The 560,884-nt window shown below is 50.7% G+C and overlaps 14 protein-coding genes across 18 annotated transcripts in view; 12 read left to right on the top strand and 2 right to left on the bottom strand.

Moving 5' to 3' along the window:
- Nucleotides 1-1,170, top strand: part of LOC104305828 (arylacetamide deacetylase-like 4) — a 5,184-nt gene extending 4,014 nt beyond the window's left edge. The window contains exons 3-4 of the mRNA XM_009906736.2: nucleotides 25-88; nucleotides 396-1,170. Coding sequence (XP_009905038.2) covers nucleotides 25-88; nucleotides 396-1,170 — 839 coding nt within the window. The remainder of the gene's footprint in view (nucleotides 1-24; nucleotides 89-395) is intronic.
- A 2,177-nt stretch (nucleotides 1,171-3,347) lies between these two features.
- LOC104305827 (arylacetamide deacetylase-like 4) lies at nucleotides 3,348-6,358 on the top strand. Its single transcript, XM_009906735.2, has 4 exons — nucleotides 3,348-3,524; nucleotides 4,073-4,286; nucleotides 4,607-4,670; nucleotides 5,584-6,358. Exons 1-4 carry the CDS (start codon nucleotides 3,348-3,350, stop codon nucleotides 6,356-6,358), a joined length of 1,230 nt encoding a protein of 409 aa, XP_009905037.2.
- A 1,952-nt stretch (nucleotides 6,359-8,310) lies between these two features.
- Nucleotides 8,311-11,446, top strand: LOC104305909 (arylacetamide deacetylase-like 4). The gene is made up of 3 exons (XM_054175822.1): nucleotides 8,311-8,735; nucleotides 9,406-9,469; nucleotides 10,338-11,446. Exons 1-3 carry the CDS (start codon nucleotides 8,537-8,539, stop codon nucleotides 11,110-11,112), a joined length of 1,038 nt encoding a protein of 345 aa, XP_054031797.1. The 5' UTR covers nucleotides 8,311-8,536; the 3' UTR covers nucleotides 11,113-11,446.
- A 1,029-nt stretch (nucleotides 11,447-12,475) lies between these two features.
- Nucleotides 12,476-17,114, top strand: LOC104305826 (arylacetamide deacetylase-like 4). Its single transcript, XM_009906733.2, has 4 exons — nucleotides 12,476-12,848; nucleotides 14,896-15,112; nucleotides 15,346-15,409; nucleotides 16,096-17,114. The coding sequence occupies exons 1-4, from the start codon at nucleotides 12,681-12,683 to the stop codon at nucleotides 16,868-16,870; spliced, it is 1,224 nt and encodes a 407-aa protein (XP_009905035.2). The 5' UTR covers nucleotides 12,476-12,680; the 3' UTR covers nucleotides 16,871-17,114.
- Nucleotides 17,115-17,368: 254 nt separating this feature from the next.
- CFAP107 (cilia and flagella associated protein 107) lies at nucleotides 17,369-19,817 on the top strand. Its single transcript, XM_054175685.1, has 4 exons — nucleotides 17,369-17,643; nucleotides 17,833-17,846; nucleotides 18,435-18,664; nucleotides 19,518-19,817. The coding sequence occupies exons 1-4, from the start codon at nucleotides 17,557-17,559 to the stop codon at nucleotides 19,799-19,801; spliced, it is 615 nt and encodes a 204-aa protein (XP_054031660.1). The 5' UTR covers nucleotides 17,369-17,556; the 3' UTR covers nucleotides 19,802-19,817.
- A 25,374-nt stretch (nucleotides 19,818-45,191) lies between these two features.
- On the bottom strand, nucleotides 45,192-56,449 carry LRRC38 (leucine rich repeat containing 38). Its single transcript, XM_009906732.2, has 2 exons — nucleotides 55,646-56,449; nucleotides 45,192-46,537 (listed from the first exon to the last, which is right to left on the bottom strand). Exons 1-2 carry the CDS (start codon nucleotides 56,388-56,390, stop codon nucleotides 46,284-46,286), a joined length of 999 nt encoding a protein of 332 aa, XP_009905034.2. The 5' UTR covers nucleotides 56,391-56,449; the 3' UTR covers nucleotides 45,192-46,283.
- Nucleotides 56,450-72,493: 16,044 nt separating this feature from the next.
- Nucleotides 72,494-89,398, top strand: PDPN (podoplanin). The gene is made up of 5 exons (XM_009906731.2): nucleotides 72,494-72,678; nucleotides 86,292-86,374; nucleotides 87,014-87,146; nucleotides 88,580-88,615; nucleotides 89,283-89,398. The coding sequence occupies exons 1-5, from the start codon at nucleotides 72,609-72,611 to the stop codon at nucleotides 89,396-89,398; spliced, it is 438 nt and encodes a 145-aa protein (XP_009905033.1). The 5' UTR covers nucleotides 72,494-72,608.
- Nucleotides 89,399-103,909: 14,511 nt separating this feature from the next.
- Nucleotides 103,910-176,000, top strand: PRDM2 (PR/SET domain 2). 2 transcript variants are annotated; one of them, XM_054175868.1, is made up of 10 exons: nucleotides 103,910-103,947; nucleotides 110,757-110,830; nucleotides 118,565-118,682; nucleotides 119,693-119,796; nucleotides 121,842-121,994; nucleotides 129,021-129,147; nucleotides 151,332-151,442; nucleotides 151,933-156,301; nucleotides 171,594-171,729; nucleotides 173,038-176,000. In XM_054175868.1, exons 2-9 carry the CDS (start codon nucleotides 110,822-110,824, stop codon nucleotides 171,700-171,702), a joined length of 5,100 nt encoding a protein of 1,699 aa, XP_054031843.1. In that variant the 5' UTR covers nucleotides 103,910-103,947; nucleotides 110,757-110,821; the 3' UTR covers nucleotides 171,703-171,729; nucleotides 173,038-176,000. The 2 variants fall into 2 exon arrangements, with proteins under 2 accessions (XP_054031843.1, XP_054031844.1); XM_054175869.1 differs by lacking the exons at nucleotides 171,594-171,729; nucleotides 173,038-176,000 and adding an exon at nucleotides 158,341-160,228.
- A 9,056-nt stretch (nucleotides 176,001-185,056) lies between these two features.
- On the top strand, nucleotides 185,057-463,217 carry KAZN (kazrin, periplakin interacting protein). 4 transcript variants are annotated; one of them, XM_054175896.1, is made up of 10 exons: nucleotides 185,058-186,018; nucleotides 257,430-257,587; nucleotides 355,073-355,250; nucleotides 448,479-448,670; nucleotides 455,843-455,979; nucleotides 457,824-457,994; nucleotides 459,311-459,500; nucleotides 460,390-460,520; nucleotides 461,368-461,418; nucleotides 462,930-463,217. In XM_054175896.1, the coding sequence occupies exons 1-10, from the start codon at nucleotides 185,898-185,900 to the stop codon at nucleotides 463,095-463,097; spliced, it is 1,497 nt and encodes a 498-aa protein (XP_054031871.1). In that variant the 5' UTR covers nucleotides 185,058-185,897; the 3' UTR covers nucleotides 463,098-463,217. The 4 variants fall into 4 exon arrangements, with proteins under 4 accessions (XP_054031872.1, XP_054031871.1, XP_054031874.1 ...); XM_054175897.1 differs by lacking the exon at nucleotides 461,368-461,418 and having other exon boundaries at nucleotides 185,057-186,018; XM_054175899.1 differs by lacking the exons at nucleotides 185,058-186,018; nucleotides 257,430-257,587; nucleotides 355,073-355,250 and adding an exon at nucleotides 396,857-396,948.
- Nucleotides 463,218-487,988: 24,771 nt separating this feature from the next.
- TMEM51 (transmembrane protein 51) lies at nucleotides 487,989-491,020 on the top strand. The gene is made up of 2 exons (XM_054175905.1): nucleotides 487,989-488,350; nucleotides 490,579-491,020. Exons 1-2 carry the CDS (start codon nucleotides 488,007-488,009, stop codon nucleotides 490,988-490,990), a joined length of 756 nt encoding a protein of 251 aa, XP_054031880.1. The 5' UTR covers nucleotides 487,989-488,006; the 3' UTR covers nucleotides 490,991-491,020.
- A 16,449-nt stretch (nucleotides 491,021-507,469) lies between these two features.
- EFHD2 (EF-hand domain family member D2) lies at nucleotides 507,470-516,581 on the top strand. Its single transcript, XM_054175907.1, has 4 exons — nucleotides 507,470-507,691; nucleotides 514,498-514,645; nucleotides 515,371-515,505; nucleotides 516,255-516,581. The coding sequence occupies exons 1-4, from the start codon at nucleotides 507,495-507,497 to the stop codon at nucleotides 516,387-516,389; spliced, it is 615 nt and encodes a 204-aa protein (XP_054031882.1). The 5' UTR covers nucleotides 507,470-507,494; the 3' UTR covers nucleotides 516,390-516,581.
- Nucleotides 516,582-518,677: 2,096 nt separating this feature from the next.
- CTRC (chymotrypsin C) lies at nucleotides 518,678-524,068 on the top strand. The gene is made up of 8 exons (XM_054175906.1): nucleotides 518,678-518,717; nucleotides 518,823-518,914; nucleotides 519,003-519,100; nucleotides 519,630-519,755; nucleotides 520,852-520,988; nucleotides 521,789-521,934; nucleotides 523,053-523,202; nucleotides 524,018-524,068. The coding sequence occupies exons 1-8, from the start codon at nucleotides 518,678-518,680 to the stop codon at nucleotides 524,033-524,035; spliced, it is 807 nt and encodes a 268-aa protein (XP_054031881.1). The 3' UTR covers nucleotides 524,036-524,068.
- A 2,369-nt stretch (nucleotides 524,069-526,437) lies between these two features.
- Nucleotides 526,438-537,597, bottom strand: CASP9 (caspase 9). Its single transcript, XM_054175917.1, has 10 exons — nucleotides 537,437-537,597; nucleotides 536,583-536,802; nucleotides 536,047-536,127; nucleotides 535,285-535,316; nucleotides 533,697-533,873; nucleotides 532,859-532,948; nucleotides 531,323-531,470; nucleotides 528,429-528,608; nucleotides 527,629-527,738; nucleotides 526,438-526,784 (listed from the first exon to the last, which is right to left on the bottom strand). The coding sequence occupies exons 1-10, from the start codon at nucleotides 537,566-537,568 to the stop codon at nucleotides 526,692-526,694; spliced, it is 1,263 nt and encodes a 420-aa protein (XP_054031892.1). The 5' UTR covers nucleotides 537,569-537,597; the 3' UTR covers nucleotides 526,438-526,691.
- A 269-nt stretch (nucleotides 537,598-537,866) lies between these two features.
- Nucleotides 537,867-560,116, top strand: DNAJC16 (DnaJ heat shock protein family (Hsp40) member C16). The gene is made up of 14 exons (XM_054175913.1): nucleotides 537,867-538,073; nucleotides 539,552-539,618; nucleotides 543,403-543,733; nucleotides 545,965-546,149; nucleotides 548,721-548,825; nucleotides 549,893-550,051; nucleotides 551,240-551,370; nucleotides 552,485-552,668; nucleotides 553,723-553,905; nucleotides 554,107-554,183; nucleotides 555,590-555,670; nucleotides 556,110-556,208; nucleotides 558,333-558,503; nucleotides 559,702-560,116. Exons 1-14 carry the CDS (start codon nucleotides 537,898-537,900, stop codon nucleotides 560,099-560,101), a joined length of 2,349 nt encoding a protein of 782 aa, XP_054031888.1. The 5' UTR covers nucleotides 537,867-537,897; the 3' UTR covers nucleotides 560,102-560,116.
- The last annotated feature ends 768 nt before the right edge of the window (nucleotides 560,117-560,884 follow it).

Here is a 560,884-nt window from a genome sequence, read left to right as displayed (position 1 = left end):
CCCTTTCTGGTGAACTCTCTTTAGGAGCCTTTGAAAGAATATGCCGCTACATTGCCAAGAAATGCAACTCGGTGGTTGTGTCTGTTGGGTAAGTGCCACATTTCCACACAGTATTTGTGCTGCTAGAGTTCAGCTGAAGCACCTCTGGAAAACAAGCTGAAAATGTCTCTGCTTTGGATTCTGCTCCCTATTATTTGCTTTAGCTTTCATTTGACTTATAAATGTGCTTGTAGGCAGTGTTCTAAAACAGCCTTCCCATCTACACCAGTTAAAAACAAACATGATATTTAAAACTGAGAAGGGCAGACATAGGTCCCCTCCTACTGACTCATGAGCAATAGCAAATAAAGTGTAATAATTATTAGACAGTAACCACAGTATCTTTGACATTTCAGTTATCGTTTAGCTCCTGAACATCCGTACCCAGGGCAATATTTTGACTGTCTCAATGCCACCTTGTACTTCATGAGGAACTTAGAAGAGTATCATGTGGATCCTGGCCTCATTATCATTAGTGGGGACAGCTGTGGAGCCAACTTTGCTACGGTTATCTGCCAGATACTGCTGAACAGAAGAGATCTCCCGAAAGTTCGTGCTCAGGTCTTACTTTACCCAGGACTGCAGGGGCTAGATTTTCATCTGCCTTCCTATCAGCAGAATGCTTCAGTCCCCATTTTGTTTCGGAAGCTTGTTATCTACTTCTGCTTTCGTTACCTTAAGAAAGAAGGAGTAGCTTTGGAAGATGTCCTACAAAGCTGCCATGTTCCCGAGAGCATGAAGAGGAGGTATAAAAAATGGGTAAGTGCTGACATTATCCCTGACAGGTTTAAGGTTAGAGGCTACACACCACAGAAACCCACTTCATTTAAACCTGAAGTCCATGAAGCAATCAAAGAAATTTTAGGAGCAACCTTTTCCCCACTTTTAGCTGAAGACTCCATCATTTGCCAGCTCCCTGAGGCCTGCATTGTGACCTGTGAATTCGATGTGCTTAGGGATGATGGACTGTTATACAAGAAGCGACTGGAGGACAATGGGGTGCAAGTGACCTGGTATCATTCTGAGAGTGGCTTCCATGGGATTTTAGCCTTTTTTGGCTATGGGATTTTTTCCTTTCCAGCTGCACAAGAGATAATGGATAATATTGTGAATTACATAAACAGTTTATAAAAGGGTTTGTTTTCAGAGCAAAGATGCAAACCTTGCATTATCCTTGGTGAATTTATACCTGGCAAAGAATGTAAACACTTTGATTTATGTTTTAGATTTAGACTTTATAACTTCTTCTGCAAGCAACTCTCAGATAAATGTCAAGATTATTCAAAACACCACCATTCTAGAAAACATTACAACACAGCATTACAACTCAGTAGCAAAAGTGAGGCACCTGGCACAAGACTTTCACTTCAGCTCTAGCAGCTCTACCATCTTTATGTGACTAGCACACATTCAAAGCAAGCAGGAAGAACACCTCTTCCTGAGGATTCTTCCACTGCCCAGAAATACTGAAGACAACAAGCAGAGTCCGCTTGGGCCCTAGCGAGAGACAGGAGATGTTTAGGATATGACACACAGAGAACTATGAGTCAGGTTAAGTCTCACGTCACACAGTGGAATTTCAGATCTGCACTTTGATATCAAGGATGTTTGCACTTCTCTTGAAAAAGTGTAGTCAGAAGAAAGGCTTCTGTGTGGAGCAGAAGTTCTCACCTGGAATTAGTAACTAGAATGGGTTTGATTTTTTTGACTTGGGAAACGATGTTCCCTTTTGGAAGTGGATTATTAAACTGGAATCCCTAAGCTCTAGCGAGTGTGTACATGTTAGAGAGGTGCAGAGGTGAGATTTCTTTTCCTTTTAGCACTCTTTGTTTTCCTTCAAGATTATCTTACACTCAAGACCACCTGTCATGTCATGGTATGTTTGTTGAAAAAGTTCTGAAGATCACAGATGTTAGAAAGTAGAGAAGCACAACACTGTATTATCTTATCTTAGGGCTGTAATGCTGTGGCAATTTTGTGATGCTTTCAAGAAAGTAAAAATAAACACTAGCATTTCAGCTACTTCTCTTACCAAAGCCAATTCCATTTGCTAAACACACACTCACTGCTAAACCTCACTGAACACCACACTGCGAAAGGAACAATACACAGAGACCACAACTTTGCTAACCCCACCTAGGCAAATTTGTGCTCTGCACAGTAATTAATTCACCAGACAACTGGACTGTCCAAGGCTATCTTATATGATCACATAACTGTGGAAACATAAGGCAGCTGGGAGGCCAGAAAAACTATTAGGTAGGCTACTGATTTATTTATAGTCTAGATTTTTGCAGCTTTTAGACAGAATTTCTCCTACTACTTCGGAATAGTCCACGATGACCATGTGCCCTATTAAAAACATTCAACTTCTCACTGGAAAAAAACAATGAAATTTCATTTTTAATAAAGTTCCCTAACCAAAATGAGATGGTACTTTCCCCCCATCACTTGCAATGTCACTTAAAAATAAATGACAACATGCTTGCTTAATGAAGTTAGATTTTCACCTCTTTCATTTCCCCAGGAATATGCAATTTCAATATCATTCTGACACCCTAGTTCATTGGAGAGCTGCAGACTCAGAGAAACCATTAATACCTCAAACACCATTCCAATGAGGGCATTTCTCCATCAGCCCAAGCCCATTCTGCAAAAGAACAAGATAAAGCAGTCTGATCCGAAACCCTTTAATCGCTGATTAAGTCATTTTGTCCTGTACCTGTTGCACACTGAGAGTTACTAAAGCTTTCCTGATATGAGGCAAGCTGATCACAACCTCCTGGGTTGGTTTTCAACCACGTTCTTCTTTTAGAAGAAAACACAAATTGTACAAAACTTGAAATGGAGGAAATGACAGATTTTTATAGGTGCCCCTTTCCAAAAGAGTTTGGCCCTTTCCAGTGACCATCACCATGTGCAGGCTCCTATCTCTGCACAACCCTAGAGAAACTCTTCAGAACAGTGCTTTACAGTGTCACAGACTCAAAGCACACCATGACCTGTGTTCATTTTCCATCTCACATTAATTTACTGTTAATGCACTTTATCCACAACCCTCTTCTCCCAGCTAAGGGCTGGTTTCTTGCAAAAATCCCAACAGGATGCTAGCACAGATCTTTTCATGAATTCAGACTTTGACCAACTTATCTTTTGTGAGACAAAAGGAATGTGGGGAAAGAAAGTAGGAGGAAGAAGGAAGGTTTTTACTGGAGCATTTTTATGACGAAGAATCAGGAAGTAGCAAGCCAAAGATATCTGTGAAAGTCAAATCAAAGACAATTCAGACCACTTTGCTGCTCAGCACAATGGCAGTTCTGTACATGCTGCTGGTGTTGTTCTCAGCAGTTATTGTTGGTGGATTTCTACTGCTGGTCATGGCCGCAATTAACTTTGATTTATCCAACTCAGACATTCCTCCTGGAGTGACTCAGCCTGTAAAGCTCCGAATCCTTCACATCATTTTGATAATCACAGCTGCGGTGGTAAGTCAGCATGAGTGGGATTTCTAGGGGAAGATTTCTGGGTGAACCTGTAGATTTGAAACTGAATGCAGTGCTAGAAGCCTGGGGGGAATTAATTCTCAGTAGCTATCATGCTGTGTGCTGCAGTCAGAAGCTCAGTTTGCCTGAAGAACCTTTTATCAGATTTTTTACACTGTGCTATGCCAGTCCTACCTGGATCTTACGTTAGGCAGTTTGTAAATGCTGCCTAGCACCAGCGTTTGAAAGTCTGACTGTGCCTCTACAGGGATTGTCTAACTTAGCAATGATTTGATTAATGCCTATACATGGTGGATCATGTTTAGACTGGAGATTAGGAAGAAACTCTTCACAATGAGAGCGGTGAGACACTGGAACTAGTTGTCCAGGGAGGTTGCAGGTGCCCCTTCCCTAGACTTGTTCAAGGCCAGGTTGGATGAGGCCCTAACATACATGACACAGAGAGGATAAGCACTCTGCCTATGCAGTTCCATTACTTCGGACAGTACAGAATCTTGAGGGAACTCCCTGCTCTCTTCACCTTTGGACAGGGAAGGATTTTGGAGAAGATTGGCATCTGCAGTCAGGTTGGCTTTGTCCGGTACATGCAAGGTAGGACTCCAGGAGCAGACCCGAAGCTCTTCATCAAGGACCTGTGCTTTGAGAAGGTGCCTGTAAGGATTTACCAGCCCAAGGTTCCATCTGCCGGCCGAAGGAGAGGAGTTATGTTTTTCCACGGAGGAGGATGGGTGTTTGGAAGTTTTGGTAAGATATCTACAGATAAAATCTTGTCATTTACTCAAAGACCTATCTGCTTCATAAAGCTGATCATTGCTTGATCTGTAGCAGTTATGAAGCTCAAGTATAACCACAGATGCATGCTGGGATTTGTCTTAAGGACAATGAGATATGAGGGGAAGCATACAATAAGCAAATACTGCAATGGGAAGATGAGGGGGGACCTATGTAGGAAAGAGCAGAGACAAGTGAAATGTGTTTTCTTCTTGCAATTCTTTGACTTATGCAATAGATAACAGGAGTACTCAAGCAAAAATCCAAACCCAACCCAAATCTCTTTCTTCCAGAGACCCATGAAAAGCTGTGCTGCTGTATTGCCAGAGAGAGTGAATCGGTGGTGATAGCTGTTGGGTGAGTCCTATCTCATGATGCATTTTTTCCCCCCTAGAGTGTAAATATCGTCTTCTAGCTTCCCTGAACACAGCTATGACCATTCTCATATAAATGTTTCTGTGGAACTTGTCCAGAAGGTGATTGCCAGATTCCCTCTTCTCATTTGGAGCCACTAAAGGCTGATTCAGGCTAAGTTCTCACTGTCTGACTGGATCACAAATGTTTGGGGATATCCAGCTGGGAAGTGAAGTTTTGAGTCAATGTTTTCAAATTCCAAACTCAAAATTGAAAGTACACAGGCAGAAAACCCTATCATAGAATCACAGAATGGCTTAGGTTGGAAGGAACCTTAGAGATCATCTACTCCAACCACTTCAGGGCCACTTCACAACTAGACTTGGCTGCTCAAGGCCTCATCCAACCTGGCTTTGAACACCCCCAGGGAGGAGGCATCCACAACCTCCCCACTTACTCTTTCTTCAGGGAAACTCTGCTGGATGCCTACAGAAGGATTATGTCAGTTACAAGCTAATACCAGCATCAATATACTGACATAATTTGGAGTATGAGGATATAGTTACAGTATAAGAAAAGACATAAAACAGAAGGATTGTTATTTGTATCTGATCCATGGAAAGCTAAAGCATGCAATGACTAACAAACAGACTGTCAATAAAACCCATACAGAGCTGGCAGCTGAGTACTCCTGTGCTGTTCCAACACCTGAGAAATACCTTAGACAGTTGATATCATAACAAGTCAATCTGCACTGCCTGGCCCAACTGGCCACAATTTGTTTATAATCAGCCTGTGGAGAAAGGGAAAATTCTGATGTAATCAGGGTACTGCCACTTTCAGGAGCCAGTATTTTCAGCAATACATTTCAAACCAGTATTTCCTTCTCTTGTATTTGTCTTCTTTTGTGCACTAGGTATCGTTTAGCTCCTGAGCACAAGTACCCTGCTGCCTATGAAGACTGTCTTAATGCCACCATACACTTCATGAAGAATGCAGAGCACTATGGTGTGGATCCTGCTAATGTAATTGTCTGTGGGGACAGTGCTGGGGGCAATCTAGCAGCAGCTGTTAGCCAGACCCTTGCAGGCAGATCAGACCTCCCCAAACTACGAGCCCAGATCTTGATCTACCCAGGCCTTCAGGCACTGGACTTCAATTTGCCATCCTATCAGCAGAACCAGGGAGTCCCTCTCTTACACAGAGAGCATGCTGCTTTCTACGTGTTACAGTACCTAAATGGGGATGCAGCAAACATGGAAGAGGTCCTGAAGGGTTCCCATATTCCTATAGATATTAAATTAAAATATAGCAAGTGGGTTAGTCCAGATAACATACCTGAAAAATTTAAGGTCAGAGGCTACAAACCACATGTGCTTCTTGACTGTACAACTGAAGTTTTTGAGAAAGTTAAAAGATTCTGTGAGCCCAACCTGTGCCCACTGTTGGCTGAAGATTCCACTGTTCAGCAGCTGCCTGAGTCTTTCATCTTGACTTGTGAATATGATGTGCTGAGGGATGATGGTTTGCTTTACAAGAAGAGACTGGAGGACAATGGTGTCCAGGTGACCTGGTGCCACCTCGAGGATGGATTCCATGGAATCATAAATTCATTTAATAATGGCTGGTTGTCATTTCTAGCTGGAAAAAGGGGTCTTGACAATGTTGTGAACTTTCTGAAAAGCTTATAAAGTTCTTCCCTTCTGCAAGAACTTTCTGTAAGAATTTTCTATGGTCTTCTGTGCTAAATTCCATACAAGAGGTTTAAACATTCCATACAAGAGGTTTAAAATCTGTTAATGAGTAATTATGCCAACCTAACCACTAAAAAAGTTATTTCAAGAGTGCTATGAAAGTTTCATTTAGGGCTGTTTGAAGTAGTCTGTGTGCAGTCTGCCTCTTTTCATGTTCTATTTGGACTAGGTACTTGCTCCTCTCTCAGTAAATATTAAACATGTAGTAAAATTTAAAATCAACATCTGGTCTCACCCTTTTTATTTGATTATGATCTATGCTTTCATTCTTCCTAGAAGGTTAATTATGTTTTGGTTCAGGTGAAAGACACTGATATGATACTGCTATAAGGCAGTGCCTATGATATATGGTACAGGTAGCATCTGAGTCCAAGATTCCCAGTCACTGACTTCCAGAAGTTTTTGTGGGGTAGGTAGCTGGTATTTTAGACTTGAAAAAGTGAAGTTAGAACTGCAACAGAGACACTTCATTAACAGCTTTGTCTAAATTACAATGGAGGCAATGCTCTAAGTGTTTTCCTCTGTTTATCTAATACACAAGTATTCTGAAAAACTTGTTCCCGTGCTTAAATAGAGTAATAAAAACACAAGATGGATGCATTCACTTTTGCAGAGCACACATCAACTTTTCTGTCCCTCGTGGCAATTCCTGTTCTCTTTTCTAAATGTTCTTGTTTAAAATAATATATTCCTAACCACTTAAAAAATGTCCACAATACAGGAAGCAACATGTGGCCGCAGATCAAATGGAAGACAATTCAACCTCCACATCAGTTGGCTCTCCTTGCAAATATCAACCCATCATAAACTAGAGCTTCATTCATACTTAACTGCTATCTCTAACAGTCACTCATATCATTCACAATCCAAGAATACCAGGCCCTGTTATCAGTCCCACAATTAACACGCAGCTAAACAGGAAATTAACCACATCCTCCCCTGCCACTTCTCCAATATGATATGTGCTGGCACCTTGCACAACACTTCCAAGGACTTTAAAGTGTGCAACACCCAAGAGATCTGTGGTAACTTGGACTGCACAAAGATTGACTTGTTATCTGAGAAAGCTAAATCAAAGACAGGTGTAAAGACACCTCACCTTTGGTTAAGTGAAATGGAGTCTCTTTATGTACTGCTGATACTGCTGGCGGCTTTTATTGCTTCATTCATAGTAGCAATTGGAGGAGCCATTCAAACTCAGTACTTCAATTTCAGTATCCCTCCTGGAGTGAATCGACCTGGAATGCTTCGACTTCTCTTTGCTTTCATGAGAAGTACATCTGCTCTGGTGAGTGACACAAACGTGCTCCAGGTGCTATTTTTGTAAGGTTATATGTGTAAATATCAGAATCCTGCTGGCTGCATTAAGGGTTAAACAAAAGCTTTCCTTTTGTTTGGGCTGACTTCAGAGAGCCTCAGATAGCTTCAGTCCCAGTGCTCTTCCCTATTACACAGGGATGAAGAAAACTTCAAGAGTTCAAGCTTTACCAGCTGAGCTTCCCTAATTAAGTTTAAACTAATTATTTATAAAAAGTCAGATGGCTTTTTCATGTTTGCTATGCACAGGTGACATTTCTAGGGCATTCTTGGGGCCTTCCAGTAACACATGTGGAAGGCCAGGTGCTTCTCTGAGCAGATACAACAGGAGAGTCATGGGAAGCCCTAAGGGAATGAATTGGGCTGTAAGGCTCCAAATGGTGGGAGGCTGGTATGAAACCGTAGGATTTGGTAATGCTGAGATGGAAACTCCTTTGCATCCAAAGACCTTTTGCCTGCCAGCGCCCGAGTCAGACGCGTGGGCCCCGCTTCTCAGGTGCCTGTTGCCATGGCAGCCACACTCGCAAGGGCGCGCGGCCTTAGAGGGGACAGCTACCTCCCCATCGTCTCCCGTGCCAGCTTTCTGGTGAGGGGCAAATCAGAGAGGCGAGCGGCTCTGGAGCTGGCTGAACCCCACCAACACGACGCCTGGGTGTCCCTCATGCCTCAGAGCAGCCGGGTGACGGCAGGCACTCGGCCGCCCTCACGGCAACCTGCCTGGCGCGGCGGGTGGCTGCCCCCGGGGCGGCCGCCCTCTGCTCAGCCCTCCTCTTCCAACAGGGCAAGATTTTGGAAAAGATGGGGGTGTGCAGCCAGATCACCTTCACCCGCTGCCTGCAAAACGGGAAGAAACTGAGGCCGGACCCGCAGCTCTCGCAGCAGGACGAGCGGTTCGACGGGGTCCCGGTGAGGGTCTACCGGCCCCGGGCGCCTGCTACCGGCCTGCGGCCAGGCGCCATCTTCCTCCACGGCGGCGGCTGGCTGTACTGCAGCATCGGTAAGGCGGGCCGGGCCCTTTCCCCCCGCGGCTGCCGCTCTTATCTCCTGGAGACCGAGGAGGGGGATAATTCTGCCCCGACACCTGGCAGAGGGTCTGAAAGCTTGCCGTCATCTCCGGCCAGTTTAGTGCTCTCCGGGAGGCGGCAGGGCCGAGGGGCAAGGGGAGCGAAGGTGGCTGTGGAGGGAAGCAGCTGAGGGAGCTGAGGTTGTTCAGCCTGGAGAAGAGGAAGCTAAGGGGAGACCTCATTGATCTCTACAGCTTCCGGAAAGGAGGTTGTAGCGAGGCGGGGGCTGACCTCCTCTCCCAGATAACAAGCGATAGGAAAGGAAATGGCCTCAAGTTGTTGCACCAGGGGAGGTTTAGAGTGGATATTTGTAAAAACTGCCTCATCACAAGGGTCACCAGGCACTGGAACAGGCTGCTCAGGGCAGTAGTGCAGTCACCATCCCTGGAGGTGTTTCGAAGAGAAGCTTAGGGACGTGGTCTAACAGTTGCGTACAGGGAGATGTTTGGTTATGGTTGGACTTGATGATCCTAAGGTCTTTTCCAACCAGGCAATTCGATGATTCTATGTGTGAGGGTCAGGAAGGGTGGGAAAAGGAGGATTCCACCTTCCATTCCATCTGGAAGCGGAGCAGACAGCTAACAACCGCCCACCCTTCTGCAGATTCCCATGAGAAGGTATGCCGGTGCATTGCCAAAGGAGGCGAGCTGGTGGTTGTGTCTGTTGGGTGAGTTATGTCAGTGCTACCCTGTGGAAGTCTTTTTTGCTTCTTTTCACTTCTCAGCACCACAGTGTTGCACATCTTGTGGGAACACTCCTGCCTGGGAAACCCATTTCCCCGGGATCCCAGATGGGCAGACAGGATTTCAGTGGGACAATTTTCATTTCATCCCCCTGCAATCTGTTAATGCACAGCGACTGCAAACAGACTCTAAGGTTCATGGATCTCACACCACAGAGCTATGCTGGCACCACACACACAAAAAGGAATGCTTTCCAGAAGAGCTTCCTTAAGTGTTGAGAACTGACTGATAAACTTGCCAGACACTGATTCAGTGATCTGTTAAATTAGATGTTACCACCCTGTAAATGTAGAGAGGTTTTCTGTCAGAATCAAAGTGCTTTAATATGAACAATACAGGAAAAATGTGACTGCCCAGTTATGTAAATAGAGAACAAGAAATTAATTCTCAAGAGGAAATATCCTTAGTAAAGGTGAGGTGCAAACTGATTAAATCACTTCACCCACAAGCCAGGTGCAGTCTACACCAGAAAAGTACAATGAAGTATCATTCAAGTTCTAGTCAGTGCTGTTCTCAGAAGAACAATCCAGCTATTCTACATCCTTGCAACTTCATCCTACTGCCTATGGTTTATCTGTGGTAAATTCCTGGTCAAATACCTGTTTGGTGGGTAATGAGACCAGGGTTGTTTTGGGAATTTTGCAGAAGGAAAAATACTCCAACACAAGGAAAGCCAAGTTGCTGCAGGAAATTTGTATTTGGTTATGATCTTAGAGGTCTATTCCAACTAAAACACTTCTGTGATTCTATGATTCCCTTCTCTTACTTTTGTTGTCTCTTTTTGTGCACTAGGTATCGTTTAGCTCCTGAGCACAAGTACCCTGCTGCCTATGAAGACTGTCTTAATGCCACCATACACTTCATGAAGAATGCAGAGCACTATGGTGTGGATTCTGCTAATGTAATTGTCTGTGGGGACAGTGCTGGGGGCAATCTAGCAGCAGCTGTTAGCCAGACCCTTGCAGGCAGATCAGACCTCCCCAAGCTACGTGCCCAGATCTTGATCTACCCAGGCCTTCAGGCACTGGACTTCAATTTGCCATCCTATCAGCAGAACCAGGGAGTCCCCCCCTTACTCCGAGAACATGCTGCTTTCTTTGCTTTGCAGTACCTAAATGGGGATGCATCAAATATGCAAGAGATCTTGGAGGGCTCTCATATTCCTCCAGATATGAGGCTCAAATACAGGAAGTGGGTGAATCCAGATCACATCCCTGAGAAATTTAAGGTCAGAGGCTACAAGCCACACGAGCCTGGTGAATTCAAGCCTGAAGTTTATGAGACAGTGAAAAGAGTCTGTGAGCCCAGCCTGTGCCCACTGTTGGCCGAAGATGCTCGTATTCAGCAGCTGCCTGAGTCTTTCATCTTCACCTGTGAGTACGATGTGCTGAGGGATGATGGCTTGCTTTACAAAAAGCGACTGGAGGACAGTGGTGTCCAGGTGACCTGGTACCACCTTGAAGATGGATTCCATGGAATTTTAAGCCTATATGATAATTACGGTTTCTCATTTCCATCTGGGAAGAAGGGTTTGGACAGAATTGTTGAATTCATAAAAGGCCTGTAAAACCATCTTTCCCTCTTCATGCTTCTTTCACTAATGTCTTCATTTAGACTCCCAAACCTCAGGTAGTACTTGCCAGAAAAAAAAAGTGATTCCCTTTGATGTGTTAAATACTAATTTTGAATCCTGAACTTCAAATGCTGCCTGAACACTGCCTTTGTCCTCATGAGACAACTGACAGTTCAGTCTTTACAGTTGTAAGGTCTTCTACTTGCTGTGTTTCAAACCTTCTTCTTTCAAATCAGCATCTGATTGATACTTTGTGTTTAATTATCTGATGATTCACTTCCAGTCGCTTCAGGAGGGTTGTGCTATATGATCTCTAGAGGTCCCTTCCAACCACTACCATTCTGTGTAAATAAAGTCTGTGGAATGCTTTTCATTAATAACTCCTGAGTTACAGTCAGGATCTTTGTGATGTCTGTTTGATAACCTCCAAAGCATGACTTTTATTTTGCTCAAAAGTACAAGTTACATACAGAGTGAGCTGGAGGGAAGAGTTAGAGGAAAGCTCTGGAAAAACAGGCAGAGAACAAGGTCTCAGTGAAGGATTGAACATCTTGCAGTGGGCAGGGCAGAACCACATCTGCAAGAGCAGCAGTTAGGGGGGGACACCTTGCTGGAAGCAAGTAAGGGCTGCAGTATTTTTGAAATCACCATAATTCTACAAACTATTTAATTTTGGGATGTTCCTATTATGGCCACTGAAGCTCAGAGAAAGAGACACTAGTTGAGAGGCAACACTGGGTTTTAGAAAGACAGTAAGGATCAGTTATCTGAGTTCCTACCTTTGTATGCTGGAAGGCTGAGCTTAGAGAGAGCGAAAATAGGGACCAAAATATTTTCATGTTCTTTCAGAGTGGTTCTCCAGTATTTTATTTTTGGAATTTGTGCTGTTTCCCTATGTTTTGAGCTTGCTTTAGAGGACAAGACAGTACTTGACATGCTGCCTCATTATACCCTGCTGATGAAAGCAAGGAAGAAAAGATGTGAGTGCACTCTTAAACAGGAATATCAAGGAAATGAAAATCTAAAGGAAAACAAATAAATTTGATGCTGTCAGCCATTCAGATTTCACAGCGCACCCCCTGCCTTCAGCCTCCTGCAGCCTGCCGCTAGACAAAGACTCACTCAATCCAAGGACACTCCACATCATCCTGGCCATGCAAAGACGAATGCGGCGCACACCCGGCTGCCCTGCAGCCCCTGCGCTGGGGACCGTGCGGCTGTTCGGAGAGGGCGGCAGCAGCCGCAGCACCCCAGCGCCGGCTCTGCGCAACCCCCGGACGCGGGCTGCAGGAGGGAGGCGGCGATGCCGTTGCCGAGCGCACTGATGCGGCGGGCGCGGGTCACGCCGGGCCTCCTTGAGCGGAGATTACAGCGCGCCTCAAGCCGGCAGCGCGGCCTCCCCCCCGGGGCTCGCTGGCCGCCCGCACCATGACCCCGGCGGCCGCTTTGCAGAGCTGTCACAAAGAGCCCGTGACGCCACAGGCCCGGGCCGCGGTAACGGGGCGGGCGGCCGCTGCCGGGCCCCGCCGCGGGCCGGGGGAGCCCCGCCGGGCCGCGGGGCCATGGCGCTGCTGCCCGCACTGCTACTGCTGCTGCTGCCGCTGGCAGCGCTGGCCGCGGCGCTGGCCGCCGTGCTGCTCGGGCTGCCCAGCTACGATATCCCGCCCGGGGTGAACCAGCCTGCCAAGCTGCGCCTGGTCCTGGCCATGCTGCTGGGCACGGCCGCCCTGGTGAGTCGCGCCTCCGCGTATCGCTTCGGGGAGCGGGGAGCGGAGGAGCCTTTCGGCCAGCGGGGGTTGCCTAACAGGATTGGGCAGGGCCGGGGTCCCGCGGGGCGAGGGTCGCACGAAACGCCGGCAAGCCGCGCAGCGCGGTAAAAAGCGGGATTCCGGCTGCAGCTCCGCATGTCCCTGCGGCTCCGCATCCTGGACAGAGCGCCGCAGCGGAGCGCTCTCGGTCAGGACGCTGTCCCTGGTCTGGGCAAACCCATTTTCCCGTTCAGAAGCAGCATGTTCGGGTTTATAGCAGAGATTACCAAACGGTCCTGGCGATTTCAGCCGCCAGTTCGGTGCGGAGCTGGTGATAACTGCCCTGATAACTGCCCTCAGCTTGAGGCGAAGTCACCTTGCACAAGGCGCGCTCCAGCCCTTGAACTGCTCCTTCTTGGCTGACATTTATGCTACAGAATCCGGTTAGGGCTGCTTTACTTAATCCCTGGACTTCTTTACACCATTGCATAAACGGCCTTAAAGCTCCCTCCCAAACTCTGTCACTAGCTGCATCTTTTTACATTTTTTTCAATCTTCACTTTTCCTGCTTCAGTCCCTGAGCCACATGATCACTTTTGCTAGCACACAGACCTTGCTTTCCTCCACGCTTCTTACACCATTTACACCCTCCTGATATTTACCGACACAGACACCCAGCTCTGCTGAATCCCTGGCAGGTGACAAGAAGGGAATGGATATAGAAAACCCTGCACTCTGTATTAAAATTGGGATTTTGATTAGTAGCTGACTTGTAACAGTTAATTTGATTCCATTGATTAATTTGGATCCCAACTTCTTGTCTGTTCACTTACTACATCAGCTTTAGATTCTAGCTTGCAAGAGCATTGGGAAAAGAAGCTTCTTGATTTTGCTCAATCTGTTGTGTAAAAAAGCAGTAACTAACTCGCACAACACAGCTCAGCACTTAAACCTGCAAATGCACAGAGTTTTATGGTCTAATTTAGGAATATTGGTCTATGCAGTGAAGGACTATTAAAGCTTTTATTGCTCTTTCTATATCTGACAGTTTGCTGCTGTTATCAAGTATAAATGAAACAAGAATGAGCACAAAGGTGAGCAGGGCAATACTGACAATTAAAATGTGTACTGCAAGGCAGCCAGTTTCAATGGCTTGTATAAGGTTTCTGATGGGGAATTAGAATGACTCTCGATTTGAGTACTGGAAATAAATGTTTTACAGTCTGTGGAGTGTGAGAACTTGGCAAAATTGATTTTCCCAAACCAGAGAGCTTTATTTTAACCAGATGGCAGAGAATGAGTTACTGTACGTGAAGCCTAGATTTCCCAATCTGACTCTTCAGATTTCAGCTGGCACCATAAAAGGTAGAACTTTTCCTTTTTCATAGAATCATAGAATTGCATTGATTGGAAAAGACCTTTAAGATCATTGAGTCCAACCATTCTCTTAACTCTCCGAAGCTAAACCACATCCCTCAGCACCGCATCTCTGCGGCTTTTAACCACCTCCAGGGATGGGGATTCAACCACCTTCCTGTGGAGCTTTGAGAACCCTTTCAGGGACGAAGTTGCTTTTGTTGCCCAACCTAAACCTCCCCTGGTGCAACTTGAGGCTGTTTCCTCAAACATGAAACTAATGCTGCTTTCTGTCCGTGTCCTGAGCTCTCTCAGGACTGGGCACCCCTACCAAGAGAACCAGTAACTGCTCCTCACTGTTTTCCATGGGTTTATCAAGGCTAAACCCACAGACCAACCAGCCTATAGAATGACCAAGTGTACAGGGAGCCACTTAGAGTGTTTGGGAAGTGCCTGCATAACCATTATCCTCCTCTGACCAGGCCTCCTTCTCCTGCTGTTCCCAGGACACCTTCTCACAGTGTACTTAAGTTTTACAACAGTGCCATTTGGGTGTTTTTTTTGTAAGCTCTATGTTTCTTTAAAATTTCCCTTAAGTGCAGTTCTATGTATGATGTAACCTTGGCTAACTCAAGACTTTGAAAGAAGCCTTCATTTCTTTCACCTTCACCAGGGAAGGATTTTGGAGAAGACCGGCCTGTGCAGCCAGCTCACTTTTGGCCGATACGTGCGGCAGGGACGGAAGCTTGGGGTGGATCCAAAGCTCTTTATCCAAGATCTGCAGTTTAACAAAGTACCTGTGAGGGTTTATCAGCCTAAAGCTACCCCTAACGGGCGAAGGAGAGGCATCATCTTCTTCCATGGAGGAGGCTGGATGTTTGGAAGCCTTGGTAAGATATTTGCTGGAGGAATTATAATGTAGAAAGAAAATTCTCATCTTCTTATAAAATGGAAGTAAGAAGAGGTTTCAGTGTGTGATTTGGGAGGAAGTCTGAATGCAGATGCACACCTTTCTGAAATGAACCTTCCCTAGCTGCCTCAAAGACTGGGACAACAGCAAGTTGAAGGAAATGAAAATACTCATTTTGATCTGAAAATACTAATAAAAGTCTTTTTTCCCCAGATACCTATGAGAAAGTGTGCCGCTACCTCTCCAGAGAAAGCGAATCGGTAGTTGTGTCTGTTCAGTAAGTGAACCCTGCCCAGTTCTGTTCTGTGGAGATTGTTGTTGGTGTGGTGCCACAGCAGAGCTGCACTGGTTTTGGAGATGTTCTGTTTTGCAGTGGAGTTTCTGTAGCATTCAGTGAAGTACATAAAGAGACAAAGAGTGATAGCAGAGAGTTCACATCTCTTGACTCATGAACATCTCTTGTTCATGCCCTGATATACCCAGAAAAGACCTAGATGGAAATATTTAGCTCTAAGGAAGTCTGTGAAAGCTAATCAAAAACTTAAGGAAAAAAAAAAATCTCCCTTGTGCTGAACATGTTAATAAGATGCTTGAAACAATTGTGGTTTACAGAAGTAGTGAGAATATCACTTTTATCAGTCCCTTTTCACACATAGGAAGCAGAGGCACAAAATTATTAAATTGCCCTGTCAAGATCACCCAGGGAGATTTCTGCATGACTGAGAAACATAGACAGTCTTGGTCAGACTCTTAATCAGGAGACAGCCCTACTTTTCAGAGTCCTTGTGATTGAATACACAATTTACAGCTTAGCTGCAATTACTGACTGTGGAGTGCCTGCTGAGGAGGTAATGAATATACTGACCTGGAGGAAAACCACCCCAAAATGATAGGGCTGGATGGGATACCATTTCCTGATTAATACTGTTGACATTTCCTTCTCTTGTCTGTTTTGTGCACTAGGTATCGTTTAGCTCCTGAGCACAAGTACCCTGCTGCATATGAAGACTGTCTTAATGCCACCATACACTTCATGAAGAATATAGAGCACTATGGTGTGGATCCTGCTAATGTAATTGTCTGTGGGGACAGTGCTGGGGGCAATCTAGCAGCAGCTGTTAGCCAGACCCTTGCAGGCAGATCAGACCTCCCCAAGCTACGTGCTCAGATTTTGATCTACCCAGGCCTTCAGGCACTCGACTTCAATTTGCCGTCTTACCATCAAAACCGAGGAGTCCCTCTCCTCTTCCGTGAACGTGCTGCTTTCTTTGCTTTGCAGTACCTAAATGGGCATGCACTGCACATGCAAGAGGTCTTGGAGGGCTCTCATATTCCTCCAGATATGAGGCTGAAGTACCGGAAGTGGGTGAGCCCAGATAACATCCCTGAGAAATTTAAGGTCAGAGGTGTGAAGCCACTTAGGCCCACTGATTTTATAGCTGAAGTTTATGAGACAGTGAAAAGATTCTGTGAGCCCAACCTGTGTCCACTGTTGGCTGAAGATGCTGTTGTTCACCAGCTGCCCGAGTCATTCATCTTGACCTGTGAGTATGATGTGCTGAGGGATGATGGCTTGCTTTACAAGAAGAGACTGGAGGACAACGGTGTCCGGGTGACCTGGTACCACCTTGAAGATGGATTCCATGGAATCATTAGCCTGTATGATTATTGTGGCTTCTCATTTCCATCTGGGAAAAGGGGACTGGACAGTGTTGTTAACTTCCTGAAAAGCTTGTAGTAAATTTCTTAGATTCCACGGGTCTCTTCATGCCTCAACCTAGAGAAATATCTTTATAGGATATTTAATATCAGGAGGGGAGTAGTCAATCAAGGGCAGCCATTAACAATGATAAACAAGGCTCATCAGAACCTCATTCCAGCTGTTAGTTGGAACATGGAATGCAAATCTTACACAAGCTTGTACCATGCTGCAAGCCCTTATCTTTAGCCAAGTCAATAAAAAGAACATTACTTTGAACAGACGTCTTGGTTTGTCCCATTTGTTTAAAATAGAACCTGACAGACCAGGAAGAGAGACTGCTGTGCAGGTGTGTGTGGTGTGGTGGTGCAGAGGAGTATAGAACCATAGAATGGTTTCACCTGGGAAAGACCTCTAAGATGTCATCAAGTCCTACCATAGACCTAATATATCATAGTGTTTTGAGCCACTGTGTGCTCTGATTTTGAACTCTTTAAGCGAATGAAACCCAGCTGACTTTGGTGGGTTAGGAGCCACTGTTCTGGCCAGCAGTAACTATGATGTAGCCTAGAATGTGGTTACTGGAACAACAGTCACCATGGGGACTGGAATGGCAGCTACCATGGGGATAGCAAACACAAAGGGAGGAGCAGAAGAAGAGCCTGCCCTAGTTTGTCCCTGAAGGACAGTTCCAACAACCAGGGAGAGTGAGAGAAAGAAATAGGATGGCATCAGGAGAAAATTGGTGGAAAGTTCAACCCAGATACTCATCTGAAGTACTCATTGGAAACTGGCTAGAAGACAGGATAAGGGTAAGATAAGTGTAGAAGTGGGAACAGAGTGGGTCAGAAGCAGTGCTGGGGAGGTCATACACCACTGCAGTCATGGAGTACAGTGCAGGATCCCCAGAGGTCCCTTCCAAACCCCACCAAGCTGGGATTGTGCAGCTCCATGGCCAGTTTACAGCATCCAGATCTCTCTTGTACGTTTGATTCATGTAGGATGCCTTTCAGAGGTAGACAACATACTTTTTGGTACTCTGGCTGTTTCCAATCTCTGCCTCAGGGGGTGCCCAGGGCACATGAAGAAAATCAGCTTGTTACTACCAGCAAGGACTGGGTGTTGTGTCTTTAGGACATCTATGGGCTACAATATGAGAATCATTTTCATCAGTGTATCTCCAGTTCATAGGAACAAACTCTACTGACTTGAGCCCCAGATCTTTCACAACAATACTTTTCCCACAAGTATCATTTGCAAGGTGCCTCTCCACCCCCAAATATTCTTACCATTCTCTCCTGACAGACAATTGGAAGGTGGCATGTGTAATGCTAGTGCGCAATGAACCCCTTAAGCAGCACCAGACAATCAGCTTTATGTTTGCAGGCATCTTAAATGCATCTGCAAATCCCTGATGCATGTGTTGAAATCAGACTAATCAGATCTCATGACACACAGATGCAGCTGCTAATTTAACTGGGCATTTGCTTTGGCTGAAATGCAAATGCCTTTATTTTCAGGGATTAAATGGTAAGTGATGTAGGAACTGACAGAAATGTTGTGGTTTCGCTGGTGGTGCTGTCTGACTCTCAAACACGCTGAGCCATCTGAACGCTGTGGCCAGAGAAGATGGTTTCCTGCACATCTCCTTTCAGGGCCTGCCAATGCAGTGCATCTTCACCCATCACGAGGAGCCGAGAAGCCGGCATTTTGTATCGGAGTACGAGGACGAATACAACAGACGCTGCTACGACCCTGTGGCGCCTCCCCTCCGCACCTGGAATGGACGCAAGCTTTCCTGGGTTCCTCAGAAAGCAGATTTCCCCATTCTTGGTAGTTTTTGGCATTATTCATTCGCTCAGATGGAACATGCTGCACTGGTCAATATATAGACTTGGAGCCAGGAGCAGTCGATACATAAACTTAGAGCCAGGAACAATCAATACAGAGACCTAGAGCCAGGAACAGTCAATACATAGAGCTAGAGTCAGGAACAATCAATACATAGACCTAGAGCCAGGAACAGTCAATACATAGAGCTAGAGTCAGGAACAATCAATACATAGACCTAGAGCCAGGAACAGTCAATACATAGAGCTAGAGTCAGGAACAATCAATACATAGACCTAGAGCCAGGAACAATCAATACATAGACCTAGACCCAGCTGTTTTACTTCTGAAAATGGATCTTGTGGTGACTTTTGGCTACTTCCTTACCCAGTCAGTAGCTTATTTTTCAGACTGCTAAAGTGGAAATGTTATCCACACAACAATACTTAAGCAGCACAGGAAGCAGTGAAGGATTGTGTCAATGAGCAATGTTCTTTCCCTTATGCAATAATGCAAGGCTGCAAACAAGGAGAGCTGTGAGAACCAACTAGCAGAATTCATGTTTCTGAATTTAAGTGACATGTGCAGCTCTGCTTTTTAGTATCTACCAGAGAGACTATGAAGAATCACAGCTCCTTATATTTATACCCTTGTTGCTGTCCCATCAATATTTGACAATGCCTTTCCCTTCAGCCAGAGGCCAGGCACACATGCCCTGGGAACAACAAGATCTGTTTTGTCCTTATTACGCTGTGAAAAAAGTACAAATATTCTCCATGACAACTGTGGAGTAAAACCACAAGGACCAAAAATTTCATTCTAATCATTTGTAACATTCAATTATTTCCTGCCTCAGAACCACCCAAAAACTATGGCCTTTATGAGTACCTGTTGGAGAAATGGTTTGGGAAAGATGATGGAGTGATGAAGAGCGTCTACACCATCTCCTACGAAAAGCCACCAATTTCTGCTCTTGTTACTCGTCATCAGAGACAACCAGCTAAACCTTCTCTCCTTTCCAACCAGGCACAACTTCCCCAAAATATTAGTCAGACCCTCGACTATGAAGGGGCTCAGACTCATCTACAAGCCATTGGCCAACTGATGAGAAGCAAAAATGCCAGTGACACCTCCGTGTAAACTGCTTAGGGGGATCTTAAGCACTACTTAATAAAGCTTGCTGCTCACCGACGTAAGAGCGATCTGTTCCTTGCAGAAGGAATGAGAATTAGGTTATACAGGCAGAGGGCTGTCAACTAGCTACAAGAACTGGCTGGGTGACGTTCAGACTTGCAGGTGGCTGGGAATATTTCAGAAAATATTAAATCACTGAACCCAAAATTTTCATCTGTTGGTTTCTAGCCAAGAATAGTTGCAGTAAGAAAAAAAAACCCCAACCAGAGTGGGACTGAACCTGAAAGATATAAATCTCTTACTTGCTTTGTCAGCTGGGGTTTTAAAATTTTTTACACAGCTTGCTCTACATTTCTTTGAAGAAAGAGCAGAAAAGAAACTTCTGTTATTCCATAATGGGTCTGAAACACCCAAGAATAAAATAAACATTTGAAGGAGCTATATACCTAAGGACAAGGTGAACCAAGGTTTCCCCTAATGCAGTAAGGAAGCAGACCTTGATTACCCTTGGCTTTACATACTGAATGGTGCTTAATGTAGATAAGCTGCAAAGTGAACTGCATTAGCTGACCTGACATTACCAAACAGTAAACCTAGAAGAAAGAGCTGTGGGTGGCCTTTGTACTGCTGGGTAGGCCTGTGGTACTTTACCAAGTTGAGAAAATATCTGAACAGCCTGTGTAAAAAAGTGCTGGCAGAAATCCAAAGTTTTATGGCACTGAAGTGCAACTTCTGCATTTAAATCACACTTAGTCCAGAGGAGATCTTTGCAAGGCTCTGCTGCTACTGGTCTGAGGCTCAACTATAAACCTGCTCTGGTGAGACTCCACCGGCCGCACTGCAGCCCGTTCTTGTACCCCCAGTACAAGGACATTGAACTATTGGAATGGGTCCAGAGGCCAAGATGATCAGAGCACCTCCCCTGTGGGGACAAGCTAAGAGAGCTGGGGCTGTTCAGCCTGGAAAAGAGAAGGCTGTGGGGAGACCTCAGAGCAGCCTTCCAGTTCCTGAAAGGGGCTACAGGAGAGCTGGGGAGGGACTTTTATACAAGGGCTTGTAGTGACAGGACGAGGGGAAATGGATTGAAGCTTGAGGAGGGGAGATTTAGGCTGGAGAATAGGAAGAAATTATTCACAGTGAGGGTGGTGAGACACTAGAACAGGTTGCCCAGGGAGGTTGTTGATGCCCCCTCCCTGGAGGTGTTCAAGGCCAGGTTGGATGCAACCTGTTCTAGTGGAAGGTGTCCCAGCCCATGGCAGGGGGTTTGAAACTGGATGATCTTTTAAAGTGTTGCTTCAAACCCAAACCATTCTAGTATAAGTAAAAGTCTTAGATTAACTGTATCTGGAATTAATTCAATGCATATTTCCATCTTCATCAGTTTTGCTCTCCAGATTAGCAGCAATATAATTACTTTTAGGAACAAGATGATGCAGATAGCGTTGGCATGGAGAAGCCTCTGGCCATGGTCTGTACATTTTTACCTCTGCACATTTTAGTCCCTGTGATTTAGGTTTGTTTTTTTCAAGGTTGGCTTTTCAACTGCATGACACAGAAGGGTGTGTGGAGCAACAGTGGCCCCTACTGGCAAAGTGATTCTTACATTGCTCTGTGAGCCATGAGAAAGCAGGAGGCGCATAGAGCCTCAGCTGGCTGCAGGACTCAGAAAGCAGCATTGTTAATGGAATCTTTCAGAGGTGCTAGAGCTCTGATTAATTCAATGAGGAATGATATGTGGGGGTTTTTTTGGCTTGTTTTTTCTTCAAAGCCCCAGGGAGATGAAAGGCAATTAGAAGAAAACCAAACAAACCTGAAAGCAAAATAGGTGAAAGTAGTCATTGAAACACTGCCAGCTGCTAGTGCTTGGAAAAAAACCCCTTTAAAATAAGCTATCAAGAAGGTGTGCTGTACAATGGAATGAAGACTGGGGGATAGAGAAATCCTTCTATCCACGAGGAACTCAGTCCAGATTAATTTAACTGCCCAAATGACTATAAAAAGTGTATTTCTTCTATTTGTTCCCCACATGCTGATGTTTTCAATGCAAACTCCAATCAGGCTTGCATCTTACCAGCTCACAAAGCCCATCTAACATTTACACTGCAGCCCAGAAAATTATACAGAGTGGTCTTCATTTCACACAGCTCTACCACTTTGCTTAAAAATCTGGCCCTCAATCATTCATAAGTATTACATATTTATAGTAACTGAAACTTTTATGGTTATTATCCACTGTGCTTCTAAACCCAAAGCTCATATGTGGGAAGAAACGACCTGCCGTGCTGTGCAGGGAATTACTGAGGTGCGCAAGTACCGGCCATGAAATTTGTATGAAACCATTAAATCCACAGCCATAAACTGACAGGGCAGAGCTCCCCAAGCACAGGTCTGCTTTGTTCAACTCTTCAGCCATTTGCAAGTCAAAGATATAACTCCAGCACCCAAAGGAACCAAACACAGCATGCTGGGGCTAATGGATGAAATGCATTTTGATAGAGAGCTGCTTAAGTGGAGAAATGCACAACTCCACAGGAAATGTCAGTTGTGATTCATAATGCCCGCTAGCAAAGTAGCTGCCTTGAACTGCTTAACTGTTTAGCAGTTTTCTCTTCAGCAATACTACATCTGCATCACAGATATCTAGCTAGCTTTGTGGTGACTCAAACCTCAAGCTGAACTCATGACACACACAGCCCAGGCTTCTCCACCTCTTGATCTGAGTTCAGTGAAAGTAGAGTCAAACACCAGCCAGCAACAAAACCGGAATGAACTTCTCTTATCTCAAACACATTGCTCAGATATTCCACACAACACAATTTCAGACAGAACTGCACTGGTAATAAAGCTTTTCTCCCCTTTTGTCCTGCAAAATGTGGCTGTACTAGATTATTCCAAACAGAACCCCCTAAAACCATAAAGTTGAGCCATTGCTGAAAGCAGTGCTGCAACCACATGGCTACACCAAGAACACCTCATTTATATTTCCTTGCTGACCATTTTGCTTGGGTCACAGTCCTAGGTTCTGATCCTGTACATGGTTTATCCATGTTTGGGTTTTATCCATGTTTGGGTTTTTTTGAGGAACTTCTTGTTAGTCTCAGGGCCCTTGTGGCCACTTGTGACTGGAAAGCAGGAGTACACCAGTGTCTTCATGGAGCAAATAGAAGTTTTGATACAGCTCTCTGTAATGAAAATGTCCTAGACAGTCTTGACTGCATGAAATCAGCCTCACAGCTGAACTTCTGTGGCATTAAAGAGACAAGGTGGTAGTTAGAATTGATGCACATCTTTCAAAGCACGCATATTTCTTGCCTTGAAGGAGGCTGATGTCAGCCTGGATGAGCTACATAAACAAGAAGAGATTCTTTGGACTGAGAATCTCAGTCAGGGCTGGGGCTTGAACAAGGAACACTGATGCTGGCTGGCAAGTCCTGCAATAACTGGGGAGTGTGGCTGCGAGCTGTGAAGCGAGGGTGGTCACAGAGCCTAAATGGCAGGGTTTCAGGGAGAAGAAAAACAGGCTCTTGACAAGAGGTTGTTCGTGTGGTCTGGAGGGCTCTTTCAGAAAGTTATAAGTATTCCTTGGAAGGTGCTGCAAAGAGCTATCCAAGGCAGTTCACTACTAAACCAGCTTTGCTGCACTGGATTTGAGCACTACCTAGCAGGGACGCAATGCCTGCCAAGCCCTGCTCTCCAAGCCTGCACTGATTTCTTTGAACAGCACCTTTAAGCAGGTATAGCTTCAGGGACTGGCACTCAGACTCACCCTGCTCCTGTAAGAACATAAGAAAGCTTTCTTTGCTGGCTGTTACACAAGGCACACATACCTGGCCAAGCCTGGTGTATATTTAAACACACATTTTTCATGTTGGTGGTGAAAACATCAGACTGCCATTAGTAACTAGCTTTTTTGTACTGTTTGTTGAACTGAGCTGAACTGATCAGCTCTTAAAAGGTACCATCCTAAAGCCAAGCTACTGATGCTCTTTTTTCCCCCACAAGTCTACACAGTCTGAAGAGATTTCATTTGCAGCACACCTATGATTGCATCAGGTTGGAAGGGACCCTTAGAGATCATCTTGTCCAGCTCCCCTGCAGTCAGCAGGGACACCTCCAACTACAGCAGTCACAGTATCACAGTATCACTAAGGTTGGAAGAGACCTCAAAGATCATCGAGTCCAACCTGTCACCACAGACCTCATGACTTCCTCACATACTCAAAGTTCTTCACTAGCTAAAATAACAGAAAGCCAGAATCCTACAAGATATAAGGCCACTGTTCAAGCACAGTCTGCCCACATCAAGTCAGATCTTGAATACCTCCAGGGATGGTGCCTCAACCACATCTCTGGGCAACCTGTTCCAGTGTCCCACCACTCTCATTGTAAAGAACCGCTCTTGTAGGAAAGAAATTTTTCCTCATATCCAACCTAGACCTTTCCTGGCACAATTTCAGGCCATTTCCTCTCATCCTATTACCTGATACTAGGTATTGAAGCACTGCTGTAGAACAGAATGGTATTTCTCTATATGTAACTGGGAGGTAGCTCCTAAGATTCCTGGTGTAGAGAAGATCTTTGTCCTGACAGAGGAAATGATTTTGCAGTTGCAGTGGTAGGGACATTTGCTCAGGGTGTGGAAGTTCTATTCAATGCTGACCCATAAGGAACTTGTTATACAAATAATATACTCATTGTTTGGGGGCAATAACATTTGGTAAGAAGGGAAAAAAATCTCTAGGCACAGTTATTTTATAGGGAGCTGCTCTTTATTGTCACATACTTTTATTCTTTCAGTTGCAACCACCCCTAAGGACACCAGCCTCATTGTGCAGCACTTGGTTGTAAACAGAAAATACCAAGACAGCCCCTGGCCCTGAGAGCTCCCAAATGTGGCATTGTTTAAATGCTCTGTCAGGATTTTATAAAATACATTCAAGAAGCCAGTCCACTTTTTAAAGAGCTCAGGACTGGCTGCATGAATCTGGACTTACCTGCTTCAGGGCTGGAAATATGTAATTGAGGCCGCTGCCTCCTGACATATTTTGTGTCTAATTTAAGGAACAGTATTTGCACAGGAAGGTCTGGATGCCTGTCAGGTAAATATTACAAGCTGTAAATTTTCACAGCAGATTTAACACTAAATTTAGTTAGCTCTATATATAAAGAGAGCATTGACCTGATGGCAGCCCTTGTCCTTGACAGTGGTTGGCCTGAGAGGCGGTTAAGGATCCCTGAGGAATGCCGCCAAAGTCTCCCTTGAGTTTTAAACAACTACATTCTGACCCTGATATCCTTTTAGATCAGCACTGAGCAGCTTCAGCTGCCATGGAAGCTTATAGCCTTGTCCTCTTGCTTCACCTCAAGGTGGGGAACACTCATACCAGACAGAAAAGTGCTTATGGAGAAGAGGCTTAGAGGCTAGGCACTGCCTAAGCTGCTTGTGTGCCTCAGCCTGGCAGCCAACAAAGAAAAAATCTTGGATTCTTAAAAATAAAGCCATTTTGAATTCCTGCAGAAGCTATAGCTTGGCACATGCTGATAACTGCCCACAAAATCAGCTTTCTAATTTAAACTCTTCACTTTGAGCTATCTAGAGGAATGCTATAAAAAAATCCACTGGTTTGTACAGGCAGGCCTGCATTTGTCTGCTGCTCCCTCAACTACTTGAGCTTTGAAAGGGCCTTTAGCTATGTCAGCACTCTCCCTGGACTGCCCAGCCTCCCTCCATATTCCTGATATTCTGTGTTGGCAGCAATTTTACTTTTAAATATAAATTAGCACAATCCAAGTTACTGCTTTTGTAAAGCAGGTGTGGCCGTTCTTCAGCACGTGCACCACTGCATACTGGATGGACACTTTTCCTTACTGCTGGTGCTTAGAAATATTGAAAGCAAATCACTTAAATCCAGCCTCTTGAGTGTTTCAGGCTTAAATACAGCAACCCCTTGGTAAACACAATCCCAGCAAAACTTCAGCCAGGTCAGAGCAGACCAAGGCTTAGTCCATACCGAAGACAAGGGCACTGTAGATGTGCAGGGAAGCAGCAGGTGGCAGAATTTGCTCTGGTTTAGCTCTCCCTGAGACTGCACGATGGTGCTTTGGGTTCCCCGGCATCTAACAACTGCTTGTGACGAGCTGGCTCTTGGCTTCTGGTCTGTGACACCCTGACCATCTGTGGGTGCTCACTGTATGCTGTACAAAAGCCTGAGTGCAACCACAGGACTTCTGGCAGTGAGAGCTGAGATAGTCCTGAGCGGCTCGGAGCCCCTCCTTGACTCAAGGGAAATGAGCACCCTCCCTTTCTTATGGGGAAGGAATTTTCACATAGAATACATTGGGTTGGAAGGGACCTCTAAAGCTCATATAGTCCAACCCTCCTTACAGGGACATCCCCAACTAGATCAGGTTGCTCAGTGCCCCCTCAAGCCTGCCCTTGCATGTTTCCATGGATGGAGCCTCTACCTCCTCCCTGGGCAAGCTGTTCCAGTGTTCTGCCACCCTCAGAGTAAAGAAATTCTGCCTAATGTCCAGTATAAATCTACCCTGCTCTAGTTTCAAACCATTGCCCCTTGTCCCAGTGCTGCATGCCCTTGGAAACAGTCTGTCCCAAGTCTCCCTGTAGCCCCTTTCAGGTACTGGAAGACCATTCTAAGGTCTCCCCAGAACCTTCTCTCTCCAGGCTGAACAGCTCCAACTCTCTCAGCTTGTCCTTGTATCAGAGGTGCTCCAGCTCTGCTATAATTTTTGTGGCTTTCTCTTGACCCTCTCCATCAGCTTGATGTCCTTTCTGTGTTGGGGATCTCAGAGCTGGACATAGCACTTCAGGTGAGGTCTCACATGTTCCTTAAAACAGTGCCACATCTCTGCTCAAAGGACACAGCTTTTCCTAATGTTCTGAAACCCCTGGAGATGAAGGATGCCATCTTTACTATTCCTTAGTTCTACTACAGTAGAGATGAGGCCAAAGCAGAGTCAAAAGTGAACTGTGTTTGACTTTATGCAGTCAACACAAAAAGCAGACCCTGGCACAGGTAGCTGTTAAATGGTAGATGGCTAATGGACAAGGTAGAGGTCTTCACTCTCCTCCAGGAAGTGTTTTTTTCCCCCTGGAAACAGTCACTACCTTCACTGGAGAGTATGTGGAAGAAGAATGACCTTGATGCAAGCCAGCCCCAGATGACCTGCTGTGTTTTAACATGACCATTTTGCATGTGATTTACACACTGGCCACTTTCACCTTTCACACTCCATAACAGAAGTTTTGAAGCCGTTGCTCCATCCAAGAACTGTTACTCCCACAGTTTTCCAGGGAAACCAGCCCTTTGTCAGGGGCCATGTTACAAGGAGGCAGAGTGATTTGCCTGCAGCTAGTCAGCAGGAGAGCTGGAGATGCCACACAAGCATTTGGTTCCTTACTTTCACATTTTAAACACTTGACTAAACTTTCTCTCCACAAAACCTTAGCAGAGACCAAACCGTTCTGCTTGATTGTTCCGACAGGGTTGTCAGCCTGTGTTTACATGATCAGTGGTGGGCAGGGTTGGTGCTCTGTACCTGTTTCCCTGATTAATGAGTCTTCTCTAGCTGGCCATTTCACAGCAACCACTTCTTTTCTATTTATGGAGACTATTTACAAAGCCACCTCAGTCAGCAGCATTGAAATCTCAGAATCAGCAAACTGCTACAGGGAAAAATATGCTCCAATTAATACTAGATGAAAAATGTGCTAATTTTTTCCCCTTTTTTCCCTATATTTTTTCCCCCCTCAGAGCTGCTAACGAGGAAAATGAAAATAGCATCTTCCAGTGAACTGGTGACAGATCTAAGGTGTTGAAAGTTTAAATGTGAACACAAGGAGAGCACTCTCAGACCCCCCAAATACCAACCCTGTTAGTGGGAAAATGTCAAAAATGCCTGGGAGGTTTCAGATGGCCTTTTGCAAAACTGAACACTGGCACCAACCCCCTGAAATAATGGACCAGCTTGTTACCAAGCTGGAATAAATTTCATGTTTTCCTAAGGTGGATGCAGCTTTGGCTTATGGTGCTGGCTTGACAGTCTTAGAGATCACAGTCATCTGCTGCTGCCTCGAGCTAAGACAGCAGGCGCAGAGGCAGGCTGAATTTATGCAGAGTGCTCTAATTTTATTCAGATTTGTTAGAGTAGAAAAGCGTATTTAGCTTCAGACAGTGAGAAATAGCAGCTTTTAAATCATGGCTTTTCCAGCAATTCCTGCTGGGGACTCAAAAGGGGAGAATTTGCCAGCCTCAGACTTAAAATAACATTTGTCTTTTCTTTAAAAAACATTCAGTCACAGCAAACTTTCAGCCATTTTAAAGGGCTCTTTTTAAAGAGACCCACTATGGCCAATTATTTTCTTCCCTTTAGTATCCTGCAGCAGTAATTACTGCCTTATTTTCACGTGTATGACAGAATTCCCATGTCAGGAGTCCAACCAATTGCCTATATAAAGTAAATATTGACACGGAGGTTTCCTGTAATATCAGCCACCGTAGGACTAAGCTGAAACACCTAAGCAAAAATCTGCTGTGAGACTACCATTTATCATCACAGTCCTCTCACACTCTGCTGGAAATGGCATTGTAAGATATATAACACAGCAGGGATCCAGACTGTATTTCTAGGGGGAAATGGGGAATTCTACAGCATTATGTACAATGTGGTCCAAAGCAAACTGAAAACAGTGGAAAGATTTCCAACTGTCTGTAAAACATTTATGGCCAGGCTGTTACTACTTAGAACAGCAGCTCTTGGGATTATAAATAATTCTACTTCTGAAACTGTGATGGTTCACAAGAAATCCCTCTTTTCCTGCATCCATGTGCCCACTTGCACTTCCAAGTTTTTGGGGACATTCTTCCCTTTCCAGAGAATCACAGAATGCTAGGGGTTGGAAGGGACCTTGAAAGATCCTTGAGTCCAACTTCCCTGCCACACAGGAAGGCATCCAGGTGAGTTCTGAATGTCTCCAGACAAGGAGACTCCACTTTTTTTCTTTATAGATGAAAGCACCCACTGTCCAATTAGAGACTCTTAACCTTAGACCCACAAACTGTTACTGTTAGATCATGGTGGCAGAGAGCAACATAGCACCAGCAAATGCTTTTTTCTCTGGCTTCAGGGGAAGAGTCACATTGTGAAAGCTGGACACCCCCTGCACCCTCTCCCCAAAACACTGGGACTTTCCATAACTAATCACAAGATGCTGACTGCAATTCATCTGTGTTTAGTTACCCCAGGAAGCCTGTGGTGGCATTGATGTAGGCATGGGTAGGTCTACAAACGAGTCACCGATGCTCACTAAGTCCCCAGGTGCCATGTCCCCACATTTCTTGAACACCTCCAGCAACGGTGACTCCACCACTTCCCTGGGCAGCCTGTTCCAACGCCTGACCACTCTTGCAGGACATAAATTTTTCCTAATATCCAACTTAAACCTCTCCTGGTGCAACTTGAGGACATTCCTCTTCTTCTGCCACTTGTTACTTGAGAGAAGAGACCAACCCCCAGCTGGCTCCAACCTCCTTTCAGGGATTTGTACAGAGCCAGAAGGTCTCCCCTCAGCCTTCTCTTCTCAACTAAACAACCCCCCAAAAACTGAATAAAAACTTCTTTCACCATGAAAACACCTTGCTGCCCACTGATGTGCTAACAGTCTTGAACCATTTAATGCCTGCTCTTTTTTTAGTTTGCTGATTGTGTTACTCCCCAAATAAGTTGAAAAGGAAGGTGTTTGGGGCAGGGACAATTCATCAGTTCACGGGGCAAGGAAAACTCATCCCCACGTAACACACTCTCGGATACTGACAACAATTCAGCAGGTGGGTTACTGCTATTTCATGTTTTGCAGATACACTTCTTTCATTAGCAACTTCCATGCCTTTTTAGCCCATAAATTGCCTATTTCTCCTCTTGTCATAATTTTTTATTTGACTTTGTTCTCCTTTGAACTCAGGCACTGTAGAGACACAAGAGATCCTGACCTTTGGCTCCAATGGGGAGCCAGTTCTGGAGAGAGAGGAGACCTGTAGCCTCCTACAGTGAACAATGTCAGAGGGCAAGGACAACCTCAAGCTGATGAATCCTTTTGAGTGAATCTCTAGCAAATATATTTCATTGAGTCAACAAAGAGGGGAAAAAAGGCTCGAGAATTTTTGCTGGTAATTTTTTTCTCCTCTCATTTTAGTGAAGCCTAACACTTGGCTGGATACACTCAGCCAAATGTTCCATGAATTGGGAATCTCCCAAGCTTCTTTTAGTTTAAAGAGCTCTGGATATTCTTTTCCAGTAAGTCAGCATTACTGCAGTAAACACTGAGCCTTTCGTAACCTTGCTGTGTGTGATCCCTTCTGAAAGTCACTCTGCAATCAAATGTACTGGGATTTCATAATAGTAATTTGCCACACTGTCAGAAATAGGCTTATCATGCTGCTGTCATTGGTATCATGTGAACATCACTCAGTATGCTGTGCCCTTCAAATGAGAGCCAGTGCTCTGAGCCAGTAGAATAGAGAGAAAGAGAAAAAAACCCCAACGAAACAACAAAGTGGAGTAGGAGACCATTAACTCTTTAAAGTCAAGTACAGCCTCCAGCTGAAGGAGGAAGCTGCAGGGCTGCTGTCTGTGGTGTGTGCACCTGTTTAAACATCAGTGTTATTGATTGGGTAATGGAGCTGCATTTTTGCCCAGTGCCCCTGAAATCTGATAAACCTGTTCCTGTTGTCTCTCATTCTAATTCCCAACACCATTCCCAGTGCCCACAGGCCCTTAGCAGAGCTTTAGTTGTTCAGGTTTTAAAAACACCTTTCCATCCTTCTCCTTTTCTGCTTTTTGCGAATGCTTTTCTGATGAGTTTCCTACCTTTGTCCTGTCAAAAGCCTGAGAGTTCAGAATCCACAAGCAGAGCCTTATCTAAAGAAGGATTAGGTTCTTTAAAAGGAGTCCTCACCTGCACTCACTCAGCTGAAACCCTGCTTTCCCCCTAACTCTTTCTCCCATAAAGCCACACAGTCAGTAAACTCTGTGGTTATTTCCATGGTGGTGTCAATGAATCAGGGGGAAAAAAAGAACCTTTGGGTAGCTTAGATTGACCAAAGCAACTTGAATGATAGACTCCTGAGTGGATTTTTGCACTGACAAGTATCACTGGTGTGATTGCTCTTACAGATTATCCAGAAGCCTATTTTTATTGGGTAAACAGAGAAAAAAATATTAGTCTGGTCAATGCCATAAATTCTAGCAACAAGCATAAACTACAAGCTTAGTACTGCAGGGCTGTTTGGGCTATGGATTAGGTGCACTGTGCCTGAAGAGGACATATGTTGGTGGATAAAGCTTTAACCTTCATAGCTGCTCAGGGTATTTCTGAACAGCATGGGAAGGGAAAGGAAGAGGAAAAAGCACTCACTGAGACAACAAAATGCCAAGCCATAATATTGGCTATAGCATCTCAGGTTACATTTGTAAACGTCTTTCCCTTCAAGAACTCATGCAAGCAATCTGGTGTTCAGGTAAGGAGGCAATGCTAAACTTAGGACTGAGGATTTTCAAACACACTGAAGTGATTTGGGTAGCTCCAGTTCTTCGCATTTCCCAGGCAGCAGCTGCTCAGCACTTCACAGGCAAGTTCCTGGGGATTTCTCAAGCTGCACACTCAGAATCAGTAGTTACTTCAGCAAGTGTTTGCTGAAGTCCTTTGGGGGTTTTAAGAATTCATTTAACAACTGATCTGAGACACCCACAGTGATATTTGTTATAGGAATTAATTAATAAATGATCTGAGACACACACAGTGATATTTAGATGCTCGGGGGGAGAGGGAGGACGTCCCTAAGAATGACTCAGCAATTTAAAACAATCAAACTAATGTATTTCTAATGGCATAGTTGTGACACTCAATTTGGATGTCTCTTCCAGTAATGCTTTTTGTTTCATTTAGACCACTCCAGGTTTTCATCTGCAATGTCTAATTTTCTAAGTGACTCTGAAAAAGAGACAATAAACATCTTGTTGAGTGTATGATTTGCATCACCTGCAGTAGCTTCACATCACGTGGAGGTGTGTTCTTAATGACCTTAATGCAGCCTCAAGAACTTGCCACAACTCAGTCCATGGAAGTTTCAAGCTGTACTGTTCTCCACTTTTTTGTGAAACACACCTGGGTGGTGTGAGCTTCTGAGATGGCCCAAAGAAGGAAACAGAACTACACATACAGCCCCTTCAACAGAACTGCACTTCAAACACCACACCTCCACTGCTGTGGAAATGAACAGCAATGGCAGAAATTGTGTGGGGTTTGAACCTCCAAAGCACAGAATCAACCAGGTTGGAAGAGGCCTCCAAGATCATCGAGTCCAACTGATCACCCAACCCTATCTAATCAACTAGACCATGGCACTAAGTGCCTCATCCGGGCTTTTCTTAAACACCTCCAGGGACACCGACCCCACCACCTCCCTGGGCAGCCCATTCCAATGGCCAATCTCTCTTTCTGGGAAGAACTTCTTTCTAAGATCAAGCCTAAACTGCCCCCTGTGCAGCATGAGACTGTCCTCTCTTATTTTGTTGCTGGTTGCCTGGGAGATGAGACCAAGCCCCACCTGGCTACAACCTCATTTCAGGTAGTTGTAGACAGCAATGAGGTCTCCCCTGAGCCTCCTCTTCTCCAGGCTAAGCAACCCCAGCTCCCTCAGCCTCTCCTCACAGGGCTGTGCTCCAGCCCCCACCCCAGCCTTGTTGCCCTTCTCTGGACACCTTCCAGCATCTCAACACCTTCTTTCTCACAGAGTGCCAAGTTGGCTTAAAAAACTGGGTAAGATTTGAATAGTGTAGCACACATTAATTACACCTGAACTGATTGACTAATTATTGGCTTCTCTTGGCTGTTCAATCTAAGCAATTACATAACTCCCAAATGACTCCAGTGCTTTTATTAGTGGAATTGAGTTTTATCCTTCTCTTTGAAACTGTTGGAGGGCACAGAGGGCAAAGAAATAGCATCAAGAATGATACCTGGTCATATTCTGTGGACAATCAGCCTGAAATGTAATGCCAGGGCCTTCTGCAGAAATTATTCATAACGACTCCCCATGAAGGTGTACCATTACTTCCTGTCCTCTTTCAGCACCCCAGCAAATCTGTTGTGTTGGTACTAGTCTGCTTTGGTTGTTATAGAAATGCCTTCAGCTATGTGGTCCTGTTCCTTCTGATCCCAGGGTTAAATTCATTCAGAAGCCTGCCTGCCAGGATAGAGGCCTGAGCTTGTGTCAACATGTCTTTAGAAATGCATTAACAAGTTGCTCCACATGCATAATTAATAGGGCTGAAGGAACCCTAGACTGTCAGAAAGTCTGTCCTCCACCCCAGTACATCTCTCATGCCTCTGGATACCTTCTTTCCTTTTTGCTGTTATTGCCAGAGTATTGATACTGTTCACCACATATTAGCCTTGGAAATGTAAACCTTATAAAAGCCAATAATGTCATCATGCAACTATTTTGCCTCTCCATGGATCTTTTATAGAGTGAGCTCAAAGTGTTTTAACAGAGCTTGATTAAAAATTAAGCCCCTGTACAGCCGCCTCAGGCAGGTAAGTAGGATCATACCCATTTTACAGATGGTTAAACACACAATAGAAAGGTTAACTGCCTTGTCCATGGCTGCTCATTAAGTTAGCTGTGCTGCTGGGAGTGAGAACCCAGACCTGGATAAATAATCCACCCCTTGGTATGGTAGCTCATGCACACAGCAGAGAAACTGTGGGGTTCAGTTTCACTAAAGATGATTTGCTTCTAATAGCTCATTTAGCCAAGTGAGATACAGCTGAAAATGAGTATTTTTGGGGGTCAACGACAACAACAAGAAGTATTAATTTAGTCTCAAAGGAAATCACACTGAGCTCTTCTGCTAAACTTTATGTAAAGCTTAGATCAATGGCCAGGAGAAATCTGACATTTTGAAACCACAAGGTGTTTTCTATGATGACTCAGTTGGAAAGAGTATTTCACCAGTGGGTTTTGAGCTGGTTGGTACCTGGGACCACTGTGAATGACAGTGCTAGCCTCACAGGCAGCAGTGCCAAGTGCTTTATTTTCAAAGCCATGGTGTTCCTGAAATATCTATGGGACATAGCTGATATTCAATCCCATAATGAGCCCAGAAGGTCCTTCTTTCTGCAACACAGCACTGCAAGCAGCAGGCTCAGAAGACAGGAGCCTTCAGAGGTACCTTGCCAACACAACACTCGTTATAGTGAGGGTGGAGAGACACTGGGACAAGGTTGCCTGGGGAGGTTGTGGATGCCTTGAGCAACTCAGAAATAGGACTCATGGTGCTTAGGCCACACCTGTGTGCCAGGAGGGAAGATTTCTAAAGAGGCAGAGAGTGTTTTGGTACACATGTCCTGATGACTGGAGCACAAACTCAAGCATCTTTGGAAAGCTCATTCCTAGGTCAAAGAGAAGTCAATGACCTTACTTATGGGGACAGGCTGCAAGAGTTGGGGCTGTTCAGTCTGGAGAAGAGAAGGCTCTGGGGAGACCTTAAAGCAGCCTTCCAGTACCTGAAGAGGGCTACAGGAAAGATGTGAAGGGACTGTTTATGTGGGCTTGTAGTTACAGGATGAGAGGAAATGGATTGAAGATTGAGGAAGGCAGAATTAGACTGGAGTCTAGGAAAAGATTCTTTACAGTGAGAGTGGTGAGACACTGGAACAGGTTGCCCAGGGAGGTTGTGGATGCTTCCTCCCTGGAGGTGTTCAAGGCCAAGCTGGATGAGGCCTTGAACAACTTGGGCTGGTGGGAGGTGTCCCTGCCCATAGCAGGGAATTTAGAACTGGATGATCTTGAAGGTCCCTTCCAACCTAAATCATTCCATGAATCTATGAACACCTAAAAATCCAGATGCCCAAATGCTCTGCTCTGCAGCTGTATCCAGCAATGCACTGATCAGCACACTCCCACCTCTATCTTTCATGTAGGAAAATAAAAGCATCTACAGAGGTTTAACCTGAGCTTCTCTTCCTTCCTGATTTGGGGACTTTAGAAAGCTTCTTCCAGGTAAGGCACACTGACCTGCATGGTGCATGCTGTGCTGACAATTTAGACAGAGGTTTCTGCCTCTATGGCTCCAACAGAGCCAGCTATGGGACCACAGAAACACATCCCTCTGTTGAGTTTCTGCTGGGGGTTTGGGGTAAGGGCAGGAGGAAGAAAAATCAAGCACAGCTCTGTGGAAAGCAGATTGATCTGAGTGATTAAGTCTACTGTCCAGCTGGCAAACACAACAGCTGTTACTGCTACAGTCCTGATAGCATTTAATTTATTTTAAACCCCTATCTCAAGGCTTTAATATCCATTTTAAATCACTTCATCTGAAGGTGGCATCAGGGGGGATAATCTAGTCAAGAACATGGGGGAAAAAAAGACAAGTCTTAAGTTATTTTATGAGACAAAGCTTCTTACATTTTCCCATTTAAGATTGGATGTCCCTAATTTTCTAGGGCTGCAACAGAAGACAACCCAAAATCCAGGAGACTTGACAAAGGTTCATTTTTGCTAACAGTAGGCAAGTGGAAAGCACTTTTGTAACCCCCAAATTACTTTCATTAATGAAGTGAGTGCCCTCACTGACACTTTCCCTTTCTGAGCCATCTTGTTAAATAGAACAATGGACAGTTGCCATCAAAGCTTAACAATAAACTCTCAGAAATCTATGGTGATACAGATATGAAAGAGGCAAGGAGAGAAGTTCATCAGGAACTAGAAAGGAAGGCTTGGAGAGGTGGAATAAATGCTGCGTTTCCTCTGCTGCCTGTAGGTGTGGGCCAGAGTCTCCATCCTGCTGCAAAAGGTCTGTGTGATGGAGGCTTGCAGGAATAATCCATCTTGCTGACAGGGAAACCTCAATTCCTACATCTAAGAACAGAACTAATGGACTTCAGGATGGGCAAATGGGCAACTAACTGAATGGCAAGCTCTCCTCACATAAATACCCAGAACATATATCCTTGGAAGGCTCCAAAGGTGGTTTTGCTTGATAAAAGCCAATACAGGAGGGGGTCAGTGGGGAGATTTCTCCCTTTAGTAGTTGTTTGATTTAGATCAGGCTCTCAAAGATTCAAAGCGGTAAACCAATAGGTAAATTTGAAATCTCTTGTTTTCTGGTGAAATTCAGCTCTGCAGTTGATTCCCTCTCTGACCAGGGGCTTTAGAGATCTCTGCTAAGCCTCAGTTCCTGTGCATGCAATCTAGTGAGAGGGTATGTAAAGCACTGTCTATGCAACACGATGCCAACGTATACTACCCTACACGTCTGCTGCATACAAACTGCACCCAGTGATGCTGCAGGGATGAAAATGAGGTAGCAGTAATAATCCCAGATCTTAAAAACATTATCCACATCTATCTGTAAATCAAAGATCATCTAAACCCAAAGCAAACCCAAACAAAGTCTCAAATTCCTATCATTTGATATAACATTTTCAGAAGTAATAAACCAGCATGGCAGAGATACTTCTTCAACAGCTTAGTCCAGACAAAGCCTTTGTCACTGTTTGCTGTTTTAATCAGATCATGAATTCAGTGTGCAAGAAAGTCTCTCCTCATACACCACAGAAGTTAAACATCCCACACCTAACAAATCCCTTTCTGACTTCTCTGCCCTCTGCACTTTAAAAAGGCTCACTGAAAAATGCCTGCCTGGCTCTACCTAACTGCACCACCAAGCAGATTCTACTAATGACCCCTCACAAGCCTGGCTAATGTAATCATTACTCCAACCCTCTTTACAGCCCCTGCTGAGGACATATGTATGTCTACATTATTGCTCTGACAAGCCTTTATTTTCCTCAGTGCAATGATTATTATTTTGACTGTGGGGCTCTCTGCATCCTGGCTTTCCTACTGGGCATTCACACTGAGCTAGGTTAGTCTTGGTTTATTCTGGTGGGAGGAGATGACTCACTATTTGTGCTCTAAGACTACAAGGAGACACCTTGAAGCAAAAAATGGCTTTGAAGTGCCAGCTTGCTTCACAGAGCAGATGGCTGGGCTAGGCTGAGGTTAAAGACATTCATTAGGAATCCATCATCAAACTAGGACATAGATGTACAGTGATTATCGGATCGAGGGAATGTGCTTCGAATGACAACTTCTGCCTGGCTGCCTGAGCTACTACAGCAGTCAAGTTTTGGTAAGAAGGGGCAGATCTTCCTTTCACAGAGCAGAAAGCAATAGCACTGAATGCAGACAGAATCTGGGAAAGCTGTATGCTCTCTCCATGCACAGAATGTCTGCGCTTTCCCAATAATGCTGCCTGTAATCCTAAACAAAACCAGCAGTCACTCTCCCAGTGCAGAGCCACGAATTCAGGTTACTAACAGACCTAATCACCACTACAAAGTCATAGAATCACAGAATGGTGGGGGTTGGAAGAGACCTCCAGAAACTGAGTCCAACCAAAGCAGGATTGCCTCCGGCAGGTCACACAGGAACACATACAGATGGATGTTGAAACGCTCCAGAGAAGGAGACTCCACAACCTCTCTGGGCAGCCTGCTCCTGGGCTCCAGCACCCTGACAGTAAAGAAGTTTTTTCCTCATGTCAAGGTGGAACTTCCTGAGTTCCAGTTTGTCCTCATTGCCCCTTGTCCTACCACAGGACACCACTAAAAAGAGACTGGCCCCTTCTTCTTGCCCACCACCCTTTAGGTATTTATAAACATTAATAATATCTCACCTCAGTCTTCTCTTTTTCAGGCTAAAAGCCACACATCACCTTTTTTTCCTTCTTTCTCTATAAAATGTAGAGAATAAACACACAGACACACAGACACACCCCCCACAAGTGCAGAGCTCCCATTGTCCAGGCAGTTTCTTCCTTAGCTAAACCAGCATGTTGCAGAAGTAAAGTTGATGGAGTCCTAGCAATCTTCACCAGGTCAGGACTGAATCCCAAATATTTCAGTAGTGAAATCAGAATCGAGGCCAACATACAACTACCATTACCTTTGTCAAAACACTCTTCAGGTCAAACAGAAAGCAATCACTTCCTTTGATGTACTCAGTCTCACAAACCCCATGCTACTCAGTGGTGGAAAATCTGCTCCCTGGAAGCCAATATTGAAGAACTCAGCCTCCATGAAACGCTTCCTCTGACAACAATAGAAACGTCTCAGCCTAATGACTTCTGTCCCCTCAAGGAATACATTGGACTGTTAAATCTGTAGTCATTTCCCTGCCACACAGTACAGAGTCCATGAGTTTCTGGTTAAGACACTTTCTGCTCTCCTTGACAATCCTACATTGCAGGGTCTAATTTGGTTGTTAACAAAGAGCCATTCCAGACCAAAGAATCTCTAAAGCAGCTTTTTTTTCCTTCCAGCTTTTGTTTTAAAGAAGGGTTTTTGGTGAAGATGAGGATGATATGCCTAACTTTGCACTCCCAACGTTGTACCACCCCTGGAAACATAATTTGCAACTGGATTTTGAGACTTTCCAGCCTGGAGTTACTCCATGATAAGGTATTTCCAGATTGTGTTTATGCTCAACTCTGTGACATTTAGGGATTGCCACAGAGGAAAGCAGTGAATCCTTTCTGAATGTTTCCTTGTTCCATTGAAGAGCCAAGCTAGGACTTCTCTGGTTGTTCAGCTGGGATTTTTTTGGGGTTTGTTTTGTATTTTTAATACAATCAGAAGGCAGCTGGATTATTCTGAACCAAGCAAAGATGTGCCTAGTGATTCAGCATTAAAAGGCAGAGGTTTCAGGTTATTAGTTTAGACACTACAGGTCTAAATCCATAACCAGTGCTAACTTACAGCCAATACTTCACAATCCTCTGCTGGTATATAGAATCATAGCATTGCTTCAGTTGGAAAAGACCTCTAAGATCACTGAGTCCAACCATCAGCCCAGCACCACCCTGAACCATGTCACCCAAGGGCCATGGCCACAGGTTTTTTGAACACCTCCAGGGATGAGGACTCCACCACCTCCCTGGGCAGCCTGTTCCAATGCCTGACCACTCTTGCAGGGAAGAAATAGTTCCTAATCTCCAACCTAAACCTCCCTTGGCACAATTTCAGGCCATTTCTTCTCACTATATCACCTGATACTAGGGAGAAAAGACCAACCCCCACCTCACTACACCTCCTTTCAGGAGGCTTTAATATCACCATGTTAAAATAATCCAAATAACTAAAAAATAAGGTCACCTGTGAAAATACTAACCAATCTCCCTATGCCTCAGTTGCCTTTTTGATGGCACTTACAATACATCTGTCATCTCTGGTTGGTTTTGTACTTTTAAACCCATCAAATGCTAGATTTATCCATATCTTCTGGTGCTCACAGAAGTGTTTTTCCTCATCTTCAAGACACTGTTTATACTGTTGATGAGGGCATCTCTAGGTGTTTGCCCAATTGACCCAAACTACCTTATGGGATTTCTTCCTATGACCCAAATTTCACATTTGAAGTCAGATCTTCACAGGATAATGAGTAATACTTTAGCCCACTGCAGACTGCAAACCCATTCTACTCTTGAGAGCAACAGTTTCTCAATTTGAGGAAAACTGGTGGGCAAAAATAGACTCAAATTTGTCAAATATCTTCAGTCATTTCATTCCCTGTTAAATACCAAAAAGACCACACATTACTTTTACTGCAAAGACTTTCAACACTTGCCCTAATTAATGAGCAAAACTTCCACACAATCACACCAAGTCATGCCTTGGAATATCAGCTGGCTGGGCTGCATCACACTTAGGTTTGAGGCAAAGGTCACAACGCATTGGCTTTCCTGCTCTCTCCTCAAGGCTTTTTTCGCTCTTGCATCCAACTAAGGGGAGTTTCTAATGTGGTGTACAGGACTTGTATCTGGCACTTTGCTCAGCTCGTAAGAAGTAACAAGACCAGGAGGAAAAAAAAAACAAAGGAAGAGTCATAGATTCACAGAATCACAGAATGGTTTGGTTGGAAAGGACCTGCAAGATCATCCAGTTCCAACCCACCTGCCATTGGCAGGGACACCTCCCACCAGCCCAGGTTGCTCAAGGCCTCATCCAGCCTGGGCATCCACGACCTCCCTGGGCAACCTGTTCCAGTGTCTCACCACCCTCACTGTAAAGAATTTCTTCCTAATCTCCAGTCTAAATCTCTCTTCCTCAAGCTCTCCTGTAGCCCCTTTCAGGTACTGGAAGGCTGCTTTAAGGTCTCCCTGGAGCCTTCTTTTCTCCAGCCTGAACAGCCCCAGCTCTCTCAGCCTGTGCCTATAGGGGAGGTGCTCCAGCCCTCTGATCATCTTCATGCCCTCCTTTGTACCTGCTACAGCAGTTCACGAGTCAAATTCAAGCATTCATGTTCCAGTGATGTCAGCTTGGAAGACTGACCTCACATACTGAAATAACTGAAGCATATCTGGCCAGCATCATTGTCTGGTTGTACATTTTTTACTTTCTCAGTTCTGAGTTGGTAGGAGATTTTTAAAAGCTCAGCCTACTATGTGACATAGCACAGCTCAGAGTCCAGTGAAAGCTTTGGCAGGGAGCAGCAAACTCGAGCAATTCAGCTGAGAGTAGTTTCTGCTTGAAATAGACCACACTACTTTGTACCTGGATGTTATCTGGTTAACCTCTAGTCCTCACCACTAGCAGAAAAAGCATCTCTGAGATCAGAACAACGCTGCTTTGAAGCAAACTTGATTCTATTGAACAACTCTGGCCCAATCTGTTCCCCTCCTTATTTGCTGCTCAGCTCCCTGCAAACTTTTCACTTCCCACAAAGTTAACAGTAGAAGCCTGCTCTGAAGTGTTTACTCCTATGGTTTTTGACAACCCCCAAAAAAGCACATTATGTGCTGCTAACCCAGTGTTACACAATTTCACAGGGCTTCTTGGAGCTCTGGGCGGGGTGTAAGTGCTCATGAGAACTGGAGAGACATCCTAATTCAGGCATTCTGCTTTGCAACACAACATCTGTTGCTCTGTCAGCTTAAAATTCATTGCTTTCCCCTCCCCCTGCTAACTCTTCACACTCATAAATGTCTGGTTGGTCAGCATAAACAAAGCTGTGTTTCTCCTTATTGGCTGGTTGGTTATTGCTGGTGGTGATTTGTATTGCTGTGTCATGCAAAGATTGTACCAAGCTGGGATTCAGTTCTAGGTAACAGTGAAGATATGAATGTACCAAGACACAATGGGGAAGATGATGGCAAGATGAGAGTAGAAATCTGTTTAGAAACCCATGTGTTTTTATTACAAAACTTCAGCAATCATTAGATGATGTATTTGAGAGTCTTCCATTGCTATTCTATGGCAAGGTTGTATTGCTCCAGCGTTAACAGCCAGCACATGAAAGAAATGTCTTGTGTTTTAAATGCATTTCAGGCTGTTTGGCACTCGGAGTCTATGGCAGATGTTGCTCACCAAGAAATCTCATTTCCTAGTGTTTATTATGTATAGCTCTGTTTTCTTTTTGGAAAGAGTATGTAAGGATTCAGCACTTCAACATCACCTTCAGCACCATGAGTCACGATGACTTACCTCCACACTGAAGCATCTCACCTGCCTCCAGAGGCTGGTAATCCAGGTTACAGCACTAAGGATACGATGGTTCTCTGAGAAGAATGATCACATTCAGAAGCTATCAAAATCCTGCTCCTCTATTCTGGAGGACAGAAGCTGAACTTGAAAAAGTGCCAGCAAGCAGCCCTAGAAACTACAGTCGAGTTACTCACGTAGCAGGTGGGCAGCACATGCTGGGTCAGTGCAAGGTCCTGCACAGAGTCGCTCCCGTGGGTTTGAAAGCCAGCACAGAGGAACCTTGGCTAGGGGTGAAGGACTGTCTCAGGCTCAGCATCCCCATCAGGCTTCAGCTGTTCCACTGAGGCTGTCTAGAGGGGTGATAGTTACAGCAAGCTCTAGTACTGTTAGAGACACAGCTTTTCCCTACCACTCCAGTGTGCACACCCTCTCCATGTACACAGGTGATGGCACACAGTTCTTCTCACAGCTCAGAGACAAGACCATTTTGGGTCACCTCTAAGCACACCAGGATAATTTTAGCTGTCATTGTCCAGCTGTTCACTCTGCTCTATATCTGAGGTAGGCAAGCAGTATGCTCCTCCTTCTCAGCTTCCAGAACCATCCCTTCCAGGTACTTTCCCAATGCATTTCTAGGCTGCTCTAAAAACCAATCCATTAACATTCACAACTGAGTGAGAATCAGAGCAGGACTGAAGCTGCCTCAGAAAGATGCTGGCTGGCCGAGGATGAAAAGCCAACTTCAGGTGATCTTTATTTTAGTATCTGTGGATCAGAGGTTTTGAAACCAGTGCATGCCCTTCCAAAAAGTCAGCCTCTGTCTCAATTACATCATGCAGATTTGCCTTCTTGCACATTTTTTGGATCCTCACACATACCAAGCCCCAGCATTTCAACAAGGAGACATATCTGCAGGCAATGTGACAGCTGCTTCCTGGCTCTTTGAGCCCTGCAACATTTTATTTGGGTCATGCATAGTATCTTTCCTTCCCCTTGAAGCAGGTAAAATGTCTGCTGGTTTCTGGCAGTCAGAGATAGCACCACTAAAGCAAAACCACTTTAGAAGGGAAAATGTAAATGAGGACAAACTTTCTACTGCAGATTTCTAATCACCTGCAGGCAGTGCTTCCTGAGGTAGTGATGTATTGCACAGGGAGCTAAATTCAGCTCTTGGCACCACTGTAACTTCACCAGTCTTAAGGGGGGTTACCTCAGCCTGAGAAGGGAGGGCACACTCACTGGATGCCACCCACAGGAGCATCCACAGGAACACTTCCCACGTCCACGATGCTGGGGATGGGATCACCTCTGTGTGTGGGTAAAACTGCAATAATAATGCAGCTTTCAGTCCTCTTTCTATTGGACTGTGTCAGGTTGGACTTGATGATCCTTGGGGTCTCTTCCAACCTTAGTTACTGTGATACTGTGATACTGTGATACTGTAAAGTTTAGCAGGGCATCATTATGGTGATCACTACTGCCTAGAGTCATAGAATGGTTTGGGGTGGGAGGGACCTTGAAGATCATCCAGTTCCAACTCCCCTGCCATGGGCAGGGATACCTTCCACTAGCCCAGGTTGCTCAAGGCCTCATCCAGCCTGGCCTTGAACACCTCCAGGGATGAGGCTTCCCCATCTTCCCTGGGCAACCTGTTCCAGTGTCTCACCGCCCTCACAGTAAAGAATTTCTTCTTAACTTCCAGTCTAAATCTCCCCTCCTTAAGCTTCAATCCATTCCCTCTCATCCCATCACAGCAAACTCTTGTAAAAAGTCTCCTCACAGATTTCTTGTAGGGCTATTTCAGGTACTGGAAGGCTTCTCTAAGGTCTCCCTGGAGCCTTCTTTTCTCCTGGCTGAGCAACCCCAACTCTCAGCCTGTCCCCACAGGAGAAGCTCCCCAGCTCTCCGGCAACATTCCCACAGGAAAATGTTTTGCTCCGAAATGTACATAAAATATGGAAAATCCCAATGAGAACCAAATCCAAGCTCTCTCTCATCACTAGCAATTAGAGTTATGCAAAAATCAATATTAATAGCAGGCACCTGCTGATTCTTGTCATGAACAAATGTTACTAACAGGGTGAGTTCAACACCTCTGAACTATACATTCCTTAGCAGGGGAGAATAGCCTTGAAAAAACCATACACTGCAAACCCACTTGGGTGGGATGGAGTATCCAGCATGGCTGCTTCACAAATAAAGCTTTACTAAGCCTCTTCACCTTGCTCTGGATTATGTGGGTGTCAGCTTGGTCTGTTCCTTGCTGTTCTGAGGGGTGCTAAGTTCCAAATACAATCAGTGCTTTCAGGGCTTTATGTAGCTCGACAAGCTATAAACAATAAGCAAAGCTAGATCTTCTTTTTGAGGCACCACAGTAGGATGAACCTGCAAGTAAGAGCAGAACCCAGTCAAAACAGTTGAGTTTGAGATGTGACCTCTGCAGAATTACTCAGCCTTACAGGATAATGAAGCAACCCCCACAAACTGTTACCAAAGGAAGGGTATTTGTTGAAGTAGTCCTTGCAAAGTGTGGTCGGACAAATCGTTTTGCTAACTGGGTGCAAGTTTGGAGCCCTCACTGAAACTTGCAGACCGAAGAAGTGTGACCCAGTTTCTCATTCCATGACTGAACAATTTGCACAGCTCTAAATATAAAAGTGTTGATAACATATCCCTATTTGCTGCAAAGGGAGCTACTTCATCAACTGCACCAGGCAACCTGCTGTGTATTTCCAAGCACACTGCACCTCCCCCCTCCTTACAAACCATGAGAGAATCAGGCATGGCTTTGCTCCTTCTTTCATGCCCGTGCAACAAACACACAGGAAAGCCCATGTTGAAATTAGAAATGTATTTGTGTTATTTATAATCATGGCACTACACAGTGAAAATCATGTCAGTTCATTGTTCTGGAAAGACTCAGGATAGAATAAGACAGTATTGATACAGAAAATCCTCTCACTGTCCTATTTGATTCTGTTCCAGGGTGTTCTCAGAAATAATAACCTCAATGATGGTAGCATTAAGTCGCATTGAATAAGCTGTGGAGCTCACAGGAAGAAACACTCTTGTCCTGGTTTTGACCTCAGCATGGTGCAAGCTCCATTGCAAACTGTTAGACAATGGAGTAACTCCACTGGTGTCAGTGAAGTCAGATTGCTATGAGATCAGATTAGACCTACTGCATAACATCTGCTTCAGCCTAACATATATGATTGTTATACACAGCCCCAAATATAGTGCTCCCCCCACCCCTTGCATATCTCAAAGCACTTGAAAGAGATAAGATAGTTCTGATCATCTTTGTTTCCTAGGTAGTGAAGCTGAGGCATAGACAGACAGTGATTTGCTGAAGGTCTCCTCGCTGATGGCTGTTAGATGGGGACAACACCCAGGAGCTGGGTCCTAATCTTGTACCCTGCCTGCTGGGCAGCATCACCTCTTAGCACACCCACTGTCATTCAATCCTGTCTGCCCCAACAATTAGCACAAGAGATACAAGAGATTTGGAATTGACTATAAAAGGTCATTCATATCAACTGAGCAAGGCAATATTTGTACCCAAAGAGTGTTCTTTAAGAAATACCAGCATTTACAGGAATTAAATAGGTGCTACTTTTTATCAGGTCTAATTCTTTTCTAACAGCATACAGGCTTTAGATCATTGATGACTATGGTACTCATTGCTTTAAGCCCTCACAGCTACTCTAGATAATACTTTACATACACAGAGCTTTAAAAAAATATTTCCATTACAAATCTTTTAAAAATAGACTTATCCTAAAAAGCTGTGGAGCACTATTCCAAAAATCTCTTGTAACAAAGGTCTCTTTTTTTTTTTTTTTCTCTTTTCTCTTCATTTTAACAAAAATATCTACTGGTAAAAGAGCTCAAGTTTTGTCAAGTCTATAATACAGTGAGAAACATCCTGGGCCAGATTCCACTCTTGTTTATACAGTTGCCACTTTGGATCCTGGTGTTCACTTCAGCTGTGTTCCTCCAGTATAACCAGGAGCAGAATATAGCCCTTAGTGTTTTAAGATAACTAAATGGACTGCATGCTGCATCAGTTACTTGTGCCTAGCATTACAGGGAAGGGAAATCCTTAACTTTGTTGCATCTAAAAATGCAAAAGAATGTTAAATTTAGTATTTGTGCCAGGCCAAATTGGTGCCAGGCAGCTGCAGTGGATGACTCAGACCTAGAATTGTATCAGCTTATAGAAGGGACATATTTTTTTTGGCTGAAGGATGCCTGCAACTGCTGTCATTAAATGGAGGATGAGTATTTATAGACAATGTCAGTAGAGAGAAAAAATGCCAACCTTCCTATAGTGCTGTCTACAATTCCAGGAATTGTGTTAATTGCATTTTGTTACTTAGAAAGTTGTGTGAGCTTAACAGAATCTCCCACGACTTGGATCTAGGAAGAGCACTGTTTTAAATAGCTTCTGTAGTGTCCAGCTGAAATGCCTCCACCCAGCCAGTCCTTCTCACAGTGAGTCTGGAAACGAGCTGTTAAGCACAGACAGGAATCTGCATCTCATCAGAGCATCTCATCAGAGGACAACCTGGAAGCTGTGAGTTAAATCTCTCAAGGTGCTGGAACTTCTTTTTTATTATTACTATTATGCCTTCTGCCCTTTTCCCTCCAATCTCCAAATTTAAATACAGTGTTTGATTAAGAATCATAGAAATTAATTGGTCTGGTTGCATCAGCTTAGGTGTGTGAGCAAAGCTAACAGTCTCAGCTGCCAGCTGCAATTCCTACCTGTGACCATCAAGAGACTGGAAGAGATCCTTACACATTCTGATTTCATTCAATTCAGGTTTAAAGCTTTTTACTCTACTTGCTTTCTTCCTAGACTTTGGCTGATGGTTTAGTAATTTGTCAATCAAAGAAACTTAAGTACATAGACTAAGTTCAGTCCTCACTGTTGTCTTCATCATCATCGTCATCTTTACTGGGAGCACATCTTTGGAAGCAGTGCACTAGAGTTGCTAAGAAGAAGCTTGACAGAATAGCAGCAATGGAGACTGCGACTCCAGAGAAGATGATGATAAAAAGGTCCGTCAACGACAAACTAAATTTGCATTCACTAAAGCTGACCTCAGATAATTCATTCAGAAAGATTCTTCTGTTTTCTACAGGCAGGGAACACTGGATCTCATGGAGACCTGCAGAGAAGAGGAAAGGGAAACAAATCAGTGGAGCATTGAGGAGTCCTTCTGTTGCTCGGGTCAGACACTGAGTGGCTGAAGAAAAGTTTTAGGATTTATTCCAGGTTTCTGTAGACAATTCAGGAAAAAATAGAACAGAATCAGTCACTATCCAAAAGCCATTGCATAACCCCTTTGAGTGGCTCCTGGAAATTAAGTTACTTCACTTTCAGTCTTCCAGGGGGTCAGGTATGGCCTGGGACCATGAGTTTGAGAAGGGAAAGTGAATGTTGAACCCCGGACGCATCTAAATCTGGAGACATGGAAGCACTTCCCAGCTACCTCATCTGAACAAATTCTGACTCCAGAAGAGGGTAACAGGGAAAGTGAAATTCCCTCCACACCTTGATGCCTTCTACTTTTTTCCATGTAGTTCCAAAACTGCAGCTGTCTTTTTCTTCTGGTCAAAATGACAGCTGAGGGTTAATGGATGCTTGTTTATCTGCGACCTGCTTTCACCTTTTCCCTCTGTTATAAGGGCAGGAAGAGCAGCAGATACAGTCCATTATTCCTCCATGCATTACTGAACAATGCCTAGAGCTGGGTTCTTCAGAGTGAAAGCAAAAATAAATCTAAATTTCAAACCTAGTGAAAGTATACAGTAAAAACATACAGCTCATTGCATGTGCCCAACTCCTCCTTCACCCACCACAGGGGGAAACCATGTAGAAACAGCAAGATAATGAATGCAGCATCACAAATTAACATGAAGAGGAAGTTCTTTGCTAATAGGAAAAGACATTTGCAGTGGTTTGGCAGAAAGCCTGGTCCAAGGGAATACAGCACCTAAGCAAATCCTATTTCACTTGTAGCAAGAAAAAACCAAGTTTCCACAGCAGTGTGTTTCTGTAAAACAAGCCACTATAACAGCTGCTGTGACCTCCTGAGCCAGTACTCATGGTAAGGGGAAAGAATTTTCCTCTGGGTAATTCTGTTGCTTATAGACTGGCTCAACGCAATCACCTGTCCTCACACACAAGACATCCAGAGGACAGGAGAACACCATCTAACCTTTAATGCTCTACTTTCACACACTTTAGCCCCTTGACTGGTATTATTTTCATAGTTTGCATGGTTGGGGTTTTTCCATTCTATTTCTTTTTATTCTGTAAGATCTGTTCCATGTATTTATTTTTTTTTTTACATCAAATCATCATCCAGATTTCTTGTAAAGGGTATCTCAAAGTTGGGTATTTAGTGCTTGGCTGCAGCAAGACAACCTTTGATGATAGTTATATATATCTCTCATTGCTTTCACGACATGATCAAAGAGTTGCTTCTTCATACCAAACAAAAGTGCTAATGAAATAACAAGTGTGAGTGTTATAAATATATAGCTTAAGTTATTTTGGTCAGGACCATCACACTACCTCTAACAACTCCAGTTGTCTCAAGGACAATGTCACACACTCTGTATCCTTCTGCCACCTCATCTGAAGCAGCAGATACACCACACTGGCAAGCTGAAATGTGTTGTCTGCTTTCCAAAAGGGAATGCTTTTGAGTTCCAGTCAATGCACCAGTGCTAGGTGCTGTATCATAGAATCATGGAATCATATAGGATAGCTTAGGTTGGAAAGGACCTCAGAGACCACCTACTCCAACACCCCCACCATAGGGAGGGACACCTCTCAACTAGACTCACAGTGTCACAGTACATTAGAGGTTGGAAGGGCCCTGAAGGGATCATTGAGTCCAACAAAACAAAACAAAAAAAGAAAGGAAAGGCCTCAGTTCTGTGGGGTCTTTGTGCAGTTTTCCCTCTAAAAACACCCCAGACATCAATAGAAATAGTTTCCTAACATTCAGGAATGTACAAGCCTGAGATAATGAAAATGCCTACTCCTACATGCACTGCTATGTGTAGGAAACACAGCCGGAAAAATACCTGAAGCCACACAGGTGAGTTTCATGCACATGTGTTCCTGACTGCCCACACAATAAATAGGAGAGCACTATAATGTGCTATTTCAATTTGATCTTATTAAGTAAAATGGATATTTGCCCTTTTGGGTGGAATTTAGCTGTTCTTTCATGTTGCTGAATAGACTTGAAACGTTTAAATGTGGCATTTTATTTCTTGTACGGTATTTTGCCTCCAGCTATAGTTCTCTTTACTCTACTTAGACACTGTCACTGATTTATTAAATGTATTAATAAGCAGTGAGAGAGGCATTACCTCTGAAGAGATGTGAAATTTCATTGGAAGTAGCCTCAAGCTTGTAGAAGAGTAAGGCTTAAAAAAACCTGAAGCCTACATTTAGGTCCCTAAATAAAACTTTTTTATGGCCAAATGCCCCAGAGCCTCAGAGAGCAACATTAGAGGGTACTTACATTTGTCCTTGATGCCTAAATATAAAGTTTGACATCAGGTGTTCACATCTGCAAAGGCTGTCCTCACATTTTCAAATCTGTGAAAGATGGAGGCACTCAAAAAAACCTCAAGATGGAAGAAACAGAGTGAAAAGCCAGTGGCAGCCAGATCATTTTACTGAAAATGACTAGGCTATCAAATGATGTATTTATATATGTGTGTATATATAGAAACAGATTTGATGTGCTCCTTAAGGAATCTAATTCCTGTTAGCAGTTTCTGCTTGAACAGAATAAAAGCTACTTGAACGTGTGAGATGTCTGAAGGCTTTTAATTCCCTTCTGGAAAAAAAGGCTATTATGTTCTGTACTGGTGATGTGCCACCATGTGCCTGATACTTGGGGAAGAACTGAAAGGCTGGGATGGACAGAACAGCCTGTCCTGTTCAGCCAAAGCTTCCTCTGATTCTATATTAGTGCATGAAGTTAAGGCAGCCTTCTCTACACAGCAGATGAATAAATAGGTTCTGATAAAGAATAAGTCAAGAGGCCTTAGAAGATGTTCAGTTAGGTTAGGAGGTCAAATGGAAGCTGTACTCCTGTTACTGCAATGCTTTGTTTTGAAGAACAAAGCATTTCAGTGAGCCCAGGGCTACCATAAAGGCCTGGACTGCTGAAGACAGGCATTATTTTATCTACAGACTCAGTTTACTAATAGATCTTAGGTAGTGGGCACAAGCTTGAATGTAAGAAGCTCCATCTAAACATGAGGAGGAACTTCTTTAATTTAAAGAGTTGTTAGTCATTGGAATGTGCTGCCCAGGGAGGTGGTGGAGTCACCATCCCTGGAGGTGTTCAAGAGGGGATTGGATGTGGCACTTGGTGCTATGGTTTAGTCATGAGGTCTGTGGTGACAGGTTGGACTTGATGATCTTTGAGGTCTCTTTCAACCTTGGTGATTCTGTGGTTCTGTGAAGGGTGGTGGAGCACTGGAACAGGCTGCCCAGAGAGATGGTGGAGTCTCCATATCTGGAGACATTCAAAACCCACCTGGATGTGTTCTTGCATGACCTTCTCTAGGTGAACCTGCCTTGGCAGGGGGGATGGACTTGATGATCTCCAGAGGTCCCTGCCAATCCCTACCCTTCTGTAATTTTTCAAGTCTTTCTGGAAATACAGCTTACACAGGCTACCCATAAACATGCTCACTCTAAACCTCACCATCACATTGCTAAAAGTCTTTCAGCTTCTGTTTTAACAGAGGGCAGCAATTATTTTCATTCTTGCAGTGGACAGTGGGGAATTTGAAACATGCATTAAACACAAAAAGCTGAGAAAACACCACTGCATCCAGCACAACAAAGTTTAGACAGCAGCTATATCTTGCAATCCCACAAACTCAACACAGCTTCCCAACAAGGTTTTTCCAAAGCTAAGGAGTAGACAAAAAGTAAAACAGCAAAAGGAGGGCAAGATGACAGAAAGGAGACACTACAGTCACACTCCAAGGAATACTGAAACTCTAATTAAAAGTAGTGTTAAAAATGCATTAGTCATTAGCAAACAAGGTCACAGGCACAGCTGCCCAAAGCATGCTCAGAGAAAGTGAAAATTGGCGTCAGAGATCTCTGCAAAGGTCTTCAGTGCAGGCACTGCACACTCATATTGCTTTATTACATGCATGTTATCTGAATCTAATCTCTTCGTAGAGATGAGATCCTCAGAGAGGTTCAGGAAATGGCTTTTGCAGTGCTGTGCACGACTTTCAATCAGCACCTTCCACCAGAAGTTCATTCCAAAGCCACCTGTATTGAAGCACTGAAATGGAAGCGTGCACAAACCTCAGTTCTGTAGGCGATGGGCACCAGTGAGAGGCTTCTGCTGGATGAGCCTTGAGTTCTGAGAGTTTGTGTGCTTACCCCCAACCCTGAGTACAACTTTCCATGAAAGCTTTTATTCCCATCTTTGGAGGGAGTGAGATCAACAGAGATCACAGTATCACCAAGGTTGGAAGCGACCTCAAAGATCATTGAGTCCAAGCTGTCACCACAGACCTCATGACTAAACCATAGCACCAAGTGCCACGTCCAGTCCCCTCTTGAACACCTCCAGGGATGGTGACTCCACCACCTCCCTGGGCAGCACATTCCAATGATGAATGACTCTCTTGGTGAAGAACTTTCTCCTCACCTCCAGCCTAAACTTCCCCTGGCACAGCTTGAGACTGTGTCCCCTTGTTCTGGTGCTGGTTGCTAGAGAGAAGAGACCAACCCCTTCCTGGCTACAACCACCCTTCAGGGAGCTGTAGAGAGCAATGAGGTCACCCCTGAGCCTCCTCTTCTCTAGGCTAAACAATCCCAGCTCCCTCAGCCTCTCCTCATAGGGCTTGTGCTCAAGGCCTCTCACCAGCCTTGTTGCCCTTCTCTGGACAAGTTCAAGTATCTCGATGTCCTTCCTAAACTGAGGGGCCCAGATCCTAACACAACTTTTCTGTTGCATAGAATCATAGAATCAATAAGGTTGGACAAGACCTCAAAGATCATTAAGTCCAACCTGTCACCCATTTCAAATACAAATAATTCAATACTCTCCATCCCCATGCTGCTCATCATGAGAAGCCTTTTATATGAATCACTGGGCAACCATGCTGCTGTTAAGGTGTAACAGATGGTTATTAAAAAATAATAAAATCAAACTTTCTTCCACAGAAAATCTTTGTAAATTCTAGAACTGAAAACCATTTTGACCCCCAGTGAACACTTTGTCCTCCTTAGCAAAAACAGCTGTGATCTGTTTCCCATTTAGCACCATTCCACTGATCTTCAAGGTTCCTTTCTCTGCTTTGCACTAATTGCTTTTTCATAAATTAATAACCAAAGTGGGGGGTGGGAGGAATGTGGTTTGGCTTTAAAGTCTGATGAAAATGCTGTCTTTAAGATATCTTCATGTTTGCTGTTGAAGTCCTGCGTCTGATTGCAGGTAAAGTTCTGAGTTTCACTGCAAAACTTTTGAGTGCAGCTCCTTTAATAAGTCTGCCTGCAAACGTGGCACATGAGAGCGTTCACTTACTGCCCACTGAACCTTTATTTGGAACTGTAGGTTAGCTGAAGAAATGCTGGGATCTGTAAAATGAATCAAGCCCCAGCTGTTTGTGAAGTGACAAGCTAGACGTGCAAAGGCAGCTCAGCTGCAAAGAGGCTTTGCAGGCAGACAGGTCAGCATAAGTTAGAACTTTACAAGCTAGTTCTGGGAGTCTGCCAGAAAGAAAATGGACCTGGCTTTTGTAAAACTAATGAGTTGAAGCATGGCTTTTGTTCAGATTACCGAGTTCTCCAGAGACCTTAATTACAGAGGTAAAGAGCTTCAGGATCCATTATTGAGATTTCAGTTCCCATGGACAAAACTCCCACTTTTAAATCTCCTCGGTATTTCTTTTGCATAAAGCAGGGGTAGCTTTCACTAACATGGCACTTCTCTGCAGTGCTAAAATTAAGAGGGAGAGCAGTGGCTGGGCTTAGTAAATAGTTGCCAGTTTGAGTGATTACTCTCAGACATGCAGACAGGACACATTAAACTATTCGAAGTGTCATTCAAAGTGAGGAATCAAAATGAATGCCCAGAAGCTAAATCTGTTAACGTCCTTCTCCCAGCCATTAATCTCCTGATTCTTGCTAATAGCCCTGAATCTTGATGGACTGGTATGCTCTAGTGACACTTACAAATGGCAGCCCTGGATCCTAGTCCATCCACTGGTTGGACTGTGCTGCTTTGCCATATCCTTTCTTGTCTAATCCATTCTGAAGCATCCCAGGATTCACAGCAGTGAACAGAGCCTTTAGTCTCTTTGCAGTGCCTTGTACTGGAGATGACTGATGGAAGCTTAAGTCATTCACCCCTCCACAGTTTCCCTTCTCAGTAAATCCAGGTTACAAAGTCTGCCACTTAAAAGCTGCAGAATTTCAATCTGTCATGCAAGCCTTCTGTACTGCTAATCACAGTTTAGTCCTAAAGAAAAGCAAGAGAAGGAAAACACCAGCCAACAACTTGCCCCTTCCTGCCATTTCCCATTTGTAGAGGCCAAGCACTGCAAATGCTTGAGCTGCTGCAGAACTGGAAAGCAGAAGCATGCAGCCAAGACAACCAAGCTCTTGTCTTGGGCCCTGAAAATGGATCCCTATCTTGTTCTTTTGCTGTGTGTCCAGACATAATGCTTGCTGCCCTATTTATCTTGATGTATTTGCTGCAAGCACACTTCTGTCTGCTCCTTACAGCAGCAGACTTAGGAAGCCAAGCAGCCTGAATGCTGAATCTTCCAGTGAGTTGCTCTTCATACCCCTCCCAGGAAAGGCCAAGTGAGCATGGCTCTGGATAGCATAATCAGACAAGTGATGCTAATGTGATTAACTCCTAATGGGTATAATGTTGCAACAGGATGAAAACCTGAAAAATGGATATAAAATGCAATCAAAACAATTCTAAGAATTAGTTTTACAGTGGCTTCCCAAAAGTTGTTTTGAAAAGCAGGTAATTATGGCCATATGGTTTGAAAGTGTCATTGAGACATTTTTGGGGTATAATCACCCTCACCTGGGTGATTACTGTTTTGACAGTTTATTACAGGAGACAGGCAGTATTTTTGTGGCAGCAGCTCAGAAGCAGCAATGAAAACGCTGACCTGGCACACTTTCCTGCATACATGCACCAGATCTCACTGCAAAGATAGCAGGGGACTTGCTCCTGGGAACAAATGCCAGTCATTTGCCCTGGCCATGTTGAGGGAACAGCTCTGCTTAAATCAGCCATTTGAATATTTGCTCCCCCATCCTTGTCTTCCCAAATCAAATCCAACTGAAAGGTTGGAAGATCCAGATGAGCTGGTGATTTTTTTATCTGTTTGACTGAAACAACTGTGGATGAGAAAAAAACGCTGTGAGAAAGCACCTCTAAGCTTGGATGGCACTCAGCAGCACTGGCAATACCCAGGGAAAGCTTCAGCACCTGAGATTTCCAGACAAAGTTCAGATGTGCTTTGAAATGCTGACAGGGTGGAAAAGAGAGATGATAGAACAGGGACCTTAAAGATCATCTAGTCCAATCCCCTGCCATGAGCAGGGACACTTTCCACTAGACCAGGTTGCTCAAAGCCCCATCCAGCCTGGCCTTGAACACTTCTAAGGCATCCACAACTCCTCTGGGCAACCTGTTCCAGTGTCTCACCACACTCATAGTGAAGGTGGGCTGGGAGAGACTTTCAAACTGAACAGGCTCAGCCTGCATAAAGGGGAAGGAGCGAGAAGTTCATTAATAGAGATGGAAAGCACGTGGAAAGTGAATTGCTGTTTAGCATGAGAGAATGGGCAAACACTTGGTTCAAACAGAGCAAACTTCAGCTAAAGCATGAGGGAAGGTGGGAGAACAAGCCCATGTTTGGTTTAGAAAGACCCAGGATGGAAGTTTCACTGAGGCAGGCAGGAAAAAACCCAACCCTGTTCCCTCAAATGACTTCTCCCTTAGAACAGCTCTTTTACAGATATGAATATTTAGGGCAACCTAGATGAGTATATTAAGAAAAATGCTACCCAAGGTCACAAGCATAAGACCTTGAGTAACTGAGTACAGACTCTGATGCTCAAGAAAGGAGAGAAAAGACTTCTGAAATGTGTAGGCTTACTGTGGTTTTCTTCCTTTTTGTCTGAATTCAGAGAAACAGTTACTCAACCTCAACCTGTTCTTCAGAGCTCCTCTCCACCAGCCTTTTAGCCCTCACATCTGTGCAGACATCTCCCCTCAGACACAGCCCAGACAGTGATTTCACAGCATACCCTCTGGAGCCCTTACAAAGTTTTTGTGCTCTGAGCACAGTTTGCCTTCTGCTAGCAGCTGGGCGGCTCAGTGGCACCAGTTTATGTCCCAGTGCTTGTTGGGAAGCATGAACTGTGAGACGATCTCCTGCTAAAGCTGGATTAAGAGAGGCTTTGGGGTTGGGTGGGCAACGTGGAGCAACAAGCTGGATTCCCTATACATGGCAGTATTAATATTTGGTTTTTTCCCTCCATGCTTTTCTGAAAATTACTGGCCTAAATACCAGAATTAGAGCTCCTTCATTCTGGGATATTCCAGAGTAATTTCTGTTTATTCCTAATACTGAAGCAGTGCTGTTTCATGACAAGAGCCAAAGCCAAGCTACTGAAAAGAGCTCCAAACAGAGTATCACAACTAAATACTTGTAGGAAAGGGCTGACAACCATAGCTGCATAAAACAGGGAGTCAACTCTCTTGTAGCAGCTTTATAGCTGATCAGTAAAATGAGAGAAAGAAATCAGTTTTCCTGAGGAGCTGGCACAGACTATTTGGCTGCTCAAAGAGCTTATTGTAGAAAATATTATTTACCCAAGAGAAAATGAAGTCTGGAAGAGAACCAGCTCTGGGCTGACCGATTCTGAAAAGGCTCTTTCACTGCCTATGTAAGTTTAGCCTATACATCAAAATTATTAGGGCTTAATTTTTAAATTTTATTTCTTAACTGGGAGGAGGAGCTGCTGCTAAACAGAGTGAGGGGGGGGGGGGGAGGAAGAAAAAGCTAACATCATTTTAACAGAGTCCTTTGTTGAAAGCATGCAATTACAGTTTGACCAATATGCAGCTTGGGTCACTGCAGGCGGCACGCAGACAATCTGACCAAGAACCCTCCTTCCCTCCAAGACACACAGACAGAGAAATGCATGTAGGGCACTGGCAGCCCCCCAGCTTTACCTTTCTGGAGCTTAGATGCATTGTCCTGTATCCAGCTGAAAAGATTGGCAAAGTCACAGTCACAGACCCAAGGGTTGCCCTCTAAGCGTATAGTCCGCAGGGAGGGAAGCGCTTCTAGGGCTGCCACATTGAGGCTTTGTAAGTTATTGTCATTCAATTCTAACACTTGGAGCTGTTCCAGGTTCTCAAAAGCAGCCTCATCCACATCCACCAGGTTATTGTTTCCAAGGCTCAATTTTATCAGTTTTTCTGCTGATTTGAATATCCCAGCATCAAGCTGTGTTAAATTATTGTAGCTCAAGTCTAAATACACCAGTTTGGTAGAACTGCTAAAAGTGCCCTCTTCTAAAGAGGTGAGGGAGTTGTTCCTGAAGTCCAAATAGACTAGATCTCCATAAAATATAAAGAAATCAGCTGGTATCGCCTGGATGTTGTTATCAGCTATGAGAAGTTTCCGTACATCCAGTGGAAAGGGATTAGGAACACTTGGGAGTCCTTGATCCCGGCAGTCTATGGTGTGGTAGTCCATACAGCTACAGACAGCAGGGCAAAAATGACCCCCGGGTAAGAAAAGCAGGCAGACAAAGAGAGCAAAAGGCAGAAGGCAGAAAGGAAAGCATGGCAACATCGTCAAGGCTTTGAGAGCTGTGAGGAGCACCACTTCTAAGAGAAAGACATTTTGCTCAGCTGAGCAGCGGTGCCCGGTACTTGTGTGTGTGATTGTATCCAGGAGATCACATATCATCACAGATCCGATAGCAGCAGCCCTGGCAGGGGGAGGGAGGGAGGCAGGGTGACTGAAGGGAAGAGGGAGGGAGGGAGGCAAATGTGAGGATTTACACTGTCAGAATATGATAATGCTGTGCAGCAGCAGGGAAGGCAGTGATTGGGCAAAGGCAGGATCGTTCAAAGGACTCCCCTGCTTTCGTGAGCTAAAAAAAGCTGGGAGCCTGTGTGCACATTTGCTGTATATTCCAGCAAATGGGAAATCACACCTGGTCCTGTGACTCTGATAGCAACAGCTTCTGCTTAAAAAGCTCTTCAGGTACTGATGAAATCATATAGTTTCCTCACAGAACCCTACCCCAAGGTGCCCAATACTCCATAGGCATGCAGAGGGTCAGGGAAGTATCCTCGCTGACTGCTAAGGACTCTCTTCCTTTTCATTTATAAAGCAAGGAGAGAAGAGCAGCAAGGTGGGGAGCCCAAAGAGAAGGAACCCTGACTTGTTCTGCTTCTGGATGCCTCCTCAGCTTTTAGAGCAAGCATGCTGACATTACTTAAATAGGACTCATTATCTTTTAAGCAAGAAGCATAACCTACTGCAGCAACAAGGAACATGCTCCTAAAAGTGAGGGGTTTGTCCTCCCTGTTTTAATATCCAAACCAGCTACTTCCTAACACAGCAATGTCTGTTGGGTCACATCAAAGTGTAAATTGTAGACCAAATCTTCAGCTAGTTAAAAGTGAACAGATTTCCTTCAATTTCAGTGGGCTTAAATATCTGACACTCAATCTGCCTGTCTCCCCTGCCCTGATTTTGCAAGAAGGCATCTGTGTTTTTCCAACATCCCCAAACCCACACCCACAAAGGGAAGTCCTACGCCAGCTGCAAGCTTAACTGTTGCCTCCATGCCTCCCTCTTCATGCCCATTGTGTAAGCAGACAGAAATGGGACTTAGGGTGTTTGGGCCACACCTGTGTGCCAGGAGGGAAGATTTCTAAAGAGACAGAGAGTGTTTGGGTACACATGTCCTGATGACTGGAGCACAAACTCAAGCATCTTTGGAAAGCTCATTCCTAGGTCAAAGAGAAGTCAATGACCTTACTTATGGGGACAGGCTGCAAGAGTTGGGGCTGTTCAGTCTGGAGAAGAGAAGGCTCTGGGGAGACCTTAAAGCAGCCTTCCAGTACCTGAAGAGGGCTACAGGAAAGATGTGAAGGAACTTTTTACATGGGCTTGTAGTTACAGGATGAAAGGAAATGGATTGAAGATTGAGGAAGGCAGATTTAGACTGGAATCTAGGAAGAGATTCTTTACAGTGAGAGTGGTGAGACACTGGAATAGGTTGCCCAGGGAGGCTGTGGATGCTTCCTCCCTGGAGGCGTTCAAGGCCAGGCTGGATGAGGCCTTGAACAACTTGGGCTGGTGGGAGGTGTCCTTGCCCATGGCAGAGGGGATGGAACTGGATGATCTTGAAGGTCCCTTCCAACCCAAACCATCCTATGACTCTATGATGGTATTTCACATCTGACTTCAGATATTCTAAAATATCTATCCTCCCAGACCTCCCCCTTTTCTAGCAAACCATAGATTCAGACTCTTGACATTTTCTTTTCAGAGATGCCTCAGCATTGTTATGCCTATTTCACAGATGGGAGACTACAGACAATAAGGCACAATTTGTGAAAGATCCAAGAACATGTTAGTGGCAGGGGAAGGAACAGGACTCAGCTTCCCTAAAAATGCCACCAGCCCTTGCTAAAACAACCACTCCATTCTGTAAGAAACAGTCCTGGGCCCAGCTGCTAACCTGCAGCACAGAGGAAGCAACATTATGTTCACAGCTCATTCTACACACTCACATGCAGTTTGCAATTTCTGCACAGAATCTGTGCAGCTTTCCTGTCTGAGATGTTAGTGAAGGACCTTACAGGAGATTAAGGATTATTCGCAGGCTCTGGATATTTTGGGATAGGTGTCCTGTAGGTTTGTCTCCCAACCTGGTCTGGTCTATTCTATTCTATTCTGTTCTGTTCTGTTCTGTTCTGTTCTGTTCTGTTCTATTCTATTCTATTCTATTCTATTCTATTCTATTCTATTCTATTCTATTCTATTCTATTCTATTCTATTTGCCCTGCTCCTACACCATTCAGGCAAATAGAGTTTCCCTGCCAACACACAACAGCACTGATCTTCAGCTACAAGAGTTAAGTGTAGTGTCTGCCATCACAGGACATCTGCCAGGGTCTGATGCCTTTCTCTTGCTGTCTTTGATTTCAGAGAGTTCCCTCCTGACCTATTCTCCCTGTTTCATTTTGTCTGTTAAGCTTTACCCATTCCTCAGCTACTGCTTATTTCTGTACCTCCTTCCTTTCCCTCACAGCACTGAAATTCCCTTGAATCTTTTTGAAGCTTCATTCCCTCAGCAGACACTTCAGACACTTTTGGACAGAAGGAAGGAGATGATGCAAAGCTTTCTGTCTTGTAAGATATTAAAGCTTTACTTCTTTAATCTTTTATTTGCATCAGTCAGTTAACATTAACCTGTACCACTGAATAAAGGGTTTCTCCTGCTATCTGCTGGGTGCACAGCACCCTCTTGTGCCATGCATGACAGCAGTCAGTCCAGCACCACTCTGCTCTCTTCCCGTATTAGCAAGTTTTACCTTACTCCTATAGTTTACCCAGACTCTGACTTTCACTTCTTCCTCTTCCAGTGGCCTGTTAAAGAAACCCCAATCTCTGCATGCAAGAAAATCAAAGATGTAACCCAGGTGGTGTTCTGCTGTGCTGTTTTTAGAGGCACACAGTAAGACAGAACATGAGCACAAGAGCAGGCAGGTTTTGGATTAAACCAACAAAGATCTGGCTTTCAATTCCTTTAATTTTCTATTCAGGATACTACTAAGTGAAACTTCTAAAATAAACCAGGGAGTGACAAGTCACAGTGGTCCTGGATCTGTAGTGAGTGTGCCTGCAGATGTAGTTATGGCAAGCAGTAGGAAACTAGTAGGAAAACCATTCACTTCCTTGCCTAGTGAAGAAATTGCTTTGTGGGAAAATGACAGAGGTTTCATCTTTCCCTTCAAAACTTCCAGCCCTTAGAGGTAATAATTTGAGTAATGGAAGAAAAAAGAGCCATCAGAGTACAGACACACGTGAAGGACTCAGGTCTCAGCCAATAAATCCTTACTTACAAGAGAGGGAAACTGAAAGCTGTCTGTCCTCATTGAACAGTTAATTGAGCAGATTTTTCCATGGGGGAAGTTATTCTTGCAGGCTTATGCTTCACTGAGTTAAGGTCCACGTCATGTTCGAGGCTGCTGTACCAGGTGCACATGACTGCAAAGGCTTTTCCTCCTCATTAAGATACATTAGCAATGTGTCATGGGAACCAGTGTGCAGACCTGAATGACTAACAGTATGTTAATTAACCAAACATTGAAATCAAGAGCTAAACTCCTCTGAACAAAAGTCCCTTTTTTTATTCAGATATTTTGGCTTTTTTACATTTCTTTTGAGAAAAATCTTCCCCTGCTATGCCCAGGCATGTGTTTAGGAATGCAGCCAAGAGGCACCTTTGGACAGCTTTCCAGCTGATCTTATACCTAAGGACTGAAAAAGCAAAAGAGAAAGAGGGTATATTCATTTGTCTCACAGCCTATGAGATGCTAGAAACTGTGAACTGAAGCTTGTGTTACACCTGCCCAGTCCCAGTCCCTCACTGCTGCTGTCACTGCTGCTGCCATGCCACTGCGAGGGAAATTACATCAAAATTAATCAATCTGGCAGCAGCAATGATTGAATTTGAAAACTTCAGACACTGCAGTTCAGCAGCCAAATGAGACCAGCCTAAACCCATCAAAAGACTTCCATCATCTGCCCTAGACAATGTGGCTTACACAGACATGTGGACGCTAATTCGTTGCAGGACATTTACAATCACTCAAAGCACTCACAAGAGAAAGAACAGTGACAATGATATTTACTTTCCCCCCCCAGGAATGAATTTGTACCCAGCCACCACAGAGCAGTCAGCCTCTCGCCCCCTACCTAGTTTTTATACTGGGCCAGAATTACCACAGCTTTAAAACAAATTAAAGGCAACTAGATGTGGAAGTTCCAAACGGTTGAACAGAGACGTGCTCCTGCTACTCCTGGATGTAAAGCTGGTCTCAGGTTTCTTCTCAAACCCTGTTTCATCTGCTCAGAGTCACCAAGGGGGCTGTCGAGATTTGAAAAGCTTTAGACAGACCAGACATCTGAGATGCTCTAGAAGCCCTAAGTTTATAAATAAAAATATATATAACACAGGCTTTGTAGAGGAAAATTTATGAGGCAGTGACTTTCAAGTAGCAGTTGGAGTTGAATATAACTTTCATACCTGAAACTTGCTTCAACCTGCATTTAAGTTTCAAGCAGTGAAGCTAAACAGAGAAGGAAACTTCAGCAAATTCACAAAGCCCCAAGAAACCACAAAGCTGAATCCAGCTCTGATGTAAAGCTAAGTACATTGGTATTTTAAACTCAAGATTATCGTTACAGGCATGGCATATCTGCTTCAAAATACAGCAAATCAGTAACTCTCAGCAGCTGATTTCCTCCAAATCACACACTCCACACTTGTTTTTCCTAGCTCATCTGTAGCAAACAACTACAGAATCACAGAGTTGTTTTGATTGGAAAAGGCCTCTAAGGTCATCAAGTCCAACCATCAACCTAAGACCACCATGGCCATTAAAGCATGTCCCAAAGTGCCATGGCCATACCTTTCTTGAACACCTCCAGGGATGGGGACTCCACCACCTCCCTGGGCAGCCTGTTTCAATGCCTGACCACCCTTTCAGGGAAGAAATTTTTCCTAACTGCCAACCAACAATTTTAGGCCATTTCCTCTTATCCTCTCACTACAGAGAAGAGACCCAGCCCCCACCTCCCTCCAACCTCCTTTCACGGAGCTGTAGACAGCAATGAGGTCTCCTCTCAGCCTCCTCTTCTCCAGACTAAACAATTCCAGTTCCCTCAGCTACCAATCACTTTATCAAAGCATTCCCAGGCTGAACACACCACTGTGCAATCTGGCTGAGCAGAGGGTAAAGCATGACAAATGGTGAATGTTCTGGTGGGAAGGAGGCAAGTTTGTCTTTCCTGTAAGGAAGGAAACCCAGAAATGATTCTATCTGGGAGGCAAATCTGCATTCTCTCTGAGAGAGGACATAGGGTTTAATTTGTGCTAATTTAATTTGCCACCTGGAAAACCCTCTGGAGAGTTTTCTTTGTTCTTACGAACTGCAAACTGATTCACAGCAATTAAACCTGTTGACAGCTAATGTCTATAAACCCACCACACATATATTGAGTATAAACCTTCTCCAGATCATTAGGTCTGCATGGCACAGCAGAGTAAACAAACAAAACCCCAACACACACAAAACCCCAGTCAACAACCAACCAAACCCAAACCACTCCAACAAAATAAAACCCAAACCCAAACAAACCCCAAAGCAATGTGACCTCAGAGCTGCCTTCCAATACATGAAGGGATTCAACAGGAAGGCTGGAGAGGGACTGCTGAAATGCCTCTATGCCTTACTGTGCAAAAATGCTTGCAGGATGACAAAACCTCATTACTGTCATCAGTCTCTTGGTGTAACTGAAGCTTCCACAGCACTGTTCATGGGAGATGATCCTGGTCATTCACTTGTCTTCACTCTAAAGTGATCTTTCCACCCTCTCACAAGTTTTCTCTGCTATACAGCAGCATAGTGTCCCTTAGGGAAGGCAGCATGTTTTGACTTGATGCCTTCTGACATCTCACTCGCCTCGGTAATAAGATGGGTGAAATGTCAGGCGAAATTATATCAGTGAGTGCAGCAATCCCCATGAGGAGATGTTTGCAGCCTTGTACTGCCTCTGGATCTGCTTTTCAAAAGCACATTGGTAACCAATGGCAATGATTACAATGACTAGCTTTCATAATTGCTTCAGAATTTACTTGCTGATAACAGAACAGGGGTACTTCTCTGGCTGTCAATGATCACAGAATGATAGGAGTTGGAAGGGACCTCTGGAGATCATGTAGTCCAATCCTTCTGCCAGAGCAGGATCACCCAGAGCAACTTGCACAGGATGGCATCCAGGTGGGCTTTGAATGACTCCAGAGATGGAGGCTCCACCACCTCTCTGGGCAGCCTGCTCCAGTGCTCCACCACCCTCAAAATAAAGATGTTTCTCCTCATATTTAGATCGAACTTCCTATGTTTAAGTTACCTCTTGTCCTGTCACTGGGCACCACTGAAAAATGATTGGCCCCATCCTCCTGACACCCACCCTTGAAGTATTTATGCCTACTGAGAAGATCCCCTCTCTGTTCTCTCCTTTCCAGGCTAAAAAGCCCCAAGTCCCTCAGTCTCTCTTCACAAGAGGTGTTCCAGTCCCCTAAATCATCTCTGCAGCCCTTTGCTGTACCCTCTCAAGCAGTTCCCTGTACTTGAACTGGAAAGCTAGAAGGAGAAGGATCTCTCTGGAGACCCCTATCTCTAGAACAGAGTTAAATTCCCCTCCCCATCACACAGCAGGCAGGCAGACAACCTCCAGAACATTATTCCAGTCACACTTTGGACACTGCATTGGTAACCATTAGCACAGCTGCTCTTTAACACAACTTCTTTCAGCCTATCTGCTGATACTGCTCTGCCACATAGTTTTACATACTAGAACTTCAGCAGGTCCCTCAGTATTTGGAGGTGGAGGTCTACACACTTGTTTGCACAGTTCTAGCACCCAGGAGATGTCCACGCTATAGTTGTCTCAGGAGTGCTGTAGCACAAAGGTAACCCACTGCCCTTTGTCAGGAGGCTTATCTGGCTTGTGCAGAAAATTAATGTTTGGATGAACTTCTTAATACATCTACCATTTGGGGGCTGCCTCATTTCAGAGACATTAGAGCTGAGAAACATCACCAACAATAAATAAAATGCAGACTTTCTTCCCTGAGGAATGCTGATGGAGCTCATGGCCATTAGTGCTGGCAGCATGCAGAGTGCACTTCTCAGCCATCACAAGCTGTGGGATGGTTCTACATGTTTGACTTTTTCTTTAGTAATATGAAAAAAAACCCCACAAAAATGGAGTAAGTGAAGTCTCTTAAGCCTCAAATTTGAAGAGAACTCAGAAGAAAAAGTAAGTTTGCTTCAGGCTCTTGGAAATTTGTCAGGAAGTGAATGGCACAGAAGATGAATGAGGTAAAAGCACGGTTCACGTGCTCACACGTGGAATGTGCTCTGCTCTCCATTTGCTCAGGCTGTGCTGTGAGCAAAAAGATATTTTGGGGACCATGAAATGGCTGCAGATTAAAAACAGAGAAGCAGGAAAGATCCAGCAAAACACTTTCAACAGAGAACTAACATTAAAAAAGGAATTTGAACTGCTGATTTCTAATTTTTTAAGAAAGTGTTTTCATTTTTTTAAGCAGGGCTTTAATTTGTTCAGTCTCACAAGGTCTCTATGATATCACCTTCTGAGCTTTCCAAAAAGTCATCTCTCATAACTTCTGGTCTTATCTAAGCATATAATAAAAGGCTTCAATTTATTCCTTGCCACAGAGACTTAGACAAATGATTTAGTTCCTTCTGCTGAAGCTAGGCAAATATTTGCTAAAATGAAGGGAAAGCAGGAAGCTGGACTTAATCAAGAAGGTTTTATTTGTTTTAAGGAAGATGGCTTGAAGTTAGTAGGTGCTTCAGTAACCCAATTCATTCAAAGCTAGCCCAGACAGTACTAGACCGGTGACAAAGCATTTGCGTGACTGTCATGGACACAGGCATGGAATAGCTGTCAGGGCATCAACATGGCATCTGGGAAGTCCTCCTTAAAAGCTACCCCCCAAGAAACATCTTGGGATTGTTTGGAGTTACTAATAATGACAGATTTTGATGGTGGTGGGAGAGGCATTCAGCTTAAAATGATTTTGCTTTATTGCTATTGTTTGGTCCATCTAATGGACCATGCTCAGGCTTGGGACAAGGTTTAATGGCCATAGTAATGTTAGGTCATAGAACAGCTTAGGTTGGAAGGGCCCTTAGAGATCATCTACTCCAACCTCCCCAACATGGGCAGGGACTCCTTTTAACTAGATTTGGTTGCTCAAGGCCTCATCCAACCTGGCCTTGAACAACCCCAGAGTGGAGGCATCCACAACTGCCCTGGGCAACCTATTCTAGATCCTCACCACCCTTGTACTGAAGAACTTCTTCCCAAGATCCAGTCTAAACTTACTCTCCTTCAGCTTCAAACCACTCCCTCTTGTCCTATTGCTAGTCACCCTCATGAAAAGTTCCTCTCCAGCCTTCCTGTAGGTTCCCATCAAGTATTGGAAGGCAGCTTTAAGGTCCCCCCCTGAGTCTTCTCTTCTCTTCTCCAGGCTGAACACCCCCAGCTCCCTCAGTCTATCCTCTTAGCAGAGGTGTTCCAGCCCTTGAATCACCTCTGTGGCCCTCTGGACTTGCTCCAATAGGTCAGTGGTTGGACTCAATGATCTTAGAGGTCTTTTCCATCCCAAACTCTTCTATGATCCTGTGATAACCCCCAGCATTTTACTTTTATTCACACTTGCAGCATAAGACCTCAGGGCCTCAGTTTCCTTTTTTTTTAAAGAGGGAAGGCACAAAACTGCTCTATGACTTAAGAGGTTGTAGAAGGTGCAAGATATATGGACCTAAATCCCTTGTTTCAGGAGTAATCTCCTTTGCTGTGCAGGATGCTGCCTTATCAGTAGTGCCTGCAGGCGATTAAACTCCCTAATATTCTTTGTATTGTACTTGGTGTACAGCTGCCTACGCCTACGGGCCATGAATCATGGGCCTCTAATTCAGCTTCCTGCAGGGAAACCAAGAAGATATTAACATTCCAATAAAGGAAACCCCCCTCTTAATTCACTACTTATACTTCAAGAAATAATTTACAGAAGAGAGACAGTGTAGGCACTGGAGAGAGAATCTGCAGTATTTATTTCCACTCCTGCTGTAATGTGCAACCTTGGGACAGTCACTGCAGAGCCTCAGTGCCTCAGTTTCCCCACTGTTTCATATGGAAATGCCTAGAGGAAGCAAGAGGAGGGAGCTTTAAAGTTAGATGATATTCACCTCAAAAGCTTTCAGCATTTCCACTTTAAAAGGCAGGAGCTTTTAAATATTTATATGTTAACAATACAATAGTGCCTTGAAGTGAAGACAGATGTAGATGGCTTGGGGCTATTAAAGTGGTGAGCAGGCCTCCAAGAGAGCAGCTACCTCATTCTTCATGTCCTAGAAGTATTTGATGCAAGATAGGTCTTGCAAATACAGAGCAAAGCATTAAACATTTATTTCCTGATTTAAAGCATGAATTAGCTTACCCCTTAGATAGGTAAATCCTGCACTGAAGTGCCTTCCTTTCCCTTGAGTCATGACTGACAAGCTAACATCACAAAAAGTGATCTCATGCAGTGCTTTGAGTGATGCAAAGATAAAGCTCATCTTTATGGATTCCAGTTTCATTTCATTCCTCTAGGTTCACCTTTCACAGACTGGGACTCCACCTCTCTACACATTCTCAAGTCATCATTTCATTTTATCCAGACAGAAATGATTCACAGTGTAGTTCAGAGAATACCCAAGCCCTGAATTGTTTTAACTATGATGAAATTTAGATAGATTTTTCTGGTGTCCTCTGCTCTTGTTTGCCTTGCTGTGATACTTACTCACTTTATTTTTCAGGAAAACAATCCAATATTATAAATATTTGTGATGCCATTCTACTAGTCCAGCATGTCTCCTAGACAAAGCAGTAGCAGCTGAGCCCCTTTATTAAATTCCATGGTATATTAGTTCATTTTAAGGGATGACAGGACATGATTCAGCTACATGTCAGTGTAATAATGTGTGAATGAATCCAGACCTTCCAGAATAGCTGAAACTGCCATGATCCCTGCCCTTGGTTTCATTTGTATTTAAGGTATGCTTTGCCCCTCAATAAAATTCTTCAGATTGCTGTTATGTGTTGAATTTGGTTGCAGAGCAGAAGATGAGCTGTGCTCACCATATTTCAAGGCAACCCTGGGTGTCCGCTGTTGAAAGATCACTATGCCCTTTTAAGGTCACCAAACCCTTCACTGATATATGTATTTTCATATCCATTTGGACATGTAGTCAGGGTGGAAAAAAACATTCTGCTGCTTGAAGATGTGGCCAAAAAAATGCAGCTCCAAAATCTGACTTGTCTGGAGCACTTTTCTCTGCTCAGTTTTCTAGCTGGGAGTAAAGAGGTGGTGGAACCCAGCCCTGCAAGGAGTTCATTTTGAACACAATACCTGTGAACATCTCACTCCCTCTGCTGGCTGCAGACTACTCTGTAGATGCTTTCTGTTCACTTCAGTTATTTCACTCCAGTTATATGAAATGTGTCACAGAGTCAGAAAAGGCCACTGGAGAACATCACTCTGCACTTACTCCTTCCCCACATTCCTCAGTATCCATCCCCACCATCAGCCTGCTTTTCTGTCCCCATCTGCCCTCCCTCCACTTCAAACAACTATTTTGTCCACCAGCTTTTGCTCCTCTTTGCATTTCTTTCAAGGAGCAGTTTGCTTATTCTTGGGAACATGCTTTGTATACAGAAAGAAAAAGAAACCACATTCTTTTGGATGTGGCTCCTCCCAAAAATCAGAGTTGGAATGGGAATCTTCTGATGGAACCTACAAAAGACACACAGGCTTATCCCAAGAGACAATTACTCCCCTGCAGGAAATCTGGCTGCACCCACATTGTGTGTGTGCCCTGATCTGGCCATCTCCTTGGGCAACTCCTGCCCCATGCTGACAGGCCAGAGAGCTGCTGGCCTGGCTGCTAGGACACAGCATGGCTTCAAATGGCACAGAGACCCTGCTGGGTTCTGCTCAGACTCCAAGCAGGATTCCAGCATTTCCTGGTGCATTTTCAGCACCAGTGTGTATTAGAAAAATTAGGACATGTAAATTCCTAATGACAGGCATTTGCTTTAGCTGGATCAAGTCACTATAAAAGCAGTACAAATGTTTAAAAGCATTAAGACACTCCTAGCACCATCCTGTAATAAATGGGAATGAGCACAGAGTGAGGGTGTTTTTCTCCCTTCATTGCTGTGTTGCTTTCCTTATATAGCTGTTCCAGTCAAAAGAACACTTCTGACCTAAGAAAACCTATGCCAACCTTATAATTTTTTGTTAAACACATGGTGGTCATCCACAGGTTTAAAAGTAGTAGAGAGTGGGCATGCCATATTTAACTCTGAGTCACTCCATTGTGTGTCACATAGAGACAATGTAGAGAGGGCAGTTGTACCCTCAGGAGCATGCCCACTCTTACTCCATTTGTAACTTGCTGCATTCCATGAAATTTATGTTTCCAGGACTGTCCCCCTAGAGAACATCAGAGGGCTGGAGCACTTCTCCTACAGGGACAGGATGGGAGAGCTGGGGTTGTTCAGCCTGGAGAAGAGAAGGCTCTGGGGAGACCTTAGAGCTAGATTTCAGTATCTGAAGGAGACCTACAGGAAAGCTGGGGAGGGACTGTCCAGAAGGGCCTGTGGTGACAGGATGAGGAGCAATGGTTTGAAAGTGGAGCAGGGCAGATTTAGGTTGGACATCAGAAGGAAGTTCTGCACAATTTGAAGCCCACTATGCAGACCTGAGCACGTGTGTGCACACACACACAGATGGCCTCTCTCTATTACACACACACATTAAAAGGCCACATGTATGTCTCATCTCTTAAAAGATGATTATCCAAATTACCCCTCTACTGGCCCACAAAGTCCCACAAGCTGTCAGAGACTGTAGCATGGTGACAGATTTGAATTTCCTGGCTTCTGCCTGACTTATTACAGAGTGCTCCATGACTGTGCAGCTCCTCATGCTGCTGGAAACCTTCTTTCCCCAGAAACATCTCCACTACAAGTGAAATCTTAGCTTACACCCCCAGCACACAGAAAGTAAATCCATATTTTCCCTTCCTACTCTTTCACTAAAGAAACACTCAGAAAAATGAAAATTAAGCCTTCAATTTGATGATGTCCTTTGCAAATCTGTAACTAAAAGGATACTGTCTCTTTCTGTTGCCAAATTTCCTGTTTCTATACCCTGGAGGCAGCTGTGGGCCCTGCAATATTTGGTCAGAAGCATGAAAACTCTTTTCTGCAAGCTTTATTAATTTTCAAGCCGTTTCCTGTTTTCCCTTTGCAGCCATCCCCACCCCTTTTGGCAGGTACTGAAATACAAAAACACTGGGTTCAGCCTGAGGAAATGTTCTATAGGCTGCAAGAGGAGGAGACCCAGCCTGAGAGCTACCATTTTTCATTACCTGCTTTCAACAAGTCAACTTTGCTTCACTGTGAGGTAATCTTTCAGCAAATCTCGCTGTACAGAACTGCCCAGCTCCCATTCTGAACCCTTTACAGAATAGACCTAGTCTTAGAACACATTGTGCAAGTCATAAGAAGAGAGTAACCACAAAATTCTGCTGGAAGTGGAGAAGTAGAAAGTAAATCCTATTCCTGGGTTGCATTTCTCATAACTGATGTTTAGGCAGCTTCCTTCAATATGCAGCCCAAAAGTGTACAAAGCCTCTGCCCAGTCTGAGCCACTGGAGCCTTGCTTTGCAGAAGGGACAGGCATGCAGGGACTCAGACACTTCACAGGAGCTCTGCATGCTTGGCACTCCTGGACATCAGTCCTAGAAGACACAAGTGTCACCAAAAGGGTGTGAAAAACAAAACAATCCAATGTCAGTTCTAGTAATACAGCCCCAAAAGGTTTATGCATGTAATAACTCCTTGTGGTTCAGAGATCGCTGGAATGAAAAGGGGAATCATAATTTTGTTGTCGCCTGAGATGAAATAGCAATAACAGCTTCAGCTACACCTGGAGCTCTGTAAGTGGAGTCCCTTCTCTCCAGCCCATTTACCCCAGGAGCTGCATCAGCATTGTCCTGAGTTCATTTTCATTGTCATTGTCTGCCCTACACAGTAATCCTTACTTTCTGGATCATAGGAATGTTCACTTGCAGAGAAGGCAAATCCAGAGCTAGGTTCCTGCAGTGCAAAGGTACACATATAAATTATTTCACTCATCAAAGGAATGCAATCAATCCCAGGATAAACTGCCAAGCAAATTGCCAATTCTAAGGCCAAACCAACAGCAGCCTTACCTTTGGGCAGACTGACCAAGCCTACTACTGCAAGCAACCATAGTCGTGCATGGACACAGAAATCAAACTGCTTGCACTTATTCCCTGCATGACATCCACCGGAGCAGCAGAGCTGGACAGAATCAGAGGCAAAGCTGCTCTTGCTCATGCTGGAGTTGCTGTCTACAGGCCTGGTTCAAAGCCCATTAATGACAATGGGGAGTCTTCCCCTCACTGTGGCACTCCTGGGTTTACATGGCAGCACTGACTGCTTCAGAGAACACCATCCCACACGACTGCTGCCACTGAGGCATAACACTTGGCAGGACAGCGTCACTGTTTCCTACTCCCACAGCTACATTTCATTCTTTGCTCTCACTGAACTGGAGACAGCCTCAGCATCTCAGAAGGCTCTGCAAACAACTGGTATGGTCAGACAGAGAGAACAAATTATGAAATGAAAACAGAGGGGCTTCTTGTACTCCAGACCCTTTCCACCTCCTCCCTGAAACCACTGATTGAAAACACAGAGCTGTCTGGGGAAAAAACAAAAAAGGAAAAAGAAAGGAAAAGAATAAAAAAGACAAGAGTGTGACCCATGCAGTCATATCCTGGCAATTTGTGGGAACTGTCATAACATGCCCAGGACAACAAAGACCAAATTACATCTCTGCCTAGACCTAAATCTCCTTTTATTGCAGCATCCGAGCACACGTGCCAGTCCACCACCAAGCAAAGAGGTACACTGACATACAGCTTTGTGCTTACCTTTGGTTTTGAGACAAACAGACCAGATCATTAAGTGCTGCTTTAAATGCAGATGGATTGTTAAATCAGAAGCATGGAATAACTCCTTTCTTTTCACAAACCCCATTGGCTTAACAGAATCATGATACAATGAGCTATTGCTCCAATAAAAACCCCTTAATTTGGTGCGGCTCAGAGGAAAACTGCTCCCTCATCTCTCTCTTTCTGGCTCCATACCCTCTCCCAAAGGGTATATTGGCTTTTCTGAAAGAATTTTGTTGATGGTTTAAATCACAGGGCTCAGCAATGGCTCCCAGCCTTAATCTCCTTACTCAGCAACAAGAGGTCCTCACTGGAAGGCAAGTTCCTGTCACGGTTGTCCTTAAGGAACAATTTCATCCCAAGATGACAATTAGGAAGACAATCCTGGCTTTTTCACTAACGTGCTTTGCATCTGCAGGCAAATTTCTTTCTCTTTGTTGTACTTTGATGGCATGACAGAAGCTGATTTTATTCAAGGCTTTATGGTTTAATAAGTTTAACTAAAGGAATTCTTCTTTGAGGAGCAGGCTGGTGTAGGAGACACTATTCCTGATTGGGAAGAACAATACAAATGTTAAAAAGTGTAGAAGTAGCCACTGGAACTTAGACATCTCCAGGTCCCAGAAGCTCAAGAACTTCAGTTCCATAGCTGGAACACAGAGTGCTTAAAGGAAGAAGTTATTTCAGTGAGTAGATTTTACTTCTTTAGAAAAGCTTATTCCTAAACCCAGGAAGAATTTGTGCATACAAATCATCATGAAAATGAAAGGTCCTCAGAGTATCTTTGAAGAAAATCCAGTGAAATCCCTAAAAATACCTTCTTTGTGCTCCTGATGAGAATTTGCTAACATTAAAAAGCCACTGTTTGTTCCAATTTGTCTCCCATGGTGTGCTAGATACACTAAAATACATGCAGAAATCCAGGTGTGCCATCCTGATAAGGTAAAAATGTGGTTTGATTTTTCAAAGGAAGCTTTACTAAACCTGACATACTCCCCTAGCAAATTTCAGTGTCCTGTAAGCAAGCAAGCATTCACAGATTTGGAGCAAGACTATCAAGGCAGAATTAATCCCAGATTCAGGCTGCTCAGCCTGGAGAAGAGAAGGCTCCAGGGAGACATGAAGGGGGACTACAAGAAGGCTGCAGAGGGACTGTTTCCAAAGACCTGCAGTGCTAGGACGAGGAGCAATGGTTTCAAATCAGTGAAGAGGAGATTTAGACTGGATGTTAGGAACAAGTTCTGCACCACGAGGGCAGTGGAACACTGCCACAGGTTGCTCAGGGAGGTGGTTCAAGCCTCATCCCTGGAGATACTCATTGTCAGGCTCAACAAGCCTCTGGGCAACCTGATCTAGTTCCCTCAGCCTATCCTCACAGCAGAGGTGTTCCAGCCCTTGGATCATCTTTGTGGCCCACAAGAGTAAAGCAGCTATTTATACATCCATTGTCCAGCTGTGCTACTAATGGTTACATATGAGAAGGAAAAATCCTCTATCCCTGTAGGGTGATAATAGCACACCCAGGCCAGCAAGCCTGTGGGCAAACGCTGGAGCACAGCTAGGATGTCACTTGAGGACAGAAGAGAGAGACAGACATGCAGAGAAACTCAGACAGTATTTACTGCAGAATTAAATAACCTGCCCTGAAACTATTTCAGTATCCCAAAATGCACATTTGCCACCACACTTACGCAGATAAACATGGGGGCTCACTGGGAAATGAAAAACACATTAGTTCACTGCTGTAAATAACAGGAAAAATGTCCTTAGTTGTTCCTTAAATATTTTTAAAGGACAGTCTGCAGAAGGGAGAGAACTCCCTAAACACCTCACTGCCTAAATTCCCTTTCCCCCTTTGCTAAATAAAAGTCTGAAAGCCACAACAGCCCTTGTAACTTTAAACCTGGGCTGAGATCATAACTTTAGCTCTGACCAAACAGAGTGCAGAGGGCGGGCCTGGCTCCTCTTTGAGGACCACCTTAGGCATGCTCCCACCCCTTGGCTAAAGAAAATAATGCAGACTCCACTCAGTTTTCTTTAGCTGGATAGTTATCATCTGGGAAACCCTTCCCACTGTAGGCTGCAGCAGCTAAAGGAATATTTGGAATACCGAAGTTTTGGGCATTGGGGTTTTTTTTGCAGTGATTTATTTTTGTGATCACAACTCTCTGCTGCTTCCCCCCCAGAATTCAGCAGAATTTGATTCCATCTGGGCTCAGGATTGGAAAGCTGTTCTCTAAGCTGATCAAAGATGTTTATTAAAGTTCAAATCTTCATCTTCATCCTAGGGACCATGCCTTTCATAGCACTGGCTGAAGAAGGTAAGGAGATACTTTGCTTACAAATGATTTCCAGTCGTTCCCTGCAGTGTAACAGTTTGTCTGCTTGCTCGTAGGCAATAGAGTTGCTCTGTCCTGTTTATAAAACTCTTTTGCACGCTTAAGCTGCTACTGGGCATTTACTATGGCTGTAAGCTGGAAAGAAAATGCATCCAAAATGTTCAGATGGGCTGAGTTATGCTCCACTAGAGAAGAATGTTCTGTGTCGGTGCGAGCGAAGGAGAAGGGTACAAGCAGTCAGGGAAGGCAATAATCCATCAACAGCCCTTGGAAACATCTTCAGCTTCACTGCAATACAGGCAAAGGAGACTGCAAGAATAACTATTTGTAACTGACAAGTAGGTGGCAAAACTCTTCATGAAAGTAACTTCTAAATCTTTCCATTCATAGCTTCAGCTTTAGTCCTTGGAGGCTTTAACAGCAGCTTAGCAGTTGAGCCCTGTGCAGGGCTTTGCTAATGCTGATTTAGCCATAGGTGATATAGACAAGTGAGGGAAAATAAACCAGGAAGAATTATGACCCAAGACAGATTTGTCAAGTGTTGTGTAACTGCTCAGAAAAAGTTTATTTGGCAAACTCTTTCCTTTGAATTTTCTAAGAAAGGGACAACAGGTAAACCAGATGGTTTAAGTCTTTTTATGGCTAAAGGAGAAGAGGCTAATTGATGAAGAATAAATCAGGGTTACCCTGAGCAGCACTTGATTCCAGGAACAGCCTGAATTCAGTCTGTGTAGTATTTGACTCATGATGAATGATTTGGCCATCAGGCAGTGTGCCTGATGCATGTGCAAACAGAAAGCATGTCTGTAGAGGTGAAATACAGTTACCCTTGCTGTGGAACATGTTCCAAGTACTAATGCTCTGCAAACAACCTGGAACTCAACCTAGCAGTCTTCTAAAGCGTAAATCTATTTGTCTGACCTGGATCTAGGGACATTAACTGAAACATTTACCCAGATTTTGGCCTGGTGACAGTCAATATTGTTCTGCTGGGTGTAATGGAGTTGCACCAGTATGTGTGTGGATGTTGGCTTGAAACTTCTAGCGAGACTTCCTGGTGTCCTCTGTCTGAATGAGGCTGGAAGTTTGGAGTTGTGCTTCAAAACCTTACAGAAAGTCTGAGAGTCACAAGTCACAAATATTGCTGTCCAGGCTCCCCCAGCTAGTTCATCCTTGGAAAACCACCAATATTAAATGTACCAAAGTTTAAGGGCATTGAGGCAAACACCATTTTGTAGAATCAATTTAAGCAGTTTCTAGAGCAGCACAATTGCAGGGAAAAAAGGTCTTATCTTCAGGCTTTTGGGGAATATTGAAGCGTATTTTCTCTCAAATCTGAGAGGAGCCCAGCAACCATCAGGTTCAAACCCTCCTAAGCCTGGAAAATGTTTAAATATTACCTGCTTGCAACATTCTGTTCTCACCAGCATAGTCTGATAGCTGTATCTAGAACCCAGTATAGAGTATTTCAGGCTTTCTTTGAGTTTAGGTTTTATGACTTTCTTCACATTTAGGATAACTACCAAAGGATACACCAGGAGAATAACATCCCAGATCTATAATAACCAAGTTCCAAATATTTAGCATGCACATCACCACTATTTACTGATAACCATCAGCAATTACAAGTTAGAACAGACTTGAAGTGAGAGCTTCCAGATCTAGAATAGCCAAGTTCCAAATATTTAGCATGCATATCACTGCTGTTTACTGATAACCATCAGCAATTACAAGTTAGAACAGACTGGAAATGACAACTGCCTGTGGCAATCTCTGCCTCCACCAGCAGTGAGGCTGGGAGAATTTTTTGCTTACTGGGTGCAGTGTGTATATTCAGATACCTGAACCTCTGGGGTAAACAGATGGACCTGAGGGCTTTTAAAAGGAAAGAAGTCTCCTTTTCAGATTCCAATGCCTCTGATCAGGCCATAAAGAAATCTGAAGCTACCCTTTGGTTATATCTGGGCACTCCATTTTATGAGATGAGACTGAAGCAAGAAAAGCAGCTTTGTTTTGATCAGGAAGAGGATCTCCAGAAAGATTATTGTTGGTTCCAAATTCCTCCTTTGATTGCCAAGTAAGTTTAATTCCAGTGTTGACCCTAGCTGTAAGCATAGGATTTCTCCCCTTCCAGGTAGTGATCCACAGTTGGAGCAGTTTCATTAGTAGCTGCTGCAACTTTACAAAAGGCCAGAGGCTCAGAAACCTTTTCAGGACAACTGTGAACCAGAAACATGATTGAAAAATAGCAGTTCCCAGTGACACAGACACAGGCCTGCCAACCAACCCAGGAACCACAATTCAGTGAAAGCCTAAGAATCTTAAGGGAGAAGTCAGAAATGCTTAAACTTTTCTCTGCTCAGAATAGGCAAATTACATCTAACAACAGTAAGTTAAAAATGAATGAAGAATTCCATCACAATTTCCTGAGTTTGTGCAATCAGCAGGAATGTTTGGTCCCAAAGTCAGCAGTGTGGTTTCCAAAAGAAAAGATAAAGGCTCTTTTTCTTGGGAGGACCATAAAGTGAGACATAATAAAGCTGTGAAAGGCCAAAATACTACACTGATGGAGGAGGAGAAGGAAATTAACTTATTATTTCACTTCACTCTTTATGTGAGCTTCTAAATAAAATTAAGGGCAGAAATGAGCAAAAGTACAGAAAGAAAACTTAATAGTAAAGCAGACATCAGTCTGTCTGAAACTCAGTCACGTGTGCTCCTTTGTATCATCCATTTATGGCTTAAATCCTGACTGAAAGACCAATTACTCTGTCTTAAAAACAAGGACTCAAGCTGATCAATTTTTAGACTAAAGCACTTCCTACTGAATGATTGGCAAACAGATTTTTGTCTTTCTGTGGCCCTGCTCAGTGTATAAAACCCCAGGCAAATCTTCACACACAGGATCAGCCTGAATGAGTTGAAACAGAAGTTTGTCTCATTGTTTTCTAGGCACAGCATTAATCAATCAAAAGCAGAAGCATTCACATGAATGCTTTACACAGGCCACACATTTCCTAATTCAAAACCTTTCCCAGGGTGCCAGGATCACTGCAGAGAAGATCATCACCCCATTTGCTGTCACATAACATGAACAAAATATAACATGATTGTTTAACAAGTTACCACATGTCACTTGAGCTGTATCAGCTGTCCCTGTGCCTGATCTCACCTGGAGGCAAATACTGAATTATGCCTCCTTATGCAAGTCTCAAAATTAAACAGGTTTGTGTTTCACATTTGTTTTGGAGTCAAAGTGAGCACAGGGATAGGGGAACTGAGATGAAAAAATGTTTACCTGGCAAGAATGGAAATGGAAGCTTGGAGTCAAGCATGAAAGACTAAAATGTTCTGGGTCTCAAGATTAGAGAAAAAGAAAAAGGCAAAAATCACAAGAAAAGATTTTTTTTCCAAATTCTCTTCATAGAATCCTAGAATGAAGCTTAGGCTGGAAGGGACTTTAGAGATCATCTACTCTGACCCCCCTGCCATAGGCAGGGATGCCTCTCAACTACACTTGGCTGCTCAAGGACTCATCCAACCTGGCCTTGAAAATTCCCACAACCTCTCTGGGCAACCTATTGCAGAGTCTCACCATCCTCCTACTGAAGAACTTCTTCCTAAGCTCCAGTCTAACCCTGCTCTCCCTCAGCTTCAAACCATTCCCCCTTGTCCTGTCTCTAGACACCCTTATGAAAAGCCCCTCTGCAGCCTTCCTGTAGGCTCCCTTCAGGTATTGGAAGGCAGCTCTAAGATCCCCCCCAGATTCTTCTCTTCTTCAGGCTGAACAACCCCAGCTCCCTCAGCCTATCAGCCTATCCTCATAGCAGAGGTGCTCCAGGCCTTGATTTCCCCAAACTGTTGCCATTTAGTGTCAAAACTAAACAGTTAAGCCAGGCAACTCTAAACCATTCTGAAAATCAAGTTCTGTGACTGCTGTTAGTAAGTAAGTGAACAAGCAAAGTGAACAGTCATTGTGACTCAAAAGGGAGCCACCTCTATTCTACTAAAGCATGACAAACCCTTTCACCCTGCATCTGGCTGCATCATGAATGATGAATACTGCTGTGCATATGCCTCCATACATGCCTCTTGTAAACTATTTTACTGTGCTCTCAGTCTAGCTCTACATGCCCAATACTCAAAACCTGATTGTCAGCAAAAAGGAGAAAAACATTTTCATGGACCTGGATTTTGCAGTGCCTTGGTAAAAGACTAGCAGAGAACAGTGAAGATTTGCTTTCTTCAGAGGAAATAGAAACTTGGCCATTTGTATCTCAAAAGTCAGTTTTTGAATCTGGGCAACTTTCCAAGCAAAGGAAACAGTCATATTTAAAAGCTCTCAAGTGGGGCTTTCAGTAACTCAGACTGCACAAGTGACAGCTAGACACAGAGGCCAGACCCTCAGCAGTTTTCACTGAACCCTTGCTTTTAGCCCTGATCTAGTCCTTGCAAATGCTCTGCAAAATGAAGCAGCTGAGAACTTAGAGAGCTTTTTAACAGATGATTTAAAAACCAGCAAGGGCAGGCTAGCCCACAGCACGCAGGCTGTTGGGCTCCAACAAAGGCATGCAATGTTTTCCTTCTTGTGTCATTTGAGGCAAGCCATACATTCATGTGCACCACAGAAATGACTACTGTTTGCCCAGCTCTAGCATATGGTCTGTCTCAGTTGCACCTTTGTTTTGTTGGTTTGTTTGCTTTTTGTCTGGATGTGGTCAGGGACTACAGGATGGAACCCAAATGCTGCCAGGATCTACTATTCATTGCATCCTAGATGCATGCTGCAGGCAGGCAGCCTCTGAAAGGGCTTCCTCTGATTTTTGTGTGCACAAACCATACCCTCAGTTTGAATTCATGCTGCAGCAAGGTTCACAAAGCTGTGTGGTGCATGACATGCTGCACAGTGTTTCAGAAGATGTAGCACTGGGAGTGTAAGATTAGGAGTATAGGGATGCTGGGATATAGGACTGGGAATTGAGTCATGCTGTGATATAGGACTGGGAATAGAGGCATGCTGGGATATAGGACTGGCAGTATAGAAATCCTGGGATGTTCCAAAGAGAAGCCAGCAAGGAAAACAAGACAAATTTACTGCTGATTTCCAACTCACTGTCTCAGAAGCCTGGCCAGAGAGTCTCAAAGGAAAGAGAAACTGATGCTGAGCCCATTCTCACATCGCTTTATGGCTTCCTCATGTTTTTCCATCACTGTATTTGTTGATGACAAACATGACAACATCCAGCATAAATGCCATCAGAATGATCCTTTGAGAGGGCACAATTCAGCTGTGCACAGCACTTCAGGCAGACATGTACTCTTAGGAGGGCTTGAGCAGTGTGTGAGATGCTGCTACATTTGTAAAGGGGACACAATTTCAAGTGCCTATTAAAATGTTTTTTTAATGGCTATGAATCACATCCAAATATTAGCTAGTAAGTTATGAGTTAGTATGAAAGTCAGACTAAACACATTTGAATGGATCTTGCATGCTATGTGGCAATATAGAGCAGTTAGCCAAAAATCATCCTGGGAACGAAATTAAAGCCCAGCCAGTTTCTAGTTACAGGGTTTATCATGAATATTTCAAACAAGTGAGAGAAGAAATCATGCAAACAGTTCTGCTGGCAGATAGAAGGGGTAGTAACCTTCAAAGTAGCTGTGAAAGGGCACATGGCTACAGCCTCAGTTTTGGGAAGAGATTAGAATAGAATAGAATAGAATAGAATAGAATAGAATAGAATAGAATAGACCAGGTTGGAAGAGACCTTCAAGATCATCATGTCCAACCTATCATCCAACACCACCTAATCAACTAAACCATGCAACCAAGCACCCTATCAAGTCTCCTCCTGAACACTTCCTCCTCAGGCAGCCCATTCCAATGGGCAACCACTCTCTCTGTGTAAAACTTCCTCCTAACCTCCAGCCTAAACCTCCCCTGGTGCAGCCTAAGACTGTGTCCTCTTGTTCTGGTGCTGGTTGCCTGGGAGAAGAGACCAACCTCTGCCTGTCTACAACCTCCCTTAAGGTAGTTGTAGAGAGCAATAAGGTCATCCCTGAGTCTCCTCTTCTCCAGGCTAAGCAACCCCAGCTCCCTCAGTCTCTCCTCCCAGGGCTGTGTTCCAGACCCCTCCCCAGCTTTGTTGCCCTTCTCTGGACACCTTCCAGCAAGTCAACCTCCTTCCTAAACTGAGGAGCCCAGAACTGAACACAGTACTCGAGGTGTGGCCTAACCAGTGCAGTGTACAGGGGCAGAATGACCTCCCTGCTCCTGCTGGCCGCACTGTTCCTGATGCAGGTCAGGATGCCATTATTACTGTATTAGAGGTCATTCCTTAATTCCTGTCATCTGCACTGATACATCCCAATATTTGTACCCAAACGGTCTGCATTCTGCAGCACATCCCATTCCTTGTCAGCCACGGAGGGACAAATAGCACTCTAATGGTGCAGCTTTAAGTGCCACTTACAGAACAATGCAAAACTCCAAGCTTGCTGCCCCAGGCAAACCCTTACTGCCCAGGGAAAACAATGCAATTGCCAGCAAGACTGCAAAGAGTTGCACAGGGTCATGGGGCAGCAAATACCAGTAAGAAAGGGGTTTTATCCCACGTTCATGAGGCAGCACAGCTCAGGTCACTGCATTTACCAGACAAGAGGTCAGAGACTGCCACAGCAACTTTATTAAAAGCATAAATCTTAGAAGACTCCTCTCTAGTTTCGCAAGGAATACTGCAGAATGGAGTTTAAAACTTCCTTCTCAATGCCCACAGCCTTATGGCAGATTTTATCATGCATAAGAGAAAGCTTAGTAAGTTACCACCTTTTCCTCTTGTGGCTTTGCTTCATAGCTTGGGTTGTGGGTCATACCCATCTAGCAAGCACTTGAAGAGCAGTTATTTTCCTCTCTATTTTTTTGTTTTGCTTTTTCTGTGAGTATCCTATATATGGGCAATGTAGAATATGGTAGTATTCAGAAGGCATGTGATTTACTTCAGAAGCAGCCAAATGGTTCTTGGCCAGTTGGCAGTGGCTTTGTTCCTTTGGCTAAGCCAGGCACAGCAATAGAAACCATCTGTAGTGGGGTGTGGTGACCAAAGGAAATGTTTCTGACAATTCAGCGAAACACTGTCAGCAGCAGCCCCATGGAATACCTGAGCAAAGTCACTCACACTCCAAATAAGGCTGAGCTAAAGCCTTCCTCCTGCAGCATGACCAGTTTCCAGCTGGCAGACACTTTCCAAAGTTCGTGGTATTTTGTCATCCAGCTTCCTCCGTTCCGCGAAGCAAAGCTGTCGGGCTGTGCGCAGGGAAGCTGCAGCAAGCACTCAGGATTTAGACAGCACATACTTTCCCCTGAACAACAAGAAGCTAGACATCATGTGGCAGGGCATTTCCCTACAATATGGGACTGCAACTTCCAGAAAGAATTACCAGAAAAAGAAACTGCCAGCGCTGAATGCTGTGGCCCCAGGCAGGCTAAGGATACTGAGTTCTGAGGATACTGCAGGTGTCAGGAATTTGACAGGAGCCACAGGCACACATGAGAATTGCAGATCTCATTGAGACACTTCCATAATTTCCCTTTTTTTGGAAGACTGAACATTTTAACTGTGTAAAGAAGGCAAAAATCCACAATCCACTATATTATATTCTTCAAACCCCCAACTTTTCAAAATCCACACCATTTCGTAGCCTGGATTTGGCAGTGTTGAACTGCCCAAACCCCAGTGACCCACACCTAGATGCTTTTTAAAAGCCATGGAATCACAGAATGGCTTGGCTTGGAAGGGACCTCCAAAGGTCAGCTAGTCCAACCCCCCCTGCAATCAGCAGGGGTATCCTTCACTAGATGAGGTTGCTCAGAGCCTTGTTGAGACATCAACCACCTCCCTGGACAACCTGTTCCAGCACTCCACCACCCTCATGGTGCAGAACTTGTTCCTAACAGCCAATCTCAATCTACTTTTCTCTAATTTCAAATCATTGCCCCTCATCCTATCACTTCAGGTCTTTGTAAACAGTCCCTCTGCAACCTTCTTGTAGCCCCTTCAGGTACTGGAAGGCTGCTATTAGGTCTCCCTGGAGCCTAATGTCCCCAAATTCTTAACTAATTGTAGAAAAATGATGGAAAACTACTTCTAGAGAAAATAAAGATGAGGTAAGTTTTGGAGATGACTGTGGAACACATTTAAATAGAGGATGAACCCAAATAACAGACAAATTGGTATTTGAAAACTCCAGAGCTGCTGCTGAGATGCCTTACCTAATCACATGCTTCTGTTCCACCACCACGAATAAGAGTTTCCACTGAAGCACAACCAATTCCAGTGATGAGAGCCTCTTTGCTCATGATCAAATTAAGGCCCAAGTAAAGCATGTTTCCTCAGAAAGGGAGTTCTTGCACCAGGACATAAATGTTGAGTAAATCATGTCCAAAACAGGATGGCTCACACATGAACATTTGCAGTCCTTCAAACAACACCACTTGCTCTGCAACAAGTCAGGAAACAAACACTGGAAAAGTCATCTTCAGATAGCTCAGAAATCTCAAACAGAAGGGTGAATCTCCCAGGTGACCTGTCAGGCTAAATTCTTTCCCTTGCTTTTCTAGAGAAGCATTCCACCAAGCAGCTATCTAGCACAGCTGGACAGGATAAAATACGGTCTTGATATGATGGAGAAAATGAAACTTCAATGTTAAGATCAAAGCAGCTGTTCCCCTGCTGCTTAACTTTTTTAAGCTGTTATTTATAACTGAAGCTCTGTTTTTTTCAAAACAGGAGCAGAGGGACAATGGGCACTAAAGGTTATTTCAGCTCTTGCTAGAGGGTTCTCTTTAAGGTTAGCCTTAACAGGCGAGCTAAGGTTAGCTTAACACAGCTTGCATGCTGGGTTCAGTTCTGGGTACCACACAGTATAAGAAAGACATTGAAGTCCTGGAGTGTGTCCAGAAAAGAGCAGTGAGGCTGGTGAGGGGTTTGGAAGGCATCATATGAGGAGCAGCTGAGGGAACTGGGACTGTTCAGTCTGGAGAAGACAAGGCTAAGAGATTTTATTGCTCTCCTCAGCTACCTCAAATGAGGTTGGAGTGAGGCTGCTCTTGGTTCTTTTCTCCCAAGGAACTAGGAATAGGATGAGAGGAAATGGGCTTAAGTTGTGCCAGGGAAAGTTTAGGTTGGATATCAGGAAATAGCTCTTTACAGAAAGAGTGGTCAGGCATTGGAACAGGCTGCCCAGGGAGGTGGTGGAGTCATCATCCCTGGAGGTGTTCAAGAAGTGTGTAGATGTGGTGCTTCAGGATATAGGTTTGCGGTCATGGTAGTTGGGTTACTGTTGGACTCAATGATCTTAAAGGTCTTTTCCAGGCTTAATGATCCTATTTTTACCTACCAGTCTCTTATCACAGAGATGGAAACTCATTCTCTTTGAGGGCTTCCTATTTCAAGAGCTAAGCTAAAGTACAAGCTCCCAACTTTGCCCACTAGCGCCTGGGCTTATTCAGACTGCTGGGAAAGAGAGAGGATCCTGCAGGGTTTTTCATCTTGCAAAGTATGTTTGTTTGTTTTGGAGATACCTGAAAGAAATGCTAATGAACAACAGTTTTACAACTCCCTCTCCTTTCCAACACAACCACTGTGCTTTGAAAGCAGCCAGAAGTCGTTTTTCTAGTAAACTGTTACTCCATGCATAACAAAGAGTCGTGAGCTCATCTTCCCCTAAGTGGGTCATGGGATGCTTAACCATGGGCTGGTTTAAAAGCAGTATTAAACTTTTAAAGACATCAGATTTATTTTTTTTCCTCTCCTGGTGTGAGAATTTGCAGCCTGATAGCAGCTGGGGACTTTGAACTGAATGGCACCCAGCTGGAACTTTGGCAGGGAGAGCTACAGCCATTAATTCACATCTGTAGCTATGTATAGCTGCAAAGAGAAGAGTCCATCCTGCTGGCTGGAGACAATCACAAAGCTGTGAGGCAATGTTCTTATTTACAGCCTCCCCTAACATGATATTAAGAACATATGCAGAAGCACTACTTAAGCCTATGGCTGTTGCTACACTTGGCTCACATCAGATGTAACCAATACATGACTGCAGCACACCTCTCCTTACATCCTTGCAGGTTGCCCAGGGAGGTGGTGGAAGCCTCCTGCCTGGATGTTTTTAAGGCCAGGCTGGATGCGGCTCTGAGCAACTTGATGTAGTGTGAGGTGTCCCTGCCCATGGCAGGTGGGGTGGAACTGGATGATCCTTGAGGTCTCTTCCAACCTTGATTCTGTGATCCCATTTACACTCCTTTCCTGTCAATGGGTACAGGGGAAGAAATTTCAACTCCAGTAGTTTCTCCATTTCAGTTAAATATTTTTTACTTCATGATGACTTTCTCTGACAGAGTTGTGTAGTATCAAAGATTCACAGGCTCACAGGATGTTAGGGGTTGGAAGGGACCTCTGGAGATCATTGAGTCCAAACCCCTGCCAGAGCAGGATCATAGAATCTAGCACAGGTCACACAGGAATACATCCAGAAGGGGCTTGAAAGTCTCTGGAGGAGACTCCACAACCTCTCTGGGCAGCCTGTTCCAGTGCTCCATGACCCTCACAGTGAAGTTCCTCCTCATGCTGAGGTGGAACCTCCCATGCTATAGTTTATTTCCATTCAGCCTTGAACTTCAGATATACTTGCTAATCCAAAAGATTATTCTGACTTTAGGAAGTTTTAATTGATTTATATTAGTAGTATGAATGTCACAGTTCTTTTCTGAACATTGCTGCATTATGTTTTGTGCTTTCTCTCATTCTTCTTCTGTAAACTGAGTGTGTGTCCTTCCTACAAATGCAGAACAAATTACTTCCAAATTTCCTCCCAGCCACTCTTTTAGTAGTAGGGTCTGTTCAGCTACCATCCAAACCACCTCCAGTGTCTGTCCAGACAAACAAACCAGGACATACAGTCCAGGGACTGTTCTCCAGCAAACACAGGACCCCAGTTTGAACACAGCATTATGCAGAGTGGGTAGGGCTGGGACAAGACACAGAAATCAGTTCAGCCTGTGAGTTTTAAGCATAGGGGAGCCATATTACTCCTGTTTCCCTTTCCAGTTAAGGCAGCACTACCAAGGATGACCCAAGTCTCAGGTGAGCTGAATTACCTCCTAGAATTATTTATCTTTCCCTACAGACTATAAAAGAAGATAAGGACAGACACCTTATTTAGGTGCCTTTATTAAGAGCCTAAAATTAGGCATGATTAATCTGGGCCACCTCCTTTTGTCACACGCTGTACAGAGGGCAAATGCACGGAAATAGATTTGCTGTACGTCACTCAGTGCCAAGAACCTGCAATAACTAACCCACAAAGAATGACTTTTATGTTTCTTTGTGACATCCACTAATTCTCTGTGCTTTTGTTCTATGACACTGTTTCCTTTCCTTTTGTTCTGTGACACTGTTTCCTTTCCTGCCTTCACTATCAGGTAATTCCTCAGGGCTGAAAGCTATGGCCACGCCAAGAGTGTAAGCAGCTTCTCTCTATAAGCTGCTTGCTGTTAACACATAAAAGGTATTTCACTCTGTGCTTGGAGGTTTTCCTCTGGTAATTGGTGTTCTCCACCTGTGCTGATTTTGCAACTAGTGAAAAAAAGGCTTTTTTTTTTTTCAGTTCCAACTGGGATTACAAAGGTAAACTGATCCATACACAATGCACATTGTTGAGCTCTGTTGCTATTTCTTTCTTTACTCTTAACATTTACATAGCATAATCCCACTATTGGACTTTAAAAACATTAACTTTATAGGCAAAAAACCCACAAGTATTGTTCCAAAATAGTGCCCTAGCTGAAAATACCCTGATATTTAGAAGGTGGCTAAGTCAACACACCTAAAAGTCAAGCTCCATTTATTCTACCTCAACAGGAAATTTTCAAGGCTGCTCACCTAAGGTATTTCAGCCCAAGATGCCCAAACCCTCTATTTTTACCATCTCACTTAGAAATTTACCCTGGGTTTTTCTAGACTTACCATGGATCAGAAGGTGATGCTGGGGAGACTGGCTGGTTTAATTAGCCACTATTTTAGGCCTCATGTTGGCATAACATGAATATGAATGAATTCTTCATCTGTGAGAGCCTAAAGTACCACTCTCATACCCTTTTGGCTCTTAAATAGAAAGCCTAGCTGTGTTCAGGCTTATAAAGGTATAAAATTATAAAATCCTATTTACCTGAGTAAACATGGAATTAGAAATCTAAGTTTAGATCACTGTTTAGTCTGTTGGCAATGGGAGAAAGGTCTCAGGCTTACTTTGCTAAAGAGGGCTGAAAAAGCTTTAGTTTGCTTCAAAAAAGTAGTTTTGGGAGCAAGGAAAAATATTTGCAAGCTTGCAGCAGAATACAGATGAGTTTCAAGCAACAGTAGAGATTGTTTTTCCCTGTGTCAAACCATTCAGCTTCTGCATAAAAAGTTCAGTTAAAGAGCCAGGGCATTTTTATTTTAAGTCATTGCTAAATTAAATCTTGTCTGTCTCATTTGAAATCACATTGTCATGTCATTTGTAAGGAAAACAGACACAATTTCAACATCTGGCATATCAAAGAGCACAGGTGACACATCTAGGTCTAGAATAAAGCCTGGCATATCAAAGAGCACAGGTGACACATCTAGGTCTAGAATAAAGAGGGAGACCTTACACTGTCAGCTAAAGAACTCAAATTCTGGCAAGTGAGGTTTGCAGCCTTAGGGAAAGCTCTGAACAGATTTGTGTAGGAATATTTGCTGAACTCTAGCTGCACTCAAACATTAATTACACTTCCAAAAATAAAGGTTGCAGCTGGGAGTGAGTTGAAAGATGGGAGAAAGCTCCTGCTGGTTTAGAAAATGGGAGCTGCCTGAGGTGATTTATCCAAATACATGAGCTGAGGGAGCTGGGGTTGGTCAGCCTGGAGAGGAGAAGAATCTGGGGGGACCTTAGAGTTGCCTTCCAATACCTGAAGGGAGCCTACATGGAGAGGGACATTTCATGAAGGTGTCTAGAGACAAGGGGGAATGGTTTGAGCAGGGTTAGACTTAGGAAGAAGTTCTTCAGTATGAGGGTGGTGAGAGACTGGAACAGGTTGCCCAGAGATTGTGGATAACCCCTCCCTGGAGGTGTTTAAGGCCAGGGTGAATGAGGCTGAGTCTAGTTGAGAGGTGTTCCTGCCTACAGTGGGGAGGTTGGAGTAGGTGATCTCTAAGGTCCCTTCCAGCCTAAGCCATTCTATGATTCTGTGAGCTAGTGCTGAACTAGAAATCTGAAACCTGGAGGGGAATCTTGTTGTTAAAAGAGAAAACTTTTCTCGGACAAAGAGTTCAGTAGCAAACTCGCTTCAAGGTTGTGCCAGGGCTAATTGATGTGTACTTAAGCTCTTTGTGCCACAGCTTTGCACAGAACTACAGCAGAATTCAATGTTAATCCAAACAATTTTGCAAACCTAAGGGTGCAGGGGCAGGGAGACAGAAGCCCACAGAGATCTCACATTTAACCCTTTACATGAAGTAGCCAGGATGTCTGCCAAACAAGTGAAATCCCAACTCCTTTTCCAATATTTTATTCAGCAAGCTCAGCTTTAGAAGAAGAAAGTGCAACAATGGACTTCAGAGACAGAAATGACACAGAATATGAAGAATTACCAACTTGGGTGAGTATCATTCTAAGTAAAGGTTCCTTTAGGTTATCCTGATCACATATTCCTGGTACTGTCTTGTGGCTTAGAGTTTGAGAAATCATTGTGAATGATAGAGAGCAACCTTGAGTTCCAACGTAAGTGATCTAACACTAATGCTTCTGATTTGCAAGCAATCAGGTTGAAGGTGACAGAGCTGAAAACATCTGTGGCAGTTTTTCTGTGCTGCACAGAGCTTCCACAGCCTGCACATTCTCTGCCATTTACCTCTCCTTCTTCAGGATCTCTCCATTAGCTTCAGGGAAACCAAACTGACAAAGTAGTGTCAAAAACTAACAACAAAAGGCAGGTCTGCAACGTTCTGCAGTCCTCTCCTGCACCTTTTGTCGTCCTACAGAGGTCACATAATCTAGAAAGCCTTCAGCTGGGAAATCAAATCAGCTTAATTTGGCTTGGTTTTGGTGTGGGGTTTTTGTTTGGTTGGTTTGGTTGCTTGTTTGTTTGTTTTTGTGGTCCTTGTACAGAAGTGCAAGATGACAGGTGAGGCACAGAGCACCTGCCAGACCGAGAAATGTAAATGCTCATTTCATACACATTGTCTGACCGTACTGAGCTTTTCTTCTCCCTCTTTTCCCCCCTCCCCAATTCTTGTAGTTGCCCACAAGACTACACAATGTAACAAATCTCTTGCAGTTTGGACAACTGATGACCACAGAGAGTGCTGTGGCACCAGCTGAAGACAGCGGTAATTCTACTGATTATGAAGCTAACACAGAAAACACTGATGGTAAAAAAGTATAAATCTTTCTTTTATTGCATCTAAGTTTTCCTGCCAGCTACTAAACACTATCTGCAAAATTTAAGTGCCAAGTTTAAGGTGCTCTCAAAGGTCACATTCCTGATTACTGAAAGGGGGAAGTAAAACTTCTAAAATCATAGAATTGTCTCAGTTGGAAAAGACCTCTTAGATCATCGAGTCCAACCTTCAGCCTAACCCCACCATGGCCATTAAACCATGTCCCAATGTGCCATGGCCAACTATGACATTAATTCAAGGACTAATTCAAATCAAACATTTCAATGCGGGGCAGAACTTCAAGATTTAGACTGGATGTTAGGAAGATATTCTTCATAGAGGGAGTGATTGCCCATTGGAATGTGCTGCCTGGGGAGGTGGTGGAGTTGCCATCACTGGAGGTGTTTAGGAGGAGACTTGATGGGGTGCTTGGTTGCATGGTTTAGTTGATTAGATGGTGTTGGATGATGGGTTGGAAGCAATGATGTTGAAGGTCTCTTCCAACCTGGTCTGGTCTGGTCTGGTCTATTCTATTCTATTCTATTCTATTCTATTCTATTCTATTCTATTCTATTCTATTCTATTCTATTCTATTCCATTCTATTCCATTCTATTCTATTCTACATACAGGTTGATGAACCTGAAGGATGGGTTTCCAGAGATACTTCTTACCTTCTTTAGTTGATGAAACAGTCATGGATTAGTTTGGGTTGGAAGTGACCTTTAAAGGTCATCCAGTCCAATCCCCCTGCTAAAAAGCAGGGGCACCCACAGCAGCTTGCCCAGGATCACAGTGGCCAGCTGGGGGTGGAATTTTTCCTGAGTAATCACATCCACATCCTGACTTCATAACATATGGCCACTTACAAAAGGAATGAGTAGCTAACACCATTTTGCTCACCATGCTCTGCCAGTTCTACCCCAAGGCAGGCAGTAATTCTCTGAAGCCTTCACTTTCCTTGCAGATGATTAGTATGAAAATCAAACAGAAAGGAACTCAAGGAACTGTTAAACTGCCAAAAAGCCTTTATGAACCACAAAGGATAGTTCAGTACTGAGAGCACAGCAAAATTTTACCAGCATAACTCAGTTTAAGACAATTAAAATCTGATTTGTCTTAATGATTATTCTTCTATATCAAGTATGTATTAATCTTCAGTGTGATCACACTTAAGTTTCACTAGGACATATTAGATCACAACCCGTTCCTTAGATTAATTTCTGTTGCTTCAGAGAGCTCTTTGCACTCATTCTCCCAAACCCTTCATTTGCTCACCTCCTATCAGGAGAAAACTGATTTCACAGCCCTCAAACTGTGCTGTGGTTGAGAACACTTCTTCTTGGTTCTAGCATTATTAACTGGATTGAAAAACTCTGTAGAAAGTCGAGTGAATTAAATCACTCTTCTCTTTCTGGCTTTACAGGTGGACTGAGTCGGGGACCAGAGAAACCTGAAAAAGGTAATAACCAAAAGAACTGCTTGAAAAGACAAAGGAGAACTTAACTGCCAGGCAAGAGCCTCCTGGAAGCCACTAGCTATGGCCAAGCCATAAAGAAGTTTGGGAGGAGACATGACCTGTCCCTGATCTTCCTCCTCTTATCTGAAGGGTGGCTGTCAGGAGGATGGAGCCAGGCTCTTTTCAGTGACACCCAGTGATAGGCTGAGGAGCAATCGATGCAAATTTAATCACAGGAAATTCCATCTCAACATGAGAAAAACGTTTTTATTGTGAGGGTGCTGGAGCCCTGGAACAGGCTGCTCAGAAAGGTTGTGGAGTCTCCTTCTCTGGAGACCTTCAAAACCTGCCTGGATGCATTCCTGTGTGACCTGCCCTAAGTGGTCCTGCTTTGCAGGAGAGCTGGACTCGACCTCTGGAGGTTTGTTCCAACCCCCAGCACTCTATGATTCTGTGATCTGTCTGCACAGTGTCCTCCAGCCCAAAGGCACATTAGCAGGTTTGCAGGCTACAAATAAGCCTCAACCTACCAAACCTGCTTCAGAGCTCACAAGACAAAAGCATTTTCCCCAAGAAGTGGGATGCAGCACAATAGTGTCAGTTCTATCAGTAGCCTCTTACTGATGGTCTCCACAAGAAACACCCTAACATTCCTGATTTCTTCTTTCAGGTGGTCTGGAAACAATTGCACTGGTTGGAATAATTATTGGGATCATAGTTGCAGTTGGAATCCTTGCAGGAATAATAATTGCTGTCGTAAGGAAGATGTCAGGCAGGTACTCGTAAGTAAATTGCTAATCAGACTTTTCTGACAAGCATCCTCCTCTGAGCAAGGTCACAGGAATGGCTTTGGAAATGTCTAATGCTTCTATTTTGACAAAATAGCCTATTCCCATATTAGAGAGTGCCTGCTGATGCTGCAAGAGCTGCCAGTGTGATGGGGGTGATCCAAACCCTCCCTCATGCTCCAGAAAAATTTGCCAGAGTCTTCAATCGTGCTGTTATAATATGAACGAGGTTTTGATTCACTCTGAAGTGTTACAAGGCCAGCTTCTGGATAGCATGAACACTGACACGGGATCTTGACCTTACTACTCTGAGCATCTTTGGAAGCTGTTGTGCCACCAGTAAGATTCATTGGTGCCATGCAAATCTAAAGTGCTTTCCAAAGTCCAAATTAGAATCATCGAATGGCTGAGGTTGGAAGGGACCCCAGTGATCACCTACTCCAACCCCCCTGTCATGGGCAGGGATGCCTCTCTATTAGACTTTGTTGCTCGAGGCCTCATCCAACCCAGCCTTGAACACCTCCAGGGAGGGGACATTCACAACCACTCTGGGCAGCCTATTCCAGAGGCTCCCCACTTGTGTACTTTAGAACTTCTTCCCAAGATCCAGTCTCACCTTACTCTCAAACTTCAAACCATTTCCCTTCATCCTGTCTCTAGACACCCTTAGGAAAAGTCCCTCTCCAAGCTTTCCTGAAGTCTCCCTTCAGGTACTGGAAGGCAGCTCTAAGGTTCCCCTGCTCTAGGCTGAACACTCCCAACTCCCTCAGCCTATCCTCATAGCAGAGGTGCTCCAGCCCTTGGATCATCCTTGTGGCTCTTCTCTGGTCTCACTCTGACATTTCAATTAGCAAGAAACCCTCGTTAAACAAATTCTGTTCACTTAGCATTAGGAGAAAGCAAAATATGAACTGGGAAGAGAAATAAAGCAGTGACTGGAAAAACATGAAGGGGGAGCAAAAAAAGAGGATCACTTAAGTAACATCTTTAACAATGAACAACAATAAAATCTGGTTTTTATTTTACAGGCCCTGAAAAAAGATGAAACAAGCAACCATGCCATTGTACACCAGAAAATACAAGTGCTTCTTATTTTATAAGAACTAAAGACTGTGCTAGTGTGAGGAAATGATCCATGGAAAATATGGTCAAAGAATTCCAGATCTATGGGGATCCCACGGCTCTAAGGACTTTCCCCCTTGCCCCAGACTACAGAGCATGGAACCTTTCATAGGATTTGATACTAACCAGGCATTCACTAAAAGAAGCAAAAAGATTATGCAGTAAGAAAAAGTCCAGCAGCAATGAGCCTTACATCTGAAATGTGATTTGCAGGTAATATATGCTAGCTTGAGTTTTTAAAAATGCTACCACAGATTATTTTCCATGGCCTTTTATGCAGTTCTTTAAAACCATCTCCAGAATGTCAGTGTTTGGGGTGGGTTTTTTTTTGGCTGGTTAAGTGCTTGTGGCATGTTTAGCTACTACTAGGATGATGTATCAAAAGGAAGAATTGGCTTCAGAGAGCACCAATTATTTACAGGTTTTGAAAAGATATGATATTAGAAGCTAAAATCTTCCCACTGTTGATACAGATTTTCTGCTCCTCATATTTATGTGGCAAAATCTGGTAGGCCCAGCTGGACCTGACCTACCAACTGAACGCTTGCTCATCCGACTGCTGCACCAGGAACTTCCTGTCGGTCCTGTCTGCAGAGACATGCAGGGACTGAAATACACATCCTGAATTCAAGGGTGCTTGGAAAATACCCACTTTTGATGGGTGACTTTAACCAGTTCCTCAGCACGCTTTACAGCTGACATATAGAAGCTTTTGAGTTGGTCTGTACCATTGTTTCTGTCTCATTTCCTGACTGCAGAGTTGGCTTCTTTGATGCCACGAGTGCAACGCTAGATCAGAACGAGCTATGAATGCACCTTGGGAGTCTGCAGCTTTTCTGTGGCATATTTAGTGCAGCAGCACCTGAATGCACAGAGCTCAGAGCAAAGGCTTTGTATGTCACACAGAATCACAGACTGCCAGGGGCTGGAAGGGACCTCAAAGGATCATCCAGTCCAACCCCCTTGCCAGAGCAGGGTCACCTAGAGCAGGTCACACAGAAACACATCCAGGCAGGTCTTGAATATCTCCAGAGAGAGAGAGACTCCACAGCCCCCTTGGGCAGCCTGTTCCAGGGCTCTGTCACCCTCACAATGAAATGTTTTTTCCTCGTGTTTCCATGGAACTTCCTGTGCCTCAGGTTCCACACACTGCCCCTTGTGCTGTCATTGGGCATCACTGAGCTCCATCCTCTTGGCACTCACCCTGCACATATTTATAAACATTAATGAGGTGACCATCAGTCTCCTTCTCTCCAAGCTACAGAGCCTCAGCTCCCTCAGTCTCTGCTCATAAGGAAGATGTTCCACTCCCTTAATCATTTTTGTGGCTCTGTGCTGGACTGTCTCAAGCAGTTCCCTGTCCTTCTGTCAGGTGGCTGCTGTGCATCATGTTTTCTAAACGAAGGCACTTCAGTGTTTGGTGTAAAGATCATGATAATCCTTATGGTCCATAATGGCTAAACATATCAACTTACCTAGGTTTGCTTCTCTGTTTCTTTCCTGTGCCATGAATTATATCAACACAGAATTTTGGAAATAAAGATTAGAGTGTAAATTGTCTTATTTTACAATAATTGTTCTTGATTTTCTTTAAAAACCTTATAAAATGTTTCAAACTTGCCTCAACTTTACTAAGTGTTGCTGTCAGTGCAGCATCCACAGCCAACTCATCTGACACTGATGAATCACAGAAACATAGAACGTTAGGGGTTGGAAGGGGCCTCTAGAGATCATCCAGTCCAACCTCCCTGCCAGAGCAGGATCTCCCAGGGCAGGTCACACAGGAATATATCCAGGTGGGTTTGGAAAGCCTCCAGAGAAGGAGACTCCACAACCTGTCTGGGCAGCCTGCTCCAGGGCTCCAGCACCCTCACAGTAAAGAGGTTTCTCCTCATGTTGAGGTGGATCACTCTATGAGGTTAGTGTAAAACTTCATTCTGATAATTTTGGTATATTTAAACAGTTATCTTTCAAGAAAGCAAGTTTGCAGTCTTTCAGATAGGAGCACATGAGGTCTCATCCCTGAAACACAATTCAAACAGACCTTAATGCACTTTCCAGTGACTCAGGTCAGTTGAAGGCTTTGGCCTAGAAAGTGTTTAACTTCTCCCTCTAGCACCCTTCACCCCTGTGCTTTTAGCTTATAATAAAGGAGGCTAATTTACTTCAGGGATTTTGTTTCCAAGTGTCCACTCACCCCACTGGTTTTTGACAGAGAATTATGACCAAGTTTCATGCCTGCCTGTTCTGTTTGCTTGTGTGACATGTATGGCATTGCATGCAAACTCATCTGAAGGCAGGGAGATTCCAGCTTTTGCTTATTGTGGCAAGCTAAAAGAACAGTAATTGCTCTTAGTCCAGATTTAACAATTTCTTCTCTGCACTGGAGACTCCCCTGTAAGATGCACTTGCTGTCTGGCCAAATGCATGCCATATGGAACTATGAATTATTCAGCCACTGGAGGGAATAGCACAGATGTCATCAGTTTCTTCTGCACCAGCTCAGTGGCTGCTAATTTGCAAATACCAGGGAATGAGAAAAGCATTCCTGTGCCTGTGCTTCTCCTGTGTCAGAAGTAACCAGAGCCCATTTGAAAAATGCAGAGCACTCGAGCAGATGACCTTTTGGGTGAGTTCTGAGCTTTCCTGGATCTTATGCAGAACACCAGCTTGCATTCTGCTCAAGTAAACTCTCTTTCTCCTGCTCCAGATCTCTCACTAAGAGCCATTTTAACTTCATACATCAGCTAAGTTTTCTGGTCTTAATTGTGCCTTTACATTCCACCCTCCAGTTGAAGGGAAGTTTTATTAATCTCAGGTGAAAACAAATGATCTGTGCTCCACTGAGACATTGTTTGGGGGCCTTCTAGCATTGAAGGCTCAGCATTAAATATTGCGCTGTACTAAATCTGACCCTGCAAAAGCATGAAGACATCAATTTCCTTCTGCTTTTCAGCTAGAGTGCAGGACACTCAATATATGGCTATAGAAAGCAAAGGCTCAGAAGAATCAGAAGACCTCCACTGTTCTGTCAACATGAAGAAACAGCAGATGCTGCTAGTGCTGCATCTAATAGCCTGATGATTCATGCCACTTTGCTGCCTAGAAATCTCAAGTGTAGAACATTCCACTCAGCTCCCAGCAAACCTCAAACAACAACGGCTTCTTCATGAGAAGTTGTCGTATTTGTTATGTATTCAGATGCTGCTGAAGAATTTTTGTAACTTCAGGATATAAAGGGTCTAGAAATACAGACTAAAAACCCATGCAGGGGTCTATACCCCATATGCAAGCTACTGCAGTGTGCCAGGACTGAGCTTTCAACTGACTTGTATTATCTAGCTTCCCATGACTACTTTAGGCCTTCAGAGGTAGGTTGAGCACCAGCTACATGGTGGGGTTTTTTTTGGGTAGAATCTGTGTGGAAGATGGGATCTTTTCAGCTTCCCAAGAAGTCAAACAGCACATTGTCCAAGGGCAAATACTTTTGCAAGCTGCACTGAATGATCAGTATACATGCTTGCAGAATCAAAGCCCAAGGTCAGAAGGCTTCCTATGAATTAAAACCCATCAGGAAACAACAGCTCCATGCTCTCACCAGCTGGCCAGGTTTGACTTTTACTCACAGGGAACAACATTCAATATATCAACACTTGCTTGTAACTTACAAGTCCTTACTTCTGATCACATTCATTCCTTTCTAGTTAGTAACTGTAACCTTCCCTTCTGCAGCTTGGCTTTGAGTCATGAATGTGGCTCTCCCTGACAGACAAGCAGGCACCAGGCTTCCTGTGAGAATACCAGATGTCACTGAAAAATATCATAAACAGAGTTGTCCTGTTGTATGTGGCTGTGAGGAAGATATACAGCAGGAGTGTTCTATGAAAGCAATGATTTGATGCATCAAATATTTATAACACTTCTAGGCATCAGTACAGCAGTTCTTAGAGGAGTTCATCCAGGGCCTGTCTGCACTGCAAGAGCAGAAAATGTCAGGAAAATGAATTCAAATGGAAGTAGCAACAATTAAGTGTGAACCAGAATAATTATGGAGATAAGTCACTCCTAGAGGTTTGTAAAGAATACATCTGTAGTTAAATACCAATTAAAATGTGTAGCAATTGCTTTTAAATGTAATTACTCACTGTTTTAAGAGCACTTGCACTAGCATACTGTAGGTATCTTAACCACACAGTTCATTAAGAAGCAAACACAACCTGCATGTTATCACTTCTTCAAACTCAAAAGCACTGACATGTCACCCACATCAGGATGCCAAGTGCTATCCCTTGTTCAGGAAAGTATGATACCCAGATTATGTCACTTGCCAAGGGTTGCAACCACAGGGAAAGGACAAGCCACCAGCCCAGGAGCCACTAGTCCTGTCCCAGCTTCATATTATAGAATCTTAGAATTGTTTCATTTGGAAAAGACCTCTAAAATCATGTCAACCATCAACCTCACACCACCATGGCCATCAAACCATGTCCCAAAGTGCCATGGCCACACAGTTCTTGAACACCTCAGGCACAGTGACTCCGACTCCATTGACAACCTACTCCAGTGCCTGACCACTCTTTCAGGAAAGACATTTAAAGACATAGCTCAAATGAAGGAATGATTCATCATGTTCTGTGGTAACAGGTTTGTTAATATTCTTTACTAAGGCAACAAAGGACACACTGGGGGAAAAAGGCAACTTACAGGATTCACCAAGAACCCTCAGGTTTGAAATATGCTCTCACTGGTTCTGATGAAAAACCATTCCATCCCAAACCAATTTCTCCTCTACCACCTGAAGTTTTGCAGTGTAGATGCTACTGAACCACTGCATTGGAAAGCTGAAGTCACAACTGCCTACACCATGCCTGAAAACAGTTACACCTCTTTATAGTCATCCATCCCATCCTTTCCAGACAGCTTTTTTAACCTGAAGTATTAACCATACTGAAGTTCTCAGCATCTACTTTTGTTAGACACCTACTGATGGATGCAGAAGCTAACAGTGGATATGTAACTCGACACTGGGTGCCATAAAGGGAAGTCTGAATTACTGCTTTGTACACTTTTCTCAGCTGCAGCACACAGGCATTTAGGTATAAATAAACCCAGCACCACACTAGCCATGTGTCTTCACCCAGGCCTTGTGGATTTAGGCATCAGACCAAACCCACAGCTCCCCCCACTCTGCAACAAACAGTTGGACTGCAGCACAAAGGTCCCCATTCAATCATACAGCTTGTTGGACTCTTCCAGGCTGAAGTCAGCTTTTCAGACTCTGGTAAATACTATACTGGCAAGTGCCTTGCAGGCAAGGAGTGCTGCACATTCCATGCATTTCAAGGTTGTGCTCTGTTTTCAGAATACAGTTGGCAAGGGCGATTGATTTTGAGAGCTCAAAAGCAAACAGCCATCCACAAACAAACAAACAAACAAAAAGTGGAAAATGCAATGAGTAGGGAAAGTAGAACTGCAAAACACTGCCTCCTTAAATTTAATTTTCATTCACATTTCTGGATGGAGCTACAATGAAACAGTGGGCTTGCCCAGCTGTGGGGGCTGTTTGAGATGTCAAACTACAGCAGCATTCAAATAAACTTGCATCAGGGGGAAAAAACCCTTAAATAAGCTTTGTTCTGACAGATTAGAAGGGTCCACAGTCAGGCACACAGGGGTTCTATGGATTTGTCTGACCTCTCCCTGGTCTGCTCCTCAGGTTATCATAGAATCTTGACTCTAAAGTGTTCTCTGGGATCTCACAGCACAAATATAGTAAGGAACCACTTAATTCTTCCCAGCCTGCTCTTGTAATATTAGAGTGTGGAACCAACCCCAAGATGCACTTCTCCACAAATGAAACACTGCCTTAGGCAAAGACTGAGCTCACAGCAGATTTTTGCACCTCTCTTCTCATTGCTAAATCTACCCTAGCACAGGGGAAAGAAGGATTTTTTTCATGGCTCATCCTTCTGAAAGCCTCATCAATTGTAATGCAGTTCTAGCAAGTAAACTTGAATCTTTCGTGCTTTACATCTGCTTTAGATCTGAACTATTTTTCTTCCAAAGTGGTACAGCAGCACTGGTATAAGACAGGTTTAGCTTTCCTAACAGAAGGGAAGCTAGGAAGATGCTGCAGCAGCAGAAAGTAATTGCAACCTTATCTGCCAATAGAAGAGGGAGCACAGCAGAGAGTGATATCGATGCGTGCAACAACAATTCCAATAAAGCCTGGGTAAAAATAGAAGCTCCCTCTGGTTTTTGAGGGGGGAAAATGATGAAAAGAATCTGTCTTGCTCTTCAGAGAACCTCTTTTTTTGCTTCTACACAGAACAGGAAGCTACTGATGTTTTAAGAAAATGGATTTCTCTGTACTACATAAACTCTTTAACTTAAGACTGCCCTCTGGTAACAACTTCAAGGCAACACTCACCAGCAAGCGAGTTAAATCATTGACTAGAAGCAGATGAGCTTAAATCCTTATTAAAACACTTTCTCCTTCCCTCTGGAATGACTAACCATTTTCTAACATGGCAATTTTAAATGTACTGATGTTTGTCCTAGGAAATCAGTCCTCTATGTCTCATTTGAGGTGGGAGGCAACTCAATTTCCTGCTTTTATCAACCATGTTATCCTCAAATAACACATTCCTTCTGAGTCCTGGGGATATTTTGCCTCATGACATTTGATTCATCCTATTCAGGAAACAGGGAAGGAATTAGCAGGTTCAGCAGGTGTAATCAAGGGAAAAGAGATGGGAATGACAGCTCTTCCTCATTTCCTATCTAGCATTTGGCTAAAAACCACAGGAGTTGAATAAGCAGAAATAACTGAGCATAGCATGGCACATGCTGGCTGCCTTCTTGAAGGAATGTCCTCTCCTGGGCACTCACCACTGATGCTATTTGCTGAGAAATAAGGAACAGCCATTTGCAGCAGAACTGTCAGTGTTTTCCTGTCTACATCCAAATAAATGTGCTTCCACAAAGAGAATTAAGAAAGTCCACTTCTCAGAACTTAGCTTTAGAAATTGGTGCTACGAGAGATTCTGACCCCCAAACCAGCCCTGAAAGGGAAGCTGCATAATAAAATACAGTTTGCATTTTTAACAGGCAGCCTTTGGTTTATCACTGAAGTAGTGGAACAATTTACAGAGTGTAAGTTGCTGTATAAAGTTACCTCTGATCCAGAGCTAAACTACTCCTGGCACTGAGATCTGTCTCTTTGCAAGGGACAAAATACTAATGAGATTATGAAAACACATACTGCTGTTAGCCACAGCTCCCAGGAAGGGAAACTCTGCCAGCAGTTTATTTAAACCCAGAAGTGCTGAACTGGAGAAATGTTCAGCTCACAATTGTGAAGTTACTCCATGAGAACAGCTTTCCTGATGGAATTTTCTAGCTCATTTTGTCACAATTAATAATTAGCTTACATTCCACAAGAAGTATGCTTGATTGAGTGGGAAGTAATGGAAGTATCTGAGAAAGTAAAGCATGCTTGCATTTCCTGCAGCAAACTGAGCAAGAACCACAAGAATGACTTAAAAAGAATGACAAGAAGGAGCAGAAAGAAATGTTACAAGCAGAATACTGAAAGTAAAGACTCCTCACTGCAGGCTAATGATGCAGATGCACCAGGGCTGCACACTCAGTACACTGTATCCTAGCACCAGCTAGTGGTGAGAATTACTGAAGGCTTCTTTACAAGGCAAATGAACCTGTCCATAAAAGAAGAGCTCCAGGTTATCATATTGCTCCCCAGTCACCAAGTCTGCTTTGGGTTTTTATTTAAAGCTTCCAACAAAACCAAGGTTACAGCTCAGTTCCAGAGTATGCCTGCAGCATCGATACAGCACCTCAAGTGGTTTTGATTGAGCTAGATGCTGGAAGTTGGAAGAAACAGTGGAAGAGACAGCCACCAGATGCCTTCTCCATACTCAGCTGCATTTCAACCTCAGAGGTAGCTTGTCACTACACAAGTAGTAGGTAGCCTAAACCACTACTCTTACTATCACAGAATCATAGATTCATAGAATCATTTGGGTTGAAAGGGACCTTAAAGATCATCCAGGTCCAACCTCCCAGCCATGAGCAGGGACACCTCCCGCTAGAGCAGGTTGCTCAATCCAAACTGGCTTCGAACACCTTCAGGGAAGGGGCATCCACAACCTCCCTGGGCAATCTGTTCCAGTGTCTCACCACCCTACTCTCACTGTAAAGAATTTCTTCCTAATCTCCAGTCTAAATCTGTCCTCCTCAAGCTTCAATCCATTCCCCCTAGGCCTATCACAACAAGCCCTTATAGAAAGTCCCTCCCCAGAATGCTAGGGGTTGAAAGGGACCTCCAGAGATCCAATCCTCCTGCAAAGCAGGAGCATTTAGGGCAGGTCACACAGGAATGCTTGCCAACATCTCTCAATATAAATATTTGTGTTACATCACTTTAAGTGATTAATTCAGCTAAGAACCTCCTGGTCATCTATTTTGTTCATTCAATCCTGTAGCTCTGAATAAATTTAGAGGCAGTCCTAAAACATCTGGCTCTAGCCTGCAATGGAAATCATCCCTGCCCACGGCAGGAGGGTTGGAACCAGATGATCCTTAAGGTTCCCTCCATTCCAAACCATTCTATGAATCTAAATTTACCTAAATTTAAATAGATCTTATCTTCATCCCTGTGTCACTCTTGTAGTTGGCACAAATGAATTTTAGCCAGTTAGTAGAAACAGTACTCAGATAATGGCTTGTAAGGCCCATAACTTGCCTAATGGACTGAAGACCTCTGCAGCTGCTACATTCTGGAGAGTGCAATGTTCAACTGAAGCATTTCTGTTCAGTCTTGAACTGAAGTCATCTGTCCTATAAAATGGAGGAAAAGGTTTAGGTTACATGAGAAAAAAAATTCCACAACACCAGAAAACCAAACTAACAAACAAAATCCCCCCAAAAGCTTCTCCATAAAGAACTTTTCCTGCCATGGCCCACTATGACTTGTACACACCAGAAGTTCTGTCTCTAAACACCTAGGAGTCACCTTTTCAGTCACCCTCAGTATGTTCAGTCAGACATTCAGATGCATGAAGAAGGCTTTGTTACTATTCATCTCTACAGTGTGCTGACAGGGGCCTGTGTGCACACCCAGGTCACTCAAAAGATCCATTCATAATTTTTGAGAGCACAATAGCAGAAATTTCCAGGAAACAAAAGTTTCAAGTGTTCAGAACTTTAATCAGCTAAACACAGAGAGAGTAGCTCTGGGGAAAGGGACCTGGATGGTCCTGATGGACAGAAGGATGCCCATGAACCAGCAATGTGCCCTTGTGGCCAAGAAAGCAAACGGCATCCTGGGGTGGATTAGAAGGGATGTGGTGAGTAGCCCACAGTGAGGTGAGGTTCTCCTCCCCTCTACTCTGCTCTGTTGAGGCCACATCTGGGATATTATGTCCAGTTCTGGGCCTTTCAGTTCAAGAAGGATCTCAGGAAATGGCTTGAAAAAGTCCAGCACATAGCCACAAAGATGCTGAAAGCAGTGGAACATCTCCTGCTGAGGACAGGCTGAAGGAGCTAGGGCTCCCTAGTTTGGAGCGGAGGAGACTGAGAGGTGCCCTCATTCCTGTTGATAAAGATGTGAAGGGCAGTGTTGAGAGGATGAGACCAGGCTCTGCTCAGTGGTGTCCAAGGAGCCAACAATGGGTGCAAGCTGGAGCAGAGGAGGTTCTATGTGAATATAAGGAAAGTTTTTCACTGTGGAGGTGACAGCACTGGAGCAGGCTGCCCAGAGAGGCTGTGGAGGCTCTTTCACTGGAGACTTTCAAAACTGGCCTGGATGTGTCCCTGCGTGACCTGCCCTGGGTGATCTGCTCTGGCAGGGGGCTTGGATTTGATAATCTTTCAAGGTCCCTTCCAACCCCATTCTGTGATTCTGTGTGACTGTGATTAGGAAGGTTTTTTGACCACCAGAAATCAGCACAAAATGAAATGCAAACCCACTGGAACACCACCAGGTGGTAGGTCTTCTCAATGTGAATGCAGGGAAAAGAGTTTATTTGCACACACAGAGCCAGACCTACCGAAATTTCAAGCACAAAACAGGGACTGCATGAAAGAAGCAGAAGTCAAAACTTCCAGGCAAAGAAAACTGAGTCTGTCTGGCAGCTCACAGGGCAAGTGAAGAACAAAGACCAACACAGACAATTCCCCAAAGAGACAATTTGTTCCTGTTCACTGTGACTGAATGATGAAAAACAATATTAACAGCCACAGATGTGCTCCTGATACAAGTGAAGAATAGGAGAAGGAAGTGGTAGTTAAACAAGGTTGATGTTGGAAGCTGTACTTTTACTATATTGCCCTCACAGCCAAATTGTCACACAGACTCACAGAATGTTAGGGGTTGGTAGGGACCTCCAGAGATCACTGAGTCCACCCCTGCTGCCAAACCAGGATCACTCTTTCTAATCCAGTCTAAATTTCCCCTCTTCAAGCTCAAAGCCATTGCCTCTCATATATCACTACAAGCCCTTGTAAAAAGTTCCTCCCCAGCTCTCCTGTAGCCCACTACAGGTATTGGAAAGCTGCTTTAAGGTCTCCTTGGAGCCTTCTCTTCTCCAGGCTGAACAACCCCAATTCTCCCAACCTGGAAGATGCTCATGAATCGATGACAAGTCATTGCATAAACACCAGAAGGATTCCACAAAGCAATGTGACTGCCTCTTGGCTACCCTCTTCTGGCTTAATGAGTCCCAGAGACAGCTAAAGAGATCAGGATTACTTTTAGTTCAGCAACAAATTATTTCAAGCAATTCTAACCCCAAATCCGTATTGTCCAAGTGAGTCATTACCACAAGGATCCCCTCATAACAGCTTCACCAAGCATTTGACATCCACACTGTTATATTTGCACTGTGACTTGTCTGCACTCCTGGTGTGCTTGTTTGGTTTCTTGTGCACAGCAGAAGGTCTTCTCCTAACTTTGTCAGGATCACACCCACAAGCCAGTATTCACCACAGGCATTCTCATCTCTACCCTCAGGAGATCTAGAGCATTGATAATTGGCTCGTTGTCACACATTTTCATAATTAATTCATTACTGTCATGCAGTGGCTGGGTTGTGGGCAAGCAGACCAGTACAGGATTTTGGAAGCTTTTAATAAGGCTTCTAGCAGACAGAAGCATTCTCTTTCCTCTCACTTTCATGCTTGAGCGTGCTGGAGCCCTGGAGCATGCTGTCCAGAGAGGCCATTTAGTGCCAAAACACTGACGGCTGAGCTTTAGAACACCTATGGGAAGCCCAAGAATACCACAGCTCATTCTGATAATACTGCTACAACTGTTAGCTGCCCAAATTATTGATAACCCAGCAGCACCAGACAATTTCCTGCAATCAGCAACAGGGAGAGGCTTCAAATTAAGGCACTGAAGAACCACTACAGCCTTGATCAGGCAGGGAGAAATAGCATCAGTACTTGAGCAATAGCCTTTAGTTATTTCTGCCTTAAATGTCTAAATATTAATCCTGTAGCAGTTAAGTTACAGAACCAAAATAAAATTACTAAGGTCAAAGGAAATGATTTGTACTTATCACTGCAAGGGGTTTTTCTTTTGGGTTGGCTCATTGATATCTACCCTTTTTCATTTGCAATCTCAAGGACAACTCCTCCAGAATACAGAGAGAAAAAAAAGAGGTAAAGTAGTAAAAAGGCAACAGGCTAATTTATTTATTTTTTTCAAAGGTGGGGTGGTGGTGGTGTTTGGACCTCTTTTTTCCCTAGAGCTATAAATATGTTAAGTAAAAGAACATTGTAATATGCATTATTGGTGATGCTTTTTGGAAACTCTAATCCTGAAGGCAGAAAGTTTTGTATTCTACCTGATGTGGTATCTATTTTGGTCTCTGCTTCTGTTTTCTCTGTTATAGGTAGAAGGCTCAGATATATAAAATGGAAACCCTTTTTCTCTTAAAATAAGCCCCAAACTTACACAGACATAGTTTAGCTTATGAAATTAAATGCTAAAACAGCTAAATTAGAATTAATTTAGCCTAATAAGGTAAAAGTGTTGAAACATACTTATATGAAGATTCAGGAGGGCTAAAATTAGAGGTTTCAAAACTGATTTTGGTGTATTTAAGCAACATGTTTGTAAAATATAAACACTTCCCAAGTATTCCAGGTAGGACAATCACTCTGTCCTCTTTCAGTTTGCTGTTTCTTGGTGAAGTTAAGTATGATCAAAGAGGCATTTTCCTTTCACTTGGGAGTTTATCTTTGTAACTAGCTGGAAACATGGTGGATTGTTTTTAAAAGCTTTGGTTTGATAGGAGTGAATAGCAGGGTGGTTTGCTTGGCTGCTTGCTAAGGAAACCTTCCAGCATCATGGAATGGGACTCCTCTATCCATATATTGTAGGAATGCATTGTGTGTCCAGGCTTATTGACAGCTTTAATGTTACTCCTTGATGCACACACACATTGTGTAACCTGTGAATGTGAAAACAAACCCAAGAAATACAAAACATTTCTGAACTCTAGACCTCCAATTTACAACTGTATTAATGTCTCCCCTCACCTACCTCTTTAAGTCAGGAGGCTTTTCTCTGGAGAAACAGCAAATTCTTAATGTATCGACGTAAAAAGGAGCCCTAGCCCGGGAGAACTGCATGTTTTTGACAGTATTATGAAGAGAAAATTCAAGTGAGGAGTATTTTGCTCTTCAAAAAGCGACTGGGCCAGCGTTCCACCCTGCCATATGCCAATAGGAACTTCTGCAGGAGCTGACTATGGCGGTTTATTTGGTTTTTTTTTTCCTCTCAGGTACCTGCTCAGAAATCGCGGCGGTAAGAAGTTGGTTTCCACGGGAGAGGAGGATCTATGTGTGACAAAACCGAGCCCGGAGCCTGCCAGGCTGCCAGCCCAGAGCACTGCCCGCTCCTCCACGGGGGTGAGGATCATCTATGCATCACCTCCAGATATTCAAATCATTTCCCCTAAGCCGCTGATGGGCTCTGTTTCGTTTTCAGCCAGAGGCGAGAAAACCACCTCCCCGCGGGGCTACATTTCTACGGCAACAACAAACACAGACCGAAAAAAAAGAAGAAACGGGGAGAGAGAATCCTGCTCTTCTCCACAGCTCATTGTCTGGGATGAGGGCCGGTGGCGGGAGGCCGCGCTGCGGAGTCCGGCTCCGGCAGGTGCGCTGAGCTGCGGCGGGCTCCGGGAAGTGATGGGGGTGAAAGGGGTGTGGTGGGTGGGGGGCGGCCCCGCTGCGGAGGGGGTCCCGCGGCGGGGGGAACCTACCCGCTGGCCTCCCCCCAACGTCACTTCCGAGGCCGGAGACAAAATGGCGCCCGGATGGTGCCGGAGCTGAGGCCGTTCCGCGCCGCTCCGAGCCGGGCCGCAGGCGGCGGCGGCGGCAGCAGCAGCGCAGGTGAGAGGGAGGCGGCGGGACCCATCGTGCTGCCCGCGGGCGCTGCCGAGCCGGAGGGCGGGCCGGGGCGGGAGGGCGGTGGGCAGAGCCGGGGGCGCGGCTGGGAGGGGGCCCGGCGCGGGAGGAGGGGACCGCGGCGGTGGCGGCGGTGGCCCGGCCCGCGGGGGAGCCTCTTTAGGGGAGGTGGAGCTGCCCCGGGGAGAGCTCGGAGGAAGGTGGCGGCCGGGGGCGAGATAGCCGAGGTTGCAGAGTGGAGCGTGCGGGGGTGCAGGTGCAAGGAGGGAGCGTGGGACCTGTGCCCTGCGGGGGCTGGATGCCGGAAAGCCTGATGGAGAGACGGGGTCCGGGGAGCGAAGGCAAGGACGAGAGAGGATGGCGGCAGAGGCCGTTTGGAAGAAGGAGCTCCAGCCCCCGGGCTGCTTTTCCGCGTTTTTGTCTTAAAAATGCTGTCCCGGAGATGTACGCTGGCGAAGCAGAGCTCTGACCTTTGCCAGCCTGGCGATGGAGACAACTGTTGTCTTCAAAGAGTTCACAGTGCACAGCCTTCCAAAGTTTTAGCAATTCTTTTGCCTTAAAGCTCGATGCAGATCAAGCGTCTGCCAAGCTGAATGAGTCGGGGCTTGGAGAAATAGGTTTCAGAATGGATCGCCTCACTGGAAATGGCCTTCCTAGAACGTGTCACATCTGTCAGAGAGCTCACCTTCATGGTGCTGTGGGGAAGGGTGTTTGGGGTGAGAGAAAATCTGCATGTCAAACAGGTTAGGACCAAGATGAAGAGTAGTGTCTTCAAGTACATTTTGTATCTGAAGTGAAGTTAGCATGTGGAAAGTTGCTGATAATGATCTCATGAGTGGCAGCTGAGGTCTTCAGTGGTTTCACATTCATATGAAGCTGCAAAATTTCTCTGTTGAACTAGTGAAGAAAATGTTAAGCTGCTTTTAACTGTTGGAAGAAGGAAGGGAAGTTGATGCGGTTGCACCTGCTGCCTGATCATTCAGTGGCAAGAGAAGCGTTTTACTTACTTTATGTTTCAGTAATCACCAGTGGACAGCTCTTGGGAGAAACAGGACTGCTTGCATTTGATGCCCCTCCAGTTCCCTGGCTGTCCTCTTGACTATGGGCATGCTGTTGAATGCAGAGTCTTTTTCACACATACAAAGCAAAGTAGGAGAGCTGGAAATAACCAGGAGTGTGGTATGAAATTATTGTAGTGCTGGTTTTTGACACCTGCCACACTTTAATAAAAGTGGTGTGTATGTAAAGAATTCAGCTCTGCTCTCCTTGGGGTAGACAGACCTCCAGCTATTGAAACGTGTGATGGGGAATCAGTGATAGCATTGGCACTCTTCAGAGAAAGAAGTACATCATTAATAGATGGGGAGGAGTGACTTTTAACAAGTGAACTGTTGGACTTGTAGAGGCGGCAACAAGAACCATGTTGATTTTTAAGCGTGCAGCTCCCAGGATTTGCTAGCACAGAAATATCTCAGCAGCCTGTTCATAATGGCATGGACCGTAAAAATGAGGCCAGGTTTGACTTGCAGTGTAAGCCTAGCTACGTTAAATAAAAGGCAAATTGTCACTTTGGTTAAAATAAGTTAGGTAGAGTTGCTGTGCTGAATATGCTGTTTGGAGATTCCTGAATTGATGCCTGTTCAGTGTAGGCAGGGGCACTGGAAGAAAAGCCTTCTTCCAGAGTAGTGTGGAAGCTGGGGGAAGGGTGTTGAAGTGCACATTTGTATAACCCATCCTTGTAAAGGGAAGTAAAGCAGGAAGGCAAAGGGAGCTGCTGTTCTTCTGCACAGACAAAAATGGCTCTTGAAGTCCATTCTCCAATGCAGTGATGTCCCCGTTTCACTGGTTTAGATAAAAGCCTTGATCCTTAGGGGTAAACTATACAATGGAAGTAGTACATCAAAAGGACATCTGAATATTCTTGCTTACTAGGTGACTGCTTCTGGAAAGCAGAAGTTCAGAGAGATTTAGAGATGAGCAGTGTGTATTTCTGTATTACTGGCATCCAACTGAGAGTTTATTTGCAGTATGCCTGCAAGACCTTCAAATAAGCATCTCAACCAGGAGGAAAAAAAAGGTAAGATTAATCTAGGGCTTATAGCAGCATCCTTGATCATCAGGAGTCATTTGCTTACTGGTGGAGATTGGAGACTGCTGCTGCTATGTTGTTTTTTTTTTATCAAGGATTTACAAACAGCTGGAGTTCATAAACTGCATGCTGAATATCTGCATTGGGATACCTGTTTAAAGCACTGCAATATGCTTGCTGTGGCACTAGTTAGCATGAGAAAAGGGCAGATATGATCCTGAGACTTAATGACTCCCCTCATTGAAATTTCTTTTACCAGTGCATTTATTTTCCTGGTTGTATCCTTAGCTGAAAAATATTTCTTCTCTGCCTCTGTGTAAAACATGCCTGGAGCCAAAAGTGGGAGGCTGAGTCCCATATTGTAAAAAGAAATGGCTGAAATGAAAGCTGCTCGTCGCAGTAAATCAGCAATGTACTTGTCTGAGGAAAAATTTCATTTGCATTTACTGCCTTTGCAAGTAGAATTAAAAATGTCCTTCTGTCTGAAGGTTGGAATGGCATTTCTGGGCATTTGTTGGAGACTTAGTTTCTGTGGCATTCTCTTGACTAGCTGCTGTTCAGTAAACCTGGTTTTGGTTTTGTGTTGATGCTTCCTTGGCTTATTTTGCTTGGTTACCTGAATAAACCTTTCTAAGCTGTAGCAGTTTATTTGGTTAGGTGGCAATAAGCAAAGCCTTTTTTTGCTTAATGGACAACAGGTTGTAGGTTTTTGTGTTCAGAAAATCCTTGTTTGCCTATTCCCCCCGCCTCCTCTGTTCCTATTCTGGCAGTCTGAATAATGAGTAACTGAAAATGTCTTTGCAATTAAGTGCTAATAGATAGTGCTTCTTATTTCTATCAACTCTCCATTTTAATGTTCCAGGTTAAATGATTTTCTTCTTTGTTTGCAAGCTTTGCTTCACTTAATACGTTGAAAATTTGTGGGTGAGAGTATTTCAGTCTTGAATTGGAGGGGGGGTGGGGGGGAAGAAAAAGTACATGTCCTGATGTTAAAAAAAAATACAATAAAAAGAAATCATGTGCTGCAGCTGGAAACAAAGAAAGAGAGCTCTGCAGTATCCCAGCCTGAACCCCTGGTCATTAGGAAAGCAAACTGTTGAGACTTTCAAGTTCTGTTCCTGGATCTGTAATGAGCGAGTTTGTACCGGAGCAGTGACGTAATGCATGTCCCATTTTCAGCTTCCAAAATAGGATTGATACTCTGATGCCTTGTTTTTTTTCTTTCTCTGAGCTGGAAACAACATTCTCTTTCCAAAGTTCTTTTTGATTCTGGTTTTATTGAATTAAAACTCCAGCTACAGAAATGTAAGTACAGATATAAAATTGACAAGAGAGGCTGTGCAGCGAAGCCTAGGAATCTGTACTAGGAGTACCACCTGATTTGGTTTGAAGAAGATGGTCTGTAATGTTGGTTTTGTATAAGATAATTCTCTTACATTATAAACAGGCTGAGGGAGCTGGGGTGGTTCAGCCTAGAGGAGACAGACTCCAGGGGACCGTAGAGCTGCCTTCCAGTACCTGGAGGGATCCTACAGGAGGGCTGGAGAGGGACTTTACATAAGGGTGTGTAGCAACAGGACAAGGGGGAATGGTTTGAAGCTGAAGGAGAGAAGGTTCAGACTGGATCTTGGGAAGAAGTTCTTCAGTACAAGGGTGGAATAGATTGCCCCGGGGGAGTTGTGGATCCCTCCTGCCTGGGGTTGTTCAAGGCTAGGTTGGATGAGGCATTGAGAGGCATCCCTGCCTGTGGCAGGGGGTTGGAGTAGATGGTCTCTGTGGTCCCTTCCAACCTAAGCCATTCTATAATTCTCTGATGGTCTTCAGCTTTGCAGGACTTGCCCTTCACCCCATCATTTAATTGATTTTTACTTGTCTCAAATTCTGTACTTTTAGTGGCTGAGCAGTGATAGTGTTGAGTGTTGCCTTCTGTAAGGCAGTGCTTTAAATCCATTGCATATCTCGAGTTCAGGGTTTAATGCTCTCCCTGTTTATTCAGTGCTGAGCATGATGACTTCCAAGATGACTGTCATTTACCACAGTGTAAGGTGCACTTCTTACAGTGGGTTTTCTAAATCACTTTCCAAAGCCACGATAGAAAATGGTGATGTGAATAGTTAAGCCTTTGTCGGTGAGGGACTGATAATCTTCAGGAGGATAGATAGAAATAGGCAGCTGGAGACCATAACCACTTCAACTGTGTGCTGCAGCCACAGTAGGGGCTGTGCTCTAAAATCACAGCAATAAAAGCTTCTTGCTTTTGTTGTCTCAAATGTCTTTATGTGGCTTTATTGTTGTCATTATGTGACCACACCTGGAATGATGTATCCAGTTTTGGGCTTCTTAATTCAAGACGGACAGGAATCTGCTGGACAGAGTCCAACAGAGCTATGAGGATGACTGGGGGGACTTGAATGTCTCTCCTATGAAGAGAGACTGAGAGACCTGGGGCTGTTTAGTCTGGAGAAGAGAAGACACAGAGGGGACCTTATCAATGTCTACAAATATCTGAGGCGTGGGTGTCAAGAAGAAGGTGCCAGGCTCTTTGCAGTGCTGCTGAGTAATAGGATAAGGAACAAAGAGTGCAAGCTGGAACACACAAAGTTCCACCTCAACGTGAGGAGACACTTCTTTCAAGTGAGGTGCTGGAGCCCTGAAGGAAGCTGCCCAGAGAAGCTGCCGAGTCTCCTTCTCTGGAGACTTTCAGGGCTCATGTGGATGCGTTCCTGTGCGACCTGCCTTAGGTGGTCCTGCTTTGGCAGGGGGATTGGACTTTATGATCTCTGGAGGTCCCTCCCAACCCCTCACATTCTGTGATTTGTTTTCTGTTTTGTAGCAAAGTATAGAAAAAGAAGTAATTTGTTGCTAAAAATAAGTTGTTTTTCACCCTTGGGAATGTTTTGATGCCTCTCCTGCTATCCAAATACTTCATTTATAAATTGACATTTTGTGGGTATTGTCCCAAGGAACAATGAGTAAGAGCACTGGATTTTTGTTATTCAGGCTTCATCTCAAGTACAGAAGTTGACAGTGACTCCTGCTTTTGTTTTTCTTTCCTCAGCATTTCCATGTGCTAAGGCAACTTCCAGCAGATGACAGGCAGGCTGTGGGTCAGATTTCGGAAACCATTTGCCTAAAGCACTTGTGTAAGAATGTCTGAAGCTGAAATCATATTTGTCAGGAGGGAAAATGAGTTAAGATGTCAAGGCTGAGGGAATTAAAGGGTATGTGAAAGGTGTGTGAGAAACAACTGTGTGCTAATGCCTGAGAAGCTGGGAGCTGAAGGGTTGTTATTGTGGTGGCAAGATTTAATGATCTGAGGAGTGACTGGAGCTAGCAATGAAACCTGGGGAGTGTTCCCTGCCTGTTCTGCAGTTTCTTGGTGTTGGCTGTGCTCTTTCCCAGTATTAGAGAAAATGTCAGGACATCAAATGCTTGGGATGTTTCATTTATAGAAATTATTTGTATTTGACAGATGAAATAAGTTAGGAAGCTATAATAGTACATTCCAGAAGGAATGCCTTTCGTCAGATGTTTCAAAGCTGTTCAGATGGAGCTTCTTATCCCATAACCAGTCTTGGCTGGCAAACTGTAAATCCCACAGAACCAGTTGTAAAACTGGAGCTGAAATACAGATGCTTCAGCTGTTTGTCTAAATGCTAATGTAATATGGAAATGCCAGGACAAAAGGAGTTAATCCTAGGAGAGCTGTATACAATAGAAATGGCCTTTTCAATCAAGTTTTCCCTTTTCTTATGAATTCCTGAAGCTGTGCAGTGTCTGTATGAAGCTTGGCAGTGTTTTCTCTGTTCTGCAGCATTAAGAATTCTCCCCACATGATGTGAAGGATTATATGAAATTTATTTGGGGTGTATTTTGCTTAAATATTAATATTTGTACAGTGTACTTAGTAATGGGCAGTTAATCATTGTTAAACTATGGAAGCTAAAGAGAAGGAAGAAATAGATGTACTTCAATAAAGTGCTTTAAGTGATTAGGTACCAGTTAACCTCCAGAAAAGGGCTCTGACAGTTCTGTGTGACAGCAGGAGGGCTAGTGCTTCCAGGAATAATGCTTTTTGGGGTGTCTTTAAAGGAAAAAAAGGAAGTGAATTCATGTACCAGACTCTCAGGCACAGCATCGTTCTGCCTAGTTTCATCTTAAGCTGTGAATTTCCACATTTGATGCCTCCTTGAACTAGGAAGCCTTTTGAGATTTCAGGCTTCTGTTAAAGAAGAATGCCAAGCTTGTTAGTGTAATAAATAATTAATAAAAGGCAAAATGTGAAGGAGGCATTTCCTGTTAGTGGAGATTCATATGCATGCATTTCATTAATTTGATAACCACTTAAGGTCTGTCACTAATGCACCGATGTTAAATGCTAAAGGGATCTGACTCCTAGAGCTCCTGAAAGTACTCACTCCTGGGTGAGCTAACTTGTTTTTGAAAACAAATGAAACTGTCCTATTTCAGCACATTTCTGTCACATCATCAGTTAAAACTGGGAGAAAGAGAAATGATAGATAAGATGATTCATGGACATTTGAGCTCTAATAACAAGACCATAACTTGGGGCAGGTTGAAATACAGCGATCTGCTGCTTTGTGACAAACACTTTAGGAAGAGGAACTGCAGGTCTGTGTGTACTTTGAATTCAGTCTCAGTTTGTAGGCAGGCACATGTCACAATTGTCTGTTTTTCTTTTTAGGGCTCATGTAATCAAAGGAGTTTCTTTGTTGTGTGTATCTTTTCAGAACACAACAGGAATTCAAAATGAATCAGGTGAGTATCAATTTAAGACTTTATCAAAATACTTAGATCTTAGACCAGTTAATTATTAATAAGAAAAGTAAATCATCCACTAAAAATGTTCTTTAAAATATTCAGTGTCATTAAATTCCATAATCCTCCTTTCCACAATGTGTATGCTTGGGGGATTTATTTTATGCATTTAATTTTTGCTGTGTGTGAATTGCCTTTACCAGCATGGAAATTATTACTGCTGCCACCTTTTAGAAGAGCACTTCTCCAGAAAAATCTGTTTCAGCCTGGAAGTGTTCAAAGCCAGGTTGGATGGGGCCTTGAGCAAGGTGGTCTAGTAGGAAATATCCCTGCCTATGACAGGGGAGTTGAAAGTAGATGATCATTCAGGTCCCTTCCACCCCAAACCATTGCACGATTCTGTGATCACTGGATGTTTCATTTCCATTCGTGCTTCCATGTCCTCGTGTCCTGTCCATTACTGTTCCCCCACCCCTGATCTGTTTCTGGAATTAAGATTTCTGTGTTGTGTCAAAGTCTTCATCCTTCTTAGTGGGACTGCTGCTACTGTTTATGCAGGGTTGTGATGCATGTCATCTTAAATACTGTGGTGACCCTGCCTCTGGAAATAGCTACCGTAGCCTAGAGTCCTTGGTGTTTCTGGCATTCACACTGAGTTTCCAGAGCGAACAGAGCTCCTATGGCTTCTTAGTATTCAATTACTATTCATGTTAAGTGTGTATTTAGCATCAGCCCTGTGATGTTTTTTCTTGCAGTGCCCTTGTAATTTCATTCACTGTTGACAAGTGATAGTCCCAGGTCTGTATAAGAAATGGTTTTGCCTGATGCCAAACATCTTTCACTCTTCTGTTCTATTTCTTTCATTCTGCTTATTGCTGCTTTTGGTGTGACTTCTGTGACCCTGTAACTAATTGGGCTGGTGTTAATTTGGTTGATATGAAAAGACTGCTGGTTTTGTTGTTTGTCTCTTGAAATCTTGAGCCCTTCCATGAATACTTGGCTAAGGCTGCCTTGTAGTGAGGAGAAGGAGCATTTTAAAAAGCAGCTATTGTTGGAATTGGCATTTTTGGGTTTCTTTGGAAGATTGTCTCAGGATTGACTGCACATTCTTGATCTGGTTTAAAAAGGGACCTGCCTTAATATGTAAAATACTGCATCACAATATGCTGAATAATTTATCTTAAAACCAAGCAAGCATGAGACTTTGGTTGGTAGCATTTACTGCATTAAGATAGAGCAGGAAGCAGATTGTTGTGTGTTACCTGGAGAGCGGCATGGGCAGCAGTTTAAAAATGGTACCAAATGCCAGCTGCACGGGTACTAAAACTCCCCCATTCCCTCTGAATTGTTCCAAGATTACTTCAAACATTTCTGAGACATCTTCAGTTTTCAAGCACACATAGTGAAATTTTTGCAAAGAGGGTTAGCCAGGTAACCTTTCTGCTTCTGACTTACCTTTTTTGTGCTAGCTGACTGTTGCTGTCAGCAGCCTTCCTTAGTCACTTCTCTTTTCACAACTACTCTTCTACCTTCTCTGTCACGTCCCTCTCATTTCAGTGACATCCTTTCATTTATCTTAATCCTACCTCCACTGAGACACACCACTAACTGACTGTTTTTGTCATTCATCACATCATTCAGGATGATTTTTTTTTCCCCTTTTCACTCTAATCTATGATCATCTGTAAACATCTTGTTGCAGGTACTCTTTCTGCTCTGCTGAAGTACTGCTTGTAACATTAGAGTCTAATTTGTGGTTGGTCCCTAGATACATTTATATTGAAAGTGGTGTGAAAATTTCCTTGATTCATTGAAAGGTACTCTGAAAGTAATTGGACTCTGAATTCAAACCAAATAGGAAAAGATAGTTCTAGTGAAGGCATCCCCTAAGCCCTCAAAGGATTATTTTGCACTGTTCTTAAGTCACTTCACCCCTGATAATTTGCATTTTAGCAATGTAACATTTCTGATGAACTTCTGACTAAGAAGCTTAAAAGTGAAATAAGCTTCAAGTGCTTTAGTATTCAAAATTGCAGGCTTGAAGTGAATCAGAAATGCTGTTTTAAGACTTGAGTTAAATGCAGAAGTTGACTTAGGACAAGCACCAGTGCACTGTCCTTATCAAGAGGTGACTATTTTAAAGAGAAAAAGAAGTTTCAATGTGACTGTTAAACATTGTTGGAAAAGTGCTTGAAGTATTTCTTGATTTGGTAGCCAGGCATTCCTTGGGAACAAGTTGTAAGCTGGAAAATATCTTAAGTGGCTATGTTTTAAATTGCAAATAAAAGTGGGATTGCAGCTGATTTGACTGAATGAAATTGTTTATTCTACTGCAGAGTGCTGGGTTACTCATTACCATCCGTTTGAGGTGTGAAGTGCATTGTTCTGTGTTAGGCCATGCCCAATCTTCCTACTTGTGAAATGCATTAATGTGACAGGTGTTAAAGAGGAGTCTGGGTGCTGTGCTCTCAATGTTAGCTACTAATCTTGGATTTATGGAGGTAGATGCAAAATAAAGTCTGGTTGCATATTACTCCATACAAATAAACTACTTAAACAGTAGAACTGCTTTAGCAGTTCCTTGTAAGGAATATCGCCCCACACATCAGAGGGTAGAAGACAGTGCTCAACACTTCTGTTTAAATCAGTTGGCTGATGTTTTTGTATTTTATTTTTTTGAAGCTTGGTAGGTAAAAGTTGTTGCAAGCTTGAGATTTTGAACTGCTCATCTACCTAGGGTTGTAAAAAAAACCACCTACAAACCAACCAAAAAAAACCCCCAAACAAACCAAACCCTCAGATAAACCGCAACCAAAATAACCTTTTGTTAGCTTGAAACATGAAGTGAACAATTCTGATAGCTGTCTTGTTCACTATCTGTAATCTCCCCTGTCTATGTAATTTGTTAGAAACCACAGTGAGAAGTAGGGTTGGTTTTCCCCTGATGAAATTGTGGGACAATGTGCTAGAGAGAGATTGAGGTTTCTTTGGCGTGCTGAGGACAGCGTGTTTCTCTTTTGTCTGAGGCATGGCTTCTTGCCTATCAAGTTCAAGGCTTGCAGATGTCTGAAAATCAGATTTCTTTCATTGCCCTTTTTCCTTTTGCATTGTTGGAAGAGCAGAATAAAACTTTGTTCTGCTTTGAATAGACATCAGCTATTGTAAAGAAAAAGACTTTTGTTTCCCCTTCACCCTGGTCTCCTCACGGCCTTGGATGGGAAGGGATTTTTGGCATTCTCTTCCTTCCATGGTTTCCAATCTGGGGGTCTTTCTCCCCTACAAATAGCTCTCTAGGATGTGTCTGTGCAGCTGTTAGGGCTTACCAAGGCAGCCATAGAATAACCTTGACTCCAGCTTTGTAATTTTTCTTGTCGTTGCTGTTCAAGCTGGCAGAAGACATTCTGCTAACTTCACTCAGCGAGTCACGTTCTGAAATGTGGAAGAGAGCTGCCATATGTAACACCCTCACAAAGAGCGAGTGCTAAGTAGAAAAGGTTGAGAAGCTTCATCTGTTTTGCTTTAGGGAGAAAAACCCTTCAATTTGATAGCATGTAGAGTTAGATTTAAAGATACATTTCCAGTGAAGGCTTGTATTTTCTAAGTACTCGGTGGAAAATGCTCAGAGTGTTACTCTGTGTATGAAAACTACGGTTGTAGCTGTGCTTTGTGCAAGAATCCCTTCCAGAAATAGGGGGTTTTACTTGGACAACTGCAGTGTTGTCCAAATTGTTATTTCACAGGATGACTTAGGTTGGAAGGGATCTCAGAGATCATCTACTCCAACCTGCCTTTCGCAGGCATGGACACCTGTCAACTAGACTCTGCCGCTCAAGGCCTCATGCAGCCTGGCCTTGAATACCCACAAGGAGCAGTCATCCACAACCTCTGTGGGTAGCCTATTCCAGAGCCTCATCACCCTAGTACTGAGGAACTTCTTCCTAGGATCCAGTCTAAAGCTTCAAACCATTCCCCCTTGTCCTATTACATCCTTGGAGGTGTTCAAAAAAGCATTGGACGTGGCACTTGGAGCCATGGTTTAGTTAGTCATGAGGTGTTGGGTGATAGGTTGGATTTGATCATCTCTGAGGTCTTTTCCAACCTTATTGATTCTGTGATTCTACTAGACACCCTATTTCTTAGTTTAACTCCTCCTAAAGCTTGTTGAGAACTAAAGTATAATTTCCTTCACATTAAAGCAGTTACAGCCATCCTCACCAGTGTTGGTTTCTGACCAACATGATTGAAGTTTGCTGTCTGGGGGCAGGTCTTTTATTTAGGGCAGTGGCAGGTGGTTCCACGCATGCTCGTTTCTCACCCAGCACAAGTCTTTCATGACATGAGCAGATTTTGTAGGGAACTGGCCATGCTTGTAGCTTTGAAATTCTGGTAGTTTTTTCTCAGTTTTGCTGCTTCTAACTGGGCAATGAAAGAGCTAGCTGTTTCAGGATGAGTGTGAGCAGCATTTACTGTCGTGCTATACAAATAATAGTACGAGTAATATTTTTAGCAGCCTGCTGAACCTCGTGGGCTCCTTAAAATGGAGCTAATCACTTACTACTAGGCAGTCATAAATAATTTATTAGCTTTCTATTGCCTTTCAAACTTTAATATAAGAATACTTTAAACCTTTCTATATTAATTATGACCTGCTGGCTAAGGGTTCCCAGCTGATGATTTAGTTGGGTATTATGGTTAGCATTTAAAATATGTGTTGAGTGATAGGTTGGACTTGATGATCTCTGAGGTCTTTTCCAACCTTATTGATTCTATGATTCTACTGAATTAATAGTTTTTATGACATTATCTAAACCCTTTTATTCTCTCTAAAAGCTGCTTTTAGCTTATTATATTTGTTGCAGATACTTTTAACATCAGTCCTTGGAGTGAAATGGCTTATTTGTAGATAGAGTGGTAGAAAGACAACAATAGACCCAGTAGTAGGTCTGAAGTGCAGTAAATCCAAGCTTCATTGTGTCAGCTACTGTATCAGTGATGGGATGAAGGGCAACAGGCATAGACTCAGTAACAGGAAATTCCATCTCAACATAAGAAAAAAAAAAATTCCTTACTGTGAGGGTGGCAGAGCCCTGGAGCAGGCTGCCTAGGGAGGTTGTGGAATCTCCTTCTCTGGAGAGCTTCAAAACCCATGTGGATGCATTGATGTGGGAATTGCCCTAGGGGATCCTGCTTTGGCAGAGGGTTTGGACTTAATGATCTCTGGAGGTCCCTTTCGACCCTTAGCATTCTGTGATAAGGGTCTTATGCACAATACTAGTCTCTAGTATGTGCAGCACAGCTTATCTGTAGTGATGGGATGAGAGGGAATGGCTTCATGCTTGAGGAGGGGAGATTTTAACTGGAAATAGAAGAAATTTTGTACAGTGAGGGTGGTGAGACACTGGAACCAGGTTACCCAGGGAGGCTGTGGATGCCCCTTCCCTGGAGGTGTTCAAGGTCAGTTTGGATGAGGCCTTGAGCAACCTGGGCTAGTGGAAGATGTCCTTGCCTATGGGCAGGGAATTTGGAACTGGATGATCTTTAAGGTCTCTTCCAACCTATACCATTCTATGAATCTATAAGGCAACACCACAGATGATTTTTGATTTGGTGGTTTTTTTGGGAGTCTGAGTAGACTGAGTATGCCTGGGGGAACCAAAGGCTTGCTAATATATGTGAGGGTTTTAGCTGATATTGTGGCTTTGTGCTACACTTCCAAAGTCATCACTTCTGTGTTTCTAGGCGAGTTAGTCCTCTTACTGAAACTTTACATCCTTCTGTCCTTTAGGTGTAGAGGCACAGAGGGTTGTTTCATTTGGATCTTTGATGGGCATGTTTAAGAAGTGATTGACAACATTAGAATGGAAGGCTTCATGAGGAGGGCTGGACCCTCAGCCCACGAGTGGTCTGGAGCTGGGATTGCCCTTTGAGTTGTCCTTACACTTCAAACTGAATTACCGGTTAGCTTTCATTGTGAAAAGGGAAGAACTCTCCTGTACTCCCTGAGCTCTGACTGCTTTGCTGCATATTGTTTTAGCCAAATCAGTGTATTTCAGCATGGCAGTTCACTTGCCTCTTATTACTTTAATTACCAGTAACGTTCCAGCAGTATAATTTGGACAAATGCTGGTGTGTCCTGAAACACTTCTAACTACTTCTCTCATCTTCTGGTTATTTGGTATTCAAAAAGCATGCAGCTAATAAAGATTTCTACTCAAAGCACCCTGTGTTGCTCTTAAATACATTAGTCTGCCAGAAGCAGTGAGAAACTTTTTCTGGTACAGCTGAAACTTAGAATAATGAAAACATTTTGTGTCTCACTTTCAGAAAAGGTTAGGTCTGAATGTTAGATTAGGTCTCTTGTAGCTGTCTGTAATTTAGAGGGAAAATGAATCTACCTCCTTTACTGTTTAAAACTTGAGTTAGACTTTCCAGACAGGTTAGGTAAGAGCTGAGATGTTTTCCTGCTCCATGCTCCTTTGAAAAAACAGAGTTGTCTATTTTAAAAATAGAACAATCATATTGTTTACAAATGTGGAATCAGAGCAATTCCACTGCTTCAAGAGAGTGCTTAAGGAACTAGTTGATCTAGTTGAGGATGCTCCTGCTTACTGCAGAGGGGGTTGGACTAGGTGACCTTTGGAAGTCCCTTTTAACCCAGTTAAAAGGGTTCTATGAACTGGAGATTTTCTTTTTTTCAGTGGTAACTCACAGACCCTAACACTCTAGGACTGTTTCTCTGAACACTTCTGTAATTCTCTTTTTGAGGAAGTCTCAGCATAACAGACAAGGCAGGTGGATCAGCTTGCCAATGTATTTTGTAGGTTTTGTCATTTGGAAGAGCTTCAATCAGAAAGGGCACAAAAGAATGTTGTCTCAATGTAATGTTCCATTACTGACCTAATTACTTGTTAAATGTAGTTTCTCCTGGCATGACTGATCAGTGCAACTGAAAACCCTGCTATGAATGAGTTTTAGATTACCAAGTAGAGTGTTTTCAAAGACTTAACACTAAGCCTGAACTTCTATGAAACTACACTCTAAAAGATCTAGCTATTTTCCAAGGTATAGAACCACAGTAGTTCTCTGGTCATTCATCTTCAGGTATAATATGCTGTCAGGTAAGTCACAGTCAGACAGCAAAATTAAAATGCCTTTAGTTCTGTTCTGGTAGCTCACAGGAACATTCTGAGTTCATATTTAAGGAGAGGCTCTGGCCAGTCTGATCCAGTGTGAGGTGTCCCTGCCCATGGCAGGGGGGTTGGAACTAGATGACCCTTGTGGTCCCTTCCAACCCTGACTGACTCTATGATTCTGTGAGAGGCCAAAGAAAATGAATGACCTAAGAGATACATGAAAACCTTTTCAGTTAGATTTACTCACTGCATGCTTCTTGTAATCAAAACACATCCATTAACTAAAGCGAAGAAATAGTTACAGCAGCTTCAGCTGTCAGTGTTTTGTGTGCAACTCTGGTGTTTTCTTAGAACTCTGCATTAAAGTATAAACAAGTGTACTGAAAATGACAGTGAAAACACCAAGGTTCTGGTAAAAAGATACTCCTACACTAGCATGTTGAGGAGGGGACCTTGGTTGAAATGGCAGCTTGGAAATGTTGTTTTCATTTCAGGTCAGGAGTTAGGACTTACATTTCAAGTCAGTAGCTTGTATGGGTTGGTAATTTCTTGTGTTGTTTTGTGTTTGTGGTATGATCCTTCTGGCTTTTTTGACTTGTAGAACACAACTGAATCTACTGTTGTTGTGGAGACCTTAGATGATGTACCTGAGCATGTGCTTAGGGGACTTCCTGAGGACGTGAGGCTCTTCCCATCTGCGGTTGACAAGACACGGCTTGGTGAGTGCTTCAGCTGTGAAGAGAGAATTCAGACTGTTTTACACTAGCTCACATAAATGAAAGTCAGTGTGAAAGTTGGTGCTCTGCTGTGCTGAGTAGGGATGATGTCTGGTGCATTTATCTGCAGTAGTTTCTGCTGTAAAGAGTGGAAAGCCTCTAAGTTTCTCCAGTATCCCAAGATAATGTTTGTGAAACTTCAGATTGGATGTCCAGTTTGATGTGGGAGGACTTTGGAAGTCAGAGTTGCAGACTGGATAACTCTCTACTGAAAGCTGCTAGCTTGAGGAATAAACCTGAAGAGTAAATGCATTACTGTTAGTAACAGAGTATAAAATCCTTGGAGTAAGGTTAATCTTTCCTGGTGTGAACGAGAATGTTCTGTTTAATTAGCAAATATTTGCCAATCTGTCCTTAGTTTTTTTATTGCTGTATTATGTGAAATGCAGCTGTCCATTTTCAGTTGGGTTAAAGCTTGTCAATAAATTGGTGAGCAGGCTCACACATTTTAACCAATCTTTAATGGTTTTTTTCCTTCAAAATGTACTGTTAATTAGGCTCACAACTTTTGTGAGGGCTTCACTTGCCTGACATGGCTTCAGAGAGAGGAAATAGGTTTTGTTTTATGTTTAATAATGTGTTTAGACAGCAAAACAGCTGAAATCTGGGACTTCACCATATAAAAACTGCTTTGCTTTTATGGTTTTGTGCATATCACCTGAAGGACACACAAAAATGAGGCAGATTTTGTCTTCAGAGCTGTAGTAGGCCACAAGAAAGAATGAAATCACATAAATGCTTTAAACTTTTTATGGCTGAAGTGAGTTTTGAGGAGAGGATTGTTTGGATTAATTTTAGTGAGCTTCAATTTCCTTACTGTGATCTTAATATTGTAGAATGCTCCCCAGGCTGAGACAGACACCTGTAATGGTCTTAGGAAATAGGAATTGTAAGTAGAAGATTTGCTTGAGATAAGTTAGATTACTTTTAACTACTGATCTGTGTCTCTTCAGGTGTCTGGGCAACAAAATCAATTTTAAAAGGCAAGAAGTTTGGACCATTTGTTGGTGACAAGAAGAAAAGATCTCAAGTGAAGAGCAATGTTTACATGTGGGAGGTAAGAAACAGCTTGTAAATGGAAGAAAGTTCTTGTCTCCAGGTCCATATTTTGTATGTAGCCTTTAATTTTTTCAGAGATGGACATGTGAAATAATTGCCATCTGTCTGCCATCAGAAACAGTTATTTATAGACACTTGGACTGAGCCACCATTCTGAGTTACAAAGCTTTAAACTAGTGCATTGTTTGAAATGGCTGGATTAATTTTCTTACAGTAGTCTGTGGATCACCCTTCCCCCTGAGTCTATTGCTCATAAAGCTTTGCTTTGTTGGTTTGAACCCTGTGTGATACCCCTTCTGCAAATGAGTGCTGTCAACTGCTCATGAAATTAGGGAAATGAGAAGGATATGGAATCTCTTCAGGAAGCCATGGTGCTCCTCATTTAGCTCTTTGAAAACCAGCTTTGTTATGGGAATTGGGTTTGCTTTTGTGGCTTTTCTAGAAGCTCTCAGCTGTTGCAGTATTTCTTGTGCTGCTTGTGTTTGGGTTTGCCTTAAAGCAAATACTGTCTGGACAGCTGAAGAGCTCTTGAAGATCCACTGATAGTCATAAGACCTTGGATATTATGTAGATTTCAAAATGTAGATGTGTTCATCTGGAGATGAATCCTCTCTGCAATGCCCTTAAGATCGTAACTGCTCCAAGACTACTTCAGTCTTTCCAAAGACATGGAGCAGATGGCTTTGGCTAAGTGAATGGCCAAGGAGAGGAGGGATGGAGGAACTGTGGCACAGCACATTCTGGAGCAGAGCTTGCTAGTTTACAGATTTTTAGGGTAAAGATATTGATAGTCATTCTGCTGGCCCCTGGCCTGCATAATCGGAACTCCATAAAGCACTGGCTACATACACAAACCCTACTATAGCTCCTCTAAAGAGGAGCTGACCTCAAACATTATTTTCCATAAGTGCAAATGCCCATTCAGGAAAGTAATAAAGTGTTCAAGTCTGCCTGTTGCTCTGAGCTAATGTTCCACAAGCTCCATGGCATGAGGTATCTCCAGTTTTGATCTGGTACAGGAACATTTAGTGAGATGGAATCAGTCAAGTCAATTACTGACCTTGCAGTTGTTTGTCTCCGTGCTGGATTTTGAATGTTCTCAGTGGAGATGACTTAATATTTTTTGAAATTTGTTTTCAGATATGATAGTTGCAAAAAAACTGCTCCACAGCTGTATAGTTTGCAATGCAGGTGGTAAGAAGAGCCCTTGTGAAGTTTCAAAGTAATTGTGTGGTGCTTTTCAGACTCATTTGGGAATTTGGGGGCGGGGGAAAGGCAGCTGGAATGAGACCACAACAGTTGGTTCCATATGCTGATATCTGAAACCACTAAAGAATCTTAACTGCAACCACTAAAGAATCTTAACTGCTAGAAAACATGGTTTGTAAAAGGCTGGCAGTATATGGGAGTGGTTAGGCCCATGGAGAACAACCTTTGCCACAAGAATCCCGTTTGTGTTTCTTTAGTGAAGTCAATCTGAAGAACAATTCAGGCTTCAAAAAGCTGACCTCTCCAGTCAGTAGTTTTGCACTGTCATGCTAGCATTTCATTGTGAAAGGTGAGTTTTGGGTGTCTGTTTGCTTGCCATGTCTGAAGAGAGAAAGAGACTTGAACTTAGCTCCATTTTCTGTAGAGAAAAGCCACAAGTAGGAAAATGACAGCAAGGGACTGAAAAGTGAGGGGAAATGCTCTCTGCAGACTCAGAGCAAGTGGCACAACTGTGCTGAGGGACCTGCAGTGCTGTTCACAAGAATCAGTTAGTCACAATGCTATATAGAGGAGTTGCAGCTATTTCCTTTTTCACCATGCAAGAGGCCTTTACACAGTGTTCTGTGAACTAGAAGCTTTAACTGAAAAGTAATAAAGTAATTTTTTTGTTGTTGCAAAAAAGCCCCAACAGAACAAACTGCAACCCCCACAGTACAGCCACTACCTCTGCCTGTGTCCTTTGTGTTATCTCTGGCCTTAGGTATCTGGTATATTGTGTAGCTTTGGAATGTGCAGTGTTTTAGTGTTGTCAGCTGTCCATTTGCTGCCTCCTAGGTGTATTACCCCAACCTGGGCTGGATGTGTGTCGATGCAACTGACCCAGCCAAAGGCAACTGGCTGCGCTATATAAACTGGGCACGCTCGGGCAAGGAGCAAAACCTCTTTCCTCTGGAGATCAACAGGACCATCTACTACAAAAGTTTAAAGGTATCAGTGTCTGAAGAATCAGTTACTACCCTGTTACTTTTTATTATTAATACTTTCAATTCCCCTTTATTCAGATTCTATTATTTTATTTATTCTATTCTATTATCTTATTTATTTCTTCTTTGCAGTAAACAGATTTGGGAACATTCTGTGAAATTAAAGCCTAGCAGATGCTGCTTTTTTGGTTGGACTACAAGAGTTGGGGCTGTTCAGTCTGGAGAAAAGAAGGCTCCAGGGAGACCTTAAAGCTGCCTTCCACACCTGAAGGGGACCTACAAGAAAGCTGGAGAGGGATGTTTTACAGGGGCTTGTAGTGATAGGAGGAGAGGATATGGATTGAAGCTGGAAGAAGGGAAATTTAAACTGGGTATTAGGAAGAAATTCTTTCCAGTGAGGGTAGTAAGACATTGGAACAGGTTGCCCAGGGAGGTTGTGGATATCACCTCTATGGAGGTATCACAGTATCTACCAAGGTTGGAAGAGACCTCAAAGATCATGGAGTCCAACCTGTCACCACAGGCCTCATGACTAGACCATGGCACCAAGTGCCACTTCCAGTCCCCTCTTGAACACCTCCAGGGATGGTGACTCCACCACCTCCCTGGGCAGAGAAAGGACATTGCTGCCCAGAGGTGTTCAAGGTGAGGTTGGATGAGGCCTTTAGCAACCTGGGCTAGTGGAAAGTGTCCCTGCCCATGGCAAAGGGCTTGAAACTAAGTGGTCTTTAAGGTTTCCCTTCCAGTTCAAACCATTCTATGATCTAAGAACAAATTTTCTGTGCCAATAGAGTTGACATTAATATCTACTGTCAAAATACAGGATATGTGTGAACACTAAGTCTGTCTTGGTTAGTGATTTGCTGTAGCACCAAATTTGATACAAACTGGAATGAAAACCCAAAGCAGATTATATAAAGCAAGTGGGTTTCTATTTCTGCAGATAGTGAGACACTTTCTAATGAGGCTTTTTTCAGAAATCATTTACTTTTATAGTCTTGCATCACATCAGAAACATGGATTGTCAAGATACTTCTATAAGCAGGTTCATGAAACATTTTCCTGGTTTGATATCATTCCAGTTTTATTCAGGGAGTAAGAGGAAGGAAAAAGGATGTGTAATTCTTGGGGCACTGTATCTCCCAAACCAAGAAAAAAAAATGATTCAACCATAAGTAATGGTAAAGTATGCTAGTATTGGAATATTGTGGCTGTGAAGTATATTTGTCAGCCAGCTAGTGACTTCTCCTCAGTGTTTATTCACTGAGAGCAGGCTCCTAGTGTGAGTTGGTAGCCAGCTTAGTTTCATCTGGATACTTTATCCTGGGTTAACTCTGCCTTTGCCCCTAGCCACTCTAGTTCATTAATGTAAGTGTGCAAAAATTTTCCCTCATTGAACTTCTTCTGCAAAGATTTTAGTCCTGATAGAGACAAGCATGCACATATTTCAAGTTTGTTTTCTGGTGGATAGTGCTGCACTTTGGAAAATAATCACACTGCTAAAAGAGGCTGAGCACTGCTGGCAGAGTAACAAATACCTTTCCTCATCATCTGAGAGATCCTTTTGTTTCTTTGACTGTCTTCTCTTGTGACTTGTGTTGGCCTTGCCATCAAGGAGATGCTGCCAAGGTGTTAGAGCAGCCTATGAAGATCGGCTTTATTGCTTTAAAAATCTGTCTGGGACTGGTTGCAGTGTGAGATTTTAGTTCAGGATGTGAAGGGCTTCTTCAGGGAGGCACCTTCAGCAGCCTTTATTTGCCCCTGCAGTAACCAGTTAGATGAATGTGTGCTGTGGGAGCGTTTCTTAGCTCCGGCACTGGCAATAGCAGTCCCAGGCAAGCTTGTGGAAACTCATGTTGGTGTCTGTGCTAGTTGGAGGGAGTGCTGCATGAGGAATGGCATTACCTCCAGGCTGCCTCTGCACAAAGGCTTGCTGCTGAACCTCATGGAGGCCAACAGAAGCTATGAGTAGTTTTGGTCTTTGGTGTATCACAAAGCAGGGCACTGGGGCCTGAGTTGCTCCAGAACCACAGAGTTGTTCCTGCCTTGTAGACTTAGTTCCAGGAGCACAGTGTCGACATGCTCAAACTAGTTCTGCATGAGCCAGGTTGGGATGTGTTAGTAATCCTGGCTTCATGCTGCTCACAAGGAACCACACTGTTTCCAAAACTAAGTCAGTCCCAAGAGCATTGCAGCCACAGTTCTGCCCTTCTTTGATTGTCACTGCAGCTGTGACACAGGTGCCTTGGCAGGTAGTTTTAGAGGTGGCTGTAGAAAGTTCTGAGTTGCTTCACTGTGTGTAAAGCTTAACTTTGTTCCATATTGGGGTAAAAAGGACACAAATCTGTCATACTGAATGTTTGCTGAAAGTGCATGCTGATACTTCAACTATTTTTGAACCATCTATTTCAATAGATTTGATTCTCTTCTCCCACCTGTTGGGGAAGTGATGTGGAAGGAAAATTCCAGCCTTGCTAATCAGTGATTATTTCTGAAGCAAAAACTTGACATGAAGTTGGACAGTTTTTCACTGCCATGAAACATTCAGCATGCTGATGAATCAGGTCAAGATTTAGAAGGTCACATTTTGTGTTTAATTGTACAAGTGAGCTATTCTTAACAGGAAGTTTTAATAGGAATAGTTTAAATCCAGTATTCTGTTCATAAGTTTGGAATGGATAATAAATTAAAACCCAAAAGAAGGCATTAAGAAAGCTTGTCTAGTGTTTTGTAAACATAATCATTATTTTAAGGGACAAATTTACAGTGACCAGACTTCCACACTAAAATCAGTGCAAAGAAATTTGGAGTTAAGCTCCAAGTGACTGACAGCATAGGAGAGGTGTAGAGGAGATTTCAAATGTGTGGTTCCAAGGGGAAGTTACTACATTAAAGCATTTAAATCCTTGTGAGTTTCATCCACTGTGAATTGTGAGTTCTTTAGATGTTCCAGAGCAAGCAGGCATTCAACCTGGAGAAGAGAAGGCTCCAGGCAGACCTTAGGGCAGCTTTTCTGTACCTGGATGGGGCTACAGGAGAGCTGGGGAGGGACTTTTGACAAGGGCTTCTAGTGATAGGATGAGGGACAGTGGATTGAAGCTTGAGGAGAGATTTAGACTGGGGATGAGGAAGGAATTCTTTTGAGTGAGCATGGTGAGACACTGGAACAGGCTGACAGGGAAGTCATCGATGTGCCCTCCCCGAAGGTGTTCAAGGCCATGCTGGTTGAGGGGGTTGGAACTGGATGATCTTTAAGGTCCCTTCCAACCTAAACCATTCTATGAATCTATGAACTAATATTGCCTCTTGTATCAGGTTTTACTATCCATGCCTGCAGGGTAACTGTATACCTTGGGAAAAGAGTTGTAGTGTCCTGTGCTTTCTCTACAAAATGCAGTTGCTTTTTGGTTGCATTTATTTAAAGGCTGTTTGTGTCTCACCTCCTGTATCAGAGATTGTTGTTCTTGTGGAGTTCATATCAGTCTTGGATTGACATCACACCTTACTGATAACTGAGACAAAAGACAGCATGTAATAAATTACATCTCAACAGTCTTTCTCTTCCTACATACAATGTGTTGCAGTGTATACACTGCCAATTTCCAAGCTGTTGTTAAGTTTACCAGCCCAGGTATCTACCCATGGTTCTTTCCTGATCTTTATCTTAAATCATAAATTTAGGGGAATTCCATTTGGTGCTAAACAAATAGCACAGTTTTTATTTACCCCCAAAGGAGAATGAGGGTGGCTTGCATCTCATTTTGCCCTCAAAGCATTTAAAATCCTGTCATGGCTATTTACTTTGTTTCCCAAGGTTTCCTTCGGCTTTTTGTAGGTTTCTGAATTGTAAGTTAAACAGGCTCTATTGCTAAGATAAGCAAAGTCCAAATTTGCTTGGTGTAAAAGAAGCTCAAAACTGCACAGAGCTTTCACTTCCCTGTTCCCTGCTGTAAATGAATAGTAAGAAGATGAAAAATTTTAAGTGAGCACAAGCAAATATTTTTCTTTTCCATTTCTCTTCATCTTCACTTGACTGAGAATATTTGCAGGCTGCTTTGCATATGCTTTACCCAGGATATATGTATGAGAGTTGTGATATTTTGATGGAATATGGGGGTCCAGAAGTTCTTGTTCCTCTCCAAATCATAAAAGCATAGGATGGTCTGGGTTGGAAGAGAGCTCCAAAGGTCATCTAGTCCAACCCCCCTCTGCAGTAAGCAGGGGCATCATCGACTAGGTCAGGCTGCCCAGAGCCCTGTCAAGCCTGACCTTGAATATCTCCAGGGATGGGGCCTCAACCACCTCCCTGGGTGGTTGAAAGGAGCTCAGTGTATAGTGATGTTCTGCACCTAGTACTGGACTTCAGAATTGCTGAAGAAGTAAAACAGCAGTGACAACTCGGTTTCAAAAAGTCTTCTGAGGCTTGGCTTGCTTAACTTTTGTCAAGCATTTTATTGTTTGTAAGAAGAGCCTCCCTATTACATAGTGTGAATTGCACACAGGTCCCAATGCCACGAACTGGCCACTGTGGTTACATTTGGGGAGATAAAGCCACATCCAAAGGCATTTATCACAGCAGTGTCTGTGGTGAAAAACAGACCCTCTAAGGTCAGACAAGCAAATGTCTGTCTTCACAGGACACATTGCAGTGCTTGTACAATGAACTGAATTTTAGTCTGTACTACAGCTTCTTAGGCTATGACTTGCTAGGCTGTAATTCTTGAAAATAAATTTTGAAATGCAAACCTTTGGGACAGAAAAAGTTCAGATTAAGTAATGTTAAATGTTGTAGTTAAAGCACCAGCAAGCATGAGCTAGTTACTCACCTAATGAGCCTTTCCAGAATGGATACTTTTTTAACCAAGCTATCCCAACCTGACACTGTCTAGGTAGTAGTTTGGAGAAGGTTGTTTTTTGGAGCTATTAGATGGTGTCCTCAGTGAGAGCCAGCTGTGTGTCTTCTAGTGTCACAGTTGTGGTGCGAGTGGCACTTGGTCAGTGTAGTCTTTTTCTTAGCTACTGAGGGAGCTGGTTTAATTGTCTGCTTGTGAAGCTGCTGCATCTCATTTTAGAAGCCCAAGGTTTGAGGGCTTAATTTAGATTCCAGAGCAGTTACAGCAAAACTAAATTCATCATGTTGAATGTTATCTGCAGCCATGCAGCTAACAAATTGCATCCCCCGTTACCATCCGGTGTTTGCATTGCCTCCAATTTTTGCCAGCTCTTTTCTCTGAGTTTGTAGATTGTTTAGATGAGAGGCTGTCTGCATCAGACAGCTCTTCTTCATTCCTTGCTGCAAAACAGCTGCATAATGGGACCATGCAAGTAAGTTTAACCACAATTTATCCTATCAGGTCTCCAGAGCTGTGAAGGAAGCCAGACTGTGGGCTTTGCTTATGTTACGACTTTAAATACTTAGCATAGTTGTTGGGATCTTGCATCTCTTGTTGTTCCAGTGTCTGGGGGTATGAAGATAATTATCATCTTTATCAAGTGCTGTGAGATGTTCTGACAAGTGCTTTAGAAGAGACAAATACTATTGTTCCTGATACAAAAATTCCCGTTGGCTTCCGACTTGAAATAGTAGTGTGAGGATACACTTTGCTCTGAGGTTATGACTCTAATAGTAGGTACCTTACCTCCACTAACCCAGTGTTTGTTAAGCTCTGGAAAGAGGGGGGTTGTAATTCAGGGTAAAGGAAGACATTCCAGTTGGGGGTTTTGGATTTTTGAAGAGACTTTCAGGAAATGGCAAGATTCATGAAGTCACAGAATGGTTTGGGTTGGAAGGGACCCTAAAGACCATCTAGTTCCAGCCCTCCTGCCATGGGCAGGGACACCTAGACCAGGTTGCTCAAAGCCTTATTCAACCTAACCTTGAATACCTCTAGGGAGGGTGCATTCATGACCTCCCTGGCAGCCTGTTCCAGTGTCTCACCATGCTTGTTGTAAAGAATTTCTTCCTAATACCCAGTTTAAATCTCTCCTCTTCCAGCTTCAATCCAGTTTCTCTTATCCTATCCCTACAAGCCCTTGTGAAAAGTCCTTCCCCTGCTTTCTTGTAGCCCCCCTTCAGGTACTAGAAAGCTGCTCTAAGGTATCCCCAGAGCCTTCTTTTCTCCAGGACTTCTAGTCTGCAAGCTTGGGGGACTTGATAGCTTGTGTCTGATAACATTTTAGATTGTGAAATAACCAGAGAAACTGATATTGATCAGGTTGATAGAAGGAGAGTAGCAATTGCAGTGATGCTTGCTTGGCTAATTTGGTCTTTTCTGTGAATTTGGGGATTAGATAAAAAAATCTGAGGAATAAATTTGGAATGGCCAACAAGTTGTTGCCATTGTGATTAAGTGGATGTGTTAAAGATAGGAATTGGCTGGTTTCCTCTGTATCTCCTTGAACTCCAGCTTTAGTGGGTGAATGAATAGTTTTACTCATTATTTAATACTTTTAAGTTAGGTGCATTTAGCTGGAGTAATACTGATAGCTCCCTGGAAACAGTCAAACTGCAGTAAGTGTGAATATATAAACCTGTATATAGAAAATATATTACCTCATCTACTGATAAAGATATAACAGTAATCTTATATATATATATGTAAACAGTAGCTAGCACTAGTGATAAGCCCCCCGGGTTTCACTGCTGTGAGCTCACTGTGGGGATTTAAATCAGTATTGGGGGTGTTCCCGCTCATACCTTCAGGTCTGTTTAATGACCGTGGAATTAAGGAACAGGCCTGCCGGAGAAAGGCGATTTCTCGGTGCCGAGCTCCCTTGGCTGCAGTCGACCAGAGCCCGGGGGTCGCTGGGCTGCTGCCGGCCCGGTTCGGCGGAGCGGGGGGAAGCTCAGGCATTACGCGCCCTCCGGCCGCCAGGGGGAGCGGGCGACGGCGCCCTTGGCGCGCGGGGCGCCGCGGGCTGCGCGAGGCCACCGCCGTCGGCGCCGCAGCGGCCTCTCCCCCGCCCCGCGGCCCGCCGCCAACAAGCCGCCGCCTGATTGGCTCCGCGCCTCTCTCTTCTCTCCCGGCAGCCAATCGCGCCCGGCGAGGAGCTGTTGGTGTGGTACAATGGGGAGGACGACCCGGAGATAGCCGCCGCTATTGAGGAAGAGCGAGCCAGCGCCCGGAGCCGGCGGCACTCCCCGAAAGCCAAGAAAGGTAGGGCCCTCCCCGCCGCGCCGAACCGTGGGCCACGGCCCTCCCCGCTGCGCCGCGCCCGCTCCTCGCGGCCCCCGGCCATGGCGGCGGCGAAGGGGGGCGACCCGCAAACTTTTGCCGGCTAGGCGGCGACGGCGGCCGCCGTGACCTTCCCCTGCCGCCGCCTCCCGAGCCGGAGGAGGGAGAGAGGGAGGGACGGCCGAACGGGGGGGGCGCGGGGCGCAACATGGAAGTTGTAGTGTCTGCCGGCCCGCCTGGAAAAGTTGGCCGGGGCGGTGTGAGAGGCGCCGGGCTGCTCTCCGCAAGCGGGAGCTGCACGGGGAGGGGAAAATGTCTCCGTGCGGAGCTGGGCAGCGCCGCGGCAGCCGGGGGGCTGTGCGGGGCTGGCCCTCGGGATGGGAATGCTCTTTGCGCAACAGCGCGCAAGGTTGTGTCAGCCTGCCGAAAACTATCAACTTTGTGTGGGTGGGGAGGCTGCTAAAATTATTGCAGGCAGCGTGAGCAAGTGAAGTGTGGCCGAGGAACGGGCTCTGTTACGAGCGAGGAGCGCTTGTTGGTTTTGGTGGTGGAGGTGTTTTTTTTGCTGTAGCCGGGAGCTGCTGCGTATGGAAAATTTAGGCTTTGTTATTTTGTGTGGATTTCAGTTTCTTGTTATCTTTGGGGTATCTTGTTGGCTATAAAATGTAGCTGGCAGCGAGAAAGCCTACTCTTGGCTGATTTCGGAAGAGGAGGAAAGATGGGAGAAGCATTTCAGGGGGGGTTAGATACAGTAGTCTCTGTATAAATATGTATGTCAAACCTGGCATACATTATTTTTTCCGTGGCTAATCCAATAGCAATATATTTTACAGTGCATGTGCTTCCACGCATGGCCTTATATAACTGACATTTTGCCTACTGTTTTAGGCCAAAATCGCAATAGCAGCTATCACTTACAGGGAGTAAATATGAAAAGGAAGTATTTACAGTTGTAGCACAAGCATATTGATTCCTCTTGTAGGTGAATATGTCGATTTTAGAATCCTCTGCGGGTTACAAAGGCTCCAAAGAAGGAAAGGAGATGGTATTTAAAATGCCACCATTGCAGATTGCTTTTAAACTTGGGAATTTAGGGCTTGATCTTCAGGCAGCTAACTGTAAGTCACATTGGGAACAAACTCGGGTATTTAGGAGAACAGTGATTATATAATTCTTTTATTTTAGAGCTGGAGGAGAGGTCTGGGAGAAAAGTGGTGCCACACAGCTTGTTGAACAGTAATTTGTAGGTTAAGCTAATACAAACTGAAATTCAAGCACTCATATATTTTTTTTTTCCCCCCACTTTGCTGTCTGTGATGAAAAGTGTATTTAACAGGGGATGGAAGTAACTCCTGGTAAATTAAAGGCCATATTATGCTTTTTCCTAAACGTGCATTATCTTAGCAAATAAAATCTGTGTGCCTGTGATTTACCTGAAAGGCTAGAAAGACTGCTTGAAAGAATGTGATTAGATTATAAATCAGAAAAGCCAGACAGAATAATTCCTCAGGTAGTTTTTCATGGCACAGCAGCTTTATTTGCATTCATGGAGTTTCTAGATAAAAATAGCATAATGGCGTTCGGTGATTCCTGGGTTTTGGGATTGTGCTATCTTACAGCAGGCTTCAAGTTTTAACTGTTAGAGGAGATTTTACAGATTTCACTGTCATGTTTAGGAACACTGTGTCTTTCCCTGACTTTTATGAACCAAATCTGAACTAAGGCTGACAAATAGTAAAAAAAATCCAACCCACAAAGCAGCGAAAGCCGACCCCAGACACAATACTGACAAAACTAACCGAAAATTACTTATCTGTACAACTATGCTCTTGTATCATGAAGCAAGAATACCCACCCCCCCCCCTTTTTTTTTCCTTGTTTTTAGTTGCTTTGAATTGTTAGGATTAAAGTTTGGTGCTGTAAAAGATGAGGCAGTTCACAGTATGTGCTTTATTCTTGTCTAACACACATTCACGTTTTGAACCTGTATAGTTCTATTTCTAGTAGGTTCCACTAGAATTGTTTTTACTTCTTTGCATTTGCATCCAATTATTTTAGTGTTTGTAGTAACATCTGCTAATATTTGCAATTCACAGCAATTTTCTCACAAGAAGCATAATATTTTCTCTGCTGATTTGATAGCAGTAGCTGCAGTTAGGATTCCAAAATGGTTTCTGCTGTTGTACCACCTTTTGCAGATTCAGCTGTGTCTCCTGGATATGGAATTTTCTTAGCCCTGTAATTGAGGTGGTTTGGGATTTTGGGGTGGTTTTTTTTGCCTCCTTTTGTTTGTTTGGATTTGGGGGGAAGCAAAAGAAATGGTGATGAGCAGTGATTTAAAAGTAATCAAAAAATTATTCCAACTATATGATGAAAGAGGAGAAGGAAGAGAAAGATGTTGTGACTTAACTTTGTGTGTGTGAAAAATTGACAGTTGGTATAAAGTAACCTTTTAGATTAAATACCAGCTTAAGAAACTTGTTAGACTAGCTTCTCTGAAGGGTTGGGAAATTTGAATTTATTAGCTACCTGCAGAGTTCAATTCTTTTTTTTTTTTCCTTTCCCCCTAAACTTTGTTTTGGCCTGTGTTCCAGGTTGTCATCTTACACATTGAGGAGAAAATAGAACTCAGTAAGAGCTGCCAAGTTTGAACAACTGTGAATGAGTGTGTCCTTTAGAAACACATTTTCCAGAAAAGTAAACTGGCAGTTTAATACCTTAGAAATGACTGGGCAAGCCACTGTTTGAGAAGTGTATTATGATTCAGTTATTCAAAGCATGCAGCTATTAAACAGCTCATAATTATTCTGTATTCAGTAAAACAAACATCCTTTTGAATGTTTAATGCATTTTGGGCTTTGTCCTTGGGACCATAAAGATATCTATAATTTGCCAAATAGTCTTGATTCTGCCATGTGTTTAATGAACTCTGTTTATAGCAGGGGGAAAAGTGATTTTCATAGGTGTGATGTCTTGCCCAATCAATCAGTTAGTGTAAAACTTCATACTGCAGTAGGAATTATCTTTATTTCTGAATAAATCCTCCCACTCTGCCTAGTCAGACTGTGTTACCACAAGAGGTAGGCCTTAATACATTTGTAAAGTTGAGATGACATTTAAAAATCAGTAGCTGACTGAGTTTAGTGTAGACAAAGTACAGCATGAACTGTTTTCCTTGACCTTGATCTGACCTCTGTTTGCAAGTGATTACTGACACAAGGTTCATAATCTCCTTTAGAGCATATTTAGGATGGCACCTGGCATTCTCCTCATGTACCAGGCTTCTGTTTGCTGAAGGTTATGCCTCAGTTGTTTCTCACAACTTGCCTGCTCTTACTTGTACAACTTCTTCAGCAGTTCAGTTCCTTCTATTCTTCTGTTCTTGTAGCCTGCATTCGAAGTACTTTATCTCCCAGGTGTTAATGTTCAACAGTTGCTGCCTGGCTTGGTCTTAGGTTTTCATAGCTGGAGTAAATCCTTTCCATCTTCCTTCTACCATGCACAACAGTTTAGGAGGCCTTGAGGAAAAGAAACAGTTCTTACCAATATATTTTTAAGCATTGAAACATTGCATGTGGTTGCTAAGATGCATTAGAGATTTAGAAAGAACTGTGGTAGGATAAACTGGTGTTGGGGAGGGGGATACAACCCCCCAAAAAAAAAGAACCAACAACTTGGTAAACTTGGGTAGCATCAAAATTATTGAGAGCCAACCCCTGTTAACTTTGACACGATTACTGCATGGGCAAGAGCCAGCAGCTGTTGGTAGAAATAGAATAATCTTCAATTGCTTTTGTGTTTTCTGAAATTGCCATTTTTTGGTTAGTGTTCTTAATTCCCTTTCTGAGGAAAAAGAACAGCCTGGCTTTCACTTGACTGTTGAATTCGTGTGTGCATTACAGGAGTAGGGTAGGCAGCTCTTGTGCTTGTCAGGGTGTTGCTTTGTATGTGACACTAGTAATAGCAAAAATGAGTCTTTCCTTTAAAGACCACTACTTTGGGAATCTCAGGCTTTAGTTTCAGTCTTCCTTTTGAAAGTAACTTCACTAAGTAAATTATTTTTAGGAAGTGGTCATACAGAAAAATAGTCAGTGGTTTTGTCAGGCTATAATCAGCTTTAAGGTGCTGAGTAGGCTCCAAAGTGTAATCAAACAGTGCTGAAATAATACAGGCAGTTTCTGTTATGGCTCTGGGGAGACCTTAGAGCAGCCTTCCAGGATTTGAAGGGGCTGCAGGAGAGCTGGAGAGGGACTTGTTACAAAGACATGGAGTGACAGGATGTGGGGTGATAGCTTCAAACTAGAAATAGCTAGATTTAGATGAGATACAGGGAAGAGATTCTTCTCCTTGGTGGTGAGGTACTGGAACAGGTAGCCCAAAGTTGTGGAGGCTTCAAGCCTGGACACGTTCAAAGCCAGGCTGGATGGGCCTTGAGTAAGCTGGTCTAGTGGGAGATCTCCCTGTCCAAGGTGATCTTTAAGGTTTCTTCCAGCCCAAATCCTTGTAGGATTATAAGGCAGATCAAAAGTCTCTTCTTGGAGGAAGAAAGATACTGATACACAGAATGAAAGTTTGCTCTGCTACATGCCTGTGAATAATATAATTTACAAACCCTTTTTTGGAGGGGGAATGAGAAGAGGACAATGTTGTACTTCTCCTGTGCTTATGTATATCTCTGGGGTAGTGCTTCCATGCTGTGCTGTTCAGCTGTATTTGTCTTAGCTGTGTTCCACTTAGCACTTTATCCAAGCAACAAACCCCAGTGGCATAATTCATACTATTGTCTGGACTGAATGCTGCATGTGCTGCTTTCATATCTTCTGTCTGTACCAAGTCAGGCTGTCAAGAGGCAAGGAAAAAGTCTGTCATTTATTTAACCAAAAGCACATGCTGCAGAAGGCAACTTGTCTGGAACTCTGTCATGAAACCAAACGACCTCCTGACAATCCTGGTTGTGTCACCTCTTAAAATAGAGTTCTCTGTTGTAGTGCAGGCAGAGCACCTGAATTGGGCTCACCTCTCTCTTGGAGAGCCCTTGGTGATTTTTCTACCACAGTTCTCAAGTCTCAAACCATTGCTAATAAAACTTCAGCACCCTAAATGGCTCTGCTGCTATCACAATGTTGCTGTTTCTGGTGGTTCTTATCAGGTTTCAGGGAGAACATGAGCTATAGGGTAGCTCTTAGGAAATAATCGTGCCCCAGATATAGTGTGAGATGAAGGTGAGTGAACTATGAATCAATTACCATCTGTTACCAATAATTATGATGCCTTGTTTTATATCTATCTGAAAGCAAAGTGCAACTATTTCTAAACACTGTGGTGATAAATTACTCTGGATTTTCTTGGGTCTGGAAGCATGACTGCTGCTGCTGCAGGAAAGGGAAATGGAAAGGTGAAACAAGCAGGTACTGTTGTGGCAGTAGAAATCCTTAGGATTTTTTTTTTGTGTTAATACTTCATTAGGCTTTCTTGGTTCCAAATTAGCTGTACTTGAGAGTCATATAAATATGCATCCTGTTTACAAAAGGTAGGCCTTGGGTTGCCATCTGGATGTCATCACACATGGAAATCATGACCAAGTGATTGTCAGGTTTTTAAGTTGCATGAATTTATTGGATTTGTTCTTGAAATATGTTGAAAAGTTTCTTTCCAAACAGAAAAGACCTTGGGAGGAAAAAAAAAGATTGAGTATTAATTGGAAGGGTGTTAAAGTTGTGGAAGTTGCAGGTTTGTAGCAAGGATAAGATGAACTGATTTTTCTTGTCCAAGCTCCATTTCCAATGGATATAATGGAAAACTTCAGAACAAGGGGAGGAAGGATGACAGCAAAACCTTAAAATGAAATTGATTTCCTAAAATTCCATGAGAAGCATTGTATGCATAACTCCAGTTAAAAAGCTGTGCTTGGGATGTCAAAGGAGCTGTATCTCTATGGCAACTCCTACCTGGTGAATACCTAATACATTACACAGAATGGTAGGAATTGGAAGGGAACCTCTAGAGATCATCTATCCGAGGGCTTCTAACCAGTGGAAGTTTTCTCCTATCCCTCATAAATGGGCTTCTTTCAATAGGAGACTTGTATTGCTTTAAATTCCCATCTTCACTTGTGCAGCAACGCCCCCAGTTCCTGTGATAGCTGCTGCTCTGAGCTCTCCTGAGCAGCAGAGTGATTCATTCCAGCCTTGCTCCTGCCTACGGGTTTAAGAATAGGAGAAGATAAGGCTTCATTTCAGAGGGTAAAAAAACCACCCAAAACACAACAAACAAACTGTATTAACCCCCCCCAACCCATATTAATGTATTTCAGGACTGAATTGCATGCAATGACCCCTTAAACTCCATACTGCCAAGTAGAAACCTCTGGAAATAGGAGGCCTGAGCACATTCAGGTATTTCCTCTGCTATTAAGAAACATCAATGTTTCTGCTTTAGTCAGGTTGTATCATATTTATGTGAACATTGGGAAACTTGTTTGCTTACCTGCTGTAATTAAAAGGTACGGGCAGGCTGTGAGGTCTGGTTCTGCTTCAGAAGCCTCAGCTGTGCTGTTGTGTACATGCTCCCCTGCCAAGCCTTCAGTTTCCACGGCTGGGGATGGCAATCCACAGGTGCTCTTGGCGTGCTCTGGGCAGAGTTAGGACTGTCACTGCTGTCAAGATGTTGCAGTAGGCATTTCTACTAGTAGTGGGATTAGGCATTGTGGTGTTAGGGGTACAGGGGCCCTCAGCTTTGTCTGCACAAGTATCTGACTGGTGTTGCCAGTAAGAAAGAGCTGCTTATGAGAAGAACTTAGTGAAGAGCTTGAAGATAGACAGGAAGACAGCATAAGTTCTCAGTGCTGCTTATCAGATCTTTGTTAAAACGAGTGCTACAAGCACCTTATGTCCTCTGTTACTTTATCTCTGTTTCTTTGTCCTTAGAATCAGGAAATGGCATGCATGATTGTAGCAAGTCCGCAGGTTTCTAGCTACTAACTTACTTCTGGTTAGAACCAATGTATTTATCTACTGTAAGAATGTGTTTCCTTACTTCTGGTTAGAACCAATGTATTTATCTACTGTAAGAATGTGTTTCATGGGTTATACAAGTTTTCCTTTATACTTTTGATTTCTCAGCCACACATCCTTGCACTGTTTTTTTCCAAGTTAAAAATAAATAAATCTAGGCCACAGTTGTAGCATTTCCAAGCAGATTTGCTAATGCTGTTTTCAGTTACATAACCTACAGTGGGAAGTACAATAAGGCACCAGTCAGCTTTCCAGTATTAATCAATGCTTTTGCATTGATCAGGGTTAGCTTTGAAGCTGTAAGTGACCTGGAAGAAAAGCAGCTTGGTATCCCCCTGCTGTTCTTCTTCTATTGTAGTTATATATTTTTTTTAATCCACTGTGTTTTGAAATGATTCTCCTCCTTTCTTAAAAAGCTACTTCTTTAATTTCCCTGAAAACAAGTTAAAAGTTCCCAAGGTTCTGTTGAAATATTATTGCAGAAATGGTTTGTTGTTAGGAATTTGCAAAACTTCCTTAGAATGTTTCAATGCTTCTGTGTAGAAGATGCAGAGAAAATTTGGTGATGGCTGTTTTGAGGAAGAGCTTTGAGATAAATAGATTTGGAGTTTATGTTCCAAAATAGGAAGAGGATAAATTCAGGAGGGGGGTGAATTCCTGCAGAATGGAGACTGTTCTCCACATTGAAACAAGAACCATTTTTTTCTTCCCTTAAGTAACTTTGTTGTGATTTAGAGTTGCCCTGTGGCTTATAATGTACAAGAAAACTCAAAAATATTTACTGACTGCCTTACCTATTACGAAAGTTCTTGGCTTTGCAGTCTCACATAGATCTGGATGACTTCTGTTCACATGAATCTTGAATTCTTGTGCATTACCTTAGATGAAGTCAGGGGTTTACCAGACCCTTCTTTCTATGGTTTCCTTACCCTCCTGTGCATTCTCCTACTTAATTTTTCTAATTGAAGGCTCTGGCTTTTCTGGTGGATAGAAGGGAAGTGGCAATGATTTCAGTGTATTCTTATTTATCTCTAGCTTGAATTATGTCTCAATTTAATGAAGGCTCTTAAGTTCTTCTTGCAGTCAATCTTTCAAGCCTCTTAATTTTTACTGCCTTTCTGTAGATGTTTTTCTTTTTGTGCTTCATCTCTTCACAACCATTTGAACAATATTATTCATGTTGGTTCTGTATCATTAACTTTACTAAACTCCTTTTTTTTTTTTTGTTTAGTGTTTGTTTTTATTACAGATTGCCATAATTTTGCATCAACCATTTATTTCACTTGAATCATTTACAGGGAACATCTTATTCTGAGGACTTATCTACAGAAGCTCTATGTAATTTATTATGCAGTGGTAAACAGGCACATTTCAGTGTGTGCACACACAGTTTTGATAGCTGGTTGTTTGTGGGAAGAGATGCAGGCTCCATTTGTGTGTGTGTGTGTGTGACTGAGAGCTGTGTGCTTTAATTGAGATCTTCTTTGTAAGGTGATTTGTGGTGGTGAAGTCTCTCCGAAGGTTCACGTCACCGGGTTACAAAACGCCAGAGTGATTTTGCATTCCCCTTCTGAACTGTTGAGTGCATTTTTTCCAAACAAACAGAAAGGAAAACCAGTTGTCAGAGCAGTGTATTTATTTTTTTAAAATCTCTCAAACCTTCACATGTATTTAGCTGTCCCTGCCAAGGGCCTAACACAGATTGACAGGAATGACTTTGTTCTGAAATAATTCTCACTGGCCTACACTTGCTGTGTCAAGTTCCTCAAGGAAGTGTTATAGCAGGCTAAGTTTTTACTTGGGTTTAACAGTTATTGAAATAAGACTCACTGGTATTTCAACATTTGTAGCTAAGAAATTAGATCATCAGCTGTTCATTAGCAAATATTTACTTGCCTTTTATGCACTTCCCCCCCAGTCTCAGCAAGCATGATACTTATTTTGATCACAAGTGCATGTAAGTTACTTGGGATAAAAGTCTCAGAAGCACTGAGGAGCATACCAGGGTTGCTGTCAAGAGTTAATTTTGGTGTCACACTTTATCAGTGTTCTGCAAGAGCATTTCATAGCCTATGATTAATGCTGTAGAACTTCAGAAGCAGTGTTATTTAATGCAGTGATTGACATCAAGTTACTCCAGTGAGAGTATTATAATAGCTGAAGATCAATCATCTTGATTAGTACTGCTGCAAAATGCCATGCAAATGGGTAGTCAGGCCTCACGTGAGTCTAGGCAATTATGGATCTTGTTTTATGTGGCTGTCCATAAGGAACAGTTGGATTGGTGAATGGGAAAGGCCTGGTGTGCCTGATTCATTCATACAAATTCTGATACATTTTCTCATACATCACCATCATTCAGAGCCAGGTCCAATGCACACTTCCTTCTGTTGCTGCCAGTAAAATTGGAGATTGAAGTTTCTGGGTAGTAAACTATGGTTTAAAGCAGCTCAGCTGCAATGACAGCTTACCTGTCCTCAATGTTTGTGCCTGAGTGCTGAAGTGCACACCTTTGCCATAGAGTCACACTCTTCAAAGAGAATGTGTATGTGATATTGCTGCCAGACTCAGTTGCCTTGGGCTCTTACTCTGAGTAGGTCATACTAAAATTTAGTGAGTTGAGTGAAAAATGGCCTTTCCTGCAAAGTGTTCTGTTTCAGGTTGCAGGTAGAGAGCAGAGTCTGGCATTTCACATCTTAGGGAGCCTTGGCAGGGATTGCAGAAGCCAAGTGGACTTTGTGTTGAAACTTTGGTCGTAGCTACCAAATCCTTAACTGGAGAGCCTGGAGGCTGACACTCAACAATCTCATAGATCAGAGTGATGTTTTTTCTGGTTCCTTGCCTACAAATGAAAATGTCCAAGTTGCTTTTCAGTGACATTTTATTTTTGTATTCTGTTTTAGCTGACATTTTATGCTATGAAATGTGTGCAATGAAATGAGCAAAAGACTTTGACTTTGAAAGCCTTAATCTGAACAGGTTAGTCTTGAATGGAGCAGTTAACTGAGCAGAAGACAAATAGGTTTGTCCTGTGACTGGGATTTGTTTTCACTCTATTTGAAAAATGGAGGAAGTTGCCATTCCCTGTAGTGGCTTTACAAACCTGTTAGACCTTTCTTGGTTTTAGAAAATAAGCAGATACCAGTTTGCTGTTGTCTGGTTTGGGGTATTTAGTAACTTCTGTTGTTGGTTCTGTTGAGTGCTGGCAGTTGCTCTTGTACTGTAGCACCTTTGACACCTTGCGAAATGCACTGGTTGGGCAGATGAAGCGTCACAGTTCCTTTGAAAACAGGATTTAATAGATCTTGTGTTATCAGAGAAGACTGAAAAACATTTCTCTGTCAAAAGATCAGTGGGTTGCAGCTGAAATGAATGAAACATTTGGTCTCTCAGAGAACTAAGCCAATCTTCCACAATTTCTCAGCAGTTAAACATGCTTTTGGGGCTGTGTTGTACACTGAAATAATGAGTTTGTGGTGTTTACCCTCCTCCTTTCCCTGCTTTTCTGTATTAGAAAGGACCTGCAGTGATATGCTGCTGTATGACCTTGGATTGTTGCTCTGAAGTTGGAGGGATATGAGTCTTTCTGAATTTAACAGAAGCAGGGAAGCAAGGTTTTAATGTCTACAAGTGTGTCATGACCCATAGCTGCTTATTAACAATTAAAGAGGTTCCCTGTTAGGTTGGAGACCCAGTAATATTTCTAATGGGGACTAATGGAAACAAGCTAGGCATTTACTACAGGAGGTAGGTAATTCCATTTTTGTCATGTCTGCTGAAGTGGTTAATCGTGTTGTTTCCCTTACCTTGTGCAAATACAGTGCCTGTCATTTGACAGATGCTGGTTTTACCTTGCAGTTCTTAGTGTCTGAGCAGAAAGCTCAGGGAAATGAGGAATGCTGTGCTTGCAGGAAGCAATAGCCTGTCAGACTGTACAGAAAAGAGAAATACTGTGGAAGGCAAGCTTGCACTGCCTGCCAGAACAGATACCGTGGTGCTTTGGAGTGTGCTGGTGCAAGGAGGGCCATAAGGGAGGGTACACTATGGGAAATAGTACTGATAGTGTTTTCCAAAGTGATTTTTCCTTTCTTGAAATGCAGGATACGAATCTGTTGCAAGTCTGCTAAGACTTAAAAAAAAGACTTCCACCAGCCAAAATGTGCTGCATGTGTTTTACCCCACTGAATCCCCCAGAGTAAGGATTACCTCTGCAAGTTGTGGTGAAGGAAAATGAGAATAAGAAGGTTAAAGAAAAGAAAACTGTAAATGTGTGCTAAGGAAGGGGGTGAAACACGTTGTGAAACAGGAGGGGATGATTTTACTGACAGTCTGGAGGAAAAAAACCTCAGAGTAATGACATGTAGGGATGGTAAACAAAAGGATTCCGTTGGGTAAAAACAAATAACAAAGGACAAATTTGAGTCAAGGCAAGTAAAAAGTCAAGTGTGACCTTGTAGCTATTCTGAGGGGGTTAATTTTACACATGGAAGATCTAATCTGGTGGTAGCAGCCCTGTCCAGATCCTGCATCTGTGAGAGGCTTTGCTCTTGTTTCTTCAGCGCTGGAGACTCCTGTTACAGGAATCCCAGCGCTCCGGTTAGGTACAAAGGCAGTCCTGTTTCCTGGGAATTGTAGCCCTTGTACAGCTGCATTCTCTGAGGAAAGCCATAGCCCATGGCTGGGCAAACGTTTGGATAAACTCTGCAGTTCTGCTCTTTCATCCAACTGCAGTTTTTCAGGAGTCCTGTTTGGCATGGTGGGGCAAAGTCGCTCTGAATAGCAGGACACCGCCTTTATCAGCAGGGTATGAAGGGCACTGGCTTTTGGGGCTCCATGTGAAATTTCCAGTCCCTTCTCCTGTTAATTCTTAATTTTTACAATGTCACTTATTGCTATGCCCACCACTGAATTGGATCATACTCCCTTTGACAAGCACCAGAATAAAACAGCAGGTAAAGTCCTAAGTAGTTACCTTTAAAGATAACTTGGTTAAAACCCAGATACTGCTCTAACCCTCTCAGATGTTTAGTGATCCACATAGGGCCACCACAAATACTGGGGTTGTTTGTGACAGATAAAAGCAAACTGATGTAATAGTGAGCATTTTAAACTTTGTGATAGTAGTAGTCCTGGGAGGTCCATCATTTGGATTATTTTGCAAATGGTATTGTCAGAATGAGTGTAGCTTCATTTCAGGGTCAGGGGGGGAAAAAAAAGCCATTTCAGGCTGGGCTAGAGTGAATGCAGAAGCAGCATGTTCTGGATTGAAGAAAATGCTCATATTCATTAAAGTGGAGGTTTCAATTTTGTCTTATGCTGTGTTTAAGTAGAAAATGGGGATGCTCTATTTTTAACTGAATTGTACATAAAAGCCAGCTAAATATAGAGAACACCAATGAGTTTTGGGAGGATCTGCATGCCAGCTGTTGTTTCTTGTGCTGCTTCTTTTGTTTTAATAGTTGGCAAAATGAAGGCTAATGGAGTCTAACTACAGAGAAGAATGTTTATTGTATTTTCTGTAATGGGCTGGCTGTGTCACTGGTGGCTGGGCTTAGCTATCAAGTAACTTGCTAGGAATTTGTAGTGAATGGTGGGAGGCTGTGTTATTAGGGAGGGTAGGAGGTAGAAACACACCACAATGTGGAGGGATTGAGAAATTCTGATTGCATGTTTGGCTACTCTGCTGTTGTAGTTTCAGAAATATTGGCATGGGGGCAGAAATAACATTTTCTTAAATCCTGCTAAGATAAAAGCTCTATTTAATTATTTACACTTAATTGTTTCATCACAGTCCTTGTGTGGGTTAAAATTGCATAGAATTAAACCCTGTGGATGTTTGTTTGCCATACTTTGTTGGGTGACATTCTGTACTACTTAAGTCATTAGGGATGAGTAAGTCTTGTAGTCTATAAACTGAGGACTTCCTATGATTTATGCTCTATGGAGGTAGTCAGAAGGCATAAGACATTAAGGATCTGACTGACATGTGCTGGTGTGGATGTCATACTATTGCAAATAGTATAGGGTCCTTTTTGAGCAAAGATGATCCTCTGCTGTGAGGATAGACTGAGGGAGCTGGGATTGTTCAGCCTGGAGAAGAGAAGACTCTGGGTGCACCTTAGAGCTGCCTTCCAGTCCCTGAAGGGATCCTACAGGAAGGCTGCAGAGGGACTTTTCATACGGGTGTGCAGCGACAGGACGAGGGGGAATGGTTTGAAGCTGAGGGAGAGCAGAGTTAGACTGGAGCTTAGGAAGAAGCTCTTCACTATGAGGGTAGTGAGACTCTGGAACAGGTTGCCTAAAGAGGTTATGGATGTCTCCTCCCCTGGGGGGTGTTCAAGGCTAGGTTAGATGAGGCCTTGAGTAACCCAAGTGTAGTTGAGAGGCATCCCTGCCTGTAGCAGGGAGGTTGGAGTAGATGATCTCTAAGTTCCCTTCCAACCCAAACCATTCTATGATATTTGTTGCAGAGAGTGGTGGTCCATAACTTACAAAAGAAGCGTGTGAAGGAGACTGGAGAATATTCTTATCTTAATTTTTGTGGACTGGTGTAATACCACACAGTGAAGAGAGACTTCCTGCTTGTAGGAGTTTTTTCAGCCTAAATGCCCTTTTTGGGTTTTTCAATCTGTTTATCTGGGGTTTGTGAATAGCTTCAGCTAAGTTGTTCTGGGCTCATGTAGAACTCCATATAATGGCAATATATTTCCTCTTGCAAATTGTTGCATCATTTCTTTGTGCTGGCATGCCATACCTTATTATGCCATGCTAACACTTCTTGTACTGATTACCAGCTAATTTAAACAGTTCATGGTGTGATATAGTAACATGATCTTCAGTGCTGTCATTGAAGTGGAGACTCTGTCAAACACTTGCAGGAATTGGTGTTTTAAATAGCCCAGCCCAGAATTTTCTTATTTTCCATGGCAACAAGTTCATCTGTATGCAAATGTCATGTTAACAGTAAATGCATTGCTCTGTTTCTTTCTGCAAAATGAGTGTTTTGGTGCTTAGCAGAGGCATTTAAATACATAGTTTGGCCTGTGGGCATCTGTCTTCAGGTTTGTGGAAGTGTCTTCCCAAGGTGAGACTTTACTGCAACGTTTATAATCTGGTCAGGAAAGGCAGTGATTAAAATGCTCCTATTTATATATGAAGTGATGGTTAATGTGTAGCGAGATCAGCAAGCAGTTTGGTACCGATAGAATTACTCTTGTGGTAGAATTACTCTTAAGTTCCATGCTTATTCTGTGTCTTTTTCTCCTGCTTCTACCCTGTAAAGTTGCAAAGTACTTTTTAAGGAAGAGAAATGCTAGTTCTGCTGGGGAAAAAAAATGAGCTAAGAACTTTGCTCATTACATTTGCTTTTGTTCCTTATAGCAAGCAGCCTTTTATCTCTGCTGCTGCTCTTTGTGGTCTTCAAATGGCACTAGCAGTACTGGTCATGGAGTCTGGAATTAGAGCCAGGGAAAATAGATTATCTAGAACAATGGGACAGGCAGCTCTTCTTCAGAGTCCTTGCTTCTGTAACTTCGGCTTTGAAATATCCCTCCTGGAGACTGCTAGTACCACTTGACTCCTGTGACCCTTTAACAGGACAGACTGAGTGCACTTCAGCCTCTCCTCCCAGCCTGTGGTGGAAGGAGATGGAGGGATGAAGGCAGCCCAGGGTGGTCAGCCCCTGGTATTTCAGTGAGTTGGGATCACGGGCAGTTCAAGTGCGATGTCCTGCTGAGCTTTTGTCACAAGAACAGTGGTGGGGTTGTGCTGAGCACAAGGCCTGAAAGATAATGTGAGCTTCCAGCTGTGGGAGGAAGCAATCCAGCAGAGAATGGTGAGGCCAACATAGGCTCAGTGTCCACTTTTGTAGTGCAGGGGTAGGACTTTGCCTGTGAATAACTTTCAAAGTGTTTTTCCAAAGTACTTAGATGCATGTGTTGTCCCTCTCCACATTATTTGATGTATTAGGTGTGAGCAGATTGATACAGAACTAAGATCTTTCGAACCTCCACGTTATTCTCATGATCCTTGGGAGCCAGAAGTTAAACTCCCTTCGTGGTACATTTTGTACACTGTATAACAGCTCCTGTTAATTTTGGCATTGCATTTGCTTAACAGTACCTGAAATGCTGCTGACTTAAACTAGTTGTATCTGATAACTTCCTAAAGGTGTTGCAAGAAAAATGCCCCGCCAATTATTATAATGATGGATTGAAGGAAACAGGGTAATAATGGCACTTAAACGTTGTCTTTCTCTGCACATTGTCATGCACCCTTCCCTTGACAGCATTGCTGCAATATGCCTCTTAATGACACTCCGCATGGAGCCATTCAGCTGTAATTGACAGCCCCTTTAATTAGGTGTTTGTTTCCAAAAATCGAGCCGTGGCTGGGATTTCACCCTCTAGAATTGGTGGGCTAGAAATTAAAGATGTGCTGCTTTAGCATCCTTGAGATACTCTTCTTTTTTTTTGCCTCTTTTTTTTTTACTGGTCGGTTTTAGGAAGATCTAATCTTGAAAGCGGAGGAGTTGGTTAATGTTGTCATACTCCTGTATTTTTGGATGAGAGATGGCTACCTTCCTGTCTAGCAGAGGAGACTTGTCATAAGGTGTTATTTTGAAGTGTGTGTGCACTCCAGGTGGGATGCCAAGTTGGAAAATGCTCCTAGTGTAGCATTCTTAACAATAAAAGAAAAGCTTTTTTTTTCTGGCTTGTATCACATCAGTATGTGAAAAGAGATACGCCACCAAAGCTGCTCTATGGCAGCACTTGGCTATCTGAACCTCTGGGGCTGGGGAGGAATCTTACTGGGCTCTGTAGTCAGTTTTCATGCCAGGTACAAGAGCAGTTTTCCCCAAAGCTTTTTGGTAGGCAGCGATTTAATGTTTTGTTTCAAGTTGGAAGCTTCTGAGTTCAAAAGACTTTCCCCCTGCTTCCAGGTGATCGTGTGTGTGTGTGTTCTGAAACACACGTCAGAGTTTTTTTAGCTCTGCTTACTCTCTTCAAGTTTCAAAGCAATACTTAAATGAAAGCAGTTAAAAGGAACTTGGCTGTGTTTTGGTATTAACAGTAATATTTTGTAAGAAAGATTGGAAGTTGGTGTCATAATATTTAAATAACTTTGTTTTACTGAAACAGAATTGTTGAGGTTTCTTCTTTCAGGGTTTTAATGTTCTCTGTTCCTGACGTACTATTTGGTAGCTTTGTGGCTTCCCCCTTCTATTTTAAGTCTCACTTCCTCTTTCCCCAGTAATTTGCAGTGTGACATTTTGACCAGTGTAGTGAAATAACCTCACCTAGTCTAGGTCACTTAGAACTTTGGAGAGCAATTTAGAAATGACTTAGAATCACAGAAGTAGTCAGGTTGGAAAAGACCTCTGAGATCATCAGGTCCAACCTATTACCCAACACCGTCTAATCAACTAAACCATGGCACTAAGTCCCTCATCCATTCTCCTCTTCCAGGGACGGTGACTGTACCACCTCCCTGGGCAGCACAATCCAATGGCCAATCTCTTTTTCTGTGAGGAGTTTCTTCCTGACATCCAGCCTAAACCTCCCCTGGTGCAGCTTGAGACTGTGTCCTCTAAATTACAATAGGCTGTGAGATGGCAGACTGCTGCGAATCAAATACTCTTTGACACAGTAATGTGGTGGAAGTTTAAGTCTTCAGTGCTTAGCCTGCAGCCCCTCTTTGAAAGTGAATGAACCACCCTGCAGTGAACTGTACTATACCCTTTGAATTTGGGCAGTTTGCTTAGATCTTTAAATAAAATACCTAACAGAACCTTATGGCTTTGAGGTCAAGGTTTCAGCAAATTGCTGTGACCCCATGATTACACAACTAATCCTCATATACATTTATTTAGATATATATGAGGCATGGCCTACCTGCCAGCCTTCCTGAAGTGTTAAGTCTTCTTGGCTGTTCTCAGTGACTAAGACAGCTCTTCACACACAGGTATGTTGTTGCTGTTTTCAGCCAAGAGGTTTGCAATTCAGCTTTGCTGGTAGAGAATAATAAGCAAGATTTCACTGGGTAATGAACCATGGCTAATGGCAGAATAAAAGCAATAATAAAAACTAATCCAAGTGAAGATACTTAACAGAGGATGCCTTAAAGGAATAGCTTGAGTATTCACATCTTCATAAGGGGTGTTTTGAATTCAATGCCTTTTTTGGTGCTTTAGTCCTTAACTGCATTTATTAAATACATAGTCTGCTGTGACAGTCACAGTTGGGCAACACTAAGTCACCACTGCAGTGTTTCTGCATTTTTTTTTCCATGCTCCTCCAGCTAGCACAACTTGGGGTTTCATTTTTTGGAGCAATCTTTGTTGTTATTTTGAATATGACTTTTTCTGTGCATGGAAAAGGCATTCCTTTATTTTTTTCTAGCCTCTCTTCCAGAACAAACAGCTTGTCAGATTTTTACAGATGCCTGGAGGTTTAAGGAATTTACTTGGAAAAGCATGACATCTGTCAGTGCTCTGCATACAGGAATCCTGGTGCCCAGCAAACTATCTCAAACTAAAAATCAATTTGCATCAGGATTGTAGAATTCCTGAATAAGAATAATGCAGGGATGGTCATGCAATTGTCTTCTGTGGAATTTTCCTTAAGGTTTTTTTAGCTTGTGTATGCAGTTAGTCTTTATTTCAATCTCTCCAGTGCCAAAATACTGATTTATTTTTTTCAATAGGAGAAAGAGAGGAAAAAAAAATAGTTGAATAGTAGCAACTGCTGTGTGGGATTGATGCAAATGTTCACTAATGTGAACCAGTCCCAAGGGGATCTGCCTAGAGAGCTTACATCATTACACTGTATTTTACATCATGAAACTGCATTGTGATCACCATCAGTCTGGCCTTTAGCCATATCCTTTTAAGGTGGCTGCACTCCTCTCTGCTCTGAAAATACTAGGGTTCTCTGAGGTAGCTTCTCCACTGTTCTCCAGGAGATGAGATTGGGGCAGGTATCTCTGGTGCTTTGAAGTCACAGCACAGATGTGGTAGATCCATTACCAGGCTGCAGTTAGTTGTTGACTCCAGATTTTAAAGGAATACTGCAAACTCATACCAGTAATTCTTCTGCCTTATTAACTCAAGGTTTTAGGGAGGCAAATCTTTCACAATTCTTAGAAGTGATTAAAACAGTGTTTGAGATCAGATATGAGTGTCCTTTTTACTTTATGATCTTAGCTCTGAACATGTTTGGTGCTGCACTTAAAGGTTATTAAAGATAATAGCATCTTGTACCGTTTAGCAATATTTAATTACAGAATTCAGCTCCAAGTGAATGGAAAGACTGTGTTTAATTCCCTCCTGGCATCTGAGTATGCTCATCCCATCCCACCAGAGACAATGCAGAGGTTTTACAGTTCCCCATTAGTACTTTGATTAACAGCAAACCCAGGAGCACAGATGATAGGTTGTTTTCAGGTGTCATTTTTTAATTGATAAAATGAACCACGGGCAAATCAATACTATTTGTCTCTTAAATTCTTACTCTGTTGTCAACTGAAGCCCTCTGAAAGAAGAGGGATTATAACATAAGCAGCACCAATTACCCAGGCATTGGCAGTAGCATGAGATCTTCTGTCCCTATGTTTGTGCTAAATGTTACATGGGTATTGCACAGGTTTAAAGGCAGCTAATGCTTGTGCTGAGCTATCTACAACAGAAGTGAGGGAAAGGGGAGAAAAAAGGAGCTACACTGAAGAACTAATTTGTGAGACAAATTGATGCATTCCTCTTTTGTCACTGTAGACAAGTAGCTACTTCCCATCTGTTTCTTTCATTCATTTTCCTTTGCATCTTTCTTTTGCAATTCTTCTAATGCAGATACACATATATTAAGTTCTGCCCTTCATTTATTCCTTTGTCATTGTTTCCATTTCACTTTCCCTGTGTTTCATTCCTGTATCTTTCTTGTTTAGACCAAGTGGAGGATCCAGCTGGCAGTAGCAGCCATGTAGGACCCTTCAGGAACCTGATGGTAAGTGCACGTGTGTACTTATACTCAGGTTTCCACCAGGTTCTGTGTTGAGGCATTTTCCCTCTCCTGCAGGCTTATCTTAGCTCATGACCTCTTAAACTGTGAGAACATTAAGGACAAACCTTTATATCAGGAGTAGGAGTTTTCCACTGCAGGAAGAAGTGATGCAAATCTTTCAGGTTTCATGGATTTTAGACTTTGAGAACTCATAGAGGAAGGTCTTACCAAAAGCTATTCATGGATTCATAGAATGGTTTTGGGCTAGAAAGGAAATAGCTTCAAAAGCTCCTGAACTTCAGCTAAGTGAAAGCTAGGAGAACATATCAGTGAAGTGTCACTTTTACTCTTATTAATTGTCTTCTTGGACATCTGCTACTGAACATTCAAGGCTGTGGAGTGAATGCATTGGGGACAGTCATTGCCATGCTGGAGCGTAGGGACCTCTTAACCTTTACAAAGAAAGCTGCAACACAGAAATTGAACAAACTGAAGCTGGTGAAGGGAAAACGTCACAAGTGGGTTGGTGTCTCCAGTTGATGCGTGTCAGAAATCGATCTGCTGCATCTAAAATTATGTCCGCGCGCAAGCAGTTTCCCTCGCTATTCTGAGTAAGGGCAAGGAGGTGCTAGATGAATCTTCTCTTCAAATGTGGTTATGCTTAAAGGCCAAGAACTTGAAACTTTTCCAGCAGTATTAGTGAGCAGGTTGCATCATGAGCAGGTTGCATCTTTTTTTTTCCCCAAGTGATGTGGCGGAACTTGCAGATGATCTTTCCATCAATAGCATAAGGAAGCCTTTGACTCAAGTAAGTTGATTCCACGCACAAATCCTGCTATTCTGGTGACTTCCCAGATTGCAGTTGGAGTTGAGGTATAGGAATTTGATGTTAGAGAAGTGGCCAGTACTTTGGAAAACCTGAATTGGTCACAGAATACCTTTGGTTGGAAGACACCTTCAGGATCATCCAGTCCAGCCTTTGACCCAACGTGTGCATGCTTTAGCTCTCATGAGTGATTTTTGTTGTTTGTGCATCTTTGACCTCACACAGTATAATTCTGATCTTGTTACATGAAAGAATTAATTTGGTCTGGGTTTGAAGGCTTTTGCAGTAACCTATCATTACCCTGAAATTCATTGCTGCTGTAAAACTGCCCTGTGACTTCATCTGCAGTGCCATCCTGTGCTGCGCCATCCAGTAAAATATTGTCTCTAACCCTGGCCAAGTTTGGCAGTTGAAAGAGGCCTGTGGACCAGTGTGTTCCTTCTTGCTTCCAGTCTCACCTGTAGGAGTGGGAGATGAACCTAGACTTGTCTTTTAAGTCAAGATACCAATGATGGTCTTCAAATGAGAAGCTGTCTGCAGAAAAGCTGATAAGTTTTAAAGGATTCTAGGAATTAAACAAGTTCTTTTACATCATTCCTAAGGTGCATTGTGATGCAGGTTTACTTCCCTAGGAATACATCAACATTTTACACTAAGACTTTTTACCTAGAACTGGAGGTGTTGGGTTGTGCTACTGTAGATTTCAAGAGCAATTTGATGTGACTTGACAGATATTTCTGGAAACCTATTTAAAATCCTTTATACTCAGGTCTTGGTACAACCATTTGTATCTTGGTACAAACATTAAAGGTGCTGATCATAAATTATGTTCAAGTTGGACATTCAGTAGCCTGTGGGGCAGGGACTTGCTTCAACTTGCAATGCTTGTGTGAACACTAAAAGATATGCTGAATCTTCTGGCAACTTGCAGGTGTTTGGTTTAAAATGTAATAGAATATTGTCAAATAAAGCAGTGTTGCTTCATTATGGCAGGTTTAGACAGAGGGTTTGTTACAGTAATTGAGGAGCTCCTGAGATCACTGCTTGTTCAGGGGCACGTGTGTGTTTTGTAAAGGTGATAAACTCATTCTGAGTGACTTGTGAGTTTCTCAGACTAAAAGCTGTTCAAGTGGAACGAGAAGGTTTAAAAAATAGATCATTGCATGAAACAAACACCCTGAGATTTGGGGAGAGCCTGTGAAATCTGAGCTCTTGGAGAGGAAATACTGAGAATTATTTAGAGTGTTAACTAAACCCAAAGTTTTCCTTTTAAAGCTGACCTGTCTGGTCTGTTCTGTAGGTGGTGCATACTTGGAAGAGTTCAGTTTGAATAGAGAAACTTTCCTTTTTTTTTTTAAAGGCATTTCAGTTTCTTGGCTCAAGATGGGGAAAAAAATATTTTTGGGGAAAGAAAAAAGAAGGAACTTGTTGACAGGATTGTGAGTTGGAAGAATGTGTATCTAAATAAGAAATGGATTTTGGGTTATGATGCATACCTCTGGGTAGAGGGAAGGGTCCTTGTGTGAAAAAGGAGCATTTTGTGTTGGAAGGAGGAATTTGGGTTACTGCTGCTGAAGTGTTCAGTGCCTTTACATCTTGCATCACTGATCAGGTCTTTGCATAATACCATTTTGCCTTATTGTTGTGTTCATCAGCCTGTGCCACTAATACATGCTGCTTAATTTTGCTGACAGGAAGCACTGGCAAACTTGTTCGTGTCAGTGGACATATGAATACCTTTATCCTTTACTGTTCCCTGGTTTTGTTGGTTTTACTGCCTTTGCCTTGTTGGTCAAGATCATGCTGCTTTTACTCTTCTCCTCATGTTACTACTTTGTACTTAACAACTCTATTCAAGTCATTATTCAGAGCATCCTTACAAGTAGAGAAGCCTCTCTGGGTTTCTTCTTCCTAAGGTGTTCCAGTTAATATTGAGAATTAACAGTATATGAAGAAATGTTGTATTCTCCATACATTATATCAGGTACAGTACTTTAACAGCCATATGAAGGTGTTGGGTAGCTCTCATGTGAGCTGGTTAACTCTGGACAATGCATTTCTGTTACAGTCTATTCTTGAAGTGTTCTGCAGCTGTAGAGTTTTAGAAACTCATTGTTACATTTACTTTTAATTTCTTCTAGTTCTGGAGACTCACTGACTTACCTGAATGCTGTCATTTTTACTCATCTGCCATTTGTACTCCTCAGCAAAACAGGGTTTCTCCAGAAGTATGTTGCATTCCAAAGCTGGGTGGTTGAATTCTGCCATTCAAATGTGAGTAATAAAAGTTGTTGAATGTGAATAATGAATGTTGGGGTTTTGTCTCCTCAGGAAAGAAAAAGACTCAGGAAAGTAAAAACAAGGGAAAGAAGGCAGCTGATACGAAACAGAAAAAGGCTGATTTGGATTCTACTCCTGCAGATATGAGGGATGCTAAAGAGGGTAAGTTTTCAGGTAGCTTCTTTTTTTTTCCCTTCCAACTATTTTATATTTTCCAATCAAAGGACACTTTTAGTCATGTTTCATGTTGGCATGTTATGTTAGTGTAACAAAGTGAACATGTCTATTGTTTGCCCAAAAGTTTTTATTTGTAAGGAGCTTGAGTATCAAAAGTATGTCATTAAACAGGCAACTCTGACAACAGGAAAAAACAATGCCTTGTAAACTTTAGACATAAATGCAAACAGCTTAGAACAGAAGGTCAGAACTAAGTCCTTATGCTAAAAATGCTGCATTTGGAGCTTAATTAAACAGTCATTAGTACAGTTTTACTCTCAATGTTGAGTCATAGCAGTGAGAAGTAGTGGCACTGTGTTGGGTCATAAGTGTTGGCTATGTTGTGTTGGAGGAAAAGTTATAAGGAAGATGCAGAATTCTTTGAAGAGTTGGGTAAAAATGTCTCATGCTTTTCTTTTCCTATTTTATGTATCAGGTCATAAAGAGGAAGATGAAACACCTTCTGTTTCTGCTGTACTGTCCCTGGAGCAAACAGCTGTGATTCAGGAGATGGTAAATCAGGATGTACTTCCAAAGCTGATGATCCCCAGTCCTACCAGTGAACCACAAATAGTGACTGAAGACAAGCAAGGAGAAATAATAAACTGTGCATCAGATGATTTAGATGATGATGAAGAGGAGGATGATGAAGAGGAAGAAGACGAAGAGGAAGTAGAAGATCCCAATATGCCTAAAGAAAACGCTGAAATGCCTTTGATATGTGAAGAAAAGTTAGAGTCTGTGGAGGAGCAGAAGAGTCTGTCAGAAGAATCTCCAGAAAGCTCTCCAAAGAAAAAGCTTGTTGTGAAAATTCCAAAAGCTAGAGGCGAATCCAACGGTGATGTTCAGGAAACATTCATGTTTCCCTGTCAGCACTGTGAGAGGAAGTTCACAACCAAGCAAGGCCTGGAACGCCACATGCACATCCACATATCTACTATCAACCACGCGTTCAAGTGTCGGTACTGCGGGAAAGCCTTCGGCACTCAAATCAACAGGCGAAGGCACGAGCGACGCCACGAGTCAGGGCTGAAAAGGAAACCCTTCCTAACACTAACATCATCACAACACTTGGATAATGTTGGTGATAACCAAATAATTGTGGATGATGGTCTTAAAGATGAGCTGAACGTTTCAAGTCTTGTGCAAGACTCTGTTGTCTTGGATTCGGAGAAAGTTTCCCAGGAGTTGTCCAACTCTGCTTTTGCTGAGGAGAATAAGGAGCCCAAAGAATTGCATCCCTGCAAATACTGCAAAAAGGTTTTTGGAACTCACACCAACATGAGGAGGCACCAGCGCAGGGTTCATGAACGCCATCTTATTCCCAAAGGTGTCAGGAGAAAAGGATTCTTCACCGAAGAGCCACCGCTTCAGATAGAGCAGGCCCCGCCGGTCCAGAGCGTGTACATAGCAAGCACGGAGATAGAAGAGGAAGGAGAAGTAGATGATGTCTATATTATGGATATTTCCAGCAATATCTCTGAAAATTTAAATTATTACATTGATGGTAAAATTCAGTCCAACAGCAGCACTAGCAACTGTGATGTGATTCAGATGGAGTCCAACTCTGCAGACTTGTATGGGCTAAATTGTATAATCAGCCCAGTCACGGTGGAAATTGCCCCAAATTTAAAGGTCACGCCAACACACGTGAATGAACCTCCTAAGGAACCCTCCAGCAGTGGGAGCAATGAATCCAAAAAGAGGAGAACTGCCAGCCCACCTCTTGTACCAAAAATAAAAACTGAAATAGACCCGGAACCTATAACTCCTACTAGTTCTTTAAATCTTCCTCTTAGCATTTCAACAGAAAGCTTGCCTTTCAACAAAGAGAAAGGGGTTTATTTGTCATCCAAATTAAAACAGCTTCTTCAGACGCAGGACAGTAAGAAGATAACTCCATCAAGTGAAATCCCTAAACTAGGGCCTTCTGTTACATCATCACCCATTTTGCCTCCAGTATCAGGTAGATTTAAAAGAAGGACCAGCTCTCCTCCCAGCTCTCCACAGCACAGCCCAGTACTTCGAGACTTCAAATCAGGTGAGGGAAAAACTGTCTGGAATGATAATATTCGGAGTTCAAAAATGCCAAAGTTAGAAAGCCACAGCAACTCACCTGCTTGGAGCTTGACTGGACGGGAGGAGAAAGAGCCTCCAAGCCCTCATTGTTTTGAAGACTACAAAATCTCCAAAGATTGGACAGCAGCTCCAGCTTTTGGCAGTGTGTGCAACCAGCAGCCGCTGGATTTATCCAGTGGTGTGAAACAAAGGTCTGACGTCAAAAACAAGAATCAGGTTCCCTGGGAATCTGTCTTAGATCTAAGTGTGCATAAGAAGCCTGGCAGCGATGCTGACATTAGGGACTATAAAGAAAATTCCATACAGCCAACCTGTAGTGGTGTTAAAAAGAAGAAACCAACCACCTGCATGTTACAGAAGGTCCTGCTCAATGAGTATAACGGGACAGATGCAGCCACGGACAGCACGCTCGGTGTGAACGCGAGCGCGAGTCCGAGCAAAGCCCTGGAGCCTCAGGCAGAACCTGATGTGGATCCCAGTTTGTCAGCATCATCGTCTGTTGACACTCAGCCCCTCAGTTCCTCTGCTTCCCCTGTGCCACAGGCATCTGCTGTACCTCCCGTGTGCCAGCTGCCTCCTTTGTTAACACCAACCAATCCTCCTTCCCCTCCGCCCTGCCCGCCTGTGCTAACAGTTGCTACATCGCCGCCTCCCCTACTTCCACCGATGCCCTTACCGACTCCAGATGTCTCTGCCAGCGCCACTAACACTTCGTCCTGTCCATCACCACTTTCTAACACTACCACCCAGTCCCCTCTACCAGTTCTTTCACCTACAGTTTCTCCTTCTCCGTCCCCTGTTCCTTCTGTTGAACCTCTTATTTCTGCCGCTTCACCTGGTCCGCCCACCCTCTCTTCCTCATCTTCCTCCTCCTCCTCTTCTTCCTCTTTCTCCTCCTCTTCATCTTCATCATCCCCATCTCCACCACCCCTTTCTGTGGTTTCTTCTGTCGTTTCCTCTGCTGATAATCTTGAAAATACTCTCCCGATGATCAAACAGGAGGAAGCTGAAACTGAGCAGCAGAAAGCGCGAGAAGATCCTCACACTTCAAGCGAATCGGGAGGAGTAGTGCAGGAAACGTTCAACAAAAGCTTTGTGTGCAATGTCTGCGAATCACCTTTCCTTTCCATTAAAGACCTAACCAAGCATTTATCCATTCATGCTGAAGAATGGCCCTTCAAATGTGAATTCTGTGTACAGCTTTTTAGGGATAAAACAGACTTGTCGGAACACCGCTTTCTGCTTCACGGAGTAGGAAATATCTTTGTTTGCTCGGTCTGTAAAAAGGAGTTTGCTTTTTTGTGCAATTTGCAGCAGCATCAGCGAGATCTCCATCCAGACAAAGAGTGCACACATCACGAGTTTGAAAGTGGGACTTTGAGACCCCAGAATTTTACTGACCCCAGTAAGGCCAACGCGGAGCACATGCAGAGCCTGCCGGAGGATTCTTTGGAACCTTCTAAAGAGGAGGAGGATGAAGATCTAAATGATTCCTCTGAGGAGCTTTATACTACTATAAAAATAATGGCATCTGGAGTAAAATCTAAAGATCCAGATGTTCGTATGGGCCTCAACCAACACTACCCGAGCTTTAAACCACCTCCATTTCAGTATCACCATCGTAATCCTATGGGTATTGGGGTTACTGCCACAAACTTCACTACCCACAATATTCCCCAGACTTTTACCACTGCCATTCGATGCACAAAATGTGGGAAGAGCGTGGATAACATGCCTGAGTTACACAAACACATCCTGGCCTGTGCTTCTGCCAGTGATAAAAAGAGATACACCCCTAAAAAAAATCCAGTGCCGCTGAAACAGACAGTGCAGCCTAAGAATGGCATGGTGGTTCTAGCTGGCCCTGGAAAGAACGCCTTCAGACGAATGGGTCAGCCTAAAAGACTGAATTTTAACGTTGAGATTAGCAAAATGTCCTCAAATAAACTAAAAATAAGTGCATTGAAAAAGAAAAACCAGCTCGTCCAGAAAGCTATCTTGCAAAAAAAGAAATCTGCCCAGCAGAAGGCAGAGCTGAAAAATCATCCATCCGAGTCAGACTCTCACATCTGCCCCTACTGTAACAGAGAGTTTACTTACATTGGGAGCTTGAACAAGCACGCCTCGTACAGCTGTCCCAAAAAACCCATCTCTCCCTCCTCTAAAAAGAACTCCAAAAAAAGTGCAAACTCTTCCCCTGCAAGCAGCGAGAAAGGCAGCAACCAGCGCAGGCGAACGGCGGATGCAGAAATCAAAATGCAGAGCATGCAGCCTCACTTGGGCAAGACCAGGGCACGAACCTCAGGACCTGCACAAATCCAGCTCCCCTCTGCGTCCTTCAGATCCAAACAGAACGTTAAATTTGGGCCTTCCATGCGATCCAAAAAGCCAAACTCTTCGTCCCTGAGGAACTCTAGTCCTGTAAGAGTGTCCAAAATGTCCCACGTTGAGGGGAAAAAGGCTAAGATGGTGGCTAAGAACAGTTCCGCTGGCATCTCCAGCAAAGCCTCCCGGAAACTGCACGTCAGGATACAAAGGAATAATAAAGCTGTTTTGCCAAGCAAGTCTGCTGTGGCAAGTAAGAAAAAGGCAGACAGGTTCGCTGTGAAGTCCAGAGAGAGGATTGGGGGACCTATCACACGGAGCCTCCAGCAGGCAGCAAACGCAGAGGCAGCAGAAAACAAAAGAGATGAAAGCAGTGCAAAGCAAGAACTAAAAGATTTCAGGTAAGCATTTACTTTGAAGTTGAAACAACGCAGGAGCACGTTGCTTGCTGCTTTGCCAGTTTTCTTGGCCTTTTATTTTGAGTGTCTCATCCTTAAATAAATAAAAACTAAAAGGTTGCATTTCCTAAACGGTGGTTTAGCAGCTGGGTCATGCTGAGGTATGATGTACATACTTGATGCATTTTGTCATGTTGTCATGAAATAACCTGGTTTGTATAGAGAATGGCTTGAACTAGAAACTGAATTGAACTCTGGAAACAAAACTAAACAAAAAAAAAAGAAAATTCAAAGAGAACCCCAATGTCAGTACCTGAGTGCAAATAAAGTTCACACCATGAAACTTAATCTTCTTGGAGACACTGACCTTGTATTTGATATCCAACACTGATGGTGGTCTGGGACCGTTCAGGATTTAGTTTCTGGGGGTTTACTAAACTGAAAATGACTGCTTTTTTTTTTCTTCCCCTTAATAAAACAACTTCTATTGTTGGGTTTTAATAAAAAGCATTCTCTGCATATCATAGAAAGAAGGAGGAAAAAAAAAAAACCCCAAGCCATGACCAAATACTTCAATAATGTATGTGCATACTGAGTCAGGTGATGAAATATTTCCTATAAGGGCAATAGACATGTAAGAAAAGTTCCATGAACGTGTACATTTGTAAGAAGTCTCATGCTGTTATGTTTCAGTATAAATGAATTTTATAATTAAAGTTCTATTTCTTTTTGAGAAGAAGCATTTTAATCACAAAGGGTAATACTTCAATAAATAAATAAAAATCTTTAATCTATGTGCCTGAGTCCCGATTTACATCTTCATGTAGCCTCCTAAATCCAAAGGATCTTCTGCAGAGTGGTTCTAATTTTTGTTAGCATGCTCCTGCCCTCTTTTAAGTCTTGCCAAATGGGTTGCTGGTTGGCTGAGTAACTTCCACAAAGCTCATGGAGTTCTTTTGGGTTTGGTAATTGCGGTGCCTGGCTGTGATTAACACCAAATTTATGGCTGAAGGGAGGATGTTTTTATCAAAGTAAATGATAGTGGAGGAAGGGGCTGGCGGCCTCCTTCTGACCAAGCGTCCCCTGGCAGAATTTGTCATCAAGTGTCAAACTGTTTGCAGCTCCTCTGTCCTATGGTGAAGACCTCCTAGTGGAAAGCTTTGAGCAAATGCTTTGTAAAGGTTCAACAGAGTTAGTTCAAAGTGCTAGAGGGGAATTTGACTTCAAATAGTCAATACCCAAATTAGGACATGTTGAAGGAGAAAAATGTTCCCGGAGCTTGGAGACTAATGGTGTAAGAAATGCCTTTGAGGAACAAAAAATGTCCATTAGGCCTGTTCTCTTGGGCCAGGAACATTTTCATGTTACTTAATTCTCATCAGCTGCTCTTTTGGTGTTGTGTGAAACATCTTACATGATGCCAGGAGAGATCAGTAGAGTCTGAAGCCAGAATGACACATCTTGCCATCTAAATTAATCATTTGACCTTAAGCAAAATAAACAGAGTGCTTGGAAATCTGGGCATATGGCAGTTGTTTAATAGCGTTTGGGGTAAAGAACAACTGACCTGGGGTTAAGATTTCCTTGACTGTCTCAAGTACTGTTAGTTGACTTTGGCAGCTTGCAATCTTTCCTGGCTTAATGAATAGCTGTGGTAGAAGAATTCTTGCCTTTTGTTTCTGAAATGATGTTCATAAATCTAGATGTAGTCAGCTTTTTGTTCTCTGTCAAGTACATGGTATGAAGAAGGGTTTTGCCTTCATACACTAATGTCAGCACAGGCTAAGTTGCTTCTACTCTAGAAGAATCAGAAAAGGTATTGTATAGGGCTGGGTCACCTCCTCCAGTGAGGTCAAGGAATCTTGGCACTGTTTGTTGTTGTTGGTTTTATTTTCCCAGGGAATCTTAATTCTTAATATTTTTCGTGTAATATTTGTCTCCAAAGTAGTTTTTCACCTTTCAGTTTCTCTGTGTAAACATAGTCCGTTCACAAAGAGTTTGTTTTGTCATTTATCTTCAGTTTCTGTGTTTTTATTTTCTAGGAATCTGCTGTAAAATCCAAACAAACAAACAAAAGTCCCTTAATGACATGGTAGAGCTGTTGCATGCTCAACTTAGGATAAGCACTACGACAATGGATGTGAAATCCACCAAGCTTGCAAAACCCGCTGAAGCTGACTCACAATCATAAAATTGCCTGCAGGCTTCTTGCTAATACTCAGTGTCAGGCCCAGACTTTCTTATTTCATGCCTGAGACACGTGCTGGGCTACGGGATGATACAGATAAGACAGAGGGGTACTGCTCAAAAAACAAAACCAACCCCCCAGGAAGCCATCAAAAGAGTGAGTGGGATTACCTAAACCAAACCTTTTGCTCTTGTGTCTGCTTCGCTCCTGGGTTTGTCCGTACCGTCACGAATTGCAGCCAGGCAGTTCAGTTGTATTCTTGGCAAAGCAGGTTCCTTGATTTTTGTCAATAATTCAGTGTAGATTCAGGGACAACAAATGTTGCTGCACTCAGAAGTCTTTTTGTCATGTATTACATCTCTTAGAGCCTTTTGTCTAAATGAATTGGTAGAGGCCAACCTAGCACGACCGAATTGCCCTCTCCTTCCCCTTTTCCTCCTCACTTTGAGTCTTTTAGATGTCCAGAGTACCATGGGAAAAAGCCTCATGTGGATGTTTTATGGATTTTTTTTTTTGTTTTCCCTCTAAATTCTTATTTATACATGCAAATTTTTTCTATAGCAATGAAATCCTGATAGCAGTTTCTAAATACCATATATATAATGAATGCAGTGTATCTTTTTATCAATAAGAAGCCTAGACCAGGACTCCATGCCTGTATATTTTGAAAAGTCCAATATATAATTGCTCTCAAAGGTTGTACACCTCTTCTCTAATAACTTAAGGCAGCAAAAATGGTTCTGTTGTTCATAACAGCTTTTTATTCTGGAAAATACCTTTGTCATGTGTTCATAGAACTTTCAAGATTAATGACAAGAATTGATGACAAGTGACTTAAGTTTCTTCATCCAGCCACCCCATATTTTTTTTGTTTTGTTTTGTTGTTCTTGACTTAAAAGTAATCTACCTCTTAAAATTTGTAGTTTAATACTTGTTTGGTGAATTTGTGCCACTTTAACTTTTCACTTTCACTATCATTCCCATTTTGTTACGTTTCTGTTACGGGGACTTTCTGTTGAGATATTGTATAAAGCATTTGTAGCAAGTTTAAAAACAAACAAAAAACCCCCACAAACAACCCCAACAAAATAAAATATTTAAAATTATTTAAATTGTTTTGGACACTTCAATTGTACTCTATGTGATTTACATTTGACATTAATTCCATTTTTGTTTCCTTTTGGGGTGTTGTTGTTTTTTTTTGGCGGGGGAAGGGATGTTATTAATCTTGGAGCATGTTCCTGTATGAAAAGTTTGCTGTTAGTTCTATTGTTTCTTCTCTTGGAGAGTGATACAAAGCCTATTCTAATGAAAACATTAAAAACTACAATTTGACATAAAAGTGGGGTTGTCATATTTGCTTTTGAACCTTGTAGCCTCTCTGAAGATTCTGTAAATGCAGGTAAGCAACTCAAGAGGGTTTTTCCTCCTCCAGCCGACGCTGCATGATGCAAGTTGGAGATGTATTGAAGAGTCTCTCTCTGTGGTGTTGCAAGCACTTAATGACCAACTAGATGGAACCATCATGACATGTTTTATATAACTGTAACCAATAAACCAAACTTCATAAAGACTTGTGGGAAACTTGCCTTTTGTATGGAAACCAGATGTACCAAGAAAAAGGAAACCATCTGCATCTAGAAGGAATTAAGTGTGCTTGCATCCCTTCGTTGTCTACACCCGCTTCTCTGAAACAAATCTGTACAGTTTGGCACTTTTGAGTTAGTCCTAGTTTTTTGGGTTTTAATTGTGGACACAGTGAATAAACTCTTTTAATGGAAATTCATACATTCATAGAATAGTTTGGGTTGGAAAGGACCTTAAAGATTATCTGCTTCCACTTCTCTTGCCTTGGGCCGGGGCACGTTCTGCTAGAGCAGGTTCCTCAAGGTCTCAGCCCACCTGGCCTTGAACATCTCTGGGTGGGGGGCATCTCCCCAGGCAACCTCTTTCAGTGTCTCTCCACCCTCACTGTAATGAATTCCTAATCTCCAGTCTAAATTTCTGCCCTTCCAGCTCCAAGCCATTGCCATTTGTGCTATAAGTACAAGCCCTTGTAAAAAGTCCCTCCATAGCTCTCCAGCAGTCTCTTTCTGGTACTGGAAGGCTGCTCTAAGGTCTCCTTCAAACTTTGCCTTCTCCAGGCTGAACAGCCCCAAATCTCCCAACCTGTCCCCATAGGGGTGCCTTCTGATGCTCTTCATGGTCTCCATTGGATCTACTCCGGCAGTTCGGTGCCCCTCTTATGCTGGGAGCACCAGAACTGGATGCAGTGCCTTGGGGTGGGGTCTTCCGAGAGCAGAGCAGTTGGGGAGGACCACCTCTCATGTAGTGCTGGTCACACTTCTTTTGATGAATCCCAGGACTCTCCAGAGGTCCCTTCTACCCCCTAGCATTCTGTGATTTACTGGAGAGATGTGCAGTAAGCTGATCGTAAATAAAGCGGCTTCCTTCCCTCAGTCCTTACTATTGCAGCAGGCGTCCTCTTGCCATTGTCTTTACTGTTCTCTGCTGCTATATTCTCCTCTTGTGCCCCAAGGGTGTTGCCACACTGAGGTGTTCACACATGCTGTACAATCATTTCTCTAGTGAAGTGCTGAGTGATGGAGATCTGTGTTCTATAAAGAGTGTTGATCAGCAAGGAGGACACTTTCATTCCGAAGGAGGCGACGCACCACAGATAGGAAATGTACCAACTTTTATGGTCCCTATTGCATCTCATCTGCATAATTGAATTTCTATGGCTTTTATAGCTGCCTCTTTATGATCTGAACGCAACAATAAAGCTGTAACCGTGCCAACACAGCACTGACACTTCTTGAAACGCATCCAAAGAGGCGATGACAACAATTACACTTGTCCTGTTTGCAGAGAGGAGCCGGCACGCTGCTTGGGATTAAATGCAGTGTCGGTTTAATAAAGCCGGCAGTGCTGAAGTGTGGAGGGGACAGCTAGCATGTTGCCTTTGCCTTTCTTCCCCTATTATCCAGTTTGCTAGAGGGAGTTGAAACTGAGAGTATCTTAAATATGTTTGCTTCTAGGCCTTAAAACCAGCCCAGGGGGTGCAGCCAGCCCCTGCATTCAGTGTTTCCTGCCCTGCTGCTGCTATGGTTGCTTTAGGCTCATAAATTTCTGGTCCTGTGTCTTGGCAGCATTTTGTGTTTGAAGCCTTTTGTTAAGCGTTCTGGGTTAGTTCCTGATGGTTTTCTGTGGGGAGAATGTCATGGAGACCTCATAGCTATATCCTGGCAAAGATGATCAGGGGGCTGGAGCAGCTCTGCTGTGAGGACAGGCTGAGGAGCTGGGCTTGTTCAGCCTGGAGTAGAGAAGACTCCAGGGAGACCTAATAGTGGCCTCCCAGTACGTTAAGGAGACTACAAAAAGGCTGCAGAGGGACTGTTTTCAAAGGCCTGCAGTGATAGGACAAGGAGCAATGGTTTGAAATTAGAGAAGAGGAGACTTAGAGTGGATGCTGGGAACAAATGTTTTGCTGTGAGGCTGTTGTTACACTGAAACAGGTTGCTCAAGGAGGTAGTTGAGGGCCCATCCCTGGAGATAGCTCAAGGTCAAGCTGAAAAAGGCTCAGCAGCCTGATCTAGTGGAGGATGTCCCTGCTGATTGCAGGAGGGTGGGACTAGATGACCTGTGGAGGTCCCTTCCAGCCCAGAGCATTCTATGATTCTAAGCTACTGTGTGAAATTTTAATGTTAAATGTAGAAGCTGATAATACTCCACTTAGGGTTGTGAGTTCACTTCCAAACTTATGGGGCCAGTGCCAGCTTTTGCTGGAGTCCATTTCAGCTAAGAAGCTGAGTTGCACATGATAAATAACTTGTGTTCAACCATAAAGGGAGAACTTGGAAGACCCTCACAAACAAATTCTAGATTTTGTTTACTAATGTGTGATCTGCCTTGAGTCCCATGATATTCTCCTCCTGTTCATGATGGATGTGAGCTAAAGGATAGATTCTGAACACCAAGTGCATGCTGGTTTGGAGCTGAGCTCTTGTGGTAAGTGAACTATGAAAAATAGGTAAACTTCTGCTTCATTGTTCTGGTAAAGAATTAGAAACTTCTGGGACTAGGATGAAACTTGGTAGTATCAGCTGGAGAGCCTTGGATACCAGTATAAAGGAAAGCTGATTTTGGGATCACCCTGGTGAGGCCTCATCTGGAGAACTCTGTCCAGTTGTGGACTCCCCGGTTCAAGAAGGACAGGGAGCTGCTGGAGAGGGTATGGCAAAGGGATACAAAGACGATTTAGGACTGGAATATCTCTGTTATGAAGAAAAGCTGAGGGACTTAGGGCTTTTTAGCCTGGAGAAGAGAGGGAGGGATCTTACCAGTGCTTACAAATACTTCAAGGGGAGGCTGGGGCCAGTCTTTGGTCAGTGATGCCCAGCAAGAGGACAAGAGGTAATGATGTAAAGTGTCCAGTGTCTAGCACAAAATCAGAACTCGGAGAGGGGCAGGAGATACTATAGTCCTGACTCCAGACTACAGACTTTGCTGATACTGACTACCAAACCTCTTTGGAGGAAGCCTCACTGCTGTTGAGTCACCTCTGACTGCTCCTTCCCACGCCTACTTGATGGCTTTTCTTTGTCATTTTGCTGATCCTGCACATTTGCTTCTCTTAGGAAGTCTTTAAAACTGCTTTTGGTAGAGGGTAGCATGAAAGTGTGCTGTTGAAAAAGAGCATTTGCTTGCTTTTTTCCCTTCCCTTCCCCCCCCCAGATACAAGGCAGTGAAACACTGAAACTCTAAGGGAAGCTTGAGGAGGCCTCAAGTTGGAGGGAGGCTTTTGAAGAGCTAGGTAGCTGCTTCATTTTCCTAATTTATTCAACGCCTGAGTGGTTTGTGAAGCACAGTGTACAATAATCAGCAACATGCCCTTTGTTTGTGTATATCACTGCTTGTTTTTTTGTAAGACTTTCATGTTTCACAAGCCAGACAGGGTCTCTGAGTCATGGTTTGGATGACAGTGCTCCCAGAGACTGCCAAAGGCTTGTGAGAAACAGCTCTGATTATTCAGTGGCTGATGTTCCGCTTTTCAGAAGCACAGGCTCAGCATTCGGGCTGGATGGTGCAGGGGGGTGTGCACCACCTCTCTGGAGGTGTGCTGCATTTCACAGCAGCTCCGCAGCTCTTAGTGCCCTGCTTGAGTCAAAAAAGAGTAACAAATCTATCTGGGCCTGTGTCAGCAGAGCCTGTCTCAATTCCTCTGCAGCTTAGGCAATGCTGTGCATCAAAGTTAGGAGCCTTCATAAGTGCAAGGAGTGAATGCCAAGAATAAATGCAAGGACTTTGTCAGGAAGGAGCTTTGCTGAGAACCCCAGGGTTGTTCAGCTTGGAGAGGAGAAGACTCCAGGGATACCTTAGAGCAGCCTACCAGTAATTGAAGGAGGCTGCAGGAGAGCTGGGGAGGGACTTGTTACAAGGGCTGGAAGTGATGTGACAGGGGGCAATGGACTGAAGCTTGAGGAAGGGAGATGGAGACTAGAGATTAGGGAGAAATTCTTTCAAGTGAGGGTGGTGAGACACTGGAACAGGTTGCCCAGGGAGGCTGTGCATGCCCCCTCCCTGGAGGTGTTCAAGTCCAGGTTGGATGAGGCCTTGAGCAACCTGGGCTAGTGGGAGGTGTCCCTGCCCATGGCAGGGGGTTGGAACTGGACCGTCTTTAAAGAGCCTTCCAAACAAAACCATTCTATGAATCTATGAACTCTGAGGGTGTGCTGCCTGCTAAGGGCACATGAAGGCCTGGCTGCAAGTGGGAACAGAAGAGAGCTCAGCCTGTTGTGCTTGCTGCAGTGCTGCTCTTGGAGGGAATTTGCTTTGAAAGTGCTCAGGCAGATGGAGCAAGTAGTGAGTAGCAGTTAGTCATGTTCCAACTGTGACTTGATTATAGAATTTGTTTAGCATTTCATTTAGGTGCTGTGATTCCTGCTAAACATTGCAGGGGGGCAGGGGGGGAGATAAGGAATCCTTCCATTGCTGAGCTGCTTTGAGCACACTCAAACTCTGCTGTCACAGGAGTCTGGCTGACCTTGTGTTCTCCATTCTTTGTGGCCAATGCCTCCACTCACCTGTTTTGTTTTGTTTTTAAATCAAAAGTACATTCTGTTCTGTGCTTTCTCTTTTCTGTAATGAGTTGTGCAGGACTGAGGGGTCATGGCAGTCCTGCTAGCCTTCAGCTATCACTTTCAACTCATTTACAGGTTCACAAATTGCATCGGGTTGGGAAGGAGCTCTCATCCAACCTGGCCTTGAGCACTGCCAGGGAGAGGGCATCCACAACCTCCCTGGGCAACCTGTTCCATCCTCGGTGCTGAATGCCTGTGAGGTGGCTGCTTTAGATCACTGGTTGCTTTTGAAGTTCTTGTTATGTTTAAGTGAAATGAAACTGACAGGGACATTTTAGGCAGTCCCCCTGGTGAGTTGTAGGCATGAGGTGAGAATTTTTCAGCAGTTCTCAGTGTTCATCACTGGAGGGAATAGTGGTCTGAAGCAGGAGGAAAACTTAATGTTGAAGGAACTTGGACTCTAGATGGGTGAAACAAAACAGTTTGGAGTTGCTGCTCTAAAGGTACTAAGCACTCTGCTTGGAAAGAGCTGTGAGGTATCTTCTTGAAAGCTGAGAATGCAAAGGATCTCACTAACAGGTTTTTCCAGTTTTGATTCATGAAAGGCCTGACCATAAAATCATAATATTCATGTTATGTCCTCTGGCCCCACGTGACTGCCAGATAAAATCCTGGTGTGTTCCAGCTCTTTTACCCTTTCATAAACAAACACTCGTAAGTCTCAAAATAGCTGCAGAACAGCACATTGTGAGCCCTTTCATTGCTGCTGCTCTGCTGCTCCTCCAGTTTTTGTACACTGAGAGACATCCTCCTCAACAAAATTCTACCCACAGCCCTTTTTTGTCCTGCTAAATGGTTTCTTTCACTTAACAAACAACAACAACAAAAGAAAGAGCAGAAGTTTGTTCCTGTAACTGGTGGTTGATGTTTTTCCAAGCCCTTGTTTGGTATATTTACTTTCCCATTAAGCAATGTGCTGGTGCAAGAGAGCACATGCCAGCCAGGTTAGCAACGTGCTGCTGTAGTTCTTTCAGAGAGCAGAAAGCCCAGAAATCTCATTTATCCACACCCTGACCCCCCTTGCTTGCCTTCAGGCCTGTAAAATTCCCTGGCCTAATGCTGCAGAGCCAGGAATTCAGTCTTAAACACCCATACTTCACTGGTTTTGGTCCCAGGCAGGCAGTTGTTCCAGAAGGCAGATTAGATGTTATTTTGTCTAAGAGTAGAGAATGCTTTTGCTAGAATCTGTCCCTGACAGGATCCTAGAATGGCCTAGGTTGGGAGGGACCTTAGTGATCATCTACTCCAATTTCCCTGGCATTAGCAGCGATGCCTCTCAGTTAGACTTGGGTGCTCAAGGCCTCGTTCAACCCAACCTTGAACATCTTCAGGGAGGAGGCATTCACAGCCTCCCTGGGCAGCCTGTTCCAGAGTCTCAACAACTTTGCATTGAAGATCTTCCTAAGTGCCAGCCTAACCTTACTGTCCTTCAGCTTCAAACCATTCCTCCTTTTCCTGTCTCAGACACCCTCACGAAAAGTCCCTCTGCAGCCTTCCTGTAGGATCCCTTCGGCTATTGGAAGGCAGCTTTAAGTCTTCTCCAGGCTGCCTGTTGTTGGGAGATAGGTTGAATCTGTGTTGTCTGAAATTTTGGATCACTTTTTTTATTGAGATGAGAGGCATAGAGGTGTGAGCCCTGCAAGAAATGCACATTTTAATTGAGGTAAAAATGTGAATTTACTTGAATGTTTTCTCCCACACCACGATGATTTTGTTCACTGGATTTCACTGGTGTCACCAACCATGTCAGACCATAGATTCATAGAATGGTTTGGGTTGGAAAGGACCTTAAAGATCATCCAGTTCCAGACCCCTGCCATGGGCAGGGACATCTTCCACTAGCCCAGGTTGCTCCAAGACCCTTCCAAACCGGCCTTGAACACCTCCAGAGAGGGAACGTCCACAGCCTCCCTGGGCAACCTGTTCCCATGTCTCAATCCAGCCTTCATTCCCACAAGGAACATGGCTTATTTTCCAGGGATGTTTCTAGTGAGTTAAACTGGCAACTTGGAAGAATGTTAATTGCACAAGTCTGGTAGGAGACAAGGTAATTTGCATTCAAAATGTCAAATGTATTTGGAGAATGTCTGAGGGAAGAGGGTGTGCCAGGATCTGGGATTTTTCTCTCTGCCTGGTTCCTGTGTGCAGCTCATGGTGAGGCTTAGTGGCCAAGGGAAAAGTTATGGAAGAAGGAATTTGGTTCAGCTAAATAAAGTGAAACTACAAGAGGAAATGGCCTTTCCCAAAGAAGGATTATCAAACCCGGGGCAGTGGTGGGGTCCCCATCTCTGGAGGGGTTTGAAGGCCCTGGAATAGGTTGCCCATTGAGGAGGGGGCGTCCCTATCCCTGGAGGGGTTTCACAGCCATGGAGATGCGGTGCTGAGGGACATGGTTTAGTAATGACCCAGCAGTGCTGGGTTAATGGTTGGTCTCGGTGATCTTAAAGGTCTTTTCCAACCCAAACAATTCCAATATTCTCTCATTTCTCAAGGATTAAGGAGGCAGTTGAACTTGGGGAATTCCTGCCTTTGTTACTGCCTTTGCTTTCAGAAAGCAGATTTTCTGGGTGACCTTAGCAAATCACTTTCCTTCTGATTCAGTTCCACATTTGAAGAATGGGGATTATGGCTGTGACTCACACCACAGGACACTTTCAGACCCAGGGGTGGAGGACTGTAATACCTGGGATTTAGGGTGTTTTTTTCTTCTAAGGAGTCTCACCACATGGAATGATTTGTGTCTCCCTTTAGTTGGGCTGTACTTTCAGTTGAGAAAGATTTAGGCCCTCTATAGATGTTTAAAACCCCCTAGCATCATTTAAATGTTGGGTTAGCTTTATTTCATCCACAGCTACTACAATCCCCAATACTGCTTCTCCTGATTTAAATGTCCTGCTTCACAGAGCAAACTCACTCTGGAAAAGTCCTTCCAGCTGCCTCACATGAGGTTTCTGTGTCCTTTTCTTTGCAACCATGAGATGTTTTCTGGTGCTTTTTCTTTTTATTCTTTTAATTTAATATTTTTTTTCTGTTCCCAGGATTGTTCCTAAAGAAGGGGTTTTGTGTGGGTGGGATGTGGGATGGAGTGTGCTGTGCCAGTGGTGCTGTGGGGCTGGGGTACAGCCCCTCACCCCTTCCCCACCACGTCCCCATTGCTTGGCTGCTTTGGCACAGGGTGCTGAGAATTCCTCCTCTTCTGCCTGGCTCCAGTTACTCCAGCACTGGTGATGGTGGAAGCAGGTGCAAAGTGACAGTGCTATAAATAGCAAGCCCAATAACTATTCCTGCATGGGATGGGGGCATTGCAGCTCCCTTCCCCCTCTGGGATTCACTTGCCTTGCAAACCTGGGGAATTCCTCCTCAAACATCCAACCATCCCTGGGTGCCTTTAGACAGGACTTTTAAAAACAGAGTTATCAAACCAGTTTAATATTGGTGCAGGGAAGGGTGTGGATTTCCTGATGGCTTTGGTGGAACAAACATCACTATGCCACTGTCAGTGTGTTGCTGTGTGATTCTGATGCAGGGCTGACTTGGGAGCAGGACGGAAAGGGACACAAAGAACTCCAGAGAGAACTTGATTTCAGCATCTGTCTAGAAAAAAACAATCCCTATGTTCTTCTTTGTCTAATCTTCCATTTCCAAATAATAATGATGCATCATAACAACCAATATATCAGTATTGTATCAGTGTATCAATCTCCCTGGTATCAGGTGAGAGAACATGATAAAATGGCCTGAAATTGTGCCAGGAGAGGTATAGATTGGATATTAGGAACAATTTCCTGCCTGCAAGAGTGGTCAGGGATGGGAACAAGCTGTGCAGGGAGGTGGTGGAGTCACCATCCCTGGAGATGTTCAAAAAACCTGTGGACATAGCACCTGGGACATGATTTAATTCTTAGATTCATAGAATGGTTTGGGTTGGAAAGGACCTTAGAGATCATCTAATTCCAACCCCCTTGCCGTGGGCAGGGACACCTTCCGCTAGACCAGGCAGCTCAAGGCCTTGGGTTATGCTTGGACTATGAAGCAATGGTGGTGTTGGACTTGATGATCTTAGAGGTCTTTTCCAACTCAAACAATTCCCTGATTCTATGATTATTGGATGCTTAGTTCTTTCCTCCTGTTACAGCATGCTTAATGCTATCAATATATCAATATTATACCAATGTATCAATATTGTATCAACATCAATATTATATCAGTAGATATCCAAATACATCAAAAGTACACCATATTACTGATTTATTATCTTTAAAGATGAAATTAGGGGGTGAATTTTCCCTTTGTGGTTGTTGCTGGGGGCAGGAGGAGAAGGGGTGGGTTTGAGATCGTGTGGTCAGACTTCATCAGACACTTTGCCTCCTTGGATTTGAGGCTTTCTGGGTTTTTAGGTTTCCCACAGGATCCAGCAGTGGCTCCTTGCATGCAGCAGCACACAGATGTTATGGATCACAGAAGAGCTTTTACAAGTCATCATTCATTTCTTGCCATTAAGCATTACTTAAATGGAAACATAGGAAATAAAAAGGAGCTGAAATTTCTCCCTGCTTGCTATAGTAAAGAACTGAAGCCAAGCAAACTGAACCTATTTTGGACATTCTGCTGTTTCCCTTGGTAACAGCCCTTATAGGGACAACAGAATTTGGCTTTTGTTGACTTCCTCATTACCACTTTTTGATTCTTACACATGGGGTGGGGGCTGGAACTAGATGATCTTTAAGGTCCCTTCCAACCCAAAGCATTCTAGCCGAATGCTTCAGCATGAAAGTCACAAAGGCTGGAGAGCGGGATTTGCACAGAACAATGACCCAACTCTGGCAGATGATTTTGAGCCACAAAACTTTTAATTTGGAAATAATTGAATTGCTTGCTTTTCAAAACTGCTGTGGTTTTGTTTTGCTGTTGTAATGGAAACTTTTGCACTTCTGGGTGCCCAACGTGCAGTTACTCTGCACTGCAAAAATGGGGGGGGGGAGGACAAACGGGACCCTAAATCTCCTTTAAAGGGTAGAGATTGGACTCTACAAATAAACCTGGAGAGGAAAAAAAAGAGAAGTGAACAACAGACAACCCAAACTTTTCACTTTTCTCAGCTGTGATGTTATGTAATAAAATTCTGCTTCACAAAATGTTCCTTGGGAAGAACGTAAGTGGTTGGCTTTGGTTAGGCCTTGGAAGAACTTGCATATACAGGTAGGCATTATGCCTGCAGGTATGGGGGTGCAGAGCTGGGGTGGTGGTGGGGAGCAAACATGCATCTGCCTGCACCAAGGAGGTGCAAGTATGTGCAGGAGAGCAAAAGATGCTGAACTGAAAAACAAATTGGGGAATTTTTGATGCTTTTTTGGGTATGTTTTAGCGTAAGGAAGTTTAGCTTGGTTGTACATTTGAACTGAGACTGTGTGCTTGGAATAAGGCATAGAATCACAGAATGCATCAGGTTGGAAGGGACCCTCAAAAGTCATTTTGTCCAACCCCTGTCTGCCTGAAGGGACACCTCCAACCAGGTCAGGTTGCTCAGGGCACCATCAAGTTTGACCTTAAATATCTCCAGGGATGGGGCCTCTACCACATCTCTGGGCAACCTGTTCCACTGTTCCACCACTCTCACTGTAAAGAACTTTTCTGAGCGTGAGCTTTCCTCCCTCCCTTGCTCTGACTCATGCACTCAGGCTTCTTGAAATCACAACTGACAGAGATGTTAATCTCCAATTTTCTCTTTCGCTTTGGGATGCTTGGAGTCACTTTAAAATTTGATGTGGAATAGCTTCATCTGCAATAAAGGCCCTGTGGCAGTGCTTGCTGTAGTGACCTGTAAGTGTCACTGTCAAGTCTGTCAGTGCTCTAGTGGCAAAAGTGTCCTGCAGACCTTGAGACAAATGAGCAGATGTGGTGGTATGCTGCTAGGAAGTACAATTCCTTTTCCTTAAATTTGTGCTTTAAAACCTGTCCTGGGAGAACAGACTGGGACTCTTCTAGCTGTTCTTCACAATACTGTGGATTTGGCCATCCCAGTTGGAGGGACTCTAATTGGAACATTGGGTGGGAAGCTTGAGTACTGTGTCCAGTTCTGGGTCCCTCAATTTAAGAGGGACATTTGGACTCCTGAATGTGTCCAGAGAAGGGCAACGAGGCTGGTGAGAGGCCTCGAGCATAAGCCCTATGAGGAGAGGCTGAGGGAGCTGGGGTTGCTTAGCCTGGAGAAGAGGAGGCTCAGGGGAGACCTTCTTGCTCTCTCCAACTCCCTGAAGGGAGGTTGGAGCCAGGAGGGGGTTGGTATCTTCTCCCAGGCACCCAGCACCAGAACAAGAGGACACAGTCTCAAGCTGCACCAGGGGAAGTTTAGGCTGGAGGTGAGGAGAAAGTTCTTCCCAGCAGGAGTTGTTAGCCATTGGAATGTGCTGCCCAGGGAGGTGGTGGAGTCCCCATCCCTGGAGGTGTTCAAGAGGGGCTTGGATGTGGCACTTGGTGCCATAGTTTAGTAGTCATGAGGTCTGTGGTGACAGGTTGGACTTGTTCTTTGAGGTCTCTTCCAACCTTATTGATTCTATATGATTCTATGATTCTACAAGCTAGATGCAGCTTCCAGTTGACATTGTCTGTTTCCTACTTAAACTAAGAGGGTAACTTAGGAGCGAGGCACAAACCCCTCTTGCCTTCAGGAGTGGCAGTGGGGATGGAGTGTAGGGTTTTGATCTCAGAGCTTACGAAAGCCCCTCTAGGACCCTAAAGCATGTCTCTGCTGTGTTCCCTGAAACATCCCTGAGCAGGCTACCCAGGGAGGTGCTGGAGTCACCATCTCTGGAGGTCTTAAAAAAAATAGTGTAGACATGGCACTTCGGGACAGGGTGGTGTTGTGTCAGTGGTTTGCCGTGAAGATCTTGGAGGTTTTTTCCAACCTTAACGACTCTGTGTTTCTGTGATTCTATGTGTGTGTCTCTTCTGCTTCTCTGTGCAGTTACAGGCTCCGCATGGCCTCTAGATGTCCCTCCTCCTCCTCGCCGCCCGCCAGCACCAAGCAATGCAAGAAATCCACCTGCAGTGCAGCCCACGTCTGCAAGGATTAGACCCTGCTGCGTGCCCCACAAATGCAGGTACAGCAATGCAGGATGCACAGAGCTGTGCATCAAGCCCTCAGCTTGTGTGTCTGAGGGCAAGAAGTGCAAAACACTTCAGAGCTATCATGTGAGCCTCAGAAAACCCCACAGTGTCCTTGCTTTTGTTGCTGATCGCTGCTAAGAAGGCAGATGGGAAGGGGGAGAGCTGTGTCAGAAACAGGGCCTCTCAGTTAAACCAAGCACAAGGGACAAGGTCTTCTCTAGGGATGTGCACTTGCATACTCCACATCAAAAGGGTCTGTTAGGGCAGAGTCAGATTTTTAGCCCTGTGGAAGGTGTAAGGAGAGTTTTCTTTTGTTTATGAGCTTTCAGGCCCTGAGATGTTGCTCCTCTGGATCCTGTGGGGAGCTGGCAATTTTTGTAAGGATGGGGTTTGTCCCCATCTTGGAAGGAGTGGTCTTGGCATCTGATCAGAGTTGGCAAAGTGCTCTGAAATGTGTTAGGCCCTATAGGTAAATGCTGAACGAATATTAACTCTGACCAAATAAAATATGCATGGGAATGGATGGAGTTGAAGATGCCCCTGCTCGCTGAAAGAGGATGGAGCAGAGGACCTCTACAGGTCCCTCTGTAGGTCCCTTCCACCCCAACACATTCTATGATTCCATGGTATTACATTTGGCTGCTTTTGCTGAATGCCAGAAGCTCAGAGATCAGTATGACAATGCAAATGGCAGTGCCATGGTAACAAACAGAAACATGGGCTTGTGGTGAGAGCAACTGGTGAAATGAAGGTGCATGGGCTTGGGCAAATCAATGACCTGGTCCAGTGTTATTGGTGAAGCTGAATTATGTCTTCTGCTACCTTCAGGCCGGTAACTACCTCCTTTAGGCTGATGTAATAGCTGAGGAGCTTTGGCCTGACACACGTAAAGCTAAAGGCAAGGGCGAGTGCCAGCAAAAGCAAGATGCTGCAGCCTGAAAGCTGTTCTTGGTTTAGTATGTTCCAGAAAATGACATGTAGGGGAAAAGTTAATGAAGTTCTCAAGTTTATCACCTCCTGGATAATGGGAGTGCTTGCTGATGAAGCATAGCATCCCTAACTGCAGGATAGACCATCTAGTCCTGGGGAACCCCAACCCAAAGTCAAGTTGTGGGCAGCTGCCCTTCAGAGCACTCACTGAGTGATGCATCCTGCTTCCAGCTCCCTGCAACAGGGCAGTTACTCTTAAAGCTGGCTGAACAAATGCAACTCTCTGTGTATTTTTAGGTACTAACAACTTGTGTCTGGAAAAGGTGAGGTGAAGTAATCCTCAAGCATTGTCCTCTTCTGCTTTTCCTCAGGCTAGGTGAGAACAGTTCCTCAGCACAGCGATTTCTTCTGCTGGACCAACGGTGTGCTTCTGTCATGTCCTTCCTTTCAGAGGGAGAGAACAGAGCAGGGCTCCTGCCTTCTCCAGAGTGTGAACTGTGGATGCTGGTGAGAGGGTGATCTCAGTGTCCCCTGCCACATGGAGCCCACACCTCAACAGCCAGTGGAATGGCATGGAGAAATGTTCTGAGATCTGCAGGCAGATGAACTGTGTTCAGAGAGGTGATGGCTCTGGGTGAGCCTCCTTTGCTGGGGGAATGCAGAGGGGGTTCACATACTATGCAACTCAGTTAGGAAAAGACTGTCACAGCCTTTTGATTTCTCCTTTGCATCCTGACGGGTAAGGAACTGGGCAGCCCACAGCACTCCCCTGAAGGGAGCGGCAGGTTTTGCTGGGGCTTCCACAGCCGATGCCTGTGGGTGCCCCAATCTCTTGACTTTGTACCAGTAGCTTTAACAGGCATGATGCCATTGCTTTCAGAGCACATCAGGACCCATAAGCTTTTGGGAAGGCCACCTGTTAGGTGATCTCTGTGAAGTGCATTGAGAACCCAGTTTCACGAAGGGCCAAGCCTCCTTTTCTCAAGAGCTGCCATTACTTTTTGTTGCCAGCTAGGTGACTCATTCTAGGCAGGATTTATTTAGTGAGAGCATCAAACACATCTTGCTGTTGCAGTATCTGGCAGCACTTGTCCTTAAAGGTGGATCTTGTGTTTGCAGCCCTCAGTACAAGCCTCTTCAGCTTCAGTGATCCTGTAGAGAGGGAATCTAGCAAAGACAAGTTGTAGAAACACCCAGGTCAGCTGGTAACACACAGTGCAAAAAGGTCTCTTACCTCTTGCTCCAAAATGGTGACAATCACTCACAGATACATCCTCTGGCAGGGATGAGCTTCTGGCCCCTGCAGCTTTCACCTCAGAGGAGAAGGGTTCCTCCTGTCTGGACAGGTTTTTGCAGGATCCCTGCTAAGGTAGTGCCTGGTTTGGAGATTTCTCAAGGAGGTAAAGGGGACTGCTTGCCCTAGTTCCCCCTTATTTCAATCAAACATTCCTCCCCTTGCCTTTGCACTCCACACAGATGGGCACACATCTGTGTTTGCACATGCTAGTGAAGAAAAAACAAGTCCACAGTCAGTATTCCTTCCCACCACCCTGGGCAAGTCAAAACAAGGATCAATTTTATATGTATCATCATAAATATAGGACTCATATATTGTTAGTATGAAATTACTGAGAACAGTTCATTTCCCCTAGTTTTGATTGGAACCAAGTGGTTAAAAACGAAGACAAATGCTTTAAATGAGAAACACTGGGTTTGGTCACAGTAAAAATATTTTAGCTACACACAGTTTGAGTGGGGAAGGAAAAAATCTTTGGGATCTTCTACTATCTAGCTACAGATTTTTTGGATAACTCCCTGTTGGAGGCTTTCTAAGTGCAATTGTGGTCTGGGGGAAGGCTGAGATGCTGAGGACTAGATGAGCCATGAAAAGCTACATCCCCTCCCATGCTGGAAATGATGCTTCCACTTCAAGACTGTGAGACCATTGAGACACAGGCTTTGTGGGGAGAGCTGAGACTATGCTGGCTGCTCTGTCCCTTTCCTAGAGTGGAGAGTCTCTAGGATTTGTCCCCTCTTGAGCTTTCTGCTAGCAATAATCTCCTCTTGAAATGTGTGATGTATGAATTCCAAACAAAGTCTGAAATGTTTCACAGCAGCCTTGGAAGTCTGAGATTCTCATTATTGATGAAAAGCAGTCAGAAGTGAGGATCCAGATCTGCTGGGCAGCTTGGTTAATCTTAGTCACACAGCACAGGACTCACATTTCTGGCCTTACCTACATCTCAAAGCAGCTGATGTGCACACACAGCTCTCTCACCAGTCTGGGTCACGTTAGTTTTGCACATTTCCTTTGCTTTTTCTTTTCATAGGATCACAGAATGCACTGGGTGGGAAGGGACCCTTGAAAGCCATCTTGTCCAACCGCCCCTGCACTCAGCAGGGACACCTCCAACTAGCTCAGGCTGCCCAGAGCCACTTCAGCTGATCTTGAATGTCTCCAGGGACGGGGCCTCAACCACCTCCCTGGGCAACCTGTTCCAGCGTCTCACCAATCTCCTTATGCAGACCTTCCTCCTGATGTCCAACCTAAACCTCCCCTGCTCCAGTTTCAGACCATTGCTCCTCATCCTGTCCTCAAAGGCCCTTCTGAACAGTCCCTCCCCAGCCTTCCTGTAGGTCCCCTTCAGATATTGGAATGCAGCTCTCCCTGGAGCCTTCTCTTCTCCAGGCTGAACAACCCCAATTCTTTCAGCCTGCCCTCTGCTCTCTTGAGGATTGTTGCTGAGGAGCTTTCCTGCCACACAGCCCAAATCCTGCTTTAAACAACCAGTTCTCCACAGGCCCCCTCAGCTACCAAGAAGAGGAATTAAATGAAGTGCAAAGTTTCTGGCAGTGATGCTGCTGAGTTTTCAGTGCCTTTAAGGCATACCAATGAGGTTATGAGAGGTCACTTGTGTGCAATTTATTTTTGCTGCCTTTTGATTGTTGTTTTGGTTGGGTTTGGTTTTGTTTTTAGGGTGGTATTAAGTATAATAACTGCCAAACTCAAGGAGGGAAGTGTGTAAATTGTTGTGATATATGAACATGGGGTTGTTTTTTTCTTCCCCTGGAGGAGTTCTGGTTTCTCACAGAAAGCTGTAAATATGTATTTAGAGTTTTAAAGGCATGCCTTTATGTCCCTGGGTGTAAATGCTCTGGTTTTTAAAACTTTTATAACATGTCTTGCTCAACTGAGAGACCACAGCACATAGCTTTATATTGTATTGGTCTATTGGAAGGGTCCATTATGGTCTAAGCTGTGGCAGTGACAAGAGATAACCAATGGTTGCACCAAACACTTCATCTGACTTTCCCTCAGACAACAAATGCAGGAGGTGGGGGGTGGGAGTGAAAGGGGAGCTGTTTTTTCTTGCAGAAGAAAAGAATCACTTCAAAATGGTGCCATTTCTCCAGCCTGATGAGGACATTTTCTTCCCAGTAAGTTCAGGAATGTTTGCCTTCTCTGTTTCTTGCCCCTGAGGCAGATTTTCACTGTTTTGCAGCAAATTTTTAACCTCCCCCGTGCCTGCTGCTGAAACGTGGAATTTTGCCCTTGACTGATACCACAAATTCCTGTGAGAACTGGAGGAGAGGGTGGGGAAGAAGCTCAGGTTTTGCAGGTAGGAATCTGTGAGGCTGACAGCAGTAGCTCTGCAGTGCTCTCATGAGAGTCCGATGGACAAGAAACCCTGGGGAGATGTGGTGGTACCTGGCTGGTGCTTGGGTTCTGAACGTTGCTCTGCGAGACTGGAAGCTCTGTCAGTCAGTCAGACAGACAGACAGACAGACAGACACTGCCATGTAAAGAACAACAATAAATTAATGTGACAAACTGCAGCGTGGAGGTGGTTATTGTTCTGTCAGCAAAGCAGGTCTGCAAAATGGAGATGCAGAGTGCTCTAGGGTGGAAAGCTGCCTGCTGGAGAAGGACCTAGGGGTGCTGGTCAACAGCTGTCTGAAGATGAGCCAGGGTGTGCCCAGGTGGCCAAGAAGGGCAACAGCAGCCTGGCCTGGATCAGAAGTGGTGTGGCCAGCAGGGCCAAGGCAGTGATTGTCCCCTGTACTCAGACCTTGAGTCCTGGGTTCAGTTTTGGGCTCCTCAGTCCAAGAAAGACATTGAGGGGCTGGAGCAGGTCCAGAGAAGGGCAACAAAGCTGGGGAAGGGTCTGGAGAACAGGGCTGGTGAGGAGCAGCTGGGGGAACTGAGGTTTAGCTTGGAGAAGAGGAGGCTGAGGGGAGACCTTCTGGCTCTCTACAACTCCCTGAAAGGAGGTTGGAGTGGGGTGGGGGTTGGTCCCTTCTCCCAAGGAATAAGTGACAGGACAAGAGGGAATGGTGTCAGGTTGCCCCAGGGGAGGTTTAGCTTGGACACTAGAAGAAATTTCCTTACTGAAAGGGTTCTCAAACACTGGCACAGGCTGCCTAGGGAGGTGGCTGAATTCCCATCCCTGGAGGTGTTTAAAAGAGTCGTGGTGCTGGGGGATGTGGACTCAATGTCCTTAAAAGGTTTTTCCCTTCCAAACAATTCTATGATTCTGTACATGGTTTGGGGTTTTTTCTGGTAGGTAACAGGAGAGGAGGAGGGAGATAGAAATGTCATCTTGGTCTACCAAGCTCCATGCATGTGAACAGTAATTACTGCAGCCTGAGCTCTGCTGACAGCTTCAGACTGTGGGTCTGTGCGCTTGGGTGAGCAGCACACAGGCCCTTTGTGGCTTGGACTCTCCATTCAAAGCCAAAACTCTTGTTGAAGTGTTACAGCATTGTGGAAGCCACACAATGAGAATGACCTTGGAAGGTTGCTGTCCTCTGTCAGAAGGTGAAAGACTGAGCAGGGCATGAAGTGGGAGGGTTTTTAGTCATAGAATTGTTTTGGTTGGAAAAGACCTCTAAGATCATTGAGTCCAGCCTAACACCGCTGTGGTCATTAATCCTAAAATGTGCTAAATGAAGCCTAAAATTGACTTCCTAGAAATGGTCCTGGTTTCATTCACCTCTGTTAGAGGATATGCTTCATCACCACACCTTGAGGGGAATTTTGTACCTTGCCCAGGGCACTTTTGTAAGGGAATTGCTCAGGATCAGAGCGCGTGCCTTCGGCACTGGAGCAGGAGCGGATCCAACAAACAGCTTTGGCAACAGCTGAAGTCTAGGTATTAAAATTCATTTCACATGGGCTAAAAATGGCTCATTTGCCCCAGAAAATCTGAAGATTCCTTATGCATTATAAATCTGACCTGTTAGTGAGAAATCACTTGTCACCATCACACGTCATCGCCTCGCCTGCAGCAGCCTCGCAGCCAGTCCGGCTCCCCTGGCAGTCTTGCAGCCAACCTGATTTTTATTAAAGGACTTTCAGTTCCACTTGAGTTCTGAGTGATCAGCTTTTACCAAACTCTCTCTCACAGCACGAGAGTCTTCTGAAATACTCTTCAACTACATAGCTACCTGCTTGCATTCATTTGCCTGAGCTCTCACACCAAGCAGCACTGATGACTCCCTTTTGTGAGAGCTGTGGCTTTTTTGGGGGGGAGAAGACTACCTTCAAAGACAGCTAAGGAGAAGGACTTGCTCGTAATGAAGCTGCTGCTTTAGTTCTGTTTTCTGTACCACTGTGTGTGTTGTGCTGCTTGCAGAGGTTGGAGGATGCAAACAACAAAGACCAGAACCAGTAAGGCTGAAAAAGACCTCTGAGATCACTGAGTCAAATCATCCACACCACCATAGCCACTAAACCACATCCCATGTCTACACATTTTTTAACACCTCCAGGGATGCTGACTCCACCACCTCCCTGGGCAGCTTGGTCTGTGGTGCTGCTGGTGGCAGAATCCCCTCACAAAATCTTGGTTAGGAAAACCAGCTAGGCTGTCTCAGTCTGTGATGGCAGTGCCAGCTGTAAATCATCCTTCAAAGCTGTAGAAGGTACAGAGTATTGTGCATCCTCAAGAAGAAAACCCTTAGTGGACATGGAGGACACAAGTACCTCACTCCTGAGATCCCTGACAGCTTGTCAGCTCATGAGAGCTGTGGTAGAGCAGCAGAAAGAGCCATGTCCACCCAGCACTGCTGAGTAACATTTCCCTGGACTCTGAGCAATGATCCTTTCTCCTGGGGGTCGTTGGCACACATCAAGCCAAGGTCACTGCTCAGAGTCTGTTGTGGCTGATGGCTTGCAGCAAGCCGGGTGAAAGGAACAGTGGAAGCTCCCAGCCTGCTGCCCCCAGGGCACCTGAGGGCATACAGAAATAGCGCTGTGCTTTTTGATGCAAGAGACATTGCTCTGGGTTTAGGGATGAGCCAGCCTGGGAAGCTGACAGAGAAGCTCGTTCTGGCCTACTAATCCTGAACAATCGTCGCCTATTCTCCAGTGAAGAAGAGGAGGGGGGCAGACAGGTGCTTGCGGGGAGCAGGAAATCTCAAGCTGTGCTGCATTTGTTTTATGACTTGCTTTGCAGCTGCCTTGGAAGAAGAAGAGGCAGTTGTTAAAGCTTAGACTGCTCTGGAAATATTAGCTTAGATATGAGATGCACATGCAAATAGCTTCCCCCCCCTCCCCTTTCACTGCTCTGCTAAGTTTTGGGTCACCTTGACTTCAGCAGAGCTCCACAGCATTGCTTTTCTTTCTATTAAACTGGTTTTTTGCCCTTACTTTGCCAGTGTCAGAACAAGGGACCAGGCAAGTGGCTGTTATCTCCAGGCTCGTCTCCTCCTCACCCCTCTGCATCACAAAATTTGTGCTGTAGAAGTGTTGGTCATTATAGTCACATCCTGTCACCTACAGATTTCCTCTCTCACACATTAAATCTTCCTACAGCCACATTGCTTAGCTGACAGACTCCCTGAACTTTGGGGCTCTCAATTAAGTGCTGTGATTAAGGCTTACCTGGGGTGTATTGATTTAGGAATTCATCTTAATTTAACCTTGGGGCATGAAATATCCAAGCTATTTCCTGTTGTGCTCTGTCCTGACAGATAATGTCTGTAGCTGAGTTCAGCCTCTCCTTGTGCCTAGCACTGACTGATTAGAGTCTTTTCAGGGTTGGTATTTCTTTTCTCAGAGCATTTTTATACTTTAATTAAGCCATGCTTCAGACTTACATTTAATAAACTACCCAATGACCTGAAGAATTCTCTGAGTCTTTCAGAGTAGGACTTTTCCCTTCAGCATCACTTACATCATTTCCTTCTGTGACATTCAGGATGAGAGGAAATGGCCTCGAGTTGCACCTGGGGAGGTGCAGGCTGGGCATGAGGAACAAATTTCTTTGCTGCAAGAGTGGTCAGGCACTGGAACAGGCTGCCCAGGGAGGTGGTGGAGTCACTGTCCCTGGAGATGTTCAAGAAACCTGTGGCCATGGCACTTTGAAACATGGTTTAGTGGCCAGGGTGGTGTTGGGTTGACAGTTGGACCCAATGATTTCAGAGGTCTTTCCCAACCATGATGATTCTGTGATTCTATGATTCAAAATGTCACTCTTTGCAAAGAATAAAACCCCAACCAAATGAAATTCCCTTTCAGCCAAGAACTGATGGAGATGCCATCTGAGGGAAGGGAGAAATGTGTTTAATTGCTGGCTCTGATGCCAAACCGTAAGTGCATTGCTTCAAAACCATTGTGGGATCTTTGAAAGAGTCCATTCTCCTTGCATGACACAGACATAAGAATTCCATAAACATTCCAGATCTGATCTCAGCAGTGCTGTCTGCAAAGGGATAATCAGAGGGCTGGGACATTTCTGCTGCAAGGCAGGCTGAGGGAGCTGGGGTTGTTCAGCCTGGAGAAGGCTCCAGGAACACCTAATAGCAGCCTTCCAACACCTGAAGTGGGCTACGAGAAGGCTGCAGAGGGACTGTTCCCAAAGGACAAGGGGAAATGGTTTGAAATTAGAGAAGAGGAGATTTAGATTGGATTTTAGGAACAAGTTCTGCACCATGAGGGTGCTGCAACACTGGAATGAGTTGGTCAGGGAGGTGGTTGAGGCACCATTCCTTGAGATGTTCAAGGTCAGGCTCAGCAAGGCTCTGGGCAACCTGAGCAGGGAGGATGTCCCTGCTGACTGCAGCGGGGTTGGACTGGATGACCTTTGGAGGTCCCTTCCAACCCAGACCATTCTATGATTCAATGACTGCATTCACATTTCCCCAAGCATCCAAACAAGGGTTTTACCAGCCCCTGTGACAGTGGAAGCTGTGCTGGAAGCAGATGCAGAAATCCTTATCTGTTCCTTCTTTTCAGAGTCTCTGCCTTGTAACATTGACAGGCTGACTTCTGACACACGAGAAATGAGTTCCTCCTTGTTACCACATGTTGCTGCTGACATCTCATTAGGGTAACATCTGAATTTGTCTGTGTGCTTTCCTGTGTCCTCCTCCACCCTAGAATCTTTGCCTCTGAGAAGGCTGCTGTGAATAACTCCCATTTCTTGCACAGGGTATTTCTGGAGCTGTTAAATATCACTGTGATGAAACGCCTGCTCTCTTGATGGAAAGAGTTCAACCCAGTTTCCTTCCCTTTCATACCTACTCACGGGGCACATTGTGGTCTGCTCAGTCAGATAATTAGATGTGGAAGAGAAGCAGATCTCCATTAGCCAGCACTTACCAAGGTTTGTCTGTCCTGATGTGACCTGGTTCTGTGCTGCTGCCACCGTGGACTGGCTGCTGGAGGTGCACAAAGCCACCCCTTTTGCCTTCCAGGGTGTTTGAACTCCCTGTCAGATCAGCTGAGTGTCAGTGTGGAGCAAATCAGGGAATCAGAATTGTTTTGGTTGGAAAAGACATCTAAGATCATTCAGTCCAACCATTCTCTAACTCTACCAAGGCTGGTGCTAACCTGTGTCCCTCAGCACCACATCTCTCCCCTCAGCCTCCTCTTTTCCAGACTGAACAACCCCAGGTCCCTCAGCTGCTCCTCCCCATCCCTGTTTTCCAGACCCTTCGCCAGCTTCCTTGCCCTTTTCCAGATTTGGCCTCACCAGTGCTGAAAGCACAGTGGACAATCCCTGCCCTGGCCCTGCTTGTCACATCCTCATAAAATGAGCTGGGGAGACTTGTCAGCACAGATAATGCTCATTCCAGACCAAGTGCTGATGAAGGTATCTTAGATGAGCTTTCCATTGCACTTGGTGATTTGATGGTGACTGAACTGTAGTGCTATTAAAGCTGCTTATTTTACTGCATCAGAGGAAATTTCCTGTTTGGCTCCATCAGTGAACTCCTCTGCTAGGCAGAAAAGTTATGTTCTTAGGAAGCTGATGTCAGCCTGGGGTAGGACTAGGCTCTCAAAGAAGGGATGCCACACACCAGTCTGACAGATCTGGGATGAAGGAATTAGATCACTTGAAGTCTGCTGTGGTGTTGCTTGCATGGATTTGTCCTTTGAAAAGGTTGCTTCTCTCTTCTCCTTGGTAATCAAAAAGCACACAAGACCAAATCTGCCCCTTAGGTAAGGCTTTAGCTGTGCCAGAGCTCACAGGAAGCAAGCAAAGATAAAGAGTGAATTTGCATTTCTAGGAAGGCTGTCAGAGAGCCGGCTTTCAGAGCCGCTGATTGCTAATGACTGCTCACAAGTCCCATGGAGCAAAACCACCCACGAGAGCTCGGCTGAGGTGGTCACAGCCTCTGGACATCTTTCATGTTCCTTTTTGGTGGCCACAGGGCAGCTCTTAGAGCCCTGTACTAAGGAAAGCCCTTTGCTGTGTGCAGGATTTCCCAGCACCAGGCTGCCAGACAGATGACTCTGGTCTGGCAGCCCTGAGGGCACTGGCAGAGAGCGATGTCAGGAAACACTTAGTGGTTTGAGAAGGGCTGGCAGAGGTAGGCAAGTTACCTGGTTGGGGTTTTCTTTTGCCAGTGGAAGTCTTTTGAGAATGCTGCCACTGTTTCTATGTCTCATTAAGCTTAAAGGAAGCTGAAACATCCCAGTTTAGCACACGGCTTAGAAGAGCAGAAGAAGCTCCCAGTTACTAACAAGTATGGATTGACCCACTCCCTTTCACCTTCTTCCCACACTGCCAGGACAGCACACGGTTCTTTCACTGCCTGAAGAACAGCACTTCCTAAATTGAGCCCCAGAGTCAGGTCAAGATATTCCTGACCTCAGTATTTTAGTTTTTCATCTGAAAAAAATAGTCTGCATTTAACTTCTCTGGGTTGTCAGCAGTTACTCCCCCTGTGGGGTCACTTGCTGTACTGATGGAGTTGGCAGTCACACCTGCAGGAGGGGACCTTGCATGCTAAACAAACCTCAGGTTGTTGTGGTGTGCACAGAAGCCCAGAAGAGAAATTCTTGTCACTGGATCCTGCATGGGACTGGGCACAGGAATGCAGCCATCAGGTGAGGGAGTGACACTCAGGGGAGCTGCAGTGAAATAAGTGAAAAATCATAGACTGGTTTGGGTGGGAAAGGACCGTTAAAGGTCAGCTACTCCAGCCCACTCCAGTCAGCAGGGACATCTCCAACTAGAGCAGCCTGCTCAGAGCCCCAAACAACCTGACCTGGAGTTGTTCCAGGGATGGGATGTCTCCCTCCTCTCTGGGCAACCTGGACCAGGGTCCCACTACCCTCAGCATAAAAATATTCTTTCTTCTCTTCAGTCTGAATCTCTTTTAGTTTAAACCATCACCCTTTGTCCTGTCACAAAAAGCCCTGCTCAGAAGTCTGTCCTCAGTGTTCTTATCAACCTGTTTAAGTACTGAGAGGCCACAAGAAGCTTTCTCTTCTCCAGGCTGAACCCCAACATGTGACAGGAAGATTTCTGTACCCCCACAGGAGAGTCACTTCTTAGGAGCAAAATGTAACTGAGTTAACCTGGAGCAGCCCTTGGCCTGCTGCAAAGATCAGGTGCTGCTCAGCTCCTGATGATCTACTCCCAGCATCTTGCCAGGCTAGGTGCTGATCAATGCCAGTCAGATCCACCTCTCCCCAACCATCCCAAACAAGAGGGTTTCTTTTCTTGCCTTCTGGTTTTTAGGGACATGTGCTGCCTTGGTCTCATGGCTGCAAGCTGGGAACAATGGTGTTAAATGAAGCGTGGCCACTCAGCCTGTTGTGTAACCACTGCAGTGTGCTCTGCTCTCCTCAGTGCCCCACATAGAACCAGCAAAGGCTGCAGAGAGCAGGAGGTGGTGGCCAGCCTGCCACCTCCCCAGCATGGTGGCTACAAGGCACGCTCCTGAGGTCAAACAGCAAACAGGCTTTCACACTTTCCCACTTTATTTCCTCTCTGGGAAGCCTTCTTCCACCCAAGGTACCCATCCCACCAGTTACACTCCTTAGCACCTACAGAATATGGATTTGCTAAGAGTTTTCTGTGGCCTTTTGCTTTTGAAGGACTTTTGATGCACTTTCCTAATGCATAATGGAATGGAGGAAGGAAAATATATCTGTGAGTTGTTCTGCAGCACCAAAAGCCCTGAAATCTTGAAGAGAGAGAATAGTTTTGTTAGGGAACCAGGGGAAAGGGACTTTGAGGTTGCCGCTTGTGGTCCCACCAGCACAAAGCAGGAGACTTCAATTCCCTGCTGATTAAATCTCTCCAGGTGTCCCTGATCAGGTCAGTTTGCCTCAGCTGGCTGCATTAAGGGGCCAAGAACAACAACCACCTGCTTCAGCTGCCTTTTGGGCTACCTGCAGGTGACTCCTTTGCTCAACCCTGGCTTTTCTCAAGTTGTCTTGGGGGAGGTTTAAGTTGGATATTAGAAAAAACTTCTTCACTGAAAGGGTTCTCAAACGTTGGGACAGGCTCCCCAGGGCTGGTGGGTGAATCCCCATCCCTGGAGGGGTTTGAAAGCCACAGAGATGGGATGCTTAGGGACATGGTACTAGACTTGGTAGAGTTAGAGAATGGTTGGATCTTAAAGTCATTCCTAACCAATACAATTCTATGATTCTGTGACTCTGCTGCTATCATCTGGCAGTTTTGTATTTCCACCCAAGTCCTGGTGGGTGTTTTCCAAGCTGTGAGGTAACCTTTCTCCCCAAAAGGGATGACTCACAGAGGGCAAAATTAAGCAGAGCTCCTGGAGTCAGCATTCCTTGCCTTGGCAGAGGGACTTTTTTCAGGTTAATATGAATCAGCTGTGTCAGACTTGCCTGGCAGTTAACTCTTGGCCCCTCTTCCATTCAGCTACCCTCACCTGGTGCTCAGGAGGGAGGAGCTGCAGCCAGGCAGCAGCTGCAGTTCTGGGGCAGACAGGGCCGTGGGCACAACCTGGCGGCTTCAGGTTCCAGCCCTCGCTGCCTTTTGCCCCTTTTCCCTGGAGCACCTCGGGAAGCAGGAGTGAGGGGGTTAAGGCGGGCGGCTCGGTGCTGCCTGGCTGAGTTTGCACTTCCCGGTGCCTCCAGAAGAGCTCCGGGAGCAGCCCTGCTGCAGGGCCGGGCAGGGGGGGCGGCCACTGCAGCACGGCCGGGATGTCACTGAGCAGCGGCTCCAGTCTCCTCCCCCTCGGCTGCTCGGCTGGGGGAAGGGGACACAGGGCTCCCGGCAGGGACTAACCCGCCGCGGGGCTCCTGCCGGGAGCTGGCCGAGCCCCGGGGCTGCTGCCCGCCTGTGCCGGGGAGGCGAGAGCCGCGCAGCCCCCGAGCAGCGGGCACCGGCTGCGAGCCTCCTCCGAGCTGCTGAGGTGAAGCTCGGGCTCCAAACCCCGCAGAGAGGCAGGGACCTGCCTGGTGCTTCAGCATCTCCGGGTGTCCTCGGTTGCTGGTGGCGAGCGGGCTGGAAGGACGGAGTGTCAGCATCCCAACGGATCGGCAGCTCTTGGATCAACATCCCAAGGAATCAGCATCCCAGCCGTGCCTGGTACCTCACGGAGAGAAAACTCCCGGTGTCTCCTCAAGGGAAGATGTGCCCAAGCTGATGGATGAGGTAACTGCTGGCTTTGGACCTCTTAGCTACAGGAGAAGAGAAGAGACTCCTGGCTTTGCTGTAACTATGGCAGATACCTCAGAAGGGGTCAAGCCTCGTTGCTGGATGCCATTTCATGCCTGAGGCCTCTAGACCTGCCTAGGACAGACCACAAAACTCTTGGAAGAGGCAGAGACAGGTCTCAATGAAAATACTGGTGACACCCAACTGAAAACATGCCTGCTGTTACTCACCCCTGAAAACAGAGGAAGGAGCATCCTCTGGACTTGGGAAGAGGCACCGTTGCTCAGTGGAGGCCTCCTCCTGCCTGCTGAGGATCTGGGGAGGACAGGAGGCTTCTCACAGCTGCTGGGCTCTGCTCCATGACTAACACAAAGGACCCGACGAGAGCTATGGACTCCCCTCCGGTGCCCTCCAGCTCTGCGGCTGGCTCCGTCACCTTCTCGCAAGTTTTCGGGCAGCAGTGCCAGCTGATGGAAGCAGGTAAGAGGGCAACACACCTGGGGACATCCTCAGCATCCCACCTCCTGGTCTGCAGTGTCCTTATTCTCTTCCCTCCCCTGTCCTGTTCCCCAAGATCTGCCCAAACCCAAGTGCTTTCCATAGGGCAGCTGGAGTGACCCCTGTTGCATTTGCATTTGCTTCAACTTCTCCCCAGAGTGGTTTTAGGAGATTTGTGCTCATGTGGTTAAAAACGAGGGGCAAGGGTTGGGGTGAGTGTGTGGTTTTGGGTTAATGTGGATTGGACCAAGGTGATCTTCCCCTGATGGTGGAAGTTCCTATGTTTACATGAGTACATAGCCTGGCCACTGTTTTCCCCTGATTTCAGGATGGTGACATTCAGTCTGAAGGTTGTTTTGGTGTTTTGTTAGGTGGCTGTTGCAGTACAGAGCGTCTCTAGGTGTGCAGATCTCTGCTTTGGTGCTCAGTTCTGTGAAGGACAATTTGCTTGGTGTAGCTCTTGCTTTTTTCTGGCTGTTTCTGTTACCGTAACACTTGGCAACCCAGTCCCTTTCCCCAGCTGTTTTCATGCATTTGTGATGCCTCTACAGAGGGGCCTGGGTCCCTGCTGCCTCTGCCTTGTGGATGTCAAAGAGGGAGGCTGCAACACAACTAATGCCATTTTCCCCCAGTTTTGTTTTGCTGCTTGCTTTTCTTGCTCTGCTCCATTAGATGCCTCAGAGCTCTGCACTGGCATCCTCCTTCCGACCTGACCTCCCAAACCTGATCGATTGGGCTGATGAATTCTAGACCTCTCTTTTTCTATCCCTGCTTGCAGGTAGCTCTGAGAATGGATCTGTTTGTTTACCTGGGGCCATAGAGAAAGCCTGGGCTTCTGCCATGATACCATAACAACACTTGCTCTGAATTTCTAGGGCTGGTTTTACTCAGACCTGCTGGTGTTTGTTAGTTAGTGATGGAGAAGATACTTGCTGAGAGATGAGCACCAAGGTGCCTAATCCTCTCTCTTTCTCACCTCTTTTCTCTCTCTCCTCCCCAGCCAGTTCTGTAACTAATGATGTTTGGATTGCAGTGTTTTTTTATGTGGTAGGATCCAAAATATTATGCACTGGTCTTCTGCTGCTGATCTCTGGGTGGTTTCTGTTGTGCTTCTCCAGGTGCTCTCACAGGTTGAGCTGATGAGCACTCAGTTAATCAGGCCTGTGATCATGCTGCTGCCACCAAGGAACTGGCAGGCAGATTTTCATGAGGGTTTGGTGCTCATCTCTCTTATTGCATGGCCTGGGACCAGTCCAAAGGCTATGGGTCTGTTATGTAGGATGTCACATGAAAGAGATGTGTGAGAAAGCCCTGATCCTCACTGAGGTTTGGGTTCTTATCCAAATGACTAAGATCATCCAAGTGAGAAAACATAGGTGGTGATTTTGGTTTGCTTTGCTTTTCCTCTCCCTTTCATAGAGGGGGAAATGCCAGAGAGGAAGCCTGTGAATCCAGGGCTTTGGAATCCCACCTCAGTAACTCAGCCATGAGGTTTTCTTCCTTCTGGTGGACCATTTTGGTAGGATTTCTAAACAGCTGGTGCAGTGCAATGGAAGGATGGCTGCCAGGAGCATTGCTGATGTTCAAAGCAAATGAGAGGCTGTGTGGGTGTGACTTACATCTGTGTGAGCTTTCTATTTTTGTGGCAATAACTTTCTATCCACACAACACACCTGAGAGCAGAACTCCAGCTGATGGGTTTGTGGATATCACAGAATGCACTGAGTTGGAGGGGACCTCTCGAGGTCATGTAGTCCACCCACCCTGCAGTCAGCAGGGACATCCCCCATTAGACAGAATTGTCAGGGGTGGAAGGGACCCCAAGGATCATCTAGTTCCAGCCCCCATGCCATGACAGGGACACCCTCCACTAGATCAGGTTTCTCTGAGCTTTGTCAAGCCTGGCCTTGAATGTTTCCAGGGATGGGGCTTCCATCGCCTCCTTGGCAACGTGTTCCAGTGTCTCACCACACTCAGAGTAAAGAATGACTTCTTAATGTCCAATCTAAATCTGCCCTGCTCTAGTTTATGTCTGTTTATAGCTTTACATAGAATGGTTTGGGTTGGAAGGGTCCTCTAAAGGTTATATACACCAACCCCCCCTGCAGTCATCAGGGACATCCTCCCCTAGATCAGGGTGCCCAGAGTCCTCTTGAGCTTCACTTTGAATATCTCCTGGGGTGGGGTCTTAGCCATCTTCCTGGGCAATTCATTCCAGTGTTCTACCACCCTCATGGTGCAGAACTTGTTCCTAACATCCAACATAAATCTGCTCTCCTCTGATTTTAAACCACTGCCCCTTGTCCTATCACTTGGTGCTCTCCTGCACATGTTGCCCCTCTCTCCTCCTGCTGCTCTTCAATCACTTGCTCTGATTAAACAACTACTGAATGTCTTGGAGATAACTTTCCTCCTGCCAGCTGCACATCTCTCTGTTTGATGGAAGACTTGAAAAGTTTTCTGTGAATAATTGGCTGATTATTCATGCATAGTTTATGTAAATTTGCATAATCCCCTAGGATGGAAAATGGTAATCACAACATTAGCCTAAAGAGTGCCTTGTCACATGGGAGCCCTGCTCCAAAGCTGCTTTGCCCTTTGCACAAGCACTTGATCTTCCCCTGCCCTCTGAGGCACTGTTTGCTTGTCCATTACATAGGATGCTCTTTGGAAAACTAATTTGCTATCTTCCTGCTCTACCCTGCTGTGCTGTAGCTGCTCATCTTACCAAGTTTACTGTGCCTCAGTGCATTTGTTTGCTGGGTTGTGCTGCTTGCATTTACCTGGGGCTTTCAGATTTGCACTGAGCACAGGAGATGGTGCACAGGAGAAGACAAAGCTGCTGTTACCCAAGGCAGTAAATCCTTGCTGCCACAGGAATGAAATTCACCTGGTGCCTAAAAGGTTTACTAGTGTCACCTGGCAAATCATTCAGGTGGGGTGGGGTTTTACCTGGTTCAACTTAACCACAAGGGTGCTGGTTTCCAAGAGCAGCAGTTGAGTAGAGGCTGACTTCATAACCCAGTCCTGAATCTTCCTGATTTCCTCTGAAACCCTGCCCACCAGGCAGTGCTGGGAGATCTTTCTTGTGTGAAGCATGCATTTGAAGCTGGCACAGACTCATATTATAAATCTTGCTAATGCCAAATGAAAGGCTTCAGAGGCTTCAGATATTTTCCATTTGACAGCTTCTGAATTAAAAAAAAAAAAGAATAAAGGAAAGGGGGGGAAAAAGTCTAAAAGATTAATGATTGGCACTACCAAACATAAAAGTGAGTGACATGAAGAATGGGAAGGGTTTTCCCCCTCCGCTCTCACATCAAGCATCAAATACATGGAGTGAGGAGGAGAGCTGAGGGCTTGAGGAATGAGGCTCAGCTGAGAAACCATTTGCTTTCTATGGGCAAATTCCAAGCAACATTCATAGAGTCACAGAATGGTTTGGGTTGGAAGGAGCCTTAAAGATCAGTTAGGTCCAACCCCCTGCCCTGGGCAAGGACATCTTCCACTCAAGGCCTCATCTAACCTGGTCTTGAAGACCTGCAGGGAGGGGGCTTCCATGATCTCCCTGGGCAGCCTGTTCCAGTGTCTCATCACCTTCTCCAGTACAATGCAGATTTCTGGCCTTACCACCGTGTATCACTCTCTAACTCAGAGCTCCATTAGATTAATTGTCATTTCCCATTAATTCTTTGGCTCAGAGATGCTGCTGGTTTGTTAGGCTTCCTTTTTGTTTTCGTTAACGCATTGCCAATTAATTTGCCATTGATTATGAAATAAGGAGGATGTAGACATGGCATTTTGGCACATGGTTTAGTGGTCACAGTGGCTTTGGGTTGGTAGTTGGACTTTGATGATCTGGACCCACTCTTGGAACATGTCCAGAGGAGGCCACAAAGATGATCAGAGGGCTGGAGCATCTCACCTATGGGAACAGGCTGGGAGAGTTGGAGCTGTTTAGCCTGGAGAAGAGAAGGCTTCAGGGAGACCTTAGAGAAGCCTTCCAGCACCTGGGGACTTTTTACAAGGGCTTGTGGTGATAGGATGAGGGGGACTGGCTTTAAGCTTGAGGAGGGGAGATTTAGACTGGAGATTAAGGAGAAATTCCTTACAGTGAGGGTAGTGAGACACTGGAACAGGTTGCCCAGGGAGGCTGCGGATGCCTCATCCCTGGAGGTGTTCAAGGCCCTGTTGAATGGAGCCTTGAGCAACCTGGGCTGGTGGAAGGTGTCCCCTGTCCATGGCAGATGGTGGGACCTCAGTGATCTTTAGGTCCCCTTCCAACCCAATCCATATTCTATGGTTGGAGGTGTTTTCCAGTGTTAATGATTCAGTGATTCTGTGTGGCCAGAATGAACAAGGAAGCTGAAATAACTTGAAGATCATCCAGACTTTCAGATGTTGCACTGAAACTTCTCCAGATTATCTTTCACTTGCACTTTCACTCAGCTTTCCCTCTTGTAGCCCCCTTCAGGTCCTGGAAGCCTTCTGTTAGGTTTCCCTGGAGTCTTCTCTTCTCCAGGCTGAACAACCCAGGCTCCCTCAGCCTGACCATGTAGGAGAGGTGCTCCAGCCCCTTGATCATTTTTGACCTTCCCAAATACTGAGGTTGGTGGTGCCCAGTAGGCACTTGGGGAGCTGAATCCCTCTCTTTATTTTCTGCCATGGTGAAGGATGACTTAATGGGTTCACATCAAAGCTGTCATCTTTTCTGGTCCTGGCTTTCCTTAAGAACACTTCAGTGAGCTCAGGCTCTAGCTATGAGCAAACCTTTTGTGACAGCTCTTCTTTCCTCTTCTGGACAGCAAGAGAAAAGAGTCAGCATAAAATTTGCTTGGCTTGGTTGGAGACCAGATGGAATCAGGGCTGGAAGTGCCTTCCTTGGTGCTTAGCATGTTGGGTTTCCTACCAGCATTAGTCAGTAATAAATGTTTCATGATAACAAGATGTTTCATTTGCTCTCCCAAGAGGTGATATGTGGCACTGAAACCGTTTCCAAAGCTGATTACAATGGTCTTGTTTAATTAGCATGCCTCAGGTTAGGTCTGGGCCTGAGCAGATTTCCTGCTTTTGGGGAAACCAGGGTAAAAAATCCATAACAGTTCTCTCTAATGTTGTTATCAATGATCTGAGTGAGAGGTTTGAGTGCTCCCTCAGTGAGTTTAGAGATGACACTAAACCAGGTGGCAGTGTTGATCTGCTCAGAGGGAGGAAGGCTTTGCAGAGATGAGTGGATCAACAGGCTGAGGTCAGCTGTATGAGGTTCAACAAGGCCAAGTGCTGGGTCCCTCACTTGGGTCACAACAACCCCATGAACACGTCAGGTTGGGGGCAGAGTGGCTGGAAAACATCCAGCAGCAAAGGACCTCAGGGTGCTGGCTGGCAGCAGATGAAGATGAGCCATTGTGTACCCAGGTGTCCAAGAGGACCAACACCATCCTGGCTTGGATCAGGACTAGTGTGGCCAGCAGCAGTAGGGAAGTGATTGTCCCCCTGTACTTGTGAGGCCACACCTTGAGTCCTGGGTTCAGTTTTGGGGCCCTCACTGCTTTAACTCTGCCTGGCCGTGAAGGTTTCTGCTCCTTTGGGGTGAAGCTATCATACAGGTTTATGTCCTGGGGTCACAGCAGCTTGAAAGCCACTGGTATAAATCGCTGTGCTCATCATTACAGTGCTTGAGGAGGTGTGGATGAGCCCCCTGCCAGCCTCTCATGCATGGTATTGTCCTGCTGAGCCTGCTGGTGTAGGGAGAGATGTCCTGTTCATCACAACCAAACCTTTGCTTCTCTGAGATGACAAGAAATGCCTCACAAACAAACTGCTCCAAGAGCACTTGGAGTTTTGTCTTTCAGGGGAAAATGGGATAATCTGATTCTCTCTGGGACCAGCTCCAGCACTGGGAGGAAAAGTCATTTACCTCTTCCCAGAAAAGCAATAAAGAGAAATCCTCCTTGACAGATGAGGTGCTCCTGCCTGAGCTGAACAGATTAAAGGGCCTCAGAAATGAAATGGGAAGATCATTTATTATTTTGCTTTTCCCTCCAGAGGAATGAACTGCTAGCAAGGATTTTAAAAAGTGACATTTACCTCTCCCTTCACTTTGTTAGGTGGTGCTGTGCTCCCCAGGAGGAAGACAGCAGCCAGGCTCTTGTGGAAGAGGTCCTCTTGCTGGTTATGGCTTTTATTGCTTTACAAGGTTGTCTTTTGAACCACACAAACACTGTGCTGGTGCCACTCAGTCAAGAAGATGCAGGTGACCCAAGGGTGCTGCACAGGGCTCCAAAGGGCAGCAGGACAAGAGACAATGACTGGCTAATACTCTGGAAGTATTGATGGGGAGTGCATGGGGAAATCAATGGAGACCACAGTTCAGTGGGCAAAATGGGGTATGACAGGCTGGAGGGGTGGCTATCTGTGAGTGGTTTGCCTGGTTTGGTTCTTTTTGGCTTGAGAAGCTCATGGGAATTGTGGTGCATGGCTGAGATGATGGTCAGGGGTCTCCTACAGCAGATCCTAGCTGTGTCTCGTGGCCAGGTAGTAGATCATGTCCTGAGTGTCATGGATTGTACCTGCCTGGGAGAGGGGAGGAAGCCAGTCTTTTCCAACCCCAGGAATGTAGGGTGTCTGGGTATTAATGCAGTGGGAGATGCTTGGCTTAAACTGCAGCTTTCCCTCCACATTCCCACTGGTGGATCCAGTGCTATGCTCCCCACAGCAGCACTCAGTTCTTCTGGCATCTGATCAAACGAGTAGCAGGAGCTGGGAGCTGAGCACAATGCCCAGTTCTAGGGGTCTGCATCCCACCCTCCCCATGGGCAGGAAACCTCTCTGTCCCTTCTGCTCTGTAGGGTATTCCCTGTGCTGGGCAGACATGGTTAATCTGCTCCAAACCAGAGCAGCACAGAACAGCATGGGAGGGAAGAGGGGCCAGTGGCTGTGGGCACACCAGTAAGCATGGAGCTGTGTGTGGGTGCCTATAGCTCCACATAACATACACAGCAGGAGGGCTTTGCTCTTCAGACTGGGAGGAAAAGCTTTCCCATAATGTGAGGACATCAGAACAGAAACAACAGAATGGGGGGGGGGGGGGGGGGGGGGGGGAAGGGGAGGGAAAAAAAGAAGTATTGAAAATATTTATTTTTGCCTAAATGAAGTATAAATTGCTCCCTGTCAGCTTGATAGAGAGACTCAATTACTGCAGCATCTGTGTAGTAACCACTTGCCAGCTGATTTACTCCTGATTAAATTATGGGTAGTGTTCATCTAGGCTCCTGACAGACAAATTTGGTTTGGTCAATGAATGGCCACAAATAACGAAGTGTTAAGGATATAATAATGCCTTCAAAGTGGAAAGAAATCATCTCCCCACTCCCTTTCCCCCCCTTCCCCCCCTTATTTTAACACCACCACAATAATGGGCTGAAAACCTGTGTGTGATTAGATTTGCAGCTACAAACACCAATTAGTTTCCCCTTCTTTCTTTGGAGGTCTTTGAGGCAATTTTAATGGCCATGGGTGGTTTAAAAAGGAGGAGGGGATGAAGGGCATTAAGCAAGGTATTTGCTTTTACTGTGGCTTTATCCTGTTTCATGGAAGGTGGGGACTTTTTGGTCTTGCTAGCTGAGAGTTGTCTAAGTGGATATAATTTTTTTTAAGGTGCCTAAATTCTGATGTGGTTTAATGGAAGCATTTCATTAGAGCATATTCAGGCAATCAGCATCTTAGCTGGGAAATCAGCTGAGCTGTTGCCTCTGTGCTTTGCCATCCTGGCTAATGCAAGGGCTGCAGTGATGGAATGAAAAAAAAAACATTTGAAGCCTTTCCAAACCAAAATATTGCTCCAGAGCCAAAGCAAAGCATGATGTTCGTCCTGGCTTTGAAGGAAATAAAATACACCGAGTTGCAGAGATGGGGAAAGGATGTTTGGATTCCCTTAGTTTGGGGAATTAGAAGTGTTGTGACAACAAATCTCTGTGCTAAGAGAAAACAGGTTGGGATAGAGAAAGGGATGGCTTTTCTACCTGGGGGTGTTGGTTAGCAACTGACTGAACATGAGCCAGTGTATGCCCAGGTGGCTAAGAAGGCCACCAGCATCCTGGCTTGGATCAGCAAGAGTGTGCCCCACAGGACCAGGGAAGTGAGCCTGCCCCTGGACTGGGCACTGGTGAGGTGACACCTTGAGCACTGGGTTCAGTTTTGGGCCCCTCACTACAAGAAGGACATTTTGGTGTTGGAGCAGGTCCAGAGAAGCTGGGGAAGGGTCTGGAGAACAGGGCTGGTGAGGAGCAGCTGAGGGACATCCCTTACCTTCCTCTGGACCTGCTTCAGCACCTCAGTGTTCTTCTGGGACTGAGGAGCTCAAAACTGAACCCAGTGCTCGAGGTGCAGCCTCACCAGTGGTACTGGTGGTCACACTGTTCCTGACCCAAGCCAGGATGCTGATGGCCTCCTTGGCCACCTGGGCACCCGCTGGCTCATGCTCAGTCAGCTGAATGGACTGCAAGCTTTGTGGGGCAGGGGCAATGTGGTGCAAAGACACTTCCCTTAAATGAACTGGAAGCACAGGAGGTGCCCTGGCTGTGGAGCACAGAGCTTTGGGGACCTGAATTTGTTGTTCTTGTTGTCTAGGCAGAGCTGGGAGCACCCATGTTAGCTCAGGTATTGACATGCAGATTTGCACTCCATGCCAATTGCAGTCTCTCTGCAAAGTCACCTCCTAATTTAGCGGTGGCAAAGCCTTTCCAGGCATTTCCTGGGGATATTCTTTCCAGGAGCTGTTAACAAGGAAGGTTTTCAGCTTCACTGGCTATTGTGTTAGCAGGTTGCCAAAAAAGTTGTCTTATTTTCCCTGCTGTGTTAAAGATCTTTGCCACAGCGTGCTTGAAGGGCTCTGTTTAGTCTGAGAGGATTCCAGTGATGTGTCAAACACCAGGTTAAACCAAAAATGGCATTTTTATGATTGCAAAGGAATTTGGCTTCCTTCCTCCTCTTTCTTTCACCTGCTGGTGAGCAACCATGGCGAAGGACTCATCAAAGGAACAGCTCTGTCCTTGACTTGATGATCCAAAACTGGGAGGAGTGGCTGACACCCCCTCAGGCTGTGCTGCCATTCAGTGAGACCTGGCCAGGCTGGGGAGCTGGGCAGAGGTGGATCTCATGATGTTCAATAAGGGCAAGTGCAGGGTCCTGCTCCTAGGGAGAAATAGCCTCCTGCACCAGTACAGGTGAAGGGGGACCTGCTGGGAAGCAGCTCTGCAGAAAAGGAACTGAGAGTACTGGGGGACAAGTTGTCTGTGTGCCAGCAATGTGCCCTCAGTGTCAAGAAGGCAAACGGTGTCCTGGGGTGTATTAAAAAGAGTGTGGTCAGCTGGTCAAGGGTGGTTCTCCCCTTCTACTCTACCTTACTGAGACCACACCTTGAATTCTGAGTCTAGTTCTGGGCTCCCCAGTTCAAGAAAGACAGGGGGAAAGAGTCCAGTGGAGTCCCTGGGGATGTTGAGCCTGGAGAAAAGCAGCTCCAGAGGGGATGTGATCAATGCTCAGCAAGAGCTAAAGGGTGGGGTGCAAGGGGTTGGGGCCAGGCTCGTGTCAGTGGTGCCCAGGGACAGCACTAGGAGCAAGGGGCACAAACTGGAACCCAGGAGGTTACCCTTGAACAGGAGAAGAAACTTGTTTGATGTAAGGGTGCTGGAGATCTGAGGCAGGCTATCCAGAGAGGTTGTGGAGTCTCCATGTCTGGAGAGATTCCAGCCCCCCCTGGCCACTGTGCTGCTGGGCAAGCTGCTGTGGGTACTCTGCTTTAGCAGGGGGTTGGACTGGATCATCATCAGAGGTGCCTTCCACCTCCCCCCCCATGCTGGGATTTGGTGACTCTAGAAAATCTCCCTCGACATCCCAGCCCCTCTTTCAGGCACCCCTCAGCCTGTTGATGGCGAAGGCTGATGCCCACAACTTGAGCAAGGTTGGTGTTCTTGCCCAGCTGGTGGGTTTCAAATCCACGTCCTTTGTGCAGTGGTGCTGACACCCGGTGGCGGCTGTGCCGGTGTCTTCTCCTGCAGCGCCGGGGGAAAGAGCTCCTCCAGCAGCCAACCCACGGATTTCCTAGCGAGTGCTTGCTTGCTTTTAAGTGAAAGAAGTTTGGGTCAGACTGTGTTCTGTGAGAGATCACACATGTTCTTACAGGAAAAGCTTGCTTTTCCCTTTCCTGTGGAAAGGAAAAACGCCTGGGGAGTGCATTTCTGATGGCAGAGCTGAGAGCAGTTGGTTTTTCTTCGGGCTTTATCTCTCAGTTTACTGTTGTGGTTGTCAATATGCTGATAACACACCGACCTGCAAACCAAGGAGCCTGCATCACAAACTCCTCTGGATTCGAGTCAGGCTACAGCTCTGGGCAGCTGGTTGCTTTAAAAGAGGTGGGGAAAAGAGTTTTTGGAGCTTGGGTTTTTGTTTGTTAAGTGTTCTCTATAAACAGATGCAATTCCTGAACTGAAAGCTGAGATGATTATTTATTTGTCTCTTTTTTTTTCTTGCTTTCTCCCCTCCAGAGCCAGGGCTTTAGTAAATGGTGTGGTGAGCACAGTAGAATAGAACAGAATAAACCAGGTTGGAAGTGACCTTGAAGATCATCAAGTTCAACCAACATCATCCAACATCACCTAATCAACTAAACCATGTAACCAAGCACCCTATCAAGTCTCCACCTAATCATCTCCGATGATGGTGACTCCACCACCTCCCCAGGCAGCACATTCCAATGGCCAATCACTCTCTCTGTGGGGAACCTCTTCCTAACATCCAGTCTGAACCTCCCCTGGCACAGCTGGAGACTGTGTCCTCTTGTTCTGGTGCTGCTTGCCTGGGAGAAGAGACCAGCCCCCACCTGGCTGGTACCCCTTCAGGTAGTTGTAGAGAGCAAGAAGGTCTCCCCTGAGCCTCCTCTTCTCCAGGCTAAGCAACCCCAGCTGCCTCAGCCTCTCCTCACAGGGCTTGTGTTCCAAACCCCTCACCAACTTTGTTGCCCTTCTCTGGACACCTTCCAGCAGCTCAACATCTTTCCTAACCTGAGGGGCCCAGAACTGGACACAGGACTCAATACATCAACAGTTATAAATGTCAGCTACCTGAATTGATAAGCTGGGATTTGCTTTCTGTGAACAGCAGAATGCTGCTTTTGAAGATGGGGGTGGGGAACCACCACCAACCAAACCTCTATCTTTAAAGGCAAACCCTGACTGGGCTAGGAGAGTAATTTAACCCTCACAATTGGCTATATTGCATTAACTCCTTAATGGATGTATATATATGTGTAGGAAGTCCAGAAAAGACATTGCAGAAGTGAGATTATTTTATGATATTAATTTTTTTTATCACTCCATGAAACTCTGCATTTTGATTAAAATTTGCTATTCCTTAGGTGGCTGAAATGAGAGGCATCAGTCAGGAGGGGCGTTCTGCCATTCATTCTCTCTTGTTTCTACCATTTAATCTCACTTGGCCACCATGTGGGGGGGAAAAAAAAAATACCCCAAACACAACCTAATCACAGAGTGCTTTGGGTTGGAAGGGACCTCGAGAGCTCATCTTTTAGAATAGAACAAACCAGGTTGGAAGAGACCTTCGAGATCATTGTGTTTCCAACCCCTCTGCAATAAACAGGGACGTCCCCATCTAGATCAGGTTGCCCAGAGCCCCATCAAGCCTGACCTTGAATGTCTCCTGAGATGGGGCATCCACCACCTCCCTAAGCAACTTGTTCCAGTGTTCCAGCACCCTCAGAGTGAAGATGCTCAGCTCTGGTGGCAAAGGCCACCTGGGGAAGCTTGAAAGAGAAATGAGATTCTCAAGACTCACAGAATCATCCAGGCTGGAAAGGACCTCTGAGATGATCAAGTCCAGCCATGTAACTACATGAACCTAATTGCAGCTAATGCTAATTATCTGATTGATCTTGAGCACTCCACTGTATTCCAGATACATCCAGAACTCTGATAGTTCCAATATTGCCAGCAATTAAGCATAGATTTATCTTAATCTACGTGAAAACACAATTGCTGGCTGGAGCTGCTGCTTTGCTTTCTGAGTAGAGCAGGGGGGGTTAGGTAGGGGGTTTCTTTTTCATTTTTCCTTTCTCCCCCCCTTTTTTTTCCCTCCCCCATTCCCCCTTTTGGCTTTTAAAACCCATCTGGCCCCAGTTACCTGGGAATGCCCCAGTGCTGTTTGACTGGGCTCCAGGAAAGCTATGGTTTCCCTGCGGAGAGTGGGGGTTTTTGTTATGCTTAACTTCCATTGAGCTCCCTAATGTTTCACTTGAGGTTTGCTGCCTTCCTTCTTGTTGATTGAATTAGGGAATGGTGCCTGAAGATTGATGCTTTCCCCCTCCCCTTCTCTATCCCTTGGGAAGTGCATTTTGTACTAAGTTTGAAATGATTAATGGGAGAGCGTGATCATAATCGTTCCTTTGCAGAAACAGAGTAGAAATTGTTAGGCTTTGATTGTCCTGCTTGTGATCTTGAAGAGGGATTACTGGTGTTTTGGCTTGTCTGTTATCTTTCCCTTTGTTGGGCGTTTGTTCCAGCTGCCAGTCCCTGGCAAAATCTCTTTTTGCAAGTCTCGGCGCCGGGTCGGGAGGTTAATGATGAAGAGGATTTCCTCAGGGCTCCGCCGCCCTCATCTACAGGCTTTGGGAATCTTAAACGGACAAATATCCTAATGTGGCTAGCGCTGCTTTCATCTAACTTTGCACCGGAGTTTTTGAGTTGCACAGTGCCTGGGAAGAGGCCAGGAGAGGGAGGCAGAGTACACTGCAAAGCAGAGCTCCCTTCCAGGCAGATGCGAATTTGCCTGAGTTTGTGGATGGAACAACATTTGTTCTGCATCAACCCCCCCAACACCAGGACACTGGGTGCCCCAAAGCTCCAAGCCATTGCTGAGCTCTCGCTTCTGGCAACAGGAGCTGATTGCTGGTGCTTCCCCTTAATTTACTGTATCAAGGGAAGCTGCTCTGTGCTCCAGGTTCTCTCCCATCCATTCCTTCACCCTGCATGAACAGCAGCTGCAGCTCTGCCAGTCGAGTTCTCCATTGCTGGAAACCTATGGTTATCCCAGAGATGGGTGGGGGTTCATCACAGTAGGCAGAATGAGTCTGGCAGGTCCTTAGGCTGCAGCCTAATCCCATGAGATAATTGCTGCTTCAGGTTAGCTAATCTGTACATATTGAGGTTAATTTCAGGGTTATTAGGCTAATTTAATGTAATTTGAGGACTACAAGCAGCAGGATTTGGTTTATCAAATAGGACACATGTGGTATAAATTACAGAATCAGAGAATTGTTTCTGTTGGAAAATGCTTTTAAGACCATCAAGTCCAACCATCAGCCTAAGCCTTTAAATCATGCCCCAAAGAGCCATGGCCACAGGTTTCTTGAACATGTCCAGGGATGGAGACTCCACCACCTCCTTGGGCAGCCTGTTCCAACCTCTGGCCACAATTTCAGCAAAGAAATTGTTCCTCATAGCCAACTTAAACCTCCCCTGGAGCAATTTCAGGCCATTTCCTCTCTTGTAGAGAGAAGGGAACAACCCCCATCTCACTCTAATCTCCTCCTAGGGAGCTGTAGAGAGCAATGAAGTCTCCCCTCAGCTTCCTCTTCTCCAGACTGAACCACCCCAGTTCCCTCAGTTGGTCCTCATAAGATCCCTCACTAGACCTCTTCACCATGACAGGGGGGTTGCAACTAGATGATTTCTAAGGTCCCTTCCAACCCAAACCATTCTATGATTCTGTCTTTCACTGGGCTGGAGCACAAGCACTGTGCTCATTACTGGATTGTGCCTGGGGCATGTTTAGGATTGGTGCTGGGACTGTGTGACCAAGGAAAGGACAACAGGTTTTGTGTCATGGGGAAGGGTGAGGAAAATGGAATCACAGCTTGGTGTGGCTTGCAGTACCCCAAGGAAGCATGGAGTTACCCAGGTCAGAAATAACTCACCCTGAAATAATGATGGGATTGAAGCTTAGGGCAAGCTGCACATGCAATTTTCTTGCCAGAGAAGAGGTTTTAGCTGAATAAAGTTCTGGTGAACAATTACTCTCCTAATTCAATGATAATCCTGCTGGGGAATTGCTCTCAGTAACTCTTATTCATTAATTAGCTCAGCTAACGTCAGGGATGAATAAATACTGCAAGACTCTTGATGAAATGTTGGTTGTTTGTTCCCAGTCTGCACAGGGCATACCTGACTAATGAAAGGTTTTCCTCATTTCTGGGAGGTATAGAGCTGGTGTTTCACTTTTCAGACACAGCTCTCAACCCTCAGGTTCTTCTCCCACCCTTCATTTGCTGGCACAGAGCAGGGCATCTCTTGCAGCTTCTCATCCATTGCATTGTATTGAGACCACATTTGGAGTACTGTGTCCAGTTCTGGGCTCCCCAGACCAGCTGGGATAGGGAAGTACTGGGGAGGTTTAGGTTGGACATGAGGTGCAATTTCTTCCCCAAAAGGGCTGTCAAAGCCTGGCCCAGGCTTCCCAGGGCAGTGGTGGAGTCCCAATCCCTGGAGGGATTTCAAAGCTGTGTAGATGTGGTGCTGAGGGACATGGTTTGGTGGTGACCTGGCAGTGCTCTGCTAACAGTTGGGCTCAATGATCCTAAAGGTCTCTTCCAACCATAACAATTCTGTGACACTGTGGCTCCAAACTGAGCACCAGGAGGCTCCTGCCCTGCCAGCTGAGCTGTGGATGCTCACACAGCTCCCTCTGGGGCTGAACAAGTCCTGGGTGGCAGCATGAGGGGTGATGGTGGGATCAGGCTGAGAGCAAAGCAAGCTGATCTGCTGGTGCTTCTCTGACCTGCTGATTTAGTTTGTCAGCCCTGAGGCTGGGCTAACCTTTCTCCATGGGCAGCCTGAGAATTAGCTATGATGTTTCTTGTTAGGACATAAGCTCCACGTGCCATTTTCTGCTGATGTTAGCAGGGTTATTTTATTCCCCTTTACAAATCCAACCCATTAGGGCTCTAATGCATCACCTAGATGATGATTTTTTTGTGGTTTGATGCTTTACTCAGACCCTCTTTACTCCTGTCACCGAGATGTGACAGTGCTGTTATGTCTCTCTTGCTAGGAACAGCTAATCAGAGAGCCCAGCAAGGGAAAGGTCATTGTGATAAGGAGCAGCACACAGCCCCTGTGTCCCTTAGGTACTCGTGTTCCCATGTCAAGGCTGACTGTGGGGAGGGAGCAGGGCACAGGATGAGCCTGACCCAGTGACAAACTGAACCACAAATCAGAGAATCACAGAATGGTTTCAGTTGGAAAAGACTCAAGGCATAGAGATTGCCCCAGGTTGCCCAAAGGGGTGGGAGGTGCTCCATCCCTAGAACCATCGCAGCTCAGGTCGCTCACCAACAACCTGCTCTAGTTGCAGATGTCCCTAGATGGACTTCAAGGCCTTGAAAGGTCCCTTCCAACCCAATCCATTCTGTGCAATCTGAGGTCTTTTTGGAAGAGTGAATGTTAGGTGATTCCTTTGCTGAATTTCCAGTTAACTCTACTGGTTTTCCTTTTGTTCCTGTTGATTGTGCAAACACCCTTTATTGTTTTAATGCTCATCAGGCAGGAGATGATTTGTGTCTCTCTGTGCAGTGCTGTAAGCCTCTCTGGCTTGTTCTGTGCTGGGGAATTCCACCTAGAAAACGATTTGAGCTGTGAAACTTCTCGATGGAATTAAATATGTAAAGCTCACTGTGATTCAGGAGGGAAATTAAGGACTACAAAACTTGAAGCTCTCTTAGATTTTTTTTTATTCCAGCCTCAATTTCCTTTCTTTTTTCCCCCCCTCCAGCTTTATAGCTAATTTATTTCCTTTCTTTTCTTCTTCCTCCTTTTTTTATTTGTCCTTTATAAGCTCGTGGCTTCCAAGCTTATTCACATAACCCACCCCCTTAAATGGGTAGTGGATGAGTGTAAGAGTTATTGCAGATGTATTTCACTCTCTGCAAGACAGAGTTATTGGGTAAGGAGCTGAGGCTTGAAGATCCTGAAAGTATCTTAGCAGATCTGGTTCCCCTTGACTGCTTGGGTTTTGGATGAGGAGCGAGTGTCACTGGAACCATCTCCTCTGTTGTTATGGGAACACCAGCAGTGGGGTGCCAGGGGAAGCAGCAGAGATGATGTTTGTTGAATGACATGGAGAGCCAGAGAGCTGCAAGGAACAGCTCTTTCCTCCTCAGAGACACTTACACTATTGCTTTTGCAGTGATGCTTTGCAAACAAGCTGCCTGGAAATAAAGAGGGGTTTGGAGATGTATCCATGATGGTAAAACACACATTTTACAGCCACACAGTATGGTCACACAGCCAGCTGCACACTGGTGCTCATAGATGTGCATCTCCATCCTTATCTATACTGTCACAGTAACTGTCACAGCTGCTTGAGAGGTGGGAGATTCACATTCACAGCTCTCCTGAACACCTTGCAGCAGCTGATTGAATTGTTGTGTGCTTCACAGCCCCATGAATGCTCGGGGCAGAGTGGCTGGCAGCTGCCTGGCAAGAAAAGGATATGGGGATGTGGGTTGACAGTGGCTGCACAAGAACTGGCTCATGGCCAAGAAGGCCACCAGCATCCTGGCCTTGATCAGCAATACTGAGGCCAGCAGAACTAGGGAAGTGATTGCCCCCTTGGTGGGGCCACACCTGGGGTCAGTTTTGTCCCTCGTTCCAAGAAGGATGTTGGAATGCTGGGGAATGCCCAGAGAAGGGCCACAAAGCTGGGGAAGGGTCTGGAGAACAGGGCTGGGGAGGAGCAGCTGAGGGAGCTGGGGGTGTTCAGCCCAGAGAAAAGGAGGGTGAGAGGAGACCTTCCTGAAAGGAGGTTGTAGGGAGGTGGGGGCTGGTCTCCTCTCCCAAGAAACAAGTGATAAGACAAGAAGAAATGGCTTCAAGCTGCACCAGAGGAGGTTTAGGTTGGATATCATGAATAATTTCTCTCCTGCAAGAGCAGTCAGGCACTGGAACTGTCTGCCTAGGGAGGTGGTAGCATCACCATCCCTGGAGGCATTGAAAAATGTATAGACATGGCCCTGGCACATGGCTTAGCTGGTATGGGGCAGTTGGTTTGACTGTTAGACTTGATAATCTTAAAGGCCTTTTTCAACCTTAAGGATTCTATGATTCAGGTCCTGAGGTTCAAAACAGAGTCCTCAGCATGAAGCTACATCTGTTTCACACTAATAACCCCAGCTGTACGAGTGTCTGGTACAACCCAGCCTGCATTTTGAGTAGCTGTCCTCTTTGAAGCATGAACAAAACGCCTCAGTGAGGTCTCCAGGGATGTTTCAGGGTGAGACAAACCGGCTCCAGTGCAGCTGCACTTTGCAACCATAAATATTCAGAGGCAGGTGGGTGAAAATCCTTACCCACGGGTGGAGAGACTCCTCTGGAGCTGCACAAACCTCTTTACCCAACCAGCTCAGCCCAGCAGCTGCTGCTTGTCCTTGGCCACATACCCAGTCAGAGAATCACAGAACATTAGGGGTTGGAAGGGACCTCAAAAGATCGTCCAGCCCAACCCTGCAGTCCACAGGCTACAGGAACTATGTATGGGAAAAATAGATGTGGTTGTAAAGCTCCTTGGCAGGGAGCTCTGAGTCTTGCAGGCTTTGGAGGCTGCGCTGGGTGGAGGAGATGGGAGCTGGACGCTTCAGCAGCTCATTGCAAACGCTTTTCCCTGCCTTGAGACAAGGCGGAACCTTCTACATGTTGGAGGCTGTTCAAGCATGAAGCTGTGAGCTGCAGCAAAGTATTTCACTTCATTGCTTTGCACTCCACCTTTCCCCCTCAGAATGCCTAAAGCTCTCCTGGTGCTAGGAGCGCCCCGGCGCGCAACGGTGAGAGGCTGGCACCGTGTGGGTTGGGAACTCGGATGGCCTTTGCTCCTTGTGAATCTGAATCTCTCCTCCAACCTACTGCAGCTGGAGCAGAAGGTGGGGATGATGGCACTAGAAGGTGTAGCTTTTCTCTAGTAATTTGCATACATGGTTTGCAGCATGGAGGTTTCTGCACAGTGTTAAGGCTCTGGTTTGATAGGACAAGGGGCAATGGATATAAGCTCCAGCACAGGAGGTTCCACCTCAACATGAGAAGGAACTTCTTCACTGGGAGGGTCACAGAACCCTGGAGCAGGCTACCCAGAGAGGTTGTGGAGTCTCCTCTGGAGATTTTCAAGAGCCATCTGGATGTGTTCCTGTGTAACCCATGCTGGATTCTATGGCCCTGCTCTGGCAGGGGGGTTGGACTTGATGACCTTGGGAGGTCCATTCCAAGCCCTAACATCCTGTAATCTGTGATCCTGTAATAGAAGTGGGAAAACAGAAGGTGACTTTTTTCCCTTCCCTGGATTTCAGGTGCATCCATTCACTGTGTTTTCTTATCAGAAGCACTGAGAATCCTAAACTCTCTGTAATGCTGTTGGAAATGACTTGCTGTGCCTGTAGGGACTCCAGCTGTGGCTCCTGGATCTCACTGGTCCAGTAAGTCTGTGGAAGTGCTGACTAGCAGTGTCCTGGTAAGACCTGGAGTCACAGAATGGTAGGGATTGGAAGGGAACTCTCCAGATCATCCAGTCCCACTGCCCTGCTAAATCAGGGGGACCCACAGCAGCTTCCTCAGGATCACAATGGCTGGGGAGGGGGTAGAATCTCTCCAGAGAAGGAGACTCCACAACCTTTCTGGGCAGCCTGCTCCAGGCCTCCAGCACCCTCACACCAAAGTTTATCTGGAACTTAAAGTGACTTGATTTATAGAATCACAGAATCAGTCAGGGTTGGAAGGGACCACAAGGATCATCTAGTCCCAACCCCCCTGCCATGGGCAGAGACACCTCACACTGGAATCATTAAGGTGGAAAAGACCTCTAAGACCATCAAGTCCAAGCATCAACCCCACACCACTCTGGCTACTAAACCATGTCCCCAAGTGTCCTACATGTTTGTTTTTTTTTAACACCTCCAGAGATGGTGACTCCACCACTTCCCTGGGCAGCCTGTTCCAATGCCAGACATCCAGGTCTCCCAGTCTAAGGATCATTATGTCATAAATAAGAGGTTTATGATTCCTCCTTGCAAATCTGATTGACCTTTGTTTCTTTGGGAAGATGCAATGGGGTATTTGCCCCCCTCCCCTGAAAGACCACTTTATTTACTAGAGGGCACAGGCTCAAGCTGTGCCAGGGGAGGTTTAGGCTGGAGGTGAGGAGAAAGTTCTTCCCAGAGAGAGCTGTTGGCCATTGGGATGTGCTGCCCAGGGAGGTGGTGGAGTCCCCATCCCCGGCGGTGTTCAAGAGGGGATTGGATGTGGCCCTTGGTGCCATGGTTTAGTTGTCATGAGGTCTTGGGGGACAGGTTGGACTTGATGATCTCTGAGGTCTTTTCCAACCTTATTGATTCTGTGACTTTCAGAGGCTGTTTAGTGATTGTGCATGGCAGAGGAGCAGGTGTAAGCAGTCTGAGTAACATCTGCCTGACTGCAGATGAAACCATCATGACCACCACGGTGCAGCAGACAACAGGAGCTTCTGGTTGGTGTGCTCAAACATGGGCATGGATCTTTTCACCTGTGTGTCAGGGCACACATTCCCCTTTCCCACCTCGACAGGTGGCCTGGGAGTTGCAGTGTTGTGTGTTGGCTTCTTGTAAATCACAGAACACCTGCGTGGAGAGGCAACTCCTTAGTCCCAAGCACCTTTAACTTCAAGCTTACAAAGATATCATCTGCTTGGTGTACCAACAAAAGCTGCTCTTTTGCTGTTGGGGCAGCTGTGGATAAGCAAGCTGGGACTCTCCTCTGATTTATAGAATAGAATAGACCAGGTTGGAAGAGACCTTCAAGATCATCATGTCCAACCTATCATCCAACACCACACAACCAACTAAACCATGCAACCAAGCACCCTGTCAAGTCTCCTTCTGAACACCTCCAGTGATGGTGACTCCACCACCTCCCCAGGCAGCACATTCCAAGGGCCAATCACTCTCTCTGTGTAAAACTTCCTCCTCACCTCCAGCCTAAACCTCCCCTGGTGCAGCCTGAGACTGTGTCCTCTTGTTCTGGTACTGGTTGCCTGGGAGAAGAGACCAACCTCTGCCTGTCTACAACTCCCCTTCAGGTAGTTGTAGAGAGCAATAAGGTCACCCCTGAGCCTCCTCTTCTCCAGGCTAAGCAACCCCAGCTCCCTCAGCCCCTCCTCTTAGGGCTTGTGTTCCAAGCCCCTCACCAACTTTGTTGCCCTTCTCTGGACACGCTCCAGCAAGTCAACCTCCTTCCTAAACTGAGGAGCCCATCACATCTGTTAAATAAAACCCCAAAACACACTTGTCTGAGGAGCTTTGAGTGGCAAGACCTTTCTTTCTGATCTGGAAGTCAGAATAAGGTATTTCTGGGCTTGTTGAATAGAGCCATAGAATCATTTTGGTTGGAAAAGACCTTACAGGTCATTGAGTGGCACTTGGTGCCATGGTTTAGTCATGAGGTCTGTGGTGACAGGTTGGACTTGATGATTTTTGAGGTCTCTTCCAGCCTTGGTGATTCTGTGTCCAACCATTATCTAGCCCTACCAAATCAGGTGCTAAGCTATGTCCCTCAGCACCACATCTCTGAGACTTTTAAACACCTGCAGGGATGGGGATTCAGCCACCTTCCTGGGCAGCCTGTGCCGGGGCTTCCTGGGCAGCCTGTGCCACTGCTTCCTGGGCAGCCTGTGCCAGTGCTTTGTGATTCTTTGGTAGAGAAGTTTATTCTGAAGTCCAACCTAAAAAAGAGAACAGGGCTGAGGGAACTGGGATTGTTTAGCCTCTTGGCTAAACAAGTGAGGTGAAGTTTGATTTCTTCTTCCAAGTTACAGGCGACAGGATGGGAGAAAATGGCCTCAAGTTGTGCCAGGGGAGGCTAAAGTTGGACACAATGAGCAATTTGTCTCCTGCAAGAGTGGTCAGGCACTGGAACAGGCTGCCTGGGGAGGTGGTGGATTCCCCATCCCTGGGCCTGTTAGAATAATGTGTAGATCTTGTGGTGGTTTAGTGGCCATGATGGTGCTGGGTTGATAGTTGGACCTGATGATCTTAGAGGTCCCGTCCAACCTTAAGGATTTTAAACCTCCCTTGGAGCAACTTGGGGCCATTCCCTGTCATCCTAGAAAGTATTTCTGGGGTTGTTATTTTAGGTTGAAAACCTGAGCAAGCTTTCTCTGAAGGCTGGGAAGTACTTATGTATATAAAAAAAAGAATGGCCATTGTAATTCTGGTTCTACTTCCAAATTTATCTACCTCTAGTACAGCAATAGAAGCATCTGTACTACTAGAGATATTTCTGTTATCAGATCCTTCTGCAGCCAAGCTAATAGGTTAGCTACAAAAGGGAAAAAGAGTTCAGAAGAAGATAAAAGGATTTTTTTAACTACTTTTCCCCCCCCTCCCCTGATATTGAACCTTGAAAAATAACCAAACTGATTTCTTTCTGTATTTCCCAGGTAATCCTTTAGATCTGGCAGTTGTGTGTAGGAGGCTTTTATGTACTTTCCACAATGGTTTGAGATCAGTGGGAATGAAAAGCAGGATCATTACTCTCTGGCCCTTTTATCTTGCTGTGGTATCATCTCTGGAGGATGCAGCGATTGGGGGGAGAGAGAGAGACCTCCACGCAGCAGATAATCAGAGCCATTAGAGGAGACAATGCTGACTGAAAATCAGCTGTGGGTGTTTGGGGTTTTTTTTTTTTTGCAATAAAACATTAATATCCCTGCCTGTGTTAATCTGTTGCTGAAATGATGCAGCCAGACTCATGGAGTACTGTGTCCAGGTCTGGGCTCCTCAGTTTGAGACAGGGAGCCACTGGAGAGAGTCCAACAGAGGCCAATGAGGATCATTAAGGGAATGGAGCATCTGTGTGAGGAGGAAGGGCTGAGACACCTGGAGCTGTTTGGGCTGGGGAAGAGAAGGCTGAGAGGAGACCTTCTCAATGCTGACAAATATCCATAGAATGGGTGTCAAGAAGATGGAGCCAGGCTTTTTTCACTGGGCTGCTCAGAAAGGTTGTGGACTCTCCTGCTCTGGAGATGTTCATGTGGACACATTCCTATGTAGCCTGCCCTAGGCAATCCTGCTCTGGCAAGGGCCTTGGACTGGATGACCTCTGGAGGTCCCTTCCAACCTCTATCATTCTATGATTCTATGGCAGGACCCTCAAGTAAAATTAATTGCTGCATATTCAAGCCAATCCTTAAAATATTCAAGGGATTAAGGGTTACTGAATGGGCTTGAGGTGCACAGTGCGAAGCACAGATTCATAAAGTCATTAAGGCTGGAGAAGAGAAGGTCAAGGAGAGACCTTGTGGTTCTCTACAGCTCTGTGAAAGGAGGCTGGAACCAGGAGGGAGTTGGCCTCTTCTATCACTTGATACTGGGGAGGATGAGAGGAAATGGCTTCAAGTTGCACCAGGGGAGGTTTAGGTTGGATATTAGGGAAAATTTCTTTACTGAAGGAATGGTCAAGGATGGGCACAGGCTGCCCAGGGAGGTGGTGGAGTCCACATCCCTGGAGGTGTTCAAGAAACCTGTAGAAATGGCACTTTGGGACATAGTTTAGTGGCTGTGGTAGTGGTTGGACTTGATAGTCTTGGAAGTCTTTGAAGTGATTCTGTGATTCCTTGACCTCAAAGATCATCAAGTCCTGCTGTAAATCAGTGATAATTACGAATCAGCTCTCAATGCTGCTGTCTTTTGAGTGTGTTGGTAAATAATTAATGACCAAATGCAGCACCAGGCTGAGAAGTTCCATTTAAAAGGCCATCTTGAGCTGGTGATTTTTCACAGGAGGGGAAGGAAGGGACCAGAGTTAGGCCACAAGTGGAATTTCCCCAGCAAAGCAGCAGTTTCAGCCGGGAGTGAAATGCATGGGAAGTGCTTCACTGGCTCTGCTTTGTCATTATCCCTGCTCCAGGAGCAGCAGCTGAGCGAGCAGGATCTGTAATCGCAGGGGGAATATTGGCAGCTCAATATTCTCCTGGCTGAATGTCACATCCACTTACTGGTGTGTGAAGGGGGGGAAGGAAATCGCTCTGTCTCCCACCCCTGAGAAAGGTCAGAACATCAATTTATCTCTGTTTGTCTGGAAGCAACAGAAAGTGCAATGCAAGTTTGGCACTTAAGGATTTGTTGTTGGTTTATTTCAAAGTGGGTTTGGCAGGGGACAAAGCTCTGGGAATTCTTGTGCCATCACTTGATTTGCCCCCCAAAGCCTCTGGGATTAAAGTCCAAGTGTGGCTGCCTTCAGTTCCAGTGGAGGATTCGGTGGGGGATGCTTTTTGCTTTACCTCCTGGCTGTGGTGTTATGGGTGAAACAAGGGGAAATCTTCTCTCTAGAAAACTTTTATGCCCTTTGTATTAAATTTAATCTACCTGCAGTAGCTTCCAAGAACAACAGTCAGTGGCTTTAGTGCAGTTTATTTGCAGAAGTGCTGAGAAATTTGCAGACACACCTGAGGGTACTTGTGGCTGTGCCTTGGAAATCAGTTAGCATTCGGTTTAATATAGTTCAGAGCTGGGGCTGTTCAGTCTGGAGAAGAGAAGCCTCCAGGGAGACCTTAGAGCAGACTTCCAGTACCTGAAGAGGGCTGCAGGACACCTGAGGAGGGACTTCTTACAAGGGTTTATAGTCATAGGAGGAGAGGGAATGGATTAAAGCTCGAGAAGGGGAGATTTAGACTGGAGATGAGGAAGAAATTCTTTCCAGCGAGGGTGGTGAGACACTGGAACAGGTTGCCCAGGGAGGTTGTGGATGCTCCCTGCCTGGAGGTGTTGAAGACCAGTTTGGATGCGGCCTTTGAGCAGCTTGGTCTAGTGGCAGGTGTCCCTGCCCATGGCGGGAGGCTTGGAACTGGAGGATCTGTAAGGTTCTTTCCAACCCAAACCAGTCTGTGGTAATGGAAGTCCTTTAAAACTGCTCAGCCTGAAAGTCTCAGGCAAGGGAGACATTTTCCAAGTATTTCAGGGAAGGAAAAAAAGGAGGTTTTCTTATTTTGTTTTACACCTGTCTTGCTGTGCCTCACTGTTCTGTGGGCAAAGGGGGGGGGGGGGGATTTTGTCATCCCATCTTACAGACGGGTAACCAATTTCATGCTTTTGTGTGTATCTAATCTTTGAGGCATTTAAAGGGAAAGAAGAAGGTGGCAGTAGCACTGTATGTATGTGATACAGATGGAATCTTTTTGTTGGGTAAATGTTTTTGCTGTCACATCCTCCTCCCCAGTGTGAGAATCTTGAGAATGTGCATTTGTGTTTCACTCTTTGGGACCAGTGTGCCCAGAAGGCAGCAGCTCTGTGCTGTCGTGGTTTGCCTGAAGCTGACTGCTCCGGGCTTGGGCTTGTTCTGGGGGTCCTTGTTTGACAGAGTTTTGAGCCTAAACCCACTGGTAGCTTTGCTGGGTTTGTGGAGGGATTGTGGAGTGTCCTCCTGGGGTTTGTCATTCGAGGAGCAGCTCTGCTTATTAAGAAACCCTCAGTGTTTGCTCTCCTGTTAATTGATGTTGTGCTACTGATGAGCGAGGAATGAGTCAACGCAACAAGTTCTTACTTAAACCCAGTCCTCTCTTTTGCTTGCCTTGGGTGGAAAGACAGACTGCTTGTGGCTGCAACCCTCCTGGTCACATAAATACTGCAAAAAAAAGGCTTGTGCTGGTGGTCACTAAGTTCTGGTATGGGTTTTTCCAGAGGTGGAAGTGATTGAGTTTCTCTTATCTTCTGGTCAGTCCTGTCATTTATTCACCATAAGTAGACAAAAAAGAGAAATCTTTCACAGAACCATGAAGGTTGGCAGAGACCTTAAAGCTTATCAAATCCAACCATCAATCCAACACCACCATGCCCATGAAACCACATTCCACAGTGCCATGTCTATATGTTTCTGAACACCTCCAGGGTTGGTGACTCTGCCCTGGGCAGTCTGTTCCAGTGCCTCACCACTCCTGCAGGAAAGAAATTGTTCCTAATATAACCCTAAACCTCTCCCTGGTGCAGCCTGAGGCTGTTTCCTCTCTTGTTGCTTGGTACCATCAGGATGATCTGTAATCAAGCATAAGTGAAGCTGTTAGAAATCAAACCCACGATATTCTTCTAGATTTGCTTTCCACTGGCATGTGGAAGTGCCAAGACAAGTGTCCAGCAGCAGTAGGGAAGGGATGGTGCCCCTGTACTTGGCTCTATGGAGTATTGTGTTCAGTTCTGGGCACCACACTACAGGAAAGACATTGAGGTCCTGGAGTGTGTCCAGAAAAGAGCAATGAGACTGGTGAGGGGCTTGGAGGGCATCATAATGAGGAGCTGGGCTTTACCCTGGAGAAGGCTAAGGGGAGAACGTATTGCTGTCTACAGCTACCTGAAAGGAGGCTGGAGTGAGGCTGGTGTTGGGCTCTTCTTCCAAGGCACTAGGGATAGGACCAGTGGTGGTGGATTTACGTTGTGCCAGGGGAGGTTTGGGTTGGACAGTAGGAACAATTTCCTTACTGGAGGCTTTGGAACAGGCTGCCCAGGGTGGTGTTGGAGTCACCATCCCTGGGGGTGTTTAAGAAGCTTGTAGATGTGTCCTTTCAGGATGTAGTTTAGTGGTCATGGTAGCTGGGTTATGGCTGAACTCAATGATGTTAAAGGTCTTCTCCAGCCTTAATGATCCTGTGATTGCCACGTTCTGAGGTGAAGCGGCCTTGAACACTGAGGAGGAAGCGGCTGAGTGTCTCAATAATAAAGGACACCAGGCAAAAAACATTGCAGGAGAAGTTTTCAAACCCATGTTACCACTGTAGGATGAGTTCCAGGTGAGCTGTGTTGTCAAGAGATGCAAATGCTCTCAGCTTTGTACAATACTCCAAGGGGTGAAGTGCTCCTTCGGTGGCAGCAGTGCTGCCACGGCGACACCGACAGCGTAGCAATTTACCAAGTGATAAAATAAGTCATTTATTCTACCTTTACTTCTGTTCCAGTAGCTGAAGGGGGCCTCAAGAAGGCTGGGGAGGGACTTTGCAGGCTCTCAGGTAGTGATAGGACTAGGGGGAATGGAATGAAGCTGGAGGTGGGGAGATTCAGGCTGGAGGTGAGGAGGAAGTTCTTCCCCATGAGAGTGGTGAAGCCCTGGGATGGGTTGTCCAGGGAGGTGGTTGGGATTCCATCCCTGGAGGTGTTTAAGGCCAGGCTGGATGAGGCTCTATCCAGCCTGATCTAGTGTGGGGTGGGCAGGGGGGTTGGAACTGGCTGATCCTTGTGGTCCCTTCCAACCCTGACTGATTCTATGATTCTGTTTTTCCCCACTGCAAAAGGGAATGCAAAGCTTGACCCCCCTCCAGTTTACTGTTTTAACAATATTGATTTCAGTGTCTATTTCTTATTTTTCTCACCTTTTTCTCTTCTTTTTTTTTTTTTTTTAAGAGCAGTTTTCTGAACTTGACAAAAGATTTAAATTTTAATGCAGCTGGCAACATAAAAGCCAAGTTTTAAGAAATCTTATTATGGTAATTACATTTCTCTGCTGGAAGCTAATGTGTGGATTACAGGGAAAAATACTTTCAGTGGCTGGGGAGCCAGTCTAAAGGGGGCACTGGGGAAAAGGAGTGACAAGCAAGGCTTTGGTGGAAGGCAATTTCAGGGTGTTTGAAGGACTTGAAGCCAGTTCATGCCTTCCACTGATGGTTTTTTTGATGTTTCCCCCTTACTTCTGGAATTTCTCCCAGAGATGTTTCACTCAGGCCCAACTTCTCTCAGAAAAAACAGAGTTGAGCTTTTGTAATCCCTGATCCTGGTCTATCCAAGGGCATGAGCTTGAACACATCCAAGTGCTGGGTTCTGCCCATTGGCCACAACAACCCCAGGCAGTGCTACAGGCTGGGGGCAGAGTGGCTGAGAGCAGCCAGGCAGAGAGGGACCTGGGGGGAGTGGGTGATAGTAAGCTAAACATGAGCCTGCAGTGTGCCCAGGTGGCCAAGAAGGCCAAGGGCATCCTGGCCAGCAGGAGTGTGGCCAGCAGGAGCAGGGAAGTCCTTGTGCCCTGTGCTCAGCACTGCTTAGGCCACACCTTGAGTCCAGTGTCCAGTTCTGGGCTCCTCAGGTTAGGAAAGAGGTTGAGCTGCTGGAAGGTGTCCAGAGAAGGGCAGCAAAGCTGGGGAGGGGTCTGGAGCACAGCCCTGGGAGGAGAGGCTGAGGGAGCTGGGGTTGCTTAGCCTGGAGCAGAGGAGGCTCAGGGGAGACCTTCTTGCTCTCTCCAGCTCCCTGCAGGGAGCTTGGAGCCAGGTGGGGGTTGGTCTCTTCTCCCAGGCAAGCAGCACCAGAACAAGAGGACACAGTCTCAAGCTGTGCCAGGGGAGGTTTAGACTGGATGTTAGGAAGAAATTCTTCATGGAGAGAGAGACTGGCCATTGGAATGTGCTGCCCAGGGAGGTGGTGGAGTCCCCATCACTGGCGGTGTTCAGAGACTTGATAGGGTGTTTGGTTGCATGGTTTAGTTGATCAGATGGTGTTGGATGATAGGTTGGACACAATGATCTTGAAGGTGTCTTCCAACCTGTTATGGTCTATTCTATTCTATCAAAAATCAGACTTGGCAGAATGAGTGCAAGGGTTGACAAGCTCTGGGGACTCTGAAATTTAAATGTGGTAACAAGAATCACCCAAATATCTTTTTTAGACACCATTTCCCAAGCATCTCTTTAGGGGTGGTGCACTTCAGGAGAAATAAATTCATCAAGCAACTTCTGCTGCTTTATCTGCACAAAGCGTTTAAAATGAGAAGGTTTTGGGGGAAGTCCTGGAGAGGTCCCAGAGCAGATACAGCCAGCTCCTGAGGATGGAAGTTCTCTCTAGAACAGGTGAAAAAGGGTTAAAAAAAGGCAGGGAACAAAGGAGGTGGTGGGAGGGAGAAGGAGCTTGTTTGGTAGTCCTGGGGGAGAAATTGGAATGGTTTCAGTGCTGCAGACTGGAAAGAGAAATAGAGGAGGATTGTTCTCCATCTCCACTCTGCCTTGTGCATGAGAGGCAGGGGCAGACTGAGATTATCCCAGAATTCCAGCATGGTGGAGGTTGGAAGGAACCTCTGGAGATCACCTAGTCCAAACCACCTGCTAAAGCAGGGCACCCACAGCAGCTTGCCCAGGATCACAATATCCAGGCAGGTTTGGAACCTCTCTAGAGAAGGAGACTCCGCAGCTTCTCTGCGGAACCTGCTCCAGCACCCTCACAGCAAAGTTTCTCCTTATGGAACCTCCTGGGTTCCAGCTTGTGCTTTTTACCCCTTGTCCTGTTGCTGGCCACCACTAAAAAGAGTTTGCTCCCATCCTCTTGTCCTCCACAGACCCTTTAGCTACTGATGAACATTAAGATCCTCTCTCAGTCTGCTCTTCTCCAGGCTAAAGGGCCTCAGGTCTCTCAGCTTCTCATCATCACAGAGATGCTCCAGAGGTGATGATGATGCAGGAATAATTGCAATGACAAAACATCTGCCTGCCAGTGAGGAGCAGTGAATGAATTCCTTATCCCTAGCTGTAAAGCCCTTGTATCTAATTAAAGCAGAGCTGAGCTTGGGGGACAGAAGTCAAGAAGATGAATGGTTGGACCTTACTAAATTAAGAAGGAAGAGGACTAAAACAACACAATTTGTGTATGAATACAGTACCAAACAGATAGGTTCTGTACACTGATGGTGATAGATTGTGTTTCATAGGTGATGTGAAAGCAAGAGACATTGAGGGCAGCAGGACAGCACCCTGCCTGTTTGTTACCCTCAGTGAAGAGTGTGGACATGTGAAGAGTGGGTCTTCAGCAAAGAACCACCTTATTTCCCACCTTAACTGGACAAAAATCTAGGTTTAGAGTGTGGCTGCACTAAGTATTAAATTTGTTACAGAAAAAAGAAGGAATGGCTGAGAATAGCTTACCCAGACTGGCTGGTAGCCCAGGGGCTGATGGACCTGCAGGGTGTCAGAGGAGGAGAGAGAAAGATCTACACTTTGGTTTGGATCAGCAAACTGAGCTGAATTTCCCCTTACTTAGGGCTGCCTTTAGAAAGACAAGAGGCTCCTGTTACTACCTGCATAGAATTAATGCAACAGCAGCAAGCCAGGAAGGCAAGAATTTCAATCTCAGCAGCAAACTGGAAGTCCCTAATGAAAGCACTTTGGCCACATTCAGGCTCATTTCTTACTATTTGTATTAATGCAAAGGGAAAATCAAAGGAGGGGACTGAGTTTAGTCTCTCACTGGCATCCCAATTTGCTGCTTATTGAGAATAAGAGCTTTGCCTGTTTATGTTCACCTCCCAGTAACCAGGAATTTGCTGGCAGCAGCTCTCAGCAGAAAAGCATCAGTCCAGAGGGATGTAGGTGTGTGCCCTGCTGAGGGCTTGGAAAGAAAATATCCAAAGCTCGCATTGTAACTTCTCCTGGGGAAAAGGCAAATGGATGTACTGCAAGGGAGCATTCAATTTAGGTCAATACTTTAGGATCCAGGGGACAAATCCTGCCTGTTGGTGTTCTGTGGAGACAGACAGACCTTTAAAAGCCAGCTTGCCAGATGCAGCCCAGGTGTTCAGAGGTACAGAGGTGCTTCCCACCACTCTGGTGTCAGAATTTCTTTTCCTTTCTTGACCATTATTGCAAGGGGCTGGTTTGTTTTCTGATCTTCATTCCTCAGTGGTGTTTCAGAAACCCAAGCATGTTCCCCAAACCCCAGCACTTAAATCTCTAAGGTACCAGGGATAGGAGGTCTACTGCATTCCTGTTTGTTAGATTATTAGATTCTGGTACTTTATTTGTATTTCTTTATTAGATTCTTCTATTTTCATCTCAGTTCTGACTTGAATTAGTTTGAAAGCTCATGTCTGGTGAAAGAACAGACTGCACTAGCTAGGCAAAGGCTCAGGTATGTCATGGGACTCCTGGATATGTGTTAGCATCCAGCCTTGATCTTCCATCTCTGGTTTCACTTGGGCAAACTTCTTAAGCCATCCTGTTGCTCAGTGCCCAACCTATAAAATGGCTCATAAAGAGCACAGTGTCTGCCAAAGGCTTTAGGAAACAGAACCTACACAGAATCATAGAATTGTCTGGGTTGGAAAAGACCTTGAAGATCTTCCAGTCCAACCATTCTCTAACTCTGTCAAGCCTGGTGCTAAACCATGTCCCTCAGCACCACATCTCTGCATCTTTTAAACACCTCCAGGGTTGGGGATTCAGCCATTTCCCTGGGCAGCCTGTTCAAGTCCTTGGGAACCCTTTCAGTGAAGAAGCTTCTTCTAATATCCAACCCAAACCTTCCTCAATGCAGTCTTCTCTGAAAAATAACAATGATTGTGATCTGTGAGCTCAGGTGCCAGGATTCCTCATCTTTGCAGCAGCATTAGACATGGCTCACTGAAATCCAGAAGCAGTTACAGCAGTGACTGACAGCTTTGTGGTGCCTTTTTTTCTCATGAGTGAAGTAATTTTAAGGAGAGCCTTTGAACCTCAACACTAGACATCAGCTGGACTTGGAGCAGTATAAAGGCATCCCTGTTTGTAGGGATGGGGTGCTAAAATAGAATCATAGAATTGTCAGGGTTGGAAGGGACCCTAGGATCATCTAGTTCCAACCCCCCTGCCATGGGCAGGGACACCTCACACTACAGCAGGTTGCTCACAGCCACATCCAGCCTGGCTGCAAAAATCTCCAGGGATGAGGCTTCCACCACCTCCCTGGGCAACCTGTGCCAGGCTCTCACCACCCTCCTGGGGAACAACTTCTTCCTCGCATCCAACCTCAATCTACCCATTTCTATCTTTATTTCCATCCCCCCCAGTCCTATCAAAATCTGCTGTGGTTGAGCTGCACAGAGCCCAGGTGTGGGCTGTGACATAGGCAGCAGCACTGATGTGCTGCAGGGCTGAGTTGTCTCTGCAATTACCCACCTTAGCACCTGCAGCTTCCACCTCCTTAGCTCCAATTTCACTGCAATGCTCTCCCAGCTCGGGGGAGCAGAATGTGCCTTCCTGTCTGTTCTTAATTTCTGCCATTTCATCTCAATGTTGTTGAATCCTGGTGGTGCAGTCACCACCACCCCTGGTGGATTAAAACCCAAACCACCTCATCCTAAACATGTTTGCCTTCTTCCTAACAAATATGTTGCTATGGGAACTTGATGTTGCTTTAGCTGCTGCACCAGATGCACCAGTTAGCTGTCCCTGGACTGCTGGGGTTTTGGTTGGGGTTTTTTTTTTCCCCCCCTCTCTCCCTAATAAATTAATTGTATTTAAATGAAACATATGAAGTTATTTCATGTCAATTAATTTGACTGTTAAGCTGGGTATTTGCAGAGTTCCTCTCTTCCTCCTCACGCCACAGCCTTAATTAACTCCTCCAGATACCGTGGCCCATCACCCAGAGCTGCAGCCTCTCCCAGCTATCTGCAGTTCCAACGCTCCCAGCCTGCATGGGAAGTAATCAGTGTCCAAAATAATTGCTTTTTCACAAGCCCCTGTAGTCAGCTGTCTTGTCAGATGTTTAAGCTGTAATGAAACTGTTTCAGTTTCCAGGAGGGGGAAGGAGAAAAAGAGTGGAAAAAAAAAATCAGCTGCACTGCACTGCAATTGCAGGTGGAGAGCAAAGCTGATAATGGAGCTGTTTTTATTTAGCACATCATGTTTTCATTTGCTGCTGCTGCTGCTGCTCTTTGGAGGCATTTCCTCAGCCATCATCGTTTCCTCTTCATGGTTCTGCTAGAGGAGGGAGGAGGAGGTGGTTCGAGCTCCCCCCTGCCATTATCACAGCTTTGCATTAAGGCAATAAAAGGTGGAGAAGAATTGATGTGTGGTGCAGAGAGGGTGAAGAGCAGCCTTTGGCACACAGACAGTCACACATATTCACACCGTGGTGGGAGTTGGAAGGGGCCTCCAGAGAGCATCTAGTCCGAGCCCCCGCTAAAGCAGGTTGCACAGGAACACATCCAGGTGTGTTTGGGGTATCTCCAGAGAAGGAGACTCCACAACCTCTCTGGACAGCCTGCTCCAGGGCTCTGCAGGTTGCACAGGAACACATCCAGGTGTGTTTGGAATATCTCCAGAGAAGGAGACTCCACAACCTCTCTGGACAGCCTGCTCTGTCACCCTCAGAGAGGTTTATCCTCACGTTCACACACTCCAGTTTGTGCCCGTTGCCTCTTGTCCAGATGCTGGGCACCACTGAGAAAAATTTGTCCCTATCTTTTTGCCCCCCACTCTTTAGCTCTTGCTGAGCATTTGCAAGATCCTCTCTCAGGCTGCTCTTCTCCAGGCTGAACAGCCCCAGGTCTCAGCCTCTCCTCATAAGAGAGATGCTGCTAGAGGGTTGCTCTGTGCTTTGCTTGTGTACGTTCAGCCAGCGGACGGGTTGTGAAAACACTTAAATTCCAGCTGGTTACTTTAAAAAGTCTATGAACAAGATTATCCAAGAGTCATTTCTAAATCTCCACTCTCTGAGAGCTCAGCAGCAAAGCTGAGATTTGCAGCATGCAGTAGCTGGCTCTCTCCTTAAGCTCAAGAGTCCTTGGAGCAGAACATTCTGCTGTTGGTGCATGGTGCCCAGCATGAGCCTGAGGAAAGGCAGAGAGGGAAAGATGCTGAACGTATGCAGCAGACTTAAACACTTTATACACAGCTTTCTGATCTGTGGTCATAAACTGGCTGATAAATTAGTAGCCCACAGGGAAACCTTATTTACAAGGAAGGCAACAGGAATATTAATGTCTCTTTATTAGCCTTGTTTAGCCCATCTGCTTTCTACATGGTGGGGAACCGCACGGTCCCTGCAGTAAAACAGCAGTGGGTAACGTGCTGAGCTCCAAACTCTGCCCATTTGCATGTGTCTTAGGCCTCTTCAGCTGCTCTGGCTGCTTGCTGCAGTGAAAAGCAGGCTCATAATCAAGTGAGGGAATGGGTTTTTTGCCTCCTCCATTGGGTTACAAAATTATGGTGAGTAGAGCAGGAGAGAATGTGGGGATTTTACAGAGGAAGGGCGGCACAAGATGGAGCTTAAGCTTTGTTGAGCAGGAATATAGGGAGGTGTTTCCATCTTCTCTGTGATCTGAACTTGTAGCCTTCATGTCCCCTGAGATCTCCCCCTCCCAGAGTAACAAGAGCTGTGGTGCAGCCTGGGGCTTGCCATATTTGTGTTTTATTTCTCATTGCATGGTGCAAGATCATGGAATCGTGGAAGGCATCAGGCTGCAAGGGACCCTTGAGGATCATCTTGTCCAACCCCTCGCAGTGAGCAGGGACATCCCCAACTACATAACCTCTGTCAATGCTAGGAAATAGTGTCTTGCATCTCCCAAATGGCATTGCTGTGTCTCACACATTGCTGGGAGAGAGGGTGGTTGCTCTGGTGGGGGATGTCATCTACAACCCCATACTTACACCTCAAGTTGCTTTGTTCTTGTCTGGTTGAAACAGATGCATTTTCTTTCTTGCTGCTCCTCTTGGACTTGGATTTTTATAAGCTTTTGGGGTCAGCTTCTCACTGTAGCCCCAAATTTAAAAGCAAATCCCATACCCCATTCATCAGGAAGGTTGGTAGCAGTTTTGGATTAAGCTGTAGCTGCTTGGGTTTTAATGCACACACACACACACATCTTTTCTGCACATGTTCAGACAAAATCCAGAGCAGCCCAATGAAAAGGAATTAAAGAGCTGATTGCCATAGTTTTGAGTTTCATTTCCAGCCTGGCTTTTCCTCCTCCAAGTGTGTTTGACTTTGTAAATGATTTAGCTTGATTCAGGCTGGAGCAGTCCTTGCAATTTTTCACTGCATGCAGTCCACCCAAGCTATCTGGCTGCTCTTAGTGGCAGCAGCTTCCCTGCCAAACTTCCCCTGGCACCTTTGAAGCTTTATTTGTTTGTTTCCTTTTTTTCTTTCCTTCTGAAGGGAAGAAAATCCATCCTCCATGGTGAGTTGTTGCTGTCGTCCTGTTGAGCCTGAATTTGACACTGAACCATAAACAAGCAATCTAATTCCCAAGCAACCTTCTGGAGAACACCAACATTCCCAGTTTTGTTCCTTGCCACCCATGAAACAAATACATTAGGAGCACTATCTGGAGGGAATCTTGGGGGTTCCATTAATGCCAAGCACAAAGGGCTCTCCTGCTCAGATCGTGCTGCTTTGATTACTCAACTGGGTTATTAGATACATGAAGAACACCCATTTAAATGTAAATCCATTCCCCTTCTGGAAGAGATAAATGTGCTGGGCCTTGAATTTGTAAGCAGAATACATCACTTTGATGGACTAACTGGAGCTGAATAAAGCCAGTCAGCAGACCAAGGGAAGGATGTGCCTGGCTTTAAAGTGAAGGGAACAGAGCAGGCCATCAGTTAGTTAATTAACTTCAATTTCTATTTTAATGAACTTTCTCTGGTGCTTGTTTAAACATCCAGATGCCTGCAAATGTGTGTTTGTTGTGGGTTTCCTCCCCCCTCAACAACAGGCATGTGTGGTAGTTTTAGGCTGTGCCTAGGAAAATTTTCCACAGACTGAGTAGAAAAGTAGTGGAATGTAAATCACAGAGTCACCAAGGCTGGAAGAGACCTCAAAGATCATTGAGTCCAACCTGTCACCACAGACCTCGTGACTAAACCATGGCACCAAGTGCCACATCCAATCCCCCCTTGAACACCTCCAGGGATGGGGACTCCACCACCTCCCACATTCCAACAGCTAACAACTCTCTCTGGGAAGAACTTTCTCCTCACCTTCAGCCTAAACTTTCCCTGGCACAGCTTCAGACTGTGTTCTCTTGTTCTGGTGCTGCTTGCCTGGGAGAAGAGACCAACCCCCACCTGGCTCCAACCTCCCTTCAGGGAGTTGGAGAGAGCAAGAAGGTCTCTCCTGAGCCTCCTCTTCTGCAGGCTAAGCAAGCCCAGCTCCCTCAGCCTCTCCTCCCAGGGCTGTGCTCCAGACCCCTCCCCAGCCTCATTGCCCTTCTCTGGACACCTTCAAGTCTCTCAGTGTCCTTAAACTGAGGGGCCCAGAACTGGACACAGGACTCAAGGTGTGGTCTAAGCAGTGCTGAGTACAGAGGCAGAATGACTTCCCTGCTGCTGCTGGCTATAAATAGTAAAGTCTAAATGTTCCCAGTGGTGTGGTATCTAACATAAAGTTAGATATCTGCCACAGCATGTGATAAATTATAAAAGGGGGCATACCCATCCCATGTATCTTAGAAATAGCATTTGCTCTGCAGCAGCATCAGTGTGCTGGTCCAGAGCTGCTCTGTGCTGGGTGTGAGGAGATGTGGGGCCAGCAGTAGCATGAGTCCAAAATCTGCAAGATGGGAAAACCCCAGAGCTTCAGTGTCTTGGTCTGTTCCTGTGCCTAGCAGGCAGGTGATCGTTTGAGATAGCTGGTCTGGTGAAGCTCATCTTCCTCCTCACAAGGAGTGCTTGGGCTCAATCAGCTCTCTGCTCTGCATTGCTCTTTGGATGACTGTGCTGTCCAGAACCGAGGAGCTGAAAGAACATAGTCCTACAAGCCTCAAGCTGCCCAAGGTGCATGAAGGTTACCCTTCCTGCAGGGGTTGTCCTTTCTTAATTTCCTCAATCCCAGCATGGTGGGAGTAGGGAGGGACCTTCCCTCGTCAGATGTGCTCCAGTCTCCTCATCATCTTTGTTGGATTCTCTCCAGTAGCTCCCTGTGTCTCTTGAACTGAGGAGCCCACAGCTAGACAGTGCTCTAGGTGTTGCCTCACTAAGGCAGAGTAGAGGGGAAGGATAACCTCCCTTGGCCTACTGGCCACACTCTGCTTCATGCATCGTTGGCCTTCTTGGCCATGAAGGCATATTGCTGTCTTGTAGGTGACTTTGTTTCCCAGCACTCCCAGGTCCTTCTTTGCAGAGCTGCTTTCCAGCCAGGCAACCCCTCCCCTGTACTGGTGCAGGGAGTTCTTCCTCCCCAGGTGCAGGACTCTACACCTGCCCTTGTTGAACTTCATGAGGTTCCTCTGCCCAACACTGCAGCCTGTCCAGGCCAATCCAAATCCTCAAATGATCTTCAGGAACTGGCCAAGAAAAATCCTCTTTGCTGTTTGCTACAGGAAACTCTGGAAGAACCTCTCCTTGCAGTGATTTTTTTTCAGATCAGAGCAGGGTTGGAGGAAGCCCCAGGGAACTGCACCGCCTGGCCACGGCTGCCAGGGGAATATCCTAAGGGCCAGCGGTGGTGTGAGACAGCTCAGCTCACCTCTCCTCTCCTCAGGCGGTGTTTGGGAGCTGGCTGTGCTGGCTGAGCTCTCCAGCAGGAGCAGAGCTAAGCAGATTGCAGGGCCTTGCAAAATCTCCCCCAGCAGCCAAGCTGGAACCAGCCCATCCCACGGTCAGGAAGCAGCACGCTCGGATTTCTGTCTGGGCACTGTAAAAAGAGGAATCATCCCACGGGGGAAGACCTGGGCTGGGATCTGGGATTGCTGCCTGCAGGGACAGACTCCCACCCCTCCCACCACCCCAAAGCAAAGGCAGATGTTTTCCTCTTGCTGACTTTCCACAGCTCATCCTGCCAAGGACTCTGTGAGCAAGTCACTCGTTCCCTCTCCCATCCAAATTCCATTTTCGTTGCAGTTCAGCTCCTGGCTTTTGTCTCCTCAGAACAGAAGGACTCTGGGAGAGGAAACATCTTTTGTGTTTTCCCCAGCAAAGCAAGGCTGTGTTCTCACAAGCAGCTACAAAAGTGCAAGCAGGAACCAGGGGAAGCTTTCTATTTTCTTTATCCTGGAGTTACCTGCATGATAATTTTAGGTGCAACTGGAATTGTTAAAGAAGGAATTTCAACATTCCTCCTGTTCTGGGATGCTTAATTCTGTCCTTCTGTTATAGGACAAGTTTGATGAGGGGTGGCTGAGGGAACTGGGATTGTTTAGCCTGCAGAAGAGAAGGCTGAGGGGAGACCTCATGGCTCTCTACAACTCCCTGAGAGGAGGTTGCAGTGAGGTGGGGGTTGGTCTCTTCTCCTTAGTACCAGATAATAGAAGAAGAGGAAATGTCCTGAAATTGTGCCAGGCGAGGGTTAGGTTGGACATTAGGAACAACTTCTTTACTGCAAGAGTGGTCAGGAATTGGAACAGGCTGCCCAGGGAGGTGGTGGAGTCCTCATCCCTGGAGGTGTTCTGGAAATGTGTGGCTGTGGCACTTTGGGACATGGTTTGGTGGCCATGGTGGTGTTGGGTTAATGGTTGGACTGGATGGTGAGAGGCCTTGAGCACAAGCCCTATGAGGAGAAGCTGAGGGAGCTGGAATTGTTTAGCCTGGAGAAGAGGAGGCTCAGGAGAGACCTCATTGCTGTCTACAACTACCTGAAGTGGGGTCGTAGCCAGGAGGGAGTTGGTCTCTTCTATCAAGCAACCAGCACCAGAACAAGAGGACACAGTCTCAAGCTGCATCAGGGGAAGTTTAGGCTGGAGGTGAGGAGAAAGTTCTTCCCAGAGAGAGTTGTTAGCCATTGGAATGTGCTGCCCAGGGAGGTGGTGGAGTCCCCATCCCTGGAGGTGTTCAAGAGGGGATTTGATGTGGCACTTGGTGCCATGGTCTAGTCATGAGGTCTGTGGTGACAGCTTGGACTCGATGATCTTTGAGGTCTCTTCCAACCTTGGTGATTCTGTGATACTGTATCTTAGAGGCCTCTTCCAACCAAAGCAATTCTGTGATTCTCTGGTCATTGGAAGATCAATTCTTTCCTCCTCTTATTGCATGCTTAATGCTATTAATTGGGTGTTTCATTCTTTCCAACACCCCAGTCATCTGTAGAATGAAACAGACTTAACATCTAATAGCAATAACAGAATAAATGCCTCTGCTAACCCTGGAGCTTCTCAACTGCTGCTCACTGTCGCTGTAATTAGCAGTGAAAGCCATCAGGCACCTTTGTGTTAGGAGATTAGGTCCATCCTGCTGCTTGCACTCCCTCTGTGAGAAGTGGGATGGTCGATGAAACTACTCATCTGGGGAGCCTTTTGTCAGTCCTTGTGGTGACCAGAGTTTGTAGTGCTGGCTGCATTAGAAATACTTTTGGGGGGGGGAATAAAAAAGAACACTAAAAACCTGTTACAGATAGCCCTGTGGCTGCTGGTTTGGGTGCTTGGGAAGAGCTCCTGGTTGTGCTCTGTGTGAGGAGTCCTGAATGCACTCCAGTTTGAGGTTTTCTGGCAGTGAACTGCTTTTGCCATAATGCTTTAAAATGCTTGATGCAGTTGTTTGGGGGTGTGCTATGCTTTGTTTTGTCATGAATTCATAGAGTGGCTCAAGTTGGAAAGGATCTTGAAGATCAGCCAGTTCCAGCCCTCCTGCCATGGGCAGGGGCACCTCCCACTAGCCCAAGCTGCTTAAAGCCTCATCCAGCCTGGTCTTAAACATACCAGGGGTGAGACATCCACAGCCTCCCTGAGCAACCTGTTCCAGTGTCTCTCCAGCCTCACTGTAAGGAATGTCTTCCTAATCTCCAGACTAAACCTACCCTGCTCTAGTTTCAAACCTTGTCCTATCACCACAGGCCCTTATAAGAAGTCCCTCCCCAGGTCTCCTGTAGCCCCTTCAGGTACTGGAATACTGCTCTTCTCCAGGCTGAGCAACCCCAACTCCCTCAGCCTGTCCTTACAGGAGAGGTGCTCCAGCCCTCTGAGCATCTTCAGCTCCTCCTATGGCCCCTCTCCAACAGATCCATGTCCCTCTTGTGTTGTGGGTCCCAGGGCTGGAAGCAGCACTCCAGCTGAGCTCTCAGGTTTTGTCTCTCACTATCCCCAGCGCTTGAAACCAGTAATGAAAGCTGCAGCCTGGGAGCTGGAGGAGCAGAACCCTGCTTGCAGATGCATTATGAAAGGGACAAGCCTGTCTGAGAGAGCCCAGATATAGCCTGGCAAAACCTGGCAGTTGGTTTTGGAAACTGCCTGGCGCTGCTTTTATGACTTATAAATGCCAAGGAAGAAATTAAATTGCATTTCCTACTGTATCCCTCCAACCCAGAGAAGTTTCTGTTGGTGTCTCTGGAGGAGAGAGCTTTGCTTAATCCTCTTAAAATTGGTGAGAGTGCTCTGGGCCCTTCTGTCATTTCAGCCCTGCTTGTCCTTGGGTCTTCTTGTGCCTCTCTGCAGATAGGGGGAAGTGGTTGATTTTGCTGCCAGTTGCTTTGGAATGGCTGTGGTGGTATTAATCAACTCTGGCATCTCAGAGTGCTCTGTGCAAGCACCAGAACTTGTCCCATGCCAGGGGAAGTTTAGGCTGGAGGTAAGGAGAAAGCTCTTCCCAGAGAGAATTGTTAGCCATTGGAATGTGCTGCCCAGGGAGGTGGTGGAGTCCCCGTCCCTGGAGGTGTTCAAGAGGGGATTGAACGTGGCACTTGGTGCCGTGGTTTAGCAGTTATGAGGTCTTGGGTGATAGGTTTGACTTAATAATCTTTGAAGTCTTTTCCAACCTAATTGATTCTGATTCTATGACTCCTTCCTGGCCAGGAGGCTATGGGCCAGCACTCTGATGCTTCTTGGGTTACTGGGAAAGCAAAGGTTTGTAGTCAAGTTTCCACTCACCGATCCTAATTGTGGCCCAGGCACCAAATTCATCTTTATTTTCAGCTCTAATACAACCAAGCACCTGCTCCTACATCTGAGATGGAGCTGGGTTGGGTTTGGCTGGAGGGTTTTCTTTTGGTTTTAAGCTCCTTTTTTGAGTTGTTTGTACTGAGGACTTGATGTTGGCTCCGTGAGCTACGTGCTCCCAAACCTGTTTCCATACACTTCTGATTTCCTTGTTTGACAGAGTTAAAAATCACAGCTCTGGAGATGTAATGGGGACACTGGGATGGAAGGTGCTGTTTTCTTTGAGCTTGAGATATAGATATAGATATATACATATAAAAGCCTTCTATGGGCAAAGCTGTGTCTGGCAGAGAGAAAATAGGACAGTTAACTTGATGAGGATTTATGTCTGTTGGGTTTCTCTGTCTTTATGTACTGCCTACCAGGGAATCTGAGTTATTAAAGCTGGATGACTGATGTACCTCTGCAGACCAAGGAGTGACCCTCACCCTTGGCTAAGCTTTTGAAAGCCTTAGGTTCATTTATTTAGATTTTCTTTCTCTGCCTGTAAAACTGGAATGGAATAAAGGAGCTTGGGACTCATCTGAGAAGGTCAGGGAAGAGCAGGAGCCCACGGAGGTGATAGAGCTGTTGCGAAGCTGAGGTTTCTACAAGTAAGACTTGAACCAGAGGGTTGTGTTTTCCTGGGAATCTGCTAGAATTAGAGCTTTAAACACTCACCTGCCATTTTTGGATGCTGACTGCTCCACACCTTGCATTTTGGTAATTGCTTCTCAATATTTAATCTTAAATTAATGATGTGGAAGGTAAATATTTTCTGAGTCTGAACCGTCGCCTTAAGAGATCCTTTGACTATCCAAGGCATGGTGCTAATGAGCTGTGCATCACCTGCATCATTACTGCTTTTCCCAGTGCTGAGAGCCTGGGGGAGAGAAGACTTTGAATAGTGATGGACTTGCTGCCTCAGCTTTTGTAAGCTCTCAAATCTGCCCAAGGTTTTGGGTTTTAAAGACATTAAGAGAGTGGACCTCCTTCAGCCACCTTGTTTTAGTCTTCAACTGGTCAAAAACCTGTACCTAAGGGATGGTGTGTGCTAGGTTTGCAGTGTCCCAGGAGTTGGAGCAGTGCTTCTGTTTCTTCTGGTAATTATCATAGAATCATAGAGTGTTAGAAGAGCCTTCCAAAGGTCCAACCCCCCTGCACTAAGCAGGGACATTAGGATGCTTGCAGCCCCGTCAAGCCTGACTTTGAATGTCTCCAGGGCTGGGGTTTCCACCACCTCCCTGGGCAACCTGTTCCAGTGTTCCACCACCCTCAGGGCGAAGAACTTCTTCCTAATTTCCAACCTGAATCTTCTCTACTCTGGTTTCAAACCATTGCCTCTTGTCCTAGTGCTCCATGGCCTTGGAATCAGTCCCTCCTCAGCTTTCTTGTAACCCCCTTCAGGTGCTAGAGAGCTGCTGCAATGTCTCTTCTCCAGACCCTGCTCATCTCCAGGCTCATCTCCATCTACAGACCCAACTCTCTCAGCCTGTCTTTGTAGGAGAGGTTCTCCAGCCCTCTCATCATTTTTTGTGGTCTCCTCTTGACCCACTCCATCAGGTCCATGTCCTTTTTGTGTTGAGGGCCCCAGGTTTGGCTGCAGCACTGCAGGTGAGGTCTCCCCAGAGCAGAGGGGCAGAATCCCCTCTCTCCATCTCTGGCCATGCTGCTTTTGATGCAGCCCAGGCTGCCATCAGCATCATAGAATCATAACAAAATTGTCAGGGTTGGAAGGGACCTCAAGGATCATCCAGTTCCAGCCCCCCTGATGTAGACAGGGATACCTCACACTACATCAGGTTGCTTACAGCCACATCCAGCCTGGCCTTAAAAACCTCCAGGGATGCTAAGAAGCAGTTGGGCCCCCAACATTTTCCAAGGAATACAAAGGTTTTAAACAGATGCAATAATATCCAAACATGTAACTAAGATCCTCATCAAATACAAAAGAAGGTTGAGGATCCCCACTCCAAGAAGGCCATTGAGGGGCTGAAGCAGGTCCAGAGAAGGACAATGAAGCTGGGGAAGGGTCTGGAGAACAGGGCTGGTGAGGAGCAGCTGAGGGACCTGGGGGTGTTCAGCCTGGAGAAAAGAAGGCTGAGGGGAGAGCTCATTGATCTCTACAGCTCCCTGAAAGGAGGTTGGAGTGAAGTGGGGGTTGGTCTCTTCTACCAAGGAATAAGTGATAGGATGAGAGGAAATGGCCTCAAGTTCCACCAGGGGAGGTTTAGGATATTATGAGAAACTTCTTCACTGAAAGGATTCCCAAAGACTGGATCAGGCTGCCCAGAGGGGTGGTTGAATCCCCACCCCTGAAGGTGTTTAAAGAACACAGAGATGTGGTGCTGAGGGACACAGTTTAGTAGCAGACTTGGTAGAGGTAAAACAAATTCTATGATCTTAAAGGTCTTTTCCAACCCAAATGAGTTTATGATTCTCCACACAATTAGTTTATTGTGCAAACTTGGAGTTTTTAATAGAATTAAACATGCAGCTGGATTCAAGTCCAAGGTAATGAAATCCCCCTCTGTGGTTCTGCTGATTGGAATTTCAAATTCCACACCAGCACATGTGAATAAAAGTCTCTTGCTAAGCCCTGGCAATGCCAAACCCTGCCATCTGTAATGAGATGCTCATCAGGTTTGCTCTATCATTTGGGGACAAGCCAACCTCATGAGGCTCAACAAGACCAAGGGCAGGGTCCTGCATCTGGGAGGAGGCAACCCCAGGCACAAATGCAGGCTGGGCAGGGAATGGCTGGAAAGCAGCCCTGAGGAGAGAGACTTGGGGGTGCTGGAGGAGGAGAAGCTCAGCAGGAGCTCTCAGAGTGCACTTGCAGCCCAGAGAGCCAAGCAGAGCCTGGGCTGCAGCAAGAGAAGTGTGGCCAGCAGGGCAAGGGAGGGGATTCTCCCCCTCTGCTCAGCTCTGGGGAGACCCCACCTGGAGTACTGCCTCCAGTTCTGGAGCCCCTGTTACAAGAGGGATCTGGAGGTGCTGGAAGGAGTCCAGAGAAGGGCCAGGAGGAGGAGCAGAGGGCTGGAGCTGCTGTGCTGTGAGGACAGACTGAAGGAGTTGGGGCTGTTCAGTCTGGAGAGGAGAAGGCTCTGAGGTAACCTAACTGTGGCCTTCCAGGATCTGAAGGGGGCTCCAAAAACGCTGGGGAGGGACTGCTCAGGCTCTCAGGGAGTGATAGGACTGGGGGGAATGGAATGAAGCTGGAGGTGGGGAGATTCAGGCTGGAGGGGAGGAGGAAGTTCTTCCCCATGAGAGTGGTGAAGCCCTGGAATGGGTTGTCCAGGGAGGTGGTTGGGATGCCGTCCCTGGAGGTGTTTAAGCCCAGGCTGGCTGAGGCTCTGGCCAGCCTGATCTAGTGTGGGGTGTCCCTGCCCATGGCAGGGGGGTTGGAACTAGATGATCCTTGTGGTCCCTTCCAACCCTGACTGATACTATGATACTACCCTTAATTTATTGGGCAGCGAGACTCTTAGTAGGTACTTCTCATGCAAAGGTTTTATTTGGCTGCCAGCCAGAAAAATACCAATATTGTATGGATTAAACAAGCAAGCAAACAAAAATCAATGCAAAAAGAGCATCTGGGTTGAGTAGAGTCATTGGACAAGGCAGAGAAGCGGAGCTGTGGGGAAATCAATGTGCCAAAGGAAGGCAGGAGCAGGGTGGGAGGTTGGAAAGAGGTTCTGGAAGACTTACAGTATCATAGTATCAGTCAGGGTTGGAAGGGACCACAAGGATCACCTAGTTCCAACCCTCCTGCCATGGGCAGGGACATCCCACACTTGAAATGTGAAAGGATGGTGTGAGGTGGGGGTGTGAGTGATGGTGATGAGGTGAACAGCCACAGCAAACCCTTCCTCTTTCTGATGTTGTGCCAACTTGTGAAGGTTTTTCTGCCCTGAGGATAAGAGCATCTCAGGCAAGTGTGGTTTGGTGGTGTGAGATTGCTTTCACACCAGGTGAGGTAGAATAGAATAGAATAGACTTAACCAGGTTGGAAGAGACCTTCAAGATCATCAAGTCCAACCTTTCACCCAGCACCATCTGATCAACTAAACCATGGCACCAAGTGCCTCAGCCAGGCTCTTTCTAAACACCTCCAATGATGGTGACTCCACCACCTCCCTGGGCAGCCTGTTCCAATGCCTGACCACTCTTGCAGGAAAGAAATTGTTCCTAATATCCAACCTAAACCTCCCCAGGTATAACTTGAGGCTATCTCCTGTTGGCCTATCCTTGGTTACCTGGAAGAAGAGACCAACACCCAGGTAGCTCCAACCTTCTTTCAGGGAGTTGCAGAGAGCAGTAGGTTCTGCACAATTCCCTCTGTTCCACTGCTGCTGGACATTTATTTCTCTGAGCTGCAAGTTGGTTTTAATTTCAAATCTATAGATTCTAACTGAAAAATCTATGTGGCTGAAGGAGATGAAAGTTTCTTCGGGCAGGATGCTTCCAGCACACATTATTTCTGTTCTGGAAGCTCGTACCCTGGAAGTGGCAATGCTGCCTGCCAGACGTGAGCCAAATGAGAAGTGGAAGCTGCCTCTGTTCTCAGTGGGTCTGTATGGATTCTCCTAATTAGCTAATAACTCTGTGAACGTGGAAGGGGTTTGGAGATCTTCTGCTGGCTGTGAACTCCCTGGGGCCGGCTGCAAAGGCGTGGGTTTCTTTCTCTGGAATGGTGGAGCCGATCCCACTGGGGAAATCCCTGAGACTTGTAAATGGAGCAAAGAAAAGTGCATAATAATTTCCTATGATACATTTTCATGCCTGGCACAGAGAGGCTGTTAGGTCTTGCAGCTCTGTGTTTGTCTTGCAGCTCTGTGTCGGTCTTGCAGCTCTGTTTCAGTTCTGCATCCCTAGCTCTGGCGCCTTCCGAAGGCCCTGCGTCGCCATGAAAATTCATGGTGGATGGAGAATCCCTCATCTCCCAGCCCAAAGTGAAGGAGCTGGGAAGGAGCAGACAATTAAGATGCAGGATGCTGTGCTCCAAGTGACAGACCATAAATCACAGCCTGTGGAATATTGCATTTTAATGCACTGCCTTAACCCAGCTACGGCGGCACAGCCCCCGCCATCGCTTAGCAATGAAGTCACTCTCCAAGGGGAGCAAGGGGAGGTCACACTGTAGCTATAAAAAGGTGTCAGGCCTTTGGTATGCTGTTTGCAAAAAACAGAAATATATATGTATATATGAAAGAAAGAAGTTTCTGGGCATCTGCTTGCTCTCACTTTTAGAGGAGGTATTTTAATCACAGCACCGCTTGGGTTGGAAAAGACTCCGAGGATCACAGAGTCCAAGCGTCGACTTCACACCACCACAGCCATTAAGCCAGGTCCCAAAGTGCCATGCCTGTGCTCAGGAGCTTGAAGTGACTTTCTGGCTGCTTTTTTTTTTTTGTGTGTGTGTGTTGCTTAATCAATGGAATTGATGGGAGGAGCCTGAGAAGCGCTGTTAGCAGAAAGGTTTGTGAGGAAAGTTAACCAAAAGCAGGGCTTGGGGCAAAAGCACAGAGCAAGCTCGCTGCGTTTTGCAAGGAAAGTATTAGCTCAGCAATGTGCTTGGGCACTAAAGGAAAAAAAAATCCCTGTGGGCAAGGAACACAGTCAAGAAAAACACCCTTCTGAGTGGAAATGGATGTTACAGCCACACACACAAGGCTAGATTCACAGCTTCCACCAAAAATAACACAAGAACGGGGCAAAGCAGCAGCAGCAGCACAAAATTTCCCTCAGCTTCGTATTTTCTTCCCCAGTTGTTGTTTTATTGTTAGCAGCCCACCATTAGGAGTAACAAATGGGGAGGGGGCTGCCTGGAGAGGTGCACATTGATTTGTCTGCATGTTGAGATGATTCCCAGCTCGGTTTCTCGGCTCCTCTTGCGGGAGTGATCCCCAGCTGAACCCAGCTTGAACGTGGAGGAGACTCCCCGCAGGAGCTGCTGGACAATGTGGTGCCGGGGGGGTGGGTGGGTGGGTGGGGTGGGGTGGAACCTGCCCCCACTCTTTTCTTCCACTGTATCCCTAAATTGCTCCGAAGCTGGCTGCTTTGTCGAGGAGATGCTCATCTCTTTGTCAATTCCTGCCGTTTCTCCATCCCCCCCCGCGAGCTTTTCTCTCTGCCTGGAGTGTTTGACAGTTTTGCTTCCTCTACTTCTGAGGGGTCAAGTGTGTACAAGGGCATGAATCAAAGAGGAGGGGGGAGGGGGGGGAAATAAAAATACCCAGCTCCAAAAAGTCAACAACGTAGAAAGAAAGAAATGACGTTGCCTGGGACTGCCAGAGCTTTTACCTTCCAGTAAATGAATTCTTTACAAGTGGCAGGGAGATGAAGGAGATTGTTCCTGATCTATCACTCCAAAGGCCAGAGCATCCTCTGCAGAAAGAGAACCCGACAGGCTCTGACCCCTGGAGCAGCTTCAATCTACTGCAGGCTCAGACATAAATATCTCCAGAAGCAGGGAGCGGTGCGCCGCGCAGATCATTTAAAGGAGAAACACAGCTCTTTGAGCTACTTTTCCTTTGTGCTGGGGACAGCTTATGTACTTAAACGTGGGATGATTTAGCCCTATTGACTCCAGACTGATTGTGAAGATTAGCGCACTGATCCCCGGGCGGCAGAGATTGTGTTTGCGACTCAAGAGAGCAGCTGGGGGGGGGGGGGGGGGGGGGGGGGCTTGGCATGCACTGATTTGATGTTTGCTCTGGGTATATTAGTGACCTCTAAATGCTGTAGACAGGGGGATGTCCTTTTGCTGGTGAATCAGGTCTGGGGGCAGGCCTCAGCACCTGCACTATCTGTTTAACATCTTTAGCAGGGAGCCAGGTGAGGGGATCGGGGGCAGCCTCGGGAAGTTTGCAGAAGGCAGCAAGCTGGGTGGGCATTTCCATCTGCTTGAGGACAGGGAGGATCTGCAGAGGGGTCTGGGCTGACTGGGTAGGTGGGCTGAAGCCAACAGTGTGAGATTTAACAGGGTGAGGTGTCCAGTGCTGCATGTGGACCACGACCACCCCGTTACAGGCTTGGGGCAGAGGGGCTGGAGAGCTGCTTGGCAGAGAAGGACCTGTGGGGTATTGATTGATGGCTGGCTGAACATGACCCAGAAATGTGCTCAGGTAGCCAAGAAGGCAAATGGAATCCTGGTTTGCATATCAGTGTGGTGGGTTGAACATGGTTTAGTTGATTAGATGGTGTTGGATGATGGGGTGGACACGATGATCTGGAAGGTCTATTTTTCCATTCCATTCCATTCCATTCCATTCCATTCCATTCCATTCCATTCCATTCCATTTCTATTCTATTCTATTCTATTCTATTCTATTCTATTCTATTCTATTCTATTCTATTCTATTCTATTCTATTCTATTCTATTCTATTCTATTCTATTCTATTCTATTCTACTCTATTCTATTCTATTCTACTCTACTCTACTCTACTCTATTCTATTCTATTCTATTCTATTCTACTCTACTCTATTCTATTCTACTCTATTCTATTCTACTCTAAGTGATAGGGTAAGAGGAAATGGTCTCAGGTTGTGCCAGGGAAGGTTCAGGTTGGATATTAGGAAAAAGTTCTTCCCAGAAAGTGTCCTCAGGCATTGGAACAGGCTGCCCAGGGAGGTGGTGGAGTCAGCATCCCTGAAGATGTTTCAAGGAGCCTGGATGTGGTGCTGAGGAATGCAGTCTGGTGGTAGTAGCTTAGTAGCAGAGGTAAGATTGTGAGCTCTGGGTGAGCAGCTGGGCTTGGTGATCTCAAAGGCTTCTTCCAACCTCAACAATTCTATGGTTCTGTGAGTCTGTCACAAGTCCCACATCCAGCTGAAGCCAGGGACCATCTGATAAATCCTTCCACAGTATCCTCCTCCCCAGCTGAATTTCCAGCAGGAACCTTGCCCTTATGTTTGGAAAACAGCACCACAGCCTGAAGTGTGGCCGCTGAAGGTTTGCTGATCTCTGGTCTAAGCAGGTCCACTCCATGTCTCTTTCAGGAAGCAAACCTGAGTCCTGCCTTTCAGTTTCCACCTAGAACTGGGTTCAGAAGCTCAGTGCCACCTGCACTCCTCTTTTATTGAAGCTTAATGACCAAAATGCAAAGTTGCAACGAGGCACCTCCCCCCTTACAGATCCTTGCATGAATTATTCATGCTTGTGTGTGTGTGCATCACTCATTGTCACACACAGCAGCCCACATCTGGAACTTGGCAGAGGAAGAAGGTCATCCCTTGGCCTGTCCAAATGTTAATTCCAAGCTGAACTTCTCTTCATTTTTTTCCCCCCTCAGGTTGGCAGCCCCTGATTTAAAATGAAAATGCCTCTAATTCTCTTTAATTTCCCATGCATAAAAATGCATTAATGGTAAGGCCATTTTATGCTACTTGAGCTTGCTTGACCTTGAAAGGTGTGGGAGTTAGCTGGAGTTTTATTTGCCTGAAATTGGAATGTAATATTCCACACCTATACAACCCTGCTGCACAGCCTGGGAAATCATAACTCAAACACTCAACCTCTGGATTTACACCAGGAGGAGGACTCCACCTATTGTGTTTTCCTATCTCGACAATGCTTGGTGTAATTAATGCAGCCAGATGAGAATGGAGGTATCTACAATGAATCCAATTTACTGAAGATACCAGAAACTGGTCTCACTGAATGGAAAACCAATCTCATTTTGTCTGAACCCCATTGTAGTGCTTTTAATGAATTCATGACTCCTCCTGCTCGATTTTCTTCCCCCCCCACTTCGATTGAGGCGGCTTGAGAAGATGTGGTTGGCAGCAGAAGGAAGCCACATTCTCAGATTTCCAGCCAAAGGGATTCTTCTCTCCTTTTTCATCTCCTGTTTATTATTTTACCCCCTCAAAGAAAAGAATGTCAGATACTTGTGTTACAGGAAAAGCTATGTGTAGGAGTAACCAAAGGAAGGCAGGCTGGAGGCTTTCTCCAGAGCAGAGCAATCTCATTGTTCTCTCCTTATCACCAGAAAGCCACAGCCATGGTGAATGGGGCTGGGTTAACCCAATAATTAATTCCTCTGTCTGAAACTCTGTGTCATCTCTGCATGTGATTAGGGAAGGACAGAGATCAAAGGATTTGTCTCTCAAAGCTGCTCCTCTGCTTTATTTCTTAAGGTCATTGTGACAGCATCCTCGTCCTGTGTGTGCTCAGGGCGGTTGTAAAGCTCTCCCAACCCTTGCTTTCCATCACTGATGGTCAGATGTTGGTTTTGGTATATCTGTGCTTTGTGTGAAGCCAAAAAAAAAGCCTCTCACCCATGAGGGAACCATGGAATGGTCTGGGACAGAAGGGACCTACAAAGGTTATCCAGTCTGACCTTCCTGCAGCCAGCAGGGACATCCCCAACTCGATCAGGCTGCTCAGGGCCTCATCCAACCTCACCTTGAATATCTCCATGGAAGGAGCCTCAAACACCTCCCTGTGCAACCTGCTCCAGTGTTCCGTGACCCTCATAGTAAAGAACTAGGGAGACATCAAACCTATGGCTGTGTGCTAAGCTGGGTGGATAGGATGATGTTTTCCTCTTTGCTTCCCATTCCAAGTCACAGAATCTTTAAGGTTCAAAAAAGACCTCTGAGGTCATCAAGTCCAACCACTGAACTAACACCACCATGGCCACTAAACCATGGCCCAAAGTGCCATGTCTACACCCTTTGTGAACCCCATCTAGGGATGGGGACTCCACCAGCTCCCTGGGCAGCCTGTTCCAATGCCTGACCACTCTTTCAGTGAAGTAATTTTCCCTGTAAAGCTTTTCCATTCTAGGGAGGAACTTCCATTACACGCCAGGCACACACAGCCCTCATCAAACGAGCATCATTAATCTTTGCTTTTCCTACCTTTCCTCAAACCACTCTAAGGCCTCCGTGAGGTCAGTGAGAGCTACCAACTCCTCAGATTCCATTCTGAATACCTTCACATTTCCTCGGTGTGTTCATCTGGACTGCTCAGTCTCTTCCCTGTTGTCTCTGAATGAGTCACTCCCTGCTTCCCCACTTCTCTCCTGGAGTTTGCATAGCTTGGGTGATTATGACCCAATTTGGGTAATTTGTCCTCATAATGATTCATTTATCACTATCCAGAACCCACTTCAGCAAAACACTTCAACAGTGCTTTAAAACGCTGTACTTGGGAAGAATTAGAAGAGGCATTTGCTTGAATGGGCTGGAGGTGGGGAAAGCTGAGTGCTAATCATGCTGTTTCTTTACTGACGCTGCTGACAAACATTCCTGCTTTACAGCAAAGAGTCACAATTGGAGATAAATAAATTTGATAAGCATGACTCAAATAACAGCAGCGTGTCACTCCTGATTAGATTTGACATGCTGCTAACATCAATCTTCCAGAAACTTTGTAGCACCGAAGCAAATTTCCACCCCCCACCCCTCACCCTCCCTTGCTGGAATCTGGCTTTAAATTATAAGAACTGCCTAAACTGGACAAAAAAAAAGGAGAGATTTATTTCGATTCAAAGAGCATTGATTTGCTAGAGACCAAGAGAGGCAGCCAGGGTGTTTGCTGGATATTTTCAAAGCACTCTTAATTGTTTCTTTTGCAACCAAATGCAGGGGAAATATTAAGTGGAATTGATTCAGTCTGAATGCTGCTCCACAGGGGGAAGAGAGCTGCAGCCACTGCAGTTGTTTTACTTTGTGTGTGTATATATATACTTTAAACACACACATATATATAAGACTTTACCAGCTGAACTGTGACAATGAAAAATTCTACCTGGATTCAAGCAAACTTCCTCTGGTGTCACTCAAAATCTCCTGTCTGAACCACATTGCAAATGGAATCTCGGCTCTTGATCCTGGTGCCACAAAGCCAAGTGCTGGGTGCTGCACTTGCATCACAACAGCCCCGTGGATGCTCCAGGCTTGGGGCAGCGTGGCTGGAGAATGACCAGTGGGAAAGGTCCTGGCTGAAGATGAGCCAGAGTGTGCTCAGACGGCCAGGAAGGCCAACAGCATCCTGGTGTGGATCAGTAAGAATGTGGCAAGCAGGACCAGGGCAGGGTCCTCCTGTAGTTGACGTTGATGAAGCCACAGTTTTGGGGTCCTCACTCCAAGAAGGACATTGAGGTTCTGGAGCAGGTCCACAGAAAGGCAGTGAAGCTGGTGAAGGGTCTGGAGAATAGGGCTGGTGAGGAGCAGCTGAGGTAGCTGGGGATGTTCAGCCTGGAGAAAAGGAGGCTGAGGGGAGATCTTTTGGGTCTCTCCAACTCTCTGAAAGGAGGTTGGAGCGAGGTCAGGGTTGGTCTCTTTCCCCCAAGGAACAAGTGATAGGACAAGGGGAAATGTTCTCAAGTTTCAGGGGGGATGTTCATGTTGGACATGGGGAACAATTTCTTCCCCAAAAGGCTTCTCAAAGGCTGAAACAGGTTGCCCAGGGCACTGTGGAATCCCCATCCCTGGAAGGGTTTCACAGCTGTGGAGATGTGGTGCTGAGGGACATGGCTTAGTGGTGCCCTGGCAGTGCTGGGTTAACAATTGGACTTGATGATTTTCAAGGTCTTTTCCAACCAAAATATCCTGTGATTCTAACTAGGCTGGGGAAAGTTTTAACCCTGATACCAAGCTGGCTCAGCCTACCAGTAAATACTTTGTTCAATTTGCATTTGCAAGAACATTTTCCCATTCAAGCCACAGCAGAGCATGAGCTGTGGCACAGCTTATGGTTTCAGGACAAGATTTTTTACACCTTATTAGCACTGCAGTAAGGGAAAAATACTTTAAAAGGCATTAAGGAAATAAAAAAATCAAATCAAATTACACCCCCCACCCCCCCCCCCATCATTAAAAGCATATCCCAGAGATGCTAATGAGCAGAACCATAATGACATATTAACAGCTTGAGATCCTCTCTTTTGCCAGGGAAAACTTTAGCCTCACATTTGTCTTTCATCTCCGTGTGGAAATGCACACTAATGAAGGCTCTTTGCAGGACAGGAGCTATTTGAAGGTTTAAAATGTGGTTACCCAGACCCCTCTCCCCCCCTCGCCCCCCCCCATCTTTCTGGGGGTAGTTGCTTCTTTAGCTTGTTTAACATATAAATAAAAGCCATTAGATAAAGCAGCAAAAGGAGGTTGCTCTTCTTTGGCAGTGGGGAAAGCCAAAACCGGGAGGTCTTAGAATCATAGAATCAATAAGGATGGAAAAGACCTCAGAGATCATCAAGTCCAACCTGTCACCCAAGATCTCATGACTACTAGACCATGGCACCAAGTGCCATGTCAAATCCCCTCTTGAACACCTGCAGGGATGGTGACTTCACCACCTCCTTGGCCAATCTCTCTTTCTGGGAAGAACTTCTTCCTAACATCCAGCCTATACCTCCCCTGGCACAGCTTGAGACTGTGTCCTCTTGTTCTAGTGGTGCTTGCCTGGGGGAAGAGCCCAACCCACACCTGCCTACAGCCTCCCTCCAGGTAGTTGTAGAGAGCAAGGAGGTCTCCCCTGAGCCTCCTCTTCTGCAGGCTAAGCAACCCCAGCTCCCTCTCCTCCCAGGGCTGTGCTCCAGACCCCTCCCCAGCTTTCTTGCCCTTCTCTGGACACATTAAAAGGTTATTTTTCGGTTGTGGTCTTACCTAGCTGTGTGATGAGGAAAGGCTGAGAGACCTGGGGCTGTTTAGTCTGGGAAAGAGAAGACCAAGAAGAGATCTTACTAATGTCTCTAAATATCTGAAGGTTGGGGCTGAGAAGAAGGGGCCAGGCTCTTTTCAGTGGTGTCCTGATAGGACAAAGGGCAATGGACACAAACTGGAATCCAGGAAGCTCCACCTCAACATGAGGAAAAAATTTACTGTAAGGGTGCCTGAGCCCTGGAGCAGGCTGTCCAGAGAGGTTGTGGAGTCTCCTTGTCTGGAACCTTTCAGAGCCATCTGGATGTGGTCCTGTGTGACCTGCCCTAGGTGATGCTGCTTTGGCAGGGGGTTTGGACTGGATTACCTCTGAGGGTCCCTTCCAAACCCTACCATTCTATGGTGGGAGTGCTGTGATGTGTCACACGAGGAGCACAAACTGTGAGAAGGTGTCTGATGTTCTCCTGGTTGCAAACCTTCCCAAGGCTGAGGAGCACTTCTGGGGCAGGGAGGCTGCTTTTGTGTTTCATTAGCCTAATCTCATCTGAGTTTAATAGTGAAAACATGATAACCCTCGTGTTCTCCTCATTAAAGAGACCTCTATCTGCTCTCCTCCAGTTCAGAGCTTGCTATCTGCTGGCATTATTAAAGGGTTTATCATTTTGATTCCTCATGCAAATCACAGAGTGTTGGGAAGGTTTGATCCACAGCTGAAGATCTTATTAGGTGAATTCCATAGACCCAAATTGACACCTGAATATGCTTTAGAGAGATGGTGGGCTAGATTGTGCAGGCAAATTACTTCTTGACCATGGCTACTTCTCTTCTGTGTATTCTTTCACAGATTTCAATCTACCCTTTATTCTTGTCAGAGTATTGATGGGACTGTGGTGAAGTGTCATTTGAAGCTACTTACTCCAAAAGATATTAAATGAACGCAGTAAAATGAATCCAAGCCACAGCAGACCCACATTTGTCAGGTGGTTTTGTTTGTCTCAACACAAAGGCAGTGGCTGTGTGTAACTCAGCCTCAGGACAGCGTCAGAAGCAGGTTTCCCTTCTGTCTAAGAGGCAGAGCAAGGGCTGGGTGCTGAAAGCATGTGCAAGTGGACAAGCTAAACTGCGCTGACCTCTTTGAGCGAGGGAGCTTCCCGGTGCACTGACGTGGGCACGTGAGGGTACTTGCCTTGCCTCTTTCACACCTTGACTTCATAATCTCTGATGAGAACTGAATCATAGAATGGTAGGGGTTGGAAGGCACCTCCAGAGCTCATCCAGTCCAGCCCCCCCCACCCCCAGCAGCAAAAGGACTTTTTTAATGAGATATGTGACTCATAGAATCGTTAAGGTTAGAAAAGATCTCTAGGATCATCCAGTCCAACCATCAACCCAACACCACCATGGCCATTAAACCATGTCCCAGAGTGCCCATGGCCACATGGGTTTTAAACCCCTCCAGGGATGGTGACTCCACCACCTCCCTGGGCAGCCTGTTCCAACGCCTGACTACTCTTGCAGCAAAGAAACTGTTCCTGATCTCCAAGTGAAACTTCCCCTGGCACAACTTGAGGACATTTCCTTGTCCTGTCGCTCATTACTAGGGAGAAGAGACTGATTCCCCACCTGGCTGCAGCTTCCATTCAGGGAGCTGTAGAGAGTGGGAAGGTGTCTCCTCAGCCTCCTTTGCTGCAGGCTGAACAAACCAAGGCCAGGTGTAGTCTGAGTAGGCTGTGACAATGTGAGGTTTAAAATGCTGCACACAGAGAACCCATGTGTGTGATTTTACTCCATGTGTAAGCATGGTGTTGCCAGCTCCACACATTCATTGGCATGGTTCAAGCAGCATCCATCTCCCACCCCTCAAAGGGTGTCTTCAAATCACCTTTGAAATGTGTTTCAAACCCCAACACTGATTCTCATTCTGGTGTTTTCAGTCTGTGTTCAGCTCCATTTAAGATGCAGCTTCCCATAACTGGAACTGCTGAAGCCATTGCCATGTTTGCAGCAGCTGGGCTCTGAGAAAATGGAGCTACTTAGGGGGGTGAAATAAAGTCACAGCTGCTGTCAGCTGCAATCAGAATGGAGATATGGCAACCAGTGGTTGAAAAGGAAGAGAGGAGGAGCATCCTGGCCCCCTCACCTGGTCTTGGCATTGTTGGGTCTGCTGTGGCACCAGTAAATCAGGAACGATGCTACTGAAATGAGTCCCACAAACATGAAGTGCTTTGCAAGGGGAAAAATAAACCTCTCTAATACATGAATCATTTCTTGCCCTCTGACTGTCTCCCTGTGTTTTCTGGTGATGTTTTATGAGCTGCTTTCCAGTCGCTGCCATGGCTGCAGCAATCCTCTCTCAGAATTGCAAGAGCAGTTTCTACAGCTGAGGAAAGGTGCACCAGGGCAGCTCATCATCACCTAATTATGAGCCAGCTGCAGGTCCAACACCTCTGAGATGCCCAAAGAGTCCTCCTCAAAATGCAAGTGATTTCTGCCTTTGCTTCTCAATGGCTGCTATTCATTTTCCCCTGACAAGCTGACCGACCGGAGCAGACGCTTTCGCTCACACTACCCATAAGCGTCTGAAGATTTTCTTAGCTCAGGGTTTACTCACAGAGGAATTTGGAGTTAATGGGCCCATATGTGATGCTGTTGCTAAGGAACCCTGGCTTGCTTCTGTAATGTCCTTTTACAGTTTGGCTCGAGCTCCCGCTTGGAAAGGCTCCTGGTTCACAGTGTGCTTCGCTCGCAGCTTGCCCGGCTCTGCTCGGCAGTGCCCACGACAAAATGAAATGGGAGGCCAACGTCCCCTATTTCCTGACTGCTTTGCCTCTTGGTTTCTGAAGTCATGAAGCTCCTGCCTGCCCTTTGCAGGTGCCTTCAGCCCATCCTGTATTTGCTGCCTGCCTCCGACTGTGCTGCAGCTCTTCACAGCAGCCAGCATACTGTGGTCTTGCACGTCTTGTAGCTGGAGATGTCGTAACCCAGCTAGAGACAGAAGGACAACTTAAAAGCATAACCCATCCCTTTTACACTGGTAATATGCACTTTTCTTGTTGCCATGGCAAAGCTGGAAAGAAGAACAGAGGGAGCTGTTCAGGTGAAGGAATGCTGCCTGGACAGGGAGGTAGAAAATAGGTTTGCAGTCGTTTTCTTTTCAGTGAGGTGAAGAAATCATAGAATCAGAGAATGGTTTGGGTGGGAAGGGACCTTTAAAGCTCACCCAGTCCAACACCTCTGCAGTCAGCAGAGACATGTGCAACTAGAGGAGGTTGTTTTGAGGCTTCCCAACCCATCAAGGACTGGGCACCCAGAATTGCTGCCCTCCCTGACATGCATCTTCAGAGCTACTTAAGCTCCATCCTCAAAAGCAAGTGAGGCACCAAAATGCCACAATTACTCCAGGACTCAGGAGCCAAAGAACCGTGGGTGTGTTTGAAAATGAAATGACTCTCTGAGTCACTTCAGGGCTTTCAAAGGTTTTAATCAAAACCTTTTCTATTTACCTAATGTTCTGTGTTCCAGAGGTGAGAGGAAAGCATGTTGATTTCTCTTCTGCTCTGCTGCTGCTCTGCTTTTACCTGCTTCACACACTGCTGGGGTCTGGCAATGACTTCATCTCTCTGGGGGCCTGGCTGCCATCCGATCTCCTTGCCTGGACATGGCACAGGAATGTGGCCAATGGAAAATCCCAATCCTTCCAAGCCTGGTTTGCAAAATGCTGCTTCCCCCACTCTCCTCCTGGTGACAGTTATTCCTCTTCTCCTTTATTAAAGTTTAATTTCATTGCCTTGCCAAACCATCTTGCCACAAAATCTAGAGATGAAAGTGAGGGAAGGAGGTTAACACAATGTCTGTTATCCCTGCCTCCAGGGTTAGTTGTTTCTGCTCCTGCTTTCCAGTTGCTGAAATAAATGCCACCAGCAAATGTTGGCAAATGCAGGGTGAGTGATTTAGATATAAACTGTGAGGTCGGCCATGGAGTCAAGGGTCAAAGCCGAAGTACAAAGCCTAGGAGTCCAACCAAAGGTGGCATTGTCTTCTGCAGCTAGGGAAGGTTGGAATCATCAACAGGAAAAATGCACTTAAACTCCTCCATGAGGCTTTGCCACCTGAGGAGAGTGCTCCCTCCCTACTGAAAATCCCACTGGTTGCAATGGAGGTAAAAAGCACCTTGAGCAGAACCCTCCAGAAGACAATGAATAATAATAACAAAAATAATGATTCCAACTGAGGCAAACATTTGCATGCTCTGTAATTAGTCCTGGATGCTCTCTTTGCTCTTTTATGTGCTGGAAATGTCATCATTTTGACAAATGTTCGTGCTGGGGTAGGATGCAAACAATATCATGGGAAGTGCCCACGAAGCTCTGTTCAAATGCCAACCTGAGCGCAGGAGGAGGAGCTGCTGAAGCATTATCAAGGCTCCTGTGTTTTCTCCCAGTGCCATGCCTTTCAAAGGACTCTGTTTTCAGAGAAAGAATCACAGAATCACCAAGGCTGGAAGAGACCTCAAAGATAGCCAAGTCCAACCTGGCACCCAACACCTCACGACTACTAAACCATGGCACCAAGTGCCACATCCAATCCCCTTTTGAACACCTCCAGGGATGGGGACTCCACCACCTCCCTGGAGCAGCACATCCCAATGGCTAACAACTCTCTCTGGGAAGAACTTTCTCCTCACCTCCAGCCTAAACCTCCCCTGGCACAGCTTGAGACTGTGTCCTCTTGTTCTGGTGCTGCTTGTCTGGGAGAAGAGACCAACCCCCACCTGGCTCCAACCTTCCTTCAGGGAGTTGGAGAGAGCAAGAAGGTCTCCCCTGAGCCTCCTCTTCTCCAGGCTAAGCAACCCCAGCTCCCTCAGCCTCTCCTCATAGGGCTTCTGCTCAAGGCCTCTCCCCAGCCTCATTGCCCTTCTCTGGGCACCTATTATTATTTAAGGACAATAAATGTTCTTATTACTTATTTATTCTTAATTATTATTTAAGGACAATAAATTTTCTCCTTTTCAAAGGCAATGCAATGCACTCTTTTTAAAGACAATGAGAGGTATAATTTCTGAAGCTGACTAAATTGACTCTTTCCAGAGGCAAGGAAACATCGTTTTTAAAGCTGCTTAGATTTGCTGTGTCTCAAGACAATGAAATCTGTCATGTATAAAGGTGCTGAAATTCCTTCCTCTCAAAGTCAAGGGATTTTCTTCTTGTTTTAAGACAATGAAATGTGTGATTTTTTTAAAGACAATGCATTTTCTTCTCTTTGAACACAAAGAACTTCACAATTTTTTTTGCTGGCAGTGCAATGCATTGGTTTTAAGGACAACAAGTTTTAGTGTTCCTTAGTATTTATTTATTAGGGGTTAAGGACACTAAATTTTATGATTACTAATTATTTATTAGTAGTATTTAAGGACACTAAACTTTATCATTACTTATTGTTTATATATTGTTTATTAGTATTTAAGGACAATTCTTTTTATCCTTACTTATTATTCATGTCTTATTTAGTAGTATTTAAGGACAAGACATTTTATCATTACTTATTGTTTATTAGTATTTAAGGGCAATACATTTTATCCTTCTCAAAGGCAGTGAAATTCATTCTTTGTGAAGACAATGAGATGGATAACTTTAAAAGCTGATTAAATGGACTCTTCTCAGAGGCAGGGAAATTCATAACTTTCAAAGCTGCTCCAGTTTGCTCTTTTTAAAGACAAGGAAAGTTGCAAAGTGTGAAGGCAAAGCAACTTGCACTTGTTGAAGGCAATGGGGTTTGGCATTTTGAAAGACAATGAATCTTATCCTGTCTAAAGGCAATAAATGTTAATATTTTTAAAGCTGACAAGAAAATCCCATTTTCTGGCAATTTAGCCCTTTCCCTTTTTCTGCTGGGGAAAGCAGGATCATTATGCTGAAGAAATAGCAACATAAACCCCGGGTCTAAAACCGCTGCTTAAGTTACTTCTTACTTAAAGTCAAGCTTGGAGCTGTGAATAAAGACATAGTTGAGCAGAGAGGATAATATTCTTCACCCAAATTCCTCCCTTGCTGTGTTTTATGGACACAGTTAGCAGAAGTAACCAATCTCTAATGCTGCTCTGAAAAATTCTGCTGGATTTTAGGAGGAGTTTATTCAGTTTCATGCCTGCAAAAATAAATGACGTGCTGGAGAAGGAAGTTGAATGGGGGTGGGGTGGGGGGAATTGAATGAGAAGCCTTTTTGCTCTGAAGATATAATTGTGTCAGGGTTATTAAATGCTGAATATAGGCTCATTTTAGCTTTGATTGCATGGATATATTCCTAGACACTTATTTTTATTCCCCACAAATAGGGTTGGAGATAGGCAATGTAATGGCTTAATGGGAACAAGGCAGAATTGGCCAGTAATGGACCCAGCAATGTCAAAACTGCAAATAAGCTGCAAATACCCAGGGCATTGTACATCCACAGATGACACTCTCCCATGAGTGGAATCGTTTAAAGGACTAAAAGGGAAAGGTCTGGATTTCTCAGACCACAAGAAAGCTGGGGAGGGACTTTTTAGGCTGTCAGGGAGTGATAGGACTAGGAGGAATGGAGCAAAACTAGCAATGGGTAGTTTCAGATTGGATGTTAGGAAGAAGTTGTTCCCCGTGAGGGTGGTGAGAGACTGGCACAGGTTGCCCAGGGAGGTGGTGGAAGCCTCGTCCCTGGAAGTTTTGAAGGCCAGGCTGGATGTGGCTGTGAGCAACCTGATGTAGTGTGAAGTTTAGGCTGGAGGTGAGGAGAAAGTTCTTCCCAGAGAGAGTTGTTAGCCGTTGGAATGTGCTGCCCAGGGAGGTGGTGGAGTCCTCATCCCTGGAGGTGTTCAAGAGGGGATTGGATGTGGCACTTGGTGCTACGGTTTAGTCATGAGGTCTGTGGTGACAGGTTGGACTTGATGATCTCTCCAACCTTGGTGATTCTGTGATTCTGTGTCCCTGCCCATGTCAGGGGTGGGGTGGAACTGGCTGATCCTTGAGGTCCCTTCCAACCCTGACAATTCTATGATTCGAGGTAACCCTTCAGTCTGCACCTTGTGCGTTACGGAGCTTGGATGAGAAGGAATTGCAGCAGTAAAACAACAGGCAGGGACTGTCAGCGTATGGCTCTGCTGGCAGCATCACTGCAGATGTAACTAACATCTGGCCTGGTCCTCAGTGTCACCTTTCTCTGCAGCAGGGACCAAATCCCCCTCCCAGGCTCTCTGAGGCAGCTGGTTTTGTGCGAGGGCTTGATAAAACTTGACCCTCTGAACCGCCGCTGCGCTCAGCCCAGGTTTAGCAACCTGTGTGCCTCCGGTGGTTGAGTTTTGTAGCTCTTTATAATGCTCTGCCAAACACAGGGAAGCTTTTAAAGAGAGATTTGCTAAGCCCAGCGTTTTGTCAGTGTCACATCTTTAGGGTTTTTTTTTTAAGCAGCAGAGCTGCTCCAAAAGGCAGCTCCAAAGGAAATTTAAATCCTTGCTTCAGCAGCATCCTCCGTCCAGCCTTTCAGCTACCAGCAGGCAAATGCAGACAAACTCAAGGAGCAATTTGCAGGCTGCCAGTTTTTGTGGCTTCTCTGAGTGCCTCAGAATCCTTGGCATTTTTTTTTTCCCCTTATGTGACAGATCTGATAGATTTGGTTTTATTTCTTTCTTTCTCTATTTATTTCTTTATTAAGAAGTTTCTAACCTTTCTGGTTAAGAGCAGCGCGATCTTCAGGATGAAAGCAAGATCTCAAGAGCTGAACAAACCCAGGTTGATTGACTTTGTTACCTTTTGCAAGCCAGTTTGAGGATTTCTTGGTGACCCTCCTCCTATTACTGCAACCCCAGCAGGTTGACAAGACAATATTAATTATAGTCATAGAACGCATTGGGTTGGAAGGGACCTTTCAAGGTCATCTAGCCCAACCCCTCTGCAGTCAGCAGGGACAGCCCCAACTAGGTCAGGTTGCTCAGAGCCTCATCAAGCCTAACCTTGAATATCTCCAGCTCCCCGGGCAACCTGTTCCAGCCTCAACACTCCCAACACCACGTTACTCTGCTTCATGCCCTTCCATGTATGTTTGGTGGGGAACAAATCAAGCTCAGCTCTCTTCTAACAATTTCAGCTCGTTCAAAGGCCAGAAGAGACTGTGCTTTGCTCAATTCCCTTCAGGAAGTGTTTTCTTCCACCTTTGACACTGAGGAGACAGAGCATCCTGTTTGCAGCAGGAGCTATTTGTTAAACCAGAATAATTCCTCGCTTGTAATTTAACAGCAGGGGAAAGCCAAACCTGTCCCTCACCAGCGGTGGGATCTTGCCTTTGTGATTGATGATGTTTCCCCATGGGCTACAGAACCTGGATTTGCAGTTAGGAGGGTGAAACTCTAAGGGTTTAGGTGACCCATCCAAGATCCTGGAGGTTTATGATGTTTCCCCATGGGTTACAGAACCTGGATTTGCAGATGGGAAGCTGGAGCCCTAAGGGTTTAGGTGATCCATCCAAGATCCTGGAGGTTTATGATGTTTCCCCATGGGTTACAGAACCTGGATTTGCAGATGGGAAGCTGGAGCCCTAAGGGTTTAGGTGATCCATCCAAGATCCTGGAGGTTTATGATGTTTCCCCATGGGCTACAGAACCTGGATTTGCAGATGGGAAGCTGAAGCTCTAAGGGTTTAGGTGATCCATCCAAGATCCTGGAGCCAGTTTGGGACAAAGTCAGAACTGGTCCTCCTGTCCTCCATCCAAAGCCCAGTTACAGTATAACTCTGCCCACATGCAAGCACAGATGGGTGTTGGTTGCTCCTCTGAGGTCAGCTCTCAGCAGCTGGATGTCTGGCCCACGCTGGCTTTATGTTGGGATGCGTGATTTCTGCTTCTCACTTCCTCTCTGTCTAAATAAAGTAGCTATTGTTTGTGAAACACAATAGCTGCACAATTAGCTAAAGAGGCAACAACTAAAGGATTGCCCAAGAGAAACAAGAGAGCAGCAGCTGGAGAGCTGGGTGCCACCGTGCCCCAGCCGTCTTTGGGAAAGGTTTTTTGGTCCTTGGCAAGTTTCAATGGAGTTTCTCTGGCAGAAGTTGGATTTACTGCTCTGGCATCATGCCTGCCTTATTCCTCATGGTTTGACATTGTTCCTGGCCTGGCAGTTTGTAGCTCTCTGGGGAACAAAGCATTAAATATTTCTGTAAGCAACAATAGTGCAGCCATCAAGGTTGGAGTCCAGTTTGCTGGCGGAGTTTGGGGGCTCTTTGGAAGGAGCAGGACCCAGCACTGGATGCTTTGTTCTGTGCTCTAACTCAGTCTCCCCCAAAGTAAGCACAAACATGGCAGAGGAATTTGTTTTCATTGGGGGCTTTGCTTTCAGAGTGATTGGTAACATTAATTAGTAGTCTAATTAACACAGCCTGGGAGGGGGGAGTAGGCAAGTTTTTAGGGATGGGATCACTTCTTCAGCTCACAGATCCTCTTGTAACTCCAGTGAGACTATTATCCAAAGAGAAACCTGAAAGGAGGTTGGAGTGAGGTGGGAGACAGTCTCTCCTCACAAGTAACAAATGATAGCACAAGCCTAAACTTCCCCTGGTGCAGTTTGAGACTGTGTCCTCTTGTTCTGGTGCTGGGTGCCTGGGAGAAGAGACCAACCCCCAGCTGGATACAACCTCCCTTCAGGGAGTTAGAGCAAGGTGGTCTCCCCTGAGCCTCCTCTTCTGCAGGCTAAGCAACCCCAGCTCCCTCAGCCTGTCCTCCCAGGGCTGTGCTCCAGACCCCTCCCCAGCTTTGTTGCCCTTCTCTGGACACCTTCAAGTCTCTCAATGTCCTTCTTAAACTGAGGAGCCCAGAACTGGACACATACTCCAGGTGTGCCCTAAGCAGTGCTGAGCACAGGGCAGAATGACCTCCCTGCTCCTGCTGCCCACACTCTTCCTGATGCAGATGAGCAGCTGCATTTTGGAGCATGTTTTTCCCCTGCGAGTCTAGGGCCGTTTGTTGGTCTGGTGGCTTTCTTTTGCAGCGGGGAAGCTCTGGATGCAGCTCTTTGCGAGTTACACACAACGCCTTTGCAGCCCAAAGAGGCCAGCTCATTAGTAATTACTGTAATGAGTTTTTCACAGTGTTTTGCTGAAAGGTGATTGAGCCCCTAGCAGACACCAGATCTTTTTTCTTCAGCTAATGGGGTGGTAAATTATTCCTGCGAGGTGGGCTCATTGAATGCCTCCTCTGAAACAAGTTAAAGACCACAAAGGACAGGAAAAGCTGTAAGCCTCTTCTTACCAGCAGCAGGAGAAAAGAGGACAGAGTCTCAAGCTGCCCCAGGGGAAGTTTAGGCTTGAGGTGAGGAGAGAGTTCTTCACAGGGAGAGAGTCGTTAGCCATTGGAATGTGCTGCCCAGGGAGGTGGTGGAGTTGCAATCCCTGGAGGTGTTCGAGAGGGTATTGGACGTGGCACTTGGTGCCATGGTTTAGTAGTCAGGAGGTGTGAGGTGACAGCTTGGACTTGATGATCTTTGAGGTCTTTTCCAACCTTGGTGATTCTATGATTCTAAAATATTTATGGAGTGTTTCCATTCTAGATCCTCCCAATGGTTCTGTGGAAGATAGAAGCATCAGGGAGAGACAGGAACTACTGGAGAAAGTCCAGTGGAGGTTGCAAGGATGGAGCATCTCTGAGAGGAGGAAAGGCTGGGAGCCCTGGGGCTGTTGAACCTGGAGGAGATCTACTCAGTGTTTGCAAATACCTTAAGGGTGGTTGTCAAGAAGGTGCTGGTCTCTTTTCACTGGTGCCCAGTGATAGGATGGGGGGCAAAGGACCCAAATTGGAACCCAGGAAGTTCTGCCTTAACAAGAGGAGAAGCTTCTTTGCTGTGAAGGTGCTGGAGCCCTGAACCAGGCTGCCCAGAGAGGTTGTTGATTCTCTTTCTCTGGAGAGATTCCAAACCTGCCTGGACATGTTCCTGGGTGACCTTGCTTTGGCTGAAGGGTTGGACTAGCTGCTTTCCAGAGGTCCCTTCCAACCCCCATCATGCTGGTGTTCTATGATTCTGTTATTCTGTGTCAGTTTGTGTCCTGGAAACAGCCACTGGCACAAGTGAATGGATGGGGCAGATGCTGCAAGGTTATCTGCAGCTGCAATGACACCAGACAGCTTGGGTAAGGGAAAAGGGGCTCAGCTTGCTTAGAGCTACTGCCTGGTGGCCCTCACAGTCATGGACTTTGCAGATCAGCTTCTCATCTTGTTGGAAGTGAAAGGTGATAAACCTTGTTGGGGCTGCTCAGCCTGGAGGAGAGAAGGCTCCAGGGAGACCTTCTGGTGGCCTTTCAGGACCTAAAGGGGCTAAGGAAGATAGCTATGGACCTGTTGTGACAGGACAAGGTTTGAAACTAAAAGAGGGAGATTTAGACCAGAGAGAAGGCAGAAAATGTTTGACACTGAGGGTGGTGACACACTGGCCTGGGTTACCCAGAGAGGTGGTAAATGCCCCATCACAAACTGGTTTGGGCTAGAAGGGACCTTTGAAGGGCAGCTAGTCCAACCCCCCTGCAGGCAGCAGGGACATCTCCCACTAGAGCAGGTTGCTGAGAGCCTCAAACAGCCTGACCTGGAACGGCTCCAGGGATGAGACATTTCTGCTGAAAGGCAGCTGGGTGCTTCAGGAGCCCCACCTGTTACAGAAACCTGTGGCTGGCTGGTGTGATGGTGCAGGTAAGATGGGGAGAGCTCATAAAGAGCTCATAAAGGAAAGGCCTGAAGTGCTCTGAATATTTTTGCTCCCTTCCCTCTCTGCAAAAACAACAGCCGTAGATGTTATTCAAGAAGCTGTTTGGTAATATTAAGTGATAATGAATTGCACAGTTTGCCCACACACACACACCATTGCCTTTTGCTGGAGTCAGACAGACTCATTAGCAAGGGAAGTTTCCCTGGCAGCCTGGAGCTCTAAAGCTGGGAGGGATTTTTCAAAGGATCTGAGCATGCAATGTGGCTTTTTGGCTTTATTCTCCCCAGGAGCACATCTCCAGTCGTGGTGGCAAGTGCTGATTGCTTACAGAGAAGTCTGACTTCAACATCTTCTCTGGTTTTGCACAGCAGAGTCAGCTGATGAGCCCAGAAAGCCTCATGCCTCATCCCTTGATAAAATTACGTTAGTGTCCATCCTCTTTCATTTAGTCACTCCTGCGAGCCAGAATTAATTTTAGACTCTGCTGGCTTTTGTCAGTAGATCTCAGGATATATTAGCTGCAGTTTATTTTATTTTGTGCTCATCTGGGCAGTAGCTGAAGTGTATAAAATAGGCTCTGTGGAACAACTATATTGCTTCAGCCTCTTCCTTGGAGCAGTCTTTGCCGTGAGGCTATGTCCCCCAGGGATCAGTGCTGAGCCCCATCCTGTTCAGTATCTACATTGATGATCTGGATGAAGGGGTTGAGTCAGTCATCAGTAGATTTGCAGATGACACTAAGCTGGGAGCAGATGTTGATCTGTTAGAGGGCAGAAGGGCTCTCCAGAGGGACCTTGACCGGCTGGACAGATGGGCAGAGTGCAACAGGATGGCATTCAACAAGTCCAAGTGCCAGGTGCTGCACCTTGGCCACAGCAACCCCAGGCAGTGCTACAGGCTGGGGGCAGAGTGGGTGGAGAGCAGCCAGGCAGAAAGGGACCTGGGGGTATGGGTTGACAGCAGCTGAACATGAGCCAGCAGTGTGCCCAGGGGGCCAAGAAGGCCAATGGCATCCTGGCCTGCAGCAGGAAGAGTGTGGCCAGCAGGAGCAGGGAAGTCCTTGTGCCCTGTGCTCAGCACTGCTTAGGCCACACCTGGAGTCCTGTGTCCAGTTCTGGGCTCCTCAGGTTAGGAAAGATGTTGAGATGCTGGAAGGTGTCCAGAGAAGGGCAAGAAAGCTGGGGAGGGGTCTGGAGCACAGCCCTGGGAGGAGAGGCTGAGGGAGCTGGGGTTGCTTAGCCTGCAGAAGAGGAGGCTCAGGGGAGACCTTCTTGCTCTCTCCAACTCCCTGAAGGGAGCTTGGAGCCAGGTGGGGGTTGGTCTCTTCTCCCAGGCAGGCATCCAGCCCCAGAACAAGAGGACACAGTCTCAAACTGTGCCAGGGGAAGTTTAGGTTGGAGGTGAGGAGAAAGTTCTTCCCAGCAAGAGAGACTGGAATTGGAATGTGCTGCCCAGGGAGGTGGTGGAGTCCCCATCCCTGGAGGTGTTCAAGAGGGGATTGGGTGTGGCACTTAGTGCCATGGTCTAGTAGTCATGAGGTCTTGGGTGACAGGTTGGACTTGATGATCTTTGAGGTCTTTTCCAACCTTGTTGATTCTATGACTCTATGATTATATGTATATATATATATTTAATTTCCCCCCCTCCCTGATCTCTGACAGAAAGCAATTTCCTTTCTCCCCTGCATATCCTCCAGGCTCTGGTGACCTATACCCTGAAGCACCCTGCAAAAAAACACCCAAACCCCCAAAGAAACACAGCACTACAGCACTTTGTTGGCTCCATTCATGCTTCTGGGGGTGGCAAAATTGTCGTCCCCTCAGAAACTCCCAAACTCCAAGCGGGCAGCTGATCGCTGCTAGCAGCGCTGAAAACCACTGCATCCAAGAGGGGTCATTTCCTCTCTTCTCATAGGTGATGTCAAAGCTCTAATGGAGCATTGTCATGGTTTCTTTGCCTCTTGAAATTGTTCCTTGCAGGGAGGAAATGGTGAAATTGGAAGGGGAGAAGCTGGGAAGCCAACAGGGCTTTTATAGCTGTGCCTTTTATTTAGCTGGTTGTCTCGCTCGCAGCATTGCCGATGCCATCCACCTGAAGCAAAGGGAAATTGTCATCTTTCTTGTTCCTTTCTTTCTTTGTAGGGGATCAGGAAGTTTCTTTAATGTGAGCTGAGCATCCCTGTGTTTATATCTGAGGTCTATAAGAAGTGGAGGGAAGGAGGGAGGGTGGAAGAAAGAAAGGAAGGGAGGGAGGGGAAGAAAGAAGGACAGGAAGGAAGGAAAGAAAAGAAAGAAAGAAAGAGAAAGAAGGAAGGAAAGAAGGGAAGGAAGGAAAGGAAGGAAAGAAGGAAGGAAAGAAGGAAGGAAAGAAGGAAAGAAAAAGAAAGAAAGAAAATAAAGAAGAAGGAAAAGAAAGAAAGGAAGGAAGGGAGGGAGAGAGGAAGGAAGGGAGGACAGACAACCAAAAGTCTTATATATTCACAAGAAATTGCTGGGTTTAGCTGCAGTGTTGCTCTGCAGTGGCCTCAAGTTGCACCAGGGAAGGTTTAGGTTGGGTATTAGAAACAATTTCTTTCCTGAAAGGGTGGTGAGGCATTGGAACAGGCTGCCCAGGGAGGTGGTGGAGTCCTCAACCCTGGAGGTGTTCAAAACCATACAGACATGGCACTGTGGGACATGATTTACTGGTCATGGTGGGTTGATGGCTGGACTCCATAATCTTTAAAGGTCTTTTCCAACCTTAATGGTTCTCTGATTTCCAAATGCATTGTCTGCATGGAAGATTTGTTTTGCTAAGCAGAGTTTAAGCACAGCACCAGGGCAGATGCTTATACAAATCAGTGTGAGCCAAACACTGCTCTGCTTTTTCCCATTCTGACTGGAAAAATAGTTCTTCTGATTCCTCTCTGGCATCTCTCTCAACCTAGAGAATAACAAATGAGAGAAGCATTTGCCCCCCCCCCAGAGCTTAATGTGCCACACATTGCTCAAGCAACTCTAAGCTTCCCAAAGGGTAAGAGAAGAACTACCAAGAGAACCCGGAGCTATTGCTTCAGATAAGGGGGTTGGAATAACTTAAGACAAAGCAATTTTGTTTGTTTTGAATTAGTTTAAAATCATAAAGCCTGAGAGAACTGCTTGATGAACCAGTTTCTGGTCACAGTCAGTGTAAATCTGGAAGAGAGCCATTAGCTGGAGGAGGAGAACTTTGGTGTACATTCATGTTACTAAAAGCAGATGTGAGCTTATGGCTCGAGCCAAAGTTTTGCAGTCCTAAAGAAGAATGGTCTGCCCTCAAATCTTCCCTGGTCAGAAAGGATGGGGTGAATCAGTACTCATGTGTTGGTGCTGGGAGGATGGCTTTCAGGGCTGATGTGTCTGATGGAGATGCTTGTGCAACGTAGGAGCGAGCAGCAAGTCAAACCTGCTGCTGCCTGCGTGCAGCCAGGTACCTGCTGCTGCTTCCTGCAGCTCCCTGGGGCTTTTGGGTGTTGGTTGCTGTGAGCACATCTGCTTATAAAATGATTGCTCCATGGAGAAACTTAGCTACATGTGGGTTTCCCCACACCTATGTGCCATGATGCTTCCCAAACCCAGTGTCACAGGCTCACAGGGTGTTAGGGGTTGGAAGGGACCTCTGGAGATCTTTGGCTCCGACTCCCCTGCCAGAGCAGGGGCATAGAATCCAGCACAGCTCACACAGGAACACATCCAGATAGGGCTGGAAAGGCTCCAGAGTAGGAGACTCCACAACCTCCCTGGGCAGCCTGCACCAGGGCTCTGGGACCCTCACAGTGAAGAAGTTTCTCCTCATCTTGAGGTGGCACCTCCTGTGCTGGAGCTTATATCCATTGCCCCTTGTCCTATCCCAGGGTGAAGCTGAGCAGAGCCTGTCCCTGTCCCCTCCCTCTCGACCCCCAGCCCTCAGATGTTTAGAAACATTCATTAAATCCCCTCTCAGTCTTCTCTTCTCCACACTAAGAAGCCCCAGGGTTCTCAGCCTCTCCTCAGAGGGCTTGTGCGTGTCCATGCGGTTTGATTTCTTTATAGCCTTGCTGTTTAGGTTTGCCACATCTTAGGAGATAAGGCTCATGGGCCCTTTCCTAACAGAAAAGATCCCCACTTTCAACTGAATTGTATGAATGCTGATTTGGGACAACTTCATGGAAAGTAAGATTTGTACCTTCTGTTTCAGAATGTTTCAGTGCATCTTGTTCCCATTCACAGAATCACCGAATCACCAGGGTTGGAAGAGACCTCAAAGATCATCAAGTCCAAGCTGTCACCACAGACCTCATGACTAGACCATGGCACCAAGTGCCACCTCCAATCCCCTCTTGAACACCTCCAGGGATGGGGACTCCACCACCTCTCCAGGCAGCCCATTCTAATGGCTAACAACTCTCTCTGTGAAGAACTTTCTCCTCACCTCCAGCCTAAACTTCCCCTGGCACAGCTTGAGACTGTGTCCTCCTCTTTTCATATAGTTACTGCTGGGATATAACCTTAAACCTTGTCTGAGTTACCTACCCATCATGGAATGAGAGACCTCCAGCTCCATGTGCATTGCCCCATGAGAAGGAGAAGTGCACAGGCAATATGCTGACCTCACCAAACAACTTGCAGGCACATGCTGCAGTATTCTGTGGGTGTCTCCAAGACGTGGACACCCCCAGACTCTCCTCTGCCTCCTTCCCTGCTGATGAGTCACGGCTCTGCAGTCAAAGTGGGGTTTGGTGGTGGATTTGCTGCCAGGGAGGCTCAGCCCCTGGCGCTGGGACTTGCTGGATAAAGGTTGAGGGAGAGGATTTGCGGTGCAGGTGGCTTTTGTCTTCCTGTTATCAGCAGGTTTTGCTCTGGAGAGCAGCACTGAAATGTTTTGGCCGCAGGCAGTGTTTCTTAAGACTCCTTCATCTCCTCATTCTGTTCAGCTGTAAATGAGGTATTGACACGCTGGAGAAACAAACCCAGCCCTTGCAGAGTTGTTGGTAACAGCTCTTGATCTTGGCCAGTTTAACCTCCGAGAAGCAAAGCAAGGAAGCAGTACTCTGGTAAATTGTGGGGGCAGAGTGTGAGATGAAAACGCTGCTTTAGGTGTGTGGATTGCAAAATGCTGTGGTGCAGAGGGAGAGTGGTGTGAGGTGCATCCAAACCCTTACATCTCTCTCTGGTGATGGTCAGGATGGAGTGATGGGGAGCAAGGCTCAGATTTCAGTATGATCACAGAATTACAGAGTATGGTAGGGCTTGGAGGGGACTACAAGCTACAGGCTGGGGTTTGAGTGGCTGGAGAGCTGCCAAACAGAAAGGGACCTGGGGGTACTGATTGACAACTGGCTTAACATGAGCCAGCAGTGTGCCCAGGTGGCCAAGAAGGCCAATGGCATCCTGGCATGTATCAAGAATAGTGTGGCCAGCAGGAGCAGGGAAGACACTGTGCCCCTGTACTCAGCACTGGTTAGAACACACCTTGAGTCCTGTGTCCAGTTCTGGGGCCCTCAGTTTAAGAAGGACATTGAGACTCTTGAAGGTGTCCAGAGAAGGGCAACGAGGCTTGAGAGAGGCCTCGAGCAGAAGCCCTACGAGGAGAGGCTGAGGGAGCTGGGATTGTTTAGCCTGGAGAAGAGGAGGCTCAGGGGAGACCTTCTTGCTCTCTCCAACTCCCTGAAGGGAGGTTGAAGCCAGGTGGGGGTTGGTCTCTTCTCCCAGGCACCCAGCCCCAGAACAAGAGGACACAGTATCAAGCTGTGCCAGGGGAGGTTTAGGCTGGAGGTGAGGAGAAAGTTCTTCCCAGAGAGTGTTGTTAGCCATTGGAATGTGCTGCCCAAGGAGGTGGAGGAGTCCCCATCCCTGGAGGTGCAACCTGGGCAGCCTGTGCCAGTCCCTCACCACTCTTTCAGGAAAGAAACTGTTCCTAATATCCAGCCCCAAACCTCCCCTGGCACACTTTCAAGCCATTTCCTCTCATCCTGTCACCTGATACCAGGGAGAAGAGACCAACTCTACCTCACCCCAACCTTCTTTCAGGCAGTTGTAGAGAGCAATGGGCTCTCTTCTGCAGACAAAACACCCCCAGGTCCCTCAGCTGCCCTGTTCTCCAGACCCTTCACCAGCTTCATTGCCCTTCTCTGGACATGCTCCAGCACCTCAGTGTAGTGTGTACACTTATTGATTATTTGTAACTACTGATCCTCATAGCAAGAGTTCAGTTGCTTTCCTAACCCCCATGTCCACTGCAGCATGCATTTACTCTTGGAAAATACAATGTTGGTGCTGCCAAACCTTTTCACACAGGGAAAATTGCCTGGATGTGGATTGCTGGGGAGCAGCGAGGCTGCAGTGCCTCCAGATTCTGATTGAATCTGGTTGGTATCTGGAAGAAACCAAAAATGAACCCTGTAGTGATAATTTAGATTGCATTGTCCTCTTGCTGGGGTTCTTCATCAATATTTGATTTTACTGTAGTCACTGGTCTGTAGCATGCCTCTGCTGGTCCTCCCAGCAGAGAGGCCAAGGTGGGCAATGGTGGCCCCAAAGGAGGGGGCACTCCATAGCCCATCTCAAACTGAGAAGGCTCAGAGGAGACCTTAAGAGCAGCCTTCCAGTACCTGAAAGGGGCCTGCAAGAAAGCTGGGAAGGAACTTTAATGTGAGCTTGTAGTGATAGGATGAAAGGGAATGGATTGAAGCTTGAGTAGGACAGATTTAGACTGGAGGTTAGGAAGAAGTCCCTTAGAATGAAGGTGGGGAGACACTGGAGCAGGTTGCCCGGGGAGGTTGTTGATGCCTCCTCCCTGGAGGTGTTCAAGGTTGGATGAGGCACTGATCAGTCTGGTCTGGTGAAAGGTGTCCCTGCCAGAGCCAGGCAGTTGGAACTGGATGATCTTTAAAGTCCCTTCCAACCCAAAACCATTCTATGACTCTCTGAGGGTCACTGAGTCCTGGAGCAGGCTGCCCAGAGAGGTTGTGGAGTCTCCTTGTCCGGAGACTTTCAAGAGCCATCTGGATGTGTTCCTGTGTGACCTGTGCTGGATTCTAATGGTCCTGCTCTGGCAGGGGGGTTGGACTTGATGATCTTCAGAGGTCCCTTCCAACCCCTATCATCCTCTGGATGTTAGGAAGAAGTTCTTCACAGAGAGAGAGATTGGGCTTTGGAATGTGCTGCCCAGGGAGGTGGTGGAGTCAATGTCATTAGAGATGTTTAAAAGGAGACTGGATGAGACACTTGGTGCCATGGTTTACTTGATTAGATGGTGTTGGGTGAGAGGTTGGACTTGATTATCTCTGAGGTCTTTTCCAACCTGGTTAATTCTGTTCCATTCTCTGAGCCTGTGATCCTGTGAACCTATGAGAGGAGAGTGTCAGCTCCCTCCAGCACGGTTTCATTCCCAGTTTTCTTTCCCTCTCTGTCTCCACAGCTGTGGAGTCACTGCATTCCTTGAACGACCAGATCTCCCATTTTATAGTCAACAAGTCCAAAGCTCTGGATGAGGAGGAAGAGGCCTTTCTGCCCAGTGAGAAGGAATCTCTGAAAGATGCCATGACGCTGATGCGGCACCTCCTGATGGATGCACAGGTAGGAAGTCCAGAAACTCCTCTCTGTTAGCACATGAGGAAGGCACACTGCAGACCCAGAAGCAAGAGAGCATTTGGCTTTGATCCATGGGTCAGCAATGTGCCCTTGTGGCCAAGAAGGCCAGTGGGATCCTGGGGTGCATTCAGAGGAGTGTGTCCAGCAGATCCAGGGAGGTTCTCCTCCCCCTCTACTCTGTCCTGGTGAGGCCACACCTGGAATATTGCAGCCAGTTCTGGGCTCCCCAGTTCAAGAGGGACAGGGATCTGCTGGAGAGGATGCAGCACAGGGCTACAAGGATGCTGAAGGGACTGCAGCACTGCCTGGTGAGGAGAGGCTGAGAGCCCTGGGGCTTGGTTAGTGTGGAGAGGAGAAGACTGAGAGGGGATTTAATAAATGTTTCTCAATATCTGAGGGCTGGGGGTGAAGAGGGAGGGGACAGGGACAGGCTCTGCTCACTTGCACCCTGGGATATGACAAGGGGCAGTGGATATAAGCTCCAGCACAGGAGGTTCCTCCTCAGCATGAAGAGGAACTTCTTCACTGTGAGGGTCCCAGAGCCCTGGAGCAGGCTGCCCAGAGAGGTTGTGGAGTCTCCTTCTCTGGAGCCTTTCCAGCCCCATCTGGATGTGTTCCTGTGTGAGCTGTGCTGGATTCCCTGCTCCTGCTCTGGCGGGGGGGTTGGACTGGGTGATCTTCAGAGATCCCTTCCAACCCCTACCATCCTGTGTGATCCTGTGTGATGTGTGCTTTCCATGATGGAAAACATCAGTCCCTGATCCTTGCTTAAAACTGATTTTGGCTTCTGAAGGACCTGGTTGTGTCAGGACATCTCGGTGCAGGGCGCGCGCAGCCGGCCGATGGGGCTGCATCTCACACTGAGGGATGAAAATCACTCTGAAGGTTCTGAATTAGATGGAGCAACACACCCAGCACTGAGCCCAAGGAAAGAAAAATCATTTTGCCACTGAGCATCTGCACCAAATGCCAGTTTCAGAAGTGCCAGGCACGGAGCTGGGCTGTGGGCTCAGCCATGCTCCAAAATGCCAGTTAAAAGTCATGAAACGATGTGCAGATGTTTCTTTGTGCCCTTGCTGCCTCCACATAAAAGCCCTGGCTCTGTAGCTTTACTGTCTTACACTGTGCTTCCTTCATGCCTATAAAAACAAACCCTCTGAAATATTCAGTCTATTTGCTCTTTTATATTCCCTTTTGGTCCTTATTTGTAAAGCCTGGATGGAACATGGCAGCTTGTGGCAGAGGGTTGTTTGGAAACAGGAGAAGGCCAATGGCATCCCTGGGTGCATTGGGAAGAATGTGGCCAGCAGGTTGTGGGAGGTTCTCCTCTTCCTCTGCTCTGCCCTGGTGAGACCCTACCTGGAGTACTGTGTCCAGTTCTGGGCTCCCCAGTTCAAGAGGGACAGAGAACTACTGGAGAGAGTCCAGTGGAGGCTATAAGGATGAAGAAGGGAATGGAACATGTGTCTGATGAGGAAAGGCTGTTTAATCTGGGAAAGAGAAGACCAAGAGGAGATCTTATTAATGGTCTGTAAATATCTGAAGTGTGGGTGTCAAGAAGAAGGGGGCAGGCTCTTTTCAGTGGTGTCCTGTGAGAGGACAAAGGGCAATGGATACAAACTGGAAACCAGGAAATTTCCCCTCAACATGAGGAAAAAATTCTATGCTGTAAAGGTGCCTGAGCCCTGGAGCAGGCTGCCCAGAGAGGCTGTGGACTCTCCTTGTCTGGAGACTTTCAAGAGCCATCTGGATGTGTTCCTGTGTGACCTGCCCTAGGTGATACTGCTTGGGTGGAGGGGTTGGATTCATTGATCTCTGGAGGTGCAACCTCTACCATCCTGTGGTTCTATGAACAAGGTGCTCTCCTCTCTCTTTTCACCCAGTGAGCCTTAAACTCTGGCAAAGCAGGTCTGAGACTGTCCCAGGCACTTCAGAGCTCTCCAGGCTTGAGGATTGCACAAGCCTTGCTCCACACTTGGACTTCTCCCAGGGTTTTTTTTCCCTGTTTGTCAGAACATGATGGTATTTCCCCTAGTGCCCATCACCTCTTGTTAGAAGCCTAACAAGAAAATAAAAGAGGAGGAAATTATTCTTGTAAGGGGAGGAAATTATTCCTGTAAGGATTAGCAAACTAATCTTCTTGAGGGCTTTTCCTGATTGCTATCCCATGCTAAGCCTGGGTTGCTGTTGCAAGTACCAACATGGGTTGGTGCTGATAGCACTGCTCAAGTGTCCAGCACTCCATTAACCAACTGGTCCCCAGGGCTCAGGTTCCTGTGACTTGCTGCCTGCCTGTTGCAAGTGCCTCATGGAGGCTGTAAGCAGAGAAAGCTGCACCTTCTGTGTTTTATTCCCATGGAGCCTGGGGGTTATCTTATCTGCTCTTCTCACTTTCAAAGCCTTTGGTCAGTGGGGATCTTGTTGCATGAGAGAAGTGGCTGGGAATCATAGAATCATTAAGGTAGTAAAAGACCTCTAAGGTTATCAAGGCCAACCATCAACACAACACCTTCATGCCTGCTAAAATGTGTCCCAAAGTGCTATGTCTACACATTCCTTGATCACCCCCAGGGATGGTGACTCCACTACCTCCCTGGGCAGCCTGTGCCAGTGTCTGATCATTGTTGTTCCTCGTGTGCAATCTAAACCTTCCCTGGCGCAACCTGAGGCCATTTCCTCTTGTCCTATCACTAGTTACTTGAGTGAAGAGACCAACACCCACCTCACTACAATCTCTTTTCAGAGAGTTGTAGGGAGTGGGAAGGTCTTCCCTCAGCCTTCTCCCAACTAAACAATCCCTGCTGTTAGTGCCATGCATTGTAATGTTGGATATTTTTGCTTGAGGAGTCAGTCCAGGCTCTGGAGGCTGCAGAGCGCAGAGTGAGCAAACCAGTCCAGCTGTGTGCAGGATTTCCTGTCTATCAGGATGGTGTTTGTGTCACTTCAGTGCATCTTCAACCAAATCACCTCCCTTTACCCCAAGCCAACGGATGGAACACTGCTGCAACGTCATGGGGAACTGCTTTTGGATTCCCACCTCCGGTGGGAACACCTCTGGGGAGTCAGGCAGGGGAACAGGGATGCTTACAGGCATCTGCACCTTGCAGATTAGAATAAATATGGGGCAAAAAAAAGGGCACCTGTTGATAATCCCCTTGTGTGGGAATTCTTTTTTTAGCACCTGAGAATTGCTTTACTACTTAGCAGCTGCCCTGAATGCATATTAAGCAGTGCCTGTGATAGACGGAGTGATTAAGGAAATGCTAATAACAATGGGGAAATGTCAAGTGCTCCTGCATCCTCATGGTGCAGCTGGATCTCTGCCCAGAAAGGACAGGAGAGTTTGGTTTGGTTTGGTTTGGTTTGGTTTGGTTTGGTTTGGTTTGGTTTGGTTTGGTTTGGTTTGGTTTGGTTTGGTTTGGTTTGGTTTGGTTTGGTTTGGTTGCTTGCTTGCTTTTCCTGGGATTTTCAGGCTGGAAGGATGACAAGGTGGGAAGTGGAAGTGAGGAGTAAAGGGATGGGAATAAAGGGATGGGAATAAGCAGATGATAACATCAGGTAGAAAAAAAAAGAGAACCAATAAAATAAATCCTCTGAGGAATGGAAGAAATGGAAGCCTGGCAGCAAGCTACCTAAAGAGGACTATCAGTGTGTGCATATAAAGTGTGCACTAACCCTTCCTGCAGAGTGCCCTATGGCTCTAATTACACAGGAGGAGAAAATAATCACCAATGCAATTATTTCCCTTTCCTTACCTGATTTCATTTCTTCCCAGCTAGTTGTTTTTATGGGAAGATGGAGCCCTGCAGCTCTAAACAAGATTGGCTGTGCAAGGCTCTGTACAAAGATAACCTGAAATCCAGTGCTTGGCACTGCTATTCCCTTTCCTCTTCTCTTGGCGTGGGCCTGATTTGGCTGGTAGATGACTTGAGGAGAGAACATCCAGCTGGAAATTTTTGGCTTGAAATTAGCTGGACTGCTAAGGCACCAGAAGCGAGGGCTGGATCAAAGGGGATGGTTAATGGGCATTTCTCACTTCCCTGCTCTGAAAACGCAGCCTGTGGGGATGGTGTCTGCTGCCTGCAACATTTCTGGTGTGCAGAGAAACTGTACAAACTGCAGCAACGCTGCCTGGACACCAGCAGCTTCAGGAGATGTGGCCGAAGCAAAGGCTTCAGTCCCACCAGGGATCTAACTTTGATCTCGAGTTGGTTGGGTGCTTTTTCCCTTTGGCTGCAGATGAATCACAAAGCCACTCAAGCAGAGCTCTCCACCTTGGAAAATGCTGAGTGGGTTTCAGCCAGGCTGGGCTAGGGACCATGTGCATCTGTCTGTGAAGGTGCTGGGTCCCTGCCCTCAGCAGTGTGTCACTGAGAGGACACAACAAGGATGCTTATCAGTGTGGAGAGAGGAGCCGTGGCACAGGGGCACTGGGGATTGATTCAGGGTTTCACAGCCACAGCTTTTGAGTCAGTGTGAGCTCCCTGCTCCTGAGCCTCAGCCCAAACCCTTCATGAGACCATTTTTACTTCTTCCATGGGAATGTGATCCTGGGCAACCTGCTCTGGGTGACCCTACTTTAGCAGGGGGTTTGGACTAGATGATCTCCAGAGGTCCCTTTTAACCTTACCATGCAGGGATTCTGGCTTGAAATTAGAGCAGGGTAGATTTAGATTGGACAACAGGAAGAAGTTCTTTACTCTGAGGGTGGTGCAATACTGAAACAGGCTGCCCAGGGAGGCTGTGCATGCCCCATCACTGGAGACATTCAAGCTCAGGCTTGATGGAACTCAGAGCAAACTGATGTAGTTGGAGATGTCCCTGCTTGCTGCAGGGGTGTTGGACTAGATGACCTTTAGAGGTGCCTTCCAACTCAGTGCATTCTATGATCCTATGATTTTGTGAGTGTGATCATGGTGCTGGGAGCTGCAGAGCAGGCCGAGAAGTGGCTGCTGATGTGTCAGCTCCATCAGCAGTATTAAACTGCAAGTGGGGAGAGGTAATAAGCTGTGAGGAGTCTCTCAGCAATAGGCTGTCAGCTCAAATTCTGCCCAGGGAAGACAGTGATTTAATGAAAGTCATTACAATCTGCAGGGATCTCTTGACCCCAGTGGTCTCCATCCATTACGCAGCCCGGATAGGATTTCCTGATGGCAGGGATACCCTGTTGGAGGCAATGCTCTGTGACCCACACCTTGGCCAAGCTCTGGAAAAGGAACTCACCCTCCCTCTGCGTGAGGGTTAGAGCTTTGCATCCAGAGTGCCCATTTCTCATCTTGGTCCCAGGTCTGCAGCAGCTTCCTGAAGCCAGGCTGAAGGTCTAAAGCCATCAGCTGAACAGCACTCAGCAAGCACCGCGGCGCTGAAACGGGGTGGGGGCGGGAGGAGAAACCCCGGGTGGGAATTGCAGCAGCATTATGTGAACTGAAAGGGTTTCCTTAGATAATGTGGGTGCAGAAAAGCAGAGGGGAAGAAAAGGTGCATTTATTCTACATGACACTTCCCATCCTCCATGCTGGAGGGGAGAGAATAAACAACCCCGGTCCTGCCAGACAGCCTCTCGCGAGCTGCTGGCGCAGGGAAACGGCAGCCCGTGGTAGATTGTCATCCTTGTCAATCATTCCTGACAGGCCTATTATGCTCAGGAAGGATGTTTGCTCTGTGCATGCTGGTTTATAATCCTCAGAGGTGGGATTTTTATAGCCTAGCAGTGGTTTTCTCTTTTTTTTTTCCCCCTTTGTTACCTCTCAGACATTTCCCTAAGCAGGATTTATTGCTTCTGAGGCACACGTGACGTGAATCCATTCCACCTTCAAACTTTAAACCTGGGGGTAGTGGTTGACAGCAGCTGAACATGAGCCAGCAGTGTGCCCAGGGGGCCAAGAAGGTCAATGGCATCCTGGCCTGCATCAGGAAGAGTGTGGCCAGCAGGAGCAGGGAAGTCCTTGTGCCCTGTGCTCAGCACTGCTCAGGCCACACCTGGAGTCCTGTGTCCAGTTCTGGGATCCTCAGGTTGGGAAAGAGGTTGAGGTGCTGGAAGGTGTCCAGAGAAGGGCAAGAAAGCTGGGGAGGGGTCTGGAGCACAGCCCTGGGAGGAGAGGCTGAGGGAGCTGGGGTTGCTTAGCCTGGAGGAGGCTCGGGGGAAACCTTCTTGCTCTCTCCAACTCCCTAAAGGGAGGTTGTAGCCAGGTGGGGGTTGGTCTTTTCTCCCAGGCAGGCACCCAGCACCAGAACAAGACGACACAGTCTCAAGCTGCCCCAAGGGAGGTTTAGGCTGGATGTTAGGAAGAAATTCTTCCCAGAAAGAGAGACTGGCCATTGGGATGTGCTGCCCAGGGAGGTGGTGGAGTCCCCATCCCTGGAGGTGTTTAGAAAGAGGATGAAGCACTTGGAGCCATGGTTTAGTTGATTAGATGGTGTTGGGTGATAGGTTGGACTCAATGATCTCTGAGATCTTTTCCAACCTGGTCTGGTCTGGTCTATTCAATTCTATTCAATTCTATTCTATTCTATTCTATTCTATTCTATTCTATTCTATTCTATTCTATTCTATTCTATTCTATTCTATTCTACTCTACTCTACTCTACTCTACTCTACTCTACTCTACTCTACTCTACTCTACTCTACTCTACTCTACTCTAAATCTCTCCCTGCCCCAGCTTTGCCTAAAGTGTTTGGTTTGGTTTACTTCACTTTCTGTGTCTGATTGCTGTTGTGAAAGACTGAAGTGGTGTGGGGCAGAAGGTGCATAACACTTGAGGGCTGAGTCATATGCAGCAGCTCTAATCCAGCAGTTTGCTGAAGCAGTTTGTCTAATGAGTTGAAAAAGGGCATCCAGGCATCAGCATCAACACCGCACAAGGGAGGCCATACCTGGAGTATTGTGTCCAGTTGTGTGCTCCCCAGTTCAAGAGGGACAGGGAACTACTGGAGAGAGTCCAACAGAGATTATGAGGATGATTAAGTCAATAGAATATCTCTGGGAGGAGGAAATGCTGAGAGACCTGGGGCTGTATAGCCCCAAAAGAGAGGCCTGAGAGGGGATCTGATCAATGCTCAGCAAGAGCTAAAGGGTGGAAGACATGAGGATGGGGACTGAGCTCTTTTTAGTGGTGAATCACACAATGGCAATGGTTGGAAAGGACCTCTGGGGATCATCCAGTCCAACTCCCCTGCTAAAGCAGGGCACACACAGCAGCTTGCCCAGCAGCACAATGGCCACATGACTTTGAAATCTCTCCAGAGAAGGAGACTCCACAACCTCCCTGGGCAGCCTGCTGCAGGGCTCCAGCAGCACCTTCACAGCAAAGAAGTTGTTCCTTAAGTTCAAGTGAAGCCTTCTGGATTCCAGTTTGTGCCCATTGCCCCTTGTGCTGTCCCTGGGCACCAACACAAAGAGCACAGCCCCATCCTCATGACCTGCACCCTTTGGCTATTGATCAGCGCTGATCAGATCGCCTCTGGGGCTGCCGTTCTCCAGGCTAAACAGCCCCAGGTATACTGTATTAGTGTAATACATTATATTGGCCTCCAGCCTTTTTCTCACCCAGAAAAATATCATTTCTTGAGCCCTTTTCCATGGCAATCTTTTCTTCAGCAGTCCCTGTTGCCTACCCCAGGCAGGCTGTTACTGAGACAGCTGATAATAGCTGCAGAACTAGAAGCAGAGCAGTGCTATTTCATCAAGTGACCTTTAAAAAGGATTCTTATTTTCTGTGGAGGTCTGTTGTACAAACCCAACCATGTTGTTGCAATATTTTGCTTGTTAGTTCAACACTTCCCACCATCTGCTCCTCAGACTTTCAGCAGACTGAGCTTCAGGAGCAAAAACCCAGGACCTTTATTTTCACACCAGCGGGTCATATTAGTATCAACAGGGAGAAAAAGGGAAGGATTTGCCCTTTGTTTGAGTACATTTACATCATTTCAAATGAAATCTTTACTCTGAGGGTGGTGGAACACTGGAGCAGGCTGCCCAGGGAAGCGATGGAGGCCACATCCCTGGAGGCTTTCAAGGTCAGGCTCGGTGGGCCTCCGAGCAACCTGATGCAGGGGGGTGGGGGGTTGAGCTAAGGTGCTCCCCTCCAACCAAGTGCGTTCTGAGCTCTGAAAGCATCCTCACCGCCCCAGTGCATCCCAGAGGAGGCAGAAACAGCTGTGCTGCTAATTCCCTGGGATGGAATACTGTCAAAATGCAGCTGTAAATCGGTGTTCATGGGTGTGTCGGTGCGCAGTGAGCTGCTTTGGCTTGGAAAGAAAAAGCTTGGGTTAAAATCAGGATGTCTTTAGGGGGAAGCCTGAAAACCAAACAGACTCTACACATTGTATCTTATTTTTTTCTACATTAATCACAGAATCAACATTCAGGTTGGAAAATACCCTCAGGAGCACCAAGTCCAACCATTAACCCTACTCTACAAGGCTCACCCCTAAACCATAGCCCCAAGCACCATATCCAAACCACCTTTAAACACATCCAGGGCTGGTGATTCCACCACCTCCCTGGGCAGCACATTCCAATCCCTGACCACTCTTGAGGTGAGAATTTTTTTCCTGCTGTCCAGTCTAAACCTACCCAGTCACAGCTTGAGGCCATTCCTTCTTGTTCTATCACTAATAACCTGTGAGAAGAGACCAGCAGCAGCCTCTCTACAACGTCCTTGCCACCCAATTCCCATAAGGAATCTCCTCAGCCACTTCCAGGCCAGCAGCACAGCTTCTAATGATTGTCTAGTCTAAAAGGGAGCACAAAAGGCTCTTGCTCTGTTAAAGAAGGAGAAGATAAAAGGCAGCAGCACCCAGCAAGCTGTGTCAGGGACAGTGTTGTGTCTAATGACATCATTAGCATGTGCTCCACGAGCCCTGTTTGCTGTGCCACTCCCTGAACGTGTAGCTGCCAACCCTCTGCCTCTCTTCATGGTCGGGGAGAGGGAAAATTGATTTGTGGACTGCCTCTATGGGTTCAATTTATTGAGAGAATGATGTGCTGTATAATGAGGGGAGATCAAAGATAGCCTTAAAACAGGCATGCTGGAACGTGCAGGCTGCTGGCTGTACCAGCGCAGCTCTGCACATCGTTAGTCACCCACAGATGATGAGGCTTGGTGGGAGCTGTGATGCTCTTGTGTGTCATACCTTGGGCTCACTGATTATTCATCACCTGCTTTGAGCTGCCTGTAATTTATTGATTCATACAAGGGGAGTTAGGCTGACACCAAACAGGGCAGGAGTCTTGATCTGCTCAAAGGTAGGAAGGCTTTGCAGAAGGGCTTAGCCAGGCTGGATTGATGGATCAAGGGCAGTTGTATGAGGTTCAGCAAGACAAAGTGTTGGGTCCTGCACTTAGGTCACAACAGCTCCATGAATGTTCCAGGCTTGGGGCAGAGTGGCTGGAAAGGTGCCTGGCAGAAAAGCAGCTGGTAGGCAGCAGCTGAACATGAGTGAGCAGTGTGCCCAGGTGGCTAAGAAGGCCAACAGCATCCTGGTCTGGATCAGGAATGGTGTGGCCATTAGGGCCAGGGAAGTGATTGTCCCCCTGCACTCAGCACTGGGGAGGCTACACCCTGAGTACTGGCCTCAGTTTTGGGCTCCTCTACAAGCAGGATGTGGAGGTGCTGGAGCAGGTTCAGAGAAGGGCAATGAAGCTGGTGAAGGGTCTGGAGAACAGGGCTGGGGAGGAGCAGCTGAGGGAGCTGGCACTGTTGAGCCTGGAGAAAAGGAGGCTGAGGGGAGACCTTCTGGCTCTGCTTTAGCTTGTCCTGTTGTAATTTTCCAGCTTTTGCCCCCTCTATCCTTGACCCTACGTCTCACACTGGAGTGGCTCCATGGCACCAGCATGAGCCTCAGTGCTCAGCTGGCACGGGGGGAGAAGCTCTGCCCAGCATTTTCCTCTCTCTGACACCAACCTGTGTGAGCAGCTTGGCGCTTGGGTGCCAAGTAAGAATCGGTGTTGCTGTCTGGTTTGCAGCGTTACCGCTTGGCAGGGTTGTCATCTGAGGGTCACCACGGTCACTGAGCTACAGCTGTACCCTGGCCAGCCTCCTCTCCTGTCCTCCCCTGGGACTGAATAGAAAAAGACATCTTGAATGTGTTAAGTCCTTATCCCTACAAAACACCACTGTCTGCACCATGAGGAGAATCTCAATTCAGCTGGTTCCTCACGCACGGATGCTTGTTCTCGCCGAGGCTGCTGCCACCCCTCCATCGCCGTCTTGCATCTCAATTTGCTCCTTGCCTGCACAGTGCAGAGTGTGTTGCAGTTCTTGATGGGCTTTCCTCTGCTGCTGCAGGGCTGTGCTGAGGGGGCAGTAACACAAAAATTATTCCAAAGCAGAGAGAAGACAGACACTGAGTGGTGGTATGAGGCAGGAGGATCTGATTCTGGAAAGGAAGTGGGGCTTGGGAGAGGATCACAGAATCACCAAGGTTGGAGGAGACCTCAAACATCATCAAGTCCAACCTGTCACCACAGACCTCATGACTAAACCATGGCACCAAGTGCCACATCCAATCCCCTCCTGAACACCTCCAGGGATGGGGACTCCACCACCTCCCTAGGCAGCACATTCCAATTCCAATCTCTCTTTCTGTGAAGAACTTTCTCCTCACCTCCAGCCGAAACTTCCCCTGGCACAGCTTGAGACTATGTCCTCTTGTTCTGGGGCTGGGTGCCTGCCTGGGAGGCAGTGATAGGACAAGAGAGAATGCACTCAAGTTGCACCAGGGGAGGTTTAAGTTGGATATCAGGAACGATTTCTTTCCTACAGGAGTGGTCAGGGATTGGAACAGGCTGCCTAGGGAGGCGGTGGAGTCCCCATCCCTGGAGCTGTTCAAGAAATATGTGGACATGGCACTTGGGGACAGGGGGACAAGGTTTAGTGGCCCTGGTGGGGGTGGACTTGATGATCTTAGAGGTCTTTTCCAACCTTAATAATTCTATGGTTCAAAATCCTGTAAGACAGGACCTGATGGGAATGCAGTGGTACAAGGTGCTTCAGCATAGTGACATTGGGTTGGGTCTGATTTTGTTCTCCCTCTTTTTCTATTATCCTCTCCTTTGGCACTGGGAAATGCTCATTGCTGTGAACTGGGGTTGATATTGTGGTCCAAAGCTCAGAAATGCTTTCAATATTTGCAACCCTGCTAGAGCAGAAGACTCAAAACAAGACAGAAAACCTCACTTGCACAAACAGGAGAGCACCAGCTCATGTTTAAAGGGTGAAGGAGTGAGATTCTCGTATCAGGTCTGTGGTCCATTTAATTGCTTGTAAATGAGTATTGACTTTGATGTATTCACTATGATGTGGAGGTCAGCCAGAGAGAATGGCCATGCCAGTGGAGAGGTCAAAGTTGGATGGTGTATAGCAACAGCTCAGCACTGTGCTTCTGAGAGGGAGAAATACATCTGTGGATATGTAAAGCACTGGAGAAAACAAGATAGACAACTTTCTTTAAGTCAGAGGAGAACCAAGACTGATTAAAAGAGGAAATGCATAAAGAAGGGGAGCTCTCTGCAGAGGGTTCTCTGCAGGCAGCAGATATTGCAACTTGTGCTCATAGCCAGGTCATTCCAATTTCTCTGACTCCTTCACCACAAAATACCCTCACCCCTCTGAGCAGGTGGTCCAGGATGGTGCACTTCAGGTGCAGAGTCCTGTTGAATGCCAAAAGCAAAGGCAATAACAGTTCTGTGTCACTTAAAACATGATGTGGGTTGATAAGCAGAGATGTGTGTGTGTGTGTGTAAAAGCTCTGCAAGCTTTAATTAGAGTTCAGGAGAGATAAACCAAAAGAATCTTCATAAATGTACAAGAAGCAATTAGAGGAGACCAGAGTGTATCTGCTGTGGTGGCAGTTTATCAGCACTGCAGATTTCCAGTTAATAAGAGAAGATAACCCCAACCCCGCAGCCAGCAACTGAAACAGCAAATCCCTGTTAGCTTCACTCTGCACCCAGGAAGCGTTTTCTGCGCGACTCAAGGACAGGAAGACTCGGGGAAACGTCGTTTTCTTCCCTCCAAATGTTTTCTTCTGCCTGCAGAGTCTCCTGCTCAATTTCTCGTTAACAAACAAGGGGGGGAAAAAAAGCCCCGACCCCACTAAGCTCCCAAAGCGAGCTGCGTCAGTACTGCGCTGCCGTAATAAGCCGCCAGGAAGCCCAGCAGCTCCATCACCAAGCAATTACTTGTCCTGAGTCAGCTGCAAACTTTCCCTCCAACCTGTGGGAGCTCGGGGGTCATCAAAGTCGAGCCCAGCTGGGAGGTGGGAGCCAGCCAAGCTTTACATTTGTATTTCTGTCTCGCAAAGCCTAATAAATATTTAATGGCAGTGTGTGTGTGAGAGAGAGAGAGGCAGGGAGAGAGAAAGGGAGCGTTTGTCTTCTTTGCCTATGTACCAGCAGTTGCTTTAAGTGCCTGCTTGCTAAAAATTAAGCTATTTCTCCAGATTCATGCCTCAGATGCTGGGTAGGGAGCTAAATCCTCAAGCAACAACAAAAAAAAGCATCCTGGTTTTGCAAGCAAATTCTAAAGGGAGGAGCTGGCTTGTGGGAGCAGAATGCTGGTCCGCCGTTCCCACCAAGAAAGAGGCGAAACTATTCCAAACAGCCATGCAAGTTAACCCTGGCAGCAGATCTTGTCCAGATGTTGTAATCCTTGATGCTTTAACTCCTTCTAGGCCATAGGCTAAGCTGCTTTGCTGGTGCAAACATCCCTGTCAGCTACGCTCTGTCTGATTTCATTTGCACACAGCTTTAGCGGGCTGTGGATTTTCTCTGGCCTCCGGTTTTCCGAGCAAGGAGGTGGCTTCAGTCCCCCCCACCATCGTTTCAGATCTGCTCTCCCTGTTGGGAAAAAAAAGAGGAAAATGTCTTTTATCTATTGTGTAAATGTAAAGGATGTAATTTAATTCCCATCTTCCTCATTTATCAGTGAGTTGGGAATAATATTTGCCTACTTCCCAGCGACCGTGCGAGGCTCTTCATTAATTAATGTGTAAAAGCTTGGAGATCCTTAGGATGAAAATTGCTTTAAAAGATGCTGTTAATAATAAATACCAAGTAATGCACCTTGGTACCTCTTAGCCATAATTGGTGCCATCATTTCTGCCCAACCCTTCCACGAATTAAAAGGCTTTGGAGTGGGACTGGAACCACGAATGGGATTGGGACCAATTAACATGTAATCACATGTCAGGTTTTATATCCTCGACTCCCCTTGTCATGGGGCTCTGGGGAGAATCTCCATGGATTTTAATGGGGCAGTGTCAGAATTCAGCCCCAGCCCTGTTTGTGTGGTAATTGCTGGATAGTCTGAGTTCTTCTGGTGACTTGGTTGCTTGGTGATTAAGCTGAAAGCACAACTATGCTGGTTTGATATTAACGGAAAGGGACTCAGCTGCGCTTCCCCAGTTAAACCTTACAGCAACATTTGCATTATAAGCAAACCAAGATTATTTATTTTTGCCTTTCTCCCCTTTACTCTTTGAGTTGAATTCACTTTTTGAGGTGTTTTTTTTTTGGGTGGGTGAGTTGAAATGCTGATAATTTGTGACCTGTTCTTTCTGCTTAAGCTCCACTCCGGAGTGCAGACACTGGCTCGTAGGGAAAAGGCAATAATTTGCTGCTTGCTCACCCAACTCCAGCTTTTATTGGATTTCAAGCATGAAGCATTTACTCTCCTAAATGTGGATATAGATCTCATGTAGATAAAGAGCTCCCCCAAAAAAAAAAAAGATAAATGACCAGATCTTCCAATGATCTCAGTGTTCAATGGAAGGGGAAAGCACCAGGTGGCACGTGGGCTGGAGCAAAGGGAAAGGACCCTGTGCATTGAAACTGAACTAATGCTAAAGAAACTTGGTACCCAGTAAGGTGAGAATTTACAGCCAGCCATTTCCCCCCTCATCAGCAACCCTGGCAACCCCTCTCGTTCAGTTACTGAGGATGAATTGTGCTGCACAAAGTGCTCTGTGAACATTCCTGGTGCCACATGGGGGAGATATTGAAGAAGAGCTGGATCTCTCCACTCTACACACTGACTATTGCAGGGTAGAGGTGCTCAGGAGCCTAATTCCTTTTGAATTTCCCTTCCTACATCATTTAAATATCCCATGTAAAAGAGGTCTGTGGCAAGCCATCCAAAAAATGATCCCTCTTGACCTGAGAGCGCATCTTCTAGCTGCTGAGGGTGCTAGCACAAAGTGATCAAGCAAGGGAAAACTAATGAGTGATGCAGGCAGAGGGCTGAACCTCTTCCTGCTGTTGCAGCGCTGTGTTTTAGCATCACTGCAGCTCTTACAGTCCTGCCTGGGGAGCTGGGGTTGAGAGGGGAGGCTTTGGAGGGGCAAAGGGAGGCTGGCTGGTGTGTGGAGCAGTTGGCAGGATTTCTTGCTGCTGTTCCCTGCTATGCAAAAAGCAAGAACCCACACAAGGGGCTTGTGATTTACCCAGCCCCATCTTCCTTGTTTCTTCTGAAAACAAGCCTCTTCACCTCGCCTGTGAATTAGTGGCTAATGCCTATTTATGCATGAGAAATCACCATAGAAATGGCAAGAGGGGAAGGGAAGATATGTGCAGTGTGAAGGCTGGAAAAGCAAGGTTTTTCTCTTTGAAATATCTTTCCAATATATTTTTTCCCCCCTTTTCTTTTTCCTTTTCCCCCCTCCTCTCCCTGCAATGGTTTAAAAAGGCATCTGCTGCAGGAGTGTGATATATTGTATAATACTCTAGCAGCTAGGTGAACAGGTAGAAGCAAGGACATTTGTAAAGGGAGTCAGCTGTGAACAGAGGGGGAGGTTGCCTGGGGGAAGTCAAGATATATCCTGATTTTGTAGCTTTTAAAGAGAGGGAGAGAGAGAGAAAGAGAAAGCTACAAACGCACAGCACATCGCCTCCAAAGCTGGGAGTGCTGTCCCCTTTGAAACGTGCTTCAGCTGACTTCAGGGGAGCTTTGGCTCCTCTGCCAAGCACAGCCTTCCCTTTCTGGCCACAGAGTGCCAGGGGCCCAGAGAATATAGCAACTTCTTTTTTAATTCATTCCCCCACCCCCCCTCTGCCTTTCCACATAGAGGAATTCAAAATCACTGCATGATGTGTGTGCCCCAATTAATATTCCCCAATTGTTTCCCTTTCCCTTCCAAAGGATGTCAGGCTCCATTATTTTTGGCAGAGTGGCAGCAAGAGGAGTGTTTGCTCTTCTCAACTATTTTATCTCTCATTCTCCTGCTCACAACAACCTCTCCTCAGCTCAGAGTTTTTCTTTCTCCTTGTTGTGGGGTTGGTTGTTTCTTTTTTAATCCATCTGCTTTGGTCTTCCTTTGCTCAAACAAAATAATGCAAACTGTCTTAATCTATTACTGCTCACTTTGTAGGTTATTAATAATGAAGGCAGTGTAATTAGGCTGCAGAATGCACAGTGAGCACAACATTAAGATGTCCTTAGCTAACATCTGTGCCTGAAGCTTGGCTTATATTGGCACAAGCCACCAAGATTTCACATGAAAACAGAATTTGTGCCTGGCATTGCTGTTAGAGAATACAGTGCCTTCATTTTTCACTAGCTGCCTGTTAAAAGAAAGCATGAAATTCATGGTGATGAATGCTCAGCTCTCTTCCAGTCGTGTTTAAGGTGCAGGTCCTGCTCTCAGCGTCTCAGATCTCGATGCTTTGCTGAAAACTTCTTTCTCTGGCACCCTCGGTCGTTGAGCTGATGGATGCAGCAGGCAGAAACTCCTCTCTAAGAGATGCTGCTTCTCTTCTGCTGTTTGCAGCCCTCTTTTCCGTGGCAGGGCTCTGTGATCCCCATCCTTGTGCAGCTCATACAGCTGTCTGCAAGGCGGTCAGGAAGGAACAAGGTGCTTCTCCACCCTTTCATCGCTGTGAGCCGGGGGTTTGATCCTCTGTCTGTGCGGTCCTGGGGAGCGACCTGTGACATGTCAGGTCTCTTGAACCAGGGGCATCAAAGCTGTCTCTCTTTTGCCTCATTCCCAGGAAGGTGGCAGGAGATCTTGCCATTAATGCCTGTCTAGTGCTGCAAGGACATCCATGTTGCAGAGCTAGCCATGTCCAACGCATCCCTTCCCTCCCTATTTTACATCTTCAAGTTGCTGGCAGGGGACCAAAAAGGGACTGGTCGAAGCAGAGGGACATCTCCCAGAGCAGGTGTGACTTTTTCCAAGGGCCTGGAGCAATAGGTTTGAAGCAATGGTTTGAAACTAGAGCAGGATAGATTTAGACTGGAGACCAGGAAGAAATTCTTCAGAGTGAGGGTGGGGAGACGCTGGAACAGGTTGCCCAGGGAGGTCAAAGAGGTATTCAAGGCCAAGCTGGATGAAACCCTGAGCAACCTGGGCTGGTGGGAGGAGTCCCTGCCCATGGCAAGGGGGTTGGAACCAAGATGATCTTCAAAGTCCCTTCCAACCCAACCCATTCTATGAATCAATGAATCTATGGTGTAGTGGTGACCTGACAATGCTGGCTCAGCAGCTGGACTCAATGATCTTAGAGGTCTCCTCCACCCTGACTGATTGCATGATTCTAAGCAAACTTAAATATCTTTAGTGCAGACCTGAGAGGAGGATCAAGCTGTTACTAGCCAAAATACAGGTGGCAAACCATCACAGCCCACCAGAGTAGCAAACCCAAGAGCACTTTGGTAGCAGGTACTGGAGCTGGAGCTCTGTGTGTGTGCAGCTGAAATGAAAACTGAATGAAGGCTTTTAAAAGGCTTTTTCAAAGAATGTTTACAGTAAAGAGTAGCACAGAATAACCCTGCTCTCCCCACTCATCTTGTTAACATAACCCTGCCTGTCAAATGCAGAGTTATTAGCCGACCAGCATCTTCCTGCTGTGCTAACATTGCTCCTCTGATCAGTGATGACTCTGCACAAACACCAAAATAAACCAGGTCCTACAGCTGTGTTAATGCAGCAGCTCCCCTGAAACCAGGGGAAAATGCAGTGTGTGCAAAAGGGGGAGGGGGAGGTGGGGGATTGATGGAATCATAGAATCAGAGTTGTTAGGGTTGGAAGGGAGCTTAAGGATCAGCCAGCTCCAACCCCCTGCCATGGGCAGGGACACCTCACACTACAGCAGGTTGCTCACAGCCACCTCCAGCCTGGCTGCAAACACCTCCAGGCAGGAGGCTTCCACCACCTCCCTGGGCAACCTGTGCCAGGCTCTCACCACCCTCATGGGCAACAACTTCTTCCTCACATCCAATCTCAGTCTCCCCACTTCTAGTTTTGCTCCATCCCTCCCAGTCCTATCCCTCCCTCACACCCTCAAAAGTCCCTCCCCAGCTTTCTTGGAGCCCCCTGCACATCCTGGAAGGCCACAATGAGATCTCCTCAGAGCCTTCTCTTCTCCAGACTGCACATGCCCAACTCCCTCAGTCTGTCTCCATAGCAGAGCAGCTCCAGCCCTCTGTTCCTCCTCGTGGCCCTTCTCTGGACACTTTCCATCACCTCCAGATCCTTCCTGTAACAGGGGCTCCAGGCCTGGCTGCAGTACTCCAGGTGGGGTCTCAGCAGAGCGGAGCAGAGGGGGAGAATCCCCTCCCTCGACAGCGCCAGGGGTTTTACTGTGGCACGTTTGAGAGCAGAGCGCACAATGGAGAGTGAATAAAGACCTTATAAAAATACTTGGCAGCGACTCCTCTAAATCTTTCAAGGTATGAGTTTCTTATTTTAGTTGATTTACTGGCCTGACAAAGGAGCAATCATCGTTAATCAAAATAACTCACTCTCACTCCTACTCTGTGTAGGAAAGCTGAAGATGAAGGTCATGGAAAAGAGATGATAAACTAGCCTGGGGTGTTTTGTGGTTGGAGTTTATTAGGGAAGCTCATTCAAGAGGGGAAACAGATTTTTTTTTGCTCTCTCTCTCTCTCTCTCTTCTTTCAAAGTCCTGATTATTTTAAAAATGGAATTAGTGTTTTTTTCCCCTTAAAGGAGGCAGGTTTGTGTCTCCATTCACAGATGTGATCTTCTTATGTATGCATGGAGGGATGATTTCCTGGCTGCTTTTCGCAGCGAGAGGTGCTGTGTTGGAAAGCATTTGGTATTCTCCTGGAGGCAGGGAGGGAAGGAAAGATCTGGATGAGATAAGCAGCGATACAGGTCTGAGGGTGCCAAAGCACATCCTCTGGGTAAGCTTCAGGAGACTAAGCCACTGACACTTGGGAGGAATAAGCAGTTTGAAGGTTTCTTGGGCTTCTGCCTGTTCAGCTTTGCCTTCTCTGGGGCTCAGCCACCAGCAAACTGCTGAATAAGGTGCCTACCGGTGCTCCTCTTGGTGGGGGCTAAGGTGAGGAGCGTGGCAATGAGACATTGCACCACCTAAAGACAAAGGGAGGCACTTACTGCAACAGAAAAGGTCTTAGGCATGAGACAACAATCTCAGTTATAAACAAGAGAGAAATTCATAGAATCACTGATTCTATGATTCTATGAATCATTGATTCTATGAATCTATGAATCATTGATTCTATGATTCTATAACTCATTGATTCTATGATTCTGTGATTCTATGAATCATAGATTCTATGATTCTGTGAATCTATGATTCTATGAATCTATGATTCTGTGATTCATTGATTCTATGAATCATTGATTCTATGATTCTATGATTCATTGATTCTGTTATTCTATGATTCACTGATTCTATGATTCTGTGATTCTATGAATCATTGATTCTATTGTTCTGTGTTTCTATGAGTTTCTCTCTTGTGTATAACTGAGATTGTTGTCTCATGCCTGAGACCTTTTCTGTTGCAGTAAGTGTCTTTAGGTGGTGCAATGTCTCATTGCCATGCTCCTCGCCTTAGCCCATAGAGCATCCCACCAAGAGGAGCGCTGGTAGGCACCTTATTCAGCAGTTTGCCGGTGGCTGAGCCCCAGAGAAGGCAAAGCTGAACAGGCAGAAGCCCAAGAAACCTTCAAAATGCTTATGCTAATGGCTCTTAACAAGTTCTGTGTTTTGCCTTGGAAACTCACTTCCCTAGCTCAAGTGTTATCTGCATTCTGTCTAGGAGTATCATCTAAATTCAACCCAAAGCAACTGCCTGGAACAACAAGGACTGCCAGTGCCTGTAGACAACATCAGTGAGTGTTTGGGTGCCAGAATTACCAACAGCTCTCTTGCCAGTAGCATTTATTGTCAAGGAACTAAAGCTGAGAGCTGTATTTCACTTGGATACCATCAGGTGTGACCTTAGCAAAGATGAAGGGACACCGAGCCCCGTAGAAATGCCATTTAAAACCAAACATTTGGTGACTGAGGTTTCTTCTCTGCTCCCTGCTCTTCTTGTCCTATGGACACCTCTGATGAGCCTCCACCTTTACACTGCAAAGCTTCCAGGAGGCATTTGACATTTCTGAGGAACGTGCTTATGGATTCTGGGGTTGTGTTGTTTGCATAATCGGTAACACAAACACTCCTGGGGACAGCAAACACTGATGGAAAGCAAACAGAAGATCAACTCCCAACGACTGGGGGCCAGTCCAACGTGATGAAAGCTATAGTTATAATATAAATAGCACACACCTATGTGTGTGCTCATGAATTCAGTTCTATTTCCAAGAGATCTCTTGCAGCAGCCTGCTCAAAAAGAGCCTGTTCTGTGCTCAGAGGCAGCGCTGAAGTGATACAGTGAAAGGGAGGTAATTAAAGGCTTCTCAAATCCCAAACGTGCTGGCAGCTGCAGGTCTGTTCAGGAAGCAGCTCTGGGACCCCCACGTGTCCCTCCTGCAAAGATGGAAACCCATTAGATGACACTTGTGGCGAATAAACCTGGAGGGGGGAAGAGCTTCCCTGCCCAGGATAAATATGTGGAAGCAATCCGCTGGGAGTCGTGCAAAAAAAAAAACCCCGGCGTGGTAGCAGGTGGCAGCACTTCTTTTCACCCTGCAGAACACATATTTAGAGGCAAAATGGAGAGGAGGAGCCAATTAGGGGGATTACTGAGCTTCAAGAGGCAGGTGCTTGCATTCCAGCTAGGAAACTGCTGCTTCCTCTTAGCTAGATGCAGGTGCTTTGGAGACAACAGGACCTTTGGCCACCAGGTTTGGTTAATTACAGCAACAGAGGATAAAAAGGGGTGAGACTGGCTGGTAGCTGGTCTCTTGCTGAACAAAGAGCCCATAAAGCAGCATTGAAGCTCCATAAAAATGGAATTATTTTCAGAGCTGAGCAATTATGCACATTCATTGTGGGAGCCATAAAGAGAAGCCAATGTGTCCTGCGTGGTCTTTTGAGTGGCGGGGAGCTGGTGATAGCTGGCGTCTGCGTGGCAGGGCTGTGGGGTGGAAGGAATCAGATGGCATAAAGGCTCTGGCTTTGAACAGGATAATGGAACTCTGGCCATGTATTCCTGCTTAAAATGTGCAGACCTATAGGTAAGCACCAAAGAAGAGGCTAAAATAGAAATCCTTTAGCTTGCCTGGATGTAGCTCTCGCTTGATCCGAGCCGTGAGTGTCTTTTCCTGGCTGCAGAGCAGATGGTCTTTAGCAGCTGAGTACAGGGAGCAAGAGACCCAGCCAGCACTGGGAGGGCATGGTGCCCATCTCCTGCAGGAGGAGCAGATTTCACAAGGGTTCACCAGCAGCCTGGCCTGGGTGGTGAAGGAGGGACCTTCACTGAGCTACAAAGTGGTGATTAGCTTGTCTCGGTCACTCTGCTGCAGGGAAGAAGAGGTGAAAAGGCAAGCAGGGGATGGGAGTGCTGGGCAGTCAAGGGGGAATTAGAATCTTAGAATTAGGGCCAGGAAAGCTATTTTACCCTTGTCTTGGGCACTGGGGAGTCCACACCATGAATACTGGGTTCAATTTGGGGGTCTTCACTCTGAGAAGGACATTGAGGTGCTGAAGTGTCCAGAGAAGGGCAACCAAGCTGGTGAAGGGTCTGGAGAACAGGGCTGCTGAGGAGCAGCTGAGGGAACTGGGGTTATTCATCCTGGAGAAAAGGAGGCTGAGGGGAGACCTGGCTTGCTACAACTCCCTGAAAGGAGGTTGGAGCCAGGTAGGGATAGGTCTCTTCTCTGGAGTAACTAGCACTAGTAACTAGCACTGGGGTGAGAAGAAAAGGCCTCAGCTTGTGCCAGAAGAGGTCAAGGTTGGATATTAGAAAAAATTTCTTTCCTGAAAGAGTGGTCAGGCACAGGAACAGGTTGCCCAGAGAAGCTGTGGATGCTCTATCCATGGAGGTGTTCAAGGCCAGCTTGGATGAGGCTTTGAGCAACCTGGTCTAGTGGAAGGTGACAGGGGCAGTTAGAACCAGATGCTTCTCCAGGTCCTTTCCAACCCAAACCAGTCTAGGATTCTACAGTTATCATCTTATGCCCACTCAGGTTATTAAAGGTGAAGAGTTTGGGCAGTGAAATAAGCTTCATTTGTCCAACTCCTTGGCTTCCTGTGATTGCTGAACAGCCTTTGTGACGGGGACTAAACCAGCAAAGTCCCTGAGCAGAAGAATAGATCACTAAAAGCTGCACTGGAAAGAAACCTCCTGGCTACATCGATGAACAATAATGAAGGTTTTAAACAACACTTTGCTCTGTAGGTGTCAGGAAAAAGAGGGCAGCCAGAAGGCAGCCTGATTTCTGGCACAGGCTGGTAGGGAAGGACTTGGTTGTACTACAGCATTCAGCTGCCTGGGGCAAAGGAGGTTAAGTACAAATCCTAGGCTAGAAACCTCAGCAATGTGCTCCTCAGGAAAACAAGAGACACAAGTGATGCATTTTTAAACACCATCACCACCCCCCCACCCCAAATTAGGGGGCAGCTGGAGGTATTTGGTGAACAGAATCAAGGCTGAGGAACTGGCTGGAAAGGCTTTGGTGGGTTTCTGAGGTTCTCATAAGAGGCCTGAATCGAGATCTGAAACAGCCCAGAGAGAGGAGTGAGCTGTGAAAGAGCTGTAATTAGCTTCTGACAAAGCAATTAAAATGTGACAAGCAAAGCCAGTCTCTGGCAGCAGACTGAAGCTTATGGAAGTGGACAGGGCTCCAAATGTGAGTTTCATAGGGAATCCAAAATACTTTAGGGGAGCAAAAGCGCCCGAGGCAGAAACCTGGGTGATGTTCAGTGTGAGAGTGGTGGCTGCCCATGGAGCCATGCTTAACTCCCCCAAACCCAGAGAAATAAGGGATTGCCTCCTGCTTGTGTCTTTCCTTAGGAACTTAGTGCTTTTCACAGAATCCCAGCACGGTGAGAGTTAGAAAGGACCTCTGCAGACCATCCAGTCCCACCTCCCTCTTATAGCAGAGTCACCCAGAGCAGGCTGCCCAGGGGCTCAATGTCCAGGCAGGTTTTGAATCTCTCCAGAGATGGAGACTCCTAGGTCTTCCCTTCTAGGGTCTTAGGTGCTCCACACTGACTTAGCTAAAGACTGATGTTTTGGTTTTGTTTTTCCCCTTGTCTTGCTTGCTGTTTGGGACAAGAGAAGAGCAGAAAAAAACATCACACTGGAATGCATTCACTTTCCACAGGGCCACATCCATCTAGGGATGAGACTTGCACCACCTTCCTGGGCAACCTGGTCCAGTGTCTCACCACCCTTATGGTGAAGAACTTCTTCCTAATCTCTAATCTAAATCTCCAGGAGAAGGGCACAAAAAAACATCACTCTTGAACACATTCACTTTCCACAGAGCCACATCCATCCAGGGATGAGATTTGCACCACCTCCCTGGGCAACCTGTTCCAGTGTCTCACCACCCTCGAGGGGAACAACTTCTTCCTCACATCAAATCTGAATTACCCATTTCTAGTTTCTTTTCCATTCCCCCCAGTCCTCTCACTCCCTGACACCCTCAAAAGTCCCTCTCCAGCTTTCTTGCAGCCCCCTTCAGATCCTGGAAGGCCACAATTAGGTCTCCTCAGAGCTTTCCCTTCTCCAAACGGAACCACCCCAACTCTCTCAGCCTGCCCTCACAGGAGAGGTACGTCTGTGTGCCTGGCTACTTTATCCCTCTGATATAAGACCTTCCAAACAGACAAGCTATGGAAACAGAGAAGGAAAAAAAAACAACCCTCCAAACCCAACCAACTCAACCCACTTAAGGGCTGTCACCAAGTCTGCCGTGGCGGCGCGTGCGAGCTCCACGGCTTTCTCACGTCTGAGAAAGCAAATCTGGAGGCAAGGGACGTGCAGGTTGACTGCACAAATGAATTTAATCGTTTGCACAGAATCTGTTTTGCTTCTTCACACTGTAACAACACTGATCTGATTACTTTTCCCTTCCCCCCCCCCCCCCCTTTTCCCCCTGCCTTTGCTGTAACTGACAAAATGTATCTCGTTGGCGTTTGAATAATTAATGCCGGGGAGTTCGGCTTTGATCCGGCGCCGTGCCAGGCAAGCGCTGTGCTACCCAATCTGCTGCAAACCGGCATTATCCAGTGCATCATTTTGGATTCCAAGGCTGTAATGTGGAAAACCCTGCAGAGCACTGGCTAATGTGGCTTCTTCTGCCTCTTCATCGCAGCAGTTGGCTCTTCCCTAACCTAGGAGAGCTACAAATCCCATTAGTTTAAAAGCAACAGCAGCCTGACTCTCCTCCCGCTTGCAGACTCCAAATGTTTGGCTGTGAGATGGATCTTCAAAGCCTGGTTGTAATTGGGGGTGGTTTAAAACTCACTGGAGCAGGGAAGCCCCATGAGGTGGGAAGTCAGAGGGAACTCGAAACAAGCTTCACGCAGTGGCTTCTGTGATTCAGCTTCCTGTTTAGATTGGAGAGTACTTGGATCTCTGCAGGAAAGCTCATCACGGCTCTCCTGGCACTCAGAGGTTGTATCCATGATGGGGTGGATTGGTTTTACCTGGGACAAACCTTGGAGGTCACTTTATTGTTTCTCTGAATGATCCACAGACCTGCTGACCCAAAAAAACCCCCAAGCAACCCAGAAAAAAAAGAAACCCTTATGTTGTCATAGAATCATTAAGGTTGGAAAAGCCCCCTGAGATCATCCAGTCCAACCAGCAACCCAACATCACCATGCCCACTCAATCACTCCCCCAAGTGCCTGTTCCATGCATTCTTTTGAACACCTCCAGGGATGGGGATTCCACCACCTCCCTGGGCAGCCTGTTCCAGTGCCTGACCACTCTTGCACCGAAGAGATTGTTCCTGATCGCCAACCTAAACCTCCTCTGGAAACAACTTGATACCATTTCTTGTTGTCTTATCACTGTTCCTTGGGAGAAGAGACCAACCCCACCTGGCTCCAACCTCCTTTGAGGGACTTGTTGAGAGCCAGAAGGTCTCCCCTCAGCCTCTTTTTCTCCAGGCACAACAACATCAGTTCCCTCAGCTGCTCCTCACCAGATCTGTTCTCCAGACCCTTCATCAGCCTCATTTGCCCTTCTCTGGACCACCTCCAGCACCTTAATGTCCTTCTTTACCTTCACTGGAGGTGTTTAGGAAGAGCCTGGATGAGGCACTTGGTGCCATGGTTTAATTGATCAGATGGTGTTGGGTGATAGGTCGGACTTGATGATGTCAAAGGTCTTTTCCCACCTGGTTAATTCTATTCTATCCTATCCTATCCTATCCTATCCTATCCTATCCTATCCTATCCTATCCTATCCTATCCTATCCCATTCTATCTCATTCCATTCTATCCCATTCCATCCTATTCCATCCTATCCTATCCTATCCTATCCTATCCTATCCTATCCTATCCTATCCTATCCTATCCTATCCTATCCTATCCTATCCTATCCTATTCTATGACTGAGAGGAGGAAATATTAACAATGACACCCTGTCCTTGGTTTTCAGTCCAAAAAACCCCCCTCTCAGGGTGGAGGAAAGGCAGGTGGGTGAAGCTGTACTGAACAGTTCTTGGTACCTTTTCAAAGTCTCCTTTCCATCTAGCAGGGGGATTGCTCTGCCTGATAAGCTCTGCAGGCAGCCTGATGTGACAGGATAAAATGCAGCAAGCAGCAAGATTAATCTCCTTTAGCCAAGTGAAAATGAAGTCTTCCCTGCAGATCTCTCTGTCTTCACAGATCCTAGATGCTGCTGCTGCTGCCAGCAGTGGAGATGTTTCCTTCTGGGGGCTGCCCTTTGCAAGTCCCAAAGGCTTCAGGCTGGAGGTACAGTTTGGGAACACCTTGGAATCTCCAATTCCCCTGAACTACCTTAATTGCTTGTCACTGAGAACCTGTGAAAATCATTGCCTCCTTTGCAGCTCTGGGGATGTGGATAAAGAAATAATTGAGTCTGAAGTTGGTGGACCTGGTCTCAGTACTCTCAGAGCTTAGTGGAAGGCATTGGTGAGACACCAATATGAGAGGAGACAGAAATGAGAGGAAGATGAAGGCTTTTGCAAGGCAAACTGTGGTGTCCAGCCACAGAATCCCAGAATCCCAGCGTGGTAGGGGTTGAAAGGGACCTCTGGAGAACATTTAGTCCAACCTCTCATCCAAAGCAGGATCATCTAAGGCAGGTTACACAGCAATGTTCCCTGGCAGGTTTGAAAGTCTTCAGAGAAGCTCTGGAGACTCCACAACCTCTCTGGGCAGCCTGCTCCAGGGCTCAAGCAGCCTCACACACCTTAAGTTGAAGTGAAACCTTCTGGATTCTGGTTTGTGCCCATCGCCCCTTGGCCTGTCCCTGGGCACCACTGAGTAGAGTCTGGCCTCATCCTCTTACCCCCCGGCCTTTAGCTCTTGCTGAGCATCGCTTAGATCCCTTTTGGGGCTGCTCTTCTCCAGGCTCAACAGCCCCAGGGGCTCTCAGCTTCTCCTCCTCACAGAGATGCTCCAGGCCTCCCAGCATCTTCATGGCCCTGCAAAGCTAAGCCTGGCAGTGTGGGTGATGGATGTTGTTGGTACAAGGCACAGTCAAAAATCAAAGGGCTAATTGGATGTGCTCATCCTCCCCACCTCCACTCGCCGTGGTTCATTACGATGTGATCAAAACAAGGTGTGCTGTACTGAACAGGGAGCTCAGCTTCTCATTCCAACCTAGGACTTCTTAATTAGAAAAATAAAGGTTAATTCTGGTAATGAGTTAAGAAGACATGCTTGAATTTCCATTTTACTTTTGCTCCTGGATGGCTAAGAGCAGTCAACAGCTTGTTACTGAAGAAGTGGACATGCTTGGCTACGCTTCCTGCCTTGTGCTCACAAGATGCCTTCCCTCCTGCTGGTCTTGGGGGGGTTCTGGTTCCTCTGGTTTGTAGAGAAGGTTCTTGACCTGTTGCTATTGGCAGTGCATTGAAATGTTTGTTCTGCTCCCAAACTTGTAGCCAGTAGCCCCTGAAGGCTGCTGGGACTCAATAAGGAGGCATGACCCTGCCTAAAATAGAGAAGCTCTTGGGGGTGCAAAGCTGGGCATGACCCAGCACTGAGCTCATATCATGAGCCAGCTGGGGCTGGGCTGTGAACACCATCCCTAGAGGTGTTCAAGGAAAGGGTCTGGAGAACAGGGCTGGTGAGGAGCAGCTGAGGGAACTGGGATTGTTTTGTCTGGAGAAGAGAGCTCATTGCTCTTTACTACTGCCTGAAAGAAGGTTGGAGTGAGGTGGAGCTGGTCTCTTCTCCCTGGTATCAGGTGATAGGATGAGAGGAAATGGCTTGAAAGTGTGCCAGGGGAGGGTTAGGCTGGATATCAGGAGCAATTTCTTTCCTGAAAGAGTGATAAGGGATTGGCACAGGCTGCCCAGGGAGGTGGTGGAGTCCTCATCCCTGGAGGTGTTCAGGAGATGTGTGTCCATGGCACCGTGGGCCACAGTTTAGTGGCCATGGTGGTGTTGGGTTGATGGTTGGACTGGATGATCTTGGAGGCCTTTTCTACCCCAAGCAATTCTATGATCCCATCTTTGTCTCCTCCAGAGTAGTTAGGTGGTGAAGCTCCTCTGACTTTCTCCCACTGGACAAAGGGATTTGCTTGAGCACACCAACAGTTAATTCTTAAAGGCATTGTCAAGTTGAGCACCTTAAAGCAAGTCTCAATCAAATGAACTAAAGAATGGGATCTCTTCTGTGGATGTAGAGGTGGCATACTAAAATGTCAGAGGGTCATGTATTCAGCTGTCAATGTGTAATGCAATTAGACAAGATAATTGGGCAAAGGAAGTTTTCACTGTGGGCTGAAAAATGTATTCACTTTCCTTCATTAGCTCTGCTGGCACTGAGCTGTCACTGGGGGGAGGGTGGGAGCTGCAGAACTCAGTCTGGATTTAGGATCCAGGCAAGACAAGTTTTCCAATGGAGAGTACACACCCAGCTTGCTTTCTGGATGTCCCAAGCAGGCTCAGCTTGCAGCAGAAGCAGTGATTGCTTTGCAGGAGAAGCAGTGTCTGCTTTGCCTCTCTTCTGGTGCTGGGTGCCTGGGAGAAGAGACCAACCCCCACCTGGCTCCAACCTCCCTTCAGGGAGTTGGAGAGAGCAAGAAGGTCTCCCCTGAGCCTCCTCTTCTCCAGGCTAAGCAAGCCCAGCTCCCTCAGCCTCTCCTCACAGGGTTTGTGCTCCAACCCCCTCCCCAGCTTTCTTGCCCTTCTCTTTGTTGTGCTTCTGTGATGGTCTTAAAGGATCTTTTCCAACCTGAACAACTCTGTGACTCTACGATCTGAACATCCTGAAGAGGATCACAGGCAACAAGAAGCTGTGGAAGCTGGGACACAGGCTTGAGGTGCACTTTGAACTGTCCATGCAGTTGTTTGTACACCTCCCAGATGTTCCTGACTCTAAGAGATGCTGTCATTTTGGTGCAGCTGGTGCATTCCAGGCACCGAGTCTGAAATCATCAGGGCCTGTGCAGGGGGAAACAAAACCCCAGCAAGGCAGGATGGAAGCCTGTGGGAGGAAGGCTCAGAATGATTACCCCCCAAATTAAAAATCATCCTTCAATAGTCAGTGATCAAGCATTACATGATGTACTGACAATTTTCTACTGCAGCACATTTGATTCAGGCCCTCCAAAGCTCTCTGTGCACCACGTGCATGATGTCTCATGGTAGTAATCAACTGGCTATATTCAGAGGAAATTGTCTCTTTGTGGCTTCAAGTGGAAAGACTCCTCTAGATGCCTGTATACTGCATCCAGCTGGACCCTTCAGGAGTGCATTCAGTGGCTGGAGAAAGGAGCAAAACACAGTAATGGAAGGAGAAACTGAAGAGCAGTGGTCTTGGACTGATGGAGGACCCTGATGCAGCAGAGCCTTTCGTACTGCTCATCTCTGTCAGGCTTGATGAAGGTGCTGTGAACCCCAAAGCCTTTCCTCCTTCTTTCCACTCACACCAGGGTTTCTGATGGCAGACATTAACTCAGGCTAAAGCTTTCCTTCTTGTGTCTGTAGTCCATTGCCAAGGTCTGCACTGCTGCTGCTTTAGAATCATGGAATGGTGGGGGTCAGGAGGAGCCTCTGGAGATCATCTAGCACAACCCCAGTGCTAAAGCAGGTACTCCTCTTAGAGCAGGTTGTGTCCAGGTGGGTTTGGAATCTCTCCACACAAGGAGACTCCACAACCTCTCTGGGCAGCCTGCTCCAGGGCTCTGCCACCCTCATACCAAAAAAGTTTCTCCTCATATCCAGATGGAAGCTCCTGGGTTCCAGTCTGTGCCCACTGCCCCTTGGCCTGTCCCTGGGCACCACTGACAAGAGTCTGGCCCCAGCCTCTTGCCCCCCAGCCTTTAGCTCTTGCTGAGCATTGCTCGGATCCCCTCTGGTGCTGCTCTTCTCCAGGCTCCACAGCCCCAGGGCTCTCAGCCTTTGCTCCTCACAGAGACATTCCAGGTCCCTCAGCAACTTTATAGAGCCTCCACTGGACTCCCTCTAGCAGTTCCCTGTCTTGCTTGAACTGCAGAGCCCAGAACCGGACCCCGTTCTCCAGATGTGACCTCCCTAGGACAGAGCAGAGGGGTAGGAGAATCTCCCTTGCCCTGCTGGCCACACTCTTCTTCATGCACCCCAAGACACCACTGGCCTCCTTGGCCATGAGGGCACATTGCTGGCTCATGGGCAACTTGTCCCCCAGCACTCTCAGCTCCTTCTCCACAGAGCTGCTTCCCAGCAGGTCTCCCCTCCCCTGTCCTGCTGCAGGAGGTTGTTCCTCCCTAGCTGCTGGACCTTACCCTTGCTCTTGTTGAACTTCAGGAGGTTCCTCTGCCCAACTCTCCAGCCTGGCCAGGTCTGGCTGAATGGCAGCACAGCCTGAGGGGGGATCAGACATGTGCCATGCTACCTGCAACAGGACCTTGATTATTGATGCTTGTTGGTTATTGATCTTTCCTCGTTATTGATGCTTGTTTATTATGGATTCTTACTGATTATTGATGCTTGTTCATAACTGATTCCTACTGATTATTGGTGCTTGTTCTTACTGATACTTACTGATTACTTGTGCTTGTTTATTGTTGATTCCTACTGATTACTGATGCTTATTGATTAACAGTGCTTACTGATGCTTATTGATCAACAAAGCTTACTGATTACTGATGCTTATTGATTAACAATGCTTACTGATTACTGATGCTTGGTGGTGCCTTCAGCACTTCTCCAACCCAATCTGCAGCATCAGGAGTAAGATTGTCTGGGATCCTTTTTTGAGGCAGGAACATAAACAGACTGGTTTAATGTTCTAGTTGAAGGTAGAGAAGAGTTATTTCCCAGAGCCATGAGCTCCTGGGTTAATCAAACACCAGCGTGCAGCACCATAGCAGGTTTGTTGCTGCAATTTAAGCACCACATAGGAGCAGCCAGCGATGAGGGGAAGGATGATGCATTGGTATGAGCCTCAATTCCCTCGAGATTGAGCATTTAAGGTAATTACTGCACTATTCCTTCATGTTTCATGTACAGGAAGCTCTTGGATAATTATTGAGTTCAGAGGGAGAAGCACACAGATAGGAAACGGAGGTGGTGGTGGGGGGGGGGGGTTAAGATGTGCTTAAAGGTGGCTTCTTGTCAGGTGTGAACTGTTCTGTTCAGTTAAGGGCCATCAAGGCAGCCTGCTGCTTCATAAACAGCTCTTCACAGAAACTGATCCATGCCCAGAAAACAAGAGAAGGAGGAGGGGGCTGGCTTCCCTGTGAGGGGCTGGGGATGCCCGTGCAGGCGAGGCACTGCTGGGACAGCAGCACAAGGATTAGGATGGAAATGTGGCCCCAGTCCTGTGGAAACCCCAGCACCATAGCTCAGGGGAAAGAGAAGGAGAAAGAGGAACACAACAGGAGTATAGATGGCATTTCACTGAAGCACAGAATGGTAGGGCTTGGAAGGGACCTCTGGAGATCCTCCAGTCCAACCCCCCTGCTAAAGCAGGGGCATCCTGAGCAGGTTGCACAGGACCATGGCTGGGCAGGTTGGGAATCTCTGCAGGGAAGGAGACTCCACAGCCTCTCTGGGCAGCCTGCTCCAGGGCAGCTCATCCACAGCAAGTGAGTCCTGCTTGTCCCACTGCTGAGCCACCATGTGCTGTCCCTCTGCTGTGGGGCTTTTAGATTCCTTCACACAGCAAACTGGGCAGACCCTGTGAGATCTTCACCTGGCAGGGGAATTGGAACTAGATGATCCTTGAGGTCCTTTCCAGCCCTATGATTCTCTGAGTTAGTGTTCATCCCAGAAGAGCCCAGGCCATGGCTTGGGCACAGCTTTCAGGACACAAGGGCATCAGTGGGGGTAACAAAGCATTTGTACTCAATGCATTGGCATCCTCACCATCCTGGACTGTGTGCTGGATGACCCTGAGCTCCTCTGACACCCTGCTTTTTCTTCAACAGACCAACATCATTACCTGTTCCTGGCCCCTCAATTTAAGAAGGACATTGAGACTTGAAGGTGTCCAGAGAAGGGCAACAAGGCTGGGGAGGGGTCTGGAGCACAGCCCTGGGAGGAGAGGCTGAGGGAGCTGGGGTTGCTTAGCCTGGAGAAGAGGAGGCTCAGGGGAGACCTTCTTGCTCTCTCCAACTCCCTGAAAGGAGGTTGGAGCCAGGTGGGGCTTGGTCTCTTCTCCCAGGCAGGCAGCCAGCACCAGAACAAGAAGACACAGTCTCAAGCTGTGCCAGGGGAAGTTTAGCCTGGAGGTGAGGAGAAAGTGCTTCCCAGAAAGAGTAATTGGCTATTGGGATGTGCTGCCTGGGGAGGTGGTGGAGTCTTCATCCCTGGAGGTGTTCAGGAGGGGCTTGGATGTGGCCCTTGGAGCCATGGTTTAGCTGTCAGGAGGTGTTGGGGGACAGGTTGGACTTGCTGAGCTCTGAGCTCTTTTCCAGCCTTATTGATTCTGTGATTCTGGGGGAGTTTTGGAACCCAGTGCTGTGGTAAAGCTCTGCACTTGGATTTGAATGATGATGTGCAGTGCTGGGAAGCCCTAGAATTTGGATGTGCTAGGTTAATAAACACCAGCAAGTTACCAGAACTCACAAATTAGAGGCCCTAATTTTCACAGCCAGGCTGCAAGATCTAATTAAGGCTGGTGGTGCAATTCAGTGTTTGGAGAGTGGCTGCCTCACTTAATTTGTCAAGGGAGCTTGCAGCTTCATTTTGAAGTAGCACTTCTCCTAATTTTTCCTAGGTAAGCATAATAAATGCTGCAGTTTGAAGGCAGCACATGAGCACTGCACTCCCTCTAGAATGGGCAGGCAGGACAAGAACTTGTCTGGAGGTGTTTAAGAGGAGACTGGCTGAGGCTCTTGGTGCCATGGTTTAGTTGATCAGATGGTGTTGGGTGATAGGTTGGACTTGATGATCTCAAAGGGCTCTTCCAGCCTGGTCTATCCTATCCTATCCTATCCTATCCTATCCTATCCTATCCTATCCTATCCTATCCTATCCTATCCTATCCTATCCTATCCTACCCTACCCTACCCCAGGAACATTTTTCTCTGCCAAACTTCTGGTTAGGGTCAGAGAGCTGCTGTGCCCAACTTGTGCAACCTGAAAGACAGCAGGAGCTGACTTTCAGCCTTGTCTTAGCTAGGCAGGGATTCATCCCTTGTGCTTGGAGAGCTGTAACAAGGAAGAACAACCAAGCTGGTGAAGAGCCTTGAACACAAACCTTATGAGGAACAGCTGAGGGAGCTGGGGTGGTTTAGTTTGCAGAAGAGGAGGCTGAGAGGAGACCTCATTACCCTCTACAACTACCTCAAAGGAGGCTGGAGTGAGATTGGAGTTGGTTTCTTGTCATGTGCAGCAAGTGACAGGGCAAGAAGAAACGTCCTCGAGTCATGCCAAGGGAGGTTCAGGTTGGGTAGCAGGAAAAATGTCTTCACAGAGAGGGTCCTCAGGCACTGGAAGAGGCTGCCCAGAGCAGTGGTGGAGTCACCATCCCTGGAAGGGTTTCAAGGACACGTAGATGTGGCCCCAAGGGATGCGGTTTAGCGGTAGCTGCGTAGCGGCCGCGGTGGGATTGTGAGCTCTGGGCAAGCCGTTGCACTTGGTGATGACCAAGGTCTCTCCCAGCCACAACAGTTCTGTAGTTGTATGGCTCTAAAAGAGTGTTTGGGAGCTTGAAGGTCTTTGCTTTTAGCTGGGTGATGGGAGGGTGGCTGAGAGCAGGGCAAGTGGAGCTAATGAAGGAAGATAAAGCAAGGCAGAGAGCTCCCTCAGCACCAAGTCCACCTGCAGGAGAAGGCTCTGGTTCCTCGGAGTTTTGCATCTGATTATGACATCTTGCTGGTTATTTGCTGGGTAATAGGAACAGCTGCTGGCTTTATTTTATGTCCTTCATCTCTTTCAACAGCCTCAAAGTCAGCTAATGCCCACAATGGCTGGTTTCCTTTCATAAATATGAATATTATTAAGTGTAATTGGTACATCCCTGTTATCTTAGTGGCAGGTGCCTCAGGCTGGGTTCCTCTGATCTGCAGGCCATCACGTTGAGACTGGCAAGAAGGATCAAACAACCCTCAAGTCACTCTCTGCTTGCTGGGAAATGAGCAGCTAACTGCAGAGCCAGCACTGTGTGAGGCTTTTGGGTGCTCACGTTCAGCTGGATGACTGAGATGCTCCTCTTACCCTGTGGCCTTCTCCTGGGGAGAGGAAATAAACAGCAAAGAATCAGAGAATCAATAAGGTTGGAAGAGACCTCTGAGATTATCAAGTCCAACCTGTCACCCAAGACCTCCTGACAGCTAAACCATGGCTCCAAGTGCCACATCCAAGCCCTTTTTGAACACCTCCAGGGATGGGGACTCCACCACCTCCCTGGGCAGCACATTCCCCTGGCCAATCTCTCTTGCTGGGAAGAACTTTCTCCTCACCTCCTGCCTGAACCTCCCCTGGCACAGCTTGAGACTGTGGGCTCTTGTTCTGATGTTGCTTGCCTGGGAGAAGAGTCCAACCCCCACCTGGCTCCAACCTCCCTTCAGGGAGTTGGAGAGAGCAAGGTGGTCTCCCCTGAGCCTCCTCTTCTCAAGGCTCAACACCCCCAGTTCACTCAGCTGCTCCTTACCAGCCCTGTTCTCCAGACCCTTCACCACCTTAGTTGGTTTTCTCTGGACCTGCTCCAGCCCTTCAATGTCCTTCTTGGAACAAGGGACCCAAAATTCAACCTGGTGTTTGAGGTGTGGCCTCACCAGTATGGACAATCACTTTCCTGCTCCTGCTGGCCATACTATTCATGGAATCATAGCGTTAGAAGGGACCTCAAGGATCATCTAGTTCCACACACACACACCTGGCATGGTAGCACCAGGGCATGGTTCCTTTCCTGCCAGCCTTGGCTGAACATGTCCAGAGAAGTGCAACAGGGCTGGGAAGGGGTCTGGAGCACAGCCCTGGGAGGAGAGGCTGAGGGAGCTGGGGTTGCTTAGCCTGGAGAAGAGGAGACTCAGGGGAGACCTTCTTGCTCTCTCCAACTCCCTGGAGGGAGGTTGGAGCCAGGTGGGGGTTGGTCTCTTCTCCCAGGCAGGCACCCAGCCCCAGAACAAGAGGACACAGCCTCAAGCTGTGCCAGGGGAGGTTTAGGCTGGAGGTGAGGAGAAAGTTCTTCCCAGAGAGAGTTGTTAGCCATTGGGATGTGCTGCCCAGGGAGGTGGTGGAGTCCCCATCCCTGGAGGTGTTCAAGAGGGGATTGGATGTGGCACTTGGTGCCATGGTTTAGCCATGAGGTCTGTGGGGACAGGTTGGACTTGGTGATCTTTGAGGTCTCTTCCAGCCTCATTGATTGTATGCTTCTATGCTTTTGCTCATCAAGCCACTTTCAGCTGGCTTCCTGCTTTGCTGCTTTTCTCCATGTGGCCAGGCATCTGCTGTGGGAGCTGGGGGAATTCACTGCATGGGGTTTGTGTTTGAGGGGAGACCCTCAGGCCTTCATTTTGTCTTTTTTTTTTCCCCTGAAGGAGTTCAGGATTGGGGTTGGTTTTTTTTGAGCACCCACTGCTCCAGATGAGATCAGCGTGGAGCTGCCTGCACTTCGAGTTTCAGAGCCCTGGGTAGCTTTGATTTGCATCTGGTATCTAGGGCAAACTCTGGGAAGTGTCTGATTTCAGCCAGTCTGTGATTTTATCAGAGAGCCTCCTGGTATTTGGTGTGCTTCTTTCTTAACATCCCAGCTTTGGCTGTCAATTGATCACGCTGGAACTGAATCACTCTGTTAAAAATAAAAGCCCATGTCCCCTGGAATGTTGAGTCACAGGCAGGAAAACACTGAGGCTGCAAGGAACAGGGAAGGCACCTCAGAAGAAATCAGAATGTGGCCATGATTAGATAGTGTTGGACTTGATTAGGGATTGTTTAGCCTGGAGAAGAGGAGGCTCAGGGGAGACCTTCTTGCTCTCTCCAACTCCCTGAAGGGAGGTTTTAGCCAGGAGGGGGTTGGTCTCTTCTCCCAGGCAGCCAGCACCAGAACAAGAGGACACAGTCTCAAGCTGTGCCAGGGGAGGTTTAGGCTGGAGGTGAGGAGAAAGTTCTCCCCAGAAAGAGGAATTGGCCCTTGGAATGTGCTGCCCAGGGAGGTGGTAGAGTCCCTGTCCCTGGAGGTGTTCAAGAGGGGCTTGGATGTGCCACTTGGTGCCATGGTTTAGTCATGAGGTCTGTGGGGACAAGTTGGACTTGATTATCTTTGAGGTCTCTTCCAACCTTGGTGATTCTGTGATTCTGTGATTTAAAGGTCTTTTTCCAACCTGCTTCATTCCGTTCCATTCCATTCCATTCCATGCCATTCCATTCCATTCCATTCCATTCTAGCAAGGGTTCCCCCAGCCCAAACTTGGCAGCTTTGGGGAGGCCTGGGGTTGGGTAATGCTGCAGGAGGTAGTGGAGGGGTTCCTGGGTTTGCTGTCTCACCTGAACAGGCTGTGCCTGGGTTTGTCACAGGGAAATGGTGGAAGCATTGAACTGCTGAAAGGTAAATGGTGTTGTACCCCAGCAAGGAGAAAGCAGGAGAGTGCTTCTGATTGCAAAAGGGGGCAGAGCTCCCCTGGCCCAGCCCTGCTGGGTAATGCTCCTTGCACACCCGGTGTGGTTGTGTGCATTGATCCTTGGGTGAGTCATACAATTGTTTTGGCTGGAAAAGACCTCTGAGATCAAGTCCAACTGGCCAACACCATTGCTGGTCCAGGGCAGGCTGCTGTCAGGGCACTCCCTGGCTCATCTTCAGCTGCCCCCAGCCAGCCCCCCCAGGTCTTTCTCTACTGGGCACTTTCCAGCCCCTCTGCCCCCAGCCTGGAGCATTCATGGGGCTGTTGTGACCCAAGAGCAGGACCCAGCCCTTGCCCCTGTTGAACCTCATCTCATTGGCCTTGGCTCATGGCTCCAGCCTGGCCAGGTCCTTCTGTTGAGCCTCCAATCCTCCAGCAGGTCAAGAGTCCCTCCCAGCTTGGTGTGCCCTTGAGGGTGCCTTTGCCCAGAGTGACTGAGAGTGAGAGTGCCCTTGCCCAGATCTTTGATGAAGATCTTAAAGAGCACAGAGGGTCACAGGGGCCCTGCTGCTGCCTGGTGTCTTGCTGCAGGTTGGCAGAGCTGGTGGTGGCCCTGGAGTGGCTGCAGGGTGAGGATGAGGAGGAGCAGCAGATGGTGGAGATGCTGAGGCTGCAGCTGCAGCAGCTGGTGAGGGGCAGGGGGGAATGGGTGCAGCTACTAAACCATGCCCCCAAGTGCCATGGCCATGGGATTTTGGAACACCTCCAGGGATGGGGACTCCACCACCTCCCTGGACAGCCTGTTCCAATCCCTCTACCACTCTTGCAGGGAAGAAATTGTTCCTAATATCCAACCTAAGCCTTCCTTGGTGCAACTTGAGGCCATTTCATAGATTCATAGAACCCCAGTGAGAGCCCACTGCAGGCAGGGACATTCCTTGGAGAAGCAGCAGTTGGGAATACTTCTTCCCTCTCTCTGCAGATCCTCAGTTTCACACACCCAGGGAGGAGCACTCATTGTTATCTCAGGCCTGCAAGCCAAGGAAAGCAACATGAGGACAAAAAGAGCAGCTTGTCTCAGTGGGGTTTTTTGTTTCCCTTCCTCAGCTTCATCATTCTTGTGTTACTAAATCACTCTCTAATTCCAGCCTGCTTTGGGGTATCTTCTTCCAGCCACGGATGCCCTGTGGAATTGCCCTTTCTCCTCCATTGTATTCCTCTGCTCTCCTGCAGATAACAGCAAACAGAACATCTTGCATCACAACACTCCTGGGAATAAATGCTCTGCCTGTTGTGGCTGTGCTGTCTGACAGGGGGACACCCAGATGGTATTGGGGGGGGTGGGGAATGTCTCCTACAAGCCTGGAAGGGGCAGAGCAGGGACACTCAAAAGCTTTTCATTGCACAGGTTGTGGTTGCACAGGTCCCCATTTTGCAGTTGCTCCTCAGCAGAGCATTACAGAAGAAGGGACTGATACTGGAACCACATCCCTGGAAGTGTTTAAGACCAGGCTGGACGAGGCTTTGAGCAACCTGCTGTGATTGGAGGCGTCCTTGCCCATGGCAGGGGGGTTGGAACTGGATGATCTTTGAGGTCCCTTCCATCTCAAGCCATTCTGTGCAGTAAGGGGGAAGATTTCATTCCCCATTAAAGCAGCTATAGCTGGGTAAGACCCAGCCCCACAAACTGGGTGCATGAATTGGAGTGCTGCCAGGTTTCCAGTGGCTGAGCCCTGCCTCTGTGTTCCCTGTAGCTCCACAAGTGTGGCGGTTTGCTGCAATGGAAGAATGAGGGAGCCTGGCACCTCTTCACCCAGGCACAAGGGTGATGAATCAAAGCAGAGGCCAGCGACCAGGAGCTGGAGTAGGAAGGAGGTTCATCCAAGTGTGAGGTGGGGGTCTTATCATGTATTTAATGTCAAATTTCTCAGCCTCAGTATTTGTGTGTGTGTGGCTCAGCCTGGATGGGATTTTATCACCTCATCTTTAATTACTAGGTAGATCCTGTTTAATTTACACACTCGAGTAAGGGAATGCAGTGCAGCAGGAAGGCATCTGCTTGGAAACACTCTAAACAATCTGGGAGGCAAATGAGGAGTGTGTGCTGAGTGCCCCTCACAGGTACCAGCCAAGCAATTCACTTGTGGATCTTGAAGCCCTGGAGAAGATAACTGGATGTGTTAGAAAAGGGGGGAGGTTGGGCACAGGGCTCTGTGCTGGCTGATCACAGCGGAGTCAGGCAGGTTGAGCCCTGGAGATCACAGCTTGTCGAGAAAATGTCTCAGATGCAGTGAGGGAAAGTTTATGTGAGATGTCAGGGTTGTGGACATGTTGCAGGAGGAGGCTTGGAGGCCATAGAATCCTGCAGCAAAAATGGGCACCAGGCTCCTTCTGAGCTGGAGATGGATCCGGATCATTCATCCATAGAATCACAGAGTCACAGAGTCATAGATCCATAGATCCATAGAATCACAGTCATAGAGTCATAGAATCATAGATCTATAGAATCACAGAGTCACAGAGTCATAGAATCATAGATCCATAGAATCACAGAGTCATAGAATCAGAATCACAGAACCATAGAGTCATAGAATGGTCTGGGTTGGAAGGGATCTCCAATGCTCGTCCAGTCCAACCTCCCCACAGTCAGCAGGGACATCCCCAACTAGATCAGGTTACCCAGGGCATCATTAAGCCTCACCTTGAATATCTCCAGGGAAGGGGCCTCAACCACCTCCCTGGATCACAGAATCATAGAATCAATAAGGTTGGAAAAGACCTCAAAGATCATCAAGTCCAAACTGTCACCCAAGACCTCGTGGCTGCTAAACCATGCCACCAAGTGCCACTTCCAGTCCCCTCCTGAACACCTCCAGGGATGGGGACTCCACCACCTCCCTGGGCAGCACACTAGGACAAAAGGAAATGGCTTCAAATTGCACCAGGGGAGGTTTAGGTTGGGGGTTAGGAAAAATGTCTTTGCTGCAAGAGTGGTCAGGCATTGGGACAGGCTGCCCAGGGAGGTGGTGGAGTCCCCATCCCTGGAGGTGTTCAGGAAACCTGCGGCCGTGGCACTTTGGGCCATGGTTTGGTGGCCATGGTAGTGTTGGTTTGATGGTTGAACTTGATCATCTTACAGGGCCAAACAATTCTGTGACTCTGTGAGTCTATGAATCACCTAAACCTCCCCTGGTGCAACTTGAGGCCATTTTCTTCTCCCCTGCTGGACAGAAGCTGGGATCACGGCTGTGTGGTTCGATGCGCTTCTCTGACACCTGCCCGTGCCCACCGCTGGGAGGACTCACTGGGGCCACGGGGAGAGCCTTTCATTTCTAACCACTTCTCTCGAACCCTACAGAGCTGTTTCTTTCTCCTCCTGCCGCTGCTAACGGTGGCAGCACAGAAGGAGCCTGATTTTCTTCTCTTCCTGGAGGTTTCCATCTCTGCTAATGGCCGTGGTGCAGCCAGGCTCACGCTCTGCCTGCGTGCGTGAGATGTGCTTGTGTGAGGAGCAGCTCCCCTCGGCAATTTGCTCTAAGGAAAGCATCGCCTGGGTGGGGAAGTGCAAAGAAGCAGGGGTCAGAAGCAAGAGGATGGGGAGAGAGGGAGAGGGCCTGGGAATAATTTGCTTAATAAGATGTGTCTTCCTACCTACAAGCACTTAATGTTATGCTTAGTCCCTGAGCCGTGGAAGGTTATGAATTACTTGTTTATCTCCTTCATTTCTGGATGTTTGCCTTCTCTGCATGGCCTTCAGATCCCTTTTGCTTAATCCTTCTGCCTCTGTGCATTTGAAATCTGGTGGCAATCCTTCTAATGAGTGATTTTGAAAGGAAATGCAGAGTTGCAGAGTTGCAGAGTTGCAGGGGTTTGGTTTCCCTCTCCCCTCCCCCCCCCCCCCCCCCCCCCCCCCCCCGAGGCACTACCGATTTGGGGCTGCCTTTATTTCAGGCAGGGTGTTTAGTCCAGGATATTTTCATTCCTCTCATGAAGTGCTGCTAAAATGTTTGGGGCATTTAAAAGGGTACAAGAAGATGACTCCTAGGGTCATGGAATTCAATTTCTCCCCAGCTCAGGCTGGGGGCAGGAGTTGAGGTGTTAGAGGTTAGCAGAGCTCTGCAGAGGGACCTTGCCAGGCTGGGCAGACGGGCAGAGTCCAAGGGCAGGAGATTGAACACATCCAAGTGCCAGGTTCTGCACATTGGCCACAGCAACCCAAAGCAGTGCTACAGGCTGGGGGCAGAGTGGCTGAGAGCAGCCAGGCAGAGAGGGACCTGGGGGTAGTGGTTGATAGTAGGCTGAACAGGAGCCAGCAGTGTGCCCAGGTGGCCAAGAAGGCCAAGGGCATCCTGGCCTGCATCAGGAAGAGTGTGGCCAGCAGGAGCAGGAAAGTCCTTGTGCCCTGTGCTCAGCACTGCTCAGGCCACACCTGGAGTCCTGTGTCCAGTTCTGGGCTCCTCAGGTTAGGAAAGAGGTTGAGCTGCTGGAAGGTGTCCAGAGAAGGGCAACAGAGCTGGGGAGGGGTCTGGAGCACAGCCCTGGGAGGAGAGGCTGAGGGAGCTGGGGTTGCTTAGCCTGCAGAAGAGGAGGCTCAGGGGAGACCTTCTTGCTCTCTCCAACTCCCTGAAGGGAGGTTGTAGCCAGGTGGAGGTTGGTCTCTTCTCCCAGGCAAGCAGCAGCAGAACAAGAGGACACAGTCTCAAGCTGTGCCAGGGGAAGTTTAGGCTGGATGTTAGGAAGAAATTCTTCATGGAGAGAGAGATTGGCCATTGGGATGTGCTGCCCAGGGAGGTGGTGGAGTCACCACCACTGGAGGTGTTTAGGAGGGGACTTGATAGGGTGCTTGGTGCCATGGTTGAGTTGATCAGATGGTGTTGGGTGATAGGTTGGACTTGATGATCTCATAGGTCTTTTCCAGCTAGGATTATCCTAATCCTATCCTATCCTATCCTATCCTATCCTATCCTATCCTATCCTATCCTAGCCTAGCCTAGCCTAGCCTATCCTAGCCTATCCTAGCCTATCCTAGCCTATCCTAGCCTATCCTATCCTATCCCTCCCATCACCACAAGCAGAGCACTCTGCCTTCTCCTGCCTGCCTAGGAGGGGCACATCAACATTTAGCTGAATGCATTTTGTTGCCAAAACATTCCTAGCCACAGTTTGTTTGTGTGCATTCTGTGGCTAATTCTCCTCTTGTAAATATTGTGTGGAGTGGCTGTTGTTGCTGTTTCTTGCTGTTTCAAATGTGAGCAGCTGTAGTGGTCTGGGAGACAGCTCTAATGAGCAGATGTGTACATCAGGAGAGAGAAAAAAAAATATACAATAATCTATTCTCTTGCTTTTGTTCACCAGAAGTTGTTCAGTTGGGGCTGTTTGCCTTTCAAGCTGCAGTTTACCACCACCAAAGGTAATGGTGGCTAGCAGGAGACATTTGAAGGCTTGAAGGGAAAGACATTTAAAGGAATATTCAGCAATTAGTTTTCCATGAGGGTCTTACCATAGAACCATAGAATGGTCTGGCTTGGAAGGGACCTCTGGAGCTCAGCCAGCCCAAGCCCCCTGCTAAAGCAGGGCACCCACTGCAGCTTGCCCAGGAGCACAATCCCCAGGGGGGGTTGGAAGCTCTCCACACCAGGAGACTCCACAACCTCTCTGGGCAGCCTGCTCCAGGGCTCAGCACCCTCACACCAAACAACTTTCTCCTCATTTCCAAATGGAACCTCTTGGGTTCCAGTTTGTGCCCATTGCCCCTTGGCCTATCCCTGGGCACCACTGAGCAGAGTCTGGCCCCAGCCTCTTGCCCCCCAGCCTTTAGCTCTTGCTGAGCATTGCTCAGCTCCCCTCTGGGGCTGCTGTTCTCCAGGCTCAACAGCCCCAGGGGCTCTCAGCCTTTGCTCCTCACAGAGCTGCTCCAGGCCCCTCAGCATCTTTGTAGCCTCCACTGAACTCTCTCCAGCAGTTCCCTGTCTCTGCTGAACTGGGGAGCCCAGAACTAGAGCCAGTCCTCCATTCTTTTGCTTCAGTTAATTGCCCTTTATTTCATCCCTTTGTTTCTAGCTCTGCTGCTCTTCTTCTTCACAAACTATTCATTTCCTCCAGGTCTTTGGCACTGGCATGTTCTCAGCATGTTCAGCCTTGCATTATCACCTCACCACAGCTGCACATATTCAGGATCCTGTTTAACCTTTGCTGTAATTGACTCTTCCAGCAGCAGGTTCACTGGGGGCTTCTGCTCCCCACCACGAGGTGAGGGTGAGATGGTTCTAGGGTCATTTAAGAACAAGGTGATGTGTGGCCCCCTCCCTGGTTTGCAATGGAAACCTCTTCTTAGGCAGCAGGAAAACCTCCTGGCAGCGTGCACACGTACCTCATGCTGCAAACTCATCCCTTATTTATTGTCCACCATCTAAATGAAGTCACATTCCCTGGGGCTCCAAGGCATCTTTCTTCTCCCCCTTAAATCTCTGTCTCCAATTATTCCCCCTCCACAAGATGTCATTAGTTTGTGTTTGCTGGGTTGCATCTCATTTTGGTTTCTGTCTTCCCCCCCCCCCCCCCCCCCCCCCTTTTCCTCTTAACAGCAAAAACCCCAAACCCAGAAGGGGTCACTTTGAGGCAGTGGAACTAATGGGCAATCATGAATATGAAGGAAGCTTGACAAATTATGAAGGTGATGAAATCTTGCTCATGCTCCATGCTAATGAAGACTCAGCATGTGGCTGTTTTGGAGATAATCCTCTTCCTAGACTGATTGAAAGCTCTTTGTGATGATGTGCATCAGATAGGTCTTCTGATGATACATAAATATGCATCCAGGGCCTCCAGTTGTACCAGGGGCTGGTTTAGGTTGGAGATCAGCAACAGTTTGGTGGCTGCAAGAGTGGTCAGGCACTGGAAGAGGCTGCCCAGGGAGGTGGTGGAGTCCCCATCCCTGGAGGTGTTCAAAAAACCTGTGGCCAAGGCACTTCAGGGCATGGTTAGTGGAAATAGAATCATGGAATCACAGAATGCAGCAGGTTGGAAGGGACCCTTGAAGGTCATCTTGTCCAGCTCCCCAGCAGTCAGCAGGGACATCTCCAACTAGATTGGGCTGTTCAGGCTCCCATCGAGTTTGACCTTGAATGTCTCCAGGGATGAGGCCTCAACCACATCCCTGTGCAACCTGTTCCAGTGTTTCACTGCCCTCGTTGTGAAGAACTTCCTCCTTATGTCTAAGCCCAGGAGGGTCCTGTGTCCAGTTCTGGGCTCCTCAATTCAAGAAGGACATTGAGAGACTTGAAGGTGTCCAGAGAAGGGCAGCAAAGCTGGGGAGGGGTCTGGAGCACAGCCCTGGGAGGAGAGGCTGAGGGAGCTGGGGTTGCTTAGCCTGGAGAAGAGGAGGCTCAGGGGAGACCTTCTTGCTCTCTCCAACTCCCTGAAGGGAAGTTGGAGCCAGGTGGGGGTTGGGCTCTTCTCCCAGGCACCCAGCCCCAGAACAAGAAGACACAGTCTCAAGCTGTGCCAGGGGAGGTTTAGGCTGGAGGTGAGGAGAAAGTTCTTCCCAGCAAGAGAGATTGGCCATTGGGATGTGCTGCCCAGGGAGGTGGTGGAGTCCCCATCCCTGGAGGTGTTCAAAAAAGGCTTGGATGTAGCACTTGGAGCCATGGTTTAGTTGTCAGGAGGTGCTGGGTGACAGGTTGGACTTGATGATCTGTGAGGTCTTTTCCATCCTGGTTGATTCTATGATTCTATGACTAGATGAGCTTTAGAGGTCCCTTCCAGCCCTGTTCTATGATTCCATGTCTCTGTGATTCTATTCTTCTGTGATTCTGTGCAGCAGGGAGGTGACATTTGGCATCTGAGCCACCACTTGGTGAGGTTTCCAGCCTTAGAATCAATCATCTCAGTGTGTTGCAGGTATGAAATGTCCTGGGGGCTGCCCCCTGGCACTGTGGTGGTGAACAGGGCATCTGTGCTGTGCCCCTCACCACCCTGTCACGAGCTCTCCAGCTCTTCAAAGGCAGCAAAGCCTGCCCCACGGGACTGCCAGGGGTTCCTGGTGTGCAGGGGAGTATGAACTACAAAACAAGGGAAGAGCTCTTCCCTGCCTGACCCCCTCGCTGTGCTTTGGGGACTTCTGTTCACTCTGTGTGCTGAGTGAAGTCCCAGCCCGGGCTGGGGCTGCAGGGAACATCTGTAGCTGAGGAACTGTAAGAGCGAAGAGATCCTAACAGTGGGGATTGTGTGCAGGGCTGGGTTTGGATTCAGTACAAGCAAAAATTCTCTTCCCCAGAATGAAAGGCAGCTATTGATGTCAGCGAGAGGAGAGAGAAGGAGTCAGGACGATTTCACTACCCTTCAATGAGCCTCTCAATCTCTTTATGAGTTGCCATCGGTGGGTGGCTGCGTGTTCAGCTAAAGACAGCCACCAATGGTTCACTTCAAACCCTTTGCTGCCTTTAATGCACTGCAAACCACTGTGGATTTTGTTGCACTTCTCACTTTAGTTAGAGGCTGATGCTTATTACCCCTGCAGCTTGGTTCCTCGCTACCCCAGGACTCTTCCTTGACAATGGCTTCCTCGCTAGCCCAGGACATGCGCATCTCTCCTTCTCTTTCTTCTCCTTTAGACTGCTTTCTGTCACCCCACTTTGGTCCTCAGCAGCCCTTTCACAGAATCATTGACTCATTTGGCTTGAAAAAGATCTTGGAAGGTCATCAAGTCCAACCGTCAACCCAGCACTGCCAAGTCTCTCAGCACCAGACCTACTGTCTTTGAAACCCCTGCAGGGATGGGGACTCCACCACTGCCCTGGGCAGCCTGGGCCAGCACTGACAACCCTTCCAGGGGAGAATTTCATCCTAATATCCAACCTAAACCTCCCCTGCTGTGACTTGAGGATATTTCCTCTTGCTCTGTCTCTTGCCCCTTGGCAGAAGAGACCAGCTCCCACCTGGCTCCAACCTCCTTTCAGGGAGTTATAGAGACCCAGGAGGTCTCCCTTCAGCCTCCTTTTCTCCAGGGTGAACACCCCCAGCTCCCTCAGCTCCCCAGCCCTGTTCTCCAGACCCTTCCCCAGCTTGGTTGCCTTTCTCTAGCCCTGCTTCAGCCTCTCAATGTCCTTCTTGGAGCGAGGAGCCCAAGACTGAACCCAAGGCTCAAGATGTGGCCTCACCAGTGCCTGGTACAGGGGAACAATCACTTCCCTGGTCCTCCTGGTCACACTGTTGCTGACCCAGGCCAGGTTGCTGGTGGCCTTCTGGCCACCTGGGCACACTGCTGCATTTTCCCATTTCAGCCTTGTCTTTCAAATTCCCTTCCCCATATATAGCTCACTCTACCTTATCTTTAGGTTTAAGTTGCATTTGAGGGACATTGGCACCTGTAAGGATCAATCCCATGGGATTAGCCCCTCTGAGAGCTACACCAGTGCAGGAGGAGCTGGCAAGCAGCCTCCTAGGTCACTGTTTTTCCAGCTGCAGAAAGTTGGTAGCTTGAAATAGCCTCTGTTAGCAGATAGTCCCTGCTTTTTCCTCCCCCTCCACCCCCCAACAAGAAGAGGTCCCTGGATGCTGCTGTGACTCCCTGCCAGGCTAGCAGACCACTGCTGCTATTTTATTTTGATGAAATAAAAGCCATGGCTGCTTGGCTCTGCTGACATCCCCAGGGTGTTTCCAGGCTGGGCTTCTCTGCTGCAGTGCACATGATTAACGAGGGGAGCTGGGATTTCTGAGCAGCTTTAACATTCCACATAATCTATACAATAAAAAAACCCAGCCCAAACCCTCCATCAATAACATGCCCAAATGTGCCTGCTCCAAACACCACCATAACTCCCCCTCATCTATCCAGGTGAAACAGTTGGATGGATGGAGGTAGTCAATAAAGCTGGGGAGGGGTCTGGAGCACAGCCCTGGGAGGAGAGGCTGAGGGAGCTGGGGTTGCTCAGCCTGGAGAAGAGGAGGCTCAGGGCAGACCTCATTGCTCTCTCCAGCTCCCTGAAGGGAAGTTGGAGCCAGCTGGGGGTTGGGCTCTTCTCCCAGGCACCCAGCACCAGAACAAGAGGACACAGTCTCAAGCTGCACCATGGGAGGTTTAGGCTGGATGTTAGGAAGAAGTTCTTCCCAGCAAGAGAGATTGGCCATTGGGATGTGCTGCCCAGGGAGGTGGTGGAGTCCCCATCCCTGGAGGTGTTTAGGAAGAGCCTGGCTGAGGCACTTGGTGCCATGGTTTAGTTGATCAGATGGTGTTGGGTGATAGGTTGGACTTGATGATCTCAAAGGTCTTTTCCAACCTGGTTGATTCTATTCTATTCTATTCTATTCTATTCTATTCTATTCTATTCTATTCTATTCTATTCTATTCTATTCTATTCTACTCTACTCTACTCTACTCTACTCTACTCTACTCCATTCTATTCTATTCTATTCTATTCTATTCTATTCTATTCTATTCTATTCTATTCTATTCTATTCTATTCTATTCTATTCTATTCTACTCTACTCTACTCTATTCTACTCTATTCTATTCCATTTAAATCATGTATATCCACCCTCTTTATGGTGCAGAAGAGGAGACTCCTACACCTACTGAGTAATCCTGTGGACCAAACCCTTCCTCTGCTGGAAGGAAAGACCACCACTGCCTGCGGTACCTTGCACAGACCTTTTGGGTTGGGGTTTTTGGGTACCAAGCTGCAACGTGACGTATTATGGGGGAAGCCTGCAAGGTGGGAAAGTTTCTGCTTAGCTTCTGAGATAACTTCACCCTGGAATTACATTCCAGGCAGCTTCTCCTGGTATTTTCCATCCCAGGAAGCTATCCTCTTCGGCTTGGTGGCATATGCGCCTTACAAATGTGCTCTCTTCATCAAAGCCTCGGAAATGCTCTGAAGCCTGGGACTGCAAGAGCTGCAGCAAGGACCAAATTGGTGCTATGTTGTCATAACAACAAACAAGGATTTGAAATGCAGATTTTTCATCTTTACTCTTTAGCAGTGATTGAAGGCTCTGGAAAATGGAGGCTTTGCTGCTCCGAGATTGAGCCTGTTCGACTCGGAACGTGCTAATGGCAGCTGGTAGGATGCCCCAAGGGATACAGAGAATGATTTATGGAGCATCTAACCCATGAATTAGATGTGTTTATGGGGTGGCCTCTCCAGCTATTTCTTGTTCAGCCTGTAGGACTGGTGCCACTGCTGGGAAATTGGACTAGACTAGACTAGACTAGAATGTCACAGTCTAGTAGTCAGGAGGTCTTGGGTGACAGGTTGGACTTGATGATCTTTGAGGTCTTTTCCAACCTTACTGATTCTGTGATCTTTGAGGTCACTTCCAACCTTCTCTTCTCTTCTCTTCTCTTCTCTTCTCTTCTCTTCTCTTCTCTTCTCTTCTCTTCTCTTCTCTTCTCTTCTCTTCTCTTCTCTTCTCTTCTCTTCTCTTCTCTTCTCTTCTCTTCTCTTCTCTTCTCTTCTCTTCTCTTCTCTTCTCTTCTCTTCTCTTCTCTTCTCTTCTCTTCTCTTCTCTTCTCTTCTCTTCTCTTCTCTTCTCTTCTCCTTCCATTCCATTCCATTCCATTCCATTCCATTCCATTCCATTCCATTCCAAAGGAGGTTGTGGCTCTGGGCAACCAGACCTAGTGTGAGGGGTCCCTGCCCATGCAGGGGGGTTGGAACTGGCTGATCCTTGAGGTCCCTTCCAACCCTAACAATGATGGGAGAGCAGCAGAAGATTGTTCCCCTCTTGTTTTCCAAGCAGAGTACCCAGATCCAAGTGGTGATTTTGCTTCTCCAAGCAGCCCTTCTTCCAGCAGCAGATGAATCACTTGAAGGGTCCCAGTTTTGGAGGTTTCTTCCCCCCCCCCCCCCCCCCCATGTGACAGAGGATGTCACACCAGCCATGGTGCTGCCTGGGGAAGGAGGGAGGAACATCCAGGCTGCTGCTCAGCCACTGCCTCAGCTTAAATGTTTTATTTCCAGATAACAGTAAAACAGAGAATCACAGAATTGTCAGGGTTGGAAGGGACCTCAAGGATCAGCCAGTTCCAACCCCCCTGCATGGGCAGGGACCCTCACACTAGGTCTGGTTGCCCAGAGCCACAACCCCCTTTAGAATAGTATGGAATGGAATGGAATGGAATGGAATGGAATGGAATGGAATGGAATGGAATGGAATAGAATAGAATAGAATAGAATAGAATAGAATAGAATAGAATAGAATAGAATAGAATAGAATAGAATAGAAGTAGAATAATAGAGAAGAGAAGAGAAGAGAAGAGAAGAGAAGAGAAGAGAAGAGAAGAGAAGAGAAGAGAAGAGAAGAGAAGAGAAGAGAAGAGAAGAGAAGAGAAAGAGTAGAGTAGAATAGGAGGAGAGGAGAGGAGATTCGAGGAGATTCGAGGAGATTCGAGGAGAGGAGAGGAGAGGAGAGGAGAGGAGAGGAGAGGAGAGGAGAGGAGAGGAGAGGAATTGGAATGGAATAGAATAGAATTCCTGCACATGAGCCCCAGGCTGTGCTCCCTGTACCCTCTCTGCCTTGATTCCCTCTCCTTTTGTTATCCTCTGTGCTCCCTGGTGCCTCAGATGTCAGAAACCTCCTTGTTTTCTTTGATGGGTTTTGTGATTTCCTTAGTCATCCATATCTGTCCCAGCTCTTTCCTTGCACTAATATTGCTGAGGAGCCAATTCATTTCCTGAGCTTTAGACAAGGCCTTTTTCTTGTCCTTCTCCCCCCCCCCCCCCCCCCCCTCCCCCCTTCTAATCTTCATTTCCTTTTTCTGTCCCTGTCCATCCTCTTTCCACTCTCTCATTTCTGCTTTTCCTGTTATCACCAACACTTCTCCCTTTGCCTGGCTAAGAATGTAGCTATTCTGCCTTTTTTTTTTCAACCAAGAGAAGAATCATCAATAAAGTGAACATCTCAGTGTGTCAACACAGGCAAGATTTGTTCTGAGCAGTGTAAATATTCTTGAGATCTGAGAGCCCTTGAAATGAATCTTTCACCCTTTGGGGGGGTGGAGATAAATAAATAAACCCTCTGATGGCATTTGTTTGTGCTCTGCAGAGCCTGGGCTGAGCAGGAGGAGCACATCAGTAGCTGCAGTTAATGTTCAGATGTTCACTGCCAGCATCACCCCTATAGAAACAGCGGTTAGACACCCAACAAAAAAGGGAAGCAAGCCTCAGCTCCAATTATTCCCAGTGGCAGGTGCAATCTCCAAAGCTGCAGGGATTTCTGCTTCCTTCAGATAACTCACCCTGCCTTGGGTGTCTTTCTCTGAACCTCTTTCAGCATCACTTTGCAGGGGAGGGGTTGGGATGACCTGATGGCTCTGGCCAGTGGCTGAGACTTAGGGTCTGGGATTGTCACAGGTGCTGGGCGACCTGCAGGCAGCTGCCTGCTTCCCCTGCAATGCTCCACACTTGATTTGCACCCTAAGAACGAATCATACAATCATCATAGAGTCATAGAGCGTCAGGCTGGAAGGGACCTCAAGGATCACAGAATTGCAGAATGGCTCAGGCTGGAAGGGACCTCAGAGATCATCTTCTCCAACCCTCTGCCATGGGCAGGGACACCTCTCAGCTGGACTTGGCTGCTCAAGGCCTCATCCAACCTGGCTTTGAACACCTTCAGGGAGGGGGCATCAACAACCTCCCTGGGCAGCCTATTCCAGACTCTCACCACCCTCATCCTGAAGAGCTTCTTCCTCATCTCCACTCTAACCCTGCTCTGCCTCAGCTTCAAACCATTCCCCCCTCATCCTGTCTCTAAACACCTTTATGCAAAGTCCCTCTGCAGCCTTCCTGTAGGATCCCTTCAGGTACTGGAAGGCAGCTCTAAGGTCCCCCCAGAGTGTCCTCTCCTCTAGGCTTTGTAGGTGATGGTGTGTGGAACAATAAGGCTGACCTGATCAGCCACAGGAGAAGCAAAACTTGGTAGGATGAAGGTTATGGAATGCACTCATTCAGCAAGGCTGCATCTGCAGGCAGGGCTCCAGCCAGCCACCAATCTGTATTCATAAAGCAAAAGGCCTCTTCCTCCTTCTCCTCCTCCTCCTCCTCCCAGCACATAAGACATGCAAACTTCTGCAGTCCTTAAAGAGCCTTGTGATATAGAGGGTGCCCTCTGCAATTGTGCTCCATCTCTGTTAGGAAAACAGGCATGGATCTGAATGGAACAAATCAACATCAAACCCCAGCACAGACCACGCAGCTCAAGACGTTTTTATTCCTCTTCATAGATCAAAGCAAACAGCAGACTTCCCATTAGGGCTTGCTTGAAACTGACTCTGGGTCTTAAACCCCTGGCTGTTTGGTTTACAAGTAGGTTGCTAACACATCTTAAACCACCTTCCTCTCAACCCTGATACAATCGGAGGCAGGGCTCTTACTGCCTGAGGCAGGAAAGCTCCTGGCATGTCCTCAGACCTGTTAGCAAGAGCTGGGGGGATCTGCAGAATCACTGCAGTGATGGGATGTCTCCATTGTCTCTACCTTTTTACTCATGTCACTGTTAGAGTTGGCAAAGCCCTCTAAGATCCTTCAGCCCAACCATCAACCCAACACCACCATGGCCATCAAACCACGGCCCCAGGTGCCATGGCCACGCTTTCCTTGAGCACCTCCAGGGCTGGGGACTTCACCACCTCCTTGGGCAGCCTGTTCCAATGCCTGGCTGTGGGGCTGATAACAACACCTACAGCAGTTTAAAGGCTACCTCAGACACTCAGATTGCTTTGGAAATAAAGGGAGTGCACTGAAGGGGGGGGAAAGTCTGGAGGGGCTCACACCTCACCCACACAGGCAGCAGGAGTTGAAGAAACAGTGCTCAACCCCCCAGCTGTTTCCTGATCTGTTCCAGGAATGTATCTGAACTTTGGTGCTTTGTCCTCAAACCAGGATTTGCACTTGATTTACTGCCTGGGATGGGTTTGATCTCAGCTTGCAGCTCGCCACAGCGAGGAGTCCAAAGCTGGCTCTCTTTATCTGGCTCTGGGTTAATAGTCTCTCTCTCACTCTCTCTCTCTCATCATTTTGTCCATTTCTGTGTAATCAAGCAGCCTCTTTCGAGCTTCCTCAGAGCTTGTGGAAGAGCCCAGGTTAGTAGCTGTTTAAACTGGTGGTTGGTTTGGTTTGGTTTGGTTTGGTTTGGTTTGGTTTGGTTTTCATCTGAAGCAGCAGAATTGTGCGGCTCCTTGCGCCAACCCAGCGAGGCGTTTGGACAGCCAACCTGCCACAGAGAGAGAAAGCAGCTGGTCCACAGCCCCCTGAGTCCTTCAGATCTTCCCTTGAAGTGGAGTGATGTGGAGAGCCATCCACTGGGATCACAGGCTGCCTTTCCACAGTCTGAAACAGCGGCGGATAATCCTGGCTGGATCAAAAACCAGGGCCAGAGCTGCAGCTCTCCCAGAGGCTGGGTGCTGCTGTGGCTAATCTGCTTTTGTGCTCTCCTTGCCCTTGTAACTCCTCCCTGCGTCTTGCATACTGAACGGCTGGCGTTGCACCGGCCAAAGGGGGGACGCGGTGTCCCCTAATCCATTTCCAGGAGCACCGGGAATGGCTGAGAGCCACTTCAGAGGGAAGCATGCTGAGGCTCTTTAATTCCCTCCCTTTGCAGCCTGAGACATTTGCAGCCCATACAGCTCTATTATGATGCTAAACAGCCTAAAAATGGACCTTTTCCCCCTCCCCACCACCCTGCTTTCGTCATTTTGCATCAAATCCAGAGCCTCATCTCTTTGCTAGCACGCTGAAAGTCCTGATGTCATGTGCAACAGCAGAATGCTCTGCAGATAGCTGGGCTCCAGGGAGTATCTCTGCTCGGGCTGATAGGTCTTGGATTTATGCAATTCAAATAATTTGTTCATCTTCTTAGTCTTCTGTGAATATTTCCAGCCAGCCAGGGAGGAAAAGGAGGGGGGGAAAGAAAGCAAACCACTATTTTTAGGCTCCATGGTTATGGCAGTTGCAGCTGAGCCACTAATAGACAGTTCTTTGCTAGGAACCTGGTGCAGGAGAGGAAGGTTCTGCACCTTGTTTTGAACAGCTGTGGGTTCAGAGATTCAAAGAATGCTTTGGTTTGGAAGGGACCTTAAGGCTCATCCAGTTCCAACTCCCTTTTCCATAGGCAAGGACACCTCCCACCAGCCCAGGTTGCTCAAGGTGTCATCCAACCCGGCTTTGAACACCTCCAGGCAGGGGGCAGCCACCACCTCCCTGGGCAACCTGTGCCAGTGTCTCCCCACCCTCACTGGAAAGAATTTCTTCCTAATCTCCAGTCTCAATCTGCACTCCCCAGGGCAGTGCTGGGCTCATGGCTGGACTTGAGTCATAGATTTGTGCAATGGTTTAGGTTGGAAGGAGCCTTAAAGACCATAGAATCATAGGATCAATAAGCTTGGAAAAGACCTCAAAGATCATCAAGTCCAACCTGTCACCCAAGACTTCATGACTGATCATCTAGTTCCAAGCCCCCTGGCATTGGCAGGGACACCCATCAACATGTGGGTTGGAAGAGACCTTTAAGTTCTCTTCCAACCTATCTGACTCTGGGATTCTATGATCTTGAGATTGTAAAACCCAGAACCCACACACATTATTTGCAGGCTTGTAGTCAGGCTACCTAAGCCATTTCCATCAAGGGGGGCTACAAGAAAACTGGGGAGGGACTTTTGAGGGTGTCAGGGAGTGATAGGACTAGGGGGGATAGAAAAGAAACTAGAAATGGGTAGATTGAGATTGGATGTGAGGAAGAAGTTGTTCCCCAGGAGGGTGGTGAGAGCCTGGCACAGGTTGCCCAGGGAGGTGGTGGAAGCCTCCAGCCTGGAGGTGTTTGCAGCCAGGCTGGAGGTGGCTGTGAGCAACCTGCTGCAGTGTGAGGTGTCCCTGCCCATGGCAGGGGGGTTGGAAGTGGCTAATCCTTGAGGTCCCTTCCAACCCTGACAATTCTATGATTCCATGCTAATTTTCCTGAGGTCCTCTCAGGCAGCAGGTGAGATGACTTGAGCTGCAATCTATGGGAAGGAGCTGCAGTTGCAGCAGCTCCCTGGGAGCAGAAAAAGGCTTTGCAGGAGGGCCAGCACTCATTTGGGGCTATGCACTAATCCAGGCAACACCTCTTGAAGGTCCAGCCCTCAACCCTGCTGGTTGAGCAGCTCCTTCTCCATCTCAAGGTATGTTGGCATCACCTGTATCTTTTGGAGGTTCAGCCCTAATTTCTCAGTTTGGAATTGCTACATTAAGCCAAATAACTGGCTCTGGAAAAAAAGAGAAAGCTTCCTGTTGTTCACTGAACCCCTGAGCTGCTGTCCTGCCTCTGTGCTTCTGGGCTGTTTGGCAGTGTGCTGGCTGTCACTCTATTCACAGGAGAGGTTATTACCAGAAATACAAGCAGGTTATTATTGCTCATGCTCAGCCTGGGTTCTGATGGGTCTCTCCAGGATCCCTGTCTGGTCACTGCTTATTTCCATTAGTGGCTTGGATGATAGCAGAGACGAAGCAGTCGCAAGGCTTGCGAGCGATGGGGGCGGAGGAGGCTGCAAGTGCTCTGCAAAGCTCTGGCTGACCCTGGCTCATTTTGTGGCTGCTCTGCACAAAATGAGATTCAGGATGAGGGTAGCAAAGCCTTTGTCTCAGTGAAGCAAAAATCAGCTCTGCCAAATGGGGACTGTGGCAGAAGTTCAATAGAATTAACCAGGTTGGAAAAGACCTTTGAGATCATCAAGTCCAACCTCTCACCCAGCACCATCTGATCAACTAAACCATGGCACCAAGTGCCTCATCCAGGCTCTTCCTAAACACCTCCAGGGATGGGGACTCCACCACCACCCTGGGCAGCACATTCCAATGGCCAATCTCTCTGGGAAGAACTTTCTCCTCACCTCCAGCCTAAACTTCCCCTGGCACAACTTGAGACTGTGTCCTCTTTTTCTGGTGCTGCTTGCCTGGGAGAAGAGACCAACCCCCACCTGGCTACAGTCTCCCTTCAGGGACTTGGAGAGAGCAATGACTGTGTGCTCCTTGTGCCACCAAGGCACCCAGCTCACAGCTCAGCAGTAAACACTGCTGTTAGTGCTGTTAGTATTTATAGCCTTGTGCCTAGATGTTAGCATTCCCCCCTGTGCCCCACTGTGGATGCTGATTGAGTTTGGCAAGGCTGATCTAGGGTTGTGGCTCTCAGCTCTGGGGTTGGAGTTTGGTTCAGCTAGACCCCTGAGACCTTGCTCCAGCAGTCAGAATCAATAAGGTTGGAAATTACCTCAAAGATCATCAAGTCCAACCTGTCACCCAACACCTTCTGACTACTAAACCATGCCTCCAAGTGCCACATCCAAGCCCCTCTTGAACACCTCCAGGGATGGGGACTCCACCACCTCCCTGGGCAGCACATTCCAATGGCTAATCTCTCTTGCTGGGAAGAACTTTCTCCTCACCTCCAGCCTCAACCTCCCCTGGTGCAGCTTGAGACTGTGTCCTCTTGTTCTGGTGGTGGGAGAAGAGACGAACCCCCACCTGGCTCCAACCTCCCTTCAGGGAGTTGCAGCCAGCAATGACTGTGTGCTCCTTGTGCCACCAAGGCACCCAGCTCACAGCCCAGCAGTGAACACATTCGTGCTGCTGGTATTTATAGCCTTGTGCCTAGATAGAAGCAAGTGTTTAGATAAGCTCAGATTTTTATCAGTGTGACTGCTGCTGGCTGCTGTTTAAGCCAGTGGAGGTGGTGGTGGTGGTGGGGAAACCCAAACAACAGGTTGGGCATTTTCAAGCCTTTAAATGTTTTATTTAGGGCATAAATCTGCATCTCTCAGAACCTCTTTTCTGTCTGAGGGAAACAAACTCCTAAATGGCTCCAAAGTGTTTTGAGTTTTGCTGCCCTAAGAAAGGTTAAAAAAAAAAAAGAACACCAAATCATCTTTAAGGTTTAAGCTGCTTGAGCTGTGCTTTGGCAAAGCTAAGCCTGACTTCTTCCCCCCATCAACAATCAGAGCCTGCTGATATTTGTTGGTGATGAAACACAATTTAAGCTTTCTCCAATTGTATGCAGAGGTGATGGCCTGCTCAGGTCCTTACTTTATTAACCTCAGAGTCAATAACCAAGGGTTATTCAACCCCAAATGTCTTTTAGTCCTTGGTCTAATGCTTCCACCTTCCTGGATATATGGCATGAAGTCTTCTCCTGCTTGTGTTAAGGCTGAGCACATAGGTAGAGCTACCTAGACCTCACTGCATGAAGTCTTCTCCTGCCTGTGCTAAAGCTGAGCACATAGGTAGAGCTACCTAGACCTCACTGCATGAAGTCTTCTGCTTGTACTAAAGCTGAGCACATAGGTAGAGCTACCTAGACCTCACTGCATGAAGTCTTCTGCCTGTGCCAAAGCTGATCATGTAGGTAGAGCTTCCTAGACTTCACTGCATGAAGTCTTCTCCTGCCTGTGCTAAAGCTGAGCACATAGGCAGAGCTTCCTACACCTCACTGCATGAAGTCTTCTCCTGCCTGTGCTAAAGCTGAGCACATAGGCAGAGCTTCCTACACCTCACTGCATGAAGCCTTCTCCTGCCTGTGCTAAAGCTGAGCACATAGGCAGAGCTACCTAGACCTCGCTGGTGGCTTCAGGCTCTGCTTGTAGTCAGCTGGGAACCTTGGACCTCCCTCATGGAGCCTTTAGGGCTGGAATAAGAAGGATGCAATGGAAAATCCTGAAGAGCCTCAAGCTGAACAATGGTTGCAAGCTTTTATTTCAGGCTGTTTCAGTTCTGTATTTCTTGGAGGCTGCATTGTCATGAGGTGGACAGCAGCTTAGTGCATCTTGCAGAGTTAAGATGGCTTTGAAGGTGTTCCTTAGCTTCAGCTTGTTAGAGGAGGTCTCAATTAATTGTGCCAGGACTGACCCTATTATTAGCAAAGTCCATCTTTGTTAGGTTTCCTCTGGAATAAAATAGTATCTGACCCCATAACAGATTCCCTTTCAATGAAGTGCTGGCAGAGCTCCTTGTGAAGGCTGCATTCTTGGCAGAGGGCTGGGTAATGAGATTTCCATTGAATGAGCTGTTAACAGAGCACCTTTTAACTCCATCCACCGAGTCAGGGAGGAGCCCTGGGAGCTGGGAGCCTCCAGTCTGGGCTTGGGCAGTGGCAATGGGCAAGCAGCCTAAGGTTTGTCTTCACTGTGTCTGCAGGGTGGGGAGACCCTCACTTCCATGCTCAAGCTTAGGTGGGGCTTGGAAATTCCCCCCCAGAGTGGGTGTGGTGACACCACTGCTGAGGACAAGCAATTCTGTCCCTGTGAGCTAAGTGATGGTTCCAGGTTTGCTCTCTGAGCTGGGGTGACCTTGGATATAAACTTTTGGGCTAACCCCTCTGTATAACCTCTGTAAAACTCCTGAGGCCTCCCCTCACACTTCTTTAGACTCAACCCCATCCTAGGTCCCTCAGCTGCTCCTCACCAGCCCTCTTCTCCAGACCCTTTCCCAGCTTTGTTGCCCTTCTCTGGGCACACTCCAGCCCCTCAATGTCCTTCTTGGAGTGAAGGGCCCAAAACTGAACCCAGAGCTCAAGGTGTGGCCTCACCAGTGCCCAGTACAAGGGCACACATACATCCAGGCCAGGATGCTGTTTGCCTTCTTGGCCACCTGGGCACACTGTGGCTCATCTTCCACCTACTGTTGACCACCATCCCCAAGTTCTTTCTCTGCTGAGCAGCTTTCCAACCCCTCTGCCCCAGGTTTGGAGCATTCCTGGGGTAGCTGTGACCCAAGTGCAGGACTTGGTCCTTTTCAAACCTCATCCTCTTCACCTCAGCCCATTGACCCAGCCTGGCCAGATCCCTCTGTAGTACCTTTCTACCTTTGTGCAAATCACTCCTCCCACCAATGTCCAGGCACTGCAAGCACAATGCCCCTCTTTCTCCCCTGCCATGCCATTTGCTTGTTATTCCAGCTTCCCATCTGAGCTTGGGCTTAGGAGTGGTTGGCTTTCATGCTACAGATCTTTATAATGGGATTAAGAGGATAAGGACATGTAGAAAATGATTAGTGCCCTCCTGGGAGCCATTAATGGTTTGTAAAGGCCCTCACAGAAGTAACATCTCCCCAGTTCCGTCGTGCAGGAGGAAACTTGCACTTCCTTTAGCGCTAATTTTAGAGAGGCTGCAGCTCTTGGGGTAATCAGTATTGATTCCTCAGAGATCTGCTGAGAATTGTCAAGCACACAGATTTAATCAGAAGTGGGATTGTGGTTGTAGTGCAGATAATACGTGGAAAAATCACACATTTCATTAACTTTGTTGGAGGGGATAAAGGCAGGCAGGCAGGCGAGCTGAGCAGTCTCTATTCCCCTTCCTTCTCCTCCCCTGCTGCCCACTGCTCTGCAGGAGCAAAAGCAGCATCTTCCAGAGAAGAAAACGCCCTCAAATTCCCCGAGGCGAGGCCCCAAGTGTCTCTCCAGCCATGCTGAGACGACCTGTGGGGTGTTGGGAGTGTCCCAGTCCAGAGCGTTGTCTGCTATCGAGGTTTGCAGCAAGGTTCAGGGCTCCTCGGTGCGCACAAGGGCGAGGTAGGAGCGCACCAGGGAGAAGGAGCTGCTCACCAAAGGCTGTTTAGCATCTCAAAGACTGCAGCAATGAGCTCATTCTCTGAAGGCACCAGCCATCCTGCTCCGCAGCAGATAAGAGCGGCAGGATTAGCTCCCCCGAAGGGAAACCCTCCTCTCGCTCGGAGCTTTTGGTGTTTCACGCCAGCTGCTCGGCGAGATTTGTGAGCAATCCTGTTTGTGTTGCAGCCAGCTGGCGTCCCACTCAGATTTGGTGTATCTGTGGAGCGTGTCAGCAAGCTCTCCTTGAGTTTTCTTCTTGTGCAGGCTGGGAATTGCTGCTGCAATCCGCCTGAGCGATAGGGACCTCCTCTCGCTCACCATCCACACATGGAAAGCAGCGTGGCCAGCAGATGGAGAGAAGCCCTTCTGCCCCTCTGCTCCGCTGAGACCTCACCTGGAGTGCTGTGGCCAGCTCTGGGATCCTCAAGACAAGGACATGGACCTCATAGAGTATGTCTTGAAGAGGGCCATGAAAGTGATCTAAGGGCTGGAGCACCTCTCCTACATGGACAGGCTGAGGCAGCTGGGGTGGTTCAGCCTAGAGAGGGTTCCAGGGAGACCTTCTAACAGTTTTAAAACTCCTTGAGTTTTATTCTTGTGCAGGCCAGCAGATGGAGGGAGGTCATTCTGCCCTTCTGCTCTGCTGAGACCTCACCTGGAGTGCTGTGGCCAGCTCTGGGACACTCAAGACAAGGACATGGATCTGACAGAGTATGTCTTGAAGAGGGCCATGAAAAGTGATCCAAGGGCTGGAGCACCTCTCCTACATGGACAGGCTGAGGCTGCTGGGGTTGCTCAGCCTAGAGAAGGCTCCAGGGAGACCTTCTTGCAGCCTTCCAGTACCTGAAGGGGGCCTAACAAGAGAGCTGAGGAGGGGCAGTTTCCCAGGGCATGTAGCACTACAACAAGGAGCAATGGTTTGAAGTTAGAGCAGGATAGATTTAGATTGGACATTAGGAAGAAGTTCTGTACTCTGAGGTGGGATACTGAAACAGGCTGCCCAGGGATGTGGCAGAGGCCAAATCAGTGCAGACATTCAAGGTCAGGCTCTGAGCAACCTGATCTAGTTGGGGATGTCCCTGCTCACTCCAGGGAGGTTGGACTAGATGATCTTTAGAGGTCCCTTCTAGCCCAGTGCATTCTATGGTCTTGTTCAGTGTTGTGTTGCTGTCATCTTCTGAAAGGAATTCTGCTTATTCCAGATACATTTGGATAGCACAGAATCAGCCAGGCTGGAAAAGACCTCAGAGATCCCCAAGTCCAACCTATGCCCTAATACCTAACACCCCCTGACAACTAAACCATGGCTCCAAGTGCCACATCCAAGCCTTTCTTGAACACCTCCAGGGACAGGGACTCTACCACCTCCCTGGGCAGCACATCCCAATGGCCAATCTCTCTTGCTGGGAAGAACTTTCTCCTCTCCTCCAGCCTAAACCTCCCCTGGGGCAGCTTGAGACTGTGTCCTCTTGTTCTGGTGCTGCTTGCCTGGGAGAAGAGACCAACCCCCACCTGCCTACAACCTAACCACCATGGTTTACACCTTTTAAACAAAGCAAAGTGCTCTCTGCTGAAGGATGGATTCATAGGTGAATAAACATCCACAACTTGGTGAGGGCTGAACTGGTTTACCAGTCTGAAAAGCTTCCTTACTGGAAACACTGAACTCAAGTGCAGGAGAAGAACAAAGATGGCTAATGATGAGCACATCACAATGAATATCATCCCTCCAGGTTGGGTCCCTGATGCTGAAAGTAGCAGCTCCTGAGGGAGATTCTGGGCTGCAGGATAACATGGCTAGCAGCCAAAGTAGCCCTTTCTTCTTCAAAAGCTTCCTAATTAAGCTCTGGCTCTTCCATCTTGCTGGGTTAAAGCTCTTCTGTGAAATAGCAAATTAATGGCAATCATCTTGAGGGAGAGGCAGGAGGTTGGCTGGAGTTGACATCAGGTATCATCGAGGACACTTGAAGTGGGAAATGGTTTGTGGCTGAGGCACCATGAAGGCTTTGGATCTTCTCTTAATTGATCCCAGATCTGCATAGGCTGCCCTGGCCTTCAGTGCCCTGATTAGGGGTGATTATAGAATTAGCTGGGAGGGGTGGGGAGACAGTGAGATGCCATTGCCATGCAGAAATCTTCCTGTGTTCCTCAATTCCAGGCTCTAACCCTCAGAATGCCTCATTCCCTTCAGTGTTTTCCATAAAGCTGCTGACCTGGCATTGTTAGTTACCCAGGTAAGGCTGTTCCTGGCTGCTCACCTGCTGGTGAGCTCCTGGCCAAGGTGGCACAAAAGGGCAGCCTTCATCCTCCCACCCATCAGCTGCCCTCAAGCAGAAGGTCTCTTCCTTTGGTAAACTTTGGGATGAGCTTTTGGGGAATCACAGCAAAGCCACTGGGTGAAACTCTGGGTTGAACTTAGAGCCATGCTGGAGCTGAGAATAGAATAGAATAAACCAGGTTGGAAGAGACCTTTGAGATCATCACATCCAACCTATCATCCAACACAACCTAATCAACTAAACCATGGCACCAAGTACCCTATCAAGTCTCCTTCTAAACACTTCCAATGATGGTGACTCTGCTACCTTCCTGGGCAGCACATTCTAATGGGCAATCTCTCTCACTGTGTAGAATTGCTTCCTAACCTCCAGCCTAGACCTCCCCTGGTGCAGCTTGAGACTGTGTTCTCTTGTTCTGGTGCTGGGTGCCTGGGAGAAGAGACCAACCCCCACCTGGCTCCAACCTCCCTTCAGGGAGTTGCAGAGAGCAAGGAGGTCTCCCCTGAGCCTCCTCTTCTCCAGGCTAAGCAACCCCAGCTCCCTCAGCCTCTCCTCCCAGGGCTGTGCTCCAGACCCCTCCCCAGCTTTGTTGCCCAGAGGGGATTTGTTTAGCCTTGAGGGTTGGTGAGGTTTGGGTGACCTTGCAGAACTGATGTTCCTGGCAGCTCACCTCTTGAACCCCAAAGTGGTTGGGGGAGCTTTTTGCCTCTTGTGAAAGTCTCTTTGCCACTGTGATGCTGCTGATTCCTTTTGTCTGCTGGGCTCTTCACACCTCATTAGGTTGTTAAACGTTTGGGACCAGGTCTGTGGCTGCTCTGCTGTCCAAAGGGCAGCAGGAACTGCCTCTTGGAGGTGCTTCCTGGGCACAAGCATAATAAATATGATGACTGTGTGAGGGTTTAATGCTGCTCCTATTTAGTTTGTGAGTGACTGTGGTGGTTAGGCAGGAGTGATCCAAACATCACTTAGCTTCATGGCAAGCCTGAAGGCAAGGGATGCTTTCTGGGATGCTCTCTGCCAGTTCCCATGGCAGTGCTGGTGGCTGCAGCTAGTGTCAGTGTTCCCATCCTCAGCTCCCCTGTGTCCTACTACATGATAAAACCACCTTGCCACACTTCAGGAGAATCTGAGTGCAATTTTCTCTAAACCTCATTTTCTGGCAGGCCAATTGCAGATATTTTCTAATAGGCAGCAGTGACACCATAATGACTCCTAAAGCACTGCTCTGGGTGCCCTCCTATCTATGTGAGAGCCTCCAACCACTCCACTCTGCTTCATCCTCCCCTGACCTAAGCTGCTCACAGCATCAGATGGCTGCAGTCCATTAGCAGCTGCCCAAAAGCTGAGCTCTGCCTTCCAGAGTGGCTGATGCTTCCCACTGGTCATTTTTCTCAGTCCCAGGATCAGAATCACAGGCTCATAGAATGGTTTTGGGTAGAAAAGACCTCTAGGGTTGAGTCCAGCCCTTGAGCTATCACCACCATAGTCATTAAACCATGTCCCCTAGTGCCATGTCCCCAGGTTTTTGGAGCACCTCCAGGGATGGGGACTTCACCACCTCCCTGGGCAGCCTGTGCCAGTGCCTGACCCCTCTTGCAGGAAAGAAATTGTTCCTCATCTCCAACCTCAACCTTCCCTGGCACAATTTCAGGCCATTTCCTCCCCTATCACCTCATACTAGGGTGAAGAGGCCAACCCCCCACCTCACTCCAACTTCCTTTCAGGGAGTTGTGGAAAGCAATTTCCCTCTTCTAGTTCCAATCCTTGTCCTGTCACAACATGCCCTGCTAAAATGTCTGTCCCCTGCTTTCTGATCAGCCCTCTTTAAGCACTGAAAAGCCACCAGGAGGTCTCCCTGGAGCCTTCTCTTCTCCCCACTGAACAACCTCAACTCTCAAGGAAATTGCAACATCCATCAGATTGCTGGCTCTGAAAATCCTTCCTTTGTTTCCTCACCCCTCCAGTTCAGCCTCTAGGAGGAGGAGGAGGAACAATTCCACTTCTCTGTAGCCCTGGCTGTCAGCTCACACTGGGGTAACCTCAAGCCTCTGTGCTTGGGTGCCCCCAAGCAAAGTCTCCATCTCTCTTTTTTGGTGGCTAGGTAGCTCAGGCTGGGCAAGAGCAAGAGGTTCATAGAGTCAATAAGGTTGGAAGAGACCTCAAACATCAGCAAGTCCAACTTGTCACCCAACACCTCCTGACTACTAAACCATGGCACCAAGTGTCACATTCAATCCCCTCTTGAACACCTCCAGGGATGGGAACTCCACCACCTCCCTGGGCAGCACATTCCAGTGGCCAACAACTCTCTCTGGGAAGAACTTTCTCCTCACCTCCAGCCTGAACTTCCCCTGGCACAGCTTCAGACTGTGTCCTCTTGTTCTGGTGCTGGGTGCCTGGGAGAAGACCAACCCCCACTTGGCTCCATCCTCCCTTCAAGGAGTTGGAGAGAGCAAGAAGGTCTCCCCTGAGCCTCCTCTTCTCCAGGAGGAGAATGTTGATGCATTGCCTGGGTGCAAAACACTCTGCACGTGCTGGGTGTGCAATCTAGGAGGAAGCAGCAAAGCAATCTTGTTTTCCCTTTCCTTCCACCTCCTCCTGCACTCCCCTTCCCTAGCTGAGATCTGCTGCTGAAGGCGGTGTGGAGGCAGTTTGGTGGGGGTGGGGAGAGATGGCTCTTAATAATCTGCCTGATGAAGGCTTGGTGTGTTCTGCCTAATCCTTTGTTTGTTCTTGTTCTGTATCAACTCTGTTGAACACAAGCTCTCAGTTTAATTAATGGGAAACAGTATGAGCAAGGAGCAGCAAGCAGAGGGCTGATGGAGCTTCCTCTTCCTCTGATCAGATCACTCCTGAGTGTCCCTCTGGACTGGAGCTCTGTTGGGAACTCTGGAGAAGGAGACAAGACACAGGTTGGGCCTTAGGAAGAAATTCTTTACTCTGAGTGGGATGGAACACTGGAAGTGGTTGCCCAGGGTGGTGGTGGAGGCTCCATCCCTGCAGGTGCTCAAGAAATGTGTGGCCATGGCACTTGGGGACAGGGTTTGATGGCCATGGTGGTGTTGGGTTGATGGTTGGACTGGATGACCTTAGAGGACTTTTCCAACCAAAACAATTCTCTGATTCTATGCCTGTGAACAGTGTGAGAATCAATCTAATGGGGCAAAACTAAGCTAAACATGTGTCCCTGAGTGTGTGAGATGTTTCTGTTCCTCCAAGTATATAATTTGGCCAATTTCCTGTTCCCAGATCCTTGCTGCACTTGGGGCTGCTTAGTCTGGAGAAGAGACTGAGAGGGGATTTAATAAGTGATTCTCAATATCTGAGGGCTGGGGGTCAAGAGGGAGGGGACAGGGACAGGCTCTGCTCACTTGCACCCTGGGACAGGACAAGGGGCAGTGGCTATAAGCTCCAGCACAGGAGGTTCCTCCTCAGGATGAAGAGGAACTTCTTCACTGGGAGGTTCACAAAGCCCTGGAGCAGGCTGCCCAGAGAGGTTGTGGAGTCTCCTTCTCTGAAGCCTTTCCAGCCCCATCTGGATGTGTTCCTGTGTGAGCTGTGCTGGATTCTATGGTCCTGCTCAGGCTTGATCTTCAGAGGTCCCTTCCAACCCCTAACATCCTGTGAGCCCTGCACAGAAGGCACGTGTGAGCTGTGCTGCTGGCAGTGGGCTCTCACAGCTGAGGCAGGGTTTTTATCTCACACACACACACACACACACAATTCCCACTCTCTTTCAGGAGCTGTTAAAATGCCATTCAAGACAGCAGACAATTCATGCTCTGCCTCCAAGTTGTTTGGGTGTAGCAGGATAATTCCTGGTTGCCAACAGAAGTTGGCAATTTCTCTCCCTGTTTCCAGCCTAACTTTCAGCCTCTCTGTTTTGTGCAGCATGATTCCCCTCTCTGAGCAATGAGCTGCTTTCCTGGGTGTTGTATCTAAGCCTTGGTGATGAGATCTAAGGTGAACCTTCAATTAACTAAGTATTCTTTTTCATCAGCACACAGCTACATGCCAAACAAAATAGCCAACACCACCCTGCTTCTGCTGCCTGCAAGCTGTTGACTCCCAGGATGTCAGTCCTCCAGTGAAATTAGTTCCACTCTGCAGTAATAAGCTGAATTGCTGCTCACATCATAAGCTCCCAGGATGGACTGGCTTGGAAGGGACCTCTAGATGTCCAACCCTCCTGCAGGGAGCAGTGTCCACCAGGGATATGTGCTGGGGCCCCATCCTCTTTAATATCTTCATTGATGGTCTGGATGAGGGGATTGAGTCAGTCATCAGCAAGTTTGCAGATGACACCAAGTTGGGAGCAGATGTTGGTCTGTTAGAGGGTAGAAGGGCTCTGCAGAGGGACCTTGACTGACTGGACAGATGGGCAGAGTGCAACAGGATGGCATTCAACAAATCCAAGTGCCAGGGGCTGCACTTTGGCCACAACAACCCCAGGCAGAGCTACAGGCTGGGGGCAGAGTGGCTGAGAGCTGCCAAACAGAGAGGGACCTGGGGGTGCTGATTGACAGCTGCCTAAACATGAGCCAGCAGTGTGACCAGGTGGCCAAGAAGGCCAATGGCATCCTGGCCTGCATCAGGAAGAGTGTGGCCAGCAGGAGCAGGGAGGTCATTCTGCCCCTGTACACTGCACTGGTCAGGACACACCTCGAGTCCTGTGTCCAGTTCTGGGCTCCTCAGTTTAGGAAGGAGGTTGAGTTGCTGGAACGAGTCCAGAGAAGGGCAAGAAAGCTGGGGAGGGGTCTGGAGCACAGCCCTGGGAGGAGAGGCTGAGGGAGCTATCCTATCCTATCCTATCCTATCCTATCCTATCCTATCCTATCCTATCCTATCCTATCCTATCCCTGGAGGTGTTTCAAAGCCACAGAGATGTGGTTCTGAAGGCCACGCTTTAGCCCCAGCCTTGGCAGAGTTAGAGAGGGGTTGGACTGGCTTCTCTTCAAGGTCTTTTCCAACTGAAACAATTCCATGATTCAGTGGACAGGCACATGGGATTTCTGGGCAGGTTAAGGGGCTGGCAAACTAAACTGAAGGAGTTGATGTGCTGTGTGCATGTGGTAGGATCAGAGCCTCTTCCTCTCTGCTCGTCCATACGGCTCAGCCGCGTTCCCGTCAATCAATGCCTTCAATTCCTGAGGAGCCGCCGGAGGTATCCGAGGGCTTGCAGGGCTAAGGCAGAGGTTTTGTTGCTCTTTCATCAGGCAACATTGCAAAATGATCGATTAGGCAGGGAAATGTTCAGGACAGCTGCTGATTTTTTTTTTCAGCCCTTTTATTTTCTAAGCCTCTCTGCCCTGCTCTGGGGCTGCCAGGGGCATCCCTTCCCCGCTCGCTGCCACAGCGCCGCAGGCTTTCATCCCTCTTACAACCTGGCTGACGGAGGGCTGAGCCTTCTCTCCTTTCCCCCCAACCTCAACTTCTGAAGAAATCTCTGGGCAAACAGCCCTGGTTTGAAATGAATCACAATTTTAATTTGACAGAAAGTGATGAGGGCTTTTTCCCCCCTCCTTCCCTCCTCTTCCCCCCACCCCCCTCTCTCCTCTCGCCACCCACGCACGGAGCCTGCTGCAGGGTGTCTGAGGGAAATGAGACGTACAGCCTGCCCTGCCTTGCTAAAAGCCTATTTAAGTGATCAGCCAGAGACTGGGGTTGGAATATTAGGCAGTAAAAGAGGTTTTTCTAGAAAATGAGATTGCCCCCCAGCACTGGGAAATCCATTCAGGGACCGGAGCGAGCCGGTGACATTTGGGAGGCGACGGAGATTTTTCTTCCCTAATAAATGGTAGCCAGAGAGACTATAAATTAAAGAGTTTTCAAACACAGGGCCCAATCCTGCTCTGACCCTCCCTTTTTTTTTTTTTTTTGGTACCTCATTCATCTCACTTATTTCAGAGGGTTTTTAATGCTGGGAGAGGAAAACCTGGACGTGATTTCGTGGCGTTAAAATTGTAGGCACGCAGAAGGCATCAGGTTGGGAGGGACCCTCGGAGGTCATCTTGTCCAACTCCCCCCCCCTGCAGTCAGCAGGGGCACCTCCAACTAGATCACAGGATGTTAGGGGTTGGAAAGGACCTCTGGAGATCTTCATGGCCACCCCTCCTGCCAGAGCAGGACCATAGAATCTAGCTCAGGTCTCATAGGAACACATCTAGATAGGTCTTGAAAGTCTCCAGAGAAGGAGACTCCACAACCTCTCCAGGGAGCCTGTTCCAGTGCTCTGTGACCCTTACAGTGAAGAAGTTCTTCCTCAGGCCAGGGGAATGTGCTGCCCAGGGAGGTGGTGGAGTCCCTGTCCCTAGAGTTGCTCAAAAAAGGCTTGGATGTGGCACTTGGAGCCATGGTTTAGTTGTCAGGAGGTGTTGGGTGACAGGTTGGACTTGCTGATCTCTGAGGTCTTTTTGAATCTATGATTCTGTGCTGAGGTGGAATTTCCTGTGCTGCAGTTTGCATCCATTGCCCCTTGTCCTGTGTCACAGGGCACAAGTGACCAGAGGCTGTCCCCTCCTTTAGGTTCCCTCATCAGGTTTGACCTTGAATGTCCCCAGGGATGGATCCACTACTACCTCTCTGGGCAACCTCTTCCAGTATTTCACCACCCTCATAGTAAAGAACTTCCTCCTGATGTCCAGCCTAAATTTACCCCGCTCTGGTTTAAGTATTCAAGTCTCTTCCATGGTGTCTGGGAGGGTCCCAAGGAGGGACCTGCTCTGCTCCATCATCAAGTTTTAAATGGAGGGGGTGAGGAGCAAATGAATATTGTCCCCTTGCCAGGTAATGAGGGGGATGATGCTTTTGTTCTTGGACATCTCTGGGGTAGGATGCCCCATCCTGCTGGTGTTTGTGCTGCTGGTGGTGGATCTGCACCCAGGCTGGCTGGTTTAATGCTGATTTCTTTCAGTGAAGGAAGATGGGAAATGTGCAGTTGTTAGGTTTAGACAATTAAGAGTTACAAATGCTGCTGCTGCCCATCCCCCCTTGCATATGTTCCCACTTTTCCCAGTATTTAAACCCAAATAGTCTGCAAAGCAAAACTGCCTTGAATCTCAAAACTGTCTTGAATCTCTGCCCCTGTGCTCAGCACTGCTTAGGCCACACCTGGAGTCCTGTGTCCAGTGCTGGGCTCCTCAGGTTAGGAAAGAGGTTGAGATGCTGGAAGGTGTCCAGAGAAGGGCAACAAAGCTGGGGAGGGGTCTGGAGCACAGCCCTGGGAGGAGAGGCTGAGGGAGCTGGGGTTGCTTAGCCTGCAGAAGAGGAGGCTCAGGGGAGACCTTCTTGCTCTCTCCAACTCCCTGAAGGGAGGTTGGAGCCAGGTGGGGCTTGGTGTCTTCTCCCAGGCACCCAGCACCAGAACAAGAGGACACAGTCTCAAGCTGTGCCAGGGGAGGTTTAGGCTGGAGGTGAGGAGAAAGTTCTTCCAGAAAGAGATGCTGGCCATGGGAATGTGCTGCCCAGGGAGGTGGTGGAGTCCCCATCCCTGGAGGTGTTCAAAGGGGGATTGGATGTGGCACTTGGTGCCATGGTTTAATAGTCCTGAGGTATTGGGTGCCTGGTTGGACTTGCTGATCTTTGAGGGCTTTTCCAACCTTATTGCTTCCATGATATTTCCATTCCTTTCACCTAATGCTTAATCCAGAATTTGGAATCAAGGAAAACTTTCCAGTGGTGCCCAGCCAGGACTTGTGCAGGGAGGAGAACAGTCAGGGGTGGGTTGGCAGGAGCAGAGCAAAGGAGCAGGGGGCTGACCTTTTTGGAGAGCAATCTGGATGCAGGAGGAGGTGTAAAAGGCAGCACAGTGCTGCAGTCTTGCATGGGAGACGCAGAAGTAGCCCTGAGGTGTTGGCCCTGTCTCGCCCTCTGTTACCTTCCTGTGAATCAGGAGGAGCTTTGCTGGCTTCAGGAAAGAGAAGACTCAGCATCCCTTGTGCTTCAAGGCAGGATTGATGTCCAGAAGTGGGAATAAAGGAAGTTATATTTATTTCCCAACAGTGCTGAGCCAGGCCTCATGCAGGGAGGAAAGCAATGGGTGATGAATTGCAGGAGCAAAGCGAAGGGGCAGGGGCTGACCTCTCTGGGTATCAGGCTGGAAACAGGAGGAGGTGTGAAAGGGAGCCCAGCACTGAAGCCTTGCAGAGGGGAAAAGAGTTGCACTGAGGTGTTAGCCCTGCCTGGTCCTCCCTTCTCCTCTGGTGAATCAGGAGGAGCTTTGCTGGCTTCATCAAAGAGCAGGCTTGGCATCCCTTGGGCTTCGAGGAGGGGGCGCAGTGGTCCCTTGGGCTTCAAGGGAGATCTGATGTCCAGCACTGGGAATAAAGGAAGATGTTTTTTCCCCACAATGTTGAGCCAGGACTTGTGTAGGGAGGAGAGCAATGGGTGCCTGGGTGTCAGGAGCAGGGACTGATCCTTCTGGGTATCAGGCTGGATGCAGGAGGAGGTGTAACAGGCAGCCCAGTGCTGCAGACTTGCACAGGGGACGAAGGAACGGCACGGGGGCGGTACCACTGTCTTGCCCTTTAAATCAGCAGGAGCATTGCTGGCCCCGGGAAAGAGCACCCTTGGCATCCCTTGTGCTTCAGGGGAGGACTGACGATGGAACAAAACCGGCAGAGCGCCGGGCCTGGGGCGCGGGAGGTGCCGCAGGTACCCCTGCTGGCTCCAGCCGCAGTGGGTGGGAGCCGCGGGGCTGGCATCACTGGGGCTGGCAGGGGGAGCGGCGCAGCCTCCCCGGGCTGCCCTGCTGCCAAGGAACGTTAAGAGGCTGCTGTTAAGCAAAACTGTTTCAGCGGTGTCTTCAGGGGTGTGTGCCAAGATCCAGCCTGGTGCTAGCTGAAAAGTGGAGCTAGAGAACCTGGGAAATTGAGAGCTGCAGCGTGGAAGCACTGACAGATGCCTCAGCGATGGCTTTCCAAGGCCTGATGGCAGGATAAGCTTGTGTATCTGACTTTATTTTTAGGCTTTGATTGATAGTCACAAAAGAGGGAAGAGGAAAGCTCGAATCTGAGGGAGCCTGCAGGACCAGGCTTCCTGTTGTGCCATGTCGCTGTGAGCTCCATCCTTGTTTCTGCTTGGAAATCATTCACTGTGTTCCTGCAGCCGACGGCGGGGGGGGCTGAAGCAGTTTGTGCGATGCAATAAGTGGTTGGGGGGGGGGGGGGGGGGGGGGGAGTGGGGGGAATGTTTTGCAAATCTAGAGTCAAGGCCCAGCTCTCTTAATCTGCCTAAAGAAGGCAGCAGATAAGGCTTTGGCTGCTTTTTTTGCAGAGCAGGAATTGCAATTACTCGCAGGAAGTTTTCAGATGAAGGAGGAGGAGGCTGACAATGAAAATCATTTCCTTAGGTTTCAAGTTGTGCAGCGTGATGAGCCAGGATTTAGGAGTGATTAAAATGATAAGCAGTTCCCCAGCCCTTGCCAATGCCCCTGCACTCTAGCTATATATAGCAACAAGTGCTAGGGAAGCAGGACATGTCCTCTTCCAGCAGCCAACTGCTGCTGGTTTGGGGCTGTGTGTTGCTTGGCTGAACTGTTGGTCCCTGGCTGGGGTTTGGTGAGGGCCTGGGCAACAAGAGAAATAGTCAAGAAGACAACTGCAGGAGTAACCCCAGCAGGTCCTGCCTCCTGCAAAGCCCAGGGTAGTCTGTGCTGCTCTCAGCTGCTCTGCAGAAGGATGAGGTGGTGTGAAGGGTCTGGAGATCAGACCTTGTGAGGAGCAGCTGAGGGAACTGGGATTGTTCAGCCTGGAGACAATGAGGCTGAGGGGAGACCTCATTGCTCTCTACAGCTCCCTGAAAGAAGGTTGGAGCCAGGTTGGGGTTAATCACTTTTCCTCTCCTCCTATCACATGTTACTTAGGAGATGTCCTCAAGTTGCACCAAGGGAGGTTTAGGTTGAAGATTGGAAGCAACTTCATCCCTGAAAGGGTTCTTGGGCTTTGGAATAGGCTGCCCAGGGAAGTGGTTGAATCCCCAACCCTGGAGGTGTTTACAGGATCATAGAATGGCTTAGGTTGGAAGGGAGCTGAGAAACCATCTCCTCCCACCTCCCTGCAGAGATGTGGTGCTGAGTGCCATGGTTTAACACCAGCCTTGGTGGAGTTGGAGAATGGTTGGACTACAACCTCCCTGAAGAGTGGTTGTAGGCAGGTGGGGGTTGGTTTCTTCTCCCAGGCACCCAGCACCAGAATAAGAGGACACAGTCTCAAGCTGTGCCAGGGGAGGTTTAGGCTGGAGGTGAGGAGAAAGTTCTTCCCAGCAAGAGGAATGTGCTGCCCAGGGAGGTGGTGGCGTCCCTGTCCCTGGAGGTGTTCAAGAGGGGCTTGGATGTGGCACTTGGTGCCATGGTTTAGTGTTGGATGCCAGGTTGGACTTGAAGATCTCTGAGGTCTTTCCCAACCTTATTGATTCTATGACTTGTTTCAGTTACAAAAGACCTCTAAGGCCAATTCCATGATTGTATGAAGGGATTAAGCAGGTGGGAGGCTGAGGAGCCAGCAGCTCCCCTCAACCCTCTTCCTTGCTGGCTGCAACAAGTAGTTCTTTCCCATGAAGGTGGTGAGAGCCTGGCACAGGCTGCCCAGGGAGGTGGTGGAAGCCTCCTGCCTGGAGGTGTTTGCAGCCAGGCTGGAGGTGGCTGTGAGCAACCTGCTGTGGTGTGAGGTGTCCCTGCCCATGGCAGGGGGGTTGGAGCTGGCTGAGCCTTGAGCTCCCTTCCAACCCTGACAGTTCTATGACCCTAAGATCAGCAGGAGGGCATTTTTAGGTGCAACTCTTGTGCTAGGTTGTCCCTGGAGGAGGGAAAACTCACGGCCAAACCCAATGAAGCCGCCAGCATCTTGTGTTTATTCCCTGTGTCAACCTTCTTGTGCGGCAGCAGCTCTTCCGTGGCCACTTTCCACCAGGCAGCTGCATTGATAATCCATTTATCTTTTTCCCCCTTTCTTTGAGGCACAGATCTGTTTCCTGGGCATGGATTAGTTGGATTTTGGTAAATAAATGTGCATTTGTGGAGAATGGCAACTCTTTTTTTTTGCTCCTTATCAGGCTCGTCTGTCTCGGTGAAATGACTTGTAACAGCTGCTCCGTGAAGCAAAATCTGATAGAAACACTGGGGCTAGATATAAACACAAACATTAGTCACCATGGCAACCAAAAGTTGCTGCGAGATGGCTCCCCAAAAAAAGCTGTGCTTCTATATGTTTCTTAGCCTAACTAAGTATTCCCGTGGGATTTTGCCAGCCACTTCGCGTCGAGGCGTCTGGAATCGCGGATTAGAATCACCGAAGCAAGAAGGTTGGAAAAGAGCTCAGAGCTCAGCAAGTCCAACCTGGCACCCAGCACCTCCTGACAGCTAAACCATGGCTGCAAGGGCCACATCCAAGCCCCTCTTGAGCACCTCCAGGGGTGGCAGCACATCCCAATGGCCAATCTCTCTTTCAGTTCCAGTCTTTCAACCTCTCCAATTCCAATCTCTCTTTCTGGGAAGAACTGCCTCCTCACCTCCAGCCTAAACTTCCCCTGGCACAGCTTCAGACTGTGTCCTCTTGTTCTGGTGCTGGGTGCCTGGGAGAAGAGACCAACCCCCACCTGGCTCCAACCTCCCTTCAGGGAGTTGGAGAGAGCAAGGTCTCCCCTGAGCCTCCTCTTCTGCAGGCTAAGCAACCCCAGCTCCCTCAGCCTCTCCTCCCAGGGCTGTGCTCCAGACCCCTCCCCAGCTTTCTTGCCCTTCTCTGGACACCTTCCAGCAGCTCAACCTCTTTCCTAACCTGAGGAGCCCAGAACTGGACACAGGACTCCAGGTGTGGCCTCAGCAGTGCTGAGCACAGGGCACAAGGACTTCCCTGCTCCTGCTGGCCACACTCTTCCTGCTGCAGGCCAGGATGCCCTTGGCCTTCTTGGCCCCCTGGGCACACTGCTGGCTCACGGTCAGCTGCTGTCAACCACTACCCCCAGGTCCCTTTCTGTTTGGCAGCTCTCAGACACTCTGTCCCCAGCCTGTAGCACTGCATAGTCTAGGAAGTGCTCTGCTCACTCACTTACACATCACTGGTGTTGGGTACCACAGAGCTTGGCTGCTGAGATGGATTGAGGGAGTATTGATTCACAGAATCACAGAATTTCAGGGGCTGAAAGGGACTGTTCTTCAGACCCTTCCCCTGCTTCATTGCCCTTTTCTGGACATATGCTCCAGCACCTCAATGTCTGTCTTGGAGTAAAAGGTCCAAACCTGACCATTATTTGAGGTGCAGCCTCACCAGTGCTGAGTACAGGGGACAACCCCTGCTCTGGCCCTTCTGGCCACACTATTCCTGATCCATGCCAGGATGCTGTTGGTTCTCTCAGCCACCTGAGCACTGCTGGCTCATGTTCAGCTGCTGTGAACCAACACCCCCAGGCCCTTTCCTGCTGGGCAGCATTCCAGGCACTCTGCCCCAAGCCCTGGGGTTCTTGTAATCCAAGTGCAGGCTACTTGCAGAGGAAAGTGGTTGTGCTTCAAGCTGCCTGTTGAACCCAGCTCCAGACTGGGCATCTCACCCCAGCAGGCATTGCTGTAGGCAAGGTGTGAAGGGTCTGGGCTGGAATGTGGATCATTGAAGGGCTTTGCTCTCCCATCTGGCAGTCCTGAGGCTTCCAATCTGTAGGTATGGTGCTGGGGGTCCTGGGTTAGTGGTGACTTGGTAGTGCTGGGTTAACAATTGGGTGCATCCTTGCTCTGAGTATGCACATGAAAGGGGTGGAGGAGACAGAATAGAATAGAGAATTAACCAGGTTGGAAAAGACCTTTGAGATCACCAAGTCCAACCCATCACCCAACACTATCTAATCCATCTTATTCCTGGGTGTGTAAAGCTGAGCATCTTCAGGAGGAGCCAAAGGAAAAAGCAGAACCACATAATCACTGTGTGTGTATGTGGGGGCAGTTCTGGAAGGGACCTTTGGAGGCCACCCAGAGCAGGCTGCCCAGGACTGCATCATCTTCAAGGTCATTTCCAACCAAAATGATTCTCTGGGTGCTTTGAAAAGAAATAATAACTCTGTCAGGGAAAGGAAGAAGGTTCATCCTTCCCCCTCCAGAAAACAAAGGGCTGCAGCCAAACCCCAGTTTCTCTGTCAGCAGAGGAGCTGCAGCTTTAGCTACCCCTTGGAGGCACTGAAATAAATATAAGTGGGGAGTGCAAACCTGCAGCTGGCAGAGAGGAGCCAGCAAAGAGCTCACCAGTGGTACTGCCCAGGACACAGAGCTAACCATCATAGGGGCAGCCAGGGCTCAGCCTGCAGGGCACAAGTTGCTCAAGCAGAGGAGGTATCAGAGCTCAGGGTTTAGTGCAGCATCTGTACACAGCCCTAACCCCCACCCCAGGCGAGGAGCTGCTCCTCCCGTGCACTTTCTGGGGCCTTTGGCCTCATTTTTGCAGGAGTTGGCTGAAAATCCACAGTCACCATAGCAACCAGCAGCTCTGTGGCACGTGTGGCTTCCCACAGCACATGAGGGGAGCAGATACCCTCAAACATGGGTGCAGGGCTCAGCACCCTAAGGCAAGCTGAAGCGCTGCATGCTCCCACCCAGCCCAGCTCGGCTAACCGGCCGGCCCGCTTGGAGGGGATGCTCTCCACTGGTCCGTTTTCTCCCTTCTGGTTGTCAGTGTGGCAAAGGTCTGGGTGGCCATGGGGAGCTGAGATGCAAGTTCTTTGTGCACCAAATCCTTGTCCTTGTGCTGTTGCCATCCTTCCCTGCTTGGCTGTCTGGAACGAGACAGGGAAATGGTTATTAATTGCTGTAGCATCCGCTCGGGTGGATGCCTCTGCATCCTGATCTCGTTACAGAGACCATCCAAAGGCCACCTCCTGCCTTCTCATCCTGCTTCTGCTGTCAGCTGCCCTAAAGGGCTTTTCATGCAGCTTTTCTGAAGGGATTTTGCAGCCCAGCTCTCCTGGCAGCCTCTCTCAGCGAGGCACTTGGGTTTGTCCTGGGGTATTCTTGCACTGTTTCCCTTCAAAGCTGAGCCCAAACCACTTTGCAAACCTGTGCTGAATTCCTCCTGGTGGTGCTGGGAGCAGGGCACAGCAGGGCAGTGGGTCAGGCACACGTCTGTGGGTGAGGGTTTGAAGTCTCCAGTGGCTGCCAGCTGCTGGCAAAATGCATTTGGCTGGGGCCTTGCAAAGCCCCCCACTGCCCTGCTTCAGGAAGCCAGTGTCTCCCAGGGAGCCCCCAGGCACATCAGGCTGTCAATCAAGAAACAAAAAGGTGAAATCCAATTTATGGATATATGTTTGTTTGTTTAATGGCTCCTTTCCATAGAAATCTTGCTCCTAGTTGCAGCAGAGATCAAGGAACAGACTAAAGGAACAGAGAAGAAAAAGCAAAGAGTGACAGACTGAGGGAGTTGGGGTTGTGCAGTCTGGAGAAGAGAAGGCTCCCAGGAGACCTCATTGTGGCCTTCCAGGATCTGCAGGGGGCTCCAAGAAAGCTGGGGAGGGACTTTTGAGGGGGTCAGGGAGGGATAGGACACAGAATTCCAGCATAATGTGGTTTGGATGGGAGACCTTTGGAGCCCTGAAACAGGCTGCCCAGAGATGTTGTGGAGTAGTCTTCTCTGGTGAGACCCCATCTAGAGCTCTGTGTCCAGTTCTGGAGCCCCTATTACAGGAGGGCTCTGGAGGTGCTGGAAGGTGTCCAGAGAAGGGCCATGAGGATGAGCAGAGGGCTGGAGCTGCTCTGCTATGAGGACAGACTGAGGGAGTTGGGGTTGTGCAATCTGGAGAAGAGAAGGCTCCCAGGAGACCTCATTGTGGCTTTCCAGTAGATGAAGGCGGCTGCAAGAAAGCTGGGGAGGGACTTTTGAGGGTGTCAGGGAGTGATAGGACTGGGGGGGATGGAACAAAACTAAAAGTGGGGAGATTGAGATTGGCTGCGAGAAAGAAGTTGTTCCTCATGAGGGTGGTGAGAGCCTGGCACAGGTTGCCCAGGGAGGTGGTGGAAGCCTCCTGCCTGGAGGTGTTTGCAGCCAGGCTGGAGGTGGCTGTGAGCAGCCTGCTGCAGTGTGAGGTGTCCCTGCCCATGGCAGGGGGGTTGGCCCTGCCCATGGCAGAGGGGTTGGCCCTGGCTGATCCTTGAGGTCCCTTCCAACCCTGACAATTCTGTGATTCTATGATTTTTTTGGTGGCAGGCTCCCTTGAAGCCTGGCTGCTGTCATCTCTGCAGAGATTGGACGAAGGTTGATCCAAAAGATTGGTTTAGAAATGGTGATGAGTTGACTTGTCCCTGCCTGGAAAGCCTCAGATCTCCTTGACCCACCTGGCACAGGCTGGTGCATAAAGCTTTGAGAAACTTGCTGCCCAAGTTTGGTGTCACAGGCCCCAGGAGTTAGGAAAATTAACCACAGGGAAAATTTGAGGCAAAACTGAGGGGCTTGGGGGTTTGTGGGGGTGTAAACATGAGCTTGCTTTATGGGTGGGAAATGTGAGTTTTTCCCTCCCCTTCTATCTTTCTTGGTTTATTGCTCATGAACTTAAACTGAAAATCCCTTTTGAACTTAGCCTCGAGGTCACAGAATCGTTTAGGTCAGAAAAGACCTCCAGGATCATCAAGTCCAGCTCTTAACCCAGCACTCCCAGGCCACCACTAAACCACATCCCTCAGCACCACATCTCCATGGCTTGAAACCCCTTCAGGGATGGGGACTCCACCACTGCCCTGGGCAGCCTGGGCCAGGCTTTGACAACACTTTGGGAACAAAATTGTTCCTGATGTCCATCCTAAACCTCTCCTGGTGCAGCTTGAGGCCATTTCCTCTCACTCTATCACTTGCTACTAGGGAGACCAACCCCCACCTGGCTCCAGCCTCCCTTCAGGGAGTTGTAGAGTGCCAGGTCTGTGATTCTGTGATCCTGGAGTGCCAGGTCTGTGATCCTGGAGTGCCAGGTCTGTGATTCTGTGATCCTGATGTGCCAGGTCTGTGATGCTATGATTCTAGAGCCCCAGGTCTATGATTCTATTCTGTGATCTCCCCTCAGCCTCCTTTTCTCCACGCTGAACAGCCCCAGTTGTTTACTCCTCCTCCCCACACGTTTGATGGCAATCCACGGATCACCCACACTAGTTAGTGGCACTCAGCTCTCAGACAGACCCAAGCAGGGAAGCGATCCCAGGCTGCCTGAATAGCTGGTTCCTGCCGAATCTGGTGAGATTTGGGTGTCTAATTCACTCAGGCTCCTCCTCCTCTTTGCAAATCCCAGCCTGGTTGCTCCCAGTAAGTCTATCCCACGCCAGTCTGAGCCGTGCTGGCACGGGGCTCAGCAGAATAAATTATCCCAGCTTCTCAGCTCGTTCCCTTCCACCCTTTGCAGGGAGTGGTGGTGGGGTGTGTGTGTGTGGGGGGGTGGGATTTGTGCTTCTGTAACCCAGTTGGGTTTGGCCTTGCTGATTGTGGCATTGTACCCACAGCAGAGATTTGGGCTAAGTGTTAAATAACCCTCCCAAGCCAGACCTTGTTAGCACCAGCAGCAGAAACCAAGCGGCTCCCATGGCGTGAACTGAGCGCACGGGAGGGGGAGGCTGGAGCCTTTCAGCCCTTGTAAGAGGCCATTCAGGCTCTGTGAGCTGAGGGAGATGCCTCCTGCATACCTAAACGGCTTTGCTGTGCCATGAGGGTGCCTGGAGCTGCTGGGAAACACTGGGACACCGCAGCAGGGTTCACCTTGTCCCTCTCCCCTTTGACTGGCAGCAGCTGGGGTGGGCTGGGAATCCTGCTCCATGTGCAAGAGCCTCAGCTTCTCTTGGCACTTCCCAGCCCTTGGCTCCCCCCCCCCCCCCAAGAGCCTCCTCTTCCAGACAAACAAAAACTGCAAAGGTAATAATCACAACAGTATTTTCATTAGAATATTACTGTTATTAGACTATTATGATATTAATATTACTCATTATTATCAGGACATTACTAGGATATTACTCCTATTAGGACATTGATAGGGCTATTATTAGGATATTACTACTATCAGGATATTATTAGGGTGCTATTACTATCAGGATATTGTTAGGGTGCTGTTGCTATTAGGATATTGTTAGGGGGCTGTTACTATTAGAATATTATTACTACTAGGATATTGTTAGGCTATTATTACTGTTAGGGTATTGTTAGGGTATTATTAGGCTATTATTACTATTAGGATATTGTTAGGATAGTGTTAGGCTATTATTACTATTAGGATATTATTACTACTAGGATATTGTGAGGATATTATTAGGGTATTATTACTGTTAGGATATTATTAGGCTGGGGTCAGAGTGGCTGGAGAGCAGCCAGGCAGAGAGGGCCCTGGGGGTGCTGGTCGATGGTAGGCTGAACAGGAGCCTGCAGTGTGCCCAGGCAGCCAGGAGGGCCAATGGCATCCTGGCCTGCATCAGGAAGAGTGTGGCCAGCAGGAGAAGGGAGGTCATTCTGCCCCTGTACGCTGCACTGGTCAGGACACACCTGGAGTCCTGTGTCCAGTTCTGGGCTCCTCAGTTTAGGAAGGAGGTTGAGCTGCTGGAATGAGTCCAGAGAAGGGCAACAAAGCTGGGGAGGGGTCTGGAGCACAGCCCTGGGAGGAGAGGCTGAGGGAGCTGGGGTTGCTTAGCCTGGAGAAGAGGAGGCTCAGGGGAGACCTTCTTGCTCTCTCCAACTCCCTGAAGGGAGGTTGTAGACAGGCAGAGGTTGGTCTCTTCTCCCAGGCACCCAGCACAGAAGACACAGTCTTGGGCTGCGCCAGGGGAGGTTTAGGATGGAGGTTAGGAGGAAGTTTTACACAGAGAGAGAGATTGGCCATTGGAATGTGCTGCCTGAGGAGGTGGTGGAGTCACCATCACTGGAGGTGTTCAGGAGGAGACTTGATAGGGTGCTTGGTTGCATGGTCTAGTTGATTAGGTGGTGTTGGATGATAGGTTGGACTGGATAATCTTGAAGGTCTCTTCCAACCTCCTCTGGTGCAAATTGAGGCCATTTCCTCTTGTCCTATCTCTTGGTGGCGGTGGAGTCACCACCACTGGAGGTGCTTAGGAAGAGTCTGGATGAGGCACTTGGTGCCATGGTTTAGTTGATCAGATGGTGTTGGGTGATAGGTTGGACTTGATCATCTCAAAGGTCTTTTCCAACCTGGTTAATTCTCTTCCTATTCCTCCCCTCTTCCTATTCCTCCCCTCTTCCTATTCCTCCCCTCTTCCTATTCCTCCCCTCTTCCTATTCCTCCCCTCTTCCTATTCCTCCCCTCTTCCTATTCCTCCCCTCTTCCTATTCCTCCCCTCTTCCTATTCCTCCCCTCTTCCTATTCCTCCCCTCTTCCTATTCCTCCCCTCTTCCTATTCCTCCCCTCTTCCTATTCCTCCCCTCTTCCTATTCCTCCCCTCTTCCTATTCCTCCCCTCTTCCTATTCCTCCCCTCTTCCTATTCCTCCCCTCTTCCTATTCCTCCCCTCTTCCTATTCCTCCCCTCTTCCTATTCCTCCCCTCTTCCTATTCCTCCCCTCTTCCTATTCCTCCCCTCTTCCTATTCCTCCCCTCTTCCTATTCCTCCCCTCTTCCTATTCCTCCCCTCTTCCTATTCCTCCCCTTCCTTAAGCAAAGAGACCAACCCCACCTGGCTCCAACCTGCTTTCACGGAGCGGAGGTTGCAGGGGCTGGGAGCTCCCAAGTGTTTAATCTGGGGTTTTACAGAGCATAAGAGATGGAGGCCTGGCCACTGCAGGCAGCTTCCCCAAATCCAGCATAATTGGCTCTTTAAGCTGCTCCAGAGATTGCTGAGCTGGATGGCGACGCTGTCTCCTCCTTGGGGCGAGGGTGGCACAAAAAGAAAGAGGAGCAGGGCACATGATGGGAACTGATTTGCATCTCCCAACAATCAGCCACTCATGCTGCCTGCAGAATGTGTGCCCTGCTTAAGGCCCCTTTATGCACTTCTCCTCTTTATGATGCCCCAGAGTTTCTTTATGGGTTTACAGATTAAGTTTGCAGAGGTGGAAAATGAGACCCAGAAAATGCCTTTTTATTTTACCCCTCCCCCCCTCTTTCTACTTAGGGATTTCTCCCCACCCCCCCTTTCTACTTAGGGGTTTCCTCCCCCCCTTTACTATTTAGGAGTCCCCCTTCTATTTAGGGGTCCCCTTCCTGCCCCCCTTTCTATTAAGGGCTTGCCCCCTTTCTATTTAGGATTCCCCCCTTCTATTTAGGGGTCCCCTTCACCCTCCTTTCTATTAGGGGTTGTCTTTCCCCACTCGTTCTATTTGGGGTGTCCCCCCATCTTTATTTTTGCCACCTCTCTCAACCAGACTCAGCTGCTCAAGGCCTCATCCAACCTGGCCTTGAACACCCCCAGGGACAAGGCAGCCACAGCCTCCCTGTGCATCCACTCCCAGAGTCTCACCACCCCCACCCCGAAGAACTTCTTCCTAAGATCCACTCTAAACCTCAGTGCCCAGTGGATTTAACTCAGCCTCCTCCTGTGCATCCTTCTGTTGGGTGCATAAGAAGTCATAGAATCAATAAGGTTGGAAAAGACCTCAGAGATCATCAAGCCCAACCTGTCACCCAACACCTCCTGACTACCTAAACCATGGCTCCAAGTGCCACAGCCAGTCCCTTTTTGAACACCTCCATGGACAGGGACTCCACCACCTCCCTGGGCAGCACATCCCAGTGGCCAATTCCTCTTTCTAGGAAGAATTTCTTCCTCACCTCCAGCCTAAACCTCCCCTGGCACAGCTTCAGACTGTGTCCTCTTGTTCTGGTGCTGGGTGCCTTCCTGGGAGAAGAGACCAACCCCCACCTGGCTCCAACCTCCCTTCAGGGAGTTGCAGAGAGCAAGAAGGTCTCCCCTCAGCCTCCTCTTCTGCAGGCTAAGCAACCCCAGCTCCCTCAGCCTCTCCTCCCAGGGCTGTGCTCCAGACCCCTCCCCAGCTTTGTTGCCCTTCTCTGGACACCTTCAAGTCTCTCAATGTCCTTCTTCAACTGAGGAGCCCAGAACTGGACCCAGGACTCCAGGTGTGGCCTCACCAGTGCAGTGTACAGGGGCAGAACGACTTCCCTGCTCCTGCTGGCCACACTATTGCTGATGCAGGCCAGGATGGTCAAAGTTGTCTTTTCACAGCATGAGGAGGTTGACCTCTTCAAACCAGAGTATCAGGGCTGCTGAGCTTCCCAGCAACAGCAAAAACTTGAGGACACCCCAAAGAATGCTCTCTGACTTGCAGCAGCCTGCTGCATTACAGCTGCTGGAGGAGAATTCATTTGCAACCCAGCTATTAAATTGCAAACCATTACCACTGCTTTTCATGGCTTTATATTCCTCTAAGCCATTTGTTGTGTGATTGCTCTGTGCTGCAGTGGCCCTTCTTGCAGGTGGAGTGGAAATAAAGCAGCTCCTTCCAGATCCCAACCCTTCTGCCTTTGCCAGAGGTAGCTTGTGCCAGAAGAGGACAAACATTAGGGTGTGTGGTGGGGTTGAAATTCCCCCCCCCCCAACATTACCTTTGCCAGAGCAGCTCAGGTGGAAGCAACTGGGAGCTGTATTTACAAACTGCAATCTAGGATGAAAGGCAATGAGTGTGTTTCTGCCAGGGACTCTTGAGATGTTGGAGGATAGAGACAGAGTTGTGATCAGCAAGAAAGCTGAGGGAGGGACTGCTCAGAAGAGCCTGTGGGGACAGGATCAGGGGCAATGGTTTGAAAGTGAAGCAGGGCAGGCTTAGGTTGGACACCAGGAGGAAGCTCTGCACAATGAGAGCGGTGGAGCACTGGAACAGGTTGCCCAGAGAGGTGGTGGAGGCATCCCTGGAGAGACGTTCAAGGCCAGACTTGATGGAGCCCTGGGCAGCCTGATCTAGCTGGAGGTGTCTCTGCTGCCTGCAGGGGGGTTGGACAAGATGACCTTTGAGGGGTCCCTTCCCACCCAGTGCAGTCTATGATTCTGTGTTCCCCCCTCTCATGTTCATCTGATTACAGCTTTCCACTCGGATGCCAGCATCACCTCCGTGGCCTGCAGCTGAAGGAAGCCCTGGATCAGATTTTTCTCGCAGGCATCTTTGGGGCAGTCTAAATGTTTGATAATTATTGATGCCATGTAATTACCTTGCCAATAACACCCACTGCTTCCACAGAGGAGCAGGGAACTGATGCACATTGACCCAGGCAGCCCTAACCTGATAATTAAAAGACACAAATTGGAGGTGAGGAGCAGGGAAGCTGGTGGAGAGCTGACACTGCTCCCAGGAGCAGCTCTGAACCCCCTCTTACCAGCAGGAAAATCCACTTCTAGGGGAAGGTGTAAGGTCAGTGCCTGTCCTCATGCAATCTTTCTCTCTTGTTCCACCTTATTATTGGAGCTTGAGCTTTAATTTCAGGGTTTTTTTCCTTCTGTTCATCAATAATAGTTGGTAGTGTGCCAGTGCTCCAGTGAGTGGGTGCAAGGTGTAGAGCCCTGCCCCACTTCCAGCAGGGGTTTGACCTTGCAGTTATTCCTCCATCATCACAAAGATTCCACTCCCTCTCTGTGCCCAAGGAAGAGGCAGCAAGAGAGAAGCTAATTCAGAAAGTAATTTCAGCTGGTCTGAAAGTGGCCTCTCAAGGTACCCTCTCCCCTTCTTCTGCAGACTCTTCTGTGCTGCTTGCACGCTCTCACAGGAGGCTGCTCCTGCATCCCAACTGGATACAAGCAGGTGGAAGCTGTCAAGGGACACCTTTGTTTGTCCCCAGTGGGATCAAGGGACCCATTCCTGTGTCACTGTGCTCCCTCACTTAGGTGGAAGGTAGCTGGCAGCTGGCCACAGCTTTGCTTGCACCCAAAGAGGCTAGTAAGATGCTGAGGGGCCTGGAGCAGTTCTGTGAGGAGCAAAGGCTGAGAGCCCTGGGGGTGTTGAGCCTGGAAAAGAGCAGCCCCAGAGGGGAGCTGAGCAATGCTCAGCAAGAGCTAAAGGCTGGGGGGCAAGAGGCTGGGGCCAGACTCTGCTCAGTGGTGCTCAGTGACAGCACAAGGGGCACAAACTGGAACCCAGGAGGTTCCATCTGAACAAGAAGAGCAACCTGTATGGTGTGAGGGTGCTGAGCCCTGGACAGACTGGAAACCATCCTCTGCCTCCCTCCAGCCCTGATTTCTGTGGCACCTTGCAGCAAAATCCTCTCCAGAGGCCGTTGTGCTGGCTCAAGCAGGGGCAGCTGGCCTTTGCTAGGGGTCTGTGGGACACAGATGATTTGCAGAGTGCTGTGTGGCTGAGCAAAACTGGGGTCTCCCTCTGCAGAAGGTGCTGCCCTCCCCTCCCCCCAACCCCCCACAGGGATCTTTGGAGCAGAGCTGGGGAGCAGTGCTGCTCCTCACGGCGAGCTCCTGCCGCTGGCTCGGAGGGGTGGGAAGGTACCAGCTGGGGTGGTGCCCAGGGATGTGGTTCCTGCTCTGGATCCAGCCCTGTCCTGCCTGGAACGTGCTGGGGGGGAGGCAGCGCCGTGGTGTGCTGCTTGCCGGAGCGTTCCTAGATGCAAATGGAGAGCAGGGGAGGGGAATGGGGCTGTAAGAATCCATTGTAAGCCCTGAGGGCAGTGCCAGAGCCGAAATCTGAGCTCCCCAGAGAGCGCTGCAGTCCATGGCAATGGACTTCAGGCAGCATAAGAGCTTTGATGAGGAAGTTTCTGATGAACTTTAAAGGCTCAGCTCTTTTTCCCAGGTACAACCCCAGCCCCTGCGTGGCCCTGCCAGCCAGGGGATGAACTGCAGCTTTCCTTGGAAAACAGCAGGAATTGTTTTCCTCCCTCCCCTTTCCACCCAAGGTTTGTCCTTCACCTTTTACTCTGCTGCCCCCCATCTTGCCTCGTAGCTGACTGAGCCTGGTCGAACTTGGCACTGTTTGTGTTTGCTGGGGATGGAGACACTGTGTGTGAGCCTGGGACAGTGTTTGTCCAGCATCCAGCAGCCCCAGCTTGGCCTTTTGAACGACAGGATGGATTTACCTTTTTTCACCTTCTTCTTTCTCTCTACTATGCCCTAGGGAGGGCAAAGCTGGAGGACTGGCTCCAGTTCTGGGCTCCCCAGTTCAAGAGAGACAGAAAACTGCTGGAAAGAGTCCAGCAGAGTCTAGTAAGGTGCTGAGGAGCCTGGAGCAGTTCTGTGAGGAGCAAAGGCTGAGAGCCCTGGGGGTGTTGAGCCTGGAGAAGAGCAGCCCTAGAGGGGAGATGAGCAATGCTCAGCAAGAGCTGAAGGGTGGAGGGCAAGAGGCTGGGGCCACAGTCTGCTCAGTGGTGCTCAGTGACAGCACAAGGGGCACAAAGTGGAACCCAGGAGGTTCCATCTGAACAAGAGGAGCAACCTGTATGGTGTGAGGATGCTGAGCCCTGGAGCAGGCTGCCCAGAGAGGTTGTGGAGTCTCCTTGTCTGGAGAGATTGCAACTCAGAATCACAGAATCACCAAGGTTGGAAGAGACCCCAAACATCATCAAGTCCAACCTGTCACCACAGACCTCATGACTAAACCATGGCACCAAGTGCCACATCCAATCCCCTCTTGAACACCTCCAGGGATGGGGACTCCACCACCTCCCTGGGCAGCACATTCCAATGACTAACATCTCTCAGCGAAGAACTTTCTCCTCACCTCCAGCCTAAACTTCCCCTGGTGCAGCTTGAGACTGTGGCCTCTTGTTCTGGTGCTGGGTGCCTGAGAGAAGAGACCAGCCTCCTCCTGGCTCCAACCTCCATTCAGGGAGTTGGAGAGAGCAAGAAGGTCTCCCCTGAGCCTCCTCTTCTGCAGGCTAAGCAACCCCAGCTCCCTCAGCCTCTCCTCCCAGGGCTGTGCTCCAGACCCCTCCCCAGCTTTCTTGCCCTTCTCTGGACACATTTAAGTCTCTCAATGTCCTCCTTAAACTGAGGAGCCCAGAACTGGACCCAGGACTCCAGGTGTGCCCTAACCAGTGTGGAGTACAGGGGCACAATGCCCTCTTTGGTCCTGCTGGCCGTTGCCAACTGCCCCCCGGCCACTGCGCTGCCAGGCAAGCTGCTGCGGGTGCCCTGCTTGAGCAAGGGAAGGGACTTGGACGATCCTCAGAGATCCCTTCCAAGCCCCAGCAGGCTGAGATTTCTGTGCTTCTGTAACAAGTGCTTCCCCAATATAAATATTTAAGCATAATAAACAATTACAAGCAAGTTTCTTGGGTGGCTGCACACGGCAAGTGAGCTTGGGATTCATTTCCCGTGGGCATCCAGGCTGCACGTTCCCTCTCTGGGAGTGCTGCTGCTAACAGAAGTGCCTTGCACAGGCAGAGAACAAGAGAGATGTAAATCTGACAGGGAGAGGCAAATCTGACAGCAGCAGGTTTGCTGAGGAGATCAAAATGAATATTCCCCCCAACTCCTTTAGTATTTTGAAGCATCCCTCCTCATTTTGGTGTAAAATTGGTTTGGCTTCGCTCTCCAGGCTCGCTGAGGTGTTGCTGAGGTGTAATCTCTGTTTCCTTCTGCTAATGGGGTGTTTTGTTACTGGCATGTAAGGAGCGTGGTTAGAACTTGCTTTATCTGCAGGGAAAAGTCTCTGCCTAAACCCAGAGGAGAGTTGTGTGGCTTGGCAAAGACCCTCTTAAGCTCGCCCAGCCCAACCATTCTCTAACTTTACCAAGGCTGGGGCTAAACTATGGCCCTCAGCACCACAGCTCTGGGGCTTTGAAACACCTCCAGGGATGGGGATTCAACCAGCTCCCCGGGCAGCCTGGGCCAGGCTTTGAGAAGCCTTTTGGTGAGGCTATTTCACAGAATCACAGAATTAACCAGGCTGGAAAAGACCTTAGAGATCATCAAGTCCAACCTCTCTCCCAGCACCATCTGATCAACTCAACCATGGCACCAAGTGCCTCAGCCAGGCTCTTCCTAAACACCTCCAGGGATGGGGACTCCACCCAAAAATCATCTTCCCTGCATCCATCCCACCAGCACCTAATTAAAGTATATATCTGCCTGCTGATTGATCACAGCATCCTTTTCATGCTACCTCTTACCCTGCTGTCTGAGGGCTTCAGAATCATAGAATCAATAAGGTTGGAAAAGACCTCAGAGATCAGCAAGTCCAACCTGGCACCCAGCACCTCCTGACAACTAAACCATGGCTTCAAGTGCCACATCCAAGCCTTTTCTGTACAACTCCAGGGATGGGGATTCCACCACCTCCCTGGGCAGCACATTCCCATGGCCAGTCTCTCTTGCTGGGAAGAATTTCTTCCTAACCTCCAGCCTAAACCTCCCCTGGCACAGCTTGAGACTGTGGCCTCTTGTTCTGGTGCTGGGTGCCTGGGAGAAGAGACCAACCCCCACCTGGCTCCAACCTCACTTCAGGGAGCTGGAGAGAGCAAGAAGGTCTTCCCTGAGCCTCCTCTTCTCCAGGCTAAGCAACCCCAGCTCCCTCAGCCTCTCCTCCCAGGGCTGTGCTCCAGACCCCTCCCCAGCTTTGTTGCCCTTCTCTGGACACCTTCCAGCATCTCAACATCTTTCCTAACCTGAGGGGTTTGCTGCCTTGCTGCTGAGCTCCCTGGGTTTTTTTCCCCCTTCTTTAAAGCTGCAGATTTCAGATCCAGCTTCTTCCATCATCATTTCCCTCTGATTTTCTGTGCTCATCCTTCATCTAGCCCTGCCCTCAGCTAGGAGGATGCTCTCTCTTCACACAAGCCCAGCTCACATTTGGAAGGACTTGGGGGTGGGGGGGGGTCACCACCTCTCCTTATTTTCTTTCTTTTGCCTTTGCCTGAGGCAGAGGTAGCAGAGTTTTGACATCTCCATTTGATTTCCATCCTAGAAGTGAGAGAGATGCAAATTAGCATCAATTAATATTTTCATCCAAAGTGGCTAGCCATCAGATCTGAGAACAGGATAATGCTGCTGTTGCTGCTGCTCTCTCTGAAACAATCTGAAGGGGACCCAGGCTGCTGCTTTATTTTCATCATCAGGAAAGAGACCATTTATTTTAACAGGAAACAAGAAAGGGGGCAGGAATAAGTCATTTAATGCAAGTGAAATTGGGGTAATTGCTAATTATGTAACTGCAAATGAGGCAGATCTGTATCTTGGGGCCAGCTGGGCTGGTGCAGATGATGAGCAGTTAGTTCCTAGAAGCACAGAATCAATAAGGTTGGGAAAGACCTCAGAGGTCAGCAAGTCCAAGCTGTCACCCAGCACCTCCTGACTCACTAAACCATGGCTCCAAGTGCCACAGCCAAGCCTTTCTTGAACACCTCCAGGGATAGGGACTCCACCACCTCCCTGGGCAGCACATCCCAATGGCCAATCTCTCTTTCAATTCCAATCTCTCAATCTCTCTCCAATTCCAATCTCTCTTGCTGGGAAGAACTGTCTCCTCACCTCCAGCCTAAACATCCCCTGGCACAGCTTGAGACTGTGTCCTCTTGTTCTGGTGCTGGATGCCTGGGAAAAGAGACCAAACCCCTCCTGGCTACAACCTCCCTTCAGGGAGTTGCAGAGAGCAAGAAGGTCTCCCCTGAGCCTCCTCTTCTGCAGGCTAAGCAACCCCAGCTCCCTCAGCCTCTCCTCCCAGGGCTGTGCTCCAAAAGGAGGAGGGTGCAGACAGGCAGGGGGGTGGGAGCAGTGCCTGGCTGTGTGGGGCTTCCTCCCAGGGAAGAAGGAGAAAATGCAGGGATAATGGGAATCATTTTAGGGGATTTTAGCTGTGGTAAATCAGAAGCCAAGTGAAATGCCCAAGTGAGCTGACAGCACCTCCCTTTGATCTCTGCCATGAGCTGACTTAAGGCCAGAATCATGCAAAGGCTGCTAATTGCCTGGGTATTGATTTGATGCTGGGATCCTTTGGACCACTTGGAAGTGGGGTGGGGTTTAGTTTGTTGGCTGTTTTGTATTGAGTAATCTATATGAAAACTTAAAGGGACTTTATTAGAAGCAGCAGCACATTCCCTGCCACACAATCATAGAATCAATAAGGTTGGAAAAGACCTCAGAGATCAGCAAGTCCAAGCTGGCACCCAGCACCTCCTGACAACTAAACCATGGCTCCAAGTGCCACATCCAAGCCCCTCTTGAACACCTCCAGGGATGGGGACTCCACCACCTCCCTGGGCAGCACATCCCAATGGCCAATTCCTCTTGCTGGGAAGAACTTTCTCCTCACCTCCAGCCTAAGCCTCCCCTGGCACAGCTTGAGACTGTGTCCTCTTGTTCTGGTGCTGGGTGCCTGGGAGAAGAGACCAACCCCCACCTGGCTCCAACCTCTCTTCCGGGAGTTGAAGAGAGCAAGAAGGTCTCCCCTGAGCCTCCTCTTCTCCAGGCTAAGCAACCCCAGCTCCCTGTTCATTCCAGCTTTCATATGATCCTTACACCTGGCTGAGGAGCTGGGATGTTTGGGCTGCAAAGCAAACATCTCTATGGATTTGCTGTGGACTTCCCAAGAGGAACTCGTGTCAAGGAAAGGCTCTGAGGTGCTGCAGCAGCTCCAGAGAAGGGCAAGGAAAAGCAGCCACCAAAAAATCATAGAATGGTCAGGGCTGGAAGGGAGCTCAAGGCTCAGCCAGCTCCAACCCCCTGCCATGGCTAGGGACACCTCACACTACAGCAGGTTGCTCACAGCCACCTCCAGCCTGGCTGCAAACACCTCCAGGCAGGAGGCTTCCACCACCTCCCTGGGCAACCTGTGCCAGGCTCTCACCACCCTCCTGGGGAACAACTTCTTCCTCACAGCCAATCTCAATCTCCCCACTTTTAGTTTTGTTCCATCCCCCCCAGTCCTATCACTCCCTGACACCCTCAAAAGTCCCTCCCCAGCTTTCTTGCAGCCCCCTGCAGATCCTGGAAGGCCACAATGAGGTCTCCTGGGAACCTTCTCCTCTCCAGACTGCACAACCCCAACTCCCTCAGTCTGTCCTCAGAGCAGAGCAGCTCCAGCCCTCTGCCCATCCTTGTGGCCCTTCTCTGGACACCTTCCAGCCCCTCCAGATCCTGCCTGTGACAGGGGCTCCAGAACTGGCTGTTAAAGAGTTTATGGTAGGCTGCAGTGGGAGCTCATCAGCCATACTTGCTTGTGCAAATCTGCTTGCTGATGTCATCCCCAGAAGCATTTCAACAGAGGTTGAGTGGCCACAGATTGATTGGGCTGCTGCAGGTCATTAAACAAAGGTTGGGTTCAAACAGAGCTGCCTAGGAAGGGCTGGTGCCATGGATGTGCTCAGCTGTGAAATATGCTGTGGAAGTTCATTTCTTTGCAAGGGGGGGCCTGGAAATCTGCTTCCTATTAAAGTTCAAATGGGTGGGGAAGAAGAAATAATATCTGGGATCACTTTTTTCCCCCTCCCCTTTCTCAGTAGGATTCCTCAAGGTTTGTGTCAGGTAACTGAGATGTGTCTGAGCTTGGAGGGTTTGGGTCTGGGCTTTGTTTTGATGCATTAAGCTTGTATCTCACCATGGTGATGTAATTCCCCCAGCCTGAGGCACTTCATGAACATGAATGGGTTTGTTTCTGTGGTCCCCAGGGATAAGCATCAAGGGAAGGTCACCAGGTCCCTTTCACTGGCAAAGAAATGGAGGTGGGGAAGCAGCTCGCTGCGGCATGGCAGGGGCAACACACCACACTCACCCAAAGTCTTAAGCTGCCCATCTTCAGCTCTGTTAAATCTTCCTCTAATGACTTAAAGCAAATTTCAGCTGCAGCACAGCACAAACACCTCAGTGAGGTTTGGGTCGAGGTGCTGCAGCTGAGGAGGAATGGAATCGGAGCTCAGGGTTTCAAGAGCGAGGAGGGAGCTCAAATGGAGTTCTGAGAACACAAATAAATGTGACCTTTGTAGAGGGAGGGCTTTGTAGGCATCTTCATCAAACAGCCTGTTTGCTGATGATCCAGAGCTGGGAGGAGTGGCTGACACACCACAGGCTGTGCTGCCATCCAGCCAGACCTGGCCAGGCTGCAGAGCTGGGCAGAGGAACCTCCTGAAGTTCAACCAGAGCAAGGGTAGGGTCCTGCCCCTGGGGAGGAAGAACCCTCTGCAGCAATATAGATGAGGGGTGACCTTCTGGGAATCACCTCTGAGGAGAAGGAGCTGGAAGTCCTGGTGGGCAACAAGTTGCCCATGAGCCAGCAAGGTGCCCTGGTGGCTGACAAGGCCAGCAGTGTCCTGGGGTGCATCAAGAAGAGTGTGGACAGAAGGTCAAGGGAGGTTTTCCTACCCCTCTGCTATGCCCTGCTGAGGCCACAGCTGGAGTCCTGGGTCCAGGGCTGGGCTCCCCAGTTCAAGAGGGACAGGGATCCACTGGAGAGAGTCCAGCAGAGGCTACAAAGATGCTGAGGGGCCTGGAGCAGCTCTGCAAGGAGGAAAGGCTGAGAGCCCCTGGGGCTGTTGAGCTTGGAGAAGAGCAGCCCCAGAGGGGAGCTGAGCAATGCTCAGCAAGAGCTAAAGGGCAAAGGGCTAGGGCTAGATGCTTGTCAGTGGTGCCCAGGGGCAGTGAGCACAAACTGGAGCCCAGGGGGTTCCGTCTGAACAGGAGGAGAAAGTTGTTTGGAGGATGCTGGAGGCTTGGAGCAGACTGCTCAGAGAGGTTGTGGAGTCTCCTGGTGTGGAGAGCTTCCAACCCCCCCTGGCCATTGTGCTGCTGGGCGAGCTGCTGGGGGTGCCCTGCTTTAGCAGGGGGGTTGGACTGGATGAGCTCCAGGGATCCCTTCCAACCACACCACGCTGGGATTCTGAGCTTAGCAATGTTGTAACTTGGATGGAAATTCCATAGTGGAGCTGAGCTGCAAGGCACCATCGAGCTCAGGGCATCTGTGCCTTCTCTGGTGGTTAAGTTTGCTGGTGCCTTGGACCAGATTTTCTTGGTGACGTTTGGAAGGGGCCAAGCCTCTGCTGGTTGCACTGCAGCAGACCAGGGCACAGCAAAACAAGCAGCAGAGCTCAAAACCCCACCTTGGAGGCTCAGCTTTCCAACCCCAGGAAGGTCAATTTCAGAGGATGTGTTGAAAGAAGCCTGTGCTATTCACAACCTTTTCAGCTGGGAATTGCTGCTGGAAGCAGAGCTCCATGAGAAATAATGTGTGCTGCACTTTGGTCACAGCAACCCCAGGCAGTGCTACAGGCTGGGGGCAGAGTGGCTGAGAGCTGCCAAACAGAAAGGGACCTGGGGGTGCTGATTGACAGCAGCTGAACAGGAGCCAGCAGTGTGCCCAGGGGGCCAAGAAGGCCAAGGGCATCCTGGCCTGCAGCAGGAAGAGTGTGGCCAGCAGGAGCAGGGAGGTCATTCTCCCCCTGTACACTGCATTGCTTAGGCCACACCTGGAGTCCTGTGTCCAGTTCTGGGCTCCTCAGTTTAAGAAGGACATTGAGAGACTTGAAGGTGTCCAGAGAAGGGCAAGGAGGCTGGGGAGGGGTCTGGGGCACAGCCCTGGGAGGAGAGGCTGAGGGAGCTGGGGTTGCTTAGCCTGCAGAAGAGGAGGCTCAGGGGAGACCTTCTTGCTCTCTGCAACTCCCTGAAGGGAGCTTGGAGCCAGGTGGGGGTTGGTCTCTTCTCCCAGGAAGGCACCCAGCACCAGAACAAGAGGACACAGTCTCAAGCTGTGCCAGGGGAGGTTTAGGCTGGAGGTGAGGAGAAAGTTCTTCCCAGAGAGAGTTGTTAGCCATTGGAATGTGCTGCCCAGGGAGGTGGTGGAGTCCCCATCACTGGAGGTGTTTGGGAAGAGCCTGGCTGAGGCACTTGGTGCCATGGTTTAGTTGATCAGATGGTGCTGGGTGAGAGGTTGGACTGGATGATCTTTGAGGTCTTTTCCAACCTGGTTAATTCTATTCTATTCCATTCCATTCCATTCCATTCCATTCCATTCCATTCTAATTTCCAATCTGAACCTCCCCTGGTGCAACTTGAATATTCCCCAAGGACGTGTGGGAAGCCTGAGTCAATGCCAAGGGGTCTCAAGTGCCCTTAGCTATAGTCAACATCTTTTCAGGTAGTGCTTGGGTAGTCTTGCAGCCCCCAACACTCCCCCAACCCCCCCTCAATTTTGGCCAACATCTTCTGGTAGCAGCATTATTGGTCAAAAATATAGAGACAGTGTAAAGATGGATGGAGCAAGACATGGCTCTGAGCATCCTGATCTAGTGTGAGGTGTCCCTGCCCATGGCAGGGGGGTTGGAACTGGCTGAGCCTTGAGGTCCCTTCCAACCCTGCCATTTCTATGAGGACCCCACCCATCATCTTTGCTCTTGCTTCAAGACATGGAGAGCAGCAAAGGGAATAGGAGAAGGTTCAGGAGGTGGAAAAGGGGGCTGAGCAGCACACAATCACCAGTCAGGCTTTGCAAACACTTCCATTTGCCATTCAGAGGACCACAAGTTTTACACTTTAATGTGTGCAGCATGCAAAGGAAGCAGTTGAGTTAAATGGGGGGGAAGGGGGAGGGGAGGGGGGAAATCCTTTTGTGCTAAGGATGAAGGTAATCTAATAGGGCCCTTTGACTTGATTCAATTAAGTCCTTTCTTCTCCCATTAAATAATCAGCCAGAATTGAATAAAACTGCATTTCAACTTGTCAGCTCACAGAGTGATGAACTCTGATGGGGGAGGCTCAGGGAAGTTCTGCTGATGGCTCTTCAGCTGCTTGTGGCTCACTTCTAACCCAACCTCCCCCCCCCCCCAACCCAATAAATTGCCTTCTGTCAGTATATCATAGACTCACAGAATCACAGAATCAACCAGGCTGGAAAAGACCTCAAAGATCAGCAAGTCCAACCTGGCACCCAACACCTCCTGGCTACTAGACCATGGCACCAAGTGCCACATCCAATCCCCTCTTGAACACCTCCAGGGACAGGGACTCCACCACCTCCCTGGGCAGCACATTCCAATGGCAAACAACTCTCTCTGGGCAATTCCTCTTCCTGGGAAGAACTCTCTCCTCACCTCCAGCCTAAACTTCCCCTGGCACAGCTTGAGACTGTGTCCTCTTGTTCTGGTGCTGTGTTGCCTGGGGTTGTTGTGGCCAGTGTGCAGAACCTGGCACTTGGATGTGTTCAATCTCCTGCCCTTGGCCTCTGCCCATCTGCCCAGCCTGGCAAGGTCCCTCTGCAGAGCTCTTCTGCCCTCTAACAGATCAACTCCTGCCCCCAGCTTGGTGTCAGCTGCACATTCACTGCTGATGGACTCAATGCCCTCCTCCAGATCATCAGTGAAGATGTTAAAGAGGCTGGGGCCCAGCACTGCTCCCTGGGGCACACCACTGGTGCCTGGCTGCCAGCTGGCTGTGGCACCATTCACCACCACTCTCCGGGCTCAGCCCTCCAGCCAGTTCCTGCTGGACAGCAGAGTGCTGCTGTCCAATTTCTTCCCCAAAAGGGTTGTCAAGCCTTGGAGCAGGCTGCTGAAGGCAGTGATGGAGTCCCTGTCCCTGGAGGGGTTTGAAAAGCTGCGGAGATGTGGTGTGAAGATCATGGCTCTGTGGTGACCTGGTAGTGTTGGGTTAATAGTTGGACTTGATGACCTTAAGGGTCTCTCCCAGCCACAATGAATTACTGATGCTGTGATTTCCAACCTGTCTGAGGCTCATCTGCAGGGCTGGGGATTCCCATCCCTTAGGGACACAACTTGCTCCATAGCTGTGTAGCTCCTGGTAAAAGCTGGAATTAGAAAATGAAAGCAAAGCCATTTTGGGAACTAATGGGTTTCTAATTTTGGCTATTTAATTAGCTTCTCATTTAATTTCTTTTCTTTTTGTTAATTCAAAGCTAGCAGGAGAAAGGGGAGGAAGCTCAATCCCCTTTCTAATGCTTCATTTCATCCCAGTTTTGAGGCTTTCAGCAAAATCTTCACCTTCAAAAGGGGGAGGGCAATCCAAATGAGCCCTCAGGCATCACACTTCAAGTGCACAGCCTGGTGATGCTTCCAACCCATCCTTCCTAAAGGCAGATTTGCTCCTGGAGCAATGGCTGGGACCTGTCTCAGCTGTGTGGGTTACCCTTGTCTCAGGCTGCACAGATGGGCAGAGTCCAAGGGCAGGAGATTGAACACATCTAAGTGCAGGGTTCTACACATTGGTCACAACACACCCAGGCAGTGCTACAGGCTGGGGACAGAGTGGCTGAGAGCAGCCAGGCAGAAAGGGACCTGGGGGTTCTGGGTGACAGCAGCTGAACAGGAGCCAGCAGTGTGCCCAGGTGGCCAAGAAGGCCAATGGCATCCTGGCCAATGGCATCAGAAATCAGGAGCAGGGAAGTCATTGTGCCCTGTGCTCAGCACTGGTTCGTCCACACCTGGAGTCCTGTGTCCAGTTCTGGGCTCCTCAGGTTAGGAAAGAGGTTGAGCTGCTGGAAGGTGTCCAGAGAAGGGCAAGAAAGCTGGGGAGGGGTCTGGAGCACAGCCCTGGGAGGAGAGGCTGAGGGAGCTGGGGTTGCTTAGCCTGCAGAAGAGGAGGCTCAGGGGAGACCTTCTTGCTCTCTCCAACTCCCTGAAGGGAGGTTGGAGCCAGGTGGGGCTTGGTGTCTTCTCCCAGGCAGCCAGTAGCAGAACAAGAGGACACAGTCTCAAGCTGTGCCAGGGGAGGTTTAGGCTGGAGGAGAGGAGAAAGTTCTTCCCAGAAAGAGTAACTGGCCATGGGAATGTGCTGCCCAGGGAGGTGGTGGAGTCCCCATCCCTGGAGGTGTTCAAGAGGGGCTTGGATGTGGCACTTGGAGCCATGGTTTAGCTGTCAGGAGGTGTTGGGTGCCAGCTTGGACTTGCTGATCCTTGAGGTCTTTCCCAACCCGGTTGATTCTCTGATTCTACATAATAAGGAAGATAATAAGGAAGAGGTGGTGGTTTGGGTGTTGTTTTTTTTTTTTTAAGGCAAGGTAATTAATTTAGGGATGAGGCCAGAGCCAGCTTTACAAACCAGATGTTTAACCAGCACAAGAACTGCTGAAGAAATTCTCCTCCATCAGAGGAGCCCAGCGCTGCCAGCACAGCGACTCGACTGCTCTGTTATTAAGCTTAGATTAAAGAAGCATAATTTGGACTTTGCTTCAGCAGCTGAAAGGATTCTTGGAAGGCACAAAGCAGTCCTAACCTAATTCTTATTTTTGTTTAATGAGAGGAGCAAGGTGGCCGAGTTCCTCTCTGCTGGAGCTGAGGGTTCCTCGCAGCGCAGCCAGCTGAGCCTTGCACAGGCGGCGGCGCTTTGGGGTGCTCTGCTTCCTCGCCAGGGTTCTCTCCTCTGCCAGTGCAGTTTGCAGCAGATACTCATGCAAATCAGGCATGAAACAGGACATTTGTCTTGATTAGCAGCCACTTGCTACAGCTGCTTTAGAAGAACTTGGTTTATCTCCTTCAGGGGTGGCTGCAGAAAGGATAAGGCTGCAGGCTTCACGGAATCACCGAGGCTGGAAGAGACCTCAAAGATCAGCGAGTCCAACCTGGCACCACAGCCCTCATGGCTAAACCATGGCACCAAGTGCCACATCCAATCCCCCCTTGAACACCTCCAGGGATGGGGACTCCACCACCTCCCTGGGCAGCACATTGCAATGGCTAACAACTCTCTCAGTGAAGAACTTTCTCCTCACCTCCAGCCTAAACTTCCCCTGTGCAGCTTGAGACTGTGTCCTCTTGTTCTGGTGCTGGGTGCCTGGGAGAAGAGAGACCAGCCCCCACCTGGTTACCCATGCTTCTTTCAAATCCCTCCAGGCATGGTCACTCCACCACCTTCCTGGGCAGCCTGCTCCAGGGCTTGACAGCTCTTTCTGTGAAACTATTTTCCCTAACACCCATCCTGAACCTCCTTTGGCCCAACTTGAGGCTCTTTCCTCTTGTCCAGCCACTTGTTGCACATGAGAAGAGACCAACCCCCACCTGGCTCCAACCTCCTTTCAGGTAGCTGTAGAGAGCAATGAGATCTGCCCTCAGCTTCCTCCTTCTGAAGGCTGAACACCCCCAGTTCCCTCAGCTGCTCCTCACACCTCACCAGCTTCATTGCCCTTCTCTGGGACTGCTCCAGCCCCTCAATGTGCTTCTTGGAATGGGAGTCCCCAAACTGAACCAGTGCTTGAAGAAAGCAGTACTTGAACCTTAGCAGCACCCTGCCCCAGCACTGTCTGGGTTCCAGATGCCACTGGAAGCCCTCAGTCCAAACAACCTTCCCTTGAAAAAGCCATTGGAGCCTTTATCCAGGTGATGGATTTCCTTTGTTACACAAAAACCTGTGAGAGATTCCAAGGTCTTGATGCCACTTGGCATGGACTTGGTCCTTTTTGCTCCTGAAGGGCTGGCCAAACGTAGGACCCAGCCCCGGGCTGAGGTTCTGAGGGACTCAGGCTGATCTCAGTATCATTTTTCAGCACTGACATGACAGATTTACCCAATTTCTCTTCCTAAGCACTGCCTGGGGACACAGCAAACCCCTCTGCTTCTGCAGAGCCACATCCCAGCACTCCCTGGGGACCACCACGGCGTGAGATGGTGACATGCTGCTGCTTTATCTCCTGTCAAGCCTCTCAGAGCCCTTTCTGTAGTCATTTTACCACCTTTTGGCTAAGGTCTTTGCAGTGCCAGCAGTGAAGCAGAAGGAGCAGCCTGAGGTTGATGGAATTGCCCCAAATTCTCAGCTTCTTCAGCCAAAAGCCCAAGTTTAGGCAAATATTGGAGGGTTTAGCCAATTTTGTGGGCAGGGGAAGGATTGTTCTTTCCTTAGGGATTGTGATTTTCTCTGGCTTTTCCCTTGGCTTCTCCCTGTGCTTCCCACACCCACTCACACTTCCATAGGGCATTAAGCAGGGAAGCACCTGAAGGGGGCTACAAGGAGAGGGATTATCTTATGAGGGCTTGTGGTGATAGGACAGGGAGCAATGGTTTGAAACCAGAGCAGGGTAGACTTTAGATTGGGCATTAGAAAGGAGCCAGGCTGGAGGTGAGGAGAGAGTTCTTCACATAGAGAGTTGTTAGCTGTTGGGATGTGCTGCCCAGGGAGGTGGTGGAGTCCCCATCCCTGGAGGTGTTCAAGAAAGACTTGGCTGTGGCACTTGGAGCCATGGTTTAGTTAGTCATGAGGTGCTGGGTGACAGCTTGGACTTGCTGATCTCTGAGGTCTTTTCCAACCTTATTGATTCTATGATTCTACAGTGAGAGTGGTGAGACATTGGATTGTGCTGGCTGGAGAAGCTGTGGATGCCTCATCCCTGGACCAGGCTGGATGAGGCTTTGAGCAACCTGGTCTGGCAGGAGGTATCCCAGCTCAAGGCAGGAGAGTTGAAACAAGATCTTCAAGGTCCCTTCTAAGTCATTCTGTGATGACTCTCTGAGCACTCACCCCAGTGCTGGGGGTGTGTGTGTGGTGTGGGGGTGTCTCCTGCCTGGTGCCTAACCCTGTGTGTGATCTTTTAATGGTGCTGATGGCTCAGGTGGGGACAGGCAGAGCAGCTTTTGGAAGCTGGGGGTGGTTTGGGGAGGAACAGCCTGCAAGCCATGCTTTCCAGAGCAGCCCTTCTTCCTCTGGGTGGGGAGGGAACCTTCCCAGGGAGGTGGTGGAGTCACTGCACATGGAGGTGTTCAAGGAATGTGTGGCCAGGGCACTTTGGTTTGAAGGCCACGGTGGTGTTAGGTGGATGGTTGGACTGGATGATCTTCGAGGTCTTTTCCAACTGAAACAATTCTATGATTCCTCTCCCTGGCTGCCTCGGGGAGGATGACAGCTCTGCAGCTTGCTGCAGCAGCCCAGGCCATGGCAAGCAGAGGAGCTGATCCCTCAGAGGCATCGATAAAGCAGAGAGAAGACATCAGCGCTCCCTCTAGCAGCCACCCAGCGATCATACCAAATAATTCTGCGTGTTTCACCCTGGGTTGGTGCCACAGGAACCCCCAGCGCTGGGACTCTCACATTAACCACTCTGACAGCACACAGATTCCTCTTCTCTCCCTGCCCCTGCCCCCCCACCTCCGCCTCCCAAATCCTTCCGAAGTGGGGAAAGGAAATTGTGGAGCCCATTTCACCTCCACCTGCTGCACGCAGCTTGGGCTACGGCCATGCACTGCGATGAACCCGAACCCAATTAGCAGAGAGGCGCTTTAATGAGCGGGATGCTCAGCGCGCCGCGGGCACTGCAGCACTCTCCGCACCCGCGCAGCGCCGCTTAACTTCCCGGGGAGCAGGGAGGGGAGGGTGGGAAAGGGAAATCTCGCTATAAACGCAGCGATGCCGCAGGGTTCTGTGTGGTGTCGAGTGTGTCCCCCCCGATTTTCACCACCCCCCCCCTCCCTCCCCATTCGCTTGCCCGCCCCGCGCAGCAGGGACCCGCCCCCGCGGCAGCCGCGTAACGCCGCGCAACGCCGCGGATGCCCTCGGCCGAACCGCGCTCGCCTCCGTTGCGGCCCTGCCCGGGCTGCCGGGGGGGGCAACAGGTAGGGGGAAACCCCTCTCCCCAACATCCCACACCCCTTACCTTTGCTCCCCCTTGTGCAGCCCCGCTCCCCTCTACACCCCCATTTGTACAGATCTCCTTGCACGCCTCCCCCCTCCCATCTCCCCCCGGCTTCTTACCTTTGCACCCCCTTGCGCAGCTCCTCTCCCTCTCCCCTTTGCACCCCCGGCTTTGCACAGCACCCCCTCCCTGAACTCCCTCCCCATCGCTTCTCCCAGCACAGCCCCACTCTCTTAACCCTCCCTTGCACAGACACCCCTTTTGCACTCTCCCTGCACAGATCCCCCCTTTTCACCCCCGCCTTGCACACACACCACCCCCCTTGCCCCCACCTTGCACCTTCCCATCCACCCAGGAACACACCCCCCGCCGTTGGCACAGACCTTCCCTTTTGCACTCCTCTTTGCACAGATTTCCCCCCCCTTTTGCACAGACACCCCCATTTGCAGCTCCTTTACACGGATCCCCCCCAACCTTGCACACGCACCCTCTTTGCAGCCCCCCTCCTCCTCCTTGCACAGACGCCCCCCTTGTACAGATCCCCTTCTTTCACACTGATCCCCCTATTTGCATCTCCCTTGCACAGACATCTCCCCTTCCCTTTATCCCCCCCTTTGCACAGATCCTCCCTTGGCACCCCCTTCCACAGACACCCCCCCCCCCTTTTTCACCTCCCTTTCCACAGACTTCTCCTTTACACCCCCCCACCCCCTCCCCTAGCCCCCTCCCCTCGCCCCACCTCCTCCCCAAGCCCCTCCTCCCGCCCTCTCTCCGTTCCCCTTCAGGCAGCCCCTTTCTCCCCCCAGCCCCGGGCCCAGCCCCCTGCCCGCCTCCCCCTCCCCCCCTCCCGCCCCCCCCCCCCCATCCTCGGCACATGCCGCTCCCTCTCTCTCACCTCTCTCCTCCTCTTCCTCCCTCCCTCCCCCAGGCCAAAATCCTGCACATGATGGACGACAACAAGCAGCTGGCGCTGCGCATCGACGGGGCGCTGCAGGCGGCGGGCCAGGAGGTGACGGCGCTGCGGGCTGAGCTGGCCGCCACTGGTCGGCGACTGGCGGAACTGGGCAGCGAGCCGGCCATGGAGCACGGCCCGCACAGCGCGCAAGGTGGGTCCCGCAGCGGGGCCGGGAGCGGGGAACCGGCGGTGTCGGTTATTCGTCGGCATGGTTTTCTAGTAGGGGCTTGTTGGGGTGGGTGGTCGGAGACAAATTGTTCCCCGGTTCCACCCGGTTACCAGCCGCTGGTGCCCAGTCATAGCCGCGGGGAGCCCGGTGTCCAGTTCCGCCTGCAGGTTCCCAGTTGCACCCACCGGGACGTGGGTACTAACTGCCGGTTGCAGCCACCGGGACGCGGTTACCAGCAGCCGGTTCCCGGTTGCACCCACCGGGACCTGATTAGCAGCTGCCGGTTCCCGGTTGCACCTATCGGGACCCGGTTACCAGCCGCTGCTTCCCGGTTGCTCCCACCAGGACCTGATTAGCAACTGCCGGTTCCCGGTTGCACCTATCAGGACGCGGTTACCAGCCGCTGCTTCCCGGTTGCACCCACCGGGACCCCGTTCCCACCCGCTGCTTCCCAATTGTACCCGCGGGGGGACCCGGTTCCCAGTCCCAGCCGCCGGTTCGCAGTTGGCACCCATCGGATCCCGGTTCCCAGCCGCCGGTTCCCGGTTCCAGCCGCCGGGACCCGGTTGTATCTGCCGATTCCCAGTTCCATTCTCTAGTTCCGGATTCCACCACCCCACTCAAATTCCAGTTTTTTTCCCACCTTGCTACCTAATTCCTTTCGGTCTCTTTTTTTGTTGGCTCCAGCACCCTCAGCCCGAGCAGGGACATCTCCCCCCCCCCCCCCCCATCCTATCCTTCATTCCCATCCCGTGCCTCCCATCCTCTCCTTCTGCCTCCCCCACCCCCCCGCCCCTCCCATCCACGTCCTGCATCCCCTATCCTATTGCTCAACTCACCTGCCCCACTCCCCCAGCCCTGCTCCCCTTGGCACCCCTAACCCCCCCCATACCCCCAACTCTCCCCAGTACCCCAGCTCCCCAGTTTCATAGCTGGGTAGCACCGCAGCCATGTTACAGCTGCGATCCTGGTGCTCCCCTCCCAGGGGAGCCAGGACCGGGCTTGTCCCGGAGCACTGGGAGGCAAACATTGCACCACCACCCCCGGGGGAGCCTGGGGCCGTGCAAGGCTGCGGGGACCCCCAAAAGCCCTTCTCCAAGGCCTGTATTTTACTAACCTGGGGTGAACGGCAGGCACCCACCCACCCACCCACCCCTCTCCTTCCCTCCCTATCCCCCCATCCTGGAACCCCTAAAAAGTTGTAGCAGCTGTTGGTTAGTGGAGGCTGAGAGTGGACAAGAGGGTGCAGGGGGAGTTGATTTTTGGCGATTTATGATGATTTTGGGGGGTGATTTCTACTCGTGGAGGTTAAAAAAGCCCCAGGGTCCCAAATGTTCCTGCAGTGCTTTGAGGGGGAGGGGGGGAATGGAGGGGGAGGGGGGTGTTGGCTCTTGCTCGGTTGAAATTCTCTGCTCCCCACCACTCAGAAGTGGCATTGCCATCACTGTTGCTTTAAAAGCCATTAAATAACAAGGGAAAAACCTGAAATCAATACAAATCTGCCTTTACTTACCGAATAGCTGTGAGCTGGCTCGACAGTTCGCCCTGCAGCAGCCTTTGGTGGCAGAGCAAAGCCGAGCAATGAGCCTTTCCCGGCTAACAGCCTCCACCTGCCTGGTAACGCGGTCAGGTGTTGTTATTTACTCATTACTTCTGCACCGGGAGGACCTCCTGGTGTGGAGGTTGGGTGTGACAGAACAGCTGAGCTGTAGCTTTTGAAAGGTGGTGGTAGCTCTCGGTGGGCATCGCTGCTCCTGGCAGGATGCTGCTGCTGCTGCTCTTGGTGGTGTTAAGCAGAGTCATTAACTGGGGAGGGGAGGAAGGAGGTTGTTCCATCCAGTGTGCTGTTTGGTGCTGTTTTGGTAGTGGGGGGGTTGAATTTGGTTAAACAAAGTTCAGCCATCATCGTTATTATCAGCAGGTGGGGGCTTGTTGGGTTGGCCAGAGGTGGACCCAGAAGAGCTGTGGGCACAGGAGGAGTGAAGTTATGTGCGTGGTTGGGTGTTGCCGCGGCTGATGTGCTTTGGGATCATCTAAAGAAGCCCCCCCCCCTGAGGCGTTTCCTCTTACAAAAGTCAGCTGAGAGGGCAGGAGGAGGAGGAGGAGGAGGATGCTTTCAGCCTCCCTCTCCGGAGCTGGGCTTGGGAACGCAGCCGGTGACAGCCCTGCGGAGGGCATCGCGGTGTGGAAGTGCAGCGTCCCGGCTGGGAAAGCAGGGAAACCCTTCTGGCTGCTGGAGCAGGCTGGGGCTGTGCTCTGCTCCCCTTCCTCTGCAGGAAAGTTTGGGAGAGGTGTGTGTGTGTTCCTGCAGAGGGGCAGTGCCTCCGTTCCTGCAGCACGGGAGGGATGTGCGTGGGGCTCCAAGTGTCCTCTTCGGTCTTCCTCAGGGGTTTCCTGATCTCTTGAGCGATGGAGAAGCTTCTCTTTGGGTTCATCTACTGTCAGCATGCTGGAAGACAAATGTTCTGCTGTAATGGTGCTGAAGAAACCTGCTCTGCTCCCCAAAGTCTGTGTGTTTCTGCTTGCTGATCACCTGTGCTCTGGACTTGTGGGGTGCCTGTGACCGGTGGTGATGAGTGGTCCCATCTTTGGCTGTCTGCAAGAGCAATGCCCTTGCTGGCTGCTGAAGTTGCTGGAAGGGTCAGGTCACCCCATCTCCCCAACCCTGAAGTAGGCTTAGCATGCTGGTATCTTGGAGCTAGGAGAGAGGACACTTCCCTGACGAGGTGTGACTCCTTGGTCTCATCACTGCAGATGTGGTTTTGTTCCTTCCTCTGAGGTCTGAAGGTGTGAGCTGTCCAGCCATGTACCACTGGTGTCACAGAAGCCACCCAGTTAAGTGCACCTAAAACACCTTCTGTTGGGGAGAATCCTAGAATGGTCTGGATTGAAAGGGACCTTAAGGATCATTTAGCTTCAAGCCCCTGCCATGGGCAGGGATACCTCCCACCAGCCCAAGCTGCTCAAGGCCTCATCCAGCCTGGCCTTGAACATCTCCAGGGAGAGAGCATCCACAGCCTCCCTGAGCAACACTAAAAGAACACTCTGAAGAATTTCTTCCTCATCTCCAGTCTACATCTCCCCTCCTCAAACTTCAATCCATTGCTTCTCATCCCATCACTCCCAGCCCTTGTCAAAAGTCCCTCCCCAGCTCTCCTGTAGCCCCCTTCAGGTACTGGAAGGTTGCTCTAAGGTCTCCCTGGAGCCTTCTCTTCTCCATGCAGACCAGCCCCAACACTCCCAGCCTGGAGGCAGAGCCCTTGGCCTCCACAAACCTTCCCTGGTTCAAACATTTTGGGTCCCTCCCCAGCCCCAAGTTTGGTACCATTGTTTGTGTGCTGCCATCACTCTCTCCTGCACCCCTCCCTGTTTGGATGGGCAAGCCCAAGATAGCTGCAGTGAGCCTTATGCTTTTCCTCAAGGATTCAGGAGGTGCAAACAGGAGTCTCTGAATAGCTCTGCTGCCTGTGTCTCCTCGGTGGGAAGCTTGCCAGGCTGGTGGATTGATGGCAATACGTCAAGGGAAGGTGGGAGGCTGGTGGATTGGCTGGGCAGCAGCTTACCTGCCAAGGCTGATGGGGGTCTGCTGGTGCAGGAGGGATCTGCTGTGCTCCTGCTGGAATTACCAGGTTCTGTTGCTTGGTGTAGGAAAGATCTTGGTGATCTCACCCCTGCAGGTCAGTCCCAAGCTCTGTAGAAGGAGGTCAGTGTGTGTCACCACGCTGTGCTCCATCAGTAATTAATACTGAGTTGGGGAACTGTGATGTTCATGTAATTATGGTGCAGCCTGAGACAGCTGGAGGTGATAACTCTGCCCTCTTTGTGCCCTCTGAGACATCCCTCTGCTGTGGTGAGCTATTTTTGCAGCAGCCAGGTAGGCTTCCAGAGCCTGGGTTTTGTCATTTCAACCCAAACTGGAAGGATTTAAGGCTCTGGAAGAATTTGAGGCATTGGCACAGGCTGCCCAGGGAGGTGGTGGAGTCCCCATCCCTGGAGGTGCTCAGGAAATAAACCACACTTCAGGATGTGGCTTAGTGGCCCTGGTGGTGCTGGGTTGATGGTTGAACTCAGTGATCTTAGAGGGCTTTTTCCAACCCAAAGAATTATCTGATTCAATGGATTCAGCAAAGGAGGAGAACCGGGTAGGGGGGAGGGAGGAGGATGGTGGATGTGAGTAGGTAGGAATGGAACTTGTGTATTGTTGCAGTCCTTGGAGTGAGTGTGAATCATGGAATCAATAAGGTTGGAAAAGACCTCAGAGATCAGCAAGTACAACCAACACCTCCTGACAGCTAAACCATGGCTCCAAGGGCCACATCCAATCCCGTCTTGAACACCTCCAGGGATGGGGACACCACCATCCTCCCTGGGCAGCACATACCAATGGCCAATTCCTCTTGCTGGGAAGAACTTTCTCCTCACCTTCAGCCTGAACCTCCCCTGGCACAGCTTGAGACTGTGTCTTCTTGTTCTGGGGCTAGGTGCCTAGGAGAAGAGACCAACCCCCTCCTGGCTCCAACCTCCCTTCAGGTAGTTGTAGAGAGCAAGAAGGTCTCCCCTGAGCCTCCTCTTCAGGCTGAACACCCCCGGCTCCCTCAGCTGCTCTTCCTCAGCCCTGTTCTCCAGACCCTTCCCCAGCTTTGTTGCCCTTCTCTGGCCCTGCTCCAGCCCCTCAATGTCCTTCTTGGAGTGAGGACCTCAAAACTGATCCCAGTATTTGAGGTGTAGCCTCAGAAGTTTGTAGCACAGGAGGGACAATCCCTGCTCTGGTCCTGCTGGTCACACTGCTGCTGCTCCAAGGCAGGATGCTGTGGAGTGGCTGGAGGAGTAGTTTGAGTTAGAGCAAACCTGTGAGGAAATCCAAAGCCTGGGTGCAAGCTCTCATTGTGCTGAGTCAGGAGGTTTGGCCTCCTGTTTTCACTCTAAATCTCCTCCCAGCATTAAATGGGAAAGACCTTAATTAATTAATTAATGTTAGTAAAGTGCTTGAAGACGTAAAGAGCAATCAATAGCTCCGTGTTGGTGTCCGTACTTGGCTCAGCATTTGGCACAGCTGGTTTCCTGCTTCAGAGCAGCAGTGGCAGGGGGTGGTCGCTGTGGTGGTCACCACATCCCAGCTCACGTTGTGTGGGGGCTGGGCTGGAGGTGGGTGGGGGGCTGGTGGTGCTGGCACAGACAGAATTCCCCTGGGAGAGGAGCAGGAGCTGCACCCTGCTCCCGGAAGGAAGGATTTCCCCTCCTTGCCACGCAGTGATTCTGGACGTGTGCAGCATGAGGAAGATTTCTGTCATGCCTTGGTGATGCCAAAGGGCCAAGAGGACCTTTATGCTCATGACAGCCTCAGAGTTTTCACATTTTCCCTTTGATCTCTGTGCACTTTCAGAGCTACAATGCAAAGGCTTTGCCTCTTGCCCAGGAGGCAAGCAGTTACTCCTCTGCTCTTGCTGGTTTGCGAGCAATCATCTCAGGCTGTTGAAAATGCTCCAGAAACCTTCCCTCCTGTTTGTTCTTCCAGAGCTTGAGAGCTGGTCCTGTAGAGGAGCCTGAAGAATTTGGATAGAAGGGAATTGAGTAGAATTAACCAGGTTGGAAAAGACCTTTTTGATCATTGAGTCCAACCTCTCACCCAACACCATCTGATCAACTCAACCATGGCACCAAGCACCCCATCCAGTCTCCTCTTAAACACCTCTAATGATGGGGACTCCACCACCTCCCTGGGCAGCACATTCCCATGGCCAGTCTCTCTTGCTGGGAAGAATTTATTCCTCACCTCCAGCCTAAACCTCCCCTGGCACAGCTTGAGACTGTGTCCTCTTGTTCTGGTGGTGGGTGCCTGCCTGGGAGAAGAGACCAACCCCAACCTGGCTCCAACCTCCCTGCAGGGAGTTGGAGAGAGCAAGAAGGTCTCCCCTGAGCCTCCTCTTCTGCAGGCTAAGCAACCCCAGCTCCCTCAGCCTCTCCTCCCAGGGCTGTGCTCCAGACCCCTCCCCAGCTTTCTTGCCCTTCTCTGGACACATTCTTGCTCCAGTCAGGTCTCAGGAGTTTTTTTTTTGCACTGAGCTTATCACCAGGTCAAGGTCTTGTGCTAAGGGACATGCAGACATGGCACTGTGGGACATGCTTTGGTGGCCATGGTGTTCTTGGGTTGGATTCAATTTGCCACTGGGATGTGCTGCCCAGGGAGGTGGTGGAGTCACCATCCCTGGAGGTGTTTAAGAGGAGACTGGATGAGGCCCTTGGTGCCATGGTTTAGTTGATCAGATGGTGTTGGGTGATAGGTTGGACTTGATGATCTCCGAGGTCTATTCTATTCTATACTATTCTATTCTATTCACCATGAAGGCATTCAGTGCCAGATGGCCAGAGGGAGGGATGAGGAGGTGCCAGTGTAAAACATGGGGAAGATAAAGGGTGTTTTGTATCTCTTGGCTTCAGAAACTCTCAGCTAATCACTGGTGAGACCAGGCAGCCCCCCAAAGGACAACCTTTCCTCCTGCTCTTTGTTCCTCCAGACACATTAGCAGACTTGCTGTTCTCTGCAACTGAGGCTGGGGTCATGCAGAAATAAATCTTTGGGGTGAGGGTGCTGGAGGCCTGGAGCAGGCTGCTCAGAGAGGTTGTGGAGTTTCCTTCTCTGGAGAGATTCCAAACCTCCCTGGGCATTGTGCTCCTGGGCAAGCTGCTAACCCCTACTAGGCAGGAGGCACAGCAGCTGGAGACTTGAGAGCACCGGGAGGGATCTGAGCAATGCTGATCCATAACTAAAGGCTGGGGAGCAAGAGGCTGGGGCCAGACTCTTGTCAGCAGTGCCTATGACAGGCCAAGGGGCACTGGGCAAAAACTGGAACCCAGCAGCTTCCATCTGAAGAGGAAGAGAAAAATCTTTGGTGTGAGGGTGCTGGTGGCCTGGAACAGGCTGCCCAGAGAGGTTGTGGAGTCTCCTTCCCAGGAGAGATTCCAACCCCCCCCGGCCATGGTGATTTTGGGCTGCTTGCTGTGGGTGCCCCTGCTTTAGCCAGGGGGGTTGGACTGGATGAGCTCCTGAGGTGCCTTCCAACCTCCCCATGCTGGGGTTCTGTGCAGTGCAAATCCTGATGGCTGGAGGTGAGTGCTGTGTGAAGCAGGTTCGTGGTTTGGTTTGGTTTAGGTTTTGGTTAAGGCCAGAGAAGCAGCAGGTCTGAGCTGCCTCCCCACAAAACAAACATTAAATGCTTTGGAAGAGTTGCCTGAAGTCTTTTTTTGTCTGTTTGGGGACAGTTTGTTTGCAGGAGGTGCAGTGGGAAGGAAAAAATCTCTTCCCAAGGTTTCCCTCATGCACCCCTGGCCAAGGGAGGTAATTGGGTGCTTGGAGGTGCTTGGATGAGGCTTTGGAGGTGCCCCCCACCCCCTCTCCCTGCCCCGGGGCTGAGGTTGAGTGATGGTGACAGGCTGTGAACCAAGGGGACCTAAGATAACAGAAGCTTTAGTGAAGGACAATGTGTTGCTGGGCAAGAACAACTTTGCAGAGGTATTGATTATGATTGAGTGTGACACTGGCCAGAGGCAGCGGCTCCCAGGGGCATCCTGACATCCCAGTGCCCCAGAGCTTGGCCCTGGCTCTTGTGGCTTCAATCATCTGATAAATTGCTGATTTCTCTCAGCTTGTTGGCCCTGTCCTTCTCCAGAGCCCTGCCAGGAGACATCAGGATGGGCACAGAGCTGGCTGGGTGCGATGCAGGCTGGGTGCGATGCGGGCTGGGTGCGATGCAGGCTGGGTGCGATGCGGGCTGGGTGCGATGCGGGCTGGGTGCGATGCAGGCTGGGTGCGATGCAGGCTGGGTGCGATGCAGGCTGGCTGCTCCCGGCCGGACTTGGTGGGGGTGGATTTTTGGGGCAGTTCTCTGCTGTGTCTGAAACCTGCTAAATTGCCAAGACCTCTGCTTCTGAGTGCAGAGGAGGAGCTGCAGCAGGGAGCTGCTTTTGCACAGAGAACCTGGTGAGGAGTGGACCTCTGGCATTAGGATTTCTGACCCCCTGTGAGGTGGGAGAGCTGCAGTGGGGCAGGGCTGTGTTTGCCCTGAGACATGGGGAAGGCTCTTGGGGTTGGCTTCTCAGATGTGTGGGTCAGCTGCCCCTGCACACTGCACTGGTTCGTCCTCACCTGGAGTCCTGTGTCCAGTTCTGGGCTCCTCAGGTTAGGAAAGATGTTGAGCTGCTGGAAGGTGTCCAGAGAAGGGCAACAAAGCTGGGGAGGGGTCTGGAGCACAGCCCTGGGAGGAGAGGCTGAGGGAGCTGGGGTTGCTGAGCCTGCAGAAGAGGAGGCTCAGGGGAGACCTTCTTGCTCTCTGCAACTCCCTGAAGGGAGGTTGGAGCCAGGAGGGGGTTGGTCTCTTCTCCCAGGCAGCCAGCACCAGAACAAGAGGACACAGTCTCAATCTGTGCCAGGGGAGGTTCAGACTGGATGTTAGGAAGAAATTCTTCACAGGGAGAGTGATTGGGCACTGGAATGTGCTGCCCAGGGAGGTGGTGGAGTCCCCATCCCTGGAGGTGTTTAGGAAGAGCCTGGCTGAGGCACTTGGTGCCATGGTTTAGTTGATCAGATGGTGTTGGGTGATAGGTTGGACTTGATGATCTTGAAGGTCTCTTCCAACCTGGTCTGGTCTGTTCTATTCTGTTCCATTTCAAGGGCATGCAGCTAGAGTTTGCTTTTGAATCACCAGATGATGGGGAAAGGGGCAAAGATGCCCACAGATGGGAGTGTGCTGCCACAGTAAAGCTGGATCTCCTGCAGGTTCCCAGGACACTCAGTAGCTGGGAAAGGCTCAACCTTATCTGAGGAAGGGAAAGAGACTGAGGGATGTTCTGCTGCATGTGGTCCAGAGCTGGGCTGCATCCTGTTCTCAGAGAATCTCCTGTGCCTCTTGATGCAGCTGCAAACTTTGTTTCCTGGAAGGAGCATCTCTCCTGAGAGCTTCTGCAAATCCATTTCTCACCCTTCTAGGTCTCACATCTTTTCATGCCACTTCTCCCTCTAAATTGAAATTTCACAGCTTTCCCAGGCTGCATCTGGGAGCTGAACCTTTGGGGCTGTCTGTTGGGGAGCTGGTGTGTCACAGCCTTGGCTGCTGCCATCCCTGGGGACATGCTCCTCACCTGGGCAGTCTCTGCTTTATTGTCCTGCCTCTCTGGGTGGAGGAGAATCCCAAACCTCTCCACTACAGAATCATTAAGGTTACAAAAGACCTCCAAGAGCATCGAGGACAGCCATCAATGCAACACCACCATGGCCACTAAACCATGTCCCCAAGTGCCGTGGCCATACATTTCTTGAACCCCTCCAGGGATGGGGACTCCACCACCTCCCTGGGCAGCCTGTGCCAATCTCTGACCACTCTTGCAGCAAAGAAATTTGTTCCTGATATCTAATCTGAGCCTCCCCTGGCACTATTTTAGGCCATTTCCTTTTGTCCTATTACCTGATACCCAGGAGAGAAGGCCAACCCCCACCTCACTCCAGCCTCCTTTCAGGGGGGTGTAGAACCTCCTCTCTCATAAGAGTTCTCCCTCAGTGGGGAGTGAAATCTTCCCTTCTGCAGAGAATGGGGGTGGGGGGAATGGTGTTTGGTGTGAATGGGTATGGTGTGGGGGATGGAAAGAGAGCCAAGCAAGCACAATGCTGTGCTGATGCCTATCTGCAGGTTTTTCTCTGGCTCTTTAACATCAGTCAAACCCAGAGAGCTGACAGCAGTGTGGAGAAGTATGGCAGGGATGGAACAGGGTTTGTGCCTCTGGGCTGCTTAGCCTGGAGAAGAGGAGGCTCAGGGGAGACCTTATTGCTTTCTATAACTACCTGAAGGGAGGTTGGAGCCAGGTGGGGGTTGGGCTCTTCTCCCAGGCAACCAGCAGCAGAACAAGAGGACACAGTCTCAGGCTGTGCCAGGGGAGGTTTAGGCTGGAGGTGAGGAGAAAGTTCTTCCCAGAGAGAGTTATTATCCATTGGAATGTGCTGCCCAGGGAGGTGGTGGAGTCCCCATCCCTGGAGGTGTTTAGGAAGAGCCTGGCTGAGGCACTTGGTGCCATGGTTGAGTTGATCAGATGGTGCTGGGTGAGAGGTTGGACTTGATGATCTCAAGGTCTTTTCCAACCTGGTCTATTCTATTGAGGAAAATGTCTTCCAGTCTCTTCTCAGGCACTGGAGCAGGCTGCTCAGGGAGGTGGTGGAGTCACCATTGCTGGAGGTGTTTAAAGGCCACATGGATGTGGTGCTGAAGGATGTGGGTTAGTGGCAGTGGTGGGATTGGGAGCTCTGGGTGAGTGGTTGGACTTGATGGTATGCAAGGTCTCTTCCAACCTCACCAGGTCTATGGTTCTATAAAACCATGGAATGTGCTGCCCAGGGAGGTGGTGGAGTCCCCATCCCTGGAGGTGTTCAAGAGGGGCTTGGATGTGGCCCTTGGAGCCATGGTTTAGCTGTCAGGAGGTGCTGGGTGCCAGCTTGGACTTGCTGAGCTCTGAGCTCTTTTCCAACCTTATTGATTCTAGGATTCTAAGAGCCTTGTGCACCCTTCAGGGATGCCTTGAGAGGTCTGTGTTGGGTTCTTGGGCTGGTTTGAGCGCTCTGTCCTCCCCTCATCAAGCTCTGCTTCTTTTTGTTTTCCTGGAGGTTTCCCATGGCTCTCCTGGGTCAAAGTCTGCTGTAGGCTCACAAGCAGGGGGAAGTGTTTGCCTGTTTTCCTGGGAGGTGTGGAAGGCAAAGCCAATTGATTGGGGGAACTTAGTTTTGATGTCTAGATTTAGAGGGTCTAGACACCCTCTCAAGTTGCAGGAGGGGGAAAGGAAGATCTGAGAGGAAACCTAAAGGGCTGCTGTAGAGGTTTGAGAGGATGCCACTGAGACTGTCAGTAGGAAAAGCTCCAAGTGCAGCTGTGTGTGGAATTTTGTGCAGCAGCTGCCCTCTGATGTGGAAGCCAGGAGGATGCAGCAGATTCTGGCTCAGCCATCACAGCCTGCTGCATGGGGCTCAGCTTTATGGTGCTGCTGGAGGAGACCTTGGGGGACCTGCTTGCAGCTCAGAGCTGTGCCCATCTGGGGTGACTCCTCGCTGAGGGCACAGGAGCAGAGAGCCCAGCTCTTGGGTTGCTCGTTGGGCACTGAATGCTCTTTGGGAGCTGAGCATCAGTTTGTGATCTCATGTGAGAGCAGCACAGTCAGAAAACACAGGGGTTGTGTTTTTTTGCTCTCTGCCTCCTTCTCTGGAGAGGAAAAACCTTCACAGAAACCCTTTTTTATCCTGTGCTGTTCCTCCCTGGCCATGCATCATTTCAGGCATATTTTGGTAAGTGATGTAATTTAGCACATCTTCCACTGCCTGCTTATCACTGTGGCTTCTGAGCACATTTGTTAGGGGCTGGTTTGATTTCTGGGTGTAATTCCTCTGATGGGCACATTTGCTCTGCAGCAGCAGAGCCTCTTTGATTGAGCAGGATTCATGGAGAGCACTTTTACTGCACAGCTTTGAATGCCTTGCAGGTTCCTTAGAGATGCTTTTCTTTCTCAGCTGAATGCAATTCAGATGGTTTCCAAGGCCAGGCTGGATGTGGCTCTGAGCAACCTGGTGTAATCTGAGGTGACCCTGCCCATGGGACACTCATGGCAGGGTGGTTGGAGCTGGATGATCCTTGAGGTCTCCTCCAACCCCAACAATTCTATGCTTCTAAAACAATTTTGCAGCTTAGGCTGGATGTTAGGAAGAAACTCTTCACAGAAGGAGTGATTGGCCACTGGAATGTGCTGCCCAGGGAGGTGGTGGAGTCACCATCCCTGGGAGTGTTTAAAATAACACTGGATGAGGCACTTAGTGCCACGGTTTAGTTGATTAGATGGTGTTAGGTGATAGGTTGGGCTTGATGACCTTAAATGTCTTTTCCAACCTGGTTGATTCTGTGTCCCTGCCCATGGCAGGGGGGTTAGAACTGGATGATCCTTGAGGTCCCTTCTAACCCTAACCATTCTGTGCTTCCATGAACTGGGTGGTAGAGGGAGCTGGGCTTGCTCAGCTTGGAGAGGAGAAGGCTGAGAGGAGACCTCATTGCTTTCTACAACTACCTGAAAGGAGATTGGAGCAGTGTGAGGGTTGGTCTCTTCTACTTACTATCAGGTGATAGGACAAGAGGAAATGGCCTCAAGTTGCACCAGGGGAGGTGTAGGTTGGACAGGAAGGACAATTTCTTTGCTGCCAGAGTGGTCAGGGATTGGAACAGGGAGGTGGTGGAGTCACCATCCCTGGAGGTGGTCAAGAGGGGATTGGACGTGGCACTTGGTGCCATGGTTTAGTCATGAGGTCTATGGTGACTTGATGATCTTGGAGGTCTCTTCCAGCCTTGGTGGTTCTGTGTGTAGGGAGGTGGTGGAGTCAGAATCCCTGGTGGTGTTAAGAACTGTGTGGCCATGGGGACATGCTTCAGTGGTTGTGGTAGTGTGGGGCTGATGGTTGAACTTGATGATCTTGGAGGTTTTTTCCAACCTTAATGATTCTATGAGCCTGGGCTGAGGTGTATTTGATACTCTTGTGGTTTGTGGTCTGCAGTGCTGCCAGGGCTGGGCACCTGTGTGTCTGTCACTCCTAGGTATAACCCAGCAGTCCATCTGGAGGTGTGGTTGTGATTGGGTGAGTTTTATTTCCCAGGCAGGGAAGCATGCATAGCAAAAAGAAAAAGGAGGTGGGGGGGAAAAAAAAGCCATGAGAGCTCTGCTTGTTAATTATTCCACCATTAACTTGGTAATGACCACCTTGCAGGATTAAAAACCCATCTGCAGATCAGGCATTAACTCTGCTTGTTGGCAGTGTGAAGCAATCCACAGCATCACAGAATTAACCAGGTTGGAAAAGACCTTGGAGGTCATCAAATCCAACCTGTGACCCAGCACCATCTGATCAACTAAACCATGGCACCAAGTGCCTCAGCCAGTCTTATTTTAAACACTTCCAGGGATGGGGACTCCACCACCTCCCTGGGCAGCACATTCCCATGGCCAGTTACTCTTTCTGGGAAGAACTTTCTCCTCTCCTCCAGCCTAAACCTCCCCTGGCACAGCTTGAGACTGTGTCCTCTTGTTCTGCTACTGGCTGCCTGGGAGAAGACACCAAGCCCCACCTGGCTCCAACCTCCCTTCAGGGAGTTGCAGAGAGCAAGAAGGTCTCCCCTGAGCCTCCTCTTCTGCAGGCTAAGCAACCCCAGCTCCCTCAGCCTCTCCTCCCAGGGCTGTGCTCCAGACCCCTCCCCAGCTTTGTTGCCCTTCTCTGGACACCTTCCAGCAGCTCAACCTCTTTCCTAACCTGAGGAGCCCAGAACTGGACACAGGACTCCAGGTGTGGCCCAAGCAGTGCTGAGCACAGGGCACAAGGACTTCCCTGCTCCTGCTGGCCACACTCTTCCTGATGCAGGCAATGTCCCAACTGGGTGCTGGTCAGGCACTGTGTGAACAGGGGTAGAGTGTGTGTGACAAGTGTGTGTCTGTCTGTCTGGCAAGTTCCATGCTCAACAAAGAGCCCTGCTGGGGAGCTGCTGCCAGCACGTTCTCCTGCAGCTCGGGGATCAGCGGAGGGCACTTTTCCTTCCTGCCTGTTCCTTCAGGCAAGCACCAACTTGCTGTCTTGGTTATTTCACCTCTTACAAATGATGGCTGGCAGGAAAGGTGAGCTGCTTTCTGATGACCTCATGAGTGCTTGAGGTTTCTTCTTTTTTATGTACACATTTTAGCATTTAGCTTCATTTTTTTTCTGCTGGAGAACTGCAGCACAACCCAGGAGGGGTTTAGGTTTTTATCCCCCCAGAGGGATAACCTGTGGTGGAGTTTTGCCTCTGCTGCTCTTCAAACGTTTCCTTTAAGCTTTTATTTGCATGAGGCTGGGCTGCTAAGCAAATGCTGCCTGTGTTTTAACCTGTTGCACGGCTACCCTGTGCCTGCTATGGAAATGAAGGTCGGTGAGGTGGTGGTGGATGAGCTCCCAAAGAGACAAAAGAAAGCGGCGAGGTCTTTATCGGCACCTTGGTGATAAAGGAGGGCACAAAAGCCTTGGCGCAGGCCCACATCGCCTACTTATTTGGAGATTAAAAGGGCTCTTGAGGCTTTGGTTTGTTGTGAAAGTTAATTGTGAAGCACTTGAACCTTGGCAGGGCTCCCGTGCTGAGCCTCGTCACGCCCGGGCTGAGCCCTCCGACAGGTACTGCTCTTGTCCGGGCCGGTCGCTGGAGCTCCCTGCGCAGTCGCAGGGCAGGAACCGGTACCTCCAGAGGGCATTTTCTCCTCGTGGTGTAGACATCCCGGGAGGAGGTGAATGGTCCTCGGGAGATGTTGGTCTCTCCCCAGCCGCTCTAGCGTGATGCGGGGCAGGGAGGTGTGAGGATCCCACCCAGCCTGGTAATCTCCGCCGCTGGCTGCGGCACCGCTTCGCCTTAATGACTGCTTGGGTTTGGTGGAGGCTGCTCCGCTTGCGTCACATCACCTCTGGAGGTGCCTGCAAGCAGAGCTGGGCTCCTCGAGGCTGTTCCCAGCACTGCTCGTTGCCCAACGCCATCTCCCTGACCCACTTTGGGAAGCATCTCACCTGCCCAGCCTTGGCGTCCCGGAGCCTTCGCCGAGATCGTGGTCGACCCCTGGGATCCTTGGGGGTGTGGGGCTGATTCTTCAAGTCTCGCAGGTGAAGGTGGTGATAGTGCTGGCAGGTGAATGAACCCAGAAGGCCCTGCCTCTTCTCTTCATGCTTGGCCTTGCCCCTTTCATTAGCATTTAAATAGGCTCACCCTGGGAGCTTTCGGCGTTGTTGGTGCTCTGGGAGATGAGAAGCTCTCCCCAGCTCAGCTGCTCGGCAGAAACCTGAAGGGAAAGCAGGACTCGGAGCCAAGCCACATGATTGCACGGGGAAAAGGTTTGTTGCTCTCATTTTCTTGTTTTCAAGACCCTTTCTGCTAGCTTTTCCCTGGCTTGAGTAGCTGAGGGCTGTGGTGAACTGCAGGCTGCAGATGTTGATGTGCTTGGACACCTGCAGTGGAGACTTGAGGGTCAATGGCACGGTGCTGGTTTGGACAGGTTGGTCCAGAGCTTGTGGTAGGTTTATCCTGTTGCTTTGCTCTGATTTTTGACTTTTCATCACAACCTGCTGATGGTTTTGTTGGTGCTGGGGTTGTGCACAAAGGAGGGAGTGATGGGGAGCACCTCTGTGCACAGGGGATTGGCTTGGTGGTCATAAGAGGGGGCAAAAAAGCCCCATTAGCAGTCTCCATCAGGACAAATTGTGTTCCCCATTTTGAGTCTCCACCCTCCATTTAATATAAATACAAATCCTGCCCCATCAGTGGTGGTTTCTAGCTGAGCTTTTAAGAACCAGAAGGAAGTGTTGCTGCTTGGGCAGCAAAAATGAATGGAGAATGAGGAGTGCTGTGGGAAAGGAATGTGCCCTCTTGGCCAAGAAGACCAGTGGTCTCCTGGAGTTCATGGGGAAAAGTGTGGTCAGCAGGTTGAGGGAGGTTCTCCTCCCCCTCTACTCTGCCCCAGGGAGGCCACAGCTGGAGTGCTGGGACCAGTTCTGGGCTCCCCAGCTCAAGCAGAAGCAGCTGTTGGAGAGAGTCCAGTGGAGAGCCACTGAGATGCTGAGGGGCCTGGGGCAGCTCTGTAAGGAGGAAAAACTGAGAGCCCTGGGGCTGTTGAGTCTGGAGAAGAGCAGCCCTAGAGGGGATCTGAGCAGTGCTCAGCAACAGCTAAAGGCTGGGGGGCAAGAGGCTGGGGCCAGACTCTGCTCAGTGGTGCCAAGAGGCAGTGGAAACTGGAACCCAGGAGGTTCCATCTGAACAGGAGGAGAACATTGTTTGGTGTGAGGGTGCTGGAGGCCTGGAGCAGGCTGCCCAGAGAGGTTGTGGAGTCTCCTTGTGTGGAGAGCTTCCAACCCCCCCTGGGCATTGTGGTGCTGGGCAAGCTGCTGTGGGTGCCCTGCTGGAGCAGGGAGGCTGGACTGGGTGATCCTCAGAGGTGCCTTTCAGTCACCACCACGCTGTCATTCTGTGACTTGTCAGCCAGATTTGATGGTTTTCTGTTGGGTCTTGTGGCATTTCAGTCGAGCTGGCCAGAGCACAACCTTCCCTCCCCTAATGCTCACAGCTCTGGAGGCTGATCATACCTGACTGTCACTGATCAGGATGCTGGCTTTATGCCTTGGTGCATTTCATTCCTCAGTTCATATCTCCAGGTCCTCTGGGGAGTCTCACAAAGGCAGTGTTACCAAGTGCAGTGGCACATTTGATTTATCAACTCCCGTTAATGATCTGGTTGAAGGGAGAAACAACATGCTAATTAAATGCACAGCTGATGATTAACTTGGTGCTGGGAGCATCAGGCAGGCTAGGAGTTTAGCACAGGGAGACCAGAGTGAGGTGAGACCCATAGGCAAGGGGTGAGTGAATGTTGTCATCCTCACAGCAGCAGAGCAACACGTGGAGGATGGGAAGGTGGTGCTCAGAATGAGTGAGGGCTGTTGGGCTCTCTGCAGCCCCCAAACCCTGGGGCCAAAATCAGTGTTGCTGTAGGTGTTGCAGGTTTGCACTGGGGTGCATGAAGAGGAGTGTGGCAAGCAGGTCAAAGGAGGTTCCTCTCCCACTCTATTCTGCCCCAGGGAGGTCACAGCTGGTGTCCTGGGTCCAGGGCTGGGCTCCCCAATTCTACAGAGAGACAGGGAACTGCTGGAGAGAGTCCAGTGGAGGCTACAAAGCTGCTGAGGGGCCTGGAGCAGCTGTGAGGAGCAAAGGCTGAGAGCCCCTGGGGCTGTTGAGCCTGGAGAAGAGCAGCCCCAGAGGGGAGCTGAGCAATGCTCAGCAAGAGCTAAAGGGTGGAGGGCAGGAGGCTGGGGCCAGACTCTGCTCAGTGGTGCCCAGGGACAGGCCAAGGGGAAACTGGAACCCAGGAGGTTCAACCTGAACAGGAGGAGAAAGTTGTTTGGTGTGAGGGTGCTGAGCCCTGGAGCAGGCTGCCCAGAGAGGTTGTGGAGTCTCCTTGTGTGGAGAGCTCCCAACCTCCCCTGTCCATTGTGCTGCTGGGCAAGCTGCTGTGGGTGCCCTACTTTAGCAGGGGGCTTGGACTGGCTGAGCTCCAGAGGTCCCTTCCAACCTCCACCATGCTGGCATCAGGTGAATCGGTGAAGCCGGCGCAGTGGGAAAGGAGCGGTGGGTGTTTATGCTCAGGAGGCCAAATGAATATTAAACCCAGATGAAATACCTCCAGGTTATCAAGCATGAGCCTTCTGGCTCTGCTCCATTGATGGCATTACCATAAATTCAGGCTGACCTGAGTGCCCTGGGAGACAAACAAACATTTACCCTTGGCGAATCCTCCGGCTGCCTGAGTGCCGTTTCCAGCGCTGGCTTTGGGCTGCGTCGTGTTTTGCATTGCTTTCCTGTGGGTTTTGGTAATGAAAACAAACAGCTTGGCTTCACCTTGGCTTGTGCTTAACTCTGCTTCCTGCCACCTTTCCCATGTGTGAGAAGCAAAGAATCCTTCCAGTTGGAAACGACCTTCCAGGCCAGCTGTGAGCCGGCGCCGCCGCGACCACTAAACCCTGTCCCCAAGTGCCATGGCCACAGGTTTCCTGAGCACCTCCAGGGATGGAGGCTCCACCACCTCCCTGCACAGCCTGTTCCCATGCCTGACCACTCTCGTAGGAGAGCAATTGTTCCTATGAGGAGAGGCTGATGGAGCTGGGGATGTTCAGCCTGGGGAATTTTTGGGGCAGTTCTCTGCTGTGTCTGAAACCTGCTACATTGCCAAGGCCTCTGCTTTTGAGTGCAGAGGAGGAGCTGCAGCAGGGAGCTGCTTTTGCACAGAGAACCTGGTGAGGAGTGGACCTCTGGCATTAGGATTTCTGACCCCCTGTGAGGTGGGAGAGCTGCAGTGGGGCAGGGCTGTGTTTGCCCTGAGACATGGGGAAAGCTCTTGGGGTTGGCTTCTCAGATGTGTGGGTCAGCTGCCCCTGCACACTGCACTGGTTCATCCACACCTGGAGTCCTGTGTCCAGTCCTGGGCTCCTCAGGTTAGGAAAGAGGTTGAGCTGCTGGAAGGTGTCCAGAGAAGGGCAAGAAAGCTGGGGAGGGGTCTGGAGTACAGCCCTGGGAGGGGAGGCTGAGGGAGCTGGGGTTGCTTAGCCTGCAGAAGAGGAGGCTCAGGGGAGACCTTCTTGCTCTCTCCAACTCCCTGAAGGGAGGTTGGAGCCAGGAGGGGGTTGGTCTCTTCTCCCAGGCACCCAGCACCAGAACAAGAGGACACAGTCTGAAGCTGTGCCAGGGGAGGTTTAGGCTGGAGGTGAGGAGAAAGTTCTTCCCAGCAAGAGGAATTGGCCATTGGAATCACAGTATAACTAACGTTGGAAGAGACCCCAAGGAATCCAGTTCCAACCCCCCTGCCATGGATGATCTTCAAGATGCCTTCCAACCCAAAACACTCTATGATTCTATGCTCTCCAGGCTGAAACTCTCACCTAGCAGTCAGCTCAGATAGCAAATACTTTGGGGACAAATGTTAAGTGGCGAGCGTGGAGTGAGCCGCAAGTGATGCGTTCAACAGCAGAGCCTAAAGATGCAAGCTCTGGGTGAGCTGTTTGGACTTGATGGGAGCAAAGGCCTCTTCCAAACTCAACAGTTCTATGACTCCCAAGATGCTGTGTGGTAACAAAGGCACCTGTGGATTATCCACCAGGAGGAGACTGCAGCAAACCCAGCTGTGAGTTCGTGTTGGGCACTGCAAGGGGAAGGTTTGCCCAAAAGCTGCTTATTGTTCCTCTGCCTGGGTGTGGGTTATTAGAGGGAGGAACTGGAGAACCTGTTTGTAAGGGCTGGCATTAATTATGTGGGGCTGGGCTAAATGAAATCAATTTTGGACACTTAAGTGAGTTAATTTATCCTTGTCTCAAGCCTCAGTCCACAACAGGAGCAGCACTCAGGTTATTAAAAAGCTGGTTTGGACTGAAGAAGAATTTCCCCAGCTCTCTCTCTCTGCTCTTGGTCAGGAGGAGGATGTTATTTTAACCATCAATTATCATCATTCAGCTCAGACACACTCAGTGCTTTGCACTCCTTTTGTTTATATTTAAAATGCTTTGTAATTGATAGATTTAATTCCCCCCCTCCCCTCCCTTCCCCTCCATATATTGTCCTTTTTTCCTCCCCCCTCCCTTTTTTCTGCTACATTCTCTTTTTGCCTGCTATACCCTAGGGTACAATTAGCAGCCTGTGCTGCCTTTCTGCATCTGAGCAGTGCCAGGGCTGCAGCAAGCATTAAAGCCCCTTGGAAGGTAAATATTGCTAAGGGTGTTAGCAGAAGGAGTCCTGGAAAAAACCCAAACCCACAGCATCTGGGGGATTCAGCCACCTCTTGATGTTTGAAGGCTGCACAGAGAGAGGGATTGAAGGCCTGTAAGATCTCACAGATCAGAGGTGGGAAAGCTCAGGTCCAACCTGGAATCAGAGAAGTGTCTGATTCATAGATTCATGGAATCATAGAATCCACCAGGTTGGAAAAGACCTCAAAGATCATCAAGCCCAACCTGTCACCCAACACCTCAGGACTACTAGACCATGGCACCAAGTGCCACATCCAGTCCCCTCTTGAACACTTCCAGGGATGGGGACTCCACCACCTCCCTGGGCAGCACATTCCAATGGCTAACAACTCTGTGATGAGCTTTCTCCTCCCCTCCAGCCTAAACTTCCCCTGGCACAGCTTGAGACTGTGGCCTCTTGTTCTGGTGCTGGGTGCCTGGGAGAAGAGACCAACCCCCACCTGGCTCCAACCTCCCTGCAGGGAGTTGTAGACAGCAGTAAGGTCTGCCCTGAGCCTCCTCTTCCCCAGGCTAAGCAACCCCAGCTCCCTCAGCCTCTCCTCCCAGGGCTGTGCTCCAGACCCCTCCCCAGCTTTGTTGCCCTTCTCTGGACACCTTCCAGCAGCTCAACCTCTTTCCTAACCTGAGGAGCCCAGAACTGGACACAGGACTCCAGGTGTGGCCTAAGCAGTGCTGAGCACAGGGCACAAGGACTTCCCTGTTCCTGCTGCAGGCCAGGATGCTCTTGGCCTTCTTGGCCACCTGGGCACACTCCTGGCTCATGTTCAGCCTACTCTCAACCAATAATCCCAGGTCCCCCTCTGCCTGGCTGCTCTCAGCCACTCTGTCCCCAGCCTGTAGCACTGTCTGGGGTTGCTGTGGCCAATGTGCAGAATTCATCCCCATCAGACCACACTTGGTAGGGTTGGGGCTGCTTTGGGTTTCTTTGGGTTGTGGTTCTTTCCCCTTCAGTTCCTTGTTGTACTAATTGCAATTGTTTCACGTCCTCCAATCTATTATACTTTTTAATAAGGCATGGAATTCATTATTTAAGTGGTGGTGTTCTGATAATTGAAGGAGTTATTTTTGTCAGTGCTGATTAGTTGGTAAGTACAGATTAATATTTGAAGATGGGGAGGGGGGGTCCCCCTGGGAGCTGGTGTTTCAAAGAGGTGATGTGCCACTTGTTTCACAGCATCCCCAACAACTTCATCCCTGACAGCAGGAGGGAGGTGCTGACAACGATGCAGAGAGGCTTTGAAAGGCTCCAGATCTTCTTCCCCCCACCCTGTAAAAGTCATCATCACTGAATCCCAGCATGGGATGTGGGGTTGGGGGGGAAAGGGGTGTGTGGTTGGAAGGGATTTCTGGAGATCACACACAGAATCACCAAGGTTGGAAGAGACCTCAAAGATCATCGAGTCCAAGCTGTCACCACAGACCTCATGACTAAACCATGGCACCAAGTGCCACATCCAGTCCCCTCTTGAACACCTCCAGGGATGGGGACTCCACCTGGCTAACAACTCTCTCAGTGAAGAACTTCCTCCTCACCTCCAGCCTAAACTTCCCCTGGCACAGCTTGAGACTGTGTCCTCTTGTTCTGGTGCTGGGTGCCTGGGAGAAGACACCAACCCCCACCTGGCTACAACCTCCCATCAGGAAGTTGTAGAGAGCAAGAAAGTCTCCCCTGAGCCTCCTCTTCTCCAGGCTAAGCAACCCCAGCTCCTTCAGCCTCTCCTCACAGGGCTGTGCTCCAGACCCCTCCCCAGGGAGGGACAAAAGAACACAGTCTCCCCAGGGAGAACAAGAGGACACAGTCTCAAGCTGCGCCAGGGGAAGTTTATGCTGGAGGTGAGGAGAAAGTTCTTCCCAGAGAGAGTTGTTAGCCATTGGGATGTGCTGCCCAGGGAGGTGGTGGAGTTCCCATCCCTGGAGGTGTTCAAGAGAGGATTGGATGTGGCACTTGGTGCCATGGCCCAGTAGTCCTGAGGTGTTGGATGACAGCTTGGACTTGATGATCTCTGAGGTCTTTTCCAACACTGTTGATTCTGTGTCCCTGCTGACAGGACTAGATGACCTTTGGAGGTCCCTTCCAACCCAGACCATTGTGTGATTCTGTGAAGCAGGGGTATCCAGAGCAGGTTGCAGAGGACTGCATCCAGGTGGCTTTGGAATCTTTCCAGAGCAGGAAACCTTCCAAATTATGTTGGAAGCCCCCAGTGAGTGTGAACTGGGGCTGGTAGATGGGGACTGCAGCATCTGGGCACACGCAGCACCAGGAGCCATGGGGGGTGCCTACCCCAGATGGGCTTTTGGGGTGTGCATCTTGCCTGTTGCAGGGCATGAACCTGCTGTTTGCTGGCTGTGGCCTAGAAAAGCTTTGTCCCTCTCCAAACAGAAAGCCTTGGCCTTTCTTTCCCCCTTGCAGTTAATGGCAGCAGGGGACAATGTGGGCTTTGTGTGGCAGTCCTTGTGCTGGGGACGGTTTCTCCTCTCCTCTCCTCTGCTCTCCTCCCCCCAACGACGCCGGGAGCGGAGCCATTGTCTAGTCAGGATCCAGAAGCTGCTTGCAGGATTAAGGCTTTTTTAGTCCTTTTGCAGACTGGTTAATGAGCAGGGTGTGGTGGCCAAGGGGAGGGAGTGGGCACCTGCAGACTTATGACTCAGGTGCAGCTATCTGTGAGGTGAGACATCCCAGCAGTCCCTCTCTCCAGCGCGGCAGACCAGGGTGAGGAATTGATTCACTGCAGCGCAGTCAAGCTTACGGGTTTGGAGTTGCAGCCTTCTGCCTTCTCCAAGATAATCTGAGCCATGCTGCTGGAAGAGCTGCTGGAGCTGAGCCACGGCATTATTCCAGACCAGATCTCTGGGCTGAGGGAGTAAACCAAATGATTTTGTCACTTGGTCACCCCCACCAAGGAAACCACGGAGCTCTTCGGCAGCTCCTTTGCATTGCAGAGGTCTTCAAGCCTCCCTGGTTTAAGCAGATGGCTTCAAACACAAATAAGCCTCTGGGATGCCTGTCACTGCCTCTGACCCCAGGGAAAGTTAGAAACCACATTGGAAATGAGCAGGGATGAGGAGATGCCTGACATATTTCCCCCTCCCCTCTCCCCCCTTGAGCAAATAAATGTGGTGTGGGGAAAGCTGGGCTAAGCTGTCGGTGCTGGGAGTACCCCTTGGGCAAAGCCCTTGCCAGCACCCCAGGAGGCAAAGAGTTCCCCATCCTTGGTGGTTCCCAGGTTGCCTGTGTTGATTAATGGCCTCTGATGTACCTGTAGGGTTTGCATGTGGTTCCAGAGCACCTCTGCCTGAGGATGGGGGTTGGAGTCGTTGGGATGCTCTGCCTTGAGTTACTTAGAGGATGAATTTGGCACTTGCTGTGTCCTTCACATGGGGAGGGTGGTTGCACTTGAGGTGAGCTTGCATAGGAAGTTCCTTCTAAACATGAGGAGAGGCTTCTTTGGTGTGAGAGTGCTGGGCAGCCTGCTCCAGGGCTCCAGAGAGGTTGTGGAATATCCTTCTCTGGAGAGATTCCAAACCCTCCTGGACGTTGTGATCCTGGGCAAGGTGCTGTGGGTATCTCTGCTCGGGGGGAGTTGGACTGGATGGTCTCCAGAGGTCCCTTCTGTGATTTTTGACTAGTGTAAAGGCAGTGCAAGAAGAGGATTTACCCAAGTAGAAACAGAGGTGACACTGAGGGTTTCCATACTTCCACTGCTTTCGAATCTGTTGGGCTATGGAACTAAACTAGGGGCTTGGAACTGGGAATATGGGGGTAGGAGGGTCTGCCAGGAGGGCAGTGGTGAAAGAGAGGACCAACAATGTCTCCATCACCCTATCATAGTCCTGTTCCACCTCAGCATGAGGGAGAACTTCTGTCCTGTTGGGGTGCTGAAGTCCTGGAGCAGGCTGCCCAGAGAGGCTGTGGAGTCTCCTCCTCTGGAGACTGTCAAGCCCCATCTGGATGCCTTCCTGTGTGACCTGCCCTGGGTGATCTTGCTTTGGCAGGGGGTGGGGGGTTGGGCTCAGTGATCTCCCGAGGTCCCTTCCAAGCCCTCCCATTCTGTGATCCTCTGATGGCAGCCCCTGGGCTGTGCTGTTGGAGCAGCTGAGCGGTGTGGGAAGCGCTTGGCGCTTTATGCACGGTCTCGCTGCTGCCGGCGAGGAGGGGTCAGAGTGTAAGGCGGTTAAGCAGCAGGATTGCCCTGCCATGTTTGCCATGGGGATCATGGAAAATTCCTTTGAGGAGCCTTGCTTGATCTGGGGCCAGAGGAAACAGGATGAAGCCTATTCCACCAGCAGAGCGATAGAAGAGCGCGCCGTGCATCTTCCGGCCCCCGCTGCCAATGTTTTTATAGGCTTGGGATTTTATTTGGAGGAGGATAAGCAGCCATGCTCCAGGCCAAGCTGCAGCCATGCCAAGCTGCTTGACTGGTGTCCCCTGGGCCGTCCCCCTGGATAATTTTGGAGGACCACATGCACAGAGCCTGTTTTCTGCCTCTCAGGCTGGTGGAAGGAATTCGGGGCTGCGGCTGCGCTGGAGGTCCCCTGTGGGCACAGTCGTGACGTGGCACGCCAGCTATGCTGCCCCCAGGAGAGCCTGCCAGGGGCTGCTGGAGATTTTTATGCCCTCTTGCTTTCCCTAAGAGGGTTTGGGTCCACACTGCTGCAACGAGGCTGGTGAGAGGTCTCAAGCACCAGCCCTGGGAGGAGAGGCTGAGGGAGCTGGGGTTGCTTAGCCTGCAGAAGAGGAGGCTCAGGGGAGACCTTCTTGCTCTCTGCAACTCCCTGAAGGGAGGTTGGAGCCAGGTGGGGGTTGGTCTCTTCTCCCAGGCAGGCACCCAGCCCCAGAACAAGAGGCCACAGTCTCAAGCTGTGCCAGGGGAGGTTTAGGCTGAGGGAAGGAGAAAGTTCTTCCCAGCAAGAGAGATTGGCCATTGGAATGTGCTGCCCAGGGAGGTGGTGGAGTCCCCATCCCCGGAGGTGTTTAGGAAGAGCCTGGCTGAGGCACTTGGTGCCATGGTTTAGTTGATTAGATGGTGCTGGGTGATAGGTTGAACTTGATGATCTCAAGGTCTTTTCCAACCTGGTCTATTCTATTCTATTCTATTGAGGAAAATGTCTTCCAGTCTCTTCTCAGGCACTGGAGCAGGCTACCCAGGGGGGGTGGTGGAGTCCCTGTCCCTGGAGGCGTTCAAAAAGGGCTTGGATGTGGCACTTGGAGCCATGGTTTAGTTGATCAGATGGTGTTGGGTGACAGCTTGGACTTGATGATCTCTGAGGTCTTTTCCAACCTTGTTGATTCTATGGAGATTTAAAAATCACCCCCAGAGTCATGGAGTTAAAGGGAACCTAGAAAATTGGCATCCAGTGGATGCCTCTGAAAGGAAGTTTTAGTATCTCCTAGGACTTTGTGGTGTCTTTGTGTTACAAAACCATTTGTGCCATAAAGCTTTAGACTGAAGGGTTCAACTCACAGTTTCTTAGGGTGTTATCATCACTAAAAATGAGTTTGCACTTTGATGCACTCAAGGATCTAAAAGGACTTTAAAAATGCTAATGAATTAAGCTCCTTGAGAGCTCTTGAGTGCAGCTCTTTGTACAGGAATTTGGTCCAAAGCCTCATGAAGTCAGTGGAAAGATGTCCAGGTCATTAGCTCAGGCAAGTCTCTTAATCTCTGTCACTGCTTGTTCAGTCTCCAGCCAGAGCTAATGGCCTGGACATCTTCTCATGCCTGAAGCCCTCATCCCTTCTCCTTTGGGAGTTTAGCCAGAGGAGGCCACAACAATGTGGACAGGATGGAGAGTTGGGGCTGTTCAGCCTGGAGAAGAGAAGGCTCCTGGGAGACCTTCTGGTGGCCTTGCAGTGCTTAAAGGGGTTGATCAGAAAGCTGGGCACAGATTTTTAGCAGGGCCTGTTGTGACAGGACAAGAGGTGATGGTTTGGAACTCAAGGGAGATTCAGGCTGGAGAGAAGGGAGAAATGGCCTGCATTGAGGGTGCTGAGACCCTGTCCCAGGCTGCCCAGAGATGTGGTAGATGCTCCATCCCTGGAACCCTTCCACAGTATCAATCAGGTTGGAAAAGACCTCAGAGCTCATCAAGTCCAACCTGTCACCCAACATCTCCTGACAGCTAAACCCTGGCTCCAAGTGCAACATCCAAGCCTTTTTTTGAACACCTCCAGTGATGGGGACTCCACCACCTCCCTGGGCAGCACATTCCCCTGGCCAATTACTCTTTCTATGAGGAACTTTCTCCTCACCTCCAGCCTAAACCTTCCCTGGCACAGCTTGAGACTGCATCCTCTTGTTCTGGTGCTGGGTGCCTGCCTGGGAGAAGAGACCAACCCCCACCTGGCTCCAACCTCCCTTCAGGGAGTTGGAGAGAGCAAGAAGGTCTCCCCTGAGCCTCCTCTTCTCTAGGCTAAACAACCCCATGTGGGGCTTTGATCAACCTGTTGTGGTTGCAGATGTTTCTGCCCAGTGCAGGGATGTTGGCCTGGATGAGCTTTCAAGGTCCCTTCCAACCCAACCCATCCTACAGCCGCTGCGGGACGTAGCTGTGTGCTGCGTGGAGGTTTGCACTGCTGCTGGGGGGAACTCTCTTTCGTTGCAGTTCATGCCTGTCAACTGAGCTAACAGGGGAATCCTCCTCCTTGCTGTGTGAGGAAGGATAAAAGCCGTTCTGCCTCTGGCAGAGCTGTAGAGACAAGGCACTGTGACCATATCTGACGCCCCTTTCCTCACCCAGCCAGACGCTGGGTCGTGTAATGTCCTTACGGCCGCTCAGCCGTGACAATCGCTGCTTTATGGAGCCCAGCTCTTTGTCACCCTCTTACTACCTCCCTCCTAGCTTCACCTTTCCTTAATTGTCTCTCAAAACATCTCATTGCTGCTCTGATGATTCCACCCCCCCCTGCCTTCCCCAGTGGCTAAGCCTGTTAGAGATAATCTGGTTTGCTGAATTTCCTTTCCGCTGGGCAATCTCCTTAATAGCTGCCTTGGAGGATTTCATTGTGCTTGGGATCAGGATGTGGCTTCCTCTAAACAGTCTCTTTCTCCATGGTTCTTCTGCTGATTTAAGGTTTGTTCTCTCCCCTAACCAAATTGTCTTGTGAGATGCTTCTGAGAGGAGAATGTTTCGCGGATGCTCAAAGCTGGGGAGGGGTCTGGAGCACAGCCCTGGGAGGAGAGGCTGAGGGAGCTGGGGTTGCTTAGCCTGCAGAAGAGGAGGCTCAGGGGAGACCTTCTTGCTCTCTGCAACTCCCTGAAGGGAGCTTGGAGCCAGGTGGGGGTTGGTCTCTTCTCCCAGGCAGGCACCCAGCCCCAGAACAAGAGGCCACAATCTCAAGCTGTGCCAGGGGAGGTTCAGGCTGGATGTTAGGAAGAAATTCTTCGTAGAAAGAGAGATTGGCCATTGGAATGTGCTGCCCAGGGACATGGTAGAGTCACCATCACTGGAGGTGTTTAAGAAGAGCCTGGCTGAGGCACTTGGTGCCATGGTTGAGTTGATTAGATGGTGTTGGGTGAGAGATTGGACTTGCTGATCTCAAGGTGTTTTCCAAGCTGGTTAATTCTGTGTTCTGTCCCTTCCAACCCAACCATTCTATGAATCCCTTGTCCTACAGGGTAGAGCCCTGTGATTGTGGGGGTAGCCCCTTCAGGATGCTCCATGGAGAGAAGGCAGTGACCCTAAAGCCCATCCTCCCTCCTCCTTTCCCCCGTTTCCCTCCCCTGCAGCAATCAGTGGCATGGTTTCATCCCTTTCAGGGTTTTACCAGACTCCACACAACCTGAGAAGGACATTTGCCACCTCTTTGGGAAAATCTCCTTTTCAGCACTTCTAAAAACAAACCTCTCCTCTCTTTTCTTGTGGGTGTTTTTCATCTGTGCTTCAAGGATGCTTTTCCTCTTCCCTACCCAAATCAGTGCTGGCTGGAGGGTCAGGAGATTGCTTGTTCCCTTCCCGGTGTTCCCAGCGAGTTGCTGAATGATCTCCTTGCAATTCAGTTGAGCTTTCCCTGCCTCATGCTCACAAATAAGGGTGCTGGTAATAACTTGCCATTGTCAAGGCTCTGGTAATAACTTGCCATTGTTCAAGCTCTTCAAGCTCTTGTACAGAAAGTGCTATATGGGAGTTGGGATAATTATTGTAATCATCGGTGAGCGGAGATGCTGGCAAGGGAAGTCTCTGCAATATGGGACCTTGGCTTTCTTGTTGAAAGGAGTTATTAGAATGATTTTTGAGCTGGAATGACCCAGCAAGTGTGATCAAGGCAACTGCTTCTGTTTAAAAGTGGTAGTTGATGGGGAGCTAGGTGATTGCAAGGAGAAAGGGGTGGAAGGTGTTAGGTTTCCGCTTTGAGCCGACTGGGGGAAAACAAAGCAAGCCTCCACTTACTCCAGCTGATGTTGGTCTTGTCTAGCATTTCTGCACCACATGAGTTCCTTGCCCACATCAGCAATCAGCCTTTTTGGTCATTATGAAGCAAAGAAATGGCCAGAAGCAGAAAGCAACCAACAAACCCTCAACCAGTGGCATTTCCCCCCGCAGAACAAGGGGACACAGTCTCAAGCTGTGCCAGGAGAGGTTTAGGCTGGAGGTGAGGAGAAAGTTCTTCACTGAGAGAGTCATTAGTCATTGGAATGTGCTGCCCAGGGAGGTGGTGGAATCCCCATCCCTGGAGGTGTTCAGGAGGGGCTTGGATGTGGCACTTGGAGACATGGTTTAGTCATGTGGTCTGTGGTGACAGGTTGGACTCGATGATCCTCGAGGTCTCTTCCAACCTTAGTGATACTGTGATCACTGCTCCTTAGGATCATTGCAGGTGGAAAAGGCCCTCAAGGTCGTTGAGTTGAAGCATAACCCAACTACCATGGCCACTGAAATGTATCCTGAAGTGCTACATCTAAGCATTTCTGGAGCACCTCCATGGGTGGGGACTCCACCACCTCCCTGGGCAGCCTGTTCTATTCTATTCTGTTCTAGCCTTGCTCTGTCTACACCGCACAAGGCGGGGGGGGGGGGGAAGGAGAAATTATCAGTGTCCCAGGAGACAGGAGAACAAATTTAGGTCCCAATCTTGCATATGCTTATCCAGCTAATTAGCTGCACTCAATGGAGCCCATTCAGCCCCCAGCACTTGTCCTTCATCTGTTCAGGACCCGCGCGTGTGAACGCCTATTGAAACGCCGAGTCGGGCGCAGGCTATTGCGGCCCCTCCATTATTTCTCCTGTTCTCCTTTGAAGCCAGGATCAGTGCTCTCCATTCCTTTTTTTTTACCACCACCATCCCCCCACCCTCCCCTTTTCATGTCAGACAGCTGTGGCTGGGAAATCACAGGCTCAGGTGAATTGCTGCTTTTCATTTCCCAGGTCTGAAATCGCTGCGCCGGGCTCTTCGGAGGCAGGAAAGCGGTTAGCGATTATTTGTCACGGCGTCAGTTTGATGCGGCTCCAGACATGGGTGTCCTGCCAGCTCTGGGACTTTGGAGTAATAGACACTTAATGACTGATTACCCTGATTGTTGTCAGGGTGGTTGTGTATCAGGACCTTTCTGTCTTGGCAATTAATCTGCTGGTTGATGAAGGCTCGGCCGGCTCCCGCCGGCGGCTCGCCTGTCACGTTTGGCAGCAGAGAGTTCCAAGGAGGCTTCCCTTGTGAATCGAGCTAGAACGTCACTGGAGGGGGGTGTGAGGATGTGGGAGTACATAAAGATGAGCAAATAGAATAGAATTCACCAGGTTGGAAGAGACCTCTGAGCTCATCAAGTCCAACCTATCACCCAACACCATCTGATCATCTCAACCATGGCACCAAGCACCCCATCCAGTCTCTTCCTAAACACCTCCAGGGATGGGGACTCCACCACCTCCCTGGGCAGCACATTCCCATGGCCAATCTCTCTTTCTATGAAGAACTTCTTCCTAACATCCAGCCCCAACCTCCCCTGGCACAGCTTGAGGCTGTGTCCTCTTGTTCTGGTGCTGGGTGCCTGGGAGAAGAGCCCAATCCCCACCTGGCTGCAACCTCCCTTCAGGGAGTTGGAGAGCGCAAGAAGGTCTCACCTGAGCCTCCTCTTCTCCAGGCTAAGCAAGGTTGGACTGGATGATCTTCAGAGGTCCCTTCCAACCTCCCCATGCTGTGACAGCTACTGAGCTTAAGCCCCAGAATTTACATAATGAATCTGTGTTAATGACCCCAAGGGAAGGACTCTAACAGCAGCTTCTTAAAGGGCAAATCTGCAGAGGCTTCTTCTTTTCCCTTTGACCTTGAGTGCTGATGTTGGCCTGGCTCAGGATCCCCTTCTTTCTTCTGCTTCCCCATGTTTGAACTTGAAAGGTTCTTTTAACACTCAGCTCAGTGTTTTCTTGTTTTGCTTTTCCCCATTCCTCCCTGATTTCCCATGGCTGCAGTGCTCAGGGATCCTCCCTGCCAGGTCCTTTCCAGGCCTTGGACCCGAATTAGATTCGGTAGCTGGAAGGCTTTGAGCCTCAGAGATGTTTGTACATGATTCAGTTCCTGGAGGGATGGGGGGGGGGGGGGGGAGGGGAACCAAACACCAACTCATCCTTGGCCATGGAGCATCCTACAGGCAGCTCTCCTTGTGCTTCCAGGCACTGGGAGAAGAGAAATGTGGAGGTTGGTTGTTCCCAGGAGAGTCCTGATGAAACTTTCCCGCCTGCATAGCTAATTCGGAGTTTTGTCTCCTTTCCCACCAGATTCTCTCTCTCTCTCTCTCTCTCTCTCTCTAAATCTTTATCAGATGCTAATTACCCTCTGTTCCCACCCAGCACTGGGTTGTTTATTAAGGCTTTGGAGGAAGCTTTGGAGTTCTGGCACTGTTTGGAACCCTGCCAGTGGAATCTCCTGCAAGCCCTTCCCGCAGGCTCACAGGAGGTTAGGGGTTGGAAGGGACCTCTGAAGGTCATCGAGTCCAACCCCCCCACCCCTGTCAGAGCAGGACCACAGAATCCAGCACAGGTCACACAGGAACACATCCAGATAGGGCTTGAAAGTCTCCAGGGAAGGAGACTCCACAACCCCTCTGGGCAGCCTGCTCCAGGGCTCTGTGAGCCTCACAGTGAAGAAGTTCCTCCCCATGTTGAGATGGAACCTTCTGTGCTGGACTTTATATCCATTGCCCCTTGTCCTATCACAGGATGCAGCTGAGCAGAGGCTGTCCCCTCCCTTTTGACCCCCAGCCCTTAGATATTTATAGACAAGTATGAAGTCCCCTCTCAGTCTTCTCCTCTCCAGCCTAACCACCCCCAGGGCTCTCAGCCTGTCCTCACAGGGCAGTGCTCCAGTCCCTTCAGCATCCTAGTAGCTGTCCTCTTCCTGTTGGTCTGCAAGTGCCCAGTGACCCTGAGTTGCTGAATTTCAGCTGTGCCTGGCTCAGGCAGTCCTGTGATGGGTAAGATTTGGGGATAGAAAGGGCTAGGGCAGGTTCTGTGCTGGTGTGACTTCTACCTTCCAGCTTGCTGGAGATGCTTCAGCTGCATGGTCCCTTGCAGGGCCCAGGGCATTACTGGTGTAGGCTGGAGACTGATTTTGTGCTATCACAGAATTGTTTTGGTTGACAGAGGCCTTTAAGATCATCAAGTCCAAGCTTTAACCCAGCACTACCAGGTCACCACTAAACCATAACCCTCAGCACCACATCTACATGGCTTTCAAACCCCTCCAGGGATGGAGACTCCACCACTGCCCAGGGCAGGTCTGGACAACCCTTTCAAGTGAAGAAATTGTTCCTCATGTCCAACCCAAACCTCTCCTGGCAAAACTTGAGGCCATTTGCTCTTGTTCTGTTTCCAAGGAATGAGAGGAAGAGGCCTTTCCTTACTTGGCTCCAAACTCCTTTCAGGGAGTTGGAGAGAGCCAGAAGGGTCCACATCCAGCTGGCAGCCAGGCACTAGTGGTGTGCCCCAAGGATCAGTGCCTGGGCCCCATGCTCTTTAACAACTTCATTGATGATCTGGAGGAGGGGATTGAGTCCATCAGCAGTAAATTTGCAGATGACACCGAGCAGGGGGCAGGAGTTGATCTGTTAGAGGGTAGAGAGGCTCTGCAGAGGGACCTTGCCAGGCTGGGCAGATGGGCAGAGTCCAAGGGTATGAGATTGAACACATTCAAGTGCCAGGTTCTACAGCTACAGCAACCCCAGGCAGTGCTACAGGCTGGGGGCAGAGTGGCTGAGAGCATCCAGGCAGAGAGGGACCTGGGGGTAGTGGTCGATGGTAGGCTGAACATGAGCCAGCAGTGTGCCCAGGTGGCCAAGAAGGCCAAGGGCATCCTGGCCTGCATCAGGAAGAGTGTGGCCAGCAGGAGCAGGGAAGTCCTTGTGCCCTGTGCTTAGCACTGCTTAGGTCACAGCTGGAGTCCTGTGTCCAGTTCTGGGCTCCTCAGGTTAGGAAAGATGTTGAGATGCTGGAAGGTGTCCAGAGAAGGGCAACCAAGCTGGGGAGGGGTCTGGAGCACAGCCCTGGGAGGAGAGGCTGAGGTTTAGGCTGGAGGTTAGGAAGAAATTCTACAGAGAGAGAGTGATTGGCCATGGGAATGTGCTGCCAGGGGAGGTGGTGGAGTCACCATGTGTTTAGGAGGAGACTTGATAGGGTGCTTGGTGCCATGGGTTAGTTGATCAGATGGTGTTGGGTGATAGGTTGGATGTGATGATCTTGAAGGTCTCTTCCAACCTGGTCTGGTCTATTCTATCCTATTCTCCCCTCAGCCTCCTTTCCTCCAGACTAAACAACCCCAGGTCCCTCAGCTGCTCCTCCCCAGCCCTGTGGTTTGGAGCTGCAGTGTGAGCTGCTGCCTGCCAGCTCTGCTGTGTTCCCCAAGTCAGCAGATGCCATCACGCACTTGCTGCTGCTCCCTGCTCGGTTTTATTTGCATGCCTGGGATTCTTGCTTTCAGCTCAGCAGTAATAAAGGAGCCATTTGCATAATGAATGGTTTTAAGAACTGCAACCCTGCAGTGTCTTGAGCCTTGCCCTTCAGAAGGGGCTGTTTGCCAGGAGAAAGGTGGCTGGATTCAAAGAGCTGAAACTCCTGCAGGGAAACCGAATCGTTAGAATCCCAGCACGGTGGAGGCTGGAAGGGACCTCTGGGGATCCTCCAGTCCAAGCTCCCCTGCTAAAGCAGGGCACCCACAGCAGCTTGCCCAGGATTGCTGGGAGGGGTTAAAACCTCTCCAGAGAAGGAGATTCCACAACCTCTTTGGGCAGCCTGCTCCAGGCTTCCAGCACCCTCACAGGAGCCACAGGTGAGGGCTGGACCTGCTGGGAAGCATCTCCATGGAGAAGGGCCTGGGAGAGCAGGTGAACAGCAAGTTCATCGTGAGGCAGCAATGTGCTCTTGTGGCCAAGAAGGCAAATGGTCCCCTGGGGTGCATCAAGAAGAGTGTGGCCAGCAGGTTAAGGGAGGTTCCTCTCCCCTTCTACTCTGTCCTAGCAAAGGTGCACCTGGAGTACTGTGTCCAGTTCTGGGCTCCCCAGTTTAAGAGAGACAGGGAACTGCTGGAGAGAGTCCATGAGGATGAGTAGGAGCCTGCAGCATCTCTGTGAGGAGGAAAAGCTGAGAGCCCTGGGGCTGCTGAGCCTGGAGAGGAGCAGCCCCAGAGGGGATCTGAGCCATGCTAATCTAAGTGGTGCAGGTCAGGAGGATGGGGCTGGGCTCCTTTCAGTGCTGGCCAGCAACAGGACAGAGGGCAGTGGGCACAACCTGGAAGCTTGGAGGTTCCACTTGCATTTAAGAAGGAGGTTTTTTGACTTTGCAGTAGGAATCCTGGGAACACAGAGAGCATTTTAAGGGACTTGAAAGGAAGCAAAGTCTTATCAGAGCGAGCAGGATGCTGATGTTTGCAGGGGAGTTATCACTGCTCATTATTCATTCTCCTTTTCTTGTGTTGGGGGCCTTTAGGAAGCCCATCACCCACGGAGCTACCAGGCTTCTGCTGGCAGAAATTTCCTTTCACACCAGGGCCAAGGGCTCCTGTCCCTTTGGGGGGGGCTCATTTTGGGGGTCTCTGACCCTATTTTCTCTTCCATGATCCCAGTGTTGGTTGGGGGCAGTATTTCTGTTTGCTGAGCCTGAGTACATGATGAGCTGCATGAAATGGGTGTCCCTGGACTGGGACATCTCTCCTACAAGGACAGGCTGGGGGAGCTGGAGTTGGTTGCTCAGCCTGGAGAAGACTCCAGGGACACCTAAGAGCAGCCTTGCAGTACCTGAAGGGGGCTACAAGAAGGCTGCAGAGGGATTGGTTCCAAAGGCCTGTGGTGATAGGACAAGGGGAAATGGTTTGAAATCAGAGAAGGGGAGATTTAGATTGGATGTTAGGAGCAAGTTCTGCACCATTGAGGGTGCTGGAACAGGTTGCCCAGGGGTGGTAGTTGAGGCCCCATCCCTGGAGGCTCAGCAAGGCTCTGGAGGATGCCCCTGCTGACTTGATGACCTTTGGAGGTCCCTTCCAACCCAACCCATTCTGTGATTCATGTGAGGAAGAGGAGATAAGAGTGGTCAGGCCCTTGATGGAAATTGGATGTGAATCCAAATCCAGTGCAAAGCCCATCATCTCTGTCCCACACAAGAAAGCTCCACTTCAAGGGATAAAAGTAGGGGGGGAAATAGGTTGGATTTAATTGCTTTGGGTGCCCTGCTCCAGCAGGAGTGGGAAAAGATGGTGAAAGGTGGAATTTAAAGCTCAGCAGTAGTAGGGGTGGAAACAGCAGTGCTGGTGTGCTGGGGGATGGATCCTTTATCCTCAGCACATCTCTGCTGTGGGTTAAGATAAATGTTGAGCTATTAAGTTCCTGAGAGCAGTAAGAGGCTGGGAAAAGGTCACTTACTGCTTCCCCAGCTTTGGATTTGCCTCTGCATTGCATTTCTTGCTCTCTGGTGCTGTAAGGAGGATTCTTTCTCCTCCAGGTTTCCTTGGGAGGGCTGAAGGCAGCCAGGCTGAAGCTCTGGGGAGCTGCTTCACTCCATCACTGCAGGACAACATGCTCATCAGCTGGCAGAGCACTGGGGAGTTCTTCACAGAGAGAGGAATTGGCCATGGGAATGTGCTGCCCAGGAAGGTGGTGGAGTCCCCATCCCTGGAGGTGTTCAAGAGGGGATTGGATGTGGCACTTGGAGACATGGTTTAGTAGTCATGAGGTGGTGGGTGACAGGTTGGGCTTGGTGATCTCTGAGGTCTTTTCCAACCTTACTGATTCAGAGAAGGGCAATGAGGCTGGGGAGGGGTCTGGAGCACAGCCCTGGGAGGAGAGGCTGAGGGAGCTGGGGTTGCTTAGCCTGCAGAAGAGGAGGCTCAGGGGAGACCACCTTGCTCTCTCCAACTGCCTGAAGGGAGGTTGGAGCCAGGTGGGGGTTGGGCTCTTCTCCCAGGCACGCAGCATCAGAACAAGAGGACACAGTCTCAAGCTGCACCAGGGGAAGTTTAGGCTGGAGGTGAGGAGAAAGTTCCTCACAGAGAGAGTTGTTGGCCATGGGAGTGTGCTGCTTGGGGGAGGTGGTGGAGTCCCTGTCCCTGGAGGTGTTCAGGAGGGGCTTGGCTGTGGCACTTGGTGCCATGGTTTAGTTGTCAGGAGGTGTTGGGTGCCAGCTTGGACTTGCTGAGCTCTGAGGTCTTTTCCAACCTTATTGACTCTCTGCCCTCCATGCACCAATCCTGATTTCCCTCCGGACCAGGAAGCTGTGCAGGGCTCTGCTGGCTGTAAAATCTGGGAGGACAGAGGAGGGGAAGAAGCTGCATCTCCTGCCTTGGTTATTCTGTGTGCAAAGAACATCAAAAGCACTAATGGGGGAAGCCTCTTTCTATTGCTCATCAAAGCAGTTGTTCAGATTTGGCAGCCCTGAGTTCTTACTGGTGAAATATTTATGAATGAGGCAGCTGGGAGGGAGCTTTTCCCTGTTTGTTGTTGTTGGTTTTCCTTTAGGAGGACAGCAAGGAGATGTTCCCACCTGCCTCAGGAAATGTGTTTTTCCACTTGGACTCTTTTTTTCCCCTCCCCCCCCATTCCCTCTTTGCTTTATTTGTGTTACTTCTATTAGAGGAACTCAGAGCTGAGCTGGGACTGAGCTTGCAAACAGCAGGTGGTAAAATGTGTTTGTTTTCTGCTGAAGGCAGGGATGGGGTTGGGCTGCAGTGGGACTTGAAGGGTCTTCTGCAGCTGAAAGGCTTCTGTGGGCATGGTGGTGTTGGGCTGATGGTTGGACTTGATGGTCCTGCAATTCTATGACCCCTAGGCTGGGGGCAGAGTGGCTGAGAGCAGCCAGGCAGAAAGGGACCTGGGGGTGCTGGTTGATAGTAGGCAGAACATGAGCCAGTAGTGTTGCCAAGAAGGCCAAGGGCATCCTGGCCTGCAGCAGGAAGAGTGTGGCCAGCAGGAGCAGGGAAGTCCTTGTGCCCTGTGCTCAGCACTGCTTAGGCCACACCTGGAGTCCTGTGTCCAGTTCTGGGCTCCTCAATTCCAGAAGGACACTGAGACACTTGAAGGTGTCCAGAGAAGGGCAATGAGGCTGGGGAGGGGTCTGGAGCACAGCCCTGTGAGGAGAGGCTGAGGGAGCTGGGTCTAACCAGTGCTGAGCACAGGGCACAATGACCTCCCTGCTCCTGCTGGCCACACTCTTCCTGATGCAGGCCAGGATGCCCTTGGCCTTCTTGGCCACCTGAGCACACTGCTGGCCCTCAGCACCACATCTCCATGGCTTTGAAACCCCTTCAGGGATGGGGATGCCACCACTGCCCTGGGCAACCCATTCCAGGCCTTGACAGCCCTTTATGAGGAAGAAATTGTTCTTTGTGTCCAACCTAAACCTTCCCTTGTGCAGCTTGAGGCCATTACCTCTTGTCCTATCACTTGGTCCTTGGGAGAAGAGGCCAACCCCCATCGTTCTCCAGCCTCCTTCCAGGGAGTTGTAGGGAGCCAGGAGGTCTCCCCTGAACCTCTTTTTTCTGCAGGCTGAAGGCTCCCAGGTCCCTCAGCTCCCCTGCCCTGTGCTCTAGGAGGCAGGGCACTGATGCTTCTCATTTCTGCCAATGATTTTCCTTCTGGCTTTGCCCAGCAGCTGGGAAATCCAATGCCCTTCCAACACCTGTGTTTTGCACAGCAGTCCTGTTCCTCCCTTCCCTCCCTGGCCAGGGTGGGCAGATGCTGCTGGCACCGGAGCTGTGTGGGATGGGAAACAGCAAACTCAGGCTGGGGAGCTGGGGAGCAGGGACCAGCAGCTGCAGGCTCTGGAGAGAACTTGGGAGTCTTGGGGGGGCGTCTCAGATGGCTCAGGATGCGTGTGCAACGTGGCAGGGGGAGCAGGGGTGGTTAAAATTTCAAGCTGCTTTGCCCAGCAGGGTGCTGTGCTCTTTAAATCTGGAGCCTTTGAAATGCAATAGCAGCGGTGGGCGAAGGGATGGGAGCAGTGGTTGTGTAAATATTGATGCCATGGAAATCAGCACAAAGCAGTGGTGCAGCACTAGGATGGCTCCTTGCAGTGGGCTTGGAAGCCTCAGGTTTTGGCCAGATGTGTTGGTGGCTCAGCCCCCTAAAACCAAGGAGCAGTTGTTTGAGCTTGTTGGAAGAGGGCATTGCTGCGCTGCGGAGTTCCAAACCTGCTGGAGCCAGCTTGCTGCTGAGCTTTGCACATCTCCTGGCTGCTGCTCACCAGCATCTGCAGTGGTTTTGTGCACAGGAGCATTTGAGGCTTGAATAGGGCAGATTTAGACTGGAGATTAGGAAGAAATCCTTCAGAATGAGGGCAGTGAGACCCTGGACTTGTTGCCCAGGGGCTCCTGAGGTGCTGTGCAGCCTTGGCTTCTGCGTGGCACTGCAAAGGACCAAACCTGCTGGAGCCAGCTTGCTGCTGAGCTTTGCACATCTCCTGGCTGCTGCTCACCAGCATCTGCAGTGGTTTTGTGCACAGGAGCATTTGAGGCTTGAATAGGGCAGATTTAGACTGGAGATTAGGAGGATATCCTTCAGAGTGAGGGCAGTGAGACCCTGGCCTTGTTGCTCAGGGAGGCTGTGGATGCCCCCTCCTTAGAGCTGTTCAAGACCAGGTTAGATGAGGCCTTGAGCAACCTGGGCTGGTGGGAGGTGTTATCTAAAGGTCCCTTTAAGGTCCTTTTCCAACCCAAACCATTCTGTGGTTCTCTGAAGAGGTGGAAAGTCCTAGCAGGGGCTCGTGAGGTGCTGTGCAGCCTTGGCTTCTGCATGGCACTGCAAAGGACCAAACCTGCTTCTGAGGTTTGCACATCTCCTGGCTGCTGCTCACCTACATCTGCAGTGGTTTTGTGCACAGGAGCATTTGAGGCTTGAATAGGGCAGATTTAGACTGGAGATTAGGAGGAAATCCTTCAGAGTGAGGGCAGTGAGACCCTGGACTTGTTGCCCAGGGGCTCCTGAGGTGCTGTGCAGCCTTGGCTTCTGCATGGCCACCAGAGAGGAGCCACAATGGCACTTTGCATTTTGTTGGCTCTTTTAATGTTTCTTTTCTTTCCTGAGTGTTTTAATATCCCAAAGCTTCCCTGCAGACTTTCTTGTTAGATCCTCCTGTTGATTGAGCATGTGCTCAAACCCCACACAATCACTCCCCTCCACCCAAGTACACCTCAGAGGAGCTCCCTGCCAAGGAGCTCTTCCTGTCCTTAATGACCATCATACCTGTGTGGTTGCAGTGCTCATGGCCCCTGGGGCTATTTTGGCCTGGGTGAGGTGCTGAAGGCAGGGGTTGTGCTTAATGGAACAAGTGGTGCTCCCCAGGGCTCAGTGCTGGGGCCAGTCCTGGTTCACATCTAGATCAAAAATCTGGGTGAGGTGAGCAAGGCTCCTGCAGCTGGCAGCAGTTTGGGTGGCAGTGTTGATCTGCTTGAGGGTAGGGAGGTTCTGCAGAGGGATGCAGACAGGCTGGGTCAATGGGCCAAGACCTACTGTATGAGTTTCAGTAAGGCCAAGGGTTCTGCACTTTGGCCACAGCAACCCCCAGCAGTGCTGCAGGTGTAGGGCAGCGTGCCTGGAAAGCTGCTCAGCAAAGAGGAGCTTGGGGGGGGGGGGGGGTGGTCTACAGGTGGCTAAATGCAGGCTAGTGTGTGCTCAGGTGGACTAGAAGGCAAATAGCATCTTGACTTAGGTCAGCAATAGTGTGGCCAGCAGGGCCAGGGCAAGGATTGTCCCTCCTGTAGTGGGCACTGGTGAGGCCACACCTTGAGTACTGGGTTCAGTTTTGGGTATCTCACTGCAAGAAGGATACTGAGGGGCTGGGGCAGGTCCAGGAAAGGGTAACAGAGGTGGTGAGGAGGCACTGAGGGGCTGGAGCAGGTCCAGAGTAGGGCAACAGAGATGGTGAGGAGACACTGAGGGGCTGGGGCAGGTCCAGAAAAGGGTAACAGAGGTGGTGAGGAGATACTGAGAGGCTGGGGCAGGTCCAGAAAAGGGCAACAGAGGTGGTGAGGAGACACTGAGAGGCTGGGGCAGGTCCAGAAAAGGGTAACAGAGGTGGTGAGGAGACACTGAGGGGCTGGGGCAGGTCCAGAAAAGGGTAACAGAGGTGGTGAGGAGACACTGAGGGGCTGGGGCAGGTCCAGAAAAGGGTAACAGGGTTGGTGAAGGGTCTGAGGAACAGGGCTGGTGAGGAGGAACTGGGGTGGTTCAGCTGGCAGAAAGGAGGCTGAGAGGCTCCTCTGCAATGCCCTGAAAAGAGGTTGAAGCCAGGTAGGGAGCACTGGAGCAGGCTGCCCAGAGAAGTTTGGAGTCTTCTTCTCTGGAGACTTTCCAAACCTGCCTGAATGCCTTCCTGTGCATCCTGATCTAGGGGAACCTGCCTCAGCAGGGGGCTTGGACTCTGATCTCCAGAGGTCCCTTCCAACCCCTGCCGCTCTGTGAAACAGCACCAGGCGACCCTGGGCTGGGAAGTCAGTAACACAGCCAGTGGGTTCCCCCTCTTGCCTCCTGTGTCTTGTTTGTTGTCTCAGCACTCATCCTTCCCAGAGGGGTTGATTGAACTGGATTTGTTTCTTGCTGGGGCCTGGGTTGGCATCTTCATTACCCCGCACGCCGCTGTCGCTCGCGCCTGCTTGCGAACCCGGGGCACGGAGGCAGCCCCAGAGGAATGTTTAATGCAGCCAAACGTGGGCCCTGCATTAATGTCCTCTCAGCTCAAACCCTTTGCTCTCCCTGCAGTGTGCCTTGCTAAGCACTGCTCGTCAGGAGCCCTGTCCAGCAGACGAGCACAGCCTCCTAATGATGAGAGCTGCAGCGGTGCTGTGATGGCTCAGCACTGGCCATGCAAATGTGAGGCTGTACTGCTGAGGAGCTGAGCAAGGAGCAGGAGCCAGCAGTGTGCCCAGGTGGCCAGGAAGGCCAAGGGCATCTTGGCCTGCAGCAGGAAGAGTGTGGCCAGCAGGAGCAGGGAAGTCCTTGTGCCCTGTGCTCAGCACTGCTTAGGCCACACCTTGAGTCCTGTGTCCTGTTCTGGGCTCCTCAGGTTAGGAAAGAGGTTGAGCTGCTGGAAGGTGTCCAGAGAAGGGCAACAGAGCTGGGGAGGGGTCTGGAGCACAGCCCTGGGAGGAGAGGCTGAGGGAGCTGGGGTTGCTTAGCCTGCAGAAGAGGAGGCTCAGGGGAGACCTTCTTGCTCTCTCCAACTCCCTGCAGGGAGCTTGGAGCCAGGTGGGGGTTGGTCTCTTCTCCCAGGCAGGCACCCAGCACCAGAACAAGAGGACACAGTCTCAAGCTGTGCCAGGGGAGGTTCAGGCTGAAGGTGAGGGAGAAATTCTTCCCAGCAAGAGAGATTGGCCATGGGAATGTGCTGCCCAGGGAGGTGGTGGAGTCCCCATCCCTGGAGGTGTTCAAAAAGGGATTGGATGTGGCACTTGGAGCCATGGTTTAGTATTCAGGAGGTGTTAGGTAATAGATTGATGATCTGTGAGGTCTTTTCCAACCTGGTTGATTCTGTGGTTCTGTGGAAGGACATCTGCCTGGGCTGTGCAACGTGCTGGAGGTGACTCCAGTCAGTCCCAGCTCTGATGGAGCTGCTCCACCAAACCGCCTGGTTCTCAAGGGCAGCCTGGGCACAGGAGCAGATGATCTGCAAGAGGGTAGGGAGCAGGATGGATCCTTGCCAGCAGCAGCCTCCTTCACAGCTCCCCCAGCCTGTGCTTTATTAGTCAGGTTTTATTGCTTCCAGTTGGCATTCCTGAAGCCCAGGGGGCTCTGGGCTCCATCTTGCTGGCACATGTTTTTGTTAGCCCACAGGGAGCTCTACCACAGCCCCACAGCAGCCTGCACATCTGTGCTGGGGAAACCAGGGCATGGTGCTGCTGGGTCCAGTTTTGGGCCTATCATAGAATCAGTCAGGGTTAGAAGGGACCACAAGGATCAGCCAGTTCCAACCCCCCTGCCATGGGCAGGGACACCCCACACTAGATCAGCCTGGCCAGAGCCTCATCCAGCCTGGGATTAAACACCTCCAGGGATGGGGCCCCAACCACCTCCCTGGACAACCCATCCCAGGGCTTCACCACTGTCATGGGGAAGAACTTCTTCCTCACTACAAGAAAGATGTTGAGTTGCTGGAGCAGGTCCAGAGAGGGGCAATGAAGCTGGGGAAGGGTCTGGAGAACACGGCTGGGGAGGAGCAGCTGAGGGTGTTGAGCCTGGAGAAAAGGAGGCTGAGGTGGGGAAGACTTTCTGGCTCTCTACAACTCCTGAAAGGAGGTTGGAGCTAGGTGGGGCTTGGTCTTTTCTCTCCAGGATCAAACCATAGAATGAGAGGAAATGGCCTGAAGTTGTGCCAGGGAAGGTTTAGGTTGGAGCTCAGGAAGAATTTCTTCACTGAAGAAGTGCTCAGGCACTGGCACAGGCTGCCCGGGGAGGTGGTGGAGTCCCCAGCCCTGGAGGTGCTCAAGAAACCTGTGGCCATGGCACTTGGGGCCATGGTTTAGTGGCCATGGTGGGGTTAGGGCAGTGGTTGCAACTGATCTCAGAGGGCTTTTCCAACCCAAACAACTCTGTAAAGGTAGGCAAGTTGTCATTCATTTCTCTTTCCTCCCCTTCCCAGCCTGAAATGAGTAAGCAACAAATCAGGCCAGCCCCCCAAACCCCAACAAAACAAACCCAAAGGATAAAAGACCAACTCAGTGCCCCCATTCCTGGGCAACCTCTTTATTTTTCCAGCTTTGGAGCTTGTGTTTTGCTTCCTAGCCAGGGGATGCTGCCAGCTCCCATCACCTAATCAAAGCTGCTCTGTCAAAGGGCCGCCGGTCTCCTTCTGACATCCCATTATAGCCTCCGGCAGCAGCTCCACTTCATAACCGCCCAGCAAAGCTGACAGGTAACCAATGAGATGCATATTCCAGTGACAACCTCCTGCTCCCCAGGGGACCCAGGACCCTTTTCTTGTGTGTGTGTGTGTGCTGGAGCCAGGTCTCATTGTAGCTGGGTGCTTCCAGAGGAGCAGCTGGGCCCCATTGTCCGTCCCTCAGCCATGGCGCAGCAGCGAGGTTTGCTCTTTTGTTCCCTTCGCCCTTTCATCGTCCTTTTGGGATGGAGTCCGTGTGTCTGGGGATGTGCAAGGGAAGGAGAGATGCCTGGAGGCTTGGGGATGGCTGAGATGGAAGAAGGATGCTGGGGGTGGGGGGGGAGGTGGGAATCTGGGGAGGAGGATCTGGCTGAAGAGTTTGCTCGTCGCAGTTTGCTGTCGCACCTCGCTGTCGCACCTCGCGGGCTCTTGATTACTGCCTCGTTTTGCTGATGGGCTTCCAGCCCAGCATCCTTAAATCAGTGCAAGACAGTGCTGCCTGCCTTGGGTACCAAAGGTGAAGGAATTGTGGTGGTTTTTTTGGGGGGCAGGGTCTTCACAGAATCATTAAGGTTGGAGGAAACTTCCCTCCGTTTCTCCCAGGTGCGTGGCCGCTGTGGTTTATTGTTTGTTGGGGTGAGGCATGGAGAGCCTCTGACATCTGGGGATGCTCTGTGCTTGGGAGCTCTGTGCTTGGGACAGAGCCAAGCAGAATGTGGAGAGGAGTGAGGGGTAAGTTGGGACTTGGAGGGGGTTTTGGAGTTGGTTAGGCTGTGGAGCCTGGTGCCTGGGACAGCCTGGTGGATTTGCTTGCTGGGTGCTCACTGAATTGCAGTTCGGTTTCTGTTCCCCTTGGGTTTTGCTGTTCTGTGTCAGACCCAACCCTGTGCCAGGGCTTTTCTTTGCCCAGTTCCATCAGCTGGCCATGCAGCAGTGTGTTGGCTCTGCCACCTGCACTAGCAGCTGAAACAGGGCTGGGGCAGGACCTCCTAGCCAGCAAGTGGATGTGAGGAAGAAGTTGCTCTCCAGGAGGGTGGTGAGAGCCTGGCACAGGTTGCCCAGGGAGGTGGTGGAAGCCTCCTGCCTGGAGGTGTTTGCAGCCAGGCTGGAGGTGGCTGTGAGCAACCTGCTGTAGTGTGAGGTGTCCCTGCCCATGGCAGGGGGGTTGGAGCTGGCTGAGCCTTGAGCTCCCTTCCTGCCCTGACAATGCTGTGAATTACTCTCCTGCAAAAATCGAAGTGACACCCAAGGTGGTCGGTCCTGGGCTGGAGGCAGGTGCTGGTAAATCCAAGGATGGTGATGGATTAGCAAGCTGAGAGCAGTGTGGCCATGCAGGCAACATCTCATTTGTGCCAGGAATTGAGATGTCATTAGAGCTGCCTGACTAATTGGCTGTTAGTGAGCGCTGGGCAGCCTCGGGTGGGAGACGCGAGCCGGTCCGCACCGTGTGCTCGCCTGGGTTTGAGCATCCTTGGGGATCAGCCTCTGGCTGTGGAGGGTTGGGAGGGCAAGTTCAGGGCTGCCAGCATGATGGTGCAAACTCAGTCTGTGGACATATGGAGTTTTGCTGCTGTTGAAGTGAGTTTTTTGCCCTGCCCTGTCATCTTCTGGCTCAGCTGGATGTGCTCAGACTCCAGGAGCAGATTTATTCAAGAGGTTGCTTTCAGATCCTCCAGCCCCTGAACATGACAAGCTGCTAAATCACCTGTTTCTGTGCAGGCAACAAAGGTGTCCTCCAGGAGCAAAGAGAAAATAGAGAGTCTGAAACTAGGGGAAGGAAGGGCACAGCAGTGGGAAGGAGATGGTGTCCCCTGGGTGACTCGAAGAGCTGCCAGCAAAGCTGGGTGGAGAAGCCTCCAGCCTTAGCTGGTGGTTGCAGTAATGACTGCATCCATCCAGTGATGCTCCAAACAGCACCCAACCATGTGCTGCAGCATCTAAAGACAAAGCAAGAGCCACAGCCAGGCTTGCTTGCACTTTGGGTTGAGTATTGCTCAATTCCTTCAAGTGTCCTGTGTGGCTGTAGGGAAGGAACCAGGGCACAGACCCAGTTTGCAGTCCCCATGCCTGTGTTTGCTGCTCTGTAGTGGTGGTGCCTGCTGCTGGGCTGGCTGGTGGCTCTTGGCTCACACTTTGCAGCACTTCTGCAGCTCAGCTTGCACTGAAATGATGCAACCACAGGAATGGGCTGCCCAGAGAGATGGTAGCTGCCCCATCCCTGCAACCATTCCAGGTTGGGTTGTCTGGGGCTCTGAGCAACCTGCTCTAGCTGGAGATGTTGGACCCAACGACCTTTCAAGGTCCCTTCCCACCCAAACCAGTCTGGGATTCTATGATCCTAATGCAAACTTGCCCCATCAGCATGCTTCATGTCACCCAAGGTTTTCCTGCAAGCCACTTTGGCCTCCTGCAAGCTAAACCAGCAAAGCAAGAGATGTTTCTAGTCACTTTTTGATGCTAAACCCCAAATCCCTTGATCCCAGCCTGGAGCAGCTGTTGGACATCGACATCAAACCACCCTCCAGCGTGGGAGCTGCTCAAATCCTGGCCTGGCCACGGTGCACAGTGGTGGGCCCAAGGCTTTCTCTTGCACTTCTGCAAAGCTCTTTGCTCCCTGATGGTTGCTATCTAAATAGTATTAATAATTAAGCACTTGGGCTGGCTGTGGGTTTGCTTCCTGGGGGCTGCTGCCTGCACTTAAGCAACTGCGCCCAAGCTGGCAGCTGCCACCTCCTCTGTCTGATGGCCTTGGCCATCCCCAACAGCAGCACATGGCTTGAGAGCAGCAGCAGTGATCACAGCAGGAGCCCTGCTCAATATTTAAAGACTATTGATGGGCTGGGATGGTAGAGAGGAGCAAGGTCTGGCCAGAGCAGCAAGCGAGGAAGCTGCTTTCCCTCGGTGCATGAGGAGCAGCAGGAGAAAAGAAGAGAATAGAATTAACCAGGTTGGAAAAGACCTTGGAGAGCATCAAGTCCAACCTGTCACCCAACAGCATCTGAGTTGCCACCTGGATGAGGGCTTTGCATCCTGCTTAGGTAGAGAAAGCACCATCCAAACTCTCAGCCAGCAGTGTCTGGAGGGGCAGCCTTTCCTCCACAGTCTGTGCAGCTCTCCAGGAGTGGTCTCCATAAGTGGCTGAGGTGTGAAGCCACACAGCACTACACAGGCAGTGGAAGAATAGAATAGACCAGACCAGGTTGGAAAATACCTTGGAGGTCATCAAAAAGCTTTGTTGCCCTTCTCTGGACACCTTCCAGCAGCTCAACATCTTTCCAAACCTGAGGAGCCCAGAACTGGACACAGGACTCCAGGTGTGGCCTAACCAGTGCAGTGTACAGGGGCAGAATGACCTCCCTGCTCCTGCTGGCCACACTGCTCCTGACACAGGCCAGGCTGCAGCTCTGCATGGTCTGCCAGCTTTTGGGGGCAGTGGTGCCTCCAGCCCTGTGGCACCATGGGAATGGCCAACACCAACCACCCCCCACACAACCCAGCCCTGCTACAGTCACTCCATCATCCTGCCCTGGAACCAGACCCAAGCCACTTCAGTAGCTCCAAGGGACTTGGAGATGGTTAAAAGCAAGAGGTTACCTCGATGGGAAGTGGTATGAGAGCAGGGCACAGGGTGTCACCTCCCCTGGTGGGGCTGCAGGGTGCTCTTGGCTATGTTTTGCTTCCAGCCAAGTGCAATTATGCAGCAAAGCTGGTTTTAAATGAACTCATGTGCTCAGCTGCTAATGATGCCCTGCAGCTGAAGTACTCAGCATGGGGCTATTCTTCTGGAAGAAGCCAGAAGCAGCTTCTTCAAGGGCTGAAGAGCAGGGAAGCACTTGAGGAAGCCTCTAGATGCAAACTGGGGAGATTACAGGAGAGTGGAGGGCAGAGAATCAGCAACTGAGACAGATTGCAGGGGATATCAAAGGAGAAAGCCTCCATCCACAGAAGAAATAAAAGGTCAGTGAAGGGAGGTGGTGACTTCTCCACTGTCAGAGTGGGTGAAGACAGAGATTTGGGGGCATAGAATGATAGAATTGTCAGGGTTGGAAGGGACCTCAAGGATCAGCCAGTTCCAAGCCCCCTACCATGGGCAGGGACCCCTCACACTACAGCAGGTTGGTGTCTAGATCATCTCCCCTTCCCCCCCAGCAGAGAGTCATTAAGATTGGAAAAGACCTCTAAGATCATCACTTCCAACACCACCATGCCCCCAAGTGCCAGGTCAGAGTCATCAGCTGGGCTGCAGAATCAGCCAAAAGCTCAATTTTGTTTCCATTGCAAAGAGAGAGGAAAAATGTCCTGCAGCAGATGTTGAGATGCTGGAACCTCAGCAGAGAAGGGCAACAAAGCTGGGGAAGGGTCTGGAGCACAGCCCTGGGAGGAGAGGCTGAGGGAGCTGGGGTTGCTTAGCCTGCAGAAGAGGAGGCTCAGGGGAGACCTTCTTGCTCTCTGCACCTACCTGAAGGGAGGCTGTAGCCAGGTGGGGGTTGGTCTCTTCTCCCAGGCAGGCACCCAGCCCCAGAACAAGAGGACACAGTCTCAAGTTGTGCCAGGGGAGATTTAGGCTGGAGGTGTGGGAGAAATTCTTCCCAGCAAGAGAGATTGGCCATGGGAATGTGCTGCCCAGGGAGGTGGTGGAGTCCCCATCCCTGGAGGTGTTTAAGGAGAGCCTGGCTGAGGCACTCGGTGCCATGGTTGAGTTGATTAGATGGTGTTGGGTTGGACTTGCTGATCTCTGAGGTCTTTCCCAACCTGGTTAATTCTGTTCTATTCCTGCAGGGGCAGGCTGAGAGTGTTGGGGTTGTTCAGCCCGGAGAAGAGAAGGCTCCAGGGACACCTCAGATCTGAGGCCTCAGGCAGAGTCCTGGCGTGCCAAGTTTCATGGTTATCTTGCAGCAGCACTACTCAGAGTCAGGCACTTGCTTGGAAGCACTCCTGGGGTCATCCAGGGACTTGTGCTGCTCAAGGAGTGAGGAGCCCCTGCTGTCCTTAGCTGCCAGCGAGCAGCTTCCTCCTCGGGGCTCTCCGAGGCTTGTGGTTTGCTTTGTGGCTTGCACTGATGGGAAGGATTTGGCATGGGGCAGGCAGGATCCAGGGAAGTCATCCTCCCACATAAACCTGCTCTCTTTCATCTCTCTGTGTGTTGGTCTGTCACAAGCTTGACCTGGAGCTGCAGCAGGGAAGGGTTAGGTTGGGTATTAGGAACAATTACTGCCAGAGTGGTCAGGCACTGACACAGGCTGCCCAGGGAGGTGGTGGAGTCCCCAGCCCTGGAGGTGCTCAAGAAACCTGTAGCCAGGGCACTTTGGGACATGGTTTAGTGGCCATGGTGGTGTTGGGTTGATGGTTGGACTTGATGGTCTCAGTGGTCTTTTCCAACCTTACTTCCAAGCTCTCCAGAAGAGCTTGGAGCTCAATTTTCCCCAGCATCTCCCAGAACCCCAGCATGGTAGGGGTTAGAAGGCACCTCTGGAGCTCATCCAGTCCAACCCCCCCTGGCTAAAGCATGGGCACCCACAGCAAGTAGCCCAAAATCACCATGGCCAGGGGGGGTTGGAAGCTCTCCAGGCAAGGAGACTCCACAACCTCTCTGGGCAGCCTGCTCCAGACCACCAGCACCCTCACACCAAAGAGTTTTCTCTTCCTCTTCAGATGGAAGCTCCTGGGTTCCAGTTTGTGCTCACTGCCCCTTGGCCTGTCCCTGGGCACCTATGACAAGAGTCTGGCCTCATCCTCTTGCTCCTCAGCCTTTAGTTATGGATCAGCATTGCTCAGGTCCCTCCCAGTGCTCTCAAGTCTCCAGCTGTTGTGCCTCCTGCCTAGTGGGGGTTAGCAGCTTTGCAGATGACATCAAGTTGACATACTTAGGGTTGGTCCTTTCAGGTTCTGTTTGTCAGTGGCAGCAGTTCATTTAAGGGCAGGGTTGACCTGTATCCTCTGCATCCCACTCAGCACCAGAGCTCAGAGAGCTTTCTTGGGTTGAAGGCACCTGAGAAGAACTGGGCACATAGAGAGATCAGTGTCAACTCTCTCCAGCCTGTAGAATGAGAGAACAGCTTCAGCTGGAAGGGTCCTTAAAGGTCATCTAGTTCCAACCCCCTTGCTGTGGGCAAGGACACCTCCCACTGGATCAGGTTGCTCAAGGCCTCATCCAGCCTGGCACTGAACACCTCCAGAGAGGGGGCATCCAGCCTGGCACTTAGTTCCAGGGATGAGGCATCCACAGCTTCTCTGGGCAAACCTGTTCCAGTGTCTCACCACCCTCATAGTAAAGAACTTCTTAATGTCCAAGCTGCATCTACCCTGCTGCAGTTTCACACCACTGCCCCTTGTCCTCTCACCACACTCTCACCACCCTCAGCTGCTGCAGAAGAGCCAATGCTGGTGGCTGATGTCCTTTCTGGTGCCACCTAAAGCTTTGCTCAGGGTTGGAGCAAGGTCCTTGAGAGAGGTCTGCAGGGTCAGGTGAACTCATCCTGGAAAAATCTGCTGGACAGATGGGCAGAGTGCAACAGGATGGCATTGAACACATCCAAGTGCCAGGGGCTGCACTTTGGCCACAGCAACCCCAGGCAGTGCTACAGGCTGGGGGCAGAGTGGCTGAGAGCAGCCAGGCAGAAAGGGACTTAGGGGTAGTGGTGGACAGCAGCTGAACAGGAGCCAGCAGTGTGGCCAGGGGGCCAAGAAGGCCAAGGGCATCCTGGCCTGCAGCAGGAAGAGTGTGGCCAGCAGGAGCAGGGAAGTCCTTGTGCCCTGTGCTCAGCACTGCTGAGGCCACACCTGGAGTCCTGTGTCCAGTTCTGGGCTCCTCAGGTTAGGAAAGAGGTTGAGCTGCTGGAAGGTGTCCAGAGAAGGGCAACAGAGCTGGGGAGGGGTCTGGAGCACAGCCCTGGGAGGAGAGGCTGAGGGAGCTGGGGTTGCTTAGCCTGCAGAAGAGGAGGCTCAGGGGAGACCTTGCTCTCTCCAACTCCCTGCAGGGAGCTTGGAGCCAGGTGGGGGTTGGTCTCTTCTCCCAGGCAGGCACCCAGCCCCAGAACAAGAGGACACAGTCTCAAGCTGTGCCAGGGGAGGTTTAGGCTGGAGGTGAGGAGAAAGTTCTTCCCAGAGAGACTTGTTGGCCATTGGGATGTGCTGCCCAGGGAGGTGGTGGAGTCCCTGCCCCTGGAGGTGCTCAGAAAAGGCTTGGCTGTGGCACTTAGAGCCATGGTTTAGTAGTCAGGAGGTCTTGGGTGACAGATTGGACTTGGTGATCGTTGAGGTCTTTTTCCACCCTTCTTGGTTCCATGAAGCAGCTCTGGCTCCTCCTGCCTCTGCCTCCACTTGCTCTGAAGCTGCCTTTGTGCAGTGGCAGCGGCAGGAGAGCCTGGCAAGGCTGCTGCTGGGGAGGCAGCTTGTGCTGTGGCAGCTGGCACTGCTGAGCCCTCCTTGTATTGATTGGAGCTGAGGCAATTAAGAGCCTCCCACTGCTTTCACTGGAGGCTCTCCTGCCTGAGGAGGCTTGAAGCAGAGGGGAGGACCATCAGAGTGTGCAAACACGGCGCAGGCGAGCGGCTGGGGCCTGCAGGCACCTCCCAGCCTCCTGCAAACCTGAAAGATGTCCTGCTGGCTGCCAAGGAGGCCAAAGGGAAGCACAAGTGCAGCACTGAACCTCTTTGGCTTTGCAGTGCAGCTCCCAGGGAAGGTGCATCCCATCCTGGAAGGGGTGGTGAGCCCTGGAAGTTGGGTTGGGTCCCTCCTCATTAAGCTTCTTCACCTCAGGGGGGTTTCCTCCCATGCAAATTGCTCAGAAGTTCCTTATTCCTGGGCTTGTGCTGCCCATATCCCACACAAGTCCTTTCCTGTGATGGAGAGCTGTTTCTGCCTCTGAGGAAGCTGTAGCTGTGAAAGGAAAGAGTGAAATAGTTGTTAAGGCTTGGAACTGGCTGCCCCAGGGCAGTGGTGGAGTCCTTAAGGCTTGGAACTGGCTGCCCCAGGGCAGTGGTGGAGTCCTGCATCAGGAAGAGTGTGGGCAGCAGGAGCAAGGAAGTCCTTGTGCCCTGTGCTCAGCACTGCTGAGGCCATACCTGGAGTCTTGTGTCCTGTTCTGGGCTCCTCAGGTTAGGAAAGAGGTTGAGCTGCTGGAAGGTGTCCAGAGAAGGGCAACAAAGCTGGGGAGGGGTCTGGAGCACAGCCCTGGGAGGAGAGGCTGAGGGAGCTGGGGTTGCTTAGCCTGCAGAAGAGGAGGCTCCACATCTTTCCTGCACTGAGGAGCCCCGAGCTAAAGGGAACATTGCTGGGGAGCACCAATGGCTTTGCCACCCCCACAGGAGCAGTCAGGCAAGCAGCTCTCCATAGGGCTGCTAACTGAACCTTCAATTCTGGGATCCCAGCATGTAATCCCATGTACCAGAGCAGAGGATTGTGTTGCAGGAGCACCAGGAGGCTGCATTTTGCTCTCCTCTCCAGCGTCTTGCACCCCAGCCGCCACGCTGGCTTAGGGAGATCCAACCTCAGCAAGGTTTGCTTTGTCTGAACAGGATTTGGGCTCTCCAAGGGCTGCTGCAGAGGATCAACTTTAAAAGAGGGATGTTAAAGACAGCAGGACAAGAAGGGATGTGTTAACACACTGAGAACCAAAGTCCTTTGCTGCCACTCTCCAAGTAAGACCAGAGTGGGTCTCTGGGCTGTGCAGAAGCAGCAGGAGGGGACCATGGGGAAGGACCAGGACCAGAAAATCCTGGCACAGGAAGCCTCTTGTTTGCTCCAAGCTGTTTGTTTTGCTGCTGAAGGATTTTGTGATCTCTTTGGCTGAGTGGAAGCAGCCAGGGAACATCTTGGTCTCAAATTCCCTCCTACCTGTGTTCGAGATAGAGCTCTTGGAGAGGGTCCAGAGGAGGCCACCAAGATGATCAGAGGGCTGGAGAGCCTCCCTTATGGGGACAGGCTGGGAGAGGTGGGGTTGGTCAGTCTGCAGAAGGCTCCAGAGAAACCTCACAGCAGCCTTGCAGGACCTGAAGGGGACAACAAGAGAGCTGGGGAGGGACTTTTGACAAGGGCTGGGAGTGATAGGATGAGAGGGAACGGAGTGAAGCTGGAAGAGGAGAGGTTTAGACTGGAGATTAGGAAGAAATTCTTTCCAGTGAGGGTGGGGAGAGACTGGCACAGGTTGGCCAGGGAGGCTGTGACTGTCTCCTCCCAGGAGGTGTTCAAGGCCAGGCTGGATAAAGCCTTGAGCAGCCTGAGCTGGTGGGAGGTGTCCCTGCCCATGGCAGAGGGGTTTGGAACTGGATGCCCTTTAAAGTCCCTTCCACCCCACCCCCTTCTGTGTCTCTGTGATATTTGAGTGTCTGTGCAATTCACTAAGCATCTTTACTAACTGCCTCTGGATTTCCTGGTGTGGAGTGAGGGATGCAAAGCCCTGGGCTGAGGCCAGGTCAGTAGAAAGCAGGAATACCAAAGGCTTGGCAGAGGGCTGGCTCCCATCCATCATGATACTGCTAAACACCATAATCCTGGGAGCCTTCCCTCATAATACCATAATGAGCTATTAAAGACCAAGGCAGGGGACTCCAGGCAGGGGGAGGGAGGGTTTGGGTCCCTTTATTTCCCCTCCTCCTGCCCTAGCTGAGCCATTCCTCTTGGTTGCTGCAAACACCTCCAGGCAGGAGGCTTCCACCACCTCCCTGGGCAACCTGTGCCAGGCTCTCACCACCCTCCTGAGGAACAACTTCTTCCTCACATCCAATCTCAATCTCCCCACTTCTAGTTTTGCTCCATCCCCCCCCAGTCCCATCCCTCCCTGACACCCTCAGAAGTCCCTCCCCAGCTTTCTTGCAGCCTCTTCCAGACACTGGAAGGCCACAAGAAGGTCTCCTCAGAGCCTTCTCTCCTCCTCTCTGAACAACCCCAACTCTCTCAGCCTCTCTCTTCTCTTTATTCACCAAGCTCTGAAGTTCATCTGTGCAAAACTGCTCCAATCCCTCCACCCCCCCCCCTCCCAAAACCCTGTGGGATTTGCCCAACCAGGTTGGTGGAGCATGAGCACCCCAGGTGGTTCTCCTCCAGGAGCTCTTCATGCCTGCAGCTGCATTGCCTGAGGCTGGAGACAAGCTCCCTGCTGCTGTTTCTTTGGGTTTCTTTCCCCCTTTTGGTTGTTTTGGGGTGTTTTTTTTAAGGCTCATGCTTACTGCTTTAAAGAGGGAATTAAAGAGATGGATTGTGGAGGATGCAGAAGCTGGATGCCCCAGAAAGCTGCACAAATAAAAGCTATCAGAGGAAGTAAAAGGGGAGGCAAGCTCATTTGGACTCTAAGTGGTAGTGAGGTGGTCTGAATTGTGTCCATCTTCCCTAAGTCCTCCCTGCTGCTGCTCCACAGGCCTGATACCACCCAGGAGCAAAGCCCTCTGCAAATCACTCACCCTGCAGGGAAGGTATTGATCAGAGCAATGTGGGCCTGGGGCTGGTCAGCCTGGAGAAGAGGAGGCTCCAGGGAGACCTGCTAGCAGCCTGCCAGTACCATAATGGGGCTACAGGAGGGGTGGGGAGAGACTGTTTGCAAAGGCCTGCAGGGACAGGACCAGGGGCAGTGGCTTCAAAGTGGAGAAGAGCAGATTTAGATTGGGGGTTAGGAAGAAGTTCTTTGCTGTGAGGGTGGTGGAGCACTGGAACAGGTTAGAGTAGACAGAATAGAATAGAATTAACCAGGTTGGAAGAGACTTTCAAGATCATTGAGTCCAACCTATCACCCAGCACCATCTGATCAACTCAACCATGGCACCAAGCACCCCATCAAGTCTCCTCCTAAACACCTCCAGGGATGGGGACTCCACCACCTCCCTGGGCAGCACATCCCAATGGCCAATCTCTCTCTCTATGAAGAATTTCTCTCCAACATCCAGCCCAAACCTCCCCTGGCACAGCTTGAGACTGTGTCCTCTTGTTCTGGAGCTGGGTACCTGACTGGCCAACCCCCACCTGGCTCCAACCTCCCTTCAGGGAGTTGGAGAGAGCAAGAAGGTCTCCCCTGAGCCTCCTCTTCTGCAGGCTAAGCAACCCCAGCTCCCTCAGCCTCTCCTCCCAGGGCTGTGCTCCAGACCCCTCCCCAGCTCTGTTGCCCTTCTCTGGACACCTTCCAGCAGCTCAACTTCTTTCCTAACCTGAGGAGCCCAGAACTGGACACAGGACTCCAGGTGTGGCCTAAGCAGTGCTGAGCACAGGGCACAAAGACTTCCCTGCTCCTGCTGGCCACACTCTTCCTGCTGCAGGCCAGGATGCCCTTGGCCTTCTTGGCCCCCTGGGCACACTGCTGGCTCCTGTTCAGCTGCTGTCAACCAACAATGATGATGTATGGGATGGAGCCAGCCCCCAGCCACCCCCAAAGGCTGCTGTGCAGACAGCAGCAGGGACATCCTCCACTAGATCAGCTTGCCCATAGCCCTGTTGGGCCTGACCTTGAATCTCTCCAGGGGGTGGACCTCAGCCACCTCCCTGGGCAACCTGTTGCAGTGTTCCAGCACCCTCCTGGTGCAGAACTTGTTCCTCACATCCAATCTAAATCTGCTCTGCTCTAATTTCGTTGTCCCTCACCCTGTCACCGCAGCAGAATGATAGGAGCTGGAAGGGGTCTCTGGAGATCATCTACTGAAGCCACCAGTCAAGAGAGAGGTTGTAAATGAGAAGGGCAAAAGAAATGCCATTTGGAAGAGGGGAAATGAGCTGGTTTGGGAATATTTGTGTGGGTGGAAGGGAGCTCAAGCAGCCCTTGGAGGCACAGAAATGCTCTCCCCAGCAGTCATTCATCTGGTCTGCAGTGGTGCTCAGCAGAGGGGAGCATCCTCAGGAGCTCTTCTTTGGTACTGCACTCCCCAGCAGCCATTCCTCAGACTTTGGAGGCCACTCTTGCATCTGCTTGGGGTCATCTGGCACAATGGCTTTGGTCTGTGAGCAGCAACCAGCACCAGCTGCACAGGGCAGGGAGGGTTCTCTTGGTCCTCCTTGCCTTCCACCACTGCTCACCTCTTGCTGTGAATCACAGCAGAGGGCAGGTGGAACTGCAGTGATTTACACCCACTGAAGCTTTCCTTTCCCCTTCATCTTCCAGCTGAGGCCTGGAGAATCAGCAGGAGATGGGCACACAGCAGAGAGCAGAGCTCAGGGAGCTCCTCTGGCAGGGAAGGATTTTAATCATGGTGACTGCAGGGTGATGTTTTAATTATCTCTAATTGCTCCAGCAGGTTAGTGGCCAAATGAGCAGCTGCAGGTGCACAAGTGGCCTCATCTGCTGGCAGCAAGCAGGAGCTGATGCCCTGGCAATGGGATGAGTGCTAAGTTTGCATCTCTGCCCCCCAAAATCCCCTCCCTTTCAGGGGTCTGATGTTGCCCCTGGGCTTGGTCCTCCTCATAGGTTGGACCTGATGATCTCTGAGGTCTTTTCCAACCTTATTTTAGCCTGGAGAAGAGGAGGCTCAGGGGAGACCTTCTTGCTCTCTCCAACTCTCTGAAGGGAGCTTGGAGCCAGCTGGGGGTTGGTCTCTTCTCCCAGGCACCCAGCCCCAGAACAAGAGGACACAGTCTGAAGCTGTGCCAGGGGAGGTTTAGGCTGGAGGTGAGGAGAAAGTTCTTCCCAGCAAGAGAGATTGGCCATGGGAAGGTGCTGCCCAGGGAGGTGGTGGAGTCCCCATCCCTGGAGGTGTTCAAGAGGGGATTAGATGTGGCACTTGGAGCCATGGTTGAGTTGATCAGATGGTGTTGGGGGATAAGGTGGACTTGATGATCTCTGAGGTCTTTTCCAACCTGGTCTGGTCTGGTCTATCCCATCCCATCCCATCCCACCCCACCCTTCCCTATCCTGTCCTATCCTATCCTGTCCTATCCTGTCCTATCCTATCCCCTCTTGTCCCATCCCTTGTTCCTAGGGAGAAGAGACTCAGTTCCCTCCTCCAGATCCCTGCAACAAATCTGGGAGCCCAGGATGACAGCAGCCAGCCTTTGATGCGCTGTGCTGCTGCAGGGCTGGGGGCTGCCCAGCCTTGCAGCTCTAAACTCAAGCAGTCATTAAATGCCTGTGATTATTTGGTCAGGGGAAAAAAAAAACCAGAGAGGAGAGCTCTTGCAGGAAAACCAGGAGGGCAAAGCTCCTCAGGATGCTAAAGGTTATCAAAATACCAGGGGTCAGAGGAAGGGGGCTGCCACAGTACTGCTCCCTAATAACAACCTGCAAAGCAATGCCTGCCAGCAGAAGGAGATAAAGAATCTCTCCCTCCAGCAGTGATGACTCAAAGGGCATTGCTCAGCTGATGGGAATTGATTTTCCTCCCTCCCTTTGCACTCAGAGCCTAGCAGGGCCGTGGTGAGGGCCTCCACCTGCCACAGCACCAAAGCAGTGGCAGGGAGGGGATGGAGTGGGGATGGCTTTGCATCCCTGTAGCCCTTTGCTGTACCCTCCTCAGGCAGTTCCCTGTCCTTCTTGAAGAGGAGGCTCAGGGGAGAACTTCTTGCTCTCTACAACTACCTGAAAGGAGGTGGCAGCCAGATGGGGTTTGGTCTCTTCTCCCAGGCAACCAGCACCAGAACAAGGGGACACAGTGTGCCAGGGGAGGTTTAGGCTGGAGGGGAGGAAGAAATTCATCCTAGGAAGAGAGATTGGTCATTGGGATGTGCTGCCCAGGGAGGTGGTGGAGTCACCATCACTGGAGGTGTTCAAAAAGGGATTGGATGTGGCACTAGGAGCCAGGGTTTAGTTAGTCAGGAGGTGCTGGGTGACAGCTTGGACACTTGAAGGTGTGCAGAGAAGGGCAACGAGGCTGGGGAGGGGTCTGGAGCACAGCCCTGGGAGGAGAGGCTGAGGGAGCTGGGGTTGCTTAGCCTGCAGAAGAGGAGGCTCAGGGGAGACCTTCTTGCTCTCTCCAACTCCCTGCAGGGAGGTTGGAGCCAGGTGGGGGTTGGTCTCTTCTCCCAGGCACCCAGCCCCAGAACAAGAGGACACAGTCTCAAGCTGTGCCAGGGGAGGTTAAGGCTGAAGGTGAGGAGAAAGTTCTTCACAGAGAGAGGAATTGGCCAGGGGAATGTGCTGCCCAGGGAGGTGGTGGAGTCCCTGTCCTGGGAGCTGTTAAAAAAAGGCTTGGATGTGGCACTTGGAGCCATGGTTTAGTTATCAGGAGGTGATAGGTATTAGGTGATAGGTATTAGGTGATAGGTTGGACTTGCTGATCTCTGAGGTCTTTTCCAGCCTGGCTGATTCTCTGATAAGCATTCTGTGAGTCTACCCTGAACATAGCCCTGAGCTGCCAAGTTCTTCCCAACCAAAGTTAATGAGTTTGCAAATAATGGCTGGCAGCTTCCTGCACATTTTTTTGGGTGGTTCTTTTTTTTCCCCCTTCTCTCTTTTGCTTTGGTTTTTTGTTTCATTCCTGTTTTATTTTCCAAGCAAGCAAAAACCAGCTCCTTGCCCTTCAGCACTCCTGGCACTTGGCACAAGGCTACTTCCTTGCTAGGATTTCCAAGAAGCACTCCCAGCTCTTGACTCGAGATCTGGAGCTGGCTGCAAGAAGCTTCCAATGGTTTAGAATAGAATCACCCAGGTGGGAAAAGAGCTCAGAGCTCAGCAAGTCCAACCTGGCACCCAACACCTCCTGACAGCTAAACCATGGCTCCAGGTGCCACATCCAAGCCCCTCTTGAACACCTCCAGGGGCAGGGACTCCACCACCTCCCTGGGCAGCACATTCCAAGGGCCAATCTTTCTGGGAAGAACTTTCTCCTCACCTCCAGCCTAAACCTCCCCTGGCACAGCTTGAGACTGTGTCCTCTTGTTCTGGGGCTGGGTGCCTGCCTGGGAGAAGAGACCAACCCCCACCTGGCTCCAACCTCCCTTCAGGGAGTTGGAGAGAGCAAGAAGGTCTCCCCTGAGCCTCCTCCTCTCCAGGCTAAGCAACCCCAGCTTCCTCAGCCTCTCCTCCCAGGGCTGTGCTCCAGACCCCTCCCCAGCTTTGTTGCCCTTCTCTGCCCAGGTTCCAGTCAAGGGCCAGGAGGATGAGCAGAGGGCTGGAGCACCTCTCCTATGAGCACAGACTGAAGGAGTTGGGGCTGTTCAGTCTGGAGAAGAGAAGGCTCTGAGGTGACCTCATTGTGGCCTTCCAGGATCTGAAGGGGGCTCCAAGAAGGCTGGGGAGGGACTGCTCAGGATCTCAGGGAGTGATAGGACTGGGGGGAATGGAATGAAGCTGGAGGTGGGGAGATTCAGGCTGGAGGGGAGGAGGAAGTTCTTCCCCATGACAGTGGTGAAGCCCTGGAATGGGTTGTCCAGGGAGGTGGTTGGGGCCCCAGCCCTGGAGGTGTTTAAGGCCAGGCTGGGTGAGGCTCTGGGCAGCCTGATCTAGTGTGGGGTGTCCCTGCCCATGGCAGGGGGGTTGGAACTGGCTGATCCTTGAGGTCCCTTCCAACCCTGACTGATTCTATGACACTATCTCATCATCTGCTGCAGGACATTTTTCCTCTCTCTTTGCAATGGAAACAAAATTGAGCTTTTGGCTGATTCTGCAGCCCAGCTGATGATTCTGACCTGGCACTTGGGGGCATGGTGGTGTTGGAAGTGATGATCTTAGAGGTCTTTTCCAATCTCAGTGACTCTCTGCTGGGGGGCAAGGGGAGATGATCTTGATGCCAACCTGCTGTAGTGTGAGGGGTCCCTGCCCATGGCAGGGGGCTTGGAACTGGCTGATCCTTGAGGTCCCTTCCAACCCTGACAATTCTATCATTCTATGCCCCCAAATCTCTGACCGTGCAGGAGTCTCGATGTCCTTCTTAAACTGAGGAGCCCAGAACTGGACACAGGACTCCAGGTGTGGCCTCAGCAGTGCTGAGCACAGGGCACAAGGACTTCCCTGCTCCTGCTGGCCACACTGCTCCTGATCCAGGCCAGGATGCCCTTGGCCTTCAAACATTGTCTCTGCTACTACCTAAGAGGAGGTTGGAGTGAGGTGGGGGTTGGCCTGAAGCAAGTCCAGAGAAGGGCAACCAAGCTGGGGAAGGGTCTGGAGAACAGGGCTAGGGAGGAGCAGCTGAGGGAGCTGGGGGTGTTCAGTGTGGAGAATAAAGAGGCTGAGGGAGACCTCATTGCTCTCTGCAGCTCCCTGAAAGAGGCTTGGAGACAGATGGGGGTTGGTCTCTTCTCCCAAGTGTCAGGTGATAGAACAAGAGGAAACAGCTTGAGGAGGTTTAGGTTGGACATGAGGAACAATTTCTTTGCTGGAAGAGTGGTCAGGAACTGGCACAGGCTGCCCAGGGAGGTGGTGGAGTCCCCAGCCCTGGAGGTGAAACCTGTGGCCATGGCACCTGGGGCCATGGTTTGGTGGCCACGCTGGGGCTGGGCTGATGGTTGGATTGCATGATCTCAGAGGCCTGGTCCAGCTGAAACAATTCTCTGATTCCATGAGCATCCTGGTGCTGGGAGCTGACACAGAGCAGAGCAGATCCATGCCCAGGGACGTGACAGAGTCACCATCCCTAGAGGTGACCGCGGCGGTGCTGGGCTGATGGTTGGGCTTGATCTGAGAGTTCTTTTCCCACCTTAATGATTGCCTGAAATGGTTGGGGGGGGCTGGATCCAAGGGGGTGCAGGGGCTGTGAGCTGCTCTGCTGCCTGCAAGCCACATAGCAGCAAACCCTCTTTGTGCTCCTGGATCCTTGCTTTTAAAGCCAGCAGAAATCAGGGAGGATGGAGGCTTGTCCAAGTGAATTATTAAACCCATCAGACTTCCCATTTCTGTCCAGGCTTGAGCAAGCCAAGTGTAGCCTCTGCTGTGATCTGGCTGCTTCTTTTAATCTCCTCTTTGTTCCAAGGAAGCATTTCCAAGCAGCAGGCAGGGAGCTATCGCTCTGCAATAACTCAGGGAACATCAGATCTCTGCCACAAACCTTCTGAGAGCAGCCAGAATCAATAGATGCTGCTTTGTTTATTTTGATCCAGCAGGAGCAAAAGGAAGGGGGAAAAGAACAGGCAGGCAGGTCGGGAGGAGCAGGAGCTGCAGCAGCTTTTTGTTGATAGAGACTCCTTGGCTTTTAAAGAACCCAAAAGGTTTGGTCAAGGCCTGGCCCAGGCTGCCCAGGGCAGTGGTGGAGTCCTCATCTGCACCACAGCCTGGGCTCCAAGCTGGGGACACAGGGGCTTGATGGGTGGACCACTGGATGGATATAGAACTGGCTTGAGGGCTGCACCCAAAGGGTGGCTGTCCATGGGGCCATGGCCCAGGGGAGGCCAGGGACAAGCAGAGTCCCTCAGGGCTCAGTCCTGGGACCAGGCTTGTTCAACATCTCTGTGGGTGCCATGGACAGTGGCACTGAGTGCACCCTCAGCAGGGTTGCTGATGACACCAAGCTGTGTGGTGCAGCAGACAGCTGGAGGGAAGGGATCCATCCAGAGGGACCTGGACAGGCTGGAGAGCTGGGCACAAGCCAACCTCAGGAGGTTCAACAAGACCAAGGGCAGGGTCCTGCAGCTGGGTGGAGGCAATCCCAGGCACAAATCCAGGCTGGGCAGGGACTGGCTGGAAAGCAGCCCTGAGGAGAGAGCCTTGGGGGTGCTGGGGGAGGAGAAGCTCAGCAGGAGCTCTCAGAGTGCACTTGCAGCCCAGAGAGCCAAGCAGAGCCTGGGCTGCAGCAAGAGAAGTGTGGCCAGCAGGGCAAGGGAGGGGATTCTCCCCCTCTGCTCAGCTCTGGGGAGACCCCACCTGGAGTACTGCCTCCAGTGCTGGAGCCCCTGTTACAAGAGGGATCTGGAGGTGCTGAAAGGTGTCCAGAGAAGGGCCAGGAGGATGAGCAGAGGGCTGGAGCTGCTCTGCTGTGAGGACAGACTGAAGGAGTTGGGGCTGTTCAGTCTGGAGAGGAGAAGGCTCTGAGGTGACCTCATTGTGGCCTTCCAGGATCTGCAGGGGGCTCCAAGAAGGCTGGGGAGGGACTGCTCAGGCTCTCAGGCAGTGATAGGACTGGGGGGAATGGAATGAAGCTGGAGGTGGGGAGATTCAGGCTGGAGGGGAGGAGGAAGTTCTTCCCCATGAGAGTGGTGAAGCCCTGGAATGGGTTGTCCAGGGAGGTGGTTGAGGCCCCAGCCCTGGAGGTGTTTAAGCCCAGGCTGGCTGAGGCTCTGGCCAGGCTGATCTGGTGTGGGGTGTCCCTGCCCATGGCAGGGGGGTTGGAACTGGCTGATCCTTGTGGTCCCTCCCAACCCTGCCTGATTCTGTGATCCCTGGAGGGGTTTCAGAGCTGTGGAGATGTGGTGCTGAGGGCTGTGGTTTAGAGGTGCCCTGGCAGCGCTGGGTTTAACAGTTGGACTCAATGATCTTGGAGGTCCCTTCCAACCAAACCACTTCTGTGGTTCTGCCTGGGGTTGGATCTGCAGCCCTGGGGGGGGATCTCCAAAAGCTGCAGCCACATCTGTGCACCTTGCTCTGGGGTTAGCCCTGGTTTGACAGGTTCATCCCTCTCCAGGAGCACGCTTGGAGCTTGTGTGATGGCAGAGGAAACGCAGGGTTTGGTGTGCTCCCGTGTCACAGAGGCCTTGCAGAGGGGGAGCTTCATCCTGGTGCCCACAGAGCCAGAGCAAAAAGGTGGAGAAAAAGAAGAGGAAGCCAAAGGGGGTTTGTGTTTGGGGTCAGCAGGGGAAGGGAAGGAGGTGGCATAAGTGTGAGTCTGCCCCCAAACATGGGGTTCCCCACCCCATGCTGGGAGCTGGTGAGCTGGCAGCCCCCAGTGGTCAGCAGCTTCCCAGCCATGGGATTAGGGGCTGTAGATGAAGGCATTTAAGTGTCTAATGGCACTAACAAACACCAGCTGGGGTTTAGGAAGGACTTTTGGTGGGATTTGGGCACCTTAACCGGCTTAGGTGCTTCTGAAAATCCCCCCTAAGCCCTTAAAGAGTTGCTGGAGAGCAGCAGGCTTTCACTTCAAACTTCCTGAAGTGTGGGATCCCAGCTCTCCACACATCCCCTGGCACCAGCCTTGCAAGGGTGCAAACAGGGGAGGACTCCTTCTTGCTCCTCAAATCAGTTCCAGGCTGACAGGAAGGGATGAAATGTCTGCTCCATGCCTGTGAGGCTCTTCCTCAATCCTCTCATCCTTAGCTCCAACAGCAGCTGGGGGAGCAGAGCAGTGAGGGATTTCCCCCTTGTTTCATCCTTGGCACAGGTTCTGTTCCCAGCCCCCTACAGCATCTCCCTTTTCTCATGGCTTTGGGCTGCAAGGGGTTAAGGAAAGAAGAGAAAAGAGAAAATACAGACAAGAAAGACAAGAAAGTAGGGAAGGGAAGGGGGAAAAGGAGAGGGGAGAGGAGAGGAAAGAGGGAAGAGGAGAGGGAAGAGAGGTTTGGTTCAGAGAGAAGAGAAAATGGGAGAGGAGAGGAGAGGAGAGGGAAGAGAGGTTTGGTTCAGAGAGAAGAGAAAATGGGAGAGGAGAGGAGAGAAGAGAGAAGAGGAGAGGTGAGGAGAGAAGAGAAGAGGAGAGAAGAGAGGAGAGGAGAGAGAGGAGAGAAGAGAGGAGAGGAGAGAGAGAGGAGAGGAGAGAGAGGAGAGGAGAGAGAGAGGAGAGGAGAGAGAGGAGAGGAGAGAGAGGAGAGGAGAGAGAGGAGAGAAGAGGAGAGGAGAGAAGAGGAGAGGAGAGAGAGGAGAGGAGAGAGAGGAGAGGAGAGAGAGGAGAGAAGAGGAGAGGAGAGAGATGAGAGAAGAGGATCGGAGAGAGAGGAGAGAAGAGGAAAGGAGTGAAGAGGAGAGGAGAGAGGGGAGAGAAGAGGAGGAGAGGAGAGAGAGGAGAGGAGAGGAAAGGAGAGAAGAGGAGAGGAGAGAGGAGAGGAGAGGAGAGGGGAGAGAAGAGGAGAGAAGAGGAAAAGCCTCAAGCAAGCAGGAACTCCTGGGATAAGTTGGAAGGCCAGGAATGGCCCAAAAGCAGGGAGGAATGAGTGGGAGCCTCCAGCAAAGTGCTCCAGGCCATCAGAGCAGTGCCAGAGATAATTACAGGAATGGCTTCAACGGAACTTGGAAGCAAAGTAAAGAGGGGAAAGGTTGAGCTGGAAACGAAAGGTGGGACTGGGATGGCTGTGGGGATTGCTGGTGGGATCTGGGGAGCTTCCCAGCTGTGGATTGGCAGGTCCTGCCTGCCCCTCCTCCCCCCCTTACCTGAATATGGGGGTTTGGGGGGGTTCTCCCCCAGAGAAGGGGGTTAGAGCTTGCATTTGGGGTGTGAATTGCCCTGGGGTGGTTTTTCCCTAGCTGGGACTCCAGGAGCTGCAGCTCCTCATAGGAATGGTGCCCTGAGTGCTTTTGGAGGAGTTCTGCCTGGGAGTGTGTGGGTTTGCTGCTGTAGGAGCAGGGTGCAGCCAGGAAGCAGGGGGCTACAAGAAGGCTGGGGAGGGACTTGTGGTAAGGGCTGGGAGGGACAGTGTTGTGACACTTTGTTCAAGCAGCTGTTCCATAAAACCATGTCCCTGCAATTCAAACCATTCCACAACAGGACAGGACATGGGGCAGTGGCTTTGAGCTGGAAGAGCAGAGATTGAGGCTGGAGGTGAGGAAGAAATTCTTTCCAGTGAGGGTGGGGAGGCACTGGCACAGGTTGCCCAGGGGGGCTGTGGATGTCCCCTGCCTGATGGTGTTCAAGGCCAGGCTGGATGAGGCCTTGAGCACCTAGTGGGAGGGGTCCATGCCCATGGCAGAGGGGCTTGGAACTGGATGATCTTTAAGGTCCCTTCCAACCCAACCCATTCTGTGGTGCTGTGGAAACAAATTCAATTAAGCATCTGGGAGAGGAAAAAAAGGAAGTCTTTAAAGCATGTTGGGGATTGGTTACACTTTGCACAGTGCCTGCTCCTTTCCTAGCAGATCTCCTCCCATGGGAGTTCAGAGCAGCCAACACTTTCAGGCCAGGGATGTGTTTGGCTCCTCCAGAGCCAGCCTGAAGAAGAGCAGGAGCTGGTTCTCAGGTGGCTGCTGCAGTGCTCAGCCATTCCCAGGCAGGCTGCAGCGGGGATCAGCTCAGCCCCAGGGCTGGGAGCATCCTCCTGTTGTGCTGGCAAGGCTGGGCTGGCCTGCAGGAGCTTGCTGGGTCAGAGGGAAAAGCAAAGGAGGCACACAAGCCCTTTCCTCTGGCTCTTTTTTCCCCCTCCTTTCTCATAAAGGAAGCATATTTGATATGCAGATCACCCAGGGGAGGGAAAAAAAGCAGCAGCTAGTGGAACCACAAAGGTCTGCTTTGGGCATTTGGAGAGAGCTCTGTTTAAAGAAGGTCCTAGGCAAGTGAACTGAACATGGCTCTTGGGTTAGAGAAGCAGAGAATCAGTAAGGTTGGAAAAGACCTCCAAGGTCATCCAGTCCAACCATCAACCCAGCACCACCATGGCCCCAAGTGCCTTGGCCACAGGTTTCATCAACACCTCCAGGGATGGGGACTCCACCAGCTCCCTGGGCAGCCTGTGCCAACCCCTGACCACTCCTGCAGGGAAGAAATTCTTCCTAGTGTCCAACCTAAACCTCCCCTGGTGCAACTTGAGGCCATTTCCTTTTGTCCTGGCACTTCATAGAATCAGTGAGGTTGGAAAAGACCTCAAAGATCATCAAGTCCAAGCTGTCACCCAGCACCTCCTGACAACTAGACCATGGCTCCAAGTGCCACATCCAAGCCCCTCTTGAACACCTCCAGGGATGGTGACTCCACCACCTCCCTGGGCAGCACATCCCAGTAGCCAACAACTCTCTCTGGGAAGAACTTTCTCCTCACCTCGAGTCTAAACTTCCCCTGGCATCCTCACCTCACTCCAACCTTCTTTCAGGGAGTCCTAGAGGTCTCCCCTCAGCCTCCTTTTCTCCAGCCTGGACAATCTCAGTCCTCTCAGCTGCTTCTCTGAGGACTTGAGCTCTGGACCAATTTTTCCAGCTTTGTTGCCCTTCCCTGGACCTGCTCCAGCACCTCAATGTCCTTCTTGGAGCGGCCTTGGTGTTACTGGTTCCAGGGGCAGGGTTGAGCTGAGCCCAAACCTGTAGAAAAGCAACCCCTGGGGAAGCTTCAGTGGCTGGCAGGAGCCTGGCACTGCCTGGAGCAGTCTTGCAGTGGCAGCTTGGGGGCAGAAGGCTTCTCATCTTTTTCTGTCCGTGCCCCAACCTGTGCTCTTTAGCCATGCCCTGGTGCAGCTCCATTTCTCCTTTCTTATTGCCACCACATGTGAGCCCAGATGAGAAGAGAGGCTGGGATGCTGTTGGCAGAGGTGGTGGCTGGGGGGGTGACAGCTCCCTTGTCCCATCCTCTCCTCCTGTGAGGCTGTCCAGGTGCTGTTAGCAGGTGAGCTGTGCCTCGGTGGCCCCGCTGCAGCAGAAGCCTCTTCCCTGCAGGGAAGCTCTGTGCAGAGCCACAGCAGGGAGGCAAGGCCTGCAGGGTTCATCCTGTGGTGGTGAAAATACTCCTTTCAGATGGGCATGGCAAGCAAGGCAGTGAGGCAGCAATGCAGCTCCAGTCTGCTGAGGGCAGAGCAGCTGCCAAGGAATGTCCAACCCACTGGTCCCTGGGAGGGAAATTCCTCTCCTGCATGGGAGATGCTGGAGCTGAGCAGCTCAGGACAGCAGCTTCTCTGCAGGGCCACTGCTGTGTGGGATGGTGGTGGGATGGGAAGGACCTTTCAGAGCCAACCATTAACCCAGCACTGCCAGGGCACCACTACACCATGGCCCTCAGCACCACGCTCCCACGGCTTTGAATCCCTCCCAGGGATGGAGGCTCCAGCACTGCCCTGAGCAGCCTGTGCCAGGCCTTGACAACCCTTCTGGGGAAGAAATTGTTCCTCATGGCCAACCTGCCAATTACAAACTGCAAATCATGTCCCATCATGGATTCTGATGGGCAGAGGCCAAGGGCAGGAGGCTGAACACATCCAAGTGCCAGGTGCTGCACGTTGGCCACAGCAACCCCAGGCAGTGCTACAGGCTGGGGGCAGAGTGGCTGAGAGCAGCCAGGCAGAGAGGGACCTGGGGGTAGTGGTTGATAGTAGGCTGAACATGAACCAGCAGGTGGCCAAGAAGGCCAAGGGCATCCTGGCCTGCAGCAGGAAGATAGGACTGGGGGGGATGGAGCAAAACTAGAAGTGGGGAGATTGAGATTGGCTGTGAGGAAGAAGTTGTTGCCCAGGAGGGTGGTGAGAGCCTGGCACAGGCTGCCCAGGGAGGTGGTGGAAGCCTCCTGCCTGGAGGTGTTTGCAGCCAGGCTGGAGGTGGCTGTGAGCAACCTGCTGTGGTGTGAGGTGTCCCTGCCCATGGCAGGGGGGTTGGAGCTGGCTGAGCCTTGAGCTGCTTTCCAGCCCTGACCATTCAGATGCTGTGGTTGCCATTCCTGGGATCCCCACCTTGGCTGCATTCCCTGGAGCCCTGCTTTGCTTTCCAGCCCAAGAGCTGGATCCAATGCTGTATCTCTGTGCCCCTCTTTGGGAGATAAGGTGGGAGGCTGAGCAAACCTTCTGCTATCTCTCCTTTAATTTTCATTTGCAAATAGCATTGAGCTGCTTCCTCTCTGCCCAGCTCAGCTCCTCTTATCAGGGGGATTATAACTGGCTCACTAAACAATATAATCCCTTCAGAACCTCCCCCCCCCAAACCCCCCAGCAATCTTTCAGGAGGATTCTTTTGCAAGTGGTTGAAGACCAGGGTGGAATTGCTGGCTGTAGGATTAATTGGTAGCACACACACAAAAAAAACCAAACCCAAATCAAGCTGCTGTTTGATAAATAAATCAATCCAATAAGATCTGTGGCTGGGGGTGAGGCAGCAGAGAGCAGCTCCCAGGAGGCTGCTTCCCTCTTCGTGCTGTGGGCTTGCAGTGTGAGCATGGGGGATGAGGAGGGTCTCAAGCTGTGCCAGGGGAGGTTTAGGCTGGATGTTAGGAAGAAATTCTTCCCTGCAAGAGAGCTTGGCCATTGGGATGTGCTGCCCAGGGAGGTGGTGGAGTCCCCATGCCTGGAGGTGTTTAGGAAGAGACTTGATGGGGTGCTTGGTGCCATGGTTTAGTTGATTAGGTGGTGTTGGGTGAGAGGTTGGACTGGATGATCTTGAAGGTGTCTTCCAACCTGGTTTATCCTATCCTATCCTATCCTACCCTATCCTATCCTATCCTATCCTATCCTATCCTACCCTATCCTGTTCTATCCTATCCTATCCTATTCTACCCTATCCTATCCTATTCTATTCTATCCTATCCTATCCTATTCTATCCTAACCTATCCTACCCTACCCTATTCTATTCTATCCTATCCTATTCTACCCTATCCTATCCTATTCTATCCTATCCTATCCTATTCTATCCTACCCTATCCTACCCTATTCTATTCTATCCTACCCTATTCTATCCTATCCTATCCTACCCTATCCTACCCTACCCTATTCTATTCTATCCTACCCTATTCTACCCTATCCTATCCTATTCTATTCTATCCTATCCTATCCTATTCTATCCTACCCTATTCTATTCTATCCTACCCTATTCTATCCTATCCTATCCTATTCTATCCTACCCTATCCTACCCTATTCTATTCTATCCTACCCTATTCTATTCTATCCTACCCTATTCTATCCTATCCTATAATATCCTAACCTATCCTACCCTATCCTATCCTATTCTACCCTATCCTATTCTATTCTACCCTACCCTATTCTACCCTACCCTATTCTACCCTACCCTACCCTACCCTACCCTACCCTACCCTATCCTATCCTATCCTATCCTACCCTATTCTACCCTATTCAATCCTACTCTATTCTATCCTACTCTATTCTACCCTACCCTACCCTACCCTAAACCTGGCACACCAAAGCAGTCACCACTGCAGCTTCTCTTTCCCTCCTCCCTCCCTCGCCTGCCGAAATCGCAGCCGCGGTTCCGAGACAGATTTTGGAGGTTAAAGCTTCCCAGATTGTTTCCCTCTCAGCTGTCATTTTGGGGCTGCTTTTGTTTGCTTCCTGATTGCATCAAATATTTGGAAGCCTGCAGGGACTCTGCTGCGAGGGTGAAGGAAACCAAAAGGAGTTTGTTTGTTGTTTGGTTGTTGCCTCTTGGGGGTTTTTATCCTTCTTGCAGCCTATCCGGGGGGTGGAAATCAGTGCAAAGAATCATGGAATCAATAAGGTTGGAAAAGAGCTCAGAGCTCAGCAAGTCCAACCTGGCACCCAACACCTCCTGACAGCTAAACCATGGCTCCAAGGGCCACATCCAAGCCCCTCGGGATGGGGACTCCACCACCTCCCTGGGCAGCACATCCCAATGGCCAAGCTCTCTCTCTATGAAGAATTTCTTCCTGACATCCAGCTTAAACCTCCTCTGGCACAGCTTGAGACTGTGGCCTCTTGTTCTGCTGCTGGGTGCCTGCCTGGGAGAAGAGCCCAATCCCCACCTGGCTACAACCTCCCTGCAGGGAGTTGGAGAGAGCAAGAAGGTCTCCCCTGAGCCTCCTCTTCTGCAGGCTAAGCAACCCCAGCTCCCTCAGCCTCTCCTCCCAGGGCTGTGCTTCAGACCCCTCCCCAGCTTTGTTGCCCTTCTCTGGACACCTTCAAGTCTCTCAATGTCCACTGAGGAGCCCAGAACTAGACACAGGACTCCAAGTTGTGGCCTAACCAGTGCTGAGCACAGGGGCACCTTAATTGCCCCTAGGTGTTTGCAGCCAGGCTGGAGGTGGCTGTGAGCAACCTGCTGCAGTGTGAGGTGTCCCTGGGCATGGCAGGGGGGTTGGAACTGGCTGAGCCTTGAGCTCCCTTCCAACCCTGACAGTTCTGTGATTCTATGAAGGCTTGGGGCCATGCCCTGCCTCTCCTGATGCTTCTTAATGGAGTATTTGAGGCATCACCAGAGGAGATTGCTGGTTGGAAATCACTGAGCTGTCAGATGGAGACTCTTCCCTCCCAGCTTGATTTGGAGATATTGTTTTATTTCTTCTGGTCTCAGAGGCAGCCTCCAGGGAGAGAGAACTTGGCCTGAGTCCTGGCCCAGCACAAAAGCAGCTGAAATATGAAAAACCTCCCTGTCTTGCTCTGGAAAAAAACAACTCTGAACAGTTTGGAGCCTTTCTGGGTGGGGTGGTGTGTGTCCAGTGTGTCAGTGATCAGTTATTCCTTTGATTTGTCCTGTTTGAAACCTCAGCCTGGAGTTGTTGTTGGGTGACCTGGCTCCAGGGGGCTGCTCTGGCCTCCCACCCATCCCTAGAAATTCTTCATTTACAGTGCTGAGGGAGCAGGGCCCAGCAACCAAATCCATGGGGCTGAATCACAGAGGTGTCAGGGCTGGAAGGGAGCTCCAGGCTCAGCCAGCTCCAACCCCCCTGCCATGGGCAGGGACACCTCACACCACAGCAGGTTGCTCACAGCCACCTCCAGCCTGGCTGCAAACACCTCCAGGCAGGAGGCTTCCACCACCTCCCTGGGCAGCCTGTGCCAGGCTCTCACCACCCTCCTGGGCAACAACTTCTTCCTCACAGCCAATCTCAATCTCCCCACTTCAAGTTTTGCTCCATCCCCCCCAGTCCTATCCCTCCCTGACACCCTCAAAAGTCCCTCCCCAGCTTTCCTGGAGCCCCCTGCAGATCCTGGAAGGCCACAATGAGGTCTCCTGGGAGCCTTCTCCTCTCCATTCTGCACAACCCCAACTCTCTCAGGCTGTGCTCACAGCAGAGCAGCTCCAGCCCTCTGCTCCTCCTCGTGGCCCTTCCCTGGACACCTTCCAGCCCCTCCAGAGCCTTCCTGGCACAGAGGCTCCAGCACTGGCCCCAGAGCTCCAGCTGTGGTCTCAGCAGAGTGGAGCAGAGGGGCAGAATCCCCTCCCTGGCCCTGCTGGCCACACTTCTCTTGCTGCAGCCCAGGCTCTGCTTGGCTCTCTGGGCTGCAAGTGCTCCCTGCTGGCTCCTGCTGAGCTTCTCCTCCCCCAGCACCCCCAGGTCCTTTTCCTCAGGGCTGCTCTCCAGCCAGTCCCTGCCCAGCCCATAGCAGTGCCTGGGATTGCCCTGCCCCAGCTGCAGGACCTTGCCCTTGGCCCTGTTGAACCTCATGAGGTCATCCTGGGCCCAGGTCCATCACCCTCATGGGGAACAGCTTCTTCCTGACACCCAATCTAAATCTCCCCTCCTCAGGCTTGGATCCACTCCCTGCAGCCCTATCACTCCCTGACACCCTGAAAAATCCTTGTTCATCGATTGTGTTGTGCAGCTCCCTCCAGATTTTGCTCCCTGTCCCTGCTTCCCATCCTGGCTGTCCCTGCAGCACCATTTTTCCTCATCACCCCTTTGCAGCCCCCTCCCTGCTGCATCTTGCAGGCCGAGCTGGGCAGCGTTTTCCCACGGGCTCTTGGTTGCTCTGAGCTGGAGGAGTTGCATTTGCTCCTTCCTGGCTTGTTTTCTTTGCCCTTCCAAAGCCCTGAGCTGCTTTGGCTGGGTTTGTTGTGCTTGGCCCTGATCTTTTCAGCACAAGAGGATCAGCTCTGGGGCAGTGCCCGGCGCTGGGCACAGCTCAGGGTTGAGGTCCTGTGAGGGCAGTGCAGGAAAGGTGAATGACAGCTAAGCAGCTTCTTCATGTGGCAGGGAACAACATCTTTTTTTTGTCTGGCCTGAGTAGTGCCTTGAATCACAGCAGCACAGAGTTGGCTCAGCTGAGAAAGCCTTCCCAAGCTCATCCAGTCCAACCAGCAGCCCAGCACCACCATGCCCCAGGGAGCCATGGCTGCAGGGCTTTCAATCACTCCAGGGATGGGGACTCCACCACCTCCCTGGGCAGCCTGTGCCAACCCCTGACCACTCTTCTGGGGAAGCAACTTTCCCTAATCCCCAACCTAAACCTCCCCTGGCCATTTCCTCTTGTCCTGTCAGTTATTACTACAAAGAAGAGACCAACCCCCAGCTGGCTCCAACCTCCTTTCAGGGAGTTGCAGAGAGCCAGAAGGTCTCCCCCGAGCCTCCTTTCCTCCAGGCTGAACACCCCCAGCCCCCTCAGCTGCTCTTCCCCAGCCCTTTTATCCAGACCCTTCCCCAGCTTCATTTGCCCTTCTCTGGATGTGCTCCAGCTCCTCAATGTCCTTCTTCTAAGTCATGCTTGAATTATCATTTCTTGGTTGATGCAGTTGCTTCCTGGAGAAGAGGAGGCTCAGGGGAGACCTTCTTGCTCTCTCCAGCTCCCTGAAGGGAGGTTGGAGCCAGCTGGGGGTTGGGCTCTTCTGCCAGGCAGGCACCCAGCACCAGAAAAAGAGGACACAGTCTCAAGCTGTGCCAGGGGAGGTTTAGGCTGGAGGGGAGGAAAAAGTTCTTCCCAGCAAGAGGAATTGGCCATTGGGATGTGCTGCCCAGGGAGGTGGTGGAGTCCCCATCCCTGGAGGTGTTCAAGAGGGGCTTGGCTGTGGCACTTGGAGCCATGGTTTAGTTGTCAGGAGGTGTTGGGTGCCAGCTTGGACTTGCTGAGCTCTGAGGTCTCTTCCAACCTTATTGATTCTGTGATCTCTCTGCCAGCATAACTGTCAAGAGGCTGAGAGGAAATGGCCTCAAGCTGCACCAGGGAAGGCTTAGGTTGGATATTAGGAAGGATTTCCTTCCTGCAGGAGTGGCCAGGCCCTGGCACAGGCTGCTCAGGGAGGTGGTGGAGACTCCATCCCTGGAGGGGTTCAAGAAACCTGTGGCCATGGCACTGTGGGCCAGGGTTTAGTGGCCATGGTGGGGCTGGGTTGATGGTTGGCCTGGGTTGATGGTTGGCCTGGATGAGCTTAGAGGCCTTTGCCAACCTTAACCATTCTCTGGTTTATTCCCATTTCTGTGTTCCAGCTCCATTTGAAAGTGATGGATCAGGTTAGGAAGGGGAAATTCAGAAGAGGGAAAGCTTCCTTTGCTTTCTGTGCAGACCATGAGGAGAAACCCAGCAGGGTTTTGTTTCTTACACTAGAGGAGGGTCATGAACTTTATTTATAAGCTGAAAGCTGAGATGTTCATGAGTCCATCTGAGTTAAGAGGCTGGAGTTTGGGAGGGGAAGAAAGAGAAGAATCCAAGCCCAATAAATAGTGGGAGGCTTGTGAGGAAACAATGAAATCTGGCAGCTCCCCTGCCTGCACATCCTGCTCCAATAATCTCTCTCCTTGTCCTTTTTACTCCTTGCATGACCTCCTGTCCCACCTCTCTTTCTCCTCCTCCTTTCTGGGCGCCCTAGCAATGATGCTGGGAATGTCAAGGATGTCACACTGGAGCCAGGACCCCTCCCCATGGCAGTGTCACCATCCCCTGGTGGGAGATGCAAGGGTGAGCTTCAAGGCCTCTTCCAACCAAAGTGGTTGTGTGATTCTGAATCTGTGCAGGTCTGTCCTCTGCTGGAGGCTGCCTGCTCTGGATCAGCCCTCTCTTGTCTCATATGCAAAGCCCTTCTGAGCCAGGCTGCAGAGGGAAGGGTCCTGCCTGCCCCTGCAGAAGGATCTTGGTCAGGGATGGCTGAAGGAGGCCAACAGCTCCCTGCTGGGGTTTGGGATGAAGGGAGTCTCCATCCCTGGAAGGGCTTCAAAGCTGTGTGGATGTGGTGCTGAGGGCCATGGTTCAGTGGTGACCTGGCAGTGCTGGGTTAAAGCTTGGACCTGATGATCTTAAAAGTTCTCTTCCAACCAAAACAATTCTACAGATCCCTTCAACATCTCTGCAGCCTCTGCTGGACTCTCTCCAGCAGTTCCCTGTCTCCCTTGAACTGGAGAGCCCAGAACTCAACTCAGGCCTCCAGATGCAGCCAAGCAGAGGGGGAGGAGAGCCTTCCTGCACTCCAGCTTCAGTGTCCTCAATCCACAATGCCAGGGGCATTCAGGGCTGCGTGGATCCAACCCCAGCCAAGGGTGCTGGTTCCTCTGCAGGTCCTTTTGGCTGGTTGGTTGGTTGTTTCTTGCAGTGGGCCATGTTGGTTAACAAACAGAGCTTAGTAGAAGCCGTTAGCATGAGCCATTAACTCTTCCTTTTAATTATTCAGGTTGCCTCTTGGAAATTCCTTTTCTTTTGAGCTAATAGGTTTTTCAGAGGAGGCTTCCAACCCCAGCAGGTCCTCCCTGGAGGAGCTGGGTTTGTGCATCCCCAGCTAATGTCTTTTCTTCATTAGCCCTTCCCTTCCCCTGGCTGATGAATTGCTCTCAATTGATTTCTAAATATTCTGTGGATACATGGCAGGGGCTGGGAGGAGAGCAGGATCAGTCCAAGGCACACAGGGTCATTGATCTGTGCACCTGCCCTGAGCTCTCCTGAACCTGTCTTGCAGAGCTGAGCCAACGAGGACTGAGTCACTCTTCTTGATGGGATGGGATGGGATGGGATGGGATGGGATGGGATGGGATGGAGTAGAGCAGAGTACAGCAGAGTAGAGGAGACTGTAGAGTACAGAGTAGAGTAGGATAGGATAGGATAGGATAGGATAGGATAGGATAGGATAGGATAGGATAGGATAGGATAGGATAGGATAGGATAGGATAGGATGGAATGGAATAGAATAGAGTGGAATAGAATAGAATAGAATAGAATTAACCAGGTTAGAAGAGTCCTTTGAGATCAAGTCCAACCTATCACCCAACACCATCTGTTCAGCTAAACCATGGCACCAATTGCCTCATCCAGGCTCCTCTTGAACACCTCCAGGGATGGGGACTCCACCACCTCCCTGGGCAGCACATTCCCATGGCCAATCTCTCTTGCTGGGAAGAACTTTCTCCTCATCTCCAGCCTAAACCTCCCCTGGCACAGCTTGAGACTGTGTCCTCTTGTTCTGGGGCTGCTTGCCTGGGAGCAGAGACCAACCCCCTCCTGGCTCCAGCCTCCCTTCAGGGAGTTGGAGAGAGCAAGAAGGTCTCCCCTGAGCCTCCTCTTCTCCAGGCTAAGCAACCCCAGCTCCCTCAGCCTCTCCTCCCAGGGCTGTGCTCCAGACCCCTCCCCAGCTTTGTTGCCCTTCTGTGGACACCTTCCAGCAGCTCAAACTCTTTCCTAACCTGAGGAGCCCAGAACTGGACACAGGACTCCAGGTGTGGCCTAAGCAGTGCTGAGCACAGGAGCACCTTAATTGCACCTTGCTAATGAAGGGGCTGTGGGAGCAGCCCAGGCTGCAGCTCTGTGGTGCCTCTGCAGGAGCTGGGTCAGTTCTTTGTCATCACATATGGTAATATATTTACTGCAGCATGACATAGGATGAGGTTCAATGAATAATGTAAAACCCTCAACAACACTGAATCCCTATTAGCTGAGCTGTTGTTGTGTTGTGTCCCCCCCACCCCTCCCTTTCCCCCCACAGTGTTAGTTTTAAAAGGAAAATATTGATTCTGATGGGGCTCAGTGGTTCAAAGCTCTGTGTTTCACTGATCAATACTCAAGCTGGGTGGCTGGGCCAGCCCTGGCAACTCCATGGCTGCTCTTCTTCCTTGTACCAAGTGGTGGAATGAAAGGAACTCATAGAATCATAGAATCAATAAGGTTGGAAAAGAGCTCAGAGCTCAGCAAGTCCAAGCTGGCACCCAGCACCTCCTGACAGCTAAACCATGGCTCCAAGGGCCACATCCAAGCCCCTCTTGAACACCTCCAGGCATGGGGACTCCACCACCTCCCTGGGCAGCACATTCCAACAGCTAACAACTCTCTCAGTGAAGAACTTTCTCCTCACCTTCAGCCTAAACTTCCCCTGGCACAGCTTGAGACTGTGTCCTCTTGTTCTGGGGCTGGGTGCCTGGCAGAAGAGACCAACCCTTACCTGGCTCCAACCTCCCTGCAGGGAGTTGGAGAGAGCAAGAAGGTCTCCCCTGAGCCTCCTCTTCTGCAGGCTAAGCAACCCCAGCTCCCTCAGCCTCTCCTCCCAGGGCTGTGCTCCAGACCCCTCCTCAGCTTTGTTGCCCTTCTCTGGACACCTTCAAGTCTCTCCATGTCCTTCTTAAATAGCCTCAGGTTGCACCCTGAGAGGTTTGGGCTGGGCATGAGGACCAATTTCTTCACTCAAAGTGGGGGTCAGGCATTGGAACAGCCCAGGGAGGTGGTGGAGTCCCCATGCCTGGAGGTGTTCATGAAAGCTGTGGCCCTTTGGGCCATGGTTTGATGGCCATGGTGGGGTTGGGTCAGTGGTTGGGGTGGATGATCTCAGAATCTTCTCAGCTGGAAAAGACCTCCAGGATTCTGTGTCAGGCCATGGGTTCTGTTCATCAGCCCTGTGTGCTCATCAGCACTGGCAAAGCTGGGCAGGCTGGGGAGGGAGTTGATGACTGCAGGCACTGGATCCAGCTGTGGCAGGAGGATGGAGTTGGTGCCACTGAGGGCAGGGGGCTTGCAAGGGGCACAGCTGAAGTCGTGGGGATGTGGCCCATAAGTGACATGAAAATAAACTGGCAGCAAGCTCAGGGAGGAGGATCTGGGGGCTTTGCTTCCCTTGCCACAACACTCCAAGGCAGAGGAGCTCCTCAGCCAGGATAGAGCAGAGTGGCCTGTGCTGGGATTTAGGAACCAGGTGAAACACAGTTTTATTTCCCCCAGTCATCACAGAACCATGGAGCTGTTGAGGTTTGGGAGAGACCTTTGAGATCATCAAGTCCAACCACTCACCTCCAGCTCACTGCTAGCCCCTGCCACTAATCCACATCCTTCAGCACCACATCTCTTGCATATCCCCAGGGCTGGGGACTCCACCACCTCCCTGGGCAGCCGGTTTCAGTGCCTGAGAAGTGAAGAAATTGTGCCTAATGTCCAACCTGAACCTCCCCTGGCACAACTCAAGGCTGTTTGCTCTTGTCCTGTCACTTGTGTGTGAAAGGGTCTGACCCCCACCGAGCTCCAACCTCTTTTGAGGTAGTCGTGGAAGGTGCTGAGGTCTCTCCTCAGCTGTTCCTCACCAGACTCATGTTCAAGGCCCTTCCCCAGCTTAGTTTGCCCTTCTCTGGACCTGCTCCAGCACCTCAATGTCCTTTTTGGGGTGAGAGGCTCAAAAGTGAACCCAGGACTCAAGGTGTGGGAGAGAATCACATCCCTAGAACTGCTGGCCACGCCATTGCTGATCCAAGCCGGGATGCTGGTGGCCTCCTTGGCCACCTGAGCACACTGTTCAAGTTTACTCCTTGAATGCTAATTAGGATGGATCATTTCCCTTTGTTTTCCTTTTTCTTCCCCCTCCCTTTGATCCCTATCAGTTATTTTTTGGGGCCCTTTATCTGGAGTCTCATTACAGCCTTTTAGCATCTGAATGCAAACACCAGAAGGAAGCCAGAAGTTGTTAGGCAGAAAATGTCTCTGATGATAACTGGAATTGTCATGATAAAATGTTTAAAACAACAGAACTGTGATGAGCTCAGGAAGCTGAGATTGCAGCCAGGAGGGTGGGAGCTGGCACAGGGATGTTTGCTCTTCACTCCTTACTTTTGGGGCCCTCTTGATGGTGCAGACAGCTGTAGCAAAGTGCTTTTGATACAGGGCAAAGTGGCTGTGTGTGGCCTGGAGAGGGACACAGAGAAGAGCTCTTTGGGTTTGTGCTTCCATGGAGGCTTTAGTGACTCAGCAGTGCAGTCCAGTTGGAGAGCTGGAGCTTTGTGATGTTCCTCTGGAGTCAGAACCAGGTCCAGTCTTGCTCAACATCTTCATCAGTGACCTGGATGAAGGGGCAGGGTGGATCCTTAGCAGGTTTGCTGATGGGAGGAGTGGGTGACACCCTGCCAGACCTGGCCAGCCTGGAGAGTTTGGGCAGAGGAACCTCAGGAACTCCAACAAGGGCAAGGGCAGGGTCCTGCCGCTGGGGAGGAACAACCTCCTGCAGCAGGACAGGGTGGGGGTTGACCTGCTGGGAAGCAGCTCTGTGGAGAAGGGCCTGGCACTGCTGGTGGACATCTAAGTTGCCCATGAGCCAGCAGGGCAGCCTCATGGCCAAGCAGCCCCATGGGGTCCTGGGGTGCATGAAAAAAGTGTGGTCAGCAGGTTGAGAGAGGTTCTCCTCTCCCTCTGCTCTGCCCTACTGAGGCCACAGCTGGAATCCTCTTTCTGGGCTCCCCAGTTCAAGAGAGACAGGGAACTACTGGAGAGAGTCCAACAGAAGGCCAGGAAAATGCTGAGGGGCCTGGAGCATCTTTGTAGGGAGGAAAGGCTGAGAGCCCCTGGGGCTGTTGAGCCTGGAGAAGAGCAGCCCTAGAGGGGAGCTGAGCAATGCTCAGCAAGAGATAAAGGCTGGGGGGCAAGAGGCTGGGGGGCAAGAGACTGGGGCCAGACTCTTCTCAGTGTTACCCAGGGACAGGCCAAGGGGCAATGGGCACAAACTGGAACCCAGCAGGTTCCATTTGGTAATGAGGAGGAACCTCTGTGGTGTGAGGGTGCTGGGGGCCTGGAGCAGGCTGCCCAGAGGGGTTGTGGAGTCTCCTTGTCCGGAGAGATTCCACACACACCCCCCCCCAGGGCATTGTGCTGCTGGGTGAGCTGCTGTGGGTGCCTCTGTGGATGATCTCTAGAGGTCCCTTCCAGCCCCACCGTGCTGGGATTCTGTGAATCACCACAAAACCTCCAAGCTCTGCACGTGTCAGGAGCTTAAAATACTCCAGCAATGCCAGAGGAGGAGGAGGAGGAGGAGGTGCCAAGCAGTGCCAAGTTCCTGAGTGAAGATGATTCTCATCATCACCTCTGCTTTTGGAGCCAGATCTGTATTAATTCATCTTTCACCTCACACCTTCTGGGGTGGTTGGTGGTTTTTTATGCAAGCTCCCCCCCCCCCCCCCCCCCCCCCCCCCCCCCAAGCAGGTTTTCAGTCAGGAGAAGCAGACAGAGGCTTCCCCCCAAAAAAAAACTCCCAGCCAAGAGCTCTCCTCCCTGACAAGGCCAATTTGTCACAGTGAAGTGTCTGACAAAAATGTGTCAGCTGGGGAGGAAAGTTTTCCTGGAAGGGACAACCAGAGTGTGTGTGTGTGTGGGGGGGAATGGATTAAAAAATGCAGTCAGCTCTTCTGAAAGATCTCCTCAATTCATTATCCTTTTTCTGGTGGTGAGAGATGAGGCTGGAGAGGAAAAAAAGGGAGTTTCCCTGGGTGTGGGGAAATGCTTCAGCAAGGTTTCCTGGAAGGAGCTGAGTTGGTGTTTTCCTGGAGAAGGCCTTGTGCAAGGTCTCCTGGTTTGTCCATTCCGGTCCATGAGTCTGCAGGTTGCATGGTCAAGAGGGAGGGTGTGGAGTCTCCTTCTCTGGAGCCTTTCCAGCCCCATCTGGATGTGTTCCTCTGTGACCTGTGCTGGGTGCTATGCTCTGGCTGGACTGGGTGATCTTCAGAGATCCCTTCCAACCCCTACCCTTGTGCAAGGTCTCCTGGTTTGTCCATTCCTGTCCATGAGTCTGCAGGTTGTATGGTCAAGAGGGAGGGGACAGGGACAGGCTCTGCTCACTTGCATCCTGGGATAGGACAAGGGGCAATGGGTAGAAACTCCAGCACAGGAGGTTCCACCTCACCATGAGCAGCAACTTCTGCACTGGGAGGCTCCCAGAGCCCTGGATCCACAGAAAGGTTAAGCATCCCTTGAGAGGGTGCTGAGGGATCTGGGGGTGTTCAAGCCTGGAGAAAAGGAGGCTGAGGAGAGACCTTCTCCTTCTTCTCTACAGCTCCCTGAAAGGAGCTTGGAGCCAGGTAGGAATTGGTCTTTTCTCCCAGACATAACACAAGGGGAAATGGCCTCAAGTTGCACCAGAGGAGGTTTAGGTTGGACATGAAGAACAATTTCTTCCCCAAAGAAGGCTGGGAGCAGGCTGCCCAGAGAGGGTGTGGAGTCTCCTTCTCTGGAGCCTTTCCAGCCCCATCTGGATGTGTTCCTGTGTGAGCTGTGCTGGGTTCTATGCTCTGGCTGGACTGGGTGATCTTCAGAGATCCCTTCTGACCCCTAACATCCTGTGAGCTGTGACAGCTCTGTTCTGCAGGTCAAATGTAGCTCTGCAAGGACCAGATCCTCTCCAGGGGTTGAAATTGGGCCAGGGGAGCTTTAGGTTGGGTGTGAGGAACAGTTTCTTCCCCAAAGGGTTGTCAAGGCTGGGAACAGAGTGCTCAGGGTGGCAGTGGAGTCTCCATCCCTGGAGAGGTTTCAAAGCCGTGGAGATGTGGTGCTGAGGGCCATGGTGTAGTGGTGACCTGGCAGTGCTGGGTTAAGGGTTGGGTGAGCTTCAAGGCCTTTTCCAACCAAAGTGGTTGTGTGATTCTGAATCTGTGCAGGTCTGTCCTCTGCTGGAGGCTGCCTGCTCTGGATCAGCCCTCTCTTGTCTCATCTGCAGAGCCCTTCTGAGCCAGGCTGCAGAGGGAAGGGTCCTGCCTGCCCCTGCAGAAGGATCTTGGACAGGGATGGCTGAAGGAGGCCAGCAGCTCCCTGCTGGGATTTGGGATGAAGGGCCAGACGTGCCTGGCCCGACACCCAGTGCCTGTCCCCTTCCCAGCACAGGATCCCAGCAGCCAGGATCCGCGGGAAGTGACTCAGCTTCAGCTTCCTCCCGGTGCAGGGCTGCTGTCCCCTCCCTGCCACCCGCCGGCCACTGACAGCTCTCTCCAAAGCAAGGGGGAGAAAGCCAGACCCCAACCCCAATTTAACTGCAGCTAAAAGCCCCACTGTCACCGGCACAGGGACACTCTCAGCCCAGCTGCACCCTGCAACCCAGCCAAGGCACCACCTGGCTTCTCATCAGCCAGCACCCTTCTTCTGTGCACCTTCCAGAGGGATTTGCCATCAAAGGGCATGAGGCAGGGGAGTCCCTTCAGGCAGCATTGCTGGGCTGAAGAGCAGCAGCACTGCACTGTCTCATCACAGAATCCCACGATGGAGGGGGTTGGAAGGGCCCTCTGGAGCTCATCCACTCCAACCTCCCTGTTCCAGCAGGGGCACCCACAGCAGCTTGCCCAGGGTCACAATGTCCGGGTGGGTTTGGAATCTCTCCAGAGAAAAAGACTCCACAACCTCCCTGGGCAGCCTGTTGCAGGGCTCCAGAACCCTTGAAGTGCAAAGTTTCTCCTCCCTTCCAGCTGGAACTTCTCCCTGCATGCACGCACCGGGGCGAGGAAGGGTGCTGTGGGTGCAAGCGGCGCTGCTTGTTGCACCATTAGTCAGCAGAGGCAGGGATTGGCTCCCTCACCAGGCTTCCTCTGCCAGGAGATGAGCATGGCAGGTCGGAGGAGCTGCTCCTGGGGAGCTTGGGGCTTTGTGCAACACCCATGACGCAGAGAACCTCCTCTCTTTGCTGTGGTTCAGGGCAGCAGGGCTCTGCGCCTGCCCACGCCGCGGCAGCGCACACCAAGAGGTTCCCAGTTTACCTTTGCACCCCGCTTGGCTGGAAAGCAGGATTCAATCCTCAGGTGCTCCCAGCCCCGGCGGTGTTCCCGTGCTCACGTGGGGCTGATCCCAGCCCTGGTGGTGTCCTCACCACATTGGAAGCTGAGTCGGCAGGGGCGGGCTCCGACTTGATCCCCGGGGAGGGGAGTTGTGCAACCGGGGAGCCAGGGGAGGTGAGGCGGCGGCCAGGAGCGCAGCTTTCATGGGCTTGGAGGAGCAGAGGTTGGTGGATGGCAGAGCTTGGGGCAACGGAGGGGCACCACACACCCTTGGCTGTGTCATGCAGCCTGCTGCCAGCGACGCCAGCCCTGCCAGTGCCAGCACGGGGCATGCCCTGGAGTTCGTTGCAATGAGGAACAGGGCTGGTTGCAAACCAAAAGCAGCTCACAGGATCACAGGATGCTAGGGGTCGGGAGGGATCTCCAGAGATCATCGAGACCAGCCCCCCTGACAGAGCAGGGTCACACAGGGACACATCCAGATGGGCCTTGAAAAGTCTCCAGAGAAGGAGACTCCACAACCCCTCTGGGCACTGCTGCAGGGCTCTGTGACCCTCACAGTGCAGAAGTTCCTCATGGTGAGGTGGAACCTCCTGTGCTGGAGCTTATACCCATTCCCCCTCGTCCTGTCCCAGGGTGCAGCTGAGCAGAGCCTGTCCCTGTCCCCTCCCTCTTGCCCCCCAGCCCTCAGATATTTAGAAACATCTATTAAATCCCCTCTCAGTCTTCAGCAGCAGGCCAGGTTGGGGACAATGCCCAGCAGCAGGGCATGCAGTCAGGCAGGGTCACAGGGTGGGTGAGGACCTGATTTGTTGACCAAGGGTTGGTTGCTGGTAGAGATGACCATGACTGCATCTCTTCCTAGCTGGGAGCAGCTCGCTCCTCCCATGGTTCTACTCTGACACCCACTTCCCAAAAAGCTCATACATGCAGGGTGTGCCTCAGTTTCCCCATGCCTGGGCTGCTGCTGCTGCAGGGTGGAGGGGCTGGGTCTGTGGTGGTTTCCTGAGGCTTTGCATGCCAGGAGCTGTTGGGAAGCAGAATGTGGTGGTTTCTGCCTCGTGTTGTGTGTGCTGAACTTTGGGCAGGTCTTGCTGGTTTAGGTGGAGGGAGAGGTCTGGGGGCAGCTGCCTGCAAAGCGTCCCCAGGCCCTTTGGGTTGGGAAAAGACCTTTAAGATCTTCAAGTCCAGCTGTTAGCTCAGCAGTTCCAGGTCACCGTTAAACCACCTCCCTCAGCACCACATCTACTGCTTTGAAACCCCTCCAGGGATGGGCACTCCGCTCTCTCGCTGGGTTTAGCTCGCTCCAATCCCACCAGCTCCCTGTCCCTGCCCTTCTTCACTTGGTGGGTCCAACCCTGGGTGGTTTGGAGCTGGTCTGCAAGTGGTCCTCCTGCAGCCACAGGTGTTCTGCAACACGTCCAGCCTGGGCAAACTACATAATAACTTCGTAATAATTATAATCCTAATTAATAATAACTGCTTTGCAAGAGGAAATGCTGCATCTGCTTCCCTCACGTGTGCTGGCTGCTTCTCTCGGTTCCCTTTCTCCTGCCTCAGTTTCCCCCACCCAGCAGCAGCTGAGGAGAAATCTCGTCCCTGCAAGAGCGGTCATGGATTGGCACAGGCTGCCCAGGGAGGGTGGCGGAGTCCCCATCCCTGGAGGTGTTCCGGAAACCTGTGGCCATGGCACTTGGGGACACGGTTTAGCGACCACGGTGGTCTTAGGTTGCTGGTTGAACTTGGATGAGCTTTGGAGGTCTTTCCAACCGCAATGATTCTCTGATTCTTTGATGGCTGAGTCCTGCAGCCTGCGGAGCGGTGGCCATGCCGGTGCGGGGGGGACATACACTGTGTGGGTCACCGTGGGGGCACGGTGCGGGGACACGGCGGGCGTTGTGTGCCGCTGCCCGGTGGGTGGTGGCGGAGCGATGGCCGGCGAGCTGCGAATCATTTCCGCCGGCGGCCGGGCTGCGGGTTCCTGCGCCAGCCCGGGGCTGCGGGACCTCGGCGAGAGCTCCTCGCCCGCCGCGGGCCCCCGCGTCCCGCGTCCCTCGGCTGGGCTGCGGGCATAGCCACTCCTCTGCCGGCGTGACATCAGGCCGGGGAAACTCGGCTGACCGGCGAGGGGTCAAATTCCCGAGGCAGGTAGCGTCCGCCGTACTTCCGCGCTGTGCCGGGGAGGAGCCTGCCGGCCCGGGGACCCCCGGCCCTGGGGACCCCCGCTCCTGCCCTTCCCCGCCATGAAGTCGGAGCAGGAGGAGAGCAAGCCGGGGACGTGCCGCTGCGAGCTCGGCTTCGCTCAGCCACCGGCCTATTGTTCGGCGGGCCGGGGCCGGCGAGGGGCGGCCGGCGACGGGGCGAGGGGCAGGGTGCTGTGCCCCTGCTTAGCTCACGCAGGTAAGAGGCTCTGGGAGGGGGGGGCTCCTGTTGCCTCGCATTGCAGGGGCGGGGGATTGGGGGCTGCAGCCCGGCGTGGCTGTCTTCCCCCGGCTCGCTTTGTGCTCTCGGAGCTGGCTTCCTCCTGGGAGAAACAAAACAACGCCGGCGGCTGGCGAGCTCGCTTCCGAGCTGGCCGGGGCCGGGCAGGAGGGGTGGCCGTGGACGCCCAGGGCATCCTCCCGCACCCGGCGTGAAGCTCAGGGCAGGGGTGAGGGTCTGGGGCACCCCTCGGCAGCCTGGGGGAGGGCGAGTGGGTGGCTGCCCACGCTCCGTAGTCCATTTTGTCTGCCGGAGAAGTTGGGAGCGCGCCGGAGAGCTTGCGGAGGGCTCGCAGCCGGCTCGGGGGGAGCCGTTGTGGAGGTCGGAGCCCACCAGCCATCTGCCTTTCAACCAGGGGTGGTTTTCAGAGGCTTTGCACCCTCCAGCCTCCCTCCCCACCCCCAACACCCCGAATCCCTCAGCCCCCCTCACCCCCATCCCGCCGCGGCGCACAGGAGGTTTCTATCAGCTTTCATTTGTACTGTGAGACAGCAGGGCAGCTAAGGGAGCAAGCTGCAGCTTGCTGAGGGTGATCCTTTGGGGAGGGGGGGGGGTGTCGTGTTTGGGGGTGCCAAGATGCAGGGAGAAACCCTGCAGGCAGATGGTCCCTGCATGTGCTGCCTGCGAGGGCTGGTTGGTGGTGCAAGTGGGTGTCCGGTCCCGGGGGTTGTGACTGTATTAAGGCACCGATGCCAAGCTGAGTACCTCAGGAGAAGCTCAGAAAGGGTCTTGGTAAGGGTTTGCAGCGGTGGGGTGAAAGCTTTAAGCCAGACTTGCTCAGGAGTGTCCATACCCATGTGCGGGTGTGACAGCTCGCTGGCTTGTCACGGCAGCAGCAGGGGAGGCAGTGTGAAGTTTTCTGCTTTAGAAGATGGATGTGTGGAGCCCAAATGGCATTTTGTTAACCCAGGAGGGCTTTGCCCCGGTGCCCAGCCAGGAGGAAGTGGTGGTGGCCTGCAGCTCCCCTGGGGTCATGGAGCGCTGTGGGAGATGCAGCACCCAGGGACACAGCTGGGCTGGGCGGCAGTAGGACCTTGCTGAAGGTGTGATGGGCAAACCGTGGGCCCTGGTGCTTCTCCCCACCAGCAGATGATGATGCCTGGGGTGTGGGGTTGAGCCACTGCAAGTCCATCAGAGTGTCCAGGTGTAGATAGGGGAGGTTGGGCACATTGGCTTTGCAGCAGCAGCAGCTCCTGGGCACTAGTGGGAAATGAATCTTCTTGCAGCTCCAGCACTTGGAGGTTTCTTGAGTTTGTGGCCCTTGCTCTGCCACCAGGGAGGTGGCTGTGGCTGATCCCCTTGCTCTGCCCTAGTTCCTGGTGGTTTGGGCTTTGCCTCCCCACCTCCTCGCAGAGATGTGTGAGTTTGGTCAAACTTTGCTGCAAGCCTCTTAATGATCCCAGGTGAAGAGGTGCTCTTCAGAATAGCTCAACTCATCCCCAGGGTTTCAATCCCTGTTTCCTTCTAATGAAGTTCTTTATCCTGTGCCCCTGCTGTTCCCCATCCCAGGGTGGATGCCTGTGTACACTGTGTGTGTTTGTGGGTTTATGTACTCTGGGGCAAAGCTCTGCAGTGGAGAGGAGGGGTGAAGGGTTGCACCATGCTCAAACACTGAACAGGCTGCCCAGGGAGGTGGTTGAATCCCCATCCCTGGAGGGGTTTAAAAGTCGCAGAGATGTGGTGCTGAGGGACATGGCTTAGCCCCAGCCTTGGTAAAGGTACAGAATGGTTGGACTGGATGAGCAAAGGTCATTTCCAGCCAAAGGGATCCTGAGATTCTGTGCTCTTGACAGGTGAAGGTCTGTTAGGTGATGTCCTTAGCACAAAGGTTTTGCCTTTTCCCTTTCTGCCAGTTTTTTCCCCCCCTCCATTTACATCTCTGCAGGCTCTCTAAAATCACCTTTTGGGGTGATCCCTGGCTTGATTTGAAGCTCTTTACTATGAGGGTGGTGAGAGACTGGCACAGGTTGCCCAGGGAGGTGGTGGAAGCCTCATCCCAGGAGGCTTTTAAGGCCAGGCTGGATGTGGATGCCTCATTCCTGGAAGCATTCAAGGCCAGGCTGGATGAGGCCTCGAGCAACCTGAGCTGGTGGAAGGTGGCAGAGGGGCTGGGGTTAGATGAGCTTTGGAGGTGCCTTCCAACCCAAACCATTCTGTGATTCCATGACAAATAATTTGTGCAGGTTTTGAGGGGTGGTGGCTTTATTCTCTGCTCCCCAGTGGGCTGGAACTAGATGAACTTCCAGGTCCCTTCCAACTCAAGCCATGATTTTTTTTAAGCTCTTGGTCCACAAGCAAGGCTTTCCCCTCTGCTTGCCCTTGGCCACCATCACTGCTGCTGCAAGCCAGGGCACACTTTAGAATCTCCTGACCCTTTTCCTGCTGATGTCCTGGATTCAAACCTCCCCTTGATTTGTACCCAGCAAAGCACAAATCACCTTGCTGGGTATCTTTCACCTCAGACACTGATGCCACCACCGTGACCCTCCTCGTTTCGGCTGCATCCATTTTTAATACCCTCCAAAGACAGAGCAAGCATCCTGTCAGCTGAATTACATGAGGGAGGGGGGTGGAGAGGGAGGGGGAAAGCCTTTTAATGGCTGTTTTTAAAGCAGTGCTGACTCCAAGGCCAGTGAAAAGAAAATAAAGCTTTGCTGCTGCCTGGCTGCTGCCAAGAGGAGTCTTTGAGCTGGGATTTGCAAGGAGCTGCTGGAGTGGAAACTTCAGCCCCAAAATGCTGCCTGGAGATGTTCAGTGCAATTAAAAGAAGGAATCTGGGTGGTTGGGGTTTGGTGGGGGTGTTTTTTTGACACTGTCTGTTAACACTCATCAGTGCTTAAGGCAGGAAGGCTGCAGGGCCCAGCAGTGGTGTGGAAGTTTTAATGCTATCAAGTGAAATGCAATTAGCAGCCAATTATTTCGGTGTGAATGGTTGTTTTCAGCAATTAGTCCTGGAAATGGTTAAGTTGTGTTGATTTCATCGCTGCCCACAGCTTTGGAAGGGGGGCTGGAACGAGCTGGTGTGGTTGCTGGGGCTCAGCCAGGCAAGGTGATGCCCCCTTCCTCTGGAGGGATCACAGAATCACCAAGGTTGGAAGAGACCTCAGAGGTCATCATGTCCAACCTGTCACCACAGACCTCATGACTAAACCATGGCTCCAAGGGCCACCTCCAATCCCCTCTTGAACACCTCCAGGGATGGTGACTCCACCACCTCCCTGGGCAGCACATTCCAATGGCCAGTTCCTCTTCCTGGGAAGAACTTTCCCCTCTCCTCCAGCCTAAACTTCCCCTGGGGCAGCTTGAGACTGTGTCCTCTTGTTCTGGTGCTGGGTGCCTGGGAGAAGAGTCCAACCCCCTCCTGTATAGAATCATAGCATCAATAAGGTTTAAAAGACCTCAGAGATGGGTTGGGTTGGAAGGGGCCTTAAAGATTATCCAGTATATATGTATAGAACAAATTCAAATATATATATGTATATATAAAAGAAAGATCTATATATATTTGAGTTTACTATAGAATATACACACCAAAGTCAACTCTATGGATATATACACACCAGACTCAACTCTATAGAGAGATATACACACCAGACTCAGCTCTATGGATATATATACACCAAACTCAACTCTATAGAGATGTACACACCAGACTCAACTCTATAGAGAGATATACACACCAGACTCAGCTCTATATACACCAAACTCAACTCTATAGAGATGTACACACCAGACTCAACTCTATAGAGAGATACACACACCAGACTCAACTCTATGGATATATACACACCAGACTCAGCTCTATGGATATATATACACCAAACTCAACTCTATAGAGATGTACACACCAGACTCAACTCTATAGAGAGATATACACACCAGACTCAGCTCTATATACACCAAACTCAACTCTATAGAGATGTACACACCAGACTCAACTCTATAGAGAGATACACACACCAGACTCAGCTCTATAGATATATACACACCAGACTCAGCTCTATGGATATATATACACCAAACTCAACTCTATAGAGATGTACATACCAGACTCAACTCTATAGAGAGATATACACACCAGACTCAACTCTATGGATATATACACACCAAACTCAACTCTATAGGGAGATACACACCAGACTCAACTCTGTAGAGAGATATACACACCAAACTCAACTAGAAAGCTATATACACACCAAACTCAACTAGAAAGCTATACACACACCAAACTCAACCCTACAGAGAGATACACACACCAAACTCAACCCTACAGAGAGATACACACACCAAACTCAACCCTACAGAGAGATACACACACCAAACTCAACCCTATAGGGAGATGTACACATCAAACTCAACTAGAAAGCTATATACACACCAAACTCAACTCTATAGAGAGATATACACACCAGACTCAACTATATATATATATATATATATACACACACACACCCCAAACTCAACTACACATAGCAAAAGAGACACAGCAAAATTAAATCTGAGTAACAAATTAAAAGATGTGTGGGGCCAAAAGAAATGTGTAAAGCAAACTCAGCTTTCTTTATGCCATAAAGAAATGTATATAAGGAATTCAAATATATATATATATATATCAAAAAGAAATGTATACAGCAAACTCAAATGTCTTTATAGCATAAAGAAATGTATATATGGAACTCAAATATATATAGCAAAAAGAAATGTATACAGCAAACTCAGGTTTCTTTATAGCATAAAGAAGTGTACATAAGAAATTCAAATATATGTGTGTGTGTATATATATATAGCCCAAAGAAATGTACATAAGAAATTCAAATAGAGAGAGCAAAAAGAAGTGTGTGTAATAAATTCAGCTCTAGAGAGAGCATAAGTAAATGTATAGAAGCAATTAAAATACATAGCATAAAGAAATGTGTAGAAGAAATTGAAATACATAGAGAGCAAGAGGAAATGTGGAGAAGCAATGAAAATACATAGCAAGAAGGAAGGTATAGAAGCAATGAAAATACATAGCAAGAAGGAAGGTATAGAAGCAATGAAAATACATAGAGAGCAAGAAGGAAGGTATAGAAGCAATGATAATACATAGAGAGCAAGAAGGAAGGCATAGAAGCAATGAAAATACCTAGAGAGCAAGAAGGAAGGTATAGAAGCGATGAAAATACATAGAGAGCAAGAAGGAAGGTATAGAAGCAATGATAATACATAGAGAGCAAGAAGGAAGGTATAGAAGCAATGAAAATACATAGAGAGCAAGAAGGAAGGCATAGAAGCAATGAAAATACATAGAGAGCAAGAAGGAAGGTATAGAAGCAATGAAAATACATAGAGAGCAAGAAGGAAGGTATAGAAGCAATGAAAATACATAGAGAGCAAGAAGGAAGGTATAGAAGCAATGAAAATACATAGAGAGCAAAGAGAAATGCATGTAAGAAGTGGAGATATAGAGGGGGAAAAGAAGTGTGTGTAAGAAAGTAAGAGCAAAAAGAAATAGAACAGAATAGAACAGAATAGAACAGACCAGGTTGGAAGAGACCTTCAAGATCAAGTCCAACCTATCCCCCAGCACCATCTGATCAACTCAACCATGGCACCAAGTGCCTCAGCCAGGCTCTTCCTAAACACCTCCAGGGATGGGGACTCCACCACCTCCCTGGGCAGCACATTCCAGTGCCCAATCACTGAACAATTTCTTCCTAACATCCAGTCTGAACCTCCCCTGTACGAAGTTAATATGGAGAGAGAGCAAAAAGAAATGTGTGTAAGAAATGAATAGAGAGAGAGAGAGCAAAAAGAAATGGCTATAGCAAACTCAAAAGATATTTATAGCAAAATATATGTAGCCAAATGAGATGCATAGAAGAAATTAAACAGAGAGAGACAGCAAAAGGAAATGTCTAGAGCAAACCCAGATGTAGAGATAGCCCAAAAGCAGTGCAGGTAGCCAAAAGAAATAGAGAGAGCAAGCTCATAGATATAAAATAGATGTAGGCTATGTCTATACATGCATGGAAAGATGTATAAAATCCAAATATATATATAAATATATATATATACAAGTCTAAATATATATACAAGTCTAAATATATATATGTCTAAATAGATATACAGGTCTAAATATATATAAAAGTCTAAATAGATACAAAATCTAGATAGATAAAATAGAAATATGTATAAAAGTCTAAATAGATACAAAATCTAGATAGATAAAATAGAAATATGTATAAAAGTCTAAATAGATACAAAATCTACATGTATAAAATAGAAATATATCTATATAATACAAATATATATTAAAGTATAGAAATATATATGTCCATAGAACCCAAAACTCTATTATACATCTCTATCTATCTATATCTATCTCTATCTATATCTATCTATCTATATCTATCTATCTATATCTATCTATCTCTATATCTATCTATAAAAGATATATAGATATAGATAGATATATCAAAGAAATAAAGAAATATCTATCACAGAAATATAGAGAGGAAAAAGCAATGTATAAAGGAAGCTTGAATATAGCAACCCCAAATATATATATATGTATATAGCAAAAAGGAAATGCAGCTTGCAGGAAGCAGTGCATGCAGCAAGCTCTTAGCTATATAAATATAAATAGATGCAGCATCTGTGTATAAATATGTGTATTTATGGGTGTAAATATAGATATAAATATATAGGAAGTAGAAATAAGGGTGAAAAGATGAAGATATTGAGGTATTTAAATACATAATGTAAGGAGAAAAGTGGAAGAGGAAGCTAGGAAAAATATTTCAATGCATCTATGAACCAAATGTCTATAAATGAAATATCAATAATAAGAAGAAAATGTATTTCTATAGAAAACATCTCAATATGAAATATAAATGGTTAATATTTTTATATATTAAAAGATATTTATGTTAAAATATATCCAAATATATCAATATAAACATATCTCATTATAAAACCAGAATAAAATAGAGTGGAATAGGAATAGAGTAGAGTAGAATAGGATAGAGTAGAGTAGAGTAGGATAGAGTAGAGTAGAGTAGGATAGAGTAGAGTAGAGTAGAATAGGATAGAGTAGAGTAGAATAGGATAGGGTAGAGTAGAATAGGATAGAGTAGAATAGGATAGAGTAGAATAGGATAGGGTAGAATAGGATAGGATAGGGTAGAATAGGATAGGGTAGAGTAGAATAGGATAGAGTAGAGTAGAGTAGGATAGAGTAGAGTAGAGTAGAATAGGATAGGGTAGAGTAGAATAGGATAGAGTAGAGTAGAATAGGATAGAGTAGAGTAGAGTAGAATAGGATAGGGTAGAGTAGAATAGGATATAGAATAGAATAGGAATAGGAATAGAATAGGAATAGGAATAGAATAGAACAGATCAGGTTGGAAGAGACCTTTGAGATCAAGTCCAACCCATCATCCAACACCACCTAGTCAACTAAACCATGCAACCAAGCACCCTATCAAGTCTCCTCCTAAACACCTCCAATGATGGTGACTCCACCACCTCCCCAGGCAGCCCATCCCAATGGCCAATCTCTCCCTCTGTGTAGAATTTCTTCCTCACCTCCAGCCTAAACCTCTCCTGGCACAGCTTGACACTGTGTCCTCTTGTTCTGGGGCTGGGTGCCTGGGAGAAGAGACCAACCCCCACCTGGCTCCAAGCTCCCTTCAGGGAGTTGGAGAGAGCAAGAAAGTCTCCCCTGAGCCTCCTCTTCTGCAGGCTAAGCAACCCCAGCTCCCTCAGCCTCTCCTCCCAGGGCTGTGCTCCAGACCCCTCCCCAGCTTTGTTGCCCTTCTCTGGACACCTTCCAGCAGCTCAACATCCTTCCTGCACCAAGGGGGCCCAGAACTGGACCCAGGACTCCAGGTGTGGCCCAACCAGTGCAATATAAACCAAATCTATCTAGCAAACCCCAACTCTATGCCAAACCCCAGTGGATGTTGCACAGCCCAGTCCACTTTTTGTCTGCCTCTAGTTCCATCTTAAATGATCTCTCTGGCAAAACCAGGCTCTGGTGGGAGGTGTCCCTGCCCATGGCAGGGGGTTGGAACTGGAGGATCTTCAAGGTCCCTTCCAACCAAGATCGTTCCAGGATTCTATGAATCTGTTGTAAAATCATAGGGAAAGAGACTCAGGCTGGCTCCAACCTCCTTTGTGGTCCCCCCTCAGCCTCCTTTTCCTGCTCCAGAGCTCAGTAATTCAGCTTTCTCCCCAGGCTTTGGCTGCCTGCTCCTCTCTGGGTTGTGCCTATGGCTTCTTGTGGAGCTTGGATTTGAATCTGTTAGTAGTTTCTGGCCTGAATCAGGAGCCAAGTGCTCAGCTAGGGATTGAATTGCCTGCTTGCATGCTTTGGAGGAGGAATGCTGGGGAGTCCTTCTGTCACTGACTGGGCATGAGGTGGTCTGGGGGATGCTGCTTCCTGCAGCACCTTCTGGGAAGGAGCTTTGGGAGAGACCTCTGCAAAGCTGCTCAAGGAGTCGCCTCTGGGATTCTGGAGAAGAGGAGGCTCAGGGGAGACCTTCTTGCTCTCTCCAGCTCCCTGAAGGGAGGTTGGAGCCAGGTGGGGGTTGGTCTCTTCTCCCAGGCAGGCACCCAGCACCAGAACAAGAGGACACAGTCTCAAGCTGTGCCAGGGGAGGAATTGGCCATTGGAATGTGCTGCCCAGGGAGGTGGTGGAGTCCCTGTCCCTGGAGGTGTTCAAAGGGGATTGGATGTGGCACTTGGAGCCATGGTTTAGTTGTCAGGAGGTGCTGGGTGCCAGCTTGGACTTGCTGAGCTCTGAGGTCTATTTCCAACCTTATTGCTTCTATGACTCTGTGATTCTCTGCTGAAGGATTTGGGAGAGAGCTGCTCAAGGAGTCTCCTCTGGGATTCTCTGCTGCAGGATTTCCCTCTGGGTTCCCCATCCTTGGGTTTGTTTCCCTTTCTTGCAGGAGGGGATTTTTTCTGGCCTCCCACTGATAGCATAGAATTGTTTGGGTTGGAAATGACCTCTCCCTGGAATGCCTCTTCCCTGGAGGTGTTAAAGCCTAGGTTGGATGAAGCCTTGAGCAACCTGGGCTGGTGGGAGATGTCCCTGCCCTTGGCAAGGGGCTTGGAGCTGGATGATCTTCAAGGTCCTGTTTAACCTAAGCCATCCTTGAATTCTGTGGGTTGGAACTGGATGGTCTTTAAGGTCCCTTCCAAGCCCAAACAGTCTTAGCATGTGATCATGGAGTCCCAATTGCCAACCCAACACCACCATGGCCACTGAGCCAGGTCCCACAGTGCCATGTCCGCTCCTGTTGGGAACACCTCCAGGGAGGAGGACTCCACAAACGCTGCAGAATTCCCTGGGGATCTCTCCCCATGCCCAAACTGCCCTGCCTGGGTCCTCCTCCCCAGGTTAATCATTCCCCTGGGAACTGCAGACTGTTATCTCCCAGGGGAAGCAGCTGGCAAGGAGAGGTGAGAATGAGCTAGCAAGGGGCTGGGGGGAGGGAAGAGCAATCAGCTGCAGCCATTTGTGGGGTGGTGTGGGGCTTTCTGTGGCCAGGGGAGGGGATGGGGTGGGTTTTGCATGGTAAATGCCACACTGTGGACAAGGCCTTTGCCTCTCAGCCAGGTTCTGTCTAAACATGAGAAGGAGCTTCTTAACTCTGAGGATCTCAGAGCCCTGGAGCAGGCTGCCCAGGGAGGTGGTGGAGTCACCGTCCCTGGAGGTGTTCAAGAGGGGACTGGATGTGGCACTTGGTGCCATGGTTTAGTCATGAGGTCTGTGGTGACAGGTTGGACTTGATGATCTTTGAGGTCTCTTCCAACCTTTGTGACACTGTGATACTGAGTCTCCATCTCTGGAGTCTTTCAGGGCTCCCCTGGAGATGTTCCTCTGGGATGTGCTTTAGGTGATCCTGCTGTGGCACAGGGGTTGGACTTCATGATCATCACAGGTCCCTTCCAACCCTCACCACCCTGTGATTCCCAGAGGCTGGAAGTGTGGGGGGGATGCATTTCTGCAGCACACACACATCCCCCCCCCTCCCCCTGCCCCAGGAAGGTGCTTTTGGCCTTGGCCACCTTTCCTCTCTGGCCTTTCTGCTTGGGTTTTGGGGGCTGGGGCTTTTTTGCCTGGCTTTTTAGCAAGCCCTTTAGGACTGCCCCCAAAACTTCCAGCCTGGAGCTCGACTGTTCCTTGTTAGTGACTTTATTGCTGAATAATTTCCAGGATGGGATGTTGCCAGGTTTCAGATGGGAAGCATTTCAAGTATGCAAACCCAGATTTGATGCTTTCCTGGCGCAGCTGCCGGCGGGGCTGGGGCTGGGGGTGGGGGGAAGTTGCTTCTCCCTGCTCCACAAACCCTCCAGAAAGGAAACACATTGTGGGGGGGGGACCTTGGCCAAAATAAGGGGGAAACATCCCCCCACATCCCCCCCATGTTTCATTCTCAGGCTGGGTGATGCATGAGGACTAATGGGGAAAAGACCCAACTGGAGTAGCTTGGAGTGGGAGTACATCCTGGCCTGCAGCAGGAAGAGTGTGGCCAGCAGGAGCAGGGAAGTCATCCTGCCCTGTGCTCAGCACTGCTGAGGCCACACCTGGAGTCCTGTGTCCAGTTCTGGGCTCCTCAGCTTAAGAAGGACATTGAGAGACTTGAAGGTGTCCAGAGAAGGGCAACAGAGCTGGGGAGGGGTCTGGAGCACAGCCCTGGGAGGAGAGGCTGAGGGAGCTGGGGTTGCTTAGCCTGCAGAAGAGGAGGCTCAGGGGAGACCTTCTTGCTCTCTCCAACTCCCTGAAGGGAGGTTGGAGCCAGCTGGGGATTGGTCTCTTCTCCCAGGCAGACAGCCAGCCACAGAACAAGAGGACACAGTCTCAAGCTGTGCCAGGGGAGGTTTAGGCTGGAGGTGAGGAGAAAGTTCTTCCCAGAAAGAGGAATTGGCCATGGGAATGTGCTGCCCAGGGAGGTGGTGGAGTTGCAGTCCCTGGAGGTGTTCAGGAGGGGCTTGGATGTGGCACTTGGAGCCATCCATGGTTTAGCTGTCAGGAGGTGCTGGGTGACAGCTTGGCCTTGATGATCCTTGAGGTCTTTTCCAACCTTACTGATTCTGTGATTCTATGACAAGAGGAATTGGCCTCAACTTGTGCCAAGGGAGGTTTAGGTTGGACATGAGGAACAATTTGTTCCCCAAAGGGGTTAAGGCTTGGCCCAGGCTGCCCAGGGCAGTGGTGGAGTCCCCATCCTAGGAGGGGTTTCAAAGCCACGGAGATGAGGGCCATGGCTTAGTGGTGACCTGGCAGTGCTGCTGCTGATCTTAAAGGTCTCTTCCAACCAAAACAATTCTGTCTTCTTTTCTCCTCCTCCCCTGCCTTCTCCTCCTCCCCTGCCTTCTCCTTCCCCCCTCTCCTTCTCCTCCCCTGCCTTCTCCTCCTCCCCTGCCTTCTCCTCCTCCCCTGCCTTCTCCTCCTCCCCTGCCTTCTCCTCCTCCTCTGCCTTCTCCTCCTCCTCTGCCTTCTCCTCCTCCCCTGCCTTCTCCTCCCCCCCTGCCTTCTCCTCCCCCCCTGCCTTCTCCTCCCCCCCTGCCTTCTCCTCCTCCCCTGCCTTCTCCTCCTCTCCTTCTCTTCCTCCTCCCTCAAAGGCCACGCTGGTGTTGGGTTCAGTGGTTGGATCTGGCCCCCCTGGAGGTCCTTTCCAGCCCCACCACTGCTGTGTTCTTCGCCGCTGCTCCGTGCGGCAGCGCTGGGGCTGCGCGCAGCCCTGCTGCGGGCCGGGGGGGCCGGGGGGTGCGGGTGGCTTCCTGACATTGTGTCTCCTCTTCCTCCAGCGCTGCTGCGGGAGGAGGTGGCCCAGCTGCAGGAGGAGGTCCACCTGCTGCGGCAGATGAAGGAAATGCTGACCAAGGACCTGGAGGAGACCCACGGCAGCAAGGCCCCGGAGGTCCTCTCGGCCACCGAGCTGAAGGTGCAGCTGGCGCAGAAGGAGCAGGAGCTGGCGCGAGCCAAGGAGGCTCTGCAGGGTGAGGGCTGCCTGGCACAGGGCCACAGGGGGTTAGGGGTGGGGAGGCACCTCTGGAGATCATCCAGTCCAACCAGAGCAGGAGCAGAGAACCCAGCACAGGTCACACAGGAACACGTCCAGAGGGGGCTGGAAAGGCTCCAGAGAAGGAGACCCCACAACCTCTCTGGGCAGCCTGCTCCAGGGCTCTGTGAACCTCCCAGTGCAAAAGTTCCTCCTCATGGTGAGGTGGAACCTCCTGGGCTGGAGCTTATATCCATTGCCCCTTGCCCTATTCCAGGGAGGTGGTTGAGGCCCTGTCCCTGGAGGTGTTTAAGAGCAGGCTGGAGGAGGCTCTGGCCAGCCTGATCTAGTGTGGGGTGTCCCTGCCCATGGCAGGGGGGTTGAAACTAAATGATACTTGTGGTCCCTTCCAACCCTGACTGATTCTGTGATACTGTGAAGGTGTCCAGAGAAGGGCAACAAAGCTGGGGAGGGGTCTGGAGCACAGCCCTGGGAGGAGAGGCTGAGGGAGCTGGGGTTGCTTAGCCTGCAGAAGAGGAGGCTCAGGGGAGACCTTCTTGCTCTCTCCAACTCCCTGAAGGGAGCTTGGAGCCAGGTGGGGGTTGGTCTCTTCTCCCAGGCAGGCACCCAGCACCAGAACAAGAGGCCACAGTCTCAAGCTGTGCCAGGGGAAGTTTAGGCTGGAGGTTAGGAAGAAATTCTACACAGAGGGAGAGATTGGTCATTGGGATGTGCTGCCCAGGGAGGTGGTGGAGTCACCATTGTTGGAGGTGTTTAGGAGGAGACCTGATGGGGTGCTTGGTGCCATGGTTTAGTTGATGGTGTTGGATGATGGGTTGGATGTGATGATCTTGAAGGTCTCTTCCAACCTGGTCTGGTCTATTCTACACTATTCTACTCTATTCTATTCTACACTATTCTACTCCATTCCATTCCATTCCATTCCATTCCATTCCATTCCATTCCATTCCATTCCATTCCATTATAGGGCTCCCCAGGACACCCTCTCCCAGCTCTCCCTCCCCAGGGAACACCAGGCTGGCAAAGGGGCTGCAGAGGGTTGGCAGCATTGGAAAGTAATTCCTCCATGGCTGGTTAGAGAGCAGAGCCAGGAGAGCAGCTGAAGTGCAGCTGGAGATGTTTGTGAGCTGGGGGTGGGTTGGAGTGGAGCCCCTCAGAGGTTCCTGGTGAATTTTCCTTGTCCCCTGTGGAATTAGCAGGAATGCTGCAGAAGGCAGAGGCTGGGGGAATGGCTGGGGGAGCTGGGGATGTGTAGTCTTCAGAAGAGGAGGCTGAGGGGGAGACCTCATCAACCCTCTGTGCAACTCTGCCTGAAAGGAGGCTGGAGCCAGGTGGGGCTTGGTCTCTTCTCACATGCAACAGGCTGAGAGGAAGCAGCCTCAAGCTGTGCCAGGAGAGGGTTAGGTTGGGCATTAGGGAAGGTTTCATCACAGAAGGAGTTGTCAAGCCCTGGCACAGGCTGCCCAGGGAGGTGGTGGCTTGGCAGCAGTGGTGGGATTGTGAGCTCTAGGGCAGTGGTTGGACTTGATCTCAAAGGTCTCTATGGTTCTAGGGTCTCCTCCTCTCTCCCTGCAGTGGTTTGGGTGTTGGCAGGGCTGTGCTCTCCCTCCTTTGCCAGCAAGGAGCTCACTGCAAGCCCTGGGCCCAGGCTGTGCAGGGGAAATGGCCACACTGCAGCTCTCCCTCCCCAAAACACAAGCTGCCAAGGAGTCTGAGGAGGACAGCTTGGGAGCAGGAGCTGAGGGGTATGATCCTGAGCAGGGAAAAGCTCTGTTGGGTCATAGAATCAATAAGGGTGGAAAAGACCTCAAGGATCATCAGGTCCAACCTATCACCCAAGACCTCCTGACAATTAAACCATGGCTCCAAGGTTCACATCCAATCCCCTCTTGAACACCTTCAGGGATGGGGACTCCACCACCTCCCTGGGCAGCACATCCCAATGGCCAATTCCTCTTGCTGGGAAGAACTTTCTCCTCACCTCCAGCCTAAACCTCCCCTGGCACAGCTTGAGACTGTGGCCTCTTGTTCTGGGGCTGGGTGCCTGGGAGAAGAGCCCAACCCCCTCCTGGCTACAACCCCTGGCAGCACCCCAGCTCTAAATATCATCTCCAATCCCTGGCATGCTGAGTGGAGCTTGCACTTGTCAGCTGCTGTTCACAGATTACCACGAGAGGCTGTCAAAAGTTTTCAGCCTCAGAGCCTGAGCAGCCCCAGCCCACTGCATCTCACCTCAGCCTTGCTGGGGCTCTGAGCAACCTGATCTAGTTGGGGATGTCCCTGCTGGCTTGGACTAAGAAGGCTCAGGGAGACCTCATTGTGGCCTTCCAGGATCTGCAGGGGGCTCCAGGAAAGCTGGGGAGGGACTTTGGAGGCTGTCAGGGAGGGATAGGGCTGGGGGGGATGGAGCAAAACTGGAAGTGGGGAGGTTCAGCTTGGATGTGAGGAAGAAGTTGTTCCCCAGGAGGGTGCTGAGAGCCTGGCACAGGTTGCCCAGGGAGGTGGTGGAAGCCTCCTGCCTGGAGGGGTTTGCAGCCAGGCTGGAGGTGGCTGTGAGCAACCTGCTGCGGTGTGAGGTGTCCCTGCCCATGGCAGGGGGTTGGAGCTGGCTGAGCCTTGAGCTCCCTTCCAGCCCTGACACCTCTGTGATTCTATGACTAGGTGAGGTCCCTTCCAACCCAGTGCTTTCCATGATTTCCTTCAGGCCTGGGGTGCTGAGATGTATGGGGCAAGGGCAGGGGATTGAGCTGAGTCTCTATTTGAGGTGAGGGAGGATCAGAAAAATCCAAGAATCACAGGATGGTTGGGGTTGGGAGGGAGCTCTGGAGATTATTGAGTCCAACCCCCCCTGCCAGAGCACAGTCACCTAGGGGAGGTCACACAGGAATGTGTCCTGATGGGTCATGAAAGGCTCCAGAGAAGGAGACCCCACAACCTCTCTGGGCAGCCTGCTCCAGGGCTCTGGGACCCTCCCAGTGCTGGAACTTCCTGGGTTCCCTTTCAGTGTCCATTGCCCCTTGTCCTTTCACAGGACCCTTTCTTCTTGACACCCACCCTTCAGATAGTTTTATGCAGTTAGATCCCCTCTGGGCCTGCTCTTCTCCAGGCTCAACAGCCCCAGGGGCTCTCAGCCTGTCCTCCTCACAGAGCTGCTCCAGGCTGCATCTTTGCAGCCTCTCCAGCAGTTCCCTGTCCCCCTTGAGCTGGGGAGCCCAGAACTGGACACAATACTTAGCAGGGCAGAGGAGGAGAAGCTCCCTTGACCTGCTGGCCACACATCATGGATTTGGTCACTCTGCTTTACAAAAGCATCCCTAGAAATGAGTATCAGCCAAAAGCTGGCCACAGCCTTTCCTTCCCTGGGCCACCAGCACAGCCTCCAGCAGCAGGAAGCACTCTGGGTTTGTAAAGCTATAATTAGAGGGGGGGGGGGGGAAAAGCCCAACTGGAGTAGAGGATATCTGTTCCATGTGGACAAGGAGAGGGAAGTGCTGGTGAATGCAAAATGCAGAAGAGCAGAGTGGGTTTAACACCTCAGAACTCAGCTGAGTTGCCCAGGGAGGTGGCAAAGGCCCTTGAACCCCTGGAGGTGTTCAAGGGGTGTGTGGCCATGGCACCTGGGGACATGGTGTCAATGGCCATGGTGGTGTTGGGTTCACAGAATCAGCAAGGTTGGAAAAGACCTCAGAGCTCAGCAAGTCCAAGCTGGCACCCAGCACCTCCTGATCAACTCAACCATGGCCCCAAGTGCCACAGCCAAGCCTTTCTTGAACACCTCCAGGGACAGGGACTCCACCACCTCCCCAGGCAGCACATCCCAATGGCCAATTCCTCTTGCTGTGAAGAACCTTCTCCTCACCTCCAGCCTAAACCTCCCCTGGCACAGCTTGAGACTGTGTCCTCTTGTTCTGGGGCTGGGTGTTCTTGCTCTGGGCTAGGTGGGAGACCACCAGCAGCTCCCTTGCCTTTTGCTTTAAGACTGAGTATCAAAGGGGTAGGAGGGGTAGGGGGTATCTGCAGCCCCTGCCTTAGGGGAGGAGATACCTGATGGCATCCAGAAGCTGTTAGATGTTGAGGGCAACCAACAGGAGCTCAGGGCTAGGTGCTGAGACCACCAGCAGCTCCTTTGCCTCTTGCTTTAAGACTGAGTATCAAAGGAGTAGGGTTGGGGGGGTTGGTATCTGCAGCCCCTGCCTTAGGGGAGGAGATACCTGATGGCATCCAGAAGCTGTTAGATGTTGAGGGCAACCAACAGGAGCTCAGGGCTAGGTCCTGAGACCATCAGCAGCTCCTTTGCCTCTTGCTTTAAGACTGAGTATCAAAGGAGTAGGGTTGGGGGGGTTGGTATCTGCAGCCCCTGCCTTAGGGGAGGAGATGTCTGGTGGCATCCAGAAGCTGTTAGATGTTGAGGACAACCAACAGGAGCTCTGGGCTAGGTGGGAGACCACCAGCAGCTCCTTTGCCTCTTGCTTTAAGACTGAGTATCAAAGGAGTGGGGTTGGGGGGGTTGGTATCTGCAGCCCCTGCCTTAGGGGAGGAGATGCCTGGTGGCATCCAGAAGCTGTTAGATGTTGAGGCCAACCAACAGGAGCTCTGGGGGAGGTGGTGGCACCTTCAGTGGGGGCATCACTGGGTGGCTCCATCTGTGCTGCTGCCCTGGGCAAGGCTGCTCTGCTCAGGGTGGTGTGTGGAGAGGGATTGGATTTCAGCTCCTGAGGCAAACCTGGAAACCAAAGGCAGTTGGGGGGGGTGGATTTTTAATTGCCTTGGCTGTGAGAGGACCCCAGCACAGAGCAGGTCCTGTTACTGCTCTGTGTCCATCCTCCCCATGAAGGAGCAGTGCTCAGGGGACAGATCATGTGGCAGGAGGTGGAAGCTCAAATAACAGCATCAGAGGTCGACCTGTGCAGGGTGGGGGGGTGGTGAGAGCTGGGGCAGGGCAAGGGGGTTCACCCCAACATTCCCAACTCAGTCTCTCCCTGCTGGGGCTGGTGGGCCTGAGGGGGGCTGCTGGCTCACCCCTCTCCTTCTGCCATGGGCTCTGGGTGGAAGGGGAACATCAATAATGCAAAGGAGCCCTGGGAGAGAAGGACTTTTCCACTCAGGATGTGGGGTTAGGGTTTCTGGCTCCTCCTGCTGGGTTTGAGGTGAGGTTGGAGGTTTTGCCAGGTCCCACCATGCAGGTGGGCACAGGGAGGGCCTGATGGCATGGAATCATAGAATCAATGAGGTTGGGAAAGACCTCAGAGATCAGCAAGTCCAAGCTGGCACCCAGCACCTCCTGACAACTGAACCATGGCTCCAAGGGCCACATCCAAGCCTTTCTTGAACACCTCCAGGGATGGGGACTCCACCACCTCCCTGGGCAGCACATCCCAATGGCCAGTTCCTCTTTCTGGGAGGAACTTTCTCCTCACCTCCAGCCTGAACCTCCCCTGGCACAGCTTGAGACTGTGTCCTCTTGTTCTGGTGGTGCTTGCCTGGGAGTAGAGCCCCACCCCCACCTGGCTCCAAGCTCCCTTCAGGGAGTTGGAGAGAGCAAGAAGGTCTCCCCTGAGCCTCCTCTTCTGCAGGCTAAGCAACCCCAGCTCCCTCAGCCTCTCCTCCCAGGGCTGTGCTCCAGACCCCTCCCCAGCTTTGTTGCCCTTCTCTGGACACCTTCAAGTCTCTCAATGTCCTTCTTCAACTGAGGAGGCCAGAACTAGACACAGGACTCCAAGTTGTGGCCTAAGCAGTGCTGAGCACAGGGGCACCTTAATTGCACCTTGCTAATGAAAGGGCTGTGGGAGCAGCCCAGGCTGCAGCTCTGTGGTGCCTCTGCAGGAGCTGGGTCAGTTCTTTGTCATCTGGGCACATTCAAGTGCCTCAATGACCTTCTCTAATGGAGTTGGGGAGATTGAGATTGGCTGTGAGGAAGAAGTTGTTCCCCAGGAGGGTGCTGAGAGCCTGGCACAGGTTGCCCAGGGAGGTGGTGGAAGCCTCCTGCCTGGAGGTGTTTGCAGCCAGGCTGGAGGTGGCTGTGAGCAACCTGCTGCAGTGTGAGGTGTCCCTGCCCATGGCAGGGGGGTTGGAGCTGGCTGAGCCTTGAGCTCCCTTCACACCCTGATGATTCTGTGATTATAATTCCACCTCTAGACCCCAAATCACTTAAATGTGCCCTCAAGTCCTGGCCAGTGTGGTCAGTCACTTTTTGGGGGGGGGGGGAGGGACTCACTTCCACAGGGTCCAGATCCCAGCCCAGTGTGGTTCCAGTCAGCTTCTCAGTAGTTTCTCAGATGCTGGGAAATAGCTGTGTAGGGGAAAGGTTGTAGTTAAATACACCCAGGCAGCAGGAAAGGGCCTTTTAAAAAGCACTTGGATGTGGTCTGCCTGTGGTTATTTTTAGAAGCTTTCTGGAGTCATTTCCCAAGCTAGGGAGAAGGAAAAAAAAAACACCCCACCAAATAATAATAAGGAAAGTCCCAGGGTTGGAAAGGGGCTCCCAGGAGGAGCCATAGACACTGAAGTGGGCAAGGGAAAATGACAAGCACTGCCCATCATGGAGCAATGATGTGGGTTAGGGAGGTGGTGGAGTCACCACCTCTGGAGGTGTTCAGAGAAGGAGGAGATCATAGAATCACTACCTGCTGTAGTGTGAGGTGTCCCTGCCCACAGCAGGGGGGTTGGAGCTGACTGAGCCTTGAGCTCCCTTCCAAGCCTGAGAGTTCTGTGATTCTGGGGAAGCTGGCTTTGCCCTGGTGTGATTGATTGGAGTGGTTGTGGCTCCTCACGAGGAGGCTTTGCCTCCAGCTGCAGGAGCAGCTCTGCTTGTTGGGATGAGCTGGTTTCATAGCACAGATCGCTCTTGAGCTGGGTTTTAAGCTGGAGATGGGGGCTGGGGTGCTCTGTCTGGACCCTGCTTGGGGTCACCACCTGCAGCCCCAGCCAGGGCCCACCCCTGGTGCCCGGTGTGGGAGGTTTAGCCCTGGCACGGTGGAGTGCAGGAACTGCAGGCTGGAGGCGCTGCGGGAGCAGGCTGCAGGAGCCTCCGGGAAGGAGGTGAGCTGGAGCCTGGCTTAATTTTGATGCCTTTTCCTTGAGGTATAAAGAGGCTGGAGGTGAGGGGGCTGCTGTGCCCCCCCATGCTTGGAGCTTCTTCTTCTCCCACAGCCATGAAAGCCGACCGCAAGCGCTTGAAGGTGGAGAAGACAGACCTGGTGAGCCAGATGCAGCAGCTCTACGCCACCCTGGAGAGCCGTGAGGAGCAGCTCCGAGACTTCATCAGGAACTATGAGCAGCACAGGAAAGTGAGTGTGGGCTCCCATGGGACCAGGGAGACCCAGCAGCAGCCTGCCAGCGCCTGAAGGGGCCCTGAGGGAAGGATGGGGACAGACAGAGGATGAGGGGCAGGGGATTCAAAGCAGGGAAGGGCAGATCGAGGCTGTCAGGAAGGAGGTCTTCACTGGGAGGGTGGTGGAGCACTGGAACTGGTTGCCCAGGGAGGTGGTTGAGGCTCCTTCCTTGGAAATCATAGAATCAGTCAGGGTTGGAAGGGACCACAAGGATCAGCCAGTTTCAACCCCCCTGCCATGGGCAGGGACACCCCACACCAGATCAGGCTGGCCAGAGCCTTACCCAGCCTGGGCTTAAACACCTCCAGGGACAGGGCCCCAATCACCTCCCTGGACAACCCATCCCAGGGCTTCACCACTCTCATGGGGAAGAACTTCCTCCTCACCTCCAGCCTGAATCTCCCCACCCCCAGCTTCATTCCATTCCCCCCAGTCCCATCACTACCTGAGAGCCTGAGCAGTCCCTCCCCAGCCTTCTTGGAGCCCCCTGCAGATCCTGGAAGGCCACAATGAGGTCACCTCAGAGCCTTCTCCTCTCCATACTGAACAGCCCCAACTGCCTCAGTCTGTCCTCACAGGAGAGGTGCTCCAGCCCTCTGCTCATCCTCCTGGCCCTTCTCTGGACACCTTCCAGCACCTCCAGATCCTTCTTGTAACAGGGGCTCCAGAACTGGAGGCAGCACTCCAGGTGGGGTCTCCCCAGAGCTGAGCAGAGGGGGAGAATCACCTCCCTTGCCCTGCTGGCCACACTTCTCTTGCTGCAGCCCAGGCTCTGGTTGGCTCTGTGGGCTGCAAGTGCACTCTGAGAGCTCCTGGTGAGCTTCTCCTCCACCAATATTCAAGGTGAGGCTCGATGAGGCCCTGGGGAGGTCCGTGCTGCCTGCAGGGTGGTCAGACTGGATGACCCTTGGAGATCCCTTCCAGCCTGGACCTCTCTTAGGATTCTGTGATTCTATGGTCTCATGACCCAGAGGGGATGGCAGTGGCCTCAGCACAAAATCCAGTTTGTAATCAGACAAAAAGCAGAACTAGTTCAAGATGGCCTTGCTCACTGCGGGGAGGTTGGACCAGATGACCTTTAAAGGTCCCTTTATACCCCCAAGATTCTATGGAGTTAGAAGGGACCTCTGGAGCTCCTCCAGCCCAACCCCGTGCTCCAGCAGAGCACCCACAGCAGCTTGCCCAGCAGCACAATGCCCAGGGTGGGGTTGGAAGCTCTCCACACAAGGGGACTCCAAAACCTCTCTGGGCAGCCTGCCCCAGGGCTCAGCACCCTCACACCAAACAAGTTTATCCTCCTGTTCAGATGGAACCTCCTGGGTTCCAGTTTGTGCCCACTGCCCCTTGGCCTGTCCCTGGGCACCACTGAGCAGAGCCTGCCCCCAGCCTCTTGCCCCCCAGCCTTTAGCTCTTGCTGAGCATTGCTCAGCTCCCCTCTGGGGCTGCTCTTCCCCAGGCTCTCAGCCCCAGGGGCTCTCAGCCTTTGCTCCTCACAGAGCTGCTCCAGGCCCCTCAGCAGCTTTGTGGCCTCTGCTGGACTCTCTCCAGCAGTTCCCTGTCTCTCCTGAACTGGGGAGCCCAGAACTGGAGGCAGTCCTCCGGCTATGGCCCCCAGAGGGGCAGCAGAGCCTGCCAGCCACGCTCTTCTTCAGGAGCCCAGTCACAAGGTGTTGTGTGCCAGCGCCAGGTGCCCGTGGGCAGCGCAGCAGCGGGCCGGTCCCGGGGGGGGGTGGGCAGAGGGGTTTGCAGCAGGGAGCAGGTTTCCTCTTCCTGATGGGCACCACCCCATGTCCCGGCAGGAGAGCGAGGACGCGGTGAAAGCCCTGGCCAAGGAGAAGGACCTCCTGGAGCGGGAGAAGTGGGAGCTGCGGCGGCAAGCCAAGGAGGCTACCGACCACGCCAGCGCCCTCCGCTCCCAGCTCGACCTGAAAGACAACCGCATGAAGGAGCTGGAGGCCGAGCTGGCCATGGTGAGCTCGGCACCACAGCTGCTGCGCTGGGCTCGGCCGCTGGGGGCACCCCCGGCGGCTTCTGCTGCGGTGAAATGTTGCTTGCAGCGCTGCAGTCAAGTGGGTGCTGCCTTGGTTGCTTGCACATGGCTGCTGCCACCTTTGCATGCACGTGGTTGTCTCCATGGCCGCATGCATGTAGTTCCCTCTATGGCTGCATGCACACAGTTGCCCCCATGGTTGCATGCATGTGATTGCCTCCATGGCTGCATGCACGCAGTTGCCCTCATGGTTGCATGCATGTGATTGCCTCCATGGCTGCATGCACACAGTTGCCCCCATGGTTGCATGCATGTGATTGCCTCCATGGCTGCATGCACGCAGTTGCCCTCATGGTTGCATGCATGTGATTGCCTCCATGGTTGCATGCACACAGTTGCCCCCATGGTTGCATGCACACAGTGATTGCCTCCATGGCTGCATGCACGCAGTTGCCCTCATGGTTGCATGCATGTGATTGCCTCCATGGTTGCATGCACACAGTTGCCCCCATGGTTGCATGCATGTGATTGCCTCCATGGCTGCATGCACGCAGTTGCCCTCATGGTTGCATGCATGTGATTGCCTCCATGGTTGCACGCACGCAGTTGCCCCCATGGTTGCATGCATGTGATTGCCTCCATGGCTGCATGCACACAGTTGCCCCCATGGTTGCATGCATGTGATTGCCTCCATGGTTGCATGCACACAGTTGCCCCCATGGTTGCATGCACACAGTGATTGCCTCCATGGCTGCATGCACACAGTTGCCCCCATGGTTGCATGCACACAGTGATTGCCTCCATGGTTGCATGCACAGAGTGATTGCCTCCATGGCTGCATGCACGCAGTTGCCCCCATGGTTGCATTAACATGGTTGCCTCCATGGTTGCATGCACACAGTTGCCCCCATGGTTGCATGCACAGAGTGATTGCCTCCATGGCTGCATGCACGCAGTTGCCCCCATGGTTGCATTAACATGGTTGCCTCCATGGCTGCATGCACATGATTCCCTCCATGGCTGCATACATGTAGTTGCCCACCGCTGCATGCACCTGGTTCCCTCCACGGCTGCATGCACCTGGTTGCCTCCATGGCTGCATTATTGCAGTGCTGGCACCCACCCCCCACCCATGCCTCAAGAGGAGCTGGCTGGGCTGTCCATGGGCGTGGAGCGAGGAGGAGTTTGGGCACCGCCATTGGGGCGGGGGCAGAGGGTTCTGCGCCGGTGCCGCCGCTCCGGGACACCTCCCTGCCTCTCCCTCCCCATAACCACCTTCCCCACCTGCTCCCCCAGGCCAAGCAGTCCCTGGCCACGCTGACCAAGGACGTCCCCAAGCGCCATTCCTTGGCCATGCCGGGCGAGACGGTGCTGAACGGCAACCAGGAGTGGGTGATGCAGGCTGACCTCCCGCTGACCGCCGCCATCCGGCAGAGCCAGCAGACCCTCTACCACTCCCACCCCCAGCACTCGGCGGACAGGCAAGGTGGGCACGGCCTCGGGGTGGGGGGCAGCGCCAGCACCTCTCGTGCAGGGCTGCCGTGGACTCATGGAATGGGTTTGGTTGGAAGAGAATTTAGGATTAGGATTGGAAGTAGAAGTGGAATTAGAATTGGAATTAGAAGTGGAATTGGAATTGGAATTGGAACTGGAATTGGAACTGGAATTAACCAGGTTGGGAAAGAGCTTTGAGATCATCCAGTCCAACCTCTCACCCAACACCATCTGATCAACTCAACCATGGCACCAAGTGCCTTAGCCAGGCTCTTCCTAAACGCCTCCAGGGATGGGGACTCCACCACCTCCCTAGGCAGCTCTGCTCCTCTCTGCTGAGACCGCAGCTGGAGCTCTGGGGCCAGTTCTGGAGCCTCTGGAGGTGCTGGAAGGTGTCCAGAGAAGGGCCACGAGGAGGAGCAGAGGGCTGGAGCTGCTCTGCTGTGAGCACAGCCTGAGGGAGTTGGGGTTGTGCAGGCTGGAGAAGAGAAGGCTCTGAGGAGACCTAATTGTGGCCTTCCAGAATCTGCAGGGGGCTCCAAGAAAGCTGGGGAGGGACTTTTGAGGCTGTCAGGGAGGGATAGGACTGGGGGGGGATGGAGCAAAACTAGAAGTGGGGAGATTGAGATTGGATGTGAGGAAGAAGTTGTCCCCCAGGAGGGTGGTGAGAGCATGGCACAGGTTGCCCAGGGGGGTTGTGGAAGCCTCCTGCCTGGAGGTGTTTGCAGCCAGGCTGGAGGTGGCTGTGAGCAACCTGCTGCGGTGTGAGGTGTCCCTGCCCATGGCAGGGGGTTGGAGCTGGCTGAGCCTTGAGCTCCCTTCCAACCCTGAGAATTGTGTGGGTCTGTGTTAACTCCTTGCTGTCCCTCTTTGCCTTCCAGCTGTCAGAGTGAGCCCCTGCCATTCCCGGCAGCCCTCCATCATCTCCGACGCTTCGGCGGCCGAGGGCGACCGCTCCTCCACGCCCAGCGACATCAACTCCCCGCGGCACCGAACGCACTCCCTCTGCAACGTAAGGCGCCAGATGATGGGCTGGGGGCATGTCTTGCTTCCCCCCCACTTGCTCCCTCCACCTGATGCTTCAGGTCCTCCCCTTCCCCTAATGCTGTTGGGGTAGGTGGTAGGAGGTTTGCTGAGCTGGAGCGCTGCGTTCCTGGGGCGTCTCCTCCGGCAGAGGGACGTAGGTCTGTTGGGACAAGGCCAGAAGAGGGACACAGAGGTGATCAGAGAATTGTTAGGGTTGGAAGGGACCTCAAGGATCAGCCAGTTCCAACCCCTCCTGCCATGGCCAGGGTGACCTCACACTGCATCAGGTTGCTCAGAGCCACAAAGAGGATCCAAGGGCTGGAGCAGCTCTGCTGTGAGGATAGGCTGAGGGAGCTGGGGGTGTTCAGCCTGGAGAAGAGAAGATGCTGAGGGGACCTTCGAGCTGACTTCCAGTACCTGAAGGGATCCTACAGGGAGGCTGCAAAGGGACTTTCCATGAGGGTGTCCAGAGACAGGCCAAGGGGGAATGGTTTGAAGCTGAGGCAGAGCAGGGTTGCAGTGGAGCTTAGGAGGAAGCTCTTCAGTGTGAGGATAGTGAGACTCTGGAACAGGTTGCCCAGAGAGGCTGTGGATGTTTGCTCCCTGGAGATGTTCAAGGCCAGGGGCCTTGGGTAACCTGAGCTGGTTGAAAGGCTTCCTTGCCCATGGCAGGGAGGTTGGAGTAGATGATCTCTAAGGTTTCTTCCAGCCTAGGCCATTCTATGATCCATCCCAGCTCCACAGTGATGTGGCTGCCAGAAGAAGCTGCTTTTGGTGGGGGTCTTGGGCTGTGTTGGGGCTGATTGAATGGGATCCATCTCTTTCTGTCACAGGGGGACAGCCCTGGACCGGTACAGAAGAACTTGCACAACCCAATTGTACAGGTAGGACACAAAGCCCTGTTTAAATCCCTGTCTTGTGCTAGGAAGCACTTTGGGGAGGGGGCTCAGGGGCACAGAACAGAAGCCATCCCAAATAGCAAGTCTGGGGTGTCTCAGGTTCCATGATTCTACCCAAAATCCAGTTGATGCCATAGGTGGTTGCTGTGCTCTTGGTGTTCCTAAGGCACAGCCTAGATCAGGTTGTTCTGTGTTTGGCCCTAAGATGTTGAGGTGGCCTTGGACAGACCCTTGCTGTGAGCTAAAATTCATAGTATCACAGACTGGTTTGGGTTTTAAAGACCTTTAGAGGTCATCCAGTCCCAACCCCCTTGCAGGGAGCAGGAACATCTGCAGCTGGAGCAGGGATGGAGCATCCACCACCTCCTGCACAACCTGAATGGAGAAGCCAAAGTCTCAGAAAGGTGGAGGGGGAGCCCAGTATCACTGCCAGGACAAGGGGTGATGGTTTGAGGAAGACTTAGACTAGGTGGAAGGAAGAAATTCTTTTCACATTCAGGGTGGTGAGAGCCTGGCCCAGGGTGCCCAGAGAGGAGGGAGATGGCCCATCCCTGGAGCCATTCCAGGTGAGGTTGTTTGGGGCTCTGAGCAACCTGCTCTAGCTGCAGATGTCTCTGCTGGCTGCACAGGCTCAAACTCAAAACTATTCTATGATCCCTTGAAATTCCATCACCAGATATGGAGGTGTTCAAGGCCAGGCTGGATGAGGCCTTGAGCAGCCTGGGCTGGTGCACGGTGTCCCTGCCCATGGCAGGGGGATTGGAACTGGAGGATCTTGAAGGTCCCTTCCAACCCAAACCATTCTATGAGTCAAGAATGAGGGGGGTTTGGCCAAGACTAATGTTGCCTTGAACCTAAACCCAAATATTTTTGGAAACCCATCCCCTGTAGCCCACCACAGGGCTCTTTCTGGGAAGAACTTTCTCCTCACCTCCAGCCTAAACCTCCCCTGGCACAGCTTGAGACTGTGTCCTCTTGTTCTGCTGCTGGATGCCTGCCTGGGAGAAGAGCCCAACCCCCACCTGGCTCCAAGCTCCCTTCAGGGAGTTGCAGAGAGCAAGAAGGTCTCCCCTGAGCCTCCTCTTCTGCAGGCTAAGCAACCCCAGCTCCCTCAGCCTCTCCTCCCAGGGCTGTGCTCCAGACCCCTCCCCAGCTTTCTTGCCCTTCTCTGGACACCTTCAAGTCTCTCAATGTCCTTCTTAAACTGAGGAGCCCAGAACTGGACACAGGACTCCAGGTGTGGCCTCAGCAGTGCTGAGCACAGGGCAGGATGATTTCCCTGCTCCTGCTGGCCACACTCTTCCTGCTGCAGCCACAGAGAATCAGTAAGGTTGGAACAGACCTCAAAGCTCACCAAGCCCAGCCTGTCCCCTCCTCGCAGCCCCCTCGCTCCTCCCCCATCGCGGGCGATCCGAGGCAAAGCTGCTGCCTGACCAAACCCACGGCCTTTGTTTTGTTGTTTCTTTTCCCCCTCTCCTCCCTTGCCCCCCCGGCAGTCTCTAGAAGACCTGGAAGACCAAAAACGGAAGAAGAAGAAAGAGAAGATGGGCTTTGGCTCCATCTCCAGGGTGTTCGCCCGGGGCAAGCAACGCAAATCCCTCGACCCCGGCCTCTTCGACGGTACGGCCCCGGACTACTACATCGAGGAGGACGCGGACTGGTGACCCCCTCCACCCCCCCGGGCGATGCCACTGCTGTACATAACCCTCCTTCCCCCAGCCCACCCCACCTGTGGACGTGTTACCTGTTGTCTTGGGAGCGATGCAGTGTTGTCACTTCGGTTGTTTGGGTTTTTTTTAACCCTGGGGGGGGGGGGGCGGGGGGCGGTGTTTTATGTCCTTTTCTTTCAGTTCCCCCCTCCCCACCCCTCCCCCCGGGCCCCTGCCGGCAGCTCCTCCTCCGTCGCTTCGGTTTGCGGCGCCGGGGTCGGCCCGGAGGGGGTTTGGGTTGGTGGGGTTTTTTTTGGGGGGGCGGGGGGGATGGTTTTTTTGTTCGTGGGGCTTTTTTTTTTGGTGACAAAACTTGAAACTTGAAGGACTGCTGTGTCTCTGTAAATACCGGAATTCTCGTGCACTTTGTGCTTGTGACCTCCCTCTCATCCCCTTCCCCCCCCACCCCGAAAACGAACCCAACCCCTCCGTTTGCCGGAGCCCAGCCCCGTGGGGACGTCCTCACCTGGGGGGAAGGACCAAGGACCTGCCCAGCTGAAGGAGCTCGGAGAGAAAACACACACACACACACACAAAAGCCAACAAAGACAAAACAGAAAAAGGAGGAAGAAAAGGAAAACCAACAAGAAAAAGAGGGGGGGTGGAAAAATCTCATTCGCTGTGATGTCTTCCTGGCTGAACCCCGTGGAGGTGACCCTATGGCTGGTTGGGATGGTGGCTGGTCTGGAAAAAGTGTTGTGCCTGTTGCCTTTTCCTTCTCTCCTTTTTATTCTCTCTCTTCTTTTTTCCTCTCTCTCATTTTTTTATCTCTTTTTCTCTCTCTTCTTTTTCCTCTCTCCTTTCTTTTTCCTTTCTCTTTTTCCTTTCTCTCCTTTCTTTTTCCTTCTCTCTTCTTACCCTTCTCTCTTCTTTCTCTTCCTTCTCTCTTCTCTCTTCTTTCACTTTCCTTCTCTCTTCTTTCTCTTTCCTTCTCTCTTCTTTCTCTTCCTTCTCTCTTCTTTCTCTTCCTTCTCTCTTCTTTCTCTTCCTTCTCTCTTCTTTCTCTTCCTTCTCTCTTCTTTCTCTTCCTTCTCTCTTCTTTCTCTTCCTTCTCTCTTCTTTCTCTTCCTTCTCTCTTCTTTCTCTTCCTTCTCTCTTCTTTCTCTTCCTTCTCTCTTCTTTCTCTTCCTTCTCTCTTCTTTCTCTTCCTTCTCTCTTTCCTTCTCTCTCCTTTCTTTTTCCTTCTCTCTCCTTTCTTTTTCCTTCTCTCTCCTTTCTTTTTCCTTCTCTCTTTCTCTTTCCTTCTCTCTCCTTTCTCTTTCCTCTCTTCTTTTTTCATTTTGTTCTTTTTTCTTTCTTTTCTTTTTATCTTTTTCTTTTCTTTTCCCTTTCTTTTCTTTTTTTTGCTCTTTTACCTTTTCTTTTTCTTTCTTTTCCCTTCCTTCCCTTTTCCCTTCCTTCCCTTTTCCCTTCCTTCCCTTTTCCCTTCCTTCCCTTTTCCCTTCCTTCTCTTTCTGTTTGCTTTCTTTTTTTAGTGGGTTTTTTGTTGTTGTTCCCTATTAGTTGTTTTTAATTTATTTGCACAAACCCAGAGGAGCTACTCTCGAAAAAGAAAAGAGAAAAGAAAAAAGAAAAGAAAAGAAAAGAAAAGAAAAGAAAAGAAAAGAAAAGAAAAGAGAAAAAAAAAAGAAAGGGAAAAAAAGAAAAGAAAACTTTTAAATTATTGCAGAAATTCTTTTGGGATTTGTTTTTTCTATTTTTCCACCTTGGCTGGGCTGGGGATGGGGAAGAGGAGGAAAAAAAAAACCACCACACAAAAACCAGCCAAACAAAACAAGGAAGAAACCCAAGCAGAAAGGGGTGTGTTTGTACTGTAATATCCTGGGAAGCTGCTGCTGGGGGTTGGGTGGGAGGAGAGCAGAGCTGTGGACCCTCCTGCTGGCCCTCAGCTGTTGCCTACCCCAGGAGGCACTTAAAACGCCTTGGAAAACGCCAATGTATTCCTTGCAGAGGTGGGGGAGAAGCTGGGGGGATGGGGGGGATTAGGGGAGGCTTCACCCACTGCTTTTGCCCCCCACCCCCATCCCCCTCCCCAAAGGCCTCGCTCTTTGCTTCCGAGTAAAATTTGGAGGCTCCAGCAGGAGCTGGGAGAAGGGGAAAGGAGATCTCAATCCCAAGATATCCCCCCCCAAAACATTCCCTGGCCAGGACCAGCCACCCCCCTGCTCCCATTTGGGGTCTTCTTGCTCTGGGGGGGGGGTGGGGGTGGGGGGTGAGGGTGGGGAGGGGAAAGGGTTGGGGCAATCGGTACGAAGCCCTCCCCCACCCCCTGCTCCTTACACTGTGGAGGAGGAAGGGGGGGTGGGGAGGGTTGGTTTTCATGGCACTTGGGGGTGGGGGGGTGATTGTTTTTTAAGTGCAAGTTGAGCTTGTGCTTCCAAAAAGCCCTTGGGAATGCCCTCCTACCCCCCACCCCTACCCCCCACCCCCTTTTCATGCCCTCCCAGGGCCTGGGGTGCTTCTCCCCTCTCGGCTGCCACGTGCTCTGCTTATGCCAAGACAAGTACCTTATGCTTTAAATGCTTACCATATCATTTTAAGCTCTTAAAAGAGAAAACAAACAAAACAGAAAAGGAACTGTATGAAGATTTATTTAATGATGCCTATAATAATAGTGTATTATTATTATTAATTATTATTATTATTATTATTATTATTGGTTGTGGTTTTTTTTTCTTCCCCTTCTGATAATGTTGATAGCAAAAACAAAAAACCAACAGGAAAAAAAAAGAGGTTAGTTTTCATTTGGTCCTAAATCACCCAAATGAAGCCTCCCCCCACCCACCCCCCTCACCCTGTGGATTTCCTGCCTCCCCTCCCCCCCCCCCCCCCCCCCCCCCCCCCCCCCCTCCAAGGGAATATTGATGCAGAAGAAGCCACAGAAGAGGGATGGGAGGAGGGGAGGGGAGGGGAGGGAGGGAGGGAGGGAGGGAGGGGTGAGGGCCACCCCACCCTCGGGTAGGGTTTGCCCTGTGGCTGCTTTTTGGGCCATTTTTTTTTTGGACTCCCATTTTCTTTGGTGATCTTCTGTTGCTGGTTTTCTGTTGTTGTTTTTGCTCTTGTTCTCTGTGGTTTGGTAATTTAAAGCAGAACTCACCCAGATCAGAGGAACAAATCTCCCTCTTCTGACCAAGTAGTTTTCCTTTGGCATTTCAGCTCTGCTTTGGTTTGGTTTGGTTCAGTTTGGTTTATTTTAGTTGGGTTGGGTTTGGTTTGGTTCATTTTAGTTTGGTTCATTTTAGTTTGGTTTGGTTTGGTTTGGTTCCTTTTGGTTTAATTTGGTTTGGTTTCATTTTGATTTGGTTCTTTTGGGTTTGCTTCATTTGGGTTTGGTTCATTTTGCTTTGTTTTGGTTTTGTTTGGTTCATTTTGGTTTATTTTGGTCCATTTGGGTTTGGTTCATTGGGGTTTGGTTTATTTGGGTTCATTTGGGTTGGGTTCATTTGGGTTGGGTTCATTTTGATTTGGTTTGGTTCAATTTAGTTTGGTTCAGTTTGGTTTGGTTTGGTCCATTTGGGTTTGGTTTATTTTGCTTTGGTTCATTTGGGTTTGGTTCAGTTTGGTCCATTTGGGTTTGGTTCAGTTTGGTTTGGTTCAGTTTGGTTTGGTTCAGTTTGGTTCTTTTTCATTTGGTTCATTTTGCTTTATTTTGGTTCATTTTGATTTGGTTCAATTTGGTTTGGGTTGGGTTGATCCATTTGGGTTTGGTCCATTTGGGTTTGGTCCGTTTGGGTTTGGTTTATTTTGCTTTGGTTTGGTTCATTTGGGTTTGGTTCATTTGGGTTTGGTCCATTTGGGTTTGGTTTATTTTGCTTTGGTTTGGTTCATTTGGGTTTGGTTCATTTGGGTTTGGTTCATTTGGGTTTGGTTCATTTGGGTTTGGTTCAGTTTGGTTCATTTGAGTTTGGTTCATTTTGCTTTATTTTGGTTTGGTTCACTTTGGTTTGGTTCAGTTCGGTTTATTTTGGTTCAATTTGGTTTGGTTCACTTTGGTTTGGTTCAGTTCACTTTATTTTGGTTCAATTTGGTTTGGTTCACTTTGGTTTGGTTCAGATTGGTTTGGTCCATTTCGGTTTGGTTTGGTTTAGTTTGCTTTGGGTTTATTTTGGCTTGGCTTGTTTGGGTTTGGTTTCATTGGGTTTGGTTTACTTTGGTTTGCTTTATTTGGATTTAGTTTGGTTTCTTTGGGTTTGGTTTGGTTTCATTTTGCTTTCTTTTGCTTTGCTTTGCTTTGCTTCCTTTTGTTTTGCTTTCTGTTGCTTCCTTTTGCTTCCTTTTGCTTTCTTTTTTCAATTGTAAATGAGGAAAGAATTCTTTAAAAACCAGGAGGAAAAAAAAAAACCCAGAAAACTTTGACTAAGAGGATGATTTATTTAACTCTAACCAGTGTATGAACTATGGGTAACTGTAGATTTAACTTTCTTTTTATGATCTCCCCCCTCCCCAACCCTCCCTTCCCCTCCACCCCCACCCCCCCCTTCACCCCTCCCCATGTGAAGTGGGAGGGGGGGGAGGGGGGAAAGGATCTTTGAAGGCATGGATGCAAATATAAAATTATAAAAGAATCTAAATAAAGCTTATTTTAAAGTATGGCTCAGCTCCAGCTGCTTTGATTTGCTTGGCAGGCAGACACCCTGGGCTGGGGTCGGAGTGGCTGGAGAGCGGCCAAGCAGAAAGGGACCTGGGAGTGCTGGGTGACAGCAGCTCAACAGGAGCCAGCAGTGTGCCCAGGGGGCCAAGAAGGCCAAGGACATCCTGGCCTGCAGCAGGAAGAGTGTGGCCAGCAGGAGCAGGGAAGTCCTTGTGCCCTGTGCTCAGCACTGCTTAGGCCACACCTGGAGTCCTGTGTCCAGTTCTGGGCTCCTCAGGTTAGGAAAGAAGTTGAGCTGCTGGAAGGTGTCCAGAGAAGGGCAACAGAGCTGGGGAGGGGTCTGGAGCACAGCCCTGGGAGGAGAGGCTGAGGGAGCTGGGGTTGCTTAGCCTGGAGCAGAGGAGGCTCAGGGGAGACCTTCTTGCTCTCTCCAACTCCCTGAAGGGAGCTTGGAGCCAGGTGGGGCTTGGTCTCTTCTGCCAGGCAGGCACCTAGCCCCAGAACAAGAGGATACAGTCTCAAGCTGTGCCAGGGGAGGTTCAGGCTGGAGGTGAGGAGAAAGTTCTTCCCAGCAAGAGAGATTGGCCCTGGGAATGTGCTGCCCAGGGAGGTGGTGGAGTCCCCATCCCTGGAGGTGTTCAAGAGGGGCTTGGATGTGGCACTTGGTGCCATGGTCTAGTAGTCATGAGGTCTTGGGTGACAGGTTGGACTTGATGCTCTTTAAGGTCTTCTCCAACCTTATTGATTCTATGATTCTATGAACCTGAAGCCATCAGAGCACAGAACTTGCTTTCCTGTGCTGGGACTCAAGGTAGAACCACAGAGCCTTGGAGCTGTTGAGGTTGGGAGAGACCACTGAGCTCACCAAGTGCAAGCTCTCACCCAGAGCTCACAGTCCCACCACTGCCACTAAACCATCTGCCTCAGCACCACAGCCAGGTGGCCTTGAGAGCCTTCCAGGGCTGGTGACTCCCCTTCCTCCCTGGGCAGCCTGAGCCAGGCTTGGGCAACCCTTTCTGTGAAGAAATTTTTCCTGCCAGCCAACCTGAACCTCCCTGGCACAACCTGAGGCCCTTGAGGCATCTGCCCTGCACTGAGATGTGCCTGCTGATGCCAGGGGGTTGGGCTGAATGAACTTTGAGGGTCCCAAACCAGCCTGGAAGTCTCCCCAGGGCCAGGCGATGGCCCAGGGCACCCAGCGTGGTCCCCACAACAGAAGGGCCATGCTGCAGCCAGCAAGTGGCAGAAGCCACCCTGGCACCACTGTTGCCCCCACAGCTCTGCCACCCTGGCACCACTGTTGCACCCACAGCTCTGGCACCACTGTTGCAAACACAGCTCTGTCACCCTGGCACCACTGTTGCACCCACAGCTCTGCCACCCTGGCACCACTGTTGCCCCCACAGCTCTGCCACCCTGGCACCACTGTTGCCCCCACAGCTCTGCCACCCTGGCACCACTGTTGCCCCCACAGCTCTGCCACCTTGGCACCACTGTTGCCCCCACAGCTCTGCCACCCTGGCACCACTGTTGCAAACACAGCTCTGCCACCCTGGCACCACTGTTGCCCCCACAGCTCTGCCACCCTGGCACCACTGTTGTACCCACAGCGCTGCCACACTCCCACCCTGAGCACCCAGCACCATCCCTTGCATGCTGCAAGGGAAGGGCAAAGCCAAATCCTGGCTGAGACCTGCTCCAAGCGTGGCCAAGCCCTGGCACAGCCCAGGCCCAGCTTATCTCTGGCACCTCGATAAGGAGGCTTTAATGCAATGTTTAATTGCCATTACTACTCAATTAGCAGCTGAGGTGGCAGAGCTCCACAGCCAGCTGGCTTCTGCCCACTTGGTCCCTGCTCCAACTTGCCCTGGTCCAGGCTGCCTTACCTGCTTCTGCAGCTGCTCTCAAGCCCAGGAGGATGCCCAGGGGGCCAAGAAGGCCAAGGGCATCCTGACCTTCCATCAGGAAGAGTGTGGCCAGCAGGAGCAGGGAAGTCATTGTGCCCTGTGCTCAGCACTGCTGAGGCCATGCCTTGAGTCCCGTGTCCAGTTCTGGGCTCCTGAATTCAAGAAGGACATTGAGAAACTTGAAGGTGTCCAGAGAAGGGCAACAGAGCTGGGGAGGGGTCTGGAGCACAGCCCTGGGAGGAGAGGCTGAGGGAGCTGGGGTTGCTTAGCCTGCAGAAGAGGAGGCTCAGGGGAGACCTTCTTCCTCTCTGCAACTCCCTGAAGGGAGCTTGGAGCCAGGAGGGTGTTGGTCTCTTCTCCCAGGCAGGCACCCAGCCCCAGAACAAGAGGACACAGTCTCAAGCTGTGCCAGGAGAGGTTTAGGCTGGAGGTGAGGAGAAAGTTCTTCCCAGCAAGAGAGATTGGCCATGGGAATGTGCTGCCCAGGGAGGTGGTGGAGTTGCAATCCCTGGAGGTGTTCAGGAGGAGCTTGGATGTGGCACTTGGAGCCATGGTATAGCTGTCAGGAGGTGTTGGGTGACAGCTTGGCCTTGATGATCCTTGAGGTCTTTTCCAACCTTATTGATTCTATGATTCTGTGATCCCCTGGGTGATGTCCCGGGCTGAGGGCTGTCTCTGTCACAGACTTCATCCCCACCGTGTGCGCGGCAGGGGGAGGGCAGGCAGGTCAGGGCTGCAGGACCAGGGCTACACCGCATGCCTGCTGCAGCTCCCTCGCAAGGCTTCCGCCTGCCCCTGCAGCGTGCAGCGCTGCTGCCATCGTGTGGCGACTCCGTGAGCTGCAGCACTGCAGGGGACAGCGCAGCCAGCCCGGTGAGTGACCCCTTGTGCCCACCACCACTTGCTTCGGAACAAGAGGACACAGTCTCAAGCTGTGCCAGGGGAGGTTCAGGCTGGATGTTAGGAAGAAATTCTTCTCAGCAAGAGAGATTTGCCATTGGGAATGTGCAGCCCTGCATCCTGGGTTCCCCAGGCCCTCTCTTGTCCTGATCAAGCCACTGGCTTCCTGATGGCACAGCCCAGCACACAGAAGCCTCCAAGGCCACCAGCACCCTGCCTTGGATCAGCAAGAGTGTGGCCAGCAGGAGCAGGGCAGGGATTGTCCCCCTGGACTCAACGCTGGTGAGGCCACAGCTTGAACCCTGGGTTCAGTCTGGGGACCCTCACTCCAAGAAGGACTTTTGAAGAGCTGAAGCAGGTCCAGAGAAGGGTCTGGAGAACAGGGCTGGGGAAGAGCAGCTGAGGGACCTGGGGGTGTTGAGCCTGGAGGAAAGGAGGCTGAGGGGAGACCTTCTGGCTCTCTGCAGCTACATGAAAGGAGGCTGGAGCCAGGTGGGGGTTGGGTTCTTCTCCCAGGCACCCAGCACCAGAACAAGAGGACACAGTCTCAAGCTGTGCTAGGGAAGGGTCAGGCTGGATGTTAGGAAGAAGTTCTTCCCAGCAAGAGAGATTGGCCATTGGGATGTGCTGCCCAGGGAGTCCCCATCCCTGGAGGCGTTTAGGAAGAGCCTGGCTGAGGCACTTGGTGCCATGGTTGAGTTGATCAGATGGTGTTGGATGAGAGGTTGGACTTGCTGATCTCTGAGGTCTTTTCCAAGCTGGTGAATTCAGCATTCTGTACTCTGTGTGTGGTCAGCAGGTTGAAGGAGGTTCTTCTCCCCCTCTACTCTGTTCTACTGAGGCCACATCTGGAGCCCTGGGTCTGTTTCTGGGCTCCCTGGTTCAAAAGGGACAGGGAACTACTGGAGAGAGTCCAGCAGGTGCTGCTTTGGTGGCCATCCATCTTCCCTGCTGCCAGCTGCTTCTCAAGGAGGGCTGCAAGTGCCCAGGACAGGATCTGCCCCAAGCCTAGGGGTGGCAAATCAAAACCCCCTGCTCCTGAAAGGCTGCACCACCAAGGGAAGGGGCAGCTCAGGGCTGTGGGAGCAGAAAGATGGAGATGAAAGCTGAGCATCTTGCCCAGCCCCAGATGGGTTCTACTTCTGGTGCTAATTTACTGTAACAAATCCCTCTCTGTATTAGCAGGTCTGCAATCTGCTGGCTCTCATGAGCTGACTCCAGTGGCTGTGGGGCTTTGCTTCCTCCAGGACAAGCCATCTGGCTGCAGGTGTCTGGAATATAGAATAGAATAGAATGAACCAGGTTGGAAAAGACCTCAGAGATCAGCAAGTCCAACCTATCACCCAGCACCATCTGATCAACTCAGCCATGGCACCAAGGGCCTCAGCCAGGCTCTGCCTAAACACCTCCAGGGATGGGGACTCCACCACCTCCCTGGGCAGCACATTCCCATGCTCAATCTCTCTTGCTGGGAAGAATTTCTTCCTAACACCCAGCCTGAACCTCCCCTGGCACAGCTTGAGACTGTGTCCTCTTGTTCTGGGGCTGGGTGCCTGCCTGGGAGAAGAGACCAACCCCCACCTGGCTCCAAGCTCCCTTCAGGGAGTTGCAGAGAGCAAGAAGGTCTCCCCTGAGCCTCCTCTTCTCCAGGCTAAGCAACCCCAGCTCCCTCAGCCTCTCCTCCCAGGGCTGTGCTCCAGACCCCTCCCCAGCTTTCTTGCCCTTCTCTGGACACCTTCCAGCAGCTCAACCTCTTTCCTAACCTGAGGAGCCCAGAACTGGACACAGGACTCCAGGTGTGGCCTCAGCAGTGCTGAGCACAGGGCACAAGGACTTCCCTGCTCCTGCTGGCCACACTCTTCCTGCTGCAGGCCAGGATGCCCTTGGCTTTCTTGGCCCCCTGGGCACACTGCTGGCTCCTGTTCAGCCTACTATCAACCACTACCCCCAGGTCCCTTTCTGCCTGGCTGCTCTCAGCCACTCTGCCCCCAGCCTGTAGCACTGCCTGGGGTTGCTGTGGCCAACAAGTGAGCTGTCATCCCGAGCAGAGGGTTTGGCTCACTCTTGGGAAGGTCTGGAGGAATCCTGAGCTGGGGCTGCACTTGCAGTGCTGATCTTCACCTTCCCGTGGAGCACCTTCCCCAGAGCAGGCAAAGACAAGGCTAAAAGCCAGCAGGGGAACACTGCCAGGGAGCAACTTCTGCCTCTGAAGCAGGGTAACCTGAGCCCCTGGCATCTCCCGGCATCAAGTGCCCCTCTGAAAGGCCCTTTTGTTGCCTGCTGATGGCTCCTGGTGAGGCTCCTGTTCCCTCCCTGCCGGTCCCGTACAAGCAAAGCCTTTATCCTGCATATTTGGCTGGATAAACAGCGGGGAGCGGTACCAGCCCTGCCTGCAGCAGGTGCTGAGTGCTTGCGAGGGCAGGATTGGAGCTGCCCAGAGATAAAGACCCGGGCCAGGGTGGCTGCTGTAGCCAGGAAAGCAAAGAAGACTGAGAAAGGGATTCAAATGCATTGGCCTGCAGCAGAGTGCAGGGCAGAGGGAAGGAGGTGCAACAGCAGCCAGCCAGGCTCTGCAAAGCAGCCAGCCAGGATGGGCAAAGCAGCCTCAGTCAGCACGGTGAGAGCAGAGTGGAATGAAATCTGCTCCAAAGGGGACAAGAGGAAGATGATATTGAGACACTGGAAGGTGTCCAGAGAAGGGCAACAAAGCTGGGGAGGGGTCTGGAGCACAGCCCTGGGAGGAGAGGCTGAGGGAGCTGGGGTTGCTTAGCCTGCAAAAGAGGAGGCTCAGGGGAGACCTCATTGCTCTCTCCAATTCCCTTAAGGGAGGTTGGAGCCAGGAGGGGGTTGGGCTCTTCTCCCAGGCAAGCACCACCAGAACAAGAGGACACAGTCTCAAGCTGTGCCAGGGGAGGTTTAGGCTGGAGGTGATGAGAAAGTTCTTCCCAGCAAGAGAGATTGGCCATGGGAATGTGCTGCCCAGGGAGGTGGTGGAGTCCCCATCCCTGGAGGTGTTCAAGAGGAGCCTGGATGAGGCAATTGGTGCCGTGGTTTAGCTGATCAGATGGTGTTGGGTGATAGGTTGGACTTGATTTCAAAGGACTCTTCTAACCTGGTTAATTCTATTCTATTCTATTCTATTCTATTCTAACCTCTTCCAGTGTTCCACCACCCTCAGAGCAAAGAACTTCTTCGTAACACCCAATCTAAATCTGCTCTTCTCCAGTTTGAAGCCATTGGCCCTGGTCCTGTCCCTGCAGGCCTTTGCAAACAGGGAGTGATAAGCTGGGGGGGGGGGTGGAGCCAAACTAGAAGTGGGGAGATTGGCTGTGAGGAAGAAGTTGTTCCCCAGGAGGGTGGTGAGAGCCTGGCACAGGTTGCCCAGGGAGGTGGTGGAAGCCTCCTGCCTGGAGGTGTTTGCAGCCAGGCTGGAGGTGGCTGTGAGCAACCTGCTGTAGTGTGAGGTGTCCCTGGCCATGGCAGGGGGGTTGGGACTGGCTGAGCCTTGAGCTCCCTTCCAAGCCTGAGAGTTCTGTGATTCTGGGGAAGCTGGCTTTGCCCTGGTGTGATTGATTGGAGTGGTTGTGGTTCCTCACAAGGAGGCTTTGCCACCAGCTGCAGGAGCAGCTCTGCTTGTTGGGATGAGCTGGTTTCATAGCACAGATTGCTCTTGAGCTGGATTTTAACCTGGAGATGGGGGCTGGGGTGCTCTGTCTGGACCCTGCCTGGGGTCACCACCTGCAGCCCCAGCCGTGGCCCACCCCTGGTGCCCGGTGTGGGAGGTTTAGCCCTGGCACGGTGGAGTGCAGGAACTGCAGGCTGGAGGCGCTGCGGGAGCAGGCTGCAGGAGCCTCCGGGAAGGAGGTGAGCTGGAGCCTGGCCCCTCCACACCTGCGTGCACAGCCTGCCTGGGAAAAGGAACCAGTTTTGCACGGCTGCCACCCCAGCACAGCTCTTTCGTGGTCAAACTCTTGTTCCTGGAAACACAGACCTCCTGGAGAAGGGGAACCAGCATCGCCCTCTGCAGTTCCCTCAGGGCTTTCAGAGCGCTTTTGGAGGCTGTCAGCAGAAGCCACAGGGCGGAGAAGGTGCTGTCAGTACAGGTCAAGATCACCCTGGCTGGGCTAATGCGATGTGTAAGGGCTTCCGGGAGAGGAAATTCCTCTCTGCCTGCTCTCAGGTGGGGTCCATCAGGGTGGTTTGTGGGCTGTGATTGCCCATAGGAGGGCAAGAGCAGGAGAAACACACGGGTGGAACTGACTGATGGGCTGTGAGTGCCCACAGCAGGGCAAGAGCCGGGGAAGTATGCAGGTGAAACTGATTTGTGGGCTGTGAGTGCCCATAGCAGGGCAAGAGCCGGGGAAGTATGCAGGTGGAACTGATTTATGGGCTGTGAGTGCCCATAGCAGGGCAAGAGCAGGAGAAACACACGGGTGAAACTGATTTGTGGGCTGTGAGTGCCCATAGCAGGGCAAGAGCAGGAGAAACACACGGGTGGAACTGACTGATGGGCTGTGATCGCCCATAGCCGCGCAAGAGCTGGGGAAACACGCAGGTGGAAGTGCTTGAGCTAGGGAAGGAAAGAAGACAAGAGGGAAGGCTGCTTGCCTGAGCCCTGCCTGCCTGCCCGCCCTGCTGCCACCTCCCTGCACCCCCTGCCTGCCCCGGGCTCCGCGCAGCCCCCAGCCCTCCCCCCTGCCCGCAGCCCCTTGCGCTGCCCCGCGGCCGCCCCGCCGCCGGGGCCGGGCCCTGCAAGCGCCGCCCCGGGAGGGCAGGGCAGAGCTGGGGGGAGCGGCGCGGCCCGCACTGCACCGCCGGGACCCGCCGCTGCCGGGAGGTACGTGGGGCCCGACCGGGGGTGCTGGGACCCCCTCTGAGCCGGGAGGGGGCGGGCGGGGAGCGGACCAGTCACCGGCAGCGGGACCGGGAGAGGTGCGGAGCACGGACCGGGGCGGGCTGCACCCGGTCGTGCGGTACCGAGATCGGGACAATGGCTGGGAACGGGAATCGGGGGGGGGGGGGACCGGAGCGGGCTGGGCTCGGTCCTGCCGTGTCGGGGACCGGCACAATGACCAGGAACGGGACTCGGAGGGGGTCGGGGCCGGGACTGAGTCGGGCTGGGCTCTGTCCTGCTGTGTCGGGAACCGGGACAATGGCTGGGAACGAGACTCGGAGAGGGTCGGGGCCGGGACTGAGTCGGGCTAGGCTCGGTCTTGCCGTGTCGGGAACCGGGACAATGGCTGGGAACGAGACTCGGAGAGGGTCGGGGCCGGGACTGAGTCGGGCTAGGCTCGGTCTTGCCGTGTCGGGAACCGGGACAAGGATCAGGAACGGGACTGGGAAGAGGCTGGAGCAGAGACTCGGTCAGGCTGGAGCCCATCCCGTGGTACGCGGAACGGGACTGGGAAGGGGCTGGAGCCGGGACTGGGAAGGGGCTGGAGCCGGGACTGGGTCGGGCTGGGCTCGGTGCCGCCGTCCCTAGGCATAGGACGGGACTGGGTTAAGCTTAGACCCAGCACAACAAAGGGCAGGACCGGTCAGGCTCAGCCTTGGCTGGCTCAGAGCAGGGAGGGGGTCAGGACCGGGTTAGATTTCGATCCTGGATGGGAGCAGGACCCGGACAGATTCGGACCTTGGATGGGGACAGGACCTGGTTAGATTTGGACCCAGGATGGGGCACAGAACCAGGTTAAGTTTAGTCGTGGAGTGCTCAGGCGTGTCTGGACCCCCTGCACTGAGGCTGGGACCTTGGATGGGGGGGGAGCCAAGGGGAACCTCTGAGCATGGCCCGTGGGAACAAAGGACAGAGCTCAGCCCCAGCTCAGGAAGGTGAAAGCATCCCCAAAAGAGGATGTGGGTGAGTTGGGGCTGGAGGGCTTAGGGAGCTGTGGTGTCACGGGGGTCACCTGTGGGTGTCACTGTCTTGGGGCACCCTCTCAGCCCTTGCAGGCATCAGGGTGGCCTTTGAGAGCAGGGAGAAGCGTGGCCATCTTTTGGGGAAGGGTCATCTGGAGGAGTATCAGTGTCAGGAGGAGGGGAAGAGAGGGGAGGGGATGAGACAGACTTTCCCCCCCCCGCCCCCAGTGGGTCTGGGGCCAGTCCCCAGGGGTGGCAGCGCGGCAGGGGTGTCACGGATCATGAGCTCCTTGCCGGACGACGTCAGTGCCCAGGAAGGTGTTGGGGCTGTGCGTGTGAGAGTCTGTTTGGAAAGCAAACAAAGGCAAAGAGAAGGAGAGACCTGCACAGGGCAGGTTCCTGCTGGCTGGTTTGTGACCTGAGCACTGCTCAGTGGGGTTTGGGTGGTTCCTGTCCTGCCAGTTCCCACCAAAGGGGAGACCTGGGGCGTTGGAGGGCTCCAGTGGCTCTCTGAACGCCTCCTGAGTGTTGGTGTGGAAAGGAGTCCCCCCCATGGAAGCAGGCAGCAGCCCACATCGTGTGTGGTTAGTCACCTGGGGTGTGCACAGCCTGGCACACACCCTCCTGGCCTGTGGGTTCGGGGTAGGACCCGTGGCCTTTTAGGAAACTCCTCTCTCTGCCTGCTGGGATGATTAACTTCCAGGATGGTTTAGGTTGGAAGGGACCTTCAAGATCCTCCAGTTCCAACCCCCCCTGCCATGGGCAGGGACACCTCCCACCAGCCCAGGTTGCTCAAGGTCTCATCCAACCTGGCCTTGAACGCCTCCAAGCAGGGGGCAGCCACAGCCTCCCTGGGCAGCCTGTGCCAGAGTCTCCTCACCCTCACTGGAGAGAATTTCTTCCTCATCTCCAGCTTCAATCCATTCCCTCTCATCAATCACAAAGTCCCTCCCCAGCTCTCCTGGAGCCCCCTTCAGGTACTGGGAGGCTGCTCTAAGGTCTCCCTGGAGCCTTCTCTTCTCCAGCCTCAACTCCAAACTCCCCAAATTCCTGCACTGGGGCAAGAGGAGAACCACCAGATCCTTGGGTTGGAAGGTATGGGTGGGTAGGGGAACCCATCAGGTGGGTGTTTCCTGGGGGGCTCTGTGTGTTTTGGTAGCCCAGTAGGGGGAAGCTGGCTGCTCCTGGCCCACCTGCAGCTCCTCACCGGCTTTGGGCACTGGAATTCAACTACTGGGGAGGGTGGTGGCGGTCTGGTTCTTGACTTTCACGCTGGCAGCTTGGGCTGGGGTGGTTCTGTCCCTCTAAGCCAGTCCTGTGTGTATCAGGTGGAAGCCCAAGGTGTGTCTTTCCCCACTCTGAGTTTGCAAAGGAGCTGGTTTGGGTGAACAGAAGTAGGCTGAGGTGTGAGGGGGGGGGGTGGGCAGTCATCTGTGCCATGCCAAAGCTGCCCACGTCTCCCAAACCAGTGGCATCCACAGGTGCTGGCATTTGCTTTCTGGAGGTAATGTGGAGGGGGTGAGCACCTCCAAGCCTGGTGTAGCTGGGGCTGGTGAGGAAGTGTGAGCAGCAAACACTTCCAAGAGCACACCCCACGTGAGGTGGGCTGCCCCCAGCTTCGTGTGGTGGAGCCTGGGGGGGGGATGCAGCTGCACCTGGAGCCCTGGCCATGGCTTTCGGTTAACAAGCTCCAGCTGCTGCTGAGCCCTCAGACCCCTGAAAGCTCCTCCAGTGCAGACCTCAGGCACTGCTTGGTGCAGCAAATGCATCCTGCTGTGATGCAGAGGAGCATCCTGCAGCCATCCTGCAGCTCTGGATGTCTGGGTGTGATGCCCGGGGCAGGAAGCTTCCCAGGTGGCAAGGAGGAAGGCATTTGCGTGGGGCTGGTGGACCCAACCCTCCCCTGAACTGACTGGGAAGTGCATGAGGTGCCTCTGATTGCATCTGTGGTAATTACACAGGTGGGAAAATCCTCAGGGAAGGGACATGGCTGGGGGAGGAGGAATGTGTCTGGCCCTTGGTGCCCTGAAGGTAGCCGAGTGTCAGCCGGGCTCAGCGCCGTGGCTGTGCCGTGAGGTGGAGATCCCAGGAGAGCAGGACGGGCCTGTCCAGAGCCCAGGAGGAGGCATCCCTCTGGCAGCCCAGCTATGTGTCTGTCCCTCCTGAATGCTGCTCAGTGCCTTTCATGTTGTTTGCCTGGCAGAAGGCAGTGTTGAGGCTCTGACTGAAGCGGCTGAGCGTCCTGGGTGAGCCACGCAGGGAGCGTGCTGTGATTCGGTGGCCTCCGGTGGTGCCAGGGCAGGCTCAGGTTGGAGAGGAGTGGCAAATGGCTTCCCAGAAGGGGTGCTCAAGCATTGGAACAGCTTGCCCAGGGAAGTGATGGAGTCACCACCCCTGGAGGGGGGTTTGAGAGATGCATGGATGTGGTGGTGCTGAGGGATGTGGGTCAGGTGGCAGTGCCTCAGCAGCGGTGGGCGAGTGGGAGGACCTGATGATCTCAAAAGGTCTCTTCCAACCTCAACACTTCTGTGGTTCTACACTCCCCCAGCAACCCTTTGTCCCTACTGGAATACTGGTGCCCACCTTGCTGGGCATTGCTTTGTGCTTGGCTGCCTGGCCAGCTCTGTCCCTCTCACCCTTCTGACATCCTCGGCTCCTCTCCAGCCTCTGCAGTGGGGCTTGGCTGTGGGTCCTGCTCCCTGGAGGCTGCTTGAAAAGCCCAGGGTGAGGCAGTGCCCTGCTGGGGCTCAGTGGGAGGAAGGATGTTGCTGAAAATCCAGGCTGAGGATGAGGAAGGTGAAGCTGCTGGCAGCGTGGCAGCAAGAGGAGCCAAGCTGTGGGGGCTCCTGTGGCATGACTTTGGGATGTTAGGAAGAAGTTCTTTGTTCTGAGGGTGCTGGAACAGGTTGCCTGGGGAAGTGGTGGGGGCTCCATCCCTGGAGGTGTTAAAGGCTTGCTGGGGCTCTGAGCAGCCTGATCTAGTTAGGGATGTCCCTGCTGACTGCAGGACCCTGGAGGTCCCTTCCAGCCCGGTGCATTCTATGACTTCTCAAAGCAATCCAGGAGGGCTGGGAAGTGCTCTGGGGAATGCTGGGTTTGGCTTTGGAAGGCATCAGAAGGGCAGACAAGCTCGTGTCTGGGAGTGCTGAAAAGCTCTGGAGGCCAGCCTGTGTTAGCTGGCAGGGGGGCAGGCTGGGCTCACAGACCGTGGGGAGGCTGCTGGGAGCAATGGGTTTATCTCCAGCAGGAAACAGCAGATGGGGAAGCTGGAGGGGGGGAAACCACCCCAAACAGAGAACTAAACACGAAGGTGCCTCTCCTCCTGTCGCTCCCAGCCCTTGTCAAAACTCCCTCCCCAGCTCTCCTGTACTCTTCAGGCGCCGGAAGGCTGCTCGAAGGTCTCCCTAGAGCCTCCTGCAGGCTGAGCAGCCCCAACTCTCCCAGCCTGTCCCCAGAGGGGAGGTCCTCCAGCCCTCTGATCACCCTTGGGACCTCCTCCGGATGCCCTCACCAGTTGCACTCCCTCCTTGCGCTGGGTGCTCTGTGAGCCCTGCTGCTGCCGCGCAGCCCTCGGCGTGGCTCCGGCAGCATCCTGAGCCCTGGAGCGGCTCAGGAAGCCTTCGCCTTCCCGTGCAGCCCTTGTTTGGCAGGAAGCAGCAGCGCCAGGGGCCCCGGGCTGCCCTCCCGGGGTGGGCTGGCAGCGGCTCGGGGTGGGGGCAGCTCCTTCTCCGGGGCTTTAAGCAAAGGCTGCTGCTCGCCCGGTGCCGTCTGCAGGAGCTGTAATTGAAAGGCAGTCGTTAAAAACCCCGAAGTGAATTAGAGAGAGGGGGAAGTAGGTCTGGAAACGTCCGTGGGGAACGCCAGGAGTGATGGGGGGTGGTGCCTTCCTGGGAATTCCTCTGTGCTCTTGGCAGGAAGCTGAAGCACAGAGATGTGGCAGAGCCCAGACAGGCTGCACAGGGCTGTGCCTCTGGCCTCAGCAGTCCCAGAAGTCCTTGGCTTGGGGAAGACCTCCAAGATCATCCAGACCAACCATCAACCCAACCCCACCATGGCCATCAAACCATGGCCCAGAGTGCCATGGCCACAGGCTTCTTGAGCACCTCCAGGGATGGGGACTCCACCACCTCCCTGGGCAGCCTGTGCCAGTGCCTGAGCACTCTTGTAGCAGAGATGCTTGAGATGGGCTGGGGGGTTGGTGCCATAAGCAGGAACTGGTCAGAATGGGGACTCCACCACCTCCCTGGGCAGCCTGTGCCAGTGCCTGAGCACTCTTGTAGCAGAGATGCTAGAGATGGGCTGGGGGTTTGGTCTCAAAAGCAGGAACTGGTCAGGATGGCAGCAGTGCTGCAGTGCCCAGCTCAGCCTGATGGCTCTGGGTATTTCTCTCCCCTCATCTATTAATTGTTGGACTTGATGATCTTTAAGACCTTTTCCACCCAAAAACATTCTGGGATTTCATCCAAAGGGGGCTCCAAGCAAGCTGGGGAGGGACTTCTGAGGGTGTCAGGGAGGGATAGGACTGGGGGGGATGGAGCAAAACCAGAAGTGGGGAGATTGAGATTGGCTGTGAGGAAGAAGTTGTTCCCCAGGAGGGTGGTGAGAGCCTGGCACAGGCTGCCCAGGGAGGTGGTGGAAGCCTCCTGCCTGGAGGTGTTTGCAGCCAGGCTGGAGGTGGCTGTGAGCAACCTGCTGCGGTGTGAGGTGTCCCTGGCCATGGCAGGGGGTTGGAGCTGGCTGAGCCTTGAGCTCCCTTCCAACCCTGACAATTCTATGATCCCCTGGGCTGCCTCTGGCCAGAAGCATCCCTGCTGCTCCTGCAGGTACAATGAAGGGCCAGGAAAAGGAGGAAAATACTGCCTGAGTCCCCCCCTGCCCTGCTGGGGTTTTGCCTCCATGTGGAGCTTTGGGTTGCTGGTGGGTTGAGCCCTCAACGTAACAAGGGCTCTGTGCAAGGTTACTGCAGGAGTGAGCTTGGGAGGATGCCCTGCAGTCATCAATTAGCAGGGAAGGTGTTAATGAGAAGGCTGGCTGGGCACAGGGATGAAGGTGAAGGTAGTGGCTGTGTGCTGGCACTGCTGCTGAGGAGCTGATGTGGGGCTGGCTGTGCCCAGGAGCTGGGGTGAGGCAGAGGGGTTGAAACCTGGGCTGCAGTGTTACTCCATCTCTGAGCACCTCACCTGACCTGAGGCTGGGGCCAAACCCTCTGGGACTCTCTGCCACACCTCCAGAAGGTACAAAGCTCTCTGGAGGAGGCTGTGCCTGAGCAGCTGGGCAGGACTGGGCATGGTTTAGTGGTGACCTGGCAGTGCTGGGCTAACGGTTGGACTCGGTGCCCTTGAAGGTCTCTTCCAGCCTAAACAGAGGCTGGGACAGGCTGCCCAGGGAGGTGGTTGAGGCCCCATCCCTGGAGACATTCAAGGTCAGGCTTGATGTGGCCCTGGGCAGCCTGCTCTAGCTGGAAGTGTCCCTGCTGAGTGCAGGGGGGTGGGACAAGATGACCTTTGAGGGTCCCTTCCAGCCCAAGGTGTTCTGTGACTCTGTGCAAGGAGCTGGAGGACCTTGTGGGTGTAAGGTGGGCAGAGGTAGGTAGGGCAGAGGGAGGTAGGTAGGTGCTGAACCAGCACCAGCCCTGGGAGCAGCTTGGGGAAAGGATGAGCTGTGGCTCAGATCACCTGAGGGAAGGGGATGTGCAGCAGGCTCCTTGGGTGTTTGGAGAAGGCTTTTTCCTCCTTCGTGTTGTGCAGCCTGGGGCTGGAGCCGCACAGCAGCTGGTGGGAGGCAGGAGATGCACAGGGCTGGATCTCTGCGTGCTGGCACGCTGCAAGCCGTGTTCCAGGAGCATGTTCCAACTCCTCCTCAGGAGCAAGGAAGCCCTGGAGCTCGGTGCATGGCTTGTGAGTGTGGGGAGGGTTTGACCTGTTCCCTGAACTGCAGACTCATCCCTGCCGATCCTGTGACCCAGGTGGTGCCGCTGGAGCAGGAGCAGGAAGGTGATGTCACAGCAGGGGAAAAATCCAAAGGTTGCAGAGGACAGGGGAGCGTGGGTGCTGCCCTGGGCAGCCATGGGTGTCAGGCTTCCTCCTGACTCACCTCTCTGGGCTTGGTGTCTCAGCAGGAGCTCCGGGAAGTGCTCCCTGGTAGAGGCTGCCCAGCGACGTGGTTGGGGCTCCGTCCCTGGGGGCGTTCAAGGCCAGGCTTGATGCGGCCCTGGGCAGCCTGCTGTAGTTGGAGGGGTCCCTGCTGCCTGCAGGGGGGGTGGGACAAGGTGACCTTTGAGGGACCCTTCCAGCCCAGTGCAGTCTGTGAGCCAGCCTTCCCTGCTAATTGATGACTGCAGGGCATCCTCCCAAGCTCACTCCTGCAGTAACCTTGCACAGAGCCCTTGTTATATTGAGGGCTCAACCCACCAGCAACCCAAAGCTCCACATGGAGGCAAAACCCCAGCAGGGCTGGGGGGGACTCAGGCAGTATTTTCCTCCTTTTCCTGGCCCTTCATTGTACCTGCAGGGGCAGCAGGGATGTTTCTGGCCAGAGGCAGCCCAGGGGATCATAGAATTGTCAGGGTTGGAAGGGAGCTCAAGGCTCAGCCAGCTCCAACCCCCCTGCCATGGGCAGGGACACCTCACACCACAGCAGGTTGCTCACAGCCACCTCCAGCCTGGCTGCAAACACCTCCAGGCAGGAGGCTTCCACCACCTCCCTGGGCAGCCTGTGCCAGGCTCTCACCATGATCCTGGCCCATGCAGTGGGGCTTGTTGGCACTGGGGTCTCCCAAGGAGGGGGAGATGCTGTCTGCTGCCATCCTGCCTGGGTGCCCATGTCAAAAGCCTTCAAGGTGTGGTGCTCAAGGGGTTTATCCCAAGCCCTCCCCTGCTGAATTAACAGGTGGTGTGTCCCATGAGGAGCCACAAAGGCTCTGGCAGCCTGTGTGGAGCTGGTGAGAGGTACAGGAAGCTCAGCTGAGCGTGGAGAGGAGGAGGTTGGAGTGAGGTGGGGAGTTGGTCTCTTCTCACGTGCAGCAAGTGACAGGAGGAGAGGAAACAGCTTCAAGTTGAGCCAAGGGAGGTTCAGGTTGGATGTCAGGAAAAGAATCTTCCCAAGAAAGGGTTTTCAAGCCCTGGCACAGGCTGCCCAGGGAGGTGGTGGAGTCCCCATCCCTGGAGGTGTTTAGGAGACCACATGGACGTGGTGCTGAGGGAGGTGGGTTTGTGGTTATGGCTTAGCAGTAGTGGTGGCACTGTGAGCTCTAAGGACTCGATGGTCTCAAAGATCTGTTCCAGCCCCAACAGTTCTATGCTGCTCTGAGTGTGTGTGGAGGTTCAGCTGCCTCTGGCTTTGCAGCTGTGCTGCTGGAGTTTAATGGTTTGGAGATCCTGAGGTAAATCATTGCCAGGGCAGGGCTGCAGGCCTGGGCTGGGGGCAGGAAAGCCTTTGTGGTGCAAGTGGAGGGAAGGGGACATGGGGGCTGGAGCTGTTGGCAGCCTGGTGGTGAGGTTGCCAAGAGGAGTGAGGGCTGTGGGTGAGGGTTGGGTGCTCAGCACAGCAGGATTGGGTGCTCAGCACAGCAGGAGAGCGTGGTGGAGCAGGGAGGAAAATTCCTTCGTGGATTATTAAACCACTGCTAGCCCAGAGCAGGGAGCTCCTGCCTGGCTGCATCCAGGAGGGCCAAGCATGTCTGTGGTCTGCTCAGGATGCCACCCTGGAGATGGCTGCCACAGGGGGATCTTGGGTTGCTTTCATAGAATCATGGAATTGCCTGCTTGGAGATGACCTTGAGATCATTGAGGCCATCCATAACCTAACATCTGCCTGGACACAGCTGATGGACTATGGCCCTGAGCTCCTCATTCAAATGCCTTCCAAACACCTCCAGGGGTGGTGCCTGCACCACTGCCCTGGGCAGCCTGTGCCAGTATCCAGTGGTCAGGAAATGCTTTCCCAATACCCAGCCTAAACCTCCCCTGGTGCAACTTGAGGCCACTTCCTCTCATCCTCTCTCTTGATATGAGGGAGAGGAGGCCAACCCCCACCTGGCTCCAGCCTCCTTTCAGGGAGCTGTAGAGAGCCAGCAGGTCTGCCCTCAAGCCTCCTTTTCTCCAGGCTCAACACCCCCAGCTCCCTCAGCTGCTCCTCCTCCAGACCCTTCTCCAGCCTCTCAATGACCACCTTGGACTGAGGAGGCCCAAAACTGAAGCCAGTGCTCAAGGTGCATCCTCAGCAGTGCTGAGGCTGCCCTCAAGTCCCAGCATCCATCTCCTGCTCCAGACAGCACCAGGGATGCCTGATGAAGGCAGAGATAGCAGCAGCTCCCTTGTCTGACGTCAGGGCAGCAGGGTGATGGCTGAAGCAGCAATAGGAGAGCTAATTTGATGGAGAGACAGAGTCAGGGGGCAGGTCTGCTGCTCTAATCTGATTGCCCAGGCTGCAGGGCAGCACAGCCAAGCAGCTACGTCAGGCTTTCAGGCACAGAGATGATGCAGCAGCTTCAACCCTGCTGGCCCAGGGGTGAGGTGCCCATGGGGCACTGTCACTGCGTGTCTGCTGTGGGGGCAGTGCCACTCTCCTGCCCCCAAGCCAGCAGAGAGGCTTGCCAGTGAGGTCTTCAGCTGGTTGATGTCTGGGGAATGCCAGCTTCCCTGAGGATGGGATAGAGAGGTAAGGCAAACAGTCAGCTGTTGCTGCCTGGGGAAGGCTCAAACTGATGATGCTGAGGGGGCCTGGAGCATCCTTCTGAGGAGGAAAGGCTGGGGTTGAGGAGACTCAGAGGGGATCTCATCAAAGCTGATCAATATCTAAAGGGAGAGTGTCAAGGGGATGGGGCCAGACTCTTGTCAGTGGTGCCCAGGGACAGGCCAAGGGGCACTGGGCACAAACTGGCACCCAGGAGATTCCATCTGAAGGGGAGGAGAAGGTTGTTTGGTGTGAGGGTGTTGGAGACTTGGAGCAGGCTGCCCAGAGTGGTTGTGGAGTCTCCTTGTGTGGAGAGCTTCCAACCTCCCCTGGGCCATTGTGCTGCTGGGCAGGGTGCTGTGGGTGCCCTGCTGGAGCAGGGGGTTGGGCTGGATGAAGAAAGACATTGAGACACTTGAACAGGTCCAGAGAAGGGCAAGGAGGCTGGGGAGGGGTCTGGAGCACAGCCCTGGGAGGAGAGGCTGAGGGAGCTGGGGTTGCTTAGCCTGCAGAAGAGGAGGCTCAGGGGAGACCTTCTTGCTCTCTCCAACTCCCTGAGGGGAGGTTGGAGCCAGCTGGGGGTTGGTCTCTTCTCCCTGGCACCCAGCACAAGAGGCCACAGTCTCAAGCTGTGCCAGGGGAGGTTTAGGCTGGAGGTGAGGGATGTGCTGCCCAGGGAGGAGGTGGAGTCCCCGTACCTGGAGGTGTTCAAGAGGGGCTTGGATGTGGCCCTTGGTGCCATGGTTTAGTCATGAGGTCTGTGGTGACAGCTTGGACTTGATGATCTTTGAGGTCTCTTCCAGCCTTGGTGATCTGGGTCTGGGTCACTCAGCTGAGGCTTGCAGGGGTCTGGGTTGCTCACAGGGATCTGGGTCACTCAGCTGAGGCTTGCAGGGGTCTGGGTTGCTCACAGGGATCTGGGTCACTCAGTTGAGGCTTGCAGGGGTCTGGGTTGCTCACAGGGATCTGGGTCACTCAGTTGAGGCTTGCAGGGGTCTGGGTTGCTCACAGGGATCTGGGTCACTCAGCTGAGGCTTGCAGGGGTCTGGGTTGCTCACAGGGATCTGGGTTACTCAGCTGAGGCTTGCAGGGGTCTGGGTTGCTCACAGGGATCTGGGTCACTCAGCTGAGGTTTGCAGGGGTCTGGGTTGCTCACAGGGATCTGGGTTACTCAGCCATGGCTTGCAGGGGTCTGGGTTGCTCACAGGGATCTGGGTCACTCAGTTGAGGCTTGCAGGGGTCTGGGTTGCTCACAGGGATCTGGGTCACTCAGCTGAGGTTTGCAGGGGTCTGGGTTGCTCACAGGGATCTGGGTCACTCAGCCATGGCTTGCAGGGGTCTGGGTTGCTCACAGGGATCTGGGTCACTCAGTTGAGGCTTGCAGGGGTCTGGGTTGCTCACAGGGATCTGGGTCACTCAGCTGAGGTTTGCAGGGGTCTGGGTTGCTCACAGGGATCTGGGTCACTCAGCTGAGGTTTGCAGGGGTCTGGGTTGCTCACAGGGATCTGGGTCACTCAGCTGGGAAGGGGTTGCACTCACAGCTTCCAAGGGCTCAAGCTCAGGTCAAGGAGGCAGAGTGCCAGGAGATGTGGTTGCACAGGTTTATTCTTGGAGAACAAGCACCTGCAGTGCTGGCAACTCAGCACTCAGCTGAGGAGGCGCAGGATCAGTTACCCCTGTGGCCCATCCTGCTCTGCTCGGTGGGAAGTCTCTTCTCCCTAGCATCATGTGATGGAACAAGAGGAAATGGCCTGGAATTGTGCCAGGGGAGGCTGAGGTTGGATTTTAGGAGCAATTTCTTTGCTGCAGGAGTGGTCAGGGACTGGCACAGGCTGCCCAGGGAGGTGGTGGAGTCCCCATCCCTGGAGGTGTCCAAGAAACCTGTGGCTGTGGCACTTGGGGCCATGGTTGGATGGCCATGGTGGGGTTGGGTTGCTGGTTGGAGTGGATGATCCTGGGAGGCTTTTCCAGCCCAAACAATTCTCTGATTCCATGCAGCCAAGGACTCACCTCCAGCCTGGGTCACTGCAGGGTGGGCAAGTGCTGGCCCAGGGGCTGTGCTGAGGAGGTCATTTCGCTGCTGGCAAAGGGCTGCTCCAGGCAGGGGAAGCTGCAGGGCTGGGTCAGCTTGGCTGGAAGAGCAACACTTTGGCTTTCTCTTCTCTGGGCAGGGAGAGGAGAGGCAGTGCAGGGCAGGCAGCCAGCACCACAAGCAGCCCTGCTCCATCTCAGTTTAAGGACACTGAGAGACTTGAAGGTGTCCAGAGAAGGGCAACAAGGCTGGGGAGGGATCTGGAGCACAGCCCTGGGAGGAGAGGCTGAGGGAGCTGGGGTTGCTTAGCCTGCAGAAGAGGAGGCTCAGGGGAGACCTTCTTGCTCTCTCCAGCTCCCTGAAGGGAGCTTGGAGCCAGCTGGGGGTTGGGCTCTTCTCCCAGGCAGCCAGCATCAGAACAAGAGGACACAGTCTGAAGCTGTGCCAGGGGAAGTTTAGGCTGGAGGTGAGGAGAAAGTTCTTCCCAGCAAGAGAGATTGGCTGGGGGAATGTGCTGTCCAGGGAGGTGGTGGAGTCCCCATCACTGGAGGTGTTCAAAAAAGGCCTGGATGTGGCCCTTGGAGCCATGGTTTAGCTGTCAGGAGGTGCTGGGTGCCAGGTTGGACTTACTGAGCTCTGAGCTCTTTTCCAACCTCATTGATTCTATGATTCTAAGGAAAGAAGGAAAAGCAAGACAGGAAAGAAAAGGGGAGAAAAGTTGGGGTGGGGGTGGAAGGGGCATCCCCAGCCTCCCTGGGTGACCTCTGCATGCCAGCACTCTCTGACCACTGCTCTCCCCCTTGTGCCCAGCGCTGGCTGCCAGCCCGGGGAGGGGACCGCACGGATGCCAGCAGGGCTGCAGCCCTGTGAGGTGAGGCCAGCAGCAGCCCCCGGGAGCCGCAGCCATGGCTCACTCCCGTGCCAACGGCTCGCACTACGCCCTGACGGCCATCGGGCTGGGCATGCTGGTGCTGGGCATCGTCATGGCCGTCTGGAACCTGGTGCCCGGCTTCGGCTCCCCGGACAAGCCCTCCGCCCCCGCCGGCAACAGCAGCAAGCCCGAGCGCGGCACCGGCGCCGTGCTCAAGAGCAAGACCTTCTCGGTGGCCTACGTGCTGGTGGGGGCGGGGGTGCTGCTGCTGCTGCTCTCCATCTGCCTCAACCTCCGCGACAAGAAGAGGCAGAGCCAGGAGGAGATGGTCCACGTGCGGCGCCAGGTGTCCGTGGAGCCCTCCCAGCAGGAGGAGAGGTGAGAGGCTGGGCAGCGGGGCCGGGTGCGGGAGCGGAGGCGAGGGGGCAGCGGGGCCGGGTGCGGGAGCGGAGGCGAGGGGGGAGCCGGGGCCGGGTGTGGGAGCGGAGGCGAGGGGGCAGCGGGGCCGGGTGCGGGAGTGGAGGCGAGGGGGCAGCGGGGCCGGGTGCGGGAGTGGAGGCGAGGGGGGAGCAGGATTGGGTGTAGCAATGAAGCCAAGGGGGGAGCGGGGCCGGGTGCGGGAGCGGAGGCGAGGGGGGAGTGGGGCCGGGTGCGGGAGCGGAGGCGAGGGGGGAGCGGAGGCGAGGGGGGAGCCGGGGCCGGGTGCGGGAGCGGAGGCGAGGGGGCAGCGGGGCCGGGTGCGGGAGCGGAGGCGAGGGGGCAGCGGGGCCGGGTGCGGGAGCGGGGGCGAGGGGGGAGCAGGGTTGGGTGTAGCAATGAAGCCAAGGGGGGAGCCGGGGCCGGGTGCGGGAGCGGAGGCGAGGGGGCAGCGGGGCCGGGTGCGGGAGCGGAGGCGAGGGGGGAGCCGGGGCCGGGTGTGGGAGCGGAGGAGAGTGGGGAGAGGGGGCGGGAGCGAAGCCGAGGGCTGCTGGTAACTCCTCGAGGTCAGCAGGAAGGCTGATAGAGGCATGGAAGGGTTTGGGTGGAAGGGATCTCACAAGGGATCTAGTCTGACCTCCCTGCAGCCAGCAGAGACATCTGCAGCTAGAGCAGGTTGCTCAGAGCCCCCCAAACATCCTGACCTGGGATGTTCCCAGGGATGGGACACCTCCCACCTCTCTGGGCAACCTGGGCCAGGGTCTCCCCACCCTCAGCATAAAGAATTTCTTCCTTGTCTCCAGTCTGGATCTCCCTCTTTTAGACTGAGCCCACCACCCCTTGTCCCATCTCTTGATAAGAAGACCCTCCCTATCTTTCTTATGGGCCCCAGAAGGTCTCTCTGGAGCCTTTCTCCAGGCTGAACCTCCCCAACTGTCTCAGCCTCTCCTCCCGGCTGAGGGCTTCCAGGCTCCTGATCACTCTCATGGCCTCCTCTGGCCTTGCTCCAGAGCAGTGTGTGCTGAAGCCAAGGCAAGCACACCTCCTGCTTTCAGGTGCAGGCAGGGTTGTAAGGAGTGACTCCAGCTGTGTCAGTGGGGGAAGGGAGGGTTGGCTGGCAGCCGAGGGCTGGATGGAGCCGTGGCCAAGGCAGTGCTGCCAACCCTGCCGCTCCTGGAGGTGCACAGGCAGCCAAGAGGGAGCTGTGGGCAGCAGCGGTTAATGGTTAACGCTGACGAGCAGCAGGAGCACTGCTGTGCAAGCCCAGAGAGGGGCAGGAGGTGTAGGAGGTGGCACCTTGTTTGGTGCAGCCAGTGCTGAGCAGCCTGAGGCTGGGGATGGAGTTTAGACCTGGTGAAAGTCTGCTGGGTTCTCCTGTTTGCCTGGAGGGGGGAACCTCCAGTGAGCAGAGCAAAAGCTGACAGAGCAGCAGGCATGGGCTGAGCAAACACAAGCTGCAGGAGAAGTCCTTGGCAGCCAGGAATGCACCCAGGAAAGTGTTGTGGGGTTTTTTTCCCCCCACTCCTGTTAGGTTATGGAGGTAGCTTCATGACACAAAGGAAATGCCAGGTGCCTGTGTGCAGGGACACAGTGGCTTAGAGGGGAGCTGGATCTCTGCAGTATAACTGGAGGTGGATACCCAGCCTGACCCAAGAGGCATCCAAATGCCCCAAGAACCAAAGGGTGATGAAAGAAAGAAATCTCTGCTGCACAGTCAGGAAAATAAAAGAGGTTTTGCAGGCAGGGAAAGTGATGATCAAAGTCTGGTGTGTGGCAGGAGACAATAAAATCCTGCTGGAGAGCAGAGGTGGGGCTGCAATCTGTCAGAGTCAACCAGGTTGGAAAAGACCTCAAAGATCAGCAAGTCCAACCTGTCCCCACAGACCTCATGACTAAGCCATGGCACCAAGTGCCACCTCCAGTCCCCTCTTGAACACCTCCACCACCTCCCTGGGCAGCACAGCCCAGGGGCTAAGGACTCTCTCAGTGAAGAACTTTCTCCTCACCCCCAGCCTAAACTTCCCCAGGTGCAGCTTGAGACTGTGTCCTCTGGTGCTGGTTGCTTGAGAGAGGAGACCAACCCCCTCCTGGCTACAGCCACCCTTCAGTGTTGGGTGCCAGGTTGGACGTGCTGAGCTCCGAGGTCTTTTCCAACCTTATTGCTTCCCTTTTCTTTCTCCCCTCTCTAGCCAAGAGGAGGATGAGGACACAGCTTCCCAGTACTACGTGCCCAGCTACGAGGAGGTGATGAACGCAGGCTACTCGGAGCCCAGGGACTCGGACAGGAGCCGCAGGCTCAGCGTTTCGCTGCCCTCCTACGAGTCGCTGGCGGGGCCGGAGGAGGGCGGGCAGGGCGCCGGGGCCGCGGGCGCGGAGCCGGGCGCGGAGCGGCAGCCCGGGCGGCACGGCTCCCGCCCCAGCAAGCGCCTCAAGCCCCTCAAGGTGCGCAGGATCAAGTCGGAGAAGCTGCACCTGAAGGACATCAGGCTGAACATCGCTCAAGGCAACAGCACCGCTCCCATCACCATCGAGCCCTTGACCCCCCCGCCCAAGTACGAGGAGATCCAGGACAAAGTGCCGGGCAGCCAGCACATGACTTAAGGAGAGGAGAGGAGGCTGTGATGCTGCTGGGTGGTTTGCTTGGGGAGGGGGGGGAGGGGGTGTGGAGGCGAGCACACTGAGAAGAAGGGGCTCGGTGTGTGGGTGGAGCAGCAGTCAGGGCTCGCTGGGAGCTGTGACACGGAGGACTTGCTGGCTGCGTGGCACGGGGCCAGGACAAGCTTTTCCCAGGCTGGAGCTTGACAAAAGGCTGCGGGGAGAGAAAGCTGGATGCCAGCGAGCCTGCTGCTCTGAAGTCAGTGCAGGCTGGAGGTACCCAAAGGGTCAGCTGGGGTCTTTGGTGGTGCTTCTGGAGAAGTATCTTCACCCCTTCTCCCCCTCGTGCCAGCAAGGCTGGTCCCAAACCACCCAGCTGATCCCAAAGCGGTGGGCAAGGGCCGAGGTTCCTCTTGTTTCGGTGCCTTCTCTTTCTGAGCGAGGGAAGCTGCGTTGCCAGAGCAGCCCTGCAGCTTTCCCCCTGCTCCCATCCAGGGCTGGGAGGGTGGCCCAGGGCCAGCCCCAGCTCCTGCCAAGGTCTGTGCTTGCTGGTGGGAAGTGGACCGAAACAAGCCCTGCGCTCTCTGGGGAGCAGATGGATTTCTCGCCTCGCTCGTTTCGTGCTCCGGCACAAAGGGATTGGCTGGCTGAGGTGAGAGGAGTCCCAAGGAGGTTGGGAGCTGAGGGGCATCACTGCCAGGAGGTGAAATGGCTGTGAGCAGACCTGTTCTAAATAAATGTTTTGTACCTTGGGGGTGTGTGTGTGGTTGGCCCTCCCCAGGGCTTCCAGGCTGGCCCAGGGTGGGTGCTGCTCCAGGGGCATCCCAGCCACGGGTCGGGTGCCAGGCCTCCAGCAAAGCCAAGGCAGCAGCACCTTCAGCCAGGGGCTTGCTTCTGTGCTCTGAATGTTGATGGGTTTGGTAGAGGAGAGAATCTCTTTGGCCATGCCAACACCTGCTCCAGATGTCCCATCTGCCCTCAGCCTCGGGGCTGCTGCTGTGGAGGTGTTGGTTGTGCTGGGCTGCTGAGCAGAGCCTGACTTGGCAGCAGGGTTGAGACGAGGTGTGAGAGGAGTCCAAGGGACCAAAATGAAGACTAGTAAGAGATGACAATGAAGAATGATTGAAGAAGTTTATTATGAGGGGGGTGGAACACTGGGAGAGGTTGCCCAGGGAGGTGGTGGAGGCCCCAGCCCTGGAGACAGTCAAGGCTAAAGCTTGATGAGGCTCTGAGCAACCTGATCCAGTTGGGGATGTCCCTGCTGGCTGCAGGGGGGTTGGACAAGATGACCTTTCAAGGGTCCCTTCCAACCCAATGCATTCCATGGTTCTGTGATGGCTGCACTTGGGTGGCCCTTAGTCCATAGAATCAATAAGGTTGGTAAAGACCTCAGAGATCATCAAGTCCAACCTATCACCCAACACCTCAGGCTCTTGGTGGCCCTGGGTCCCAGGCTTTTGGTGGCCCTTAGTTCACAGAATCAGTAAGGTTGGAAAAGACCTCAGAGATCATCAAGTCCAACCTGTGGCCCTTGGTCTGGGCTCTTGGTGGCCCTGGGTGGCAGGCTGCATTCCCTGATGTCTGTGGGGGTAAGCCAGGAACTTCACTTTGCTGTGCCCTCATGAGACAAGGGACTCCCTTCCTGAAGACAAGGACCCAAACAGCAGAAGAATATAGCCCAGGGTGTGAGGGATTTGGGGTGCAAGGGTCCCATGTGGCTCTTGCTGAGAGGCTGGGCAGGTGGTGCAGCTCCTTGGAAGTCATCTCCTGTGTGTGTGTGTGGCCCTAAGAGCAGGAGGCAAGGCATGAGGTCCACCCTTGCTGGTGAAGAAACACAGCCCTGTTGAACAGCTGGCTGAAGAAATCTGGGGTGGTGAAGTGAAACTCCTTGTCCAGGCAGCTGGGAGTGGAAGTTTCATCAAGGTTCAGTGCCAGGAGGTCATGGAAGCAGGAAGCAGGGTGGCAAAGCAGCACCTCTCCCAGGGTCTCAGGCAGGGGGAGAGCTGGGGGCATGACGTGAGGTGCAGTGACCATGGAGCACAGGGCTGTGACTAATTCAGTAGCCCAGCAATGGAAAGGGTTTGGGTGCTGGGGGGGAGCAGGGTAAAGGTTTGGGTGCTGGAGTGGGGAAGGAAAAGGGTTTGGGTGCAGGGGGGAGCAGGGTAAAGGTTTGGGTGCTGGGGTGGGGAAGGAAAAGGGTTTGGGTGCTGGGGGGGGGAGCAGGGTAAAGGTTTGGGTGCTGGGGTGGGGAAGGAAAAGGGTTTGGGTGCTGGGGGGGGAGCAGGGTAAAGGTTTGGGTGCTGGGGTGGGGAAGGAAAAGGGTTTGGGTGCTGGGGTGGGGAAGGAAAAGGGTTTGGGTGCAGGGGAGAGCAGAGTAAAGGTTTGGCTGCTGGCGGGGGGGCAATGGAAAGGGTTTGGCTGCTGGGGGTCGGGGACAGGATTTGGGTGCTGGGGTGGCCAGGGCAAGGGTTTGGGTGCTGGGGGCAAGGGAGAGAAGGTTTGGGTGTTGGGGTGGCCAGGGAAGAGATTTGGGTGCTGAGGGGGAAAGGGAAGAGTTTTGGGTGCTGAGGGGGGAAGGGAAAGGGTTTGGGTGCTGGGAGTTAGGGCAGGGGTTTGGTGCTGCTGCTCAGGAGCCTTCTCTGAGTGATCCTTGGGAAAAGGTGTGGTGGGAAATGGCAAAACCTGGAGCTCCCTCTGCTGAAGGAACTCCCACAGTTCAGCAGGGAAAAGGAGAACCGCGGGCAGGGCAGAGAGCACCTGCCAGCTGGGGAAGGATGCGGTGGGATGCAGTGGCAAGCTCCGGTCTCCAGGCAGGGAGCTGTTCAGGGATGTGTGGGGAGGTCGCTGAGCTTTTCGGCTAACCAACCCCTTAAGAAGGGATGAGTTCCAGGAGGATGTTGGCTCTGGGCTTTATTGGTTTGGCTTTTGGGGAGTCCAAGGAAATAAATACTGAGGCAGAGTCCCAAAACCCTGCATGTGTAGGTTGGACTTGATCTCGAAGGGCTGTTCCAACCTGGTCTGTTCCTTTCCCTTCCCTCTCCTCCCCCCCTTTCCCTTCCCTCTCCTCCCCCCCTTTCCCTTCCCTCTCCTCCCCCCCTTTCCCTTCCCTCTTCTCCCCCCCTTTCCCTTCCCTCTTCTCCCCCCCTTTCCCTTCCCTCTTCTCCCCCCCTTTCCCTTCCCTCTCCTCCCCACCCCCTTTCCCTTCCCTGTAGTGAGAGTCCCAGATCCTGGGCAGCCACTTGGGGCACCAACATCCTGCCAAAGCAGCAAGTCTAGCAAGCTGACCTGGATGTGAGGAAGAAGTTGTTCCCCAGGAGGGTGGTGAGAGCCTGGCACAGGCTGCCCAGGGAGGTGGTGGAAGCCTCCTGCCTGGAGGTGTTTGCAGCCAGGCTGGAGGTGGCTGTGAGCAACCTGCTGCAGTGTGAGGTGTCCCTGCCCATGGCAGGGGGGTTGGAGCTGGCTGAGCCTTGAGCTCCCTTCCAACCCTAACAAATCCATGATTCTGTGAATCCCAAGCTGTCCAGAAGTGAAGCTGGAGCAGCTGGGGGTGCCAGTGCTGGTCAGGTAAAGCTGGTTCCAGGCTGGAGCAGCAAGCATTTTAATGTCCCAAAGTACATGTGTGGGATGCAGGCAGGAAAGCAGCTTTGCTCCATGACACAGAGGAAGCCCTGGGGGTTGCCTCTTGACTCTCTGCTTTGATGGAAGAGCTTTGAAGCCTGACCCTGCACAGACTTAAATCACCTCTGCCCTGCACCCCACCAAGTGTTTGTGGTGCCTGCCCCAGGAAGAGTTCTCAGTTCCAGTAGGATTAGGGGAATACACCCAGAGAGGAGTGTGCTGGCTGGAAATGAAGCTCCCTCCCCCCACCCAGCTAAGTCAGAGGAAACTACCCCCCAAAGTAAAATTGCCAGACAGGAGAGGAGCCCCTGGGGGAGGGCACCCTGAGGGGAAGCAACCAAGTGCCAGGTTCTGCACATTGGCCACAGCAACCCCAGGCAGTGCTACAGGCTGGGGGCAGAGTGGCTGAGAGCAGCCAGGCAGAAAGAGACTTGGGAGTAGTGGTTGATGGTAGGCTGAACATGAGCCTGCAGTGTGCCCAGGCGGCCAAGAAAGCCAAGGGCATCCTGGCCTGCAGCAGGAAGAGTGTGGCCAGCAGGAGCAGGGAAGTCCTTGTGCCCTGTGCTCAGCACTGCTGAGGCCACACCTGGAGTCCTGTGTCCAGTTCTGGGCTCCTCAGGTTAGGAAAGAGGTTGAGCTGCTGGAAGGTGTCCAGAGAAGGGCAACAAAGCTGGGGAGGGGTCTGGAGCACAGCCCTGGGAGGAGAGGCTGAGGGAGCTGGGGTTGCTTAGCCTGCAGAAGAGGAGGCTCAGGGGAGACCTTCTTGCTCTCTCCAACTCCCTGAAGGGAGCTTGGAGCCAGGTGGGGGTTGGGCTCTTCTGCCAGGCACCCAGCCCCAGAACAAGAGGACACAGTCTCAAGCTGTGCCAGGGGAGGTTCAGGCTGGGTGTTAGGAAGAAATTCTTCCCAGCAAGAGAGATTGGCCATGGGGATGTGCTTCCCAGGGAGGTGGTGGAGTCCCCATCCCTGGAGGTGTTTAGGAAGAGCCTGGCTGAGGCACTTGGTGCCATGGTTTAGTTGATCAGATGGTGCTGGGGGAGAGGTTGGACTTGCTGATCTCTGAGGTCTTTTCCAACCTGGTTGATTCTATTCTATTCTATTCTATTCTATTCTATTCTATTCTATTCTATTCCTCCTTTTTGTCTCCACTTACTGCACATCAGGACTGCCAGCAGCACTCTGGACCACGGAGCTAATGTCAAGCAAACCACCAGAGGGAAGGCTTCCTCCTTTCCTGGAGCCTTCCTCTTTTCTGACTGACTTCTGAGAATTCAGGCTTGATAGGGGGAGGGTTCCACGACCCCTCAAGGCCCCCCAGGGCTGGTGCTGAGCATGCACACAACCACCACTGGGTGGTGGCTGTGGTTAAGCAAAATCCTCCTTGGAATCTGCTAAGTGACTGCCAGAAGATGATGAACACAACCGTGAGGCAGCCAGGTGGAAGGAGAGAGGCTCTGAAGAGAACCTTTTCCCTCCCACCTGGGCAACCACACAGACCTTGAGGGGAACAGCCCAGGTCTGTGGTGGGAGCTATCCCTGCCCATGGTGGGGAGGTTGGAGATGATGATCTCTGAGCTCCCTTCCAACTGAAGCCATTCTGTGCTTCTCCCTTTTCCTTCCTTTCTGGCTTTTCCCTCCTTTCCTTCCTATCCTGCTGAGCCTCTCCCTCATGAGCACACCACTGAAGTGGTTTGCAGAGCTGAAGACTTGGTCCCATCTTGGTTTCACTGGGGACATCTCCACCAGAACCTCCTCTCCTGCCACAGAGTTGAGGCAGCTGGCATCAGCTGCACCCAGGCTGGCATCAGCAGCACTCAAGCTAGCATCAGCTGCACCCAGGATGGGGATTATAGACTCTTAGAATGGTTTAAGTTGGAAGGGACCTTAAAGATCATAAAGATCCTTAAAGAGTTGGGGTTGTTCAGTCTGGTGAAGAGATGGCTCCCAGGAGACCTTCTTGTGGCCTTCCAGGATCTGCAGGGGGCTCCAGGAAAGCTGGGGAGGGACTTCTGAGGGTGTCAGGGAGGGATAGGACTGGGGGGGATGGAGCAAAACTAGAAGTGGAGAGGCTGAGATTGGCTGTGAGGCAGAAGTTGTTCCCCAGGAGGGTGGTGAGAGCCTGGCACAGGTTGCCCAGGGAGGTGGTGGAAGCCTCCTGCCTGGAGGTGTTTGCAGCCAGGCTGGAGGTGGCTGTGAGCAACCTGCTGCAGTGTGAGGTGTCCCTGCCCATGGCAGGGGGGTTGAAGCTGGCTGATCTTGAAGGTCCCTTCCAACCCAGCCCATTCCATGGTTCTATGCTGTGACACCATGCAGACACATCAGGCTCTTAAAGCCTTCCTCAGCTCTTGCTGCTGCTGTGGCCTGTCTCCACCACAGCTGTCCCACCCCTCCATGAGCCAGTGCCCAGCGTGGGCCAGGCAGCTCCAGGTGCCTGTGGAGCCAAACCTTCACCTGCACCTTCTGCCCACCTCCCCTCGCTGCGGTGGCAGCATCCCCACAGCTCTCCCTGCAGCCAGGCTCCTGAGGCTGCCAAGCACCAGCCCCATCCCCTGCTGCAGGAGCCTCTTGTGAGTGGCACAGGAGTGAGCCGGGGGTTGCCGGGGGCTGCTGGGGGCTGCTGCTGGCCTCATCTCCCAGGGCTGCAGCCCTGCTGGCATCCATGTGGTCCCCTCCCCAGCTCTGGGCACAAGCACCTGCCCCATCCCCTGCTGCAGAAGCCCCCTGTGAGTGGCAGAGCCGGGCTGGTGCCCTCCACCACCTCAGCAGCTGCTTTCAGCTGGACCCACAGGACGAGGCCAGGCACTGCCCATCACCCAGCCTGGTGGCTCATGACCTGCTGTGCTCTCTGAGCATTGAGCTGGTCCAAGCAGAGGCAGAGTTGATGTGAGCTGAGGAGTGCTGCCAACACCTGGGGGTGAGTCCTTGCCCAGTGGAGCTCGTCAGAGGCCCTGTGTGGTGCTCAGAGGTATCTGGGTGAGGCAAGGAAGGGGCACAGGAAGGGGAATGCCATTGCCCTCGGAGCTGAGGGATGTTTCCTCTTCCTTCTTCCTCCTGTGTGATGGGAAGGGCCATGACTAACTTGAGCTGCAGGGTGACTCACACACCTCTTCCAGCCTCTTGGGTGACCTTTTGGTCCTTTGAAGAGCAGCCACCAGCTGCCTCCAGAGCAGGAACTTCACCCTAGGTCTAGGCAGAGGACACAGTCTCAAGCTGTGCCAGGGGAGGTTCAGGCTGGATGGTAGGAAGATGGTCTTCATAGGAAGAGAGATTGGCCATTGGGATGTGCTGCCCAGGGAGCATTCCATCCCATTCCATCCCATTCCATCCCATCCCATCCCATTCCATCCCATCCCATCCCATTCCATCCCATCCCATCCCATTCCATCCCATCCCATTTTATTCTATTCATCCCAACTCTCCCAGCCTGTCCTCACAGCAGAGAGATTCCAGCCCTTGGATGCTTTTTGGGGCCTCCTCTGGCCTCATTCCAACAAGTCCACTTCTTCTCCTGTGCTGAAGGCTCCAGAGGTTTGAGCCAGCAGAACAGAGTGGTGAGAAACAGAGGGCAAGAAAGCTGGGGAGGGGTCTGGAGCACAGCCCTGGGAGGAGAGGCTGAGGGAGCTGGGGTTGCTTAGCCTGCAGAAGAGGAGGCTCAGGGGAGACCTTCTTGCTCTCTCCAGCTCCCTGAAGGGAGGTTGGAGCCAGGTGGGGGTTGGTCTCTTCTCCCAGGCAGGCACCCAGCCCCAGAACAAGAGGACACAGTCTCAAGCTGTGCCAGGGGAAGTTCAGGCTTGAGATGAGGAAGAAACTCTTCCCAGCAAGAGAGATTGGCCATGGGAATGTGCTGCCCAGGGAGGTGGTGGAGTCCCCATCCCTGGAGGTGTTTAGGCAGAGCCTGGCTGAGGCCCTTGGTGCCATGGTTGAGTTGATCAGATGGTGCTGGGTGAGAGGTTGGACTTGATGATCTCAAAGGTCTCTTCCAACCTGGTCCATTCCATTCCATTCCCTTCCCTCTCCCACTCCGCTGGGGCTCTGCCTGGTCCTGTGCAGGGTGCATGGGGAAGGCAGCAGCAGCTGCAGCGCTGTGCCTGTCTCAAGTCATCCTGTGTTTGTTTGCAGTGTCACTGCAGAGGAGGAACAGCTCTGACAGCAGCGTGGGAGGCCGAACATCTCCCCGCACAGGGCTGCGGGACGTGCCACGGGGTGGCGTGCTGGGGGGGGCGGTGAGGGCAGGGGGGATGCTGTCAAGCTGCTGTGCTCTGCACAGCTGTCACAGAGCCCTAGCAGGAGCACGGTGCAGCAATGAGCTCTCCCCAGCTCTTGCAGAAGCCTGGAGAAGACAGAGTGATGCAGCAGAAGGGGTGACAGCGTGTGACAAGGGAAACGAAGCTCCTGGAGGGAAGAGGCAGCTGCCGGGCTGCCCGCGCAGGCGAGCTCCCTTCCAGCGCTGTCTCGGCAGCAGCCTGCTCCCAGGGGCAGGAATGTGCCACAGGGGAGCAGAAACCTTCAGGGGCAGGATTGTGCCACAGGGGAGCAGAAACCTTCAGGGGCAGCAATGTGCCACAGGGGAGCAGAAACCTTCAGGGGCAGCAATGTGCCAGAGGGGAGCAGAAACCTTCAGGGGCAGCAATGTGCCACAGGGGAGCAGAAACCTTCAGGGGCAGCAATGTGCCACAGGGGAGCAGAAACCTTCAGGGGCAGCAATGTGCCACAGGGGAGCAGAAACCTTCAGGGGCAGCAATGTGCCACAGGGGAGCAGAAACCTTCAGGGGCAGCAATGTGCCAGAGGGGAGCAGAAACCTTCAGGGGCAGCAATGTGCCACAGGGGAGCAGAAACCTTCAGGGGCAGCAATGTGCCACAGGGGAGCAGAAACCTTCAGGGGCAGCAATGTGCCACAGGGGAGCAGAAACCTTCAGGGGCAGGAGTGTGCCAGAGGGGAGCAGAAACCTTCAGGGGCAGCAATGTGCCACAGGGGAGCAGAAACCTTCAGGGGCAGCAATGTGCCACAGGGGAGCAGAAACCTTCAGGGGTGGGAATGTGCCACAGTGAAGGAGAAACCTTCAGGGGCAGGAGTGTGCCAGAGGGGAGGAGAAACCTTCAGGGGCAGGAGTGTGCCAGAGGGGAGCAGAAACCTTCAGCTGGCTTCAGGAGTCTTCCCAAGGGCATCTTGGAGCCGGAATCTCACAGCAGGATCTCAGGAAGACCAACTGCAGCTTGTCCTCACACAACCCCCTCCCCTCCCTGGAGGTCTTAACTGTCCAGAGAAGGGCAACACAGCTGGGGAGGGGTCTGGAGCACAGCCCTGGGAGGAGAGGCTGAGGGAGCTGGGGTTGCTTAGCCTGCAGAAGAGGAGGCTCAGGGGAGACCTTCTTGCTCTCTCCAACTCCCTGAAGGGAGCTTGGAGCCAGGTGGGGGTTGGTCTCTTCCCCCAGGCAGGCACCCAGCACCAGAACAAGAGGACACAGTCTCAAGCTGTGTCAGGGGAGGTTTAGGCTGGAGGTGAGGAGAAAGTTCTTCCCAGGAAGAGAGATTGGCCACGGGAATGTGCTGCCCAGGGAGGTGGTGGAGTCCCCATCCCTGGAGGTGTTCAAGAGGGGCTTGGATGTGGCCCTTGGAGCCATGGTTTAGCTGTCAGGAGGTGCTGGGTGCCAGCTTGGACTTGCTGAGCTCTGAGCTCTTTTCCACCCTTACTGATTCTATGATTCTATGCTCAAGGCCAGGTGGGGCAGAGCCTTGAGCAGCCTGGGCTAGCAGGAGCTGTCCATGCCCATGATGGGGGGGGGGGGGGGGGGGGGGCGGGTAGGAAGGGGATGACCTTTAAGGTCCCTTCCAGCCCAAACCATTCCAGGATTCTGTGAGCTGTTTGGTTTGTGACAGAGAAAAGAGTCCTTTGGCTGGGCTGAGGTGGTCTGAGGAGCCTTCAAAGTGTCCAAGGGAGGCCAAAGAGCAGGTGAGTGATCTGCTGTCCCTAGGTGTGAACCCAGGGGAGCTGAGTGAGGAGGAGAAGTTGGAAGTGAGGCAGAAGCTGAGCCAGCTGAAACAGCAAGAGTGAAGCTGCTCAGAGAGGAGCTGTGCAGATGTCCAGCCCTGTGGAGGAGAAGGCTGGAGCCCTGAATGCAGCAGCTGACTCACAGAACTGTCAGGGTTGGAAGGGAGCTCAAGGCTCAGCCAGCTCCAACCCCCCTGCCATGGGCAGGGACACCTCACACTGCAGCAGGTTGCTCACAGCCACCTCCAGCCTGGCTGCAAACCCCTCCAGGGATGAGGCTTCCACCACCTCCCTGTGACTGTGCCAGTCTCTCACCACCCTCCTGGGGAAGAGCTGAAGAGCTGAGGTAGGTGCTGCCATGACCTGATGCTTTGCCAGAGCTGCTCTGTCTCGTTCCCAGCAGCTGATGCCACCCTGGGAGCCACAGGCATGGGTGAGAGCACCAGGACTGAGCTCAGCAGTGGTGTCTCTAAGGAAGCAGCATGAGAACTGAGCTGGGGGTTTGGTGGACCTGTTGCTAAGCCACTTGTGACTAAGGAAATCTTCCCACTCCCAGCGTGGTAGTCACCAGCTGGTGCTCAGGGTGCTGCTCCCCACAAGCTGCTTCATCCCTCACGGTGTCCCACAAGGGTCTTCTCTCCTGGCCCACACTCAGGCTCTGCAAGCAACAAAGGCAAAGCCAGAGAGCACTCCTGGGACTCCAGAGCAGGCAGAGGAAGCCTCCAAGAAGGCAAGCCCAGGTGGGGGCTGCTGAGGGGATCAGTTGTGGGGTTTCTGAGCATCAGAGAATGCTTCAGGTTGGAAGTGGCCTCTAAAGCTCAACCCCCTGCAGTCAGCAGGGACATCTCCAACTGCAGCAGGTTGCTCAGAGCCTCATTCAGCCTGACTGGAATGGTTCCAGGGATCTGGGGCATCTCCCACCACTCTGGGCAGCCTGGGCCTCTTCCTTCTCTCTCCAGGTTAAATCTCCTCCTTTTATTTCCAACCCATCACTCCTTGTCCCATCACAGGACCCCCGGGGGAAGAGGCCCTCCCCATCTTTCTTATGGGCCCCCTTGAAGTACTGAAAGGTCACCAGAAGGTCTCCCTGGAGCCTGAAGAAGTTCTTCCCAGAGGTTAGGAATGTGCTGCCCAGGGAGGTGGTGGAGTCCCCATCCCTGGAGGTGTTTAGGCAGAGCCTGGCTGAGGCCCTTGGTGCCATGGTTGAGTTGATCAGATGGTGCTGGGTGAGAGGTTGGACTCCATGATCTCAAAGGTCTCTTCTAACCTGGTGAATCCAATCCAATCCAATCTTACCCTATCCTATCCTACCCTACCCTACCCTAATAATCCCAACTCTCCCAGACTGTCCTCACAGCAGAGAGATTCCAGCCCTTGGATGCTTTTTGGGGCCTCCTCTGGCCCCATTCCAACAAGTCCACTTCTTCTCCTGTGCTGAAGGCTCCAGAGGTTTGAGCCAGCAGAACAGAGTGGTGAGAAACAGAGGGCAAGAAAGCTGGGGAGGGGGCTGGAGCACAGCCCTGGGAGGAGAGGCTGAGGGAGCTGGGGTTGCTTAGCCTGCAGAAGAGGAGGCTCAGGGGAGACCTTCTTGCTCTCTCCAACTCCCTGAAGGGAGCTTGGAGCCAGGAGGGGTTGGTCTCTTCTCCCAGGGAAGCAGTACCAGAACAAGAGGACACAGTCTCAAGCTGTGCCAGGGGAGGTTTAGGCTGGAGATGAGGAAGAAATTCTTCCCAGGGAGAGAGATTGGCCATGGGAATGTGCTGCCCAGGGAGGTGGTGGAGTCCCCATCCCTGGAGGTGTTTAGGAGGAGACTTGATGGGGTGCTTGGTGCCATGGTTGAGTTGATCAGATGGTGCTGGGGGAGCGGTTGGACTGGATGATCTTGAAGGTCTTTTCCAACCTGGTTAATTCTCCTCTTCCCTTCTCTTTCTCCTTCCCTTCTCTTTCTCCTTCCCTTCTCTTTCTCCTTCCCTTCTCTTTCTCCTTCCCTTCTCTTTCTCCTTCCCTTCTCTTTCTCCTTCCCTTCTCTTTCTCCTTCCCTTCTCTTTCTCCTTCCCTTCTCTTTCTCCTTCCCTTCTCTTTCTCCTTCCCTTCTCTTTCTCCTTCCCTTCTCTTTCTCCTTCCCTTCTCTTTCTCCTTCCCTTCTCTTTCTCCTTCCCTTCTCTTTCTCCTTCCCTTCTCTTTCTCCTTCCCTTCTCTTTCTCCTTCCCTTCTCTTTCTCCTTCCCTTCTCTTTCTCCTTCCCTTCTCTTTCTCCTTCCCTTCTCTTTCTCCTTCCCTTCTCTTTCTCCTTCCCTTCTCTTTCTCCTTCCCTTCTCTTTCTCCTTCCCTTCTCTTTCTCCTTCCCTTCTCTTTCTCCTTCCCTTCTCTTTCTCCTTCCCTTCTCTTTCTCCTTCCCTTCTCTTTCTCCTTCCCTTCTCTTTCTTTCTTTCTCCTCCTCTCTCTCTTCAACAGGACAGGAGCCCCAGGCCACCCTTTTCCCTCTCCAAGGGCAGCCAGGGAGCTGGGGCAGCTGTGCAGGCAGCACTCCTGGAGCTCAGGAAGGAGCTGCTGTTTGCAGGGGGCTTTGGAAGCTGCAGTGCTGCTGCTGGTGGCTGTGCTAATTGCCAATTAGAGGGGAGAGCAGCAGCAAGACCTGCCAGGGCCCTTTCCTCTTCCCAGCCTTGCTGGCAACACTGCAGCAGTCAGAGGCTGAATGTGCAGGAGCTGAGGTGGCTTGTTGGAGGGGACAGGAAGAGAATAAACCAACTCCAGGGTTCTCTCCTTCCTCCTGGGCTGCAGGGGGGAGGTTTGGTTTCCCTGGCATTAGAAATGGGAAGAACTTTGGAGGTGGCTGCAGCAGCAGATGGAGGGACTGGAGAGACTGTACATGGTGTACCACAGCAGTGGCACACAGCCTGCCAGCAGAAGGGGCTGGATGTGTGGGAGCCTGGTGGTGACTCAGAGCCAGATGATGAGCAGGAGGCATCACCCAGCCCCTTCTGCACCCAGCTCACAGAGCTGGTGGGGGCCAGCTTTGGTCAAAGCCATGGCTCAGGAGCAAGCAGCACCTCCCTCAGCAGCCCTGTGAGGGGATGGTAGCCAGGGTGCAGCTGGAGGGGAGGGGGTTTGCAGCCATCCTCAGCTGTGTGCAGGCTCTGAGAATGGTCCTGCCACGTCCCAGCTATATTTTTTGGGGAGGGGGAGGGTTGTCATAATGCAGCAAACTGGATGAGGCTGGGATGGGGGGAAGTGAGAGGCTGTATGCATGGGAGGAAGCTGAAGGAGAAGAAAGCCTGAGAGGATGTGGAGATGAGGGCCAGGAGTGTTGGTATTTGTGTGCTGGAGGCAGGAAATGCACCAAGTAGAAGAGAAAAGTGCAAGAGCCCTCTCCCAGCTCCCTGCAGCAGCTCACCTCTTGCAAGGTGGAGCCAGGGCAGGGTTGGTCTCTTGTCCCAAGGAGCAAATGATAAGATGACAGCAAATCAGCTCAAGTTGCAGCAGGGGAGGTTTAGGTTGGCCATGAGGAAGAGTTTCTTCCCCACAAGGGTTGCCAAGCCCTGGCCCAGGCTGCCCAGGGCAGTGGTGGACTGCTGCCCAGGGCAGTGGTGGACTACTCCCCATGCCTGGAGAGGTTTCAGAGCTGTGGAGATGTGGTGCTGAGGGCCATGGTTTAGTGGTGACCTGGCAGTGCTGGCTTGAGGGTTGGGCTGGATGATCTGAAAGGTCTTTTCCCACCTGACTGGTTCTGTGATTCCATGATCTGTGGGGCTCATGTCCTCTGCAGGCTGCAGCAGAGTGCAACAGGGGTCTCTGCTGCTGCTCTTCTCCCATGGGGAGGCTGTAGGGTGAGAGACTCTGGGGGCTTTGCTCTTAGCATGTGTCAAGTGACCAACATCCATCAGCAAACCCGAGTTTAAGCTGAGCTTGTGATGATGCAGGCTGGGTGAGGACCAGCTGGGCTGTTCCTTCCAGGAGCTGCTGTTGGACTTGGCCAACATCAGTGCCACATGCTGAGGCCTCTGGCAAGAGGAAGCAATCCAGCAGCAAAGAGAAGGCTTGGCCAAGCTCTGGGAGAGAGCCAAGGTGCTGGAGAGGAAGCAGTCCTCAGGTGAGTGTGGCTGTCCCTGGAAAGGGAGGCTGAGTCCATGTGGCAGACCCCAAGATCTGTGCTGGTGGAGAGCAGAACAGCAGGGAGTCAGAGCCAGGAGTCAGAGCCAGGAGCCAGCAGACCTCTGGCTCTGTGCTGCTGTCCTCCAGGCAAGACAGAGCAGCAGCCACCTACAGGAACCAAGCCTTGAGTGCTGTGGTCTTGCAAAGTTTTCCTCCACACTGGATAGGAGGAAGATCCTTTGTATGAGGAGGTTGAGGCCTCTTCCAACCTTGGTGATTCTGTGATGGTGAGGCACTGGAGCAGGTTGCCCAGGGAGGTGGTAGATGCTCCATCCCTGGAACCACTCAGTCAGGTTGTCTGGGGCCCTGAGCAACCTGCTCTGGAGCTCCCTGTTCACTGCAGATGAGCCTGAAAGGCCTCTTCCAACCTAAACCATGCAGGATTCCATGCTGCTGTGAGGGTCCTCTCCTTGCCCCAGCTCATGCTCTTCTGAGCCCCTTCCATCAGGCAGGGCCCTCTATGGGCAGGCAGCACCACCTCTGTTAGGAGCTCCTCAGCAGGGTAGCAGTTTGTGAGGCAGCCTCTGAGTTGCCACCTGGGTGAGAGCTTTGCATCCTGCTGAGGCAGAGAAAGCAACATCCAAGCCCTCAGCCAGCAGTGTCTGCAGGGGCAGCCTTTCCTCCACAGTCTGTGCAGCTCTCCAGGAGTGGTCTCCATAAGTGGAGGAGGTGTGAAGCCACACAGCACCACACAGGCAGGGGAAGGACAGGATAGGATAGGATAGGATAGGATAGGATAGGATAGGATAGGATAGGATAGGATAGGACAGGACTAACCAGGTTGGAAAAGACCTTTGAGATCATCCAGTCCAACCTCTCCCCCAGCACCATCTGATCAACTCAACCATGGCACCAAGTGCCTCAGCCAGGCTCTGCGTAAACACCTCCAGGGATGGGGACTCCACCTCCTCCTTGGGCAGCACATTCCCATGGCCAATCTCTCTTACTGGGAAGACTTTCTTCCTCACCTCCAGCCTGAACCTCCCCTGGCACAGCTTGAGACTGAGGAGTGGTGTAAAATCGAGCAGAGCCAAAATCCAGCCAGGCTGGAGGTGGCTGTGAGCAACCTGCTGCAGTGTGAGGTGTCCCTGGCCATGGCAGCAGGGCTGGAGCTGGCTGAGCCTTGAGCTCCCTTCCAACCCTGACCATTCTCTGCTGCTTTCCCTGTTGGTGCAGGTTCCTGGTCACCTGCCTAACAGGGGGGAGCACATGAAGCTGGGGATGGGGGAGCCTGGGGCAGCTGGGGATGGGGGAGCTGGGGGCAGCTGGGGATGGGGCAGGAAGCTTGGCTGATGTGACTGAGGTGGGACAGCAGTGACAGCCAGCTTAAAGCTGTCCCCAGAGCTCCCTGGCTTGTACCCAAACACACCTCAGAAGGATCACTGGCATCAGGGCTCTGCAGGCATGGGGACAAGGATGAACTGCCCAAGGCAGGGACCCAGATATCTTCTGAGGCATCCCTGAGCCCCCAGAGTGTGCAGTGGGGCTGTTAGGAAATAAAGAAGGGGGGAGGCAGGGGATTAGTGAAATTATTGATTAGTTATTAATCCACACCCCCCACCCTCGATGATCTTAAAGGTAGGCAAAAGAGTTCTGTGAGTTTCTGACTGTGGCCATTCTGGTGGCTGCAGACTGGGCTGGGTGGTGTTGAGCATCCCAGCCCCACCCCTCAGCCCATGTCTGGAGCTGGCAGGAGCTGCAGGTACACCTGCAGATTCACCTGCAGCTGCAGAAGGCTCTTCCCCTCCTTCCTCCCATCCATCCATCCATCCTCTCCCCTTGCTTCCATCCATCCATCCTTCCCCCCTTCCTTCCATCTATCCATCCATCCATCCATCCTTCCCCCCTTCCTTACTTCCATCCATCCTTCCCCCCTTCTCCCCTTCTTTCCATCCATCCTTCCTTCCCCCCTTCCTTCCTTCCATCCATCCATCCTTCTCCCCTTCCTTCCATCCATCCATCCTTCTCCCCTTCCTTCCATCCATCCTTCCTTCCCCCCTTCTCCCCTTCCTTCCATCCATCCTTCCTTCCCCCCTTCTCCCCTTCCTTCCATCCATCCTTCCTTCCCCCCTTCTCCCCTTCCTTCCATCCATCCTTCCTTCCCCCCTTCTCCCCTTCCTTCCATCCATCCTTCCCCCCCTTCCTTCCTTCCATCCATCCATCCTTCTCTTCTCCCCTTCTTTCCATCCATCCTTCTCCCCTTCTTTCCATCCATCCTTCTCCCCTTCTTTCCATCCATCCTTCTCCCCTTCTTTCCATCCATCCTTCTCCCCTTCTTTCCATCCATCCTTCTCCCCTTCCTGCCTTCCTTCCATCCTTTCCCCCCCTTCCTGCCTTCCTTCCATCCTTTCCCCCCCTTCCTGCCTTCCTTCCATCCTTTCCCCCCCTTCCTGCCTTCCTTCCATCCTTTCCCCCCCTTCCTGCCTTCCTTCCATCCTTCCTTTCCTCCCTTCCTGCCTTCCTTCCATCCTTCCTTCCTTCCATCCATCCATCCTTCCTTCCCCGCTTCCATCCATCCCCAGGCATCCCCCCGCATCCCATGGGCAGACCCCACTGGAGATGCGATGGGACCACCACCGCCGGGGTTGATGCGGGGCGGCGGGCAGGCCCGGGGGGTGTTCGGCATCCCCCGGGGAGGGGTTGGACGCATCGTGGGGACCCCAGCCCGGCCCCCTCCGGCTGTCGGGGGGCCGCAGCCCGGCCCCGGGGCGGAGCGGAGCGGGGCGGAGCGGGGGCGGCCATCCGGGCACCATGGCGGCGGCGGCGGAGGAGCTGGCGGGGCGGCGGGGCCGGGCGGCGGAGCCGGGAGCGGGGCCGGGCAGCCCCGGCGGGGGCAGAGTCGGCTTCGAAGGGTCCCCCGGAGGAAGCCGCCGAGTCTTCAGCCCCGCCGCCGAGTTCCGCGAGTTCTCCCGGCGGCAGCTCCGCGACATGGAGCGGCTGTTCCGACAGTGAGTGCCGGCGGGGCTGGGGGGCACGGGGGTGGGCATGGGGAACCCCCGCGGAGGGGGCAGCGCCGGAGCCCCCGCCGGGGCAGTGCCGGCATCCCGGCTATTGGTGGGGGCGATGCTCTGTGGCCCCCCGCATTCTGCTTGCGGGGGGGACCCCCGGGACCCTGCTAGATCTTCAGGACCTGCCAGCTTCTTGCAAGAGGGACCTCAAGGACACCCCCACCCCACCCCCCCCAGCTGGTCGCAGGAGGGGTCCCCTCCGTTCCCTGCAGGAGAGACTCCCAGGACCCCCCAGCTCCTGGCAGAAGTCTCCTCCCCACCCCGGTTCCTTGCATGAGGGATGCCTGGGACACCCCCAACTTCTTGCAGGAGGAATCCTTGGGACTTCCCCCCGCCTCCCCCCAGCACCTTCCAGGAGGGATGAGAGGGACACCTTCTCCCCCAGCTCCACGCAGGAGAGACTCCCGTAGACCCCCTCAGCTTCTTGCAGAGGGGACCTCCTGCCTCCCCCGTTTCCTGGAAGAAGGAACCCTGGGCAAGGCTGGGGAAGGGAGGGGGTGCTTGGAGGACACCCCAAAGGACATCCCCCCCTCCCCTCCCCGAGTGCCCAGGAGCGAGGCTGGCAGGGACCAGCGGCGTGGCCCCAGCAGCATCCCCGGCCACGCTGCGTGCCTCCACGCACGGCCAAGCCTGACTCTGCCGGCTCAGCCCCCCCAGGGGCTGGGGGGGGGGGGGAAGCTGGCAGCGAGCAGCAAGCCCTGGAAATTTCCAGGGAAGGACAGAAATGGAGATGGCTCCAACCACGGTCACGCCGGGACGCATGCGAGCAGCTGGGGGGCGAGTGGGATGGCCTGGAGCATCCCCACGGAGCATCCCCACGGAGCATCCCTGCAGAGCCCACTCTGTGCAGGCAGCGTGGGGGCAGCCAAGTCCTGAAGCACAGGGCGGGGGGGCTCCGGGTGCAGGCACTTCCTGCCAGCATCCGTGCCAGTATGAGGAGCACCCCCTGCTCCCCATCTCTTCCCAGAGCGGTGTCAGCCCCCTCCCCACCCCCAGCACCTGGGCATGGCAGCTAGCAGGGTGTGTGGGTTGCTGGAGCAGGTGCCTGGGCTGCAGCAGAAGGGAGCTGGTGGTGGAAGGACACACACACACCCCCCCCGTGGTTGGGGTCCCCAGGGGCAGAGCTGTGGCTGGAGCTGGGGGGGGGACCCCACCATGCTTGGAGTCCCCAGGGGCAGAGCTGTGAGTGGTGGTGATTTGGGGGGGAGATGACACCATGGTTGTGGTCCCCAGGGGCAGAGCTGTGCCTGGAGCTAGTGGTGATTTGGGGGGGATGACACCATAATTGGGGTCCCCAGGGGCAGAGCTGTGGCTGGTGGTGATTTGGGGAGGGGGGGGGGGGTGACACCATGGTTGGGGTCCCCAGGGGCAGAGCTGTGGCTGGTGGTGATTTGGGGGGGGATGACACCATGGTTGTGGTCCCCAGGGGCAGAGCTGTGGCAGGAGCTGGAGGGGGGACCCCACCATGGTTGTGGTCCCCAGGGACAGAGCTGTGGTGGTGGTGATTGGGGGGGGGGGGGGATGACACCATGGTTGGGGTCCCCAGGGGCAGAGCTGTGGTGGTGGTGATTTGGGGGGGAGATGACACCATGGTTGGGATCCTTAGGGGCAGAGCTGTGGCTGGAGCTGGGGGGGGGACCCCACCATGGTTGGGGTCCCTGGGGCAGAGCTGTGGCTGGAGCTGCTGTGGGGACACCCCCGCCCCCCCCCCCCGTGGCTGGGGTCCCGCGGGGGTGCAGAGCTGGTGGCGCTGGGTGGGCCGTGGGTGCTGTGGTCACAGCACAGATGGAGTCGGGGGGGGATGGCTGGGGGGGAGGTGGCGGTGGGCGTCCGGCCGGCGCTGCGCAGCCGGAGGAGCGGAGCAGCAGTGTTTGCTCTGACACCTGCGGCAGGCTCGCCGCAGCCAAAAGAGCAGCGCCGAGGCTGGGGGGCTGGGAGCCTCCTGGGGAGGCTGGGGGGCTGGGAGCCTCCTGGGGAGGCTGGGGGCATGGGAGCCTCAGGGGGAGGCTGGGGTGATGGTAGTCTCGGGGGGGATTTGGGGGCTGGGAGCCTCAGGGGGAGGCTGGGGGGAGATGGTGGTCTTGGAGACTGGGGGGCTGAGAGCTTCGTGGGGAGGTTGGGGGGATGGTAGTCTCAGGGGGAGGCTGGGGGGATGGTAGTCTCAGGCGGGGATTTGGGGGCTGGCAGTCTCAGGGGGAGGCTGGGGGGGCTGGGAGCCTCAGGGGAAGGCTGGGGGGAGATGGTGGTCTTGGAGACTGGGGGGCTGAGAGCTTCGTGGGGAGGCTGGGGGGATGGTAGTCTCGGGGGGGATTTGGGGGCTGGGAGCCTCAGGGGGAGGCTGGGGGGGCTGGGAGCCTCAGAGTGAGATTTGGGGCTGGGAGCCTCAGGGGAAGGCTGGGGGGCTGGGAGCTGTTGGGGGGTCGTCTCCCCAGGGCAGGGATGGCTGTCCCCCGGCCGAGCCCCGGCCGCCGAGGCGGCAGGGGTTGAGCTGCGCAGGGTGAAGCAGGGCATGGGAGAGGGCTTTGCCTCCTGGGGGGGCTCCCGTGCAGAAGCAGAGGGATTCCTGCGTGCCTGGAAGTCGGGGAGCAGGGAAGCAGCCTGCAGGGAGAGAGGCAGCGGGAGCGTGGCAGCAAACGAGCCCCTGGCAGAGAGACCCTTGGGGGGGGGGCTCCAGAGGCAGCTCCAGGCAGACAGTGAGGGGGGGTCTGCAGCTCCGGGGGTGCTGGTGGCAGGGGAGAGTGGGACCAGGATGGGGCCAGCCCTGTGTGGGGTCTGCTCCCCCAGCCCAGCTCTTGGGGGGCTGTGTGCAGCAGCGGGAGGCAGGGGGGAGCAGGAGCAGCGAGGGGGAGCCCTGTGTGGGGTCTGCTCCCCCAGCTCAGCTCTTGGGGGGCTGTGGGCAGCAGCAGCAGCGGGGGGAGCCCTGTGTGGGGTCTGCTCCCCCAGCCCAGCTCTTGGGGGGCTGTGGGCAGCAGCAGGAGGCAGAGGAGCAGTGTGGGGGAGCCCTGTGTGGGGTCTGCTCCCCGGCTCAGCTCTTGGGGGGCTGTGGGCAGCAGCGGGAGGCAGAGGAGCAGCGAGGGGGAGCCCTGTGTGGGGTCTGCTCCCCAGCCCAGCTCTTGGGGGGCTGTGTGCAGCAGCAGGAGGCAGAGGAGCAGCGAGGGGGAGCCCTGTGTGGGGTCTGCTCCCCCAGCCCAGCTCTTGGGGGGCTGTGTGCAGCAGCAGGAGGCAGAGGAGCAGCGAGGGGGAGCCCTGTGTGAGGTCTGCTCCCCCAGCTCAGCTCTTGGGGGGCTGTGTGCAGCAGCAGGAGGCAGAGGAGCAGTGTGGGGGAGCCCTGTGTGGGGTCTGCTCCCCGGCTCAGCTCTTGGGGGGCTGTGTGCAGCAGCGGCAGGCAGGGGGGAGCAGCAGCAGCGGGGGGAGCCCTGTGTGGGGTCTGCTCCCCCAGCCCAGCTCTTGGGGGGCTGTGTGCAGCAGCAGGAGGCAGAGGAGCAGCGAGGGGGAGCCCTGTGTGGGGTCTGCTCCCCCAGCCCAGCTCTTGGGGGGCTGTGTGCAGCAGCAGGAGGCAGAGGAGCAGTGTGGGGGAGCCCTGTGTGGGGTCTGCTCCCCGGCTCAGCTCTTGGGGGGCTGTGTGCAGCAGCAGGAGGCAGAGGAGCAGTGTGGGGGAGCCCTGTGTGGGGTCTGCTCCCCGGCTCAGCTCTTGGGGGGCTGTGGGCAGCAGCAGGAAGCAGAGGAGCAGTGTGGGGGAGCCCTGTGTGGGGTCTGCCCCCCCAGCCCAGCTCTTGGGGGGCTGTGGGCAGCAGCAGCAGGCAGGGGGGAGCAGGAGCAGCGGGGGGAGCCCTGTTTCGGGGCTCCCAGCAGCGTGGGAGGGCAGGGAGGTGCCGCTTGCGACACGACCGGAGCAGACCACAGCTGAGGAGGTACAAATGAGTCATGGACCTGCGGCGCTCGCAGGCACGGAGGGGACCAGCCACAGGAACAAACCAGCCTGGTTTCGATGGCTGCAGCCCTGCAGCTGCTCTCTGACTCCGCTGTTGCAACAGGGACCTGCTGCGAGGGCTTCGTCCTGCCCCCGTGGGCAGCAGTGACCGCAGCCAGAGCCTCCCAGGGCTGGTGGGTGGGAGGTTGGGTGGGCTGCTTGCAGGGAGGGGCCCAGGAAGGGATGGAATAGACCAGAATGAACCAGGTTGGAAAAGACCTCAGAGATCATCGAGTCCAAGCTCTCCCCCAGCACCATCTGATCAACTCAACCATGGCACCGAGTGCCTCAGCCAGGCTCTGCCTGAACACCTCCAGGGATGGGGACTCCACCACCTCCCTGGGCAGCACATTCCAATGGCCAACAACTCTCTCAGTGAAGAACTTTCTCCTCACCTCCAGCCTAAATCTCCCCTGGCACAGCTTGAGACTGTGGCCTCTTGTTCTGGGGCTGGGTGCCTGGGAGAAGAGACCAACCCCCTCCTGGCTCCAACCTCCCCTCAGGGAGTTGCAGAGAGCAAGAAGGTCTCCCCTGAGCCTCCTCTTCTGCAGGCTAAGCAACCCCAGCTCCCTCAGCCTCTCCTCCCAGTGCTGTGCTCCAGACCCCTCCCCAGCTTTGTTGCCCTTCTCTGGACACCTTCAAGTCTCTCAATGTCCTTCTTCAACTGAGGAGCCCAGAACTGGACACAGCTTGGGAAGGTGGGTCCTGAGCAAGGGGTGCTGGAGGGAGCAGCACCATGGCCTGTTCTCCCTGCTGGCAGCCAGGGACACTGTGTGCTCAGGCTCCTGGCCCCAGGAGCAGCAGCAGGGCTGGCAGCAGCTCCAGGCTTCTCCTGCCAAGTGCTGCACGGAAGCAGAAGCCTTCCCAGGTGATGCTCCAGGGAGCTGTTGGTGGTTCCCTGGCAGCTTCTCGTGGTCTGGCAACCTGCCTGAGCTTGCTGGTGCCCAGCTCTGCAAATTGAGTCCATCATCAGACAACACCAAGCTGGGGGCAGGAGTTGAGCTGTTAGAGGGCAGGAGAGCTCTGCAGAGGGACCTTGCCAGGCTGGGCAGATGGGCAGAGGCCAAGGGCAGGAGATTGAACACAGCCAAGTGCTGAGTGCTGCACATTGGCCACAGCAACCCCAGGCAGTGCTACAGGCTGGGGGCAGAGTGGCTGAGAGCAGCCAGGCAGAGAGGGACTTTGGGGTGCTGGTTGATGGTAGGCTGAACATGAGCCAGCAGTGTGGCCAGGGGGCCAAGAAGGCCAAGGGCATCCTGGCCTGCAGCAGGAAGAGTGTGGCCAGCAGGAGCAGGGAAGTCCTTGTGCCCTGTGCTCAGCACTGCTGAGGCCACACCTGGAGTTCTGTGTCCAGTTCTGGGCTCCTCAGGTTAGGAAAGAGGTTGAGCTGCTGGAAGGTGTCCAGAGAAGGGCAAGAAAGCTGGGGAGGGGTCTGGAGCACAGCCCTGGGAGGAGAGGCTGAGGGAGCTGGGGTTGCTTAGCCTGCAGAAGAGGAGGCTCAGGGGAGACCTTCTTGCTCTCTCCAACTCCCTGCAGGGAGGTTGGAGCCAGCTGGGCGTTGGGCTCTTCTCCCAAGCAACCAGAACAAGAGGACACAGTCTGAAGCTGTGCCAGGGGAGGTTTAGGCTGGAGGTGAGGAAGAAATTCTTCCCAGCAAGAGAGATTGGCCATGGGAATGTGCTGCCCAGGGAGGTGGTGGAGTCCTTATCCCTGGAGGTGTTTAGAAGGACACTTGATGGGGTGCTTGGTGCCATGGGTTAGTTGATCAGATGGTGCTGGGTGATAGGTTGGACTTGATGATCTCGAAGGTCTCTTCCAACCTGGTTTATTCTATTCTATTCTATTCTATTCTCCTCTATTCTACTCTACTCTATTCTCCTTGCTCTTCACTCAGCCAGCCTGGGCACCAAGCCTTGGGCATGCACAGAGCTGCCCATGCTGGGGACTGGGTGTTCTCTGTGCCCCGTGGGGATGGGGCAGGACCAGCACAGTGCATTAGAGGTTGGAAGGGCCCTCCAGAGATCATCCAGTCCAACCCCCCCCTGCCAAAAGCAAGGATCAGTTAGGGTAGTCCACACAGGAATGCATCCAGGTGGGTTTTGAAAGTCTCCAGAGGAGACTGCACAACCTCTCTGGGCAGCCTGCTCCAGGGCTCTGGCACCCTCACGCCAAAGAAGCTTCTCCCTATGGTGAGGTGAAAGCTTCTCTGGTCAGGTTTGACCCTGGTGTTCCTTGGCTTACTGCTGTGCACCACCCAAAAGAGCCTGGCCCCCTCCACTTGCCCCCCTAACCCTCAGCTATTGATAGTTATTGATCAGATCCCCTCTCAGTCTTCTCTTCCCTGGACTAAACAGCCCCAGGGCTCTCAGCCTCCCCTCCCAGGGGAGATGCTCAAGTCCCCTAAGCATCCTCCTGGCTCTCCCTTGGACTCTCCCCAGAAGGTCTCTCTCTGGAACTGTGGAGCCCAGGACTGGACACAGGATTGCAGCTGTGGTCTGAGCAGGGCAGAGCAGAGGGGGAGCAGAACCTCCCCAGCCCTGCTGGCCACACTTCTCTTGCTGCCCCCCAGGACCCCATTGGCTCTCTCGGCTCCCAGGGCACATTGCTGTCCCCTGCAGCACTTGCTGCCCACCAGCACTCCAAGGCCTTTCTCCAGGGAGCTGCTTTCCAGCAGGGCAGACCCTGATCTGCCCTGGTGCCTGGGGTTGTTCCTCCCCAGCTGCAGGACCCTGCACTGCTCCTTACTGAACTCTATGACCACTTCCCCATCCTGCAGGTACGATGCAGGGAAGGATGGCTTCATTGACCTGATGGAGCTGAAGCTGATGATGGAGAAGCTGGGGGCTCCACAGACCCACCTAGGCCTGAAGAACATGATCAAGGAGGTGGATGAAGACCTGGACAGCAAACTCAGCTTCCGGGAGGTGAGGGTCTGGGGGACCTCTGCCTCGGCCCAGAGGTGTCCCTGGCTGCTGCTGGGCTCAGGGCTGGGCTTTGGGTGGTGGGGGAATGGTAGAATCAGCAAGGCTGGAAAAGACCTCAGAGATCAAAAAGTCTAAGCTGTCACCCAGCACCTCCTGACAGCTAAACCATGGCTCCAAGGGCCACATCCAAGCCCCCCTTGAGCACCTCCAGGGATGGGGACTCCACCACCTCCCTGGGCAGCACATCCCAATGGCCAATTCCTCTTGCTGGGAAGAACTTTCTCCTCACCTCCAGCCTAAACCTCCCCTGGCACAGCTTGAGACTGTGGCCTCTTGTCCTGGTGCTGGGTGCCTGGGAGAAGAGACCAACCCCCAGCTGGCTCCAGCCTCCCTTCAGGGAGTTGCAGAGAGCAAGAAGGTCTCCCCTGAGCCTCCTCTTCTGCAGGCTAAGCAACCCCAGCTCCCTCAGCCTCTCCTCCCAGGGCTGTGCTCCAGACCCCTCCCCAGCTTCGTTGCCCTTCTCTGGACACCTCAATGTCCTTCTTAACCTGAGGAGCCCAGGGCTGGACGCAGCACTCGAGGTGTGCCCTACGCTGTGCTGAGCGCAGGGGGCGAACGACCTCCCTGCTGCTGCTGGCCACACTGTGGCTGATGGACGGTGTGGGAGGGAGCTGCGGGGGCTGCGGTGCCCTGGAGGAGCTGACGGGCAGGCTCTGTGCTCGCAGTTCCTGCTGATTTTCCGCAAGGCAGCGGCGGGGGAGCTGCAGGAGGACAGCGGGCTGCACGCCCTGGCCCGGCTCTCCGAGATCGACGTCTCCACCGAGGGGGTGAAGGGTGCCAAGAACTTCTTCGAGGCCAAGGTGAGGCAACTCGGGGTGGGTCGAAAATCCCCCACCCCCAGCACTGAATTCCCAGCCTGGCTGGAAGCGACTGAAAGCACCGGCACGGCCACGGCAGCGGCACGGCACCGGCACCGGCACCGACACCGGCACGGCAGCGGCACCGACACCGGCACCCCTCCCTGGCCCTGCTGGCCACACTTCTCTTGCTGCAGCCCAGGCTCTGCTTGGCTCTCTGGGCTGCAAGTGCTCACTGCTGGCTCCTGCTGAGCTTCTCCTCCCCCAGCACCCCTAGGTCCTTTTCCTCAGGGCTGCTCTCCAGCCAGTCCCTGCCCAGCCCATAGCAGTGCCTGGGATTGCCCTGCCCCAGCTGCAGGACCTTGCCCTTGGCCATGTTGAACCTCATGAGGTCATCCTGGGCTCACCTGGGCAGCCTGTCAAGGTCCTTCTGGGTGGATCCCTGCCCTCCATCGTGTCTGCAGCACCACACAGCTTGGTCTCCTCAGCAAAGCTTTCTTGCTGTTGAAGGTCTGGGGCAAGCTTTCAAGGTGCAGCCTAAAGCCCCCACAGAGGGGCCGGGGCAGGAGAGGTGCCACAGCTGCTGCAGGGCAGAGTGAGCAGCGGTTCAGTGATGGCTCCCCCTGGTTCTGGGTGCCCCACTGCTGGCAGGAGCTTGGGGCAAGGGGCTGGAGGGCTGGGGGTGGGCAGCAGGGCTCGGGGGGTGTGGGGGGGAGGTCCCAGAGCCCGGTCAGCTGTGCCGCCCTCCGCAGGTGCAAGCCATCCACGATGCCAGCCGCTTCGAGGAGGAGATCAAGGCAGAGCAGGAGGAGAAGAAGAAGCAGGCAGAGGAGCTGAAGCAGAGGAAGGCAGCGTTCAAGGAGCTGCAGTCCACCTTCAGGCAGTGAGAGGAGGCTGGCAGGCAGCCGGGCAGGACTGGGTTGCGGTGCCCGGGCTGGGAGTGCCCTGCGTGTGTGTGCCAGCCGTGCCGGGAGCCGTGCCCCAGCTGCGCGCCACTCCTGGCTCCCCAAAGGCTGGGCCACCACTTTGGGCCTGGCACAGAGCCTGGGTGGCCCTCACCCCCTCCCTTTCCCCCTCCCCCCCACTTCCCCTCCTCCCGTTGCTGTGGTGTCTGTCGGTGTTGTTCGTGCCCCCTCCCCGAGCCCCAAGGGACGGCAGCACTTTGTCCGCTGCCCTCAGCTGTGCCAGGGGTTGCTGCTACTGAGTGCCAGGGGTTGCTGCTACTGAGTGCCAGGGGAGCTGGGACAGCTGTCCCCAAGCTGCCACGTGTTGTGCATGCCCTGTGGTCTGCAGGGTGGGGACTTGCCCGGGCGGGTGCCAGGCAGGTGCCACACTGGCCACGGTGGCTCGGTGCCCGCTGGCGTTGCCACGTGTGCCAAAGAGCCAGGGATCCCACAGTGGGCTGGGGGAGGTGGGGAAGGGGACCTCAAAGATCATCCAGTTCTAGCCCCCTGCCGTGGGCAGGGACCCCTCCCCACCAGCCCAGGCTGCTGAAAGGCCTTGAGGAGCTCCAGGGAGGAGGCATCCCCAGCCTCCCTGGGCAGCCTCTTCCACCCTCACTGGAAGGAGCGCTGGAGGTGAGCGTGGTGAGGACAACCAAGTGCCAGCCAAGGGTCTCTGTGTGTGTGTGTGTGTGCCAGGGGGTGAAAGCCCACCCCCACCAAGGTGGTGGGGCACAGGCTGCCCCCTCTTGCTTGTATCCCTTCGTGTTGGGAAGGCAGCTGCTGGCTGTTCCCTGCTTGTGTCTCTGTAACGCAGCCCCAGGAGGGCGAGTGGTGAAGCCCCCCCCAGCAGGTCCCCCCCCTCCTCGAGGGTCCCACGCTTGTGGGTGGCTGTAAAGAAGCACCCCTGTGTCCCCCCATGTCCCTGTCCCCCCCCTGTGTCCCCTGGGCAGTGCTGCCAGGGTCTGTGTTGGGTTTTTATTTTCATCCCAAATAAATATTATATTTCGTAAGGCTGCTGGGTGCTGGGGGGGGGAGGGGAAGGTGAGGAGGGAGCTGGGGAGGGCTGAGGAGCAGCCACAAGGTGGTTGTGTCCATCCTGGGGGGCTTGGGTGGGGGGGAAGGAGGCTGCTGGGGGGGGTGGGATCAAGCCACCGGCACCCGGTGACGGGGGTTGGAGAGGGTGGTGGCAAGCAGGGGTGAGCCGTGGGGGTGCTGGGACCTACCCCAGCATGGGAAGCAGCAGGGGCTCGAGCCAGATGCTTGAGGGTGGTGCTGCTGAAAGTCCCCAGCGGCCCTGCTGGCATCTTCCCATGGGGGGTACTGGCCTTGGCCACATGGAACGTGAGATAAGGGCTCCCTGGCTGGGGGAACGCCAGGCCGGGGAGAGGAACAGGTGCTGGGGTGGATGATCCTTGGAGGTGGGAAGCAATCGAGCTGCCCAGCACCCCCCAGAGTGCTGGGGGTTGAAAGGGACCTCTGGAGATCACCCAGCCCCTGCCACAGCAGGGTCACCCACAGCAGCTTGCACAGGATGGTGTCCAGGTAGGCTCTGAGTGACTCCAGGGATGGAGACTCCACCACCTCCCTGGGCAGCCTGCTCCAGTGCTCCACCACCTTTAAAGTGAAGAAGTTCCTCCTGTGGTCAAGTTTGTGCCCACTGCCTCTTGTCCTGGCACTGGGCAGCTCTGCCAAAGGCCTGGTCCCATCCTGCTGCCACCCACCCTTCAGGTATTGATCAGCAGTGAGAAGATCTCCCTTCAGGTATTGATCAGCATTGAGATGATCTCCCTCAGCCTAACCAGCCCCAAGCCCTCAGCTGCCTTCGCAGGAGATGTTCCAGGCCCCTGCTCATCCTTGCAGCCCTGTGCTGTACCCTCTCCAGCACTTCCCTGTCCTCCTTGAACTGTGGGGAGCCCAGAACTGGACCCAGGCCTCCAGCTGTGGCCTCTCTAGGGCAGAGCAGAGGGGGAGCAGAACCTCCTTTGACCTGCTGGCCGCTCCTGATGCACCCCAGGAGCGTGGCACAGCCATGCCCCTAGAGGGACTCTGCTTTCCCCCTGCTGGGGCATGGTGCCCTGGCACAGGTGTGGTGGTTCCCAGGTGGGAGGGGTGAGGAAGATAAGCTGGGGGCCAGGGAGCCCCTCCCCCCCGTGCCGTGGGACAGCCACCACATGCTGGGGGCTATAAGAGGGCCGAGCGGCACCACTGCGGCACCTTGGGACTTGGCAACCATGCTGGGAGCTCTGTGCCTCGCTGTGCTGCTGGGCTACGGTGAGTGTGGGCAGCAGGCAGGGGAAGAGGTGGGGGAGGACAGGGCCTTGGCACCTGCCAGGGGCACAGGCAGGTGCTGAGATGCCTTTGCTGGGTGCCCTGCAGCCTCCGGGTGCGGCAAGCCGGCCGTGCCACCGCAGCTGGACACCCGAGTGGTCGGTGGTGAAGATGCCGTGGCACACAGCTGGCCGTGGCAGGTAAGAGGGGACACCCCCACCCCAGGGCTGGGAATTGGGAGGGGGAGGGGGCCATGCCCCCTCTGATGCCATGTCCCTGCCGTCGTAGATCTCGCTGCAGTACGACAGCTCCGGCACCTGGCGCCACACCTGCGGCGGGACCCTGATCGCCTCCAACTGGGTGCTGACCGCTGCCCACTGCATCAGGTGGCTGCTGGGCTGCTGGGAGGGCTCTGCACTGGGGTGGGCAAGGGGTGCTGGGGGAGGAGAAGCTCCACAGGAGCCAGCAGGGAGCACTTGCAGCCCAGAAAGCCAAGCAGAGCCTGGGCTGCAGCAAGAGAAGTGTGGCCAGCAGGGCCAGGAAGGGGATTCTGCCCCTCTGCTCCACTCTGCTGAGGCCACAGCTGGAGCTCTGGGGCCAGTGCTGGAGCCTCTGTGCCAGGAAGGCTCTGGAGGGGCTGGGAGGTGTCCAGGGAAGGGCCACGAGGAGGAGCCGAGGGCTGGAGCTGCTCTGCTGTGAGCACAGCCTGAGAGAGTTGGGGTTGTGCAGAATGGAGAGGAGAAGGCTCCCAGGAGACCTCATTGTGGCCTTCCAGGATCTGAAAGAAAGCTGGGGAGGGACTTTTGAGGGTGTCAGGGAGGGATAGGACTGGGGGGGATGGAGCAAAACTGGAAGTGGGGAGATTCAGATCCCCTAACATGCTCTGATCCTGTGATCCTCTCTTCCCACCAACAGCTCCAGCCTGACCTACCGTGTGGTGCTGGGCAAGCAGGACCTGGAGGTGGAGGATGAGGCTGGGTCCCTGGCCGTGGGGGTGGACAAGATCATTGTGCACGAGAAGTGGAACTCCTTCCTCATCGTGTAAGGGAGGGCAGGGGCTGGGGGGCGGCGTGGCTCAAGGGCTCTCATCCCCACGGCTTGAGGTCCTCCAGCTCCAGGGTGTGGAGTCCCTCATCCCCATAGCTCAAGGGCCTCCATCCCCAGGGTGTGGAGTCCCTCATCCCCATAGCTCAAGGGCCTCCATCCCCAGGGTGTGGAGTCCCTCATCCCCATAGCTCAAGGGCCTCCATCCCCAGGGTGTGGAGTCCCTCATCCCCATAGCTCAAGGGCCTCCATCCCCAGGGTGTGGAGTCCCTCATCCCCATAGCTCAAGGGCCTCCATCTCTATGGCTTGAGGTCCTCACTTGGACTTGGTCATCCTGAGGGTCTTTTCCAACCTGAGTGTTTCTGTGATCCCCACATCTTGGGGTCCCCCTGATTCAGGCTCTCCCATTCCCATGACTTGAGGTCCTCCATCCCCACAATTTGGACTCACTCCTCCCCCTGATTTGGAGTCCCTTAACCCTACAGCTTGAGGTCCTCTATCCCCATGATTTGGAGTCTCTTAACCCCACAACTTGAGGTCCTCTATCCCCATGATTTGGAGTCCCTTAACCCCACAACTCCAGGTCCTCTATCCCCATGATTTGGAGTCCCTCATTGTCACAGCTCAAAATCTTCCCTCCCTACAACTCAAGATCCTCCATCCCCACATCTTGGGGGGGTCCTCCATCCCCACATCTCAAGGTTCCCCATCTCACTGCTTCAGGGTCCTCCTGTTCATAAATATCTGAGAGCTGGGGGTCAGGAGGGAGGGGGCAGGGACAGGCTCTGCTCAGCTGCACCCTGGGATAGGACAAGGGGCAATGGATAGAAGCTCCAGCACAGGAGGTTCCACCTCACCATGAGGAGGAACTTCTGCACTGGGAGGCTCACAGAGCCCTGGAGCAGGCTGCCCAGAGAGGTTGTGGAGTCTCCTTCTCTGGAGACTTCCAAGAGCCATCTGGACGTGTTCTGTGTGACCTGTGCTGGGTTCTCTGCTCCTGCTCTGGCAGGGGGGTTGGATTGGATGATCTTCAGAGGTCTCCTTCCATCCTGTGAGCCTGTGATGATCCCCACAACTCCTCTCTCCCTACAGCAACGACATTGCCCTGATCAAGCTGGCAGAGGAGGTGGAGGAGACTGAGACCATCCAGGCTGCCTGCCTGCCCCCTGCTGGGCTGGTGCTGGAGAACGACTACCCCTGCTACGTGACCGGCTGGGGCCGCATCCGCAGTACGCCAGGGCTGCCGGCAGGGGGCGCAGGCAGCGGGGCTTGTTGGCTGGCAGGCTGGGGGCAGAGGGGCTGAGAGCAGCCAGGCAGAGAGGGACCTGGGGGTAGTGGGTGACAGCAGCTGAACAGGAGCCAGCAGTGTGCCCAGGGGGCCAAGAAGGCCAAGGGCATCCTGGCCTGCAGCAGGAAGAGTGTGGCCAGCAGGAGCAGGGAAGTCCTTGTGCCCTGTGCTCAGCACTGCTTAGGCCACACCTGGAGTCCTGTGTCCAGTTCTGGGGCCCTCAGGTTAGGAAAGAGGTTGAGCTGCTGGAAGGTGTCCAGAGAAGGGCAACAAAGCTGGGGAGGGGTCTGGAGCACAGCCCTGGGAGGAGAGGCTGAGGGAGCTGGGGTTGCTTAGCCTGCAGAAGAGGAGGCTCAGGGGAGACCTCCTTGCTCTCTGCAACTCCCTGAAGGGAGCTTGGAGCCAGGTGGGGGTTGGTGTCTTCTCCCAGGTAGGCACCCAGCCCCAGAACAAGAGGACACAGTCTCAAGCTGTGCCAGGGGAAGTTTAGGCTGGAGGTTAGGAAGAAATTCTTCCCAGCAAGAGGAACTGGCCATTGGGATGTGCTGCCCAGGGAGGTGGTGGAGTCCCCATCCCTGGAAGTGTTCAAGAGGGGCTTGGATGTGGCACTTGGAGCCATGGTTTAGCTGTCAGGAGGTGCTGGGTGCCAGCTTGGACTTGCTGAGCTCTGAGCTCTTTTCCAACCTGGTTGATTCTACGACTCCGTGGCTGTGTGATGTGAGCTGTGCCTTGTCCTTGCAGCCAATGGTCCCCTGGCTGACACCCTGCAGCAGGCTCTGCTGCCCGTGGTGGACCACGAGATCTGCTCCCAGTGGGACTGGTGGGGCAGCACCGTGCGGGAGACCATGGTGTGCGCCGGCGGCGACGGCGTCGTCTCTGGCTGCAACGTGAGTGCCGGCCGCCAGGGGGAGCTTGGCGTCGTGGGGCTCAGGGCGGGTACCAGGGTGGTTGGTAGCATGGAGTGATTGGTACCATGGGGTGGTGGGCACCATGGGGTTGATGGTGGGTACCAGGAGGTGGTGGATACCATAGGTTGTTAGGTGGGTACCATGGGGTTGATGGTGGGTTACCATGGGGTGGTGGGTACCTGGGCTTGATGGTGGGTACCATGGGGGGGGTGGGTACCTGGACTTGATGGTGGGTACCTGGGCTTGATGGTGGGTACCGTGGGGTGGTGGGTACATGGGCTTGATGGTGGGTACCATGGGGGTGGTGGGTACCTGGGCTTGATGGTGGGTACCATGGGGGGGGTGGGTACATGGGCTTGATGGTGGGTACCATGGGGGTGGTGGGCACCATAGGTATGATGGTGGGTGCCATGGGGTGGTGGGCACCATGGGGTTATTGGTCCCATGGGGTGGTGGGCACCACAGGTGTGATGGTGGGTGCCATGGGGTGGTGGGCAGCATAGGTATGATGGTGGGAGCCATGGGGTGGTGGGCAGCATGGGTATGATGGTGGGAGCCATGGGGTGGTGGGCAGCATAGGTATGATGGTGGGAGCCATGGGGTGGTGGGCACCACAGGTGTGATGGTGGGAGCCATGGGGTGGTGGGCACCATAGGTGTGATGGTGGGTGCCATGGGGTGGTGGGCACCATAGGTGTGATGGTGGGTGCCATGGGGTGGTGGGCAGCATAGGTGTGATGGTGGGTGCCATGGGGTGGTGGGCACCATAGGTGTGATGGTGGGTGCCATGGGGTGGTGGGTGCCATGGGGTGGTGGGCACCATAGGTGTGATGGTGGGAGCCATGGGGTGGTGGGCAGCATAGGTGTGATGGTGGGTGCCATGGGGTGGTGGGTCCCATGGGGTGGTAGGCACTATAGGTGTGATGGTGGGTGCTATGGGGTGGTGGGCACCATAGGTGTGATGGTGAGCAGCGCCAGAGGTGCCCAAGCGATTTGGGGGGGGGGCTATAGATCCTTAGGGGAGGGGCAGGGCTGGGCGTGGGGGCAGGGCTGGGGGTGGGGGCCAGGGGAGGGTGCTGAGTGCCGCTGCTGGGGCAGGGCGACTCGGGCGGCCCCCTGAACTGCCAGCGGGACGGGCTGTGGGAGGTGAACGGCATCGTCAGCTTCGGCTCCGGCCTCAAGTGCAACATGAAGAAGAAGCCCACAGTCTTCACCAGGGTGTCTGCCTACATTGACTGGATCAACGAGGTGGGTGCCCCTTCCCCTGCCCCCAGGGAAGCGCTCAGGGATCAGTGCTGGGCCCCACGCTGGCCCCAGGCTCTCTAATAGCTTCATCGATGATCTGGAGGAGGGCACTGAGTCCATCAGCAGTGAATGTGCAGCTGACAGCAAGCTGGGGGCAGGAGTTGAGCTGTTAGAGGGCAGGAGAGCTCTGCAGAGGGACCTTGCCAGGCTGGGCAGAGGGGCAGAGGCCAAGGGCAGGAGACTGAACACATCCAAGTGCCAGGTTCTGCACTTTGGCCACAGCAACCCCAGGCAGTGCTACAGGCTGGGGGCAGAGTGGCTGAGAGCAGCCAGGCAGAAAGGGACCTGGGGGTAGTGGTTGATAGTAGGCTGAACAGGAGCCAGCAGTGTGCCCAGGGGGCCAAGAAGGCCAAGGGCATCCTGGCCTGCAGCAGCAAGAGTGTGGCCAGCAGGAGCAGGGAAGTCCTTGTGCCCTGTGCTCAGCACTGCTTAGGCCACACCTGGAGTCCTGTGTCCAGTTCTGGGCTCCTCAGGTTAGGAAAGAGGTTGAGCTGCTGGAAGGTGTCCAGAGAAGGGCAACAGAGCTGGGGAGGGGTCTGGAGCACAGCCCTGGGAGGAGAGGCTGAGGGAGCTGGGGTTGCTTAGCCTGGAGAAGAGGAGGCTCAGGGGAGACCTTCTTGCTGTCTGCAACTCCCTGAAGGGAGCTTGGAGCCAGGTGGGGGTTGGTCTCCCAGGCACCCAGCACCAGAACAAGAGGACACACATGCTATTCTATTCTCACCATCAGCCCTTCCCCCTCTTTGTCTTCTCCTTGGCAGAAAATCAGCTCCAACTGAGGCCATGGTGTGTGGGGCAGCAGCTCCAGGGTAATAAAGGCAGAAGTGCTGAGCTGACCTCCTGTGTCCTGCTGTGTGCTTTGGGGTTGGGTCTGGGGGGTGGGAGGACATGGTGGGAAGGCAAAGTTGTGTTTGGTGATGCCCATGGGCTCAGGAGGGTCCCCATATGGTGCAGCTGGGCTGGACGGCCCAGGGTGGCCCTCCAGGATTAATTGTGGCCTTCCAGGATCTGAAGGGTGCTGCAGGAAAGCTGGGGAGGGACTTTGGAGGGTGTCAGGGAGGGATAGGGCTGGGGGAGATGGAGCAAAACCAGAAGTGGGGAGATTGAGATTGGATGTGAGGAAGAAGTTGTTCCCCAGGAGGGTGGTGAGAGCCTGGCACAGGCTGCCCAGGGAGGTGGTGGAAGCCTCATCCCTGGAGGTGTTTGCAGCCAGGCTGGAGGTGGCTGTGAGCAACCTGCTGCAGTGTGAGGTGTCCCTGCCCATGGCAGGGGGGTTGGAGCTGGCTGAGCCTTCAGCTCCCTTCCAACCCTGACAGTTCTGTGGGTTCCTGGGGTGGGCACCAACCCACAAGATGCCTCCAGCTGTGGGGAGCAAGGAGGTGGGAGCCATGCCCAGGGCACCAAGGGCCTGAGGCTTGGGTGGTGGTTTGGGGACAGAAGGGATGGGGTCAGGACCACCTGGCCAGAGGGGCTCCAAAGAAGCCAGGTGGTCCTTGGGGAGCTCCAGAGAACTTGGCAGGTCCCAGGGTGCTTTAGGAGACTGGGCTGGTCCTTCTTGCTCTCTCCAACTCCCTGAAGGGAGCTTGGAGCCAGCTGGGGGTTGGTCTCTTCTCCCAGGCACCCAGCCCCAGAACAAGAGGACACAGCCTCAAGCTGTGCCAGGGGAAGTTTAGGCTGGGGGTGAGGAGAAAGTTCTTCCCTGAGAGAGTCCTTGGCCATTGGGATGTGCTGGAGGTGGTGGAGTCCCCATCCCTGGAGGTGCTCAAGAGGGGCTTGGATGTGGCATTGGAGCCATGGCTTAGCTGCCAGGAGGTGCTGGGTGCCAGCTTGGACTTGCTGAGCTCTGAGCTCTTTTCCAACCTTACTGATTCTATGACCCCTTGGTCTCCAAGGCTGCTTCTCCCCTCAGAGCTCCTGCCCCAAGCCTGGCACCACAGCTCTCCCCTGGGGCTGTGCTTGGACTCAGCTCCAAGACCTGAAGGACTGCCCCTGGGCTTCCTGCTGTCACTCCTGCTCAGAAGCCAACTGAACCCTCAGAAGGGCCACTGGCAATGCCACCAGCAACAGCTGCTCTTGAGCAAGGCTTCCCCTTGCTCTCCCCCCTCCAGAGGAGCCTTCAGGAGATGCTGAGCTGCCCCTCAAGGTGGGGGACAAAGCACTACAGGTTTGAAGCTCTGTTGCTGTAAATCCTTTCCCACTTTATTGAAAAGAAGAACTAGCCAAGGCTAAAAAAACTGCTCCCTGCTTGGGCTGCCATCCAGTGGCAGCCAGGCAGCAAAGGACACAAAGAGATCTTGGTCACCAGGAGACTTGGAGGCCCAGCACAGCAGAGCTGCTCTGCTCCAGGAGCATGGAGGCTCTGGGGCTGCAATGTGCCCTGGAAAAAGGGCTTCCTTCAGATGGCACCAAGCTGAGGGAGTGTGGAGCTGCTGGAGGGGCAGAAGGACCTGGCCAGGCTGGAGCCATGGGCTGAGGTCACTGGGCTGAGGTTCAGCAAGGCCAAGTGTTGGGTCCTGCACTTGGGGGGCACAACAACCCCATGAATGCTCCAGGCTGGAGAGTGCCCAGCAGAGAAAGGGCCTGTGGGGGGGTTGGTTGACAGCAGCTGAAGATGAGGCAGGGGGTGCCCAGGTGGCCACCAGCAGCCTGGCTTGGATCAGCAGTGGTGTGGCCAGCAGGAGTAGGGCAGGGAGCATCCTCCTGTACTTGGCACTGCTGAGACCACAGTGTTGGGGCCCTCACTCTAAGCAGGGCCAGAGAAGGGCAACAGAGCTGGGGAAAGGTCTGGGGAACAGGGCTGGGGAGGAGCAGCTGAGGGAGCTGAAGGTGTTTAGAGGGGAGAAAAGGAGGCTGAGGGGAGAGCTGCTGGCTCACTGCAGCTCCCTGAAAGGAGGCTGGGGCCAGGTGGGGCTTGGGCTCTTCTGCCAAGAGACAAGGGATGGGACAAGGGATAGGACAAGAGGAAATGGCCTCAAGTTGCCCCAGAGGAGGTTTAGGTTGAACATGAGAAGAAATCTCTTCCCTGAAAGGCTTCTCAAAGCCTGGCCCAGGCTGCCCAGGGAGGTGGTTGAATCCCCATCCCTGGAGGCGTTTCAGAGCCCCAGAGCTGTGGTGCTGAGGGCCAGGGCTTAGCCCTGGGCTTCGTTGAATCCCCATCCCTGGAGGCATTTCAGAGCCACAGAGCTGTGGTGCTGAGGGCCAGGGTTTAGCCCTGGGCTTGGCAGAGTCAGAGAATGGTTGGGCTGGGTGAGCTCCAAGGTCTTTTCTCCCACCCAAAGGATCCTGTGGGTGACTCATCCCTGCTCTGCCCCTGCCTCCTCTCCACCTGCTCTCCAGGGCACAGCCAGGCCAGCAGTCACAGGTCACAGTGCTCAGGACAAACAGCTCAGCAGGCAGGCTGCAGGCAGGTGCAGGGCACTCCCTCTGGCCCAGGGCTCACTGGCACATGAAGAAGAACTTCATACGGAGGAAGTTGAAGCAGCCTGGGATCTGCTTGTAGATGCCCCTGGCTGCCACTGCATTTGTCACCTGGGGACAGCAGGAGAGGGGCTGAGCAGCAGCTCCAGCCCAGGTGGCAAGGGAAGCACAGTGCTGAGGACACAGAACTGCACTGTGGGGCAGCAGAGCAGAGAGCTCTCCTCAAGAGGCATCCAAGGGGCCCCAGCTGGCCCAGCCCCCACTGCCTGCAGGGAGTGCTGCTGGGGAAGGGGCTGGAGAGCAGGGCTGGGGAGGAGCAGCTGAGGGAGCTGAGGGAGCTGAGGGAGCTGAGGATTCCCCATCTCTGGAGGGGTTTAAACAGTGCAGAGATGTGGTGCTGAGGGCCAGGGGCTGGCCCCAGCCTTGGGAGAGGTGGAGAGGGGTTGGACTGGGTGAGAGCAGGGCTGGGGAGGAGCAGCTGAGGGAGCTGGGGGTAATTCAGCCTGAGGGGAGAGCTTCTGGCTCTCTACAACTCCCTGACAGGAAGCTGGAGCCAGCTGGGGGCTGGTCTCTTCTGCCAAGGACCAGAGGCAATGGCCTCAGGTTGCCCCAGGGGAGGCTGAGGGGGGGTGTGAGGAGCCATGTCTTCCCCCAAAGGGTTTTCAAGGCCTGGGACAGACTGCCAGGGATGAGATGTCCACAACCCCTCCCAGCCCCTCACCACCCTCACAGTAAACAACTTCCTCCTGCTGTGCAACCCCAACCTCCCCTGCTCCAGTCCCAAACCTTTGCCCCTGGCATCGAAGGCCCTCAGCCAGAGCCCCTCTCCAGCTTCCCTGCAGCCTCCTTCCTCACTCCTTTTCCAGACACAGGCCTCCAGACCCCAGCTGGTTGCAGCTCTGCCTCTCACCTCCCTCCCCCTGAGCACAGGAAGCAGGAGCCAGAGGCATTTTACCTTCACTAACATGGTCAGGAGGTCTTCTGCATGGGCACACTGCTGCAGCACGTTCACCAGGGTTTCCACATACCAGGAGCCCCTGGAGGCCTCCCTCCAGGAGACATAACCTGCAGAGAAACAATGAGGACCTCACTGCTGAGGCCTCCCTTCTGTCCTCACCTCACCAAGGGCCTGCTGCTCCCTGGGATCCCTTCCCTTGCCCAGGGCTTCCTGGCTAAATGGACTCAAGGATTTGCAGAGCTCCCCTCCAACCCCTAGCACCCTGGGACCTCCAGAGCTCCCCTCCAACCCCTAGCACCCTGGGACCTTCAGGGGTCCCTTCCAACCCCCAAACACCCTGGGACCTCCAGAGCTCCCTTCCAACCCCCAAACACCCTGGGACCTCCAGAGCTCCCTTCCAACCCCCAAACACCCTGGGACCTCCAGAGCTCCCTTCCAACCCCCAAACACCCTGGGACCTCCAGAGCTCCCTTCCAACCCCCAAACACCCTGGGACCTCCAGAGCTCCCTTCCAACCCCCAAACACCCTGGGACCTCCAGAGCTCCCTTCCAACCCCCAGCACCCTGGGACCTCCAGAGCTCCCTTCCAACCCCTAAACACCCTGGGACCTCCAGAGCTCCCTTCCAACCCCTAAACACCCTGGGACCTCCAGAGCTCCCTTCCAACCCCTAAACACCCTGGGACCTCCAGAGCTCCCTTCCAACCCCTAAACACCCTGGGACCTCCAGAGCTCCCTTCCAACCCCCAGCACCCTGGGATCCTGTAAATCCCCCTCAAATCAACAAAGTTTCTTCACCTGGGAAGGTGGAGTAGGAGACCAGGATGTCACTGGGTGTGGGCAGGCAGGCCACAGCGTCTGGCTGGTCATCAGTCCCCTGGGGAGCATGGAAAGGTTTGGCATCTGACTCCAAAGGAGCTCCAGGAGCTTCCTCAGGCGGGGACTCACCACCCACCACGAAGCCTCGGTCTCTCTTATCTGCAGAGGGCAGCAACAAGAAGGCAACCCCTGCTGTGCAGCTCACCAGAGCACTCAGCCATCCCAGGAGAAGATAAAGGAACAAAGAGGACAGAGGCCCTGCCAGGCAACACAGAGCTGGGGCTCCTTGACTGCAGCGATTCACCTGGAAACCCTCAGTGCCTGCCTCCCACAGCTGAATTCTGCAGGCTGAACACCTGGAGCAAGCCCTCCAGGGGCATTGCTGGGCTGTGTGCCACAGCCACTGTCCCCCCTCCCTCCCTTCCTCCCTCCCTCCCCCCTGTATCTCTTCAGCGTGAGGAAGAACCCTTCCAGGAGACACAAACCCTGGGAGGGGTTCAAGCCTCAGCCCTCAGCCTCAGCCCCTGCTGCCAACCTCCAGCCCCTGCCACTGGCCTCAGCCCCTGCCACTGGCCTCAGCCCCTGCCACTGGCCTTGCCACCGGCCTCCAGCCCCTGCTGCCAACCTCCAGCCCTTGCTAGCCTCAAGGCCCTGCCGCCAGCCTCAGCCCCTGCTGCCAGCCTCCAGCATCCTGCTAGCCTCAAGGCCCTGCTGCCAGCCTCAGTCCTTGCTAGCCTCAAGGCCCTGCTGCCAATCTCCAGCCCCTGCCGCCAGCCTCAGCCCCTGCTGCCGGCCTCCAGCCCCTGCTAGCCTCAGCCCCTGCCAAGGCCCTGCCACTGGCCTCCAGCCCCTGCTAGCCTCCAGCCCCCTGCCACCGGCCTCCAGCCCCTGCCGCTGAGCACAAGAGGAGAGCTGCAGACAGGCACCAGGCAGACAAGGCCGAGCGCAGGAGGAGAGCTGCAGACAGGCACCAGGCAGACAAGGCCGAGCACAGGAGGACAGCTGCAGACAGGCACCAGGCAGACAAGGCCGAGCGCAGGAGGGGAGCTGCAGACAGGCACCAGGCAGACAAGGCCGAGCACAACAGGAGAGCTGCAGACAGGCACCAGGCAGACAAGGCCGAGCGCAGGAGGAGAGCTGCAGACAGGCACCAGGCAGACAAGGCCGAGCGCAGGAGGAGAGCTGCAGACAGGCACCAGGCAGACAAGGCCGAGCACAGGAGGAGAGCTGCAGACAGGCACCAGGCAGACAAGGCCGAGCGCAGGAGGAGAGCTGCAGACAGGCACCAGGCAGACAAGGCCGAGCACAGGAGGAGAGCTGCAGACAGGCACCAGGCAGACAAGGCCGAGCACAGGAGGAGAGCTGCAGACAGGCACCAGGCAGACAAGGCCGAGCACAGGAGGAGAGCTGCAGACAGGCACCAGGCAGACAAGGCCGAGCGCAGGAGGAGAGCTGCAGACAGGCACCAGGCAGACAAGGCCGAGCACAGGAGGACAGCTGCAGACAGGCACCAGGCAGACAAGGCCGAGCGCAGGAGGAGAGCTGCAGACAGGCACCAGGCAGACAAGGCCGAGCACAGGAGGAGAGCTGCAGACAGGCACCAGGCAGACAAGGCCGAGCGCAGGAGGAGAGCTGCAGACAGGCACCAGGCAGACAAGGCCGAGCACAGGAGGAGAGCTGCAGACAGGCACCAGGCAGACAAGGCCGAGCACAGGAGGAGAGCTGCAGACAGGCACCAGGCAGACAAGGCCGAGCACAGGAGGAGAGCTGCAGACAGGCACCAGGCAGACAAGGCCGAGCGCAGGAGGAGAGCTGCAGACAGGCACCAGGCAGACAAGGCCGAGCGCAACAGGAGAGCTGCAGACAGGCACCAGGCAGACAAGGCCGAGCGCAACAGGAGAGCTGCAGACAGGCACCAGGCAGACAAGGCCGAGCACAGGAGGAGAGCTGCAGACAGGCACCAGGCAGACAAGGCCGAGCACAGGAGGAGAGCTGCAGACAGGCACCAGGCAGACAAGGCCGAGCACAGGAGGAGAGCTGCAGACAGGCACCAGGCAGACAAGGCCGAGCGCAGGAGGAGAGCTGCAGACAGGCACCAGGCAGACAAGGCCGAGCACAGGAGGACAGCTGCAGACAGGCACCAGGCAGACAAGGCCGAGCGCAGGAGGAGAGCTGCAGACAGGCACCAGGCAGACAAGGCCGAGCGCAGGAGGAGAGCTGCAGACAGGCACCAGGCAGACAAGGCCGAGCGCAGGAGGAGAGCTGCAGACAGGCACCAGGCAGACAAGGCCGAGCGCAGGAGGAGAGCTGCAGACCGGCACCAGGCAGACAAGGCCGAGCGCAGGAGGAGAGCTGCAGACAGGCACCAGGCAGACAAGGCCGAGCACAGGAGGAGAGCTGCAGACAGGCACCAGGCAGACAAGGCCGAGCGCAGGAGGAGAGCTGCAGACAGGCACCAGGCAGACAAGGCCGAGCGCAGGAGGAGAGCTGCAGACAGGCACCAGGCAGACAAGGCCGAGCGCAGGAGGAGAGCTGCAGACAGGCACCAGGCAGACAAGGCCGAGCGCAGGAGGAGAGCTGCAGACAGGCACCAGGCAGACAAGGCCGAGCGCAGGAGGAGAGCTGCAGACAGGCACCAGGCAGACAAGGCCGAGCGCAGGAGGAGAGCTGCAGACAGGCACCAGGCAGACAAGGCCGAGCGCAGGAGGAGAGCTGCAGACAGGCACCAGGCAGACAAGGCCGAGCACAACAGGAGAGCTGCAGACAGGCACCAGGCAGACAAGGCCGAGCGGCCAAAGCCCAGCAGCACCTTCCAGAGGCAGCTGCCCCCGCCCCACAGCCGCTCCCCTGGGGCAGCCCGAAGGCAGGCTCACCTCCGCCACAGGCCTGGATGAAGAAGAGCTTGGGCTTGCCCCTCAGGCTGGGGCAGTTGGAGCCATTGAAGCAGTTGACAATCCGCTCCACCGGCACCAGGCGCCCGTCCGTGCCGTAGATGGCGCCGGGGAACTGCAGGTGGCTGCTCTGCGAGGGGAGAGCCCAGCAGCTAGGCACAGCCCGCCTCTGGGGCGGCCCTGCCAGCCAAGGTCCTGGGCAGCCTGATCCAGCTGGAGGTGTCCCTGCTCACCTGCCTGGGGGGTTGGACAAGGGGAGCTTCGCAGGTCCCTCCCAGCCCGATGCGGCCAGAGCTGTGCTCCTCACTGGGAGGAGAAGGGCAACGAGGGGGGGAGGCTTGGTAAGAGGGGTCCCTGCCCAGCAGGAGCAGGGAAGTCCTTGTGCCCTGTGCTCAGCACTGCTTAGGCCACACATGGAGTCCTGTGTCCTGTTCTGGGCCCCTCAGTTTAAGAAGGACATTGAGAGACTTGAAGGTGTCCAGAGAAGGGCAACAAAGCTGGGGAGGAGAGGCTGAGGGAGCTGGGGTTGCTTAGCCTGCAGAAGAGGAGGCTCAGGGGAGACCTTCTTGAAGAGAATTAACCAGGTTGGAAGAGAACTTCAAGGCCATCCAGTCCAACCTCTCACCCAGCACCATCTGATCAACTCAACCATGGCACCAAGGGCCTCTAGCCAGGCTCTGCCTAAACACCTCCAGGGATGGGGACTCCACCACCTCCCTGGGCAGCACATCCCAATGGCCAATCTCTCTTGCTGGGAAGAATTACTTCCTAGCATCCAACCTAAACCTCCCCTGGCACAGCTTGAGACTGTGTCCTCTTGTTCTGGTGCCTGGGAGAAGAGACCAACCCCCACCTGGCTCCAAGCTCCCTGCAGGGAGTTGGAGAGAGCAAAAAGGTCCTCCTCTGAGCCTCCTCTGCTCCAGGCTAAGCAACCCCAGCTCCCTCAGCCTCTCCTCCCAGGGCTGTGCTCCAGACCCCTCCCCAGCTTTGTTGCCCTTCTCTGGACACCTTCCAGCAGCTCAACCTCTTTCCTAACCTGAGGAGCCCAGAACTGGACACAGGACCTCAATTGCTGTCTACCACTCCCTGAAGGGAGGTTGGAGCCAGGTGGGGGTTGGTCTCTTCTCCCAGGCAGGCACCCAGCCCCAGAACAAGAGGACACAGTCTCAAGCTGTGCCAGGGGAAGTTTTCATTTCACAGAATCAACAAGATTGGGAAAGACCTCAAAGCTCATCAAGTCCAACCTGTCACCCAAGACCTCATTTGCTTCCAGCTGGGCTGAGCTGCCAAATTTAATGTTGGGGGTGGGGTGGGATGGGGATTTTCAACCCCCCTCCCCCAGCTACCACCCTTCACTCTGCTGACCATTCAGAGCTGAAATCCTCAGCCCCACCTGGAGACCACTGAGACCCCACCAGGGAAGCTCCCAGTGACCTTTAACCCAGAGCAGCCCCCATGGGGCAGCAGCAGAGGGAATCAGCCCCTTGCTGGAGCCAAGGGGGGGGCTGTGAAACCCACCTGGCAGCCATGGGAGAGGATGATCACCACGCAGCAGTCCAAGGCACTGTGGTCTCGCCGTGCCAGCTCCTGCAGCTCCACAACCATTTCCTGCATGGGGAAAGAAAAACCATCCCAGAATTGAGCTTAGGAGCCACAGCTCAGCCACAGGCTACTGCTGTGCTGCTCTGAAGGCTCCAGAAGACCTCAGAAGGGTCCCTCTGCTGCTGGGGAACACACAGCACAGCCATCAGCAGGGAGTGAGCATCTCTGCCCTTAATTAACACTGGGTGCTTTAATCACACAGATTGGCCTCCTCACTGCACTCTGTGCAACACAGCAACATCAACCCAGCACACAGCCACCCACTCCCCCAACCCAACCCACAGCCACCCCCTCCCCCAACCCAACCCACAGCCACCACACCCCCAACCCACAGCCATCCACTACCCCCAACCCACAGCCATCACCACCCCCAACCCACAGCCATCACCACCCCCAACCCACAGCCACCACCACCCCCAACCCACACCCACCCCCAACCCACACCCATCACCACCCCCAACCCACAGCCACCCCCTCCCCCAACCCACAGCCACCCCCTCCCCCAACCCACAGCCATCCACTACCCCCAACCCACAGCCATCCACCACCCCCAACCCACAGCCACCCCCTCCCCCCAACCCACAGCCACCCCCTCCCCCCAACCCACAGCCACCCCCAACCCACAGCCACCCCCGCCCCCAAGCACAAGGGAGAGGATGGGAGAGGTTCATTGTCTCCCTGGGAGGCGGCAGCTGGAGCTGGCTCTGCCCCCTGCAGCTGCCCAGCCCCTGCTGCCGGCCGGGCCCAGCCTCACCGCAGCCCTCAGGTCTCGCCGCGTCAGGACGCTGAAGGAGAAGGCCCTGAAGAGCCTCTCCAGCCGCTCGCAGTCCACGTCGGAGCCCTCCCGAGGGGACAGCCCGGAGGCCCTGCTGAAGCTCACGTTGTTGAGCAGCAGGCAGTGCCCACAGGGCTTTGCTTTCAGCTGGTAAACCTGGCAGGCAGAGGGGGCAAGTCAGCTCCCCCTGCAGCCGGCCCCCGCTGCACTCAGCCAGCCTCCACTGCATTCAGCCCCCACTGCAGCCAGCCCCCACTGCAGCCAGCCCCCTCCTGCACTCAACCAGCCCCCACTGCAGCCGGCCCCCGCTGCACTCAACCAGCCTCCACTGCATTCAGCCCCCACTGCAGCCAGCCAGCTCCCACTGCAGCCAGGCCCCACTGCATTCAGCCCCCTCCTGCATTCAACCAGCCCCCACTGCTTTCAGGCCCCTCCTGCACTCAACCAGCCCCCACTGCTTTCAGCCCCCACTGCTTTCAGCCCCCTCCTGCACTCAACCAGCCCCCACTGCTTTCAGCCCCCTCCTGCACTCAACCAGCCCCCACTGCTTACAGCCCCCACTGCAGCCAGGCCCCACAGCATTCAGCCCCCTCCTGCATTCAACCAGCCCCCACTGCAGCCAGGCCTCACTGCATTCAGCCCCCACTGCATTCAGCCCCCTCCTGCATTCAACCAGCCCCCACTGCTTTCAGCCCCCACTGCATTCAGCCCCCTCCTGCATTCAACCAGCCCCCACTGCTTTCAGCCCCCACTGCATTCAGCCCCCTCCTGCATTCAACCAGCCCCTACTGCTTTCAGCCCCCACTGCAGCCAGCCAGCTCCCACTGCATTCAGCCCCCTCCTGCATTCAACCAGCCCCCACTGCTTTCAGCCCCCACTGCAGCCAGCCCCCCCTGCATCCAGCCAGCCCCCACTCCAGCCAGCCCCCTCCTGATCTAACCCAGCAGGGTGCAACACCAATGAGGAATGAGAAGAGGAGGCTCAGGGGAGACCTTCTTGCTCTCTACAGCTCCCTGAAGGGAGGCTGGAGTGAGGTGGGGGTTGGTCTCCTCTCCCAGGCACCCAGCCCCAGAACAAGAGGACACAGTCTCAGGCTGTGCCAGGGGAGGTTTTCATTTTATAGAATCCACCAGGTTGGGAAAGACCTCAAAGCTCATCAAGTCCAACCTGTCACCCAAGACCTCATTTGCTTCCAGCTGGGCTGGCAAATGTAATGGTGGGGGGCAATCTTCAACCCCCCCCAGCCACCACCCTTCACTCTGCTGATCATTTAGAGCTGAAATCCTCAGCCCCACCTGGGGACCACTCAGACCCTACCAGGGAAGCTCCCAGTGACCTTTAACCCAGAGGAGCCCCCATGGGGCAGCAGCAGAGGGAATCAACCCCTTCCACACGTGGTGCTGGAGCCAAGGGGGAGCTGGACAAACCCTCCAGCTGTGGTGGCAGTGACTCAGGATCGCTCAGGCAACACACAGCAAGGCCTGGTGGCCCCAGGGGCTGTCTTCTGGCAGTCCTTCACAGGGCTGTGGTTTAATGGAGAACACTCTGGGCCTAACCAAACACTCACCAGGTCTGGGTTCCTCTTGTCAGCAGCTGACCCTACAACACACAACAGAGAGCTGGTGTTTAGCTCCTCTCAGCCCACCTCCAGGTGCTCCTCCTAGAATTCACACAACCAGGGAATCATCTGGCTTGGAAAAGACCTTTAAGCTCACCCAGTCCAACCCCTCTCCAACTCTGCCAAGGCTGGGGCCAGCCCCTGTCCCTCAGCACCACATCTCTGCACCTTTGAAACCCCTCCAGAGATGGGGATTCCACCTCCTCCCTCAGCTGCTCCTCCCCAGACCCCTCCCCAGCTTGCTTGCCCTTCTCTGGACCTGCTGCAGCACCTCAATGTCTTTGAAGTGAGAGGCCCAGAGCTGAACCCAGCACTCAAGGTGTGGCCTCATCAGAGGAAGCAGACAAGCACCTCCCTGCTCCTGCTGGCCACACCACTGCTGATCCAGGCCAGGCTGTTGGTGGCCTTCTTGGCCACCTGGGCACCCCCTGCCTCATCTTCAGCCCCCACCCAGGGTCTTTCTCTGCTGGGCACTCTCCAGCCCCTCTGCCCCCAGCCTGGAGCATTCATGGGGTTGTTGTGCCCCCAAGTGCAGGACCCAACACTTGGCCTGGTTGAACCTGAGCCTGGCCAGGTCCCTCTGCAGAGATTCCCATCAGTCCTTCCCTCTGCCCCATGATCCATCAGTGACATGTGCAAATTCCCCCTCCCTGCCCCACCACCCACTGGGAACAAGCACTTGATTTGCTGTCTCTGTGGGGCACAGCTTACCTTGGGCTGGTGTGGGAGCCACCTGAGGCCTTTCACTCTCAGCCTGGACTGGGATGGACAAGTGCTCAGGGAGGCTGCCACCTGCAAGGACATGGCACAGTCAAGCCTCACCTTTCCTCCCCTGCCTGATTTCAGGCCACAAGAGGATGCCCAGAAGGACCTGATCCTGTCCCAGTCCCACTGCTGGGTCACCACATCACATCCACCTTGCCCTTGCCAGGGTTTAAAGGGACGAATGCTCCTTCTCACAGCAGCAGCAGAGGGCTCTGCTGGCTCCAGCAGCCCACAGGCTGGGGAGAAGCTGGCAAAATCCATTTGCACCATGGAGCCACATGCCAAACCCCTCCCCCAAAACAACCACAGAGCAGGAAGCTCTGAGCACCACAAGCACAAAACCTGAGCTTAAACCCTCTGCAAGGTTTCTGCACTCTCCTTTACAGGCTACAGTCCAGGAAAACAAGAACCCAGCCTGCACAGGGAGCTCCCCATGGAGAAAGAATCCCAGCTGCCAACTCTCTGCCCTGTGAAATACTCACTTCTGGCACTCTTTCCTCCACGGGATTCCAGCTCCACAGGCTTGAGGTCAGGCAGCTGTGGGGGAGCTGGCAGGGGCTGGCACTTCTCCATCAGCATATCTGCAAGGCCAGCCTGCCCTGTGTCCCTCAGGATGGAGAGGAACGTGGGGAAAGCCTCCTTCCCTCGGCTCTCCAGGTCAATGATCAGCTGCCTGGCTTGGGCTCCTCTGCTGCCAGCACTCTGCAGAGGAGAAGAGCCCAGGACAAGGCACATTCACCCCTACAGCAAGACAACGGCCAATGGCAGCCTGGCCTGCAGCAGGAAGAGTGTGGCCAGCAAGAGCAGGGAAGTCCTTGTACCCTGTGCTCAGCACTGCTTAGGCCACACCTGGAGTCCTGTGTCCAGTTCTGGGCTCCTCAGGTTAAGAAGGACATTGAGAGACTTGAAGGTGTCCAGAGAAGGGCAACAAGGCTGGGGAGGGGGCTGGAGCACAGCCCAGGAAGGAGAGGCTGAGGGAGCTGGGGTTGCTTAGCCTGCAGAAGAGGAGGCTCAGGGGAGACCTTCTTGCTCTCTCCAACTCCCTGAAGGGAGCTTGGAGCTAGGTGGGGGTTGGGCTCTTCTCCCAGCCCCAGAACAAGAGGCCACAGTCTCAAGCTGTGCCGTGCTCACCCCTCAGGCCTGTCACTGGTGTGAGGGGACACGAGGAGTCCCCTGGGGCCTGAGAGGACAGGGTGCTCACCCCTCAGGCCTGTCAGTGGGGCTAGTAGGACACGGGCGCCCCCCAGCCCCCCGCCGCCTGCCACCAGCAGTGAGGGCCACACGGGGCCCTCCCTGGGGCCTGTCCCCGGGGCCCGGGAGGGAGCAGGGAGCCCACCTGCAGCTCCTCCAGCATGGTGCGGGTGAAGAGGCCGCGGTCCTCCAGCAGGCTCCAGAGCGGCTCCACCTGCAGCTCCGCCACCAGCTGCGGCCTGGCGCGCCGCAGGGCCCTCCGCTGCGCCTCCTCCATGGCGGCCGCGGCGTCGGCGCCGCTCTAGCCGCCCGGGCTCGTCTCGGTGACCAGAAGTCGGCGCCGTCTCCATGGTGACGGCGGGGCGGGCGCGCCGGAAGCGGCGGCGCAGAGCGGCTGAGGGCGGCCCGCCCGGGCTCGTCTCGGTGACCGGAAGTCGGCGCTGTCTCTATGGTGACGGCGGGGCGGGCGCGCCGGAAGCGGCGGCGCAGGGTGGCTGAGGGCGGCCCGTCCGCGGCCCTCGCCGGTCCCGCAGCGCCGGTGTCCGTTCCCCGTCCCGCTCCCCTTCCCTCCCCCGCCGGGCTCCGCGCCCAGCCTCCGCCGGAGCCATGGAGCTGGGGCGGGCGGGCCTAGCCTGTGCCGCCGCCCTGCTGCTGGCGGCCCTGGGAGCGCAGGCCGTGGCGGCAGCGGCGGGGGATTTCGATCCGTACCGCGTCCTGGGGGTCGGCCGGAGCTCCAGCCAGGCCGACATCAAGAAGGCCTACAAGCGGCTCGCCCGCGAATGGTACGTGCCTCCCCTCCGCCTGGGCCTTCCCCCCGGGCTCCGCTCCCCTGCGGACACACGGACGCGGGGACAGACAGACACAAACACGCACACGGTGTCGTTTCGCCTGGCGGTTGACAGAGCCAGGCCGCTGAGCTTGGAGCTGCGCGAAACGCTGCGGGGGAGGGTTGGCATTAGCCGCCTTGCCTGGCTGTCCGTGCCCAGCGGGGCTCAGCGGGCAGGGAGAGATGAGCAGTGAGTCCTCCTGAAGCTCAGGCAGCCACCTTCACGCTCGACATCTCTGCTGCAAACCTCTCCCAGGGCCTGGCCACAGGGGGGAAAGTTCTTGCTGAGGCTCGATTGGGAGCCTTTAGTGTGTCTTGAGTTTGATCCATCATTGCCCACAGGCAGCTCAGCCCCCGTGTTGCAATCCATGAGTGTCATCTGCCCTGCTTAAGTTGTCCCCTGCCCATGAGTGTCATCTGCCCTGCTTCAGTTGTCCCCTGCCCATGAGTGTCCTCTGCCCTGCTTAAGTTGTCCCCTGTCCATGAGTGTCATCTGCCCTGCTTAAGTTGTCCCCTGTCCATGAGTGTCATCTGTCCTGCTTCAGTTGTCCCCTGCCCATGAGTGTCATCTGTCCTGCTTCAGCTGTCCCCTGCCCATGAGTGTCATCTGTCCTGCTTCAGTTGTCCCCTGTCCATGAGTGTCATCTCCCCTGCTTCAGTTGTCCCCTGCCCATGAGTGTCATCTGCCCTGCTTCAGTTGTCCCCTGTCCATGAGTGTCATCTGCCCTGCTTCAGTTGTCCCCTGCCCATGAGTGTCATCTCCCCTGCTTCAGCTGTCCCCTGTCCATGAGTGTCATCTCCCCTGCTTCAGCTGTCCCCTGTCCATGAGTGTCATCTGCCCTGCTTCAGTTGTCCCCTGTCCATGAGTGTCATCTGCCCTGCTTCAGTTGTCCCCTGTCCATGAGTGTCATCTGCCCTGCTTAAGTTGTCCCCTGCCCATGAGTGTCATCTCCCCTGCTTCAGTTGTCCCCTGCCCATGAGTGTCATCTCCCCTGCTTCAGCTGTCCCCTGTCCATGAGTGTCATCTCCCCTGCTCTGAGGAGCAGGCTTGAGGCAAACAGCTCCCCTGGAGCTGTCAGAGCATGGTTTAGGCTGAGCCATCCCCGAGGGCTGTGCTGGGGGTGGTGTTTCCCAGGAAGGACTCAGCAGGGCAGCAGCTGAGGGATGCAGGAGAGATGCACATGCCTCATCCCAGGCTGTGGGTGAGGGGGCAGCTGGAGGGACAGGGTTGCAGGGAGATGTCCCAGGGCTCTGTTTGGGGATGGGATGTGGGGAGGGAGAGCCATATGCTGGGTATGAACTGTGCTGTCAGCCTCAGGAGGCTGCAACAGACTAACTGTTGGCATCCTGCATGCTTCTGAACAGAGGCTGACAGCTCCCTGGGCAACCCTGGGGAACCACTGACCCTCTTTTTCCTCTGCTTCTGCCTCACAGGCACCCTGACAAAAACAAAGACCCAGGAGCAGAAGACAAATTCATCCAGATTAGCAAGGCCTACGAGGTAACACACTCCTCTTGCTAAACTCCTGCTCTCAGTGACCTTTAACTGTGTCCAGTTCTGGGGCCCTCAGGTTAGGAAAGAGGTTGAGCTGCTGGAAGGTGTCCAGAGAAGGGCAACAAAGCTGGGGAGGGGTCTGGGGCACAGCCCTGGGAGGGGAGAGGCTGAGGGAGCTGGGGTTGCTTAGCCTGCAGAAGAGGAGGCTCAGGGGAGACCTTCTTGCTCTCTGCAACTCCCTGAAGGGAGCTTGGAGCCAGGTGGGGGTTGGGCTCTTCTCCCAGGCAAACAAAACAAGAGGCCACAGTCTCAAGCTGTGCCAGGGGAGGTTCAGGCTGGAGGTGAGGAAGAAATTCTTCCCAGCAAGAGAGATTGGCCATGGGAATGTGCTGCCCAGGGAGGTGGTGGAGTCCCCATCCCTGGAGGTGTTTAGGCAGAGCCTGGCTGAGGCACTTGGTGCCATGGTTTAGTAGTTAGGAGGTGTTGGGTGACAGCTTGGACTTGATGATCTCTGAGGTCTTTCCCAACCTGGTCTGGTCTATCCTACCCTGTCCTACCCTGTCCTACCCTGTCCTACCCTGTCCTACCCTACCCTACCCTACCCTACCCTACCCTACCCTACCCTACCCTACCCTACCCTACCCTACCCTACCCTACCCCACCCTACCCTATCCTACCCTGTCCTATCCTACCCTATCCTATCCTATTCTTACTTTTCCCTCTGGGGCTTTGTGCTCTTTCTCTCTACATCTCCACAGGGAAGGTTCTAACCTTCTGGAGGTGCCCAGAGAAGTCCAGGCTGTTTGGTTTGTTTGTTTTCAGCACAGGCTGCCAGCAGCATGGTCTGTGTGGCAAATGTTTGGCTGCAAGTCTGCCCTGCTCTCCTTTAAAAGAGGAAGGAGGAAGTATTGGCAGGCCCCAGGCAGCTGGGTGGCTGTCTTGGTCATGCCATGGGGACTTCCTCAGTGTATTGGGGATGATGTAAGTGAAAAGAGGCCATCCAGAGGGACCTGGACAGGCTGCAGAGCTGGGCACATGACAACCTCATGAGGTTCAAAAAGGCCAAGGGCAAGGCCCTGCAGCTGGGGCAGGGCAATCCCAGGCACTGCTATGGGCTGGGCAGGGACTGGCTGGAGAGCAGCCCTGAGGAAAAGGCCTTGGGGGTGCTGGGGGAGGAGAAGCTCAACAGGAGCCAGCAGGGAGCACTTGCAGCCCACAGAGCCAAGCAGAGCCTGGGCTGCAGCAAGAGAAGTGTGGCCAGCAGGGCCAGGGAGGGGATTCTGCCCCTCTGTTCCACTCTGCTGAGACCACAGCTGGAGCTCTGGGGCCAGTTCTGGAGCCTCTGTGCCAGGAAGGATCTGGAGGTGCTGGAAGGTGTCCAGAGAAGGGCCACGAGGAGGAGCAGAGGGCTGGAGCTGCTCTGCTGTGAGCACAGCCTGAGAGAGTTAGGGTTGTGTAGGGTGGAGAGGAGAAGGCTCTGAGGTGACCTCATTGTGGCCTTCCAGGATCTGCAGGGGGCTCCAAGAAAGCTGGGGAGGGACTTTTGAGGGTGTCAGGGAGGGATAGGACTGGGGGGGATGGAGCAGAACTAGAAGTGGGGAGATTGAGATTGGATGTGAGGAAGAAGTTGTTCCCCAGGAGGGTGGTGAGAGCCTGGCACAGGCTGCCCAGGGAGGTGGTGGAAGCCTCCTGCCTGGAGGTGTTTGCAGCCAGGCTGGAGGTGGCTGTGAGCAACCTGCTGTGGTGTGAGGTGTCCTGGCCATGGCAGGGGGGCTGGAACTGGCTGAGCCTTGAGCTGCCTTCCAGCCCTGACCATTCTGTGACATCAATCACCACAGGGCTTTAGTCACTTCAAACTATCCCTTGCCTCAGTGGTTCTTGTGCAGGTTGCTCCTGCCTGGCTCTGGAGGTTGGCTGCCCCAGTTTGAGGCAGCTGACCCTGAGAGTTCCAAGGCAAAAGGCAGCTGAGCCTGCAGGAATCCAGCAAATCCCTCCCCTCCCAGCTGCAAATTGCAGCTTCTTTGAAAGCTCTGCTGCTTTCTGGTGTGCTGAGGAGCAATCAGTGTTCAAGCAGATGCCAGCAAAAGCTGCTCCAGAAAAGAGCATCAGTGCTGAGGTGGCTCAGGGAGCAATTGGTGTCAGCAAATGGGCACAGGCAGCCTGAGCTGCAGGCTCCTTTGCTTTGGGATTTGGCCTCATTTCCCTTACCCAGAATATTTATCCCTCTCACAGGCTGCACATTGCCTCACAGCCCATCCACATGCAGCTGCAGGTGTTCCACAGGATCACAGACTGGTCAGGGCTGGAAGGGAGCTGAAGGCTCAGCCAGCTCCAACCCCCCTGCCATGGGCAGGGACACCTCACACCACAGCAGGTTGCTCACAGCCACCTCCAGCCTGGCTGCAAACACCTCCAGGCAGGAGGCTTCCACCACCTCCCTGGGCAGCCTGTGCCAGGCTCTCACCAGAATGCTGTGGGTTGGAAGGGACCTCTGGAGATCATTCAGTCCAAGGCAGGGTCACCTTGAGAGGGTCACACAGGAACACAGCCAGAGGGCTTTTGAATGGCTCCAGGGATGGAGACTCCACCACCTGCCTGGGCAGCCTGCTCCAGGGCTCCACCAAACTTCAGCTGAAGAAGTTCTTCCTTATCTTTCTAGGAAACTTCTTGTGGTCAAGTTTGTGCCCATTGCCCCTTGCCCTGTTGCTGGGCACCACTGACTGAGTAAAACCTGGGTCCACCCCCCGCTGACATCCACCCTTTGAGTACTGACCAGCACTGAGGAGGTCCCTCCACAGCCTGCTCTTCTCCAAGCCCCAACTCTCTCTCAGTCTTTCCTCATCAGAGAGGTTCTTCACTCCCCTAATCCTCTTTGAAGGCCTTTGCTGTAGCCTTCCCAGCAGTTCCCTGACCTCCTTGAACTGGGGAGCCCAAACCTGCACCCAGTACTTGCCAAGGCAGGGTGGAGAGGGAGTAGAACCTCCCTTGACCTGCTGGCCACACTCTTCTTGGTGCCCCCCAGGAGACCATTGGCCTTCTTGGGCACCAGGGCACATTGGTGGCTCAAAGTGGCTTTGTTGTCCACTCCCAGCTCCTTTTCCCCAGAGCTGCTCCCCAGCCCTGCACTCATCCATGGAGTTGCCTCCTTCTGCCTACATCCAGTTCCAGAGGGACAGGGATCTGCTGGGAAGGGTCCAGTGGAGGGCTGTGAGGATGATCAGGGGACTGCAGCACTGCCTGGGGAGGAGAGGCTGAGGGACCTGGGGGTGGTTAGTCTGGAGAGGAGAAGACTGAGAGGGATCTGATCAATGTTTCTAAATAGCTGAGGGCTGGGGGTCAGGAGGGAGGGGCAGGGACAGGCTCTGCTCAGCTGCACCCTGGGATAGGACCAGGGGCAGTGGATATCAGCTCCAGCACAGGAGGCTCCACCTCACCATGAGCAGGAACTTCTGCACTGGGAGGCTCTCAGAGCCCTGGAGCAGGCTGCCCAGAGAGGTTGTGGAGTCTCCTTCCCTGAAGGCTTTCCAGCTCCCTCTGGCTGTGTTCCTGTGTGCCCTGGGCTGGATTCCCTGCTGCTGCCCTGGCAGGGGGGGTTGGACTGGATGCTCTCTTTGGGTCCCATCCCAGCCCCTGACACGCTGCGAGCCTGCGATCCCCGAACCACCCGCAGAGGAGCTCCTCCCTAAAGGCTTGCCTCTTCCCTTGGGATGAGGGGACCCCTCCCCCCCACCAGGGCTGGTTGTCAGGGGGCTTTCAGGTGACCATTGTCCTTCCATCCTCTCCTCCCCAGATCCTCTCCAACGAGGAGAAGAGGGCAAACTTCGACCGCTACGGCGAGGCGGGGGAGGGCCAGGGCTACTCCCAGCCCCAGCACCGCCCCTTCCACCACTTCCACGAAGGCTTCTACTTTGATGAGGCCTTCTTCCACTTCCCCTTCAACTCAGAGAGGAGGGACACCTCTGATGAGAAGTACCTGCTCCATTTCTCCCACTACATCAACGAGGTCCTGCCAGACAGCTTCAGGAAGCCTTACCTCATCAAGGTCACCTCCGACTGGTGCTTCAGCTGCATCCACATCGAGCCTGTCTGGAAGGAGGTTGCTCAGGAGCTGGAGGCCCTGGGTAAGCCTAAGCCTGCTTTTAGGGCCAGGGAGGCTGCAGGGATGGTTCTCAGCTCCTGGGGTTGGGGGGGGGTGGGGAATGGAGTTTAGCCCAGAGGTTGCCGCAGGGATTTCTCCTGATGGTTTCTCGTTGTTGGCCACAACCACCCCAGGCAGTGCTGCAGGCTGGGGGCAGAGTGGCTGCAGAGCAGCCAGGCAGAGAGGGACCTGGGGGTAGTGGTTGAGAGTAGGCTGAACAGGAGCCAGCAGTGTGCCCAGGTGGCCAAGAAGGCCAAGGGCATCCTGGCCTGCAGCAGGAAGAGTGTGGCCAGCAGGAGCAGGGAAAGTGGGGAAAGCTTCCTTCCCTCAGCTCTCCAGGTCAATGATCAGCTGCCTGGCTTGGGCTCCTCTGCAGAGGAGGAGAGCCCAGGACAAGACACGTTCACCCCTAAAGCAAGACAATGGCCAGTGGCAGCCTGGCCTGCAGCAGGAAGAGTGTGGCCAGCAGCAGCAGGGAAGTCCTTGTGCCCTGTGCTCAGCACTGCTGAGGCCACACCTGGAGTCCTGTGTCCAGTTCTGGGCTCCTCAGTTGAAGAAGGACATTGAGAGACTTGAAGGTGTCCAGAGAAGGGCAACAAAGCTGGGGAGGGGTCTGGAGCACAGCCCTGGGAGGAGAGGCTGAGGGAGCTGGGGTTGCTTAGCCTGCAGAAGAGGAGGCTCAGGAGAGACCTTCTTGCTCTCTCCAACTCCCTGAAGGGAGGTTGGAGCCAGGTGGAGGTTGGTCTCTTCTCCCAGGCAGGCACCCAGCCCCAGAACAAGAGGACACAGTCTCAAGCTGTGCCAGGGGAGGTTTAGGCTGGAGGTGAGGAGAAAGTTCTTCAAAGAGAGAGTTGTTAGCTGTTGGAATGTGCTGAGTTGTAGAGATCAGTGAGGTCTCCTTTCAGCCTCCTTTTCTCCAGGCTGAACAACCCCAGATCCCTCAGCTGCTCCTCACCAGCTTTGTTCTCCAGGCCCTTCACCAGCTGTGCTGCCCTTCCCTGGACCTGCTGCAGCAGATAGTTAGGGGGCACAGTGCCATGGATAGCTCCTCGGGAGGCACAGGGCCATGGATAGCTCCTCAGGAGGGACAGGGCCATGGATAGCTCCTCAGGAGGCACAGGGCCATGGATAGCTCCTCAGGAGGGACAGGGCCATGGATAGCTCCTCAGGAGGGACAGGGCCATGGATAGCTCCTCAGGAGGCACAGGGCCATGGATAGCTCCTCAGGAGGCACAGGGCCATGGATAGCTCCTCAGGAGGCACAGGGCCATGGATAGCTCCTCAGGAGGCACAGGGCCATGGATAGCTCCTCAGGAGGGACAGGGCCATGGATAGCTCCTCAGGAGGGACAGGGCCATGGATAGCTCCTCAGGAGGCACAGGACCATGGATAGCTCCTCAGGAGGCACAGGGCCATGGATAGCTCCTCAGGAGGGACAGGGCCATGGATAGCTCCTCAGGAGGGACAGGGCCATGGATAGCTCCTCAGGAGGGACAGGGCCATGGATAGCTGCTCAGGAGGCACAGGGCCATGGATAGCTCCTCAGGAGGCACAGGGCCATGGATAGCTCCTCAGGAGGCACAGGGCCATGGATAGCTCCTCAGGAGGCACAGGGCCATGGATAGCTCCTGTGCAGGGCCCGTTCTGGGGCCGTTCCGGGCAGGGGCCAGGCGGGGTCTAGGTAGGGGCCAGGGCAGGGGGCCATGCAGGGGCGGGGCAGGGGCTGGGCAAGGGTCCAGGCAGGTTCTGGGTAGGGGCCTGGGCAGGGGGCTGGGCAGGGGCCGTGCAGGGTCCAGGCAGGTTCTGGGTAAGGGCCCGGGCAAGGGTCCGGGCAGGGGCTGGGCAGGGGCCGGGCAGGGTCTGGGTAGGGGCCCGGGCAGGGGGCCATGCAGGGGCGGGGCGGGGGCTGGGCAAGGGTCCAGGCAGGTTCTGGGTAAGGGCCCGGGCAAGGGTCCGGGCAGGGGCTGGGCAGGGGCCGGGCAGGGGCTGGGCAGGGGCCGGGCAGGTGCTGGGCAGGGGGCTGGGCAGGTGCTGGGCAGGTTCTGGGTAGGGGCCCAGACAGGGGGCTGGGCAGGGTCTGGGCATGGGGCCGGGCATGGGGCCGGGCAGGTGCCAGGCAGGGGCCAGGCAGGGGCCAGGCAGGTTCCGAGGCCTGCAGGCTCCCTGTCCCGCCGCGGCTGCCGGCCGATCTCCCCCCGCGCTGTGCCCTTGCAGGCGTGGGCATCGGCGTGGTTCACGCCGGCTACGAGCGGCGCCTCGCCCACCACCTGGGCGCCCACAGCACCCCCTCCATCCTGGGGCTCATCAAGGGCAGGGTCACCTTCTTCCAGAGCGCCGTCCTCCGCGACAACCTGCGGCGCTTCGTGGAGAGCCTGCTGCCCGGCAACCTGGTGGAGCAGGTGAGGCTCCGGGGGCTGCCCTGCGGTGCTGCAGGGCTCAGCGCCCTCCTCTCTCTGCCCTGCTGCACTCAGCTCCTCTGCCCTGCTGCACTCAGCTCCTCTCTGCCCTGCTGCACTCAGCTCCTCTCTGCCCTGCTGCACTCAGCTCCTCTGCCCTGCTGCACTCAGCTCCTCTCTGCCCTGCTGCACTCAGCTCCTCTCTGCCCTGCTGCACTCAGCTCCTCTCTGCCCTGCTGCGTTCAGCTCCTCTCTGCCCTGCTGCACTCAGCTCCTCTGCCCTGCTGCACTCAGCTCCTCTCTGCCCTGCTGCACTCAGCTCCTCTCTGCCCTGCTGCGTTCAGCTCCTCTCTGCCCTGCTGCGTTCAGCTCCTCTCTGCCCTGCTGCACTCAGCTCCTCTCTGCCCTGCTGCGTTCAGCTCCTCTCTGCCCTGCTGCACTCAGCTCCTCTGCCCTGCTGCATTCAGCTCCTCTCTGCCCTGCTGCACTCAGCTCCTCTCTGCCCTGCTGCACTCAGCTCCTCTCTGCCCTGCTGCGTTCAGCTCCTCTCTGCCCTGCTGCACTCAGCTCCTCTCTGCCCTGCTGCACTCAGCTCCTCTCTGCCCTGCTGCACTCAGCTCCTCTCTGCCCTGCTGCGTTCAGCTCCTCTGCCCTGCTGCGTTCAGCTCCTCTCTGCCCTGCTGCACTCAGCTCCTCTCTGCCCTGCTGCACTCAGCTCCTCTGCCCTGCTGCACTCAGCTCCTCTCTGCCCTGCTGCACTCAGCTCCTCTCTGCCCTGCTGCACTCAGCTCCTCTCTGCCCTGCTGCACTCAGCTCCTCTCTGCCCTGCTGCGTTCAGCTCCTCTGCCCTGCTGCGTTCAGCTCCTCTGCCCTGCTGCGTTCAGCTCCTCTGCCCTGCTGCGTTCAGCTCCTCTCTGCCCTGCTGCACTCAGCTCCTCTCTGCCCTGCTGCATTCAGCTCCTCTGCCCTGCTGCACTCAGCTCCTCTCTGCCCTGCTGCACTCGGCTCCTCTGCCCTGCTGCACTCAGCTCCTCTCTGCCCTGCTGCACTCAGCTCCTCTGCCCTGCTGCACTCGGCTCCTCTCTGCCCTGCTGCACTCGGCTCCTCTCTGCCCTGCTGCACTCAGCTCCTCTGCCCTGCTGCACTCAGCTCCTCTCTGCCCTGCTGCACTCAGCTCCTCTGCCCTGCTGCATTCAGCTCCTCTCTGCCCTGCTGCACTCAGCTCCTCTCTGCCCTGCTGCACTCAGCTCCTCTCTGCCCTGTTGCGTTCAGCTCCTCTCTGCCCTGCTGCACTCAGCTCCTCTCTGCCCTGCTGCACTCGGCTCCTCTCTGCCCTGCTGCACTCAGCTCCTCTCTGCCCTGCTGCGTTCAGCTCCTCTCTGCCCTGCTGCACTCAGCTCCTCTCTGCCCTGCTGCGTTCAGCTCCTCTCTGCCCTGCTGCGTTCAGCTCCTCTCTGCCCTGCTGCACTCAGCTCCTCTCTGCCCTGCTGCACTCAGCTCCTCTCTGCCCTGCTGCACTCAGCTCCTCTCTGCCCTGCTGCACTCAGCTCCTCTGCCCTGCTGCACTCAGCTCCTCTCTGCCCTGCTGCACTCAGCTCCTCTCTGCCCTGCTGCGTTCAGCTCCTCTCTGCCCTGCTGCACTCAGCTCCTCTCTGCCCTGCTGCACTCAGCTCCTCTCTGCCCTGCTGCACTCAGCTCCTCTCTGCCCTGCTGCACTCAGCTCCTCTCTGCCCTGCTGCGTTCAGCTCCTCTCTGCCCTGCTGCGTTCAGCTCCTCTCTGCCCTGCTGCACTCAGCTCCTCTCTGCCCTGCTGCGTTCAGCTCCTCTCTGCCCTGCTGCACTCAGCTCCTCTCTGCCCTGCTGCACTCAGCTCCTCTCTGCCCTGCTGCGTTCAGCTCCTCTCTGCCCTGCTGCGTTCAGCTCCTCTCTGCCCTGCTGCACTCAGCTCCTCTCTGCCCTGCTGCGTTCAGCTCCTCTCTGCCCTGTTGCGTTCAGCTCCTCTCTGCCCTGCTGCACTCAGCTCCTCTCTGCCCTGTTGCGTTCAGCTCCTCTCTGCCCTGTTGCGTTCAGCTTCTCTCTGCCCTGCTGCACTCAGCTCCTCTCTGCCCTGTTGCGTTCAGCTCCTCTCTGCCCTGTCTGTTACATTCAGCTCCTCTCTGGTTGTCCTGCTGCATTCAGCTCCTCTCTGCTCTGTTGTATTCAGCTTCTCTCTGGTTGTCCTGCTGCCTTCAGCTCCTCTCTGCTCTGTTGCATTCAGCTTCTCTCTGGTTGTCCTGCTGCATTCAGCTCCTCTCTGCCCTGTCTGCTGCATTCAGCTCCTCTCTGCTCTGTTGCATTCAGCTCCTCTCTGGTTGTCCTGCTGCCTTCAGCTCCTCTCTGCTCTGTTGCATTCATTCCCTGTATCCAAAAGCACAGCCCAAGTCCCCGTGTCGGAACGGCAAACCTTCAGTCTGCTTCCTGCAACACCTGCACAGCTTTTCCAGGCTCAGTGCTCCTCCAGACACCTGCTGGCAGAGCACTGCATGTGTGCAGCAGCTCAGAGGTGCCAGCTGACCCCTTGCTTCTGTTTAAAAGATTACAGATAAAAACTACATCCACTTCCTCTCCAACTGGAAGAGAGAAAACAAGCCCCATGTGCTGCTCTTTGACCACATGCCAGCTGTGCCACTCTTGTACAAGGTGAGCTGCTTTCTGTCACTCTCTTGCTGCCCTGGCTAATCAATCACAGGATCCTACAGTGGCTCAGGTTGGAAGGGACCTCAGAGATCATCCACTCCAACCTCCCTGCCGTGGGCAGGGATGCCTCAACCAGCCCAGGTTGCTCAAGGTCTCATCCAACCTGCCCTTGAACACCCCTGGGAAGGAGGCAGCCACAGCCTCCAGGGTCTCACCACCCTCATACTGAAGAGCTTCTTCCTCAGCTCCACTCTAACCCTGCTCTGCCTCAGCTTCAAACCATTCCCCCTTGGCCTGTCTGCAGACACCCTCATGAAAAGTCCCTCTGCAGCCTTCCTGCAGCATCCCTTCAGCTCTAAGGTAAAGGGAGAAGAGAACCTCCCTGGGAGGTTCTGCTGGATCATAGAATCAGTAAGGTTGGAAAAGGCCTCAGAGATCATCAAGTCCAACCTGTCACCCAGCACCTCCTGACAACTAAACCATCCAGGGCAGGATGCTGGTGGCCTTCTTGGCCACCTAAATACAGAATGAACCAGGTTGGAAGAGACCTTTGAGATCATCAAGTCCAACCTCTCCCCCAGCACCATCTGATCAACTAAACCATGGCACCAAGTGCCTCAGCCAGGCTCTGCCTAAACACCTCCAGGGATGGGGACTCCACCACCTCCCTGGGCAGCACATTCCCATGGCCAATCTCTCTTGCTGGGAAGAACTTTCTCCTCCCCTCCAGCCTGACCTTCCCCTGGCACAGCTTGAGGCTGTGTACTCTTGTTCTGGGGCTGGGTGCCTGCCTGGGAGAAGAGACCAACCCCCACCTGGCTCCAACCTCCCTTCAGGGAGTTGCAGAGAGCAAGAAGGTCTCCCCTGAGCCTCCTCTTCTGCAGGCTAAGCAACCCCAGCTCCCTCAGCCTCTCCTCACAGCCTCCTCTCACTCTTCTCCAGACTAAAAAGCCCAAGGGCTTCAGGTGCTCCCTGGAGGCACTGGTGGGGGTGTGGGGGGGGGAGGGTTAGAAGATGCAGTGTGCTGCCTGCCTGGGTTGACCCTGCCCTGGTGCTGTGCTCTGGCCCAGCTGACCGCCTTCGCCTACCGCCACTACCTGGCCTTCGGTTACGTCTACGTGGGGCTGCGCGGCACCGAGGAGCTGTCCCGCCAGTACAACATCAACGTCTACACCCCCACCATGATGGTCTTCAAGGAGCACATTGACAGGCCTGCTGATGTAGTGCAGGTACTGCTGAGAGCCTTCCCCTCCCCTCCCCTCCCCTCCCCCAGCAGCCTGGCTCCCTGGGCTTTCCTGAGCCAGCTCCGGGCCAGCGCTGCGGCGCAGAGCGAGGAGCCTCCGGGTTCGGCGTCGCCTGGAGCTTCAGCAGGGGCAGAGCGTGGCTGTGAGGAGGGAGGGAGCTCAGCAGGGTTCAGCTCTGGTGGCTGATCTTTTGGGGTGGTGGGAGGGGATGGCTGCAGGTAGCTGCTCAGTCTCAGGGCCTCAAAGCACCTCAGGTGGTTTCAGTATCACAGTATCAGCAAGGTTGGAAGAGAACTCAAAGATCATCCAGTCCAAGCTGGCACCACAGACCTCATGGCTAAACCATGGCTCCAAGTGCCACATCCAAGCCCCTCTTGAACACCTCCAGGGATGGGGACTCCACCACCTCCCTGGGCAGCACATCCCAGTGGCCAACAACTCTCTCTGGGAAGAACTTTCTCCTCACCTCCAGCCTAAACCTCCCCTGGCACAGCTTGAGACTGTGGCCTCTTGTTCTGGGGCTGGCTACCTGGGAGAAGAGACCAACTTCTTTGTGGCTACAACCTCCCTTCAGGGAGCTGGAGAGAGCAATGAGGTCTCCCCTGAGCCTCCTCCTCTCCAGGCTAAGCAACCCCAGCTCCCTCAGCCTCTCCTCCCAGGGCTGTGCTCCAGACCCCTCCCCAGCTCTGTTGCCCTTCTCTGGACACCTTCAAGTCTCTCAATGTCCTTCTCAAACTGAGGGGCCCAGAACTGGACACAGGACTCCAGGTGTGGCCTGACCAGTGCTGAGCACAGGGCACAAGGACTTCCCTGCTCCTGCTGGCCACACTCTTCCTGATACAGGCCAGGATGCCCTTGGCCTTCTTGGCCCCCTGGGCACACTGCTGGCTCATGCTTAGGCGGCTGTCAATCAGCACCCTCAGGTCCCTCTCTGTTTGGCAGCTCTCAGCCACTCTGACCCCAGCCTGTAGCTCTGCCTGGGGTTGTTGTGGCCAAAGTGCAGCCCCTGGCACTTGGATGTGTTGGATGCCAGGAGGCTGGTTGCAGGGGGGCTGGTTGCAGGGGGGCTGGTTGCAGGGGGGCTGGTTTCAGGGAGGCTTGCAGCCTGCCGCCAAGCATGACGCAGCAGCTCTCCCCTCCTCCCCCTGCCTCTGCTTCCTCTCTCCTCCCCAGGCACGAGACATGAAGAAGCAGCTCATGGATGACTTCCTCTCCCAGAACAAGTTCCTGCTGGTGGCCAGGCTCACCAGCCAGAGGCTCTTCCAGGAGCTGTGTCCCGTGAAGAAGTCTCACCGGCAGCGCAAGTAAGGCTCTGAGGGTGCCTCTCCCTCTGCTCTGGTCCCCGAGGCTCTGGGGGATGCTCCCAAAGCCACCTGGGGTTGGATTGGGAGGGAGAAGGGCAGCAGCTGGCCTGGGTCCTGCTGGCTATCTGCATGGTCTGATAGTTGCCCTGCCTTTCCTGGGCATATCCTGGGAGGGAGTGTGGGTGGGAGGGAGGAGGGACGGGGAGGCAGGTAGTGGCGGTCGGCGAAGGCGGTCAGCTGGGCCAGAGCACAGCACCAGGGCAGGGTCAGCCCAGGCAGGCAGCAAACTGCATCTTCTAACCCACCCCTACCCAGTGCCTCCAGAGAGCACCTGGAGCCCTGCTGAGTGACTTTGAGGCAGAAGGGGAAAGGGCTGGCCTGGATCCTGCTGGCTCTCTGCATCATATTGGTAGTTTCCCTGCCTGTGCTAAGCACATCCTGGGACAGAGTGAAGTTGGAAGGAAGGAGAAACAGGGAGACAGGCTGAGCTGGGAGGCAGGAGCAGGCTGCCTGCAAGCACAGATTGGATTTGGAGGAAGGATCTGGAGGTGCTGGAAGGTGTCCAGAGAAGGGCCACGAGGAGGAGCAGAGGGCTGGAGCTGCTCTGCTGTGAGCACAGCCTGAGAGAGTTGGGGTTGTGCAGGCTGGAGAGGAGAAGGCTCCCAGGAGACCTCATTGTGGCCTTTCAGGATCTGAAAGGGGCTTCAAGAAAGCTGGGGAGGGACTTTTGAGGGTGTCAGGGAGTGATTGGACTCAGGGGGGGATGGAGCAAAACTAGAAGTGGGGAGATTGAGATTGGCTGTGAGGAAGAAGTTGTTCCCCATGAGGGTGGTGAGAGCCTGGCACAGGCTGCCCAGGGAGGTGGTGGAAGCCTCCTGCCTGGAGGTGTTTGCAGCCAGGCTGGAGGTGGCTGTGAGCAACCTGCTGCAGTGTGAGGTGTCCCTGGCCATGGCAGGGGGGTTGGAGCTGGCTGAGCCTTGAGCTCCCCTCCCACCCTGTCAGCTCTGTGCTCCTCTGATTCCTGCCTCTTCAGGGTGGCTCCCGCCAGCGGCACGGGGTCGATGCTTTCCTTTGGCATCCAGGATGTTCTTAATCCTCTCCTTGTCTTGCCCAGGCACTGTGTGGTCTTGCTGACTGGAGAAGGTGAGAAGTATGCTGAGGCTTATGAGGCCTTTCTGTCTTTTGCTGTGGCCAACACGAAGGACACTGTGAAGTTTGTGCACACCTACGGCGATCGGCAGCCCCAGCTGGCAGAGGCCTTGCTGCTGGATGAGGAGAAGTACAGAGGAAGATCAGCTGTGAGCCTTTCCCTTTGTGCCTTCCCCCTCCTTTGCATCTCTTGCTCTTTCACATCACTTTCTGTGGGGTGGTGCTAAGCTTTCACCTGACACCTGAGTCTGGCTGAATTTGAAGCCACAGAGGTTCTGAAGGCAGTGGAGCAGCTCCAGGCTGAGGACAGGCTGAGGGAGCTCTTTAGAATCACACAACTGTCAAGGCTGGAAGGGAGCTCAAGGCTCAGCCAGCTCCAACCCCCTGCCATGGGCAGGGACACCTCACACCACAGCAGGTTGCTCACAGCCACCTCCAGCCTGGCTGCAAACACCTCCAGGCAGGAGGCTTCCACCACCTCCCTGGGCAGCCTGTGCCAGGCTCTCACCACCCTCCTGGGCAACAACTTCTTCCTCACAGCCAATCTCAATCTCCCCACTTCCAGTTTTGCTCCATCCCCCCCAGTCCTATCCCTCCCTGACACCCTCAAAAGTCCCTCCCCAGCTTTCTTGGGAAGGGAAGGGAAGGGAAGGGAAGGGAAGGGAAGGGAAGGGAAGGGAAGGGAAGGGAAGGGAAGGGAAGGGAAGGGAAGGGAAGGGAAGGGAAGGGAAGGGAAGGGAAGGGAAGGGAAGGGAAGGGAAGGGAAGGGAAGGGAAGGGAAGGGAAGGGAAGGGAAGGGAAGGGAAGGGAAGGGAAGGGAAGGGAAGGGACGAGGTTGGAAATGACCTTCAAGGCCATCCAGTCCAACCTCTCACCCAGCACCATCTGATCAACTCAACCATGGCACCAAGTGCCTCAGCCAGGCTCTTCCTAAACACCTCCAGGGATGGGGACTCCACCACCTCCCTGGGCAGCACACTCCCAAGGCCAATCTCTCTTGCTGGGAAGGATTCCTTCCTCACAATCCAGGCTGAACCTCCCCTGGGGCAGCTTGAGGCTATGTCCTCTTGTTCTGTTGGTGGTTGCCAAGCACTGGTCTCCAGAGGCCCCTTCCAGCCCCTCAGGCTCTCTGGTTGTGTGCTAGCTGTGGGTGGTGAGCAGCAGCTTCCCCTCTGAGCCCTGTGCTGCTGCTGCCCCGGCCAGGTGGTCCTCCTGGAGAGACGCAACGAGGCGGGCAAGGTCGCCTACAGAGCCTTGGAGGAGCCCTGGCAAGGCAGCAAAGAGGACAACTTCATCCTCCTGGATCTCCTGGATCAGCTGAGGACAGACCCTGGCCTCCTCTCTTCAGAGACTGTCCTGGCAGACTTGAATGATGAGCTTGCTCCCGTGAGTGCCCTTCCCCGCCTCACCCTTGCGGCCAGCGCTGTGGCTCTCCTTCTTGGCCATTCACATCTTAACACACCAAGGGCAAAGCTCTGAGAGGTTTTCCTGCTCCTGGGAGGAAGCCTGGGGCATGCTCTGAGGGTTCTATTTAAGGGCTCTGGGCAGCTCTCACTTCCTTTTCCCCCCTCTCTGCTTTTGACACAGATGTTCCTCATCCGATGGTTCTACTCCACGCTGGGCTACCTCTCTGACTGCTGGGACAGCTTGTTTCACAGCAACTGGTATGGGCTGGCTGGTAGGGGATCTGGATGGGGAGCAGGGTTGCTGTTAGCATGGCCAGATGCACAGCAGGGCCAAGTTCTTGGCTGCCAGCCACTGAGGACATCTCAAAACAGGCAGAAGTGCCAGCTCTGGGCTCCCCCGGCTCAAGAGGGACAGGGATCTGCTGGGGAGAGGCCAAGGGAGGGCTAGGAGGATGCTGAAGGGGCTGCAGCACTGCCCTGGGAGGAGAGGCTGAGAGCCCTGGGTGTGGTTAGCCTGGTGAGGAGAAGGCTGAGAGGGGATGTAATAAATGTTTCTCAATAGCTGAGGGCTGGTGGTGAAGAAGGAGGGGGCAGGGACAGGCTCTGCTCAGCTGCACCCTGGGACAGGACAAGGGGCTGTGGATATAAACTCCAGCACAGGAGGTTCCACCTCACCACGAGGAGGAACTTCTTCCCTGGGAGGCTCACAGAGCCCTGGAGCAGGCTGCCCAGAGAGGCTGTGCAGAGCTTCTCTTCTCCCTTCACTCTGCCCTGGTGAGGCCACACCTGGAATATTGCAGCCAGTTCTGGGCTGCCCAGTTCTAGAGGGACAGGGATCTGCTGGAGAGAGGCCAAGGGAGGGCTAGGAGGATGCTGAAGGGACTGCAGCACTGCCCTGGGAGGAGAGGCTGAGAGCCCTGGAGAAGACTGAGAGGACATCTAATAAATGTTTCTCAATAGCTGAGGGCTGGGGGTGAAGAGGGAGGGGGCAGGGACAGGCTCTGCTCAGCTGCACCCTGGGACAGGACAAGGGGCTGTGGATAGAAGCTCCAGCACAGGAGAATCCACCTCACCATGAGGAGCAACTTCTTCCCTGTGAGGGTCCCAGAGCCCTGGAGCAGGCTGCCCAGAGAGGTTGTGGAGTCTCCTTCTCTGGAGCCTTTCCAGCCCCATCTGGCTGTGTTCCTGTGTGACCTGTGCTGGGTTCTGTGCTCCTGCTCTGGCAGGGTGGTTGGACTGGGTGATCTTCAGAGGTCCCTCCCAACCCCTAACATCCTGTGAGCCTGTGAGATGATCTTTAAGGTCCCTTCCAAGCCAACTATGCAGCTGAAGAGTGAGGCCCCCACAGTGATATTAGCCTCTGCCTCCAGTGCTTTGGCCTTGAGGCTGAGTGTGGCCATGATGCTCCTGAAACCCCTCATCCACTGCTGCTTTTCACCACTTCCCTGCCACCTTAGCTTAAAACAGATCCATTTCCATCCTCCTCCCCATGGGGGTGGGAGCAGGACAGCCCTCAAAACATCCTGATCATCTGTTGGGAGCCCAGGGAAGGAGCTGGGGGTTCTGGGGACACCCACAAGCTATTACTTGAGGTAGATGGGAGCTGGGAGGCAGAAACTGCAGAGCCCTGAGGCCTGACTGCTCTTTGCACACCTTCTCCTCAGGAGGGAGATGATGCCCCTGCTGTCCCTGCTCTTCTCTGCACTCTTCATCCTCTTTGGCACTGTTATTGTGCAAGCTTTCAGGTGAGTGTTGGAGATGCCTTTTGGGTGGGGGGGAGACCTAAGAACAAGCTGCCAGTGCCTGAAGGGGGCTGCAGGAAGGCTGGAGAGAGACTCTGTGCAGAGGTCTGCAGTGAGAGGACCAGGGGCAATGACCCCAAACTAGAGCAGAGCAGATTGAGAGTGGATGTGAGGAAGAAGCTCTTCACTATGAGGGTGGTGGAACACTGGGACAGGGTTGGGGCCTCATCCCTGGGGGTGTTGGGGTTGTCCCTGCTGGCTGCAGAGGGACTTGGATTAGGTGACCTTAGGAGGTCCTTTCCAACCCAGACCACTCTCTGGCTCTGTGAGTCTTGTTCAGGCTTTCCTGCCAAAGCCTCCTAGGGGGTGTAACAGCCCAGCCAACACCACCTCAGTGCAGCCTTGGTGCCTTGAACTCAGGCTGGGTGCTCTTGCCTTGCAGTGACTCGAGCGAGAGCAGGGACTCCGCTCCCTCGGAGAAGGAGGAGGCCGCCACCAAGGCAGAGAAGAACGACAGCAGCTGCAGCAAAGAGACCAGCAGGTGCCCTCTCTCGTGGCTCCAGGAGGCTTGCCCCACAAAGCACTGCCTGGGGAGCATCTCTGCAGGAGCACAACGTTAGGGGGCCAGCAGGGAAGGGCCCAAGTGGCACAGGGGCGGCACAGGGGCAGCACGGGCACGGCGAGGGGAGGAAGAGGGGGTCCAGCCAGGCCCCAGGGGAGGAACACACTTAGGGGTTAAGCAATTCCCACCTGGTTTATCCCAAACAACATCCTGGAGGGAAAGGGAAAGGTCTGAGTGAGTGGTGGAGGAAGATCCAAGGCTGGGCACTGCTCTGGTTGGGACAGGTCTGAGTGAGTGATGGAGGAAGATCCAAGGCTGAGCACTGCTCTGGTTGGGACAGGTCTGAGTGAGTGGTGGAGGAAGATCCAAGGCTGGGAACTGCTCTGGTTGGGACAGGTCTGAGTGAGTGATGGAGGAAGATCCAAGGCTGAGCACTGCTCTGGTTGGGACAGGTCTGAGTGAGTGATGGAGGAAGATCCAAGGCTGAGCACTGCTCTGGTTGGGACAGGTCTGAGTGAGTGATGGAGGAAGATCCAAGGCTGGGCACTGCTCTGGTTGGGACAGGTCTGAGTGAGTGATGGAGGAAGATCCAAGGCTGGGTACTGCTCTGGTTGGGATAGGTCTGAGTGAGTGATGGAGGAAGATCCAAGGCTGAGTGAGCACTGCTCTGGATGGGACAGGTCTGAGTGAGTGATGGAGGAAGATCCAAGGCTGAGCACTGCTCTGGCTGGGACAGGTCTGAGTGAGTGATGGAGGAAGATCCAAGGCTGGGAACTGCTCTGGCTGGGACAGGTCTGAGTGAGTGATGGAGGAAGATCCAAGGCTGAGCACTGCTCTGGTTGGGACAGGTCTGAGTGAGTGATGGAGGAAGATCCAAGGCTGAGCACTGCTCTGGTTGGGACAGGTCTGAGTGAGTGATGGAGGAAGATCCAAGGCTGAGCACTGCTCTGGTTGGGACAGGTCTGAGTGAGTGATGGAGGAAGATCCAAGGCTGGGCACTGCTCTGGTTGGGACAGGTCTGAGTGAGTGATGGAGGAAGATCCAAGGCTGGGTACTGCTCTGGTTGGGATAGGTCTGAGTGAGTGATGGAGGAAGATCCAAGGCTGAGTGAGCACTGCTCTGGATGGGACAGGTCTGAGTGAGTGATGGAGGAAGATCCAAGGCTGAGCACTGCTCTGGCTGGGACAGGTCTGAGTGAGTGATGGAGGAAGATCCAAGGCTGGGAACTGCTCTGGCTGGGACAGGTCTGAGTGAGTGATGGAGGAAGATCCAAGGCTGAGCACTGCTCTGGTTGGGACAGGTCTGAGTGAGTGATGGAGGAAGATCCAAGGCTGGGAACTGCTGTGGTTGGGACAGGTCTGAGTGAGTGATGGAGGAAGATCCAAGGCTGGGAACTGCTCTGGTTGGGACAGGTCTGAGTGAGTGATGGAGGAAGATCCAAGGCTGGGAACTGCTCTGGCTGGGACAGGTCTGAGTGAGTGATGGAGGAAGATCCAAGGCTGGGCACTGCTCTGGTTGGGACAGGTCTGAGTGAGTGATGGAGGAAGATCCAAGGCTGGGCACTGCTGTGGTTGGGACAGGTCTGAGTGAGTGATGGAGGAAGATCCAAGGCTGGGCACTGCTGTGGTTGGGACAGGTCTGAGTGAGTGATGGAGGAAGATCCAAGGCTGAGCACTGCTGTGGTTGGGACAGGTCTGAGTGAGTGATGGAGGAAGATCCAAGGCTGAGCACTGCTCTGGTTGGGACAGGTCTGAGTGAGTGATGGAGGAAGATCCAAGGCTGGGAACTGCTCTGGCTGGGACAGGTCTGAGTGAGTGATGGAGGAAGATCCAAGGCTGAGTGAGCACTGCTCTGGTTGGGACAGGTCTGAGTGAGTGATGGAGGAAGATCCAAGGCTGAGCACTGCTCTGGATGGGACAGGTCTGAGTGAGTGATGGAGGAAGATCCAAGGCTGAGCACTGCTCTGGTTGGGACAGGTCTGAGTGAGTGATGGAGGAAGATCCAAGGCTGAGCACTGCTCTGGTTGAACTGGCTGTAGCTACACAGCTCCATCCTCAGCCTGGTCCCTCCTTGCCCTGTCACTCAGCCTGTGTCCTGTTGCAGCAGGGCTCCCAAGAAGGGCTTTGTGGAGGTGACTGAGCTGACAGACGTCAACTACAACAGCAACCTGGTGCGCCTGCGGCCCGGCCACATCAACGTCGTCCTCATCCTCTCCAACTCCACCAAGACCATGCTCCTCCAGAAGTTTGCCCTGGAAGTCTACAGCTTCACAGGGTAGGTTGGGCTCCTCTCCTGGCTTTCAGCAGGGTGTGAAGGCCAGCTCTGAGCTCAGTCAGGAGTGGTGCTGGCTGGACTGGCAGGAGGCAGCGCTGCTGGCGTGCGGGGCAGGCTCTGCGCTCGCACGATGCCAAAGCCCAGCAGGGGATCCCAGCATCCCCTCAGGGCTTGGAAGGGCCTTCTGGAGGTCATTCAGTCCACCCCAGAGAGGTGGGGGAGTCTCCTTCCCTGGAGACTTTCAAGACCCTTCTGGATATTCTCCTGTGGGACCTGCCCTAGGTGTAACTCTTCTGACAGCGGGGCTGGATGGGACCTGCCCCAGAGGGTCCTGCTCTGGCTTGGGGGCTGGCCTGGATGATCTCCAGAGGTGATCTGCCCTAGGGGATCCTGCTCTGGCTTGTGGGGGTCCCTTCCACCCCCCCATGCTGTCCCTCAGTGGCCCTGTGGTGCTGCCTCCCTGCCTGCCCTCCTTCACAAGCCTGCCCAGCAGGGCCCCGGCCAGCCTCGGGAGCCTGCTCACCCTGCTTGGCAGAGCAGCAGGCAGGGTTGGGAGGGACCACAAGGATCAGCCAGTTCCAACCCCCCTGCCATGGGCAGGGACACCCCACACTAGATCAGGCTGGCCAGAGCCTCATCCAGCCTGGGCTTAAACACCTCCAGGGACAGGGCCCCAACCACCTCCCTGGACAACCCATCCCAGGGCTTCACCACTCTCATGGGGAAGAACTTCCTCCTCCCCTCCAGCCTGAATCTCCCCACCTCCAGCTTCATTCCACTCCCCCCAGTCATATCACTCCCTGAGAGCCTGAGCAGTCCCTCCCCAGCCTTCTTGGAGCCCCCTTCAGATCCTGGAAGGCCACAATGAGGTCTCCTCAGAGCCTTCTCCTCTCCATGCTGCACAACCCCAACTCTCTCAGTCTGTGCTCACAGCAGAGCAGCTCCAGCCCTCTGCTCCTCCTCCTGGCCCTTCTCTGGACACCTTCCAGCCCCTCCAGATCCCTCTTGTAACAGGGGCTCCAGAACTGGCCCCAGAGCTCCAGGTGGGGTCTCCCCAGAGCTGAGCAGAGGGGCAGAATCCCCTCCCTGGCCCTGCTGGCCACACTTCCCCTGCTGCAGCCCAGGCCCCGCTTGGCTCTGCGGGCTGCGAGTGCGCGCCGAGAGCTCCTGCCGAGCTTCTCCTCTTCTCTTTCCCCAGGAGCAGCTCTCTTCACTTCTCCTTCCTCAGCCTGGACAAGCACAGGGAGTGGCTGGAGTACTTGCTGGAGTTTGCCCAGGATGCAGCCCCCATCCCCAACCAGTACGACAAGCACTTCCTGGAGCGCGACTACACCGGCTACGTCCTGGCCCTCAACGGCCACAAGAAGTACTTCTGCCTCTTCAAGCCCCACAGAGCAGGGGATGAGGGGGGAACCCTGGGGGCCTGTGAGGGTTATGAGCCCTCCCTCCCCCACCCAGAAGGCAGAGGGAAACCTTCCTGCAGCCCTGGCTCTCGCTCCATTAAAAGCAAGCTACACAAATTGTCCTTCTGGATGGAGCGGCTGCTGGAGGGCTCCTTGCAGAGGTTCTATATCCCCTCGTGGCCAGCACTAGACTGAGGGATTGTTGGTTTGTGGTTTTTTTTTCCCCAAGAGATCCTCATGGACAACCTTTTTATGAAGATGGAGCAGGGCCAGCTCTTCCCAGGAGCACCTCCACACAAGCCTGGTTGGGAGGGACCTTAGGTGGAACTCTCCTCCCGGGGCCGGCGGCGAGGGAAATCCTCTCCCCGGGAGCCCGGGGGTGCAGCCAAGCACCCCAAACACCCCACCCACCTCCTCCTCCTCATCCTCCTCCTCCTCCTCCTCCTGCATTTGGACACCAAAACTACCCAAGAGCCCAGCAGTCTGGTCAGCCCTTCTTGTCCTGACAGCTCATCAGCCCCTGTTCCACCTCCTCGGTTTACCTCGGCTGAAGGAAACCAACCTGAGACTTCTCCGCCGTGGCAGCGGCTCGGGGCCTGGTTGGCTCTCCCCTTCCCCCTGTGCTTAGCCCCATGGTGCATGGTGTAACACTGGCAAGACCCTGCAGACCTTCCCTGCCCTCCAGGTCTCCTCCCACCAGGCAGTGGGCCTTTAAGCAGCTGCCCCCTCCCCTGTGGTAAGTGATGGTTGGGAGCAGCTCCCTGGCAGCCAGGCTGCGGCTGGGGCTCGCCGGAGGGCTGCGTGCTTCACTCTCCTCTCCAGCCTCTGCTGCTGAGGGTAGGGGGAGGTGGGAGGTTTGCCCCAAACCCTGTGGAGGGTGTGGAGCCACTGGGTTGTGTGTTTTCTTTCAGATGCCTTTCCCTGCTCCTGAAGGGTTTAGCTGCTGCCCCCTTAGAGCCATAACCTTTGTGTCCTCAG

This window comes from Dryobates pubescens, chromosome 33 (assembly GCF_014839835.1).
Source record: "Dryobates pubescens isolate bDryPub1 chromosome 33, bDryPub1.pri, whole genome shotgun sequence".
Classification (NCBI taxonomy): Eukaryota; Metazoa; Chordata; class Aves; order Piciformes; family Picidae; genus Dryobates; species Dryobates pubescens.
This window is presented reverse-complemented; position numbering and strand designations above follow the sequence as displayed.

Coding starts and splice junctions, on each gene's coding strand:
- LOC104305827 (XM_009906735.2), top strand. CDS start 3,348: ATGGCAGTTCTGTACATGCTGCTGGTGTTGTTCTCAGCAGTTATTGTT. Junction 4,287..4,606: donor ATGGGTGTTTGGAAGTTTTG/GTAAGATATCTA, acceptor TCTTTCTTCCAG/AGACCCATGAAAAGCTGTGC. Junction 4,671..5,583: donor TCGGTGGTGATAGCTGTTGG/GTGAGTCCTATC, acceptor TTTGTGCACTAG/GTATCGTTTAGCTCCTGAGC.
- LOC104305909 (XM_054175822.1), top strand. CDS start 8,537: ATGGGGGTGTGCAGCCAGATCACCTTCACCCGCTGCCTGCAAAACGGG. Junction 8,736..9,405: donor CTGGCTGTACTGCAGCATCG/GTAAGGCGGGCC, acceptor ACCCTTCTGCAG/ATTCCCATGAGAAGGTATGC. Junction 9,470..10,337: donor CTGGTGGTTGTGTCTGTTGG/GTGAGTTATGTC, acceptor TTTGTGCACTAG/GTATCGTTTAGCTCCTGAGC.
- LOC104305826 (XM_009906733.2), top strand. CDS start 12,681: ATGGCGCTGCTGCCCGCACTGCTACTGCTGCTGCTGCCGCTGGCAGCG. Junction 12,849..14,895: donor TGCTGGGCACGGCCGCCCTG/GTGAGTCGCGCC, acceptor CACCTTCACCAG/GGAAGGATTTTGGAGAAGAC. Junction 15,410..16,095: donor TCGGTAGTTGTGTCTGTTCA/GTAAGTGAACCC, acceptor TTTGTGCACTAG/GTATCGTTTAGCTCCTGAGC.
- CFAP107 (XM_054175685.1), top strand. CDS start 17,557: ATGGCATCAGGAGAAAATTGGTGGAAAGTTCAACCCAGATACTCATCT. Junction 18,665..19,517: donor AGCAGATTTCCCCATTCTTG/GTAGTTTTTGGC, acceptor TTCCTGCCTCAG/AACCACCCAAAAACTATGGC.
- LRRC38 (XM_009906732.2), bottom strand. CDS start 56,390: ATGATATGTGATCTCCTGGATACAATCACACACACAAGTACCGGGCAC. Junction 46,538..55,645: donor TGCATCTAAGCTCCAGAAAG/GTAAAGCTGGGG, acceptor TCTTCTCTGCAG/GTCTCCATGAGATCCAGTGT.
- PDPN (XM_009906731.2), top strand. CDS start 72,609: ATGTTTATTAAAGTTCAAATCTTCATCTTCATCCTAGGGACCATGCCT. Junction 72,679..86,291: donor CATAGCACTGGCTGAAGAAG/GTAAGGAGATAC, acceptor TATTTTATTCAG/CAAGCTCAGCTTTAGAAGAA. Junction 87,147..88,579: donor TAACACAGAAAACACTGATG/GTAAAAAAGTAT, acceptor CTGGCTTTACAG/GTGGACTGAGTCGGGGACCA.
- PRDM2 (XM_054175868.1), top strand. Junction 121,995..129,020: donor TCTACTACAAAAGTTTAAAG/GTATCAGTGTCT, acceptor CTCTCCCGGCAG/CCAATCGCGCCCGGCGAGGA. Junction 156,302..171,593: donor CAAGAACTAAAAGATTTCAG/GTAAGCATTTAC, acceptor TTCTCTGTGCAG/TTACAGGCTCCGCATGGCCT.
- KAZN (XM_054175896.1), top strand. CDS start 185,898: ATGACTAACACAAAGGACCCGACGAGAGCTATGGACTCCCCTCCGGTG. Junction 448,671..455,842: donor AGCCAAGGAGGCTCTGCAGG/GTGAGGGCTGCC, acceptor CTTCTCCCACAG/CCATGAAAGCCGACCGCAAG. Junction 460,521..461,367: donor GAACGCACTCCCTCTGCAAC/GTAAGGCGCCAG, acceptor TTTCTGTCACAG/GGGGACAGCCCTGGACCGGT.
- TMEM51 (XM_054175905.1), top strand. CDS start 488,007: ATGGCTCACTCCCGTGCCAACGGCTCGCACTACGCCCTGACGGCCATC. Junction 488,351..490,578: donor CCCTCCCAGCAGGAGGAGAG/GTGAGAGGCTGG, acceptor TCCCCTCTCTAG/CCAAGAGGAGGATGAGGACA.
- EFHD2 (XM_054175907.1), top strand. CDS start 507,495: ATGGCGGCGGCGGCGGAGGAGCTGGCGGGGCGGCGGGGCCGGGCGGCG. Junction 507,692..514,497: donor ATGGAGCGGCTGTTCCGACA/GTGAGTGCCGGC, acceptor CCCATCCTGCAG/GTACGATGCAGGGAAGGATG. Junction 515,506..516,254: donor AGAACTTCTTCGAGGCCAAG/GTGAGGCAACTC, acceptor CGCCCTCCGCAG/GTGCAAGCCATCCACGATGC.
- CTRC (XM_054175906.1), top strand. CDS start 518,678: ATGCTGGGAGCTCTGTGCCTCGCTGTGCTGCTGGGCTACG. Junction 519,756..520,851: donor TGGAACTCCTTCCTCATCGT/GTAAGGGAGGGC, acceptor CTCTCCCTACAG/CAACGACATTGCCCTGATCA. Junction 520,989..521,788: donor CGGCTGGGGCCGCATCCGCA/GTACGCCAGGGC, acceptor TTGTCCTTGCAG/CCAATGGTCCCCTGGCTGAC.
- CASP9 (XM_054175917.1), bottom strand. CDS start 537,568: ATGGAGGAGGCGCAGCGGAGGGCCCTGCGGCGCGCCAGGCCGCAGCTG. Junction 535,317..536,046: donor GGCTCCCACACCAGCCCAAG/GTAAGCTGTGCC, acceptor TGTGTGTTGTAG/GGTCAGCTGCTGACAAGAGG. Junction 533,874..535,284: donor ACAAGAGGAACCCAGACCTG/GTGAGTGTTTGG, acceptor TCTGCCTGCCAG/GTTTACCAGCTGAAAGCAAA.
- DNAJC16 (XM_054175913.1), top strand. CDS start 537,898: ATGGAGCTGGGGCGGGCGGGCCTAGCCTGTGCCGCCGCCCTGCTGCTG. Junction 538,074..539,551: donor AAGCGGCTCGCCCGCGAATG/GTACGTGCCTCC, acceptor TCTGCCTCACAG/GCACCCTGACAAAAACAAAG. Junction 546,150..548,720: donor CCGGCAACCTGGTGGAGCAG/GTGAGGCTCCGG, acceptor TCTGTTTAAAAG/ATTACAGATAAAAACTACAT.